General features: G+C 44.0%; 4 protein-coding genes across 9 annotated transcripts; 3 read left to right on the top strand and 1 right to left on the bottom strand.

The window, feature by feature from the left end:
* Nucleotides 1–52,332: 52,332 nt before the first annotated feature.
* LOC120940879 lies at nt 52,333–55,186 on the top strand. Its single transcript, XM_040353978.1, has 4 exons — nt 52,333–52,360; nt 52,465–52,527; nt 52,819–52,863; nt 52,945–55,186. The coding sequence occupies exons 3-4, from the start codon at nt 52,820–52,822 to the stop codon at nt 54,344–54,346; spliced, it is 1,446 nt and encodes a 481-aa protein (XP_040209912.1). The 5' UTR covers nt 52,333–52,360; nt 52,465–52,527; nt 52,819; the 3' UTR covers nt 54,347–55,186.
* A 47,673-nt stretch (nt 55,187–102,859) lies between these two features.
* RAB12 (RAB12, member RAS oncogene family) lies at nt 102,860–148,604 on the top strand. Its single transcript, XM_040353977.1, has 6 exons — nt 102,860–103,327; nt 127,707–127,767; nt 135,260–135,398; nt 140,608–140,697; nt 145,561–145,665; nt 147,318–148,604. Exons 1-6 carry the CDS (start codon nt 103,078–103,080, stop codon nt 147,429–147,431), a joined length of 759 nt encoding a protein of 252 aa, XP_040209911.1. The 5' UTR covers nt 102,860–103,077; the 3' UTR covers nt 147,432–148,604.
* Nucleotides 148,605–188,583: 39,979 nt separating this feature from the next.
* MTCL1 (microtubule crosslinking factor 1) lies at nt 188,584–436,720 on the top strand. Of its 6 annotated transcripts, XM_040353975.1 has the most exons (16): nt 188,584–189,410; nt 241,745–241,969; nt 247,884–248,042; nt 348,357–348,416; nt 349,975–351,294; nt 351,969–352,121; nt 357,851–357,970; nt 366,617–366,850; nt 369,543–369,743; nt 384,617–384,784; nt 405,854–406,105; nt 407,581–407,871; nt 410,140–410,168; nt 410,395–411,913; nt 423,184–423,241; nt 435,627–435,716. In XM_040353975.1, exons 1-15 carry the CDS (start codon nt 188,826–188,828, stop codon nt 423,220–423,222), a joined length of 5,355 nt encoding a protein of 1,784 aa, XP_040209909.1. In that variant the 5' UTR covers nt 188,584–188,825; the 3' UTR covers nt 423,223–423,241; nt 435,627–435,716. The 6 variants fall into 6 exon arrangements, with proteins under 6 accessions (XP_040209909.1, XP_040209908.1, XP_040209906.1 ...); XM_040353974.1 differs by lacking the exons at nt 423,184–423,241; nt 435,627–435,716 and adding an exon at nt 423,075–423,170; XM_040353972.1 differs by lacking the exon at nt 423,184–423,241 and having other exon boundaries at nt 188,585–189,410; nt 351,972–352,121; nt 435,627–436,720.
* Nucleotides 436,721–480,963: 44,243 nt separating this feature from the next.
* LOC120940876 (acetyl-coenzyme A synthetase, cytoplasmic-like) lies at nt 480,964–539,095 on the bottom strand. Its single transcript, XM_040353969.1, has 18 exons — nt 538,724–539,095; nt 532,971–533,166; nt 517,073–517,164; nt 511,811–511,914; nt 510,203–510,275; nt 510,041–510,116; nt 506,902–506,980; nt 502,994–503,131; nt 501,042–501,212; nt 498,630–498,763; nt 497,568–497,700; nt 492,150–492,206; nt 489,378–489,458; nt 487,283–487,391; nt 487,132–487,200; nt 484,992–485,168; nt 484,676–484,750; nt 480,964–482,745 (listed from the first exon to the last, which is right to left on the bottom strand). The coding sequence occupies exons 1-18, from the start codon at nt 538,881–538,883 to the stop codon at nt 482,618–482,620; spliced, it is 2,052 nt and encodes a 683-aa protein (XP_040209903.1). The 5' UTR covers nt 538,884–539,095; the 3' UTR covers nt 480,964–482,617.
* Nucleotides 539,096–576,716: the final 37,621 nt, after the last annotated feature.

Here is a 576,716-nt window from a genome sequence, read left to right as displayed (position 1 = left end):
ACCGAGGTTAGGAATAGGGTGGAAAATGTCTTTGCAGAAGGGGATAAAAATGGTAAGCTTTTGGCCAACTTGGCGGCAGAACAAAAAACAACGGTTAGTGTACCTGTGGTGAGAGGTAGGGGAGGGGACCTGATCACTGATCCTGAGAAAATCCTGGGGGAGTTTGTGGATTACTATGCGGCCTTATACTCGCCCATTCCAGTGTATAGCTCGTCTGAATTGGATGAAGTTGTTGCAGGATGTGGCGCTACCGCGTCTGTCGGATTCTGATGCGGTGTCTTTGGACGAACCTATCTCGGTGTTGGAGATAGAGGCAGCGATTCAGGCTTTCCCTCCGCGAAAGGCGCCGGGCCCGGACGGGTTCCCGGCGGACTTCTACAGGACGTATGGCTCACACCTAGCACCTAGACTTAATAAGCTCTTTAATCACTGCTGGGAGAGGGGAGCCTTGCCGGACTCCATGAAGGAGGCCTACATGGTGCTCCTCCTGAAACCAGGCAAAGATCCACTGGCTTGTTCCTCCTATCGCCCTATAGCGCTGTTAAATATGGATTTAAAAATCCTAACCAAGGTTTTGGCTTCGAGATTAGCGAGGGTTATAGCGTCTATAGTAGATATTGATCAAACGGGTTTCATGCCTGGCATGTCAACGGACACAAATTTAAGGAGGCTATTCACGCATATTCAACTGGATAATGCTGACTGTTTAGCCAAAGTGATTGTCTCCATTGACATAGAAAAGGCATTCGATTCGGTTGATTGGCATTACATGCATGCAGTATTGGAGGGAATGGGCTTCGGCCCTGGTTTCCGCCAATGGATTCGACTTTTGTACGCTGACCCGCGGACGGCTGTCCGGTTGGGTTTTAAGGTGTCCTCTTTTTTTACAATAGGCAGGGGCACGAGGCAGGGGTGTCCCCTTTCCCCGTTCCTTTTTGCCTTAATGATGGAACCCATTGCTAGGGCCCTCAAGCGTTCGGAAGAGGTGGGAGGAATTAGGGTTGGCTCCATTATGGAATCTGTGGCGCTTTATGCAGATGACTTGCTCCTGTTTCTCCGGGATCCGGGGTCGTCGCTTAAGGCGGCCCTGCGGATCCTAGACAGATTTGCCTCTTTTTCGGGATTGCGCGTGAATTGGCCCAGTTACAGAGGGATGACACATTACCGTTAATCTGGGTCTCTTCTCTTACTTACCTAGGGGTGAAAATCACCGCCAATATATCTGATTACATGTCCCTGAATCTCCTTCCGGTAGTGGAGTCCCTGAAACAGAGGATACAGGCCTGGAAAAAGTTGCCTCTCTCATTAATTGGTAGAATCAGTTTACTTAAAATGAAGTTCTTACCGGTGCTTCTTTATTTCCTGCGTCACTCTCCCATGTGGATCCCAAAATCTTTTTTCACCAAGCTGAATGGCTTAATTGGGGCTTTTATATGGTCACCACGGGCACCCAGGATTAGCATCAGGGTTCTTCAGGAACCATGGGGGCAGGGAGGGCTGGCGCTTCCTGACTGGCAGAAGTATTATCTGGCTGGCCAGATGGTGTTTGCCAGGCGGTGGCTGTTGGCTGATGAGGGAGACACGGCCACTGTACTAGAAGCTGCATTACTAGGTTCTTACGAAAGTTTACGGTTAGCCCTCTATAGAGGTCCGAAATCCTCCTTACCTATATGTTTTTCTTCTGTGTGTGTGTGTTGGCCCTGCGTGGCCGCTTATGTGGTGGGTATGTTGCCCGCCTGTGTGTGTTGTTTTTGTGTGCAAAAACCTAATAAAAAGAATTTAAAAAAAAAAAAAAAGATTTCTCCTATAGGTTTTCCAACATCGTTTACCCAGAGGACAAAGTCGGAGACCCTAGTAAGCAGTGCCCTCTACACAGGAAACCGCACCCTCTACCAAAATGCAGGACCTTCAGGGTAAAGTCTCTGGAAGATCGCAAAGCTTTCCTAAGAGAGAACCGCATATGCTTCAGGTGCTGCTCATCCATATCACACTTTGCCAAGGACTGTAAGGTTAGTGTATCATGCACAGAGTGTGACAAATCAGACCACAACTCAGCACTACATCCAGGCCCTGCTCCTTGGACCGCCCAGCAAGCTAGCGATACCAACAAGCATGGAGGGAAGCAAGAGAACACTGGTTCAGACATTCCAATGGTTACCTCACAGTGTACAGTGTACTTTATTTAAAATGTACGTTTTTTTTCCTGAAACTTCCCTCCTAAAGTGAAGGTGCGTGTTATACGCTGATACATACGGTATATCCAAATAGCACACCCAAGCTCATCCTTAGTCCTGAGTGGCGCTCAGGGATTTGTCTGGGCCAAAAAAGATATATATATATATTTATATCCAAATAACACGCCTGACCTCATCTCTTCACCACACACAGCCACAAAGGCAAGAAAATTCTTGTTGGGCAGTGTATTAGTGCTCGGATGACCGACTTTTAATGCTTCAAAGAATGTCAGAATATTCGGCCCTAACGCATGTTCACTTCATCAAATCTGGCCCTCTTTAAAAAAAAGTTTGGACACCCCTGTCCTAAGTCAAACATCCTGGGGACCTTAGTCCAGAATCTGCTAAGGCCCAGACTGCAGCTTCTTTTTTTCTGGCTATTTCTTAAGGTTAACAGCCCCCCAGAAGAACCGGAACCCTCCCTGATGAAGAAAAGAGCACTTGGTTCTTGGTTCGGGTCTCCTGCCCATTTATCACCCCCACAGCCACCTTCTAGATGCCACCTTCCAGGCATTGGCGAGGGCATGACAAATATTTAACAGATCATTTGAATCTCCTAGCTCTATGCCGTGAAAACTTCTTCCAGAGGTGGAGAAAGCAATCAAACACTTAGCTTAGGAATCCTGATCACATCAACACAAACAACAACCACTGAACTCACTACAGTGGAACCAAAAATTAGGTTTACCTAAGAGCCTAGCTAGGAGGGCTGTACACATGCCTTTTTACCCCAGCATACACTTGCTCTGCTGCACTCCCCACTTCTCAGATTATGCTTACCCAGGTACCATCACAGCCCTATTTCTGCATCTTTAGTAACTATTTACCAAGACGCACTTTAAGTGCCTCTGTGGTTGGAATTCTCAATGCAAGGAGCAGGACTTCTAAGGGATCACAGCAGGGGAACCTCCACTGGTAGATTTGAGCCTGATTTTTTTGCCTTTTAAAGGTGCTGTGTTCCCTTGTTCATCAACCAGTGATACCTGAAAAAAGCCTTTTATGTGTCAAATGAAGATTGCCATAAAGGCTTACTATTTCTCTTCTTTTTACTTGACATGCGGTATATGATGTTCATGTGTTGACATACCCATGCAAGGCAAGAAGTCATTGCAGGTGAACACTATTGGGTAAAATAGTGACAGGAACTTAGGTATGCTGAAATGTTCACTAATTATACCATCCATGTTCCAATGTCTCGGAAAAGCTTGGGGTGTCTCGCGTATTCTTTGGGTAGACTCTTCACCAGTCCTTCAACTCTCCTTCATTTGTCATTTATGTGTTGAAGGATTTGCATGTTGTTAGTACACCTGTCATTTAGAATCCCAGTCAGCGAAGCATCTAGGGTCTTGACAGAGAGAGCAGCTTCTGCAGTTCCTAATCATTAAATCATAAGATAAGCCAGGCTTTATATTATCACAATGTGAACCGCTAATTGTTTAGCTGCAATGCTTCCTCCAGGGAGCAAAATATTGTCCAATAATATGCATCTGAGTCACCTACAGAGTTTAAACAAGTTACAATAACACGCGGACAGCATGCCAACAAATGAAAATAATTGCCACATTAACATCTCTGGGAAATTGGATTAGCAATAAGAAAACATAAAAGGAGAAATCAAGTTCACTCTGTAATCTTTATTACAGAATTTAGGTTGATTATAAATGTATTATTTTATTTGTATTTATTCTGTTTGTTTAATTGAACACATTTTGCACAGAGATGTAAACTCTGGTGATTGCTTCCACGTGCCTGCATTACATAACTGCTACTGCTCAATAACTATGCATATTATACACTAATGAGCCACAGATCAGGTCAGTACTGAGATATTACAAAGAATGTACTGCTAATAATTACGCTGTTTGTTCCTCATTAACAATATTATACATAGTAACAATATAGAACATCAGTGTTCCTATGGCTACTTTTTATTCTAACCACATATTTCATTATACGTGTTTTTCCGACTTAATCTTTAAAACGGCCTTGCCTACACACCATCGTTTTTAAAAAATGCTCTAGCAAAGCACGGTGACATACAACATGTACGACGGCACTATAAAGGGGAAGTTCCATGCGGATGACGCCACCCTTGGGGCTGCTTTAGCTGATTTCCTGTTAGTAAAAGACGATTCGCGCTTTTCTGTCTGTTACAGCGTGATGAATGTGCTTACTCCATTACGAATGGTAATTTTACCAGAACGAGCGCTCCCGTCTCATAACTTGTTTCTGAGCATGCGCGGGTTTTTAACGTCGTTTTAGCCCACACACGATCATTTTTTACAACCTGAAAAACAACATTGTTTAAAACGTCGTTAAAAAATGCAGCATGTTCGAAAAAAAATTGTCGTTTTCCAGAACCCGAAAAATGATATGAAGCCCACACACAATAATTTTAAATGACATTTTTTTTAAACGTTGTTTTTTTCATGCCGAAAAATGATCGTGTGTATGCGGCATAAGGCTTGGTTCACACTGCTGAGATGAAAAAGTTGTATGACTTTGCCTACGACTTTACCCTTTGCCTATGACTTGATCTGCTTGAATGCCTTTTTGGGAGTCTGTACCCAAGTTGGGTACGGCTCTCATAGGGAAACATTGAATTTGGCATGTCATATGACTTTGGATCTCACAAGTTGGATCCCATGTCGCAACGGTGTGAACCAAGCCTAAAGATTACATGAATGCAGAAAAGATTAAACATTATCAGTCCTATCAATATATTGCTGAAACAAAATTATATCATATTCTACATTACAGAACAGTCATTATATACAGGAGTCTGCATCAAGAGTACAAGTCAAAGTAAGGACTCATTCACACCTGCATTGTCTAACACAGTCCCATTGCATTGACAACTGCATCACAGTTCCATTGCATAGGCAAGGCAATTAAGCTTATGTCCTACTGCTTCAGTTCACACTAAGATTAAAAAAAAAAGTTTAATTTTTGAACCACGCATTCTGACACAATGTAGAGCAAGGGTCGGCAATCCGCCGATCACAATGTACCTGTTGATCGCTGGTAGGTAACAAGTAGATCATGTCCCTTCCTTGCCAGCCCTGCAACCTAGACAGGAGGCGCAGTGCCATTTACTGGAACCGATCCCTGTATTTTCCACCTGCAGCAGCGGAAAGCCTGCTTCTCCTCCCTCTCATACTGAAATACAGTATGTAGACCATGGGCCCAGATTCTGAAAGGACTTACGACGGCGCAGCGCCATGTACGCCGTCGTAAGTCCTAATCTAAGCCGTCGTATCTATGCGCCTGAATCTTAGAATCAGTTACGCATAGATATCCATTAGATCCGACAGGCGTAAGTCTCTTACGCCGTCGCATCGTAACTGCATTTTTCCGCTGGCCGCTAGGGGCGTGTAAGCTGATTTACGCGTCGAAATATGTAAATTAGCTAGATACGCGCATTCCCGAACGTACGCCCGGCCGACGCAGTAAAGTTACGACGTTTACGTTAGGCTTTTCCCAGTGTATAGTTGCCCCTGCTATATGAGGCATAAGTGCCGCGTACCAATGTTAAGTATGGCCGTCGTTCCCGCATCGAAATTTGAAAAAGTTACGTTGTTTGCGTAAGTCGTCCGTGAATGGGGCTGGACGTCATTTACGTTCACGTCAAAACCAATGACGTCCTTGCGGCGTACTTTGGAGCAATGCACACTGGGAAATTCCACAGACGGCGCATGCGCCGTTCGGGAAAAACGTCAATCACGTCGGGTCACAGTAGATTTACATAAAAAACACCCCCCTGATCCAAATTTGAATTAGGCGGGCTTACGTCGGCCGATTTACGCTGCGCCGCCGCAACTTACGGAGCAAGTGCTTTGAGAATACAGCACTTGCCCGTCTAAGTTGCGGCGGCGTAACATAAATCGGATACGTTACGCCGCCACAGAGATACGCCGCTGGACGTGAATCTGGCCCCATATGTTTGTGCACAACTTTTGGGAGCCAGTATCCCTGCCGCTTTCCATCACAATTATAAAATGACAAAGCAGCTATCTGAAGTACTGTAAAAACAGTGATTATATCTACCCACCTGCTAAACTTGGAAAAGATTTATAGACAAATCAAGAAATGGGGAATGTAGCACAGATTATGTCACAGAGCCATGCTAATCTTGCAAACCTTTTATTTTTTCCTTTTGTAAATATACATTTATAAATGTTTGAAGAACACAGGGTATCCCTGAGTATCCCATGGGGGAGACACAGGAATAAGGAGGAATTTAAAACATGTGAACAATGCTATTACAACAAAAAACGGTGTCCACCACCCCCACCTATAACTGGCCATTGCAGTAAGTAGCATAGGAAGGCAACATATGATATAAATAAGACTAAGGATAAATCCAAGGAAAGTTCCAAGCTTTACTCACCGGCCAGTCCGCTGACAACCGAATCAACCTATCTAACAGTATGCGTTAAAACAGGGGTTTAGTCTGCACACATTTGCAAGTACATGCGTAAGCCACAGAGCCTCGTCACGGCACCCTGGCATCTGTGGTCCTATCTCTAGCTTATGAGAGACTCCTTCTCACAGGGTAGAGTCAACTTCCTATGGGGACACTGAAAAAGTAGGACCATGTGAGTATAGGGAAAAGGCTGCTTGGGGCCTATTAACCATCAATAGTCACAGGTCAAAAAGGTGTTGGCTAGGATTTTCAAGGCACTGATAACATGACCATAGAATAATATAAAAGATATTTATTAACATAAAACAAAATACAAACTTAAAAGCATTAGGGACAAGCCCATTGCCTTCCTGATCTGTGGGGCTTGTCCCTAATGCTTTTAAATTTGTATTTTGTTTTATGTTAATAAATATCTTTTATATTATTCTATGGTCATGTTATTAGTGCCTTGAAAATCCTAGCCAACACCTTTTTGACCTGTGACTATTGATGGTTAATAGGCCCCAAGCAGCCTTTTCCCTATACTCACGTGGTCCCACTTTTTCAATCATATATTCTGAATGATGGCACACTGATATACTATTTATCAGTCTTAACTGAGGCTATACTGTCCCTTTTTGACTATGGGGACACTGGGTGAAGAAGAGGAGCCAGGAGCGCCAGCAGGGGACATGAGAAGAGAAGGATCAGGGCTGCTCTGCACAAAACCATGGCACAAAGCAGGTAAGCATGACACCTTTTTTTTATTTTACAAAAAAATATTACCCTTATTCAGAGCTTTTTTTCTCAGAAAATAGGTGCAGGAACTCAACCACGACCCGTTCAAATTTCACAAACAGTAGAATGGTCTTAAAGAGGCATTAAATACCAGAATTGCATTACATACAGAATGCAGAGTTCAGGGGGTTACAAAGCTGTCACTTGTAAACACAGAAACCAGACTTCTGTGTTTACAAGTGATTGTGGTGAGCAGGCACCAAAGGGTCTGAGCCATAGGTGGTGGAACTGAGTTCCCCCAAGCTCCCCCTGAAAAAAAGCCCTGCCCTTATTAACACTTTAAAACACATACCGCATTATGGCCACTGAAGGATGTAGACTTATTTCCCAGTTCAGCATTACTAACTTTTTTTGTGCAGATTACTGGCATAAAATCCCAATTAACCCATTTTAATTCTGGCTTGCAACATTATGAAGACCAAGGGGTGAATACTTATGCAAGGCACTGTATTTGCTAAAAAATTAAAGTTTAGCAGGTAAGCCCCCTGTTAACAGTGGACAAGTAAGACAGAAAGACTTTCCTACTGGCAGCTAAATGAATCCCACTGGGCAGAAAAATCCAAAGACAAGGGCCCGGATTCAGATACAATGGTGTATCTCTCGGCGAGCGTAACATATCTCAGATACGTTACGCCGACATAAATTAGGGCGCAAGTTCCGTATTCAGAAAGAACTTGCGCCCTAAGTTACGGCGGCGTAACGTATGTGGTCCGGTGACCGCCCGCCTAATTCAAATGTGGATGATGTGGGCGTGTTTTATCCAAATTCATTGTGACCCCACGTATTTGACGTTTTTTACGAACAGGGCATGCGCCGTTCGTGAAAGAATCCCAGTGCGCATGCTCGAAATTACGTTGCAAATCGTCAATGCTTTAGACGTGAACGTAACTTACGTACAGCCCTATTCGCGAACGACTTACACAAACGACGTAAAATTTTCAAAATTTGATGCGGGAACGACGTCCATACTTAAAGCGGAGTTCCGGCCACAATTTCACTTTTTAAATATAAATACCCCTGTAATACACAAGCTTAATGTATTCTAGTAAAGTTAGTCTGTAAACTAAGGTCCGTTTTGTTAGGTTGTTACAGCATTTAGACACTTTAAAAAATAGAAATTGACTGGGGCCATCTTAAGTGTGTGCATCATGAAGCCAGACTGTATGACTTCCTGGATTTTAGCCTTGCAAATCTCGCACATGCTCAGTGCTGCACAAGCAGTGTCAGATCAGGTTTCAGCACCTGTGCTGTCCAAGTCACATGATTCTTTGAGACTGGGGAATGCACAGAGTCCTGGAAAGTTACACCCACTACATTCCCAAGAGTCTGTGCGGTGTAGGTTAGGAAGCATTAAGCACCTAGGTGCAGGAAGTGGGAAGATTAACTATTATGCCTAGCAACAACACTTTGAAGGCATCTAAAAAAAAAAAAAATTCGTAAAGGACTAATGACATTTTTTTAAAACTACTGATGTAATGTTATATTTATGGGTGGAACTCCACTTTAACATAGGATACGCCTCATATAGCAGGGGTAACTTTACGCCGGAAAAAGCCTAACGTAAACTACGTAAAAAAATGCGCCGGGCGGACGTACGTTTCTGAATCGGCGTATCTACCTAATTTGCATATTCCTCGCGTAAATCTATGGAAGAGCCACCTAGCGGCCAGCATAAATATGCAGCCTAAGATACGAAGGTGTAAGACACTTACGCCGGTCGGATCTTAGGGAAATCTATGCGTAACTGATTCTATGAATCAGTCGCATAGATACAACCCCGCAACTCAGAGTTACGACGGCGTAACCGGAGATACGCCGTCGTAACTGCTCTCTGAATCCGGGCCATTGTCTCACTTTGTCTAAAGATAGATTTCACCAGAAGACAATGTTCAGCTTCAGCCAATTAAACCAGCTTTACGGTCTGTGTTTTCAGCTTTCAACTTCAGGTAAACTCACCACAGCTTAACAGCACATATCTGAAAAGCCTTCATCTCCTGGGCTTCAAAATTGAGGCTTGGTTGAATTTATATTTCTCCACTTGACCAAGCACAGTCTTAGAGGAGGTGTGTGAAGATGGATATGGAATAAAAATAAGTAGCATCATGATGAGAAGGAGAAATATTTCTAATTTTTGGACAGTTAACACACTACTGCACTTCCCATTTTCTTTCTTAAAGCTGTGGTTCCCCCTAAAACACATTTCTAACAATAGATTCGTAAGACCCGTTACACTGCGGGTAGGCTGGCTTTTTTTTTTTTTTTTTCGTACATACCGAGATCTCGGCGTCTCGTCCCTTGGCGGTGGGCGTTCCTATTTGATTGACGTTCCTCGGACGGGCGAATACGTGACGTCACGACTTTCCGACAGAAGCCGAACGTCATTGCGCATGCGCCGTATAGAGTCGGCTCTATACGGCGCATGCGCAGCGACGTTCGGCTTCTTTCGGAAAGTCGTGACGTCACGTACGCGCCCGTCCGAGGAACGTCAATCAACTAGGAACGCCCACCGACAAGGAACGAGACGGGGAGATCTCGGTATGTACTAAAAAAAAAAAAGCCAGCCTACCCGCAGTGTAACGGGTCTTACGAATCTATTGTTAGCAATGTGTTTTAGGGGGAACCACCCCTTTAAGTTGAAATAACAGAGATACCAAGATAGTAAATGAAAAATGCCGGTTTCAAGTGGACAAAGGAGTGGAAACTGTAAGAGCGTTTTTCAGTTACTGTAGAACAAGAAGTGTGAATCTATGCAGCATTGAGAACATTCTGCCTTATCATAAACAATTAATAAATGGAACACAAGTGGTCTTGCATTTTTCATACACTACAGAAACCCAAAAGATTTGGAGGAAAATGTTACATAAAAATTCTAACAATGTGTATTGCTTAGCAAGCAGACACAGTCTAAGCAAAAAAAAGCCTATCCCTGCAGAGAAGGACATTGCTCCCAGGGCCAATCAAGGCCAGGACTAGGGGTGGGCAGGAGGGTTGGCTGCCTTGGGCACTCTGATATCATGTAAGATGGAGGGGCGCCACAAGAAGATTTTTGGGGGGGATTTGTGTTGGGTGGGAAAATTGGATGGACAGCAGGGGGTAAGAATTATTCTAGGAGGGGAATTGTGGAGGGGGGGCTAGGATTTTTTGGGGAGATTGATGTTGGGAGGAGGCATGGGAGAAGAGGATTTGCGCTAGGAAGGGGGATTTGGGGCGTTTGTGCTGGAACAGGTGATATGGTAGAGGGGCATGGCAAATGCGCTAGAAGGGGAAAACAATTTGGGGGGGATTTGTGCCAGTAGAGAGATTATAGTAGCTAAGGGAACCTGGCAGTGGAGCCTTCAGGCTTCACAGTCGGTTTCCTACTGTGCATGCGTGAGTCACGCAGCGCTTTCTGAATGGCCCCATCGTATCCTGGGCCACATACAGGTCCCAGAAGGCAGCGGGGGGAAGGAGGAGGGGCAGAGCCAGAAGAGGATATGACGTATCTCACCATATTAGCTAAGGGAATCCAGCAGTGGAGCCTTCAGGCTTCACAGTCGGTTTCCTGCTGTGCATGCGCGAGTCACGCAGCGCTTTCTGAATGGCCCCATCGTATCCTGGGACACACACAGGTCCCAGAAGGCAGCGGGGGGAAGGAGGAAGGGCAGAGCAAGAAGAGGCTATGACGTAGCTCGCTGCAGCGACGAGTGGGTGGAGTGGTGGTCTTTCCTTTAAGAACAAGTTCTAAAGTTGGGTGGAACTCCACTTTAACCAGTTATACCCTGGACCATTTTGCTAGTCAAAGACCAGGCCACTTTTTGCGATTTGGCACTGCGTCGCTTTAACTGACAATTGTGTGGTCGTGAGACGTGGCTCCCAAACAAAATTTACGTGCTTTTTTCCCACGAATAGAGCTTTCTTTTGGTGGTATTTTATCACCTCTGCAGTTTTTATTTTTTGCGCTATAAACAAAATATATGCTATAATAAATATCCCCAAAAAATATATAAAAAAACTATTTTTTTCCTCAGTTTAGGCCGATACATATTGTTCTACATATTTTTCGTATAAAAAAAACGCATTTAAGCGTTTTTTGTTCGGTTTGCACAAAAGTTATAGCGTCTACAAAATAGGGGATAGTTTTATGGCATTTTTATTAATATATTTTTTTTACTAGTAATAGCGGCGGTCATCAATTTTTATCATGACTGCGACATTATGGAGGACACATCGGACACTTTTGACACATTTTTGGGACCACTGTCTTTTTTACAGCGATCAGTGCTATAAAAATGCACTGATTACTATGAAAATTACACTGGCAGTGAAGGGGTTAACCACTAGGTGGCGCTGTAGGTTTTAAGTGTGCCCTAGTGAGTGCTTCTAACTGTAGGGGGATGACTAACTATGTAACTATAACAAAAGGCATATAAACATGCAGGGGGTGTCACCAAGGGGGAATCGGGAGGAGCCTGGAGTCTTGTTGGATGTTGGACTGAAGCAGGTAATTTGTAGAAGGAGTTCATTGCTGCCCAAGTATTTTTCTTTTTTTTTTCACAAGAAATTGCTGCCCAAGTGTTTTTCCAAACATGGTTTTCCTGTAGTAAGTAAAGAAGGTGGGCAATCATCAGTCGAAATTCCTGTCTAGGGGAACACCAGGGCAGTTTCTCTATGGACGTACTATATACTTAGGGCGTGGCTACATCGGCGCAACACGGAAGTCTTACTGCGCTCCACAGCTGACCATCAGTTCCCCAGCGTTACCAGCACTTGGGCGGCCTCTTGTGCCTAAAGAACGGCGGTGACAGCAGGAGTTCACAGGCTTGCATTTTTGGTTCATTTACTTTGCTATTTCTGTACGGGCATTTGCATAGGGGGTTCACTCTCCTTTACAATCTGTGGGTCATTGCTTAAAGCGGTACTTCACCATATAGTACTTTCTTTTTGTTTTATGTGCCTGCAATGGAATGACCGTGACTGACTCAGAGAATAGAGGAATGTGTGCCTGAGAGTACTGACATTAACACGCCAGTCCTCTTGTATATTGTGGTAAGGTCACATCCCAGAGGGGGATGCCATCACATTACTTGGTGAATCTAGAGATAGGGTGTAGGGTGCACTAACACCTGGTCTCTTTTTGGTCACCTAGCACACCACCTACATTCTCATTTAAAGCTCTTATTTTGGGCTAGATACTATCAATCTCATAGCGCTGTTTATATCATTGAACCACGGTTCCATAATTATTCTGATACTTTGTTTTGTACTATATACTGTGTATATGAATGCTTCTGTTGTACTGTTTTTCTTCAGCCACCTAGTCTCCAGCAGCAATGGATCCTGCAGAAGAGAAGGTGGCAACATACTGTGGTGGCAACATACTATTAATAATATATATATATATATATATATAGATTCTTAAGATAAATTCCACTATGGGTACCATAATGAAGATTGTTGGACTAAAACTTAAGTCGTATTTACTGTCAGCCTTGTGAAGTGAAATTAAATTTTCATATATGGGGTCTAATGTAGTAAGTATGTAAAGCATTTGCCATTCCTGTCCAAGTGAATGTATGAGCCATGTCAATTACCATTTCACTACAAATGTATAGCAATGGCCCAAGAGATGAATATGTGTATCACAATAAAATACTGTGCATTTTCTGTATTATACCACACATTTAATCGCTAATGTGCATTCATACTGAAGTGTGCTTTCACAATTTGCTTAGAAATGCACTCTAAAAGCATGTGCGTTTTATGATTCCAACATTGTAAGCACTTTCTGTAGTGTTATGAACATTTTTGACTGCTGGGAATTCTTTTTTTTTTCTAGTCCTTTTAAAATAGAGCATTGAATGACATGCAATTTAACATAATTCATTTGTTCTGCCAAAAATTATTCTGGATCCTTTCAATATTTCTCACATGAAAATGGAAACACTGTTATTGCTGCTATTGAAATATATTTCACATAGCTTTGTGATTGTTGTTCTAATCACTTGAAGCCATTTCTAAGAGAGATATTGAGTGTCCCACGATGTCATCATGACTATAACAGTCTGCACCATTCTTTCGAGCATTTAATCTGCTTTGTGTTTTATTTGTCCATTTCTGAGCAAGCTTGAAAACTGTCATATAACTTGTATACATAGTGACCCAAGTCTACCATAACTTTATTTTGTCATTGGTACGTTCTACCATGTAAGTGACCTACCGTATTTGCCGGTGTATAAGACGACTGGGTGTATAAGACGACACCCTATTTTTCCAGCCAAAATGTTGGTTTTGAGATATACTCGCCGTATAAGACTACCCCCTTCCTACTAGTCATGCCTCGCCTCACAGTGCCACCATTACATGCCAGACTGTGCCCCATTACATGCCAGACTGTGCCCCATTACATGCCAGACTGTGCCCCATTACATGCCAGACTGTGCCCCATTACATGTCAGACTGTGCCCCATTACATGCCAGACTGTGCCCCATTACATGCCAGACTGTGCCCCATTACATGTCAGACTGTGCCCCATTACATGCCAGAATGTGCCCCATTACATGCCAGACGGTGCCCCATTACATGCCAGACTGTTCCCTTACCTTATCCTAAGACATGCAGATTCGCGGCCGTCCATTTTTTCAAAAGTCGCGCCTCCTACGTCTTCTGTTCTGTGATAGGCGGAACACTCAGTTTCCCAGGAGGCACTGTGTTCAGTGTTCGCCTATCACGGAGGCCCTCTCGTCCGAGGACGAGAGGGCCTCCGTGATAGGCGGACACTAAACACAATGACGAGAGGGCCTCCGTGATAGGCGGACACTAGTCACCATTACACAGTGTCTCCTGGGAAGCTGAGTGTTACGCCTATCACAGAACAGAAGAAGTAGGAGGCGCGGCTTTGAAAAATTGACGGCCGCGATTCTGCATGTCTTAGGATAAGGTAAGGATGTTAGGTTACCGGCGTATAAGACGACCCCCGACTTTTAAGAAGATTTTAAGGGGTTGAAAAGTCGTCTTATACGCCGGAAAATACGGTATTTGATTCTCTTATCTTATAATGATTTTAAATGGCAATCTATGGTCTATGAGACAGCCCCACATTTGTTGTTTCAAGGAAAAGGATTTTAGGACAGATTAAAAAATTGCAACATTTTTCTATGAGACAATACAACACCACCACTGTCTGGATAAAGTGGAGTTGCACAAAGCTTCCAACTGTCCCTGAATTCGGGGGACTATCCCTGATTTGGATCAAAGTTGCACTGTCCCTCTTTCCTTCTCATTTGTCCCTCATTTTGGTCTGATCTATATACAGTAGTTGTGAATAAAATTCACTTTTAATCTTTCAAAAAGTGTTTCCCAGTGCTTAACCTTTCACCCAATTTCTAAATTGCTGCATTTGTGAACTTCAAAAGCCAGTATAAAGGAATAGTAGTGTTTTTTTTTGTATAATTCCCCTTTAGGGGGTGAGGCAGGGGGTATCTCCTATGCCTACACACTTTTGCTAATAGGTGTCCCTCGTTCCCATCTCAAAACGTTGGGAGGTATGAAGTTGCACTTTCTCCAACCCCTTCTGTAGCCTACAGAGGGCTTGTTTAAACCAATAGTTGGCACAGCAGACATCTAAATTGGCACAGCAGACATCGTAAGAAGATCAGACAGACCTTGCATTTCTGCCCATTCTCTGGGAACTACAGACAGCTTTTCATTAACTGTTTTTATAACAATATTGAACAACTGTGCTAAGCTTCCTCTGTCATCTAACGCTCATTGAAATGTAACCCATTAGCTTGAAAAGATCACCATAATGCATTATCTTCTTTTTTTTCACAGCTTAATTGAAATTGCATGTACTGTAAACCTTGACAACATACTTCCCCTATTTGCCCCCTTTTGGTCTGTTTAATATTTTTTTTTTTATTATTCTGTTGTATCTGTTCAATAAGTGCAGACAGATAAACTTTGATTCTGTAGTCCACACGGTCGGACAAAACCGATGAGAATGGACCGAGGTTCAGTTTCATCGGTCCAAACCGACGGTGTGTATAGCCCATCGGTCTGTTGTCCTTCGGTCTAAAATTTTAAAACATGCTTCAAAATCGAACCGATGGCCCGATGCCCGATCGGTCCAAACCTAGTGGTTAACCCCTTCACTGCCAGTGTAATTTTTACAGTAATCTGTGCATTTGTATAGCACTGATCGCTGTAAAAATAATAATGGTCCCAAAAATGTGTCAAAAGTGTCCGATGTGTCCGCCATAAAGTCACAGTCACAATAAAATTCGCTGATCTCCGCCATTACCAGTAAAAAAAATATATAAATAAAAATGCCATAAAACTACCTCCTATTTGTAGATGCTATGGCCCGGATTCACATACGAGAGCGCATCTTTGTGCGGGCGTAATGTATCCTATTTACGTTACGCCTCCGCAACTTTGACAGGCAAGTGCAGTATTCTCTAAGCAAAGTTGCGGCGGCGTAGCGTAAATAGGCTGGCGTAAGCCCGCCTAATTCAAATGTGGAAGATGTGGGCGTGTATTATGTAAATGTATTGTGACCCCACGTAAATGACGATTTCTCCGAACGGCGCATGCGCCGTCCGTGAAAGTATCCCAGTGCGCATGCTCCAAATTAACCCGCAAAAAGCCAATGCTTTTGACGTGAACGTAAATTACGCACAGTCCTATTCGCAAACGACTTGCGCAAACGACGGAAAATTTGACGCTGGCCCGACGTCCATACTTAACATTGGTACGCCTCATCTATGCCTCATATAGCAGGGGTAACTTTACACCGGAAAAAGCCTAACGTAAATGACGTATCTGTACTGCGTCGGCCGGGCGTACATTCGTGAATTGGCGTATCTAGCTGATTTACATATTTCTAGGCGTAAATCAGCATACACGCCCCTAGCGGCCAGCGTAAATATGCAGTTAAGATACGACGGCGTAGGAGACTTACGCTGGTCGTATCTTAGAGAAATGTTGGCGTATCTGATTCTTCGAATCAGGCGCCAAGATACGACGCCTCAGACTCAGAGATACAACGACGTATCTGGAGATACGCCGTCGTATCTCCTACGTGAATCCGGGCCTATAACTTTTGCGCAAACCAATCCATAAATGCTTATTGCGATTTTTTTTACCAAAAATATGTAGAACAATACGTATCAGCCTAAACTGAGGAAAAAAATATTTTTTAATATATTTTTGGGGGATATTATTATTAAAGTAAAAAATATAGAATTTTTTTCAAAATTGTCGCTCTATTTTTGTTTATAGCGCAAAAAATAAAAAACTCAGAGGTGATCAAATACCATCAAAAGGAAGCTCTATTTGTGGGAAAAAAAGGACGTTAATTTTGTTTGGGAACCACGTCGCATGACCGCGCAATTGTCAGTTAAAGTTAAGTGCCGAATCGCAAAAAGTGGCCTGGCCCAAGGCTGAAGCGGTTAAACATTATGCAACTATGCTGGTAAAATGCTTATGCATTGAGTATTTTGGGGGGTCTACATGCAAAGCTACAATATGACAAAGAATTTGTTGTTGGTAAAAGGCACTGCCACGGAAGATGGCGCCAAAACAGAGAAGGACCCCAAAACGGAAGATCACAGGAAGAGGGGGGCAGGTCACTTACCTTTGTTGACTGCATATCTAAAGGACCAAGAAGGGCTGCATCAAGGCTCAGACACTCTTTGATATTCATCACATTGAACATATGTTCACATATCTACCTCACTGTATTTTGTATATCACCCTGATCTGTGACTAACTAGTGTGTGGAGGGCTCTCATAAGATACTCAGCTTTTTGATCTCGGGGGGCAGTGTCAGGCGGCTTCCATTGATGCCATCTTCCACAGTGTTCCGCTGTGATTCCTGCTTGCATAGCTTAGTGTACATCACACTAACTCTGTGCTTACCTTTTGACAAATATATGATTACATATTCTCCTATCCAATATCCCTGATGAAGGGCTTGAACCAGAAATGCAAACAGTGTACTGTGTAATTTGGCCCCCTTGTATCACCTAAAAACTGTCTGTCTGATCCTGCCTAGTTCTGCCCTCCCACTGTAAACTAATCATGGTTTATCATGGCTGCTGAGCCCTGACACCGTGGTCAGTATACGTGCCTCCATCATCCGCAGCTCTCCTCTCTGCTCTCCCCAATCCTCTCCCCCCTCCCCTCCCTGCTTGTCAGCTCTGTCCACTCCCCAGCCCTCCCCTCCTGCTGCTATCATAACTACAGTAAAACAATACAATTCCTTCTGTAAAATAATATTATAAGCTAGATTCAGAGAGAGAGTTACGGCGGCGTATCAGTAGATACGCCGTCGTAACTCTGAATCTACGCCGTCATAAGTTTAAGCCTATTCTGGAAACCAAATACGCTTAAAATAGGCTAAGATACGAGCGGCGTAAGTCTCCTACGCCGTCGTATCTTAGGGTGCATATTTACGCTGGCCGCTAGGTGGCGCTTCCGTTGTTTTCCGCGTCAAATATGCAAATGAGCAAGATACGCCGATTCACAAATGTACGCGTGCCCGTCGCAATTAGTTACGCCGTTTACGTAAGAGATACGCCGGCGTAAAGATAAAGCTGCTCCCTAGGTGGCGCAGCCCATGCAAGGTATGGACGTCGGAACAAGCCTATCTTTTTACGTCATTTGCGTAAGTCGTACGCGAATAAGGGCTGGACGTAATTTGCGTTCACGTCGAAACCAATACATCCTTGCAGCATAATTTGGAGCAATGCACACTGGGATATGTCCACAGACGGCGCATGCGCCGTTCGTTAAAAACGTCAATCACGTCGGGTCACAAGTCATTAACATATAACACGCCCCCCTGTTCCTCATTTGAATTAGGCGCCCTTAGGCCGGCCCATTTACGCTACGCCGCCGTAACTTAGGAGGCAAGTGCTTTGTGAATACAGCACTTGCCTCTCTGATTTACGGCGGCGTAGCGTATATGCGATACTCTACGCCGGCTCAAAGTTAAGCCAGTCTTTCTGAATCTGGCTATATGTGTCCCAGTGTCTGTGTTATATAAAAAAGATTCAGATTTCTACCTTATACAGTTGCAATAAAAAGTATGTGAACCCTTTTGGAATTATATGGATTTCTGCACAAATTGGTCAAAAAAAGTGATCTGATCTTCATCTAAGTCACAACAATAGACAATCACAGTCTGCTTAAACTAATAACACACAAAGAATTAAATGTTACCATGTTTTTTTTTTTTAACACACCATGTAAACTTTCACAGTGCAGGTGGAAAAAGTATGTGAACCCTTGGATTTAATAACTGGTTGAACCTCCTTTGGCAGCATAACTTTAACCAAACGTTTCCTGTAGTTGCAGATCAGACGTGCACAACAGTCAGGAGTAATTGTTAACCATTCCTCTTTACAGAACTGTTCAGTTCAGCAATATTCTTGGGATGTCTGGTGTGAATCGCTTTCGTGAGGTCATGCCACAGCATCTCAATCGGGTTGACGTCAGGACTCTGACTGGGCCACTCCAGAAGGCGTATTTTCTTCTGTTTAAGCCATTCTGTTGTTGATTTACTTCTATGCTTTGGGTCATTGTCCTGTTGCAACACTTATCTTCTTTTGAGCTTCAGCTGGTGGACAGGTGGCCTTAAGTTCTCCTGCAAAATGTCTTGATAAACTTGGGAATTCATTTTTTCCTCAATGATAGCAATCCGTCCAGGCCCTGATGCAGCAAAGCAGCCCCAAACCATGATGCCCCCACCACCATACTTCACAGTTTGTATGAGGTTTTGATGTTGGTGTGCTGTGCCTCTTTTTCTCCACACATAGTGTTGTGTGTTTCTTCCAAACAACTCAACTTTGGTTTCATCTGTCCACAGAATATTTTGTCAGTACTGCTGTGGAACATCCAGGTGCTCTTGTGCAAACTGTAAACGTGCAGCAATGTGTTTTTTTGGACAGCAGTGGCTTCCTCTGTGGAATCCTCCCATGAAATCCAATCTTGTTTAGTGTTTTGCGTATCGTAGATTCGCTAACAGGGATGTTAGCATATGCCAGAGACTTTTGTAAGTATTTAGCTGACACTCTAGTATTCTTCTTCACCTCATTGAGCAGTCTGCCCTGTGCTCTTGCAGTCATCTTTACAGGACGGCCACTCCTAGGGAGAGTAGCAGCAGTGCTGAACTTTATCCATTTATAGACAATTTGTCTTACTGTGGACTGATGAACAGCAAGGCTTTTTGAGATACTTCTATAACCCTTTCCAGCTTTATACAAGTCAACAATTCTTAATAGTAGGTCTTCTGAGAGTTCTTTTGTGCGAGGCATCATTCACATCAGGCAATGCTTCTTGTGAAAAGCAAACCCAGAACTGTTGTGTGTTTTTTATAGGGCAGAGCAGATGTAACCAACACCTCCCATCTCATCTCATTGATTGGAGTGAGGTGTCAGCCAACAGGAGTCCAATTAGCTCTTGGAGATGTCATTAGTCTAGGGGTTCATATACTTTTTCCACCTGCACTGTGAATGTTTACATGGTGTGTTCAATAAAAACATGGTAACATTTATTTTTTGTGTGTTATTAGTTTAAGCAGACTGTGGTTGTCTATTGTTGTGACTTAGATGAAGATCAAATCACATTGTATGACCAATTTGTTCAGAAATCCATATTATTCCAAAAGGGTTCACATACTTTTTATTGCAACTGTATATCATAATCCGTATAAAGAGACTATGGTTTTCATTAGCTCTGTAGTATTGCACAGAATTAAAAGGGAGCACTAAGCACAATCATTGTGCTGCACTACCAAGAGGGAAGTATAGCATATATGTGTAAGAAGAAAAACTGTCTAAATCAATGAATGCATAATAACTAGATAACTTCAAGCAGTGCATAAACAGGAGGTTTTAAAACATTTGAAGATATTTTGTTAAGCTGAGCAAATAGATATATAGCTAAGAAACAAAATAAAGTTAAGAAGAATATAGTACACAGGTGAAACTGGCCTTTATAATGTCGCTGTTCCATTTCCCATTTATTGTCATTCTGCTGTAAGGTTCATGTCAAAGGCTAGCATGTCAAACACTCAACCAGCCTCGCAAACTGTTGACTAGTGACAGCAAAATTAAAGCAATTATCTTAAAATGGTTCATGGATCAGACAGGGTGAACCAGTGAACTTGATGGCAAAATACTTGTTGGCCTAATCATTTTTAGGAGATCAGATTATCCTTTAAAATTGTTCTATGAAATTATGCTATAAAGAAATGTGTTGTAAATTCATAAATTTAATTAAAGCATAACAAAAATTGAACTCTGTAGTCACTCATAAGGATTATGTTGTCTGATTATGTACAACTTGCAAAATTGTTTTGTGAACATAGTAAAGTATTTGCATTACTTCAAATGAAGGCATTAAAGTGACGGAGATGAAACAGAAGAGATAGAATGTAAAAAGTGTGTACAAATACTATATGTGCAATTCTTGTGACAATGGTACCATTACCCCAGGATTACTGACTGTAGAAATTCCCAAAATGTCAAACAATTGGTCGTCAATGTACCACTGACATATCTAGACCAACCCAACTTCCCGACTTAAAGCAGCCATCGGTTTAGAATAATTTTTATGTGGTCACTAGCACTTTCAAAGTGCAGGTCCAAGAGTATGATGCATCATATACAGCAGTGGTCTCAAAGTACCGGCCCGCGGGCCATTTGCGGCCCGCGGCCAGTTATAAATGGCCCGCAAGCAGGGCGGAAATGGGGGAAGCAAAGAGGAGCTGGCGCTATCTGGTGGTGAGCCATTGGTATTACAAGTTATTACCACCAGATGTGAGCTGGCGCCATCTGGTGGTGGCCGTTGGTATTACAAGTTAAGCATTACAAGTTAAACAGCAATTCTAATGTCATTTTACACTATTTTCACTGCCATCTTCTTCCCTCTAATTATAACCCCCAAACATTATATATATTTTTTATCCTAACACCCTAGAGAATAAAATGGCGATTTTTGCAATACTTTCTGTTACGCCGTATTTGCGCAGCGGTCTTACAAGCGCACTTTTTTGGGAAAAAATTACACTTTTTTTAATTAAAAAATAAGACAACCGTAAAGTTATCCCCATTTTTTTTAATATTATGAAAGATAATGTTACGCCAAGTAAATTCATACCCAACATGTCACGCTTCAAAATTGCGTCCGCTTGTGGAATGCCGACAAACTTTTTTACCCTTTAAAATCTTCATAGGCGACGTTTAAAAAAATCTACAGGTTGCATGTTTTAAGTTACAGAGGAGGTCTAGTGCTAGAATTATTGCTCTCGCTCTACCAATCGCGGCGATACCTCACATGTGTGGTTTGAACACCGTTTACATATGCGGGCGCTGCTCGCGTATGTGTTCGCTTCTGCACGCAAGCTCGTCGGGGCAGGGTGCGTTTTCTGGCTCCTAACTTTTTTAGCTGGCTCCTAGATTCCAAGCAAATTTGTCAAACCCTGACTTACACCAGTGCTGGTGGTAATAATGCGCTCGCTGACACCAGTGCTGGGGGTTAATAATGCGTTCGCTGACACCAGTACTGTTGTTTTTGAAGTTTGAAAGTTTGCATGCGGCCCCCCATGGCATATGAAAACTTGTCTTGTGGCCCTCAGGTAATTTGAGTTTGAGACCCCTGATATACAGTATAGCAATGTGTCCTCATTACTCCACTACAAAAGCCTGAAACATCAGATTACAATTTATCATAGCAAAATACTCCTTCCTAGGCCATGGTCTATAGCAGTGGTCTCCAAACTGCGGCCCGGGGGCCAGATGTGGCCCTTTGCTTGATTTTATCTGGCCCTTGGGGTGCTTTTTTATTTATTGGCACCAATGAAGGGCATAATTCCTCCCAATGACACCAATGAAGGGGCAGAATTCCCCCCAATGAAGGGGCAGAATTCCCCCCAATGAAGGGGCAGAAGTCCTCCCAATAAAGGGGCAGAAGTCCTCCCAATGAAGGGGCAGAAATCCTCCCAATGAAGGGGCAGAAGTCCTCCCAATGAAGGGGCAGAAGTCCTCCCAATGACACCAATGATGGGGCAGAATTCCTCCCAATGACACCAATGATGGGGCAGAATTCCTCCCAATGACACCAATGAAGGGGCAGAATTCCTCCCAATGAAGGGGCAGAAGTCCTCCCAATAAAGGGGCAGAAGTCCTCCCAATAAAGGGGCAGAATTCCTCCCAATAAAGGGGCAGAATTCCTCCCAATAAAGGGGCAGAATTCCTCCCAATAAAGGGGCAGAATTCCTCCCAATGACACCAATGATGGGGCAGAATTCCTCCTAGTGATGGGGCAGAATTCCTCCCAGTGATGGGGCAGAATTCCTCCCAGTGATGGGACAGAGTACCCCCCAGTGATGGGACAGAGTACCTCCCAGTGATGGGACAGAGTACCTCCCAGTGATGGGACAGAGTACCTCCCAGTGATGGGACAGAGTACCTCCCAGTGATGGGGCAGAATTCCTCCCAAAGACACCAATGATGGGGCAGAATTCCTCCCAGTGATGGGGCAGAATTTCTCCCAATGACACCAATGATGGGGCAGAATTCCTCCCAGTGATGGGGCAGAATTTCTCCCAATGACACCAATGATTGGGGATTTTGTACTCCTGATGGCCACAGTCCGGCCCCCTTAAAGTCTGGAGAACAGTAATCCGGCCCTTTGTTTAGAAAGTTTGGAGACCCCTGGTCTATAGCAATGCAGAACTCTTGTGGGGAGCTGAGACTAAACACCAGCTGGTTATTTAGTAGATGCACCTAAGCTTGGAGTCTGAATTTGCCAGTGGTCCCTTACAGAAAGGCATATAGACAACAGTAGAGATACAGTCTGAGGGTATATTTTTTTTGTCAGTTGAGTACTGCTGGATTCTCTAAAAGAACTATCTGAAAGCTGCTAAAAGGGTTGTAAAGGTTTGTTTTTTATTTTCTAAATATGTTCCTTTAACTACTTGCCAACCAGCTGCCGCAGTTCTACGGCGGCAGGTTGGCGCCCCTGCGCGAGAGCCCGTAGTATAACGTCGGCTCTCTAAACAGCCACTAGGGGCGCGCGCGCGGGCGCGATCACTGCCGGGCACCCGCGATTGCTCGTTACAGAGCGAGGACCGGGAGCTGTGTGTGTAAACACGCAGCTCCCGGTCCTGTCAGAAATTTCCTGCCGTGATCACTGGCAATTGCGGTTGCCCGGCGGACATCACGGCCGTCGGGCACGCGCGCCGGGTCACGGGTGGCACCGCGGGTGCATGCGCACCCTAGATTGCCGGGAAGAAAGGACGTCATATGACGTCCACCCGGATCGAGGGAGGGTTCCTGCCGGCGTCATTTTATAATGGCCCAGGAAGGAAGAGATTAAAGACCAGGGCCACTTTTTGCGATTCGGCACTGCGTTGCAATTTTTTTTACTTTTTTCTATAATAAATATCCCCCAAAAATATATAAAAAACAAATAGATGTCCACAGTTTAGGCCGATACGTATTCTTCTTCATATTTTTGGTAAAAAAAATTGCAATAAGCATTTATTGATTGGTTTGCACAAAAGTTAAAGCTTCTACAAAATAGGGGACTATTTTTATGGCATTTTTATTAATATTTTTTTTTTTACTAGTTATGGCGGCGATCAGCCTTTTTTATCGTGACTGCGACATTATGGCAGACACATCGGACACTTTTGACACCATTTTGTGACCCTTGTCATTTTTACAGCGATCAGTGCTATAAAAATGCACTGATTACTGTAAAAATGACACTTTTTTCAAAATCACTAGCATTTTATAGAAAAAAAAATCTGGAAATGTTTATAGTGCCTAAGATGCACCCAATAAGATGTACATTTTGTCAGGAATTTCTACTGAAAGGTAGGAGCCTCATAGCTATATAACTGTAGTGTAGGATTATCTAAGGCAGAGGTGGCAAACACAAGGCCGAATCCGGCCCTCTAGGCATTGTCATGTGGCCTGCGCAGCGGCACGCCAGCCTCCACCTTCTCTTCTCACAGCCGCTTTCTGCTGCTAACACGAAACAGGTCTCCTTGGCAACCGGAGTAAACACTTCTGCCACGTACACACGATCATTTTTCGGCATGAATTAAAACAACGTTTTTTAAAACGTCATTTAAAATGATCGTGTGTGGGCTACTCGTCATTTTTCTGCTTTTGAAAAATGACAAAAAAAAATTCGAACATGCTGCATTTTTTAACGTTGTTTTAAAAAATTACGTTTTTCGGGTTGTAAAAAATGATGTGTGTGGGCTAAAACGACGTTTTAAACCGGCGCATGCTCAGAAGCAAGTTATGAGATGGGAGCGCTCGTTCTGGTAAAACTACCGTTCATAATGGAGTAAGCACATTCATCACGCTGTAACAGACAAAAAAGCGTGAATCGTCTTTTACTAACACGGAATCAGCTAAAGCAGCCAAAAGGCGAATAGAACTTCTCCTTTAGAGTGCCGTCGTACGTGTTGTACGTCACCGCGCTTTGTTCATAATTTTTTTTAAACGATGGTGTGTGGGCAACGTCATTTTTAATGATGAATAACGTTGTTTTTTGGACATGCTGAAAAACGGCGTATTTTTTCAAGCCGAAAAAGGATCGTGTGTACGCGGCATTCCTCCCTCTCCTCCTCAGTACTGTGTGTAGTTGAGCGCATGCAATGTGGATCCAGCATGTACCTCTCCCAGCAGTTTTCCAGCCTATCTCCTGCAGGCTGCTGCTTGAGTGGGAGGGAAAGGGATGTGCCTGACCCCTGAGACCACGCCCGCCTGGAAGAGGGAGGTGTGAGCAGCTGAGCAGAGGGACTGTGAACTTCCTGGAAGGTAAGCTCAGCAAGCAGTACATCGTGGATTAGTTTACAGGCACCTCTATGCTGAGTCTGCTGAGTTACTGCAGATTAGCATAAAGGAGCTGTTAGCTGACAAATCAGATTGAATCTTTTCATGTGGCATAGTGAGAAATTGGGCTCATTAAAGCATTTTACCCCCAGGGTGTGCTCTCCTCACCTAACTGGTGCATGCTTTCCTCACCTCCCTGGTGTGTGCTCTCCTCACCTAACTGGTGCATGCTTTCCTCACCTCCCTGGTGTGTGCTCTCCTCACCTAACTGGTGCATGCTTTCCTCACCTCCCTGGTGTGTGCTCTCCTCACCTAACTGGTGCATGCTTTCCTCACCTCCCTGGTGTGTGCTCTCCTCACCTAACTGGTGCATGCTTTCCTCACCTCCCTGGTGTGTGCTCTCCTCACCTAACTGGTGCATGCTCTCCTCACCTCCCTGGTGTGTGCTCTCCTCACCTAACTGGTGCATGCTTTCCTCACCTCCCTGGTGTGTGCTCTCCTCACCTAACTGGTGCATGCTTTCCTCACCTCCCTGGTGTGTGCTCTCCTCACCTAACTGGTGCATGCTTTCCTCACCTCCCTGGTGTGTGCTCTCCTCACCTAACTGGTGCATGCTTTCCTCACCTCCCTGGTGTGTGCTCTCCTCACCTAACTGGTGCATGCTTTCCTCACCTCCCTGGTGTGTGCTCTCCTCACCTAACTGGTGCATGCTTTCCTGACCTCCCTGGTGTGTGCTCTCCTCACCTAACTGGTGCATGCTTTCCTGACCTCCCTGGTGTGTGCTCTCCTCACCTAACTGGTGCGTGCTTTCCTGACCTCCCTGGTGTGTGCTCTCCTCACCTAACTGGTGCGTGCTTTCCTCACCTCCCTGGTGTGTGCTCTCCTCACCTAACTGGTGCGTGCTCTCCTGACCTCCCTGGTGCGTGCTCTCCTCACCTAACTGGTGCGTGCTCTCCTCACCTCCTTGGTGCGTGCTCTCCTCACCTAACTGGTGCGTGCTCTCCTCACCTCCTTGGTGCGTGCTCTCCTCACCTAACTGGTGCATGCTTTCCTCTCCTCACCTCCTTGGTGCGTGCTCTCCTCACCTCCTTGGTGCGTGCTCTCCTCACCTCCTTGGTGCGGGCTCTCCTCACCTGCCTGGTTTTCTTTGGGAGGTGGGGGGACTGTGGAGGTTGTGCAGGAAGATGCGTTTAAAGGTTGGGGTTGGGGACATAGTGCTGGGTGCAGGGGTCAGAACCCAGGAGGAGGGGTGGAAGTGAGATGTTGCACATTGGGCACAGCACACCCCTAAGCTCTGCCCTCTGTATGTAGCGCACCCCTGAATTCCTGTACTCTGTATGTAGCACACCCCTGAATTTCTGTACGTAGCACACCCCTGAATTCCTGCACTCTGTATGTAGCACACCCCTGAATTTCTGTATGTAGCGCACCCCTAAATTCCTGCACTCTGTACCTAGCACACCCCTGAATTTCTGTACGTAGCACACCCCTGAATTTCTGTATGTAGCACACCCCTGAATTCCTGCACGCTGTACGTAGCACACCCCTAAATTTCTGTACGTAGCACACCCCTGAATTCCTGCACTCTGTACGTAGCACACCCCTGAATTTCTGTACTTAGCACACCCCTGAATTCCTGCACTCCGTATGTAGCACACCCCTGAATTTCTGTATGTAGCGCACACTTAAATTCCTGCACTCTGTACGTAGCACACCCCTGAATTTCTGTATGTAGCGCACCCCTAAATTCCTGCATTCTGTACGTAGCACACCCCTGAATTCCTGCACTCTGTATGTAGCACACCCCTAAATTTCTGTATGTAGCGCACCCCTAAATTCCTGCACTCTGTACGTAGCACACCCCTGAATTTCTGTACGTAGCACACCCCTAAATTCCTGCACTCTGTATGTAGCACACCCCTGAACTCCTGTACGTAGCACACCCCTAAATTCCTGAACTCTGTACGTAGCACACCCCTGAATTTCTGTACGTAGCACACCCCTGAATTCCTACCTTCTGTACGTAACGCACTGCTGAACCCTGCACTCTGTACGTAGCATAACCCTGATGTAATCCTGAACTCTGCACTGTGTATGTAGTGTGACCCAGATACAACTGGCCCTTTGAGGGCAACCACACTGCTGATGTGGAACTGGACTTAGATCAGGGGTGTCAAACTCAACTAAGGCACTGCTGCCTTTGACAGCTAGTCTCACAATATTTGGAGTGAGATTTGGTGATGTCATTACTGTGCTGCTCCCTGTTTTCCTTTCTGGAGAGAAATCTGTATCGGAGGATCTGCAGGCACGGTATTTCTCTGTTTTTTTTTTTTTTCATTCATTCTGCAGTTCTGATACTGCTTGATTTTTTTCACTTAGTCATCACAGCTGCAGCTCTGGTATATAGAAGCACAACCCCGATCCTTTACCAAGATGGCTTTCTCCACGAAAAGACACAAGGCAGTGTTAAGCCCCAAACACACGATTGGAATTTCCAATGGAAAAAGGCAGACGGACTTTTTCCATCGGAAATTCCAACCGTATTTATGCCCCATCTGGCTTTTTTTCTTTCTTTTTTTCCGTCAAAGTTTAGATAGAGAACATGTTCTCTTTTACTCCGATGGAATTCCGTCGGAATTCCGATGTGAGTTTGGCTGGGCAAAAGCCTGATCGTGTGTACGGGGCATGAGTTAGCAAGGATGTACTCGCACTAAGGTGTGTGTATAATTCCAGAGAACATTTGATCTCCAAAGTCCAGTTTGTTTAAGTAGTGTGATCATTCCATAGCCTGGTCAGGCACGGTTATGGCGAGGGTGCTCATGCCCAGTTCAGAGAACTGTGTCCAGGCCTGATGGAGAGAGATGGTCTCAGAGATGGTTCAGTTGGACTCAGTAAATTAGGTATATAGGTAATTGCTAAGACCCCTTTCACACTGGGGCATTTTTCGAGCGTTATTCGAGTGAAGCCTCGTCTGCAATCCCAATGTGAAAGCCCGAGTGCTTTCAGAGCCCTTTCACACTGCCAGTGCCCGAAAAACGCTGGTTAAGCATTGCTAAGACCCTAACGTTTTAGGGCATTTTTGCAGTGCCTCAGTGTTAAAGGGCAAGGCGTTTTTACAGCGCCTTTCAATTAATTTCAATAGAGAGGGGCGTTTTTGGAGCATTTTTTTCAGCGCCCAAAAGCTGCTCCAACGATGCTGCTTGCAGGAGTTTTCTCAACGCCCCGCCAGTGCAACGCCTCAGTGTGAGAGGGCAAGGTGTTTTTACAGCGCTTTCAATTAATTTCAATGGAGAGGGGCGTTTTTTTTCAGCGCCCAAAAGCTGCTCCAAAGATGCTGCTTGCAGGACTCAGTGTGAAAGGGTCCATTGAGATGCATGGAGAGCTTTTTAATAGCGCTATTTTTAACGCTAAAACGCTGTAAAAAACGATTCAGTGTGAAAGGGGTCTAACCGTGCCAGAACTCTCATAGATCACTGAGCACTCACAGAGGAGGGCAGGAATTACTATGGTCTAGCTGGCAGAGGTGATGATGTAAGTATACTGGCATACGCCAGTAGTGCTCAGTACAAGGCAACCATGTCTAGTGTGAGTACACCGTAAGGCCCCGTACACACGACCGAACATGTCTGCTGAAACTGGTCCGCGGACAGGATTCCAGCATACATTTGCCCGCCGGGCCTTTTTCTGGACTTGTTTTAAAACAGCCCGCTGGAATCCTGTCCGCTCGGACAGGTTCGGTCGTCTGTACAGACCTACCGTACATGTCCGAGCGCCCGCCATCCCTCGCATGTGTCGAATGACTTCGACGCATGCGTGGAAGCATCGAACTGGCAGGGCCGCCCACGTCGCCGCGTCATCGTCGCGGTGACGGCGCGGACACGCCCCGCGTATTGTTTACACGCGGATTTCTGTATGATGGTGAGTACAGCCACCATACAGAAATCCCCGGGCAGACATGTACGGTGAAAACAGTCCGGCGGACCGGTTTCATCGTACATGTTTGGTCGTCTGTACACGGCCTAACAGGGAAAATATGTTACAAACCCGGTTTGACTTTCTTGGGTGCATTTTACATAGTTCTGGTCCCCTTTGAATGCACCCCTGCCTAGTTCTTTAATACAGTGGTCACCAACCCTGTCCTCAGGGCCCAATAACAGGCCAGGTTTGCAAGATAACTGAAATACATCACGATATCATTTGTTGCTCAGTGATTGCAGTATTCTAGTCTGCATCTCTCCAAGGTAATACATAAAACCTGGCCTGTTAAGCCTCGTACACACCTAAGACAGTTGTCTTAGGTTAACCGATGAAGCTGACTGATGGTCCGTCGCGCCTACACACCATCAGTTAAAAAAACGATCGTGTCAGAACACGGTGACGTTAAACACAACGGTGACGGTTTTGACCTATCGGTTAGCAATCCATTGGTAAAATTTTAAAAGCAAGTTTGCTTTTTTTTAACTGAAGGTTAAATAACCTATGGCGCCCACACACGATCGGTTTGGAACGATGAAAACGGTCCATCAGACCGTTTTTATCGTTTTAACTGATCGTGTGTACGCGCCCTAAGTTGGCCCTGAGGACAGGGTTGATGACCACTGCTTTAATATATTCCAACAGCCAGCATTTTCTACATATTTCACTGCATTTGAAACCTGTAAAAGAAAACTTCACATTATATGGGTGCCTCGATTTTTCACTTGAAGTTAATCGGAATTTAATATCCTTTAAAGCACACTCTCAGTAAATATCTTGGAATAATCAGACTTTCAGAGTTTTTGCAGAGTTTTTAACAAGTAACCAATCAAAAAAATGTAGAGGCTGAAATAAGTCACAGACAAAGTTGACTAATGATGTGCAGGACGAGTCAGTAATGAAAGAGGCTGTAAATAACTTTGTGTAGACAAGATAGAGATTGATATGAATATAAAGGGCTTTCGAAAACAACTTATACAAATTGCACCATGCAAGTAAGCACTATCTAATAACATTGTTTTTACAATTCCATGATTCACCTTGACAGAGAATTACTTTCATAATTGCCTGAGTAGAAAGCAGAGAACGCAGTCAGGGGAACCCAATTATACACACAAACCAAGAATGAAAATGCCTAATTGATCTATATACATGCTCCAATTCTAAGGTTTTAGCTCTTTAGTTTTTCTTCTAGTCTCAAAAAATAAATGCATTTCACTATTTAAATTACTTTGCTTCTAAACTTTACTTTCATTACATTTTCCAGCCAATCAAGTCAAACTCTTCAAGAAGCAATTATTATTTACAATTAATTCTATCAGGTATAAAGAGAACATTGATTTGGAAAAGCGAGTCTTAAACTCAAGGTTATTCGGGTGTGTAGATGCAAATGTAACAGTAAAACAAGATGATGGAAGGGGAAAAAAAACAAGAACTATTTAAAAAAAATTGGAACACAAAACTATAAAATCAGGGAAGATTTTAAAGTGTTACTAAACCCAGTAATATGAAAATATTTTGTCCGCCCTCCAAGCTTATAAATCTTCCTTTTACATTAAAATACTACCACTATATACTGTAAGGGGTTGGCTCGGTAGCGGGGTGTGTGACCCCTTGGATGGGTTCACCACACACTGAATTTATACAGACAGGCAGTCGAAGGCGGTTGAAAACAAAGATTTTGGTTTATTCTTCTATCTTGCTGGAAAAAAGTGCAAGCATCCAAACAGCATAAACAAAATCAAACATAAAATAAACCCTGGCCACTTGGGGCGTCTATCTTCACCACACAGGAACCTATCTATGGGGTCTGGCACAGCCTAGTGCTGGTCAGACACTGCTGGTCATACAGCAGAAAAACAATAGTCTTTTGATTTTTATCACACAGAAAAATCAATCCTCTCCTCACCTTCTCAGAAGACTTTCAGTACGCTGCTCTCCTTACTCACAAAGCCTCAGGATGATGCAGCAATTCAGTGGTAATCCTCTGGACTACTTATAGAGGCCCTAATTGCTTCATTCTGAACAGCTAAAGTTTTGCAACGGCCTTTAGCCTATTCTGGCTATGTTTACAGCCGACGCCTAATAACAATTGGTGTATTGTCTAAACAAGGCAGAAATGTATGTCCCGTCTGTGACAACACCCACAGATTTACCTGACTTCCTGTCACAATACCTTTTTGGATGATCTGTATACCACGGTTACATGATAAACTGCACAGATTGTCCAGTGTAGAGATTTCAGGTAGGAGGTGGTTTCCACTACAGCCTGTATACACGCCCACATGTGTGATGTAAATTTCATTTGATCTGGCTAACTCTGACACTGGCTAACTCTAACACGACCATTTTTAATGGTCTAGAAAAAACAACGTTTTTTTCAACCCGATTCTCGTCAAGCCTGCCTTGCATACACACGATTGTGAAAAAGAAATGCTCGACCAAAGCGTGGTGACGTACAACACGTACGACAGCACTATAAAGGGGAAGTTCCATTCGGATGGCGCCACCCTTGGGGCTGCTTTTGCTGATTTTGTGTTTGAAAAGTGCTAATCGTCTCTTCATGCTTTTTTGTCTGTTACAGCGTGATGAATGTGCCATCTCCATTATGAATGCTAGTTTTACCAGAACGAGCGCTCCCGTCTCATAACTTGCTTCTGAGCATGCAAGGTTTTTTCACGTCGTTAAAGCCTACACGCGACCATTTTTTACGACGTGAAAAACGACAACATGAAAAACGACACAAATATTTTGAGCATGTTCTTCTTCACGTTGCGAAAAATGCTCTGGAGCCTACACACGATCGTTTTTAAAGGAACACTAAAGGTTCGTTTTTTATTAGATCAATTGATTGCTGTAAGCTAGAGCATTTAAATATCACTTGCCTCGTTTTTCCTTTTGACCTCCAAAATACAGTAATCCAGGTTTGAAAATGCCATTTCCTGTCACTCCTCTTCTTGCTTTCCACCAGCATCTGAGCTGTTTTGCATGGTGGAAAGCAGAATGTGCTCACCCCCTCCTTTTGACTACAGCCCTGCGTGAAGATGCTCTCTTATCCCTCACAGCCATGGAGGCAAAGCCTAATGGGAACTGTAGTTCCCATTAGGCCGTGATGTAGCAAGAATGAATGCGCACCGCAAACCAAGAAGTCAGTGAGAATAACGATTCAGGAGTGACGGAGGTGAATAAAACAGCTCGATTTCAAGAGGTATCAAATTAGTTATATTGTAAAACATTACTTTTTACTTTATCAGCTACTGTCAGACTTTAATTTAAGAGGAAAATATTTTTGTCTTTACAACCCCTTTAATGACATTTTTTAAAAATGTAATTTTTACACAATGGAGAGGATTAACCCATTAAGTTCCACAGTGAGTATACCAAGCATGCTATCGTGCATATACAGACAGATTTTACTGTTGTGGGTTTAGTAACACTTTAAGAAAGGTATCAGTCAAGATAGAAATCACCAACAAACATATATAATATCATATTTTAACCGCTTGCCGACCGCCGCATGCAGATGTACATCGACAGAATGGCACGGGCAGACAGATTGGCGTACAGGTACGTCCCCTTAAATTTGCCACCCAATGGGCGCGTGCCCGCCACGTGCCTCGTGACCGTGTTCGTGGGTCCCGTGATCTCGATGTTCCCGGGCAGCCCAGCGATTGCAGTCGGCAAAAGCAGAACAGAGGGATACCTTTGTAAACAAGGCATTCCCCTATTCTGCCTAGTGACACTGCCACTGATGGCTGTTCCCTGTGATCGGGAACGGTCATCAGTGACGTGTAGCCACGCCCCCTAACAGTAAGAGCCCTTTCACACTGAAAATGCCTATAGCGGAGCGTTAAAATAGTGGTAAAACGCTGCTTATTTACCGCGTTTTTACCGCATTCGCGGGCATTTTGACAGCGTTTTACAAGCGTTATTGAAGCATGGGCATCAAAGGACAACCCCACCTCTCTACATCACTTCCCGTTTACTTCCTGGTATCTCGTGGAGGTGAGAAGAAGGTACAGAAAGAAGATGGAGTTGATGGAGCTTTTTTTGTTGTTTGTGCTCCTCTATTGGGAGAATATCCCCCAACAGAGGCAGAAACATCGCTATTGGGTTCATCCCATCCTCCAAGCACACGCCTCATTGGATTAATTTGTGTTGATATATGAGGACTTGAGAGTGCACCCAGACAAGTTCAGAAATTTCACTCTGATGAGCATTGCAACGTAAGTATCTATATCCCAATCCTGCTCCCAATAGTCTAGAATCCCTAACCCTAACCCCGCTCCCAAGAGTCCCAAATCCCTAACCCTAATCCCGCTCCCAATAGTCCCAAATCCCTAACCCTAACCTCGCTCCTAATAGTCTCAAATCCCTAACCCTAATCCCGCTCCCAATAGTCCCAAATCCATAACCCTAACCTCGCTCCTAATAGTCTCAAATCCCTAACCCTAATCCCGCTCCCAATAGTCCCAAATCCATAACCCTAACCCTAATCCCGCTCCCAATTGTCCCAATTCACTAAACCTAACCCTAATCCCACTCCCAATAGTCCCAAATCCCTAACCCTAATCCTGCTCCCAATAGTCCCAAATCCCTAACCCTAACCTCGCTCCTAATAGTCTCAAATCCCTAATACCGCTCCCAATAGTCCCAAATCCCTAACCCTAATCTTGCTCCCAATAGTCCCAAATCCCTAACCTCAACCCTAATCTCGCTCCCAATTGTCCCCATTCACTAAACCTAACCCTAATCCCGCTCCCAATAGTCCAAAAACACTAACCCCACTCCCAATAGTCCCAAATCCCTAACCCTAATCTCGCTCCCAATTGTCCCAATTCCCTAAACCTAACCCTAATCCCACTCCCAATAGTCCCAAATCCCTAACCCTAATCTCGCTCCCAATTGTCCCAATTCACTAAACCTAACCCTAATCCCACTCCCAATAGTCCCAAATCCCTAACCCTAATCCACTCCCAATAGTCCCAAATCCCTAACCCTAATCTCACTCCCAATTGTCCCAATTTACTAAACCTAACCCTAATCCCGCTCCCAATAGTCCCAAGTCCCTTTGGGACTATTGGGAGCAGGATTAGGGTTAGTGAATTGGGACTATTGGGAGGGTGGTTAGGGTTAGGGATTTGGGACTATTGGGAGTGGGATTAGGGTTAGGGATTTGGGACTATTGGGAGCAGGATTAGGGTTAGGGATTTTGGACTATTGGGAGTGAGATTAGGGTTAGGGATTTGGGACTAGTGGAAGTGGGATTAGGGTTAGGGATTTGGGACTATTGGGAGCAGGATTAGGGTTAGAGTTAGGGATTTTGGACTATTGGGAGTGAGATTAGGGATTTGGGACTAGTGGAAGTGGGGTTAGGGTTAGGGATTTTGGACTATTGGGAGCAGGATTAGGGTTAGGGCTAGTGAATTGGGACTATTGGAAGCAGGGTTAGGGATTTGGGACTATTGGGAGTGGGATTAGGGTTAGGGATTTGGGACTATTGGAAGCAGGATTAGGGTTAGGGATTTTGGACTATTGGGAGTGAGATTAGGGTTAGAATTAGGGATTTGGGACTAGTGAAAGTGGGATTAGGGTTAGGGTTAGGGATTTGGGACTAGTGGAAGCGGGATTGGGGTTAGGGATTTGGGACTATTGGGAGCAGGATTAGGGTTAGGGTTATTGAATTGGGACTATGGGGAGCGGGGTTAGGGATTGGGGCATATTGGGAGTGGGATTAGGGTTAGGGATTTGGGACTATTGGGAGCAGGATTAGGGTTAGGGATTTTGGACTATTGGGAGTGAGATTAGGGTTAGGGATTTGGGATTAGGGTTAGGGATTTGGGACTATTGGGAGCAGGATTAGGGTTAGGGATTTTGGACTATTTGGAGTGAGATTAGGGTTAGGGATTTGGGACTAGTGAAAGTGGGATTAGGGTTAGGGTTAGGGATTTGGGACTAGTGGAAGTGGGGTTAGGGTTAGGGATTTGGGAATAGTGGAAGTGGGATTGGGGTTAGGGATTTGGGACTAGTGGAAGTGGGATTGGAGTTAGGGTTAGGGATTTGGGACTAGTGGAAGTGGGATTAGGGTTAGGGATTTGGGACTTGGGACTAGTGGAAGCGGGATTAGGGATTTGGGACTATTGGGAGTGGGATTAGGGTTAGGGATTTGGGACTAGTGGGATGTTCTGCAGTTCTGGTACTCACGTTTGTTGTTTTTTGTTTAGCTTTTCCCAGTCGGGTATGTGCCTCTGTGCCACCATGTTCCAGCTTTTTCTTTTCTTGATTCAATTTGAAAAATGATCGTTTTTGAGATCCCATAGATGTTCTTTTTTCTGCTTGCATGTTAAATTTTTTGTGAGATCATGTGACTTTTTTACAGCTCAGGGCGTTTTTACCGCGTTTTTACCACGTTTTCAATTCATTTCAATGGAGAGGGGCGTTTTTGGAGCGTTTTTTTCAGCGCTCAAAAGCTGCTACAAAGATGCTGCTTGCAGGACTTTTCTCAACGCTCCTCCAGCGCAACGCCTCAGTGTGAAAGGGTCCATTGAGATGTATGGGGAGCGTTTTAAGGGCTCTTAGAATCACTCCCTAGGGAACACTTAGTGTAGTGTAGTCAGTGTAGGTAGGTCACTACCGTCAGTGTAGGTAGGTCACTACCGTCAGTGTAGGTAGGTCAGTGTATGTAGGTCACTACCGTCAGTGTAGGTAGGTCACTACGACAGTGTAGGTAGGTCAGTGTTTGTAGGTCAGTGTACGTAGGTCACTACCGTCAGTGTAGGTAGGTCACTACCGTCAGTGTAGGTAGGTCAGTGTATGTAGGTCACTACCGTCAGTGTAGGTAGGTCACTACGACAGTGTAGGTAGGTCAGTGTTTGTAGGTCAGTGTACGTAGGTCACTACCGTCAGTGTAGGTAGGTCACTACCATCAGTGTAGGTAGGTCAGTGTATATAGGTCAGTGAAGGTAGGTCACTACAGTCAGTGTATGTAGGTCAGTGTATGTAGGTCACTACCGTCAGTGAAGGTAGGTCAGTGTATATAGGTCACTACTGTCAGTGTAGGTAGGTCACTACCCTCAGTGTAGGTAGGTCAGTGTATGTAGGCCAGAGTATGTAGGTCACTACCATCAGTGTAGGTAGGTCACTAGCGTCAGTGTAGGTAGGTCAGTGTATGTAGGTCACTACCATCATTGTATGTAGGTCACTACCATCAGTGTAGGTAGGTCACTACCGTCAGTGTAGGTAGGTCACTACCGTCAGTGTAGGTAGGTCACTACCGTCAGTTAGGTCAGTGTATGTAGCTCACGGGCCAGCCAAAATAAAATCCTGCGTCACATACATAACCCCCCTCTGGCCTTCGACCTCGGGCTGAAGCCCCTGGTCTTTTTGCCACCTAGCAATACCCCTGCCCGTGCATCTGCAAAGGAGCAGCATAATTTGACTGCACATGCTTTTGGGTGCAGGAACAGGTGAGAGTTACCCGCTGTCCCGCACCTGCAACCTCCTGCACAAGTGGGAACCTAGTCCTAACACCAGGTACAAGCAATGCAATTTTGGATAACGGTCTTATAGTTCTGGCCTATCTGCTATGCAATCAGAAGTTCTCCTTTCCCCCTCCTGAAGTCTTCTGGGACACATGACAGGTCCCAGAAGACTGCGAGACAGAGTGCAGTGCTGCTCACGTATGCACAGTGGGCACCTGGCTGTGAAGCTGCAAGCTGTCACAGCTGGGTGCCCATAGTAAAGATGCTGGCACCAGAGAGGAAGGACACCTCTGGATCATGGGACAGATGAGTGGTGGTTTAATAAAAGTCAGCAGCTACAATTTTTGTAACTACTGACTTTTAATTTTCACTTAAAAGACTGGAGCTCCGCTTTAAAGCGGGGGTTCACCCTAAAATAAAACTTTCTACCATGCCATTCAGCATTCTAGCGTGAGCTACAGTATGCCTTTGTTTTATTTTTTTGGGCTGTACTCACAGTTTAATCCGTTAGTTTCGTGTAGGCGTTTCTTTGAAGAGGGGAACATGATTGACAGCCGGCTATGGCGCGTCACGCTTCCCGAAAATAGCCGGAGTAGGACTCGGCTCTTCACGGCGCTATACGGCGCCTGAGCACAGACTAGGAGCTGAATGCGCAGGCGCCGTGAAGAGCCAAGTCCTATTTCGGCTATTTTCAGGAAGCGTGACGCGCCATAGCTGGCCGTCAATCATGTTCCCCTCTTCATAGGAACGCCTACTGAAACTTAACTAAGGGATTAAACTGTGAGTACAGCTAAAAAAAATTTAATAAAGGCATACTGTAGCTCACGCTAGTATGCTGGATGGCATGGTAGACAATTTTTTATTTATTTTTTAGGGTGAACCCCCCGCTTTAAGAGCAGTTTATGCTTCCATCTAGACAATGGGCCAGATTCACATGGGAGAGCATATCTTTATGCGGGCGAAGCATTTCCTATTTACGCTACGCCTCCGCAACTTAGACAGGCAAGTGCAGTATTCACAAATCACTTGCTCCGTAAGTTGCGGCGGCGTAGCGTAAATGGGACGGCGTAAGCCCGCGTTATTCAAATTTGGAAGAGGTGGGCGTGTTGCATTCAAATTAGCCGTGACCCCATGTAAATGAAGCGCTGATCGTACGGCGCATGCGCGCGCATGCTCAGTATCACGTTGAATTTATTCCCTAAGATACGCCGGCACAATGCCTGTGACGTGAACGTAACCTACGCACATCCCCATTCACGTATGACTTACGTAAATGACGTAAAAGATACGCTTGTTCCGACGTCCATACTTTGCATTGGCTGCGCCCCATATAGCAGGGGTAACTTTACGCCGGACGTAAGCCTAACATAAACGGCGTAGCGGGCGCAAGTACATTCGTGAATTGGCGTATCTAGCTAATTTACATATTCGACACGTAAATCTACGGAAGCGCGCCTTGTGGCCAGCGTAAATATGCACCCAAGATACGACGGCGTAGGAGACTTACGCCGCTCGTATCTTGGCCAAATTCATGCGTGACTGATACTAAGAATCAGGCGCATAGATACGACGGCTCATATTCGGACTTACGACGGCGTACGTGGAGATACGCCGTTGTAAGTCCTTCGAGAATCTGGCCCAATGTCTTGTTTAAGGAAGGCCTTGCAAATTTCAGCAGGACCATGCTAAACTGCATACTGCATCTATGGCAACAACATGGCTTCATTGTAGAGGATTCCAGGGGCTTAAATGGCCTGCCTGCAGTCCAGACCTTTCACCAATTAAAAGTATTTGAAGCAGCATTCCTCTTCCAAAGCTCCAGTCTCTTCATTTTTGCCTAATATTGAATAATAAATGCTGTACAGTGTTTGGAGCATCTTGAAACGAAAAATACAACAAAGAGAACCAAATACATTCAATTGGGGTAAAGATGACCCTGTCCCAACTTTTTTGAGATGTGTTGCTGCTGTCAATTCCAAAAATACTTATTATTTATTTGTTTCGTAAAATTGTACATTTTCTCAGTTTAAACATTTGATATGTTTTCTATTTGTGAATAAAATATGGGTTTATGAGATTGGCAATTAATTGCATTCTGTTGTCATGTAAATTTTAAACAACGACCCAACTTTTTTTGGAACTGGGGTTATATGTAAGAACATAAATATCATTTATTACCCTTCATCAGAACTACAGATTGCTTTACAGAAGGTACATGTTTTGCACCAGAAACAAAAAAAAAGAAAGCTGCTCAACACATAAACTAAAGAGCAATAAAGCAAGCTTTATAAAACAAAACTCATCAGCCACGGTCACTTTGTTATATAGGCTGTGAGGTAGAATAACGCTGCCACCTACAGGTGATGTATGTTGAAACAGTTGCGACTTTTACACAATATCCCCATGTTTTTTTCCTATTATTTGTTTTTATTAAATGTTATATCATTTGAACCAAAAAAGGTTATTTAAAGAATGCAAACATAAAAAAAAAAAGTACAAACATATGCAGCCATGCTTCTTAAAGAATTTACAGAATGCTGTAATATGTATTGGAAATCTTAATTTATAGCCTCTGGCAAGAATTGGTCTGTGTCCATGAGTCAATGTAATAAGGATTAAAGATTGCTTCAGAAATCTGGATCCAGAAAGGTATTCCTAAATGGGAAACTCTCTTAAATCCATAATTAAGTTCTCAGAAATTGCCTATTCTTAGACGTGGCCTTGTGCAGAAATTGTCACGGGACACCTTAGACAATGATGAAGTCTTCTGCGGAAGAAGTTGTGAATAAATTGAATGCATAAATTGAAATCTATTGAAATTAACATTCTTCACGGATGGAGATGCAATAAATAAATACCTTTGCTCTCAGCTTTGAGGGCAGTAATTGCATAGCGGTTTTAAACTTACATGAAATCCAAAATTAAATATTTATTATATATTACAAACTTATTAATAATACAGTGAAGCATGCTAGCCTTCGTGTTCACCATGTCTGGTAATAAAATTAATTTATTTAAACCTTAATTAGGTTTGTTTTATATTACAAAAAAAACTTAGGGCCAGATTCACAGTAGAAAAACGCCAGCGTATCTACTGATACTCCGGCGTATTTTCAAATTTGCCGCGTCGTATCTTTAGTTTGAATTCTCAAACCAAGATACGACGGCTTTAGGCTTCGATCCGACAGGTGTACGGCTTCGTACGCCTTCGGATCGTAGGTGTAATACTTTGGCGCCCGCTGGGTGGAGTTCGGGTCGTTTTCCGCGTTGGGTATGCTAATTAGCTGTTTACGGCGATCCACAAAGGTATGCGCGTTCGTCGCATTCTCTTACTTCGTCGCTAGTCGGCTTTTCCCGGCGGATAGTTACGGCTGCTATTTCATGGCTTATATTTAGACTGCCCATGTTAAAGTATGGCCGTCGTTCCCGCGCCGAATTTAAATTTTATTTTTTTTTGCTTAAGTCGTCCGTGAATAGGAATGGACGTAACGCACGTCGCTTTGCGAATGGCCAGCTTGTTTTCTGGGGCACACAGGTCCCAGAAGACAACGGGGGAGCTCGCCGCAGAAGAGGACGTGACGTCGTGGGCCACGGCCCGGCTGGATCGCAAGTACACTTGATACTTCCAAAAAGGTAAGAAAGAAAAAATATATATATTTTAATATCCAAAAACGAGGTGTTGAGAGGTGGTCTTTAGTTTAAGACCACCTCTCAAAAATGGGTGAAACTCCGCTTTAAAGCAGAACTCCAGTAAAAAATATTTTGCTTCAATGCAGAGATTTCCTCCACAGAACTTTGTTCTTTCTCTAGATTCCTCAAACGGCCCGCATCATTTAACCCATTTTCTTTGAGTTCGGGTCGTCCTGGACCCACCCCAGTCTGTGACTGGACAGAAGAAGCAGCACAATAATGAGCTCATCTCTCTGTTACTCTGCTTTCTTCACCTAACAGCGTGCTTCTTGTCAGGACATCTAGCTTCTTGTGCTTCCTCCTGTCACACTCCAGCCCTGCTGTACAGGGACTGCAAGAGGAAAGTTCAGATATTTAAAATAAGCTATTAGATAACTTGTAGGGCTCATTTACATTTGCTTCAAAATGTGGAATGCTTTTTTAACCAGGCCATTGACAAATGAAGTCCTGGTCGGTAAGTGGAATATCGGGACAGCAATAGGCCATAACAGCATTGTTTTTTCAGACAGCAATTCTCTACAAGATAGAAGTGGTCCGAGTGGCAAATTTGCCACTGGATCACTTTTAGAAGTGGCAGGAGGGGTGCCGCTCTTCCGCCTCCCGGTGGTTCCCAGGCTTACCTGACAATCAGTGAAGCTCGGACCCATACGGCACTGGCGATGGCTTGCAATAGAGAACAGTGAAGGCAAGATGGCCTCTCTATGGCCTTGGAGGACCTGAGCAATGCCAAGCTGTCACTTCAGGTTCCTCCTACACTTAAACATGGCTGCTTTTTTTTTTTTTTTAAGCAAAAGTAAAAAAAAAAACTTTTGTTCAGTAAAAAAAGATAACAAAACAAATTTAAACTTTGCCTATGTAGATTTTTAAGTACCGTAGTTTGTCACTATTCCTCAAACATGCAGAATTTTAAAGCATGACATGTTGGGTGTCTATTTACTCGGCGTAACATCATCTTTTATATTTTACAAATAAAAATGAGTTTTGTGTTATGTTTTTGTTTTTTAATTAATTAAAGTGTAATTTTTTTATTATTGCTGCGCAAAAACCGTGTGACATAAAAATTGCAACGACCGCTATTTTATTCTCTAAGGCCTCTGCTAAAAAATATAGAATGTTTGGGGTTCTAGGTAATTTTCTAGCAAAAAACACTGGGCCATATCCACAAAAGAGATACTCCGGCGTAAGCCGTCGTATCTCTGGTTCTGAAAAGAGAAAAAAATTGCGCTAACAAATAGTAAATCAATTAAGTGAATAAATATGGAGGCAGCAATTGCGTGACCTAACACAAAATAATAGAAACAAGGGGGAAAATTGCGCCAACCTAATACGTGCAATAAAAGTCCTTATGTGTGTCCACAAAAAATTATCAAATTATTAAGGAGAGAATTGCACAAAATACGTGCAAAAAATAAGTGCAAATAAGTCCTTAATAGTGCACATATGCAACATTAAAGTCCGAAATGGTGAAATCCAGGACAAACAACACCCAGTGTGTGATTAATGACATGAACGTGATCCGCCACCACATGGACTGAGGCTTACCACAAGGCAACCAAATAACAGCGTTATTTATGGTTAACACCAGGATACTCCAGAGTATGAGGAACAGCTTAAAGTTGAACCCGGGATGTAAACAGACCACAATACATAGGAATCCTTGGCGGGATATGCGAGATCTATTGTGTAGTACTCCTCCTCAAACCGTCTCTTATTGCCCAGTCTGGCAGACCCTTCCTCCTGTACACCTTTATCAGTAGAGTCTGGTTTTACATTCCACCATAGCTATATCACCACAGATCTGTGGTGATATAGCTATGGTGGAATGTAAAACCAGACTCTACTGATAAAGGTGTACAGGAGGAAGGGTCTGCCAGACTGGGCAATAAGAGACGGTTTGAGGAGGAGTACTACACAATATATCTCGCATATCCCGCCAAGGATTCCTATGTATTGTGGTCTGTTTACATCCCGGGTTCAACTTTAAGCTGTTCCTCATACTCTGGAGTATCCTGGTGTTAACCATAAATAACGCTGTTATTTGGTTGCCTTGTGGTAAGCCTCAGTCCATGTGGTGGCGGATCACGTTCATGTCATTAATCACACACTGGGTGTTGTTTGTCCTGGATTTCACCATTTCGGACTTTAATGTTGCATATGTGCACTATTAAGGACTTATTTGCACTTATTTTTTGCACGTATTTTGTGCAATTCTCTCCTTAATAATTTGATAATTTTTTGTGGACACACATAAGGACTTTTATTGCACGTATTAGGTTGGCGCAATTTTTCCCCGTATCTCTGGTTCTAACTTTGGAACTGATCCTCAGAAGCAGTTTTCCTAAGTTAGGCAGAAGATCCGACATCTGTAAGGGACTTACACTGCCGGATCTTAGTACCGCATCCGCCACTGGGGGCATTTCGAGTCGAAATGCCTCTTCTGGTATGCAAATTAGCACTTAGGGCGATCCTCAAAGCTTTTGTGCTTAGTTTTTTCGCCGTAAGTGTTAGTTTGCCTGGTGTAACACTAGGGCTGCTTTTACAAAGTGTAAAGTTAGTCACACCTTGTAAAGGCCCATTCAAGCGACGGCATTTGGTATGCATTCCCGAGGGAGAACTCCACGGCAATTTGTAAAATCCAAACCGGCATGGGTTCCCCCCCAGGAGCATACCAGGCTCTTAGGTCTGGTATGGGTTGTAAGGAGACCCCCCTCCGCCGAAAAATCGACGTAGGGGGTCCCCCTACAATCCATACCAGACCCGTATCCAAAGCACGCTACCCGGCCGGTCAGGAAGGGAGTGGGGACGAGCGAGCGCCCCCCCCCTCCTGAGCCGTGCCAGGCCGCATGCCCTCAACATGGGGGGGTTGGGTGCTCTGGGGCAGGGGGGCGCACTGCGGGCCCCCCCACCCCAGAGCACCCTGTCCCCATGTTGATGAGGACAGGACCTCTTCCCGACAACCCTTGCCGTTGGTTGTCGGGGTCTGCGGGCGGGGGGCTTATCGGAATCTGGGAGTCCCCTTTAATAAGGGGGTCCCCAGATACCGGCCCCCCACCCTAAGTGAATGGATATGGGGTACATCGTACCCCTATCCATTCACCTGGAGGCAAAAAGTAAAATTTAGTAAACACACAACACAAGGGTTTTTAAAATAATTTATTATTCTGCTCCGGATGCCCCCCCTGTCTTCTTTATTAGCTCTATTACCAGGGGGGGCTTCTTCTTCCACTCTCCGGGGGTCTTCTTCCACTCTCCGGGGGGGGTTTCTTCTTCCGCTCTCCGGGGGGGGCTTCTCCGCTCTCCGGGGGTCTTCATCTCTCTTCTCCCCTCTTCCGCTGTTGACTCGGCGAACCCCGGTTCTTCTGCAGATGTCCGGTGCCTTCTTCTTCAGCGCTGGCTGCCTGCTATCTTTGTGTGTTAGCTCAATTTCAAACAGGCAGCCGGCGCGGTCTTCTGTGACGTCAGGGTCTTCTCTTCTGTTCTTCTCCCCTCTTCCGATGTTGCCTCGTCGCATCTTGTCACTGCAATGATGGAAGCGCGCCTTGCATCCCATTTATATAGGCATCACCGTCCCATCATACTCTGGTAGGTACCCACGTGGTGGGTGCACGTGGGTAAGCACCCACCACGTGGGTACCTGCCGGAGCATGATGGGACGGTGATGCCTATATAAATGGGATGCAAGGCGCGCTTCCATCATTGCAGTGACAAGATGCGACGAGGCAACATCGGAAGAGGGGAGAAGAACAGAAGAGAAGACCCTGACGTCACAGAAGACCGCGCCGGCTGCCTGTTTGAAATTGAGCTAACACACAAAGATAGCAGGCAGCCAGCGCTGAAGAAGAAGGCACCGGACATCTGCAGAAGAACTGGGGTTCGCCGAGTCAACAGCGGAAGAGGGGAGAAGAGAGATGAAGACCCCCGGAGAGCGGAAGAAGAAACCCCCCCCGGAGAGTGGAAGAAGACCCCCGGAGAGTGGAAGAAGAAGCCCCCCCTGGTAATAGAGCTAATAAAGAAGACAGGGGGGGCATCCGGAGCAGAATAATAAATTATTTTAAAAACCCTTGTGTTGTGTGTTTACTAAATTTTACTTTTTGCCTCCAGGTGAATGGATAGGGGTACGATGTACCCCATATCCATTCACTTAGGGTGGGGGGCCGGTATCTGGGGACCCCCTTATTAAAGGGGACTCCCAGATTCCGATAAGCCCCCCGCCCGCAGACCCCGACAACCAACGGCAAGGGTTGTCGGGAAGAGGTCCTGTCCTCATCAACATGGGGACAGGGTGCTCTGGGGTGGGGGGGCCCGCAGTGCGCCCCCCTGCCCCAGAGCACCCAACCCCCCCATGTTGAGGGCATGCGGCCTGGCACGGCTCAGGAGGGGGGGGCGCTCGCTCGTCCCCACTCCCTTCCTGACCGGCCGGGTAGCGTGCTTTGGATACGGGTCTGGTATGGATTGTAGGGGGACCCCCTACGTCGATTTTTCGGCGGAGGGGGGGTCTCCTTACAACCCATAACAGACCTAAGGGCCTGGTATGCTCCTGGGGGGGGAACCCATGCCGGTTTTTTCTTTGAAAATTGGCATGGAGTTCTCCCTCAGGAATGCATGCTGAGCGACGTTATCATTTTTTTAATAATTATTTGTTTTCCCGGCGCGTATATTTTTTTTCACCCGTCGCAACTTTAGTGTCCCGTCGCAATCCACAAAGCCGCCCGGCGTCAATTACGTTCGCGCGCTGCACGTCGGGAAAATTACATCACACGCATGCGCAGTACGGCCGGCGCGGGAGCGCGCCTCATTTAAATTATAAACGCCCCCTGGAGAGGAGGACCGCCTTACGACGGCGGCACTTAAGTTACACGGCCTGAAATTTCTAGGTAAGTGCTTTGAGGATCAGGCACTTAGGTAGAAACTTTAAGTCAGTGTAACTTAACTGCTGAAAGTTAAGTTACGCCGCCTGGCTGAGGATTTGGCCCACTGATCTTTACATATATGAGAAAAGTGTCAGGCCCCGTACACACGACCGAGTTTCTCGGCAGAATTCAGCCAGAAACTCGGTCGGAGCTGGATTCTGGTGAGAAACTCGGTCGTGTGTACACTTTTCAGCGAGGAACCCGTCGAGGAACTTGTCGGGCCGAAAAGAGAACATGTTCTCTATTTCCTCGTTGTTCAATGAGGAAAGTCGGCCCGCCGAGCTCCTCGGCGGCTTCCACACTGAACTCGACGAGGAACTCGATGTGTTTGGCACGTCGAGTTCCTCGGTCGTGTGTACGGGGCCTCAGAATTGGCCCAGTAGGCAAGCACACTCTGAATGCCAGTCATAGCCCCTGTCACTAAATAAAATGGTTAGGTTACAGTCCTGTTCACACTGTTATGCATGCCCTTCATGCTTCAGTGTGTCTCCAAAGCCTCCGTAAAAGTCTACCACAATTCTCGCTAACAGCACCTGCAGCATTTGAGGTGCTTTTATTCAGAGTTTGCGTTGCTTTGTTTTGGAGGTATTGGAGGCATGAGATATCCCAGAATACACTGGGAAACCAACAAGTGAACCGGAAAGAAATCCTCAGCAGTTACTTCTGGTGTATATATTCTGGGAGTGTCTGGTGCAGATGTCATATCTGGTGTGCAGCAGGAAGGTAAGCGGGGTCCAGAATGGGCGGGGCAACTAGCAGATGAGAAAACATTGTGCGCAATGTTAGAATGCTATAGCAAAAGATAAGGGAGGACCAGGGAGATAGGACTGAGTGGCGGACAATCAGCAGAGCTGGGGGACCCAAGCAGGAGAGACTAGCAGGTATCACACATGGGGAACAGCATGGGAGCAATATAGTGGGAGGTGAGCAGGAACTGGAGAGAGAAAGGACTGAGCCGTGGAGGATCAGCAGAGCTGGGGGACCAGAGCTGGAGAAACTAGAAGATGTCACATGTGGTGTGCAGCATGGGAGCAATATAGCAGGAGGTGAGGGGGGACCTGGAAAGAGAGAGGGATCAGAAAAGCAGAGGATCAGCAGAGCTTGGTGTAGGTATAAAGAATACCCTACACTTGGGGTTACTAATAAGTGAGGGATCAGTAGAGCTGGGGGTTACTACTGATTACACAAACTGATTACTGATATTACATGCTAGGTGTGGGTTATTGTGACTACAACAAGAAAAAGTTTTCAACAAATGAAGGTCTAATTTTTGTAAATTGCCTACTGTAACAGGATGACCCGTGACACCCAGAGACTTTTGAGGGATGGGGGATACTCCTGTGCCAGCGGCCCTAAGAACTCTTGGGTCTAAGTTCACCCTGTGCCCCTTTTGGGCATAGGGTGGCTAATAAATCATAATTCATGTATTACATGAGATGGGACATTAATAATAATTCATGTTTGCAGGATGTCTTGAGATATCACAAGTTGTTGGCTATTCAATGTGGGGACACATTCTTTTGAAAGGTGTTAATTGCATAGACTCCTAAGATATTCCATTAACCATTGTGTAAGGCTGTAGAGGTGTTAATTCAGGTCTGCTCCTAAGACCTTTCCATTGTGTGATAACAGTGGCCCAGATTCAAAGAGCAATTGCGCCTGTGTAACCATAGTTACGCAGCGCAATTGCTTACTTGCGCAGGCGTAACGACTTCTCCTGATTCAGAGAGCTTGTTACGCCGACTGCAGCCTAAGATATGCGTGGCATAAGGCTCTTATGCCCTCATATCTTAGGCTGCATTCTTACGCAGGCCGCTAGGTGGCGTTCCCATTGTGGTCAGCGTATAGTATGCAAAATGCATACTAACGCCGATTCACAACGTTACGCGAGCCCTGCGTACGCAGTTTACGTAGTTTGCGTACGTCGGGTTTCGCGTAAGGCTGCACATGCTAAAAGCAGGGGCAGCCAATGCTAAGGATACCCGTCGTTCCCGCGTCGCAAGGTTTCAATTTTACGTTGTTTGCGTAAGTGAATCGTGAATGGCGCTGGACGCCATTCATGTTCACTTTGAAGCAAATGACGTCCTTACGACGTTATTTGCCACAATGCACGTCGGGAAAGTTTCCCGATGGAGCATGCACCCTACGCTCGGCGCGGGAAAATGCCTAATTTAAATTATTCCCGCCCCCTACGGGATCATTTAATTTGCGCGTGCTTACGCCGGACATTTTGCCGGAGCGCCCACGCAATTTACGGAGCTACTGCTCCGTGAATCGAGGGTAGCGCAGAAAATTTGCGGGGGCGCAGGGCAAAAACGGTGCCCTGCGCCTACGTAAAAACTGCGCAAATGTTACTGAATCTACCCCACTGTTAATAGCCCATTGATGATCAGGTGCGACTACCTGTTTGCCGGAGACAGGAAGTCTGTGTAAGATGTGGATTGAGAAGAGATCATTGTTTGATGGTGTTTTGTTTGAGTTCTGTTAATGAAGGAATGTGCAGTGATTAGATCATGATAATTATAGGCCGGCGCCGACATGTCTAGAATGTTTAGTAATTAGCTCAAAGAATGTGATTGAAGCCCCCCCCCAAGGTGTGATGTGTGGGTGGGGACAGTTTGATTGTTCCTGTGATTTCTGTAACCTGTGTACTGCATATAAGCAAGCTAAGTGTACCATTAAAGTAGTCTTCATTTTGAAACCAGTACCAGAGCTGTGTGAGTCTCGGTTATTCTGGCAAATGGGATGGATCAGGTCCTGTTGGTTGGAGTGTCGATAAGCTGTTGTAGTTGATGGAAGGTCGTAAACGGTGGTGACCGTTACAATTGGTGGCTAGTAGCGGGATAATTCCATCGCTTAAAGGACGGCTACAAGGACACAGGACAATGGAGACGCTGTATGAACGGCTGAAGCTCTCTTCCCTCAACGACTTACTGGAGAGCCGGGGCAGATCGGCCTGCAATCGTAAGAGAAGGGACATTATTACAGAGCTTGTCCAAATGGATAGAGCTGAAAGGCCCAGCGTAACAGAAAGGCCCAGCATAACAGACAGGACACCCGATGAAGAGTTTTTTCACCGGGCTGTTAGACGTGGACTGGCACAGTATGGACCTAATCCTCCACCGGAGATCATAGACCGGGTTATAGCGGCTGTGGATGCCACTTGGCTACAGCAAAGAGGTGCTGCAGCAGCAGAAGTCACAGCAGCACCAACTGAAGAGAGGGGAGAGGTACAGATGCCAGTCACCATGGAAGTGGAGTTCCAGGGAGCCGGGGCAATTGGCCCCTCTCCCCAGCAACAAGCTGTGGTGGTAAAGCGTTTACTCCCAGCTGAATCACTGGCAGCAGGATGCTACTGGCTGCTGCACACAACTGCAGCTTGAGCTGACATCGGGGGATGGGACTGTGGTCTCCCTTCAAAGCGACCCAGCAGAAGAGCTGGCAACGGAGCAGAGTGCCACAAGCCTCTGCTCTCCACTAACAGAAGAGGGAGTTCCTGGGGCAGTGGATGGGACTGTGGTCTCCACTGACACAACCCCAGAAAATGGTGCGTCACCGAGACAGGAGGATGTCGGCTTTGCTTTGCAAGCATCAGGGGATTTTCTACCACCAGTGGATGGGACTACAGTCTCCACTGGTATACCCCAGGGATGGGGGCCAGTTGGCCCAGATCCCCAACAACATGATGGACTGAGCCCAGTCACCCTGTCTTCTCTCTAGCGGCTGAAAGGACTCCAGGGAGAAGGGCCAGTCCAGGCCTCTCCCCAGCGGCAGTCAGGTTCTCTGAGAGAGACAGAGGTTGGCAGGGTGAGTAATGCTCTGTTTGGAGCAATTTATTTGGGGTACTGTATGGATACCAGCATTGGAGGACTGGATCTACTGACTAACTTCGGAGTCAACCCGTCTGGGGTCTCCTCCTATGTCAGTCTCCCACCGAAAGGGGAGAGATGTAACAGGATGACCCGTGACACCCAGAGACTTTTGAGGGATGGGGGATGCTCCTGTGCCAGCGGCCATAAGAACTCTTGGGTCTAAGTTCACCCTGTGCCCCTTTTGGGCATAGGGTGGCTAATAAATCATAATTCATGTATTACATGAGATGGGACATTAATAATAATTCATGTTTGCAGGATGTCTTGAGATATCACAAGTTGTTGGCTATTCAATGTGGGGACACATTCTTTTGAAAGGTGTTAATTGCATAGACTCCTAAGATATTCCATTAACCATTGTGTAAGGCTGTAGAGGTGTTAATTCAGGTCTGCTCCTAAGGCCCCGTACACACGAGAGGATCCATCCGCTGGAATTGATCCGCGGACCGGCTCCAGCGGATAGATCCCCTGGTGTGTACAATCCAGCGGATCTGTTTCCGCTGATTTTTATCCCCTGGGATGGATTTCCAGCAGATAAAAATTTGAAGACATGCTTTTAAATCTATCCGCTTGAATCCATCCCAACGGATTGATCCGATGGTCTGTACAGACTCACCGGTTCAATCCGTCCGAATCAATCCCCCACATGCGTCGTAATGATTCGACGCATGCGTGGAATTCCTTATATGACAGCGTCGCGCACGTCGCCGCGTCATCATCGCGGCGACGGTGCGACACGTCATCGCGATGGGATTTCGGCGCGGATTTCGATCCGATGGTGAGTACACTCCATCGGATCAAAATCCTCGCAAATCCTCGAGAGGATTTATCCGCGGAAACGGTCCGGTGGACCGTATCCGCGGATAAATCCTCTCGTGTGTACCAGGCCTAAGACCTTTCCATTGTGTGATAACACTGTTAATAGCCCATTGATGATCAGGTGCGACTACCTGTTTGTCGGAGACAGAAAGTCTGTGTAAGATGTGGATTGAGAAGAGATCATTGTGTGATGGTGTTTTGTTTGAGTTCTGTTAATGAAGGAATGTGCAGTGATTAGATCATGATAATTATAGGCCGGCGCCGACATGTCTAGAATGTTTAGTAATTAGCTCAAAGAATGTGATTGAAGCCTCCCCCCCCAAGGTGTGATGTGTGGGTGGGGACAGTTTGATTGTTCCTGTGATTTCTGTAACCTGTGTACCGCATATAAGCAAGCTAAGTGTACCATTAAAGTAGTCTTCATTTTGAAACCAGTACCAGAGCTGTGTGAGTCTTGGTTATTCTGGCAAATGGGATGGATCGGGTCCTGTTGGTTGGAGTGTCGCTAAGCTGTCTTGGATGGGATGGAAGGTCGTAAACGGTGGTGACCGTTACACCTACTATTAATTATCAAAAAAAAGTAATACTTCTATATTTATGAAATGATTTCACAAGTATAGCTGAGGTTGTATTGTTCTTGATATACTAGAATCCGCTAACCGGTAAGAAAACAATCTTTTTCTCTATTATATGTACTGAGTTATACTTTTTATATCAGTTTGATCGAGCTGTGTTGTGTTTATTTTAGATGCTGTGAAAATAATTATAAACTTTTTTTATCACTCATGTTCAGACTTGACCTAGTCAATTGATTTCTTACAGTGGTTTTCAAATGAAAATAGCCCAACATGTGCCCAGTATTTACCCAGGTGATTTTTTTTTTCAAACAACCAGGGGTCAAGTCCTGGGGAAAAAAGTGTGGGAACTCCCACCCAAGATCCACTCCCCCACCAAAAAAAAAATTATACGCTCATATGCATAATTACTAAACCGCATGTTTTTTTTTAAGCAAGTTCTTTCTAAATCTCATAATAACTCGCGGCAGACCTCCGCAATGTCTCCTGGGAACAATGACAAAAGCTCCTAGGAGACATTGCGGCATCGAGGAAGTGATGGAATACCCACACACTACCCGATGAATCCATATTCAGGAAGCAGCCAGTAACATAAAGGATTACTAAGGTTCGCCTGCCCCTGACAGTGACTCGAGCTGGGCATCGCCCCGCTTAGTGAAGGATTGGCTCGGCATTCCTTCACTGCATTCCTGCTGTGAAAAAAGTGCAGGAACTCCGTTCCCACGCGTTCCCGCAAGACTTGAGCCCTGCAAACAACATATACCCACATCTGTTCTTCAACAGAAAAGTGTATGATTTTCACTTAGTGAATGTTTATGTTCAAGTGTTCTCTCAAGATCTGCCCATTTTTGCTTTCAAACATGATTCACCCTGTCCCCTAGTTGGAAGTGGGTCACACGGGAGTGAATTTACTATGGCAAAAAAAAAAGTTGCACTGATTTTACCAGAGCTTAGTAAATGTGCAACAAAAATGCTTTGTTTATTATTTTCTTTGTAACGGATTGGGTAGTCTTTACAAAGTGAAGCTTTAGCACATTACATAAGGAAAATTAGTGCAACTGCATGGTCTATTTGCCTTTTAATAAATCAACACAACTGTGTTCCTTGCTCTGGATTTTTTGTCTAGAAGAATCCTGAGCCTAGGTATTTAAAGGGGGTTGTAAAGTTTACATTTTTTTTTTTAAATAACAAACATGTTTTCCTGGCCAGTCCTCCCGTCAGCACATCATGGGTTAATCCCTCCTTTGGTCCACCAGTACCACCTTCTTTTAGCTAATAAGTAGGGGGCCCCTCCTCCCAGTCCTTGTTCCTTTTTTTTGGTCGGACGACCAGACCACTAGAAGACTCTTCCAGAAACTACAAAATGAAGAGGATATTACCCCCCTACCGAACCAATCCCACCCAGGTTCAGCCTCTCCTCGGGTTGGAAGGTCCAGAAGTAGTAAAGGTATGAACCTTTATGACCCTGGACGCTCAGGTGCATGAGCTGCGGGCATTATAGCTTAAGAAGAGCTTACTTTATGATTAGGGGCTGTGGTGTGTCTCTTCCGTTTGCTGTAGCATGTGTGCTCTCTTCCTGCTCTGAATCTGGACTCCGTAGGAGCGCTAAGCCCCCCCCTCCCTCCACCTTCTGCAGGCAGTGATGATGTCACAGGGGGCGGTGCCGGAGGCGTGCCGGGGGGCGGGTCTCAGAGTACTATATAATCTGGCAATGGCAGAAAGCTCAGTGCGGTCTGCCACTGCTCTGGAGAAGGAAGTGTGAGGTAAGCCTCCTGCTAGGGAGGAGATGAGAGAGATTGTGTCAGCATTGCAGCGCTGGGCTGTTCTTTTTAAAGAGGATGTTTTTCTTTCTCACCTTATCTGACAGAGTATTCAACAATCGTCCTAACTACCTGCTGCCACCCTGAATCACTTTCTTTGTTGATCTAAGGTAAAAATACCTATTAAAGGGGCAGTGTTGTTTTAAAAAAAAAAAAAAAAAAAAAAAAAAGGGTATATATATATATATATATTTTTTTTTTTTTAGTGTACATATATGTGTATATAGAGGTATTTGAGACAGATATGTAAGGATATGTAGATAGATAGGTGTATAGGTTTTAAAAAAAAAAAAAAAAAATAATAATAATAATAATAATAATAAATAAATAAAATATATTTATATAATACATATATTTATTAGGGACTCTGTCTGATGTTCCTGTCCTGATTTTTTATACAGCATGAGCTCACAACAGCCCCAGAATGCACCAAGATCTCCGGACAGGTAGGAGGGGTCAACGGGGGCCACAGTTTAAAAGAGTGCGCACCAAGAGCTAAAAGTAGTTTTTCTTGGTTGTCTTTTTAGGAGCAGAAGCCCTAAAATAAGACATGAACGGAGAAAGAAGTCCCGCCACCGCTCAAAATCTCCGCAGGCGTCTGGCTCTCGGGCAACGCATAGGTCCCATTCCAGCCCAGCACGCAAATCCAGTCACTCTGCGACTGTAGCAGAGCAAGATGGGTCAAGACCCCGCCCAGACGATGGTCTTTGTTGGGCATGTTCGGCTCCATCCGAACCTGGCAAGCTTCTTTGCGCCGGCTGCATTAAAGATATGGCTACAGACCGGGAAGCAGAGGCAAAAAGAATTAAAGACTATATCCAAGACGCAGTAGCAGAGGGTATTCAGGCAGCCTCAGCTACCAAAACACCTAGATCAAGGCCCAAAGTTAGTAGCGTCAATCAGCCAGGACGAGACGATTCACCTACTCGGGAGACGCTATCACCAGGCTCATCGGACTCTGAAGAGCCCTCAGAGTATTTATTTGATTTTCAATATATTGAATCATTTGTCACAGCCATAAGAGAGGCCATTGACTGGGATCAGGATGTTCAGCCGCCTGAAAAAATTAAAAGATTTTTTCCTAGCCGTAAGAGACAAGGGGTTACCTTCCCCCTCTTACCAGAAATCCGAGAATGGTTCGAGGAAGAATGGGAAAGGCCAGAAAGGAGGGCAAACGTTCAAAATCGTTTCTCAAGGTTGTACCCTTTTAAAACTCCAGAGGCAGACCTTTGGGACTCACCATTGGGCATAGATGCGGCCTTACAGCGCTTGGCCAGACAGGTCGCGCTGCCTTTGCAGGATTCCACGACCTTTAGAGATCCAATGGATAGACGTGCAGACACAGATCTGAAAAAGGTATACTCAGCCGCAGGTGCAGCGTGTCGCCCGGCCATTGCCCTAACTTCAGTCTCCAGGGCACTCAAGGTCTGGACCACGAGAACCCAAGCAGCCCTTAAAGCAGAGACAGGCTCAGAAGCACTCATACAAACAATGGAGGATTTCGATCTTGCTGCCGATTTCATAGCAGAAGCCTCTATGGACTTGACAAAGCTACTTGCAAAGATCATGGCTTTTGCAGTGACGGCAAAGAGGGCTCTTTGGTTGCGGCATTGGGGCGCAGACAGCACCTCCAAACTGAGTCTCTGCAATATTCCGTTTAACGGCAAGGTGCTGTTCGGAAAGACCCTAGAAGAAGCTATCAGTCGGGCTACAGGGGGAAAATCGGGTCTAATGCCACAGAGACCCAGGAAGAGACAGCAGGCCACTCGGCCAGCCCAGCCAGAGTACAAAAGGGCGTATGACGCCAGGGCATACAGGCCAGGACGGGAATATACAAGACCCTACTGGAAAAACCCACAAAATTCGTTTTTGCGGAAGGTAAAGTCTAGAGCGGCGCAGACCGCAAAGAAACCCGAGAAGTCTTTTTGACGGGATATCCGCCCGTCCTGTCCAAGTGGGCGCCAGATTAATGTCCTTCTGGGGAGTATGGGCGGAAGAAGTCAGGGACCAATGGGTCCGCAAGACAATCAGATACGGTTACAAAATATCTTTTCAGCAGAAACCACCCAATACGGTGGTCCATACAGAATGGCCAACAGATCAGAAAAAACGGAACTGCTTACAAGAATATTTAACCGGCTTGCAGCAAAAGAAGGCAATCTCGCCGGTACCCCCATGTCAACAAGGAAAAGGGGTATATTCTCCAATCTTTCTAGTTCCCAAAGCATCAGGAGATCTCAGACCAGTTTTGGACCTGAGGGTTTTAAACCACTTCATAGAGCCCAAGACATTCAAGATGGAATCCGTATTTACAATCATCTCTGTGTTGCAACCAGGAGATTGGCTGATATCAGTCGATCTAACGGATGCATATCTGCACGTCCCAATCAACAAAAGACATCAAAAATATCTAAGATTCCTGGTGGGGGAAGACCACTTTCAATTCCGGTGTCTGCCCTTCGGCATCAGCACAGCCCCACGAATATTTTCCAAAATCTTGCTAGCAGTGATTGCCATCATTCGCCTGAAGGGCATAAAGATTTTTCACTACCTAGACGACATTTTGGTAGTGGCACGTTCAAGCAAAGAACTTGCGGGTCAACGCGAAATGGTTCTGAAAATCCTATCAAGGTTTGGCTGGATCATCAACAAACAAAAGAGTCAATTAATTCCCTCACAACAGATGGAATATCTGGGACTGGTCTTCAATACAAACAGAGGCCTGGTCCTTCTACCCGAACGAAAGAAGGCAGAGTTGGTAGCTTGCGTTGGCAGCGTGATCAGATCGTCATCGCTAACGGCGAGAGACTGTATGACCCTACTCGGGATGTTCACTGCAGCAAGCCCAGCCATCCCTTGGGCAAGGTTCCACACAAGAGCCTTCCAGACAACCTTCCTGAACCAATGGGATGGTACCTCTCTCCACCAAAGGATCCTCATTCCGAGTGGGATTCGACAGAACCTAGCCTGGTGGAAGTCATCAGAGAACCTGTCGCGGGGCATGCCCCTCAGCCCCGGGGACTGGGTTCTGATAACTTCGGATGCCAGTCTCCGGGGCTGGGGTGCTCACTGCCTCGGCAGGCAGGTGCAGGGGCTTTGGAGCAAAGCGGAATCCCGACACTCCAACCTCTTGGAGCTGCAAGCAGCATACATGGCCCTACGGGCATTCGAGAAACTGATACAGGGTGCTCGAGTCAAACTAATGTTGGACAACAAGACAGCAGTGGCATATATAGCCAGACAGGGCGGAACGAAGAGCTTGCCACTTCTGCAGGTGGCAACCAAGATATTTGTTTGGGCCGAAACACACCTGGAAGCCCTAACAGCAGCTTATATTCCGGGCAGCCAGAATTCCATCGCGGATCATCTGAGTCGGGACTTCCCCGACAAGAACGAATGGGCCTTGAACTGGAAATTCCTAGAACCAATATTTTCCGAGTGGGGGACACCCTCGGTGGATCTGATGGCGACTCGAGCCAATGCAAAGGCAACTCAATTTGTCTCCAGGTTCCGTTGCAACAGGTCCTTGACCCAGGATGCATTCTCCATTCCATGGGATTTTCCCCTAGTTTATGTTTTCCCGCCGGTGCCGCTAGCAATGAGAACTTTGTTAAAAATTGCGAAGGAGAAGGTCCAGACAATAATAATTCTTCCCTTTTGGCCGCAGAGGCCGTGGTTCCCTCTACTCCTACACATGGTGTCGGCTCCCCCGATACGGCTACCGCTAAGGAGGGACCTCCTATGGCAGCGCCAATGGGTACACCCCAACCTGAACAGGTTGCAACTGACGGCCTGGCTGCTGAATCAACCAGACTCCAGGCACAAGGCATCTCAAAGGAAGTAATTTCTACACTGTTAAAGTCTAGAAAGACCTCAACCAACGTCACCTATAACAGGGTCTGGGCAAGGTTTACAACCTTTGCATTGCAAGAAAATTTCTCCTCACTGAATCCGAGTGTGGCACAGATACTGGACTTTTTGCAATCAGCTTTAAACAAAGGCTTGGCGTATAGTACGTTGAAAGTACAAATATCAGCCTTGTCGTGTTTTACAGGGCATAGATGGGCAGAAGAACCACTAGTAAAACAATTTTTAAAGGCAACCTTGAAAATAAATCCTCCAAGAAAGTGTCTGTTCCCGGCATGGGACTTAGGCACAGTGCTAAAAGCGTTGCTTCTACATCCTTTTGTACCGGCAGAATCTTGTCCATTCTGGTTTCTAACACTCAAGTTGGTTTTTCTCACCGCCGTAACATCGGCAAGGAGGGTTTCGGAGCTAGCGGCCCTGTCCAGTAAAGAACCGTACTGCATCATTCTTCCGGACAAAGTAATTCTGAGGCCTTCACCAATAGCAACACCCAAGGTCGTTTCAAGATTCCACCTTAACTGGGAGGCAGTGCTACCCAGCTTTACATTACCTCCTAGGCAGGAAGAAGAACTTGACCTTAGACCTCTGGACATGGTCAACCTTTTCTCAATTTACCTACACCGTTCTCAACAAGTACGCAAAACGGATTCCCTTTGTCCTACCATCGGGACCTAAAAGAGGACAAGCGGCTTCAACAAGAATAATCTCAACCTGGATCACCAAAGTAATAAAGCTCACATACGAGAAACAGGGGCTGAGGCCTCCACAGGCAACTAGAGCTCATTCTACCAGAGGGGTGGCAGCCTCTTGGGCAGCATTTGCCAAGATTCCGGTTGAAGAAATTTGCAAGACGGCTAGTTGGAGTTCCTGCAGGACCTTCGCTACGCATTACAGTCTAGACGTAACGTCATCTAAGGCGTCTAGGTTCGGAAACGCTGTGGTATCGGCACCATTTCAGACAAAATGAAAAAAAAAAAAAAAAAAAATAATAAATATATTACTTAAGCAGCATTTATAGTTGTCGTCCGAGTCTTATATATATTCCCGCCCTAAGGTGCTAAATCAAATCCCATGATGTGCTGACGGGAGGACTGGCCAGGAAAATGGAAAATTGTTATCCTTACCTTCGGTAATTTTCCTTTCCTGGCCTGTCCTCACGTCAGCACAGCCTTTCCCTCCCTATAGTCTGTCGTCCGCCAAAGTAGTGGAACAAGGACTGGGAGGAGGGGCCCCCTACTTATTAGCTAAAAGAAGGTGGTACTGGTGGACCAAAGGAGGGATTAACCCATGATGTGCTGACGTGAGGACAGGCCAGGAAAGGAAAATTACCGAAGGTAAGGATAACAATTTTCCATTATACTTACCTCCACTGTGCAGCTCGTTTTGCACAGAGTGGCCCCGATCCACGTTTTCTGGGGCGCCTCGGCAGCTGTCTCGGGTCCTCCCCGCTTCTGGTAACCCCCCTAGAAAGCACACTCCCAAGCGGGTTACCTTGCAGGCGCGCTCCCGAGTCCTGTATCCCCATGCTGTCTGAGGAGAGGACAGATCGTGTCTTTCTACAAAGTAGAAAACACGATCTGTCATCTCCTATAATGAGTCCTCTTCCCCCCACAGTTAGAACACACCATAGGGAACACAATTAACCCCTTGATCGCCCCCTAGTGTTAACCCCTTCTTTGCCAATGGCATTTACATAGTAATCAGGGTATATTTATAGCACTGGTCGTTCTGTAAATGTCAATGGTCCCAAAAATGTGTCGAAAAAAATTGCAGAAAGAAAAATAAAAAAATAAAAATGCCATATAAATGCCATAAATCTTTCCCATAGTTTGTAGATGCTATAACTTTTGCGCAAACCAATCAATATACGCTTATAGGGCCGGATTCACGAACGACTTACGCCATCGTATCTTTATATACGCTGTGTAAGTCCATGGATGTGCCGTCGTATCTATGCGCCTTATTCGCAATGCAAGATACGCCTGAAATTCGGCTTGATCCGACCGACGTAAGTCTCCTACGCCGTTGTATCTTGGGTGCATATTTATGTTGGCCGCTAGGGGCGCTTCCGTTGATTTATGCGTCAAATATGTAAATGAGCTAGATACGCCGATTCACGAACGTACTTGCGCCCGTCGCAGTAAGCTACGTCGTTTACGTAAGGCGTACATCCGGCGTATAGTTATCCCTTAAAAAGCAGGGGTAAGTCATGTTAGGGTATGGGCGTCGGAACAGCCGTCGGATTTTATGTCGTTGGCATAAGTCGTACGTAAATGGGGCTGGGCGTAGGTTACGTTCACGTTGAAAGCATTGAGCCGACGTATCTTAGGGAGTATTTGCGACGTGATTCTGAGCATGCGCGTGCATGCGCCATTCGATCGGCCATTCATTTACATGGGGTCACGGTTAATTATAATACAACACGCCCACTACCTTCCTAATTTGAATTAGGCGGGCTTACGCCGGCCCATTTATGTTACGCCGGCGTAAATATGGGAGCAAGTGCTTTGTGAATACTCAGCTTGCCTCTCAATGTTACGTCGGCGTAGCGCATATGAGATGCGCTACACTGGCACAAAGCTACGCCGCTGTCTCTGAATCTGGCCCATAGTATTTTACCAAAAATATGTAGAAAAATACATATCGGCCAAACTGAGGAAAAATTATTATTATTTTTTTTTTTTAATTGGGATATTTATTATAGCAAAAAGAAAAAGATATTGGGGGTTATTTACAAAAGGCAAATCCACTTTGCACTACAAGTACAAACTACAAGTGGAAAGTGCACTTGGAAGTGCAGTCGCTGTAGATCCGAGGGGGACATGCGAGGAAAATAAAAAACAGCATTTTAGCTTGCACGTGATTGGATCATAAAATCAGCAGAGCTTCTCCTCATTTCAGATCTACCCCTCAGTTTTAGAGCGACGGCACTTCCAAGTGCACTTTCAGTGCAATTTCAAGTGCACTTTGCACTTGTCGTTTGCACTTGTAGTGCAAAGTGGATTTTCCTTTTGTAAATAACCCCCATTGTGTTTTTTTCAAAACTGTCCCCCCATCCACCCTTCCCTCCTTCCATTCATCCATCCGTCCTTCCATTCTTTCCTCCATCCATAAATCTGTCCATCCTTCCATTCATTCAACCCTACTTCAATTCAATCCATCCATTCATCCCTCTATCCATCCCGCCTTCCCTTTCTGATGACTATACATCATACAATTAGACTGTACAATCTCAATAAACCTGACCCAACACTAAAAAAAATCTGATTGGACATTCTCCTTTAGATTTACAAAAAACATGTAATATAAGGACATAGCTAAACATACATTCACTCTGTATTCAATCAGGCAGGCCCTTGTACTACACATTTAATGGTAGCTCAAAAGGAGATTGTACAATCAGATTGTATAGAATATGGCCAGCTTAAGTCTCATGATGCATGGTACAAAAGGTGGAGCCTAAAGAGGAAGGGGTATCGTTTACAGATGACAGGGCAGGTCTTAAACGGGAAGAGGTGTGGCCTTGATAGGAAGGGGTGGGTCATATTTAAATTAGGGGGTTCTTGAGTTTAGTCAGGTCTAAGGCCCCGTACACACCATAGAATCCATGCGCAGATAAATCCCATCGAATGGGTTTCAGCGGATAGATTCTATGGTGTGTACACTCCGGCGGATATTTATCCTCGGATAAATCTCCCCTGGGTTGGATTTTCAGCAGATGAATATTTGCTGACATTCTCAACAAATCCATCTGCTGAAGTCCATCCCAACGGATGGATCCGCTCGTCTGTACAGACTCACCGGATCCATCCGTCCAAAGGGATTCCCCGCACGTGTCGTAATGATTTGACGCATGCGTGGAATTCCTTATATGACAGCGTCGCGCCCGTCGCCGCGTCATAATCGCGGCGACGGCGCGACACGTCATCGCCAGAGGATTTCGGCGCGGATTTCAATGCGATGGTGTGTACACGCCATCGCATAGAAATCTGCTGAAATCCTCGAGAGGATTTATCCGCGGATACGGTCCGCTTTGTTTACTATGCCTCCGTTTATGAATGAATGGGAAGCTCTGTGGAGAGCTATTTCTGTTCATTCATTGTGTGCAACTGAGGCTGCAGAGAAAGGGAATGATTAATCTGTCCTCAATCCCTTTCTCTGTCTCAAAAGTGAGACTTCAGGGGTCTGTTTAGACCCATGATATTTCACCAAAGCCCCCCCCCCAACAGAGGTCTTAAAAAATATGTAAAAAATAATAAAATTGTAAAAATAAATAAATAAAAGTTATAAAAAAAATAAAACAACAAAAATAAAAAAACTACTGACACCAGTGGCAGAACAACTTGGGTCGCAAAGGTTGCACTTGCGACTGGGCTCCGGTGTACCGACAATGGAAGTAAAGGGTCCCGGGATCAGTGGGAAGGGCCCCAGTAAGGGGCGAGGGGGCCCTACATGTTTTTTTACACTGGGGCCCTGAAGGATCTAGTTACGCCTCCAAAGGGGCTGTGTACTAGCCTCCATACTTGGTGGCAGGTTGACTGCCTCTAGGGGAGGAAATAAAGCCTTTTTAGGTTCTATTTTACATTTTAAAAAAAAATTACCCTCCTCCTAGTGCTAAAACTGTGAATACACAAGTTTAGCACCATCAAAAGTAATATTAGATCCAGAAAAATGTGTATATCCAGGGCGCTCCAAGCATTTGAATCCTGACAGATAAAGTCTGTGTTGGAAAGGGTAGCAAATCTTCACACACTTTAGGCAGCACTCAGGGAGACAAGCCATCTCTAATGGAAACAGAAAAACAAACAAGGCGCCTCTAAGTGCAGAAGTATAAAACTTTTAATATCCCCATCACAGACTGGGACTGCCCTGCCACTGGAACATCTCCTGGACGCACTTACCTGCTACATGCCTGTTTCATCCGCCATCTTGTAAGGGTTTTTAACCCCTTCGGGGGATATTAAAAGCTTTATACTTCTGCACTTAGAGGCGCCTTGTTTGTTTTTTTTAAAGTAATATTAGGAAGTGGATCAAAGAACATTCCTGTTACATGATTTGCCCAAAACATTCACTCAAAGATTCAACCAAAAATAAGGAAATAACCCCAACGTTACTGTATACACTTGAAAGACATTCAGTTTGGCAACGTTCCATTATGCAAGATTCACCCATCAGATGCCTGCATAAAAACAAAGAGTGAATGTTGGCAGGAACTGACTGGAGAATACTGTTTAATCTATACAGAGAGGGGCAGATCCACAAAGACCTGCACCGGCGCAGCGTATCTAAGATACGCTACGCCGCCGTAGCTTACTTGGCTTCGTTTTAAATCCACAACGAATTTGCGCCGTAAGTTACGGCGGCGTAGTGTATCTCTCGCGGCGTAAGGGCGCGGAATTCAAATACGGCAGGTAGGGGGCGTGTTTCATTTAAATGAAGCGCGTCCCCGCGCCGAACGAACTGCGCATGCGCCGTCCCTAAAATTTTCCGCCGTGCATTGCGCTAAATGACGTCGCAAGGACGTCATTGGTTTCGGCGTGAACGTAAATGGCGTCCAGCCCCATTCACGGACGACTTACGCAAACGATGTAAAATTTTCAAAATTAGACGCGGGAACGACGGCCATACTTAACATTGAGTACGCCACCAGATAGCAGCTTTAACTATACGCCGGAAAAAGCCGAACGCAAACGACGGAAAAAAATGCGACGGCCGCTCGTACGTTCGTGGATCGTCGGAAATAGCTAATTTGCATACTCGACGCGGATTACGACGGGAACGCCACCTAGCGGACGCCGAAAAAATTGCATCTAAGATCCGAAGGCGTACGAAGACATACGCCTGTCGGATCTAACCTAGATGCCGTCGTATCTTGTTTTGAGGATTCAAAACAAAGATACGACGCGGGAATTTTGAAATTACGCCGGCGTATCAATAGATACGCCGGCGTACTTTCTTTGTGGATCTGCCCCAGAATCTTTTGGATGAAAACCTACTTGGTGAACTGTAAAAAAAAACAATATCTAAACATTTCATTAGCATGTTTATAGGGGTAGAAGGAACCTGGAAGGACTAAAGTTCAGCTTTCAACCAATAGAGGCAGGCACTCTCCTGTAGTTCAAGGGAGGGGGCGAGCACGACACTCCACACCAGGGAGAAAGCCTTGCATTACTGTGTGTAGTTACAGACAGAAAAACAGGAAGTGGGGATTTCTCAGAAGAAACAAGGACATTTAAAAGCAAAATGGAAGGATGAGGTAAGTGAAGGAGGACTGCACTAAGGTAAAGGAAGCTATTTAGGGAACAAAAAAAAATTGTACCTTTACAACCCCTTTAATTTAAAGGCAATTGTCTATTCTTTTTCTTTATGACTGTTTGGATCAAATGTACCATCCAACAATGCTATTAAATGTAACTCTAAAATATCTTACACATTCCCACGCAAAACAGGATTGAATTCTTTGGAAATAAAGCATAGCATTAGATCAAGATTTCTCTATACCTAGCAGATTTATTATTTCCTTACCAGCATAAAAAGAACTCAAATATTTTTGACTATAACACATTACAAAACACATGCCTTTAAATTGCTTGCATCTGTCATTCAACCAATCAGCTTGTGCAGTCTATAAAAGATTCAAGGTCGTCCCCCAGACATAAAGGATTTTGCAATCACGGATGTTAATAAATACCTGAACTTGTGGGTTTGGGATAATGACAATGGAACTCTGGTTGGTAAAGATGTCAAACTGTGTATGATAATGAGACGGAATATTAACTAATTAGAATAGACAGCCTTTCTCTATAGATAGGCTTTCTCTTTAAAGTTCAAAAACAATGATCTTTCCTTGACTTGAATGCTTTAATCCCAAAATAAAGGATTTCTTCTAGCTTCCTAGTGTTCAACCATTTGAACAATTTGCAGAGCAAATGGCAAATCCTAAAACAAACTGCTCCGAGCAGTGTATAAGCATTAGCAGGCAATAAGGGTCTTCTAGAGTGCTCTTCATAGCATTACACGCCTCATTTCCTGAGGGTCATACTCAAGAACTCATCCACCGTACCTTACCAATGTTCACATTAGGTCTGTCAAAAGTTCTATGTTGTTATGACTGATGGGGCAGAAAAAGTGCATAGCAGGCTGTCTATATGGACTTCTGAAGAGTAAGGTGGACCGCATTTACATTTCAGCTTACGAGAAAAAAAATATACAAAAAATGGGTGTTTCAATTTCTTGATATGTAGATTATTAATTCTTATATTTACTGCACTCATATTCATATAATGGAATCTGTTTTGAACTTTTTAGGTATGCCAATCTAATTATTGCACATATGGAGACCAGGCTGCGTACTTGGGCCTCTTTACCACTTAAGTTGATTGGTCGCATGAATATTTTTAAGATGATATACTTACCCAAATTTTTATATGTTTTTCGGGCATCCCCTATTTTTTTATTTAAAAAACGTTTTAACAAAATTAACTCGCTCCTCTCCACCTTTCTCTGGCAGGGGTCGAACCCACGAATTGCTAAGGCCTCTCTTCAGGCTGCTAAACTGGATGAAGGACTAGCCTGTCCTAATCTGAGACATTTTTTTATAGCGTCTCAGCTTGCGTATGTCTATGACTGGTTCCTGGAGGCCTCCTCGTCCTGTTCCACCGCTCTATTGACTGCTCTGGTAGGCTCTAGGGAATCACTGGTTGATGACCTACACAGGTCTGTACCCAGGCGCTGCTCTCGTAGCTCCCCGATAGAAATCAGTTGGTTAGTGTCAGGAAGGGCATGCCAACGTCCAAAATGGCAGCCGTAGAAGATGGCCAGTGACTCCAGTTCCTGTGGGAGAGCCGTTGGCGCGCATGCGCGCGCCGCGGCATGCACCCTATGACCGTTTGGCGCCAGATAGGCCATTTAAACTGGGTCACTTCCCAGACTCAGGTGCTGTCTGTTCTACAGCGTTTGTGTATCTTGATTCCGGTATCCGATTCCTGTTCCTGTTACACGACCCGGCTTGCCCTTGACGCTCCTGCCTCCTACCCGCATCTGACCCGGTTTGTTTGAGCTTGCTTCTGCCTGGCCATCCTGCTACCTTGCTGCCAGCCCGATACCGACCCGGCCTACACTTGACTCCGCTCCTGCCTTCGCTTCGGTTCCTGACGTGCACGCTAGTGTATGACCCTGCCTGCCTGCATCCGCTATCTCTCCAGTCCTTCTCAGTCCTGTTGAGCACCCATCCATCTGCAGCTTCTTCCACCCTCCTGTCTGTGGTGCTCCTGCACGAAGTCATTCCTGCTATATGCTGACAGCTGCTCCTGGTCTTCTCCTGCACCGGTGTCCTCCTGCAGTTTCTTCTGAGGTTCCAGCCCAGCGACTTCATCAGCGATCCTGCCAGGCACTTGTGTGACTCTGCACTCTTGCGCTTCCTGTCTGCTCTACCAGGGGCTCAGAGTCAGAGCTGTAAGAGAGGCCGTCCTCCGCACATCAGGCTCTACCGCCAGTGACGTGACAGTTAGCCTGAAGGTAACGGGGTGCTCACGAATTCGGACGGGATATCTCCCAAAACTCCCCTATGGCAAAACCCCAACTTCTCTGAGCTCCTGGGTCACCTGGATTCTCTGTGGTGGACCCGATTGGGGGTCACACACGTTTCCCACATCTTTGTCTAAGTTTATTTCCTTTGAGGACCTGAAGGTACGGTGTGGGGTGACGGGTAAATTCTTATACAAGTATCTATTATTACGTCATGCAGCACGGGCACAATTCAAGGGTCTGACCCAGAAGCTCACTGAATCACCTCTGGAGGTGCTCATGTCTTACCCGGATATTGAAAAACTGGTTACGACAGTTTATTCCCGCCTGCAGTCGGCTGGGGTCAAACCCTTTCAGATTGCTCAGCGGAAATGGGAGGTGGACATTCCGGGGGCTGTCCGAGGAGGGGTGGGAGGAGGCCTCGGAGGTCTGCTTCCTCGATCTTATCGGGTTTAACAATCATTATGTACAATTTTAATTTATACACCAGTTACACTATACTCCTGCCAGGCTGGCTTGCATGGGAATAAATGCTGCTGCTTCTTGTTCTAGGTGTGGCTCCACTGAGGCCGATTACATACGTATGTTTTGGTCATGCCCAGCTTTATCAATGTTTTGGAAGGACTTGTTTTCTTTTTTTTTAAAGCGGAGCTCCACCCTCCACCTCCACTCCCGCAAATCGGAACCCTCCCCCCTCCAGTGTCACATTTGACACCTTTCAGGGGGGAGGGAGGTGCAGATACCTGTCTAAAGATAGGTATTTGCACCCACTTCCGGCCACACAGTCTGCGGGTAGACTGCGGGCAGGACGTCAGATCCCGTCCCCCCCGTTGTGTTCTGGAAAACACTTGTCTCCCAGAACACAGCGGGAGCCAGTCAGCACGGCGCAGCGCGACTCGCGCATGCGCCGTAGGGAACCGGGCAGTGAAGCCGGAGCACTTCACTTCCTGGTTCCCTCACCGAGAATGGCGGGGGCAGCAGATCGCTTGTCCTCTGCTGCGGACGGGGGCTGGACTCCAGGATAGGTAAGTGTGCCGTCGGCCGATTGTAAAAGTCAGCAGCTGCAGTATTTGTAGCTGCTGGCTTTTAATACTTTTTTTTTCAGCGGACATCCGCTTTAAGGACACCTTACATTTCCAAGAAGTGGTGTGGTGTGGTCAGTATGAGTGTAACTGTAACTGTTAGTTACCTCTAATGTTTAATATGCAATGTCAAAATGTGTGGGGCCCAGGGTGGTCCACGGAGATTACCCTGTCTCACTTTTTGTTTTGGATTTCCTCCGTTGAGGAACCAAAGTAATTATTCTCAGGATAACGTACAAGTCTGTTAAGATACTATTGACTCTGCAATACTCTATGCATGAGATGTAACCGTTTATGTGCCTCTTTGATAATTGTATCTGCAGAAAACAAATAAACAAAGTTTAAAAAAAAAAAAAAAACGTATGTTCGACCCAAACATCGAGCTCATCCCTATTTGATACAATGTATTATATGCCTTTTTAATTGCAGTGTCCAATCTTCAGCCCCTTTTACATCATATCCTTATTTTAACTAACTTATGTGTGTTATGTGTATCCATGGATTCTATTTACCCCTCTAAGTCTAGACATCCAATCAAAGTAAGAAACAGCAATGCGAAAAGTGTAGTAACCCATTACAACCAATCACATTGAATTTGGATCTAACTAGCGTAAACTCAATGATTAGCTACCTTCAATTCACCATTGCTGTCTTTGTTGCTTTAGACCCCTTTCACACTGAGGAGTTTGTCAGGCGGTACAGCGCTAAATATATCGCTGCTATACCGCCTGAAAAACTCCTGCACTGCATACTCAATGTGAAAGCCTGAGGGCTTTCACACGGAGGCGATGCTCTGGCGAAAGAGAAGAAAATCTCCTGCCAGCAGCATCTTTGGAGCGGTGAGAGGAGCGGCGTGTATACCGCTCCTTCACCGCTCTTTCCCATTTAAAACAATGGGAAACTGCGGCAATACCGCCCGCAATGCGCCTCTGCAGAGGCGCATTGTGGGTGGTATTAATACCGCTAGCGGCCAAATCCCGCGGCAAATCCGACGGTATAGCGCCGCTATTTTTAGCGGCGCTATACCGCCACCGCACCTCCCGCCCCAGTGTGAAAGGGGCCTTACTGAATAAAAAAAAAATTCTTTCACTGGTCTGGCCGACCACAGAAGCTTTTCCCAACAAAGGTTCTGTGGAGTCCTAGGGCAAGATCCACGTAGCGGATCGTAATTTTAGTCCGGCGTAGCGTATCATAGTAACGCTACGCCGCCGCAACTTTGAGAGGCAAGTGCTGTATTCACAAAGCACTTGCCTCTAAAGTTACGGCGGCATATCGTAAATCTGCCGGCGTAAGGGCGCAGAATTCAAATGTTAAAGATGTGGGCGTGTTTTATGTTAATTTTACTTGACCCGACGTAAATTAAGTTTTTTCTGAACGGCGCATGAGCCACCCGTGGGGGTATCCCAGTGCGCATGCTCCAAATTAACCCGCAACAAGCCAATGCTTTCGACATGAACGTCATTCTACGCAAAGCCCTATTCGCGAACGACTTACCCAAACGACGTAAAATTTTAAAAATTTGAAGCGGGAACGACGTCCATACTTAACATAGGATACGCCTCATATAGCAGGGGTAACTTTACGCCGGAAAAAGCCTTATGGAAACAACGTAAAAAAATGCGCCGGCCGGACGTACGTTTGTGGATTTGCGTATCTAGCTAATTTGCATACTCAACGCGGAAATCGACGGAAGCACCACCTAGCGGCCAGCGTAAATATGCACCTTAGATCCGACGGCGTACTAAGACGTACACCAGTCAGATCTAGCCCTGCTTCAGGCGTATCTTTTGTGGATACAAAACAAAGATACGCTGGAGCAACCTAGCAGTTACGCGGCGTATCAATAGATACGCCAGCGTAACTGCTTCGTGGATCTGGCCCCTAGAGTTCCTTCAGAGATTGCTAGGGGTTCCATGAGCAAGGTGAGACTTCTGACTCTCAGATAAGTAACCACTAATACTGGTGGTCTTTTTAATCATCTGTAAGGGGGCATTATTTCCACTAACCACCAGTGTAATGGGGCCTTTCTCCCAGTGACCTCCTGTGTAATGAGGCTCTTCTCTTATTACATCTTCCAATTGTTTCTAATGTAAGAAAAATATACATCACATTCCTTATTCTTATTTTTTTTATATAACAACTTTTTCTTTTTCTATATCACTGTTCTATGCCATATAGAAATGATTAGGGTTTCCATAGACTGGGAGATTATTTGAAGAGTTCTTTTAAATAAAAGGTTGCGAAAGGCTGGTATGTGACTTCTATGGTTTTTGAGAAATCTGCATATTATTGTTGCATTTCCTTATTGAATGAGCCTAAATCTCCAGGGATAATCCTAATTTTGGAATCTGGCTTTTGCTCATTTTGAATGGCACTTTCTTAACACATTTACAAATTTTCACATATTGCATTCTAATCAGAACACAGATGTAAGACAAGTTCCCAGACATTGCTGCAGGCACAGGGATTAATGATTCCCTTACCAGCTTAGATCTGATGTTTACATGGGCAGCAGAGTGAAATGCAGGTCAATCCAAAACTCCAGACAATAAAGTATGAACTCCAATCTATATGTGGATGTTTTTTATTAGCCTGGAATTTATCATTAGAGTACTTCACTGCTTTTATTGTCTGTAGTTTGCTTCATTAGTCATTAGCTTCGGCTGCTATCCTAGCTAAAGTTCAAACAGTAAAATTCAAGTGGTGGTCAAACAAGCATAACATTAAAGTAGGACGCCAGCCTAATTAAAATATGTTATCAGAATAAGGAGCTATTGGAATCAGTAACGAAAACATGCTAGCATGCTGACCTATTTTCCTTACTGGGGAAAACATTGGGGCAGATCCACAGAGATCTGCACCCACGCAGCGTATCAGAGATACGCTACGCCGCCGTATCTTACCTGGCTTTAAATCGAATCCTGGAAGAATTTGCGCCGTAAGCTACGGCGGCGTAGTGTATCTCTGTTGGCGGAATTCAAATCGGCGATTAGGGGGCGTGGTTCATTTAAATGAAGCGCGTCCCCGCTGAATGAACTGCGCATGCTCCGTGTCTAAATTTCCCGCAGTGCATTGCGCGAAAATGACGTTGCAAGGACGTCATTTTTTAAACTTAGACGTGACTTACGTCCATACCAATTCACGGACGACTTACGCAAAAAAAAAAAATAATTCAAATTTCGAAGCGGGAACGACGGCCATACTTAACATGGCAAATCTAACTATACGCCGCAAAAAAGCAGCTTTGACTATACGCCGGAAAAAGCCGACTAGAGACGACGTAAGAGAATGCGACGGCCGCGCGTATGTTCGTGGATCGTCGGAAATAGCTAATTTGCATACCCAACGCGGAAAACGACGTGAACGCCACCCAGCGGACGCCGAAGTATTGCATTTTAGATTCGAAGGCGTACGAGGACGTACACCTGTCGGATCTAACCCAGATGCCGTCACATCTTGGTTTGAGGATTCAAACCAAAGATACGACGCGGGTAATTTTTTTTTCCCCACAAATAGAGCTTTCTTTTGGTGGTATTTGATCACCTCTGCAGTTTTTATTTTTTGCGCTATAAACAAAAAGAGAGCGACAATTTTGAAAAAAAATCAATATTTTTACTTTTTGCTATAATAAATATCCCCCCAAAATATATCTAAAAAAAAAATTTCCCCAGTTTAGGCCGATACATATTCTTCTACATATTTTTGGTAAAAATGGTGGCGATCAGCGATTTTTATCGTGACTGCGACATTATGGCGGACACATCGGACACTTTTGACACATTTTTGGGACCATTGTCATTTTTACAGCGATCAGTGCAATAAAAATGCACTGATTACTATGAAAATGACACTGGCAGTGAAGGGGTTAACCACTAGGTGGCGCTGTAGGGGTTAAGTGTTCCCTAGGGAGTGATTCTTACTGTTGGGGGGCATGACTTGATGACTGTTCCCGATCACGGGGAACAGCCATCAGTGACAGTGTCACTAGGCAGAATAGGGGAATGCCTTGTTTACAAAGGCCTCTCCCTGTTCTGCCATTGCCGACCACAATCGCGGGCCGCCCAGGAACATCGAGTTCCCGGGACAAGCGAACATGCTCACGAGGCATGTGGCGTGCGCTCACCTGCTTTGCAGAATATTTAAAGTGGAAGTTCACCCTTCTAAACAAAATTCTTTTAACCAAAGGGGCTCATTCAGTCTAAAAACATTCCGCTGTTAAAAAAAATTAGAAAAGTTTTCATACCTGTTTTTCAGCTATGTGAAACAGGCACTTCCTGGTCTAGGTGCTGCGGGGTTGGGCGTGTCTCTCTGTGCTAGCTTTGCCGCAATGCTTCCTGGGTTTACAGCGTCACGCTGCCCAGGAAAGAATTCACAACCCCCTAACTCCAAATCGCGCGTTATTTCCACTCGTCACATGACTCTTGAAGCCAGTCATGTGACGTGGGCAGATAGAAAAGATCGCTATTGTGTTTACTGTGAAGGGGGCGAGTCCTTTTTAGGACGCTGCGCCGTTGTCACAGCAACAGTGCAGTGTTGACAGCGCGGCTCGCCGTCAACACTGCGCAGGCACGGGATAGAGCGGTGAATGCTGGGACTACAGCATTCGCCGCATCCCGGATGAAACTGACGTTGGGCTTCAGACTGCCCAGAAGTAAGATGGAAACGTCCATCTCTAAGTTATCTAAAATATTCTTTTTGGACAATTCGGAATGCTGGCGCCTAGATTCCTGGGACGGGTGAGTACATTATTTCATATGTACACAGCGGGAGAAAGGATTTAAAAAAAAAAAAGGATTTCGGCGGAACCACCCCTTTAAAGGGACGTACCTGTATGCCAATCTGCCTGGCCATGCTATTCTGTCGACATACATATGCGTGCAGTGGTCGGCAAGTGGTTAAAGTGACACTAAATTCTGGCATTAAAAAATTCTATTAAAGTACAGTATTCTTAACTCAAAAAAATATCTTCAATTGCTTTCAGTCTTCTCCAAATACACAAATTCCTTTTTTTTGCTGCAGTGAATTAACTTCCTGTTAGAGGGTGGCTTCATTCATTCTCTATGGTCCCACTGTATGTAGAAAAGTAGCCACCCTCTCTTGCTCACCCCCAGGACAGATTAAGGACTATGAGATTTTTTCTGCCAAAAAAGAGGGAGGCCTCAGTGATGCTCCCTGTGAGTCACCAGCTGCTGCTCTGAGCCACTCCCAGCCCACACAAACCAAAATGTACCTACTCTTCAAACAATGATCTTATTCTAGCATCTACCTAGTAGGTAAGTAGAGGGTGCTACACATCCAATGTACAAATAGGTTTTATCAGCAAAGGGTCCAACAACAATCATGGTGGAATTGTGCACATATACCCGGATGGATTCAGAAACCTGAAGACAAGATTTGTGGTGATGAGGAGACCCTCCAGCCATTGTCCAGTCAGCCTGTTTTTCGTCAGCAGAAACCCTGATGTGGCATTCAAATTCAGAGTCAGCCTATTTACGCTGCAATCAGCCCTCTAACTACCAGAAGTGGCCATGGGATGCCTAACCTGGCTCTATGCTGGTGATTGACCTCTGACCTAAAACTAGCTATAGAATTCAAGACCAGAAGGGACAGGGTTAACTAAAATAACAGGAGCTACATATAAATATATATACTCTATTTCAATAAACAGGTTCACCTACTAATACACTAGAACAGGGGTCTCAAAGTACCGGCCCGCGGGCCATTTGCAGCCCGCGGACCGGTTTTAAATGGCCCGCAGGCAGGGCGGGTGCCGCGGAAGTGTAGATCGAGGTGCATGAAGAGTAGCGCAGGAAGCGTCTGTCATAAGTTCACTTGTCTCTTATGTCACACTGCTACTCCCCGGCGGCCCCTCCTCTCTTCTCGTCCATCCCCATTTGCTTGTGACATCATCTGAGATGGATGAGAAGAGAGGGGGGGCTGCCGGGGAGTAGCAGCGTGACATGAGAGACAAGTGAACTTATGACAGACGCTTCCTGCGCTACTCTGCCTTTGAAGAAAACAACAAGTAAATGCTGACCTGTGCCCTGGTGTGCTCTCATGTGCCCTGATGTGCTCTCATGTTCCCTGATGTGCTTTCATGTGCCCTAATGTGCTCTCATGTGCCCTGATGTGCTTTCATGTGCCCTGATGTGCTCTCATGTGCTCTCATGTGCCCTCATGTGCCCTGATGTGCTCTGATGTGCCCTCATGTGCCCTGATGTGCTCTCATGTGCTCTGATATGCTCTCATGTGCCCTGATGTGCCCTCATGTGCCCTGATGTGCTCTCATGTGCCCTGATGTGCTCCCATGTGCCCTGATGTGCTCTCATGTGCCCTGATTGTGCCCTCATGTGCTCTCATGTGCCCTGGTGTGCCCTGATTGTGCCCTGATGTGCTCTCATGTGCCCTGATTGTGCCCTGATGTGCCCCATGTACCCTCATGTGCCCCAATGTGCCATGTGCCCTCATGTGCCCCATGTACCCTCATGTGCCTCATGTACCCTGATGTGCTGGGCTCTGTACATCAGGGTACCCTGTGCCCTGTACCCTGATGTGCCATGTGCCCTGTCCTGATGTGCTGTGCCCCATGTGCCCTGATGTGCTCTCATGTGCCCCATGTTCCCTGATTGTGCCCTGATGTGCCCCATGTGCCCTGATATTCCCCATGTGCTCTGATTGTGCCCTGATGTGGCCCATGTACCCTGATGTGCCATTGGGCACATGAGAGCACATCAGGGCACAATCAGGGAACATGGGGCACACCAGGGAACATGGGGCACACCAGGGAACATGGGGCACATGAGAGCACATCAGGGCACATGGGGCACAGCACATCAGGACAGGGCACATGGCACATCAGGGTACAGGACATGGCACATCAGGGCACAGCACATCAGGACAGGGCACATGGCACATCAGGGTACAGGGCACATGAAACAGCCCATCGGGGTACAAAGCCCAGCACATCAGGGCACATGGCACATCAGGGTACAGGGCACATGAAACAGCACATCAGGGTACAAAGCCAAGCACATCAGGGTACATGGGGTACCTTGATGTGCTGGGCTTTGTACCCTGATGTGCTGTTTCATGTGCCCTGTACCCTGATGTACCATGTGCCCTGTCCTGATGTGCTGTGCCCTGATGTGCCATGTCCTGTACCCTGATGTGCCATGTGCCCTGTCCTGATGTGCTGTGCCCTGGTGTGCTCTCATGTGCCCCATGTTCCCTGGTGTGCCCCATGTTCCCTGATTGTGCCCTGATATGCTCTTATGTGCCCCATGTGCCCTGGTGTGCTCGTATGTGCCCCATGTCCCCTTATATGCCCCATGTGCCCTGATGTGCTCTGATTGTGCCCCATGTACCCTGATGTGCCCCATGTACCGTGATGTGCCCCATGTACCCTGATGTGCCCCATGTACCCTGATGTGCTGGGCTTTGTACCCTGATGTGCTGTTTCATGTGCCCTGTACCCTGATGTGCCATGTGCCCTGTCCTGATGTGCTGTGCCCTGATGTGCCATGTCCTGCACTGTGCCATGTGCTCTGTCCTGATATGCCCTGCCCTGATGTGCCGTGCACCCTGATGTTGCCTGTTGTGCTGTACCCCTATGTGCTGTGCTCTGATGTGCCCTGTACCCTGATGTGCTGGGCTTTGTACCCTGAGGTGCTGGGCTTTGTACCCTGATGTGCGATGTGCACTCATGTGTGCTGTGCCCTGTGCCCTGATGTGCTGTACCCTGATGGTGGGGTTTTTTACTTAGCATCCCAGAGACAAAAAAAACAGACAATATATATATTTACAGGCATTTGTAAATACATACAGTGGAGAGCAGCAGTTCCTTACAGTATATTGGTTGCAATTCGTTTACCAAATATCTTTGCAGAAGCTTTAAGTCTGTATAACTAGAGATACTAGTGTGCTAACTGCAGGGCCTCGTACAGACTACCTGATAGGGCCCCCCTCCCCAATGTCTCCCCACACACTTAATCCCCCCTCACCTCAATCAATATAGCGTTTGGCCACTATAAGGCTACAGAGCAGACATATTGCAACACACCTCTAATATACACAGTACAAAGCCCAAACATCACTCGAGTCCTGTTCAGATGTAGGAACTTGCACAAAAATGTGTGTCCTTTAGATAGGTGACCTGCTATTCATTCTTAATAGCACCCCAACACACTTTGCCAATGCATGTGCATTAAATTGCACCACAGTGCATGATGCATTTAAAAAAAGGCTGATGCCGCATACACACGACCATTTTTCGGGTTGTAAAAAATTATGTTTTTAATGGTCTAGAAAAAACAACGTTTTTTTTAACCCGACCGTTAAAACGGCCTTGCATACACACGATCGTGGGGAAAAAAATGCTCTAGCAAAGCGTGTGACGTACAACACGTATGACGGCACTATAAAAGGGAAGTTCCATTTGGATGGCGCCACCCTTGGGGCTGCTTTTGCTGATTTTGTGTTAGTAAAAGACGATTTGCGCTTTTCAGTCTGTTACAGCACGATGAATGTGCTTACTCCATTACGAACACTAGTTTTACCAGAAAAAGCGCTCCCGTATCATAACTTGCTTCTGAGCATGCGCGGATTTTTCACGTCGTTAAAGCCCACACACGACCATTTCTTACGACGTTAAAAACGTTGTGAAAAATTAGAGCATGTTCGAAATTTTTAATGCCCATTTTTTACATCGTGAAAAATGCTCTGAAGCCCATACAAAATAGTTTTTAATGACATTAAAAAAGGTTAGTTTTTTACAACCCGAAAAACAGCCGTGTGTACGCGGCATCAGACACTACTTCGGTGCAATTTCTGTGTGTTGGGCAGTCCATTCAAATCAATGGGCTGCCTAATGAAACACACAATAAAACGTAAAAACTTGTGTTATCCCCTCACACAGATGTTAACCCAGCCTCAGGGTTTGTGTACAACAATTGTTCCTAACAGGAAATGAGACACAACAGACATACTGTAAGAACACCCCCCTTCAGCTTATAATAAGGTGACCAGATTTTTTTAATGAAATCAGGGGACTTTTTTTTACTAGTAATGGTGGCAATCAGCGACTCTCTGCCCGTCACCACCCCCCTCACAGCCTGTCAAGTCTAATGCGGCGTACACTCGATCATTTTTCGGCATGAAAAAAACGAAGTTTTTTAAAACGTAATTTAAAATAATCGTGTGTGGGCTTCACATTGTATTTCGGCTTCTGAAAAACTACAAAAAAAAATTCGAACATGCTGCATTTTTTCATGTGGTTTTTTAAAATGTCGTTTTTCGTGTTGTAAAAAATGATCGTGTGTGGGCAAAAACTACGTTTTAAACCCGCACATGCCCAGAAGCAAGTTATGAGACGGGAGCGCTCGTTCTGGTAAAACTACCATTCATAATGGAGTAAGCACATTCATCACACTGTAACAGACAAAAAAGCGTGAATCGTCTTTTACTAACAAGGAATCAGCTAAAAGCAGCCCAAAGGCGAATAGAACTTCCCTTTTAGAGTGCCGTTGTACGTGTTGTACGTCACTGCGCTTTGTTCATCATTTTTCTAAAACGATGGTGTGTGGGCAACATTGTTTTTAATGATGAAGTTGGAAAAACGTTTTTTTTTTTGGACATGCTGAAAAATTTAATTTTTTTTCATGCCGAAAAACGATCGTGTGTACGCGGCATTACTCTCCGGGCCCCAGCTACTGGGTGGGAAGCAGAGGAAGAACACTTCGCCAGGGAAGGCAAGGAGATAAACAGGCAGGCGGCTGGCCGGGACTTGAGCCAAGGCAGAAGAACGTGCGAGCGGAGCTGTATGGGCATGCTCCCGAAACTGAAGAAATATTCACTCCATTCCGACCAGCACAGGATCATCAGGGCCTAAGTACTGTAGTTGTCATTCTACACACATAAACTTGGAGAAAGGGAAAGAGAATGCCCGTGTCTGCAGTAAATGAGACTTATCTTATAAAAGCAACAGTAAAACACCTTAAAGTTTGTTTTTGGAGATAATGTCTAACAACTGTAAAACTAAGGGTTTTTCACCTAGCCAAATACTCCAATATTTAACATTATGAAAAAATGTTGTCTTCTAGAATGCTATGAGCAATAAGTTACAATATATATAGATATAAATATCTATATATATCTATATCTATATCTATATATATATATTTATATATATATATATATATATATATATATATATATACCTTTTTTAAAGCATTACATAATGATAGTTACAAATAAGGATATGAATAACAGGATTGAATCTGTGGAGCAGACATCCATAGAAGTAGATTTTATGTTGTGAGAGAGCCATCTTGTGGTTATATTACTAACTACACAACTAGTTAGTTTTGCAGAAAGCTTTTTTAAATGAAAATGTCGGTATGTAATTATCAGACTGACACACTTGTCATAAAAAAGTATTATTAATATTCACTGAAAATGAATATTGTGTCACAGCAGATAGAAAACACTAATTATATGCCCTAACTGTTAAATAATGTAAATTTGCTTGACACAACAGAAATTTCATATTTACATACTATAAAAACACACTACTAATTCCATTTGGAGTTTGCCAAAAGGCATGGGCGGCATACAATAAACATGTGCAAAACATTTTTTTGGCATCAGGATTTAACTTTTAGATCTAGTGCAAAATGCAGTGTATATCTGAAAGCCAACACTGATTATTACCTGATGCATATACACTCACTAGCCACTTTATTAGGTACACCTGTTGCTTGGTAACACAAATTACTAATCAGCCAATCACATGGAAGCAACTCAATGCATTTAGGCATCTAGACGTGGTGAAGACGATTTGCTGAAGTTCAAACTGAGCATCAGAATGGGGGAAAATGGTGATTTAAGTGACTGAACGTGGCATGGTTGTTGGTGCCAGACGGGCTGGCCTGAAAATGTATAAAACTGTTGATCTACTGGGATTTTCACATACAACCATCTCTAGGGTTTACAGAGAATGATCCGAAAAAGAGTCCCATGAACTGTCAGCATCCAAATGGATCGCTGCCCCAGTGACCCATCAAGTCATAGGGGAAGCATACTCCTCTTGACTTCCTCTCCCTTTGCACTGATGTTGCAGTTGAGCGCCACCTGCGGTGGAGAAAATAGACTGCGCCTGCATACACATTGGCTGTCACTGCAATGGTGCACTTCACCACTAAACCAGTCCACTTCTCCCCTGACTGCTACTGCAATGGAGCACTGGTTCAATGTACCTTCACACTTCTTTGCTGACTGCCACTGACCACCATTGCAATGACCATCTTCACTGATAGCCACTGCAATAACAGCCACTGTCGCGCTGCACTTCACCATACCTCCCAACATTTTGAGATGGGAATGAGGGATACCTACTAACAAATGTATGTAGGCATAGGACATGCCCCCTGCCACACCTCCTTAAAGGAGAATTAACCCCAACAAAGGCTAATTAAATCCACAAGGACTTTTTTTTACCACTACTATTTCTTTATATTGGCTTTTAAAATGTACAAATGCAACCATTTAGAATTTGGATTAAAAGTTTAGCACTGGGAAACACTTTTTGAAAGATAAAAAGTGCATTTTATATACAACTAAATAGATCAGACCAAAATGAGGGACAAATGAGGAGGAAAAAGGGACAGAGGGACATTGCTCCAAATCAGGGACAGTCCCTCAAAATCAGGAACAGTTGGGAGCTATGCTTCACCATCTACCATCACTGCAACAGTGCATTTTTTGACGGTATTATTCAGGGCTCTAGTCCTGCAGGAACGTATGGGAACGGAGTTCCTGCACTTTTTTCACAGCAGGAATGCAGTTCCCTTTGCAGGACTAGAGCAGCCGAGCCGCCCGAGCCAATCCTTCACTAAGCGGCGATGCCCAGCTCGAGTCACTGTCAGGGGCAGGCAAACCTTAGTAATCCTTTATGTTACTGGCCGCTTCCTGTATATGAATTCATCGGATAGTGTGCGGGTATTCTGTCACTTCCTCAATGCCGCATTGTCTCCTGGGAGCTTTTGTCATTGTTCCCAGGAGACATTCCGGAGGTCTGCCGTGAGTTATCGCGGGATTTAGAAAGAACTTGCTTTAAAAAACATGCGGTTTAGTAATCATGCATATGAGCGTATCATTTTTTTTTTTTTTTTTGGTGGAGGAGTGGATCTTGGGTGGGAGTTCCCACACTTTTTTCCCCAGGACTTGACCCCTGGTATTATTGCACCATATACCATATACCATAACCTGATGCAGTATGTACACTGTGCTATACATTACATTCCCCAGGCTACTGAACCCTGTATTTTAAATTCATACCATTAGGATTTTTAGGAATTCTGTATTTTAGTTCTGTTCAACAAATACGCACAATTTTACTAGTTTATGAGTAAAGTAGAAAACAACTCTAATGCTGCTTACACACGTTCGGTCATTCTGACATCAAAACCGTGGATTTTTTTTCGATGAATGTTGGCTCAAACTTGTCTTGCATACACATGGTCACACAAATGTTGTCTGAAATTGCGAACGTCAAGAAAGCGGTGACGTATAACACTACGACGAGCCGAGAAAAATGAAATTCAATGATTCCAAGCATGTGTCAAATTAATTCCGAGCATGCATAGGATTGTTGTGCGTTGAATTGTGTACACACGGTCGGACTTCCCGATAAGAACTTTTGTTGTCGGAAGATTTGAGAACCAGCTCTGAAACATTTGTTGTCGGAATGTCCGACAGCAAATGTCCGATGGAGCGTACAAACAGTCGGATTTTCCGACAACAAGCTCACATCGAACATTTGTTGTCGGAATGTCCGACAGCAAATGTCCGATGGAGCGTACAAACAGTCGGATTTTCCGACAACAAGCTCACATCGAACATTTGTTGTCGGAATGTCCGACAGCAAATGTCCGATGGAGCGTACAAACAGTCGGATTTTCCGACAACAAGCTCACATCGAACATTTGTTGTCGGAATGTCCGACAGCAAATGTCCGATGGAGCGTACAAACAGTCGGATTTTCCGACAACAAGCTCACATCGAACATTTGTTGTCAGAATGTCCGATCGTGTGTACGCAGCATTACAGTCGACTGTAAAACACACATTTCAGCTGCAGCTGTGCTGCCAGCAAAACAAAGGAAGTACATGACAGGATTGTTTTCTCTGTAACATTATAGAGGATTTAAGTAGGATTTCCTGGAGAACCATTTTCATTTTAAAAGATTGATACTGTGAATTTATATTTTGTTTTTATATTGAAGTGAACTGAAAAGAAAAGCCTATTTATCATTACATTTTTTTTTTTCTTTTTCATTTTGCAAAAGCTATGAAACATAAAACATCCTTTCTCCAAGTGCTCTCTTTCGCATATATACTTTATTACATAATAATAATAATAATAATAATAATAATAATAATAATAATAATATTAAATGTAAATACATTTTTGTCCACCTTATAACGTGACCTATAATCTGCACAATTTGTGGGCGCATAAATTGGAGCATCTTTTTGACAACATTCAGTGTTTTGGGGTAGGAGTCTATCAGTATGACACATCTTGCCTTTGGAATCTTTGCCCACTCCATCTTGCGCAAGTGCTCCAAATCAAATTGGATTCAAGTTTGGACACTGGCTGGGCCATTTAAAACTTTGATCTTCTTTTGGTGCTTACAAAGCAGGATCTCATTGTTGGAAGATATGAGTCAGGAGAAGGGTTCAAAACATTTCCAAGGCATTAAATATACCATGGGACACAATGAAGATGGTCATCAACAAGTGGTGAAAATATAGCACAGTATCATTTCCAAGAACTGGAGGTTCCTCTAAAACTTATGTAAAAGCAAGAAGAAAATGAATCCGGGTGGCTGCCAAGAAGCCTACAGCAACATTAAAGGAGCTGCAGGAATTTCTGGCAAGTACTGATTGTGTACTACATGTGACAATAGTCTCCTATATTCTTACTATATATATGGGTTGTGGGGTAGGATTGCAAGAGGCAAGCCTTTTCTAACTAAGAAAAACATCCAGGCCCGGCTACATTTTGCAAAAACAACGGGCCAAATCTTCAAAGGAGATACGCAGGCGTAACTGCTGTTCAGCCTGCGTATCCCTGTGGCTATCTTTGGAAACGATCCTCAGAAGGATTTTTCTTCTGTACTTAGGCAGATCCACAAAGCATTTAAGCTTTGTGTTTTCTGCGTAAGTTACGATTTGCACGCGTCAAATTAGGGCTGGTTTTACAATGTGTAAAGTTAGTACACCATGTAAAACCAGACCTTTTTTTCGATCGCCGCGATTTTTTTTTAAATTTGAATTTTTTTTCCCGGCGCGTATTTTTTTTTCACCCGTCGCAACTTTATTGTCCCGTCGCAATCCACAAAGCCCGGCGTAAATTACGTTCGCGCGCTGCACGTCGGGAAAATTAAGCCACACGCATGCGCAGTACGGCCGGCGCGGGAGCGCGCCTCATTTAAATTGTAATCGCCCCCCGGAGAGGAGGACCGCCTTGCGACGGAGGCACTTAAGTTACACGGCCTGAAATTTCTAGGTAAGTGCTTTGTGGATCAGGCACTTAGGTAGAAATTTAACGCCTGTGGGCCATATTCTCCAAGAATCTCCGCCTGCTTCGCTTAGGGCACTTACACTCCGCTGTCCCAACTTACTGGAGCAGGTGTTGTATTCCCCAACCACTTGCTCCATAAGTTGGGACATCGGAGTGAAAGTGTCCCGGCGTAGCCTGGCGGATCTCCAAGGGGGCGGCTTCTATTCAAATGAAGCGCGCCCCCGATGCAAAAGAACTGGGCATGCGCCGGGCTGCAAAAAGCCCAGTGCGCATGCTCCAGTTCTCGGCGGAAAACGTCAATGACGCCGACGTGTGCATCATTGACGTAAAGTCGTATTCAAGAACGACTTACGTAAACGACGTATCCGACGAAAAAACACGACGGGGACCCGACGCCATCCGTAACATGGCCTACGCGAGACTTGCGGAAACTTACCCCTCATATATCAGGGGTAAGTTTCCGCTTACGCAAACGACGTTAGCGACGGTTACGCGACGCAAACTCGTTCGGGAATCGGCGTAGAAGGATCATTTGCATATGCAAATGACTCCTTCACGTAAATGCCATCTAGCGGCGGCCGGCGTCATTGCATTTAAGATCCGCCAGTGTAAGATGGCGGATCAGGGGCCAGATTCACAAAAGAGATACGACGGTGTATCTCAGATACACCATCGTATCTCGGATTTTTTCTAGTCCTATCTATGCACCTGATTCATAGAATCAGATACGCATAGATAGGGCTGAGATCCGACAGTGTCACACTGTGTTACACTGTCGGATCTTTTTTTTTATTTAAAAATGGCGCCGGGGGCGTTCCCGCTGATTTACACTGAATAATATGTAAATCAGCGAGATACGCGAAATTCACGAACGTACGCGGACCCGACGCAGTGTTCTTACGTCGTTTCCGTAGCGCGGTACCCGTCGTATACTTACCCCTGCTAAAAGCAGGGGTAAGTATTGTTAAGTATGGCCGTCGTTCCCGCGTCGATTTTGAAATTTCCTACGTCGTTTGCGTACGCCGATTCACGAACACGCGCGTCGCAAGTCCCGCTCTCGTCGCAACCACTGACGTCCTATTGACGTCAGTGGGAGCAATGCACGCCGGGAAATTCCCCGGACGACGCATGCGTATTTAAATCGGCGCGGGAGCGCGCCTGATTTAAATATGACACTCCCCTAGCCGCGGAATTTGAATTCCGCTGGGGGAGTTAGGATCCGCCGTCGCAAGTTTGGAGGTAAGTGTGTTGTGAATCTGGCCCTTTCCTCACAAACTTGCGAGGGCGGATCTTAATTCACATAGGTTACACGGATCTAAAGATCCGCTAACCTTTGTGAATCTGGCCCCTTAAGTGTATCTATGCAAAAATGATTCTTAGAATCAGGAGCATAGATACACTGGCCTAAAAAGGGAGTTACGATGGAGTATCTGACTTACTCCATCGTAACTTCTCTGAGAATATGGCCCTGTGTAACTTAACTGCTGAAAGTTAAGTTAGGCGGCGTTTTTGAGAATTTGGCCCAACATGTGGAAAAATGTGTTATGGTCTGATTAAACCAAAATTAAACTTTCTAGCCTTAAAGGGGTTGTAAAGGTTCGTTTTTTATTTTCTAAATAGGTTCCTTTAAAGGGTCACTAAAGGAAAAACATTTTTTTCCTGAAATGACTGTTTACAGGGTATAGAGACACAAAAGTTAACTGCTTCCTTTTAAAAATGATTAAAAATAGATTAAATTCTATCATATAATGTGCCTCTAGTTTTACTTTCGGTTTTAAACTGGTTTCATGTTTATGTGAAGTAAAGAGACCCACAGAACAAAAACAAACAAATCCAGGGCAGTGTTTTGTTTTTAAAATGAATCTGATTGGTTCTGAGGAGTTTTAGACACACAGCTTGGACCACAGTGAGAAGCTCCCATGAGTTTTTTCATAAGGAGCCAGACAAGCAGGAAGTGTGGAGATCAGAGCAGAATTACAGCTACTTCAAAGCAAAAACGAACAATGAGAACATGAAACCAGTACTGCAGTAAGGTAAAGGAAGCTATTTAGCTCTAAAAAATTTTTTCCTTTAGTGACCCTTTAAGCTAGTGCATTGTTGGTTCACTTACCTTTTCCTTCCATTTCCCTTCTAAGGGGCAGATCCACGTACATCGGCGCATATTTGCGTCGGGCGTAGCGTATCTAAGATACACTACGCCGCTGTAACTTACTTTTTTTTTGGTATCCTCAAAGAATGCGCGCCGTAAGTTACGGCGGCGTAGTATATCTTTGGCAGCGTAAGAGCGCGCAATTCAAATGGATGTGATGGGGGCGTGTTATATGTAAATACGTTTTTTTTTCAACTGCGCATGCGCCGTCCATGGGGGTATCCCAGTGCGCATGCTCGAAATTAAACTGGAATAAGCCAATGTTTACGACGGTGATGTCATTCTACGCAAATCCCTATTCGCGAACGACTTACGCAAACGACGTAAAAAATTAAAAATTCTACGCGGGAACGACGGCCATACTTAACATAGGATACGCCTCATAGACCCAGGGGTAACTATACGCCGGAAAAAGCCGAACGCAAACGACGTAAAAAAATGCGCCGGCCGGACGTACGTTCGTGGATCGCCGTATCTAGCTAATTTGCATACTCAACGCGGAATTTGACGGAAACGCCACCTAGCAGCTGGCGGAACAATGCACCTACGATCCGACGGCGTACTAAGACGTACGCCTGTCGGATCAATCCCAGATGCAGTCGTATCTTGTTTTGTAGATACAAAACAAAGATACGACGCGAGAACTTTGAAATTACGCGGCGTATCAATAGATACGCCGGCGTAATTCGTTCGTGGATCTGGCCCTAAATGTTTTTTTTTTGTTTGTTTTCTTTGTCTGAATTTCTCACTTCCTGTTCCTCCTCAGTAAGCTGTTCTGTCTAACTAACCCCCAGCCAAAACGGCTCGGATGATGGGGGCAAGCTTACTGAGGAGAAACAGGAAGTGAGATATTCAGACTAAGAAAAAAAAACATTTAGAAGGGAAATCAAAGGAAAGGGTTAGTGAACCAACAATGCACTAGCTTGAAGGAACCTATTTAGAAAATAAAAAACAAACCTTTACAACCCCTTTAGTTCTAAATAGTATGTTTGGTGCAAAACCAACACTGTGCATCACCAAAGAAACATGGTGGTGGCAGCATTATGCTTTGGGGCTGTTTTACTTCAGCTGGAACTGGGGCTTTATTCAAGGTGGAGTGGCTTATAAAGAGCTCCTGCTAATTTTGGCACAAAACCTTCAGGCCTTCGATAAAGAAGAGGAAGATGAAGTGGAATTTTACCTTTCAGGACTATAACAGCCCAAAGAATACCTCTAAATCACTAGAAGATTAAAGTTTTGCAATGGACAACCAGAGCCTGGACCTAAATCCAAATGAAAATATATGCAGTGACCTGAGGAGGGCTGTACACAGGAGATGCCTTCAAAATCTGACAGATATGGAATGCTTTTGCAAGGGAGAGCAGGTAACAATTCCTAACGCAAGATGTGCCATAATGATAGATTTATACCCCAAAAGACTGCATGCTGTCATAAAAACAAAAGATGCTTCAACAAGGCATCGGAATTTCCGATCGTGTGTACGTGGCATTAGAGATGAGCCTTCACGGTGTGCAATACAAAATGTACTAAGTCCTTCTGTAAAGTACTGTCCCATGACACTACACACACTTCTCTTCTGTATGTTAGGCCCCGTACACACGACCGAGTTTCTCGGCAGAATTCAGCCAGAAACTCAATCGGAGCTGGATTCTGGCGAGAAACTCGGTCGTGTGTACACTTTTCAGCGAGGAAGCCGACGAGGAACTCGTCGGGCCGAAAAGAGAACATGTTCTCTATTTTCTCGTTAGTCAATGGGAAAAGTCGGCCCGCCGAGTTCCTCGGCGACTTCCACACTGAACTCGACGAGGAACTCGATGTGTTTGGCACGTCGAGTTCCTCGGTCGTGTGTACGGGGCCTTACAGTTAGGAGTGACACTGCTGAGCCATGCACTCTCCACCAGTCCAGTATACCTCTGTCAGCTCACTCCCGGAAGACCCTCTGCCATGGCAGGTACCACGCTTCACAACTGGCTGCAATGTACCTTGCACTAGTTCTTGGTTACCCATAGCAACTGCATGAATCCTCCTCCCTCCCTTGACGAGTAGACATTTTTAGCTAGATTCAGGTAGAGTTAGGTCGGCGTATCAGTAGATACGCCGACCTAACTCTGAATCTGCGCCGACCTAGGTTTAAGTGTATTCTCAAACAGAGATACACTTAAACCTATCTAAGATACAACGGCTTGCGCCGTCCTATCTTAGGGAGCAATATTTTGGCTGGCCGCTAGGTGGCGCTTCCATTGCGGTCGGCGTAGAACAGGGATATGCAATCAGCGGACCTCCAGCTGTTGCAAAAGTCCCATCATGCTTCTGACTCTGGTGTCATGCTTGTGGCTGTCAGAGTCTTGCTATGCCTCATGGGAATTGTAGTTCTGCAACAGCTGGAGGTCCGCTAATTGCATATCCCCGACGTAGAATAAGTAAATCACTAGTTACGCCTTTTTACAAACGTATGCCCGGCCGACACATTACAGATACGCCGTTTCCGTAACGCATTATCAGGCCTAAAGTTATTTCATCAAATAGTTGGAATAGTAATGTTAAAGTATGGCCGCCGTTCCCGCTTCGAAATTCGAAAATTGGTGAATAGGGATTTACGTAGTTTACGTCCACGTCGAAATCAATAGGCCCGTGCGGCAGACTTAGCCGCAATGCACACTGGGAAATGTAGGCGCACAGCGCATGCGCAGTTCCAAAAAAACGTCAATCACGTCGGGTCAAAGCATATTAACATAAAACACGCCCCCTTAGCCGAATTTGAATTAGGCGCTTGCGCCCGCCGCATTTACGCTACGCCGCCCTAAGTTAGGAGGCAAGTACTTTGAGAATACAGTACTTGCCTCTCTGACTTAAGGCGGCGTAGCGTAAATACGCTAGGCTACGCCGCCTTATAGTTGCGCGCCCCTACCTGAATCTAGCTACTAGTAATGGCTTTGCTTCACATCCCACGTGTGCTTTACTGACCCAAGTTCTTTCATACGGCAGGAACCTCCATGCACCCCCATGACTTCAGACCAGGCTTAGAACAGTTGATGCAACTTTATTTCAATATTTTGCAGCATAGTCTAACATGAACAATTCTATGCAACATTCTAGAATATGCTGCCCAAGCATACCTCAGCAAGGTGATAGTCCATTAATGTTGTTTCCCAAGGCTTGGTATTTCTCCAGATTCCCAGTGCCTACCAAAGGACTGCACCCCTTTGGTACTCCACAGCGATGTTCCTGAGTGGGGCGAAGCTTCGGGGACCCGGCCTTCCCCTTTATTTATATTACAGGGCGAATAGGCTGGGTCCATAAAGCCTGGGAACAGAGGTGCAGAACATTAAAGGGGAGTTCCACCCACAATTTCACTTTTTAAATATAAATACCCCTGTAATACACAAGCTTAATGTATTCTAGTAAAGTTAGTCTGTAAACTAAGGTCCGTTTTGTTAGGTTGTTACAGCATTTAGATAGTTTATAATCTAGAAATAGACCGTGGCCATCTTAAGTGTGGACATCATGAAGCCAGACTGTATGACTTCCTGGATTTCAGCTTTGCATATCTCGCACATGCTCAGTGCACAAGCAATGTAATAGGTTTCAGTCAGGTTTGCAAGGACTACTGGGAAACATGATGCCTATCCCAGAAACCCTTGCAAATAGCCTAGGCAAATAAGGAGGAGGAAGTAATGAAGGACTACAAAATAAAGGTATTTACAAGCAACAAATTAAATAAAAATTGTCCATTCTAAACACTATGAGATTAGGGCATGCAGCACAGACAAACATAAAAAAATGGGTGGAACTCCACTTTAACTCTTTCCCCAGCCTGGGCCAGTCAACTGTCCAACTAACATACTCTAGGCAATCTGACTACAGCTGGGTTATTGTTTTACTCATAATTAAATCATGGTGGAAATTAGGGTAGAAAATGCTCAGGCCAGCTTTTTAGACAAACAATTTATAATTATCAAGTTCAATAGGTCACTTAAATTCAAACATAAACACAGAAACAATCCCTAATATCTATATAATTGTTGGTCTGTATACATTACACTAGTACCAGCACGTCGATGGCATGGCATGGACTTCACCAAGATGATGAAGCTAAATCCCACAAATGTATAATTTCTGCAAAGAATAGCTGCTGACCCTTTTTGTTATTAGGTATTTAGGGCCAGATTCAGAGAAGAAGTACGCCGGAGTATCTGCTGATACTCCGACGTACTTTCAAATTTGCCGCGTCGTATCTTTAGTTTGAATCCTCAAACCAAGATACGACGGCTTCTGCCTTCGATCCGACAGGCGTACGGCTTTGTACGCCTTCGGATCGTAGGTATAATACTTTGGCGCCCGCTGGGTGGAGTTTGTGTTGTTTTCCGCGTTGGGTATGCTAATTAGCTGTTTACGGCGATCCACGAAGGTACGCGCGTTCGTCGCATTCTCTTACGTCGTCGCTAGTCGGCTTTTCCCGGCATAAAGTTACAGCTGCTATTTGTTGGCTTAAATTTAGACTTGCCATGTTAAAGTATGGCCGTCGTTCCCGCGTCGAATTAAATTTTTTTTTTTTGCGTGAGGCGTCCGTGAATAGGAAAGGACGTAACGCACGTCGCCGTTCAAAAAAGTACGTTCGGCGCGGGAACGCGCCTAATTTAAATGATACACGCCCAATTTGCATTAGGCGGCCTTGCGCTGGACAGATTTACGCTACGCCGCCGCAAGTTTACAGGCAAGTGCTTTGTGAATCAAGCACTTGCCCGTAAAACTTGCGGCGGTGTAACGTAAATGTGATACGTTACGCCGCCGCAATTCTATGTGAATCTGGCCCTTAAAGTGTATGTATAACCAAATCATTTTTTCTTTAGTTTTGGATAGAGTTGGGAAGGAGTTGAACCTCTGTAACGTTTTTGTTGCTCTCTGTGCCCCCACTATATACAGATTTCCTCTCAAACCTGGTGCATTTTTGCAACACAAAGTGAAGGGAAATCTCCCCAATGTGACACAGACCGCAAAAAAAATAAACTGACAAACAGGGCAAACTTTTCCCTTTATAAATATTGTCCATGCATTGTTTACATTATCAGTACTAATTTCATATCAATTTATTTCCACATTATTACAACATTCTAAGTCAGATCAGGACCAGGAAAACATGTGAATATCCATTGTAAAAGAGATCATAGCAGAGGGGGTTATTTAGGGTGCCAAAACTACAGGCTCCAGTGATGAAAATCCAACCATGCTTGCATGGGTTTTAACTAGGGCTGTGAAAATTAACTATTAATTCCTCGATTAATCTTTAATTTTTTTTGATCGATCAATATTAAATTCTTTTGATTGGTACTCACCTCTCCGCCGGCCTCCAGGGCCTTCAGGGAGTTCCGTCGGAGATCCGGTGACGTCACGGACACCAGCAGGGCTTGCCGTGTCCATCTGAAGTGCTCCTTTGCTGTGCCTTCATATCTGCATGCCGGAGGGACCTTACTATCTGCCACACGCAAGGGCTGTTACACTTTCCTCTATCACTTCCCTCTATCAACCTGGGATTCTACAGCCATCCACTGGGAGATGTGATAGTTCCCTTCAGGGGACATCTACATGCCGACGGACTGATGTTAACCTCTCCTCATCTGGATTCAGCAGTGGTATCATTGTACACATTTTTATACCACTATCATACTTAGCTACATGTTTTTATGACTGCTTTGCTACCGTTTGGTATTATGCGCACCATTTTTACAGTTTATGTAGCTACATCGATTTTATCTCCAGTGCAATATTTATTTTGTTACTTACTTGAAGACTATAAAAGTTTTAATGCTATTCCCATCGAGCGCTGCCTTTGTGTGTTTTTTGTATCCTGCTATCCATTTTTCCAGTGGTTGGTAGCTGCACTGGGAATCGGCCTGCAAGGAGATCAGCTAAAAGTAGTTGGATCTGTATGTGCGTTATAATTAATCAAAATTAGTTGATTAATCAAAAATCGATTAATCGAACAGAAACATTTTTAATCAGTAACAGCCCTAGTTTTAACCCTTCCCTACTCAAAATGAAAATACATTATTTTGACTAGATTTAAAATTTACCTGTTCCCAATGCCACCTAATAATGCATCCAAGAGGATGGATGCAAACTTTTTTTTTTTTTTAATGCAGATTAATTGCATGGGTTACTGCACTTTGTTTTTTAGTAACATCTTCTTAAAGTGGTTGTAAACCCTTACACACCACTTTTACCTACATGCTTATAATAAGGCTTACCTGTAGGTACTGGAAATATCTCCTAAACCTGCACAGTTTAAGAGATACTTACCATATATGTCTGTGCCAACGTCATCGGCGCATGAGCACTAAAGAAAGGGCATGATCGTGCCAGTTCTATAGGGCCCCTGCCTTGATCATGGCGCATGCATGGGAGTGACGTCACGCGACTCTGGCCAGTCACAGAGCCGGAGTCCACGGCCCCGGAAGGAAGAGGGGTGAAGATGGACACGGCCACCAGTAGGGACCTCGGACTAGCCCATTATGTTTTTACTTTGCAGGGGAATAAAGAGGAAGTAAAACTCATCAGGGTTTAGTTCCTCTTTAAGGGGCATACACATGACTGAAAAAACTCTGCTGATTGGCATCCGATCAGCGATCTCAGCCTATGGCTGAGAGCGCAGGCCGGTGTGTGTTGGCAGGGGGGCTGTCACCCTGTCAGAAAAAAATAGCTCAGTGCGGGAAATCGCTGTACTAAGATTGGATAGTTAGTACAGGATCTCCATCTAAGCTCTTCAGTTTTTTTTTGTTCAACCCAGCGGGCTTGTGTGTACCAGGCATAAAGTGGTTGTAAACCCTATCATATACCCAGTGACGTGAATTGCCTAAGATAATACACAGAGTTTAAACAAATCCTCCTACATAAGTTTTACTTATTTATCTAAAGTCTTCTCTGCATCCCTTCACACATGGCACAGGAATGGAGGAAGGATACACAGCTGTGTTCTGAATAGACATGCTGTGTGATGAGCTCCCTCCCCGTCACAAACTTATCTCATGCATGAGGAAAACTTCTCAGAAATGACTTGTGCTGATAACAGAGGAAAAAGCACCAGAGAGAAACAACACTAAGGCCCCATACACACGATAGAATCCATCCGCTGAAAAATCCCAGCGAATGGGTTTCAGCGGATAGATCCTATGGTGTGTACACTCCAGCGGATCTGTTTCCGCGGATATTTATCCCCTGGGATGGATTTCCAGCAGATAAATATTTGCTGACATGCTAAACAAATCCATCTGCTGGAATCCATCCCAACGGATGGATCCGCTGGTCTGTATAGACTCACCGGATCCATCCGTCCGAAGGGATCCCCCGCATGCGTCGTAATGATGCGTGGAATTCCTTATATGACAGCATCGCGCACGTCGCCGCGTCATAATCGCCAGAGGATTTCGGCGCGGATTTCAATGCGATGGTGAGTACACTCCTTCGCATGGAAATCCGCACAAATCCTCGAGAGGATTTATCCGCGGAAACGGTCCGCTGGACCGTATTCGCGGATAAATCCTCTCGTGTGTATGGGGCCTTAGAGCTTTGGCGATATACAAGTAAACACTAAAGATATACAGTATGGGCCAGATTCACGATGGACTTACGACGGTGTATCTCCACGTACGCCGTCGTAAGTCTGAATCCGAGCCGTCGTATCTATGCGACTGATTCATAGAATCAGTTACGCATAGATTTGGGCAAGATACGAGCAGCGTAAGTCTCCTACGCCGTCGTATCTTGGGGTGCATATTTACGCTGGCCGCTAGGTGGCGCTTTCGTTGATTTCCGCATCGAATATGTAAATTAGGTAGATACGCCGATTCACAAAAGTACTTGCGCCCGCTACACCGTTTACGTTAGGCTTACGTCCGCCGTAAAGTTACCCCTGCTATATGAGGCGCAGCCAATGCAAAGTGGACGACGGCACAAGCGTATCTTCTTACGTCGTTTACGTAAGTCGTACGTGAATGGGGCTGTGCGTAGGTTACGTTCACGTCACAGGCATTGAGCCGGCGTAACTTAGGGAAAAATTTTGACATGATACTGAGCATGTGCGCGCATGTGCCGTTCTTTAAGCGTGTCATTTACGTGGGGTCACGATTGATTTACATACAACACGCCCACCTCTTCCACATTTGAATTAGGCGGGCTTACGCCGGCCAATTTACACTACGCCGCCACAACTTACGGAGCAACGATGCACCAGGGAGAAAGGACATTCTGCCTGTGTGTGAGAAAAGTAAACACTACAGATATGTGCTTTGTTCAGATTTCATGACAGGTTTACAACCACTTTAAGATGCCTAATTAGTTAAAGCGGTTGTATAGGCTAAAAAAAAAAAAAGAATGTTTCCGGCATCTGTAAAGGAAAAAGCATAATGCATACTAGCTCATTATGAAACACTTACCTTGGAACAAGGCGTCGGTACCTCTGCCAGTCCACGCCGAGGGAGATGACATTTCCCCTCGGTGTGTCTTCCGGCTATCGCGGCTCCAGCGCTGTGAGTGTCTTCACTCCCGCGCATGCGCACGGGAGACTTCTTTCCGGCAAGGTCCGGCGGCTGCCCAGCCTTAAGCCGAAAATCCCCAGTGCGCATGCGCCACTGCATTCAGCGGCTAGTTGCGAGGGGAATATCTCCTAAACCGTAAAAGTTTAGGAGATATTTTTTTTACTTACAGGTAAGCCTTATTATAGGCTTACCTGTAGGTAAAAGTACAAAAAAGCCCAATATAACCGCTTTAAACCTAATAGTGTTGGTCTACAGCATGGGTGCCCAACCAGTGGCCCACGGAGCCCTCTGACGTGGCCCGCGACCTCCTGCTCTGGGATGGAATAGAATACTGTTATTAAAGGTCAGTTTATTACTAAAATCAGTGTATATACGGGCATATCTGTTCTGCAGTGGTTACTGGGCTGCTTTCAAACTGACCTGCATATGCAGAGCAGTGCATCTGCGGGTTACCTGCACTGAGCTATAGACTTTTGTTATTACCTGCGAGTTTGGTGAGTTTTCTGAAAGTGCACCAAACCTGCAGAATATAACAGAACTCTATTGCAAAGTGCAGGAAAGCCAAAGGTACGCTGCGTTGGTAAACCACAGCGCATCAGTGTAAAAACAGCCTTGGGCCCTTTTCACACGGTCAGTCCGACCCAATTGGACCCTCCATTCACCTCTAAGGAGTGGAAGATGTAAACAGACTTATGTCCTACCTCCAATCCGATTTGCTAAAAAAAAAGCAGTATAGTGGGCTGTGTCCCTGTCTGCACTGCATGTGCAGAGTCGACACTGACCTGCCATCCGCCCGCTCCGTTTATTGTGGCCCACGACCGGTTATCAAGTCGCTTGAGTGGCCCTTGCACTTCAAAAGGTTGGGCACCCGTGGTCTACAGCATAAATTTATTTTACATTTGAAAAATAAACAAAAAAAAAGTATTGAATAAAGATATAATTATACTACGACTTCAGGATATGTTAGACAAATCTTTTCTTTGGCCTAGAAACTGCTAAAGAATGAAAGAGCTAATAGATGAAGTTATCTAAAATAACTGCAAAGCAAGCAATGGACCATGTAACTAAGCTCCAATATACCATCAGCATTTCTAAAATGTAAGTCCCAGCCAATGTTTTACACTGCAGTCAAAAGACATTAACACAACTCGATTACTCCAATATTCAGAGTGAATATATTTCAGCATAAAAAGTGAAATGTTTCCTTTTCTGAAGACCTTGTAGCATTTACAGGAAAATTGGTGAGACAGAAAATGCACATTACATTAAAATGAAAACATAAATCTCCCTACAAGAATATTACATTGTCATTTTTCATATAATTGTACAATGAACATTTTTATTTTACAGAAAGATTAGTAAGGTAGCATGTCAAGCTTCAGCTGCTTAAAGGATAGCTGTACTTTTAAATACATTTATCCTTTAAATAACCCCTGCCTCCCAGCATGGTGCTGAAATAGCTGCTTGCAGTCTCCATTGAAAGCCTATGTGACAAAGTATCAATGGAGGAACACCCGGAGAGAGGAAAGACAAGGACAGGGTACCTTCACTCTATATTAGGAAGTGCCTGAACGAGGACCTTCATGGCAGGATTAACCCCTTCCCGACCGCCGCATGTACATATACGTCGGCAGAATGGCACGTACAGGCACATTGGCGTACCTGTACGTCCCTGCCTAGACGTGGGTCGGGGGTCCGATCGGGACCCCCCCCTGCGACTTGCGGCGGTCGGGTCCCCTCGGGGAGCGATCCGGGACGACAAGGCGGCTATTCGTTTATAGCCGCGATCGCTCCCCGGAGCTGAAGAACGGGGAGAGCCGTGTGTAAACACGGCTTCCCCGTGCTTCACTATGGCGCTGCATCGATCGAGTGATCCCTGATATAGGGAGACTCGATCGATGACGTCATTCCTACAGCCACACCCCCCTACAGTTGTAAACACACACACAGTGTACACCAAATCCTACAGTGCCACCTGTGGTTAACTCCCAAACTGCAACTGTCATTTTCACAATAAAGAATGCAATTTAAATGCATTTTTTGCTGTGAAAATGACAAAAATCCCAAAAATGTGTCAAAATTGTCCGAAGTGTCCGCCATAATGTCGCAGTCACGAAAAAAAATCGCTGATCGCCGCCATTAGTAGTAAAAAAAAAAAAAAAAATTATAAAAATGCAATAAAACTATCCCCTATTTTGTAAACGCTATAAATTTTGCGCAAACCAATCGATAAACGCTTATTGCGATTTTTTTTACCAAAAATAGGTACAAGAATATGTATCGGCCTAAACTGAGGGAAAAAAAATTTTTATATATGTTTTTGGGGGATATTTATTATAGCAATTTTTTTCAAAATTGTCGCTCTATTTTTGTTTACAGCACAAAAAATAAAAACCGCCGAGGTGATCAAATACCACGAAAAGAAAGCTCTATTTGTGGGAAAAAAAGGACGCCAATTTTGTTTGGGAGCCACATCGCACGACCGCGCAATTGTCTGTTAAAGCGATGCAGTGCCAAACTGTAAAAACACCTTGGGTCTTTAGGCAGTAATATGGTCCGGGGCTTAAGTGGTTAATAGATATTATTTTAAAGAAAGCTGAAAATGTGAAAATATTGAAAACTACTTTCAAAATGACATCACATTTTATTCATTGGGTTTACATACATATAGTAGGTAAGGTTAAATAAAGACAATAGTCCATCCAGTTCAACCTGTGTAGGAGTTATGTGCATATAAAAAGATTTGGAATAGGGGACCCTGAGACCAGTGTTATGATCTAGAAGGGACCAGGAAACATCTGCAGGAAAACTGAACAAACAACTTTCCTAAATTGTAGCACCCTCTACCTTTAGGTAGGTGCTAAAAGTAGGATTTTTGTGGTAGCTGTCAGGCAGGTAAATTTAGGTAGGCCTATGCTGCATGCTAGGCCTGCTTGTTTTTGATCTGGACGTCAGGGAGTGGTTAGTGTAGCAGTGGGTGTGACCACCTGTGCTTCAGTCCTTGGGCGCTTCCGCTGCTTCCAGGGAGAATGTTCTAGAACAGTGTTTCTCAACTCCAGTCCTCAAGGCACCCCAACAGGTCATGTTTTCAAGCTTTCCATTTTTTTGCACAGGTGATATGATCAGTTTCACTGCCTTAGAAATTACCACAGCTGTTCCATCTGAGGGAAATCCTGAAAACCTGACCTGTTGGGGCGCCTTGAGGACGAGTTGAGAAACACTGTTCTAGAAGAGGGGCAGGGCTGGGGTCTGATGTGACAGGGAGTTCATGTGGGGAGCCCTGACCAATCCCCAATTGGTATTGGCAGGGGGCAGGCCTCCCTTATATGCTCAGGTCCAGCCCACTGGAGGGAGTTGTCGGCTGGGAGACGTGGAGAATGGAGTGCTAGATCACAGCAGGAGACATCCCCATCTGGGAGAGGGGTGCGCACCTCGGCGGAGGAGACTGGGAGAACTGGAAGGGAGCCTCGTCCTTACACAGTCATGGAGGAGGTATCTTGGAACAGAGGGGGTGGAGAAGTGATCAGAACACATGGCGAGACTGTGGGGTTTTGTGTCAAAGCGATGTGGCCTGCAGGCACAGGATTTGCAAGTCAGGCTAGCTGGGATCAGTAGTCTACCAACTAATACAAGCTGCTAATCTACTAGGCTACTTGGGCAGCACAGTGGTGCAGTGAGTAGCACTTTCGCCTAGCAGCAAAAAGGTTCGCTGGTTTGAATCCCAACCACGACACCATCTGCCTGGAGTTTGCATGTTCTCCCTGTGTCTGCGTGGGTTTCCTCCGGGTACTCCGGTTTCCTCCCACACTCCAAAGACATGCTGGTAGGTAAATTGGATCTCGTCCAAATTGGCCCAGTATATATATATGTATATATGTGTGTATGACTGTGTGTCCCTAGCGTGTCATGATCCTACGGGGTAAAAATGACCACACCAGCCAAGCAGATACTGGCTGGAAAAAGCGCCCAGAGGCGATTCAGTTCGCATGCGTTGCGCTATACAAGTCATTCATTCATTCAGGCTACAAGAAGGGGTACTGCAGGCCCAGTTCAGCAATTCAGCAAGCATATACTATTCAGAGTAATCCTTTATGTACAGTGAAGATGATGAGGCGGAAAGAGTAATAGTTGACGGTGGAAGTTTGTGCATGAGGAGAGAAGTCTTAGGAGTAACAGTCTGCAGGAGTTGATGCAGAGGAGGAGCAACAGTCTGCATGAGTTATACAGGGGAAGTGACTGTGATTATTAGAGTCTATCAATTCTTCAAAAAGCTCAATCCATTTAATCTATCCCTAAATATGATGGCAAAGTAATCTGATCTATGGGCATCCCATATCCCCCTTCCCCATCCAAGTTATATCCCCCAATAAACAAAAACAACGCAAATGGCTGTTCATTGTCTCTGTGAGTGATACATGGAGGTCTGGCAGCAGGGTGATATGGTGGATGTTGTGATATTGTGCAAGTCTCTTATTATTGGTAGCAGTTGGTGATAAAATTACTGAACCCAGAGCTGATGGAGGGATTTTCAGAGTCGGGGCAACCAGTGGGGTACAGATTCTATCAGCTATGGTGCAAATCATAAATAATTGATCACACCTGATGTACTGATGGCCTTTCTCATTTCTTGAGGCCCTGAAATGTCAGGACAGTATAAATACCCCCAAAATGACCAATTGTTGGAAAGTAGACAGTCCAGGGTAATGTGTAAGAGGCATGGTGAGTTTTTTGAAGTTGTAATTTTTTTCACACAATTCTTGGGAAAATTAAGATTTTTTTTTTATATATATATATATATATATATATATATATATATATATATATATATATACAAAATTATCAAAATAACAAGTTATTTCTCACACACGGCATATACATACTTCCAATTACACCCCAAAATACATGCTGATACCCCTCCTGAGCATGGTGATACCACATGTGTGAGGCTCCGTACACACGCCCGAGGAACTCAACGTGCCAAACACATCGAGTTCCTCGTCGAGTTCAGTGTTGAAGTCGCCAAGGATCTCGGCGGGGCCGACTTTCCTCATTGAACAACGAGGAAATAGAGAACATGTTCTCTATTCGGCCCGACGAGTTCCTCGTCGGCTTCCTCGCTGAAAAGTGTACACACGACCGAGTTTCTCGGCAGAATCCAGCTCCGATCGAGTTTCTGGCTGAATTCTGCCAAGAAACTCGGTCGTGTGTACAGGGCCTCAGACTTATTCACAGCCTGGCCACATAGAGAGGCCCAACATGAAGGGAGCAGCTTCAGGTGTTCTAGGAGCATAAATTACACATCTAAATTCATTAAAACCTATCACACTTATGAAGGTCCTGGAGCAACAGGAAAGGGGAATTGTCGTATTTATCGGCATATAACATGCACTTTTTCACCCTGAAATTTGGGTGAAAATAATGTGTGCGTGTTATACGCCGATCGTTCAGTTCTGGCTGCCTCGGAGGGGACAGGAAGGGGGCGGGATGAGCCCCGACAGATTACATACAGTGAGAATCTCCTGTTTACTCGATGGTCCCTGTAAGGCCTGATTCACACTTGCATTTTTAGTGCTTTTTGCATTTTTGCTTTTGGAACATGTTCTGTAGTGCAAATCTGCAAAATGCACTAAAAATGCATAGGTGTGGATCCAGCCTTATAGGAAGTCCCATCTCCTGGGCTGACATTGCACGACATGAGGCAGGCTTTTGTATTAAAGAGGCCTCCGAATTAACAGGAGATTTTCCTGTACCTAATCTGTTAGCGCTCCCCTCAATGTCCCCTCCAAGACTGCAGATGGTCATGGACCATGCTGCACTGATAGCAATGATGGGGCTGCATTCATGGCAATGGCGAGGCTGCATTCATTAAAATGGCATACCTCCCAACTTTCTGAAATGGGGATGAGGGACACCTATTAGCAAAAGTATGTAGGTGTAGCACTACCCCCGAAGGAGCTGCTGGTTTAGATTTGGGCCTGCCGTTACCGTACTGTTCCATACGCTCACTTCAGGGGTTGTCCTTGAAGAGTTGTCCACAAGAATGTACGCACCAACACAAAGTCTCTTTCAAGGGTTTTATTAACAAAGTTCTCCAACAGAGGGGTAGAGGGACAGGGAAAGACTCGGGGCACTTTTACTTTGTGGATCACAGGTACCACTTAGATCCAGAGGATTAACTCAGCTCCACACTGGATTTTAGCAACCACTAGATAGGCCTACTATCACCGGCCTAGCAGCTGATACGAAGCTCGACAAAGTTTCTGCCACAGACTTGATGAGTGTCGTCAGGCCGTCCCACGATCTTCTGCCACAAGATCATGTAACCGACTGCACACTCGATCTAGTTCTAACAAAAGTTACACGACTCACGGTGCCAAGAATCTTTCAGCGGGACCGGCAGCACAGTGATGTAAATCCGCCAGGGTACGTCCATCAATTGAATCCCACTGGTTCAGCTTCCTTTCATAGACAAGGTAGCGAAGGACCATCCCTGGATCAGTAAGCCCCAGAAGCTCCTGGGCCTACTCTCAGTTGCTAGGCCTCGGGCCAGCCGGCCCCAAGGCTAAAAAGCAGCTCAACATCCCTGAGGCCAGGAGGGCCCTCAGGTCGGGATCGGAAGACGAATCCCGCTAAACGGCGTCTGTTCCTTAAGTACCCCATTCCAGAATGCACAGCGGGTTGACCATGCCCCCTGAGCCTCTTCTGAGAGGGAGATACACAGTACGTCCAGCCTGTTGCCTTTCCAAACGTGACCTGCGGTGACAGCGACACCCACCGTCAGGAGGAAACCTGTGCAACCCAGCCAGGGCCGCTGATAGAAATCATGGGGCCCCGTACAGCCTACCTGATGGGGCCCCTTCAGCCCCACCCCTGGTCCCTCCTTTAGCCCCACCCCTGGCCCCGCCTTGAAACTTTCTCTGCAGCACATTACGGGATTGGCGGCATTGGGTGGCACTCTGCAGGCAGCACGTGTTATGGAATATAACGCATGTGCTACCTGCAGACAGTGGCACCCATGCCACCAATGCCATATTGTGCTGCAGACAGTGCCACCCAATGCCGCAAATGGCATAATGCTATTGGCAGCATGGGTGGCACTGTCTCTGCATGCAGAAAATGCGTTATGGCATTAGCGTCATGGGTGGCACTGTCTGCAGCACATTACGGCATTGTCTCTGCTAGGAGCACATGCGTTATGGGCCATAACGCATGTGCTGCCTGCAGACAGTGCCACCCATGCAGCCAATGCCATATTGTGCTGCAGACAGTGCCACCCATGGCGCTTATGCCATAACGCATGTGCTACCTGCTGACAGTGCCTATTGTGCTGCAGACAGGCAGCCCATGCGTTATGGCATCAGCGTCATGGGTGACACTGTCAGCAGCACAATATGGCATTGGCAGCATGGGTGGTACTGTCTGCAGGTAGCATATGCATTATGGCCCAAAACGCATGTGCTACCTGCAGACAGTGCCACCCATGTCGCCAATGCCATAATGTATAGATGCTGCTGCAGTAGATCTTGAATCCAACCCCCCGCCCCCCCAAGCAGGCACACACCTGTTAGCTGAGTCACTTCCTCCCTAATCCTGCAGCCATCATCCATGCTCCCATCTCTTAGAACCGAGTTGCCCTGCCCCTCTGCCGCTGAGGGACACAGAGCAGAGAGACAGGCGGAGGGGAAGACCGCAGCTCCGGCGGCTCCGTATTTCCCGTCGCACTGTGATTGGGCGTATAGCGGTCATGTGCGGAGGCGGGACTTCTAGACGATCCCAGACAGGCCAGCCCCACGCCACACATGACCCCCATACGCCCAATCAGAGGGCATCGGACACCAAACATGGCGGGTGAGATCGGGGACACAGAAAATGAAAATTAGGAGGCACGGAATGTCACCCCCCTAAAGGTTGCGCCTGGGGCCCTGTTTTCTGGGACTCTAGTCTAGTCTAGTAAATTTTTAACATTACATTCAGCCGAGTTGTCCTAATGACAATCGGCTGTTTTTTTTTCCGTACATACCGTATTTTACCGCCGCTTCCGGGTATGTCTTCTGCGGGACTGGGCGTTCCTATCTGATTGAAAGGCTTCCGACTGTCGCATACAGCGCATCATGAGTTGCCGAAAGAAGCCGAACGTCGGTGCGGCTCTATACGGCGCCTGCGCACCGACGTTTGGCTTCTTTTGGCAACTTGTGACGCGCTGTATGCGACGTCGGAAGCCTTTCAATCAGATAGGAACGCCCAGTCCCGCAGAAGACATACCCGGAAGCGGCGGTAAAATACGGTATGTACGAAAAAAAAAAACAGCCGATTGTCATTAGGACAACTCGGCTGAATGTAATGTTAAAAATTTACTAGATTTACTAGACTAAAAAAAAAAAAACAGCCGATTACTTTTACTTTTTGTCATTACTTTCCGCTACAGTGGGGTAGCCAGGCCTGAAATAATAATTGGAGTGAGCCTGCAGACAATAGATCTTGCCCCCCCCCCCCCCCCCAAACAAGTACATTCATACCTGTTATCCTGATTCCTGGCCCCAGGACAGAGTAATTTCCTCCTGTAGTAGTAGCGCTGGCTGCTGTGCTGTCTGCCTGCCTGGATTCCTGGATTCGCTGCCTGGAGTCGAGTGTCACAATTTAAAAAAGTGTTTTTTTTTTTCCTGCCTGTGCTGTTTTGCCTTCCCTCACTCTCTCCCTGGCGCCGTGGAGGGAGAAGAATCACTCCGCGGCGCCAGGGAAGGACAAGCTGTCCGGAACTTGATTCTGCAGACTGAGCAGAGCAGAGGAGCGAGCGCGGGAGAGAGAAGAGATATTCTTCCGCGCCCGAAATAGAGGAAATAGTCCCTACCTGCTGCCGCCTACGAACGGAACAAGCAGGCAGGTACTGAGCCAAAAAAAAAAACGTAGAAAGCGGCGGCGGCGGCGGCGGCGGCTTGTTTGGTGGACAGATGACTAGCGGTCAGGGCTGTGGAGGTTTTTTTTTTTTTTTTTTTTTTATAACATTAATTGGTTCTGTCGAGGCTGCCCGGGCCCCCCTGCCAGCCGGGCCCGGTACAACTGGGCCAGCTGTACTGGCCTATCAGCGGCCCTGAACCCAGCTGAACTGAAGAGAGCCAACAATTTAGAATAATCATTCTGAGCCAAAACTACTGCTCAGACAACTATAATTTACCACATAGCGTTCACTCAATGGGAGTAGGGCGCTACATAGGCATAGGACAAACCTCCTGCCACGCCCCCCTTAGAGGAGAATTGTACAAAAAATTATAATTGGTTAAACCCACAAATGCTTTTTACCACTACTATACATTTATATTGGCTTTTAGGGCCAGATTCTCGTAGAACTGCGGCGGCGTAACGTATCTCCTTTACGTTACACCGCCGCAAGTTTTACGGGCAAGTGCTTGATTCACAAAGCACTTGCCTGTAAACTTGCGGCGGCGTAGCGTAAAGTCCACCGGCGCAAGCCCGCCTAATTCAAATGATCCAGGTAGGGGGCGTGGATCATTTAAATTAGGTGCGTTCCCGCGCCGATCGTACTGCGCATGCTCCGTCTCGAAATTTCCCGCCGTGCATTGCGCGAAATTACGTTGCCAGTACGTCATTGATTTCGACGTTAACGTAAATGGCGTCCAGCGCCATTCACGGATGACTTACGCAAACAACGTAAAATTTTCAAATTGCGACGCGGGAACGACGGCCATACTTAACATTGGATACGCCACCTAGGGGGCATGTTTATCTTTACGCCGCATATCTCTTACGGAAACGACGTAAATTCACTACGATGGGCAAGCGTACATTCGTGAATCGGCGTAACTACTCATTTGCATATTCTACGCCGACCGCAATGGAAGCGCCACCTAGCGGTCAGCTTAGACATTGCACCCTAAGATACGACGGCGCTGGCCGTCGTATCTTAGGCATGTTTAAGTGTATCTCAGTTTGAGAATACACTTAAACATACGACGGCCTTAGATTCGGAGTTACGTCGGAGTATCTGCTGATACGCCGGCGTAATTCTATGTGAATCTGGCCCTTAGTATTTACAAATGCAGCAATTTAGAAATTGGATGAAAGGTTTATCACTGGGAAACACTTTTTGATTAATAGTGCATTTTATATACAACTTTATGGATCGGACCGATTGAATTACGGTAATTTTTTCACTTCTTTATTTACACATGATAGCGCAGATTGAATTTAACATATAAGATATACAATAAAATCCTATTTCTTCCTAAATTTAGGACACAATGTATTCTGCTACATGTCTTTTGGAAAATTCTGCTCAAGCTTGACTTGCATACACACGGTCACACAAACGCGGTGACGTACAACACTAAGACGAGCCGAGAAAATGAAGTTCAATGCTTCCGAGAATGCGTAAAATTATTTCCGAGCATGCGTTGGAATTTTGCGTGTCGGAATTGCTACAGACGATTTGAATTTCCGATCGCAATTTTTTCCGTCTGAAAAATTGAGAACCTGCTCGGATGGAGCATACACACGGTTGGAATTTCCGATGAAAAGCTCACATTTGCTGGTGGAAATTCCGACCGTGTGTACGTGGCATTAGTGTTTGATTTTCCCGCCGCAATATCGCAGTCCCGCTATAAGTCGCTGACTTCCGCCATTATTAGTAAAAAAAAAATATGTCCCTGGATTTCATTTGAAAACTCTGGTCACTCTACTGTAGTAGTGTGTGTGTCTCTCTCTCTCTACTGTAGTAGTGTGTGTGTGTCTCTCTCTACTGTAGTAGTGTGTGTCTCTCTCTCTACTGTAGTAGTGTGTGTGTCTCTCTCTCTCTACTGTAGTAGTGTGTGTGTCTCTCTCTCTACTGTAGTAGTGTGTGTGGCTCTCTCATGTAGTAATGTGTGTGTCTCTCCTGTAGTAATGTGTGTGTAGCTCTCTCTCCTATAGTAATGTGTGTCTCTCTCTCTCCTATAGTAATGTGTGTGTCTCTCTCTCCTGTAGTAATGTGTGTGTGTAGCTCTCTCTCCTATAGTAATGTGTGTGTCTCTCCTGTAGTAATGTGTGTGTGTGTGTGTCTCTCTCTCCTATAGTAATGTGTGTGTGTGTGTCTCTCTCTCTCTCCTATAGTAATGTGTGTGTCTCTCTCTCTCCTATAGTAATGTGTGTGTTTCTCTCTCCTATAGTAATAATGTGTGTGTCTCTCTCTCCTATAGTAATGTGTGTGTAGCTCTCTCTCCTATAGTAATGTGTGTGTCGCTCTCTCTCTCTCCTATAGTAATGTGTGTGTCGCTCTCTCTCTCTCTCTCCTATAGTAATGTGTGTGTGTAGCTCTCTCTCCTATAGTAATGTGTGTGTTTCTCTCTCCTATAGTAATAATGTGTGTGTGTGTCTCTCTCTCCTATAGTAATGTGTGTGTAGCTCTCTCTTATAGTAATGTGTGTGTGTAGCGCTCTCTCTCTCCTATAGTAACGTGTGTGTTTCTCTCTCCTATAGTAATAATGTGTGTGTGTGTCTCTCTCTCTCTCCTATAGTAATGTGTGTCTCTCTCTCTCTCTCCTATAGTAATGTGTGTCTCTCTCTCTCCTGTAGTAATGTGTGTCTCTCTCCTATAGTAATGTGTGTGTAGCTCTCTCTCCTATAGTAATGTGTGTGTGTAGCTCTCTCTCTTTCCTATAGTAATGTGTCTCTCTCTCCTGTAGTAATGTGTGTTGTCTCCAGTCTTCCACATCCATAGAGGGAGCCCCCCTCCCATCCTCTTTGGGTGACACTCTGTCCTCTCCTCACATCCCGTCTCCTCTGCTCTCCTTGTGTGGAATAGGGATCAGCCTTGTGACTGGGCTATCAGCCTTGGGCTGGACCGGCCTGTGCCCGGGAAGAGGGGGGATCATCCGGGCCGCCAGTGTTCGGAGTGACGTCACAGGGCCCGGAGTGTGAGCGGATGTATTGATGGATTCCAGGCCCGGCTATCATCGGGGGCTGGGGGGCGGCGGGAGCTCCAATAACATTGCCTATGGAGGGTCGGCCTCTAACTCCCCAGCCCTGACCGGAGCTCAGGCCCGCCGGAGGAAGCAACCGCCCCGGCCAGCGGACTTTAAACTCCAAGTCATTATCATCGGCTCCAGAGGAGTGGGCAAGACCAGCCTGATGGAGAGGTTCACCGACGACACCTTCTGTGAGGCGTGCAAGTCCACTGTGGGTAAGAGGGGGCGCTGTGTGTCCGGGGGGGGGGGTCAGTCTGGGGTGCTGGGTTAGAGAGGACCTCTGTGTGATCAGTCCTGGGGGGACACATGTAATCACAGTGTGGTGATCGGTGCAGAGTATGGGGGGGACACATGTAATCACAGTGTGGTGATCGGTGCAGAGTATGGGGGGGACACATGTAATCACAGTGTGGTGATCGGTGCAGAGTAAGGGGGGACACATGTAATCACAGTGTGGTGATCGGTGCAGAGTATGGGGGGGACACATGTAATCACAGTGTGGTGATCGGTGCAGAGTATGGGGGGGACACATGTAATCACAGTGTGGTGATCGGTGCAGAGTAAGGGGGGACACATGTAATCACAGTGTGATGATCGGTGCAGAGTAAGGGGGGGACACATGTAATCACAGTGTGGTGATTGGTGCAGAGTAAGGGGGGACACATGTAATCACAGTGTGGTGATCGGTGCAGAGTATGGGGGGGACACATGTAATCACAGTGTGGTGATCGGTGCAGAGTAAGGGGGGACACATGTAATCACAGTGTGGTGATCGGTGCAGAGTATGGGGGGGACACATGTAATCACAGTGTGGTGATCGGTGCAGAGTATGGGGGGACACATGTAATCACAGTGTGGTGATCGGTGCAGAGTATGGGGGGGACACATGTAATCACAGTGTGGTGATCGGCGCAGAGTAAGGGGGGACACATGTAATCACAGTGTGGTGATCGGTGCAGAGTAAGGGGGGACACATGTAATCACAGTGTGGTGATCGGTGCAGAGTATGGGGGGGACACATGTAATCACAGTGTGGTGATCGGTGCAGAGTAAGGGGGGACACATGTAATCACAGTGTGGTGATCGGTGCAGAGTATGGGGGGGACACATGTAATCACAGTGTGGTGATCGGTGCAGAGTAAGGGGGGACACATGTAATCACAGTGTGGTGATCGGTGCAGAGTATGGGGGGGACACATGTAATCACAGTGTGGTGATCGGTGCAGAGTATGGGGGGACACAAGTAATCACAGTGTGGTGATCGGCGCAGAGTATGGGGGGGACACATGTAATCACAGTGTGGTGATCGGTGCAGAGTATGGGGGGGACACATGTAATCACAGTGTGGTGATCGGTGCAGAGTATGGGGGGACACATGTAATCACAGTGTGGTGATCGGTGCAGAGTATGGGGGGGACACATGTAATCACAGTGTGGTGATCGGCGCAGAGTAAGGGGGGACACATGTAATCACAGTGTGGTGATCGGTGCAGAGTAAGGGGGGACACATGTAATCACAGTGTGGTGATCGGTGCAGAGTATGGGGGGGACACATGTAATCACAGTGTGGTGATCGGTGCAGAGTAAGGGGGGACACATGTAATCACAGTGTGGTGATCGGTGCAGAGTATGGGGGGGACACATGTAATCACAGTGTGGTGATCGGTGCAGAGTAAGGGGGGACACATGTAATCACAGTGTGGTGATCGGTGCAGAGTATGGGGGGGACACATGTAATCACAGTGTGGTGATCGGTGCAGAGTATGGGGGGGACACAAGTAATCACAGTGTGGTGATCGGCGCAGAGTATGGGGGGACACATGTAATCACAGTGTGGTGATCGGTGCAGAGTATGGGGGGACACAAGTAATCACAGTGTGGTGATCGGCGCAGAGTATGGGGGGACACATGTAATCACAGTGTGGTGATCGGCGCAGAGTAAGGGGGGACACATGTAATCACAGTGTGGTGATCGGTGCAGAGTAAGGGGGCACACATGTAATCACAGTGTGGTGATCGGTGCAGAGTATGGGGGGGACACATGTAATCACAGTGTGGTGATCGGTGCAGAGTATGGGGGGACACAAGTAATCACAGTGTGGTGATCGGCGCAGAGTATGGGGGGACACATGTAATCACAGTGTGGTGATCGGTGCAGAGTATGGGGGGACACAAGTAATCACAGTGTGGTGATCGGCGCAGAGTATGGGGGGACACATGTAATCACAGTGTGGTGATCGGCGCAGAGTAAGGGGGGACACATGTAATCACAGTGTGGTGATCGGTGCAGAGTAAGGGGGGACACATGTAATCACAGTGTGGTGATCGGTGCAGAGTAAGGGGGGATACATGTAATCACAGTGTGGTGATCGGCGCAGAGTATGGGGGGATACATGTAATCACAGTGTGGTGATCGGCGCAGAGTATGGGGGGATACATGTAATCACAGTGTGGTGATCGGCGCAGAGTATGGGGGGGACACATGTAATCACATTGTGGTGATCGGTGCAGAGTAAGGGGGGACACATGAAATCACAGTGTGGTGATCGGTGCAGAGTATGGGGGGGACACATGTAATCACATTGTGGTGATCGGTGCAGAGTAAGGGGGGACACATGTAATCACAGTGTGATGATCGGTGCAGAGTAAGGGGGGACACATGTAATCACAGTGTGGTGATCAGTCCAGAGTAAGGGGGGACACATGTAATCACAGTGTGGTGATCGATGCAGAGTAAGGGGGGACACATGTAATCACAGTGTGGTGATCGGTGCAGAGTAAGGGGGGACACATGTAATCACAGTGTGACGATCGGTGCAGAGTAAAGGGGGACACATGTAATCACAGTGTGATGCTCGGTGCAGAGTATGGGGGGGACACATGTAATCACAGTGTGGTGATCAGTGCAGAGTATGGGGGGGACACATGTAATCACAGTGTGGTGATCGGTGCAGAGTAAGGGGGGACACATGTAATCAGTGTGATGATCGGTGCAGAGTAAGGGGGGACACATGTAATCACAGTGTGGTGATCGGTGCAGAGTATGGGGGGACACATGTAATCACAGTGTGATGGTCGGTGCAGAGTAAGGGGGGACACATGTAATCACAGTGTGACGATCGGTGCAGAGTAAGGGGGGACACATGTAATCACAGTGTGGTGATCGGTGCAGAGTAAGGGGGGGACACATGTAATCACAGTGTGGTGATCGGTGCAGAGTAAGGGGGGGACACATGTAATCACAGTGTAGTGATCGGTGCAGAGTAAGGGGGGGACACATGTAATTACAGTGTGGTGATCGGTGCAGAGTAAGGGGGGACACATGTAATCACAGTGTGGTGATCGGTGCAGAGTAAGGGGGGGACACATGTAATTACAGTGTGGTGATCGGTGCAGAGTAAGGGGGGGACACATGTAATTACAGTGTGGTGATCGGTGCAGAGTAAGGGGGGACACATGTAATCACAGTGTGGTGATCGGTGCAGAGTAAGGGGGGACACATGTAATCGCAGTGTGGTGGGTAAGGAGGAGGTAGGGTAGGACACATGTAATGGATATAAAAAGTATACACACCCCTGTTAAAATGTCAGGTTTCTGTGATGTAAAAAAATGAGAGACGGATAAATAATTTCAGCACTTTTTCCACCTCTAATGTGACCTATAAACTGTACAACAAACTGAAATCGTTTAGTGGATGGGGGGGTAATATCTTCAGAATTAGGCAATCACATTCAAACTCATGTTGAATAGGAGTCAGTACACACCCGTCATAATTTAAAGTGCCTCTGATTAACCCCAAATAAAGTTCAGCTGTTCTAGTAGGTCTTTCCTGACATTTTCTTAGTTGCATCCTACACCGCAAAAGCTTCCAAAGCATCAGAAGGACCTCATTGTTTAAAGTTATCAGTCAGGAGAAGGGTACAAAATAGTTTCCAAGGCATTAGATATACCATGGAAGTTGGCAAAGAAAGCCATTATCAAGTGGAGAAAATCTGGCACAACAGTGACATTACCAAGTATTGGACATCCCTCCTAAATAGGTGAGAAGAAAACAGGTCTGGGAAGCTGAAGAGGCCTACAGCAACATTAAAGGAGCTGCAGGAATATCTGGCAAGTACTGGCTGTGTGGTACATGTGACATTAATCTCCCGTATTCTTCATATGTCTAGGCTATGGGGTAGAATGGCAAGATGGAAGCACTTTCTTATGAAGAAAAACATCCAAGCGCAGCTAAATTTTGCAAAAACACATCTGAAGTCTCCCAAGCGCATGTGGAAAATGTGTTCTGGTTAGAGCTGTACGATTATTCGCGAAAAGATCGCAATCTCGATACACACACACCCCGCAATCTCCAGGCTGGATGACCTGCGATTTTCGGGTGCGGCCATAGGAAAGTCCCCGGCTTTGGCCTAGCTCCGGAGTGGCGGCCATCTTGGTACACTCGGCATCGGCGGCTGTCTCGACAGGAAGTGACATTTCGTCGCCGCCATCTTGCTCCACCCCACACTCCTGCACAGTAATATTAGTGAGAAGGGGGCAAGCGGACATCTTGTTACACCCAACGGAGTTTTAGATTTCAGAGGTTTTTTTTTCAACACAAAACGGCGCTTATGTGCTTAAATACAGTGGCCCGGATTCAGATACGAGATACGATGGCGTATCTCTGAGTGCGGGCCGTCGTATCTATGCGACTGATTCAGAGAATCAGTTACGCATAGATTTCCCTAAGATCCGACCGGCGTAAGTGTCTTACACCGTCGTATCTTAGGCTGCATATTTACGCTGTCCGCTAGGTTGCGCTTCCGTATAGTTACGCAAGAAATATGCTAATTAGGTATTTACGCCGATTCAGAAACGTACGTCCCGCCGGCGCATTTTTTTACGTTAGGCTTTTTCCGGCGTAAAGTTACCCCTGCTATATGAGGCATAGCTAATGTTAAGTATGGACGTCGTTCCCATGCCGAGTTTTAAAAATAATACGCAGTTTGCGTAAGTCATTCGCGAATAGGGCTTTGCGTAAGTTACGTTCACGTCAAAACCATTGAGGCTTTGCGGCGTAATTTCGAGCATGCGCACTGGGATTTTTTCACAAACGGCGCGTGCGCCGTTCGTAAAAAACTTCAAATACATGGGGTAAATACATAAAACACGCCCACGTCATCCCCATTTGAATTAGGCGGGCTTACGCCGACACACATACGTTATGCCGCCGTAACTAAGGGCGCAAGTTCTTTCTGCATACGGAACTTGCGCCCTAAGTTACGGCGGCGTACCGTATGTGAGCTACGTTACGCCGCGCCGGCAGATACTGCAATGTATCTGAATCCGGCCCAGTATATGTAAATCTGACGGACTGTTTACATGTTACATTTTAAAAGCCGCAGCAAACCTGCTGACCTCACATGCTTGCTAATGTGACAGAACACCTCTGATTTTCATATTTAGTTAAATGTGAAAATCAGAGGTGTTCTTTCACATTAGGAAGCATGCAAGGTCAGCAGGTTTGCTGCGGCTTTTAAAATTTAACATGTAAACAGTCCGTCATATTTGCATATACTGTATTTAAGCACATAAGCTCCGTTTTGTGTTGAAATTTAACTTTTAAATAAATACATTTTTGAGAATCGTGATCTTCATTTTATGCAAAAGAATTGCGATTCTCATTTTTCCCAGAATCGTGCAGCTCTAGTTCTGGTCTGATGAAACCAAGGTTGAACTTTTTGGCCATGATTCCAAAAGATATGTTTGGTGCGAAAACACTGCACATCACCAAAAGAACACCGTGCCCACCGTGAAGCATGGTGGTGGCCGCATAATGCTTTGGGGCCGTTTTTCTTCAGCTGCAACAGGGGCCTTAGTCAAGAGTAATGAACAGTTCCAAATTACCAGTCAATATTGCCACAAAACCTTCAGGCTACTGCTAGAAAGCTGAACACGAAGAGGAACTTCACCTTTCAGAATGACAACGACCCAAAGCATACGTCCAAATCAACAAAGGAATGGCTTCACTAGAAGAAGAATAACATTTTGGAATGACCCAGACCTGAATCCAATTGAAAATCTGTAGGGTGACCTGAAGAGGGCTGTGCACAGGAGATGCCATCGCAATCTGACAGATTTGGAGTGTTTTTGCAAAGAAGAGTGGGCAAATATTGCCAAGTCAAGATGTGCCATGCTGATAGACTCATACCCAAAAGACCGAGTGTTGTAATAAAATCAAAAGGTGCTTCAACAAAGTATTAGGCTGCTTTCACATTGAGGCGTGCAGCCGCGGTGACGGTATAGCCGCGCTATTTGTAGCGCGGCTATACCGTCGTATTTACCGCGATATTCGGGCGCTAGAGGTGAGGTTTTTACCGCGGTATTACCGCGGTTTCCCATTGATTTCAATGGGAAGGCGCGGTATAGGAGCGGTGAACACACCGCTCCTATACCGCGGTAAAAATGCGGCCTTCGGGCTTTCACATTGAACACTACAGGGCAGGTTTTTTCATGCGGTATAGCAGCGCTATTTTTAGCGCTGTACCGCATGAAAAACGCCTCAATGTGAAAGGTGCCTTAGTTTAAGATATTTTATTTTTACTTTCCTCCACCTAAAAGATTTCAGTTTGTTGTACAGTTTATAGCTCACATTAAAAGTGGAAAAAGTTCTGAAATGATTTATCTTTTGTCTTATTTTTTTTTTTTTTTTTTTTTTTTACACCACGGAAACCTGACATTTTAACAGGGGTGTGTAGACTTTTTGTATAATCAGTGTGATGGGTGCTGGGTAAGGAGGAGGTAGGGTAGGATACGTTTTAGCACAGTGGGCTCTATTCACATGCGGTATTTGGGTCACTATCTTATGCAGTATTTACCTCAGAAGGCAAAAACACTCTGTAAATACTGCATGAAACAGCATTAAAGGAGTTGTAAACCCTTGTGTGTTTTCACCTTAATGCATAGGATGCAAACTTCTGGCAGTCACCGGCCCTCCTGAGCCCTGGAATTCACTGGGATAGATTGATGGCAGCGCATTAATTGTCTCACGCTGCTGTCAAATTCAATAACATAGGGGGCAGGGCTGAGTCCGTCATTCATGTCTATGGACGCAAATGCTGGACTCGGGAGTGCACCTGCAAGGTAACCCCCCAGGAGAGCGCTTCTGCCAGGGGGCGATCTGATGTGGGGAGGAGCCGCCGGGGGACCCGAGAAGTTGAGGATCGGGCCACTCTGTGCAAAACGAGCTGCACAGTGGAGGTAAGTATGACATGTTTGTTTTTTAAAAACAAAAAACAAAGCTTTACAACCACTTTAAAGGGGTTATAAAGGTTTGATTTTTATTTTCTAAATGGGTTCCTTTAAGCTAGTGCATTGTTGGTTCACTTACCCTTTCCTTTGATTTCCCTTCTAAATTGTTTTATTTCCTTTGTCTGAATTTCTCACTTCCTGTTCCTCCTCAGTAAGCTGTTCTGGCTGACTAACCCCCAGCCAGAACAGCTCGGATGATGGGGGCAAGCTTACTGAGGAGAAACAGGAAGTGAGAAATTCAGACAAAGAAAAAAAACATTGAGAAGGGAAATCGAAGGAAAAGGTAAGTGAACCAACAATGCACTAGCTTAAAGGAACCTATTTAGAAAATAAACAAACCTTAAGAGTCGGTTCACACAGCAGCGGCACGACTTTAGGGGGCGACTCTGCAAGTCGTCCTGAGGACGACTTCAGAGGCGATTTGCAAAACGACTTCTGTATAGAAGTCAATGCAGGTCGCCCCCAAAGTCGTACAAGAACCTTTTTCTAAGTCGGAGCGACTTGCGTCCTATTAGAACGGTTCCATTGCATTGAATGGGACGCGACACGACAGGCGGCTGAGCCCCAGTGTGAACCGGGTCTTACAACCCCTTTTAAAATGGAAGTAATGAAAAATGGAAGTAAACCCTTCATTACAACTTTCACCTACAGGTAAGCCTAGATTAAGGCTGACCTGTTGGTGTTTGCAATATCTCCTAAACCTACACGGTTTAGGAGATATTTTCCCAAAAAAATGCACCGCTGTCTACGGCGCATGCACACTGAGAATGCCGGTTTTCTGAATGAATAATGCCGGCTTTGACGGCTCCCGCGCACATGCGCGGAGTGACGTCATCGCCACTCCGCAAATCACAGCGCCGGAGCGAAGATACCCGCAAGTAACCTCCGGGAGATATGTCTGTGGCTGGAGGGGAAGATGAGGACGGCTTCGGGGGCTTTGATCTAAGGTAAGTAATGCATAATGAGCTAGTATGCTAGTCATACTAGCTCATTATGCCTTTGTCTTGCAGGTTTTTATTTAATTTTTTTAAATTTGGGGTTTACAACTGCTTTAAAGTCAATTCTGTATTTTTTCCTATCTTTGGCAAAACAAAAAAAACAGTGGTGATGACTCCAAAAAAAAAAAAACGTTCTCAAAAAATGATAAAAACAAACATAATTAGGGTTCAGTGTAGCATGACTGCACAGTTGTCATTAAAAGTGTGACAGCGCTGAAAGCTGACCTGGGCAGGAAGGGGGTGAAAGTGCCCGGTATTGAAGTGGTAAAGGTCTCATTGACACGTGGCACTGGCTGCCCTTCTGAAAGCGATCCATGGTGAATAATTTTTCAGAGGCACTTGACAGGGTGATATACCAGCTCCTCACTACCTGATTTAACCCTGTAAATGACGAACCACTGCCCCACAATCATGTGCATTGCACGCGGTTGCAGTGTGGCCCCATAGATTTGCATAAGAACTCATTAGGCGCCGTGTGGCAAGCTGATTAATTTTTGCTGCGACCGTGAAACACCACATCACCACAGCGACATGTGTACAGCCCTGAGCGGATAGATGATCGGGATGGGGCAGTAAGTAAGGCCTTATGCAGGTTTGGCCATCTCTCCTAGACACCTTTTCCCCTGGCAGTAGCATATTGGCAAAAAAAAAAACTCTTGACGCATGTAAACGTGTTAGGAACGTCAACCTCTTGGGTGTTTCCTTGGCCAAAATAATATAGTATTCTAGCTATTGAAATAAATGAACACTCAAGTGCTTGACATGCCTAAACATGGTTAAAATAGTTTTTTTCTGCCCAAAAACTGCTGCTCTTGGACATGCTGGCAATGGGTTTCTTTTTCTGCCTCTAACCTGTTGGCGCAGAGCGCACGCAAATACGCAGCCCCAGAGCGCCAATAGAGCTGTGCAGAGCGCGTGCACCACGCATGCTCCCGTCACAGTGACCAGTGTTTCATCAGATTGGGCGACCCATCAGAATTGGTAACGAAAGTGACGTTCCGTGGCCGCCATCTTACTACACCCTGCACTCGCCCACAGTAATTATAGAGTGGGAAGGCATCAAGCGGACATCTTGTTGCACCCACCGGAGTTTTGCATTTTACACTTATTTTGAACAGGAAACTGAGGTTATATAGTGAAATACAGTACTTACAACTTCTGTCTGACTGTTTAGATGTTGAATTTTAAAACATTCTGACAGGTCGCCTAGTCTGATGAAACACCGACGGCTAAATGAAACCCTCAGTTTTCTGATCATGTGACAGCCAGTCATTGCGGTCACCCTGCCTCCCATCATTCTAAAGGTTTTAAAGGGCCAGCGGGAGCCAAAGGGGTTAAACGCCTACGTATGCATGGGCACATAGGCTAAAATGCGGGGGGGGGGGGGGAGTTTAGAGGCAGAGAAAACATACCTATCGGTAGCATTAAAAACAATCGGTGGGAATGAGCCCTGAAAGTGCAGCTCATATGTGCAAAGCCTTATGCCGCGTACGCACGATAGTTTTTCGGCATGAAAAAAAACCACAAAGTTTTTCCAACTTCATCATTAAAAACGATGTTGCCCACACACCATTGTTTTTGAAAAATGATGAACAAAGCGCGGTGACGTACAACACGTACGACGGCACTCTAAAGGGGAAGTTCTATTCGCCTTTGGGCTGCTTTAGCTGGTTCCGTGTTAGTAAAAGACGATTCGCGCTTTTTTTGTCTGTTACAGCGTGATGAATGTGCTTACTCCATTATGAACGGTAGTTTTACCTGAACGAGCGCTCCCGTCTCATAACTTGCTTCTGGGCATGCACGGGTTTAAAACATCGTTTTTGCCCACACACGATCATTTTTAACAACACGAAAAACGACATTTTAAAAAACGACGTGAAAAAATGCAGCATGTTCGATTTTTTTTTTTTTTTTTCGTTTTTCAGAAGCCGAAAAACGATGTGAAGCCCACACACGATCATGTTTTTTTTCATGCTGAAAAACGATCGTGTGTACGCGGCATTACTGATACTAAAATCCTTCACCAAACCTAGGAACTATGGCGCCGGCCTTGGCATGTGTGAAGTCTCGCATAGGAAGTATGCTGAGCCATTCTATAGAGGCCGCTTCAGCTGAAGGTCACGGTCTATTTTGTTGTGAGGTTACAGCTGCGATTTGATCCTATCGATATAGAATCTGAGCTGTCAAAGCACAGCTGTCTTCTTGATCCCATCCCCCACCCTGTTACAAGACTCGTCTGTCAGTCAGCCCCACTGGCATTGAATGCCAAGCTACAGAGCAGTTTGCCGCACTTGTCCTCGCCCGAGTTGTTATCCTAAAATAATGGCGTTTATGACTAGTTCATTTTCAGATGCCTTGTTGTTGAAAAGTTCTGAATTGCCATTGTAATATTTTCCGGTGGGTTTAATTAGACCTGTGATCACAGGTTAGAATGCGATGAGTGAAAATGTGCGTGTCTAATGTAAAGGGTGAGAATCTGGGAGGTGGCGTCTTCGTATATCCGTGTGATATTTCATAAGACACCTTGCAGGAATAGTCTGATGGTGAGAGAGTTTGGAAAAATACACGCTGTAAGGCATCTGCAGTGTCCTCAGAGGGTGCTGGGAATGTTTTCTGTAGGCCAGGCCCATCCTGCTTTTGTGACTCGACAGATAAGTTGGGGGGGGGGGGAGTGTTGATGCTCAACAAGTGCAGAACACATGTTCAGAGAGCACGGCTCGTAGAATTTCCATCCCTGGATCATACAGGATTATTGACTTGTGTTCCCTCGTTGTACTGACACCTGTTTATTCCACCAGGACAAGTATGGAAAACATTCAAGTTCAATTCCAACCAGATCACAGCTAAAATACATAGAAATACACCGTTTAGGCTTGTCTTTACACTTGCAGTTGGGGGATGGTACAAACACGTGGTTGAGCTGCATTTTTCTACCCCCAAAGGGGTTGTAAAGGTTTGTTTTTTATTTTCTAAATAGGTTCCTTTAAAGCGGAGTTCCACCTAAAAATGGAACTTCCGCTTAACCCACTCCTCGCACCCTTACATGCCACATTTGGCATGTAATTTTTTGGGGGGGGGAGTGGGGGCTTCAGGAGAAGGGGACTTCCTGTCAAGGCGACTAGCTTAATCGCCTTTTCACAGCCCCTCCCTGTAGGCGAGCGCCTGTCCAATCAGACAGCGCCGCTCGCGCATGCGCAGTGCCGCTCGCGCATGCGCAGTGGGTGGCCGGCCGTGAAGCCGAAAGCTGTCCCTGCCGGGTGCCCACACTAGGAATGAAGACGCCGGCGAGGAGCGGAGCGTCGCTGGAGCCGTGGAGCAGGTAAGTGTCTGTTTATTAAAAGCCAGCAGCTACACTTTTTGTAGCTGCTGACTTTTAATAAACTTAAAAAAAGGCTGGAAAACCCCTTTAAGCTAGTGCATTGTTGGTTCACTTACCTTTTCCTTCGATTTCCCTTCTAAATGTTTTTTGTCTTTGTCTGAATTTCTGTGAACACAGCGCCTCCCCGCAGGGATGTAGTCCCAAGGGAGGGGGCGAGCACGCTGACTAACCCCCAGTCAGAAGGCTCAGATGAAGGGGGCAAGCTTACTGAGAAGAAACAGGAAGTGAGAAATTCAGACAAAGGGGAAAAAAACATTTAGAAGGGAAATCTAAGGAAAAGGTAAGTGAACCAACAATGCGCTAGCTTAAAGGAAACTATTTAGAAAATAAATAATGAACCTTTAGCACCCCTTTAAACTGCTGTAAAGGCAGCAGATAGGTGCACAGTATACATGCCATGGTGGGAAATAACAATCCCTCTGTTGTGTTCAGCCGACAGTACTGTCTGTCAAATGTGACCCACTCAAGTGAATGGGGGCACCTTGCAACCACGTTCAATGCATGCAGTTAGGGCATCAGTGTTGTGGTGTTTTAAGAGTCAAAGCAGGAGGTGAGTAGACATCATAATCCAGAAAAATGTGTATATTCAGGGTGCTCCAAGCATTTGAATCCTGACAGATAAAGTCTGTGTTGGAGAGGGTAGCAAATCTTCACACACTTTAGGCAGCACTCAGGGAGACAAGCCATCTCTAATGGAAACAGAAAAACAAACAAGCGCCTCTAAGTGCAGAAGTATAAAAGTTTTAATATCCCCTAAAGGGGTTAAAAACACTTACAAGAAAGTGTATGAAACAGGCATTTAGCAGGTAAGTGCATCCAGGAGATGTTCCAGTGGCAGGGCAGTCCCAGTCTGTGATGGTAAAGCTTCCAGGGAAGTCCACGAGATAACAACCGACTTGTGCTGTGAATGTTCAGAGGACACAATCACGCTGGAGCATGGGGATGATGTCAGAGGAAGCGAGACAGAAACCAGCATGGAACACAAACAGGAAGTGTGTCTTAGAGGTGGGACGCGTTTCGGAACAGCTCATTTGTTCCTTCTTAAGCCAGTGACCTGGTCACTCAGCAGCTTGTTGCGAGACTAAGACGGCCATCAGTCCAGGCACCTTGTGGATCCAGACTTCCAGAGTCGGGATGACACACTGCCTGGACTGATTCCAGTGACGTCGGTGGAGAGCGAATTTCAGACCGCTCTCTGCTGAAAACGGGTCACAGGAGTGCAAAACGAGTTGCGCTCCTATGACCCATAGGAGAAGCCCAGCCTAAAAAGCTCAGGCTGGACTTCTCCTTTTAAAGGAAAAGTATAGCCAAAGCTCGTTTTGGCTGGGCTACTCCTATGGGTCCAATTTGTTTTGCACTCCTGTGACCCCTTTTCAGCAGACAGCGGGCTGGAGTCACCAATATCGTCGTGACAATAAAATTTGGATCTGCCATGTGCCTGGACTGACACCCTTATCAACCTCTCAGCGAGGCGCTGAGACCCTGAGCCGGCCACTCCGCTCCCTTCCACGGCTCAGCACTCCAGTGGGATTGCTTCGTTCTCAGTGAAGAGGCCCCGGGGAAAAGATGCAGCATCTGGGGGGATAATTTTTCTTTTTAAGGCTCAATTCACTCTGCCATGACTTATGATCCAACTTGTGAGACCACAAGTCGCATGACATGTGAAATGTTGACCATGTTAGTCAATGATGGCTGTCTTAATTGGCACTACTGAAGTCGCTCCAACTTTGGAAAAGGTTCCTGTGCTACATTAACCACTTAATCCCCGGACCATATTGCTGCCCCTAAGACCAGAGCACTTTTTGCGATTCGGGACTGCGTCGCTTTAACTGACAATTGCGCGGTCGTGCGACATGGCTCCCAAACAAAATTGGCGTCCTTTTTTTCCCACAAATAGAGCTTTCTTTTGGTGGTATTTGATCACCTCTGCAGTTTTTATTTTTTGCGCTATAAACAAAAATGGAGCGACAATTTTGAAAAAAATTAATATTTTTTACTTTTTGCTGTAATAAATATCCCCCAAAAATCCCCTCAGTTTAGGACAATAGGTATTCTTCTACATATTTTTCGTAACAAAAAAAATCGCAATAAGCGTTTATTGATTGGTTTGCGCAAAAGTTATAGTGTTTACAAAATAGGGGGTATTTTTATGTAATTTTTATTAATATATTTTTTTTACTAGTAATGGCGGCGATCAGCGTTTTTTTTTTTTTTTTCGGTACTGCGACATTATGGCGGACACTTCGGACACTTTTGACACATTTTTGGGACGATTGGCATTTTTATAGCGATCAGTGCTATAAAAATGCATTGGATTACTATAAAAATGCCACTGGCAGTGAAGGGGTTAACACTAGGGGGCAAGGGAAGGGGTTAAGTATGTTCCCTGGGTGTGTTCTTACTGTGGGGGGGGTGGCCTCACTAGGGGAAACACTGATCCTCTGTTCATACATTGTATGAACAGAGAATCAGCGTTTCCCCCCCTGACAGGACCGGGAGCTGTGTGTTTACACACACAGCTCCCGTTCCCCGCTCTGTAACGAGCAATCGCAGGTGCCCGGCGGCGATCGCGCCCGCCGGGCACCCGCACGGGAATCACGGACGAGCGGGCGGCGCGCACGCGCCCCTAGTGGCCACTAAAAGAGCCGACGTATAGCTACGGGCTCTCGCCCAGGAGAGCCGACCTGCCGCCGTAGAATGACGGCGGCTGGTCGGCAACTAGTTAAAGCAGACCTTCAGTCATTTTTTTTCAACTTTCCATCTTTTAAATCTTCTGCTCTTGTTGTTTTAACTTTGGATAGTAAAACATTTTTTTTTCTGCCAGTAAATACCTTATACAGCCCACTTCCTGTTTCTTGTCTGGTCATTGGCCTAAGCTTATGACATCATGCTCAGCTCTATAGACTTGTGCCCATAGACTTTATTGGAAGTTGCCTCCAAGTCGGATTCTCATCTATATTGATGTGATTTGGATCTGACCTTACAGGAAGATCAGCCAGATGTTCCTGAAAGTCGCTTCTAAATTTGCATTATAGTAGAAGGTTGCCTGGCAAAGTCGCACGACTATCAGCTAGTAGTACTGTGAATTGAGCCTTGGAGCTCATTTACACAAGTGCTTAGCCCTATAGAGTGAAAAGTCATTTGTTTACTTTTCTGTCCTCGCACTAAGCTGCACAGCCCATATTGGTGACCCACACAGCCAAATTTGACAAGTATGTCAAATATCAAGTATGCTTGTGCATCCAAGGCCATTCACCTGTCCCTGCGTTCCCATCAAACTCGTCTGGGTGGGTGAATCGGTACAACCGATGCCTGTGTAATCACTAATGTGGTCTGTCTGTACACAGCTCAGCATTAGGACACAAAAGTAAACAAAGGGCTCCTCATGCTGTACAGGGCTGAGCACCCATGTGAATAAGACCTAACCTGTTAAAATATATGTTCTGTTACCTTTGTGATCCACATACCCCATTGCACCTTTTTTTTATTGCGTCTAAGAAATACAGTGCTTTCATTCCCTTGCCCCAGCCTGCTGGCCAAGCAGTAGCACATTGACTGACAGGTTTATGTCTATGCTTGTATTCGGTGTTAGACCGACAGCACTATAAATAAGGAAGGCAAGATCAGGGGTCTCCAAACTGCAGCCTGAGAGCCGGATGCAGCCCCTTGCTAGCCTTTATCTGGCCCTCGGGGCACTATTTCCCCCCCCCCCCCCCCAATCGACACCAAAAATGGAGCACTACAGTATTTCTTCCACTGATATTCCAATAATGGGGAACTACTTCCCCCCTTCCACTGACCACCAACACCGAGGCCATGTTTATTCTCACTGATGCTGGGCCTGGGGTATTTTCTACCCCCACTGACCACAATCCGGCACCCCTTGCTTGTAAAAGCAATCCAGTAGCTAGTTAGCCGCTAGGATTTCTTTTACAAGAGAGCCAACCATTGGCAGCTGCAGCTATTATCCCGATATAATCACTTGAAGTCCAGGGATGTATTGGGTACGTGACTGGTTGGCAAAAAGTGCTAGCAGGAGTTTGGCTTTAATTTGTTGTCAACTAGTGCATCAAATACCATCCTCTCCCCAGACTGACAGTGCTGCTGCATGAAGATGTCTCCATCTCTCCTAGTCTTAGTGGAGACAACCCAAGACTGGAAGTGTGTAACTGGCCAAATCACCAGGTGAAAATAAGAGCCGGTTCACACAGGGGCGACTTGGGATCCGGCTTGAAGTCACCCCAAGTCGTGCGGTTGAGAAAGTCAATGGAAGTTGTACCGATTCACCCACCCGAGTAAAAAAAAAAAAAATGCAGCCACCACATAAAGACTGGTAATGAGAAATATATTAAATTTTTGGGTTTAGTACTGCTTTCAATTGTTGGTAATTTGAGTTGTCAAAACTCATCTACCGTATATACTTGAGTATAAGCCGAGGCACCTAATTTTACCACAAAAAACTGGGAAAACGTATTGACTCGAGTATAAGCCTAGGGTGTCCATCTGCATGCCTCACTGGGCCTGATTCCCAAAAAAGCTGCCTAACTTAAGTTTCAGCAGTTAAGTTACACTGACTTAAAATTTCTACCTAAGTGCCTGATCCACAAAGCACTTACCTAGAAATTTCAGGCCGTGTAACTTAAGTGCCGCCGTCGCAAGGCGGTCCTCCTCTCCGGGGGGGCGTTTAAAATTTAAATGAGGCGCGCTCCCGCGCCGGCCGTACTGCGCATGCGTGTGACGTAATTTTCCCGACGTGCAGCGCGCGAACGTAATTGACGCCGGGCGGCTTTGTGGATTGCGACGGGACACTAAAGTTGCGACGGGTGAAAAAAAATATACGCGCCGGGAAAACAAATAATTATAAAAAAAAATGACAGCGTCGCTCAGCATGCATTCCTGAGAGGGAGAACTCCATGCCAATTTTCAAAGAAAAAACCGGCATGGGTTCCCCCCCCAGGAGCATACCAGGCCCTTAGGTCTGGTATGGGTTGTAAGGAGACCCCCCCACGCCGAAAAATCGACGTAGGGGGGTCCCCCTACAATCCATACCAGACCCGTATCCAAAGCACGCTACCCGGCCGGTCAGGAATGGGAGTGGGGACGAGCGAGCGCCCCCCCCTCCTGAGCCGTGCCAGGCCGCATGCCCTCAACATGGGGGGGTTGGGTGCTCTGGGGCAGGGGGGCGCACTGCGGGCCCCCCCACCCCAGAGCACCCTGTCCCCATGTTGATGAGGACAGGACCTCTTCCCGACAACCCTTGCCGTTGGTTGTCGGGGTCTGCGGGCAGGGGCTTATCGGAATCTGGGAGTCCCCTCAAATAAGGGGGCCCCCAGATACCGGCCCCCCACCCTAAGTGAATGGATATGGGGTACATCGTACCCCTACCCATTCACCTGGAGGCAAAAAGTTAAAGTTATTAAACACACAACACAAGGGTTTTTAAAATAATTTATTATTCTGCTCCGGAGGCCCCCCCTGTCTTCTTTATTAGCTCTAATACCAGGGGGGGCTTCTTCTTCCGCTCTCCGGGGGTCTTCTCCGCTCTCCGGGGGGGGGGGCTTCTTCTTCCGCTCTCCGGGGGGGGGCTTCTCCGGACTCCGGGGGGCTTCTTCCATCTTCTCCCCTCTTCCGCTGTTGACTCGGCGAACCCCGGTTCTTCTGCAGCTGTCCGGTGCCTTCTCCTTCAGCGCTGGCTGCCTGCTATCTTTGTGTGTTAGCTCAATTACTAGCAGGCAGCCAACGCGGTCTTCTGTGACGTCAGGTTCTTCTCTTCTGTTCTTCTCCCCTCTTCCGATGTTGACTCGTCGCCTCTTTTCACTGCAATGATGGAAGCGTGCCTTGCATCCCATTTATATAGGCATCACCGTCCCATCATGCTCCGGCAGGTACCCACGTGGTGGGTGCCTACCCACGTGCACCCACCACGTGGGTACCTACCAGAGCTTGATGGGACGGTGATGCCTATATAAATGGGATGCAAGGCGCGCTTCCATCATTGCAGTGACAAGAGGCGACGAGGCAACATCGGAAGAGGGGAGAAGAACAGAAGAGAAGAAGGTGACGTCACAGAAAACCGCGCTGGCTGCCTGTTAGTAATTGAGCTAACACACAAAGATAGCAGGCAGCCAGCGCTGAAGAAGAAGGCACCGGACAGCTGCAGAAGAACCGGGGTTCGCCGAGTCAACAGCGGAGAGCGGCGAAGATAGAAGAAGACCCCCGGAGAGCGGAGAAGACCCCCCCCCCCGGAGAGCGGAAGAAGAAACCCCCCCCCGGAGAGCGGAGAAGACCCCCGGAGAGCGGAAGAAGCCCCCCCTGGTATTAGAGCTAATAAAGAAGACAGGGGGGCCTCCGGAGCAGAATAATAAATTATTTTAAAAACCCTTGTGTTGTGTGTTTAATAACTTTAACTTTTTGCCTCCAGGTGAATGGGTAGGGGTACGATGTACCCCATATCCATTCACTTAGGGTGGGGGGCCGGTATCTGGGGGCCCCCTTATTTGAGGGGACTCCCAGATTCCGATAAGCCCCCCGCCCGCAGACCCCGACAACCAACGGCAAGGGTTGTCGGGAAGAGGTCCTGTCCTCATCAACATGGGGACAGGGTGCTCTGGGGTGGGGGGGCCCGCAGTGCGCCCCCCTGCCCCAGAGCACCCAACCCCCCCATGTTGAGGGCATGCGGCCTGGCACGGCTCAGGAGGGGGGGGGCGCTCGCTCGTCCCCACTCCCATTCCTGACCGACCGGGTAGCGTGCTTTGGATACGGGTCTGGTATGGATTGTAGGGGGACCCCTACGTCGAATTTTCGGCGTAGGGGGGGTCTCCTTACAACCCATACCAGACCTAAGGGCCTGGTATGCTCCTGGGGGGGAACCCATGCCGGTTTTGAATTTAAAAATTGCCGTGGAGTTCTCCCTCAGGAATGCATACCAAATGCCGTCGCTTGAATGGGCCTTTACAAGGTGTGACTAACTTTCCACATTGTAAAACCAGCCCTAGTTTTGCGCAAGCAAATTCGAAACTTACGCAGAAATCACAGTGCTGAAAAGCGTTGTGTATCTGCTTAAGTCCTCATTTGCATACTCAAAGCTGCATTTCCATGAGAAATGCCCCCAGCGGCGGATGCGGTACTGCATCCTAAAATCTGACTGTGTAAGTGTCTTACACCTGTCAGATTTTCTGCCTAACTTTGGAAAAAGCCTTTTGAGGATCGTTTCCAAAGTTAGGCACAGACTGAACAGCAGTTACGCCTGCGTATCTCTTTTGGGAATCAGGCCCACTGTGTCCATGACTAGACTGACGTTTAACATGGGAGTCTATGGAAGGGGTGCCCGGCTTTGAAAAATCGGTGCTCCCCGGCTGTAGGTCCCCCGAACAAAAAACTTTGCACACTTGTAGAGGAGGAGTGGGGCTACATGTGTGGCAAGTTTGGGATCCAGGGGACCTACGGCCGGCCGGTACTGGGTCCCCAAAGTACGGTAGATCGGGCACAAAAAGGTGACTCGAGTATAAGCCAAGGGGGGCATTTTCAGCACAAAGTGCTGAAAAACTTGGCTTATACTCGAGTATATACGATAAATAAATTCAGTACAGATGGAGGAAAGAAAATGAATCTTAAACAGTTCAGTTATTCAATGGCAATCACTGGCCATGACTGTCTAAATTCCAGCACCATGAAAAGTAGTTTCTGTTGTACTGTAGCAGCTCAGAACTAGCAGGCTAATAATAGAATAGCAGCACTGTGTTTGGTAAGTTCCCCCTTGTAATGTAAATCCACAAGCAGAACAAATGAGAAAGATTTTGAATACAAAAATGAGCCCAAAACATTGACTTTAAGAAGTGTAGAATGCAATGTGAAACACGTTATATGTGTGTTTATTTATTTTTTCCTTTCCTCTGCATAAATTGAGGATTTAGGTTTTTGCATTTAATTTTGTGTTTTAGTTGAACTTAAAACGATTTGCATTAGGGTGAAAAACCTTGAGACTTTACAGCTCCTTTTAATAGAAATTTATTTTCTCTTATCGTCCATGGACGGACACAGCTCCTTAAATCTTGACAAGTGGGTTATGTTCCCTGTTTACAGGAAAGGACTAGGCAGAAACATGTTAGATAATTAAATACATGTTACATTAACAGAGTTTAACAGCCCCGCCCAGGGGGCGGTCCCTCCAGACATAACCCTCACTGCAGCTTGCAGCCTCAGTTTCGTTCTGCCTAGCAAAGGAGAAGGACGTATGGCTCCCTTTGGGCCCAGCGCCCTGAGGAAAAATGTTATTTTATTTTACTTTTTCTTTAAGAATCTTCTTTCAACTGTCGGCTGAGAGACAGGCTGGATAATATAGATCCTTGTAGTCTACTCAGTCTGACCAGCAAGCGTGGGCACACCTTTGCAAAGAGGGTGGGTCTGTCACGCCATACCCCATGACTCCTGGGGTGGCCGGTGAGCTTTGCTCCGAGGTCCACATATGACTAGGCTATGGTGTTGTCTCACTCACAGTGGACCGGGCCGACAGCTACCTCCATTGCGGTTGAAGTTCTGTCAGGAATGCGTCAGCGAGTCCTTGCTCGGACGGGTAAGTACAGTCCTTCCCTCTTTGGTGGGTTGGTACGGCTGGGAATTCCTGGGGTCCTCTTCTCCCTTCCCTGCTCTTTTTCTGTTGCTGCATTGCTAACATTGCCACTGTCAGGGGGCCTTCCTGAGGGGACTGTGTTATCTGGCCTGTGTTTTTTTCTTTTTTGTATGGGGCTTTCCTGTGAGGGGTTTTTCACTGTTAAAAATCCATAGGAGACTTTTCCTGTTTAAACGGGGCATTTTGCCACCATTTAGCACACAGGTCCCTGCAGATGCCGCACAGTTACCTCACGGTTCTTTTTCCCCAAAAAAGTGCGCTTGTAAGACCGCTGCGCAAATACGGTGTGACATAAAGTATTGCAATGACCGCCATTTTTTTCTCTAGGGTGTTAGAATAAAAAAATATACATAATGTTTGGGGGTTCTAATTAGAGGGAAGGAGATATCAGTGAAAACAGTAATAAAAAAAAAAAAAAAAAAACACACATTAGAACTGCTGTTTTACTTGTAATGCCAACAGCCACCACCAGATGGCGCCAGGTCACAGAAGCAAGCTTGGGCCTTCACAAGGCTGCAAAGCCGCAGCCTAAATTACCGGCCGCCGCGATCGCGCGGCGGTGGGGGCGCACGGAGACACAGGATCCTGTGCCTCAGTGCGCCCCCACCTTCCCCGCGACGGTTGGTAATTGAGGCCGTGGCCTCGATTACCGGCGGGCGCCAGGTCACAATTTCTTGTCGCAATTGCGACCTGGCGCCCGGATTTTGTCGAGCCCTGAGCGCAGCCATTGGCTCTCTCTGCAGTCGATCAAATCCAAAGACGCGGCCGCCGGGGGGAAAAGTCCTGCATTCGGCGACTATGGACGCCAAATGCTGGGCACGGGAGCGCGCCCGCAAGGTAATGCCCTGGAAGAGCGCTTCTCCTAGTGGGTTATCTGATGCGGGGAGCTGCTGCATGAGCCGCTGGGGGACCCCAGAAGATGTTGTTCGGGGGCGGCTCTGTGCAAAACGAACTGGACAGTGGAGATGTGTGTGTGTGTGTGTGTTTTTTTCTTTTTTTAACCCTTTACTTTAACCGCTTTAATACCAGACCCTTTTACCCCCTTCCTAGACAGGCCGATTTTCAGATTTCAGCACTGTTGCACTTTGAATGAAAATTGTGCGATCGTGTAACACTGTACCCATAAGACATTTTTATCATTTTTTTCACACAAGTAGAGCTTTCTATTGGTGGTAACCCCAACTTTACTCACCTGAGCCATTCGTTCGCTCTTCCTTTCTGCCAGGGGTTCTCGGCTCTTGATTGGATAGATTGATAGCAGTGCAGCCATTGGCTCCTGCTGCTGTCAATCAAATCCAATGACGCGGGAGGCGGGGCCAAGTCCGGCATTCTGTGTCTATGCATGCAAATGCTGGACTCGGGAGCGTGCCCGCAAGGTAACCACTAGGGATGAGCTCCGGCGTGTTCGCACAGTCCACGTGCAGAGCCCACCAGGAATGCTGCACGGCGCTGCGCTAATCAGAGGCAGGGAAACATTGTCCCGATGCTCGGCTGCAGAGATCGGGAAATGTCTCCCTGCCTGTGGGTAGAGCAGCGCCGTGCATACTTCCTGGCGGGCTCTGCACATTAACTGTGCGAACACGCCGGAGCTCATCCCTAGTGAGAGAGTGCCTCTCTTAGGGGGTTTACTGATGCGAGGAGGAGCCATGAGCGCCATTGAGGGACCCCAGAAAAGGAGGATCAAGTCCACACTGCAAAACGAACTGTGTATGATATGTTTGTTATTTATTAAATAAAATAAAAAACGAGGGGGTTACAATCACTTTAAAGTAAACTCCCCCATCCATCCATGTCTCCATGCTTTATTTTGTTGAAACATCACTTTGAAAACAAGCATTTTTAGCCACAGCCATCTTGAGTAAGGGCAGATGATTCATTTACTTCCTAAAATCCATCTGCACCAAGGTAAGCAATGCAGGCAGAATGGTGTGCTAGCTGAGTAAGCCCCTTCTCCAGATAATAAAAAGAATGCCCACGAAGACCCCAGGGACGTATGACATAATTTTTGCCTAGACGAGAAAGCAACTGAAGAAATGTTAAAACAAGTAAATATCATATACCATCCTAAGGATTACAAATAGTTTTAATTGGGACAGCAAAGTTCCGCTTTAATGCTTTATTTCCAACATGAGTCAGGTACATGTGTGCTGAAATATAAGTGATGAAAAGTATGTGCTGGACTACAGAGAGAGAATGACACATCTAGGAGTAAAATATGTAAGGCACAAAACAATCGTGCTACACAGGAAATGACTGGAAGGCGATCCTTTAGAGCCCCTGCATAAAAGGCAACTTGTACATGAAACTTGATCTTGTCGCTGAATTTAAAGGCAACGTTCATCTTTTACATGGATCTTGCCGACAAGGGGCCCCAGTAGTTCAGAATACACTGTGGCACTTGTAAAACTTTTGTTTAAAGTGGGAGTAAACTTCCATCTTTGACTTGTACCTATAGGTAAGCCTATAAAAAGGGTTTGCGCCATTTATTTTATCAGCGCAGCCCCCCCTCAGATCGCCACACTGGACCACCAAGGAAACCCACACTGGACCACCAGGGAAGGGCAAAAAAAAGGGGCAATAAAAAGTCAGTAAAAAAAAAAGGGCAGTAAAAAAGATGCCAATCAGTGCCCAATCAGGGCACTGACTGGCAACATGGAAACATCAGTGCCACCCCACAGTGCCCATCCATGCCCAGTGCCCACCTATGAGTGCCCATCTGTGCCGCCTATGAGTGCCCAACTGTGCCGCCTATGAGTGCCCATCTGTGCCGCATACCAGCTCCGCCAATCAGTGCCACCTATACGGTGCCCATCAGTACTACCTCATCAATGTCCATCAGTGCCGCCATATCAGTGCCCGTAATTGAAAGAGAAAACTTACTTATTTACAAAAAAATTAACATAAAAAAATTAAAACGTAATTTGTTTTCAAAATTTTTAGTCTTTTTTTAGTTGTTGCGCAAAAAAAAAACGCAGAGGTGATCAAATACCACCAAAAGAAAGCTCTATTTGTGAGGAAAAAAGGACGCCAATTTTGTTTGGGTACAGTGTAGCATGACCGCGCAATTACCATTCAAAGTGCGACAGCGCTGAAAGCTGAATATTGGCTTGGGCGGGAAGGTGCGTAAGTGCCTGGTATGGAAGTGGTTAAAGTACACTTTGCATTTGTAGTGCAACGTAGATTTGCCTTTAGTAAATAACCCCTATTTGAGTCACTGGCCTGGAGCAGGAATGCAGCAGGGTAGGTCAGAGCAAAGTCACAACTTTGACTATTTAGTGGTATAAAAATCATATACTGTATTTTCCGGCGTATAAGACGACTTTTTGGATGCAAAAAAATGCATCCAAAGTCGGGGGTCGTCTTATACGCCGGGTACGGTCTCCGTGCAGCTGCAATCGTTCATGATTTCAAAGCCGCGCCGTCTTCTCAGCGTGTCCTGTGATTGGCGGAACACAAATCTTCCCAGCAGCGCCTCTGTTCTGTGTTCCGCCTATCACGGATGCCTTCTCATCCTCGGACGAGATGAGAAGGCATCCGTGATTGGCGGAACACAGAACAGAGGGGCTACTGGGAAAATTTGTGTTCCGCCAATCACAGGACACGCTGAGAAGACGGCGCGGCTTTGAAATCATGGACGCTCGCAGCAGACGGAGACTGTCACCGGCCTGCAAAACGTGAGTGATGGCACTGTGGGGGCAAGTAATGTGATGGCACTGTGGGGGCAAGTAATGTGATGGCACTGTGGGGGCAAGTAATGTGATGGCACTGTGGGGCAAGTAATGTGATGGCACTGTGGGGGCAAGTAATGTGATGGCACTGTGGGGGCAAGTAATGTGATGGCACTGTGGGGGCAAGTAATGTGATGGCACTGTGGGGGCAAGTAATGTGATGGCACTGTGGGGGCAAGTAATGTGATGGCACTGTGGGGCAAGTAATGTGATGGCACTGTGGGGGCAAGTAATGTGATGGCACTGTGGGGGCAAGTAATGTGATGGCACTGTGGGGGCAAGTAATGGAATAGTGAGATTTGAAAAAAGCCTGTTTCTGTCAGCGGTTGTTCTGGCTACCCCTCAGCTTCCAGAAAGACTAGAAGGAAGGGGGTCGTCTTATACGGCGAGTATATCCCAAAACCAAAATTTTTCCTGGAAAATTAGGGGGTCGTCTTATACGCCGGAAAATACGGTACATATTTTATATTGAGCCCTGCATTCGAGTATTAACTCAATCTTCAACCTTTGAGAGCGTTCGGAGGAATCTATTGATCACCTAATCACTTTTCTTTTTTTTTTTTTTTATAGGTGTTGATTTTAAAATCAAAACTGTAGAGTTAAGAGGAAAGAAAATCAGGTTACAAATATGGTAAGTGTGTTCAATAATTTGTTGGCTCCTCAGGAGCCTGTGCCGAGACTTGCTGTGCCATTGTTATAGGAAGAAGTCCTGGATTTAAAGTAGAACTATAAACAAAACCTTTTTTTTTTCTATTATGGTTAAAGTAAGGGTGGGTCATAACCCCCGTCGGCTTATTTATTGCCATCTGGGTCCCATTGAGGAGATTTCCCTTCACTTCCTGTACCATAGCCGAAAGTGAGAGGAAATCCCTGCAATTTAAGGAAATCCCTTGGGGGGTTGGGGCAGATTACCAGCTTTTGTGTCCCCATTGGGAGATATGCCCTCTATTACTTTTCTGGGGACAACCTAAATTTGGGATTTTCTTTTACTTTCATTTTCCCCCAAAAAATATGATAAACAGGACAAATAGAGAGGGTGAATCTCCCTAATGGGGCCACAGACAACAATAAAAATGGATGGGTATTCTAATCCATCTCCACTCTATCCAAAATGTAAAAAAAAAGAAGCTTCAGGTTGGAGGCAGGACACAAGTCGGTTTATGTCTGCCACTACTTGGAGGTGAATGGAGTGTCCAATTGATCGGACTGACCGTGTCAAAGGGGCCCAAGGCTGCTTTCACACTGATGCGCTGTGGTAATCCTCATCCACCACATAACAAACTAAAAAATAATAAAAAGTTTTACCTGCACTTTAAAGTGGATGTAAACCCAACATTTTTTTTTTTTTAATGTCACAATGTACAGTATAAGATTTCCCATCATCTGTGCCCAGTCTTGCCACACACAGTTAATCCAGCTCTGAGCAATCCTCTTTTATTGTTCAGTGAAAATTAACAGACTTCCATATAAAACCCTGTCTAAATAAAAAGTCCTTTCCTCTCTCCTTGCTTTGAGTGACAGGTTATTTACATATCTAGCTTGGGCATGTTTATCATATGTTATGTTTATCATAATATGAGGTGATCCACAGTTCATTGTATATTACCAGGATGTGTTATGTGGGGGAGGGGTGGATTTCTCACTTTTAATACTGTGGATCACCTCATATTATGATTAACATAACACATGATAAACATGTCCAAGCTAGATATGTAAATAACATGTCACTCAAAGCAAGGAGAGAGGAAAGGACTTTTTATTTAGACAGGTTTTATCTGGAAGTCTTATAATTTTCACTGAACAATAAGTGGATTGCTCAGAGCTGGATTAACTCTGTGTGGCAAAACTGGGCACAGATGATTGGAAATCTTATACTGTACATTGTGACATCAAAAAAAAAAACTTTAAGTACATAAAAGGCGAGCTCTGTTTCTAAAGTGAATTATATTTCATTGTCCTTGTAAGCAGTATTCAAGTTGACCTTTTTCTCATTATATATCTTGCATGTTTCTCATGGGTGGGCCTATTTTTATGGTTCTCTTTCTCTATGTAGGAACTCTCTCTATGTAGGAACTCTTTCACTTGTGCTGGTATGGCACTGTTTGTAGCATGTGTAATATTAGCAGCCTCGGTTGCAGTGTTTAAATTCCTGTAGTAAATTGAAGTTATGTGTTGGTATCTGTTACAAGTTTCTGTTGTAGTGTGCTGCTTGCGAAGTAAACAGATATTTATTCTAGGGTAAGATATAATCAGCGGTCTGACCCCTAATCTATTCTCATTCTGGTTATGCAAATTTGGTAGGGAGGAGGAGAGCAAGAAAAAAAAAATTGCAACACAATTGTTGGAATTCAGAGAGTATCATAGGCAATATTTATAAACTCTGAATATGAAACAAAGAGGAGCGCCAGACTAAGTGCAGCATTAAAAGTGGATTTAATAATTAAAAACAAATTGGAAACTCACAAGAAGGTAAGAAATCACAGGCATCATTACACCAACTTCTGCAAGGCGTCCTATGGCCGCTGTGAACTCGAGTCGGCTGTGGGAACAGATGAAACCAGGAAGCAGCCGGACGTCGCTGTAACCAGCTTGAACCGCAAACTCGCGTCTGGCCAGAAATGACATCACAGGGAGGGTGTGCTGGACGTTTAATGGGCAGATGGGTAATGCATTTCAAAGGGAACTGTAATGCATTACCGATCTGCTCATTACACGTCCAGCACACCCTCCCTGTGACGTCATTTCCAGGCCAGACGCGAGTTTGCGGTTCAAGCTGGTTACAGTGGCGTCCGGCCGATTCCGGGTTCCATCTGTTCCCACAGCCGACTCGAGTTCACAGTGGCCATAGGACGCCTTGCAGAAGTTGGTGCAATGACGCTTACACAACAAAAATGCCTGCGATTTCTCACCTTGTGAGTTTCCAATTTGTTTTTAATTTTTAAATCCACTTTTAATGCTGCACTTAGTCTGGCGCCTCTCTTTGTTGAATTTCGACCCAAAGAGTACATTGCTTCGCTCCAGGGTACTGCCTCCTAGTGCTGTTTCACCACAAACTTTTTAACATGGACTTGCTTGATTTGCTTTTTATATGTTCATACATCCTAGTGCCCCCCTCCCCCCTTTTTTTTTTTTTGTTTTGTTTTGTTTTGTTTTTACATTTTATTATTGTTGTTATTGTTATTTTTTACAATTTGCTGTCACCACTAATTAACTACCGTATTTATCGGCGTATACCGCGCACTTTTTTGCCCTGAAAATCAGGGCAAAATCGTGGGTGTGCGATAAACGCCGATACCCGCTTTCCCGCGCCGAGTTTGAATACTGCGCCGACATATACCGAGCGCAGTACACTCGTGTATAGTCGGGCACTCTCGGCTCCTCTCGCGCTGACGTACAGGACGTCAGCGGGAGAGTAGCCGAGCCTGCCCGACCATACACGAGTGTACTGTGCTCTGTATATGTCCATGCAGTATTCAAACTCGGCGAGGACGCCGGACCCGACGAAGAGGACACCCGAAGCCGCAGACGGATCCAACGAGGCCGCCGCGCAAGACACCAAAACTGTAAGTACAAAAAATATTTTTTCCACAGGAATTTCGGGCAACTTTAGGGGTGCGCGCTATACGCGGGAGCGCGCTATACCCCAATAAATACGGTAGTTATTCCCCAATCTCCAGACATGCCTCTAGCGCCACTGTGTTTTTTTTTTTATATTTTGAACTCTGACTGACGCTCCTCCACATGGCAAATGTTGGCGCAAGCAACAGATTTGTGTATTTATCAGGAACAGATGCATAGAGGAGGGAAGCACTGAGGCTGAAGTGTCCATACTGCAGATACCCTGTTCTCAGTACATGTTCAGCCCCTTGCTAGCTAAAGCAGCCCTCGTATAATGCGTTTTTTCTTTCCTGCAACCGAAAATCACTCAATTCCTCCATCAACGCAGTCAGTGTTGATGGGGGAATCCCCTACCGTGGAGCTACTGTGTTCTCCCAGTGGGGTGGTGAGCCGTCCGTGCTGGGAGAACCCAGTGATTACTGCTAGTGGCAATAAATGCATGCATCTGTTCCAAACGGGTACATGAATCTGTTGCCTGCACCAACATTTGTCACGTGAAGGAGCATCAGAGTTCTAAAGATTGCCAAGTAGTGCAGGCACCTTTTCAAGTGTGAATTAGGCCTTACCCCACCACTCATGTAAACTGAATTGCTTATATATGCCTTGATGACTGTCATATGTACGGTATGTTGCCATGATTACCATCTTTCCTTGTTGCAGTGTTGTACTTCTCACTATCTCTCTGATTTCTGTTACCTGTATTGGTCTGCACTTTGTCTTCACAGTCTATGGATGTTTGCATGAAAAAACAGCTGACACCCTGTTCTTCGTTGTCATATGATATGTGCCATATGCCTGCTTTCCATCGGTCACATAGTACGACAATGACTAATTCCGCACCGTGTTATTAATGGCACTGTATTGCTTCCCGTTTTCTGACTTCATTCATCCACTCACTGTTTGTTTTGTTATCTCACCATGTGCTTATTTTGCCTCCCACTGACTAAACCAACACTTTCTCAGTGGCTTCACCGGTCCGCTCTTGCTAAAATGTCTGTGCCATCTCTTGGTCCTTCATCTCTGTGTCCTTGTCTGGAATGCTGTAGTCACATGGCTGGTTGTGTAACAACACTTGCTAGAGAAGAGATCTGCTGGCTCACCACAAGGTAACGCTATACTTGCTTCTGTACTGTGTGTCTCATCTACCACTGAATTGAGGATTTGTGCACAGCGCCATTCAGGATGTGTTTTTTTATAGCTGGTCTGCAGATATATTCATTATGACGTGATTGTATGCTGCAAGGCGCTTACCACTATCATGGTGATGTAGATATCGGGACATATCTATAGTTCAGCAAATACTAAACATACTAAACAAAGACCAAATGGATGTTTAACCCTTTGTGTACATTTCATGTCAGTGGGTACTGTGTCATTTAACTCAATGAAAATCATACAGCAATTAGTGGCTATGTGCGGGAAGCCTTATGTAGTCTAGCAGTAACCCTGATTTGCCACAAGAATGGCTCCTATATAAGAGGCTTAAAGCGGAGGTTCACCTATAGAGAACACATGTTCCCCTTATATTCCTCCTTGTTTTGTCTAGGGGAATCGACTAGTTGTTTTAAAATATGAGCTGTACTTACCGTTTACGAGATGCATCTTCTCCGCCGCTTCCGGGTATGGGCTGCGGAACTGGGCGTTCCTTCTTGATTGACAGTCTTCCGAGAGGCTTCCGACGGTCGCATCCATCGCGTCACGATTTTCCGAAAGAAGCCGAACGTCGGTGCGCAGGCGCAGTATAGAGCCGCACCGACGTTCGGCTTCTTTCGGCTACGAGTGACGCGATGGATGCGACCGTCGGAAGCCTCTCGGAAGACTGTCAATCAAAATAGGAACGCCCGCTCCCGAAGACCCATACCCCGGAAGCGACGGAGAAGATGCATCTCGTAAACGGTAAGTACAGCTCATATTTTAAAACAACTAGCCGATTCCCCTAGACAAAACGAGCATGCATCTAAGGGGAAAAGAAAAAAAAAACCTAATTGGGTGAACTCCCGCTTTAACCCTTTTGCCATTTTTGACTTTTTCCATTTTTTTTTTTTTTTTTTGCACACAATAATTTTAGGCCTGAAGATTACAACACCTCCCCCAAAAAACATTATATAGTTTCTGAACGCAGACACCCTAGACTAGAGCAGTGGATTCCAATTTGCGGCTTTTTGCCTTTATCTGGCCCTTGGAGCACTGTTCCTCCACTAATACAAGACACTATTCTACCAATTGACACCAACATTAGGGCACCATTTCTCCCATTGACACCAATAAAGGGGCACTATTTCTTCCAATGATACAAACGATGGGGCACTACTCCTCCACGGAATACAATGTGATATTTACTCCCACTGATGCCAAGAGAATTTTCACTTCTGCTGGCCATAATCTGAAGGACGAAAAAAACTAGCCCCTTATTTAGAAAGTTTGGAGATCACTGACCTATAGAATGAGTAGTAGTTCCAATTTTTTGTGTCGCACTATGTTACCACAAAATGTCAGGAAAAAAAATACACTAAAGTTAACTTTATGGCACACAAAAGCAATAATTATCATTTTTTTATCATTTTTTTTCATAAAAGTCCAAAAGATGAGGTTGCACCAAATAAATAAATGCACATTATGTCAAACCATTTGCGTGTGTCTGTGAGATGGCGACAGACTTGTACCCTCTGTTTTCCATAGCCAACACTTAAAAAGCCCCCTATAGGTCATAAGTTTAGTGTTGCAGAGGTGTTCTGGTGCTAGAAATATCACTCTCGCTCCAGCATGGAGGGCGATATGTAACATGTATATCGCAATCAGCGTTTTCATGCATAGGCATCCCCGACGCCTGCCTTATGTGTATAAGTGGGGGTGGGAGGGCCTATTTGGGGGGGTTTATGTGCTTGGATATAACTTTTGTTTCTTATTAATTTAATTAATTTATCATCACATGAATGTGATGATATTTTGATTACAGGTTCTCATTCGGGAATATATCTCCCCTGTGCTCCACTGAATGTAATGCAATGCAGATTGTATTGCATTTTTTTGTCTTGCCCGGGTATGTCAGTTCCATGCCCGCGGGAGTGTGTGGAAGCAATTGGGCAGCAGCGCAGCATCTGAATGCTTTCATCTGCCAGGCAGGAGTCTGCTTGTCAGATTTACACCCAATCCCCCTATGTAAAAACCCCTACAGGTACAGCTGCTTTTAAAGACAAAGTCCACACATAACTTATCAAACCATGTTTTTATAGATGTGGATTTGTGCACAGGGGCACGGCCATATAGTGTATCGGCACACAGAAACCCTTATGGGCTCATTAAAGTAAACTGCATCGGAGCACCACAAACTTAAAACATTATTTAATTTGTATTATTCAAAGCAAACTTCTCCATCCTTTTATTTTATTGAGTAATCACTTTTAAAAACAATTCCCTAGCATTTTTATCTTCAGCCATCTTAAAGTGGAGTTCCACCCATAAATATAACATTACATCAGTAGTTTTAAAAAAATGTCATTAGTCCTTTACGATTGTTTTTTTTTAGATGCCTTCAAAGTGTTGTTGCTAGGTAGAATAGTTAATCTTCCCACTTCCTGCACCTAGGTGCTTAATGCTTCCTAACCTACACCACACAGACTCCTGGGAATGTAGTGGGTGTAACTTTCCAGGAGTCTGTGCACTCCCCAGTCTCAAAAAATCATGTGACTTGGACAGCACAGGTGCTGAAACCTGATCTGACACTGCTTGTGCAGCACTGAGCATGTGCTAGATCTGCAAGGCTGAAATCCAGGAAGTCATACAGTCTGGCTTCATGATGCCCACACTTAAGATGGCCCCAGTCAATTTCTATTTTATAAAGTGTCTAAATGCTGTAACAACCTAACAAAACAGACCTTAGTTTACAGACTAACTTTACTAGAATACATTAAGCTTGTGTATTACAGGGATATTTATATTTAAAAAGTGAAATTGTGGCCGGAACTCCGCTTTAAGTAAGGGCAGATGATTCTAGTAGCATTCACCTCCTGGAGTCGATCTGCCCTTAGCTCAGGCATGAAGGCAGGAGGGTGTGCTTAGCTGAGAAACCCCCCCCCCTGGAGACTCCCAGGATGTATGACATCATTCTTGCCTAGGCCAGAAACCAGGAAGCAACTTGAGAACAAAGCAAGTGAATATAATATACCATCCTATCTATTTACTAATACTAGCAGCATAAAGATTGTTAATTGAGAGAGTTTAAGTTCTCCTTTAAATCTTAATCCCCACATGATTTTTTTTTTTTTTTTTGTATCAATTAGTACAGACTATGCATATGAATGTCCCTAATTTTGACATTTAAAATAGGCCTCATATTGTAATTACAGTGCATAGTCTGATGTTTTGTGCCAACATGTTGTTTGGGTTGTGTGCTCTTACAATCGGGCTTTGTCTTGCACAGCATGAGTAGGTGTGACTGTGAATGCTAATCTCTCTTCCCAATATGAGATTTGTACTGTTATTCTTACTGTTAATTTGTTTTGTAGGGACACAGCTGGCCAAGAGCGATTCAACAGCATTACCTCCGCCTATTACAGAAGTGCCAAGGGAATCGTATTAGTATATGATATTACCAAGAAAGAAACCTTTGAGGATTTACCCAAATGGATGAAGATGATTGATAAGGTGAGCTGTTTGAGATCTTAGGATAAGGGGGGCCCAAGGCCCCAAGCAATGTTTGCACTTTTTTTTTACACTTATAAAAACAGTTTTAAAATATTTTATGTTGATATATTTGTTTATTTGCCAGTATCAGAGAATTTTTTTTGTGAACTCTAAAGCTGGCTACACACTGCCAGTTTTTTTATTTCGTTCAGCCATCAGGTTCTACAAAAAAAAAACTGACAGATCGCCATACCAACACAAGCGATGTTGGTGCGCCATTCTCCCCCTGCTGTTTTATTGAACTCTGGCAGCGGGGAGACTCTCCTGTCCCCACTGCCAGATTTTTTTTTTTTTTTTTTTCATCACATGATTGATTGGTGACAGGTCCTCTATAATGAGACATCCAGGGTGTAAACGACCCTGCATGTCTCCCCTGTGCTTCACTGAATGTAATACAGTTCAGATTGCACAGTGCAGCGTTACGTTTTTTTCCCAGAGACATTGTCAACGGGGACCCGTAATGCCACGTACACACGATCGGATTTTCCGTCGGAAAACCCTTGGATGGTTTTTCCGACGGAATTCCGCTCAAGCTTGGCTTGCATACGTACGGTCACACAAAAGCTCTCTGAACTTTCGTCCGTCAAGAACGCGGTGACGTACAACACTATGACAAGCTGAGAAAATGAAGTTCAATGCTTCCGAGCATGCGTCTAATTGTTTCTCAGCATGCGTTGGAATTTTGTGCGTCGGAATTGCTACAGACAATCGGATTTTCCGATAGGAATTTTTTCTGTCGGAAAATTGGAGAACCAGCTCTCAATCTTTTGTTGGTGGAAATTCCGACAGCAAAAGTCCGATGGAGCATACACACGATCGGAATTTCCATTCAAAAGCTCACATCAGACTATTGCTGTCGGAATTTCCAATCGTGTGCACGGGGCATCAGTGATCCTACAACCCAGGGTAACCCTGATCTAGCCTGTGGCACCCGCTATGTCGATCCTGTGCCCGCAGATGGACAAGCAGATAGATTTGGGGGGGGCTTTACCCACACATGTAGGAAGCAATCGGCCCTCCCGAATGTTTCCACTTGACAAGTGAGCCCTGTTGCTTGCCCAGGCAGGGCTAAATGTATAAAAAAAACTACTTGCCCAGCGCCCGGTACTGCATGTCTTATGCCGCGTACACACGATCATTTTTCAGCATGAAAAAAAATGACGTTTTTCGGCATGTAGAAAAACAAAGTTTTTCCAACTTCATCATTAAAACGACGTTGCCCACACACCATCGTTTTAAAAAAATGCTCTAGCAAAGCGAGGTTACGTACAACACGTACGGCGGCACTATAAAGGGGAAGTTCCATGCGGATGACGTCACCCTTGGGGCTGCTTTAGCTGATTCCGTGTTAGCAAAAGACGATTCACGCTTTTCTGTCTGTTACAGTGTGATGAATGTGCTTACTCCATTATGAACGGTAGTTTTACCAGAACGCTCCCGTCTCATAACTTGCTTCTTAGCATGCGCGGGTTTTTACATAGTTTTAGCCCACACACGATCATTTTTTACAACCCGAAAAACTACATCCTTTAAAACGTTGTTGAAAAATGCAGCATGTTCGAATTTTTTCTTTTGTCGTTTTTCAGAACCCGAAAAATTATGTGAAGCCCACACACGATCATTTTAAATGACATTTTTTTAAAACAACGTTTTTTTCATGCCGAAAAATGATCGTGTGTACGCGGCATTAGGCGATACAAATTGTGCATCCCTGTAAAGCCTTGTATACACGGATTATCCAAAGGAAATTGTGTGATAACAGGACGTTGTCGGAAAATCCAACCGCTTGTATGCTCCATCAGACAGTTGTCGGATTTTCCGCAGACAAATGTGGGATAGCGTGCTTTAAAATTGTCCACCAACATATGTGTGTTGTCGGATTATCCGATCGTGTGTACACAAGTCCTTCGGACGAAACTCAAAAGTACAAACACACATGCTCAGAAGCAATGCTCACCATAACCCAACATTGTCAGAAGTTGCCCAAAGGGTGGCACTAAAGAGCTGAAAAACCACGTAGTTTCCTGTTTGTTGGCTGACAATTATTTGCCGTTTGTATGCAATACAGGTTCACGGACAATGTCCTTCAGAAAAAAGTCCTACGCTTTGATGAAAATTCGATCGTGTGTACGAGGCTTTACAGTGACTGGGCTGACACTTTTTAGCCAACATGGCGACCTGATGCCTGGGATTTGTTGAGCCATGCCATAATGGTACTACTTAATGCTCTGACAGTTGGTCTCAGTTCCAGCATACTGTAATATACAGTAGGTGTTTGTGATATTGTGCTTTTAGCACGACAGCGTCGCGCTGATACTCGGCGACAGGGTGCCGAGATCTCGCCGACATCTCACACTCACTGGAATAGTGACAGCACATTCCAGCAAGCGCGTCATAGAAGCGACGGGAGATCCGACTTGGATTCCCGCCAATTCTACACGTGTGCGGCGTTTGTTATGAATCCTGAGGGGGAAGTCCCCGCCGGATTTTAAATAAAAATCCGGCATGGGTCCCCCCCTCAGGAGCATACCGGGCCCTTAGGTCTGTTATGGGTTGTAAGGAGAGCCCCCCCTACGCCGAAAAAAACGGCGTAGGGGGTCCCCCTACAATCCATACCAGACCCGTATCCAAAGCACGCTACCCGGCCAGCCAGGAAGGGAGTGGGGACTAGCGAGCGCCCCCCCCCCTCCTGAGCCGTACCAGGCTGCATGCCCTCAACATGGGGGGGTTGGGTGCTCTGGGGCAGGGGGGCGCACTGCGGCCCCCCCACCTCAGAGCACCCTGTCCCCATGTTGATGAGGACAGGGCCCCTTCCCGACAACCCTGGCCGTTGGTTGTCGGGGTATGCGGGCGGGAGGCTTATCGGAATCTGGGAGCCCCCTTTAATAAGGGGGCCCCCAGATACCGGCCCCCCCACCCTAAGTGAATGAGTATGGGGTACATCGTACCCCTACCCATTCACCTGCAAGAAAAATGGTAAAAACACAAATAAACCACACAGTGTATTAAAATATTTTATTTTTCTGCTCCGGAGGCCGCCCCCTGTCTTCTTTATTAGCTCTTTTACCAGGGGGGGCTTCTTCTTTGACGTCTTCGGGTGGGTGGGGGCCGCCGTCTGGTTCTCTTCCACCGCCGGGGGGGGTGGCTTTTAAAAAAGCCCCCGGCGGGTTTCCTCCGGCGTCTTCGGCGGGGCTCTTCTTCTTCCGCTATCCCGACGGGTCTTCTCAACTCTCCGGGGTTCTCCTTCTGTCTTCGCCGCTCTCCGTTGTTGACTCGGCGCACCCCGGTTCTTCGTCTCGCTGTCCGGTCCCTTCTTCCGTGCTGTACGTCTTCTTCCGCGCTGTGACGTCATGTTCTTCACTTCTCTCCTTCTCCCGATGTTGACTCGCCGGTCCTCCTCGCTGAAATGACGGATGCGCGCCTTGCATCGGACCTATATAGGCCTCACAGTCCCATCATGCTCTGTACCTACCCATGTGATACCTACCACGTGGGTAGGTATCACATGGGTAGGTACAGAGCATGATGGGACTGTGAGGCCTATATAGGTCCGATGCAAGGCGCGCATCCGTCATTTCAGCGAGGAGGACCGGCGAGTCAACATCGGGAGAAGGAGAGAAGTGAAGAACATGACGTCACAGCGCGGAAGAAGACGTACAGCACGGAAGAAGGGACCGGACAGCGAGACGAAGAACCGGGGTGCGCCGAGTCAACAACGGAGAGCGGCGAAGACAGAAGGAGAACCCCGGAGAGTTGAGAAGACCCGTCGGGATAGCGGAAGAAGAAGAGCCCCGCCGAAGACGCCGGAGGAAACCCGCCGGGGGGGTGGGGGCTTTTTTAAAAGCCACCCCCCCCCGGCGGTGGAAGAGAACCAGACGGCGGCCCCCACCCACCCGAAGACGTCAAAGAAGAAGCCCCCCCTGGTAAAAGAGCTAATAAAGAAGACAGGGGGCGGCCTCCGGAGCAGAAAAATAAAATATTTTAATACACTGTGTGGTTTATTTGTGTTTTTACCACTTTTCTTGCAGGTGAATGGGTAGGGGTACGATGTACCCCATACTCATTCACTTAGGGTGGGGGGGCCGGTATCTGGGGGCCCCTTATTAAAGGGGGCTCCCAGATTCCGATAAGCCTCCCGCCCGCATACCCCGACAACCAACGGCCAGGGTTGTCGGGAAGGGGCCCTGTCCTCATCAACATGGGGACAGGGTGCTCTGAGGTGGGGGGGCCGCAGTGCGCCCCCCTGCCCCAGAGCACCCAACCCCCCCATGTTGAGGGCATGCAGCCTGGTACGGCTCAGGAGGGGGGGGGGGGCGCTCGCTAGTCCCCACTCCCTTCCTGGCTGGCCGGGTAGCGTGCTTTGGATACGGGTCTGGTATGGATTGTAGGGGGACCCCCTACGCCGTTTTTTCGGCGTAGGGGGGGCTCTCCTTACAACCCATAACAGACCTAAGGGCCCGGTATGCTCCTGAGGGGGGGACCCATGCCGGATTTTTATTTAAAATCCGGCGGGGACTTCCCCCTCAGGATTCATAACAAACGCCGCACACGTGTAGAATTGGCGGGAATCCAAGTCGGATCTCCCGTCGCTTCTATGACGGCTCTGTCTCCATCGCGGCAAGCCAGCTCGGCGCTGGCTCCCGCGATGGGGCTCGTAGGTGCTCAATCTCGCTGAGAAAGAGAGCGAGATTGACACAAAATCGGGTTCACCTACTGTAGCTACTTGTGCTGATAATTATCACAAAAGACTTTCCGATTCCTAGCAAAGGTGCCGTCCTGTATCTATGGCAGCCATGGTTGTAGCTTTATTACAAAGAATTGTAATCCCAAATAAAATCAAAAGGTGACCCCTGAGTTTCTTTACGGTGTTTTTATGTATTTCAAGGCTTCCTTGTAAGTAGTATCTGGATCCAGATTTGAAAAGCAGAGCACCTTCTAGACCTGGTACATGGGGTGGGCTCCCTAGTTGTTGCCACACAAAGGTATTTGCAGCCAGGATCCACTTTGACAATAAGATGAAAAAACAATATTAGACTGACGTGGCAGCATATAAAAGCACAGTAGGGTCTGTGTTGATGCCATCATACAGAAAAATAAAGAAGAGAAGACTTTGTATCCTCTGCCATTCATAATATGTAAAAATAAATGTAATTCCTTTTGTTTCATCCAGTATGCCTCTGAAGACGCAGAACTTCTTTTAGTTGGAAATAAGCTGGATTGTGAAACCAACCGAGAAATTACCCGACAGCAGGGAGAAAAGGTAAAAAGCATAGAAGAACCCCATGAAACCACAAAACGCTTGTCATTAAACAAATCACATCCTTGCTAAGCACTTTATTAGATCCCGCAATTTTTTATTGTACTGGATGTTAAATTGCAAGTGGATAAGTACATCCTGCAGTCAGATTTTACGTTTTGCTTAGAGAAACAAAGTTATTTTATCTTCTTCTTTTTTTCTTTTTTTTTTACACTGATAGGCGAATGTTGGACAATATTTACAATGTTTGGGATATACATTACTAAGAAAAAGTCCGCAGGTTAGGTTATAAATGTGCACCCAGCTCTCTTGGTGTCCGAAAGAGACCAGAAAAGCTTGGCACAGCAATGCACAGGCTGTGTTACAATCGGATATGCTCTGTGTGCTGAATCAGGTGTCCAGAAAAAAGGCTTTTCAGCAATCAGGTAGTTTGCTAATGAACTTCTGCCAACATATGTGGGGACCTGCTATCCAGAATATCTTCACTAACAATATGCTGGAAATTGCAGATCTATAGTGTAAAATTAGCCCAGCAAAGCCTACTCTGTATCACTAGCATGTAGTGGGAGACATCATAATCAGCTCATTAGCTTTTAGTTATAGATTTTAATTGGCTTAATTGTAATTGAAAATAAGTTTACGTTGAGTAGATGGCAAAAATATTGCTAATTTTCCTGCTCCATTGGCTGTAGTCCCAGTGTCATTCACTTTCGGTCGACTTCAGATATTAGATATTGGGCTTAGATATGTTGAGTGCTTGTGACAGGTCCCTCGTCTTTATAAAGGCCACCACACCAGAATATTGCGGCGGGTGGGGGGGGGATCAGAAAATAAAATATTTCAACTAGGCACCAGCCAGCAACACAAGGGACACATCACATTTATTGTAAGTAATGCCTTTTTTTCTCAGAAAATAGGTGCAGGAACTCAACCATGACCCCGTTCAAATTTCACAAACAGTAGAAGGGTCTTAAAGGGGAATTAAATACCAGGATTGCATTACATACAAAGTGCAGAGTTCAGGGGTTACACACATCCCTATCCAACATCCCTGTCCAAGTCACGCTGCCTTAGCCTCCCCAATATCTCTAGAATACCAGGGCTGTGGAGTCGGTAGATAAATGTTCCGACTCCGACTCCTCTGTATTAATATGCAAATGTATTTTATACATTCCTTGAGGGAAAGAAACGCAACCTACCACAGGACTACTGGCTGGGAAGCCAACAGTCTACTGTATTGCACAGTTTAAGCAAAAGACAAACACAATGAAAACAAAGTTTTATAAAAAAAAAAAAATATTAATCAATCAAGTGGCTGGATAGTAGCAGCAGGCATAAACATCAGAAACAATGGCCCATATTCTCTCTAAAAATCCGCGGGCTGCGCTTAAGGCACTTACACTCCGCTGTCCCAACTTACAGGAGCAAGTGTTGTATTCCCCAAACACTTGCTCCGTAAGTTGGGACGGCGGAGTGTAAATGCCCCGGCGTAGCCTGGCGGATCTCCAAGGGGGCGGCTTGTATTCAAATTAAGCGCGCCCCCGATTCTAATGAACTGCGCATGCTCCAGTTCTCGGCGGAAAACGTCAATGACGCCGACGTGTGCGTCATTGACGTAAAGTCGTATTCAAGAACGACTTACGGAAACAACGTACCCGACGAAAAAACACGACGCCGACCCGACGCCATCCGTAACATGGCCTACGTGGGACTTGCGGAAACTTACTCCTCATATAGCAGGACTAAATTTCCGCTTACGCAAACGACGTTAGTGACGGTTACGCGACGCGAACTCGTTCGGGAGTCGGCGTAGAAGGATCATTTGCATACGCAAATGAGTCCTTCACGTAAATGCCATCTAGCGGCGGCCGGCGTCATTACATTTAAGATCCGCCAGTGTAAGTGACTTACAGATGGCGGATCTTAGGTGTATCTATGCATAGATACACGGGCCAAAAAAGGGAGATACGATGGAGTATCCTGAGATACTCCATCGTAACTTCTATGAGAATATGGCCCAGGATCTTTACCTGTTCAAAAATACAAACCACATTATTTGGTTGTTTTAGAACAAAAACAAAGCTTATCTATAATGAACCAAAAACAAAATCTGTAAAACCTAGAAATGGCTTATATTAATCTTGAAATGTAGTTCTAGGAATAGCTAATGCAAATCAATTCAATGTGGAGTTCTAAGGAAGAGAATTGCCTCTGCCAGATCCTCTTTCATAGAGGCTCTTAAAGGGGTTGTAAAGGTTTGTCTTTTATTTTCTAAATAGGTTCCTTTAAGCTAGTGCATTGTTGGTTCACTTACCTTTTCCTTCGATTTCCTTCTAAATGTTTTATTTCTCTGTTTGAATTTCTCACTTCCTGTTCCTCCTCAGTAAGCTTTCCACCATCATCTGAGCAGTGGAAAGTCATTTAGAACAGCTTACTGAACACCTTACTAAGGAGGAACAGGAAGTGAGAAATTCAGACAAAGAAAACAAAGAAAAAAAACATTTAGAAGGGAAATTGAAGGAAAAGGTAAGTGAACCAACAATGCACTAGCTTAAAGGAACCTATTTATAAAATAAAATATGAAGCTTTACAACCCCTTTAAGTCAGACTTTATTATTTTTAGGGCTGAAAATAATCTTTCGACACTGACTTGTGTGGGTGGCATTGCAGTAACTATTCTGGCCACATCACTAACGATCTCTGGATAAACAAGGATGGCTTCTTCAACAGTAAATTTTGATGAGCGATCATACTTTTCAACTTCTTTTAGTGCTTTATAAAACTCCTGTTGAATTTTTTTATTTGGACACTTACTGGTTCTCTAACATGCGTTCCCTGTAAAAGCAGAACACAACACTATGGAAAGTATAAATATTGCAGCTCCTAATTGTGCGTTGCGTGCCATATAGTGAAGCACATGAAAAGCATGCTTCTTCACGGTCACTTAACGTGTTCGTTTTGCGGTTACGTGAGGCACTGCATGCATTGGTCTTTATTCTTACAGTAGAGAAGTCATTAATTATAACTTTTTGTGAATTGGGACATTTAAACTTGCTTTTTTTTTTTTTTTAATTCCAATCTAAATTTAGTAGGAGTCTGAGTCGGTGCATTGTTTGCCGACTCCGACTCCGACTCCAGGTACCCAAAATTTCCCCCGACTCCTCGACTCCGACTCCGACTCCACAGCCCTGTAGAATACACCCCTTTTTAACCAATGACACCACCACGCTTCTTATTCACTCCCTGGTTATCTCTCGCCTTGACTACTGCAACTCATTGGATTACCTTTACATACACTTTTCCCTCTTCAGTCCATCATGAATGCCACTGCAAGACTCATCCACCTCATCCACCTTACCAACTAAAATTCAAAGTACTATCCTTAATTTACAAAGCTGTCCGCAACTCTGCCCCAGCTACATCACTAACCTAGTCTCAAAATACCAACCAAGCCGCTCTCTTCGTTCCCCCCAAGACCTCCTGCTCTCTAGCTCCCTTGTCACCTCCTCCCATAATCGCCTACAGGATTTCTCCAGAGCTTCTGCCATCCTTTGGAACTCCCTACCCCAATCTGTCCGGCTGTCCTCTACTCTATCCATCTTTAGTCAATCCCTGAAAACCCTTCTCTTTAAGGGTTTTACTTTCTCCATCAGCTCATTCCCCCACAGCCATTACCTTTTGTATCAATTGACCCTCCCACCTAGATTGTAAGCTCTAATGAGCAGGGCCCTCTGATTCCTCTTGTACCAAATTGTAATGTAACTGTAATGTCTGCCTTCATTTTGTTAAGCGTTGCGCAAACTGTTGGCGCTATATAAATCCTGTATAATAAATAATATAGAAAACATAGCAAGGAGTCCATAAGAACAACAGACTCCAGCATAGTTCTGGTTAAAAAAAAAAAAAAATACTGGTCTTAAACACATGTTGCCCTAAAAAAGTCAAATATCCTGTATAACCCAGGCGCATAATACATCAGCAATTGCTGCAATTTTAGTGCAAATGGCTAGCAAAAAGATGACAATGAAGGCTCAAATTTGGACCTAATACTAGAACTACTGGGGTCAAAGAAGGCAAAAGAAATGCAGAGCAGGGTTGGGGAAAGCGCAAGGGAGACCTAAAAATAAGCGAGGAATAAAGAAGGAAGAACAACATAGAAAATCCTTCCTACCACCTAGGGCAGGGGAGATGAACACGGCATATAAGACATTTAAAAATGTCAACTCATTCCCAGTGAAGATCTACGTTACAAGGTAAAGTGTACATATCGGCATTCACATTCCAGAAACTTACACTATCTGCTGCTTGCACTTGGCAGAGGTGGTAAAATCAATCCACAATGCCCAAATCTCGTAAAACTGCATATTTATCTTCACATTGTTGCCTCCACTTTTTGGATTTACAAGGGTATTGGGCTCCTGCCAGCGTTAAGGGGATGGGGCATCAAGGACCTTTTATATTTACCAACTGGCAAATGGGTAGTATGAAATAATACAGGAAGAGGATCATCTTTCAACTGTTTGTATAGCCGCAGCTATAGTGCTCTGAACCCCCGCCCAAAATGGTTTAATACGGGGATAGTCCCACCAAATATGTAGGAATTTTCCCCTTTGTCCGCATCCTGTCCAGCAATGTGAGGACACTGAAGGATAAATCAAGACAATTTTAGCAATCCCGTTCTCTGAAAGGCTACAGCCAGGCTCATTTCCCCACTCGATGTAGTATGGAACCCTCTGCCTTTTTTTTTTTTAACTAAACCACAGCTCCTGAACTGATTGTTTATGTGACATTTTCATCCTTTAATCTATATTGTGGTGTGTTTTTTTTATATAATTTACATATAAATTGTCTGTTTTTATCTTGTAGTTTGCACAGCAGATTACTGGCATGCGGTTTTGCGAAGCAAGTGCCAAGGACAACTTTAATGTAGATGAAATTTTTTTGAAATTGGTTGATGACATATTAAAAAAGGTACTTGCCGATTCCTTTTTAGTAAACCGCACAAAGGATAGTTATAAAGAATGTTTTATGAATGTTATGGTATAGCATGTTGTGTTGCATATTTTTATAGGTTCTCTTATAGATGGATATTTTATTACTATAGTATTGTATTATATTAAAGTAGGTTCCACAGTTTTAGAAACAAACTGTCAACCCCCCCACTGTTGGCCCAATACCCCTTGCCAAACACTTAGCAGAAGTTTTGTGTAACTATAAAAAGCACAGAGTGAGGGGGTTGATGCTGCAAGATTGCAAAAAGCCACAAAACACTTAATCCTAGTACACACGGGCCAAATGTCGTCGGGTGACATTGGCCAGTTCAGTAAAAACAAGCTAATATTCGGCCTGTGTGTAAGGCAGCCAGTCCGACAGAAGCTGGTTGGCGGGAAAACCAACAGCCGACCTGCTCCCGATCGGTGCTCTTAGCCCAATGGCTGAGAGCCCTGACCGAAGTGGTCTGGTGGGGGTTGGTTAGTACAGCGGCTCCGACTGGAGCTGTTAATTTTTTTTCGTTCAACCACAAGAAAACTAGTGGTGTGTGTGTACCGGGCTTTAGGGAAACCCTACATGGCTTGATTTTTCAGGTGCGATCGGCCTGCACATGTGAATCAAGTCTAAACGTATCGGGTTTTAGTATTTGAGAATTTGCACGAGTGTAAGTACTTGTGCAAATGTTTTAGTATCGGCACTGGTATCCGTGCAACGCTAGTAAATACCAACTTCAGAAATCCAGAGCTCACAAAGAGCTTTAGCTGGATACCAACTGCAGATGAGAACAGTGGATTAGTACAGTTATGGTTTTTATACAACCTCACTGGTTTGTTGAAACTTTCCTCCCTGACACAGGTTGACATTAAAGCGGTTGTATGCCCACTTTTGGCACTTTTACCTACAGGTAAGCCTATAATAAGGCTTACCTCTAGGTAAAATTAATATTTCCTAAACCCGTTTGCATGCAGCCGCTGACGTCAGCGGTGCATGCACTCTCAATGCTGCCGAACCTTGCCGGGAAGAAAACTCCCGCGCGGAACTGGCTCCGATACGGGTGCTTGATTCTGATGTATGTATTTCATAATGAGCTTGTAAGGTTTTTTTTTTTTTTTTTTAAAGTGTATGGGTATGCAACCGCTTTAATTGTGCAGTGTATCTAATTGAATTATTCATATTAGAGGAGTATATATTGGCTGGGTTGGAAACCTATTGATCATTTACTGCTATCCATTTATCAATTTATTAATCTAAATAGTTAGTGATAGAAAATGGATACAGTGTATGGGCAGAACAACTGTTTACCACATGGACTGATCAAAGTATTTATTTTATTTCTCCTTTATTTGCGTACAATGCATGGAAAAATTCCTTCCATGGGTTAAAAAACATTGGTTTCTCCACTAGAAATTATTGTTTTTAGCCGTGATGGGAGAAATGGGTAGTGAGCCATTGCTGATCTCCTTCTAGTTTTGGAATATGGCGCGTTTGGACTGACATTTTTTTTTTTTTTTTTAGCATTTTATTTTAATGTATTTTAACATTAGATTTAAAATTTTAATAATAAAATCTCTGTTTGGTCAGCATAACAAGATTAGGTCAAATGATTATACTTACATCTGTGTCTCCTTCAGATGCCTCTGGATATAATGCGGAATGAGCTCTCCAACAGCATCCTGTCTCTGCAGCCAGAGCCTGAAGTTCCTCCAGAACTACCACCACCTCGACCTCCAGTCCGGTGCTGCTGATTCTCTTTTGTGCCCCGACAGAGTGACACTCCACCCCTGTGCTCTGTTATACAATCATTTGGAAGGTCCCATGTTGCACTTCTGACTCAGTAAAATGTGTAAATACATAAGCAGCAAATGGAGAATAGGTCTGCATTTGGGAAGCGTTTCTTTTTCTCAAAGTCGGGAGTTTGCACAGGAATGTCAATGGCCTCTGGATAAAGGGATTGGCCCATTGTAAGCGCTGTACTGCAGTGGTTCCTGCAAAGCACTTTTATTCATGCTCCACTAGTTGTGTAGTAGTTAGTGTTAATATCATGGCCTTTTCTGCTCCAATGTTTAATCAGGCTGACAGCTACCAAACTTGTTCCCCCCCCCCCCCCTTTTTTTTTTCTAGACATATATATGGTGCTTTGCTAAATTGTATTATCACTCCAAAATATTTAAGTATTTAAGGTCTCCATAAAATGCTTCCATATACAGTATTATATTTAGTTTATTATACAGTGCAATTTTTATTTTTAATCTGTAGCATTATAGGATTACTGGATCTGCCACGAATATTAATGTTTGTTCCAGTAGTTTATTTTATTTGAAGTATTTATTAACGTCTAAATAGTTTGAAGGATCTATTTCTGTTCCACTATTTTGCATTTACTCTTAGTGGTTTACACTTTGAGCTGTCAGATTTCCCCCCCCCCTTTTTTTTTTAAGTCCCTCTGGTATAGGATCCATTGTGTGGTATTAAGGCTTAATTGATCAAGAATAAAAGGTATGTGGTTTATGAACTTTGTAGGGACTTCACTGCGCAAACCAGATGATGGGCTTACGTGGATGTATTGACTGAAAAAAGACTGCTTTTCCACTTGGGAATGGATCACAACAGGACTGAAAATAGTGTATTTTTTTTCTATTCACTTACTAATCTGCAAATTTGACCTCGCCAATTTTTATGGGAGGGTTTTTTTTTTTTTGTTGGGTGAAAAGACGTAACATACACCTAAATGGCACACTTTTTCTAATCATGGTGGTTTTGTGAAGTCTGTATTTGATATCTCTCTCTATTTCAATGCACTGTATAATACAGTATGGGGAAACCATGGCAGATAATGCATTTGGATAACGTGTCCTTGTGGAATCAAGACCGTATTTCTAACTAATGAAGTGAAATAAACTTTTTTTTTTATTTATGAATGCCTGTGTTCTTTTTATGCCTTGGTTTTAAAAACATCCCTAGAACATAATTAAAAAATCTTTTTTTTTTTTTTACTTAAAACAGAAACTGCTGCCTACTAAAATTTGGTTTTGTGATCATTTTTAGTCTAGTACATCTCCCAGTAAAGGCTTCTTAGAACAGAAGATACTTACATGTATCAAGCCATTACATATCCCAAAAATAACAATTCCTATTTTCCATGAAAATCGTCACTTTATACCCCATTGACTATATACATATTCAGAACCGCGGGTGTATAGTGCAAATATAGTCTGATGCTATAGAGCCACTTATTCCACACTATGTGCAGGTGTTTCAGGCTTTTTAGCCATCATTGGAGTAATATATGGAAACCATAACTTGTAGGGCTTAGGACTCAATAAGACAGTATAACCATACAGGTTAGAGAAGGGAATAAAGCAACAAAAAAGCCCTCAAACAGAATCGACCTGTAATAGAGGTGTGCATCTTCACTGGTCTCACGATTCGATTACGATTATCTGGTCAATGATTCGATTTGATTCCCCGATGCTTTATGATTACTGATGCGCTTCCGCTTGGGGTGCCTAGGCGGCCTTTCCTCCCTTCAATCTTCTGGGACACAACACAGGTACCAGAAGATTGGCTGGCCAATGCCAGAGCTCAGTGCGCACCTGGTCGTGAAGCCATAAGCTGTCATGGCAGAGTGCCCACAGTAGAGTTGACGGCGGAGAGAAGGGGGAAAGTAGCGGAGCTCCGTGCGGCCGCATCGCTGGACTGTATGACAGGTGAGTGTCGGTTTAATAAAAGTCAGCAGCTATTCTTTTTGTAGCTAATGGCTTTTAATAAACTAAACATAGTGTGGAACTCCTCTTTAAAGAGTGCACTAATCCAGTGCACTACAGGGTACAGGAATTCACACACACACGGCTGCTGGGAGGTCAGGAGGGATTTGAATCCACAACTGACAAACAGTCCTGTGAAATTCCCTGTACTACTGTCTCTGTGCTGACATTTCTCTGGGCTTTGCAGACCGATATGTATTCTTCTACATATTTTTGGTTAAAAAAAATCGCAATAAGTGTATATTGATTGGTTTGCGCAAAATTTATAGCCTCTAAAAAAAATAGGGGATAATTTTATAACATTTTTATTATTTTATTTTTACTAGTAATGGCTGCGATCTTCTTTTTTTTTTTTTTTCTTCTTCTTCTTCTTTTTTTTTTATCGTGACTGCGACTTTTATGGCAAACACATCGGCCATTTTTGACAAATTTTTGGGACCATTGTCATTTTTACAGCGATCAGTGCTATAAAAATGTCCGAATTACTGTAAAATCGACACTGGTAGTGAAGTGGTTAAACCTCTAGGTGGTGCTGAAGGGGTTAAGTGTGTCCTAGGGAGCTATTCTAACTGTTGGGGGGGGGGGGGACTACCAGTGACACGTCACTGATCATTGTTCCACAAACTAAATTTGTACTCGGAGTCAATCTGTGGATAGTATAGAGAAACAGAGAACATTGACCTAAGGTGTGCCGAGGTCACGTGGTCAGTATGCCTAAAAGGGGGCAAAAATAAACACAGTAGGGTGAAAGTTTAACAAAAGTTTTATTTCATACTAAGATTAACATTTAATCCGCCAAATTGACAAACGCTTGTGCCATCTCGAACATAGGCTCTGGGATATACTAACAAGTTGACCTCCACCTACCCAATTTTTGGATAATGTGAGCCGGTACCCCTTGGCGCGAAGCTGCGGAAGCTGCACCTATTCTGAAAGAATGCAAAAGGTAATGGTAAAGAAAAATACTGCGCTCATTCAAAATGGCATCAAGCAGCAACTAAAAATGTTATACAACATTAAACAAAGTAAGCAAAAAGAAAAAAGTTGCGCTAGTGAAAAAAAGTGATAATGTATTGCGCCGGTGTCCGTGCCAAGTGTATAGAAAAAATCGGGGTCAATAAACCTGAATGTATGAATAAAGGTGAACAGAATCCGTCCTTGTGTGTAAGGTGAAACAGTCTGACCAATAATGTAGTCATCTGCAATCCACTGTGAAGTCCATAAACATAAATATGTTTAAAGTCTAAATATTCTCCAAAGTGCACATGAGTCCACAGCATCCAGAAGGAGTGATGATAGAAAAGTGCCTCCACCACAATGACACACTGCCGCTTACCAAAAGACCATGATCTCTTAATTATAGGATATCACGAGATGCATATAATGATAATATCCACAGGGGTCACCTCACAAAAGAATGTTACTGGATTGGATGCCTTGTACGGTATACCGATGCAGGATATGCCATAAAAAGGGAGGAAACTTACATACCATAAAATCCTTAATGTATTTATTAGGTCAATAAAAAAATGCGCACTTACATCAGTGAGAAAAGATGCAGGCATAAAAACAGTCGAGCCGACCGGCTCCTCGATCATACAGCCCGTACCTTCCGTGTCTGGCGGTGACGTCAGAACGTCGATTGCCTAACGTTTTGTCTCAATAGGGACGTGGTCACGGGATACGGGCGGCGTCCTGATTCACTGCTTTTATAAACAAACAATATGGCAAAGCCTTGTTGTGAGTCCCAGAAGGCCGCACCAGCGCCATTTTAACTAATGGAAAAAAGTTCCCAACTGATTACAATTAAATAACTAAGAGGGCACACTTGAACATCCACAGTGCCAGGATAAACACCAATAGTTCTAATACAGCGCTGGACTGAAGGTGAAAACTCCTGGCAATGTAAGCCGAAAAAAATGTATTTTAAATTACAAAATTAAAACTAAAAGACTGGAAGAAATCTGATATGTCGTTCTGGCAACAAAAACCTTCTTAAACAAATTTTGAACAGATCCACATGTGAAAAGACTGGAAATACACACATGTGAATCTGCTTATTTATTCACACTAAATCTTAGTAGTTATCACACTAATTAGGGAAAAGCTTCCGCCATTACCATCTAGAACCAATAAACAAAAAAGAGGTCCACAAGTGTGACTGAATAGGTACCAAAAAAGAACTAATATCGAAATTGTGTAAACAGCAGAATTGATACTGATAAGTTATAAATCTATCATATAGTTAATGGTGTTACCACCATAACCGGCCACTCAGGACTCACATCAAGTTCACATACCCTTAAAGTGCCAACTCCATATAGTTACTCTCCAATACTGGTGGGTAGCATCAGAGAGCAAAGGTGATCACAAATATGCCAGACACTATCATTGATGAAAATTACTAAGATAAATAATTATATAACAAATAGGAAAATAAATCCTAGGAATTATCAATAAAACAATTTGATGTCTATTTCAATGTTTAGGCCAAAGGGTGTATAACATTTAAGTTTATGTACCCATGCCATTTCTAATTTTGAAATACTCTGAACCAAACTGCTACCCCTCCAGTGGGGGCTAAATTTATCGATACCTAGAAAAATGGTATTGGTCGGACCCCTATTGTGTACAGCTAAATAATGTTTTGACACAGAGTGTTTGGTGTAGCCTCTCCTGATATTAATATGCTTATTTAGGCGTACCTGTAGTGGGTGCTTAGTTCTGCCCACATACTGCAGGCCGCATGGGCATTGGAGCATATACACAACTCCAGCGGTGGAGCAGGTAATTAATGGCTCAATGGGATAGCTTTTTAATGTACACCCAGAGCTGAACCTTGTAGTTCTTCTGGCTCTACACCCATTCAGAGAGCAGACTTGGCATCTCCTATATTGGTAATATCCAGTTAGGCCAGAAAAAAACATAGGACTGATGGTAGGAGGATTGAGGATATTGGGGGCTAGTTTATCTTTTAAAGAGGGAACTCCCCTAAATACTATCTGAGGTTTCTCTGGTAGAATGTTACTGAGAACTTTGTCATTCTTTAGGATATGCCAGTGCTTGTTGACTATGTGCAGCACAGGGCCATCCCTGGGTTTATCGGACAAAGCACTGATAAGCTGGTCTAAAACCAACACCGGGCACCATGCCTTGCCAGTCTCAAAAACCCTTATATCCGTGCCGACTCCCGTTTGCTGCATCTTGCAAGCATGCAGATGCAAACAAAAGTGTCCGGGGAGTCTAACCAGTTGATTGATCAAAAGAATGCGAGACCCTGGGCCAGAAACCATGAACTCACCTGGCCTCAAAAAAAACAACTAAAAGGCCAGATATATCGCTGCATTTAGCACCAGGCTAGGCAACAACCCAAACAGAGACCTCGTGAGTATATCAGACATGTCACGGAAAATATGACTCGAGATAGGAAGCCTGCTAACTATGGCCGGGGGGCTGCTCTTCTGGATCCCCTTGAGAATGGCTTTAACAGGGTGTGCCGAAAAAATGGAGGGCCCATTAGGGTCATCCAAGGACATGAAATGCTGAATTCCCACCAGATGCGTCCTGATGGTGCTGTAGGCCAATTTAAGTTGGGAGTGGCAAAAAGCAGTAAACGCTAGGAGGTACTGGATGTCGTAATGGTCAGGGCTAGGAAATCTCAACCGGAAAGCCTAGAAAACATTCCAAGCCGTATCGTAAGCCTTTCTAGTATTTGCAGACAAAGACTTATTGATCAAGGCCGCTGCATCAGCCTGATGGGAATCTAATCCATCACTAATGGCTGGAACCGTGGAGAAGGCGTGGCGCAGGCGTCTGCATCCGGGACCTGCTGGAAAAATTGTGAGAAATTAAACCGGGACAAAGCATAAGCCGTTACATTATCTGTACCACTGACGAACCTACAATGCAAGTGAAAATTGAACTGGAGAGACAACCAAACGAGCCCACGCACAAATCAGTAAGGACTAAGACCAGGGATCCTCAAACTATGGCCCTCCAGCTGTTGTAGAACTACACATCCCATGAGGCATTGTAACACACTGACATTCACAGACATGACTAGACACGATGGGAATTGTAGTTCCTGAACAACTGGAGGGCCGCAGTTTGAAGACCCATGACTTAGAATCTACCATTGTTGATGATCTCAGAGGTCGCCTGGTTGTCCGTGGAAAAAAATACTGTCTGCCCCGCCCATAAATGCTCCCAGACCTGAGCTGCTGCCACTATGGGATACATTTCAAACATCCCAGAGGTCTCTGCAAACAGAGGAATTGCCAAGACCTCCTCAGACCAAGACCCCGCCAGCCAGTGCGAGCAAAAAATGGCTGCTGCATCCGTAGACACTTGAGGGAAAAAACTGGACACTGTAGGGATGAACATGGTAACCCCATTCCAATCCTGGAGGAACTCATCCCACATCAGAAGATCTGACAGAGCGGATGGATCCAGAATAACCAGAGAATCCGAGCTGGAAATGAAATGAAAGCCCACATGGGAAATTGGAACGAAATGTACCAAAACTCAAGTAATTACCAGGTCAAGTTACCTGCGGTGCAACAGGCAAATTAAAAACGTAAACTCAGGCCTTGAAACCTGAAAACGTGTCAGGCTATCAATGTACGTGGTAACATGTTAAAGAAATGAGATGTAACGTATGTGCCATGGCTGAGGAGACTTGCCACCATACAAGCCAATTAAAAATGGTCAGCCCAATCCGTGTGAACCTATAACATGATAGGTCATGGCGGCTCCACTGCACATTACCTAACGTGAAGATGTGAAACAACCACTGGAGCTGCGGTGGCTCAACGCGATTGGCACTGCGCTGACAAGCCATTCACCTCTGCAGCTAGGGGTTCGGATCCCGGTCCCGGCTACATGTGAATTGAGTTTGGTGGTCTCAGCCCGGCTCCCGGTGGGTGTGCTATGCGAGGTAAGCCTGTGCTTAGTACACCCACCCCCCTCCCACAAAAACCACCACACTTGCACGCACTCGAAATTGGGTTAACATGCACGCACTTTGACCACGCGGTCTCTAAAAAGAGAGGCGAAGGACTAACAGGGCTGGTTGAGTGGGCTAATCCTCTCGCTCCCTTATAGGGAGTCCCTCTGCCCCGTTGGGCTTCAAAGCGGAGCAGGTAGGGCGGGCTGTGTGGGAGGACCCCCTCACACACCTGCCATTGCCACCTGGGGCATGGAGAAAGGTGGCAGATTGCCTCTGGGGGAGGCCTGCCTACTCCGAACTCCTGCAGTCCAGCTCCTCTCTCGAGCACACGCACAAAATACACTTTAAAGAAAGAAGAAAACAAAAAAAACAACCATGTCAAAACTTGAGAACTCAAGGTGGAGAGAACATAAATAACACAAATTGTGAGAGAAACATAAGCTGACATGAGAACATGACCAGCCATGCGAGCGTGAGCTGACACGAGAACGTAGCTGACTCGAGAGCGTAAGCTGACACGAGAACGTGGGTGCATGAAAAACTGAGACACCAACCTGCAAATTGAATATCCATGAGTTGGGTAAGAAATTAAAACGTGAGTTGCATGAGAAACGTAATCGCTTGAGAAACATGGCCGCATGAGAAACGTGAACTGCATGAGAAACGTAAAATGCATGAGACGTACCATTGCATGAGAAACGTGAATGCCTGAGTAACATGAACTGCATAAGAATGAAAGAACGGGAAACGTGAGTAGAACAAGCTATGTGAGAAACAGATGAGGAGACTTGCCACTGAACAAGCCAATTAAAAACGAACACCTCAATCTACTAAAACCCATAGACGTGATGGGTAACCTGCAGTGGACAAGTAGACAAGCCTGCAGTGTGAAAAACGTGTCACACACAGAAATACGTACCTGACCAGCCTGGGAAAACCACCACTACCAAAAGAAACAACACACACACACAACAACTATTCAGCAAAAATGCATGAACCTGAACGTCAGATTTTAATAAAATAAAGCCACCCCTGAGACCGGTGTGAGGAAAACCAATGATACCTACCTGGAATGGACAGGAAAACAGAAAAAAAACACAAAGAATGCAACTTTGTGCTTGCAGAAGATGTGAAGGAAAAAACAACTAAAGAAAAAAAGGAACATGAACATACAAACCAGGAAAACCTAACAGTATGACATCAATGAAAATAATAAAAGCAACAGGTCCCAACCTTGGACGTGAAAATGCAACCTGCTGGTGATGAAGGTCCGTGAACCACGCGTGCACGGCGACCCTCCCTATAACTGCCATGGGCTGCTCGCGGCACCGAGCCCTGTGGGGGGGGGGGGTGTCCTGCTGCTTAGCTGCAACAAGACTACAGCAAGGACCCCCATGGACCAGGCCAGGAACACTGACCCACGTGACCCCCAGCAAACCTCCAAAACACAGTCCCCCATCCTGCAGCCCCGGCACAGAGCGCAGCCTGCACCCCCGAGCCCCCTCAACCAGCCTCAACCAGTATCAGAACCCCCCCCCCACAGTACAGAGAACAACCTTCCAACAGTGAACTGCCAGTTTCAGATTACCCACAACCGTAGGAGTCCGGTGCGAATGGCGGGGAGCCGTGACTCCCCTCTTACCTGCGCCCACAACGCACGAGAAGGCCACTGTAGCCGGAGGTAAACCGGGCATGACGATAGAGTCGCGCCGGAAATGACGACACGAGAGTCTACGACCACGGGGGAGGAGGCAAAGGAGGGCAGGCTTTATGCAACCTGACTCCTCCTACAAACACAGGCTGACCTGCGGTCAGCCTTACACTAGTAGGGAAATATGCCACCAGTCCAGGACCCATCCCTGGCATCCTGTACATATCCATGCCCTTCTCCACCCCCCGCCTTGACACAGAGGTGTCAGAGGCACTGTGGGTGACCCTGCAGTGAACCCTAGAGAGGGCATCTGCATTCTGCTGTTGCTTGTTGCTTTCCTGGTCTGTGTTCTACAATGAATTATTTATATATATATATATATATATATATATATATACAGTGATGAAAATAAGTATTTGAACACCCTGCTATTTTGCAAGTTCTCCCACTTGGAAATAATGGAGGGGTCTGAAATTGTTATCGTAGGTGCATGTCCACTGTGAGAGACATAATCAAAAAAAAAATCCAGAAATCACAATGTATGATTTTTTTTAACTATTTATTTGTATGATACAGCTGCAAATAAGTATTTGAACACCTGAGAAAAACAATGTTAATATTTGGTACATTAGCCTTTGTTTGCAATTACAGAGGTCAAACGTTTCTTGTAGTTTTTCACCAGGTTTGCACACACTGGAGGAGGGATTTTGGCCCACTCCTCCACACAGATCTTCTCTAGATCAGTCAGGTTTCTGGGCTGTTGCTGAGAAACACGGAGTTTGAGCTCCCTCCAAAGATTCTCTATTGGGTTTAGGTCTGGAGACTGGCTAGGCCACGCCAGAACCTTGATATGCTTCTTACAGAGCCACTCCTTGGTTATCCTGGCTGTGTGCTTCGGGTCATTGTCATGTTGGAAGACCCAGCCTCGACCCATCTTCAAAGCTCTAACTGAGGGAAGGAGGTTGTTGCCCAAAATCTCGCAATACATGGCCCCGGTCATCCTCTCCTTAATACAGTGCCGTCACTGTACACCCCCAAAGCATGATGCTACCACCCCCATGCTTCACAGTAGGGGTGGTGTTCTTGGGATGGTACTCATCATTCTTCTTCCTCCAAACACGGTTAGTGGAATTATGACCAAAAAGTTCTATTTTGGTCTCATCTGACCACATGACTTTCTCCCATGACTCCTCTGGATCATCCAAATGGTCATTGGCAAACTTAAGACAGGCCTTGACATGTGCTGGTTTAAGCAGGGGAACCTTCCGTGCCATGCATGATTTCAAACCATGACGTCTTAGTGTATTACCATAAGTAACCTTGGAAACGGTGGTCCCAGCTCTTTTCAGGTCATTGACCAGCTCCTCCCGTGTAGACCTTTCTTAGGATCATTGAGACCCCACTAGGTGAGATTTTGCATGGAGCCCCAGTCCGAGGGAGATTGTCAGTCATGTTTAGCTTCTTCCATTTTCTAATGATTGCTCCAACAGTGGACCTTTTTTCACCAAGCTGCTTGGCAATTTCCCCGTAGCCCTTTCCAGCCTTGTGGAGGTGTACAATTTTGTCTCTAGTGTCTTTGGACAGCTCTTTGGTCTTGGCCATGTTAGTAGTTGGATTCTTACTGATTGTATGGGGTGGACAGGTGTCTTTATGCAGCTAATGACCTCAAACAGGTGCATCTAATTTAGGATAATAAATGGAGTGGAGGTGGACATTTTAAAGGCAGACTAACAGGTCTTTGAGGGTCAGAATTCTAGCTGATAGACAGGTGTTCAAATACTTATTTGCAGCTGTATCCTACAAATAAATAGTTAAAAAATCATAAATTGTGATTTCTGGATTTTTTTTTTTTTGATTATGTCTCTCACAGTGGACATGCACCTACGATGACAATTTCAGACCCCTCCATGATTTCCAAGTGGGAGAACTTGCAAAATAGCAGGGTGTTCAAATACTTATTTTCCTCACTGTATATATATATAATTTTATGCCAGTTACCATGTGGTTACCTTGGCATTTGTGTGTTTGTTCTGTCTCACCCAGGGCATTAGGGCATGGTTCAACACAAGACAAAACTTCCTGCCAAGGAGAAAATAGTATATTGAGTCTAGAATCTACTTAATGGCAAGGCACTCTCGCGCCACTATGGCATAATTTTTTTCAGCGGCTGTCAACGTCTTACTAAAAAAAAGACTGGAGGGTGTTCTTTCCCATTGACCCCTTGAGTCAGAACAGCTCCTAAAGCCTCGTACACACAATTGAATTTTTCGCAGACAAAGCCTCGGACTTTTGTCCAAAGGGTGTTGATCAGGAACTTGTTTGTGTACAAACGGCACTCAATTGTTGGCCAACAAACATGAACGTTATTACGTACTACGTAGTTTTTCAGCTCTTTAGCGCCACCCTTTGGGCACCTTCTGCTAATGTTGTGTTTGGTGAGCATTGCTTCCGTGCATGCGTGTTTGTACTTTGAACTTTTGTTCGACGGACTTGTGTACACACGCTTGGAAAATCCGGCCACAGACCGTTGTCTGCGGAAAATTTCAAAGCCTGCCATCCAACATTTGTCTGCAGAAAATCCGAAAATTGTCAGATGAAGCATGCAAACGGTTGGATTTTCCGCCAACAGCCTGCCATCACATAATCCCGTCGGAAAATCAGATTGTGTGTACGAGGCTTAAGGCTTCATTAGAGGGATTTGTTTGAACAACAAATTTCTTAGAGAAGTCTGGTGCAACCAGCACTGGATACGATTTCACCACCTTTTTAATCAAGTATTTTTTTTCTATTTAGCACTGCGCTACTTTAACTGGTAATTGCACAGTCAGACAATGCTATGCCCAAAATGTATATAATTTTTTTACACAAGTAAAGCTTTCCTTTGGTGGTATTTAATCACCACTTTTTTTTGCAATATAAACAAAAAACACAATATTTTGTAAAAAAAAAAAGATATATATATCTTCATAAATTTTGGCCGAAACGTATTCTGCTGTCTTTGATTAGACACGCCTGAGTCGCTCACCTCAGTGGGTCATAGTAGGCTTTCTGTGGTTCCAAGGTCCCGAGGCCACCCTTCTCTCTTGGCATAAGCACTCGCTGTCACTGGGTTGCTAGCAGCAACAAGTACACTTTATTCAATCCATGAGTGTATCCAACTGAGCCTGGACAGACCTTTGCACCTCCAACTGCACTGTCTGAACCTGAAACAGTAGCACCAGGGTCTAATTTTGGTGTGCCTGGGTTTCCTTATGGCTGACATTGCCTTCCAAGGAGGCCAGCTCCTGGGTCACTGTAGATTGCACCAGGGCTTTGACTACCTCCTCTATGCTGGCCTCAGAGGTTTGCACCAACTGTGCCTCTTTGACCCAGGACGTACAAAAATAGACACTGATTCTTTAAATGTCAGTTTTTTTTCTTTGTCTCTTTTTTACTTTAAATGGTTTGTACAGCTTATTTGCCCACATCCGAGCACCAGTTGTAATCTAAAGAGCCCAAGATCACCAGCCAGCTACACAATCACAGCTGTGGATTACTCCACCCTATAGACCCATGCTGAATCCAAGACTCCCTTTCAAGTAGTTTAACCCTTTTTGGGACCAAAGCCCCTGCAATCAGGGTTTGGAGGCTCTTTTCCACCCAAAGTCTCTCTGTGCCTCTGAATTCCAGGGCACAGGAGACTACCAATCCAGAGTGTACCGAAATGAGTCTCTTGTTAGAAGCCTGGGCTATCCCGAAACCCCTCACCCTGCATGGATGAAAACCCCTGGGTATGGAAAATGTCTATTGAACCCTCCCTTAAAGGGATCACAACCCAATAGTGGGGAACTATACTGTATATCCCATCCAGAACCCAGCTCTGATTTCTTGTACTTACAAACTCTTTTTCTTTCTCTCTCTCTCTTTTTATATATTTATATAGAATAATACGGTTTCATATTATCATGTTGACAGAATGCAAACAATATTTTAGCTGGGCCCTGCCCCTATCATCTCCCAACCTTTCCTCTTGGTCAGCGAGCCTTCCCACGCATTCATCACAAGGAAATTTATGTTTAAACTCGTTTGTGACCAGCCGACTTAAAGCTACCTTTGACTTAAATGGGGTATGTGATAGGATTAAAAAATTTTAATGCAATTAATGACATAATAATACTCAGACATGCATACTACAAAATACTGCAACTGCAAACCAAAATCAACTCGAAAGAGATCACACAAGATTGTATTCTTATGTACTTAATTCTTCCACTAGAGGTCACTCAAAACCTACAGAACATTACAGGTTTGGCGGACCAAACCATGCAGTATCCTGTAATTTACACTTACTAATCCTCAACAGTCTAACGTAAAATAAGCTTTCTTTGGAGGTCAGACAATCAATATTGAATTTATTTTCACACACACACTACACAGCATAGTCATAAACAAGCAGAATTACATATGGGCATATCTATAAATTGATTATTAAAAAGTTTGCTATCCGTTTACCATATTTCAGTGCTGGATGCCTGCTAACTAAAGAGGCTAATTTAAAAAAAAATTCTAATTTAATAAACATGGTACACTACCAACTCTTTGCAATAGTTTTGCATAGAGCAATCCCAAACCTCTTCTTCTAATGTTCCCCGCTGGCGCTATCAGAATACTGGCCTCTTCTGTGTGTGACCCATGGCAAGCTGTGTGCTATGGGGGCACACATACTGGTACGCCTGAGCCTTGTTGTGTGCATCTATAGACATATACAGCATGGCTTAGCCCCGCTACCTCCTCACTTGATTTGATTGACAGCAGCAGAAAACAATGGTTCCTGCTGCTGCCTCTGTGTCCTGAGTGAAGAGGAGCAAAGACCAGCGCTGGTGCAGACAGTGCTAGATTGAAATAGGTAAGTACTGTATATAAGAATATGGGGTGGGCCGTACAACTGCTGGAACATTTCATACCTTTATGCAGGGGATGTCTTGTCTTTAGAACCACATAAAGATGTTTATCTGACTAAACAGTGCCTTGCAAAAGTATTCAACCCCCCCCCCCTCCCCCCCCAGCATTTTTCAGTGTTTTGTTGCCTCACAACCTGTAATTAACATGGATTGTTTGAGGATTTGCATCATTTAATTTACAGAACATGCCCACAACTTTAAAGATTTTTTTTATTGTGATGCAAACAACAATTAGAAAAAAATAACACAAAATGTCAATGTGCATAACTATTCACCCCCCTTAAGTCAATACTTTGTAGAGCCACCTTTTGCGGCTATCACAGCTCCAAGTCGCTTTGGATAAGTCTCTGTGAGCTTGCCCCATCTTAGCACTGGGATTTTTGCCCATTCCTCCTTGCAAAACTGCTCCAGCTCCTTCAAGTTGGATGGTTTGCGCTTGTGAACAGCAATGTTTAAGTCTGACCACAGATTTTCTATTGGATTGAGGTCTGGGCTTTGACTAGGCCATTCCAACACGTTTACATGTTTCCCCTTAAACCACTCAAGTGTTTCTTTAGCAGTGTGTTTGGGGTCATTGTCCTGCTATTAGGGTAACCTTCATCCTAGCCTCAAATCACACACCGAGTGGTACAGGTTTGCTCAAGAATATACCTGTATTTAGCCTAACTCTATGGAATGTACGGCTTAATTTTGTCCTATGTACAGATACTCCAGTCTCTGCTGTGGAACTCTGCAGCTCCTCCAGGGTTACCTTAGGTCTCTGTGCTGCCTCTCTGATTAATGCCCTCCTTGCCTGGTCTGTGAGTTTTGGTGTGCGGCCGTCTCTGGCAGGTTTGCTGTTGTGCCATGTTCTTTCCATTTGGTTATGATAGATTCGATGGTGCTTCTAGGGATCATCAAAGATTTGGATATTTTTTTATAACCTAACCTTGACTTGTACTTCTCAAGAACATTGTCCCTTACTTGTTTGGAGAGTTCCTTGGTCTTCATGGCAGTGTTTGGCTAGTGCCTCTTGCTTAGGTGTTATAGCCTCAGGGGCCTTTTAAAAAGGTGTGTATATGTAATGACAGATCATGTGACACTTAGATTGCACACAGGTGGACATCATTTCACTAATTATGTGGCTTCTGAAGGTAATTGGTTGCACCAGAGCTTTTTATGGGCTTTGTAACAAAGGGGGTGAATACATACGCACATGCCAATTATAATTTTTTTATTTCTGAAAAATAGTTTTATGTATATATTTTTACACGGGGCAGATCATGAACCTCCGTTTGCTCAGCGGGGATCGCTCTGCTGATCCCCGCTGAGCCGGCAGATGACAGGGCAGTCCCCACACACTGTGCAGGGACCGCCCTGTCTTTTTTCCGCTCTCCACAATGGGGGGATCGGATGAACACGGACCGGCTGTCCCTGTTCATCCGATCCGCAGACGGAAAGAAAAATAGGGTTTTCCTCCGTCTGCAGAATCAGAGGAATGCGGAGGTGGGCGAGATCGGGTGTCAGCGGATATTTATCCGCTGACACCCGCGATCTCATAGGGACCAATGTATGTCCCTTTTTCATCCACACACGGATGGATGAAAAAGCGGACATACGGTCCGCAAGTGTGAAAGGGGCCTAAGACTATTGTGATCTGATCTATCACATATAATTCATATAAAAAAAAAACCATTGAACTAAAGCCTGTAATGTAACAAAATAGGTAAAAAGCCAAGGGGGTGAATACTTTTGCTAGGACCTGTAGTTGCCTGTGTGTGGTGTCATCTATTTTTTTATTGTCCATCACACATTTAGTTATTCCAATCTTTATTTAAAAAAAATCAAAGTCTCATTAACATTTGAAGTAAGCATAATATTTCTTATATAAATGTGCTATTATTAAATTGCTGAAACATTTTTTTTGTCAATGATTCACCACTGAGTCTTTTTGAGCACCACCCTGCCCCTTAGAGAGAAAGAAACATTGCTGAAGTTTCCTTCTGAAAATGCTATTTTCATGGCTTTTCTGCTCACCCTCCTGCTTTGGTAGCAGCACATGTATTTCTCTCATGATGGTTTGCATAATGAACACATTAGCTGAACATTTGAGACGCTGCAAACAAGATTTGGAGGCAGACCTGACCAATAATTTGAGAACCCCCACTATATGTTTGTTATGTGTTCCCACTTACACAGCATACCTAAACAAAACTTTAACAAATATTTCTTACTTTTCTAGTTGTTTCTAGAGCAGGTCTGTACATAGGACTCTATCTGCAGCTTGTATTGTTTAGATTAGCTTGCAGTGTGCAACTATTGGGAAAGATTTGTACTACCCAACCCTAATGCCCCGTACACACCATCACTTTATGTGATGAAAAAAAACGACGTTTTTAAAAACGTCACTTTAATTGACCGTGTGTGGGGGGAAACGTCGTTTTATGTCTTGTAAAAAACGACCAAAAAAAATTGAAGCATACTTCAATTTTATGTGTCGTTTTTCAAAACGTCGTTTTTTAATTCACAGAAATTGACCGTGTGTAGCAAAAAACGTCGTTTAAAAAGACGTTTTTACACCCGCGCATGCCCAGAAGCTAGTTATGAAGCGAGCTTCAATGGAAAAACGTGGTGGAACGTAACCTCGCTTTGCTAGAACATTGTGAGAAAAACGATGGTGTGTAGGCAACTTCGTCTTTGAAAATTGAAGTTTCAAAAAGGTCATTTTTTACTTTTTACACATAAAGTGATGGTGTGTACGGGGCATTAGGATCTTTAAACCTTAGTTAAGAAAGACAGTGTGTACATTTAGTTTACAACTAATGTCCAGTCTCTGTCAGCACAGTACAGATAGGGTTCCAGGATCAGTTAACTCCTTGGCTTAGCCTTGGAGAACAATACCTGGACCCTACCTGAGAAAAGATGCGGGTACAGCCTGTAATGATGCTTTGGGCTGAGGTGATCCTTACGTTGATGGAGCCCTGTCCCTGGAAACCTCTCCCAGAGATGGTGAAGACTGTCCCTGCAGGGGCTATTATTGCACTCCCTGATCACCATCAGTGAGTACAAAAGGGCTAGTCCCAATTGCAGTTGGTTCATGAGTGATAGTCCACATACTGTATCTACCCTATGGGCTGTTTTTTACCCTGCTTCTCAGTCGCTGACTTGTTTGCCTGGCTAATACAGCCCAGGTCCTGAGGGACAATACCTGGACCCTACCCGAGAAAAGTTGCGGGTACAGCCTGTAATGATGCTTTGGGCTGGGGATCGAGTGAGGGCATTCTAATGATTCTCTTCTCTCTGATCGTGCCCAAGATTACATGGTGGTCTGACCTTGTCAGGCTCCTAAAGGAGATTTCGTGTGGGCCCTCCAAGATTGTCCAGATATCTACCCTATGGGCTGTTTTTTACCCTGCTTCTCAGTCGCTGGCTTGTTTGCCTGGCTAATACAGCCCAGGTCCTGAGGGACAGGAGCCTATCAAATTCAGTTTTTCCTATGTTCTCTAAGCTTGGGAACCACATTTTTTTATAGTCTACCATCACTCTTGTAGAGTATTTAGCTTGGGGCATGACAGGGATTCTTTCACAGGATGTACTCCGCAGGACAAATCCAGCCTTCTCCAGCCTGATCTGGATCAGGGTCTTGGGCCTTGAGAACAATTAATGGTCAAATCTCAGAATTTCCAATTCATTTCAGACGCTGCTTGCCCTTCACTCTTTGTTGAGGCTTTCGTACAAGGTGCTACTTGCAATGTTTGCCTGTCCCTTTCCCTAGAACTTTATGGCCATTTTATTGTCAGTTCTTTTGGACCACCCCCTGAATTATCAAGGATATTCCTCTGCCTATCCTTGCTCTCAAAGTTGTCTTCTTGCCACCATCTCTTCTGCGAGTGGTCACCCTTCACGGTAAGGAACCTTTTCTTGTTCTTCACTAGGGCAAGGTTGTTTTGAGGCCAGGTGCCTCTTTTCTTCCTAAGTTTTTTTTTTTACCTTCACCTTCACCAGTACATTGTTCTTCCTTCTCTCTGTCTTGCTCTGGAACATCCTATGGTGATTTCCCTCCAATTTTTTGGCGTGGTACACACTGTTTGAGTTTATCTCTCAACTAAACAAACTTACCTCTTGGACGATTGTGTTCCGTCTTCATTTTCCCCACATGCACAGTGCTCTGTGGGAACAACCCTACCCTTTGGAAAAATTGAGTTAAATTAGCATTCCCCCTTGGGGTCTAACCAATTGGGGTCTTCTGCAGCTCAAAAAAAATGATATAATGCAATTAAATCATTAGAGTGGAGTGGAATCGTGGAGTGGAATTCATCTTTATTAATATATATAGCAACACCAAGGCTGTTTGACCAGCAGAATCATTTGTGAAAATCTGCCTGAAGCCAACAGTACATTTTCAGTCAGGGGCTGACTATACCTACCTGTATATCCTGGGACAGATTACCAGTGCATACTACTGCGCACATGAAAAAAATGTGAAGCCTAATGCCGCGTACACACGATCATTTATCGGCTTGTAAAAAAACTATGTTTTTCAGGCTCTAGAAAAAACAAAGTTTTTTTCAACTTGATCATTAAAACGGCCTTGCCTACACACGATCGTTTAAAAAAAATGCTCTAGCAAAGCGTGGTGACGTACAACACGTACGACGGCACTATAGGGGAAGTACCATTCGGATGACGCCACCCTTTGGGCTGCTTTAGCTGATTTTGTGTTAGTAAAAGACGATTTGCGCTTTTCTGTCTGTTACAGCGTGATGAATGTGCTTACTCCATTACTGACGGTAGTTTTACCAGAACGAGCGCTCCCGTCTCATAACTTGCTTCTGAGCATGCACGGATTTTTCACGTCGTTAAAGCCTACACACAACCATTTTTTACAACCCGAAAAACGACAACCTTCAAAACTTTGTGAAAAAATAGAGCATGTTCGAAAAAGATTTTGCCCGTTTTTCAGAACCCAAAAAATGCTCTGAAGCCCACACACGATCGTTTTTAATGACATAAAAAAACCCGTTGTTTTTTACAACCCGAAAAATGATCGTGTGTACGCATAAGAGTCCCACGACTGTAATGTGCTTTATGGGAAATGTAGCAAAGTTTAAATTGTATTATTGCAGGAGATAACATTTGTTCTTGTTCTAAAGCCCAGTGAGTAATCTTGTTTCTGGCAGCCTCACACACGTAAGGGAGACTGACAATACAACAGCTGCTGTAAACCACTGGGTCAAGTCAGCAAGCTTCCCCGGCCTTTATTTCTAGTTATCCTGGCTCAGTGCCACACAATAGATAAATGAGGTGATTCTGGCAACTTGACACAATAATGAGGTTTTAAAATGGCTCCTATTGCATATTATTTTTTGGAAACTAAAATTACTACAAGTGTTAAAATATCCTGGGCTCTGGGATTCTTTTTTGCTAAAATAAATGCTTTAGTTATATCAGTGTAAGATCCTGTTTAAATGGATCTACCATCAAATGTTTATTTGGATATTAACCAGTTCACGACCACACATATACTGCAGCAGGACGGCCACTCTGCACCAAATCAAGTACTTTAATCTGGGTCTGGGGCGCTCATGCTCCGCCGGCACCCATCGATCATTAGGCAGAGAGCCAGAACAGCAATCTGCCTATGTACACAAGGCAGATCTCTCTCACTAGGAAAGCATTGATCCTGTGTTCCTGCAAAGCAGGAACATGGATCAATGCCTTCACCTAGTAAAAGCACCTCCCACACAAACACTGCTAGGCACACAGTTAACCCTGTTAGGCACACAGTTAACCCTGTGATCGTCCCTGATTTTAACCCCTTCCCAGCCAGTGCCAGTACATTGACCGTGAATATTTTTAGCACATCACTGTATTAGTGTCCCGACTGTTGGCCGAAATATCCCAGTCCAGCTATAAGCTGCTGATCGCCACTATTACTAGTAAAAAAAATAGAAATATCCCATAGTTTGTAGACGCTATAACTTTTGTGCAAACCAATCAATATACGCTAATAGGGATTGCTTTTACTTTTTATGTATTATGGTCTGCAATATGTCAATGTTATGTTTAATTATTCATGTATGTACCTGCTGTTTCAGGGCATGATACCTATTGCCCTGCAAATAAACACATGTTTTTCTACAGTATGACTCCCCCTCTTGTTTATAGACAGGAATGGAGTTGTTTGGTCCCATGCACCTCATTTAAAGTCCCACAATTTCTCTTTTGCTTAAATATTGATAGGGATGGAGACCTTTGAAGGTTTTGGGGGATACAATCAACCTACACCATCATTTCTAGCATTTTGATTTACATGCATTTAATTATCCATTACTATGTCATGTGATATTGTTGTGCTGGACTTTGCCACCCGGAGGCTGCAATGCCCCTTGGCGCCCCTTCCATTCCCTCCCACCCACCTTGGTTGGATGTGGGGGTTTGGGAGGGTGTGTCATTTTCTGCATCTGCACCACACCACCGCCCCGTGCACATGATGTCCAATTGGGCATCACAATGCTGACGCGTGTTTAATTAACAAAGCCCCTTGGCTTTCTCCTGCTCCATTTTTCTGTTATCACCATGATAACTTCTGACAATTTATCAGACACATGTGATAAAACCAGGCTGAAATTTGCGACGGGGAGGTTGCTATAAATAGATTAGCAGACAGCTAAACTATTCACAGGACAGCTCTGAGAGTCTCTGCCTCAGAGAAGAGGTTGTGTGTGCCTTTTCTCCAATCAGCTGCCTTGGCTGTGTGCCCAGACTTCACAATCAGTGCTGAACAGGAAGAGAAAATCTCTAACAGGATCTGAACTTTCTAAACAGTATATAAAGCTGAAGACAGCAGATATACATGTAAAACGTATGTAGAGAGATGTGTTTCATCTCTTTGTACGGTATCATCTAAAGCCATTCACTTCACTGGGTATATGTGAGGGTTTACATCTACTTTAAGACAGTTTTACAGATCAAGCTATTTGCATTTTCTTTGCACCGTCTGCCAGAAAGTTATAAAAACGATTTTAGTGAGTAATAACCAGGTAAGGAGTGGTGGAGTTAAAGCTTTCCCCCTTTTTTGTGGTGTGTAATAATAGGGGGTGCTATAAATAGTGTTGATTTGTATTAAATGTTGACCATTTTAGTGCATAAACAAAATAAAGTGCATAGTGCTAATTAATATAGTATAAACAATTCATGAATACTATTCCAGTGTTAAATAATATTAGTTAACAGTGAATCAAATAATCCATCAAAGCATAATATGTCTTATGTGATGCAACTTCAATCCTTACACCATCACCAATGGCAAATCACCAGGTGGATGTGAGTGAAATGCCTACTCACCAGACCACCATGACCTCTTTAACTAAAAAGAAAGCCAGATCAGGCTGTTTGTGTGGTTCAATGCTCCTGCTGATATACCAATGAGGATGTGGCTGGAAACCTTGTTGTCTCTCCACCGCGATAGCCCATTAAGAAATGGATAGAAACGGGACCATAGTAAATATGGTAAATATGGTAAAAAATATGTAAAAAACATAAGCCAAAGGGCTGCTTATATTTGTTGGTGCATTTTCCTGGCACTAAGGATAGCAGCATGAAACACCAGACAGATGTATTCTACAGCCATCCAGCTTCCGCTTGGTAGATTGGCATGTGCTTCACCGCCGTGGTGAATAGTGTTGAGCAGAATACGCCATATTCGATTTTGCGATATATCACGAATATACAGGGAGTGCAGAATTATTAGGCAAATGAGTATTTTGACCACATCATCCTCTTTATGCATGTTGTCTTACTCCAAGCTGTATAGGCTCGAAAGCCTACTACCAATTAAGCATATTAGGTGATGTGCATCTCTGTAATGAGAAGGTGTGTGGTCTAATGACATCAACACCCTATATCAGGTGTGCATAATTATTAGGCAACTTCCTTTCCTTTGGCAAAATGGGTCAAAAGAAGGACTTGACAGGCTCAGAAAAGTCAAAAATAGTGAAATATCTTGCAGAGGGATGCAGCACTCTTAAAATGGCAAAGCTTCTGAAGCGTGATCATCGAACAATCAAGCGTTTCATTCAAAATAGTCAACAGGGTCGTAAGAAGCGTGTGGAAAAACCAAGGCGCAAAATAACTGCCCATGAACTGAGAAAAGTCAAGCGTGCAGCTGCCAAGATGCCACTTGCCACCAGTTTGGCCATGTTTCAGAGCTGCAACATCACTGGAGTGCCCAAAAGCACAAGGTGTGCAATACTCAGAGACATGGCCAAGGTAAGAAAGGCTGAAAGACGACGACCACTGAACAAGACACACAAGCTGAAACGTCAAGACTGGGCCAAGAAATATCTCAAGACTGATTTTTCTAAGGTTTTATGGACTGATGAAATGAGAGTGAGTCTTGATGGGCCAGATGGATGGGCCCGTGGCTGGATTGGTAAAGGGCAGAGAGCTCCAGTCCGACTCAGACGCCAGCAAGGTGGAGGTGGAGTACTGGTTTGGGCTGGTATCATCAAAGATGAGCTTGTGGGGCCTTTTCGGGTTGAGGATGGAGTCAAACTCAACTCCCAGTCCTACTGCCAGTTTCTGGAAGACACCTTCTTCAAGCAGTGGTACAGGAAGAAGTCTGCATCCTTCAAGAAAAACATGATGTTCATGCAGGACAATGCTCCAGCACACGCGTCCAAGTACTCCACAGCGTGGCTGGCAAGAAAGGGTATAAAAGAAGAAAAACTAATGACATGGCCTCCTTGTTCACCTGATCTGAACCCCATTGAGAACCTGTGATCCATCATCAAATGTGAGATTTACAAGGAGGGAAAACAGTACACCTCTCTGAACAGTGTCTGGGAGGCTGCGGTTGCTGCTGCACGCAATGTTGATGGTGAACAGATCAAAACACTGACAGAATCCATGGATGGCAGGCTTTTGAGTGTCCTTGCAAAGAAAGGTGGCTATATTGGTCACTGATTTGTTTTTGTTTTGTTTTTGAATGTCAGAAATGTATATTTGTGAATGTTAAGATGTTATATTGGTTTCACTGGTAAAAATAAATAATTGAAATGGGTATATATATTTTTTTTGTTAAGTTGCCTAATAATTCTGCACAGTAATAGTCACCTGCACACACAGATATCCCCCTAAAATAGCTAAAACTAAAAACAAACTAAAAACTACTTCCAAAAATATTCAGCTTTGATATTAATGAGTTTTTTGGGTTCATTGAGAACATGGTTGTTGTTCAATAATAAAATTAATCCTCAAAAATACAACTTGCCTAATAATTCTGCACTCCCTGTATAGCCGAATATTCGAGAAATATTCGCTAAATTCGAATATTCGTGATATTTTATCAAAATGAAATTTTTGCGAAATTTCGCTATTGCGAATGCGAAAATAATTGCGAAATTTCGACAACAGCGGAAGGAGCACTCTGGCTCAGAATATTCGTGATATTTTGCACTCTGATTGGCTCAGAATATTCGTGATATTGTATCGAAATTTCGCAAAATGCGAATGCGATATTGATGGCGAAATTTCGGAAGGAGCACTCTGATTGGCTCAGAATATTCGTGATATTTTACAATACAAAATAATTGCGAATATTCGGCAAATGCGGAAGGAGCACTCTGGCTCAGAATATTCGTGATATTTTACAATAGAAAATAAAAAGTGTTTTGCATTGGTGGTGATTCTTTACTCTATCCATCTGTCACAGCCGTTTGTCAATCAAACACCTTGAAGATTGAACACGTTCATGCTGCATGCTTTGGACTTTTTTTCACTTCACATATCAAAGACATTTTTATGAAAGATTATTTTTCTATTATTGGGACTATATTTCTTTATATATTTGTTTCACTGTGTATTTCACAAGTTATTTGCGCTTGCTTATTTTATAATTTGCCCACATGTCTTGTCACTAGACATATTTTTTATTCTTGTAGAGCGACTCCATTTTCTGTCTTGTATTAATTTATGTTGTATAACATTTTTGAGTTGCTGCTGTATTCTCCCCTTTTTTTAAGGTATGCGCAATTTTTTCCTTCTTACAAAAAAAAATAATATCAAACATACAAATATTCATAACAGAAACATACACAAAGCCCCCCCCCTTTTGCATCAGAGACAATCAGAGTTCTCCTACCACAGTTATCGAAAATTCGCAATCATTTTCGCATTCGCATTAGCGAAATTTCGCAATTTTTTTTTTTTTATATTCGGCAACATAAAAGGATCGCCTCAGCTTAGCTACTCGGCCCAGGGTCTCTAATCATACCAGCAATGCTTTTAGACATCGATAGGATGTGATCTGTTTTAAAAATAAAATTGAAAAAATGCGAATATTCGGAATAGCGAATATTCACCGCGAAATTCGAAATATATCGCGAATACTCGAATATGCCATATTCGAGCCGCATATTTGCAATACGAATATTCGTGAGCAACACTAGTGGTGAAGTGAAAACCGGAAGTGGCTGGAAAAAACGTGACCGGGATGCGCCTTGAAGTACCTTTCGTCTTACAATGTCATCAGGAAGCGTCCCGGTCACTAGGCAGGATAATAAATACATACATATTTAAATAATCAGTCTGTATTAAAGATAGTAATAATTTTTATGGCATAAGGGCGTGGATGTATGTACTGTACCCCAGGGGTGTCCCATAGCTTAAGCTTTTTTTTTTATCAATGAATTTTTATTGAATTTTACAAAAAACAAAAGATAAGGTACATGTATCATGTAGCATTACAACGTTACAGACGTAGAAATCAATGGAACAAGAATACAATTGGTAAGCTTAAGCTAGTTTTAATTGACCACGATTAGTTGGATTCTACCCTAAGATGTACTAAACCCCACTTTATGTGTGTATATCACCTATGTTTAATAAATTTATCAAAATCCCATAATTAATCTATTAATCATTGGTTCAGAAACAATTTAGGTCTACATCTATATTTATGCCAGCAGGCTGCAAGGTGTATAAATTATATAGCCATTTAGTTTCATTTTGTGATACCGCTCTCTTAAGATGGGTCCCTCTCCAATGTTTTTTAACATTATCTATTCCATAGAACGTGAGCAATGTTGGGTCCCTATTGTGGAATTGTCTAAAGTGAGTTGGCACGCTATGTTTAGTGAACCCATTTTTGATGTTAGCTATGTGTTCATTTATTCTGGTACATAATTTGCGTGTAGTTCTACCTACGTATTGCTTGGGGCACGGGCATTCTAGTACATATGTGACATATTCAGAGTCACAAGTGATTAATGATTTTATTTTAAATTTATGTTTTGTAACGATTGAAAACTACATTTTTATTTTTGTTCTCTTGGAGGTTTTACACACCTTGCACCTAGTGCAGTAATGAAAACATATGACAACGAAAATTCAAATTGGTAACTGCTCTCAGTTTTTAAAAACACAAACAAATTTCACGTACACATCCATAAAATATTACACGAACATAAGTAATTAAAAAAATCCCTTAAAATGGCAAAGCACTAACCCTGACCTACTTTTTCCATTTAATACCAAACTAGTCCACGGAAAGCAGCTCTCTCTGTACCTATTTGTTCTTACTTTAATGTTCCTGTAACATCTGCCTGATGGTAATAATTCAAATAAGTGATAGCCTGAATGGGATGAATCACCTATTATTTTCTATGCTCTACCAAGACAGCATGAGTCACAGATTTCTTGGGATGGAACTTTAAGACCCACTATTCTCTGCACAGTCAAAATTATTTTCTCAAGGGCGTTCTTGTCAACCGTGGTACAATTTGGGTACCATACTAAAACACAGTACATCAATACCCTCTCAACTGAGAACAAAAGCGCAATAATAAGTCTCTAATAGTTTCTGCCCTAGAACATACTTCCCAAGCAGTCTAAAAAAGCAAAATCGTTATTGGGATTTTTTAACAACAACAGGTACATTTTCTGACCACAAAAGGTTCTCAGAAATGTGTACCCCCGAGGAAGTTATAGACAAAGACCATCTCCATACATTCACCCTTAATAAAAAGTGGAGCTATTTCAGTCTTGTTTGTCCTAAAATCTACAACTAGCTAGTTTTTCTTATATTCAAAGGTAAATTATTTGCTGCGCACAACTGTACTATCTTTCCGACTTCCAATCTATAAAATTCCTCATCCCCTCCTTCGATGTAACTGACTTTCGAAGTATTGTTAGAAAATGTTATACGTTTGTATGATAGTGAGAAATGCAGTCGTAGGTGTAAAGCGCATAAAGAAGACGGCTCAATACATAACCCTGTGGATATCCAACATTTAACCGTCACTCAGAAGAGGAATATCGGCCCATTTTAACCACCTGAGAACTATTTGTCAAAAAATCCTTAATCTTAACAGCGGCAGACCCAGCTTCAGCAATTTCTCAAACAATAAGCCTGGAATAAGGGTGTTAAAGGCCAAGCTGTAGTCAGTAAACAGAATCCTCACATTATTTCTCTGGCCAATGACTTAATGCCATATGTAGTGCTAACACAATGGCATCTTCTGTACTCCTATACACTCTGTGGGCAAATTGATGGGAATCTAGACTGCTGCTAGTAGCGTTCTTGCTGCTGTTTGTGAGTGAAGATAAAAGCTACCAACCTTTCAACCACAATATCATATACAGTATGTGTAAATGGTATATGCAGTATATAGAGCATGGTTCATGTGAAAAGAGAGGCTCCAGTTCGGTCAATAGGGCAGCAAACAAATGAATAACGTCATGCCTATCTGCAATATATCTTTCAGAATTACGTCATCATCATTTCATCTTTATCATTTATCATTATATCTTGCTGAATTACATCATCCAATATCATGAGTCCATATAAGTATCATAATCCCTATGAAGAGGGACACCTATACTTAAAGCTATTACATCATTGCCGAAAGTCAAAATACAGCTTAACGTAATTCAACTTTACTGAATTGTTTTAAATAACATGGCTTGGATACCGAACCTCAGACAAATGGCTGAGAAAATCATTTACATTGGTCTGTTTTATATAAAGGAAATTATGTCTAAGTTCAAATGGTTTTACCAAATGTCCTTAAAACTGCGTGAACCATAATGCATTAACAATAACATATGTGAAACTGGATAGCGAAACTCATTTTAAAGTTTAGTCTATCTATGTGATGGCAGGAATAATAAAACTAGGTTTTCTTATAACAAACAGGAAGAAAGAACCTTAAAACTCTGCCTACCTATTTAACTGATAGGTACACATTATCAACACATTAGTGCCTTAATTATATCCATGCAACTCAATCAAGTTTGCTAACATGAATTGTTGACATTTCTTTCATTTTGCCATTTGAGGGCTGTCATCAACACCCTAGCCATTTTAAACTTTACAAGAGTGCCTTGTTTCTGCAATGAAAGGGAGATATGAGTAAAGATGCTGAATAAACCAAAAGAAAGAAAAGGACGAACACAACTTCTAATAATTGTATCATTAAAGTGCACTTATCCTTCCAGCAAACTCAGTTTAGTTTACCCTGGATTGCAGTTTATGAACAAATTTAGTGTTTAGACCGATTCCTCTTTTACTGTTTTTTTTTCCATAAGGAAACTTCCAAACCAACTAGCCCACACCCAAAAATTATTTTCTTGGATTGTCACCAGTCTGATTTCATTTTTTAAAATACAAGAGTTACATCATTAAAAAACGATTTAAGTGGATTGTAAAGCTTTGTCTAGCTTTTGGAATAATGTATCCTCCTTTATTGCGTCTTTCACTGGAAACCTAAAGATACTGCGGCAGATCCACAAAGGTATTACGCCGGCGTATTTTCAAATTTTGCGCGTCGTATCTTTGTTTTGTATCTTCAAAACAAGATACGACGGCATCTCGGCTAGATCCGACAGGTGTACGTCTTAGTACGCCGTCGGATCTAAGCTGCAATTTTTCGGCGGCCGCTAGGTGGCGTTTCCGTCTAATTCCGCGTCGAGTATGCAAATTAGCTAGTTACGGTGATCCACGAACGTACGTCCGGCCGGCGCATTGTTTTTACGTCGTTTGCGTTCGGCTTTTTCCGGCGTATAGTAAAAGCTGCTATTCTGAGGCGTACTCAATGTTAAGTATGGCCGTCGTTCCCGCGTCCAATTTTGAATTTTTTACGTAGTTTGCGTAAGTCGTTCGCGAATAGGAATTTGCGTAGAATGACGTCACCGTCGTAAGCATTGGCTGGTTCCAGGTTTAATTTCGAGCATGCGCACTGGGATACCCCCACGGACGGCGCATGCGCAGTTAAAAAAAAACGTTGTTTACGTCGGGTCACGACGTATTTACATAAAACACGCCCTCATCACAGAGATTTGAATGGCGCTCCATTACGCCGCCAAAGATACACTACGCCGCCGTAACTTAAGGCGCAAATTCTTTGAGTATTCGATAAAAAAAAAAAGTTACGGCGGCGTAGTGTATCTTAGATACGCTGCGCCCGGCGCAGAGGTACGTGGATCTGGCCCACTCACTCCAGAAATGGCCTTATTAGGTTTAAAACTAGACATTTATCCTCCCCATTTTAGAACTGTAGTTGCTAATATACTCACAGCAGCAAGGCTCACCATAACACAATTATGGAAATCTACCTTAGCATCTAATCAGAAGTTATCCAGAGACTCTCGGGCTCATTATGAACTAATGCTAGCGCACAAAAAAGGTTCCACAGCGAAATGTATAAAAAATTTGGAATGAATGGATTACTCATCCTAGGGCTTCTAATTTTCTGAAGAATTCTAAGAACTATTGATGTGCTCCTGTACGACTATGCTCTTAAATTTGGTCGGATTTAAAAGTTAACTTCCGTCTCAGCTCCCCTTCCCTTCCTTCCCTCTTGTTACCCTTGTATGTTTGTTTTTGTTCTATAATATATTATATTGAGTCATTATGCCTTGTTTACAGTATGATCCCTCTGGGGTAAACAGGGTTTGTAGTTACTTGATTAAGCAATTGAATATTGTCTGATCGGACAAGTGTCCTATAACATTGTTGTTAAGTATGTTGATAATCTGTTGCCTACCCAGGCATATATGTGATAACAATGTATGACTGAGAAACTGAATTGTTTTTTTTTTTTTTTTTGTTTCCTTTGAAAAATACAATAAAAATATTTTGAAAAGAAAAGAAAAAAAGACGATTTAAGTGGAATTCCATCATAAACATGTTATTTTAAAGCAATTAAAAATGTGTCAAAAACTACCATTTTATAATGTATATGCTGTGAAATTATTAAAGTTGTAGCAACAGCATGCAATGCTCACATCTCTTTACTTACAATCATAAAAATTACTTCTTCTGTGAACGGTCATCAAACAACTAGAAAAATGGGCATTATATGAGCAATAAACACAAAATGGAGTAGATGTATTACACATAAGGGTGACATATACAGTATGTCCTTACTGAAATCTACACCCTTTGGTCCTGGGCAGTTGTTATATAGATATTACCTCTACTTAATAGAGAAAGTTTTCTTTTAGGGTGCACTCACACTGGGCACGGTTGAACTGGACCATGCCATATTTCGGCTTTCCCCACTCCCTGTTGGTCTACACTCACACTGGGCTTTAAGCAAGTGTTCCCAGGCACTTTTACATCATCACCTCTTTCAACTAAATCAAAGTGACTCCTGTCTCTGTGCTCAGTGCACTATGTAGAGTTTTGTGCTTAGGATTGTTTTACAATCACACTGAGGGGAAACGTACCGAGCCACAAGTAAACCGTGCCTGGAACCACCTCTTCCAAGTGGTCTTGGGCACAGTTTGGAGCACTCATACTCAGAGCTTTTTTTCTCAGAAAATAGGTGCAGGAACTCAACCACGACCCCGTTCAGATTTCACAAACAGTAGAAGGGTCTTAAAGGGGCATTAAATACCAGAATTGCATTACATACAGAATGCAGAGTTCAGGGGGGTTACATACAGAGTGCAGAGCTGTCACCTGTAAACACAGAAAACAGACTTCTGTGTTTGCAAGTGATTGTGGTGAGCAGGCACCAAAGGGTCTGAGCCAGAGGTGGTGGAACTGAGTTCCCCCAAGTTCCCCCTGAAAAAAAGCCCTGCTCATACTACACAAACAAACTGGACCAAGAGGGTAACTCGGAGATGGTCAAAACTCATAGAATACTCAATTATGTACACAGAGAATAAAACTATGGGATAATTCCCTTACAAAATGAACAGCCTATTTACATTTAGTAAATCCACATATAGGCAAGTGCAGTTAGCTGGTCTGCCACTAGGTGGCTCTGTTCCAGAATACAGTAGTGTCTAGTTACAGAAAGTAGTGCTAGGCCCCTTTTAGTTAGAGACCTCCTGCAGTGATGTCATGGGTGAGTCAGTACCCAGTTATAAACCAGGATAGGAGCAGCCCTCAGTTTCTTGGGGCAGGGGAGCTAAACAACCCACACCAGGACAGATTTAATTACAATATGTAGTCCTTGGACATGGCAGGAGGCCTGGGAAGAGTAGATTTGCACCCAGTTAGACCTGGCTGTAGTCTTTTAGACCAGGCTAAGAGTTCCCTGCATGAGGCTGCATCCCTGGAGGGTCCCGGGAGAGGTGTACCTAGTGAGGAGGTGACTACAAATAGTTCAGTTCTGTCAGTACTAATGACCCCGGCTGAGACTGTCAAAGGGAGAATCTAGTCAATATTCCAATCGCACACGGTCCTGGACTTTGAAAATGGCTCATGGAAAGAAGGTGGGTGCTGAAACGATCACCAGCTGGGCACTGGAACCATCAAACAAATAAAAAATATTCGGCAGCACACCATGGATCGCTGATAACGTCCAAAAGTTTGTAATACAAAAAAGGCATTACAAAAAGTGCAACGTTTCGAGGCCACGCAGGACCTCAAGAGGTCCTGCATGGCCTTGAACCGTTGCACTTTTTGTAATGCCTTTTTTGTATTACAATTTTTTGATGACGTCCCACTTTGTCAAGATTAAGGCTGTGTCCGTCCATGAACGAAAGAGAAAATAGGATTTTATACTCACCGTAAAATCCTTTTCTCTGAGTTTATGGATGGACACAGCACCCACCCCTCTTTTTTTAAGTTTGTACTGCTTGCTATGAACTGAACTGCTTGGTGCAGGCTGAGGCTGCATTCACATTGTAACGCCGCGTACGCGGAGTATTTTGCCGCGATTTGTTTACTTTTTTTACAGATAATTTCCATTGATGTCTATGCCCGAACGCCAATGCCGCCTGAAAAAAAGGGTCCGGGACTTGTTTTCAGGCGGCAGGGGTACGGCGTTTCGGCGTACGGCGTGAGATGTGAACCATCTCATAGACATCAATGGAAATTCGCCCCTCCCGCGGCACGAGCGTCGCGCTTCAGGCGTATATACGCCGAGGTGTGAATGCAGCCTAAGGGTATATAGCTAGTAGGACTGCCTCCTGGGCAGGGCCGTTCAGCTTTGAAGTTGTTAACACTTTCTGCCTAGTCACTCCTAAAGGAAGGCTAATACCCACTCAAGATTAAGGCTGTGTCCGTCCATGAACTCAGAGAAAAGGATTTTACGGTGAGTATAAAATCCTATTTTTTCACCTTAATGCGTAGAATACATTAGGGTAAATAACATTAAGGCTTTAGAACCACTTTAACTATAATGTCAAGTGACTCTAGAATAATCAGTATATCACAAAAGTGAGTACACCCCTAACATTTTTGTAAATATTTTATTATACCTTTTCATGTGACAACACTGAAGAAATGACACTTTGCTACAATGTAAAGTAGTGAGTGTACAGCTTGTATAAGAGCCGGTTCACAAAGGGGCAACACGACTTTGTGCGTGACTTTGCGAGGCGACTTGGACACGACTTAAGCATGAATCACAGCGCGACTTACAACGTGACTTTAAGTCACCTCCAGGACAGGGGACTTTGCCAGTGGCTTATCATGAGGGGGGAACTCCACGCCAAATTTTAACCACTTCCCGCCCGGCCTATAGCCGATTTACATCCGGGAAGTGGTTTTGAAATCCTGACTGGACGTCCTGCAGGATTTCATGCCGCGCGCGGGCGATCGGTGATGCGGGGTGTCAGTCTGACACCCTGCATCTCCGATCTCGGTAAAGTGCCTCCGGCGGAGGCTCTTTACCACGAGGCTCTTTACCACGTGATCAGCCGTGTCCAACCACGGCTGATCACGATATAAACAGGAAGAGCCATTGATGGCTCTTCCTCACTCGCGTCTGACAGACGCGAGTAGAGGAGAGCCGATCGGCGGCTCTCCTGACAGGGGGGGTTCACGCTGATTGTTTATCAGCGCAGCCCCCCCTCGGATCGCCACACTGGACCACCAGGGAAGCCCACCCTAGACCACCAGGGAAAGGGCAAACCAAAAAAAAAGGGGGCAAAAAAAAAAAGTCTGAAAAAAAAGCATAAAAAAAAAAGAAAAGATGCCAATCAGTGCCCACAAATGGGCACTGACTGGCAACATGGGTAAATCAGTGCCGCCCCACAGTGTCCATCAGTGCCACCCCACAGTGTCCATCAGTGCCACCCCACAGTGCCCATCCATGCCCAGTGCCCACCTATCAGTGCCCATCTGTGCCACCCATAAGTATCCATCAGTGCCACCCATAAGTGCCGCCCATGAGTGCCCATCTGTGCCGCCTATGAGTGCCCATCTGTGCCGCCCATGAGTGCCCATTAGTGCCGCCTATGTGTGCCCATCAGTGCCGCCTATGTGTGCCCATCAGTGCCGCCTATGTGTGCCCATCAGTGCCGCCTATGTGTGCCCATCAGTGCCGCCTATGAGTGCCCATCAGTGCCGCATACCAGCGCCGCCAATCAGTGCCACCTCATCTGTGCCCGTCAGTACTACCTCATCGATGTCCATCAGTGCCATCTCATCTGTGCCCATCAGTGCCGCCATATCAGTGCCCCTTAATTGAAAGAGAAAACTTACTTATTTACAAAAAAAACAGAAAAAAATAAAAACAATTTTTTTTTTCAAAATTTTCAGTCTTTTTTTAGCAGAGGTGATCAAATACCACCAAAAGAAAGCTCTATTTGTGGGGAAAAAAGGACGCCAATTTTGTTTGGGTACAGTGTAGCATGACCGCGCAATTGCCATTCAAAGTGCGACAGTGCTGAAAGCTGAAAATTGGCTTGGGCGGGAAGGTGCGTAAGTGCCTGGTATGGAAGTGGTTAAATAAAAAAACAGCATGGGTTCCCCCTTCAAGAGCATACCAGGCCCTTAGGTCTGGTATGGATTTTAAGGGGAACCCCCTATGCCGAACAAAAAATCCATACCAGACCCTTATCCGAGCACGCAGCCCAAGTCGGATCCCAAGTCACCCCTGTGAACCGGGTCTGACAGTGTAAATTTGTTGTCCCCTCAAAATAACTCAAGACACAGCCATTAATGTCTAAACCACTGGCAACAAAAGTGAGCACACCCCTAAGTGGAAATGTCCAAATTGGGCCCAATTAGCCATTTTCCCTCCCTGCTGTCATGTGACTCATTAGTGTCTCATGTGTGAATGGGGAGCAGGTGTGTTAAATTTGGTGTTATCGCTCTAACTCTCCCATACTGGTCACTGGAAGTTCAACATGGCACCTCATGGCAAATAACTCTCTGAGGATTTGAAAAAAAGAATTGTAACTCTACATAAAGATGGCCTAGGCTATAAGAAGATTATGAAGACCCTGAAACTGAACTGTAGCACGATGGCCAAGACCATACAGCAGTTTACCAGGACAGGTTCCACTCAGAACAGGCCTCGCTATGGTCGACCAAAGAAGTTGAGTGCACATGCTCAGCGTCATATCCAGAGGTTGTCTGGGAAATAGATGTATAACTGCTGCCAGCATTGCTGCAGAGGTTGAGGGGGTGGGGGGTCAGCCTGTTAATGCTCAGACCATACGCGGCACACTGCATAAAATTGGTCTGCATGGCTGTCATCCCAGAAGGATCTAAAGATGATGCACAAGAAAACCCGCAGTTTCCTGAACACAAGCAGACTGAGGACATGAATTACTGAAACCATGATGAAGAAAGAGAAGGTGCGCCAATCTAAGTGCAGTATAAAGGGATGTTTATTATGGCATTAATAATAAACACAGCCAAATGGCTACTCACAAAGTGATGAAAATAAAGGGCATATATAGTATAATGGGTGTTCCGGGGTGACTCAACAGTCCGTGGGGTAGATGTAGATGAGGAACCCAGATGTGAAGCACAGGAGGATGAAGCAGTGATCCGATGTCTGCAACGGAATCCTTGGCATGTAAACAAGCTGGTAATGGTGTAATCCACGACCTCCTGGAGGACTAGGTCGGAACAGGAAGTGCGGCTCAGCGTGGAGCGCAACGCAGCGTCGTCGGACCGTAAGTGACGTGGAAAGAGGAACGGACCAATAGGATGACGCGTTTCTCAGCATTCGCTGTTTCATCAGATCCATAAGGGATCTGACTCAACAGTCCGTGAGGTAGATGTAGATGAGGAACCCAGATGTGAAGCACAGGAGGATGAAGCAGTGATCTGATGTCTGCAACAGAATCCTCGGCATGTAAACAAGCTGGTAATGGTGTAATACACGACCTCCTGGAGGATTAGGTCAGAACAGGAAGTGCAGCTCAGCGTGGAGCGCCACGCAGCGTCGTTGGACCGGAAGTGACGTGCAAAGAGGAACGGACCAATAGGATGAAGCGTTTCTCAGCATCCGCTGTTTCATCGGATCCAAGGGATCCAGCTAATCACAGAGCCCCTCTTACACACCCTTCGGTCTCTCTAACAAAAAGTGAAACATTTTTGCAGGCACCTAGAGTTGTCTGTACTTATCTGCAGTAGCTTTAAAACTCCTGCAAATACAATGGGCAAAGCTCTGTCACTTCCTATTGGTCCATTACTATGATTGGCTGGCAAGCTTTGGAAGAACTTAGTGGAGCTTTGACTATCTGAATGGCGTAGTATTTGGCTGCACCTGCATACTTATTGAACTAGTTAGTGCAAACATGTGCAGGTCCATCTAGATGTCTATCCTTTATACCTGCAGCAGATTTTCTGGGGCAGATCCTCAAAGAAATTACGCGGCGTATCTCTTGATACGCTGCGTAATTTCAAATTTTGTGTGTCGTATCTTTGTTTTGGTATCCCCAAAACAAGATACGACGGCATCTGTGTTAGACCCGACAGGCGTACGTCTTCGTACGCCGTCGGATCTTAGATGCAATTTTTCGGTGTCCGCTAGGTGGCGTTCACGTCGTAATCGGCGTCGAGTATGCAAATTAGCGTTTGCATAAGTCGTCTGTGAATGGGGCTGGACGCCATTTACGTTCACGTTGAAAACAATGACGTCCTTGCAACGTCATTTAGCGCAATGCACGGCGGGAAATTTTATGGACGGCGCATGCGCAGTTCGTTCGGCGCGGGGACGCGCTTCATTTAAATGAAACACGCCCCCTACCCGCCCAATTTGAAATCCGCCGCGAGAGATACACTACGCCGCCGTAACTTACGGCACAAATTCATTGAGGATTCAAACCAAAGCCAGGTAAGTTACATCGGCGTAGCGTATCTCACATCTGCGCCGGGCGCAGCGGAGGTACGTGGATCTACCCCTCTGTTTTTATACTACAGAGTCTTTTTAATGATGTTGATTTAAGAGTTGGATAAAGATATGATCTCATTTTATTAACCACTCAAGCAGAAATCTAGAAAACTTTAGAAACGTTTCCACAATACTAAATAACACCTTTATAATAAAAATATTTTCCGAAAAACGATCTGAAGCAGGTGCAACCTTGAGCAAGACATCCTAAAAATACGTTGTACTGTAGGCATGAACAGGCACCTCTTATATACCTCCTAATTATACCAGTGACAGTATTGTATCCTAGGAAGATTGCACCTGTCCGTACCCACTCAAGGGACTTCTTTTTTTCCCTTTGTTGGCAATGGTCCCTAAAGCAGGTGGACCTTATTTTTTAGTGTTTTAAGAAAGAATTATTTCAGACTGACTTGCTCCACAGCTGCCAGTCAGATTCTCCCTTTATAGTAATGGGAAATAAAAGGTGGAATTTTTTCCCTTAGGGCTTGTTCACACCATGTTCCTTAACCCTTAAGGACCCCTTCACGCCGATATACGTCGGCAGAATGGCACGGCTGGGCACAGTGGCGTTGCTAGGGGGGTGCGGGGGGTGCGGCCCGCACCGGGGTGACACCATCCCGATTTAAAAAAAAAAAGCTGACATGACCAGAGGTGCAGGTGGCTGTGTAATGTAAAAGGGGTGCAGTGATGCAGGGTGTTGTGTATTGTAAAAGGGTCCAGAGGTGCAGGGGGCTATGAGATGTAAAGGGGGCCAGTGATGCAGGGTGCTGTGTAATGTAAAGGGGTCCAGAGGTGCAGGGTGCTGTGTAATGTAAAGGGGTGCAGAGGGCTGTGTAGTGTAAAAGGGTCCAGAGGTGCAGGGGGCTATGTGATGTAAAGGGGTGCAGAGGTGCAGGCGGCTGTGTAATGTAAAAGGGGTGCAGTGATGCAGGGTGCTGTGTAATGTAAAGGGGTCCAGTGATGCAGGGTGCTGTGTAATGTAAAAGGGGTGCAGTGATGCAGGGTGCTGTGTAATGTAAAGGGGTCCAGAGGTGCAGGTGGCTGTGTAATGTAAAAGGGTCCAGAGGTGCAGGGTGCTGTGTAATGTAAAGGGGTGCAGAGGGCTGTGTAGTGTAAAAGGGTCCAGAGGTGCAGGGGGCTATGTGATGTAAAGGGGTGCAGAGGTGCAGGCGGCTGTGTGATGTAAAAGGGGTGCAGTGATGCAGGGTGCTGTGTAATGTAAAGGGGTCCAGTGATGCAGGGTGCTGTGTAATGTAAAGGGGTGCAGAGGGCTGTGTAGTGTAAAAGGGTCCAGAGGTGCAGGGGGCTATGTGATGTAAAGGGGTGCAGAGGTGCAGGCGGCTGTGTAATGTAAAGGGGTCCAGTGGTGCAGGGGGCTGTGTAATGTAAAAGGGTCCAGAGGTGAAGGGGGCTGTGAGATGTAAAGGGGTCCAGTGATACAGGGTGCTGTGTAATTTTAAAGGGGTCCAGTGATGCAGGGGGCTGTGTAATGTAAAGGGGTCCAGTGATGCAGGGGGCTGTGTAATGTAAAAGGGTCCAGAGGTGAAGGGGGCTGTGAGATGTAAAGGGGTCCAGTGATACAGGGTGCTGTGTAATTTTAAAGGGGTCCAGTGATGCAGGGGGCTGTGTAATGTAAAGGGGTCCAGTGATGCAGGGGGCTGTGTAATGTAAAGGAGTCCAGTGATGCAGGGGGCTGTGTAATGTAAAGGGGTCCAGTGATGCAGGGAGCTGTGTAATGTAAAGGGGTCCAGTGATGCAGGGAGCTGTGTAATGTAAAGGGGTCCAGTGATGCAGGGGGCTGTGTAATGTAAAGGGGTCCAGTGATGCAGGGTACTGTGCAATGTAAAGTGGTCCAGAGGTGCAGTTGTGGAGAGGGGTACACAGTAGTAACAAAAAAGATATTGAAGGATGCAGAGGTATGCAGGGGGCACAGTGGGGTGTTTTTACATTTTAACGTGTGGGGGGTGCCAGATATTGGATCCGCTCCGTGTGCAAAATGCTCTAGGTACGCCCCTGGCCTATAGGCTCCTGAGATGTGAATTCCGGTTCTGGAGAAAGAGAGGTGGGGGGAGGGGACAAAGAAAAATGGAGAGAAAGAAGAAGGGATAGAACGAACAAGAAAGATGGATAGGGAGAGAGAGAAAAGGGGAAGAAAGGAGAACAGAGAGCAAACAGTAGGGTAAAAAATATTTGAAATTTTTTATTGGGGGGGGGGGGGGTGACACCATATTTTACCGCACCAGGTGACACCAACCCTAGTGACGCCACTGGCTGGGCACATCCACGTACCTGTACGTGGCCCTTTAAGCCCAGCCGTGGCGCATGCACACGACCCGGTCCGAAGCTCCGTGACCGCGGGAACAGCGGACCCGATCGCTGCTGGAGTCCCGCGATCGGTCCCCGGGGGTGAAGAACGGGGAGAGCTGTCTGTAAACACAGCTTCCCCGTTCTTCACTGTGGCGCCGTCATTGATCGTGTGTTCCCTGATATAGGGAAACCCAATCAATGAGGTCACACCTACAGCCACACCCCCCTACACCTACAGCCACATCCCCCTTGTGGTTAACTCCCAAACTGCAATTGTCATTTTCACAGTAAACAATGCAGTTTTAATGCATTTTTTGCTGTGAAAATGACAATGGTCCCAAAAATGTGTCAAAATTGTCAGAAGTGTCCGCCATAATGTCGCAGTCATGAAAAAAATCGCTGATCGCCGCCATTAGTAGTAAAACATTTTTTTTTATAAAAATGCAATAAAACTATCCCCTATTTTGTAAACGCTATAAATTTTGCGCAAACCAATCGATAAACGCTTAGGGCCCTTTCACACTGGTGCGTTTTTGCCGCGTTTTTGCGGTAAAAATAGCGCTATTAAAACGCTCCCCATGCCCCTCTCCATTGAAATGAATTAAAAACGCGGTAAAAACGCGGTAAAATTACCACGTTTTTACAGCGGTTTTTAATTAATTTCAATGGAGGGGGCATGGGGAGCGTTTTATGGGCGTTTTAACAGCGCTATTTTTACCGCGAAAATGCAGGGAAAAACGCACCAGTGTGAAAGGGCCCTTATTGCATTTTTTTTTACCAAAAATAGGTAGAAGAATACGTATCGGCCTAAACTGAGGAAATTTTTTTTTATATATATATATATATATATTGGGGGGATATTTATTATAGCAAAAAGTAAAAAATATTGATTTTTTTTCAAAATTGTCACTCTATTTTTGTTTATAGCGCAAAAAATAAAAACCGCAGAGGTGATCAAATACCACCAAAAGAAATCTCTATTTGTGGGAAAAAAAGGACGCCAATTTTGTTTAGGAGCCACGTCGAAAAGACCGTGCAATTGTCAGTTAAAGCGACGCAGTGCCGAATCGCAGAAACTGGCCAGGTCCTTTAGCTGCCTAAAGGTCCGGGTCTTAAGTGGTTAAGCTGCATTGGATTTTCATAAATCAATGCAGATCCAACGCAAGGGCACACAGAAAACTATTGTTTTCCTGTTTACACTATAAACTGTGGTGTGTGGGGTTAATGGGATAGTTCATATTTTCACGAAAAATAAGATAAAAAAGTGAACTAACTCCATACATCCTAGCCACTCCCCACGTACTTACCTCTGTGGGTGGCGAGCTGTCAGAACCCATGCAGCCAGTGCAGTGGTCCAAGGACTTGAATGATTCTAAATAGTCAGCGCCAGCACAGAATGTCTCTCCAGGGCCATCCTAATGAATGGGCACTGCCCAGGTGCATGGGGGACCCATGATCAGGGCCAAGACATGGGGAAGGGGCACTGAGTTGGGGGATTCAGTGGCCACCAGTGCCACCCTTCTTTGATAGGAGTGACTGAAGAAGAAGCAGCAGCCAGCTTCTGCAGGAGAGAGGATTCAGCTTTCTGCTCTCTCCTGCAGGGGGCAGAAGAGAGCCACAATGAGACAGAGAACTCATCTTAGACTCAGCATGGTAGAGGAAGGAGGATCTGACTACATTGCAGGGGGCTGTGAGTACAAGAGGGGATAGGGGAGGGGCACAACTCCGATCTATGGGGACACTGTGATAGGGGCACCTGATGTTTGGGGACACTATGAAGGGCAACACTTGATGTATGGGGACACTGTGATCGGGAACACCTGATGTACAGTATATGGGCACTGTGATGGGGGAAGCTAATGTATGTGGGCACTGTGATGGGGAAAATTGATGCAGGCTGGTAGGGATCCCATTGCATTGCTTTGCCTATTATATATAGTGTACATCAGGGCAATTGATGATACTATAGAGATGGCACTGCATCTCTCTGATCCGTCCCAGAAGCACTGCAGAAGAAGAAGAGTAACCCTTCTCACGATTTGCAGGGGAAATAAGCAGCAAGATTGCTGTTCACAATACACAGAGTTGTGTGCTTTTGTAAACACAGAACTCTGAGTGTGATTGGCCACAACCGATCAGCTGACTTCAACCAAAATCATTGGCCAGATCATTGGGGGGAAAATTGTGGAAAAAAAGCATAACAAAAAATGTAGCTACTACATCTAAGGGCTTAATCACTATGGTGACACTGCACTGCTCTGGTGACGATATATATAAAAAAGTAAAAATTGTAAAAAAGAAAATGAAAAAGAATGATACAAATGCCATTTACCTAAATAATAATAGTATAAAAAAATACTGATTGTCTCCTCAGAGCAGTACAGACACTATGGGCCAGATTCAGGTAGAAGTGCGGCGGCGTAACGTATCGTAGATACGTTACACCGCCGCAAGTTTTCATCGCAAGTGCCTGATTCACAAAGCATTAGCGATGAAAACTACGCCGGCGGCCTCCGGCGTAAGCCCGCGTAATTTAAATGGGCGAGTGCTATTTAAATTAGGCGCGCTCCCGCGCCGGACCTACTGCGCGCGCTCCGTTTCGGAATTCCCGCCTTGCTTTGCGCGCAGTGACGTCATTTTTCCGAACGGCGACGTGCGTAGCGTAATTCCGTATTCCCGGACGGCTTGCGCAAACGACGTTAATTTTTAAATTTCGACGCGGGAACGACGGCCTTACTTTATACAGCAATACGATTGCTGTGTAAAGTTAAGGCACCAAAAACGACGACTAACTTTGCGACTGGAAACTAGACTAGCGGCGACGTAGCGAACTCGAAAATCTGTCGTGGACCGCTGTAACTCCGAATTTGCATACCCGACGCTGGTTTACGACGCGAACTCCCCCCAGCGGCGGCCGCGGTACTGCATCCTAAGATCCGACAGTGTAAAACAATTACACCTGTCGGATCTTATGGATATCTATGCGTAACTGGTTCTATGAATCAGTCGCATAGATACTCTGAGAGATACGACGGAGTATCTGAGATACTCCGTCGTATCTCCTTTGTGAATCTGGCCCTATAATGCTCTGGTGATAGTATGGAAAAAAAATTGTAAAAAAAAAAAAATGGAAAATATAAAAAAAATTATAAAAATGTATTTTACGCAATAAGCAATAATAGTATATAAAATCGGATCACCTCCCCAGAGCAGCACAGTGTTGCTACGGTACTGCTCTGGTTACAGTATGTAAATAAATAGTAATAATTGAAAAATGTGAAAAATTATATATAAAAAAAATGTAATTTGGGTACAGTGTTGCATGGCTGAGTAATTGTTATTCAAAGTGTGAGAGCGCTGAAATCTAAATCTGGAGATGGGGGGATATAAAGGGTCTGCCATGGTTGTCACCTGTGGCCCCTGAGAGCACAGACAGACTGCTGAGGTCTGATGATTGGGTATCAGGAGGCTCCTTCATGACCCGGTGTGACCCCGGCCTGATTAGTATTCAGCACTGGACAGCGACCCTGAGCCTAAACAGGTCGTACTGCAATCCATGGCTGTATCTATGTGATGATTGGAGCCCATCCATGTCGGCTCCTCCCCCTCCCCTGGGTGACAGGTGTGTGTACAGATGTCCGCCCCGGGGATGAGCTCCCCCCATACACACACATAGAGGTGTACTCACTGCTACACCGGCACTGCGCATGCGCGGAGGGACGTCAGGCTGGTTGACAGACAGCAGCGCTTGCAGATTTGCGGGAGGAGAGAGAGGAGAGGAGAGAAGGGATGACAGGAGATGGGGACACGGTGTGATGAGGAGGCGCTCACACTGATCCGCTCTTCTCTATGATGATGGGTGTCAGTGACCGGCCGGAGTGATGCTGGGATGGTGTAGCGCTGCTGTAGTGGTGGCGCAGCCCGGGTAGGTCGGTCGGTGGGTCGCTCGTGGGTCCCATGGAGAGTGCAAGCACGGAGCCCCGGCCGCCGAGCCGTGCCGATAAGAAGAGACTGAACCGAGCCCCGTCCCCGGCCAGACCTTTCCTCAGGGACCGGAGCACCCTTCTCCCCCCCAAATCCCCGGCCCCGACCCCCGGACGCCTCTCCCGCCGCGGCACCCCCGCCAAGGACAAGCCTCTCCCGGCCAGAGGGAAGGCGACCCCCCCGGGGAAGAGGGGAGCTCCGAGCACCGGCCGCAGAGATCCCCCCTCCTCTCCGATCACTACCGCAGGACGGAGACTAGAGAGATCGGCCCCCCCGGGGGGGACATTACGGGTCACTCACACCGACAGCAGCTCCGACCTCTCCGACTGTCCCTCCGAACCCCTATCCGATGAGCACCGACCTCTTCCGCCCACACTGCCCGCTCACAGCAGCGACAACGAGTCGGCCTCCAGCACCGTACTGTCCGCACCGCCGGTGGGGGCGGGGAAAGATGACGGCCGCGGAGCCGGGAAGAGATCCGCTCCGCAGGGGCCGGGACAGGAGGAGGAGCTGCTCAGGGAGCTGGACGAGCTGCGATCGGAGAACGACTATCTCAAGGTAGGTCCCTGCACACCCACCGGCGGAACATGTCATATCTCACCATATATGTATTTCTGATCGCTCACAGAATCGCACATCTTTTCTCTGTTCACATCAGTACGCTGTGCAAATCACACGCGATGCCATTTCACACATACAGATAATATGGCTACATTTGTATGGCATTCGGACCAGGACCCTTTTTTTGGCTGCACTGGAGTCGGATCGCATGGGTGTTCACGCTTATCCGGTCCGGTTCCTGCACCATTTTACAGTTCGCACTGCGAAGCGATCTGGGGGTGGCGTTAACTTTACCTTGACTCACGCAGCGTTTCGCAGATCTGAGTGTGAAGCACTGTGCGATTCAGCTGCAATGCACGAACCCGCACTGGATTCGCAGGGTTCTCCCATCGCACTAATATGAACCGGCCCCGAGGGCCAGTCCACACTACTGCGATGCAGGAACCCTGCGAATCCATTGCGAGTTCCTGCATCGCATGTCTCCCGGCAGCAGTTCACGCTGCCCTATGCAAACTGCTAGGAGTGTCAGTTAAAAGTTAAAGGGGAGGTTCACCCTAAAAACGACTTTCCTTTATTACACTGCCCCCCCACATTACAATACGATTATGCCTATTATTTTTTTTTTGATGCTGTACATACCTTCGTACAGCTATTCACCCGTGTCCTCCGGGTTGCGAGTCCCGCGGGAGTGGGCGTTCCTAACATGGTGGTGATTGACGTTTTGACAAAAAACGAGCTCCCCCCCGTCGCGTAAGCCGCGTCACGATTGGCAAAAGGAGCCGAACGGCGATGCGCAGGCGCAGTATAGCGCCGACTCGCCGTTCGGCTCCTTTCGCCAATCGTGACGCGACGGGGGGGAGCTCGTTTTTTGTCAAAACGTCAATCACCCCCATGTTAGGAACGCCCACTACCGCGGGACTCGCAACCCGGAAGCCGCGGTTGAATAGCTGTACGAAGGTATGTACAGCAAAAAAAAAAAACTAATAGGCACAATCGTATTGTAATGTGGGGGGCCAGTGTAATAAGGGAAAGTCGTTTTTAGGGTGAACCTCCCCTTTAATGACACCCCAAATCAATTTGCATATCGCCGTGTGAACACCCATGCGATCCGATTCTGCTGTGAACAAAAAAAGGGTCCTGTGCGAGTTTGATGAAAACTCAGCCATACGATCTGTATGGCTGAAATCGCATCGCACAGAGATCGCATTTTTGTACGGCTGAAATCGCATCGCACAGAGATCACATTTTTGTATGGCTGAAATCGCATCGCACAGAGATCGCATATGATTTGCAGTGCAGTGCGAATCACATCCGATCTCAGACATCGCAGCAGTGTGAACCCGCCCTAACTTTTGTATTGACACTCCCAGCGGTTTGTATAAGGCAGTGTGAACTGTCTGCGAGTCAGGTGCGATGCAGGAACCCACATCACCGCAGTGTGAATGGAGCCTCATTGTGTTCTTAACACCCCAAATGCAGGTTGCAAATGCAAAATGACCACATGCTCCATTTGCAGTGCATTTCCAGGATTGCTGTATGCACGACTTTGGTGCAGATGTGTTGCAATTTGGCCCATTCAAAATGAACAGGCTCAAATCGCATCACACTCAATTGAATTGTACAGGAGTGCAGTATAGTTCCTGTGCCAATCATATGCGTTTCATAGTGTGAACTTAGGCTCGGTTCACACAGGCTATGTGAGAACCTTGCGAATCCAGTGTGGGTTCCCGCATCGCACCTGAATCGCACAGTGGTTCACACTGAGTTAACAACACCCCCAGATCGGTTTGGAGATTGCAGTTAGAACTGTGAAATGGTGCAGGAATCGGATCGCATAGGTGTGAACACCCATGCAATCCAATTTCTGTGCGGACCAAAAAAAAAAGGGCCCTGCACCGTTTTGGTGCGAATGCGATGCAATTTCAGCCATACAGTTTGTATGGCTGAAATCACATCGCACAGACATCGCATGTGATCTGCACCGCAATGCGATGCGAATCACATGCAATGTCTGGCATTACACTGGTGTGCACCGGACCTGGCACCCACATGCACCAGCACACAGGTGCGTTTTCACACAAGTCAAATCACATGGTGCGTTCTATGCATTAAGGTGAAAAAACTTCCGAGTATACCGGCCCCCCGTTATATTTACCTGACCCCTCGAAAGTCCTGCACTCGGCCCCCGACATCCTCTTCACCGCTCAGCCTGGCCGTTGATTGGCTAGAGCAGATGGATTGAAAGCAGTGCTGGCATTGGCTGGCGCTGCTGTCAATCACATCCAATGATGCGGCGCGCCGAGGGGCGGGGCAGAGTGATACAGTGAGCGGCTATGGCTGCTCGCTGTATCACGGGAGTGCGCCCGCAAGGACTCCACACTATGTGAGGGAGCTCGCATGAATGTGTGGAGTTCTTGCGGGGAGGACCAGAGACAGCCGCCGAGGGACCCCAGAAGACGGAGATCGGTAATTATAACATGGCTGTTATTTTAAACAAAAAAACATTTTTCCTTTGCATATCCTTTAAGGGCCGGTTCACACTTCTGCGATGCGGGAACCCTGCGAATCCACTGCGAGTTCCTGCATCACATGTTTCCCGGCGGCAGTTCACACTGCCCTATGCAAACTATTGGGAGTGTCAGTTAAAAGTCAATGACACCCCCAAATCAATTCGCATATCGCAGTGCGAACTGTAAACTCGGACAGGAATCGGATTGCGTGGGTGTGAGTCCTGTGCGAGTTTGATGCAAATTCAGCCATACGATTTATATGGCTGAAATCGCATCGCACAGAGATCGTATGTGATTTTCACTGCAGTGCGGTGCGAATCACATCCGAACTCTGACATTGCAGCAGCGTGAGTAGGCCCTAAAAGAACGCTGCGCAAATACAGTGTGACATAAAATATTGCAACAACCGCCATTTTATTCTCTAGGGTCTTTGCTAAGATATATATAGTGGCCCAGATTCTGAAAGGGCTTACGACGGCGCAACGCCATGTGCGCCGTCGTAAGTCCTAATCTGGGCCGTCGTATCTATGCGACTGATTCTTAGAATCAGTTACACATAGATAACCATTAGATCCGACAGGCGTAAGGCTCTTACGCTGTCGGATCTTAAATGCAATTTTTTTTTTCGCTGCTAGGTGTCGCCTCGTTTTCCCGATCGAGTATGCAAATTAGCAAAATACGCAAATTCCCAAACGTACGCGCGGTCGACGCAGTGAAGTTACGACGTTTACGTAAGATTTGCGACGCGTAAAGTTGCCCCTGCTATATGAGGGGCAACCAATGTTAAGTATGGCCGTCGTTCCCGCGTCAAAATTTAAATACGTTGTTTGCGTAAATCGTCCGTGAATGGCGCTGGACGCCATTTACGTTAACGTCGAAACCAATGATGTCCTTGCGACGTCATTTAGCGCAATGCACGTCTGGAAATTTTAGGGACGGCGCATGCGCAGTACGATCGGCTCGAGAACGCGCTTAATTTAAATGATCCACGCCCCCTACCCGGATCATTTGAATTAGGCGGGCTTGCGCCGGAGGATTTACGCTACGCCGCCGCAACTTTACAGGCAAGTTCTTTGTGACTTAAGCACTTGCCCGTAAAACTTGCAGTGGCGTAACGTAAACGAAATACGTTACGCCCGCAGAGATTTACGCGGAGATACGAGAATCTGGGCCATAGTGTTTGGGTGTCCTAAGTAATTTTTTAACAAAAAATTATGTTTTTAACTTGTAAGCAGCAAGTGTCAGAAAAGGTCCCGGTCTTTAAGTGATTAAAATGCCCTCATTTGCAGACCAAGTTCGTTGATAAAATAACTAAATGTTACAATGTTTCCTTTTATCTTTAGTGCTGAGCAATGCTGATAAACATTTGCTGGATGGTTGTTTTTTGGACAGCTCTGAGCAGAGAACAGCTCTGCACTTGTTACATGAATCGTGGAAATGTCGGATCGAGATTGTGATTTTTTTAGCGATTAATCGTGCAGCTCTACTGGACAGGAATCGCACTGCATTTCTGTTTAAATCGCATGCGATTTTCTACAGTGCACTTTGAGCCCATGCATTCTGTATGGTATGGGCTCAATTTGCACCACAAAGGTATCGGTTTCAGGTATCGGAACATTTGCACACGTACTCGTGCAAAGGCTTAGTATCGGCAACAATAACGGTATTGGTGCAACACTAGTAGCAATGAATTCCAGGTATTGGATATTCTCTTGCAAAGTGAAGCCTTTTCTCATTTACTAAGCTCTGGAGCAACTGCACATGCAGAGGGCAACTACACTTTGCATAATGCTCTGTCTTTTTGCCTTTAGTAAATCAACCACATTGGGGTTAGTAACGAAAGGCAAATCCACTTTGCACTACAAGTGCACTGCATGTGCAGCCGCTGTAGATCTGAGGGGAAGCTCTGCTGATTTTATCATCCAATCATTTGCAAGCAATAATGCTGTTTTTTATTTTCCCTGCATGTCCAGATCTAGAGTGACTTCACTTGAAAGTGTACTTGTAGTGCAAAGTGGATTTGCCTTTCGTAAATAACCCCCATTGTGTTAATTCAGGAAAGGAAGGGGCTGGTAAATGACGTATTTATGGGACCCTTCTCCCCTCTCTATCCTGAAGGATTCTATTCTGTGCTTGCAGCTGTCAGCAGGAAGGAGAGGAGGGAAGCTGGCAGCACACAGGGAGTAGAGGGGGCACACAGGGGGGCCTGGGCAGCAGGGGGAAACGTATGGTGGGGGATGGCCAATTACTGGAACCGATCGTTGTATGGCTCTCTCTGCAGCAGTCAAAAGCCGGCGGAAGGGAGAGGAAAATAAGTCAGCTTTCAGCTGCTGCAGAGAGAGCCAACATATTGGTTCCAGTAAGTGCCCAAACCCCCCTCCCCCACCGGCCTGCCGATCACCCTCCCTGCCCACATTCAATTAACCCAGCTGCCTGGGCCCCTCTGCTGGCAGGACCCTGCACAGGTGGTACCCTTTTATTCACAGCCCTGCACAAGCATATACCTGTATATGTTTTTCTTTTCAGCCTGTAATCTGATTCCTCCATCTACACAGCACAGATTGGCAGATCTCCTGCCACAGCTGGTTTATCACCCGACCTGCCAACTGTCAAATTTGGCTAACAATTTTCTACCCAGCTTCTTCGATTTTTCATTAGAGGGATGTCGGGTAGGAGATGGCCAGTGCTGATTATCCATTTACTATAGTAAGTGTGGAGGGAAGTTTACTAGCAGCTAGTGCTTTGGGTCCGTATGATCCATCTGACAGCTGCTAGTAAACCTTCCCCACACTTATATTAGTAATTGGATAGTCAGCGCTGGCAGAGCTCGGTGATCCGGCAGATGAATCGCACAGCCCTGCAGACCTGGCTGATAATAAACTTTCCCCACACTTATATTAAAAATTGGATAGTCAGCGCTCGCAGAGCTCGGTGATCCGGCAGATGAATCGCACAGCCCTGCAGACCTGGCTGCTAGTAAACCTTCCCCACACTTATATTAGTAAATAGATAGTCAGCGCTGGCAGAGATCGGTGATCCGGCAGATGGATCGCACAGCCCTGCAGACCTGGCTGCTTGTAAACCTTCCCCACACTTATATTAGTAATTGGATAGTCAGCGCTGGCAGAGATCGGTGATCCGGCAGATGAATCGCACAGCCCTGCAGACCTGGCTGCTTGTAAACCTTCCCCACACTTATATTAGTAATTGGATAGTCAGCGCTGGCAGAGATCGGTGATCCGGCAGATGAATCGCACAGCCCTGCAGACCTGGCTGCTTGTAAACCTTCCCCACACTTATATTAGTAATTGGATAGTCAGCGCTGGCAGAGATCGGTGATCCGGCAGATGGATCGCACAGCCCTGCAGACCTGGCTGCTAGTAAACCTTCCCCACACTTATATTAGTAATTGGATAGTCAGCGCTGGCAGAGATCGGTGATCCAGCAGATGGATCGCACAGCCCTGCAGACCTGGCTGATAATAAACCTTCCCCACACTTATATTAGTAAATGGATAGTCAGCGCTGACAGAGATCGGTGATCCGGCAGATGGATCGCACAGCCCTGCAGACCTGGCTGCTAGTAAACCTTCCCCACACTTATATTAGTAATTGGATAGTCAGCGCTGGCAGAGATCGGTGATCCAGCAGATGGATCGCACAGCCCTGCAGACCTGGCTGATAATAAACCTTCCCCACACTTATATTAGTAAATGGATAGTCAGCGCTGACAGAGATCGGTGATCCGGCAGATGGATCGCACAGCCCTGCAGACCTGGCTGCTAGTAAACTTTCCAGTAGTAAACACTATACGTAAAACTGATTATTTATCAGATCACAGCACAATCAATGAGAATATTGTTTCCTCCCTGTGCTGAATGATGGCGATCAAACCTGCTGGCAGAGCACAGTGCTGTCAATCGACACACACACACTATACAATATGATTGGACAGCAATGGTAGGAGGGGGGCTGTCGACCACAATAGCTCTGGATCCACTCCCCAAATTGAAATGGGATAAAGCACTAAATACATTTTTTTCCGGCATATAAGACGACCTTTTATACTTAAAAACATGCCTCAAAAATCGGGGGTCGTCCGAGGCCGAGGATGAGGTGATGTCCGTGATAGGCGGAACACTGAACACAGGCTCTGCTGGGAAACTGAGTGTTCCGCCTATCATGGAACAGGACGAGGAGGAGGCGTGGCTTTTGAACAATGGACGCCTGCAGTCTGACTGACTCTGCCAGGGATAAGGTATGGAGATCATCGAAGTGAGGCATGCAATGGCACAGTGAGGTATGCAATGGCACAGTGAGGTATGCAATGGCACAGTGAGGTATGCAATGGCACAGTGAGGCATGCAATGGCACAGTGAGGCATGCAATGGCACAGTGAGGTATGCAATGGCACAGTGAGGCATGCAATGGCACAGTGAGGCATGCAATGGCACAGTGAGATATGCAATGGCACAGTGAGGCATGCAATGGCACAGTGAGGCATGCAATGGCACAGTGAGGCATGCAATGGCACAGTGAGATATGCAATGGCACAGTGAGGTATGCAATGGCACAGTGAGGCATGCAATGGCACAGTGAATGAATGAATGAATGAAAAACTTATAAAGCGCGGCGCATGCGAACTGAATCGCTTCTGGGCGCTAGTTGTTCGTGTCTCATGACATCAAAAGAGCAGAGTTTTGATCTGTCTTCTGAAAGTCAGGTGGTTTTCCTCCAACCGAATGCTGGTTGGTAAAGCGTTCCATAGTCTCGGACCCTGAAAAGCAAACCTTCTTTCTCCTTTGGACTTGTATTTGGTTTTTGGTACCCTGACCAGATTTTGGTCGGTGGATCGCAGAACGCGATTCGAATTGTGAGGTTCTATCTTGTCGCAAAGATATTGCGGAGCCTTCCCATGGATGCACTTATGTGTCAGGCAGAGTGCTTTAAATGCAATTCTGTCTTTTACTGGCAGCCAGTGAAGGGTTCTCAACGAAGGTGAGATTGATTCCCATTTTTTTTTCCCAGTCACCAGTCTGGCGGCCGTATTCTGAACGACTTGCAGACGGGAGATTTGGTACTTTGGGAGTCCGAGGTACAGGGCGTTAGCATAGTCCAGTCTGGAATTCACGATTGTTCCCACCACGACTGCTACATCTTCTTTGGGGATAAATGGAATAAGTCTGCGTAGTAGGCGCAACAGATGGTGCGCTCCGCTGACTACTGACCCTATTTGTGCGTCCATTGTCATGAAGGTGTCGAAGATGACCCCGAGACTTTTGACTTTGGAGCTAGGGGTGATGATTTGGCCCAGAATGGGCGGGGGTGTCCAGGTTGTTGCCAGTTGACTCTTTCGGCTGGCGTGAAACATAAGGAGTTCTGTTTTTGAACTGTTGAGTTTAAGATAACTCTTTGTCATCCAGTTTTCTATCAAAGAGAGACATTTCTCTAAACTGAGATGATGATCCTTTTTGTTGCAGATGCGAAAATACAGTTGCGTATCGTCTGCATAAGAGTGATAGAGTAGTTCTTGGCTACTGATAATATCAAAGAGAGGGCGAAGATAGATGTTGAAAAGCACCGGTGACAGGGGGGATCCTTGGGGGACTCCACATGACACCGCGCGCTTTTCCGATGTGAAAGAACCCAATTTAACTGTTTGTGATCGGTTTTCAAGAAAGGAAGAAAACCATGGTAAATCACCTTCTGCGACTTCTGCTACCTTGGCTAGTCGCATCAGTAACAGTTTGTGGTCTACCGTGTCAAAGGCTGCGCAGTGAGGCATGCAATGGCACAGTGAGGTATGCAATGGCACAGTGAGGTATGCAATGGCACAGTGAGGTATGCAATGGCACAGTGAGATATGCAATGGCACAGTGAGATATGCAATGGCACAGTGAGGCATGCAATGGCACAGTGAGGCATGCAATGGCACAGTGAGGCATGCAATGGCACAGTGAGGTATGCAATGGCACAGTGAGGTATGCAATGGCACAGTGAGATATGCAATGGCACAGTGAGATATGCAATGGCACAGTGAGGCATGCAATGGCACAGTGAGATATGCAATGGCACAGTGAGGTATGCAATGGCACAGTGAGGTATGCAATGGCACAGTGAGGGGGGAAGGGGGGCGTCTTATACGGCGAGTTTATCCCAAAACCAACATTTTAGCAGGAAAATTAGGGGGTCGTCTTATACGCCCAGTCGCCTTATACGCCGGCAAATACGGTACACTTTGCCCCCGGGGGAAAAGGGTAAAGGCTGTTGTTGGATAGTGCAGCTTCTTCTGACGTAAAATTTCTTACCCGCCGATAGCAGCATTTCCTATTTCATGCTGTCAGTGCCAAGCCTCTGCCTTGCCGTTAGCAGCAGCATTGCCAGCCTGCCGTGCCGGTTCCTTCAGTTGGTTTATGGGCTACTTGTTAGGTCTGCAGCAAGCATGCACAGGCCTGATAGGCAGCACAGTGGCCAACTGAAAGGGATCAATTTATGGGCTGAGATGATTGAATGCAAAGCAACGGCTTAGTAATCTCTAGAAATATAGATTTTAGGTTTACATGCACTTTAATACCTATAGTATGTATGTGGAAATGAAAGAAACAGATGTGACAAATGTAGGAAGTATGGTTCTCATTCATTTGAGTCCCCATTTAGCGGCTCTAGAATCCAAGTCAGTTCAGGAGAAGGTTAATCAGATCAGAGATGAACTAGATTTGTATGTCTGATGTTTTCTGTTGTTGATCTTATCCTCTTTCATTAATGAAAGACCTTACATAACCAGCTTGTGGTGAATTACTGAGACATAAAGACTTTAAATGTCACCAGTGCCTCGCCCAGGGGTTTTCCACCAGGGTTGCCAGAGTGTTACCTTTTACACAAGGGGAGGGGTGACTCTTTAGCTTCTACAGATGTAAGGTGGCCATGCACAATTTGAATCTTGACTGGTTCAGCAGGAATCCGACCGAGATTCAAACCATTTATAGGCAGGCTGAATGGACCAAGTTGATTGATCTATCAACTTGGGTACAACCAGCCTGCTGGATTCCCTTCCTATTATATAGCTGCTATAGCCGCTAGCGATAATCACAGTCTTCTCCCGGCGGGGATGACTTCCCCTGCCAGGAGAACTGTGTTCTGGTACAAAATTGTGTTGTGGTACAAAAATGTAAGGCCGGCCATACATGGAGCGAATTTCTTTCCTCCTACAGGTTGCTGGAAAGAAATTAGATTGATTCCCAAGACAACACAGACAGTGTTGATGCAGAAATCCCTCCTGCCAGGCCACTGTCTTCTCCTGATGTGGGGGAAAAGAACGGGGGAAGCCGTATCCGCTGGGAGAAGACAGTATTGATGCGGGAATCCCTCCTGCCGGACCATTGTCTTCCCCCGATGGGGAAGGGGGTGGGGAAGCCGTACCCGCTGGGAGAAGACAGTGTTGATGCAGGAATCCCTCCTGCCGGACCATTGTCTTCCCCCGATGGGGAAGGGGGTGGGGAAGCCATACCCGCTGGGAGAAGACAGTGTTGATGCAGGAATCCCTCCTGCCGGGCCATTTTCTTCTCCCGGTGGGGAAGGGGAAAACGGGGGAAGCCGTATCCGCTGGGAGAAGACAGTGTTGATGTGGGAATCCCTCCTGCTGGGCCATTGTCTTCCCCCGATGGGGAAGGGGGCAGGGAGAACGGGGGAAGCCGTACCCGCTTGGAGAAGACAGTGTTGATGTGGGAATCCCTCCTGCTGGGCCATTGTCTTCCCCCTATGGGGAAGGGAGAATGGGGGAAGCCGTACCCGCTGGGAGAAGACAGTGTTGATGCAGGAATCCCTCCTGCCGGGCCATTTTCTTCTCCCGGTGGGGAAGGGGAGGGGGAAAACGGGGGAAGCTGTATCCGCTGGGAGAAGACAGTGTTGATGCAGGAATCCCTCCTGCCGGACCATTGTCTTCCCCCGATGGGGAAGGGGGTGGGGAAGCCGTACCCGCTGGGAGAAGACAGTGTTGATGCAGGAATCCCTCCTGCCGGGCCATTTTCTTCTCCCGGTGGGGAAGGGGGAGGGGGAAAACGGGGGAAGCCGTATCCGCTGGGAGAAGACAGTGTTGATGCAGGAATCCCTCCTGCCGGACCATTGTCTTCCCCCGATGGGGAAGGGGGTGGGGAAGCCGTACCCGCTGGGAGAAGACAGTGTTGATGTGGGAATCCCTCCTGCTGGGCCATTGTCTTCCCCCGATAGGGAAGGGGGCAGGGAGAACGGGGGAAGCCGTACCCGCTTGGAGAAGACAGTGTTGATGCAGGAATCCCTCCTGCCGGACCATTGTCTTCTCCCGGTGGGGAAGGGGGCGGCGGAAAACGGGGGAAGCTGTACCCGCTGGGAGAAGACAGTGTTGATGCAGGAATCCCTCCTGCCGGACCATTGTCTTCTCCCGGTGGGGAAGGGGGCGGCGGAAAACGGGGGAAGCTGTACCCGCTGGGAGAAGACAGTGTTGATGCAGGAATCCCTCCTGCCGGACCATTGTCTTCTCCCGGTGGGGAAGGGGGCGGCGGAAAACGGGGGAAGCTGTACCCGCTGGGAGAAGACAGTGTTGATGCAGGAATCCCTCCTGCCGGACCATTGTCTTCTCCCGGTGGGGAAGGGGGCGGCGGAAAACGGGGGAAGCTGTACCCGCTGGGAGAAGACAGTGTTGATGCAGGAATCCCTTCTGTCGAGCCATTTTCTTCTCCCGGTGGGGGAGGGCAGGGGAGAAAGGGGGAAGCCATACCCGCTGGGAGAAGACAGTGATTATCACTAGCGGCTATAGCAGCCACTATTAAAAATCGAAAGACAATTTGGCAGGCTGGTTGTACCCAAGTTGATCGATCGATCGACTTGGTATATTCAGCCTGCTCCAATCTCCGATTCGAACCGTGTATGGCCAGCCTAACCAGGGGCCCCTGATGTTGTAGAATTGAGTATATCAGTCATGTAGGTTTGCCTTCAGCTCCTGTGTTTTTTGTTTTTTTTTTAGCTCCTAATGCATGGGGTTCTATTATTGAAATGATTTACGCAATTTAAATTGCAGGACATATATTATATAACTAATGAGAAGGTAAAAAATATCTTTAGATAGATAACTTACCCAATATATATTTTTCAAGGCAAGTCTCTATGATATAATTGTATTGTTTGGATATGCAGTGTCTGTGGCGTGCTCCTGCAGGTCGCTTGTATAAAGCAGCATCAATGACAGCTGCAAACATGCTGAGTAGTGCGAGCGGCGTCAGGCTCCAGAGCTGCTCATGTGTGGCATCTCAATGTGTGCACTGCAGACTATGGACTGATAGGTCCCGGAGAGCTGTCTCCAGAGCAGACGTGACCGCACGACTTTCTGGGTAGGATGTACAATCACTTGAGGTTTGTCGCGTCTGCTGAACTCTCTCCACATCGCCAGTAGTAACGAGATCATTGCTGTGTGTAAGTGCTACCTCAGATGGCTCAATGGTTTGTATGTAATAGAATATAAATGGAGGAATGCTATAAAAGCACGATGGTCCCTAATGAGGGTAAAGCTACCATCAGGAATATGGAAGGCCTCCCATGGTGTGATTTTCAGTCAGGAGGCTTATTAGCATTATTTATTAGTCCTTATGGAAGGAAACAGTTTGTAAATACTGTACATTACAGGCACTTTCCTTTTTTGTGTGCTCAGGCTCTTGAGGTATCTGTTGGCTGGTTGTGTTCAGATTCTTCTTAAGATTATAGGTAATCTGTTTACACTTCGGCTCCATTCACGCCTTAGTGGTGTGACTGAGCATGCATGCTATTTTGTCCGATTTTGCACGTTCTCGCGACTCATTTAGGGCAGCCGGTTAGTTACAATTAGCTGCCCTGTGCACAAGAAACAAACAAAAAAAGGTGCCTAACACATTTAAAAAATTGTGCCAATCCAAAACACATGGTTCTACGGTAATAAGCATTTTGACACATATGAGCAAAATGCATTGGGGTCCCATTAAAGTGGGATTCCACCCAAAAAGGGAACATCAGATTTAAAGCAGCGCTCAAGCCCCTCTACGGTATTTGTAGCTGCTGACTTTTAATATTAGAACACTTACCTGTCCAGGGAGCCAGCGATGTCGGCACCCCAGCTGATTTTCCGATTGGCCCTGGGGTGCTGCCGCTGCCATTCGTGCTAAGGGAAACCAGCAGTAAAGCCTTTGGGCTTCACAGACAGTTCCCTACTGTGCATGCGCGATGCGCGCTGCGCCTTATAACTGGCCCGGTGGTGGAGGGGGGGCGAACTCCTGGGGGGCCAAACTTCCGGGGAACCTCGCGGCAGCCAGGTCTCCCAGAAGTGGGAACAGGTACCTGTCAAAAACAGGTACCCGTTCCCCCAAAAGGTGCCAAAGGGGGGGGGGGGGAAGCAAACAAGTGGAGCTTCCACTTTTGCGTGAAAATCCGCTTTAAGTCCTCCTCCCCTTCTTCCTGACAGGAGAGAAATTAAGGTACCTAGGTGATCTGAGCGGAAGTTCTTTCTCTCCCCCTCTCCCTCCCCGCTGTCTTCTGGGAAACATCACAGGTCCCAGAAGACTGAGAGACCATTCACAAAGTGCACATGGGCAGTAGGAACTTGGCTATGAAGCCACAAGCAGCACAGCTGACTGCCCACAGTTATGATACCGGTGCCCGGAACCCGACGACTAGTAAAGAACTAGCTCAGGTGAGGACGGCACTGGATCTTTTATTTAAAGTCCGATTTTTTTTTTCTAGAGTGAACCTCCTTGTTAAGCAAACACCCGTGTGTGATCCATGTTGCCCACACAGGGATGTACAGGTGTTAAGGTGCAGGCAGTCCCATTCATGTCTGTTGGAATGCAGCAGCTGCATGGACATAGCTTCTGCTCCCAATTTGACATTTATGCGGGTGCGTGTCCCCCCAAATGAGTTTGGGGACATGTACCTGCACCCACATGGATGTCAAATTGACCTGAATAGACATGAAGGGGCCGGGACAAGGGGTGGGTGGAAGGGACAGATGCCCCAGGCACAATGGTTTACTGGGGGCACCTTCCTTCTGTTTACAAGGCTGACAGAAGTTGTGACAGCAGCAGTGATTTTGACAAGCAAGTGACTGCTGGGTGTAGGATCCCCTAAGCTTTATATAATATGAGCCGGGGGAGGGGGGCACAGTTTGGAATCTTTGCCTTGAGCGCTGGATGACCTTTGCGCCGGGATTGTGAATGGGATTGTCTACACGCAGATACACAAAACACCTGCTCACCCCGTGCATGCTCACACGGCCCTCATACAGGTGTATTCGTAAGTACGCCAATGTGAACGAGGCTTAAGAGTTAATAGCAACACGCCCATCTGCCAGAGGGCAGCGCTTTTGTGTGTGTTCAGGGAAAGCATGCAATTTTGTATGCGTTCCTGCAAAGACTGGTGTGAAACCACTGTGGAGATGGAAGGCTCTACTTTGTGGTCACTAGTATTTACATAAGATTTCAAAGATCTGATAAGGTCAGGTCATAAATATTTATGAAGCCAGCTATTGGGGGTTTTGGGTGCATTAGGATGGTGGCACAGCTGGTCTATATTTAGGAGTCAAAATTGCACGTGAGATTCTATACAAAGCTAAATGAAACATTTTGGCTGGAGTTCCACTTTAAAGCTGAACTTCAGGATTAACCCTAGGATGACAACACTCACTCACAGTATTGTATCAGTAGAGGAGCATTGCTCTCACCCAGAGAGTAGACTACAGAACATTCCTCTCTCTCCTATTCTTCATTACATGGTGGGGAGGAGTTGTGTAGTCCAAATAAGGAGCACAATGTAACTGATAAGAGTGTAGCACAGGCAGAGAGCGTAGGAACTTATCAGCTGACAGAATTTGCGGCAGGATCAACAGGTGTTTTCAGGGCCGCATTTACATCTCAGGAGCCTATAGGCAGAGAATTCTGAACTGCCTCCCAAAAAAGACAATAAGACAGAATTTCTATGTCTCGATAAATTACTGCAAAGGTATAAAAAAAAAAAAAAAAATGTTAGTAAAAAACACACTAAAGTTAATATTAGGGCAAACAAACGCAATAAACCACCCAAATTTGTGGTAAAATATAAAAGACGAGATAGCATCGAGTAAATAGATACCCAACATGTCAAACCTTAGATTTGTGTGCGCCCCTGAAATGGCGACATACTTCAGTACCCTATATTTTCTATAGGCGACGCTTCATATGCCCCCTGTAGGTCATCGGTTTAGTGTTATAGAGGAGGTTTTGTGCTAGAATTATTGCTCTCACTCTGGCATGCGCAGCGAGCTATGATTAAACACTAGGAATAGTGTGAAACGCGTCAGCTGTCCAGTTTGCTGTTTTGCCGTGGCTTGTAGTGTTATCCTATTTTAATAAAGGCAACGTTTGTTCAGAGTGCGGCTGTCCAGAAATACACTTTCTTATTCCTGGCGATATGTAACATGTGTATTGTAATCAACATTTTCACATGTAAGCGTCCCAGAGGAGTGCGTTTAGGTTCGTATGTGCGTATATGTGGTGATGGGGGCCTCTAATTTTTTTTTTTTGGGGGGGGGGGTTTATGTGCTTGGTTGTAACTTTTTTTTTGCTTTAGGCCTCGTACACACGACCGAACATGTCCGCTGAAACTGGTCCGGCAGACATGTTCGGTCGTGTGTACGGCCGACCGGACAATTGTCCGGCGGATCGGACAGGTTTCCAGCGGACAAATGTTTCTTAGCATGCTAAGAAACATGTCCGCTGGAAGCCTGTCCGTCGGACATGTTCGGTCGTCTGTACGACTCACCGGACATGTCCGCTCGGCCGAAAGCCCTCGCATGCGTCAAAGTGATTCGACGCATGCGTGGAAGCATTTACCTTCCAGGGTCGCCACGTCATCGTCGCGGCCACGTCACTGCGTATCCTTTCCGCCCGGATTTCTGTTTGATGGTGTGTACAACCATCAGACAGAAATCTCCGAGCGGACCGTTTTCATCGGACATGTCTCCTCGTGTGTACAGGGCCTAACTGTTTTTTTTCATCAAATATGTGATGATTTTTAGGTGACAGGTTCTCTTTAACAAGATATACAAGGTGTCTCCTCTGGGCTCCACTGAATGTATTACAATGCAGATCGCATTCCAATACATCCCTTTCCCAGCTATGCTAGCCAGGGAAAGTGACAGGGTGACCTAGAAGGGATTTCATACATGTCGCTTTCCAGGTCACAGCAAGAAGGAGAGAAGAGCAGATGTGTGTTCGCTGTTCTCCCTCCCTGGCAACCGTCATGTTGGTCCCGGGCCCGCAAATAGGCAAGCTGAGCTACGACATACGGACCTTTCTGTAAAAGGGTTAAAAAAATGTAACAAAAAAACTCATACAGACGGGTGCCCCCCAGGGAAGGGCACCTGTAGGCACATGCCTACAGTGCTTAATGGAAAATTCGGCCCTGGGTTTTTTCTGCACTTATAGAACAGATATCACAATATAAAATATCACTTACATTTGTATATTTAGCAGATCAAAAGGGAACAAAAAAGTTTTTACATACAGTTTTCTCTACCATTAGCAGAGATGTACTTGTGTGATGCTGAAGAAAACAGATAATGTAGAAAGTAGGACAATCTCTTCTCTCTGCTATCCCTGGAATTATAAACACCCCAGTAAAGAGTACATGTGCTATACCTAGTGGACATTTATGTCCAGATATTCCCTTTGGGTCCCATAATGGATTGGAGCAGAGATGGAGCTAAAACAATGGTCTCTGAAATCTCTAGCCCTGTTTTTATTTATATGGGAATAAACATATTTATTTATTATATACTGTAGTTGCTGTGCTTGTTGCAATAATCGTGCTTTACTGCTCTTCTTTATGTAATACAAATATTTGGGCCATATTAGATGTATAATGAATCTTTTAACATAATGCCATCTGTAGATGGCCTGTCCTGTTATTGAATTTATCTAAGCTGCAGAGAATCTGAATGTGCAATTAGACATATAAATAGCCATTAACTGGTTAATCGAAAAAGCTGAACAAGAAATACCACTGTGACCGTTTTGTACAGCAATCAAGTAAAAATGTAGTCACTTCAAAAATATATTTTAATAAACATTACAATAATGACTTAAATTGCACAGGTTCAGTCGCTAGACATTAAAATATTTCCATATTCTTTATTTATTCTTAACATGCAGTAGAGCTTTAAAACAAGCCATCACTGACCTCTGTAGCTGCAAGTACTGTGAAGAAATTCATCCTCAAAGAACACAACAGAGCCACTAAAAACAACTCTCATCACCTGGTGTTTGTTTACATTAGGAATCTGACTGTTTCCAGCGGATAAATCCTCTGGCGGATTTGGATCTGATGGTTGTACACACCATCAGATCGAAATCCGCGCGGAATACATCCGCGGTGACGTTTCGCGCCGTCGCCGATGACGCGGCGACGTGCGCAACGCTGGAAGGTAAATACTTCCACGCATGCGTCAAATCATTACGACGCATGCGAGGGAGGGGAGCGGACGGACTGATCCGGTGAGTCTGTACGGCTGGATTTTTACCCGCCGGGAAATGTCCGCTCGGACTTACACACAACCGGATCTATCTGCTGGAACTGATCCGCGGATCAATCCCAGCGGATAGATCCGGTCGTCTGTACGAGGCCTAAGATTGCCCTGTATTTGGCTAAATCCATGTTCCCATCAACTCTGATCAGCTTCCCTGTCCTTGCTGAAGAAAAGCATCCGCACAGCATGATGCTGCCACCACCATGTTTCACAGTGGGGATGGTGTGTTCAGGGTGATATGCAGTGTTAGTTTTCCACCACACATAGCATTTTGCTTGTAGCCAAAAAGTTCAATTTTGGTCTCATCTGACCAGAGCACCTTCTTCCACGTGTTTGCTGTGTCTCCCACATGGCTTCTTGCAATCTGCAAACAGTACTTCTTACGGATTTCTTTCAACAATGGCTTTCTTCTGGCCACTCTTCCATAAAGGCCGGATTTGTGGAGTGCACGACTAATAGCTGTCCTGTGGACAGATTCTCCCTCCTGAGCTGTGGATCTCTGCGGCTACCATGAGTTACCATGGGCCTCTTGGCTGCTTCTCTGAATATTGCTCTCCTTGCCCGGCCTTTCAGTTTAGGTGGATGACCATGTCTTGGTAGGATAGCAGTTGTGCCATACGCTTTCCATTTTTAGATGATGGATGTACAGTACTCCGTGAGATGTTCAAAGCTTGGGGTATTTTTTTCTAAACTTCTTTATAACTTCATCCTTGACTAATCTGGTGTGTTCCTTGGTATTCGTGATGCTGTTTGTTCACTAAGGTTCTCTAACAAACCTATGAGGGCTTCACAGAACAGCTGTATTTAAAATGAAACTGAAACTAAATTACACCCAGGGGGACTCTTTATGAATTTGGTGATACCTGAAGACAATTGGTTCCGCCAGATTTTAGTTAGGGGTATCAGAGTAAAGGAGGCTGAATAGAGATACACGCCACACTTTTCAGATATTTATTTTTAAAAACATTTATAATTTTCCTTCCACTTCACAGTTATGTGACAATTTGTGTTGGTCTATCACATAACATCCCAATAAAATACATTTAGGTTTTTGGTTAGAACATAACAAAATGTGGAAAATTTTAAGGGGTGTGAATACTTTTTAAAGGCAATGTATGTATAAATGTATTTTAGTGGCACTGAAGGAGTGGATTGAGAATGGTATGCTTCTAAACACTGTACAGTTCACTGTACATGCATCTAATCACACATAAACACAAGTAGTTGACATGCCATTACAAGCTGTTTTATGCTGGATGTTTCTGCCAGCAAGATCCACTGTAAATAGGAGTATTGTAATTATGCCCATAGACATGAGCCCTAAGGCCCAATCACACAGATGGTTGAAAAATGCACCAGGATAAAACTCCTGGCAATTTTTCGGAATGCGTCTTGGAGATGTAAGATGTAATCTCAGGTAAACGCTGATGCACAGAAGCATCAGTGTATACACCTGTATGGCCATGTACAGCCAGTGACTTATATGGCGAGCCGGACATTACCTGTGGCTATACTGGAAGTATTCAAATCAGTGGTTGTGACTACACTGGCTGCATACTTGCTCTGGGTTATTGGCTCCAGAGATAGCCAAGCCGCTGGCATTTTCAGGAGGTCCACAGTGACTTCATCTAAGTACCGTATAAACTCCAGTATAAGCCGACCTGAATATAAGCCGGGGCACCTAATTTTACCACAAAAAACTGGGAAAACTTATTGACTCGAGTATAAGCCTAGGGTGTCCATCTGCATGCCTCACTGTGCCTCACTTTGCCTCACTGTGTCCATGTGCATGCCTCACTGTGCCCATGCCTCACTGTGCCTCACTTTGCCTCACTGTGTCCATGTGCATGCCTCACTGTGCCCATGCCTCACTGTGCCCATGACTAGACTTACGTTTAACATGGAAAGGGTGCTCGGATTTGAAAAATCGGTGCTCCACGGCCGTAGGCCCCCCTACAGCCGTCCGGTACTGGGTCACCAAAGTCCGGGAGATCAGGCGCAAAAAGGTGATTTGAGTTTAAGCCGAGGGGGGCATTATATACGGTACTGTTTTATTAAATTAAGCTTCTGTGGCTTACTTCTCTGAATGAGACCTGGCTTTCCACATTTCGTCTCGTACTTGGAGCTCTCATGTAATGAGGGGAGTACACGTATTTGTAATATACACGTGGTTCTAGCTTTGATCAAGATTAGCAGTACTGGAGCAGATGGTGGTACAGACCCATCTAAAGATGAGATCCTTTGTACATGTAACAAAAAAAAAGAACAAGAAAACTTGATCAAACACCATAGTTCACTACTGCTGACAAATGCCGTCCATCTATTTAATTACCAGTAATTTATATTGTATGTTTCATTTTTGTTGAGTTTATGTCTTTTTTTTTTTTCATTATTAACACAAAATATTTTTGTTTATAATAATCTAGTTTATAGGTAATTATAGGTATTTTTTTATAAAATGTTTACCATGTCTATTGACTAGTCCCTGGCCATTAGTTTTAAAATTCTTTGCTTTTTGTATAGTGTTGGGACTGGCCATTGTCATTAATTTTTATTAGAGGTAGACGGATATGAGTTTTTCTCTGGTCGACGCCTATGCCAATATTTAGAAATTGGGGCAGCCGATGGCTGATATATGATGCCGATTTTTGTGGCCGATAATTTAGGCCGATTTAAGAAAAGAAAAAAAAAACACCTCACCCACTCCACTCCTTCCTGCTTGCTCCTGTCACTTTAGCACACACTTGATGTCCTCAGTACAGATGGCACTGGTTGGTGGCACTGGTTTGGAACTGGCAGGTGACACTGGTTTGGAACTGACAGATGGCACTGGCAGGTGGCACTGGTTTGAAACTGACAGATGACACTATTGGCACTGGCAGGTGGCACTGATTGACACTAGCAGGTGGCACTGGTTTGTAACTGACAGATGGCACTGGCAGGTGGCACTGGCTGGCACTGGTTGGCATTGGCAGGTGGCACTGGTTTGGAACTGACAGATGGCACTATTGGCACTGGCAGGTGGCACTGATTGGCAGTGGCACTGGCAATTGGAACTGGTTGTCACTGATTGGCGGTGGCACTGGTAGGCACTGGCTGGCAGTGGCGGGTGACACTGGCTGGCAGTGGCGGGTGACACTGGCTGGCAGTGGTTGGCACTGGCGGGTGACACTGGTTGGCACTGGCAGGTGGCACTGACAGATGCCACTGATTGGCGGTGGCACTGACAGGTTTCACACTAAGCCGTGTGCAACTGTAACTGTGTGAAACTAACAGAGGAGAGAGAGAGGAGCTGTCAGCTCGATGTTGGGGGTGGGCGGGACCCAGCAGCTAAATTACACCAGCCAATGATTGGGCTGCTTTAGAAAGGGGGATGGCCACACGTAGTGGCCCGCGCAGATACCATCTCATTGGCTGGTGTAATATAGCTGCTGGGTCCCGCCCACCCCCGACATCAAGCTGACAGCTTGTCAGTTTCACACTCAGCATAGCGCTTGATGCTGCCAGAGCTGCCGAGTGTGGAGAAGGGAGGAGGAACGGCCGTCAGTGTAAAATATCGGCCTAATTTTGATAATATTTAGCCGATGCTGATTTATCAAAAATCGGTCTCCCTCTATTTTTTATCACAGACTATGGTCCCTTTCATACACACCAGTCCAGGATTAGACAGATAAAAAATTAACTTCTTTTTATCCCTTCTATATAAATGGATGTGCGCCATTCTGATCCTGGCCGATCAGGTGTAATGGACTGAACACAATAAGTTTGCATCCAGGTTTGCTTTTGCAGACCTGAGCAGATGTAGGCCTCATTTACACAGGCGCATTAGAGAGTATGCCTGTGCATCCCTCTGCAGGCAGTCCCATTCATGTTAATTGGGACACAACATCTGCATGGACTCAGCTGCTCCCAGTTTGACAGCCGTGTAGGTGTACAGCCCCGCATGCCGTCAGTGTGTGTTCTGGGCCGTGCATGCACACTCACATGGCTGTCATATTGGGAGAAGTAGCTGGATCTGTGCTGCGGCTGTGTCCAAATTGACATGAATGGGACTGCCTGCATGGGGGTGCACAGATCATTTGTGGTTTGATGTAGTCATAAGTGTGCGCAGCCTATTGCATTAGGGTGTGCACCCCAAAGCTCAAACATACACTACCGATCGCTCACTGTGTTCATTCAGAAAGGGAAGGGGTCAGCAAACTACATATTTTTCCAGCCCCTTCCCCCATTCATCTTAAAACATCCCCGCAGCATCAGCCACTGGGAGAGGAGAGGAGGGAAGCCAGCAGAGGTGCAGGGGGAAGAGGGGGGCTAGGGCAGTAGGGGGAATCTATGCTGCACAGGGTGATTAGGGTGTGCCTGGGCACTCCCTGTGTGCACGCCTATGGATGTAGTACATCTGTCTGAACGAGGCTGTAAAAAGATATAAAACACACATCGTTTCTGATAACCCTAAGGCCCATTTCATACTATGCGGATCCGTTGCAGCGGAGTCCGCCAGCTCAGTGAGCGATCTCTTCGTAGATCTCCGCTTAGCCGGCAGATGACAGGTCCCTCTCTGCTCACTAAGCGGGGAGGGGCTTGTCCAGTGCCGCTGTCTCCTATGGAGAGATCTGATGAAAATGGACAGCATCAGATCCGCCATGGACGAATGACGACGTATCGCCATCCGTCTGATTTTAGCGGATCGGTCGGATGTCAGCGGACATGTCTCCGCTGACATCCGATGCTCCATAGAGATGTATGACGAAAAAACTGACAGGCGGACCTCAACGGTCCGACCTTTTAACAGGGCCCATAGGGATTACATGGGTCAGTTTTTCCTCCATCTAGGAACTGATGGATGAAATCAGAATAGACATATACAGTAATAGTAATTCAGCATGTTGGATAAGGCACTTTGCATTGCCGCCCAAGAATCGCATGTCGCAGCTGACACACTAATGATGCAAAAATTGAACAACCAAAAATTTTCGTTCAGTTTTCGACTTGTCTATGGCCTGCTTAGGTTCCCATTGGGGAAATTTCTTCTTAATTCCTCTTCCATTGATAAGGAATCAGAGGTATCCCTGCCAACTTTTTGAGATGGTAATGAGGGACACCTATTTGCAAAAGTATGTAGGCATAGGACACACCCCCGGCCACGCCCCCCTGAAATGAGAATTATACAAAAATATTAATTAGTTAGCCTAGGTTCACATTGGGGCAATTTGTTATGCGATTTTAGAGATCAAATTGCATGACAAGTCACAGCCTATTGGCGGCAATGGCACTGTTCCAATGGGTGCGACACCGATTTTGCAGTGCCGCACCGATTTGCAAAGGTAGTTCCTGTACTACTTTTGCCGATTTCAGGTGCGACTTCAATAGACATCTGTGTATGAAGCCACATAGATGTTTATCAAGTAGCACCTGAAATCGCACTGACCTTGCTACTTTGAAATAGCGCTACTTCAAGTGAAGTAGCACGATTTTAAAGAACCCACAAGTCCGTTTTTTTACCACTACTATAGCCCTGGTTCACATTGATGCTACTTTGAAATCGCGAAGTAGCGTGATTTCAAAGTAGCAAGGTCAGCACGATTTCAGCTGCTACTTGGACATCTGTGTGGCTTCATACACAGATTTCTATTGAAGTCGCACCTGAAATCAGCAAAAGTAGCGCAGGAACTACTTTTGCAAATCGGTGCGGCGCCGCAAAATCGGTGTCGCACCAATTGGAACAGTGCCATTGCCTCCAATAGGCTGCGGGTTGTCATGCAATTTGATTTCTTAAATTGCATGACAAATCGCTCCAATGTGAACCAGGGCTTTACTGGGTTCACACTTGAGAACGCAGCGGCTCACAGCAGGAGTCCGGTGTGTCTCCATTCACTGTTTCAGGTCCGATTTCAGCCCAAATTTTAGGCTGAATTCGGACCTGAAAAAGACCAAAAGGCGCACATGACTCCTGTGCGATTCGCATCGGAGCCGCTGCGGAGATGTGTGAACCGGCTCCATAGAGAGCCAGTCAGAGTCTCCTGCTATGTGAATTGGATGTGGAGAAACCCACATCCAATTCTCATAGGTGTGAATCCAGCCTGATACTGGCTTTTGAAATGTACAAATGCAGCAATTTAGAAATTGGATGGAATGTTTAGCACTGGGAAACACTTGTTGAAAGATAAATAGTGCATTTTATATTATACAACTATATAAATCAGACCAAAATGAGGGACAAATGAGAAAGAAAAAAGGGACAGAGGGACTTTGTTCCAAATCAGGGACGGTCCCTTGAAATCAGGGACATTTGGGAGCTATGCAGAACGGTAGAATAATGGTAAAAACAATGGTACAATTCCTCAATGGGGACAGAATCTGCAGCAAAAGCACATTTTTAGTACATCAGGGAAAGGTTACATCCTTGATGAGATATTTCAGTCTGTGCTTTCCTTTGCCGGGGACCTCCGTTCTTATTTCTTGTGTTGATGTCACAGGGGTGTCACCGAGACACATGGCGAAGGGCAATTACAGACCTTAATAAAGGTTCCAATCTGTTACAAAAAAAAAAGTGTTATGGGGGTTGGGCTTGAATGCATATGGTATTGCTATTCCAATACAGAGATTGCAGTGTGTAATTTAGTGTCGTGTTCTTGTGATTTTCATGTAAAGAGACGTTTGTGCTGATTAGCAGCGGGACCTGAAAGAGAATATTTTAGGAAAGAAAACCTACAGTACTGTAGTGAAAGAATAAATCTAATCATACACGTATAGAGGCGTTAAACAGCGTGGATGAAAGAATCTCGCCTGGCTATTGTAACCTAGATTAAGCTGATGGCATTGTTGCTGTTGGCAACACAAGCAGTTATCTCATTGCATTTTTTTCATTTATGTGACGCTTTTACATTTACTTCTTATGGAGTTGATTTAGTAAAACTGGAGAGTGCAAAATCTAAGGCAGCTCTTCATAGAAACCAATCAGCTTCCAGGTTTCGGGCCGGGTTCACACTGGTGCAACACGACACTAGTACTACTTTGGATCCGACTTTGCCCTGCAAAATGAAGCCGACATATGTCCGACTTTCAGTGAACGGGAATCCGACTTGGATCCCTGCCCATACCAGGCACTATGTTTGATATGAATCATAAGGGGGAACTGGGTGACATCACCCAGTGACCACGCCCCATGCCTATATAAATGGCAGCGCACCGCTCACACGGCATTACAGCGGGAGAACTCGTCGGGTCAATATGGGGACAGGAGAAAGAGGGAAGAAGACGGCGGAGAAGACCGCCCCCCCCCTAGTAAAAGAGTTGCAAGAAGATAGTGGAGGGGCCCGGCAGAAAGCACCGAAAAGCGTGGAGAAGAGAGCGGAGAGCCGAAAGAAGACCCCCGAAGTCGAAAGAAGACACCCGAAGTCGGAAGAGACCCCCGAAGTCGGAAGAAGACCCCCGGAGCTGCCTAATAAATGACTTTAAATACCTGTGTAGTGTGTTTTTTTTTCCATGACACTTTTCCTCCAGGTGAATTTGTAGGGGTACGATGTACCCTATACTCATTCACTTAGGGAGGGGGGCCAGTATCTGGGGGCCCCCTTATTAAAGGGGGCTCCCAGATTTCGATAAGCCCCCTGCCCACAGACCCCGGCAACCAACGGCCATGTTGATGAGGACAGGGTGCTTTGGGGTGGGGGGGGGGGGGCGCTCGTACCCACCCCTTTTCCTGACCGGCCAGGCTGCATGCTCGGATAAGGGTCTGGTGTGGATTTTGGGGGGACCCCGCGCCATTTTTTCGGCATAGGGGTTCCCCTTTAAATCCGTACCAGACCCAAGGGCCTGGTATGATCTTGGAGGGGGAACCCATGCTGTTTTTTTATTTAAATTTTGGCGTGGAGTTCCCCCTCAAGATTAGCAGAGAACAAGTCGCATGCCAAAGTCAGATCATGCAAGACGGCGTTCCGACTTTGATCCGACTTCAATGATATTCAAGTGAAGTAGGATCAAAGTCGGACCAAAGTAGTACAGGGAGCATTTTCAAAGTCGGTCCGACATGTGTCAGACCAGTTAAGACGGCTCTCATAAGGAAATTTTGATTTTCACAAGTCATGAGCTCCCAATGTCGGAGCGTTTGTCGGACCAGTGTGAACCCGGCCTCATTGTCAAAGCTTAATTGAACAAGCTGAAGTTAGAAGCTGATTGGCTACCATGCACAATTGCACAAGATTTTGCTCTCTCCAGACCCCTATGTGTCTTGTTTTTTCTAATCCCATCTGGCGATAGACTAAAGGGAAGAATGGCAGAAGACTTTCAGGAATGTGGAGCTTTAAATTTTAGATTTAATAGTAAATTTCCATGACTCCTCTTGTCTACATTCGCACTGCAACACTTATTGCACTTTGAATGTCCTTTCTTTCATAGTTATTGCAGGAAGTCATTCTTACACTTACTGCATAGCACTCTCTATTATTCATGACTCAGTCTGGGTGATGGTGCCATTGCAAGTGTGGTTATTACTGTTCATAGTGCAAGTTAATGGTAATGGTATAGACAAAATGAAGGTGCGGTGAGATATCTGTATATCCCCAATGATTTACTGGAGAACAGGGACCCGCAACCGCACAGTGGGGTTGATTTACTAAAACTGGAGCATGCAAAATCTTGTGCAGCTGTGCATGGCAGCCATGGATAACGTACTCTCAATCTCCCACGTTCAACAATAGACTTCTTTCAATTTAAGGGTCTCCTGCTGCATCCCCCACGGGACTATTCTTTCCCCTCCCTCTTTCTTTTTTTTTTTTTTTTACCTTTTCTTTACCTTTCTTTTCTTTCTATTTCTTCCACCTTTCTTTCTAATTTCTCTCTTATGCCTCAGTTACTGTTATATATATATATTTTTTTGCATTAGATGGTTACAATGGTTGCATCCTACTATTAATGTATAATGTATTTGCATATATAGGCAGATTTTTTTTCTTTTTTTTTTTGACTGTACTATTTTTTACTTTACTTGTGCATTTAATCTGCCTTGACTTTATCTCACCATGTACCATATCATGGAGCAATGATTGCTCCACCACGTGGACTTTAACTACTTTCTCGTTGTTGTGGTGTTGTTCCTATTCCAGTACTGGCACCCCTCTGTCAGGATCCTTTATTTTTCTGTATGTTCAGTATCATGCAACCATCTCATTGTCAACGTAACCTGTTGAATTTATTTGTTTTACAATAAAATACTTTGTAAAAGAATTTCAATTTGATAAACATTTGCGCAAATATCACAAGGCCTAAAAAACGAGTAACACTTTATTTTTATTCCACTGGTCCTATGCTTTCAGAAAATGTATGGTTTGGGGGATGTTTAACACACTCTGAAAGCTGTAAGTGAAAAACGTTAGTTTTAGTTTGCTGTGTTTTTCGGCCAGGCTTTTTAGGCTGCCTTGTGTTTCTGAATAACTCTTGTGCAGAGTCTTGCTGCATTGTCTAGTTTGACTATATAAGTGTTAATCATTGTGTTACCAGTGTAAGCCTCAACCGATGAGAAAATTCCCATTGAAAGCATCTATTCTTTCCTGTTGCGCAATGTTTTGCGGTCATTCCTTTCCAGGGGGCTGTTTTGAATTCCCCATTAGCTGGAGTAGGCTTTCATTATAATGGGCACAGTGTCAGAGATAAATGGACTAACGGTAGGATAAATCCCCACAGTGACGGTCCCTTATCCATTTCTCATTGAGTACTGTGTAGAAACACAGGGAATAGCAGGGGGAGGGTTCTTACTGCTTACTAGGTCATGCTTCATGTAATTTTATAATGGAACTAACCCTTTACGGGGAAGAACCTATGGAAAGCTTCTTCTCAAACTAGTAGGATGCTTAGGTAGCTCGATATGCGTACATATAAGTCATCGCATGGAGTTAATTTCATTTATCAGCAGCTGCAAACAATTTCTAGTATATGATCAAGTACGGTACTTTGTGTAATTATTCTGCATCTACCCGCATACAGGCAGCTCTGTTCTAATGAAAATTAGGTCAACCATTAAGCCTCTCTTGTACACAAGTAGTAATGGGGTCCTAGAAAAGTGGAATATATAGGTATTTGGGAAATACTAGATGAAGAACAACTAAACTAAAACGTGCACTGTATAAAAAAAGTCATTGATAACATTTACAATATGTTGTTTTCCAAACCCTTGCCCAACTTTGGCACAGGTTTTATATATGACGTTCTATCCATCTATTCCACTTATTATGCATTTTGTGTTGAGGGAAAGCCGACTACATTGTCTTTTTGTGCCTATAATGCATTTGCAGAAACAGATTTTATCAGTTTTGGTATTCCCGAGATAATATTAATTATTTTAACTCACACTTGAATTACCTTATATACTTGAGTATAAGCCGAGGCACCTAATTTTACCACAAAAAAAATGGGAAAGCGTATTGACTCGAGTATAAGCCTAGGGTGTCCATCTGCATGCCCCGCTGTGCCTCACTTTGCCTCACTGTGTCCATGTGCATGCCTCACTGTGTCCATGCCTCACTGTGCCCATGCCTCACTGTGCCCATGCCTCACTGTGCCCATGCCTCACTGTGCCCATGCCTCACTGTGTCCATGACTCACTGTGCCCATTCCTCACTGTGCCCATACCTCACTGTGTCCATGCCTCACTGTGTCCATGCCTCACTGTGTCCCTGCCTCACTGTGCCCATGCCTCACTGTGCCCATGGCTAGACTTACGTTTAACATAGGAGTATATAGAAGGGGTGCCCGGCTTTGAAAAATCAGTGTTTACGGCCGTAGGTCCCCCAGACAGCAACGTTTGCACACTTGTAGAGGAAGCTATATGCGTGCCAAGTTTGGGGTCCAGGGGACCTATGGCCGGTTGGTACCGGGTCCCCAAAGTGCGGTAGATCAGGCGCAAAAAGGTGACTTGAGTATAAGCCGAGGGGGGCATTTTCAGCACAAAAAAATGTGCTGAAAAACTTGGCTTATACACGAGTATATACGGTAGTTTCCTCTAGATCAAGGGTGTCAAACTCAATTTCATAGTGGGCCGCATCAGCATTATGATTGCCCTCAAAAGGGCCGGTTGTATCTGTATGATTAGATGTCCAGCGCATCCCCCCCCTTACATTAGATGTCAAGAGCCACCCCAACATCAGAAGTTGAGTCCCCCACTCTACCTTACATCACAGTGCACCTCCTTTACCTTATGCTGCTGCTGGTAAGAAGCTGGATGCATTGCTTGAACGCAGAAAGTAAGGGTCTAGAGGAGGGCTGGAGCTCTCCAGCAGCTGCAGGAGAGGTGCGAGGGCTACATGAAATGGCCTGGAGGGCCGGATTAGTCCCGTGGGCCTTGTGTTTGACACCTGTGCTCTAGATCATAGGTCTCCAAACTTTCTAAAGGAAGGGCCAGTTTACTGTTCTTCAGACTTTAGAGGGCCAGACTGTGCCCAGTGGGAGTACAAACAGTCTCGACAGTGGAGAAAAATAATGCCCCATTGTTTGTTTCAGTGAGAGTAATTAAGTGGGATGATATGTGCCCCACCAATGATGCCATTGGACGCCATCGTTGGTGTCATTGAGAGGAATTGTGTCCCATCATTGATGTCATTGGGCCCCATTGTTGGTGTTATTGTGAGGAATTGTGACCCATTGTTGGTGTCATTGGGAGGAATTTTGCCCCATCATTGCTGTCATTGGGAGGAAATGTGCCCCCTTCATCGATGTCATTGGGAGGAATAATGCCCCATTGTAGGTATCAGTGGATAAAATAGGGCCCCAAGGGCTGGATAAAAGCAAGCAAAGGGCTTCACTGCTCTAGATGGTCTACATTATTTTTGCAGCGTTTCACTTTTTAGGTTTATTTAGCTTCTCTTCCTGGGGGCATTTTCAATTTGAGAAGATCATTTGCCTGGTGCCTGCTCTATTACCCGCATACATTTCCAAATAGACTAGGTGTTGCTGCAGATCATTGCTATTAGCACTGTCATATTAGTTAGGCCTCATGCACACTGCAGCTCAAAAATGGCTGTTTCAGGTGTTTTGAGCCCTGGTTCACATTGACGCGATGCAGGAAGCGCAAAAGATTTGCTGCGTTTCCCCACATCGCACTGCATAGCAATTGCACGGTGTCCATGCGATCTGCTGTTGGTGTCAGTGAAAAAAAAGGGTCCTGCACCATTTTGGTGCAGATTCAATGCGATTTGAGCCATACAAAATGTATTTTTTTTTCTTGAAAAGCCTATGGCGTGTGAACACACCCAAAAAACTCCACCCGGTGCAGAAAAAATGTGCACACACATAAAGAGTGTTTATCAAATCGCACCACACAAACATCGCATATGATGTGCACCAGAATGTAGTGGGATTCCTATGTGGTGTTCCACATGCACCAATGTGAACCTAGGCTGAGTTTTTTTTCCTATGCCTCTAAATGCCCCTCCATGTTAGCCTATGTGTCCATGCCCACATAGGCATTTACAGGTGTTTAGAGACAGAAGCATTTAAAGGCAGAAAAAATGCAAAAACGTCCTTTAGCACTGGGCGCATTTTTACACATTCGTGCATTAATACATTCTAATGACCAGAATAAATGAATATTCTGGCCAATGGAATGCATTAACGTCATATTCACATGCAAAACTCAGCTTTTAATGCATTTTGTTCTGCTATTTTTCTCCTGTAATGCCGCGTACACACGATCGGAAATTCAGAGAAGAAAACCGTGTTTTTTTTCCAACGGAATGTTGGCTCAAATTTGTGTTGCTTACACACGGTCACACAAATCTTGTCGGAAATTTCAACCGTCAAGAACGCAGTTACGTACAAAAGACGTACAATCAGCCGAGATCAATGAAGTTCAATAGGCAGTTCAGCTCTTCGGCATGATTTTGAGCATGCGTGTTTTATTGCACGTCGGAATTGCATACATACAATTGGAATTTCCGATCGGAAAAATTGAAAACCTGCTCTCAATCTTTTGTTGGCGGAAATTCCGATAGCAAAAGTCCGAGGGAGCATACACACAGTCAGAATTTTCGTCCAAAAGCTCACATCGGACTTTTCTTGTCGGAATTTCCGATTGGTGTACGCGGCATAAGGAGAAAAGGCGTCTGAAACAACACAGTGTGCATGGAGCCCTATAGATCACATTGGCCGTTGAACACAGTGGCAGTTCATGCCATGTTATCATGAAGCTAACCTTTTACTGGACACCAATATTTCTAACTAGAAGGATGCTTTTTAGGGAGGACTTAGAAGCTCAGAGTTAATCTATCAACATGATGAAAGATGACCTCTTTCTATACATGCTCCAGTATGGATTGGTAGCCGTATTTAGGTGTATGCTATGACAGCAGTAATAAATTATTATGCTTATTTCATATTTGGAAAACGCATTAAAAAAAATGCAGAGAATAAAAAGCAGTTAAGTAACATAGATATATAAATGGTACATCTGTGGCGATGCCTGAAAATAGTAATCATTTTTTTCTGCGTCCTTTGTGCTCTTAAAATGATCCTTATATGGATTTGTTTGCGTCATTGGCAGTATGTTATTGCCTTTTTCCAGGCACTGTTATCTTATTAAACATCCATGATTCTTTAATGTGCATTAAAAAAAAAGTCTCTTCCTGCCAGCTACAGGTCCATTTCATGCTCTAAACATAGCAAAGTATCAATTATCTAGTAATATGATTAGTTCAACCCACATTTGTTATAACAGCCAGTCCGATTTCATCTTGCCCTTTTTAGTTCCTTATTTAGCTTATTTCCTTATTTAGCTAATAAATGTTAAAAAGGAAAATATCAAACGTTTTAATAAGAATATCACATAATTGATATTAAAGAATAATTCCAGGCATGACTATAGTCTACATAGTTACATTAGTCCAGCCTGGATCAATGCTACTATACATGTACCATACCTAGCTGAGGCCCCTGGAGGCTGGAATTTACTCAAGTAGACATAGCTACTCGTGATCACCACTTGCTTCTGGGTCCCTGCCCTGCTCCATTCTGAACACAAGAGGTTTCCCGCTCATCATGGGCCTCATTCAGAGAGTGCTTTACATTTTCTGAATGACTAAGGCCGGGTTCACACCTATGTTTCGCCACATTCAATTTGCATAGCAGGAGAATGTGACTGGCTCTCTATGGAGCCGGTTCACATATCTCCGCAGCGGGTCCGGTGGGGTGTGACGGAAAAACTTGGCCTTTTTTGGTGCGTTTCAGGTTCGATTTCGGCCCAAAATTGGGGCTAAAATTGGACCTGAACCGATGAACCAGCACGCAACGTACCCCTGCTATGAGCCCCATTCGGGGACTGTGTGAACCCGGCCTGAAAAGCGCTCTGTGGTTTCCCACGAAAGGGTGGTTATGTCACGCTCTCCACCTTGCCCAATCAGAGAACGCTTTGCAAGCGTCTAGGGGATGCAAACATTTGCTGAATGACGTTTGTGCTGAGCTGTTGACCTGTACAAAGTTACAAAGTTGACCTGTACAAAGTTACAAAGTTGACCTGTACAAATATACAAATCCTTCCCGAAGGAAACCCAGGAATAGTTCAAGCAGGTTTGTTGCATTTTTATTCAGCAGCAAAGAAACAAAGTTTTAAGTGCAGAAGGGGTTTTATACAGCAAGTGCATAACATAAAACCAGCCAAATTCTGGCTCATTTGAGCCTGTAAACCCGGGGTCCTCAAACTAACAGCTACATTTTTAGTGTTCTGTCAGTAGTCAGCTGTTTCACCCAGCAGCAGGCTTCCAGCGAGAGCCAGAGAGAAGCATGGACATCAGTCAGCACACACATCTAAAGGCCTGTGAACAGCTGAGACTGAGGCCCCGTACACACGACCGAGTTTCTCGGCAGAATTCAGCCAGAAACTCGATCGGAGCCGTATTCTGCCGAGAAACCCGGCCGTGTGTACACTTTCGGCCGAGGAAGCCGACGAGGAACTCGTCGGGCCAAATAGAGAACATGTTCTCTATTTCCTCGTTGTTCAATGAGGAAAGTTGGCTCGCCGAGATCCTCGGCGCCTTCACAAAGAACTCGACGAGCAAAACAATGAGTTTTGCCCGTCGAGTTCCTCGGACGTGTGTACGGGGCCTCACAATGAGGCCTGGCGATAAGGTAAAATATGGACATAGGAATGGAGGCTTTATTCCACCCAAAGCTTTAGAAAGTCTCTGGGCTCCAAGACCTATACCAGAACTTGTCAAGTTTCTAAAAAATATATAATTTTCCTCACATCGTTAATAAACCCTGCAGCCCCTCACTATGTGTATGTGGGAAACCTAGTTAACTCATAGGAGCCACCCTTAATCCTATTAGCCACCAATGCCTCATATACTCTCCCTGGACTTGTGTCTAAGAAGAAAATTTTGCAAACATACAAGTGGATGCTCGACAGTTCATCAGCATTCCCTTGCTTGGTCCCTGACCATTCTTCTGCATTAAATATTTACATATATGCACATTTCTACATCAAACGTTTTGCAGAGACAGGAACCTTCTTGTGACCCTAACATTATTACCTTTGTTCTGAGCCATCCACTGTAGTGGGGAATGATCTGTAATCAATTGCATCTATCTGCTCAAAGGTAATACCACAATGACTCTAGTGCCCACTTTATGGCCAGACATTCTCTTTTTACTATTAAGTAGTTCCTCTTATCAGGAGGTTAGTTTCCGGCTAATCTATACTAATGGATTTTCCTCCCCATTAATATACTGGGACAAGACTGCTCCCAGGCCAACATCAGCGGTATCTTTACAAGAAGTTCTTGTCTGAAGGGAGCGGTTAACTTTGGTCCCCTACGGAACCCCTTTACGCTCTCGAAAGCTCTTCCTTTTTATTATATTTTACCATGGTGGACTTACCCCCTTTGGGGAGATCAGTAAGTGGAACTGCTATAGAAGCAAGGACCTTTTAATGGCTGGTACACACGGGCCAGACATTCGACCAGTGTGTACAGCAGCCTGTCCAACAGAAGACAGCCTAACGTCCGATTTACATCGAACGGCATGCTGTAAAGCCGATTGACATCCAGTCAGTACTTTCAGCCAATGGCTGAGCGCTGACTGATGTGTCTTGGCGGGGGGGGCAGTCCCCTGTTAGAACACAATAGCTCAGCAGGGAGATCTCTGTACTAACATTGCCAGGGCCGTCTTTAATGTTAATTGGAACCTGGGCAAAAATTTTCTTAGGGCCCCCCCATGCAATTTTGCTCTCCACCTGCTATGAGACATACAATAAATATCAGCTAGACTTAAAATCAGTTTACTGTATCAGATCAGGCAGTGATTGCGATTGGTTGCCAGAGGTGACAGCACACATTACCGCTCACTGATTAGTTGCTAGAGGTTACAGCACATCGTCTCTTCACTGCAGAGGGGCATGATATACATATTAATGCCGCCTTTATTTACATATGAATGCCGCTAGCCTCAGCTATTTACATATGACTGCCGTCCCTATTTACATATGAATGACGGTTATTTGCATGTAAACACAGGGTCTGCAGGTGAGTCATCTGTACACAACAATAGGGCAGAGCTGGGCAGCATTAGTATCAGCACTTCTCACTGAGATATCAGGACACAGCACAGGACTAAAACTTCAAGGGACAAGGGAATTTAAACTGGTATAGTTGACAAGTATGAGGCAGTTGCTTTGGGCCCCACAACAATGACAGGGCCCATGGCAGCTGCCCCTTTTTCCCTGCCTTAAAGATGGCCCTGAACATTGCATAGTTAATATAGAAAGCTCCTCTGTTTTTTTTCATTCTGCCCGCTGGGTTAAACGAAAAAGACTACCTGGGCCAGATTCATGTAGATCAGCAGATCTTTAGATCCGCTAGATCTACGTGTTTTACGATCCGCCGGTGCAATATAGCGAGGCTAGTGCAGTATTCATCAAGCACTTACCTCGCAAATTGCACCGTCGGATCGTAACTCCCCCCGGCGGAATGCAAATTCCGCGGCTAGGGGGAGTGTACAATTCAAATCTGGCGCGTTCCCGCGCCGATTTAACTGCGCATGCTCCGCCGGCGATATATCCCAGTGCGCATGCTCCAAATGACGTCGCTAGGACGTCATTGTTAGCGGCGGGTACGTCAATTGCGGCCATCGGTATTCCCGATCGACTTACGCAAATGACGTAAAAATTTGAATCTCGGCGCGGGAATGACGGCCATACTTAACATTAGCTACCCCTCATAAAGCGACGGGCGGGCGTACGGACTTGAATCGGTGGTTCTCCTCATTTGCATATGCGACGCGTAAAAAAAAGCGACGACACCTAGCGGCCGGCGGGAGATTGCAGCCTAAGATTCGACTGGTGTAAGTCACTTACACCAGTCGGATCTAAGGGAGATCTATGCGGAACTGATTCTTATGAATCAGTCGCATAGATCCGACCGTGGGATCTCACAGATACGACCGTCGGCTCTCACAGATACAACGGCGGATCAGGAGAGTCGCCGTCGTATCTCTTGATGAATCTGGCCCCCTGTGTGTATCCGGCTTAAAGGAGAAAAGAGCTGCCTTCAGGATAGCTAGTTTGAAAATATATTGGGGACACCCTTTGTACTGTTTTGTATCTTGCCCTGCCCATGTGCACCTTTCCCTTTTTTGCTAGTTCTGAACAGATCAAAGTGGTTGCCATTGATATATTTTTTTTCGATATGTAATGCTAACTTTCACATTGGCTTATTTACATTTCCCAAATTAAACCTTGAAGCATATTTAAAAAGAGCAAGCAGCAGTAATTTGTAACACATAACTAATTTTCTGTCAGAACAATGGAAGATGACTTCTGATTAAATGCTTTTCACATTGCTGTTTGTCTTATTTAAAAAGGTGCTGGTGTTTAGTGTGCGTCATACTTAAAAATGTGCACTTCATGGCGGCAGTTAAAAGTATTGCCCTGTGGCTTCAGGCATCGGACGGCTGTAATAGCAGAACTAATTTTAATTGACAAAGGCTTGTACTGCATGTTTTAACAAGATTCATTTCCACACTGTCATAGTTGCTTAGTTTCTTATCATAGGGGTAGTCATACTCCAAGAGTGCTCTGCACCAGCCTTTTCTGCCAGTCTTTTTCATTTTCCAGTGTGACATGAAACCATTATACCAAGCTTCTCAGCATTTGTCCTAACAAATACGACATTATTCTCTAGCGTCCTTGGATATTTTATACTTGTCATTATCAAATATTTGTTCATGCTCAAATACATTTTTAAAATGTAACAATGCAGAGAAAATCTGCCGTGAAAAAAAGACATTTTAGGGTATGGTGCCTTAGCCATGGAAAGTGTTGGTGCTTACCCCCAATTCATGTACCTGTCAGATGCAAGTATATGAGGTCATATGCTGTTGAACCAGGTACATTTTATTTTTTTCCAGAAATTATATTTTTTTTTTCCAAAAAAAATTTCATTTTTTTCCAAACCTTTTATCTTTTCGAAATGAGGACATGCTGGGACTTGTAGTTCATACAGAGAGAGTCCTCCATATATGTCTATGGGGACATGCTGGGACTTGTAGTTCATACAGAGAGACCTCCATAGAGGTCTATGGGGACATGATGGGACATACCCCTCAGACTCCTCCCACAAATAGCCTTCTAACATATCCCTTATATACATAATAATTCATCCAGGATGCTGGGCGGCACGGTGGCGTAGCGGTTAACACCCTCGCCATGCAGATACAAGGTCGTAGGTTCGATCCTGGGTCCCGACCACAATACAATGCCTGGAGTTTGCATGGTTCTCCCTGTGTCAGCGTGGGTTTCCTCCGGGTACTCCGGTTTCCTCCCACACTCAGAGAAAAACATGAGCGCAGAGATGCGCGGTATAAGTACACACGGTTATTACATTACACGGATCGCGCACCATACACTTTTGCCCAAAAAATATCCCAACTGCCTTGTGTCTTGATTGCTGTTGAACCAGAAACATTTTATTTTTTTCCAAAAATTATATATTTTTTTCGGAAATTGAAAAATTGAAAAATTCGAAATTTGATTTTTTTTTTCAATTTTCGATTTTTTACAATTTTCGAATTTCGAATTTTTCAAATTTCGAAATTTCTGAAAAATTCGTAATTCTAAATTTGAAAAATTCTAAAATTCGAAAATTGAAAAATTCAAAATTTTAAAAATTCTAAAATTTTCCATTTTCGAATTTTTCAATTTTCGAATTTTTCAATTTTCGAAATTTCGATTTTCAAATTTTTCAATTTTCGAAATTTCGATTTTCAAATTTTTTAATTTTCGAATTTCGAACTTCGAATTTTTCAATTTTCGAAATTTCGAATTTTTCCATTTTCGAAATTTTGAAATTTCGTATTTCCGAATATTCGTATTTCCGAATATTTTCGTATTTCCGAATTTTCGTATTTCGAAAATTTAAAAATTTGAAAATCGAAATTTCGAAAATTCGAAATTTCAAAAATTGAAAAATTCGAAATTGAAAAATTTTAAATTTCGAAAAATGCGAAATTTCGAAAAATGCGAAATTTAGAAAAATTCGAAATTTCGAAAAATTCGACATTTTGAAAATTGAAAAATGCGAAATTCGAAAATCGTAAATTTCAGAAAAAAAATAATTTGTTTCATTCGTTTTTTCGTTTTATTCGTTTTAATCGTTTTTTCCGTTTTTAGCTTTTTCGGAAATCTGAAAAAATTAATGAAACAAAAACGGAAAAACAAATTTTTCGAATTTCCAGAATTTACGAAAAAATAAGAAAAACGAAAATAACATAAACGAAAAAAACAATTTTTTTTGGCAGTGCACATGTCTAATACTGTGATTACAATCTAATAGGGTGGGGCAAGTGGTACAAAAGGTTATAACTGTGGGGGATGAGCTGATGAAAGTGATAAAGGTTCAGTTAGTTGGAGGTTACAATATGCCCAACAACACCTTGACATGCCTCATTGGCTTTTTTGTGGCATTGACGCAGTGCACACTTTTGAGCACGACTGTAATTAGTTGGGTGAGCAGAAGCCAATAGAGGGATTGACAGAGTAGCAGACATGGAGCGGTTGGTAATGTGGATGAGCCTGGCAGCAGCCATCATGATGGACTGAAGGGGAGATAGCCTATGTAAAGGTAAGCCAATGAGGAGGATGTTGCACTAGTCTAGAGAGATGACCAGGGAGTAAACTAGGAGGCTTGTGGTGTCATTTGTTAAAAAGGGGCGTATTTTGGAGACATTGCGGAGGCAAGATTTGGACAGTGATTGATAGTGGGGCCGAAAGGATATATCAGAGTGCAGGATTACACCTAGAACCTTGGCAATGCAGGGATGGGCTGATAGTTGTGCCATCAATCTTGACAGGGAGATCAGGGGAAGGGGCAAATGGGGGAGGAAAAATTATGAGCTTGGTTTTGGATAGATTGAGTTTGAGGAAGTGGTGTGACATCCAGACTGATATGTCTGTTAGTAAATTATTGATACGTGAGGAGACTGAGGGAGTGAGCTGAGGGGTAGAGAGATACATTTGGGTGTCGTCGGCGTAGAGATGGTATTGGAAGCCATGGGAGGCTATCAGCTCACCCAGGGAGGAGGTGTAGATCGAGAATAGGAGAGGTCCAACGCCAACACACAGGCAAGCACCATGATTGTTCCTGGAAGGGCAGACATCCTTGGCGCTCTGAAGATTCTCCACACTAATGCACACATCAAACAAAGAAGAACCCCCGAAGGAAGAAGCGACCTCAAAGGAAAAATACTAGCATACTTCTGTTTTTTTAAGTACAAATAGCACACTGGCACAAATTGTAAATGTGCATGTGGAAATGCACACTAAATACAGGAATTGATGTGTGCACTAACCTTTCATACATAGCGGACTGCGATCAGATCTGTACACTGATCCCCTGCTAATTGGAGCAGAGCGGGTGGATGACAAATCCATGTCCGCTCAGTTTCTGCAGAGCAGACACAAACAGAGCCTGCTCTGCCCTATGGGCAGCCAATCTGATCTGCCTAGACGGAGGAGGACGGTTCCCCTTCTGTTTTTTTTTGCGGCCTGGATCGGAAGTAGGTGGACACTAGTCTGTTTACACCCACCAGTTTATAGGTGTGAATGGACCATCCAATCAGGTCCACCTCAAAAACTGACAGGCGGACCTGATCGGACTCTGTGTGTGAAAGGAACCTCTGTGTTGGAAAATCATTGTAATTAATTAGCTTTTTTTTTTAGCGTGGCTAGGCCTTGTTATTGCACATGTTCCAGGTCCAAACTTTAGCTGAGTTTGGAAGAAAGGTTAAGCTGTCTATATATTTTCGTTCAAAAAAATGGAACCAATTCCCATATTCACACATTTGGGCCCGGATTCACAAAGCACTTACGCCGACGTATCTCGAGATACGCCGCGTAAGTGTAAGTATGCGCCGTCGTATCTATGCGCCATGCCCATAAACTAAGATACGCCTGAAAATAGGCTTCATCTGACCGACGTAACTTTCCTACGCCGGCGTATCGTGGGGGCATATTTACGCTGGGCGCATTTGCCGTTCCCATTGATTTTTTATGCACATATGCAAATGAGGGAGATACGCCGATTCACGAACGTAGTTGCGCCCGGCGCATAATATACGCGGTTTGCGTAAGACTTACGTCCGGCGTAAAGTTATTCCCCATATAGGAGGCGCAACTCATGCAAAGGTATAGACCAGGGAACAGTCGTTTACGTAGTACGTGAATAGGGCTGGGCGTAGGTTACGTTCACGTCGTAGGCAGTGATCCGTCGTATCTTAGGAAGTAGTTCCGACGTGATTCTGCGCATGCGCACTGGGATGTGTCCATGAGAGGGCGCATGTGCCGTACTTTATTCGTATCTTTATGACGCTCAATCCATCATTTGCATGGGGTCACGCCTCATTAGCATGGCTCACCCCCACTTCCACCTACGCTGGCTTACGCCGAGGAAACCCAGAGAATCTTTAAGAGCGAGTGGGAGCGAGTGCTTTGTGAATCCAGTGCTTGCATCTGTGCACTGCGTCGGCGTAGCATATATTAGATAGGCTACGCCCGCATAAATATGCGCCGATGTATGTGAATCCGAGCCGAGGTGTGCATGTGGGAATCCACCCTGCTATGTGTTTATATTCTGACACTCACCCACCTACCCGTTGTCAGAATAGGTGGCGGCACTAATCAAACTGACATTTTCCAGAAGTCCCGCTCATGACAAGTTGATCGACAACAGGAATGGCTGTACATGGATCGAAATTCAGCCAGCTCCTGCTGAAATGGCCACATTTCCATCCGTGAAGTATGGCCAGCTTTACATTGGTGATTGTGACAAGCATGAACACTGCTCTTACTAAACATTGCTTTATTTTGGCACCTTCTCTGAGCAAAGATTGTGTCATTATCTGCTGATTGCAATTTACATGAATTATTTAGTGTACTCAGGCTTTCTAACAATAAAAATAAGATAGGAAATCTACTTGCTAAAAAAATACATGATCTTGCCTTTATTTTACACAATATTAAAATTGAAATAGGTGGATTTACTGGGAGGCTAATTGCAGAATATTTCTAAATGACATCAATGGGGGTTCTTTACTGCGACTTGATTCAGACACTCATTAGTCTCAGTAAATGCTTAGACGTCATCAACCCTTCCAGATGGTGTCACAAAAGATAGAACAGGTTATTGTTTTCTAATTACATAGATCTCAAATGTGCCTCATTATGGGCAGGTCTGTCATGATCTCCCTACCCTTACATACATGGATGATGTAGATTTTACCTCAGAGCAGCAAAGTATGAAACCTACTTTACTGGAATGTAGTTACTACTGCGCAGTGTATGGGTAACAAACAGGGATTTGAAAGTATTGAAATATGGAGCATTTAGTCACAAAGGTCAAATTACATGCTGGAAAAATGTCACCGGAGCATAAAATCATTTAGGAAGAGAAATTATCATTTTACAGAGTTAAAAATAGAACTATTGGTCAAGCCCGAAGCAGGAAGTCGTGGTTGCGCTGCGGTTTATTACCAAATATCCGTTTTGTAGCATTTTTCAGTGTTTTAGGGATTTTTTTTCTGCCAAAATGTGTATAGAGTGGGGAAAATAATTATTTGATCCTCTGCAGATTTTGTAAGTTTGCCCACTTACAAAGAAATGAAGGGTCTATCAATTTTATCATAGGTGTAATTTAACCACTTAAGGACTAATGCCGCGTACAGACGGTCGTTTTTTGTGATAGGAAAATACAACGTTTTATGTGGTGAAAAAAACACGACGTTTTTCAAACTTCATTTTCAAAAACGATATAGCATACACACCATCGTTTTTTCCAAAAGCTCTAGTAAAGCGCGGTTACGTTCAGCACGTACGACGGCACTCTGTTCCATTCAAACTCGCGTCCTAACTTGCTTCTGAGCATGCGCGGGTTTAAAAACGTTGTTTTAAATGTCGTTTTAACCTACACACGGTCATTTTAAATGTCACAAAAAACGACGTTTTGAAAAAAATTATATATATTTTTGGGGGATATTTATTATAGCAAAAAGTTAAAAATATTTTTTTTTTTTTTCAAAATTGTCGCTCTATTTTTGTTTATAGCGCAAAAAATTCAAACCGCAGAGGTGATCAAATACCACCAAAATAAAGCTCTATTTGTGGAAAAAATGACGCCAATTTTGTTTGGGACCCACTTCGCACGACGGCGCAATTGTCAGTTAAAGCGATGCAGTGCCGAATCGCAAAAACTGGCCAGATCCTTTACCTGCATAATGGTCCGGGTCTTAAGTGGTTAAATGATAGAGACAGAATATCAACCAAAAATCCAAAAAAACACATGATACAAATGTTATAAATTGAGTCGGAGTTCAGTGAGTAAAATAAGTATTTGATCCCCTAGCAAAACATGACTTGGTACTTGGTGGAGGAAACCTTGTTGGCAAGCACAGAGGTAAAAGGTTTCTTGTAGTTGTTTACCAGGTTTGCACACATCTCAGGAGGGATTTTGGTGCACTCTTCTTTACAGATCTTCTCTAAATCCTTAAGGTTTCTTGTCTGTTGCTTGGCAACTTGAAGTTTCAGGTTTTTTTTGGTGAATGTGGTCCCAACTGCCTTGAGATCATTCACAAGCTCCTCCCGTGTAGTTTTGGGCTGATCCCTCCACTTTTCTCATGATCATCCTTACCCCATGAAGCAAAATGTACCTGTACGTTGCTCTGAATTTTCTGCCGTGCGTGCACGCCCTTGCCGCGAGCTCCGTGAACGTGCCCGCAGGACCCGCAGACTTAATGTCCACTGGTGTCCCGCGATCGTGTCATGGAGCTGCAGAACAGGGAGATGCCTATGTAAACAAGGCATTTCCCTGTTCTGCCTAGTGACAGGATAGTGATCTACAGCTCCCTGTCATCGGGAGCAGTGATCACTGTCATGTCACTCCTAGCCCAGCCCCCCAACAGTAAGAATCACTCCCTAGGACACACTTAACCCCTTCCTTGCCCCCTAGTGGTTAACCCCTTCCCTGCCAGTGTCATTCACACAGTAATCAGTGCATTTTTATAGCACTGATCGCTGTATAAATGACAGTGGTCCCAAAATAGCGTAAAAAAATGTCAGATGTGCCCGCCATAATATCGCAGTCACGATAAAAATTGCAGATCGCCGCCATTACTAGTAAAAAATAAATAAATTATAAATAAAAATGACATAAATCGATCCCCTATTTTGTAGATGCTATAACGTTTGCGCAAAAATATGTAGAATACATATCGGCCTAAACTGAGAAAGGAATTTGTTTTTTATATATTTTATGGGGATATTTATTATAGCAAAAAGTAAAAAATATTGATTTTTTTTTTCAAAAATGTCGCTCTTTTTTTTTTTAAAATGCAAAAAATAAAAACCACAGGGGTGATCAAATACCACCAAAAGAAAGCTCTATTTGTGGGAAAATAAATAAGTACATTTTGTTTGGGTGCAACGTTGCACGGCCGCGCAATTGTCAGTTAAAACGACGCAGTGTCGAATTGCAAAAATCCTCCGGGGCTGAACTGGTTAAAAAGTGGAGAGCGTACTGCAGATTTCTGGATTTCAGTTGAATTGTTGAATAACAGAACATGACTTGGAATTGCTTTGCTATGTTATAAACACACAACAAAACTATAAAGGGTATTGTAGTGGTTGTGTGCTGGAGGGAAACGTGGGGGTGGCAATTGTTTTAGTGTCACCAGGTCATTTCCTGGAATACAACCCCCCATAGACCCATTTGTGAGCAATAATCAAGAATTCATATGAGCTGTGCTATGGATATAACATAAACTGGCAGCCCTTTGTATCCTTTTCCAGACCGATTCATAAGGTCCATTTCCTGTTGTAAGAGGCCATCTGTGAGGCGCCATCTGTCTCCCACCTGTACCTGCCTCCTAATCTCCTCACACTTGTTTATCACTTGTGCTGAGACATCTAGTTACATCGTTATGGCCTTGCTGTGATTAGCATCAATCATTTCTTAGAAAATGGTTGAAGTTGCCCATAGTAACTGTTCAGAATTTCAAAGGTGCCATTTAATTGGATAATGTGGTCAAATAACAGTTCATATTTAAAAAAAATAATGCTTAGGCCCGGATTCACAGAGAGCGGGCGCACATTACGCCGCCGTAGCGCAAATAATATACGCTACGCCGACGCAGCACAGAGAGGAAAACATGGAATTCAGGAAGCCAGTGCTCCCAACGCTGCATCGGCGTGGCGTTGGTATCGAAGGCGCAGGCCAGCGTAGGTGGAAGTGCAAACCAATGCAAATGAGGCGTGACCCCATGCAAATGATGGTTTGAGAGCCAGACAAGTACCTTTAATGAACTGCACATGCGTCGTGACGTGGACGCATCCCTGTGCGCATGCTCACAACCACGTCGGAACAACTGCCTAAGATACGCCGGATCACTGCCTACGCCATGAACGTAATCTACGCCCATCCAGACACATGTCCAACGTAAAATACGCCGGCTTGTATTCCTTGGTGCAGACCTTTGCATGTCTGCTGCTGAGTTACACCTCCTTTATGGGGCCTAACTTTACGCCGGACGTACAACTTACACGCACCTCTCGTGCGCAGGTTCGTGAATCGCTGTATTTTCCTCATTTGCATATTTGAATGGCTAATCAATGGCAGCGCCACTATGCGTCCACCCTACGCCGGCGTAGGCAAGTTACGTCGGTGGGACGAAGCTTGTTTTTAGGCGTATCTTACGTTGTGGGTCCGGCTCACAGATACGCTGGCGCATATTTGCACTTACGTGGCGTATCTTGACATACGTCGGCGCAAGTGCTTTGTGAATCCGGGCTTTCGTTTTTGATATAGTAAGGAAGGATAGATCCTCTGTCAGGTGTGTATTGTTGTTGGTGTCCCCATTGAGAAGATTTCCTCTTATAAAATGCATTAAGATAAAAAAACCTTCTGATTTTACAATCAAATATGAACAAAGCACGTAAATGTGTCAGAAGTGACTTATGATGATGGCAGAGGAACAAAGCAGCAGACAAAAGTGATACTTAAAGTGTAGGTCCGGGAAAATAAATACATTTAAAGCCAGCAGCTACACATACTGCAGCTGCTGGCTTTTAAAAAAAATGGACCCTTACCTGTCCCCCCCCCAATCGGTCGGTCTGTTGGTTGGCGGGTGGGTTTGATGTACTTACCCATCTATGCAGCGCTTCACCGGCGACTTCCCTTGCTCCTCGGCGGCAGCTATGGCTCTAATCAGGTGCTTCCCCTGCTCTCCACGGGCATCGGCGGCTTCCGTTTCCTTCCTCCCTGGCGGCCAATTGGGACTCTTCTGTTTTTGACCAATCGGAAACCGGGTGCCAGACCTGCTTCTGTTTTGCCGGATTGAGGATCGGTGTTACAACAGCTAATATTCATTTGCTGTTGTAACACCTGGGTAGCCTCATGACGCAATGCTCTGCGCTCCGAGCCCACCCTATTTTGAAGTCTATTAAAGCCTATGGCTCTAATCAGGTGCTTCAAAAAAACACACCAGCCGCTGTAATTCAGGTGCCCAGCATCCTGAAAGGGGCTGGATGTTCAAGCAGGGGGTGGCCACGGCGGGCATGGATAGCATGAATCTATCCATTATTCATATGGGGGGTGGCGTGGATAGAGGTGGCGGCGCCTGTGCACCCTTAGAAGATGGGCTGCCCTTGTTCAAATGAATGGGCTGCCGTGCCTGTGTAAAACTTGGCTCGCAAAGGTGCATCGATATCAACCTAGTCTAATACACCACCTGTATTATAGTGCCCCCACTCTGGATGAAGGAGAACAGGTGGCATCTTTGGACAGCAGCATTGTCAATCTGAGGGGAGGGGAATATTAGATGTACTAGGAGATTTAGATACACTAACAAACTGAAGCTAAACTCCAGCATACAGTTAAAGCAACCGTTTTGTTCATTTTGGAATAAAGGATTTACATAAATAAAAGCTGATCATTGTAAGCACCCCTGTCAATGATTTGTTTCAGCTCTCTAAAGCGTTGCTTAGACTTGCGGTTGCGCCTTGTTTTTGTGGCATTATACAGGCAGTGAGGAGGCGTGAGATCACTTCTGGAGCGTGATCTGAACGCCGATCAGACTTCAGAGGAAAAGGGAGAATTAGACGCATATCTAGATCTACCCAAATTACTACACTTGCAGGAGAGTTTGATCTTTTGAAATACAACAGACTTACTCACCAGATCACAAGGTGAAAATAAGAGAAATAAATCCTGAAAAAGAAAACGAATGCAGTCTGGTAGATGGAGATGTCTTTGTAGGGAGGCAGTAAAATATATATGAACATGTTTTGGCACTCTCTGCAGCATGTGTGCTTCTTTAATTCATGTTTTATCACTTCAATCCAAGCGAAGCAACATCTGAATGAGTCCACACAAGCCCCCGGTGTTTATTAGTGGTCTGTTTTCTGTTTGGTTAATGGGATACTGTGTCTATGTTAATACTGAGAACTGCTGTATTGGAAAGTTTTCCTCCTCCATGCATTTGCTTTGGCATACTGTACCTCCTTCCTGCCTTAGATTGAGTGCAAACCTAATAATAGTGTTCATATCCCAGGGGCAGGAGGCTGGTAATGGAAGGAGTAGACGTTTCTATCTTAGGAGAAACATTAGATTTGCATTTTGTTGCCATCCAAATAACTGTAAATGACATTATGCAATTGTCTTGTCTCTTGTTATGACTGTGGCCTTGAAGCAGAACAAAGTAAGAGAATATTTGTTGCCATTGCACATTGTGTTTATTTTTTGTACATACAAAAAGTATTTAAAACATTTTCCAATCCATTGAAGAGACAGATGGGGTTATGTAATAAGGCAAGGAACAATGTGGAAAGTGTAGTAGCGCGCTTTTCATTGTGCTAGCCGCTGGAAAGCACTTAGCCCTTTCCAATAAATCTTTGTGTATACTGTACATAATACTTCGGACTATCTAAGGCATAGATGGCATTTTCAGGAAATCCTTGGAAACTGTGATGGTTTGCAAAATGTAGTAACCTTATGTAGCACTACCCCTGGAGGATCTGCTGGTTTGTTTTGGGTGGCACATTTACCTCATGTAGAGAATGGAGAGATGATGGACAATCGCACTCAAAAGGAACTTCAAGAAAGTTGTCTTTATTAAATAAAAGTCGGCATGCAAAACAAAACACAGCCACAGAGGAGGACAGCCGACATGTTTCGCACTATATTAGTGCTGAGCCATGACTAAGCACTTATATAGTGCGAAACATGTCGGCTGTCCTCCACTGTGGCTGTGTTTTGTTTTGCATGCCGACTTTTATTTAATAAAGACAACTTTCTTGAAGTTCCTTTTGAGTGCGGCTGTCCATCATCTCTCCATTCTCTACATTTGCCTTGTGCATTGCCAGCACCTGGGTTTCCTGAGAGGTTCCTCAATTGCTCACAAGACTCACCTGAAGCGGTGACTCCTTTTCTCTGCACCTCATGGCTCTCCGAATTCCTAGGGGTGTATGGTGCATATAGCAATAGTAAAGGAAGTAATAGTAAAGGAATGTCCGCAACAAGTGTCTTTTCTGTGTTTTTTTATTACCCAGCCGGGTAAAAACAATAAACTGGTGATGAAAGGATAGAGTTGAAGGAAGAAGGAGAACAGCAGATTCAGGCGTAGTATTTGGAAACAGTCCTGCTCCCATATGTAACACTTTCTGCACCACTCCTGCCTGAGTGGGCTTAGCGTACCCGGACAGGACTCTCTCACTGCCATGGCAGCCAGAGTATCACTCGAACCTTTTTCTGGGAAAAGTCTCTGCCACCGACCCTCCTGGTATGGACTTGAACTTGAGGAAAAGTCTCTGCCACAGACCCTCCTGGAATGGACTCAGGGAGGAACCTCTGCCACAGGCCCTAACTGACTTCAATTACGGAGACAATCCTCCTTGAAGAATTACGCCTGGATCTCCTTCTTATAGTCACCCAGGTACCGACTGACAGGTGATCAATCCTTCGGTGTCCGGCTACCTTGATCCCCGGCGGTTTGTGGTAATCCTCTTGGAGTGCCAGTCTCTCATTGGCCCTCCGCAGATGGACTCCCCACCGAACAGCTATACCGCTTGGGATCTTCAAAAATGGGAACCCTCTCATTGGCCCCCCGCCGCTGGTCAAATTTTCCGGAGCAACATGGTCCCGGAACCAGGAACACCGCGTGGCACTCACGCCCCGGCCAGGTAGGCCATAACGCCTGGGCACCGTGATGTGGTCACCCTAAAGGTTGGTGCCATACTGGAAGAAGAAGACCCAGACTCAATGGCGTCTGTCCCATAAATACCCTCTCCCAGCCTGCCCAGCGAGGAAACTCCCTCCTGATTGGCTGCTGGGATGAAAGCACCCAAGTCTCGACTCCACTGCTGCCACCTATCGTCCTGGGGTGGAACATCACCCCAGTAACAACAGAATGAGCCCACAGCACAGCCAAGCTGAGACAGAGACCCTGTTTTGAACATAACAATTTGGATCAGAGTCTACTAAAACTCTGATCGCCCTCTAAATTTCAATAGCACCGGTACAAAGCGAGCAAAGTCCTTTCTTGTATTAAGAGAGGTATGGACTCCAGAGACAGAGATATCATTTTGCCCCTGTACAAATCATTAGTAAGACCTCATCTGGAATATGCAGTTCAGTTTTGGGCCCCAGTTCTCAAAAAGGATATCGGAGAACTGGAGAAAGTGCAGAGAAGGGCAACCAAACTGATAAGAGGCATGGAGGAGCTCAGCTATGAGGAAAGATTAGAAGAACTAAATTTATTCACTCTTGAGAAGAGAAGAATTAGGGGGGATATGATCAACATGTACAAATATATAAGAGGTCCATACAGTGGACTTGGTGTTGAGTTATTCACTTTACGGTCAACACAGAGGACAAGGGGGCACTCTTTACGTCTAGAGGAAAAGAGATTTCACCTCCAAATACGGAAAGGTTTTTTCACAGTAAGAGCTGTAAAAATGTGGAACAGACTCTCTCCAGAGGTGGTTCTGGCCAGCTCAGTAGATTGCTTTAAGAAAGGCCTGGATTCTTTCCTAAATGTAAATAAAATAACTGAGTACTAAGATTTGTAGGTAAAGTTGATCCAGGGTAAATCCGATTGCCTCTCGGGGGATCAGGAAGGAATTTTTTCCCCTGCTGTAGCAAATTGGATCATGCTCTGCTGGGGTTTTTTGCCTTCCTCTGGATCAACTGTGGGTATGGAGTTGGGTGTATGGGATTGTACTGTGTTTTTTATTTTGTTTATTTTTTGTGGTTGAACTGGATGGACGTGTGTCTTTTTTCAACCTGACTAACTATGTAACTACTTGGAAGTAACCAGATGCTACACTTAAAACCCGATGATATAGAGATTACTAAAGTTCAACTCCAGGAAACCTAAAGGCCCTACTTTGTAGGGGGGCTGTACCTGCACTGCAGGGGTTAACTGCTTATTTATGTCTAGGGGATGGAAAAGCAGTTTCACTTACCTGAACCTCCTCTTCACTGGCAGTCCACCATGTTTCAATTGTGGACTGTTCCTCAGTGTCCTCACATCCTGTGCAGGGCTATGGTTCCTGCATCTGTCTTGATGACATCCAAGGACCTTAGACCGCTGGAGCATAGGGGAGAACATGTGGTCTGGTCTAGCAGCACAGAGGAGCCTGTGTGAGTGGAGAATCGGGTACGTAAAAGCGCATTACCAAGTCCCCTATACCTCAATTAGCAGTTAAAGCATATGTAAATATATATTTTAAATTAACAAACATATACTTACCTGCTCTGTGCAATGGTTTTGCACAGAGCAGCCCCGACCTTCCACTTCTCTAGTCCCCAGCTGGTGCTCTTGACCACTCCCTGTTGCCAAGTGCTCCCATAGCAAGCCAATTGCTATGAGGGCTCTCGTGCATGCTCGCTCCAGAGCCGACTCTGTGTGTCCATAAGATACGGAGAGCATTAGACGTAAGTTAGATGGACTTGAAGCTCTGTATATTGATGTTCATCATATGGTCAAAAGTATGTGACCCCCTCCAAACTATTGAGTTCAGATGTACAAAGCCAAGACAATAAGGACATGGCTTGATGAACTTGGTTTGTAGGAACTTGAGTGGTCTGCACACTAAACATTTTTGTGACGAATTGGAATGCCCATTGTGACCCTTTTGTCATGTTAGATTTGGATGTGGGATGTGACAGTGTCAGCCATTATTTAGCATCTCAAAACTTTGTTGTAAGACAGGGGTCTCCAAACTTTCTAAACAAATGGCCAGTTTACCGTGCTTCAGACTTTAGGAGGTTTGGACTGTGGCCAGTGGGAGTAGAACATGCCTTGATGTCTGTCGGATGTCTGTCGGAGTAAACAATGTTCCATCCATCTTTGGTATTAGGGAAAATATTAGTGCCACGTTGTTGGTGCCAGTGGAAGGAATAGTGCTCCATCACTGATAGTGGAATGAATCATGCCTCATCATTGGTATCAGTGGGAGGAATAGTGCTTCATCATTTGATGGCAGTGGAAGGAATAGTGCCCCATCACTGGTATTAGTGGGAAAAATAGTGCCCCATCGTTGGTGACATTGGCAGGAATAGTTCACCATCGTTGATATCAATGGGAGGAATAGTGCCCCATCGTTGGTGCTAGTGGGAGTCATAGTGCCCCTTTAATGGTGTCAATGGGAGGAATAGTACCCTATGGGCCAAATAAAGGTATGCAAGGGGCCACAGTTTGGAGACCACTGCTGTAAGATATGGCAAATTTCCTTTTCAACTTATTCTCTCTTTATTAGTAGTTTATGGGGCAGATTCACGTACAGCCGCGTAAAAAATTGTGCGGGCGTAATGTATCTGATTTACGTTACGCCGCCGCAACTTACACGGGCAAGTGCTGTATTCTCAAAGCACTTGCTCCGTAAGTTGCGGCGGCGTAGCGTAAATCGGCCGGCGTAAGCCCGCCTAATTCAAATGTGTTTTATGTTAAACTACTGTGACCCGACGTGATTGACGTTTTTGCGAAACGGCTCATGCGCCTCTAGCTAATTTGCATACTCAACGCGGAATTCGACGGAAGCGCCACCTAGCGGTAAAAAAAAAATGCAGTTTAGATCCGACAGCGTAAGAGACTTACGCCTGTCGGATCTAATGGATATCTATGTGTAACTGATTCTAAGAATCAGGCGCAACGCCGAGATACGACGGCGTATCTGAAGATACACCGTCGTATCTCGATTGTGAATCTAGGCCTGAGTAAACTTTAGGTGGTTGGCAAGCCCTATTTGCACTTCCAAATTTTTCTAAAACCTGCTTAGATGTAAAAATCAAGGACAGTGCCTACTTTTGCCAAGATTTACCTTCTAGCATACAGTCAATTTAATTACTATACATTAAAGCAATACTTATTTAAGTTTGCTAGCTTTCTGGTTTTAAACCAGACTGAAGTTTGTGAAGGTTCTCAGATCAGTGTCCATGTCTCTACATTGGAAAAAGATCCTGGCGCAGGTCTGACAGCTGGCAAAACTAAGATGCCTGCTTCCAAGGTCTCCCATATTTCTTTCCCTTATTTGATCATTAATACCAAGTCTCCTCTGCCAAACAATGAGGAGCAACCTCAGTGTTGTTACTTGCAACATACCCTGTTTCCCCAAAAATAAGACCTACCCTGAAAATAAGACCTAGTGCTATTTTCCAGGAAGGCTGCAATATATCCCCTACCCCGAAAATAAGCCCTAGTTAAAAATGCTTGTAAAATCCTATAATCCACTATATTACAGTAGTTTATAATGTACAATGTGTGTGTTTCTGTAATATAATTGCGGGAAAGAGAGCTGCGGCGGGTAACGGAAGTGCAGAGCGGCACTATAACAAATGTATTTGGCACAATTATATTACAGAAACACACATTGTACATTATATACTACTGTAATAGAGTGGATTATAGGATTTTACAAGCATTTTAACTCAGTTCACACTGGGGGGGATTCCTGACAGGCAGGGAGAGAGAGGGGGAGAGAAGAAAGCACATTACATGGTAAGACCTACCCTGAAAATAAGCCCTACTGTGTCTTTTGTTGACATAATTAATATAAGACCCGGGCTTATTTTCGGGGAAACACGGTAACATCAGATACAGTTAAGAAGCTTTTCAGACCTAGAAATTAAAGGGGCTGTAAAGGTTTGTTTTGTTATTTTCTAAATAGGTTCCTTTAACCACTTAAGACCCAGACCTTTAGGCAGTTAAAGGCCCCGGCCAGTTTTTGCGATTCGGCACTGCGTCGCTTTAACTGACAATTGCGCGGTCGTGCGACGTGGCTCCCAAACAAAATTGGCGTCCTTTTTTTCCCACAAATAGAGCTTTTTTTTGGTGGTATTTGAACACCTCTGCGGTTTTTATTTTTTGCGCTATAGAAAAAATAGAAACAAAAATAGAGCGACAATTTTGAAAACAATTCTATATTTTTTACTTTTTGCTATAATAAATATCCCACAAAAAGATCTATATAAAAAAATTTTTTTCCTCAGTTTAGGCCGATAGGTATTCTTCTACCTATTTTTGGTAAAAAAAAATCGCAATAAGCGTTTATCGGTTGGTTTGCGCAAAATGTATAGCGTTTACAAAATAGGGGATAGTTTTATTGCATTTTTATTAATTTTTATTTTTTTACTACTAATGGCGGCGATCCGTGATTTTTTTCATGACTGCAACATTATGGCGGACACTTCGGACAATTTTGACACATTTTTGGGACCATTGTCATTTTCACAGCAAAAAATGCAATTAAAATGCATTGTTTACTGTGGAAATTACAATTGCAGTTTGGGAGTTAACCACAAGGGGGCGCTGAAGGGGTTATGTGTGACCTCATTTGTGTTTCTAACTGTAGGGGTGTGTGGCTGTAGGTGTGATGTCATCGATAAAAGAGAACACGCGATTGATGACAGCGCCACAGTGAAGAACGGGGAAGCTGTGTTTACACGGCTCTCCCCAGTCTTCAGCTCCGGGGACCGATCGCGGAACTCCAGCGGCAACCGGGTCCCGCGGTCACGGAGCTTCGGACCGGGCAGCGCGCGCCCGCGACCTACGGCTGGGCACTTAAAGAGGACGTACATGTACGTGCATGTGCCCAGCTGTGCCATTCTGCCGACATAAATGTGCAGGAGGCGGTCCTTAAGTGGTTAAGCTAGTGCATTGTTGGTTCACTGACCTTGTCCTTCGATTTCCCTTCTAAATGTTTTTGTTTCTTTGTCTGAATTTCTCACTTCCTGTTCCTCCTCAGTAAGCTGTTCTGGCTGACTAACCCCCAGCCAGAACGGCTCGGATGATGGGGGCAAGCCTTCTGAGGAGAAACAGGAAGTGATAAATTCAGACAAAGAAAAAAAACATTTAGAAGGGAAATCGAAGGAAAAGGTAAGTGAACCAACAATGCACTAGCTTAAAGGAACCTATTTAGAAAATAAAAAACAAACCTTTACAACCCCTTTAATCATTATTTAGAATCTAGTATTACAGAATGGTCCAGGCTCCTGTACATGAGTAGAATGGGATAATTCTAATACAGTATGACCAGCTGAGCTTTGGGAACACTTTTCTACAGTATGATATTGTGTCTCTTGCTCCTTTGTTCAGCAAGTATCCAGTTTTGGCTTAGCAAAACGAGTATTTTAGTGTTTTTTTTTTGCCATAAACAGAATACAAGAAAATAGACATATTTTGTGACTATAGAAAAAAATGTACAAAGCTATTGCTATGTAGTAACTTTTATGTATTTTTTGATAGGATGAGCTGGACGAGCTGCGAGCGGAAATGGAAGAGATGCGTGACAGCTATCTGGAGGAAGATGTTTACCAGTTGCAGGAGCTCCGACGGGAGCTTGATCGAGCCAATAAGAACTGCCGTATATTGCAGTACCGCCTCAGGAAAGCAGAGCAAAAAAGCTTAAAAGTTGCACAGACCGGCCAAGTGGATGGAGAGCTTATCAGGAGTCTGGAGCAAGACTTAAAGGTACAAGAAACCTTGTCCTGTATTATGTTCTGTTGGGGGGTTCTGTTTGCTGATTTTATCTTTAATCTAATAAATTGCGGCAAGTATGATGTACGTTGGAAAATCCCTGCAGCTAATCATGATATTCAGTGTTTAGTAACACTGGACCTCATAGATACATGTACCTAAAAAAAAAAATAAAAAAAAATATGTGTACCGGGCTTTAACCTCCCTGGCGGTATGATTATTTCAGAAAAAAGGTGCTGAAAGCGGTACCATTATTTGCAAGGAAATTTGGTGTTTTATATTGTAGGCCTGTAATTTTTAGGAATAACTCACTTAAATCTGACCAAACAAGAGTCTAGTAGGCATCCCGGGTATGAATTTTTTTATAAAAACAAAATTATAAATTATAATATAATAAATAATTATAAATAATTATAACAAATAATAATATAATTATAATAAAAATTATTCAATAATGTAATCAACTCAAAATCACTGAAATTTGCTCAGTTGCAGAATTGTCGCTGTCATTATTTTTATTTTTTTATGACGAATTTCCCCACAAATTACTATCGCACAATTCTGCAAGTGATTATAATTTATTATCGCTGTTTTCTAGCTGCTCTAAAACCACTTTTGACATAAAGGGACACTTTTGGTTGCTATGGACAATCTACAGATTGTAGGCAGAAAGAACAGTTTTTATTATATAAAAGTACATGCAGGACACTGGGCAGACCACTAGGGACAAGGGGGTGTGTATTTTTTACATACAGTACTGTAATCTATAAGATTACAGTATACTGTATGTAATGTGTTTGTTTACCTTTTTGAATTTGGCGCCGTTCTCCGCTCCCGTGCGTCGTAACGTCACAGGGAACGGAGATCGGCGGCACACAGAGGCACTGTGTGAATCGAGCGAGGTCCCGCTCGCTCACACAGCGCGGTGGCATCGCTGGATCCAGGGACAAGGTAAGTAAACCAAGCCTGTGGATTCAGCGAGGCGAGCCTGAGTCTGACTCGGGGTTACCGATCGCAGCACAAAAATCTCACCCCGAGTCAGACTCCGGAATACCGCCAGGGGGGTTAAAGAGCCATGCTTTATTCAGACAATATGCTTTTGGCCTGCTATGATATAACCTACACCCAATAGCCCCCCTTTATGAGACCTGGAAGAAAGGAATAGTGCAGCAACTAATCCAGTTCAGTTTGGTGCAGACCTGTACACCTGATTTTTAATTAATTATCCCCTATATATAAAAAAGTAGGTTAGAAACAACAAATAGAAAACAAAATAACCTTTTCAATAAATTAGTATAAAATCAGTAAACACTAAAGCCCTGTACACACGGCCGGGAATCAATCCCGTCAGGAAAAAAACTTTGGTTTTTCTCACGGGATTCCTGGCAAGCTTGCCTTGCCACGCCCTGTGTACAGACGGCCACTCAAAAGAACCGTCGTTCTTTTGAATGGCAAGAAGGCGGTGACGTCATCGACTACGATGAGCCAGCGCTCGTCACATTCGATGCCGTCGCTGCCATCTTGCTAAAGCAGGTTCTCTATTTTCCTGTCGGGATTTCCGGCTGTTTTCCTGACGGTCGGGATTCCCGGCCAAATGCTCTCCTGGCAGTTTTTTCCTTTTTTTCTTTTGGGATAAAGGTTTTTACATGAATAAATAAAAGCTAGTCATTGTAAGCACCCCTGCCAGGGATAAATGGTTTGCCTCATCCCTGTAATTTGATAAATCTTCTGGAGAGCTTGTTCTTTAAAAAAAAAACATATTTAAGGGCTGGTCCACCAGAAAATAAAAGAAAGAAAGCCCAAAAAGGAAAACTAATGCAGCCATCACATCTAAGAATTGGTAAATAACAAAATAATGTTTAAATTTGGATTTAATGCCTCCTAGCAGCGGCAGCTTGGTATGGGGTGCACCCGAGCTGAGCTGCTGCTCTGTGTATCTATTCAGACACGGAGCTGCAGTTTGGCCCCACCCCTCTCTCTCCTGATTGAATAGAATGCATTAAGATAAAAAAGTTCAGACTTTACAACCCCTATATGTGTTGCTGAGTGTTGGAGGGCTGCAATGGTTTGTAGCAAGAAGCTCCATGGATGTCCTGTGCATGTACCATTAGATAGCTAACTTCGTTTTTTATAAACATTATTAGCTGGATTCAGGTAGGGCCGCTCACTTTTGCGGCGGCGGCGTAGCGTATCGCATATACGCTACGCCGCCGTAAGTCAGAATGGCAAGTGCTGTATTCACAAAGCACTTGCCTCCTAAGTTACGGCGGCGTATCGTAAATGGTCCGGCGTAAGCGCGCCTAATTCAAATGAGGATGAGGGGGCGTGTTTTATGTAAATTACTCGTGACCCGACATGATTGACGTGTTTTAAGAACGGCGCATGCGCCGTCCGTGGATATGTCCCAGTGTGCATTGCTCCAAAGTACGCCGTTCTGAAGTGAACGTAAATTCCGTCCAGCCCGATTCGCGTACGACTTACGCAAACAACGTAAAAAGATAGACCTGTTACGACGTCCATACCTTGCACGGGATGCTTCACCTAGGGAGCAGCTTTATCTTTACGCCGGCGTATCTCTAACGTAAACGGCGTAACGAATTGCGACGGGCGCACATACGTTCGTGAATCAGCGTATCTAGTCATTTGCATATATTACGCTGAACTCAATGGAAGCGCCACCTAGCGGCCAGCGTAAATATGCATCCTAAGATACGACGGCGTAGGAGACTTACACCGCTCGTATCTTAGCCTAATTTAAGCGTATCTGGTTTCCAGAATACGCTTAAATTTACGACGGTGTAGATTCAGAGTTACGACGCCGTATCTACTGATACGCTGGCGTAACTGTACCCGAATCCACCTATATATATTATAGATAGTTATTTCCAAACTGAAATACTAGTACACTATGATCTGCACTGAAAAGGGATCCTAATATAAAACAAAATAGGTTCTCTAAATGTGCCTTCATGTAATCAGTATAGAATGGTGCCAGTCAGAGGGTGGTTCCCATGACTTTTTTTGCATTAGCACTACTTTTGGCTCCCAATAATTAATCAAGTGTCCTGAATAATTCCCAGATAGACAAAGCTTGCAGATTTGCTGCATTCCGGCCAGTCTTTGGATCACAAACTGTATATCACATAATGATTTTTTTCAGGACTTTCGAACACTGGGATGCTTTTTTGTCAGTTACAAAAATTGCGCTGGTATGCTTTGGCAAACTGCGTCTTATTAGGCAGCGGTTCCAGAACTGTGATCACGCATCAAATGCCAAGTCTTTTTTTTTCTGTGGAGCTTTTAACCTTGTTGAGCAGCAACAGTGAGTAATTATGTAGCAAATACAAAAACGAATGCCGGAAATTCACAGCAGCATCTATGAACCGGCCTAGATTGCTGGATAGATGCATAATCAAGTGCAAGATCTTCCAGTAGCATAGCCTGGCATATTTAGGAAGAGCCAGCTCAGATGACATTGTGGCATTTAGCTTTATTTTAAAGCAGTCTAATTATTTTGAAATAATTATATATTCAGTAAAGCATTATAATATCCACTATGTTTAATTGGTGCATTCAGTGGTGGCTGGTGCTCAAACTTTTTAAGGGGAGCAAACAAACTGAAAAAAAAAAAACATCAAGCGCAGCCACTGTGCCCATCAAACGCAGCCACTGTACCCATAAATTTCCGCCACTGTGCTATCAAATGCAGCTACTGTACCCATCAGTTGCTGCCAGTGTGCCCCATCAATTTCTGCCAGTGTGCCCCATCAATTCCCGCCAGTGTGCCCCATCAATTCCCACTACTGTGCCCCATCAAATGCTGCCAGTTTACCTGTCTCTGTGTTTTCCTCCACGCTCTGAGTCCTCCATGTCTTCCCCCATCCTCTTCTGGTCTCTGCTATGATTGGACGCCTGATAGGCATCCGATCGCAGCACTTGTCGCTTCAGCCAATCGGGTGACAGGGTAAAAATGTCCTGAACACCAGATTGGCTAAGAGGCGGGTCAGTGTTATGGAAGCGATTTATTTGCTTTCCTAAGACAACACTGCGTAAACAGCGAACGCACAGCATTGTGCCCGCTGTTTACAAATTTGGAAGCCTGTTATCCAATATATATATATATTATCTTTTAAATCAAATATTTTTATAAATTTAGGCCAAAATTTATTCTGCTACATGTCTTTGGCAAAAAAATAAAATAATCAAAAAGTGTATTTTGATTGGTTTGTGTGAAAGTTATAGCGTCTACAAACGCTGGTATACAGTATGTACTGGAATTTGTATATATATATTTTTTTTATATTAGTAATGGCGGTGATCAGCGACTTAAAATGAGACTACGATAGTGCGACGGGAAATCTGACACAACCTGACGCTGGGGGGAAACTGACTAACAATAACATCACAGTGACACCAGTACAGTGACCAGTGCTAACAATATACACTGTCATTGTACTAATGACACTGGCTGGGAATGGGTTAACATCTAGGGTGGTCAAAGGGTTAAATGTGTGCCTAACAATGTTTACTGTAAGTACCGTGTGCTGATTTTACTAAGCAAAGGGCCTGTTTTTACTTCCTGGGACTCGCTGATCGGCTTGTGCTGTAGCGAATGACAGCACAGTTGGGGCAGCGGGGGCATGCGCCCCCACCAGGAGATGCAAATCACATATGTATTTACGTGATCCTGCACAGCCAAGCCGCCCAATAGCAGTACAGCTACAAATGAATGCATTGTCACAATGAGCATGGTCACATTCTGTGACATAGAGTAAATCTATATCCTTGTCAGTATATACATGTTGTTTTTCTAGAATTACTATGTCTATATAATTACATCAATGAATAGACCTTCCTCAGGAAATTACTCACCCTAGCAGCACAATAGTGATATCTGTCTTTGCCGTTGTTGGCCATTTTGACAATAATCTAGAATGACATTGCAGCTGAATAAAAGGCCACATTGTACCCGGATAGGTTGTGAACAGTTTTAGATTGCATATAAAGGTTACACAGGCATATGTGATAGAAAGATTCGTACTGTACTGTAAAAATAGGACCTATACGGCCTGCACATTATTTAATATCCTTACATTATTTTTAGCTTTAAATACAACGTTTGCAATAGATATATGTGGATCATGAACAAGCACACCAGAAAATAATATTAGATATGTTTACGCAGCTGCTAACAACAACCTAAGCTAAAATAGCCCCAGGGCCAAAAAGAAATAGCAGCTATTCATCAGCTTAATTCACTATAAAACATCAAGCACCTGATGATAAGTAAGGCAGACAGTTAAGTCACCGATGCGTGAATAAATTCATATATATATCAGTTATCACCAGCACCTCAATATATATTATGATTCCGGTAAGAAACAAGTGACAAATACGTCATAGCGGAAAGCCACTTAGTTGTTTATTAAGCTAAAAGAAAAGGCACACACATATACAAATATGCGAAAGAAATGGCAAACAACTCAGCCGTCATTCTGTCCAACGGTGTGATGATGTCAGCACAGACTCCGCCCCAACGTGTTTCGTCCTAGGAGCACCTTGAGTGGAGGTGCTGGTAATAACTGATCCCTGCTAATGTTCCCAATCTGTGTGAGTGGTCCTCAGGCATCCTCCTATGATTTGAGGTCTTTCTTTTGGTAAAAGGCTGAATTTAGCAGTGGTGGTGGAACTCACGTGGAGATTCACGGAAGATTTCAAGTCTCACTTGATTATATATATATAAGCAGCTTTAGTTGCAAATGGTGGAAATAAGGCCAGGCAGAGCACAGAACAATTTTTTATATATACAGTAGGTGAAACTATTCTGGATTTCTTATGAAAAAAATACACATATTTCTATTTTGTATTGTGTCATTAAAGGAGCCTATTTATGCTTACGTGTTGACAGGTAGCCAAAGATGTATCTGTGAGATTGCACCATGAACTGAAGAGTGTGGAAGAGAAGCGAATCAAAGAAGAAGATGAGAATGAAATATTGCGTCAGCAAATCATTGCAATGGAGGTGACCAAGCAAGCATTGCATAACGAGCTGGACAGAACAAAAGAGGTAAAGAGATCTAACAACTAGATGCCCATTTTATACATGTAGTACAGTATACTGTATAATGAACAAATGTATTATCCCACAGTTGGAGCACACCTGCATATATTCAATCTGTGCAAGGTCCAGTCAGTAGTATATTTTGGTTATGTGCTGCCCTAGGCCTGACTAAGCTTGTGTGCCCCCTAATTTAAATACGACCCGCCCCTTCCTGTCAAGGCCGCACCCCTTTCTGTTTAAGACCCGCCCTGAGATTTTTGAGTGGGTACAGGGGGGGCAATGGATTCCCTTAATTTGCATAGATTTCCTCTCACTTCCTGTTTGGCTATGGGGCAGAAAGTGAAGGGAAATCTCTGCAATGGGACAGGGATGGTAAAAAATAAACTGACAGGGGCTATGACCCTCCCTTACTCTATCCAAAATGAAAGAAAAAAGTGTTGCCTATAGTTTTACTTTAAGCACAAATTTTTGATAATTTTATGGAGAGGGCTAAGAAGATATAACCATGCCAATGGTGCAGCAAAAAACATATAGCACAGTGAGGAAGGTTTGTGGTCCAGGATGATAGTACAGTCAAAATTAGAGGCAGCGCCCCCGCCCCCCTCCCCCACAGTTGTGCGATGCCGGCCATCAACATACTGAAAGCAGTGCGGCTACTTTATGGGGGCACTAGAGTCTAATTTGCCTCTCAGCCCAGTCCGCCCCATAAGACTGGCACTACACTAACAGTGTAGCACAAGCTGGAGGGGACTCTTTCCGTGCTGCCCTAGGCATGGGCCTTGTTGGCCTAGGCCAGGATACAGCGTTGGGTCCAGTGCCATGTCTGTTTATGGCTATTCCTATGCGCTTAGTTAGGCCTCGTACAGACGACCCAACATGTCCGATGAAAACGGTCCGCGGACCGTTTTCATCGGACATGTCCGCTGGGATCATTTGGTCTGATGGCTGTACACACCATCAGACCAAATTCCGCGCGGACAGAATACGCGGTGACGACGCAGCGACGTGACGATGACGCGGCGACGTGCGCGAACCCGGAAGTTCAATGCTTTCACGCATGCGTCGTCCAGCGAACATGTCCGATGAATCGTACTGACCATCGGACATGTCCGGCGGACAGACTTCTAGCGGACATGTTTCTTAGCATGCTAAGAAACAGTTGTCCGCTGGAAACCTGTCCGGTGGGCCGGAAAATTGTCCGGTCGGCCCTACACACGACCAAACATGTCTGCTGAAACTGGTCTGACGTTTCAGCGGACATGTTCGGTCGTGTGTACGAGGCCTCATGAGAGTTTTTTTAATACTTTTTTTCCTGAAAACTTCAAGCCAGTCATGAGATGTGTAGAGTCTTCTTCAGAACTTCTCCTGGTGCTGGGCAGTCCTCAGTAATGCAAAGAGCGGTCATTACACTATATTGTAAGCACAGTACTTCATGGTGGTCAATAATGCCCTCAGTCCTCCTAATTAAATGTAGTGTCCAGATATAATAAAGAGAGCAAAGCTTCAAAGCACTGCCTGCCGAAGAGGTAAGTATGAAGCTTCTGTTGTAATGTTTTCCACCCCCCAGCAGAGTTGGTTTAAGGATACGCTAAGGATACGCTAATTAAACACTAATTAAAGGTCATTCTCACTCTTGAAGAAATTAACCAGGTTGGTATGCAGCGTGTGCCACAGAGTCTGTACGGCAAATATATGCATATCGTATCTGTTTTCCTAATGCACTGGATGCTTTCATTTAACTCCAGTTTCCAGTAAATGGCAAATGCCCACAGCTTTTTTTGTATTGTGTAATTTGTTGAATATATTGACAATTTTAACTGGCATCTCACTCACTTTTATATTCTTATCAATAGGAGCATATGTTCTCTGGCTTTTCAGAGGTGTTGTTGGCTCTTAGGTTTAATTTACTGGCTCTTTAATTAGTTTATCTAATCCTGGTATAGTGTATATATTGTTATAAACTATACGCTCTAAGAAGGTCTTTTCAGGATGCACTTTCCGCTAGTTTTAGCTGCACTTTACCATCATTTTAGCAGCGCTATTCAGCTGCTAGTGGGGCGCCTTTAACCCCCGCTATCGGCTGATGAAGGAGTTAAATGTGCCTGTGTAGCACCGCTGCGCTTCGGCAGCGGTGCCCATTCATTTCAATGGGTAGGAGCGATGGAGGAGCGGGTGTATACACCGCTCCTTCACTGCCCCAAAGATGCTGCTTGCAGGACTTTTTTTAATGTACTGTCAGCGCATCGCCTCAGTGTGAAAGCCCTCTGGCTTTCACACTGAAACTGCAGGGGAGACGTTTTTCAGGTGCTTTAAAGGTGCTATTTTTAACCCAAAAGCGCCTGAAAAATGCCCCAGTGTGAAAGGAGCCAAAGACTAGGAAGAGTTCCGACAGGGGACCCCAGAATTGATCGCTCCGTGCAATACCTTTGCTTGTTTGAGTAGATCATTTTGATTTAATAAAAATCTGAAAATTCTCATACAGCCTACATTATTTAATGCTAGGAAATAAATTCAGTTAAATTGGAAGAGTACTTTCTCTCTGGGATTTACTCAGCTTCTGGAAGATCTAATACCCAGATTTAAAATGGTACATAATAGTAGGTCTTAAAAAAATTCTACAACATTTGGCACCTTTAGGCCAGCCATAGACGGAGCAAATTTCTTTCCTCCAAAAAGAAATTTGCTTGATTCCTCCATCAGCATAGTGTCGACAGGGGAATCCCTTCCACCGAGCCATTGTGTTCTCCCAGCATGGGGGGGGGGGGGGATAGCTGAGAACACAATGGCTCGCTGGGAGGGATTCCTCTACCAACACTCTCTGTGTTGATGGATGAATCAAGAAAATGTATTTTTTGCAATAAAGAAATTTGCTACAACCTAAGGCCCCTTTCACACGGGGCGGATCAGTAATGCTCAGCGGGGATCGCTCCATTGATCCCCGCTGAGCCGGCGGATGACAGGGCGATCCCCGCATCCTGTGCAGGGACCGCCCTGTCTTTTCTCCGCTCTCCCCTATGGGGGATCGGATGAACACGGACCGTCTGTCCGTGTTCACCCGATCTGATCCGCCAGACGGATGGAAAAGTAGTTTTTTTCTCCATCACACTTTGGCCGATCGGAGCGGGTCGGATGTCAGCGGGCATGTCACCGCTGACATCCGTGACTCCATAGAGGAGCATGGAGCGCCCGTTCAGGTCCGCCTAAAAAACTGTCAGACGGACCTGAACGGGCCGCCCGTGTGAATGAGCCCTTTTTTTTTAAGAACACACTGATTTTTGCTTTCCTTTTGCATATCTCAGTTCCCTGTGTATTGCCGATGATCGGCACGTGCCAGAAGACATCAAGTGCCCAGCACCCTCAGATCGGCTTGTGCTGTGAATTATCACAGCAGAAGTGGCCCGTTGTTGGCACGCACCCCACACTTGTCATTTTTTATTTTATTTTTTCCCAGCCTGTAAACACTCCTTTACAAATATGCCTGTAAACACACAACTGTGCATGAACTAATAGGCTAACACACAGTGGCTTTTACAGGCTAAAAAAAGAAAAATGCCAAATGCCTATAAAAGCAGCATTTTCTATGCCCAGCGTGCATGAGGCCTAGATCAGTAAACTTTCAAAGGTAATTTCTTTAGTAGAAAATCAGGACTGCTTTTGTCATAGCCGAGCAGCTGTAATGGAAAATACTTTGCATTTGTTTGAAGAATTATGTGGATTGGTCACTGATGAATTTGGGAGATATATTCAGGCTTCCATTGTCATCCAGAAGGGCCAGATTGCAGCCATACAAAGTAGTGACAAGAGGTTATCAATAGTCCTAGCTGGCAGCTGCCGCTATATATCGGCTCCTCCTGTGAAAGTAAAGTGGATGGACCGTGAAATGACTGTTTAAAAAACACAACAGAAATTATTCACTCCTGTTAAGGCGTACAACTACATGGAAAATATTAACTGACATCAGTGGTTCAGTTCCTCACTAATGATCTTTTTGATGGACGTTATTATTTAGTAGGCTTGTATGCAAGAGCACAGTTGGTGTCAGCTAAAACATACACATCCATGGTGTGAATGTGTTTCTTTATAATACCAAAAGAGATGCATGTAGTTAGTGCTGTGTGAGGCTGGGTTCACACTACTGCGAATTGGATGTGGTTTCTCTCAATCCAATTCGCATTAAAGAAGTTTGTGACTGGCTCTCTATGGAGCGGAGCAGCTCTGGTGTGAATTGCACAGAAGTCCTGTGCGTCTTCTGGTCTGTTTAAGGTCCTTATTCAGCCCAAAATTCGGACTGAAATCAGACCTGAAACAATGAACAGGGACACTCCGGACTCCTGCTGTGAGCCGCTCCGTGCTTCAGGTGTACGTTTAATAAACCGTGATAAGCGGAGATCATGATGATCACGGCTGATCACTGCTTATCACAGAGCATTGCCGGTTTAATAAACTGTGATAAGGAGCAGAGAACACATTCTTCACTTCACATCACATCACATCACATCACATGGATGTTTTGTCACAAACGGCCAGTTTAATAAACTGTGATCTGAAGATTTCACAGCTCTTCACCTGAAATATCTCCCTTCCAGATTCACCAGCTCAGAGGTGGAGAATCTGGGAGAGAAGCTGGTGTGATAAGAGGAAGAAGGCTTATTTCTTCCTAATTTCAACACCAGTGGGTTAAAAATGAATATTAACAACAATATACGTGTGTATGTGTGTGTGTGTGTATATATATATATATATATATATATATATATATATATATATATATATATATATATATATACATATATATATACACACACATACAGTATCTATATAACACACACACACACACATATATACCGTATTTATCGGCGTATACGCGCACTTTTTTTCCCTCAAAATCAGGGCAAAATTGTGTGTGCACGATATACGCCGATACTTGCTTCCCGCACTGTGTTTGAACTTTGCCGCCGATCCCTGCTTCCCGCGCTGTGTTTGAACGCTGCTGCAGACATATACCGAGCGCAGTATACTCGGGTACAGTCGGCCAGGCTCGGCTCCCTTCTAGGTTATGCGAAAGGAGCCGAGCGTGCCCGAGTGTACTGCGCTCGGTATATGTCGGCGGCGGCGGCGTTCAAACACAGCGCGGGAAGCAGGGATCGGCTCAGAGACAGCGCAGGAGCAGCGGGGAGGACACCACGAAGGTCGCAGAAGGACGCCAGACCGGACAAGGCCGCCGATGGACGCCAGGCAAGACACCAAAACTGTAAGTAATAAAAAATAAATAAAATTCAGGAATTTCACGTCCAGAGTAGGGGTGCGCGCTATACGCGGGTGCGCACAATAGGCTGATAAATACGGTATATATGTATGTATATATATGTGTATGTGTGTATGTGTGTATATATATATATATATATATATATATATATATAATACAGTATTTTTTTTTTATATATATATATATATATATATATATATATATATATATATATATATATATATATATTTAATTTTATATAGATATATATATATATATATATATATATATATATATATATATATATATATATATATATATAATATGTTATCACATGTCTGAAAACATTAATTACATGTTCTTTTAAACATTAGTTTCACTTTTTGAACTGGGCTGCACCATAATCTCACAATATCTCACAAGATTACAGGCAGTCCACCCACTTTTACACAGATCTCGGCTGTTTTCAGAGAAAAAACTTCACCTCTGTTCACCATCTGAGAACTGAAGTTCTCAGTTTATTAAACCGGCTGCAGAGGAGATAATTCTCCTCATGAGAACTGCCGTGAACTGCTGTGAACTGAATGGAGAAAAAACTTCACAGTTTATTAAACGGACACCTCAGTGTGAACCCAGCCTTGGTGTTCCAATGACACCGTATTGCCATAAACATGAGATGATGAAATTCTAAGTGATAAGCTTTTAAACAGTTGAAAGATTTTTTATGTCCCCTACAGAAATGTACTCTTTGCATTCTATGTTAATGTCTGGCTGTATAAATAAATACTCATCTAATTTCCTATGTGGTCATTTGAAGACATAGGTGTCATCACTGTTAAAATTGTAAGTTAGATATAATAATAAGTAAGAGTACGAAGTACTTCACCAACCTGTCATAGTGCAGTTAGAGCTAAGAAGCCAAGTGACTGGATTACAAAATATTTACAAAAATCCTAACATCTACATTATCTCAGTTTATTCCCTAACCGAACAATAAAGATCACGTGGGTTTTGTGTCGACCAGACATTCAGGAGATAACACACAACGTACTATAGATCTGATAGATCTCCTAAACAAAGTTCCCAGACTAGCTATTATTTTAAGTTTAGATGCCCAAAAAGCCTTTGATAGGCTAAGTTGGCCATATATGTTTTCCAATTTAACGCAATATGGTTTTGGGGCCCGTTTTTTTAAAGCATTAGAAGCATTATACTCACAGATCACAGCTCAGGTCCAGATGTCCTCTTTCTTGTCGCCCCTCTTCCCCATGACGAATGGCACATGGTAGGGTTTTTTGCCTGGAACCCCTAGCTAAGGCCATTTGATTGAATACGGATACTATATTTGTTTGGTTGTGATGCGACCGAGGGAGTACAAGTTATCTCTTTTTGCTGATAACATTTTGTTAACTCATACTAGCCCCCTCATATGCCTCCCATCTCTGCATAGCCTTTTATCTTCTTTTAGTGCCATCTATCGGGGTATAAGGTTAATACAGCAAAGACGGAGGCCCTACCATTACATATTTTGTCAACCCTTCTGGCCCAACTTGAACAGACATACCCATAAAGATGGTCTTCTAACTTCCTGAAATATTTGGGTATACTCTGACTTCCTCTTATTCCACTCTATATTCAACTAATTACCTTCCCCTGATCCAAGACATTTCCAGATCCCTCCATCAATGGGCAAATGATCCCCTCTCTCTCTTAGGTAGAGTTAACGTTTTAAAAATGTCCATTTGCTCAGGCTACTTTATTTCCTTGAGACTTTGCCGGTCGCTACACCAGTGTCCCAACTTATGGCTCCTAAGGTAGGTGGGCATAGGTGGGCACAACTGCTACATAGGCATGTCACCTCTCAAATTTGGGATAGGATCTGGACCTCTGTTTTTAAATTCTCCAAATGCGTGATGCAGAGAGAAACTGCCCTTAAAATCCTGTTGATCGGGTATATGACTCCAGAGGTCATACATAGATGCGATCCCTCCAGTTCAGCTATGTGTTGGCGTTGTGGAATCGAAGTGGGATCATTGTTTCATATTTTCTGGCAATGTTCTATGATACAGCTTTTTTGTATGAGGTGATGATATTGCTTCAGAAAGTGTAATGCCGCGTACGCGTGGTCGGAAATTCCGAGAAGCAATGTTTGATGTGACCTTTTGGTCGGAAATTCCGCTGTTGGTGAAATTCCGACAGCTGTTTTGCTGTCGGAATTTCCGACAGCAAAAATTTGAGAGCTGGTTCTCAAATTTTCCGACGGGAAAAGTTCTTGTCGGAAATTCCGATCGTCTTTATGCAATTCCGACGCGCATCTAAACATGCATGCTCAGAATCAATTTGTCGCATGCTTGGAATTATTGAACTTCATTTTTCTCGGCTCCCTGTAGTGTTGTACGTCACTGCGTTCTTGACGGTCGGAATTTTGTGTGACCGTGTGTATGCAACACAAGTTTGAGCCAACATTCTGTCGGAAAAAATCCACGGTTTTCTTGTCGGAATTTCCGATCGTGTGTACGCGGCATTAGATTTCCCCCCTTCCGCTTGATCCTATTCATTATCTATTGGGTCTCCCCTTCTCCGGTAATGCCAAACCCATCAAACCTCCTGGCTGCCAAGAGAGATATCTTGCTTTATTGGCAGTCCAATACATCTCCGTTGTGGTTTGGATTTCTCCAGCTTATAGCTGACATCCAGAGAATGGAATACTTAACTGCTACCGTACATGATGCTATCCCACATAAAATATGGGAGTTAAGGGATCAGTCTGAGTTTGGGTCCCCTTTACCAAGCTCTATGACTTAATACTTAGAATCTCCTAATACTATGCTTTAAAACACATTCTAATTTATCTTGACTATGAGCCCACAACAGTTCATTGATTTCATGAGCCTAGTTTGTGTGTAATTTAAACTTCGACCTCCTTATTGTAATGTACAAATATGTTGACTCCACTTCTGAAATACCTGCAGAGATTCAGTGCTACTTTGGACATTTTGGCCCAGATTCTCAAAGGGCTTACGACGGCGCAGCGCCATGTACGCTGTCGTAAGTCCTAATCTGGGCCGTCGTATCTATGCGACTGATTCATAGAATCAGTTACGCATAGATATCCATTAGATCCGACAGGCGTAAGTCTCTTTCTGCTTTTTTTTTTGCCCGCTAGGTGGCGCTTCCGTTGATTTCCCGTCGAATATGCAAATTAGCTAGATACGCAAATTCACAAATGTACGCGCGGCCGACGCAGTAAAGTTACAACGTTTACGTTAGGCTTTTCCCGGCTTAAAGTTGCCCCTGGGTGTATGAGGCGCAGTCAATGTTAAGTATGGCCATCGTTCCCGCGTCGAACATTTATAAAATTACGTTGTTTGCGTAAGTCGTCCGTGAATAGTGCTGGACGTAATTTACGTCCACGTCAAAACCAATGATGTCCTTGCGACGTCATTTAGAGCAATGCACGCCGGGAAATTTTAGGGACGGCGCATGCGCAGTTCGTTCGGTGCGGGGACGCGCTTCATTTAAATGAAACACGCCCCCTACCCGACGAATTTGAATTCCGCCCAATGATTTACGCTACGCCGCTGCAACATTACAGGCAAGTGCTTTGTGTATAAAGCACTTGCCTGAAAAACTTGAGGCGGCGTAACGTAAATGAGATATGTTACGCCCGCACAGAGATACGCCGATCTCTGTGAATCTGGGCCTTTATCTATTTGTTTCATCTGTTTTATGTTTTCTTCATCTGTACCCTTTGTCTCTTTTTTGAAATACACAAATAAAAAATACAACTATAAAGAAGCCAAGTGAACAGCAGTTTCAAAGCATGCCATTCACTAACATTAAATTGAAATAGAGTTATCTCCCCAATATGCAGCTGCTATAAGTTGTTCTGTCTCTTCTTTGTGTTGGACTCATGCTGTTGATATTGCCAAGAAAACCTCCAGACAGTTGCCTGGCTGGGCTTCAGATACCGTTGGGGGCGACCCTGCTGAATAGCACAAAGCACAGGGAGGATTAAATGCAGGGTAGCAGCTGCGTGGGGATTTATTATGAATAGTTTAAATGGTTTTGTTAAAGGAGTGAATGAAGCTTTGCTGCCAGCAAGGGAGAAGTAAAGGGGTGGGGGTGTCTGCCATCCTGCAGCCTCACTCCACAGCTGACAGGCCCTCATTACTGATAATGAAAATGGACAGCACTAGTGTCTTGGCTTGTAAAGAGATCTGGGTTTAAGGCATTATTCCATTCAGCAACTCATTACAAACTGTATTTACTAGAATATTCCACTGTCATGTTTCCCTCATCTCACATTGTTCTAAGTTGTTAATGAAATGTCATCAGGGGACACAGTTTGGAAATGTCACCTCTCCATGGCCTTAATTGTCAAAAATGACATGTAAGTTAGCTAGCAGTCAGTCTTCTGCTCAGTTTTCCATATCCCTTGTCGACTCCCAATTCAAATATAACCAATGACACTAGGTACACTAAAGCTGCTAAAACTGGGCTCAGCACAGATTTCTTATGTGATTCAGGTCAAATTTAAGAAATTACCGTCCTTTCTATGGAGGCATTGTTATGTTCTTTTGACAATTACAGAAATTCATCCTAAATCTCTCTAAGTGTTAAGGAGCACTTACAACACCTGCGTCTTCTCCGTATTGCACATAAGAGGACCCATTCACTGCCCAATTGTGGTGCTTAAATTAGTCATCTTTTATTAAAACCTGAGTGTGTACAAGTGCTTAAAAGCCATAATAAAGACAGCCTCTATGCATTGTTCCATATCAGTGCTGCTAATCTCCTGCAATCAATTTGTAGCTACTTTCTATCTACATGCGTGCAACTCTAGGGTCGCATTACAGGAGCACAATTCTGGAACATAGACAGAGCGTTGTCACCCTATAACCGGAAATGCCTGAAAAAGGGCACACCGGACACTTTTGACACATTTTTGGGACCATTGTCATTTTCACAGCGAAAAGTGCTATAAAAATGAACTGATTACTGTGAAAATGACAATGGTAGTGAAGGGGTTAACCACTAGGGCGCTGTAGGGGTTAAGTGTGACCTCATGTGTGTTTCTAACTGTAGGGGGGCGGGGCTGGACATGTGACATCAGTGATCATCGTTCCCTATATCAGGGAACAGACGATCACTGACATTGCCACACAGAAAAACGGGTAGCTCCTGTGACCTGATCGCGGCGCGCTCGCGACCCACGGCGGGGCTCTTAACCTCCTTGTCGGTATCCCCGAGCGTGACTTGGGGTGGTTTTTCCATGCTAGGATCGGTATCCCGAGTCACGTTCGGGGTAGATGTGCAGAGCGTGCAGTGGCGCGGCTTACCTTCTCGCTGAATCCACAGGCTTGGTTTACTTACCTTGTCCCTGGATCCAGCGATGCATCCCCTCTGTGTGAGCGAGCGGGTCCTTGCTCGATTCACAGTGTCCCCGTGTGCTGCCGATCTCCGTTCCCTGCGACGTTACGACGCACAGGGGCGGAGAACGGCGCCAAATTCAAAAAAGTAAACAAACACAATACATACAATATACTGTAATCTTATAGATTACAGTACTGTATGTAAAAAATACACACACCCCTTGACCCTAGTGGTCTGCCCAGTGCCCTACATGTTCTTTTATATAATAAAAACTGTTCTTTCTGCCTGCAAACTGTAGATTGTCCATAGCAACCAGAAGTGTCCCTTTATGTCAAAAATGGTTTTAGAGCAGCTAGAAAACAGCGATAATAAGTTATAATCACTTGCAGAATTGTGCGATAGCGATTTGTGGGGAAATTCGTCATAAAAAATAAAAGTAATGACAGCGACAATTCTGCAACTGAGCAAATTTCAGTGATTTTGAGTTGATTACATTATTGAATAATTTTTATTATAATTATATTATTATTTGTTATTATTATTTATAATTATTTATTATATTATAATTTATAATTTTGTTTTTAAAAAAATTTCATACCCGGGATGCCTACTAGACTCTTGTTTGGTCAGATTTAAATGAGTTATTCCTAAGAATTGCAGGCCTACAGTATAAAACGCCAAATTTCCTTGCAAATAATTGTACCACTTTTGGTACGTAATTCCAGACAGAATCATACCGCCAGGGAGGTTAAAAGGGACGTATATATACGTCCCTGTGCCCAACCATGCCATTCTGCCGACGTATATTGTCGTGGGGCAGTCCTTAAATGGTTAAAGAAATCTTTAAATTTAAACTATTGAAATTTACATTTGAAATTACATTCACATATTTAAGATTTTATGAGATTTTAGTGGTTTGAGTTAACATATACTTTGACGACTTTTCTACCAAGATATGTTTATAAAAGGCATGGTAGACAAGTGGTTAAATCAAGCCCTGAGCTTGGTACCTGCTTTAAGAGCTGGCAGAGGGCTTTCTGATGGGGCTCTCAAAGGTACCCATGGTGGCTCCTGAGCTCTTCCATTCCACTGGGGCGCACGGGAACATGGGCAGGGCTGGTGCTACCACTAGGCAAACTAGGCAGCCGCCTAGGGCGCACTGCTGCCTAGGAGGCGCCTGGTCACTGGTGTTTCTTCTCTCTGCAGCAAGCAACTAAGTCTCAGCTTCAGCAGGCAGTCGCCGCTCTGTTTGCACATAGTGTCAGAGGTGCAGCGGCAGAGGAGGACTGTGTCTGTGTCCCGACTCCCGAATGAATAGAAGCAAGCAAACATTCATTGATGGGTGCCGGTGAGGCTGCATTGATGGGCGCTGGTGAGGCTGCATTTGATGGGCGCTGGTGAGGCTGCATTGATGGGCGCTGGTGAGGCTGCATTTGATGGGCGCTGGTGAGGCTGCATTTGATGGGCGCTTCATTAAAAAGGTGGGGTATACATGGGCATGGCAAAGCAGCAAAATTAGGTTTTGCCTAGGGTGTAAAAAATCCTTGCACCAGCCCAGACCATGGGAAACAACTTCCCCAGTTAAAGCCAGAGGAACTTGGGGAATATGCACTCCCAAATCTCTCCCTTCAACAATCGATCTCAGAAAGCAACATGTAATAAGTCACTTGAGTTGAAATTAGGTGTATGTAGAATTCTTGGCAAATCCTATGTTTCTTTATAAATACTGTATTTATCGGCGTATAACACGCACAGGCGTTTAACACGCACCCTAACTTTAAGGCCTCGTACACACGACCGAACATGTCCGCTGAAACTGGTCCGCGCAGTTTCAGCAGACATGTTCGGTCGTGTGTACGGCCTATCGGACCGGTTTCTAGCGGACAATTGTCCAGCCGTCCGTTTTTCAGCGGACAAAAATGTCTTAGCATGCTAAGAAACATGTCCGCTGGAAGCCTGTCCGTCGGACATGTTCGGTCCTCTGTACGACTCACCGGACATGTCCGCTCAGCCGAAAGCCCTCGCATGCGTCGAAGTGATTCGACGCATGCGTGGAAGCATTGACCTTTCAGGGTTGCGCACGTCGCCGCATCATCGTCGCTACGTCACCGCGTATCCTGTTCGCGCGGATTTCTGTTTGATGGTGTGTACAACCATCAGACAGAAATCTCCGAGCGGACATGTCCGATGAAAACGCTCCGGCGGACCGTTTTTCATCGGACTGTCCGCTCGTCTGTACGGGGCCTAAGAGGCAAGTTTCAGGAAAAAACTTTCCACAGCCCCCTGCGTATAACACGCAGGCACAGTTTACCCTCTATTTTCAGGGTAAAAAAGTGAGTGTTATTCGCCAATAAATACAGTAACTTGAGTCTGCAGAATTCATGTAGATGGTACATGCCCATTAGCTTGCATTGCTTCCCCAGCAGGCTACCCAAAGTGGGAGAGTGTGGGGAAATGAACCAGGAGTGACACCTGAAATTTGCACTTGCATTGGATAAAGTTCTGTGTTGAAGTGAGGGTAATCCCCCTAAGGCTGGGTTCACACTACTACACTACTTTCATCCTACTTTGCTCTGCTACATTGGTCCTACATTTATCCTACATTGGTCCTACATCCATCCTACTTTCATGAACAGGATACTACTTTGGTCCGACTTCAATGATATTCAATGGGCCTGAAGTAGGATCAATGTAGGACCAAAAGTAGTACAGGGAGCATTTTCAAAGTCGGACCGACTTGTGTAGGACGCTACAAGACGCTCTCATAGGGAAACATTGAACACAGAGCAAAGTAGGATGAAAGTAGTGTAGTAGTGTGAACCCAGCCTAATACGGATACTATACGGATAGCAATAAGAAAAATAACTAACTAAAGGCAGAAGTTCTGACCCTTCTATTCAGAATGAAAAAATATATATATAGAATCAATTTTTGACCAAGTTGGGCTTTAATATAAGTAACATATAGCATTACACTTCCAAACAACCTTGGGCATTGTCATATTATATACTGTATAATGTAATAATTAGATGTCAGAATGTATTATTGTAGAAATTCTCATATTACCAAAACACGTAAGAAAAAAGAAATAGCAAACGATACATCCACTTTCCTTCTCACCATAGCTTGCACCTGCTTGTGCTAAATATGTTTAGTCTGTTGTTGATTCTCCTAAAAATAATGATATTCAGCTCTTTTTAATTGCATGTCTGTAACCTGTTATAAGAAACAAAGCATGCATTCGTTATTGTATTTGAGATCGTACAAACTACGGTAACAACTTTTATCAGCTTTGTAAAGAACAGAATGTGTTCTTGCTGTGTAAAGGGAATTGTTGATACAAATTATGCAAAGACTGACATTACATAGCAGGCCCCAAAGCATGCAAGTATCCCTGCACATGGGGCATCTACCTGCTGTGCTTGTATCCCACTGTTTTAGTATGCCCAGAAGGGACAGACGCAGTGTCCAGCCCCGCTGCGTGCAACCTGTCAAAGTCTATGACATGCTGCAACTGGTAAGGACCAAAAACTGCCCCAAGTGGCACTTTTACGGCTCTATGTGTTCAGGGATGATCCGGATCCATCATTGCATAGGTCCCTAAACACAAGTACCACCCAGTACAGCGTTCAGCCCCATCCAGCCGCAGCCTGCCATCGATTTTGACAGGTTGCCAGGTAGGACACTACATCTGTGCCTCCTGGGTGCATTAAAAGGGTGGGAAACACACACAGCAGCTAGATGCCCCATGTACAAGGGGCTTTACTATGCAATTCAATCTTCCCAGAGTTCCAAAGGAGTGCTGCGAAGTTCCTATTCAAATGCATTTTATTTTTCAAAAGTCAGCATTTGCATAGCACATGTGCCATCTCATGTGACAATGCTTGGGAAGGGCAATAGGTCACTCTAGGGCATTCTTAGTCTCTTCTCACTCACAAAGCTTTTGGGGTGCCCAGGTGGTGCTCTAGGAAAATGCGCTGGCATATTACCCATATAATGTAACACTTTACCGCACTACTATCTGGGTAAAGACCTTTAAATTAGGGCTGTGGAAATTAACTATTTATTCCTCGATTAATCTTTAATTTTTTTAATCGATCAAATTTTTTTTTGATCGATCAAAATTCTTTTGATTGGTACTCACCTCTCCGCCAGCTTCCGGACCTTCAGGGAGTTTCGTCGGAGATCCGGTGATGTCACAGACACCGGCGGGGCTTGCCGTGTCCATCTGAAGGACTGCTTTGCTGTACCTTCATATCTGCATGCCGGCAGGACCTTACTATCTGCCACACGCAAGGGCTGTTACACTTCCCTCTATCAACCTGGGATTCTACAGCCATCCACTGGGAGTTGTGATAGTTCCCTTCACGGGGACATCTACATGCCGACGAACTGATCTTAACCCCTCCTCATCTGGATTCAGCAGTGGTATCGTTGTACACATTTTTATACCAGTATCATACTTAGATGCATGTTTTTATGACTGCTTTTGCTACCGTTCGGTATTACTCGCACCATTTTTATAGTTTATGTAGCTACATCGATTTTATCTCCAGTGCAATATTTATTTTGTTACCTACTTGAAGACTATAAAAGTTTTAATGCTATTCCCATCGAGTGCTGCCTTTGTGTGTTTTTTGTATCCTGCTTTCCATTTTTCCAGTGGTTGGTAGCTGCACTGGGAATCAGCCTGCAAGGAGATCAGCTAAAAGTAGTTGGATCTTTATGTGCGTTATAATTAATCGAAATTGGTCGATTAATCGATTAAAAAAAAAATCGATTAATCAAACACAAAAATTTTAATCGGTAACAGCCCTACTTTAAATTACATAATAAAATACAGGTTTTCTTAAATGTTTATTGTGTTCTAAAATAAATAAAAAATTACTTCTAAACAAAATAGAGACTATAAAACTTGTGGCACAAATCAAATAAAGTCGGTGTACAAGCTATGGCAGTCTACTTTGTGTATCTGCTTCTATTTTTTACATGTGCAGGAGTGGAAGGTCTTGTCATTTCACATTATTAGGGTCTAATGTAAAGTGTCAGGGAATGGGCTGAGTAGGATGTACAGTAGAATTCCACAGTCATTTCTTGGCAAGACCAGATTGTGCCGTCTACTCTGCAAAATGCTAAAGAATGTGAGAGCCTCAAAGTGTTTTTTTAGTGCTGAATTTATTGAGATTTAAAAGCTTTATTTAAGACATGAAGAGGGAGCAAATTGGATTCTTTTTTACTAACATTCATAGTCTTTAACATTTCGTCTTCATTGATAATAATATTTTATCATTATTATTTAATATACTATATGTTTTATCATTTACTTTTATGAAAACTTAAATTAGAGCAGATGAACTCTTTTTGTACTTGTTTGCTTTATATGCCAGAATCTATTTGGAACATGGGTGGAGCTTGAGGGGTCACAATCCTCCTTTTATCACATTCGATTTTACACTGTGCCGCTGCGGAAAAGTGATTGTTGCGTCGATCTGCATAGGTAATTCAGTAAACTCAGGGGGCCCGAGCCGGCCAGGCAGGGCCCCACCTAGGCCGGTCCTTAACCCTACTCAAGGTGATGGTGCAATCCCTTTCCCCCAGCAACGCACTCTCTGCTGAGCCCCTCTGCCCAGGTCCAGTACACCCCCTCCCTCCATCTCCCCACCCTGCTGGGCCCTGCTTAACTGTGCATGTGCATGTAAGGTTTGGGCAAGCAGGCCACACTCTGAGCTTCCGGGTGAAACCAGTGGGCTTATATGTGAATATGGGGAGAGGCTGGGCCCTCTGAGTTTCCTCCTTTGCATACAAGCCCACCACATTCACCCGACATAGTTTTCACCCGGCATTTAAAAGCCATAAGGTTAGCCTATTTATTAAAAAACAGTACAAAGGACCTTCTCTACTATGGAGAGATCCCCCTCACCTCTCCTTCCAGCACCCTGTGTCTAAACAATGTTAAGATGGCAGTACTGTTCAGGGCATTCTTGTTGGTTCTCAGGATTGGCATGCCTGCTTCCAACTTGTACCAGGGCTTAAAATAAAGAAAGAAGGAATACTGTATTTTCTATTAAGTCAATAAAATGGGGGAAAGTGTTGTCTGCAGCAGAAAACACTAAAAATACTGATACGGGGAAAGGTGGGACCAGCTGCAGTTCCTGTCATGGCATTCATGCAGAAATTTAGCAGCAGCCCAATTATTACAAGTGATATTTGGAATCAGAAGTGCCATTTTCTATTAGTGGGTCATTTATTTAAAGACTGACCAATTCAAATATGTCTATTAGACACACTAGTAATACATGCCATACCCAATCTGGGTGATATCCAACTGACATGATGGAAAATTCATTTTCACTTTCAACAGTAGGGTGGGCCAGAATGATGGGTCAGCAGAAACGGGGCCCTCTTTGCAATCAATGTATGTTTGTTTTTGTTTTTTTAATCCAATTGCTTTTTTTAATTTACACATAGAAGGCTACTCAGATGCATATGGTAGTAGTTCAAGGAGAGCGGTGACAATATGGAAAAATAATAATGGCTAGTAATAGATACACATTTGGCAGCAGAATCAGCAAGATTCTTTCAATGTAATAGTTGTGACTGTGAATACTTACAAAACAGCAAAGTTAGTCCCCGGCTTCAGGAGATACATACAAATAAATACCATCTTCCCAAGCACATGGCAAATACGATATTTTTTATTATTGTTTTACCGTTGGTAACATCCAGTCCTAGCTATTCAACACAACCAAGCAGGTTCTACATACCGTATATGTATCAGTCATGTCACAGAGATTCAATAGATAATCTATAGAGCTGATACAGTTACATCAATTAGCATCATTTAGTATGGATACATTGTTTACAAAACCTGCATAGTCCATTAAACTGTTTTACAATACAAATAAAACAAAATGCATATCCTGAGTTTTAATAAAAGGATATATTGCACCATGCTGTACAACTTTTTATGTAAATATATAACATCACCTTTATAAATTGAACAGTTGGAATGGTCACTATCTATGCTCTTGGCAATAGACCATACATTCTACAATGTATTTTTTACATCAAATGGGTACGTGTGTTTTTTTGTTTGATTTTTAAGCTTTCGCTAACACCGACAACCCTGGTCCTTCAGTAGAATTAACAGTCTGCTGCTTCCTGGAAATTCTTCCCTATAACCATACAGGTTGTGGTGAGGAGGGATTAAAGCAATCAAAAAGCCTTTATTCTAATCAGTGCATAGCCCAGTAAAGCCTTCTTAACACAGAAGGTATTCACATGTCTCATTCCATCGCATATCCCAAAAGTAAGAGGATTATCCCTCATTTCAGGACAGTGGGCAGAGCCATGCAAATCATTGCTTTTTATCCCCCTGGCCAGATCCAGGAGGTAGAATCGCTCAAATCAGGAGGCACTGGGCTCCCCGTAATCCTCCATACCAGGGAAGTACTACTGACCCCTACCTTTCACAGAGAAGTATGGCCAAAGCTTTTCTGCCATACTTCGTTTCATAGTCTTCTGTGACCCAAAATCAGCCGACAGCAGGCAAAAGTCCACTGTTTGCTGGCGTCACAGAACCGCTCCAGACTCTGGAGGGGTCCCGACAGCCAGATGCCTGATCTGCAGCTGGCTCAGTCTCTTAAAACCGTGACTGAGATCCTGAGCTAGCTGCTCCCTTTCCCCTCCAGCTCAGCGCTCCAGTAAGTGCTGAAGGGCAGAGCAGAGAGCCAGTGACTGACAGTCACCGTTCCCTGCTCTAGGAAGAACAAGAACTGAGCAATCAATGGTTATGTTATTGCTCGGTACATCGGTGTGAGTATGTATATTTGTTTTCGTCTATTCTTAGGCCCTGTACACACGATCGGACAAAACTGATGAAAACGAACTGAAGTTCAGTTTCATCGGTCCAAACCGACCGTGTGTGGGCCCCATCGGTCAGTTATCCTTCGGTCCAAAAATTTAGAACTTGCTTTAAAATGTAACCGATGGACGCCTAACCGATAGGTCAAAACCGATGGTTAGTACGCAAAAGCATCGGTTCCAAACCCGCGCATGCTCAGAATCAAGTCGACGCATGCTCGGAAGCATTGAACTTCATTTTTCTCTGCACGTCGTTGTGTTTTACGTCACCGCGTTGAACTCGATGGGTTTTTGAACTGATGGTGTGTAGGCACATCAGACCATCAGTCTGCTTCATCGGTTAACCGATGAAAACAGTCCTTCGGACCGTTCTCATCGGATGGACCGACCGTGTGTACACGGCCTCACACCTCTCCTTGAATTCAGATTTCTTCCCACAAGGAAGATCTCTCAGGACCCCCATCATACCAGTAGGGAAACTGTACTGACACTTCATTCCTGGCCCCTCTCTCTTCCCCCCGCTGCCTTCTGGGACACACACACAGATTCCAGAAGACGGCAGAACCATTTAGAAAACGCAGCACGACTCGCGCATGCGCAGTAGGAAACAGGCTGTGAAGCCGCAAGGCTTCACTTCCTTTTTCCCTTACTACATATGCCGGTGCCTGCACCCAAAGCTACTTGACGAATTGGATAGAGGTGCTGACATCGTGGGATCCCTGAACAGTATTTGTAGCTGCTGACTAAAAATATTTTTTTTACAGACTGGAACTCCGCTTTAAGCAAAAGTGCTGGAAGGTCTACCCACAGTCTCTACTTATCCATTTCTACAACATCACCATTAAGAGAGCTTGTACACACAGCAGCTTTTAGGCCTCGTGTACTGAGCACTTGCTCAGCTCCTCAGAACACCTTTTCTCCTGGAAGGAGAAAAGCTGCTTAAAAACGTTGTAAAAGCTGCAGATTGCACAGACGTTTATGCATGTTTGCACATTAATGCATTCTATTGGCCAGAAAATAAATGTATTTTGTCCATTAGATAGCATTACATGCGAATGCACCTAAACGCATATAGGGCCAGATTCTCATACATTTACGTTGCTCCTGGGCAGCGTAACGTATGTGATTTACGTTACACCGCCGCAGGTTTACAGGTTTACAGCCTGATTCTCAGAACACTTACCTGTAAACTTGCGGCGGTGTATCGTTAAATCGCTTGGCGCAAGCCCGCCCAATTCAAATGGGGCGGGCACCATTTAAATTAGGCACGCTCCCGCGCCGAGCGTACTGCGCATGCTCCGTTGGGTAAATTACCCGACGTGCATTGCGCTAAATGACGTCGCCCCAACGTCATTTGCTTAGACGTTTACGTAAATGGCGTCCAGCGCCATTCACGGACGTCTTACGCAAACGACGTAATTTTTTTTAAATTTGACGCGGGAACGACTGCCATACTTAACATTGGTTGCCCCTCCTAATAGCAGGGGCAACCTTACGCGTCGCGTACGCTACGGAAACAACGTAAATTCTCAGCGTCGACCTTGCGTATGTTCGGGAATCTCGCGTAATTACCTCATTTGCATAGACGACGGGGAAAACGACGATGCGACACCTAGCGGCGGGAAAAAAAATTGCTTTTAAGATCTGACAGCGTAAGAGCCTTACGCCTGTCAGATCTAATGGGTATCTATGCGTAACTGATTCTAAGAATCAATCGCATAGATACCCGGGGCCAGATGAGGAGTTACGACGGCGCAAATGGTGTTGCGCCGTCGTAACGCCTTTGAGAATCTGGGCCACAGTGTTTATGAACATTCCACATTTTTTGTGCTGAAAAACTCCTGTCTTGAACGCACTGGTGATTTTTTTTTTCTGCCTGTAAACCTTCCTGTAAATGTGTGCATGAACACATAGGATAACATAGAGGTGCACTTACAGACTAAAAAAACACCAAATGCCTGTGAAAACAGCAGATTTTAACTTCGTGCCATCCGCCAGGCTAGGCAATGTACTGGTGCCTAGCACTTGCGCACTAGCACGCCCCCTGGGGCACGCAGTGGCACAAACCCATTACCTCTGTGATAGGTGGACTCAGTGGATCACAGGTACAACAGTATGGGTATCATGTGATTGCTATGATTGGCCATAGCGATCACATGATTACAATGCCAACAAAACAGCCATTAATGGCTTCCATTCATGACTGTATTATGATGCTGTGATTGGCCCACAGCTATCACCTGGGCCAATCTCAGCACCCTTTACCATGTGATTAGCTGTAGCCAATCACAGCATGTTTATAGTAAGCAATCTGTCATGAATACAAAGCCATTCATAACAGTTAACTATTGCTTATAACAGTGAACATCACTAGTAGATAGTGACACTGAACTACTCCTGATTAAAGTATGTAAACAAATACTAAAGAAAAAAAAAAGAAAGAAAAATGTAAAAAAAAGGAAAAAAAAAAGTTTGATCACTTCAGCCTCGGAAGGATTTGCCCCCTTAAAAAGTGCTACGTGTGTGCCAAGTTCCGGGTCCAGAGGACCTACGACCGGCTGGTACCGGGTACCCAAAGTCACCGTAGAAATGACCATTTAACATGGGAGTATATGGAAGGGGTGCCCGGTATTGAAAAATCGGTGCTCCCCGCCCGTAGGTCCCCTGGACAACAAACTTTGCACACTTGTAGAGGAAGAGTTGGGCTGCATGTGTGCCAAGGGTCCCCAAAGTCCAGGAAATCAGGTGCAAAAAGGTGACTCGAGTATAAGCCGAGGGGGGCATTTTCAGCACACAAAAAAATGTGCTGAAAAACTCGGTTTGTACTTGAGTTTATACAGTAATTGTCTTAAATAGTTTCCGTATACAGTGACATCATACTCTGCAGTACAGTACAGAAAGGATAAATTCAACAACAACAAAAAAAAAGGAAAAACACTATAGAGAATGATACACAGAAGCAAACTAAATAGAATCCTATGGCTGCTAACTGAAGCATTCCTAAAAATGTATTTCAGTTGTTCTGGTGCATGAAAGCTGCTAGTGTCATCTTGCTTATTTATGGCACCAGGCTAGAAGACTCACATGGAGCCCAGTCTTGATGTTGCCCGTGTCGTTTATGATGTGCAGAGAATGATTAGGAGTATGGCAATGAATCAGACTGGCCACATGTCACATCAATAAAAGGAATTACCATGTTGGGTCAACTAAGTCTTGCTGGAGAACATCCGCATGTGTCTGTATACAGATTAGCCAACAAGAAACATGGGATAGGTGCTTTGTTTAATCCTGCAGATCAGAACGGACTTATTAGGACTTCCGTAAACTGCTTAATGTTCTGTGCGAGGCAATAGAAAGCTGAAAAAAGGAGAAATGCATTGCATACTTTTTATTGTAATACCAGAGCTTTTTTTCTCAGAAAATAGGTGCAGAAACTCAATCACGACCCCGTTCAGATTTCACAAACAGTAGAAGGGTCTTAAAGGGGCATTAAATACCACAATTGCATTACATACAGAGTGCAGAGTTCAGGAGGGTTACACACAGAGTGCAGAGCTGTCACTTGTAAACACAGAAACCAGACTTCTGTGTTTACAAGTGATTGTGGTGAGCAGACACCAAAGGGTCTGAGCCAGAGGTGGTGGAACTGAGTTCTTCCAAGTTCCCCCTGAAAGCCCTGTGTAATACATATAAGGCCCCGTACTCACGACCAAACATGTCTGCTGAAACTGGTCCGCGGACCAGTTTCAGCAGACATGTTTGGCCGTGTGTAGGCCCGAGCGGACCATTTTCGGGTGGAAACCTGTCCCCCCGGACATGTACGGTTGTCTGTACAGACCTACCGTACATGTCCGACCGCCCGCCATCCCTCGCATGCGTCGAATGACTTTGACGCATGCGTGGAAGCATTTAAAAGGCAGGCCCGCCCACATCGCCACGTCATTGTCGCGGCGACACCGCGTCATCGACGCGGCGACACCGCGGACACGCCCCGCGTATTGTTTACGCGCGGACTTCTGTTCGATGGTGTGTACAGCCATCGAACAGAAGTCCCCGGGCAGACATGTCCGATGAAAACGGTCCGCGGACCGGTTTCATCGGACATGTCTGCTCGTGAGTACAAGGCCTTACATATTTGTTTCACACTACACATAGGCCAGGGTTAGAAGATACAGTGATATCTACAATGCAAATTATTTATTTATTAGTTACACTGAATTATGAAATCAGAAAAAAGATGACTTATGTAAGAGGTGAGCAACTGTCAGTGACAGATTCAGCACTGGGGTTACCCCCTCTTTGTTAGGTTACATTGTTAAGACTTTTTGAAGTATATCTACAGCCAAAGGTTTTTTATTCCTGTTCTGTTGACAACTCAAAATGTTGGATTTCCCATCAGTCTCTGGCCGCGATTCAGATACATTGTCGTATCTTTGAGCGGGCGTAGCGCATCTACTCCCTAAGATACGTCGGCTCAATGCTTTCGACGTGAACGTAACCTACGCCCAGCCCCATTCACGTACGACTTACGCAAACGACGTAAAATACGACGCTGTTCCGACGTCCATACCTTAACATGACTTTCCCCTGCATAATGAGGGGTAAACTTACGCCGGACGTAAGCCTTACGTAAACGGCGTAGCTAAATCCGACGGGCGCAAGTACGTTCGTGAATCGGCGTATCTAGGTCATTTGCATATTCGACAAATCTACGGAAGCGCCCCTTGCGGCCAGCGTAAATGTGCACCCAAGATACGACGGCGTAAGGAGACTTACGTCGGTCGTATCTTGCAACATTCAGGCGTATCTCAGTTCCTGAATAAGCGCATAAATGCGACGGCGCTCATTTGGACTTATGACGGCGTATCTGGAGATACGCCGTCGTAAGTCCTTTCTGAATCCGGGCCTCTGTCTCTGTGGCCATAGTCACTGGGGCACATATAGAAGGAAAATCTTCCTATACTGGGAACACAGACAGCAAAAAAAACTGCCAGGAATTCTAATGCCTCACCACTGTGTTGAAAAATGTTGAAAGTTTTGACTCTAGATATACTTTAAAAGAGAATGCGCCTAGAGGAGGATCAAGAGTCGCCAACTGTGGTTTCCTTCCACCTACCTTTTTCACATATGGAAAATATGTTTTCATTGTATTTGGCCACACAATCTGCAGTCTAATCAAGTTATTTCTTAAATATCTCTAAATGTATGTCAGCTAAATGTGAGGATCCCTGAGAGCATGAAGAACAATAAATATGAATGATAATGTCAGGGCATTGGAAAAAGTTAACATGTTACATGGAAAGAAATCAAAATTTTCTTATAGCGGACAAAATTACATTTAATTCAGCTTTCACACTTTAATTAACACTTACTCAGTCATGCAACACTGCACCCAAACAACATTTTTGTCCTTTTATTTGAGACAGATAGAGCTTTTTTTGGTGGGTATTTAATCATCACTAGCTTTTTTAATTTTTTTTGCGATATAAGCAAAAAAAAAGACTGAACATGTTCTTAGTTTCTATTATAATATTCTGCAAAAAAATTAAATTCTTCATAAATTTAGGCCAAAATGTATACTGCTACATACACTGATAGGCTGCACTGATGGCTTCTGTGACGGGTACACTGAGAGGTTGCACTGATGGCAACTGTGACAGGTACACTGATGGCGACTGTGATGGGTACACTGATTGGCTGCACTTATGGCAGCTGTAACGGTTACACTGATAGGCTGCACTGATGGCAGCTGTGACAGGTACACTGATAGGCTGCTGTAATGGCAGCTGTGACGGGTACACTGATGACTGCACTAATGGCAGCTATGACAGGTACACTGATGGGCTGCACTTCTGGCAGCCGTGATGGGTACACTGATAGGCTGTACTGATGGCGACTTTGACGGGTACACTGATAGGCTGCACTGATGGCGGTTGTGACGGGTACACTGATAGGTTGTACTGATGGTGGCTGTGATAGGTGCACTGAGGCCTTGTACACACGACCGAACATGTCTGCTAAAACTGGTCCGCGGACCAGTTTCCGCGGACATGTCCGACCGTGTGTAGGGCCTAGCGGAGAGTTTTCCGGCCTAGCGGACAGGTTTCCAGCGGACAAAAGTTTCTTAGCATGCTAAGAAACTTGTCCGCTGGAAACTTGTCCGTCGGACATGTCCGCTGGTTAGTACGTCTAACCAGCGGGTCGAAATCCCGCGCATGCGTCGAATTGATTCGATGCTTGCGTGGAAGCATTGAACTCCCGTGTTAGAGAACGTCGGTGTCTTCTACGTCACCGCGTTCTCTGTCCACGGGGATTTTGGTCTGATGGTGTGTACACACCTCAGACCAAAAGCTCCCAGCAGACATGTCCGATGAAAACGGTCCGCGGACCGTTTTCATCGGACATGTCTGCTCGTGTGTACAAGGTCTATTAGACTGCACTGATGGCGGCTGTGACAGGTACATTAATAGGCTGCACTGATGGCAACTGTGACGGGTACACTGATAGGCTGCACTGATGGCAGCTGTGATGAGTCCACTGATAGGCTGCACTGATGGATGTCTGTGACGGGTACACTGATGGTCTGCACTGATGGCGGCTGTGACAGGTACACTGATGGGCTGCACTGATGGTGGCTGTGACGGGTACACTGATAGGCTGCACTGATGGCAGCTGTGACATGTACACTGATAGGCTGAGGTTAAAATCACTGTTCCTGCATTCTCCTACTCACACAGGATCAGTGTGTGAGGAGAAGAAGCCAGTAACAATGAGTTACCAATCTTTGTTTACACTTGTGATTGGACACAGCAATCATATGGTAAAGAGCCGCTGTCATTGGCTCTTTACCCTGATCAGTAATGCTCTGTGTCCGAGGGACACAGCTCACTACCGTGTGCTGCGTGCCCCCGGGAGGATGTCATATGACGTCCACCCGGAAAGTCCCGCCTGGCCGTCATTGTAGACGGGAACAGGTTATATCTAAAATCCAGGTATGAGCCTAATTGCATACCTACTTTGGTCCAGATTGGACCAATGTTAATATGCATTTCTTATAACTGAGGGACCTCTGTGTAAGCTGAGAATCCTTATAGTAGTCAGCGCTACTACAGTGAGATCTGTGATCTTCTGGGGCCTGGGCCAAGCAGTTGCCCTACTGAACACTTGCCCCAGGGGGTCACTTGCTCTGTGCAACCATCTTTCACAAATCGCCTCGTATTTTTTTCAATGAATACAAGGCATTCTCTCTGATTTGTTGAGATTTGTTGTCGGAAATTCAGAAAACAATTGTTCGATGGAGTGTACAAACGTTCAGATTATCCAACAAAAATCCTGTGTACGTGGCTTTAGTGACTAATAACAGTAATTGTCAGCTTCCACAGCGGACCCTCTAGTTCAAGATATGCATACTTACATTGGTCTAAGCTGGAGCAAGTATGCAACTACGATCATAGCTAGCATTCAGCTTTGACAAGCTTGCTATAGGCTTAGTACCGTATATACTTGAGTATAAGCCAACCCGAGTATAAGCCGAGTCACCTAATTTTACCACAAAAAAATGGGAAAACGTATTGACTCGAGTATAAGCCTAGGGTGAGAAGGCAGAAGCTACTGTAAGTGGAAAAGAGGGTCAACAATGCCCATTTGCACGCCTCACTTTGCCCATTTGCATGCCTCCCTGTACCCAACCTCATTGTGCCCATTGCAACCTGACCGTGGCCATCCTCACTGTGCTCATTACCTCACTGTGCCCATTGCAACCTCACTATGCCCATCCTCACTGTGTCCATTACAACCTCACTGTGCCCATTACCTCACTGTGCCCATTACAACCTCACTGTGCACATTGCAATGTACCTGAAATTCTTGACAGGCTGCGCTGCAGGCGTCCATTTTTTAAAACTCGCGGCTTTCTCTTGGTCCTATCCCGTTCCATGATAGGCGTTTGACACTGTGTTCAGTGTTCCGCCTTTTACGGACATTCTTTCATCCTCGGGCAAGTGAAGGTCCGTGATAGGCGGAACACTGAACACAGTGTCTTCTGGGAAACTGAGTCAGAGGATGAAAGAACGTCCGTGACAGGCAGAACACTGAACACAGTGTCAAACGCCTATCACGGAACTGGACGGGACCAGGAGGAAGCCGCGAGTTTTAAAAAATGGACGGCCAAGGTACTCTGACTCGAGTATAAGCCGAGAGGGGTATTTTCAGCCCTAAAAAAAGGGCTGAAAAACTTGACTTATACTCGAGTATATAGAGTATTCTTAACTTTTGATTTCAAACCAGTCCTTACAGAACATTCTGAGCTGTTATTAGTGTCTGAGAAAAAAAATGATTTCCCTTTTAAGTCTGTGCTGTCTAAAAGCAGCCTGTCCTATTAGAACAGTAAATGTGCAATCTAAAAATGTTATTTGCTGCTGCTGCACACAAGAAAGAGTTGTCCTTTAGGAAACTTTGATAATCGAGTGTGTCTTTTTGGAAATGATTCTTGTAAAATTGCAAGACACACAGGCGTGCTAATTACCTTATGAACTCTAATAATGTATGCAGAGAAAACATACGTGTTTAGGATATGTGTTATACAGGCCTAAGAGAAAATTCACAACAGTGGTCTTAGCTTTTAAGTGTAACTCAGTAGCTGTGCATTGGCTTAGAAGTAATTAGCACGGTGCTATTAATTATTCATGACTTCTTTCATTTCTCTTCAATAAATAGCAAAGATACATTTTTATTGTACAGTGTAATGTGTAGTTGTGTTCTGCTTGTTAGAGACAATCCTTAAAAAATCAGAGGTAATCTTTAATGAACTATTGATCAATAGTACTATAGGATAAGCTTATCCTGCATTAACACGGGAAGGATACGGATACAGTTAAAGTTTATTCGCACATGGCCGATGAATCTAATGAGCTTGCTGACATGGCAGGGTGATTTTTTCAAAGAATACTTTATTGCATTAATGGGATCACAATATCGATCTTTCAAGCTTGAGAAATTCTTCTCTTAGGAATTGAAAGTTTTCACTGGTGGATTGCAGCTTAATGGAATCAGCAATTTAGCATTATATAAATAAATTCAGCCTTGTGCAATAATTGGAGTAGTGTTGATTTTTGTCAACGTTAGGAGGGAAGATGGGGCCAGAGCAACATTTTTTTCTTTTCAATCCAGCCAAGTGTCAGTGTGTCCAAATGCATTATTACATAGTTTATATGAAATAAAGTGAAAAAGAACTACAGCGCTACTAACAAATAATCTCAAAGAAACCACACAAAAAACACAACAACCTCCAGCAGCGATCAGATGTTTCCAGTTTCATTCAGTCACATGCAAAAGAGGAGGAAAGGAAACATAGGGTAATATTGTACCATATAGATGTGGATAAAGGTTGCACTTAGTGCACTCACGTATCCTCGCTTATAATATAGACTGGGTATGTTGCCGCTCAGTTTAAGTGGACTCCTCACTCGGGATAGACATCCGATGGTCCGTCACTGTAGGCTCCTCCCCCACATGTATCGTCACTCATCACGTGACTTAGTCATGACTAAGTCGCGTGACGAGTGATGATACATGTGGGGGAAGAGCCTACAGTGACGGACCATCGGATGGCTATCCCGAGTGAGGAGTCCACTTAAACTGAGCGGCAACATACCCTGTCTATATTATAACTGGAAACATCTGATCGCTGCTGGAGGTTGTTGTAACCTGATCACATTGAAGTGAGAGCTTGGCAATTAGGGAAGGAGCACTGCAGACTGACTGATTCAATCATCAGGATTTTTTCATGATCTACTCACATATATATTAAGAGTTTTCTCACCAGGTTTTTTGCTTGATTGTATATGTACGATTCACATTGCACATGAGTTAATACGAGCGCATCAGTATTTATTCATTACATAGTTTGTAAATCATGAGTAAACATATTTTTTCTGAAGGCTACATAAACTCCCTTTACTTCATAATTTTACACCAATATTCTTGAAATCTCCATGCTGACTGCCTGGATCCAACTGGTGTCAGGAAGAAATAACAGTGTAAGGCAGGGGTCAGCAATCTTTCCACTTAAGGGCTGGATTCAATGTATGGGAACGCATGGAGGGCTGCATTCACCTAATAATCTGGACCCCTTTACATTACACAACCCCCGTACCTCTGGACCCCTTTAAATTACACAGCCCTCGGACCTGGACCCCTTTTCATTACACAGCCCCCATACCCCTGGACCCCTTTACATTACACAGCCCCCTGCAAATCACCCACCTCCCCATACATATTAATAGGTGAAAATGTAGCGCTAAACCTCATGTGAAATAAAGGTGCACAAACAAGGTAAAAATATGTGTGAGTATACAAAATGCAATGTAAAGTCCAACATATAGGATGGTCTAAAGGAGAAATTAATGTAGTTCATAAGGCCAATTATGGAAAGTATGGAAAAAAGATAAATCCACAACCATGTAGGGGTGCTCTTCAGACAACTGGAAGACTGGTGGATAGGGCATCAATTGTAGAAATGAATACCCTTACTGCAACAGATGGACCCGCATGTCGGTGTTATGACCCTGAAAATGATAAGACTCTACTTAATGTTTAGACCGCAGGTGTAGAGGCTTATCAGAAATCAACCACCACTTCACTCTCACAGAACAATAAGAGTTTGGGGTATTATCATCATATCCTCTAATGAAGGTAACACATAAAAGTAGTAGCTTAATTCCTCTTAAGCTTAATTGATAGACACAACCCAGATACTATAATCGTAAATCTAATTTAGGTATTTGCATCAAATAAAGGTAGTAGGAATTACTGGTATTGTAGTATCTCACCACACACATATGAATAGTATGAAGTACTCTGCTGTATCTGGTGCTAGTATATAGTAATAAGTATAGAGTCTAGGATATAGTTCAGGCATATACTAGCAATCACTATTAGCAACAAGCTGGTATTACATATACTTGCGGTTTAGGAGGTGGTCTGTACCAGGAAAGTCCGCACAGGTGTTGATGGTACCTTATACAGCAGTAATGTGGTTTAGATATACTTGCGGTTTAGGAGGTGGTTTGTACCAGGAAAGTCCGCACAGGTGGTGGTGGTATCTAGCCTGTAGTGAGCAATGGTGGTGAATCTCCAGCAGAAGCTAGTGATGTCTTGGGTCTCTGAACAGGTGCGCTGTGAAGACAGGTGCTACAGGGACTCTGTAGCTCGTTCTGGGTTCCCAGGTGGCGGCAGGGTCCAACAGGAATATCCGAACACCCTGCCGCCATTCCCGGGAGTTTAAATAGCCCGGGCAGTGGCTGAGCTGAGCGCTGCACGTTGGAACGCACTTCCGCGTTCCAACGTGGAGCGCAGACGTCCGCGCACCGGAAGTGACGCGGACGTGTATCTGAATGGAGCGCAACTGTCATAAGTGACAAGTCTGCGCTCCATGTGGAAGGAGTAACGCTGACGGCGTTACATACCCCCCTCCTCAAGGGGGCACCTCCGGAGCGCCCAGTGAGACATGGTTTATCAGGATATTTATGATGAAACTGCTTAATGAGCCGAGGAGCATGAATATTTGAAGAACATTCCCAGGAATCATCTGTGGGAGAATAGCCTTTCCAACAAATCAAATATTGAATAGAGGATCCTCTTTTCCTAGAATCAAGAATCTTCTCTACCTGATATTCAGTTTCACCAAAAACTTGAATTGGAGGAGGAGGTTGTGGATCTCTATTTGGAAAGGGGTTAGATTTATAAGGCTTGATTAGTGAAACATGAAAAGATGGATGAATCTTCCAATCTGGAGGTAGAAGTAATCTAACAGCATTTTTATTTATTACATGAGAAATTGAGAAAGGTCCTGTATATTGACGACCAAGTTTCTTTGAAGGAATATTAAGTCGTAAATTCCGAGTGGATAACCATACCAAATCTCCAATCTTGTATGGAGGTGATATTGTTCTATGAGAGTCGTAATATTTCTTTTGTCTAATTTGAGCAGTCTTTAGATTAGAACGAAGAGTGTTTAGAGTGTTTTTTATGGTTGATAAGAAATTCTCAACAGCCGGAACATTACTTGGAGAAAAAGTAGAAGGTAAACTATTAGGATGAAACCCATAATTTGCGTAAAAGGGTGAAAACTGAGAAGATGAATTGGAAGCATTGTTATATGCAAACTCTGCATGTGGAAGTAAGTCAACCCAGTCATCTTGAAGATGGGTGCAATAACAGCGCAAATATTGCTCAAGAGTTTGGTTAACACGTTCCGTTTGCCCATTTGTTTGGGGATGATAAGCAGTAGATCTACGATGATCTATTTGTAAGGTTTGGCAAAGGGCTCTCCAAAACTTGGAAATAAACTGTGACCCACGATCCGAAATGATTTGGGATGGAAGGCCATGCAATTTAAGAATATTAGATACAAAAGCCCTTGCTGTTTCTTGAGAAGTAGGTAACTTTTTCAAAGGTACAAAATGGGCCATCTTGGTTAATATGTCAACAGTGACCATGATGGTGTTAAATCCATTTGATCTAGGAAGGTCTACTATGAAATCCATGGATATAACATCCCAAGGTCTGTCAGGTATTGGGATGGAGGTTAATAACCCATAGGGTGGTTTCCTCGAATGTTTGTTGATTGCACAAGTGTGGCAAGAACTCACATAGTCATGAACAGTCTTTGTCATATGGGGCCACCAATAACTTCTCTTCAGTAAAAGAATGGTTTTACTAATACCAGGATGACCTGCAAGTGGGGCATCGTGGAGTTGTTTTAATAGTGTGAGTTGTAAACTTGGTGGAACGTAGATCTTGTCGTTGAAAGTAAATAGTCCATTAGACTGCTGTTGTAGACCTTTAGGGAGTTGAGATTTATCTTTAGAAAGAGTTTGAATGAGCAATTTATCGAATGTCAAAGTTGTTCCAATAATTCGGTTGGAAGGAATAATGGAAAGTGGTGGAATGTCCATGGATTGATCTTCATTCATACGAGATAGAGAATCTGCTTTGATATTTTGAGTACCAGGGAGGTATGAGATGACAAAATCAAAACGATCAAAAAATAAACTCCATCTGACTTGACGGGCAGAAAGAGTTTTACAAGTTTTGAGATGCTGTAAATTACGATGGTCAGTGAGGATAGTGATAGGGTGTGTAGAACCCTCCAGAAGGTGTCTCCAGTTTGCGAGAGCGTCCTTTATTGCTAACAGTTCCTTTTCTCCAATCAGATAGTTCTTTTCAGCTGGTGATAAAGTTCTGGAATAAAAGGCAACAGGATGTAGTGGGTGTGATAATGTGGGTCGTTGGGAAAGTACAGCACCCAAGGCAAAATGTGAAACATCAACTTCCAACGTAAAATGAAACATTGGATTGGGAAGTTGGAGAATGGGAGCTGAAGAGTAACTAAGCTTAAGTGTTTCAAATGATTTCTGTGCTTCCTTGGACCAAATGAAAGGTATCTTAGAACTGGTTAGACTAGTAAGTGGTCTCACAATTGATGAGAAATTTTTAATGAATTTTCTATAATAATTAGAAAATCCAAGAAATCTCTGAAGGGCCTTTCTGGACTGGGGAGAAGGCCAAGACAAAATGCAATCCACTTTAGTATGGTCCATCTGAACTCCATCTGGAGTGATTTGATAACCAAGAAAGGAGATAGTAGTCTGACTGAAGACGCACTTCTCAAGTTTTGCATATAGAGAGTGAATTCTGAGTCTCTCCAGAATCCAACGCACATGTTTGTGATGTTCCTCGAGAGTATCAGAATAAATTAATATGTCATCTAAGTAGATAACAACACAAATGTCAAGCAGATCATGAAAAATATCGTTAATAAACCACTGAAAAGTTGCTGGGGCATTACATAAGCCGAAAGGCATTACACAGTACTCGAAAAGCCCGTATCGAGTTTTAAAAGCAGTTTTCCACTCATCTCCAGAGCGAATCCTTATAAGATTATAAGCACCTCTGAGGTCCAGCTTTGTGTAGATCTTAGCTGTCTGTAACCTTTCAATAAGCTCTGGAATGAGTGGTAATGGATATCTATTCTTTACTGTGATGTTATTGAGGGATCGATAATCTATTATCGGTCGAAGTGATCCATCCTTATTTTTTACAAAAAATAGAGCTGCACTGGCAGAAGAAGTGGAGGGCCTTATAAATCCTTTTTTAAGGTTCTCATCCAAGTAAACTTTTAGGTGTATAAGCTCTGGTTGTGAAAGGGGGTAGATCCGAGCGGTAGGGATAGGACTGTCAGGAATTAAGTCAATAGGACAATCGTAAATCCTATGTGGAGGGAGTTTCTCCGCGTTAGTCTTACTGAACACATCAGCAAAATCTTGTAAGTAATCTGGTAAATTAGTAGGATGAATCTCTGAGAAGGAGATGATACATGGAGGATGACAAAATTCTGTACAGTAAGTAGACTGTAAAGAAAGAGATCTTGTGGGCCAAAGAATAGTAGGCTGATGAAGATGCAACCATGGTAAACCTAAAACTATAGGGAAAACTGGAGATGAAATAATATCAAAATTGAGAGTCTCTGTGTGGCCATTGGCACAAGAAACTATTAAAGGAACTGTCTGAGATGTAACTGGACCGAAAGAAGAGTTAGATCCATCAATAAATGTGAGTGACACTGGAATCTGTTTTAACACACTGGGAATTTTATTTGCTTTTACAACATTTGAGTCAATGAAGTTGCCACATGCCCCGCTGTCGACCATTGCTTCAATGGAAATCTTTCCTTGATCCCACTGTAGGGTGAGAGGAACAAAAATATAATGATTAGATATGGTTCCGGGTGAATTTAATTTATTAATGTGGGAGAAATTACCTTCTGAATTCTTTTTGAGAAGAGGGCAGGTGGAAACGATGTGGTCAGGAGCAGAACAATATAGGCAAAGATTGTTAGCTCTGCGACGCTGTTTCTCTGCAGAGGTTAAAGGTCCTTTAATAACACTAAGATCCATTGGAGAATCTTTGGGAGGTGATCTAGATCTCCTGAAGGGAGTGACAGAATAGGTAGTGGCACGTTCGGTCTTTCTTTCGCGAAGGCGACGATCAATAGTGACTGAGAGGTGCATAAGATCTTCCAAAGTAGTGGGTAGGTCAACACGAGCTAACTCATCCTTCATAGCTTCAGATAAACCCAAACAGAACTGGTTTCTGAGAGAAATATCAGACCATTGAGTTTCTCTGCACCAACATTTGAATTCTGAAATAAAATCTTCAACAGGACGCCTTCCCTGTCTAAGACTCCTGATTGAATTCTCAGCTGTTAACTGTTTGTTGGGATCTTCGTATAACAAAGACATCTCATCAAGAAATGTGTCAAAATCTCCTAAGAGATCTCCGTGTTCTTCTACATAGGTGTCAGCCCATACCCTGGGCTCACCTCTAAGAAAAGAAATTAATGTAAGGATCTTTATTCTATCAGAATGATAAGTACGTGGCTGTAGTTCAAACATCAGTCGACATGAACTAATAAATTGTCTGTAATTTTTTCTATCTCCAAAAAATGGTTCCGGTGAACAGGCCTTTGGTTCAGGTCTTTGCCTGGCTTGTGCCAAATTTTGATCTCTTAAAGCATCATTCTGCATACGTAACTCATTCATGTTGTTAGTAAGATTATCAACTCTTTGAGAGAGTGCAACTAAATGATTTGCAAGGTCAGCTGGATCCATTTAAAAGATATATGTAATTATATCCTTTATCTTTTTGGGTTCGGATATTATGTTATGACCCTGAAAATGATAAGACTCTACTTAATGTTTAGACCGCAGGTGTAGAGGCTTATCAGAAATCAACCACCACTTCACTCTCACAGAACAATAAGAGTTTGGGGTATTATCATCATATCCTCTAATGAAGGTAACACATAAAAGTAGTAGCTTAATTCCTCTTAAGCTTAATTGATAGACACAACCCAGATACTATAATCGTAAATCTAATTTAGGTATTTGCATCAAATAAAGGTAGTAGGAATTACTGGTATTGTAGTATCTCACCACACACATATGAATAGTATGAAGTACTCTGCTGTATCTGGTGCTAGTATATAGTAATAAGTATAGAGTCTAGGATATAGTTCAGGCATATACTAGCAATCACTATTAGCAACAAGCTGGTATTACATATACTTGCGGTTTAGGAGGTGGTCTGTACCAGGAAAGTCCGCACAGGTGTTGATGGTACCTTATACAGCAGTAATGTGGTTTAGATATACTTGCGGTTTAGGAGGTGGTTTGTACCAGGAAAGTCCGCACAGGTGGTGGTGGTATCTAGCCTGTAGTGAGCAATGGTGGTGAATCTCCAGCAGAAGCTAGTGATGTCTTGGGTCTCTGAACAGGTGCGCTGTGAAGACAGGTGCTACAGGGACTCTGTAGCTCGTTCTGGGTTCCCAGGTGGCGGCAGGGTCCAACAGGAATATCCGAACACCCTGCCGCCATTCCCGGGAGTTTAAATAGCCCGGGCAGTGGCTGAGCTGAGCGCCGCACGTTGGAACGCACTTCCGCGTTCCAACGTGGAGCGCAGACGTCCGCGCACCGGAAGTGACGCGGACGTGTATCTGAATGGAGCGCAACTGTCATAAGTGACAAGTCTGCGCTCCATGTGGAAGGAGTAACGCTGACGGCGTTACAGTCGGCAACAGCGGATCATGTGAGCATAAATGACCAAACGATGCTTGGTCTCGAGAAGTGGAAAGAACCCAAGGTCTCCAGTCGGAAATTCAAGGGCACCTTAGGTTCTCCAGCAGATGGATGAACCACTAAATGGGGTCGCCATCCTAGCAGTGGGTTTAAGGAAGACCTGTATAAACTTGAGTTATCACAGTGATAACTCAAGTTTATTCATACACATACACTCGTGGAATAGCAACAAACTATGGTACTTAAAGAGGAGGTTCACCCAAATTACAACACTGTGTTATCCTTATCATCGCACCACATATATCGAAATTAGGGCTGGGGAAATTAAAGATTAATTCCTTGATTAATCTTTAATTTTTTTGATCGATCAAAATTCTTTTGATCGATCAAAATTCTTGACGTCACCGGACAGCCTGGACAGTGAGACTTACCCTGCTGGATGCGAGCAAACTGCACCCATTGGATTGAGGTACCTTTGCATCTGTGGAGCAGCAGGATGCATCAGGGGAAGGGGGCAAAAATAACCATTGTTTTCCTGTCCTAAGCAGTTTTGTGCAGACAATTATTTGTGTATCGACAACATCTGTTCCGTGCAAAAGACTGTTCAGTTCTTCAGGGTATATTGTCAATAAAATGCGATCATGTCTGCTTCCAGAAAATGTAAACCCTCTGGTATGTCTTTGTGACTAGCTAAAGTGATGCCTACTTGCCTACTATAAAGTGACTGACAGTTAATATACTAGATACGTTTTATAATTAAAGTTAAACTAACTTTCTACCTTTTATATAGTGTATACCACTTTTACCACTGACTAATGCAGAGTTGCAATGCAAGGAGATCAGCTAAAAGTAGTTGGATCTGTATGTGTGCTATAATTATTCGAAATTAGTCGATTAATCGATTTAAAAAAAATCGATTAATCGAACACAAAAATTTTAATCAGTAACAGCTCTAATCGAAATGCCTACTGATTTTTTTTTATGATCATTTTAATACCTTAAAATAGATGGGAAAAGTTGGACTTCCGGTTTCGGACTCCCGCGGCGTCTCCAGTTTGTTCCCCGGCTCCGCAGTGTTTACTGGGGTCTCAACGCAAGGTCTCCTGGGAGCACAGAGTCATTCTTCCCAGGAGACAATGCAGAACCCCATTTAGCAAAATCTCGCATACCATCACAATGGGGCATGTACTTTAAATTACGCCGCCCGTTGGCAGCCATGATGGCAGCCAGGAAGTTTACGGCACTACTCGCTTTAGGCTAATTGACTCTTGTCTAAAGTGGTCTTATGTGTGTGTGAATATGAGTTAGGGGCCTTAGATTGTACGCTCCTTGAAGGCAGGGATGTGAATGTACAATGCATATACTGTATATATCACTATACAGGTTTTATATAGCGCCAACAGTTTACGCAGCGCTTACCAAAATAAAGACAGACATTACAATTTGGTACAACATTAATCAGAGGGCCCTGCTCATTAGAGCTTGCAATCTAAATATATATGTAAAGTGCTGTGTAATTTGTTGGCACTGTATAAATACTGTACCTGTAAAAAAAACGTAAATTTATTAGGTAACAACCAAATTTTGCTCAGTGTATCACCAGCTTTAGACCTGTGTTCAGAAACGTTGTATCCCCTTCAAAAGTGGAAACCCATCCTAGCTATGCAAAACTCAAGACTACAAAATATAGGTTTGTGGGCCACTTTTTGGATAAAAACAACATTTCCTTATATAGAATTAGAAATAGTAATAGAAAATGGGGAAAATGGACAGCAAACTTGAGATGAACTCCAAAACATTTTTTTTTTTTTTTTAAGAAGGGGGATAATAACAGCAGTAAGGACTTGACAAAACCCTTCCCACTCTGTCCAAAACTAAAGAAAAAGGGTTGGCAAGAGTTTCACGTTAATCCTTTAAAACTAAAATCGGTGATAAATACGAAATCTTTAGGTTTAACCTGAGCCTACTTGTCTTTTTTAGCAATACCTAGAATAGTTGTTGTCTAACCTCAAAATTATCTTTATTTCAGAGAGGGAATCAGGTGGTCATCAAATGATTTAATAGGCAATCATTTTAAGAACCCATCTGTTATGTCAGATTTGTTTGAATTGAAAACTCAGCGGCTGATATGTAAAACCTGCAGGAAAAAATGTTTCTCAACAGCTGGAATTTAAAGGGATTTCACGTCAGGTTTTTAAAGTCAGCTGTAGTGAGCTGCCATTGTAAATATATGAGAGAACACATGAAAAACATGTGCTGCATTATTGCCACAAGCATTATTCCTACTGCTATGCTATCATTTAAATGAGCTCCAATGAAATTTTAATGTCAGTTTGTTCTTGTGGGCAGTTTATTGCAAACATGATGGCGTGAGAAACAAGTTGCTTCATTATGCTTTATATCATAAATAATACACTTTAACCACTTAAGCCCCGGACCAATACGCTGTCTAAAGACCAAAGGTGTTTTTACAATTTGGCAATGCGCTGCTTTAACTGGTAATTGCGCGGTCATGCAATGTTGTACCGAAACGAAACTTGCGTCCTTTTCTTCCCACAAATAGAGCTTTATTTTGATGGTATTTGATCGCCTCTGCGATTTTTATTTTTTGCGATATAAACGCAAAAAGACCGTAAATTTTGAAAAAAAATGATTTTTCTTATAACAAAAAGTAAAAAAAATCGAATAAACTAAATTTTAGTCAAACATTTAGGCCAAAATGTATTCAGCCACATGTCTTTAGTAAAAAAAAACGCAATAAGCGTATATTTATTGGTTTTCGCAAAAGTTATAGCGTCTACAAACTAGGGTACATTTTCTGGAATTTACACAGCTTTTATTTTATGACTGCCTATCTCATTTCTTGAGGTGCTAAAATGGCAGGGCAGTACAAACCCCCCCCAAATGACCCCATTTTGGAAAGTAGACACCCCAAGGAAACTGCTGAGAGGCATGTTGAGTCCATTGAATATTTAATTTTTTTGTCCCAAGTGATTGAATAATGACGAAAAAAAAAATGTTTACAAAAAGTTGTCACTAAATGATATATTTCTCACACATGCCATGGTTATATGTGGAATTGCACCCCAAAATACATTCTGCTGCTTCTCCTGAGTACGGGGATACCACATGTGTGGGACTTTTTGGGAGCCTAGCCGCATACGGGGCCCCAAAACCCAAGCACCGCCTTCAGCATTTCTAAGGGCACAAATTTTTGATTTCACTCCTCACTACCTATCAAGGTTTCGAAGGCCATAAAATGCCAAAATAGCAAAAAAAAAAAACCAAATGACCCCATTTTGGAAAGTAGACACCCTAAGCTATTTGCTGAGAGGCATGTCGAGTCCATGGAATATTTTATATTTTGACACAAGTTGCGGGAATATGACAAACTGATTTTTTTTTGCACAAAGTTGTCACTAAATGATATATTGCTCACACATGCCATAGTTATATGTGGAATTGCACCCCAAAATACATTCTGCTGCTTCTCCCGAGTACGGGGATACCACATATGTGGGACTTTTTGTGAGCCTAGCCGCATACGGGGCCCCGAAAACAAAGCACCGCCTTCAAGATTTCTAAGGGCATACATTTTTGATTTCACTCCTCACTACCTATCACTACCTATCACAGTTTTGAAGGCCATAAAATGCCAAGATGTCACACAACCCCCCCAAATGACCCCATTTTGGAAAGAAGACACCCCAAGCTATTTGCTGAGAGGCATGTTGAGTCCATGGAATATTTAATTTTATGGCCCCAAGTGATTGAATAATGACCAAAAAAAAAAAGTTGTCACTAAATGATATATTTCTCACATATGCCATGGGCATATGTGGAATTGCACCCCAAAATACATTCTGCTGCTTCTCCTGAGTACGGGGATACCACATGTGTGGGACTTTTTGGGAGCCTAGCCGCGTACGGGACCCCGAAAACCAATCACCGCCTTCAGGATTTCTAAGGGCATAAATTTTTGATTTCACTCCTCACTACCTATCACAGTTTCGAAGGCAATAAAATGCCAAAACAGCACAAAACCCCCCCAAATGACCCCATTTTGGAAAGTAGACACCCCAAGCTATTTGCTGAGAGGCATGTTGAGTCCATGGAATATTTAATTTTTTTGCCCCAAGTCACTGAATAATGACCAAAAAAAAAAAAATACAAAACGTTGTCACTAAATGATATATTTCTCACACATGCCACGGTTATATGTGGAATTGCACCCCAAAATACATTCTGCTGCTTCTCCTGAGTACGGGGATACCACATGTGTGGGACTTTTTGGGAGCCTAGCCGCGTACGGGACCCCGAAAACCAATCACCGCCTTCAGGATTTCTAAGGGCATAAATTTTTGATTTCACTCCTCACTACCTATCACAGTTTCGAAGGCAATAAAATGCCAAAACAGCACAAAACCCCCCCAAATGACCCCATTTTGGAAAGTAGACACCCCAAGCTATTTGCTGAGAGGCATGTTGAGTCCATGGAATATTTAATTTTTTTGCCCCAAGTCACTGAATAATGACCAAAAAAAAAAAAATACAAAACGTTGTCACTAAATGATATATTTCTCACACATGCCACGGTTATATGTGGAATTGCACCCCAAAATACATTCTGCTGCTTCTCCTGAGTACGGGGATACCACATGTGTGGGACTTTTTGGGAGCCTAGCCGCGTACGGGGCCCCGAAAACCAAGCACTGCCTTCAAGATTTGTGTGAGTGAAATCAAAAATTTATGTCCTTAGAAATCTTGAAGGCGGTGCTTGGTTTTCGGGGTCTCATACGCGGCTAGGCTCCCAAAAAGTCCCACACATGTGGTATCCCCGTACTCAGGAGAAGTAGCAGAATGTATTTTGGGGTGCAATTCCACATATAACCATGGCATGTGTGAGAAATATATCATTTAGTGACAATGTTTTGTACATTTTTTTATTTTAATTTTTTTTGGTCATGATTCAATCACTTGGGGCAAAAAAATTAAATATTCCATGGACTCAACATGCCTCTCAGCAAATAGCTTGGGGTGTCTACTTTCCAAAATGGGGTCATTTGGGGGTTTTTTGTGCTATTTTGGCATTTTATGGCCTTCGAAACTGTGATAGGTAGTGAGGAGTGAAATCAAAAATTTGCGCCCTTAGAAATGCTGAAGGCGGTGCTTGGTTTTCGGGGTCCCGTACGCGGCTAGGCTCCCAAAAAGTCCCAAACATGTGGTATCCCCGTACTCAGGAGAAGCAGCAGAATGTATTTTAGGGTGCAACTCCACATATAACCATGGCATGTGTGAGCAATATATCATTTAGTGACACATTTTTTTTTTTTTTTTTTTTTTTTCTCATTATTCAATCACTTTGGACAAAAAAAAAAAAAAATCAATGGACTCAACATGCCTCTCAGCAGTTTCCTTGGGGTGTCTTCTTTCCAAAATGGGGTCATTTGGGGTTTTTTTGTGCTATTTTGGCATTTTATGGCCTTCGAAACTGTGATAGGTAGTGAGGAGTGAAATCAAAAATTTACACCCTTAGAAAGCCTGAAGGCGGTGATTGGTTTTTGGGGTCCCGTACGCGGCTAGGCTCCCAAAAAGTCTCACACATGTGGTATCCCCGTACTCAGGAGAAGCAGCAGAATGCATTTTGGGGTGTAATTCCACATATGCCCATGGCATGTTTGAGCAATATATCATTTAGTGACAACTTTGCGCAAAAAAAATATATATATATATATATATTTATATTTCCCGCAACTTGGGTCAAAATCTAAAATATTCCATGGACTTAAGATGCCTCTCAGCAAATAGCTTGGGGTGTCTACTTTCCAAAATGGGGTCATTTGGGGGGGTTTTCAATTGTCCTGGCATTTTATGCACAACAATTAGAAGCTTATGTCACACATCACCCACTCTTCTAACCACTTGAAGAAAAAGCCCTTTCTGACACTGTTTGTTTACATAAAAACATATTATTTTTTTGCAAGAAAGTAAAGTTGAACCCCCAAACATTATATATTTTTTTAAAGCAAAGGCCCTACAGATTAAAATGGTGGGTGTTGCAAAAAAAATTTCCACACAGTATTTGCGCAGCGTTTTTTCAAACGCATTTTTTGGGGAAAAAATACACTTTTTTTTATTTTAAAGCACTAAAACACACTATATTGCCCAAATTATTGATGAAATAAAAATTATGATCTTAGGCCGAGTACATGGATACCAAACACGACATACTTTAAAATTGCGCACAAACGCGCAGTGGCGACAAACTACATACATTTTTAAAAGCCTTTAAAAGCCTTTACAGGTTACCACATTAGATTTACAGAGTAGGTCTACTGCTAAAATGACTGCCCTCGATCTGCCCTTCGCGGTGATACCTCACATGCATGGTGCAATTGCTGTTTACATATGACTCCAGACCGACGCTTGCGTTCGTCTTTGCGCAAGAGCAGGGGGGGACAGGGATGCTTTTTTTTATTTTTTTATTTTTTTATATATTTATTTCGCTTTTTTTATTTTATTTGTTAACTGTTCCTTCCATTTATTTATTTTTTTACCATTTTTATTGTTATCTCAGGGAATGTAAATATCCCTTATGATAGCAATAGTTAGTGACAGGTACTCTTTTTTTTTTTTAAATGGGGTCTATTAGACCCTAGATCTTTCCTCTGCCCTCAAAGCATCTGACCACACCAAGATCGGTGTGATAAAATGCTTTCCCATATTCTCAATGGCGCCGTTTATATCTGGGGGGGGGGGACATTCCCTCCCACTGAATGTAAAAGCAGTCTAGAGGCTAATTAGCCGCTAGGACTGCTTTTACATGAAAGCCGACCGCTGGCTGAAAAGAATGATACCAAGATGATGCCTAAACCCGCAGGCATCATTCTGGTATAACCATTCAAAGTCCTGCAACATACCAGTACGTTGATGGTTCTTGTTGGACATGTATTGTAATCTTTTTTTTTTTTCATGCAGTCTGTTGGCTGAACAAAAAAAAGATTGATCGGTGGGTATGCCCACCATTAGAATACCTCCCTTCATCCACCCACTTCTAATGATGGGCATACATGCACCATTTATATATGCCGAAGCATGGGGGCATCCTCCCGCAAAAAAGTTATGCCGCGTACGGTCGGACTTTTCTATGCCGCGTACACACGGTCGGACTTTTCTATGCCGTGTACACATGGTCAGACTTTTCCACAGGAAAGCCTCCGTAGGAATGTCAACCGTATGTACGCGGCATTAGGAGCAAAATCGCTCCTCCGCCCCTAATGCCCCCATGCTCCGGCATATATGCTCTTTTTTGAACTGTAGTGGTGAAATCACCTCCTACAGCATTGGAGTCGCGGCTTTATATATCGTGGGAGCAAACGCTGTTGCTGTCACGCTAAATAAATCCGCACTGCAACTGAATGGCGTACCTGCTAAGCAAATGATGGTTAACATTAAAACAAAGTAACATTCCAGTATAACAGTAAGATCATACCATACCTGCAAAGCAAATACCTATAAAAAAACATAGTAAAAAATAAAACATTTTTTAACGCAACCTGTGCCTAAAATATATATATGCCAAAGCATGGGGGCATCCTCCCGCAAAAAAGTTATGCCGCGTACGGTCGGACTTTTCTATGCCGCGTACACACGGTCGGACTTTTCTATGCCGTGTACACATGGTCAGACTTTTCCACGGGAAAGCCTCCGTAGGAATGTCAACCGTATGTACGCGGCATTAGGAGCAAAATCGCTCCTCCGCCCCTGCTGCCCGCATGCTTCGGCATATATGCTCTTTTTTTTAACTGTGGTGGTGAAATCACCTCCTACAGCACTGGAGTCGCGGCTTTATATATCGTGGGAGCAAACGCTGTTGCTGTCAAGATAAATAAGTCCGCGCAACAGCTGAATGGCGTACCTGAAAACAGTCAAATAAATTACATACCTGAAAAGCAAGCATGAAAAAACATAACAACAATAAAACTTTGCAGAATAGAATACAGTAAAAAAGAGCAGAACAATAGAGAGAGAATAGAGAGGGAGAGAACAATAAAACGACAACTATTTTTGGTTTTTTTATTTTATATTTTTTTGTGTGTTTTTATTTTTTACTTTTTTTTTTTTTTTTTTTTAACACTTTTTTTTGTAACTGTGAACTGTAACTTCAACTTTTCGGTTCCAGGTTTGGGTCTCTCAAAATGCGATGGCATCTTGGGAGACCCTGTGTGAGTGTGCCTAGCCTGTGAAATGTTTCACCCTACACTAATAATTAACGTGTGTGTGGAAGCGTTCAAAACATTCACCAATACAAAGACCAGGATTGCCAGGACATTTGGGACAAAAATAACGGGTGTCACGCCTAAATCCGCGCTTGGTACAGACACGACATTTTCTTTGGGGGGCTCGTTGGGTAGGGGTACTCGGGAGGACATAAGAAAAATGCCTCTCATGCAGTCGGCTTACTGCATTTGGTAGGAGATGGTGAGGTACAATACCGCCTGGATACAGGAGTTCTGTGATGATATCCCTCTGGAATTGAAGGAAGGATTCATTCCGTCCTGAAGCTCTGTATACGACATGAGCATTCAGTAGAGCCAATTGAAATAAATGTAGAGACACTTTTTTGTACCAGCGTCTCGTCTTACGGGCAATATGATACGGCGCCATTAACTGGTCGTTGAGGTCCACCCCTCCCATGTTTTGGTTATATTCGTGGACACAGAGGGGTTTCTCCACAACACCAGTCGCCGTACGAATTTGGACTGTCGTGTCTGCGTGAAGGGTGGTAAGAACGAAAACATTCCTATTGTCCCGCCACTTCACAGCGAGCAAATTTTTACATCTGCAGCAGGCTCTCGCCCCCGGCCTAACACGGGCATCTACAAGCCGCTGGGGGAAGCCCCGGCGATTAGGTCGCACGGTGCCACATGCTCCAATCTGTTGATCAAATAAGTGGCTAAAAAGTGGCACGCTGCTGTAAAAATTGTCCACATACAAATGGTACCCCTTTCCGAATAAGGGTGACACCAAGTCCCAAACAATCTTGCCAGCGCTCCCCATGTAATCTGGGCATCCTTCCGGCTCTACCTGACTATCTTTTCCCTCGTAAACCCTAAAGCTCCATGTGTAGCCTGTGGCCCTGTCACAGAGCTTATAGAGCTTGACCCCTTATCTGGCACGCTTGCTGGGAAGGTACTGTTTGAAAGACAAACGGCCAGCAAATTTAATCAGGGACTCATCAACGCATACAACCTGCTGGGGATTAAACAAGGCTGCAAAACGTTCGTTGAAATGGTTTACGAGGGGCCGAATTTTGTAGAGCCGGTCAAATTCAGGGTCTCCACGTGGACGACAAAGTGCATTGTCACTGAAATGCAGGAACCGCAGGATCGCCTCGTATCGTCTCCTGGCCATGTGAGCAGAGAAAATGTACATATGGTCAATGGGATGTGTGGACCAATACATCCGCAATGACGGAAATTTGTGTATGCCCATGTTGAGGGTAAGGCCCAGAAAGGTCTTAAATTCGGAAACCTCGAGAGGTTTCCATTCTTTGGCAAGGCGAGACTGGGGGTTAGCGGCGATGTAAGTACCAGCATATAAATTAGTCTGGTCCACAATAGATCTATAGAGATCTTCCGTGAAATACAGCAAATAAAAATCAAGTGACGTAAAGTTCGCTGTATCCACCTGAATACCGGGTTGGCCAGTGAATGGGGGAAGTACAGGTGCTGTAGAAGTGGTGGGGACCCAATCAGGATAGGCAAATTCTACAGGAAGGGCACTATGGGCACGACGGGCCTGTCTCTGTCTTCTTCTTGGTGGCAGCGGGACACTACTTGTGCTTGCCACATCGCCAGCTTCAACTGCACTTATGGGACTCGCCACGTCACCAAGTGTTACTGCAGTGCTGGATAAACGACCAGGGTGTACTAGGCCGCTGGTGCTTGCCAATTCACCAGAAGGAATAGCGGCGCTAGTACTGGATCTCTGCTCCATACGAGGGTCCTGCGGTTCTTGCTGCTCAACAACATCAGAATGGGATCGGGTACGCCTGGCCTTAGCAGGGACCTCAACTTCGTCGTGCGAGCTATCTGACATGGAGCCGCTGTCGCAAATGGGTTCATATTCTGAGCCAGAATCTGTCAGATGCGTGACCTCCTCCTCTTCACTATCTGACATGCACATGAACTCCAAGGCCTGCTTATCATTGTACCTTCGGTTTGCCATTTTGGACTCTAAATTTAGTGGTACAATGGTAAGGATTCACAGGTAAAAAAAGCACCTGACTATAGAAAAGCAAATGTAGAAAACGCTTAAAAAAAAACTGTAAGCGATCGCAGGGATCAGGCCTGTCTCTGCGAACGCTGCAGTTATGTGTCTTGTGTTTTGTAAGTGACAGTGATCGATCGATACTGCACTTGGGTGGGTTGGGCTGGGCAGAGGGGGAAAACGCAGGTGCTAGCGGGTATCTGGGCTGATTCCGCTAACAATGCGTTTTTGGGTACCCTAAACTGCTGGGTACGCTAGTATAGATCTGATCAGATCAGGTATCGATCCGTTCAGATCCTATACCACTAAGGGGGGTGTATGCTTAGCGAGTGGGTGTAAGCGGTACTGGCTCTAACCTAACGCTGCCTGGGGCGACGCAGACCCTGACTGGCGCTAAAATTAAATTTATATCACCCGCCGGGTGATCAGGGGGTTAAACCTATTGGGTTATATACGGCGGGTGCTCTGATGCTATAAACAGCAAACTAACCAACCAGCGTCAACCGTAACACTTATACGGTGATCACTGGTGAAAGGGTTAACTAGGGGGCAATCAGGGGGTTAAAACCTTTATTCGGTAATATATGGGGGTACCTAACGCTTTCTAAAAACCTGGTGGCGAACCTAAAATAACTAAATAACTAACTGGCTAACCACGTCACCAGTGACACTTATACAGTGATCAGTGGTGAAAGGGTTAACTCTAGGGGCAATCAGGGGTTAAAACCTTTATTTATGGGGGTACCTAACGCTATATAAACCTGGCGGCGAACCTCAAAAAAAACTAACTGCCTAGCGGCAACAGTGACACTAATACAGCGATCAGAAACCGATCGCTTAGTGACACTGGCAATAGGGGTGAAAGGGTTAACTCTAGGGGCAATCAGGGGTTAAAACCTTTATTTATGGGGGTACCTAACGCTATATAAACCTGGCGGCGAACCTCAAAAAAAACTAACTGCCTAGCGGCAACAGTGACACTAATACAGCGATCAGAAACCGATCGCTTAGTGACACTGGCAATAGGGGTGAAAGGGTTAACTCTAGGGGCAATCAGGGGTTAAAACCTTTATTTATGGGGGTACCTAACACTATATAAACCTGGCGGCGAACCTCAAAAAAAACTAACTGCCTAGCGGCAACAGTGACACTAATACAGCGATCAGAAACCGATCGCTTAGTGACACTGGCAATAGGGGTGAAAGGGTTAACTTTAGGGGCAATCAGGGGTTAAACCTTTATTGGGGGGGGGTAGGGGGCTACCCTGGACCTAAAGGGGCCTAAACCTAACTGCCCTGACACTTTTTTCTGTCACACTGACACTAAAAGCAGTGATCAGAAAATAAATGATCACTGCAATCAGTGACACTGTGACAGGGGGTGATCTGGGGGTGCTGGGGGGGTGATCGGGGGGGGGTTATGTGCCTATGTGTGCTGTGTCAGTGTGCTGTTGGTGCAACTCACAGTACTGACGTCTTCTCTCCTCTGGAACCGGACGAAAAGACCGCCAGAGGGGAGAAAACGTCACTTCCTCCCTGCCTGTGTTTACAGTTACACAGGCAGGGAGGGCTCAGGTGGAATCCGATTCGCCGAGGGAGATCGAGAGGGGACGGCTGGAAACCAATAGCCGCCCCCTCCTCCCGGACCTCCCGTACACCGTTCCCGGCCGTCGCATGTACCGGAGGGGGTCCCGATCGGACCCCCGAACCGAGGTAAGGCGGGGACGTACCTATACGCCCATGTGCCTGTACGTGCCATATTGTGGACGTATATGTACATGCGGTGGTCGGGAACTGGTTAATGTGCTTGTACAGTAGCTGGACAAGGTTAATAACATTTTTGACTTTTATTCTTTTTTTTTTCTCCTTTTTTTTTTATTAGATCCTTATACAAAATAACAATATCATAAAGTAGTACAAGTGCAATAGAGGCAACAATAATCCAGTAGACACCAGGAGAATCACATAGGTAAATTACTTTATGCCCCATACACACGATCGGAATTTCCGATGAACATTTTCCATCGGATTTTCCAATTGTGTGTAGCCCCATCTGCGTTTTTCCATCGGAAATTCTGATGAATTCCATCGGAGTTTAGATATAGAACATGTTCTATATTTTTCTGATGAAATTCCGTCGGAATTTCGATGTGATTTGGCTGGCAAAAGCCTGATCGTGTGTACGCGGCATAACAGCACCTTGACTACTGGCCAAGGTCAGCACAAAAAACATTTATGTAGGGCGTCATTGCATAGTAGGCACATACAGTATGATCAACTGGAAGTAGCATTACACAAAAGGTTCTATGTTTTCAACATGAGAATAAAGAACAAAATATGATAGCGACAGAGAAAAAGAAAGGCAAAAAGGGAGTGTGTATGGGGGGGGGGGGGGCGGCAAGGGTATTGGAATGGGGGTGCGGTCTCCTCAGCATCTCTGCAATATGCACGTACAAAAAAATTGCACACAAGAGCAATTCCCTGTGGCAAAACAAAACAGTCTACGAAGAAACAAAGGAGCTTTATTCTTGGGTAAATTGGAAAACATCCCAATAAAATCATGTTTTCCGATGCTGCTGATACTTCTGTTTTAGAGCTGTCGTATTGCTTTCCATTCACTGCATCTCTTTAACCACAGATATCCACTGTTCCACCGAGGGAGGTTCAGTGTAAATCAATTTTTGAGAAATACAGACCCTTGCTGCGTTCACCAATTGTACTAGCAGTGTCTTTTTATAATGACTTAAGAATTGGGGTGAGGCGCAATAAAAAGGCTTCTGGGTGGTTTTCCATTTGGATATCAATGCCAGCATGTGGGGGGGCTGGCTGGAAACATCCTATGGAAACAGAAGTCACCTGGACTTATGGACAAATAATAAACAATTGCAAGAGTATTTCCTATCAATGGATGGCATTTGACTGTGGTCTGTAATAAAGAATGCTGCCATAGTAAAATTTGGAGTGGGAATATTGCAGCTACTTGTTCCAAATCCACTCATCTCTTGAAAGGTGCATGTCTAGTCCAAAAATAAGTGCAATCAAACAGTTTCCTGCGTGATGTATCTTGTTAAATACTGAAACCAACTTCCAGTGCTGTAAATTGTGTATAATCTGTATAATCCACAAGTGCAAGATATACTGGAAGGTTTTCTTTTAAAAATCCAGTGTTTGAGTTCCTTCCTTCGGACGATCAACCAAACACTTGTCCACTTTCTTTGGGCCCAAAAGCCCCCGCCTCTTGGTCAGACAATCTTGAGACTTCTAGCTAATGGGAGGTAGGCTCTACCAGATACCAATCTCTTTCACGCAGTGTGTCACCTCCCCACGGTTCTGGACTGGTGCTGCCATGGCACACTTAAACAGTGGGTACAGGTGGAACAAATCCTTTCGGGGGTGCTGCCTGATTCAGTACCTTGGTGCCATAGGGATTTGCCTACCTCTGTTTGCAGCCACCCCACGGTGGGCGAAACCTGACAGGTCTGTACCAGAGTATTTTGCTCTTATCCCGTTGCCCCGAATCCCTCACTGCTCACCCTTATAGTGGGGAATCCTACTTTTAGCCCTAGCTTTGGTGACCCTGGATTTCAGGATCTGACATCAGTGGGTCTCTGACAGGCAACGCACTTTATCATGAATGAACGATGGACAACCAGACAAATGGAAGATCAGGCCTTTGCAGGTCTATCGTTTTGGCAAAAGATACAGTTGGCTCACTTTATTGACTCTCTTCCCCCCTCGGACGCATTTATACACCCCTTTACTACATTTGAGCTCTTATGCGTAGAGCAATCTCTGCTGTGCCATGCAGTGTCTTATCTGCTGCTGTTGTTCCCACCTCCTTCCTTTCGACTTGCATATATTTCCAAATAGGAACAAGACTTGGGACTTTGCCTTATGGACAAACAGGTGGGGAGGATTATTCTGTTCTCCTACAAAACATCTATATGCACTGAGCACAAAGAATTGGACTTTAAGGTGTTGACCCGGTGGTATCACATGCCTGTAAAGATTCATAAAATGTTTCCCCAATGTCCAGATCCCTGCTGGAGATGTGGAGAGGAGACTGGTTCCCTTCACATTTTCTGGTCTTGTCGATTATTGCGAGGGACCCTGCGCTTTTCCTTCTGCACCACCACAGTTTCTCTGATCAGGTTTATAAGTGTTCCATCTTGCCTCTCTTAATCACTGCGGCAAAAAGCTGCATCCCGCTTATTTGGAAACAGACACAGCCTCCACCCGTAGTCGTCTGGTTGAAAAGAGTAGCTGCAATTAATGAGATGGAGGTCCTGGTGGCCAATGAGAGGGGTCACTGGGATAAATTCCTCAAATAGTGATTCTACTGGCACAAATTTGTATACTCTGATGAGTACAAGTCCTTGCTGAATTAAATTATCCTAAATGGAGATTGTACCGATGAGCATCATGGATCTGCTGGGTTTGACTGGACTGCCTCCCCTTCCTCTCTGCATTGTCTTCTTCCTTCTCATTACCTTTTTGTTGGTTTCATTTTTCTTCCCCGACGTGTTTTTCCAGATAACAAAAAGAGAAACTTTAGTGCTGGGTCTTCCGGAATGTGTTTTTTTTTTCTGACCCATGTATTGCTTATGATCTCACTTGTTTCTAAATGCTCTGATTTTCTAACCAGTGATATATTTTGACATGGTTGTCATTGGTCTCTGTATTTTCTGTGAGTTGTCTTAAAATAATCCACTTCGAAAAAACAAATCTGTGCTTCACCACTATGCATGCTAGCAGCTCACCTGAAGCAAAGACCCTCATACAGGTCATACAGTGCTTGCAAAATACAGTATTCAGTCTTCTGCACAAGATGTCACTTTAAGCTGATTCTAATTTCACCAAACCGTCACAATATGCAACAATAAAAACTACCATAGTGAAGTACTTTTCGAATAATGTTTATTAAAACAATAGTAGCTTACAGTTAAAATCTCAATATTCAGCATAGGGAAATTTCAAACTTCCGGCCTCGGCCACTGCCAGATGTGACGTCACCCAGCTCCTTCCAACATATTGTGTTACCAATCACATGACCTCCTCAGGGTGCAGTACATGTTATCACTGCATGCTGAATTGGAAAAAACTTCAGTCCAAAAACATTCCCCTTTAGAATTTCTTGATATGTTTGTTAAAGCCATTTAGTGTTCTCCATAATGGCAGGCCTGTGTTGAACCTGCTTAGGATAGACAAATCCCGTTGCCTGGTTCAAGAACTAAGCAGGATGACTATTGTCCCTTTTAGCCTGCTGGATTGTAGGTCTTTAGTTAGCAGTAGGTCACAAAGACCCAGGTCAATCAGGACAGTGTTTCTGTGCATGCCAGAACTGCTCCATTTCGTGTGTTAAAAATAATAATTTTCTATAACTCTTATGGATACAAATCATCTTTTGAGTCAACTGTGAAGAAAGGATGGTTGAGTGGGCAGGGATCTTAGTAGTGGTAGGCATAACCTGTGAATTTGTGTAGCTGAGTAGTGACTTTGAGCTAAAGAAGGTGCACATGGACAATTAATCTGAGAAAAAAAGGTTCACATGGGCAATGAATACGATCTGAAGAAGGTGCACATGGGCAATGAATCTGAGCTAAAGAAGTTTCACATGGGCAATTAATCTGATCTGAAGAAGGTGCACATGGACAATTAATCTGAGAAAAAAAGGTTCACATGGGCAATGAATACGATCTGAAGAAGGTGCACATGGGCAATGAATCTGAGCTAAAGAAGGTTCACAGGGGCAATGAATCTGATCTGAAGAAGGTGCACATGGACAATTAATCTGAGAAAAAAAGGTTCACATGGGCAATGAATACGATCTGAAGAAGGTGCACATGGGCAATGAATACGATCTGAAGAAGGTGCACGTGGGCAATGAATCTGAGCTAAAGAAGGTTCACATGGGCAATGAATCTGATCTGAAGAAGGTGCACAAGGGCAATGAATCTGAGCTAAAGAAGGTGCACATGGACAATGAATCTGAGCTAAAGAAGGTGCACATGGGCAAAGAATCTGAGCTAAAGAAGGTTCACATGGGCAATGAATTTGAGCTAAAGAGGGTGCTGTGCAATGAAGTATCTGCATTTGCATTGCAGTGAATTCTTCAGCATGGAATACCTAACTTTAAAATGGTAAATCACCATTATTTCTCCTGTTAGAGTATGCTTGCTGCTTACCTTCTATTTTGCTCAACAAAATAGCAGCTTGATTTCTACTGCCAAATAAGAGCTAAGAGTTCATCAGTGTCTTCTGTCTCTGTTTCTACCATTTGTGTGTGTGCGTGTTGCATTCTTTCTGTGGCGAGCCTGTCCTCTTTGTCGCTCTGAAAAGCCTGTTTCTTTTTTGTGCACCACTCTGAATCTCCAGAAAATACTTTAAGCAGAGTGTGAATGGAAGTCCACAGACCATCAAAGCAGAGTCAGACTGTCTGACAAAAAAAGAAAAACTCTCAAGTGTATTCTGACTCTTGCTGTTGTCCTAAAATGGAAACAGTTTAAAGTAGTTTTCTTGTTAAGAAGTGCAGGCAGAACTGTGCAGAGGATTGTCTTCAAACTTGCATACAGCCAAAGAACAGTTTGTTTATTTCAGGCAGTGCTGTAATTTTGCTCTTGAAATGCGTTCACGACCTGCTGTTATGTCTACAACATAATTATAAATACGTTCAAGCTCATACAAATAAATGCATGTGGTCTCTTTGTGGGATAACAGCAGCATCCACAAATGATATTACCATAAATGGTGGCGTGGTTGGTCCATTCGTATGAGACAGACGTTCATCTTATTCCTTACTATTTGTTTCCAGATGTTGTTTGTTTTGAAACCGTGCATTGTTTGCAATTATTTGTTTCTTTCTATTTCTATTGCACGTAAAGTATATCTTTGCAAATGAGAGGTCGGAATTTGGCAGTATTATTGTAAAAAAACAGTGATCTATGTCTAATGTTGGCCATACACTTGCCAGTTCTTAATCTTGATTTCAGCTTTCAAACACCACCATCGGGATCACATGATTTCCATTATTTCCCAGATTAAAGTGACCAGATAAATAAAATTGACATGAAAATCAGTTAAAAATGCCCTTTGGTTGGATTTCCGTGACCATTTTTATTGTTTGGTCACTCAAACCTAGTTGAAGGCTGAAGGGCAGCTCCAATTTTGCCAAATGGATGACCTCCATAATGCCTGGTAAATAGAATAAGAGCTGTCATTTTGTGTAAAAGTGGAACCTGGCAGACACCTCTTTGTATTGCCAACTTAGAAAGAAATCTCAACTTACCCCATTTAGATAGATAAAATGATCATTGGTGTCATGCAGCTAACTTCCAAGATCTATACAATTACCATTAATAGGAAGTCTGTTAGCCACAGCTCAAGGAACCCATAGCAACCTCTGAAAGAACCCTGGTTGAGAATGACTACCCTATAAATTGCAGGATCTGTGAAACATGACATCACAGCTTTGACAACCTAATGCTTGTGTATAAACCCCTTGTACTTTTATTCTTTGGGGTCTCCAGTGGCAAAGATGTCTGCAGTTGAGTTCCACGTCTGCACTTGATTGGTCACTTTGCATCAAATTGATTCTTATTTTTGTAGAGCTTGGCAAAACTATAAGCTAGCCCTGCTCATGAAGACAAAGACAGTGAGGCTGATTTACTAAAGGAAATAAGAATGTTCACACAATAAATTGTGTGAGGATTTACTTAATTAATCTAATGTGCAGGTAAAATAAGTAAACTTTTTACGTGATTGGCTAATTGAAGTGAATATTCATTCGGGGTGCTGAAATTAATCGCTGCATCGATGCATCGCGATTCGGGTGTCCCCAATGCGGCATCGATGCATGCGACCGGAAAAATAGATTTCCAGGTGACGTCATGCCCTGCCCGGAAAAGCGCTCCGAGCTGTTAACCCATTGGCGCCGAGTGTATGCGGCCTCGGCTTTAAGGTGTTATACCATGATGATGTCCCAGCAGCTGCAGGCATCATCCCGGTACAGTTTTTCAGAGCGGGTGGTCAACTTTCCAGGCATAACAACCGATGCAGCTAAAAGCCGATTGGTTGTTATCCCGCCCTCCTGCTCTTACCGGGCCTCCTGTCCCACCGGGAGACCTGATCCTCGATCCACCTCTTCCGGCGTCTAGCCACAGACTGGAAACGGCTTCGTCCCAGTCTCCTGTATGTAAACACGGAAGCGACATCACAACGTCACTTCCGGTTTACTTGCCTGCCAATAGCACCGGTTTTAAAAAAATATACAGTATTCAGAATCGCAGTTTTTAGCAATCTGAATACTTTGAAGTGCAAAGGAGGGAATTGAGGTATTTTAGACCCCCGATCCCTCGATAAAGAGTACCTGTCACCACCTATTACTGTCACAAGGGATGTTTACATCCCTTGTGACAGCAATAAAAATGATCAAAAAAATTTTTCTTTTAAAAACACAATGTAAAAAAATAAAACTTTTTTTTTTTTTAACGTCCCTGTCCCCGCGAGCTCACGCAGCAAAGACAACGCATACGCAAGTCACTCCCGCATATGTAAAGGGTGTTTAAATCACACATGTGAGGTATCGCCGCAATCGTCAGACCGAGAGAAATAATTCTAGCATTAGACCTCCTCAGTAACTCTAACCTGGTAACCGTTATTTTTTAAAAGCGTCGCCTATTTAGGTACCATAGTTTGACGCTATTCCACGAGTATGCACAAAAAGACACTCAATTGTCCCACAATCCAGCGACGTAGCCACCCGAACCCTCCAGTCTCTCCCCCGCCTGTCTACGATGCTGGCAATACTACTGTGGGCATCCGGCTGTGACAGCTTGCAGCTTCACAGCCGGGTGTGCATGTCTCACTGCGCTGTCCTGCATAGCCAGGCAATCTTCTGGGACCTGCGATGTGTCCCAGAAGATTGCAGGGAGGAAGGGCCACCTAGCAGAAGTGGGAGCTCGACGGTAATCGTGATGCGTCGTGTTGTATCGCGGAATCAAATTGAATCGAAACGTTGACCAGATAATCGTAATCGAATCGTGAGACCAGAGAAGATGCGCACCTCTAATATTCATAAAAAAATTTGTGTAAACAGTTTCATTTCAATATGATAATTAGTTTTAACAACATAAGATAATACACTGTATATGCAAAAAATAAAAGATTTATAAACCAGCGTTACCTCAACAGAATAAAGTACAAGGTAAGTAGCGTGGTGGTGTTATTCATATACAATTAAGTATTAAAGATACAAATGGCAAGGTAATTTATACCACAAAGCGTATAAGATTAGAAAAGGTAAAGACCATCACATGCTCTTATAGTATACTTAATTAAAGGGCTAATTTTAGATGGTCATAAATTAGAGAGGGTCCAAGGTGGTGATTTTATATTTATTGCAGTGCAAGAAGCTAATTCTAGTTCCACCCATAAAGGAACTACCTTAGCAGCATACAGGGTGAACATTGGAGTAACTTTAGCTGTTAGGCATGCCTAAGCCACCCTGGCAACTATGTATATACTGTACATGGATTTCCTGGAAATACGCAGTCTAGGATTGTGCCAAATGAAGGAGATGACATGATTTTGAAAAGACTTAATAGCAAAGAAGGGAACTGGAACAGGGAGCGTGTGGAAAAGATATCGGCTTAATGTTATTTTTATTGACTTAATCCTTCCCATTCAGGAAATGGAGTATAGAGTCCAGGGTGTTGTTTGAATTTTTAATTTGCAAATAGTGGGAATATAATTGGCTAAATAAAATTCAGAATATTGAAGGGGGGGGGGGGGGTCAACTGGATTCCTAGATCCAGTTGCTTGTTATCCCAGGTAAATTGGAATGGGAACTTAAATGTTTCAAGGATTGTATTAGGCAAGGAGATATTGAAGGCCACCAGTTTGTCTTTGTTGACATGTACATTTTTAATTTTAGTAGGTTGGGTAGGGATATAATGGGTTGAGTTAGAGTCATGCTGCGTACACACAGTCGTTTTTCGGCGTTTTTAAAAACGTAATTTAAAATGATTGTGTGTGGGCTTCACATCGTTTTTCGGCTTCTGAAAAACGACAAAAAATTTTTTTTCGAACATGCTGCATTTTTTCACGTCATTTTTTAAAATGTCGTTTTTCGTGTTGTTAAAAATGATTGTGTGTGGACAAAAATTAAGTTTTAAACCCGCGCATGCCCAGAAGCAAGTTATGAGACGGGAGCGCTCGTTCAGGTAAAACTACCATTCATAATGGACTAAGCACATTCATCACGCTTGTCATGAATATGCATCATGTCTGTCTGCCTACCTGATCTCCATGTGTTGATTAGAGGCAGATCCTGTTCTGGTTTCCCTTCTTATCACTTCCTCTTCCTGTATGGCTCCACCCTAGTCCATCCCAGGAAGCCTATATTAACCTTTGCTCTACAGGTCTGCAGTGCTGTTCAACAGTGTTCCAATGCTCAGTTCCTGTCTGCAGTGTATTGCTAGTTCCTGGTTGCAGAGTGCTACGATCATCTTCCGTGTACCGTTTTGGCTTGTCCCCGACTTCCCTGTCTGCCTGTGCCCCTGACTATTTGCATGTTCCACGGTTATCCTTGTCTGCCTGTTGCCCTGACCTCGGCCTGTCCATCACCACTGTTTGTTCTGCTGGCTGCTTCCCCCTTCTCCCTGCGGAGTGTGACCTGAGGAATCCCGGGAACGCGACCTGGACCCAGTTGCGGCCAAGACCATCCCTACCACCAAGGGCTCTGGTGAATACAAAACTGGGTCTTAGACTCCGCGCCCTGGGTGATCTTGGGTTACGCTTCCTCCCTGCCAGCAGTAGTCGGCTATAGGGTTCACTTCCCTGCGGTGCATCCCTGACCCCTACAGGGTGCACTTGTCACCTGGCCACAGGTGACCTGACAGTTTGAACAGCCATGAACCCGGCCGACGTGCCGCTTCCTGCAGATGACCCATTACAGGGCGTTGTTCACAGACTCGAGACGCATGAAGCTAATCAGGCTCAGGTGATGCGTTTCCTTCAGGATCTGGCTTCCCGCTTTGATCAGCTTCAGACCTCGTTGGGAGCCCCGAATCTACAACCCCAAGTACAACCAGCGGCAGCGGCTGCGCCCGTCGCACCAGTCGCAGAGTCGCATTCACTGAAGCTACCACCTCCAGTCAGTTTTTCTGGAGACTCCAAGGCCTGCAGGGGGTTTCTTAGCCAGTGCACCATCCATTTTGAACTACAGCCTCAAAACTTCTTGTCTCATCGGGCAAAGGTAGCCTATATTATTTCCCTCCTTTCCGGTGAAGCTTTAGCCTGGGCTGCCCCTATGTGGGAGAGGAATGATCCGGTAGTTTCCAGCCTGTTCAACTTCCTAAAGCTCTTTCGGAACATCTTTGAAGAGCCGGCTCGGGCCTCTTCAGCAGCCAGTGCTCTGCTATGTCTCCGCCAAGAATCTCGTTCAGTGGGTCAATATGCTCTTCAGTTCCGTATACTCTCAGCTGAATTGAGCTGGAACAATGAGGCCCTGGTCGCTACCCTTTTACATGGCCTCTCTGACCGAGTGAAGGACGAATTAGCGGGAAGAACCATCCCCGTCGGTCTGGACGATGTCATCTCCCTGTGCAATCAGATCGATATTCGTTTTCAGGAGAGGTCCATTGAGAAAGGACACCAGCACTCCCTAGGTCGTAGTCAGTCTGTGCTTCCCTCACTTCGTCCCGTAGACCACCCCCTGCCTGCTGAGGAACCTATGCAGTTGGGCCGGACCAGACTAACACCCGAAGAACGTGCTAGACGCAGAACTCTGGGCTTGTGCCTCTATTGTGGAGGCAAGGGCCATCTTCGTGCCTCCTGCCCGCTTCGCCCGGGAAACGCTCAGGTCTAATACATTTAGAAGGTGGAGTATTGGACCCAGAAACATCACCTTCCCGTCTGCTCCTTCCGGTGTCCCTTCATGTAGGCACTTCTCCCCTATCGATCTCTGCATATCTGGATTCCGGGGCTGCCGGCAACTTTATGGACTGGAGAACTGCTTCTTCTATGAAGCTTACCCTTTCACCCCTCACTACGCCGCTGGTAGTCTCGGCAATTGATGGCACTATTCTCCCAGGGGGTCCTATTCGCTTCCAGACACTACCCATTAGGATGTCGATAGGGATTCTCCACCAGGAGTGGATATCCTTTCTCATCCTACCTAAAGCCTCCACTCCCATTGTATTGGGCCTTCCTTGGCTACAGCTCCACTCTCCCCATGTGGACTGGGCTTCTGGGCAGATTCTGGCTTGGGGTCCTTCATGTTTCTCGTCATGTCTTTCCAAGGTGACTCCTAAGGGGGAACTTCCGGTTGCTACCACATCAGTATCTTCGGATCTTCCCACTGCTTACAGCGATTACCGGGATGTGTTCTGTAAGAAATCAGCCGAGGTGCTTCCTCCCCACAGATCTTTTGACTGTGCCATTGACCTTGTTCCTGGAGCAATTCTGCCCAGGGGTCGCACATACCCTTTGTCCATCCCAGAGACCCAGGCCATGTCTGAGTATGTCGCAGAAAACCTTGACAGAGGTTTCATTCGGAAATCGTCATCGCCTGCAGGAGCAGGGTTCTTTTTTGTTGCCAAGAAGGATGGTACCTTGAGACCCTGTATTGATTATCGAGGATTAAACGCTGTTACTATTAAGAATCGTTACCCCTTACCCTTGATATCTGAATTGTTCGATAGGTTGAGGGGTGCCTCCATTTTCACTAAGTTGGATCTCAGGGGGGCGTACAACCTCATTCGAATACGAGAAGGCGATGAGTGGAAGACTGCGTTTAACACTCGAGACGGCCATTATGAGTATCTGGTCATGCCTTTCGGGTTATGTAATGCCCCAGCCGTGTTTCAAAACTTTGTCAACGAAATCTTCAGGGACCTGCTGTACCAGTTTGTTGTCATCTATCTGGATGACATTCTAATCTTTTCGGAAAATCTGCATGTCCACAGGAACCATGTTCGCACTGTACTCCAGCGCCTCAGAGAGAATAATCTCTATGCCAAACTGGAGAAATGCTCCTTTGAATGTTCTGAGGTCCTGTTTCTAGGATGCTTTGTTTCAAGCTTGGGCCTTCGTATGGATCCTGGGAAGGTCTTAGCCATTACCAATTGGCCTCTTCCTGCTAGCCTCAAGGCCACACAGCGCTTTCTTGGTTTCACAAATTATTATAGGCAGTTCATCAGGAATTATTCTTCCATTGCCGCGCCTATTATCGCTTTGACCAAGAAGGGTGCTAATGCCAAAGACTGGCCTCCCGAAGCTGTCTCTGCGTTTCACGATCTGAAACAGGCCTTCGTCTCTGGACCTCTTTTGAGGAGACCAAACCCTGAGGAGGCATTCTTTATTGAAGTGGACGCTTCTTCAGTGGGAGTGGGAGCGGTGCTTCTTCAACTTTTTGAGAAGAGACTTCAACCATGTGCGTTCTTTTCCAAAAAAAATTCTCAGGCAGAGAGAAATTATGCCATCGGTGACCGGGAACTTCTCGCAATTAAATTGGCGCTAGAAGAGTGGCGTCATCTTTTGGAGGGTTCTCCTCACTCCATAACGATCTTCACCGATCACAAGAATCTACAGTACTTACAGAATGCTAAACGTCTGAATCCCAGACAGGCCAGGTGGAGTCTCTTCTTTTCCCGTTTCAGTTTCACGATTACATACAAACCTGGTTCCTGCAACGGTCGGGCTGATGCGCTTTCTAGATCCTTTGACACCTTGGACGAAGATCTCACTCTTGAACCTGAGCCGATCATTCCAACTTCATGCATTGTTGCCCATTCTACCACCCTGGACTCAAAAATTCCTCCTGGTAAGACCTTTGTCCCCACTGAGCTAAGAGCCAAGATCCTTCGTTGGGGACATGATTCCAAGGTGGCGGGCCATGCTGGTTTCCTCCGGTCCTTCCTACTCATTAGTCGTCACTATTGGTGGCCAAATCTCCGCTCAGAGGTTAAAGACTATGTCAAGGCTTGTCATGTCTGTGCTCAGTTCAAATCCTCCACACAAGCTCCTGCTGGTCTCCTCATGCCCTTGCCCATTCCCAAGGAGCCCTGGGCTCACATTGCCATGGATTTTATCACCGATCTTCCACTGTCTGACGGTAATACGGTCATTTGGGTGGTAGTCGATCGGTTCTCCAAAATGGCACATTTTGTTCCCCTTCCTGGTCTGCCTTCTGCTCCTGCTTTGGTCCCCATTTTTGTTCGAGAGATTTTCCGTCTTCATGGGGTTCCTTCTCATATTGTTTCGGACAGGGGTGTTCAATTCACGTCTCGTTTTTGGAGAGCCTTTTGCAAATCCCTCAATATTGCTTTGGATTTTTCCTCTTCTTACCATCCTCAATCCAATGGGCAGACGGAGAGGGTTAATCAGGAGTTAGAGGTTTTTCTTCGTACCTTAGTCTCCGCTCATCATGACGATTGGTCCTCTCTACTTCCATGGGCGGAATTTTCCCATAACAATCATGTCAATACCAGTTCGCAGAGAACACCCTTTTTCTCAGTTTATGGAAGACATCCTCAACTTCCACTTCCCATGACCTGTTCTCTGGATATCCCAGCTTTGGCTTCAGCTCAAGAGTCATTCAATTCCATCTGGAGCGACGTCCATGATTCCCTCCGGGCAGCTGCCGACAAATTCAAAGGCTTTGCTGACCGCCGCAGGCGTAAACCGCCTTCTCTTCAACCAGGGGACAAAGTCTGGCTCTCCACCAGAAACATCAAGCTCCGAGTTCCTTCTCTGAAGTTTGCTCCAAGATTCATTGGTCCATACACCATAATGGCTAAGCTGAATCCAGTTTGTTTCAAGCTTCAGATTCCCAAAAACCTCAAAATCTCTAACTCCTTCCATGTTTCCCTTCTGAAGCCTTTAGTCCTTAATAGGTTCTCTCGTCCTCTCCCCACCACGGCACCAGTCTCTGAGGAGAATCAGGAATATGAGGTCAGTCAAGTACTGGATTCCCGACTCTGTAGAGGCGCTCTTCAGTACCTTGTTCATTGGAAAGGCTTTGGTCCTGAGGAGAGGTCTTGGGTTCCTGCATTAGAGGTCTTTGCACCTCGTCTATTGAAGAATTTTCATCTGAAGTTTCCCTCTAAACCCGGACCCAGGCAGGGAAGGGGGAGGCCTCGTAAGAGGGAGGGTACTGTCATGAATATGCATCATGTCTGTCTGCCTACCTGATCTCCATGTGTTGATTAGAGGCAGATCCTGTTCTGGTTTCCCTTCTTATCACTTCCTCTTCCTGTATGGCTCCACCCTAGTCCATCCCAGGAAGCCTATATTAACCTTTGCTCTACAGGTCTGCAGTGCTGTTCAACAGTGTTCCAATGCTCAGTTCCTGTCTGCAGTGTATTGCTAGTTCCTGGTTGCAGAGTGCTACGATCATCTTCCGTGTACCGTTTTGGCTTGTCCCCGACTTCCCTGTCTGCCTGTGCCCCTGACTATTTGCATGTTCCACGGTTATCCTTGTCTGCCTGTTGCCCTGACCTCGGCCTGTCCATCACCACTGTTTGTTCTGCTGGCTGCTTCCCCCTTCTCCCTGCGGAGTGTGACCTGAGGAATCCCGGGAACGCGACCTGGACCCAGTTGCGGCCAAGACCATCCCTACCACCAAGGGCTCTGGTGAATACAAAACTGGGTCTTAGACTCCGCGCCCTGGGTGATCTTGGGTTACGCTTCCTCCCTGCCAGCAGTAGTCGGCTATAGGGTTCACTTCCCTGCGGTGCATCACTGACCCCTACAGGGTGCACTTGTCACCTGGCCACAGGTGACCTGACAACGCTGTAACAGACAAAAAAGCACGAATCGTCTTTTACTAACAAGGAGTCAGCTAAAAGCAGCCCAAAGGCGAATAGAACTTCCCCTTTAGAGTGCCGTCGTATGTGTTGTACGTCACCGCGCTTTGTTCATCGTTTTTCAAAAAAGATGGTGTGTGGGCAACATCGTTTTTAATGATGAAGTTGGAAAAACTTTGTTTTTTGGACATGCTGAAAAACAAAGTTCTTTTTCATGCCGAAAAACGACCGTGTGTACGCGGCATAAGTAGTAAATCATCAGCAAAAAAAACTGACTTCATAGTTATGGCAGCTGATGGATTAACAAAGGATATGTGGATTTATTCTGACAAGATGTACTAGAGGTTCTAGGGTAAGGATAATTAATATCGGAGAGAGACAGGCAGCCCTGGCAAGTACCCCTCTCAATGGGGAAGGGTGCAAAAAAATGATTTCGTTATTAAACAATAGCTGATGGACTACTACAATATAGGGGTTTAAACCTGGATAGAAAACAGTGGTAAAATTCCTATTTTTGCAATATATAATGGAGATAGTCCCAAGAGACAGTGTTGAAAGCTATATGTATGTCGAGTGACAAAAGCATACCTTGCAATTCGTTATGGTCGAGAAGGTGTATTAAATAGATTACCCTAAACATATTGTCAGGGGCTTGTCTATTTAGGACAAATCCTACTTCGTCTTTATGAATTAGAGAAGTTAGGAAGAAATTTATCCTGGTGGCCAGTACTTTAGCTAGAAACTTGATGTCAATGTTTAGCTGGGAAATCGGGTGAAAATTATGCAGGTTCGAATGGTCTTTTGCTGGTTTGGCTAGCATCGATATATGGGCTCTGAGAAAGGAAGGATGGAGATCAGGGTGAGATTTTAATTAGGAAATGGAAAGAAAAGAGGACGCACCAGCCTAGTGCATTATCCCAGGTAGATTTATTGAAGATAAAAAATATTAAAAACTACCCACAAACATGAGATGCAACAATGCTTGAAACAGCCAATCATCCGTGGCTTTAAAGCCCTGGAATCTACAATCTCCACATCCTTGGGGGACCACGTAGGGGCCCCTGCTGGCTGACTCATTTTGGAGGATTATCCTTATTCTTCAGGTCCTCAGGATTTTAAATGGTTGCATAGACTGGTGATGTATGAACATTCTTATCTCTTTTATTTACAAGCGGGGCCTTCCTAACCCTCTTGTATTGAATTTTATCATAATTATACAGGCTCCGTTTTTTTTGTAAAGGACTGCGCAAACTGTTGGTTCCTGTATAAGAATCCGTATAATAATAATAATAAATCAGCCTCTGCATCTACCTGTCTCCTCCATCTCAAAAATACAGGGTTTTCCATTTGCGCCATGAAGTTTGAAATGTTTGTTCCTCTTTCTCTTGCCTTTATATTTAGCTCTTGCATTAATAAATACAATCCCAACATCTTCTATGCCCAAAGACACAGCAGGAAATAAGTGGAAACCCCAAAAGTAAGGAAAATCCAATTTTTTCACTGGGATGAATTTCTATATTTAACCACTTGACACCCGCCTGCCGTCAAATGATGGCGGGCGGAATGCTCTATTGTTCTGACAGGACGTCTTATGACGTCCTGTCATTTAAAGCTTCTAGGGCGCGCCGGCGGCACCGCGCGCGCGCACCCGTCGCGTCACTGGCAAGCGGCCGCCGGGCACCTGCGATTGCCCAGTAACTGAGCAGGGACATGGAGCTCTGTGTGTAAACACAGAGCTCCACGTCCTGTCAGTGAGAGAGGAGACCGATCTGTGTCTCTTGTACATAGGGACAGAGATCGGTCACCCCCCTCCCCCCACAGTTATAACACACCCAGGATACACATTTAACCCCTTCCCCGCCCCCTAGTGGTTAACCCCTTCCCTGCCAGTCACATTTATATCAATGCATATTTATAGCACTATTCACTGTATAAATGTGAATGGTCCCAAAAATGTGTCCGATGTGTCCGCTATAATGTCGCAGTCCCGAAAAAAACACAGATCGCCGCCATTTCTATTAAAAAAAAAAAAAAAAAAATCATTATGTCCCCTATTTTGTAGGCAATATAACTTTTGCGCAAACCAGGTTGTTGCGATTTATTTATTTTTTTTACCAAAAATATGTAGAATAATACGTATCGGCCTAAACTGAGAAAAATTTTTTTTTTTTTTTTTTTTCAAAATTGGATATTTATTATAGCAAAAAGTAAAAAATATTGTGGTTTTTTTTTTCAAAATTTACGCTCTTTTTTTGTTTATAGCCCAAAAAATAAAAACCGCATAGGCGATCAAATACCACCAAAAGAAAGCTCTATTTGTGGGGAAAAAAAGGACGTCAATTTTGTTTGGGAGCCACGTCGCACGACCGCGCAATTGTCAGTTAAATCAACGCAGTGCCGGAAGCTGAAATCTCATCTGGGCAGGAAGGGGGTGTATGTGCACAGTAGGCAAGTGGTTAAAGATAGTCCCTCTGCTTCTGTTCAGGTAACAAGCACAACACTTTTTTTAATCCCCCCTAATATTCTTTAACTGTGACAGTTAAAGGGGTTGTTTTTTATTTTCTAAATAGGTTCCTTTAAGCTAGTGCATTGTTGGTTCACTTACCTTTTCCTTCGATTTCCCTCCTAAATGTTTGTTTTCTTTGTTTTCGTTGTCTAAATTTCTCACTTCCTGTTCCTCCTCAGTATTCTGTTCAGTAAGCTGTTCTGGCTGACTATCCACCGCTCGGGTGATGGTGGCAAGTTTACTGAGGAGAAACAGGACATGAGAAATTCATACAAAGAAAGGAACATTTAAAAGGGAAATCGAAGGAAAAGGTAAGTGAAACAACAATGCACTAGCTTAAAGGAACCTATTTAGAAAACAAAAAACAAACCTTTACAACCCCTTTAAAGTGTAGATTGTAGAGTGTTGATTTCCTCCCCACCAGGGACAAGACATCAATAAAAACCTGACAGGGGCTCTGCCTTTTTTTACTTTGTCCAAAACCAGAACAATTGTTTTGGCTGGGTTAACAATTTAATGATTGCACAAATGTAAACGAGTGTTTTCAGACCTGCACGTGATATGCACTGTCTTTTTTATGTGCATGAATCTCCCCTCTTTGTGCAGATTGTATTCCATTATAGATAAAACCTTGTAACATAGAGGTGGGGATCTATTTCCCATGTATGTATTTTGTCTGCAGGTAGTTTATGAGCTTTCCGGGGCTGGCTGAATCCTGAGATGCTTGTAAAATGCTTTCAGCACATGACACTGGCAGCCATTAGGCGTCTCTTCCATTAATAGCATAGCAAGGCACTCTCAGCTTAGAAGGTCTGCAGATAAAGCGCTTTTCCATACACCAGGGGAATCTTTAATTCATGGACCGTGTATCAATTTCCATGTTCCTCTCCATGTCTGCAAATCCTTCCAGGAAACTCGTCAGATCTATTTAGCGTATTTGAACATTTGACAGAACTTTAACAGTGTATGTAAGCAGAATCAGTCAGGGTAATTCATTGAAATCTAGGGCAGAGCTGCTCTTCTAGGTGTAATGGCTCTGTATACATTTGTGAAATATTGATCAGCGATCCCAACAGAAGGTATCCTTGAATGAACATTACAAGGGAATTGTATGAAAAACTCTATTTTTAGCAAGTTGATAGATGGCAAGTGATTTGAGCTACCGTGATCATTACATCCGAGATGGTCAATGGGTGTAAGTAGAAGCTTCGGGTCATTAATGAAGGTTAACACAGGAAGTATTATAAACCATTAGATATGGTTTCATTGTTTTTTCTTTTTCCAGTAGCAGTGGCACTGAAATTTTCTGATTTCCAAGGTAAAATGGAACTCCAAACTAACGGCTATAAGTACAGAAGAAGTTCATATACCGTGTTTCCCCGAAAATAAGCCCGGGTCTTATATTAATTTTGGCAACAAAAGACATAGTAGGGCTTATTTTCAGGGTAGGTCTTACCATGAAATGTGCTGTCTTCTCTCCCCCTCTCCCTCCCTGCCTGTCAGGAATCCCCAGTGTGAACTGAATTAAAATGCTTGTAAAATCTTATAATCCACTCTATTACAGTATTATATAATTTACAATGTGTGTGTTTCTGTAATATAATTGTGCCAAATACCTTCTTTATAGCGCAGCTCTACACTTCTGTGACGCATTTTAAACTAGGTCTTATTTTCGGGGTAGGGCTTATATTGCAACCCTCCTGGAAAATAACGCTAGGTATTATTTTCGGGGTAGGTCTTATTTTCGGGGAAACAGGGGAAACAGGGTATGTAAGCTGGATTACCTGCCAAAAGGTGTATATTTCTGTGCATCCAGTTCTGAGATTTACATTGGTTTTGACAGGTACCCGCAGCCAGACCACCCTGGTGATCCAAACACAAGTTCGGCCCACCCCCCTTCCCCGCAGCCTTCTTCACGTGCAGTGGTAAGCCGGCCATGAAGGCGAAAGGCTTCACTGCCAGTTTCCCTCAGTTAAGTTGCTGGCACCTGGACCCAAAGCACATCACATTGAAGAATCGGCTCAGGTTGAGGACATCGCTGGATCGCTGTGCAGCCGCAGACTTTTTTGGGGCTAGGTTGGAATTGTAAAGCCACTGGCAGAACGTCGGGAGATATTTTCTGGTACAAAAAATACCGACCGACATTCTGCTTGTGTGTATGTTGTTCTGTCTGATAGATTCTGGTGCACGCTGGAAAACCAGCAGCTTACAGACTCTAGATCAGCACTCTCAGCCACTGACAAAGAGCGCTGATCGGAGTGTTCTGGCAGGGGGCGGCCCCCCTGTCAGAACACAACAGCTCAGCGAGGGAGATCGCTGGACTAGCCTTGCATGGTTAGTACAGCGGCTTCCGACCGGAGCTGTCATATTTTGTTTGCGGGTTGCACTAAAAAAAACTACCTGTGAGTGAGTGAGTGAGTGAAAAACTTGTAAAGCACAACACATGCGAACTGAATCGCCTCTGGGCGCTGTATCCATTTCATGGGTAAGGAACCCCTTGACCTCAGAAGAGATGGGCTTTAATCTTTCTCCTGAAGGCCAAGTGGCCCAACTCCTGTCGGATGGTAGTTGGTAGAGCATTCCACAGGCGAGGTCCCTGGACTGCAAATCTTCGATCTCCTTTGGACTTGTATCTGGCCTTGGGTATCTGGACTAGATTTTGGTTGGTGGATCGCAGAATGCGATTGGGGTTATGGGCTTTTATTTTTTCGCATAGATATTGGGGGGCGTTGCCTTGAATACACTTATGTATTAGACAGAGTGCCTTGAAAGTGATTCTTTCTTTTACTGGCAACCAATGAAGGGATCTCAGTGAAGGTGAGATTGATTCCCATGTTTTTTTTCCGATCACTAGTCCAGCGGCCGTATTTTGAACGACTTGCAGACGAGTGATTTGGTATTTGGGGAGACAGAGATAGAGGGCATTTGCATAGTCCAGTCTGGAATTGATGATTGTTCCCACCACGACAGCAATGTCCTCTTTCGGGATAAAGGGGCTGAGTCTGCGTAGTAGGCGCAGCAGATGGTGCGATCCGCTGACTACTGACCCTATTTGTGCATCCATTGTGCATCCACTGTCAGAAAGATGAGTATTATACTGCTTGTGTTATTAACCAAGCTGTGATGCGATTTCAGTAGAAAATGAAAACCTGGCCATGCTGTTAGGCTTCGATCATTGGATCACAAAGCTGGCTGCACAGAGTTACAATCCTTATTCTTTTCCCATTGTTCTCATGTAAGTATTTCAAATGTTTATGTAGAAGTTTGCCTGCAGTTAAGTTTTAAAGCTAAATGCGTACTGCATCATTTCAGAACTATTGTTTTAGGTTCCTGTTGGGAGGTTATTTTTTCTCATGCTGTTTTATAGAAAAGCCTGATTTCTTATAAGCAGAGATCAGATGGGTGATTTGTGTAACTGTTCTAGCTGTTACCACTTGGACTTTCAATAATCCTGTTATTGATTTTGCTGTAAACTCTGATGCTTTAATCCACTATTCTTGCTTAAGTAAAATTCATCTATCAAGCCAGAATTCGAATTTCCAATTCTCTAAAAGTGAACCTGTTTTTGTTTTCTGTGTTACACCTTCGTCTTTGATGCTTTTTTTCACCTTATTATTCCCGTGCCCTTGGTTTTACTCTCCTATTTTATGCGCTTAGTATTCCTGAGAAATTCAATTCTGTTATAAAGTAACATCTCAGGATACTACCGCAAGCAATTCACCACCTCTCTAGGGCTGATCCAGTGAACCACTTAATGCATTATTGAACAAAGACTTTGTTGTACATTCTAGATAGCACTTTCTTTTATCTGCAGTTTAAGTGGCTTATGGGTCAATTATCAAATGCAAAAGCTTCTAGAGGTCAAAAATCACATGTACCTGGACAGCCCTCTTTTTATACAATACACATACCGTATGTCAAAATGTCTATCGGGTGTAAAATATTATGCCTCGAAACTGAAAGTGTCTCAAATAAATATCTGACAGCAACAATCACCACCTCTGTTTAATCACTTGAGTTGCAAAAGGAACGGAAGACGCTGGTAGCTCATGCTTGGCATAGTGCACAGTTATTTTAGGGACTGCTGCCATATTCCTTTCTGTAACTTAAAGAGGCGTTCCAGCCTGGGGGGAAAAAAAGTCAGCAGCTACAAATTACTTTAGCTGATGACTTTTACAATACCTGCCTACCTGTCCAGGGGGCTTGTGATGTCGGCACCTCAGCCGATCTTCTGATCAGCTGTCGGGTGCTGCCTGCTGCCATCTCCACTAAGGGTTCCCTGCTGCACTTTCTAATTGGCCCGACACCAGAGAAAGGAGGAGGCGCCAAACTTCTGAGGGACGGAAGTAGGGACAGGTCCCCGTTCCCCCCTGAAAGATGCCAAATGTGGCACCCGAGGGGGGGAGGAAGCAAATAAATGGAAATTTCAGTTCGCTTTAAAGTAGAAAAAAACTTTAATTGCAAAAGAAAAGAGAAGCTGGTAGGTCACGTTTGGCATTCTGGACAGTTAATGTGGGGACTTTTGCTATATTCCCCTGTGTAATTTAAAGGACAAAATGGAGAGGTCTTGTAGGTTTATTACTCAGTATTTTTCAAGTCAGGTCTAATGTACCTAGTATACTGAATTGAACTTGTTTGAACTTTAACTAATGTTTCCTAAACTAAAAGAAAAAAAGTTTTATTTAGCGTAAATTTTTTTAAACATCAATTAAATATAAAAAGATTGGGCCAGATCCACAAAAACGGGCGTATATTTAGGCGGGCGTAGCGCATCTCATATGCGCTACGCCGCCGTAAATCAGAGTGGCTCGTAGGGTATCCACAAAGAACTTGCTCCCATATGTGGGCCGGCGTAACGTAAATCTGCCGGCGTAAGGCCGCATAATTCAAAGTAGGCTTGGAGTGGGCGTGTTGTATGTTAATCTAGTATGACCCCATGTAGTTGACGCTTTTTACGAACGGCGCATGCGCCGTCCGTGGACGTATCCCAGTGCGCATGCGCAAAATCACGTCGCAAATAGTCAACGCTTTCGACGTGAACGTAACTTACGCAAAGCCCTATTCGCGAACGATTTACGCAAACAACGTAAACGACAGAAAATTAGACGCTGTCCCGACGTCCATACTTAACATTGCGTGCGCCTCATAGAGCCAGGGGTAACGTTACGCCGAAAAAAGCCTTACGTAAACGGCGTTACAAAATTACACCGGGCGGACGTACGTTTGAGAATCGGCGTATCTAGCTAATTTGCATAATCTACGCGGAAATCAACGGAAGCGCCACCTAGCGGCCAGCGTAAATATGCACCTAAGATCCGACGGCGTACTAAGACGTACGTCGGTAGGATCTAGACCACATTCAGGCATATCTTGTTTTGTGGATACAAAACAAAGATACGACGGCGCATCGTAGAACTTACGCAGCGTATAAATAGATACGCCAACGTAGCTCTTTGTGGATCTGGCCCTTTGCATTTAAAATTAACTTAGGAGATACAGCTTTGATATTGAATGGCCCCCAATGTTATCCTGTGCAGTTGGCTGCCAGTATTCTTTTCTGAACAACCCAAAGGGTCCAAGCACACTGGCTTAAAAAAAACGCTGCTTCTAGAGGAAAGTTTAGCGTTTTGCCTGTGGAAGCCGCTAATGTTATCCTATGTGTCCATGCACATTAGAACATTTAGAGGAATACTTTAAGCTATGCTATTGACCGGGCGGGAAGTGGTTAACAGTAAACAAAAAAAGTGGGCTAACTTTATTGATTTTTTTTTTAAATACATTAAGCTGTAAGTTTGAGCAGAAAACTCTCTGCACTGAATTGAGGAAATGCTGTGTTAAGATTGGAAGGGAGGTTTAATCATGCAGCTTTATTCACCACCTTCTAGTTAAAAACACAGTTTTACCTACACCTACTGGAACATGAAATGGACATTGCTTAGCGCAGAATCGTATAAAAAAAGGCTGAAGATTCACCCATAAGCCATACCAGAAGCTTAACAGCTTGCCGACCAGCCGCCGCAGTTATACGGCGCAAGGTCGGCTCTGCTGGGCGAGATCACGTAGATCTACGTCATCTCGCCGAGCAGCCAATAGGGGCGCGCGCTGCCGGAGGCGCCCCCTGCTCCCCCCTGACGGCAACGTGCGTGCCCGACGGGCGCGATCACCGCCGGGCACCCGCGATCGCTTGTTACAGAGCGAGAACCGGGAGCTGTGTCAGGGGGAGAAATGCCTGATTGTCTATTCATACAATGTATGAACAGCGATCAGTCATTTCCCCTAGTCAGTCCACCCCCCTACAGTTAGAACACACCCAGGGAACATACTTAACCCCTTTCTCGCCCCCTAGTGTTAACCCCTTTCTTGCCAGTGGCATTTTTATAGTAATCAGTGCATTTTTATAGCACTGATCGCTATAAAAATGCCAATGGTCCCAAAAATGTGTCAAAAGTGTCCGAAGTGTCCGCCATAATGTCGCAGTACCGATAAAAATCGCTGATCGCCGCCATTACTAGTAAAAAAAAAAATATTAATAAAAATGCCATAAAACTATCCCCTATTTTGTAAACGCTATAACTTTTGCGCAAACCAATCAAGCGATTTTTTTTTCACGAAAAATATGTAGAAGAATACGTATCGGCCTAAACTGAGGAAACATTTTTTTTTATATATTTTTGGGGATATTTATTATAGCAAAAAGTAAAAAATATTCATTTTTTTCAAAATTATCACTCTATTTTTGTTTATAGCTCAAAAACTAAAAAGCAGAGGTGATCAAATACCACCAAAAGAAAGCTCTATATGTGGGGAAAAAAGGACGCCAATTTTGTTTGGGAGCCACGTCGCACGACAACGCAATTGTCAGTTAAAGCGACGCAGTGCCGAATCGCAAAAAGTGGCCTGGTCTTTGACCAGCAATAAGTTTCGGGGCTTAAGTGGTTAAAAATGTTGGATATATGGCTAAAATCCCAAATAAATAATTTTAGAATTTTTGCAGACAGCAAAATATTGGTAATCATATGCTGGGTAAGAGTTTAGACCGGGGGTCTTTAAACTTTCTAAACATAGAGCCAGTTTACTGTCCTTCAGACTTTAGAGGGGCCAGACTGTGACCGTTGGGAGTAGAAATTGTCCAGGTGTCCAGTGGAAGTAAACAATACCATATATTTGGTGTCAGTGGGAGGACTAGTGCCCCATTGTTGGTGTCAGTGGAAGGAATTGTGCCCTTTTGATGGTGTCAGTTGGAAGAATAGTGCCCCATTGTTGCTGTCAGCACCAAAAATGATTCCCCATTGTTGGTGTCAGTGAATGGAATAGTGGGCCAAGGGCCGGATGAAGGCAAGCAAAGGGCCACATCCAGCCCCAGGGCCTCAGTTTGTAGGTCTACATCCTTGAGATGTGAAATTGTGGGAGACCATTCGTACATTGTCAGAGTACTATACATCAGTACGTCCCTCTTAGGTATATGATATGAGCCGCTTGTCAATGATTTTGCAAGTATACCCTGCATTTCCACAGAGTGCCCAGTGAAGATATTCCCAGGCCCCAAATGGAACAAGGCTGTCATGTTTACCATGATGATACCATTTAAAAAAACTAGATAAGGATAGCGTTGTGAAAACTCCACTGACCACTACTGATTCCAGTACTGTCTGTGAAATGCTGATATTCACACAAAAATAAAACCGCATGTGACAGTTGTGTCATGAGTCATTGTGGGTTATTGGGCATAGATCAGGCCCCTGGATTCCATCCAGCCCTTGATATCAGGAAATGCCTTCAGCCCAACTGGTGCAGATATGGGCTAATTTTATTTTAATAGACCAAAAGATATTTGCTGGTTATGCTTTAAAATAAAATATGCATAAGATGGAAATGGTGATCTTGAGTTTGTTTTTCTCGCCATGCAGATGGGGGAAAAATCAGGAGCATAAATTCACACCTCATTTCTGTGCCCAATACAGCTAAACAGAGTTGTAAAAAAGTAAAATGTAAAATGTATAGGTGTTTGCATGATCAATAATATGTACTATTCACGGTTCTATTCAGTCAGAGAATATTTCCTACTTTTATTACATTGACATGATTTTTGTTTTTTGTTTTCTTGTAACTCTACAGTGTGTGTGGATAGAAGTAATTCAGACAAGACCTGTCTCTAAAGAGCTTAACCCCTTCTATACAGGGCATTTTCACCCCCTTCCTGCCCAGACCAATTTTTAGTTTTCAGCGCTGTTGCACTTTGAATGACAATTGCGTGGTCATGCAACACTACACCCAAACTAAATCTTTATGTTTTTTTCCCCCCACAAATAGAGCTTTCGTTTGGTGGTATTTGATCATCTCTGCGTTTTTTTTTTTTTGCGCTATAAACAAAAGAAGAGCGAAAATTTAAAAAAAAAAAACACAATATTTTTTACTTTTTTATTTAATAAATATCACAATTTAAAAAAGTTATCGCGTCTACAAAATAGGTGATAGATTTATGGCATTTTTATTTTATAATTTGTTTTATTAGTATTGGCGGCGATTTGCGATTTTTTACTGTGACCGTGACATTGCGGCGAACACATCGGACACTTTTGACATGTTTTTGGGATCATTCACATTTATAGAGCGATTAATGCTATAAATATGCATTGATTACTGTATAAAAGTGACTGGCAGGGAAGGGGTTAACCCCTAGGGGGCGTTGAAGGGGTTAATATGTCCTCTAAGGTGTGTTCTAACTGTAGGGGGGAGGGGACTCTCAAGGGGAGGAGACCGATGTGTGTTCCTCTGTACTGGGAACACACATTGGTCTCCTCACAGCTGACAGGAGGTGGATCTGTGTTTTTACACACACAGATCCACACTCCTGCCGTGATTACCGGCAATCGCGGGCACCCGGCGGCAATCGCGGCCGCCGGGCACCCGCGCCGGGTCACGAGCGCGGGCGCGTGCCCTAGATGGCCGGGAACACAGGACGTCATATGAGGGGTTCCTGCCGTCGTCATTTTCCTATGGCGCGGTATGGAAGCGGTTAAAGGGGTTGTAAACCTTTGTGTTTTTTTCACCTTAATGCATGCTATGCATAATGGTGAAAAAACACCTTGCAGTGTCCGGCTACCCCAGCCCCCCCCATTTTACTTACCTGAGCCCCAATTTCTGTGGGCGCGTCCCCACTGTCGCTCTCTCCACAGGTTCCTGGCTCTTGATTGGATAGATTGATAGCAGTGCAGCCATTGGCTCCTGCTTCTGTCAATCAAATCCAATGACGCGTGCACTGGGGGCCGGGGCCAAGTCTGGCATTTGGCATTGGACGTCTAATGCTGGACTCAGTAGCACGCCCGCAAGGTAACCCCCTCTGGGAAGCGCTCTCCCGAGGGGGTTACCTTGCGGGCGTGCTACTGAGTCCAGTAGCACGCAGTCATTTAATGCGGGGAGGAGACACGAGAGCCGGCGTGGGACCCCAAAACAGGTGAATCGGTAAGTGCACAGTGGAGGCAAGTATGATATTTTTCTCATTTAAAAAAATAAAAAATAAACTTTCGTGTCACTTTAATGTTTTCATGTACCAAAACTTGCTAATAATGAGTGAGAGTAACCACCCATAAGCAATCAAAATATGCTTATTATTGTAAAACACATTATTTGTTTGTGACAGATATAAAATTAAAGCATAAGTAAACCTAGTAATTATTATGTCATATATACTTTAACATGTTATTTTGATTCAGAAGTAGTTTTTAAATCTGAATCTTTCATTCAAGGTATACCTGATATAAAAGTCCTCACTTCCTGTTATGGGGTGACAACTATCCACCAATTATGATCCTACTTTGTCACTTTGGTATATGTCTCCCTGATGGAGATCACTTTGTCAGGTGTCACCCTGATGGAGATCACTTTGTCATATGTCTCCCTGATGGAGATAACTTTGTCAGGTGTCTCCCTGAAGGAGATCACTTTGTCATGTGTCACCCTGATGGAGATCACTTTGTCATGTGTCACCCTGATGGAGATCACTTTGTCATGTGTCACCCTGATGGAGATCACTTTGTCAGGTGTCTCCCTGAAGGAGATCACTTTGTCAGGTGTCTCCCTGATGGAAATAACTTTGTCAGGTGACTCCCTGAAGGAGATCACTTTGTCAGGTGTCTCCCTGAAGGAGATCACTTTGTCAGGTGTCTCCCTGATGGAAATAACTTTGTCAGGTGACTCCCTGAAGGAGATCACTTTAGTATGTTTCCCTGATGGAGATCACTTTGTCATCATATATCTCCCTGATGGAGATCACTTTATCATATGTCTCCCCTATGGTGATCACTTTCTCATATGCCTCCCCTATGGTGATTACTTTGTCATGTGTCTCCCTGATGGAGATCACTTTAGTATGTTTCCCTGATGGAGATCACTTTGTCATATGTCTTTCTGATGGAGATCACTTTGTCATATGTCTCCCTGATGGAGATCACTTTGTCATATGTCTTTCTGATGGAGATCACTTTGTCATATGTCTCCCTGATGGAGATCACTTTGTCATATGTCTCCCTGATGGAGATCACTTTGTCATATGTCTCCATGATGGATATCACTTTGTCATATGTCTCCCTGATGGAGATCACTTTGTCATATGTCTCCCTGATGGAGATCACTTTGTCATATGCCTCCTTGATGGAGACTACAAACAGTTGAACCAACATACAATGTTGTGCAGTCATGCCCCCCTGTTGTCACTATCAGGAATCTGGTCCTGAGAAATTACAGTATGTGCAACTTGCACTGGAGCATGGGTATGTAGACAGGATGTAGCTGAAAAGGGCTAGATGAGATCAGTAGTTTTTAGATTCAAAAGAAGGGTGAAAAAAGGGAAAACAAAGATTTGATTGAACATTTGACTTTTGTCAAAGGAGCCAGGTGAAAGATTGTTGGCCCAACAGCGCCTGCACCCAATCAGATGCAGACATTGTTTGAGTATCTTGACAGCCACTGGAGCCAGCTGTCAGAATACAGTATCCGGCAGGGGAAAATCACCAGTCCATGCTGATCTTTTTTTTTTTCATTCCGCCCACAGGCTTAACCCAATAAAAGAGTGACTACTGCTGACTTAGCAAGGCCAGTCTGCTTTATTTGTATAAACCTAACCCAACCCAACCAATGAGTGTCATGAGGTTTATTTTCTTGCCATGAAATGTGATTATTAATGTGGAAATGAGTACCAGAATGCACTGCTGGAAGCAGTAAACTATATGTTATGCATTGTAATGTATTGTTACCAGTGAAGAGCCAGGATAGATCAAAAGATGACTGAAAGTCTCTTGAGCTGCAGTCTTGTGCCTACACTCTGCAGTTCTATCCACCGCCAGCTTATTTTCCCACACCTAATCAAAGACTACTGGAGAATAAATGTCAACATTGTACCATAGTTCTGCCACTTATCAGCCTGGTGAGGGTTTCGGACAGAAGTAACTTATTTTAAAGCATGGTCCAGGCAGCAATCTGCTTCATCTAGATTAGAATAAGGCCACTTTTAGTTCAACCAACAATAATACAAATAGAAGGCCAGTAGAACAGCCACATCTTCTATAACTGTCACTAATAGTAAGAAGGATAAGGTGACATGCTGACATATTCATATTTGAAGCCCTCCAAATCTTGTGAGCATTGCAGTCTTGTTTCCAATCCTTTCTATGCATGAACCCAACAATGGCATCAAATGTTTAACATCTTTTTACCTATAGCACAATTTATCACATTTATTATACAGGATATCCCAGTCCTAGATAGTGATACTAAACACACACTGTTTAATTTACCTTATTCCATATCTTTCTGTATGTCAGTGTTTCTCAATTCCAGTCCTCAGGCCCCCCCAACAGGTCAGGTTTTCAGGATTTCCCTCAGATGAAAAGGCTGTGGTGATTACTAAGGCAGTGAAACTGATCAAATCACCTGTGCAAAATAATGGAAATCCTGAAAACCTGACCTGTTGGGGGGGCCTGAGGACTGGAATTGAGAAACACTGCTGTATGTGGATGATGACACTCTAATTATTTTAAACATCTAAGTTCATCCTTTTTTCCTAATTGATATACAGCTATCATTTGACCCAGCTCTTCCCCAGCTTGTCTGTAGGGAAACAGTGGCAGGAAGAGCTTATAGTCCTCTGTAGTTGGTCACATGTCCAAAAACATTAAAAAAGCCTTTGGGATACAGAGCAAAAATAAATAATTAATATCAATAAAGGGTTTTAAATTGTCCTACAAATATATATTTGAAATTAAATCTTTATTGGTTTACTGACAGTCTGTGTCTTAGAATAAGAGGGAGGTGAAGCCTCCATCAATCTAAATGTATTGGTAGATTACATGCCCCTGTTGTGTTTGGCTGGTTAGTGGACATAAAGCAGGAGGGAGAGGGAGTGGGCTGTCATTTACCACTGTGTATACACCCACATGTGTAACTCAGTAGTCACATGGACTACTCAGATGTGATAGGGAGGAAATGCTCAGGGTAGAAATACACTAAAAAGTGCAGAGCTGCCAACGCTGCTTTGCCAAATCCCCTGCTGCAATGGGCACATGGACAGGAGGGGGACACAGAAAACAACAGGATCAACCAGTTTTTTTGCAGAATACAGAAAACAAGTCTCATAGTGACTGAGTGAGCATGAACAGCATTCATTGAAAGCATTTGATGATATGGGTTTAATGACACTTTAATAGCATGTCTTAATACATGTAATATATTGTTGCTTTTTTCAACAATGTTTCATTAGTGTTCACCTCTCCGTGCCTCAAGCATTTATCTCAAAAGAAAGCCAATACACTTAACAAGGGGGAAACTTCTTAATGGATAATGAGTCTTGTCATGGAAAACGGAGACGTTATTCACCTTTCAAAACTGCTTTGCCTAAGAAAAATGAAGGAATTTGTAGTAATAATCTGTTAAATTAAACGTGTCACTCTTACAATGACAGTCATAGACATGGTTGCCAAACAAGTGTCTGTAAAAGCTGCCAGCACAGCAGATGGCAATGGAAAATATTTTGCAGAGTTTTGCATTTGCTGTACTGTCTTTACAAAGCAAATGATAAGTAACTCATGGGGAAATGCATTCAGAACTATATGGCCACTTACATGGTTACCAATCCCTGCTATTGCCTGTTACAGAAAACACATGTTCTAGCTGATGTGTATAGATAATCTGGGCTGTATCTAAAAGGACCAATGATGTGAAAGTACAGACTCGCTTATTTAAGTACCGTAGTTTGGCAATGCCATGTCACACATGTAACACAACCTCTCCCCAACCTGAAAAATATATTATCATATAGCAGGGGCATAGGAAAAGGAGTCACACTGATCACATCAACAGTGATAGGGAGATTCACTCTCTCGAATTGTCCTGATGACCAATAAATCCAGCATTTTGAATTGCCACCAGAACAGAATAGTTGAAATCTTCCAATGGGGACACTTGTCTAAAAGCAGATTTCACTTTGGATAGATACCTTCTCACTTCCTGTTGAGTCTATATGACAGGAAGTGACAGAAAATCATCATTACTAGGTTTGTCCTTCCCCCTACTCTATCAAAAATGTAAAAAAAAAAAAAATTGTATTTAGAGATCATTTAAAAAGTTTACAGTAATCCACAATTACTGTCAGGCAGTAGTACTTATGGTAAATTCCAGACGTCTAGATTTCCAGTCTAGGCATTAACATTCCAGGTTAGGATTCATTTATTAATGAATAAATGTATTCATTTTGTCTTTTTCTGTTATTTGCGTACTATACTCGGATACCTCCATGTACGTTTTAGGCAACCTAAATTACATTCAGAGATGGTTTTCAGAAATGTTGGCCCGGATTCACAAAGTACTTACGCTGATGTATCTCAAGATACGCCACGTAAGTGCAAATATGCGTCGTACCCACAAACTAAGATACGCCTAAAAACAGGCTTAATCCCACCGACGTAACTTGCCTACGCCGGCGTAGGGTGGGCCCACATTTACGCCGGACGCATGGTGGCGCTGCCATTGATTAGCCATTCAAATATGCAAATGATGAAAATACTGCGATTCACGAACCTGCGCGCGACCGACGCAGGCTACGAGAGGTGCGCGTAAGTTGTACGTCCGGCGTAACTTTAAGCCCCATAAAGGAGGTGTAACTCAGCAGCAGACATGTAAAGGTCTGCATCAGGAAACACAAGCCGACGTATTTTACGTAGTTTACGTTGGACGTGTGTCTGGATGGGCGTAGATTACGTTCATGGCATAGGCAGTGATTCGGGGTATCTTAGGTAGTTGTTCCAACGTGGTTATGAGCATGCGCACGGGGATGCGTCCGCGACACGACGCATGCGCAGTTCGTTAAACGTACTTGGCTGGCTCTCCAACCATCATTTGCATGGGGTCACGCCTCATTTGCATGGCTTTGCATGGGGCAAGCCCACTTCCACCTACGCCGGCCTGCGCCTTCAAAACCTACGCCACGCCGACGCAGCTTTGGGACCACTGGCTTCCTGAATTCCATGCTTGCCTCTCTGCGCTGGGTCGGCGTAGCGTACATTGATATGCGCTACGGGGGCGTAATGTTCGCCCGCTCTCTGTGAATCCGGGCCGTTGTGTTTCTCTTTTGTTAGGCAATTATAATTTGTGTATACCTATACGTAAAGTGATTGTAAATGATCACTTTGTAAAACAACCCATTTAGTTTAAAATTGAAATTAAAGGCAACCATTTGTGTATAGATATAAAAAAAAACATTATAAATACCTTATTTTTTCCCTTTTTTATAAGTGATTTGATTCCCTCTGTTCTTAAGAGCTGGGGGGAGGAGAAGTGACAGCACACTGATCTTCCCAGTGAATGGCTGTGCATCGGGGGCGTGTCAGTACAAGTCTGATCATTGGAGGAGAGTACACTGAGTTCCCAGCACAGCTAGAGAACTGACCATGGTCTGCCTAGTGTGGTCAGTTTTTAACAGGAAAACAGATGGACTGGCAGGAACACCAGAGATTTCACACAATGGAAGCAAAAAAAAAAAAAAACAGGTTCCGTTCTATACAAGTACGTGGTACAGCAAATGGTTCAAGAAAGGTTGACCGCACTCCCAGGTTACGAGGCAGTGATAATTACTTTATTGAAGATAAAAATCCATCAAGATACATCATAAGACATCATGAGACCTCTATACAGGCATGGCAAGATTAACGCGTTTCACAAATCAAGGTGCGCTTAGTCATAATGATTACGGCTGAAAAAAATAGATCATCAAGCAGGAGTATCGTGTGTAAGAAGCCTAATCATGTCATGACCAGTGGTATTTTCATTTTGCTTAGGTGTTTTACCTTTTCCATTTTTTCTCTCAGATTGCCTGTAAGTGCTTGGGTACAACGTAGCAGGTCATCTGTCTCTGTCCCTTGTTATTAATGGCTGAAAGACACATATTTTTGTGGCAACATTCGTTTAGAGATAAATGTAATAAGTCAGCGCCAAAAACAATGATAATAAATAGAAGGCTGCTAGCAATAGGTAAGCGTACAAACATTTTTTATATAAAAGTAATTAAGGTACAGCACCTTAATATAGCAACAACTAATGAAATAATCAAGTAAATAATAAATTAAAACCTCTACTATAAATCATGTGCATAAAAACGTAAAAAGTGAAAATCACACAGAAAAAATGCATTAATTAACTAAAGTCTTTTAAAGTGGAGGTTCACCCGGAAATGAACATTTTTAACCTTAGATTGAGGCTCATTTTGTCTAGGGAAATCGGCTATTTTTTTTAAAATCGAAGCTGTACTTACCGTTTTAGAGAGCGATCTTCTCCGCCGCTTCCGGGTATGGGCTGCGGGACTGGGCGTTCCTATTTTGATTGACAGTCTTCCGACAGGCTTCCGACGGTCGCATCCATCGCGTCACGATTTTCCGAAAGTAGCCGAACGTTCGGCTTCTTTCGGCTACTCGTGACGCGATAGATGCGACCGTCGGAAGACTGTCAATCAAAATAGGAACGCCCAGTCCCGAAGACCATACCCAAAAGCGGCGGAGAAGATCGCTCTCTAAAGCGGTAAGTACTGCTTTGATTTGAAAAAAACTAGCCGATTCCCCTAGACAAAATAAGCATCAATCTAAGGTTAAACATTTTTTTAGGGTGAACTCCCGCTTTAACTCCTGGAACATGTATTGGTTCCACCAACCAAAAAAGGGGATACCATCTGCAACTGAGGGTAAGACCGCACTCACCAGCTCACTAGCTGCCAATGCAGCAAGTTACACTTTGGGAACTACAGCAGTGGTCTCCAAACTGCGGCCCGGGGGCCAGATGTGGCCCTTTGTTTGACTGTATCCAGCCCTTCCACTAGTCCTCCCACTGATACAAGACACAATTCTGACAATTGACATTAACAATGGGGCACCATTTCTCCCAATGATACCAAATGGGGTGATGTTTACTCCCACTGATACCAGGAAAATTTCCACTCCTGCTGGCCACAGTCCGGCCCCCCTAAAGTCTAAGGACAATAAAGTGGCCCTTTGCTTAGAAAGTTTGGAGACCCCTGAACTACAGTAACAATATCAGCTTTCACTCCATGGACATCCAGCTCTATCCATCCACGGAAGTCCTATGACTTCAGATAATGTTTTTTTTTTACTAAAGGCAAACCCATTTTGCACTACAAGTGCAAAGTACAAGTGCAAAGTACAAGTGTAAAGTGCACTTGAAATTGCACTGAAAGTGCACTTGGAAGTGCAGTCGCTGTAAAAAATCTGAGGGGAAGATCTGATATGAGGAGAAACTCTGCTGATTTTATCATCCAATCACGTGCAAGCTAAAATGCTGTTTTTTATTTTCCTTTCATGTCCCCCTCGGATCTACAGTGACTGAACTTCCAAGTGCACTTTCAGTGTAATTTCAAGTGCACTTTGCACTTGTAGGGCCAGATTCAGGTATAATCGCCTATCTTTAGGCGGGCGTAGCATATCTCAGATACACTACGCCGCCGTCAGTTTGAGCAGCAAGTTGTGTATTCACTTACTTACCTAATTCAAAATAGGCTGGCTGGGGGCGTGTACTATGTAAAATAGTAGTGACCCCGCGTTTTTGACGTTTTTAACGTGGACATATCCCAGTGCGCATGCTCCAAATGACGTTGGCAAATCGTCATGCTTTCGACATGAACGTAAATTACGTCCAGCCCCATTCGCGAATGACTTACGCAAACGACGTAAAAAATTCAAATTTCGTCGTGGGAACGACGGCCATACTTAACATTGGCTGCGCCTCATAGACCCAGGGGTAACTTTACACCGGAAAAAAGCCTAACGTAAACAACGTAAAAAAATGCGCCGGGCGGACGTACGTTTGTGAATCGGCGTATCTACCTAATTTGCATATTCTACGCTGAAATCGACGGAAGCGCCACCTAGCGGCCAGCGTAAATATGCAGCCTAAGATACGACGGTGTAAGAGACTTACGCCGGTCGGATCTTAGGGAAATCTATGCGTAACTGATTCTAAGAATCAGGCGCTGAGATATTACGGCGCCCAATCGGACTTACGACGGCGTATCTGGAGATGCGCCGTTGTAAGTCTCTGTGAATCTGGCCGTAGTTTGCACTTGTAGTGCAAAGTGGATTTGCCTTTCGTAAATAGTGTAGTAAAATATTACTGATGCATAATAATCACATACAAACGATAAAAAACATCCAGATGCCAAGTAGTAAAAATTGTATACAGCAGTGCACTTACTCAGATGGCCGCCAGTTCCAAAAACGGAAGTGGGGGTATGACGTCCTGCACACATAAAAAAAAAAAAACATTCTACCTGAAGATCATTTCATTTTATGGAACTCCAATAAGTGCTGGATTTGTAATCCAGTGGCATTGTGTAGTATGGTACACACCCGAGTAAACACGTTGTTCACATAGAAGCTAAATACAGTAAAACCTTGGTTTATGAGCATAATTCGTTCCAGAAACATGCTTGTAATCCAAAGCACTTGTATATCAAAGCATTTTTTTTACAGGGTATAAAAGAGAAGAGAGGCACCTCTAATGCCCCATACAGACGGTCGTTTTTTGTGATGAAAAAAAAATGACGTTTGAAGTGATGAAAAAAAACGACATTTTTGAAACTTCATTTTCAAAAACGATGGAGCATACACACCATCGTTTTGAAAAATGATGAACAAAGTGACGGCACTCTAAAGGGGAAGTTCTATTCGCCTTGAGGCTGCTTTTAGCTGGTTACTTGTTAGTAAAAGATGATTCGTGCTTTTTTGTCTGTTAAAGCGTGATGAATGTGCTTACTCCATTATGAATGGTAGTTTTACCTCCCGTCTCAAAACTTGCTTCTGGGCATGTGCGGGTTTAAAAACGTCGTTTTGCCCACACACTATCATTTTCATTGACACAAAAAATGACATTTTGAAAAACGACACAAAAAATTCGAGCATGTTCGAATTTTTTTTTGGTCGTTTTTCTGAAGACATAAAACGACATTTTCCCCACACACTATCATTTTAAATGACGTTTTCAAAAACGTCATTTTTTTTCATCACAAAAAACGATCGTCTGTATGGGGCATCAGTGTAGAAATAAGTTGCTAAATGTTGTACCTTTATTAAATATTGCTACACTTAGAGGCTCTTCTCTTCTTTTTTATACTCAGTTGTGACATGACGCTACTCTTATATCAAGACATCGCTTGTATATCAAGGCAAAATGTATTAAAATATTTTGCTTGTCTTGCAAAACGCTCTCAAACCAAGGTTTTACTGTAAAGGAATTTTCACAACGGTGGAGTTCTGAGCTGTATTTCAATTGACTTACTGCACTATATATAGGGGGGAGAGAAAATTTACGGGCTTGGTAACCTTGGTAGCATTTTGCTACCAATCTGCCACCTTACAAGCATTTTTACCAGAATGTAGATATACTACTAGTGGAGCATATGGGGTTAAGCACTGCTGTCATTTTCACTAAATCGCTTTCACTGGAAATAGTGCTGAAACCTGATTACAATGTAGTACTATGTGTACAGGGTGAGGCATGTTAGAAACTATAATAAAAGTCAAATAATAGCATTCTGTGTAACAGGTTTTAAATGTGCATTATGTCCTCAGTACATGAAAAAGCATGAAGTAAAAATGAAAAATGTAACCTGTGGTACCAGTGGACAGAGAACAAAATTAACAATAAAGTCATGGGCTAGCACAAAGGTATTTACAAAATAAAAACTCCACACTCAAATATAATCCAACATATTTATTAATGGAAATTATAAGGCCACAGTGTTACCCATAGGGGAAGGGTTAAATTAATTTAATTAAATAAATAAATAGTCATATATCTTTCAAAGGGAATAACCTGTTGTCCATCCAGCAAAAGCTGGACGACTAATCCCCCTTTTTGGACAACATCGTGACAGGGAATAGGGAGGGAGGGTGGGCGACGCTGGCTGACAGGGCTGCTGAGGAGACCGCCGTGCTGGAGACCCTTTATAGCCTCCTTCAGCGCGGGCTTCCTCCCGCTCGAACCGGCCAATCAGCTGCTCCGCCTGGTCCACCAATCACGGCCGCCGCTGCCCAGCATCGCATGATACCTGGAACGAGAGAAATGCACAGCAGGAGAACTGCACAGCGTGCTTTCCCCTTTGAACTATCCCATGTTGGTCCCGCATATTGCTGGGACCTTTCATGGGCTAGCACAAAGGTATTTACAAAATAAAAACTCCACACTCAAATATAATCCAACATATTTATTAATGGAAATTATAAGGCCACGGTGTTACCCATAGGGGAAGGGTTAAATTAATTTAATTAAATAAATAAATAGTCATATATCTTTCAAAGGGAATAACCTGTTGTCCATCCAGCAAAAGCTGGACGACTAATCCCCACCGGCCGATGGCGGCAGAGCAACTGCCGGCTGAGGCCCCCCCACCACCGTGGCTGCTTCGATCAGGTTTTGTAAACCCATGTTGAAAATGTCAATGCCAATGGGTGACAAGTGAACATTGTCCTTACGGAAAAGGCCAGGGATAAATCCTTCTAGTTCCGAATGGCGGAACGACACTCCGCCAGAGGAAACCAGAAAACTATGAATGGTTCTGTTAAGCCTTCTGCGAATTCTGTCCAGGTAAAACAGACCACTCTGTGGAGACCATAGCATTCTTGGGACCATTTCGGAAAAGGCCAAAACAGAACCTGGAAACATGAGGCTTATAGTGTGTAAATCCCTCTTTATTTCACATATCGGTTCCCAAGTACCCAATTTACCTAAATCATTGGCACCTGCATGAAGCACTAAAATCTGAGGTGATGGCCACATGGCCGACAAATACACTAGATGTTCCTTCACATTCCGCCATCTCAAACCCCTAACACCCGACCATAACAAGGAAAATGAGGAGTCTAGACCTAGGTTTGTGGAGTAGGGCCTTGATTCAGCATGCTTGGCGGCCCAAAAAACATAAGAATGGCCAACTATCCACACCACCTTCTTGCCTTGATCTGAAAAAGAAAATTATAAAATTAATAGTTCCGGACGAACATATAACTTATACCTAGAACTATTCCAACGCCCTACATACTTTAACCTGCTTTCCGAAAAACCTAGCAAATTTACTGCGGTGGCCGCCCCAATTCTAAAAGAATGTGAAGAAAAACAGAACCCAGAGAGGTTCAGGAAACTCAGACAAGCCTTAAAAACGGAAGAAAACTGGTACCTGGTAAGAGGGGACGAATCCATATGCACAAAAAATGAATCATGGGACATAGGACGTACCAACAGATATTTCTTGACCTGCGTAACCGGGCATAAAACCTTGTTAGGAGAGCTAGCAAGTGAGAACCAACAGCCCTTACCAACAGGGAGCGTTTTAGACCTGCAAAGGAAAACAGAAAGACAACCGTCCTGCACACAAACATGATCGAACCTGAGAAAAGCCGAAGAGGACTTGTTAAGTGCCGTAAATTCACCCACCCTGAGGGCACCAAAAAATTTAACATAAAAGGCGGCACGAAACAGAAGGGCCTCAAACTCAGATGAACATACTTCTCGAAGTGATCCAAGGAGGTCGATTAACAGTTCGACCGAAATGGGACGCCTGCCGTCACTGGAAGGCCTGGATCTCTTAAAACCCTTCAGTAACTGAGTTACTTGGAAAAAAGAGGTTAATGCTGGTACACCAGAAAACTTCAAAAAGAATGAAACTCCCGCAAGGATCTTACTCACTGACGCCGGGGACATCTGTGCCTGAATCAGATTAGACAAAAAAGTCAAAGCTAATAACGGGGTGACACTAAAGGGGTCAGAACCCCTTTCTTGGCAAAAAGAACACCATCTGGACCAAGATAACTTATAGTCCGACCATGTCTTACTTGAAACAGAGTTGCGCAGGTTACTGAAAATCAGCTCCATATCAAGCCCCAGAGGAATTCCGGGCAAGGGGTTCCCTGTCGATCCGCCGACGGAGCCAGGTCCCGGAACTTTGTGAACTGTTGGCGAGACAAAGCATCGGCAATATTGTTATGGATACCTGCTATATGCTCAGCTTTAAGCCAAATATTATAGCGCATGCAGTGCAGGACCAAAAAACGCAAAAGCTTAACAACTGGCTGAGATCTGGAAGACAAGGCATTAATAGCAAACAGGACCCCTTTATTGTCCGTATGGACCAGAATTCTCCTGTTTTCAAAGAACTCCTTCCATATTACCACTGAGACTACTACTGGGAATAATTCCAGGAGGACCAGGTTTTGCAAAATGTCCTCCTGCAACCACTCCCTGTGCCAAACGCCTGCGGACCAGTGACCGTTAAGGAAGGCACCAAAGCCCACCGATCCGGCCGCATCCGTAAAGAAATTCATCTGACTGCTTACTATAAACTCTTGTTGCCATACTGTAGAACCGTTAAAGTTTGTTAAAAAAGCATCCCAAACCTTAAGATCTTCTCTGACCCCTTTTGACAAACTGACATGAGCCCGCGGATTGGTAAGGCCTTTAATGGCCAAGGAAAAACCTCTAGAGAAAACCCTGGCCATAGGGATGACCCTGGCGGCAAACGCAAAACGCCCCAGTAGTGACTGGGCTTCCTTCAATAGCACTTTCCTCCTAGACAAAAATGAAGAGATCAAAGATTTGAGCTTCTGTAATTTTTGTTCAGGTAATCTGAACTCCATTCGTATCGAATCTATGGTAATACAGAGGAATTCGATAGTCGTGGAGGGAAAAGAGGTCTTTTCGTGTGCCAGGGGCACTCCAAATTCCTCACAAATACCGAAGAAAACTTGCAATGTCTCAGCACATTCCAAGGATCCTTCTCTTCCAAAAATTAAAAAATCGTCTAGGTAGTGAAGGGCGGCCCCATGGGGAAACTTCTGTGTTAGAACCCAGTGCAAAAAGGTGGAAAAGGCTTCAAAGTAAAAGCATGATAACGAAAATCCCATGGGCATGGCTTTATCAAAGAAAAATTGACCCGAGAATTGGAAACCCAAGGAATTGAAACCTTGTGGATGGACCGGCAATAACCGAAAAGCTGCCTTGATGTCGGCTTTCGCCAGCAGCGAACCTTTACCCATCCGCCTCAAGATGACCAAGGCTTCATCGAATGAGGAGTAACAAACTGGAGCTAACACGTTAGAAACTTCATCATTCAGGGAGAATTTAGGAGGGTAGGAGAGATGATGTATCAGTCTATATGCTCCCGCCTCTTTCTTTGGGACTATACCCAGGGGAGATAAACGAAAATTCTCGAAAGGGGGGACCTGAAAAGGGCCCGCGATCCTACCCTCAGCCAGCTCCTTAAATATTTTCTCATGAACTATTTCCAAGTGGCAATCAACAGATTGTAAATTTCTTACCATCGTACAACCCGGACCTTTAAAGGTCGGGACTAAAAAACCTTCCTCGAATCCTTCAATTAGCAGAGCCGCCATCCTGCGGTCTGGGTAGCGCTCTAACCATGGTCGCATTACGGCTAGCCTCACCGGCGTCGGTGCTTTTCCCATGACTATCTTTAGTGACTGGCTGAAAAGAGGATGCGGCGGATTTGCGGAAAACATCTGCTGGCTGGGTGAGAACCGCTGCAGTATGAACAGTCATGCCTATAACGGCAGTTTGTAAGGAACTTGCACTGGCCTTCATTGAAGGCAAAGCAAAAACCTTTGCGAAAACTACCCTGACTACTTGTCGGGGGCTTAGGGGAAAACTGAGGTTTAGGTGGCAACATTAGGTTTAACCACAAACCTACATCCTTTGTCCCCCAGTGTAACGAAGGGTGGACTGCTAATTTCTGTCTAAAATTCTCATCGTATGAGAACCAAGCCGAGCCTCCGAAATGACAGAAGGCTTCGGCTATAATGTCCAAGTGCTGGAATAGCCCGGAGCACTTGCCGGGGAAACGTTCCCCTATCACTGCAGCATAAATGCAGAAAGCCTGCAGCCAATTCTGAAATGTTTTAGGCACGGCCCGCCTCCTGTCCTCCTCGGACCTATCGCCGGCCTGCTTGTCAGCTTTAACTAAAAATTCCTTGGAGGAGGGCAATAATGACAATAGGTCAACGAATTCTCCTCTCCAAATCTTCTCTTTAACTGCCCTAGGCAAATGAAAGCCCAGTGGGGACAGCACACATGGGAGGGGCTCTTTAAAAGAAAACTCCCCTACTGTCCCAGCAGACGGCCTGATAGGCAACGCAGGGTTAATAATGTTAACCGTACCCCTGACAGGAACCGGCTTCCTGCTGCTTTGTAAAGCAGGAGCACTTACTTCTTGCCAAACAGAATTTACATCATCCAAACATGTCATGTCATATGTCACAAAATCATTGCTGACATCCTGAACATAATTGGCACCAGATGCCTGTGCTCTCTGGCATTCTGCCTCATGAAAACTTTGCTCTGCACCAATAGCTTGTGCACCTGTATTAACATGTACATTCCTCTCAGCATATGCACCAGAACCCTGTGCCCCTTGAACTCTATCAGCACCACTAACATGTGCCCCTTGGAACTGCTGTAACACATTAGACAATGAATTAACTAGTACTGATAATTGAGACAACTCAGATAAAGAATTCTCACCAACATGGGACACTGGCTGCTCGCTCTCCTCCACAGCTGTAAGGTGAGTAGCGCTGCACTCCTGCTGACGAGATGCTCTTCTTGTCACAGCTCCAACTTCTTCCTTCAAGACTGTTACCTGGGGAGAAGGAGCTGCACACTGACCCCCTTTCTTTCTCTCACCAGGCTGCTGCTTTACCGCGCTTCCCCCTGCAGCTGAGCCTTTCTTTTTCTGCACAGGGGGAGGGGGGGTAGCCTGTACCGCAGCACTATCCTCCCCAAGACAGCGGCGCAGCCACTCCTCACCCCCCTTGCTTTCAGCCCTCTCCAGCAGCTGGCACAGGAGGGCCTCCCTGCTATTAGCAGCGCGGCGCTTCATACTTTTTTTTTTTTTTTTTTTGAGAGGCAGAGACGCGCCCGCACTAACCTGCTGCGACGCTGGCTGACAGGGCTGCTGAGGAGACCGCTGTGCTGGAGACCCTTTATAGCCTCCTTCAGCGCGGGCTTCCTCCCGCTCGAACCGGCCAATCAGCTGCTCCGCCTGGTCCACCAATCACGGCTGCCGCTGCCCAGCATCGCATGATACCTGGAACGAGAGAAATGCACAGCAGGAGAACTGCACAGCGTGCTTTCCCCTTTGAACTATCCCATGTTGGTCCCGCATATTGCTGGGACCTTTCATTATATACCAATATGTAAGCTAATATTTTTTTATTATTATTATTTATAGGCCATTTATGCTTTTTTTTCCACTTTGCCTAGTTGTCGATTCTCTCAAGTAAACACACAGGCTCAGATTCTCAAAGGAGATACGACGGCGTATCTCCAGATACGCCATCGTATCTCTGAGTCTGAGCCGTCGTATATATGCGCCTGATTCTTAGAATCAGTTACGCATAGATTTGTATTAGATCCGACCGGCGTAAGTCTCTTACGCCGTCGGATCTTAACTGCATATTTACGCTGGCCACTAGGTGTGTGTACGCTGATTTACGCCTAGAAATATGTAAATCAGCTAGATACGCGAATTCACGCACGTACGCCCGGCTTACGCAGTACAGATACGCCGTTTACGTTAGGCTTTTCCCGGCGTAAAGTTACCCCTGCTATATGAGGCATAGATGCGGCGTACCAATGTTAAGTATGGACGTCGTTCCCGCGTCGAATTTTGAAAATTTTACGTCGTTGGCGTAAGTCGTTCGAGAATAGGGCTGGGCGTCATTTACGTTCACGTCGAAAGCATTGGCTTCTTCCGGGTTAATTTGGAGCATGCGCACTGGGATACTTTCACGGACAGCGCATGCGCTATTCGTTAAAAGCGTAATTTACATGAGGTCACATAAAATTAACATAACACACGCCCACATCTACCACATTTGAATTAGACGGGCTTACACCGGCCTATTTACCCTACGCCGCCGCAACTTTCGTTTGAGAATACGGCACTTGCCTGTAAAAGTTGCGGAGGCGTAAAGTAAATAGGATACGTTATGCCCGCACAAAGATACACCATTCTACGTGAATCCGGGCCACACATCACATCAGACAATTGTTGGGAGCATTTATGAATACTCATAGACACTTGGCTAGGTGCTGAACACGTCTCTGGGCCATGTCAGGAGTAAAAAGCAACCCTGGCATACCCTGTACCGTGCTCACATTTGTATGGTAACCTGCTTTTCCATACTTGGGGAGCAAAAACATTTACACCAATATCAACTACTGTGAGGACCAGAATAATCTCAGATAGACCAGTCTTTATTTCAAAAAACAGATTATGACTCCTGGCCTGAAACCCATTGTACAGAGTAGGCCGTGTCCATGGTGGATCCAGCTCTCAGCACGATGCCGGTGGATATTGACAATCTTACTCCCATACACAGAGCTACTTGAATATCTTTTGGATGCCTCTACACATTTCTCATGGGAGTGCTGATACACAGGAGACAGAGTGTTAGATGCTTTTACACATGAGCTCTTGGTGATGTGAGAAGTGCCTTAGAGGTTTGGCGCTTTTGTTTTGTAGTATGGTAATTAGCAACCTGTGTCACTGACAAAGTCTAGTACAAAGACAAAAATCACATCTCAAACAACACCAGGGGGGGAATAATATTGGCATATAATTAAAATGATATTTCTGTATATCTCTAAGACACCCATGGAAGGTAAGTGTGAAAGCAGAAAAAAAAAAAACTGTGAAAGCCAGCATTTTAATGAGACCCTGTTACCAGCCTAAACAAATTCAAGTACGACCACAGGCAAATAAAAAATTGTGTGTGTATATGTATATGTATATATATATATATATATATATATATATATATATTTATACACACATACATACACACATTCTTTATTTACTAAAAAAAAAAACAGACGTAGATGTGAGTAGGTCAGTACATCAAGCTCATCAGCTTAACCACTTCAATACAGGGCTTTTCTACCACCTCAATACCGGGCCTATTCTGGCACTTCTCTCCTACATGTACAAATCATCATTCTTTTGCTAGAAAATTACTCAGAACCCCCAAACATTTTTTTTTGCAGACACCCTAGGGAATAAAATCACGGTCATTGCAACTTTTTATCTTGCACGGTGTTTGCGCAATAATTTTTCAAACGTTTCATGAATTAAAAAATAACAAAACAGTAAAGTTAGCCCAATTTTTTTGTAAAATATTAAAAGCTGATGTTGCGCCGAGTAAATAGACACCTAACATGTGAAGCCTCCTACACACACGACCGAGGAACTCGACGGGCGAAACACATAGTTTCCCTCGTCGAGTTCCTTGTCAGGCTGTCGAGGAACTCGACAAGGCAAGTTTTTCCATTCCCGTCGAGGAAATAGAGAACTTGCTCTCTTTTTGGCTCGTCGAGTTTCTCGACAGTTTCCTAGACGAAAATGTATACACGACCGGTTTCCTTGGCAAAAAAATATCTCCCAGCAAGTTTCTTGCTGGTTTTTGCCGAGAAACTCGGTCGTGTGTACGAGGGCCTTACGCTTTAAAATTGCGCACACTCATGGAATTCCACCAAACTTTGGTACTTAAAAATCTCCATAGGCGACGCTTTGAATTTTTTTTACAGGTTACCAGTTTAGAGTTACAGAGGAGGTCAAGTGCTAGAATTGTTGCACACACTCTAACGCACACAGCGATACCTCACACATGTGGTTTGAACAGCGTTTACATACGTGGGTGGGACTTATGTGTGCGTTTGCTTCTGAGCGCGAGCTACCGGGGACAGGGGCGTTTTAAAAAAAAAAAAAACTTTTTTTTTTTACACTTTTTTTACATTTTGTTTTTTGATCATTTTTATTCCTATTACAAGGAATGTAAACATCCCTTGTAATAGGAATGGCATGTGACAGGTCCTCTTTATGGAGAGATGCAGGGCCAATAAGACCCCCACATCTCTCCTCCAGGCTGGAAAGCATGAGATCGTGAAAATAATTTCACTGAGCTTACTAGCCGCAATCGCGGCTTTGTTTACTTCCGGGTACCTGGGCGTGACGTCATCACATCGCGCCCGGGCCTCCGACGGTCATAGAGATAAAAATAGCGGCGCTATACCGTCGGAATTGCCGTGGGATTCGGCCGCTAGCGGTGCGGTATTAACCCCCGCTAGCGGCCGAAAAAGGGTTAATACCGCCCGCAATGCACCTCTGCAGAGGCGCATTGTGGGCGGTATTACCGCGGTTTGCCATTTCTTTAAATGGGGAGGAGTGGTGAAGGAGCAATATACACACGGCTCCTCTCAGTGCTCCAAAGATGCTGCTTGCAGGAGATTTTTTTCTCTTCTGCCAGCGCATCGCCTCAGGCCTCGTACACACGACCAGCAAGAAACTTGCTGGGAGATTTTTTTTGCCGAGGAAACCGGACGTGTGTACATTTTCGTCGAGGAAACTGTCGAGGAACTCGACGAGCCAAAAAGAGAGCATGTTCTCTATTTCCTCGACGGGAATGGAGAAACTTGCCTTGTCGAGTTCCTCGACAGCCTAACAAGGAACTCGACGAGGAAAACGATGTGTTTCGCCCGTCGAGTTCCTCAGTTGTGTGTACGAGGCTTCAGTGTGAAAGCCCTTGGGCTTTCACATTGCGAATGCTGGGCAGGAGTTTTTCAGGCGCTATTTAGGCGCTATTTTTAGCGCTATACCGCCTGACAAACTCCTCAGTGTGAAAGGGGCCTTAAACTCACCAATGGCAGAACTCAGAGATGCAGTATATTCTGCTTAAGATTTTAGCAAAAACTTGGAATGACCATATCATTTGTGATTGCTAATACCTATATGGACTTCAAACAAGTCAGATAGCTTGTAATGTTTCTACTGCAGAGAAAAGTAACAGTCCTTTACACAAGGTATGTTTTACCCAGCACGGATCTATCTAAAGATAGGGCTCTAGTTTAATAGTCAACAATTTTCAGTGTATCATACATTAGCCTTGCTGTGTTTTTCAATTATGTAAAGTAAGAATGTGCTATGCTTGCTAGGTAGGTCTCTGGTAGATCTGTGCTTTAAATTGGCCTTTTCTAAGGCTTGAGACTTTTTGCATAGTAGATTTTCGAATGCCTTATATCATCGGTCATTGAATAATTATTAAGGAATAAAAACAGTTTTTCTATTAAAGTAGTTTGAACACAATCGTTTTTTTTTTTTTACCGTAATGCATTTTCTGCATTAAATCGGTCGTAAACCCTGACATATACCCAGTGAATCAAACAGCCTTAGATGACACACTGAGTTTAAAAAAATCCTCCTACATAAGTTTTACTTGATTATCTACAGTCTTCTTCTCTGTACACCCTTTCAAATATTCAGATCGTGTTAAAAATCATTCTTCATTTGTAAGCAGCACAGAGGAGGGGCCAGGGAGACTGCAGTTACACTGCGTGAGAGCTGATTGGAGGAAAGGCACAGCCCCCTCCACACAGCAGAAGAACTGTGTTGTGAATAGACAAGCTCCATTCTGAGCTCCCCCCCCCCCCACACCATCTTTCCTCTTGACACAAATTTAACTCATGTGTAGGGAAAACCTCTCGGAAGTGACTCTGATAACAGAGGATGAAGCACCAGAGAGAAACAACACTTAGAGCTTTGAAGAGAGATAAGTAAACACTGCAGATATATGTGCTTTGCTCAAATTCCATGACTCCCATGGTAAAAAAATCTTTCACTAGCTATCTCCCCTTTCCAAATCCCTTAACAGTTACTTGAGTTCTCTATAAATCCAGTGCTGCAGGTCTTGTCCCCTCTTTTCCTGCTCTTACAGGAGTCTCTGAAGCCTCGTACACACGACCGAGTTTCTCGGCAAAAACCAGCAAGAAACTTGCTGGGAGATATTTTTTTGCCGAGTAAACCGGTCATGTGTACATTTTCGTCGAGAAAACTGGACGAGCCAAAAAGAGAGCAAGTTCTCTATTTCCTCGACGGGAATGGAGAAACTTGCCTTGTCGAGTTCTTCGACAGCCTAACAAGGAACTCGACGAGCAAAACGATGTGTTTCGCCCGTCGAGTTCCTCGGTCGTGTGTACAAGGCTTGAGAGTAGTGAGAGCCATTGGCTCCTGTTGCTGTCAGTCAAAACCTGTGAGGAGAGAGTAGTGAGTGGTGCCAAACTACTCTGTGTGTGTCTATGGATGCACACGGCCCAGTCTCAGGATTGCACCTGCATAAGTGCCCCCACAGCACACGGATGACCTCTTTGCCATCCTATTAGGGGACTAAGACAGTGCTGATGCAAAACTACTGTTGGGCGGTAGCATCTCCTTATGGTTATCAGAAGTGGAGAAATGAAGCCAAACATACCACAATACTTTATATATTTCTCAAAGGTATCATTATCCAACGCTAGTATTTCTTCTATACGCATTATATCATTCAGTAACTTCTTTTAGACAGGCCCTAAATTAATATATTAAAAACAACCACTCAAATATAAGGAAGCCAAATACTGATGTACCAGCATTACAATCAAAAAATATATGTCCCTTGTTGACTGCAATGCTTGCATTGCCACAATTTCCTTTTCAAAGCAAAACAATTAGTGAATAAGTCCAAAAGGGGTGACACTAATATACCAGTGAACAATAATGTTGAATAGTCCTAAATCAAGGACACAGTGCTAAAAAGGTCCAGGTACAACACAATCCAACCGTGTAAAAGTGCAGTTCATCAATACTTGATCCAATCAATAGCGTTGTAAGATAAAAAATGTTGAAAAACACGGCAATAAAAATAAAGATAAAAATTAAAAATAAAAATAAAAATAAGGATCAAAGTAATTCAGAAGAAGGAGGCCTTGTATCCGAAAAGGGTGAAAGACAGAAGGTGAGCCGTAACCAAGATCTCATATATGCACCTCTAGTGATCCCAGCAGCTCACCTCGGATCTGGCAAGCTGGACTTAATCAGCCTGGTCCTGATGGGTATGGTCCGGAGTTGGATATCACATTCGGGTCTCCATAAAGTGTATTACATGAAAAAGTAGAAGGGGTAAAAGCCAAATGGTGTGATAACGTCACAGAGGGAGGTGGTAATGTCTATGATCTAAACCAGTGGAGATGCACTCACGTGTGGGTGTAAAACTGGGGCTCTTATCCACGAACGCCGAGCTCGTCAGTCCCTCCTTCCTCTCCCTTACTAATTCTCCAGGATTAGGAGTCCCGTGTCCCCAATGGTCCGCGGATTAGCTCTTGATGTGTATGAGGATCTCGGTAGTGTCTTCTCATCCAGCATCCTTTAACCCAATTCCTGTGAGATAAGGGCCCTGAGGGGCATCGATGGGAGCCCTGCACTCACAGTGATCAGCAGAGGGTGCTTCTCTTTTCTGCATCAATGACATTCACCCACCAAGAGAAGTTTCCAAAAGGACCCATAGAGCAGCCTTTTTAATCAGGGTGCCTTGAGGTTTCTTCAGGGGGTGCCTTGGCAAAATGCCTAAAAATTGCCCAAAATGTATACAAGCCAGCAGGTGGATCAAGCCTGCCTTTTAGTTACACAGTTTTTGTGTAACTAAAAGGCAGGCTTGATCCACCTGCTGGCTTGTATACATTTTGGGCAATTTTTAGGCATTTTGCCAAGGCACCCCCTGAAGAAACCTCAAGGCACCCTGATTAAAAAGGCTGCTCTATGGGTCCTTTTGGAAACTTCTCTTGGTGGGTGAATGTCATTGATGCAGAAAAGAGAAGCACCCTCTGCTGATCACTGTGAGTGCAGGGCTCCCATCGATGCCCCTCAGGGCCCTTATCTCACAGGAATTGGGTTAAAGGATGCTGGATGAGAAGACACTACCGAGATCCTCATACACATCAAGAGCTGATCCACGGACCATTGGGGACACGGGACTCCTAATCCTGGAGAATTAGTAAGGGAGAGGAAGGAGGGACTGACGAGCTTGGCGTTCGTGGATAAGAGCCCCAGTTTTACACCCACACGTGAGTGCATCTCCACTGGTTTAGATCATAGACATTACCACCTCCCTCTGTGACGTTATCACACCATTTGGCTTTTACCCCTTCTACTTTTTCATGTAATACACTTTATGGAGACCCGAATGTGATATCCAACTCCGGACCATACCCATCAGGACCAGGCTGATTAAGTCCAGCTTGCCAGATCCGAGGTGAGCTGCTGGGATCACTAGAGGTGCATATATGAGATCTTGGTTACGGCTCACCTTCTGTCTTTCACCCTTTTCGGATACAAGGCCTCCTTCTTCTGAATTACTTTGATCCTTATTTTTATTTTTATTTTTAATTTTTATCTTTATTTTTATTGCCGTGTTTTTCAACATTTTTTATCTTACAACGCTATTGATTGGATCAAGTATTGATGAACTGCACTTTTACACGGTTGGATTGTGTTGTACCTGGACCTTTTTAGCACTGTGTCCTTGATTTAGGACTATTCAACATTATTGTTCACTGGTATATTAGTGTCACCCCTTTTGGACTTTTCCCACCCCCTTTTTGTACTTGTATATGTATGTGATTATACGCACACACACATTAATTTGTATAACACTTTACAGCGCAAATATTTCACTTGCTACATTCACCACTTTTGTCTATCGAGGTAGACCTCCTTTTTATTTGCAGCAGTATCCCCACTTTTCACTTGTCCCCTCACTTTAGACAGCGCAGGAGTTCACCTCACTTATAATTAGTGAATAAGGTACAAAGGTGGTGATTTAATCTCTTTCCACCCACTTAAATACACAGAGATATTTTGCTTGCAATAAGAGCAGGAATGTTGGTTGAGAAAACTATATTCACTTCTTGCAAACTTCTCCACTCCTGTGATGGGCTGCCTTTCCAGGACTTTGTTTGAGTCAAATGAGATACTTTTAATAAACTCCCCTTAGAGCCGGTTCACACTGGGGCAAATTGGGATCCGACTTGAAGTCGCCTCAAGTCGTCCCAAGTCGCGCTGTCGAGAAAAACAATGCAGCTTCAAAAGAAGTTCCTGTACTACTTCAATCCGACTTGTAGGCGATTTGTACTTATTGATTTCAATGGAAGTCGCCTCCAAGTCTGATCACTGTCTTAACTGAAGCGACTTTCCAGGAAGATAACATACATTTCTCAGGCAAACCTCTCCCTCCCCCTCCCTCCCCTAGAGCTGATGGTTGTTTGATTGGCCACTGGAAAGTCTCCTGTCCTGGAGACGACTTTAAGTCGTGTTGTGAATCACCCCAGATCGCCCTGTGGTTCATGCTCAAGTCGTGTCGGAGTCGCCTCTGAAAGTCGCGCTGGAAGTCGTGTCGCCCTAGTGTGAACCGACTCTAACCCTCAGGAGATAATTGTGTATGATCCCAATGATCTGTTTTTGGTAGTTGTCTTAACATTTGTGCCAGGTTGTCTAAAGTCATCAAGTGTGTCAATCAAGCAAACACTGATGTCAGTTGGGCCAGGATGGTGAAGTACTGTAGCTGCCACTAAGACTTATGCCACCAGGGGTAAAGATGGTGCTGTATTGTGTATCACTGATGTGCCTGGTATAATCACTTGCTTTTCTCACGTCATTCATTCTGTCTACATCCAAGACCAAATTTATGGACAGAACTCCTGGCCTGTAGGGACAACCCACATATGGGTTCCAAATAACAATTTTCCAGCCCCTTTATTTGAGTTGAGCGAATGGTGCAGCTGAAGGAAGGTGGACAGATACTGACAGGCAGTTAGGGAGATGTGGGTGTTTAGGTAGGCAAGCTAGAGATGTAGAGAGTTGGAAAATCCAAAGGTTCTAATCTGCACCTAAAAGGCAAGACCAACCCAATGCAAAACATAAAAAGCATGATGGCTTGAGTAATCCCCAAACTTCTTTTGTGCCTTAAAGGGCCACTAAACCCAAGACCCTGCATTCACTATATCTGGTCTCCCACAGTACACAGAACATGGAGATGCAATAGTTTTAGTAAATCTAAACTGCTAAATACCTTTTCTGATCAGCAGTTAGAGAAGTCCTGTGACTTCTATTAGTGTCTGGTTAAAGCATGTAGGAAGATGAGTTTAAATTCTCCCCTTTTCGCCCAATAAGGCTGCAGGACCCCTGACCCTCTGTCTGGACAGTGCTGATTGGCCCTGTGCTGATCACATGCACCGTCCCAAGAAAAGAAAAAACTAGCTATACACACCAAACTGATCATGTGCAGCTTGCCCCCAAGGCTCTGTTCTATCAGGAGATGGTTTGGGGACTATGGAAAAAGGGGAGCATCAGAGAAGACAGGGTCAAACAGCCTTTTTACACAATACGGAGGATTATTAGATTGTAAACTCTTCTGAGCAGGGCTCTCTTAATCCTCCTGTATTTTATTGTATTATAACTGTATTGTCTCCCTTTTATATTGTAAAGCGCTGCGTAAACTGTTGGTGCTATATAAATCCTGTATAATAAATAATTAGCCCCTTAGGCTACACAGTGAGTATAAGCAGCACGCTTTTCTGCATATACAGACTCATTTTACTGTTATGGGTTTAGTAATGACGCGTGCACACGATCGGATTTTCCGTCAAGGCATAATGAGCTAGTATGCACCGCATACTTACCTTGGAACGAGGTGTAGAGAACTTACCTGGTCCACGCCGAGCGAGATGTCATCTTGCCCCGTCGTGTCTTCCGGGTATTGCCACTCCAGCGCTGTGACTGGCTGGAGCGGCGATGTCGTCACTTCCGCGCATCCGTGTGGGAGACTTCATTCTGGCAAGGTCCGGCGGCTGCCGGCCCTTTAGCCGAGGATCCCCGCTGCGCATGCGCCGCTGCAATGCAGCGGCGCATTGCAAGGGGAATATCTCCTAAACCGTACAGGTTTAGGAGATATTCTTTATACCTACAGGTAAGCCTTATTATAGGCTTACCTGTAGGTAAAAGTGGTAGTAAAGAATTTACTACCACTTTAAGTGGTTAAACACTCAAACAGCTAAATCTCCCTGCAATAATTTGGAACTCTGTCCACCTGAGAGTTTTGACATAAAAGTGTCTTGGCGAAGTGAAAAAATGTTAGTGCTTTTTTGAAGTGAAAAAAGTGGATGGCCTCGTACACACGACCGAGGAACTCGTCGTAAATGAAACATAGTTTTCCTCGACCAGTTCCTTGTCAGGCTTGTCGAGAATCTTAACAAGCTTTCTTTGCGTACACACTGTCAAGACAAAATCTCGTCGTTCTCAAACGAGGTGACGTACAACACGTACGACGGCACTATAAAGAGGACGTTTGATTCCACTGGCGCCACCCTTGGGGCTGCTTTTGCTAATCTCATGTTACTGCGTGTTAAGTAAAAGTTTGGTGACGAATGTGCTATCTCCATTACAAACCCTACTTTTACCGAAGGCACGCTCCCGTCTCATACTTTATTCTGAGCATGCGTGGGTTTCTAAGCATACACACGAACGTGTTTCTCGTCGTAAACCAGCCCAAGGAGAAACACGACGAGGAAATTGAGACTCCCGACGAGGAAAAAGAGAACTTGTTCTCTTTTTTTCTCGTCGAGTTCCACAACAGTTTTCTCGACGAAAAACATACACATGACCGTTTTCCTCTGCAAAAAAGCTCTGCCACCCAGTTTCTTGATGGATTCTGTCGAGGAAAACGGTCGTGTGTACGAGGCCGATGGCTGGAAAAACAGCAAAGTGGTTGGGCTAGAAGTAAATCAGCAGCACAAAGTGAAAAAATGCTGGACATAAAGTAAAAGCTTCTGGCAAAGAGCAGAGTGAGAAAGTGATTGGTCTAGTCAGATGGGCAAAGGTAGCCCTTGGCACCTGTTAGTTGATTTTTATACTCTGGCTGCGTGGAATACATTTCATATGAATACACAGTGCTGGCACTTCAATTGTCCGTTGGGTTAAATTTGAAAGTCAGGTGAATTGCTCATTCATAATACTTTAGGAAATGTTTAAAATAGTAGTAGTGTGAAATGTGCTACCAATGTAAGATGGAAGTAAGAAATATCTATCTGCAGCAGCTAACATTTCTTATAGACATTTAAAATTGTAACTTCACTAAATTAAAATAAACACTTGCATATATGTACATTTTCTTTAATAAAAATAATTTGCAAAATAATACCTGTTTATATGTCTCTGTGTGATGTTATAAATCACGATGTTGGAATTATAGTTTCAGTACTTTAGTCGTTTTTTTAAATGAAAATCCAGCAGACAGAAACAGAGCCCTGCAATGTTCTACTGTTAATTGTATAACTCAGGTAGCCAAGGAGAGTTTATTTCATTAGGACTACATAAATATCATAATGCAACTTGAATTGCCTACTTAAAAGGAAGGTAGATCACAATTACAAGCAATTGGCATTGAACTTATATAAACCTGAAGATATGTTGAAACAAACAAAGCAGGAAGGTTCAACTTTTTTTATATAGTTTGGTGTCATTTAAGGCTTTGCTGTATATTTGATCGTAATTGATTGGGACTGTATTAAGTATTACTGTATTTATCGGCGTATAACACGCACCCTAACTTTAAGAGGGAAGTTTCAGGAAAAAAACTTTCCACGGCCCCCTGCGTCTAACACGCAGGCACAGTTTACCCTCTATTTTCAGGGTAAAAAAGTGAGTGTTATACACCAATAAATACAGTAATTTATCAAACTTAAGCTCCAAAGGCAGGCAGTGCCCTGATCAGGAGTTCAGCAGTAAATGATTGCAGTCATGCATTACCTTCAAAAATCAAACATATGTCAACACACATAAACTGCCTACATAGGTTAGGCCAACTGTTCAAAAATGTAGACATTGCCATTTGTTTTGGGGCGTGCTGTGGCCATTGGCGTGAACAAAAAAAAAGTAGCAATCAGCAAGAACAGTCCATCCAACTTTTCCCTGAGCAGGGAAGGACTGTTGTCCTTTGTTTCCACTGGGACTGGAAGTGAGTGAAATCCTACACACTAGAGAACTTCTTGACTTCTTCCATCTATGTTCAAGAGAAAAATATTAGATTGGGTACCACCTAACATTATACTACCCAAAAGAGTAATTGATTAGATAACAAAACTGCAATTGATCAATATTGTAATAGCTCAGACTGTCCTTACTAATCTTTTTCAGAGTACGTTAAAACGAAGAGGAAGCCGAGAGATGTACAAAGATAAGAAGACCCCAAGCCAGGTATTTACATTCTGGGATTTTACAATTATAAAATATAACTAAAATACTTTTTTTTATTTTATGTTACCATAAAAAATTAGTCAGTTGTTTGGGAAAAGTGGACACAATAACTTAAAGCGGAGGTCCGGTAAAAAAAAAAAAACTAAAAGTCAGCAGCTGCTAACACTGTAGCTGCTGACTTTTAATAAGGACACCTACCTGTCCTTGTCGCCAGCGATGTCGGCCCCCGCCGAGGCCGATCCTCGATCCTGGCAGCTTCAGGCACCGCCATCCACAGTAAGGGAAACAGGCTGTGAAGCCGTGCGGCTTCACTGCCCGTATCCTTCTGCGCGAGCAGTGCGGTGCTTTGTGAAGGGGCCAGCTGCTTTCTGGGATACACACAGTTCCCAGAATGCAGCGCGCCCCATTCACAAGAAGAAACCAAGTGTAGGAGGAGGAAGAGAATCCACCATTTTTATTTATTTTTGGAGGAAAGTTATTTTTCAGGGTGGAACTCCGCCACTCCACCGACGCGTTTCGCATCAAATAGTGCATCGTCTGGGGTCAGACGATGCACTATTTTGCACTATTTGATGTGAAACGTGTCGGGAGACTCCACCGCTGCCACTTTGTACATTTGAAAGCGCTGATCACTTTTTATAATGTAAGTGTTTTTACCTACATTAAACATTGGTACCTTTCAGTATTACGCTTTGTGCCTTTCTCTTCTTCTCCTACATCTCTACATATTGGTTTAAATTTTGGCCCACATTGGGTACCCCTGGAAGCGACCTTTTTCCTGATTCGATCTCTGGGTTCCTCTATGGTTGACGTGCGAGACGTCTCAGTGAGCATTGCAGCCGATAATCCAGGCCTGAGAGTGGTTTATACCCTGCTTTACTGACCCTCTGGGCATATGTCTATTAGGGTACAGTATCTCGGGTAAGCCTTCCTTTCAATGATCGGTGGTGGATTTCTTCACTGCACTTCATTCCGAGGCATTGGGACTATTATCACCAATTTTCATCATATTGGACCTTTTTTTTCACATACTTTTATTTAGATTTTATAAATACACCATCCAGTGTCTATACATATACATCACTTTTTTGGTTGATATATTGTCATCATAATTTTTTCACCATTTGTTTGATGCACTGTTTATTCATTCTTTCATTGGGTGATCTATTAATTTTATGCGCTACACTTTTTATGTTTGTCTTGTATTCCACCATTGTCCATTGGTAGTGTGAGCTGCTTACTATTGATAGCGCGGAATTTTCTGTTTTCTGTTTCCAATAAAGGTGGCAAAGTCTGACGCATATAGGGATTTTGTGATCAAGTTGAATTTCTTTAGCATTGTGGCAGAGATATCATTTGGAAATTGAAAAAGGGATGTTAATTCAGTGTTTTCTAGATTTTACTTTACTTCCCAGACATCCACACAGGCCAGTAATGTGCAGCAACAATATTTTATGGTTGCAGTTCGCTCCATTAACTTTCCAAATGTGTACATATTTGTTTCTTGTCTTGAAAAAAGTTAATAAAAAAATGTATTTGTGTATTTTCTATTATACAGGAAGACAGTGCCGATTTAAAATGTCAGCTTCAGTTTTCAAAAGAGGAAGCAGCACTGATGCGTAAAAAAATGGCCAAACTTGGAAAAGAGAAGGATGATCTAGAGCAGGAATTGGAGAAATACAAGTCAGTCTATGGAGATGTAGAAAGTCCTCTACCAACAGGAGAGACTGGGGGCCCACCCAGCACTAGAGAAGCTGAGTTAAAACTGCGTCTTAAGTTGGTTGAAGAGGAAGCTAATATCCTTGGAAGAAAAATAGTTGAGTTAGAGGTGGAAAACAGGGGCATTAAAGCAGAAATGGAAGACCTCAGGTGCCAGTATGAAAAAGAATTTCTAAGCAGGGAGTACATTTCAAGCATTCCTACCTCACCATATGGTGATTCCATGGAATCTGCCACAGAGCTACGACGCCACCTCCAGTTTGTGGAAGAGGAAGCAGAGCTGCTGAGGAGATCCATATCTGAGATAGAGGATCACAATAAACAGCTTACAACTGAGCTGAACAGATTCAAGTTTGGTCCTGTGCAGGACCTTGTCTGGATTGATGACAACTCTTCCAAATGCAATGGGTCAATACAGGAGGAGCTAAAGACGGCCCGTATTCAGATAAGTGAGCTTAGTTCTAAAGTATTGAAACTTCAGTATGAAAACCGAGTTTTACTATCGAATGTTCAGCGTTATGATCTGGTGTCACACCTGGGAATGCGAACAGCGAGCCCACGTGATAGTGATGCAGAAAGTGATGCAGGGAAAAAGGAAAGTGACAGCGAAGAGGGACGTTATGCTCAACCAAAGAGAGAAGGTCCTATTGGCGGAGAGAGCGACTCAGAAGATGCCTACGAGAAGACCTCAGGCTTTGAAAGTGCAAAACCCTCTGAGGCTGGTGAAACGTATTGTGCAGAATTGGTTAAACTGAGAGAAGATGCACACTATTTTATGAACATGAAAAGTGAAGCAGAACGTCTAGGAAAGATCGTAGATCGCCTAATTACAGACACAGATAGCTTGATCTATGACGCCAAATTGCAGATGGCAAGCAGTTCTGTGGAGGAAGTATTAAAGGGCTGTCCAGACAGAGGAGACACCTCTGGGTCAGAAGTTTTAAGCAGCATCAATACAAAAATGAAAGTATTCAGGAAAGAGTTGCATAGCTTTCTAGAAACGGTTGAGCACACGGGGGAAGGTCTAAAAGAGCATGCCGAAGACCTGTCCCCAATGCCACATCTCACAGAATCATCTAGTTTCTTGTCCAACCTGACTTCTGCTTCTCGAGATTCTCCAATTGGAAATCTTGGAAAAGAACTCGTAACTGACTTTCAGGTAATTAGTATTGCTTATTTGGTTGAGTTTCTGCTTCTTTATGCCATTAACAAACAAGCACTCTTTTTTCCCCCAACTAAATTATTGATCTAGATTGTATACATTCAACTGCAGTTTATAAGCATCCATTTGTTGGCGACTAGTAATTTATGCTTTAAGTATCTCAGCTTTAATGATTTTTTAAATTATATTTGCCAGTATTGTGGTGAAGATATCCAAAATTTTTTAGTAGTGCATGTTCATATCAAATGGAACATTTTAACATTTTACAATGGGGAAGAAATTTGGTACGCTGCTGCTTTCATGGCCTGCACGCTTGTTGTTGGTATGACATATGCACCTCTCATTGCATGCGCGCCTCATAACCAGTGTCTGCATTCTTTTTTTCCCCCTTTTTTTTTCTCTTGCTTTCCAGATTTTTCAGCCCATCATTTTGCTCATACTCTTTTTGGTTTTGTTTTCATCACTGTCTTATGCCACCATATTTAAGTTAGTCTTCCTCTTCACGCTTTTCTTTGTCTTGTAGTTTTCCGTCTACCTTACCCATTTTTGTTTTGTTTTCGTTTGTATGTCTGTTTGTGTTTTTTGGATTTTGGTTTTTGTTTTTTTTTCTTTTTACCTCCCTATCCCTTGTCTTCTTTTTATTTGTGTTTATATACTACCCATGCACCTAGCAGTCCAAGCTGAGGGAACAAATGGAATGGCAACCGCACCATGAGCATGAAGAAGATTCCCATCGTCTCCTTGTAAATGACGAATCACATCGCAGAGCAGATGGGGACAGTAAGCACTACAGGCCAGGAGACAAGGGCGGTTTCAGTCTAGAGGTTAGCAATGTTGCATAACTTATTACAACTAGATGTTCATAGACACTATTTGTGTTTCTAGGTATAGGGTATAGGGGTTGTATAATACTTCAAAACCATATGCCAGCACTAAGCTTGATTCCATTGAACAGATTTGCTATCACACTGGCCTTAGATATGGAAACAAATACAAAATTATTTCAGTTTATGTTTTTTTAATAAATATGTAATTTGACCTAAAGTGCTTTTGTAGTATAGTGTGCACAATTACAAAACCAGTGCAGCAGATTTTTAAAATGTAAAGTTTGTATAGTAATAATATAGTATGAAAAATAAAACGTATCAAATGGGATTTGTGTGTTGAAAAAGTAAGAACCGCAATACAGTGGAACCTTGGTTTATGAGTAACGCGGTTAACAAGCATTTTGAAAGACGAGCAACTTTTTAAAAAAAATTCTGACTCAGTTTGCAAGTGTTGTCTCGCAAAACAAGCAGAATTCAAGCTAATGGGGTGTGCAGTACCACATTTGGCAAGAGGTGTGGGGGCGCTGGTGACACTCGGAACGGTTCAGAGCAGTTCAGAAATACTCAGAATCACTCTTCCGAGTGATTTCCATACTCCATTCCTGAGCCTTTCCGAGGGTTCCCGAGGTCAGCCGAGGTGTCCCCGAGCATTTCCGAGGCTCTCTGGCGCCCCCACACCTCTGGCCACATGTGGTATTGCATGCCATTCAAGTAAAATGTAAAGGGAAAAAATATGTGCACTACCCAAAAACAAAAATAAGTGTAACAAAGAATGAACCCTGAACGGGAGTGAAGCAGCTACACAAGAATGTGACAAAACTCAGACAAATGTGGATGGTAATGTAGTGCTACTTGTGAGCCAAAAGGCAATGGCTGTATACACCTAATGGGGTGTGACCATATATTGTGACACAAAGGATGTAATGGCAAAAATTGCACCACAACAAAATCTGAAATTCAAATCAATAAAGTGAACAATATAAACAAAAATATAATATAGTGTCCATAAAAAATAAAACGATGAAGATGTCATAAGATGCTGAGGAACTTCCCAACAGAAATCTTCAAATATGAGGTGGAATACATATGCGCTTACCGCAACCGTTGGACCCAAATGTCGTACGACAGTGGATCGATCAAGCTTGGAATGTCCCACAAAGATGTCACCGGACGTCCAGAAAGAAATGGAGTCTGCCTCCTAGGCAGTCAGATGTCGTCAACCCAGGAAAGGGCAGGAAGACCAGATGTTCATCAGCTACCGACTACTCCAATACTGAAGATCCTAGTAAACCGTGGGTATGGCAATCATAAAAGATCCTCCAAGCATCCAAACACAATCTGGTTCAGGTAAGTGAAAAACCTGGCATGGGTACTGGAAACCAACTGGAGAGGGCTCAAAAAAAACTTATCTTCCACAAATTCATGTAAAGAGGAGAAAAAAAAATGGGGGCTCCAATGGTGTAGGTCATAAGAGGTTTTAATGAAAAAAACAATATACATAATAAAATATAAAAAAAGGTAATCATAATTCATGAGTATTAAAAGCAATATGGGGAGCAAAATGCATGGTCCAAATGGCCATGAACATCTGGTCTTCCTGCCCTTTCCTGGGTTGACGACATCTGACTGCCTGGGAGACAGACTCCATTTCCTTCTGGACTTCCGGTGACATCTCTGTGGGACATTCCAAGCTTGATTGATTCACTGTCGTACGACATTTGGGTCCAACGGTTGCGGTGCAATTTTTGCCATTACATCCTTTGTGTCACAATATATGGTCACACCTCATTAGGTGTATACAGCCATTGCCTTTTGGCTCACACGTAGCACTACATTACCATGCCATTGAAGTCAATACAGAACAAATTATTTTAGTTTCCATTGACTTCTATGGGGAAACTCGCTTTGATATGCGAGTGCTTTGGATTACAAGCATTCTCCTGGAATAGATTATGCTCGTAATCCAAGGTTCCACTGTATACTAATAATATTAATAATGTCTGTGAATAAATACAAATATTTCACACGTATATAATGTGAGATATTATTTACGAAATTCTAACATACAGTGCCTTGAAAAGGTATTCACAACTCTTGAAATTTTCCACATTTTGTCATGGTACAACCAAAAACGTAAATTTATTTTATATGGATTTTATGTGATAGACAAACACAAATTGACACATAATTGTGAAGTGGAAGAAAATAAAAAATATATATAATTTTTTTACAAATAAATATCTGAAAAGTGTGGCGTGCAATTGTATTCAGCCCCCTTTACTCTGATACACCTAACTAAAATGTAGTGGCACCAATTGCCTTCAGAAGTCGCCTATTTAGTAAATCAAGTCAGCCTGTGTGTAATTTAATCTCTGTATAAATACAGCTGTTCTGTGAAGCTCTCAGAGGTTTGTTAGAGAATCTTAGTGAACAAACAGCATCATGCAGACCAAGAAACACGCCAAACAGGTCAGTGATAAAGTTATGGAGAAGTATTAAGCAGGGTTAGGTTATAAAAAAGTATCCCAAACTTTGAACATCTCACGCAGCACTGTTCAGTCCATCATCCGAAAATGGAAAGAGTATGACACAACTGAAAACCTACCAAGACATGGTTGTCCACCTAAACTGACAGGCCAGACAAGGAAAGCATTAATAAGAGAAGCAGCCAAGCAGCCCATGGTAACTCTGGAGGAGCTTCAGAGATCCACAGCTCAGGTGGGATAATCTGTCCACAGGACAACTATTAGTTGTGCACTCCACAAATCTGGCCTTTATGGAAGAATTGCCAGTAGAAAGCCATTATTGAATGAAAGCCATACTGTTTGCAGTTTGCGATAAGCCATGTGGGGGACAAAGCAAACATGTGGAAGAAGGTACTATGGTCAGATGAGATCAAAATTGAACTTTTTGACCTAAAGGCAAAACACTATGTGTAGCAAAAACTAATACTTCACACTGAAACATGGTGGTGGCAGCATCGTGTTGTAGGGATGCTTTTCTTCAGCAGGGAAAGGGAAGCTGGTCAGAGTTGATGGGAAGGTGGATGGAGCCACATATAGGGCACTCTTAGAAGAAAACCTGTTATGCCGTGTACACACGATCGGAAATTCCGACAACAAATGTTCGATTTGAGCTTTTTTTTGGAAATTTCCGATCGTGTGTGGGCTCCATCAGACATTTGCTGTCAGAATTTCTGACAAGAAAAATTTGAGCTGGTTCTCAATTTTTCCAACAGCAAAAGTTATTGTCGGAAATTCCGATCGTCTGTATGCAATTCCGATGCACAAAAATCCTACGCATGCTCGGAATCAATTTGACGCATGCTCGGAATCATTGAACTTAATTTTTATCGACTCATCGTAGTGTTGTACGTCACTGCTTTCTTGACGTTCGGAATTTCCGACAACATTTGTGTGACTGTGTGTATGCAAGACAAGTTTGAGCCAAAATTACGTCGGTTTTGTTGTTGGAATTTCCGATCGTGTGTACGCGGCATTAGAGTCTGCAAAAGACTTGAAACTGGGGCAGAGGTTCACCTTCCAGCAGGAAAACGACCCTAAACATACAGTCAGAGCTACAATGGAATGGTTTAGATCAAAGCAAATTTATGTGTTAGAAGTCAAAGTCCAGGGCTAAATCCAATTAAGAATCTGTGGCAAGACTTGAAAATTGCTGTTCACAGATACTCTCCATCCAATCTGACAGAGCTTGAGCTATTTTGCAAAGAAGAATGGGCAAAAATATCACTATCTAGATGTGCAAAGCTGGTAGAGACATCCCCAAAAAGAATTGCAGCTGTAATTGCAGTGAAAGGTGGTTCTACAAAGTATTGACTCAGTTGGGACTGAATATAAATGCACACCACACTTTTCACATATTTATTTGTAAAAAAAAAAAATTGAAAATTATTTTCCTTCCACTTCACAATTATGTGCCACTTTGTGTTGGTCTAACTCTATCACATAAAATTCCAATAAAATAAGTTTACATTTTTGGATGTCCTCTCCTGGGTCTCCCGCTTTGCTGCCACTGTCATCCTCACAGCAGGGCTGGGGGAAGAGCTGCAGATCTGGCCGGAGGGAAGCATCCCAGCACACAAGAAGCTTCACCATTTCCTTTTTTTTGTAATGCAATGAAGGTGCATTGCTTTGGTGTATTGTGAGTGGCCATTAAAAATAAATGGCACTGCATTAACACCTGCATGGAGTGGTACCATGTAATGCAGCAACGTGCACATTGCCACAACACAAAAGTGTGTAATCAGCCTTAAAGGGGTTGTAAAGGGAATTTTTTTTTTCATAATAAGCATCCTTTACCTGCAGACATTCCTCTTTTCACTTCCTCATTGTTCGTTTTTGCTCAGAAGTTGCTCTATTTCTTCTCTGTTCTGTTCACTTCCTGCTTGTCTGATTTTACTGACCACCGTGATGGGAGGCTTTACTGCGGTGGTCAGTGACGTGCTCTCCCCCTCCTGGGAACTACATCTGTGCGGCAGGATGCTCTCTACGTGTCAGGCCCCGTACACACGGCCGAGGAACTCGACGTGCCAAACACATCGAGTTCCTCGGCGAGTTCAGCCCTGAAGCCGCCGAGTTCTCCCATAGAACAACGAGAAAATAGAGAACATGTTCTCTATTTTCTCGACGAGTTCCTCGGCGGCTCCATCGGGCCGAAAGTGTACACACGACAGAGTTTCTCGGCAGAATCCGGCTCTGACCGAGTTTCTCGCTGAATTCTGCCGAGAAACTCTGTCGTGTGTACGGGGCCTCAGAGACTTCAAGGAGGTGTGAGTTACTGGGTGTGCCGCAATTCATACTGGGAAATCTAGTTCTTACATGAACGAGCGATGCAAACCAGGAAGTGAATGAGAGAACAGAATTTAATAGGTATTTACTCATTTTTTTAACAGAATCATTACACTATTCTGTCTGTCTACCTTGCAGACATTAATTTTAGGCAAAAACATTTTTTCCTTTACAACTCCTTTAAAGTGATACTAAAGTCTTGTTTTGTTTTTTTCCATCTAAAAATAACAAACATGTTATACTTACCTTCTCTGTGCAGTGGTTTTGATCCTCCTCTGATCCTCCTTCTCGGGTCCCTCACCGGCGCTCCTGGCCCCACCCTCATGCTCAGTGTCCTCACAGCAATTCGCTTGGTATGGGGGCACCTAAGCCGAGCCACTGCTCTGTGTGTCCATTCAGACCCAGAGCCTCAACTCAGCCCCCGTTCCCTCTCTCTCATCATTGGCTCACTGACTTTTATTGACAGCAGTGTGAGCCAATGGCGCCCACTGTGTGTCTCAGCCAATCAGGAGAGTGAGTCCCGGACAGCTGAGTTTCTTGTGCAACATCGCTGGATGGAGCTGGGGCTCAGGTGAGTATTAGGGGGGCTGAGGCATACAGAAGGTTTTTTTATCCTAATGCAAAGAATGCATTAAGATAAAAAACCTTCTGCCTTTACAACCACATAATGAGTACCTAGGAGGCTTGTATAACAGAATTTCTTTGATAAGCAGAAAAAAATTCTAAGTTGCAAATAACTATTTACCGTACTTTACACTAATATTTAATTTGAAGCTTTGTCTTATTGAAGACACTTTTTATGTTCTATCAAACAACTTCTGTATACAAGCCCTGAATATTTTGGGTTTGCTTTGAGAAAAACTGATTTTTAGTGTCTTATTTATATAACACTTACGTTTTGCTTCTTTCTGTATCCAGCTCAGCAATCACGTGTCGCCTGAAAAGAATCCAACACTACATGAACTGCAGGCTATTCTTGAACAGGAAAGGATACTTCACCAAGAGGAACATGAAAAGGTGACAGACAGGCTCGTCCAGGTATTATGTGCCCTTAATCCATAACCTTTCACAGGGCCAGACACCGCTTACTGTTTAAAGAAAGACGACAATCTAATGCAGGGCAGACGTCTAAGAATTCCTTCAGTTTAGTTTCGCTTGACATTTAGCAGTTGTACATCATTATCAACTGTCTGACCCCTGATTCTACCCCAAGATGGAACATTAGTTCCTATTTCAAAGAGATGTGCAGTGACAGCTGGTGGTGTTCATGGCCTGTGTCCAGCCCCGCACTTACCCCATCTAGGTTCCAGGCGGGCAGCGCTCCTGTGGGCAGGCGTCTCCTCCTCCTCTGCATCACGGCAGCTTCCGCCGTGCGTCTCCTCCCTCCTCTTCTTAGGCGTCCAATAGGATCACCTGTCCTTTCAGCTAATCTGGTGACGGGTCTCAGGACCCACTTCCTGATTGGCCAGAAGGAGGATCAGTGTGAATATTCATTCACTATTGTCACACAACTGGGTGGGCTTTGAATACTATTAGAGCCTCTGTCTCTAATCACTTGCTTCAAAAAGAAACAACCCCCCCCCCTTATTGGAATCCATGTGCCGGCGCCCTGCATGTAGATTAGGGGGCCGGACGCATGGATGGGGGGCAGCGCCTGTGCAACCCCTAATGGACGGGCCACCACTGGGGGTGTGTTAAAGTGATATTAAACCCAAATCCAAAATATATTGCAGCTTACCAGTCATTAGATGTGGTGGATTCATCAGTTTTATTTTTTAGGCTTTTTTCCCCCTCTATTTTTTACCTGTTGATCTGGCCACTCGCTCACTCCACTCAGGATGGAGGAGCACAAGGGTACCTTTGGACATCAGCATTGTCTGGGGAGAGGGGAGCGTTAGATGTGCTAGCAGATTTAGATATACAAACAAATGAAGCCAAATTTCAGCTCACACTGCAGTTACACAAGCAGCTATAGCAATGTTTTTTTCTGTTGGGATAGAGATTTTAGATAAATAAATAAAATAAAATCATTGTAAGCACTCCTGTCAGTGGTAAATGGGTTGTTTCAGCACTCTAACTGCTAAATTTGCAGGAGAGCTTGTTCTGTTGAAAAACTACAGGCTGGTTTACCAGATTTACAATAAAGGAAAGAAAGCCTAAGAAAAAAAAAACTAGCCCAGCCATCACATCTAAGAATTTGAAAGCTGTAATATAATAAATATTTTTGTATTGAATATATCTTTGTGCATCATTAAAGTGTTACTAAACCCAAGACACTGCATCCACTATATCTGGTCTCCCACAGTACACAGAACATGGAAATGCAAATATTTTAGTAAATATGACCCGCTAAATACATTTTCTCATCAGCAGTATATAGCAGTCATGTGTTTTGTATCAGTGTCTAGTTAAAGCTTGTAGGAGGAGTTTTTATTCTGCACTGACTGTCCCATCAGTATGCAGGACCCCTGACCCTCTATCTGGTGCTGATTGGCCCTGGGCTGGTCACATGCACTCTCCCAGGAAAAAAAGAAACTCTAGCAATACACACCAAACTGAGCATGTGCAGCCTATCCCCTGGCTCTGTATTATCAGGAAATATATTGGGGACAGTGAAAGAAGGAAAGGATCAGAGAAAACAATATCAAACTGCCTTTTTACACAATGCAGATGATTATCCCCTTAGGTTCCACAGTGAGTATAACAAGCTTTACTGTATATACAGACTGATTTTACTGTTGTGGGTTTAGTAACACTTTAAACTGGGAATCTAGGAGTATGTTCTACTTTTAAAGTAAAATCGGAATATTAGTTTCAAGCAAAGCTCTAGAGAAGGGAAGGTTTTTCTTCTCAGGAAGTGAGGGGAAATCTCCTTCAGTGGTACAAAGAAAAGAATGGAAATCCGACAGATGTTTTAAAGTACCATATTTGCTGGTGTATAAGACGACGGGGCGTATAAGACGACCCCCTAATTTTTCCAGCTAAAATCTTGGTTTTGGGATATATTCGCCGTATAAGACGACCCCCTTGCCTCGCTGTGCCATTGCATGCCTCACTGTACTGTGCAATTACATGCCTCACTGTACTGTGCCATTACATGCCTCACTGTACTGTGCCATTACATGCCTCACTGTACTGTGCCATTGCATATCTCACTGTGCCATTGCATATCTCACTGTGCCATTGCATACCTCACTGTGCCATTACACCCCTCACCTCGACGATCCCTTACCTTATCCCTGACATGCAGAGTCTCAGTCAGATTGCAGGCGTCCATTGTTCAAAAGCCGCGCCTCCTTCTCGTGCTGTTCCGTGATAGGCGGAACACTTAGTTTCCCAGCAGTGCCTGTGTTCAGTGTTACGCTTATCACGGAAGGCCTCTCGTCCGAGGATGAGAAGACATCCGTGATAGGCGGAACACTGAACAGAGGCGCTGCTGGGAAACTGAGTGTTCCGCCTATCACGGAAAAGCACGAGGAGGAACTTTTGAACAATGGTCGCCCGCTGTGCATACAGGTACCGGCATATAAGACGAACCCGACTTTTGAGGGAAATTTTTAAGTACAAAAGGTCGTCTTATACGCCGGAAAATATGGTAGATCTAAACTCTAAATTAATGACATTTTATATGCTAAGCAGCTAAAGCATGGTGTAACATAAACAATTGCCATTTTTACAAAATGAAATGCATATAACAAAACTGCTGTTATCCTCCAGATGCTTCTTGTCTTTATACATACTGTATGCTCCATCGGCAGCTGCACATTATTGCTTAGAGTGGGCTTCATGACGATGACAACATTGGAACAAGCATGCACATCAGCACTCCCCTTCTAATATGTATTGGGAGCTTGTTGTTAGAAGACAGTTATCACCCTGTAAAAGCTGCTCTCTTTGTTCGAAATTATTTGTTTACAGTGCCTTGAAAAAGTATTCACACCACTTGAAAATTTTCCAAATTTTCTCATGTTACAACCCAAAACGTAAATTTATTTTACTGGGATTTTATGTCATAGACCAACACAAAGTGGAACATAATTGTGAAGTGGAAGGAAAATGATAAATGGTTTTCAATATTTTAATATAAATATTTATTTAATATAAATATGTGAAAAGTGTGGCGTGCATTTGTATTCAGCCCCCTTTTCTCTGATACCCCTATCTAAAATCTAGTGGAACCAATTGCCTTCAGAAGTCACCTAATTAGTAACTAGAGTCCACCTGTGTGTAATTTAATCTCAGTATAAATACAGATGTTCTGTGAAGCCCGCAGAGTTTGCAGAGAACCTTAGTGAACAAACAGCATCATGAAGGCCAAGGAATACACCAGACAGGTCAGGGATAAAGTTGTGGAGAAGTTTAAAGCAGGGTTAGGTTTTAAAAAAATATCCCAAGTTTTAAACATCTCACAGGACACTGTTCAAATCATGCTCAGAATCATGTCGCAAATACTCAATGCTTTCGACGTGAACGTAACCTACGCCCAACCCCATTCACGTACGCTTACGCAAACGACGTAAAATACGAGGGCTGTTCCGTCGTCCATACCTTGCATGGGCTGTGCCTTCTTTTTGGTGGTTTATCTTTTTTAAAAAGTAAAGTGGTGGTTTATCTTTAAGCCGGCGTATGTCTTACGTAAACGGCGTAGCTTACTGCAACGGGCGTACGTATGTTCATGAATCGGCGTATCTTGCTCATTTACATATTCAATGCGTAAATCAACGTACACGCCCCTAGCGGCCAGCGTAAATAGGCAGCCAAGATACGACAGCGTAGGAGACTTACGTCTGTCGTATCTTGCCCAAATTCAGGCGTATCTGGTTTCCAGAATACGCCTAAAGACACAACGGCGCGCATTCGGACTTACGACGGTGTATCTACTGATACGCCAGCGTAAGTTTACGTGAATCTGGCTATATGTGTGGCAGACGGCTAACATGACACATCACCCTGAACACACAATCCAGCATCATGTTGTGCGGATGCTTTCCTTCAGCAGGGACAGGGAAGCTGGTCATAGTTGATGGGAAGGTGAATGGAGCCAAATACAGGGCAATCTTAGAAGAAAACCTGTTATGCCTCGTACACACGATTGTGATTCCCAAAGAATGTCAGAATTCCGGCCAAGAAAAGATTGAGAGCAGGATCGTGTTCGTCTGTATGCAATTACAACGCGCAAAAAAAACGCATGCTCAGAATCAAGCAGAAGAGCCAAACTGCCTATTGAACTTCATTGATCTCAGGTCATCGTACGTGTTGTACGTCACCGCGTTCTTGATGTTCGGAATTTCAGACAAGATTAGGGTGACCGTGTGTACGGAAGACACATTTCACCCGTTTTCCTGCTGAAGAAAAAAACGTGGTTTTCTTGTCGGAAATCGCGATCGTGTGTACGAGGCATTAGGGTCTGCAAAAGACTGGAGAATGGGACGGAGATTGACCTTCCAGCAGGAAAACGACCCTAAACATACAGCCAGAGCTACAATGGAATGGTTTAGATCAAAGCATATTCATGTGTTAGAATGGCCCAGTCAAAGTCTAGACCTAAATCCAATTGAGAATCTGTGGCAAGACTTGAAAATTGCTGTTCACAGACACTCTCCATCCAATCTGACAGAGCTTAAACTATTTTTCAAAGAAGAATGGGCAGCAAAAATATCACTATCTAGATGTGCAAAGCTGGTAGAGACATCCCCAAAAAGAATTGCAGCTGTAATTGCAGCGAAAGGTGGTTCTACAAAGTATTGACTGAATTGGGGCTGAATACAAATGCACGCCACACTTTTCACATGTTTATTTGTGAAAAAAAAATTAAAATGATTTTCCTTCCACTTCCACAATTATGTGCCACTTTGTGTTGGTCTATCACATAAAATCCCCAAAAAATACATTTACGTTTTTGGTTGTAACATGAAAAAAGGTGGAAAATTTAAAGGGGTATGAATATACAGGCACCCTTTTGCTATCAGACTAATTTTTTTATTTTTTTATACTCCATATGCACATTTTTTGTGTTACTACCTAAAACCCCAGAACAAAATGTATTCCCTGAACGCAGAGAGCCTATAGAATAATTCTGATGCTTGGTAAGAAAATGTTCGTTCATCACAAGGATAACTACTTTTACGGTGAATGCCCTGCAGAAGTGTAAATTGAAGCCTCACAAAGTGACTTTGCCATAAAAGGTCACATCAATTTTTTTAACAGTCTTGCTATCATGCCAGACCTTGTGGTGATCGCCCTATTTGCTAATGCCTCTGAATGCAGAATGCTTCAGTAGTTCTGCAAGGTACCTCTCTGTGGGGTTGCTTTACTAAAACTGGAGAGTGCAAAACTTGGTACAGCTCTCCAGAGAAACCAACTAGCTTGCAGACTTTAAGTTGAAGTTAGAAGCCGATTGGTTTCTATGCAGAGCTACACCAGATTTTGCGCTCTACCGTTTTAGTAAATCAACCCCTGTGTCCTTGAGCTGAGGCTGTCACATGAAGCACATTATACAGCTGATTCAGATGTTCCATTCTCGCAATGTGGGTCATTGTCAGCCTGGGTTCATTGAGGCTGTCAGCACCATTCCTTCCCTGGATGCATTTTTACACAGGGAGTGAGTCAAGTCTGCATAAATTAATCTTGCTCTGTGATGACAACTCTCAACTTTTGTAAGAACAATTCCCTGTTTTTTTATTATTGTTAATAATTTATGTTAGATCATTGTTGTCTGAACTAAGTACACAGCCCCTAATCCTGATTCTATCCTAATGAATTCTTCACTCCTTGGGACCATGGTTGCCTCCTTCGAGGCAGTGACATACGCTCTTTATGCCGATCACATAAATACATGGAATTACATACATGGAATTTTTTTGTTAGAATGGGTTTTCTCTCCATCTTTTTATGCAGGATCCTTTAACCAGTTGGGTCCTCAACTTATGAAAGTCTTTGTGCTGGACCTTTCTTGCAGATTAGAATACCTGGCCCTGAGTTTAGATATGGTCCTGTCTGGGGACTTCCTGCCTCGGGACAAGTCCCTCAACTCTCATGCTGTTATACCTGAAGGGTTCCACATGTACTGGATCTTTAAGGCTGGCTCCACCCAGCAGTGATGACAAGGGTCAAGGGGCATAGTAGCCATCTTAGAGAGAGCACATGTAGGAAGCAGATAAGATCTACTGTCCTGAGATGCATGTTGCAGTGTACAGATGACCTGAAATAAACATCCATTGTTCCAGACCAGAGTCTTGTGTCTCTCACAACACAGAGGTTACAACACATGCCAAGGCCTTTCGGCCCAGAAAAAAACCCTCACTCTGTGCCTGCATGAGGGCCTTGGGCCCATGGTTGCCTCCTTCGAGGTAGTGACATCATTTCTTTATGCTAATTACATAAATACATGGAATATGGAATATTTTCAAAATTTTTAATAGGAACCTATAAAAATAAATATTCAGATCTGCTAACAAATTAAAGTGCATCTCCAAAATGTTGAAGGCTTGTATAGAGAAAAAGGTTGTAGTCCTGAAATGGTTAACACATACTGTGCTACAAGTTGTTACGTTCTCTGAACTTGTAAAGGTCTGGGCCTTCTTCTATAGATTGGGATAGGAAATGGTATATTGAAGGAAACAGACAGTGATGGCTCTAAGTACAGTGCAGATTAGCAGTAATTATCTAGTTAAGTACTTCCCAGATGAAGAGATTAGGTAATTTCTATGCAAATGATCACTTATTATCAGCTCATGATAGATTTGGGCGACGTATGCTGGGCTCCAGTACTGAGCTGTATGAAAAATCAGTATTAGACATGAAATATTTATCAACTGCTGCAGGGTGTTGTTGACCCATTTTTGTGTATTTTTTTTTCATGTTCACTTTTAAATAATACGTAAGGGAAAACATAGTGGGAATCTGCGATCATAAAGCTGTAATAACACTATTTAAAGTGGTTGTAAACCTCAGACATAAAATATGAACTATGCATACTCATCTATAGTGTGTATGCGTCTGCTTCCTCGCTCTTTGCTGGACCTTTCTTGCAGATTATAATACCTGGCCCTGAGTTAAGACATGGCCCTGTTTGGGATCTTGGGATGTGTACAATCACATCCATCATGTGATGTAAATAAAGAGGCGGTTGCCAGGCGATCGGCTCTCCTCTCACACGTAAGTAGTCAGTGAGGAGAAGAGAGCGAATCTCTACAGCCGGCTGGTGATCAGTGAGTATGAGCTGTTTTTTACACACTGATCACCAGCCTAGTGTCCCCACACAATGTCCCCAAAATAGTGTCCCCAAAACACTGTCCCCACACATGTCCATACACAGTAAAAACACCTGCCCCCCACATATGTGACAGTAAAATCATATGTCCCAATGATCATCTGCACACATCTGTCCGTGATCAATTGCGCACATCTGTACATAATCATCGGCTTACATCTGTCCGTGATCTCACAAACCAATTATTATACACTTGACAGGATTATTTTTTACCAAAGACATGTAGCAGATGCATTTTGGCTTAAATTTATGCCCATATTCGATTTTATTGGACTTCTTTTAAAATAGAAAGAATAAAATTTTGTTTCTCGCAAAAAAAAAAAAAAACGGAGTCGTGAATAAATACCACCAAAAGAAAGCTCTATTTGTGTGAACAAAATTTTAGCGAGAGCGCTGAAAACTCAAAATTGGTCTTCGAAGGAAGGGGGTGAAAGTGCCCATTATTGATATGGTTAGACATTTGGCCAAGCACGCAGCCTTTAGAAGCATCTCACACAACTGCAAGAAAGCTATTACAAATGCACGCTAGGCTGCCATCCTAGCTCGTTCTTAGATAATGGTTTTACACCATGATCTTTTTTATGTAATGCCCCATACACAGGACCGGAATTTCCATTGGGGTAAACTTCAACAGATTTTTCTGACGGAATTCCGTTCAAGCCGTCTTGCATACACACTGTCACACCAAATTCCAAACGTCCAAAACGCGGTGACGTGCAACACTACAACGAGCTAAGAAAAATTAAGTTCAATGCTTCCGAGCATGTGTCGACTTAATTCTGAGCATTCATGTTTTTTTCTCGAACGGAATTTCTAAGTCCGTCGGAATTTCCGATGGGGCACACACACACGGAAATTCCCTTCATGTGTACAAGGCATAACACTTAATGCTGTACATTTACAACAATGCTTTGGTTTTTGGGGTTTGGCATGCTTTCCTACCATACAGCGATTGCTGCTCCTTATTGCATTTTGGACAAAAAATATGTCCAAATCTAGACCACACATGACACCTGGGAGGAAAATTAGGTAACATGTTAGACACAACGTAATGAGCATGCTGAGCATATTTCTTGATTTAATATAGTATCCAACCTGTTTTTGAGGTTTGAGTTTTTTTGTAATAATGTAAATGCATTTTCCTGTAAAGTCACATTTTGTGAATTGATCCAATTATATATTAACTGTCTAGTCATAAGCTGTGGTTCCTTTCATCTGGGTTTGATGTTGCTTAAGGACAAATTCATACCAATAGGTTTACAGTACAGCACATGCTTATTCTGGAAACCACTTCCTGCTATTGTCCACATTTTATTGATCACATATTCATTGAGGTTAAGCTGATAAAATTGTATTATATGGTATGTAATGATTATTCATGCTCATGCAATCAAATGTTTCTTATTACATAGCTGGAGGAGGAACATTTGAAAAACATTCGAAGAAAAGATTTGGAGGTTCAGGGTCTCACATTACAGAATAAACTGGAGGAGAAAACATGGGGCCAAGAAAAGTGTCTCTTACAGCAAGAACTAAGGAACTTCAAGCGAAATGTCTTTATGTTCTATGTGAAATTAAAATGGCTGCTAGCACATTGGCGCCAGTGCAAACGGGTGGAGGAAGAAGTAGGAGACGAATTGCGTCAGGTAATTGTTGTCATTGGTAAGATAATGCTGTGCTGTATCATATTTGTGTATGTGTATACAGTACACACATATATATATATATATATATATATATATATATATATATATATATACACACATACACACACACATACACACTATATTTTCAAATGTATTGGGACATCTGCCTTTACATGAAATTTAATGGCATCCCAGTCTTGGTCCGTAGGGTTCAATATTGAGTTGGCCCACCCTCTGCAGCTATAACAATTTGAACTCTTCTGGAAATGCTGTCCACAGGGTTTAGGAATGTGTCTATGGGAATGTTTGACCATTCTTCCAGAAGCGCATTAGTGAGGTCATTCACTGAAGGGAACAAGAAGGCCTGGCTCGCAGTCTCCATTCTAATTCATCGCAAAGGTGTTCTATCGGGTTGAGGTCAAGACTCTGTGCGAGCCAGTCAAGTTCCTCCACCCCAATCACTCATCCATGTCTTTATGGACCTTGTTTGTGCACTGGTGCACAGTCATGTTGGAACAGGAAGGGACCACCCCCAAACTGTTACCATGGAATTGGAAGCGTGAAACTGTCCAAAATGTTTTGGTATACTCATGCCTTAATAGTTCCCTTCACTCGAAGTAAGAAGCCAAGCCCAACCCCTAAAAAAACAACCCCGTATTTAAAGCTGCAAAGGGGGGGCCAACTCAATATTGAACCCTTACGGACAAAGACTGGGATACCATTAAAGTTCATGTGCATGTAAAGGCAGGTGTCCCAATACCTTTGGTAACATGTGTGTGTGTATATATACAGGTGTGTGTATATATATATATATATATATATATACTGTATGTATGTTTGTGTATATATATATATATATATATATATATATATATATATATATATATAAAACATATATTTATTCTGGTTCATTTTTATTTTTTAATACATAAATACAATGGCACGGATTCACAAAGCACTTACGCTGACGTATCTTGAGATACGCCGCGTAAGTGTAACTATGCGCCATCGTATCTGTGCGCCGTGCCCACAATCCGAGATACACCTAAAAATAGGCTTCCTACGACCGACGTAACTTGCCTACTCCGTCGTATCGTAGGCACATATTTACGCTGGGCGCATTTGCCGCTCCCATTCACATATGCAAATGAGGGAGATACGCCGGTTCACGGACGTAGTTGCGCCTGGTGCATAATATACGCGGTTTGCGTAAGTCGTATGTCCGGCGTAAAGTAAAGCCCCATATATGAGTCAAAAGTCATGCTAAGGTATGGACCAGGGAACACAGCCGTCGTATTTTACATCGTTTAGGTAGTACGTGAATAGGGCTGGGCGTAGGTTACGCTCACGTCGTAGGCAGTGATCCGTCGTATCTTAGGGAGTAGTTCCGATGTGATTCTGAGCATGCGCACAGGGATATGTCCACGGGACGGCGCATGCGCCATTCATTATTCGTATCTTTATGGCCCTCGGCCCATCATTTGCATGGGGTCACGCCTCATTTGCATGGCTCCCGCCCACTTCCACTTACGACGGCTTGGGAGGCAAGTGCATTGTGAATTCGGTGCTTGCCTCTCTGCCCTACGTCGGCGTAGCGTATATATTGGATACGCTACGCCAGCATAAATATGCGCCGATGTATGTGAATCCGGGCCAATGCCCTTTCCATATTGTGCTCTTTCACACTGGATCACAGTACAGAACTGACCTCTTGATATAATGTCTTAAATGTTCTTAAATGTTCAGTTCTACCCATCAGATTACCTCACCCCAACCTTAGCCACACTCATTATTGTCGTAGGTTTGTTTAAGCAATTCTGGATTCTTCTTTGGAATAAACTCAGAAACCACTAAGAGTGTGATGCCATGATACTCAGACTAAGACCAAGCCAAGAATGTTATGACTAAGGCCAGTGTTGTACAAGCTTACTATTTAAAGTGGAGGTTCACCCAAAAAGTAAATTTTTAACATTAGATTGAGGCTCGTTTTGTCAAGGGGAATCGGGTGTTTTTTTTTTAAAATCTAAGCAGTACTTACCGTTTTAGAGATAGATCTTCTCCGCCGCTTCCGGGTATGGGTTGCGGGACTGGGCGTTCCTATTTGATTGACAGGCTTCCAACAGGCTTCCGACGGTCGCATACATCGCGTCACGATTTTCCGAAAGTAGCCGAACGTCGGTGCGCAAGCGCCGTATAGAGCCGCACCGACGTTCGGCTTCTTTCGGCTACTCGTGACGCGATGTATGCGACCGTCGGAAGCCTGTCAATCAAATAGGAAAGCCCAGTCCCGAAGACCATACCCGGAACCGTCGGAGAAGATCTATCTCTAAAACGGTAAGTACTGCTTCGATTTAAAAAAAAACACCCGATTCCCCTTGACAAAATGAGCATCAGTCTAATGTTAAAAAAAAAAATTCGGGTGAACTCCCGCTTTAAGGTGGATAAATTATTATAAGGTTATGCTGAAAACTAGCTTTTATAATCATGCATGTATCTTTATATCATAAAATCTAACATTCTGCTAGCTAAGGTGGGTACTTTGTCAATGTAATTCTTTCATAAGTACATAATTGTGAATATACAATATGTATTCCAGCTAAACAAACGATTTTGTTTTTGCCATGAGTACAATATTCAAGTATTTTATTATTTACATTTTATGTATACTGGTGAATTTGTTAACTGATTGCAGATTGATCAACTAAATGCCCTTCCTGAGTTTGCTGGCCACCTTGACTTCAAAGAAAATGACCCTGACTTGGAGGAAGGGGAAGAAGATGAGGATGATGGAGTGTTTGCCTTAACAGACTATCCTCAACATTCCACAAGCGAGCACAGCAGAGACCTCAGCCCCCAGCTACAGACACCTGAACTACTCCAGCATCAGAAGCAGGTATTGTTAAGTTAAATGACTACAGGCAGATTCAAGCCATAACTTATTTGCAGAAAGGAATTAAATATAAAATACACACTGTATGTATACTATAAGTATGCAAATTTTCTTTTCTGTGCATAAATGTAAAACAATTCTTTTGGAATATAAAAACTAGAGATACATTTTCACATTCCATTAGTTGTTGTCCATGCCCCACACCTTTTCCTCTTGGTAAAGAGTAAAACCAGGAGGAAACCACTTCCTTATCCAATTGGTAGAGCAAAGGCTTCAATGAGCGATGGGGAGGGAGAAGCTGGCTCAGTCTCCCAGCAGTGCAGATGACAGGCCTGGCATCTGGATGAATCCCGACTGTAAAGTCGGGGTCTTTTCCCAGCCTGAACCGGCTGAGTGACGCCAGCCCACTGTCAACAAAAAATGTGTCACAGGAGTGCAGAACGAACATCACAACCCATGATCCATAGGAAAAGTAGGGCCAAAAAAAGCTTTGGACACACTTCTCCTTTTAAAGTGTGAGCCCTTACCTTTTAAAACAAACCATTCAGTTTAAAATAGAAATTAAAGGCGTTTGCGTGTGTGCCAAGTGATTCATGCTAATGACAAAGGAATGAAGCAGCAGACAAAAGTGTCACTTAGTGCTTAACTGAGACATGTACACACTATAGAGGGATATGCTTTGTTCATATTTCATGTCTGAGGTTTACAACCACTTTAAAGTGATTGTAAAGTCTCGTTTTTTTTAAGTTAAAAATAACAAACATGTTATACTTACTTTCTCTGTGCAGTTGGTTTTGCACAGAGCAACCCAGATCCTCCTCTTCTCGGGTCCCTTTTCGCTGCTCCTGGCCCTTCCCTTCTGTAGCGTGCCCCCACAGCAAGCAGCTTGCTATGGGGGCACCCAAGCCGAGCCATAGCTCCTGAGTCCATTCAGACAGAGCCGTGACCTGGCCCTGCCCCTTTCTCTTTTTGTTGGCCGACTGATTTTGATTGACAGCAGCGGGAGCCAATAGCACTAAGCTGCTGTCTCAGCCAATGAGAAGGGGAATCCCTGACAGACGGGACACTCCTGCAACATCGCTGTATCGAGATGGGGCTCAGGTAAGTATTAGGAGGGGGTGAGGGAGGCTGCTGCACATAGAAGGCTTTTTATCCTAATGCATAGAATGCATTTAAGATAAAAAAAACTTCTTTCTTTTTAACCACTTTAAGCAAAAATAATTCTAAATCATGGGAATTCCCATGTGAAAATACTACCTGTTTGCGAACTAACAGTTTAATGTATACCCAAGCGATATACAGTACATGTGTCTGCAGATAACCTCTAAAGTGATATTAAAGTACATTTCCCCCCTAAATCAAGTATTAGTAATATAACTTACTTATATTTAATGTTTTTTTTTTTTTCCTTTACATTTTCCCGTTGGAGCTACCTCTTTAAACCCTCCCTCGTACTTGCTTCTATATTATCGTTCTATGTGTGGCCCCCTGTGCTATCAGGACCTATTGAATCCCGTAGACGTCTCTACGTGCGTGCTCCACAGTGGCGGCCTGTCCACAGGGGGAGCCGACCAGGGCAGCCATCAGAACTTTTTGGGCCCCTTACGCAGCTTTAGGTCTTCTGACGAAGCGATGCAATGTCGCGAAACTAGTAGAGAGACTCCCCGTACCGTGACCCCAACACTCACCTGGATTCCCCATTTGGGGACTACAATTTCAGTGATCTGATCGGTTGTCACGATATGTGTATTGTTTTAATTGTCTTCAATGTTTGATGTTTTTATCTTTTTGATATTATATTAATAAATGTACCTATTTTGTTATATATCTGCTCCTTTCTGAGTTCATCTACTCATCCTGTACCGGAATAGTCCTCCTTGCCCGCCTCCTTCCTTTGGGTTCTCTTGGGTCATTGGGGTTCCCTGAGTCCTCTTGCTATCTAATTAGATTTTGGATGATGGTACTGTTTTAAATTTAATGTTATATAGTTTATTGAAGAGGCTAAAAATAATTTCACAGCTTTAGGTCTGGGCCCCTCCCAAGCCTGAACACTAACATTCCCCAGGGCTTGCCCATGGGCCATCCCACCAAATCTACACACCGGCTATCTCACCTATACCCACTCAGCCCCCCCCCCCCCAATCCTGTATATATGCCAGCCCCTCTCACACCTGGATATATGCCAGCCCCCCCCCCCCACACGCACCTGTATATATGTCAGTTCCCCCTACACCTGTATATATGTCAGCCCCCCCCAACTCAATGACACAGAGCAGCAGAAGCTGCAAGATCGTTTCTATAGTGCACAACACGGCTCCCCTTCACCCGCCCTGCCTTCTTCTGGCCCGGGTGGGCCCCAGGGCCCCTTACAGTTGTATCAGCTGTACCCCCTTAATGGTGGCCCTGGCACCGTCCCCATAATTCATGCGCCCGGCCCCTAATCTACATTCCAGAGTGCCGGACCCATGGTTTTTAATGGGAGGTTTTTTTTAAGCACATGATTAGAGCCTGAGGCTCTAATTGGCTTAAAAAATGGTGGGCTCTGGGCACAGAGCACTGCGCCCTGAGCGCACCCAGTCACTAATGTCTTCCTGTTTCTTCTCCCAGCCCATAAGGAAGCTGGTCACGAGACCCAATTGGCCGGGAGTCCTAAGACCCCATTGGCCGGAAGTCTGAAAACCCAAATGGCCCGAAGGAAACGGAGGGAAGGGGAGCCGTGACCTGGATGGAATAAGTGCTGATCGATCAGCAAGCGAACGAGCCGGCGACCGGGTTTGGAGTGATTGGAGGGGGTAGATGCCACCCCCTCCCCCTGAAAGATGGAGCACCAGCCACCACTGGTGATCCCGCTGAGATTACAACTGTACGTGCAGCTGTTCCGAGCTCCACACACACGCATAAGAGGGACACTTCTTGTCAGTCACTGCTGTGGAGGAGGCATGGCTTTTGCTCCGTGTTCTTCTTATGATGCCATTGTGTGCAGTACTCTGAACGACTGCATGTACAGTTGTAGTCTCCGCTAGAGCGCATGCAGGGGAGACTCCTTCAGGTCTCCCTAGGTCCCAGCAGTACAGGGGCCCACATAGATTGGCAATGTAGGAGTGCAGCTAGGGGGCAACTTAAAAGAGGTTGGGCCAGATTCACAAAGACTTACAATGGCGTATGTCCAGATACGCCGTCGTAAGTCCGAATGGCCGCCGTCGTATCTATGCGCTTGATTCATAGAATCAGTTACGCATAGATTTGGCCAAGATACGAGCGGCGTAAGTCTTCTACGCCGTCGTATCTTGGATGCATATTTACGCTGGCCGCTAGGTGGCGCTTCCGTTGATTTCCGCGTCAAATATGCAAATTAGCTAGATACGCCGATTCACGAACGTACGTGCACCCGTCGCATTTAGTTACGCCGTTTACGTAAGACATACGCTGGCGTAAAGATAAAGCAGGTCTCTAGGTGGTGCAGCCCATGCAAAGTATTGATGTCGGAACAAGCGTATCTTTTTACTTTGTTTGCGTAAGTCGGACGCCAAAAGGGCTGTGCGTAAGTTACATTCACGTCGTAGGCAGTGTTCGACGTATCTTAGGCATTCTATCCGATGCATGCGCACTGGGATATGTCAGCGGACGGCGCATGCGCCGTTCATTCAAAACGTCATTTACGCGGGGTTATGCTTTATTTACATAAAACACGCCCACCTCTTCACAATTTGAATTAGGCGCGCTTACGCCGGCACATTTACGCTACGCCGCCGTAACTTAGGACGCAAGTGCTTTGTGAATACAGCACTTGCCTCTCTAAGTTGCAGCGGCGTAGCGTAAATACGATACGCTACGCCTGCCCACACTTACGCCGCCCTACGTGAATCTAGGCCGTTGTTTTGTTTTTTTGGATACAGCACCATTCACATTAGTTATGTGTAATGGTGTTCATTCCTTTACCTACAGGGACTGCTTCTGCTAAAGATTTTTACCAGACACCGCTGCCTACAGGTAATCGGATACACACTATTGCACATTAGTTACATGTATGGTGCTGTAAACTAAAAAAAATAAATGCTGAACTTCAACATGCTGTGTAGTAGACACCACTGCATGGGTACATCTAACAGAAGCCCATGGTTGGCTTTTAAGGCTTATTGGCCCAGATTCTCGTAGAATCGCTCAAAACTGCGGCGGCGTAACGTATGTCATTTACGTTACGCCACCGCAAGTTTTACAGGCAAGTGCTTTATTCACAAAGAACTTGCCTGTAAAGTTGCGGCGGCGTAGCGTAAATCCCCCGGCGCAAGCCCACCTAATTCAAATGAGCCGGGTAGGGGGCGTGGAGCATTTAAATTAGGCGTGTTCCCGCGCCGAACGTACTGCGCATGCGCCTTCCCTAAAATTTCCCGACGTGCATTGCGCTAAATGACGTCGCAAGGACGTCATTGGTTTTGACGTAAATGGCGTCCAGCCCCATTCACATACGAGTTACGCAAACGACGTAAAATTTTCAAATTGCGACTCGGGAACGATGGCCATACTTAACATTGGATAGGCCACCTAGGGGGCATGTTTATCTTTACGCCGCGTATCTCTTACGGAAACGGCGTATCTTTACTGCGACGGGCAAGCGTACGTTCGTGAATCGGCGTAACGACTCATTTGCATATTCTACGCCGACCTCAATGGAAGCGCCACCTAGCGGCCAGCGTAGATATTGCACCCTAAGATACGACGGCGCAGGCCGTCGTATCTTAGGCATGTTTAAGTGTATCTCAGTTTGAGCATACACTTAAACATACGACGGGCTTAGATTCGGAGTTACGTCGGCGTATCTACTGATATGCCGGCGTAACTCTTTGTGAATCTGGGCCATTGTGTTTAGATATACCTTATACCTTAGCCAGCCTAATGCAAATACTATTGAAGGAAAAAAATTGGCCTGCACTGTATACTGAAAAACATCTAAGTCTTTTAATAGAGCAGAGTGAGCTCATGCTAAAGAACAAGCTGTATTAGTACTGCCAGCAACCAGTATAGTATTTTATGAGCTCCTTCTATGAGTCAGGTGTTGGCAGAATTGGGAGAATATTATTGGCCTTGGTGATTGTGTGATAAAACTTCTGTAATCTGTTCAAGTAATAATATAGTCATACTTTGATTGCCCCTTTTTAAAGGTACTAGAAAATCTGGGAAAGGCCACAAAAGTTTAAAATTAAGAAGAATTATGAAATCTTTTAAGGTCAAATAAGAATATGAACTGCTGAGTAATAAAATAATTTTATCAGTTGGTTGCAACATTTGAACTGTCTGTACTTCAAGTTTTTAAGGATTGCAGAAACACAATAGAATAGAATGTTTCTGCTTTAAAAATTAACTACTTCTTTAACGACCAATCAATCTTTTATTATGCATAACAAGTACATCTTTATAAAAGTGTAAATCTTTGCACTGCTATAATCATAAGTTATTTTACTGCCCTGTGCTATATGTTTGCCAACTGCAGCAAAGCCTAGCAAAAAGTTGTTTGGGTAATAATATTACTGAAGTGGACCAAAACCCAAATGTGAAAATGTGTTGTTAAAGGAGACATCAAGAAATGTTCATTGTACCTAAGGAGTGCCCTGAAAATTCTACCTTTTGTCTGGAATTCCACCTAAAAATTGAACAGTGAATTTCCTGTGCCTTGAGCTTCAAAGCCGTATATCTGCAGTGTGAGATCTAAGGCACTGCTGTCTCGCTAGATTGGGAGTGAGATTTGGTGATGTCATTGATGTGGTGCTCACTATTCTCTTTGCTGGAGGTTCTGACATGAGAAGACAAAGCCCTACCTCTACCAAGATGGTCACCTCAACATAGGAATGTGGTGCATAATAAGGCAATGAAGGTAGCCCCCCCCCCCCCCAGCAACAACAGACCCCAACAAGCAACAAAAGTTCCCTCAGCAGCCAGCATCTTTAGCCCCTAAGCAGCCAGGGAAAATGTAGACCCCCCCCCTGATCAGTAAGTCTTCCCGGGTAATTTACACCCCCTGTGACAATAGATCCCCCCTTGCCAGCATCAGTAGGCTCTCCAACACCCCTTGCCAGCACGTACACTAAGTGCTGGAACTACTGCATTCCCAATTAATAAAAGCCCTGGTTTTGGACAAAAAGGGTTGAAACCATTTTGGTTTTTACTGCTGTCTGATTCACCACTTGGGAGATTTCCACTGATTAGTTACAGTCATTGGGACAGGAAATCATAATGACATGGGCATAGACAGCAGTAGTAAACTGACAGAGGTTTTAACCCTAATTTATTAACTACAGTGCCATCAATTTACACAGCACTTTACATATATATTGTACATTCACATCAGTCCCTGCCCTCAAGGAGCTTACAATCTAGAGTCCCTAACTCCCATTCATATATACACATAATAGGGACAATTTAGACAGGAGTCAATTAACCTACAAGCACGTCTTTGGAGTATGGGAGGAAACCCACACAGGCACAGGGAGAACATGCAAACTCCAGGCAGGTAGTGCCGTGCCTAATGCTGCTAGACGGAAGTGCTAACCAGTGTGATGCCCAACCCTTCTCCAGTCTGTCCTGTTTGAAGGTACTATGTTGCTATATTGCGAGACGCAGCCTACCGGTTAGGAAAGTAGAGACAGACAATGGTGGGTGGTTTACAGCACAGTTCAGCACTTCTACGATCTGTTGACCCAACTTGTGGCAGTGTTACCTGGGCTTTTTTAGCCTACTCACATATCCAGTTTTAGTACAGTCCGAAGAAAAGTATATTTCCACAAAACTGTAAAATTAAAGCTCATTACACAGGGAGTTTACTGGCACAAATTCTAGGCAGTAATCAGCACTGTAACATCACTTCAATTATTAACATCAAAGTAAAAGCGTTACATGCTTTCTAAAATTACAACATGAGAAAAAGTTATAACACCTGAATTTTAAATGTATTTGCACCTACAACTAAATCTTGCTCTAGATCTGTTTTATACCTTTTGGATGTATTCTATGATTCAAACCCCTGCTGTGGGGCCAACTGAGAGTTATTTATAGGCAAATCAATTGAAATGTGAATCGCTTTTCGCTGGTGTCAAATCAGATACGAATTCCATTAGGTGGAGAGTATTTTTAGTGACAGACAATATATTGCTACTGGGTTGACTCAGCAGGTAGAAGCGCTGATGTCTGTGTAAAGGCCACAGTAGTTCCGTTCCGGTTTATTGATAGCAGTGCCTCCCTGCCAGGTATATTTCTTTATGCAAACTATATTACTGGATGAGCTTGTAGTAGCTGCCCAAGAAAAGACTTTATAAGGTAAATGATATCTAAATTTGGTGTCCCTACAAAAAATGCAGAAAAATAAGGATGGTCACAATAGGGCAAAACTTATAGGAGACAAAAGGATTTTGCCTGTCTTCAGAGCTATCACCAAGCAGAAATGATTGAGATGGGATTGATTTATAATCAGTTGTAAGGGATTATCCAGCATACGCCATGTGCTCCCAGGCAAGTTACAGCTTAAAGTGACACTAAGGCCGGGTACTCACGACCAAACATGTACGATGAAAGCGGTCCGTCGGACCGTTTTCACCGTACATGCCTGCCAGAGGGCTTCTGTACGATGGTTGTACACACCATCGTACAGAAGTCCGCGCGTAAACAATACGCGGGGCGTGTCCGCGTCGTCGCCGCGACGATGACGCGGCGATGACGCGGCAACGTGGGCGGGCCTGCCATTTAAAGGCTTCCACGCATGCGTCAAAGTCATTCGACGCATGCGAGGGACGGCGGGCGCTCGGACATGTACGGTAGGTCTGTACTGACGACCATACATGTCCGAGCGGGCAGGATTCCAGCGGACGGTTTTAAAACACGTCCAGGAATATTTGTCTGCTGGGAAAAGGCCCGGCGGGCAAATGTTTGCTGGAATTCGGCCCGCTCGCGCCTACACACGACCAAACATGTATGCTGAAACTGGTCCGCGGACCAGTTTCAGCATACATGTTTGGTCGTGTGTACGGGGCCTTAAGCGTATTTTTTTTTTTTTAAATAACAAACATGTCATACTTACCTCCACTGTGCAGTACGTTTTGCACAGAGTGGCCCTGATCCTCCTGTTCAGGGGTCCCACAGCGGCTCTTGCGGCTCCTCCCCACAATAGATTACGGGCGCGCTCCCTCGTTGTCCATAGCCACCGAGTGTATGACTCGGCCTCGCCCCCCGGTGCCCTCGTGATTGGATTTAATTGACAGCCTCGGGAGCCAATGGCTGCGCTGCTATCAATCTATCCAATGAAGAGCCGAGAAGCCGTAAAGAGAGTGACGGGGGATTGGGCCCATGGAAATTTGGGACTCAGGTAAGTAAAACGGGGGCTGGGGTGCCGGACACTGCAAGGTGTTTTTTCACCTTAACGCATAGGATGCATTAAGGTGAAAAAGCACGAAGGCTTACAACCCCTTTAAGTTCAAAAATAAATATAACCCCGCCTGGCACTTGCATTAATAAAGTTGTTGGGAAAAGTTACCTCTGCCGTACATGTAACAGTTTCCGCTTACAGGAGCTGTCACAGTATTTCCACATTTGATGCTCCTTTTTAATATTAAGGCTGGGTTCACACCATTGTGAATTGGAAGTGGGTTCCAATCCACCATTTTGACCGTCTCTCTATGGAGCCGGTTCACATATCTCCACAGCGGGTCCGTTGCGTCTTTTGGTCCGTTTCAGGTCCAAATTCAGCCGAAAGTTTTGGGCTGAAATCGGACCTGAAACGGTGAACCAGCAAGCACCGGACCCCTGCTGTGAGCCGCATGTGGTTCAAATGTGAACCGAGCCTAAAGGAATTGTATAGCTTTGTATGTGCCTATTGCATTCAGTGCTAACAAGTATATATATATATATATATATATATATATATATATATATAATTTTAATCAAGTAAAAATGAAATGTTGCATATAAATATTTTATATTATCCACCTGCAGCCAGATGGTATCAAGTCCTATACCAGAGAAGAAGTCCTCTGGAGGCTCTTTCTACAGCTGCTATTCTAGAAATAGACCTGCATGGTTCAACTGACAGAATTGCCTCCTTTTCTAAAAGGCAGTACCTTCTTAAAGTGAAAGTCGGTGCTAAATTTGATTTTTATATTATAAGTGCAGTAGTTAAATCAACGTAGTCTTCCGTTTTTATTCTCTATTTTAAAGCAGATGTCCCCATTAATCACTTAAGACCCGGACCTTTAGGCAGCTAAAGGACCCGGCCAGTTTTTGCGATTCGGCACTGCGTCGCTTTAACTGACAATTGCACGGTCGTGCGACGTGGCTCCCAAACAAAATTTGCGTCCTTTTTTCCCCACAAATAGAGCTTTCTTTTGGTGGTATTTGGTCACCTCTGCGGTTTTTATTTTTTGCGCTATAAACAAAAATATAGTGACAATTTTGAAAAAAATGCATTTGTTTTTTACTTTTTTCTATAATAAATATCCCCCAAAAATATATATATAAAACATTATTTTTTTTCCTCAGTTTAGGCCGATAGGTATTCTTCTACCTATTTTTGGTAAAAAAAAACGCAATAAGCGTTTATCGATTGGTTTGCGCAAAATTTATAGCGTTTACAAAAAAGGGGATAGTTTTATTGCATTTCTATAATTTTTTTTTTTTTTTTACTACTAATGGCGGCGATCAGCGATTTTTTTCATGACTGCGACATTATGGCGGACACTTCGGACAATTTTGACACATTTTTGGGACCATTGCGTTTAAAATGCATTGTTTACTGTAAAAATGACAGTTGCAGTTTGGGAGTTAACCACAAGGGGGCGCTGAAGGGATTATGTGTGACCTCATGTGTGTTTACAACTGTAGGGGGGTGTGGCTGTAGGTGTGACGTCATCGATTGTGATTCCCTATTAAAGGGAACACACGATCGATGACGGCGCCACGCTGAAGAACAGGGAGAGCTGTGTTTACACACAGCTCTCCCTGTTCTTCAGCTCCGGGGACCGATCGCGGGACTCCAGCGGCGATCAGGTCCGCCATCTTGCTACACCCCACACTAACCTTGTATGCTACTGCGCAGTCTCATGACTGAAAAAATGTTTGTTCATAAAATAAATATTTTAATGCCATAGATAACCAGTTTATGCTTCCGCAGTAATTTTGAGAACTTGCACTAAAATATATTGAGTAAGCCAAATAAGATGTATCACATATGTTTTGGCTTTCCTGCAGGTTACAGCTTGCTATGGTAATGGAAATATCTGTAAAAGTACTGGAACATTTTCCAACAAACAATGACTAAATAGTACAGCCCATTTTATGCAACAGCTTTATCTTCATAGCTACCGGCTTGGTTTTAAAAAGTCCTAATAAAATTTGTTGTTTTTTTCTTTTTTAAGAAAACCTTTCATCGAATATTCACATATCATACTATAGTTCACACGGAATCTGGTTATAATAAATCTCCACAATAAATGTAATTATATGTTGTCATTTAAAGAGATTCGCAGCAGCTTACAGAGTGGTTATAAATTATGTCAATATAATATGTTGGTGCATGAGATCTATTTCTCTCTTTATATTTCCTGGATGATGCAGTAAGGCATGTTAGGGCATACCCAGGACATAGTTTGACAAACCTATGTATGAATACTTTGAAACGGAAAATTGAATATCAAATACTTACCGCAATTTTCCTTTCCTGATTAGCTCCATGTCAGCCTACCACTGGGTATAACCGGTCCATACCCCCACCTGCAGGACCTAACTCATAAATTTGTCTTCTTTTCCCAAGCTGGCGTTGCATAGCAAGATTTCTGCACCTGGGTGAGAGTTTGTGCTGACTTGGCGCTTGTCAGGAAAGGAAAATTTAGGCAAGTATTCAGTGGGGTAGATTCAGAAAGATCAGCGGATCTTTCTGCTGGCGTACGCTGCCGTAACTTTGGGCGCAAGTTCCGTATGCAGAAAGAACTTGCGCCCTTAGTTACGGCGGCGTGACGTGTGTGTGGCGGCGTAAGCCCGCCTAATTCAAATGGGGATGTTGGGGGCGTGTTTTATTAAAATTTCACTTGACCCCGCGTATTTGACTTTTTTGTGAACGGCGCATGTGCCGTTCGTGAAAAAATCCCAGTGCGCATGCTCGAAATTACGCCGATACGCCATCGTATCTTGTATCTGAATCCGGGCCTATTAAATTATATTCCGTTTTCCATTTTCCTTACAGCCCCATGTTAGCCTACCACTGGAACTTAACTAGCTAACCAGGGAGGGATGATGCAGGAACAAAAAAAGGTCCTACGATGTTAGGAGGAAAAGAAAGGAATGCTGGCCTGGGAGACGGAGTCAAACTTATGAGGTCCTGCATGTGGCGGTATGGTCAGGGCATACCCAGTGGTAGGCTGAATTGGAGCTGTCAGGAAATTATAATTTGTTGGGCACAAGGGCCATCTGTGGCCCTAGTGAACCACTTGGACTGTCACTAAAGGATAAACAGGCTTGTGAAATGAAATGACAGCCACTGGCCAATGCCAATACTTTTTTATATGGTCCATTGAAACCTAAATTATAGTTTTATAAGTATTCACTGATAAATATGCCATATTAAACAATAAGCAAAAATCGAATTAAACTAATGGAGCTGCTCCATTCACGTCATATAAGCCCACTGCTGTCAGAACCCCTGCAAATGCTATGCAAATGTGGACTTTCTAAAAGTCACTAACTGCTCAGGGCTAAGCACATCCCCACATAACATCTTTCCATTCTGACAACTGGTCTCTTAAGCCTTGTACACACGATCGGATTTTCCACAGACAAAGCCTCTGACTTTTGTCCGAAGAGCATTGGCCAGGAATTTGTCTTGCATACAAACGGCAAAGAATTGTCAGCCAACAAACACAAACGTAGTGACGTACTACGTGGTTTTCCAGCTCTTTAGCTCCACCCTTTTCAGCACCTTCTGCTAATGTTGTGTTTAGTGAGCATTGCTTCCAAGCATGCGTGTTTGGACTTTTGTCCGATGGACTATTGGACTTGTGTACTCACGATCGAAAAAGCCGACAACAGACTGTTGTTTGTGGAATATTTTTAAGCCTGCCATCCAACATTTGTCCAACAGCCTGTCATCACAGCATTTTCACTAGTCTGGACCAGAACAGAGGTTAGTGCTGGGCAGGTAAACACTGTCGGGGCAGATCCACAAAAGAATTACCCCGGCGTATCTATTGATACGCCGCGTAATTTTAAAGTTCCCGCGTTGTATCTTTGTTTTGTATCCACAAAACAAGATACAACGGCATCTGGGATCGATCCGACAGGCGTATGTCTTAGTACGCCGTCGGATCTTAGGTGCATTTTTTCCGCCGGCCGCTAGGTGGCGTTTCCGTTGAATTCCCAGTTGAGTGTGCAAATTAGCTAGTTTTTTACGTCGTTTGCGTTCGGCTTTTTCCGGCGTATAGTTACCCCTGCTATTATGAGGCGTACTCAATGTTAAGTATGGCCGTCGTTCCCGCGTCAAATTTTTAATTTTTTACGTCGTTTGCGTAAGGGCGAATAGGGATTTGCATAGAATGACGTCACCGTCGGAAGCATTGGCTTGTTCCGGTTTAATTTTGAGCATACGCACTGGGATACCCCCACGGACGGCATGCGCGGTTCAAAAAAACGTAATTTACATCGGTTCACAACGTATTTACATAAAACACGCCCCCATCACAGCCATTTGAATTCCGCGCCCTTACGCCGCCAAAGATACACTACGTCGCCGTAACTTACGGCGCAAATTCTTCTTACGGCGTAGAGAAGCGCCGATCTACGTGGATCTGCCCCTGTCTAGTTTAATACAAAAGAGGAATACTGTCAACTGCCACTTTTAAACCTTCTAAGCCTAGAATGTGAATCAATGTACAACAAAAGTGACCAGTTGTTAATTTCTGTGTTTTATATAGTGGTATGGGTACATTTTGAATTTATATTTGGCATTTTTCCATTGAATTGCTTGTTTCACAGATACAGTGTACAGAACCGATCTGAGTGGCTCTGTATCCTGTATCACTGTGATGATCAATCGCAGCGATCACAAATGCAAACAGTGATTACACTAGAGAGTCGCCCCTTTCCCTTACAACAGATGAAGGAGGAACTTACGAATAAAGGATCATTCATTTTTTTTTTTTACATACTGTCATCAGTGCAGTACAGCGTCATCATATGGTTGGTGTGGTGGTGATCAGAGATATGATTTTTTTAAGATTTTTTTTACTTATTCTTTTAGAGCAGTGCAATGTCACCATAGTGACACTGGGCCAGATTCAGAGAAGAGATACGACAGCGTATCTCCTGATACGCCGTCGTATCTCTGAGATACGATTGTCGTATCTATGCGACTGATTCATAGAATCAGTTACGCATAGATAGCCCTAAGATCCGACGGTGTAACTTGTGTTACACCGTCGAATCTTAGGCTGCAATTCTAGGCCGGCCGCTAGGTGGCGAGGCCATTGCGGTCGGCGTAGAACATGCAAATGACTAGTTACGGCGATTCACGAACGTCCGCGATGCCGTCGATCTAAATTGACGTCGTTTTCGTAGCGATACGCGTCGTAAAGTTAAGGCTGCCTCCTAGGTGGTCTAAGCAATGTTAAGTATGGCCGTCGTTCCCGCGTCGAAATTTTAAATTTCACGTCGTTTGCGTAAGTCGTCCGTGAATGGCGCTGGACGCCATTTACGTTAACATCAAACCAATGACGTCCTTGCGACGTCATTTAGCGCAATGCACGTCGGGTAATTTGACGGACGGAGCATGCGCAGTACGCTCGGCGCGGGAACGCGCCTAATTTAAATGGTGCCCGCCCCATTTGAATTAGGCGGGCTTGCGCCGAGCGGATTTACGTTACACCGCCGCAAGTTTACAGGTAAGTGCTTTGTGAATCAGGCACTTACGCTGTAAACCTGCGGCGGTGTAACGTAAATGGTATACGTTACGCCACCGCTGCGCAACGTAATTCTTTCTGAATCTGGCCCACTGTATTTCTCTTGGGGGGGGGGGGTCACTGTTATAAGCAGAAGTTTTAACTATCATGAATGGCTTTCAAATGCTAATCATATGATACAGGGTGCTATGATTAGCTCATGTGAAAGCTGTGGGCCAATCACAGGATCACAATAGTAAGCAAGCAGTCATGAATGGAAGTCATTCATGACTGTTTTGCTTACATGTGATCGCTATGATTGGTAGCAATCACACGATACCCTAGCCACAAACAGTTCTGGCATTTTTATTTGCTATGTTTTATAACAGAGAGTAAGGGAAAAGTTTTTTATTTTCTGCATTTTCACATAATAAAAAATAAAAACACTGTGGTTAATGAACACCACCAAACGAAAGCTTGATGTGTCTAAAAAAAATATATGAAAATCATTTGAGTACTCTATTGCATGACCGAGTAACTGTCAGTCACACCATCATAACACTGAAAACGGGGAAAAAAAATAATAAAGGGCTATATACAGGCTGGTACTCAAGTCGTTAAAGTACCATTCAGTTCCAGTTTGGAGAGGTTAATAGGATTATTGTCCCATTAAACAAACTGCTACCAGACTACAGTAAGATTTAGCATTACTTTGCAAAAGCTTGCTGAAAACTTCTCAGTATCTTGCTGTACACACTACTTTCATACAATCTGATGCGCATGTTTACCTGCCTATGTATCTTGCACTGCCATAGAATTTTTAATTGTGTTTTTGGACATGAAAATGTGTTTAATTGAACTATTTTATTTAATATGCAACACTCCTGATTATTTAATACACACTTTTCATGAATTGTATGTTTCTAAAAAAAAACTTAAGTATTTAGTATCATTATGTATTTTATTTTATAGGCAAGTGAAAATCATCGCCTCCTTGCTGCATTAAAGGGCTTAGTGGATGATTTCCGATCTGAGTTGCGGGATGAAGCCATGGACAGACATGAAATTCAGCAGCGGTTTGCAGAAGACAAAGCTTCTTGGGAGATGGAAGGGACAGAGCTAAGATGTCGTCTGGAGCAGGTAACCTAAGGAAAAAACTTCTCATTTGCATTTTATCAAACCCTGAATGATTCTTGCTATTTTTGAGAATATACACAAAGAAAAACAGCCAGCAGATTTAAACAGATTAAAAGCAGATTAAACAAATCTGCTGTAGTGAATGACAGGATGACGAGAGGGGATACATGTAAAGTCACATAGTGACTTTACAATCACTTTAACAGGAGGGGCGCGCAGGAGAAAACAGAGGAGAGCTGCAGATGAAAGAGGCATGTAAACTGACCACGGTAATCAGGGCACAGCAGCCATTATCACTGTAGTCAGCAGAGGCATGGGGAAACAGGAACTGGCAGGATCAACCAGGTTTTTTTACAAAGTAAGAAGGGAAAAATTACATAGCACAAGCACTGTGCTATACAGCATGCCTTAAAGGAACAGGAGGCGATCTCTCCTTCTGTGCTACTTTATTCTGACAAGGATCTGTGCAGACATTTAGTACTGCTTTTACTGTACAGGCAGACAGTTACTAAATTGCAACAAGACTCAATGAACTACGAGAGCGCTCCCCAGCGCCCCTGCCGTCCATTGAGAACTAAAACAGCTGCCACCTTGAAGCATTCCTCCCCAGAACTCTGTAAATGAGTGATGTGGCTGTGTGGGAGGAGCCTCACATTGCCATACTCTGACAGCGGGTGCAGGGAGAAGATCCTGCTCTCACACCGAGGGGGGTTAAGGGGGAACTGGAGCTGGAACATGTTACACGTTCCACCCTAAATACAAGTGGAACATATAATATGTTCCAAAGGTGAACTTATCCTTTAAAGCTTCGTACACAAGATCGGATTTCCATCAGACAAATCAGTGAAATTTTGGGCGTAAACTTCTTTTGCATACAGACGGCAAAACTTTTGTTGGCTAACAAACAGATACAAAGTGTTTGTTCTGCTCTTTAGCGCCACCCTTTGGGCAACTTCTGCTAATGTTGTGCTATGGTTGGCATTGCTTCTGAGCATGCTTGTTTGTACCTTGGATTTTTTTTCCGACTGACTTGTGTACACACAATTAGATAATCCGTCATCACAACATTTGTTGTCGGACAATTTAAAAGCATGCTATAAAACATTTGCTATTGGAAAATCCGACAACAATTGTCTGATGGAGCATACAAATGGTCGGATTTTTCTACAAAACCCTTCCATCACACATTTGTTGTCAGAAAATCCGATCGTGTGTACGGGCCTTTAGAGCTTGGAATTGCAGTCAGATTGATGGCGAAAATAAGCTTTGCAAAATTATTTGATGTAGAATTTTTTTTTGTTATGAATTGAACATTTTGGTGCACTAACTGCTATGAAGTAAATTAACAAACACATGTAAAATTATCCATACAGCTTTGTGTATTGACACTGGGCAAATCCACTTTGCACTAAAAGTGCACTACAAACAGCATTTTAGCTTGCACATGATTGCATGAAAAAGACAGCAGAGCTTCCCCTCATTTCAGATCTTCCCCCTTAGATCCACAGCGACTGAACATTTAGTGTACTTGTAGTGCAATCCCTAAAGCCCTGTACACACGATCGGATATCTGATGGAATCTGATGCAATGGATTTTTTTATCGGATATCTGATGAAGCTGACTTTCATCAGTCTTGCCTACACACCATCGGTTAAAAATTCGATCGTATCCAACGCGGTGACGTAAAACACTACGACGTGCTGAGAAAAATGAAGTTCAATGCTTCTGAGCATGCGTCGACTTGATTCTGAGCATGCATGGATTTCCCCACAGACGATCGTTTTTTTCTATCGTTTTTTTAACCATAAGAAGAAATTTAAAACAGGTTCTATTTTTTTTTCACCAATGGATAAAAAAACAATGGGGCCCACACACGATCGGTTTCGTCCGATGAAAACGGTCCATCGGTCCGTTTTCATCAGACGAACCGATCGTGTGTACAGGGCTTAAGGCTTTGTTTACACCTCCGCGGGTGCAGCAGAGCTCATGCTCTTATTTGCATGCGTGTGAATTAATGGCACAGCCATGCATCTGGAAAAGAGCATCACATTTGTGTTTGTTTCTGGAAAGCGCCTGATTTTGAACATGTATCTGCAAAACACAAGTGTGAATGACACCTCAAGGAAAAAGTCTTGAGTCATATTTTATAATAAGTACAATTTTTTTTTTTTTCCCACAGCTGCTTCTGTCATTTGATTAGAATGCCCCCTTCAGATACATTATTTGTATTCCTTTGTCCTGTTGAGGACAAATCCCTTCACTTCCTATCCCAAAGACATTGCTACAAGTCTCTACAAAATGAGGGGAATTAGAAGTGTATTAATAAAACAGGTTGTCCCCATTGGTGTATTGACCCTTTATCTCTTGATCGGGAACTGTGAAATTTTGATTTCCCATCACCAATATCTTCGGTGACCACGGGAGATAAATTCCCAAATGGGGAGAAAGCAATACAGCAATAAAAACTTGACAAGAGTTCTAATTCTTCTCTACTTTTATCCCAAACTATACATTTCTTCCACAAACTAAAGCTGACCATACACATTAAGATTGCTTGATTCCCGTCCATGAAAATAGTATGAATCTGAAGGGCCAGCTATTCACCCATGGCTGTCAGAATACCTAAAGAGTGTCTGCATCTGATTGTATGCAGGTTCTGTTGGGCCAACAGTTTTCAGATCCTCTCCTTTCTTGATCTGGGTGGTGCTGAGAGGGCCACCTACAGAACAAATGTTTCCTGATTTAGCAGGAATCAGACGTACATTGTATTGGTGTATCGTCAGCTTTAGTTGCAGATTTATACACTATGGCCTGGATTCACATAGCACTTACGCCGGCGTATCTCGAGATATGTCGCGTAAGTGTTAATGTGTGCCGTCGTATGTATGTGCCGTGCCCATAAACTGAGATACGCCTGAAAATAGGCTTCCTACGACCGACGTAAGTCTCCTACGGCGTCGTATCGTGGGCGCATATTTACGCTGGCCGCAAGGGGCGCTCCCATTGATTTACGATTCGAATATGCAAATGAGTGAGATACGCCGATTCACAAACGTACTTGCGCCCGGCGCATTAATATACGCGGTTTACGTAAGTCGTACGTCCGGCGTAAAGTTAAGCCTCATAAAGCAAGTGTAAGTCATGTTAAAGTATGGACCAGGGAACAGCCGTCGTATTTTACGTTGTTTGCGTAGTAGTACGTGAATAGGGCTGGGCGTAGGTTACATTCACGTCGTAGGCAGTGATTCGACATATCTTAGGGAGTATTTCCGACGTGATTCTGAGCATGCGCACTGGGATGCGTCCAACGGGACGGCGCATGCGCCGTTCGTTCGGACCATCATTTGCATGGGGTCACGGTTCATTTAAATGGATCACGCCCACTTCCACCTACTTTGAATTAGGCCGGCTTACGCCTACGAATTTACGTTACGCCGGCGCAACGTTGGGAGCATTTCCTTTGTGAATACTGTGCTTACCGCTCTGCTCAGCGTCGGCGTAGCGTATATTCGATACGCTACGCCCGCATAAAGATGCGCCGAGGTGTGTGAATCTGGGCCGCAAGGCTCCACTGCCTGTTTCCCCCAGTAAGGATGGCGGCGCTGGGAGCTGCCAGGATCGAGGGATCGGCCCTCGGGGGGGGGCGACATTGCGGGCGCCTAGGACAGGTAAGTGTCCTTATTAAAAGTCAGCGGCCACAGTGTTTGTAGCTGCTGACTTTAAAAAAAAAATTGCGGGTGAAACCCCGCTTTAAGGAATGAAACCATTGAAGTGTAGCCAGTGGTTTGTTTGTTTGTTTGTTTGTTTGTTTGGAAAAGTAGTTATGAGGAAGAGAAACCAACTTGAAAACCGTCTGTGTCTGCAATGTAAATCTGAACCCATAAAGAACTAGGCTGTGGCCGCCTGTACAAATGTACCCAGAGGGAAAAGATTAGCGAGACAGAGCAAGATTAAATAGAGATTACAATAGAGATTAACCTCATTTCTCTGCTTCAAACCAAAGTGCACTGTACTACCAAATAAATCCTTTCAAAAAGCTTGTATGTGGTAACATGCAGTCTCTAGTCTGTAATTACATGAATTATGAGGTGATAGGCACTAATTATCCTGGGGTATTGTGTTTTAAGGCTGAAAAATAATAATTGACATATCTTCCTCAATAGCCATGAAGGATATCAGTTCAACTCTGTGTGTGCCAAATGCCTTTGCAAATCCAGATATTGCCTTGTACAAACAGTGGTGATATAATCACTGGGCTGTACATAGGCTTTTCGTAGAGCAGAGCTGTGGGAGGGGCCCATCAGGTCCAAAACGCCAAATTTCCTTGCAAAATAATTGTACCGCTTTTGGTACGTTTCCAGACAGAATCATACCGCCAGCGAGGTTAATGGACCCTACTAACACTTTTATGCTTTTTATGGTGTTAGTTTGGGATTCTTTGCTTGAAAATGTTAGAAGTTCTTTTTAGCTTTTATTTCCACCGATATTCCTTTGAAGAGATTTTTCTTTGCTTCTTGTCTATTTGTGCAGCCTGAGCTTTTTAGGCTGGGCTTCTCCTAAGGGTCACAGGAGTGCAATTTGTTTTGCACTCCTGTGACCTGTTTTCAGCAGAGAGCGGTCTGAAGTCTGCTCTCCACTGACGTCACTGCATCAGTCCAGGCAGGGAGTCATCCCAACTTAGGAAGTCTGGATCTGCCAGCTGCCTAGACTGATGGCAGTCTCAGCAAGCAGCTAAGATGGCCCCTCCACAGATCAGCGCTCCAATGAGTGTGGAGGAACAGAGCAGGAGAGCTGCTGACTGACAGGCAGCAGCTCTCCGCTCGGGGGGAGGAGTGAGAACCGAGCCATTGGCTGTGTTCTGTAGCTCGGTTCTCAATGCAGAGACGCCGGGGAACAGCTGCATCCACCTAGGTAAGCATGATTATTGGGAAAAAAAAGAAACATTTGTAATCTGTTGTGTTTTAATTGTCATTTGTTTCCCCATTGAATACATTTTTCCACACTTCATGTTCAGATATCACGTACATCAGAACAGGAAGTGAATGGAAAGCACATCTAAATTCAAACTCCCAAAAAAGTTATTTATTTTATCTCACCAGTCCTTAGATGTAGTGGCCCAGATTCAGGTACATTTGCGCTTTATTTGCGGAGGCACAGGGCAACGATTTTGCCCTGCGCCCCCGCAAATATTTTGCGCTGCCCTCGATTCACGGAGCAGTAGCTCCGTAAATTGCGAGGGCGCGCCAGCAAAATTGCCCGGCGTAAGCGCGCGCAATGTAAATGATCCCGCCGGGGGCGGGAATCATTTAAATTAGGCGCGTTCCCGCGCTGAGCGTAGAGCGCATGCTCCGTCGGGAAACTTTCCCGACGTGCATTGCAGCAAATGACGTCGCAAGGACGTCATTTGCTTCAAAGTGAACGTGAATGGCGTCCAGCGCCATTCACGATTCACTTATGCAAACGACGTAGATTTTAAATATCGCGACGCGGGAACGTGGGTATCCTATAGCATTGGCTGCGCCTGCTATTAGGATGTGTAACCTTACGTGAAACCCGACGTACGCAAACTACGTAATTTGCGTACGCAGGGCTCGCGCAACGTTGTGAATCGGTGTTAGTATGCAATTTGCATACTATACACAGATCACAATGGGAGCGCCCCCTAGCGGCCAACGCAAGAATGCAGCCTAAAATCTGCGTGGCATAAGAGCCTTATGCCACGCAGATGTTAGGCTGCAGTCGGCGTAGCGATGTTCCTGAATCAGGAGCATTCGCTACGCCGGAGGAAGTAAGCAATTGCGCTGTGTAACCTATGGTTACACAGGCGCAATTGCTTCTTGAATCTGGCCCACGTGTCTGCATTAGTTGTCTTTTTGGGGGCAATTTTTCTTGTATTTACACCTGTCAATCCTGCAAATCCCACACTTCCTGTTCCTTTGGGGTTGAATTCCTAAAACTGGAGAGTGCAAAATCTGGGGCAGCTGTGCATGGTAGCCAATCAGCTTCTAATTTCAGCTTGTTCAATTAAACTTTGTCAAAGAAAAAAACATGGAAGCTGATTGGATTCTGTGCAGAGCTGCACAGATTTTGCACTCTCCAGTTTCAGTAAATCAACCCCTTTGTGTCTACACTCACTGCTTCATGGTATCTATGGAAGAAGCAATAGATGTCACACAGACTGGGATTCAAACATGCCTGCATTTGTTCATATCCATCATATGATGGACTGATAGGACTAGACGTTTACAAGAGACATATGCTAATGCTATTTTTTCAGCTTACAGGAATTGACACTGCATTTTTAGCAAGATTTGTTAAAATGTTCTTAGTTTGAGAAAAAGGAAACTAATGTAGCCACCACATTTAAGGATTAGTTAGCTGTAATATATTATTATTTTTGAATTTGGGTTTTTATACACTTCAACATCTTGACTGGAGGTGTTTTTGCTGATTAGTCAAACCTAAGTTTCAACTGGCTTTTCCAAACCAGTATAAGCCTGGCTCTAATCACGTGCTTAAAAAAAAAAAAAAACACTGGAATCCATGCGTCAGGCACCCTGTATGTACATCAGCCCCTGCATTATGGGTCGCCACTGCTGGAGTCCATACTGACCAGGCACCAACTGAGCCCACCAGTTTCCCTCCTACCTGAATTATCAGTTTTGGATGAACTAAATCTTTGTAGTATCTTTATTTTGCATATATTTGTTCACAAAATGTTGCAAGCAAGCTAAACCTCAATAATATATATATATACTGTCATGAGGAGCAGGGGTCATGTCTGAGTCACACTATGTGTGTCCATGGATGCATACAGCTTGGCTCGGGAGCACGCCTGCATTATTGCTTCCTTAGCATGCAGCTTGCTGAGGGCGCTCTCATGGGAGGAAGGAGCAGAGAGCGCCGGCGGGTACAGTACAGAGCAGGTAAGTATAACATCCTTTTTTATTTTAAAATATACTCCATGTGATATTACCTTGGCGTGATATTCAGGTTGAAAACAGCAACCTCTCCCTTTGACTTTCTCAGATTGGGTCCCAGTGACATGCATTTTATTACAAACTGAGTGGCAAACTACAACACAATCAAAAATTGATGATGTTTCATTTACATTTAGACAATCCTGCTATAGAGTCTCTACAGATGTTTAAATTTAATGTTCGACCAATTCCTAAGATATATGGTTATCCCTAGTGAATGCCATACTGGAGACTACCCCTAACCAGCATCTTGAGAATCACATTAAATGACTGTATATTAGGGACGAGTTTCATGTACAAGTAACCACCTTATATAACTCCATCCCTCCAACATGGGACTAAAATGTTATGAAACTTAAAGCGGTGGTTCACCCTCCATAACAACATTTTAGCATAAAATGAGGCATAGTAGCGCGAGCTACAGTATGCCTGTCTTTATTTTTTTAGCCCCGTACTCACTGTGCAATCGTAGAGACAAGATTCCGACTCCCCGCGGGGAATGGGCGTTCCTATGGAGAGAGAAGGTGATTGACGGCCGGCTCTGGCACGTCACGCTCCCCGAAGACAGCCAGAACAGGTCTCGGCTCTTCACGGCGCTATACGGCGCCTGCGCACAGACTATGCGCAGGCGCCGTGAAGCGCCAAGTCCTATTTCGGCTATTTCCGGAGAAGCGTGACGTGCCAGAGCCGGCCGTCAATCACCTTCCCTCTCCATAGGAACGCCCATTCCCCGCGGGGAGTCGGAATCTTGTCTCTACGATTGCACAGTGAGTACGGGGCTAAAAAAATAAAGACAGGCATACTGTAGCTCGCGCTACTATGCCTCATTTTATGCTAGAGGAAAAAAAAAAATGTTTTTTATTAATAGGGTGAACCCCCGCTTTAACACTGGGCAGTTCATCTGAATGTCATTATCCCTTAGTCTGCCAGATGTGTTTTCTTCCAACTATTTACCAGACTTTTTATGACAGGCCATTTACAACTTGACTCCATTAAAGCCGGAGGTTCACCCTCAAAATGAACTTTCCAGCATCCTTAAAGCGGAAGTAAACCCATCAATTTAACAGTTTGAAAAAGCAGTTATATTCCTGGCATGCCGGGAATGCTAACTGTCACATTGGTTGTGCTCTCAACCAAACTGTCAAACCATCCAATGGCTGGTGTCATAACTGATCACATGTGCAGCATCATGGCAGTTGAAGATTAAACAGAGGCCAAGACGCGCCTTAGCAGCCGTCAATCAACTCCTCTTCGCTTAGAAATGCCCATTCCCCGCAGGATTCCCCGCTCGGAGCCGGAAAACAAGGGCTCATATAACGATAAGTACAAGTTAAAAAAAAAACAGCATACTGCAGATGTTAGCAGTATGCTACAGCTAATGTCAAAAAGTGGATTTTTGGGTGAACCTCTGCTTTAAGTGGCTTTCCAGTACTGCTTATGATAATTTTTTTAAGTAAAAGGTGGATCAGATACTGAGGTCCAGTGGAATGGCCTCCTAGGTCTCCAGATGTAGCACCACTTGACTGTTTTCTTTTGAGTCATCTGGAGTCAGTAGTCTACTAGAATCTTCCCACAAGAGTTGTCTTAACCACTTAAGGACCCCCCACTGTATATATACGTCCTCTTTTTAAACATGGATATCTCAGTAACGGCAGCAGCTGCTGCCACAACTGAGATATCCATGTTTTCAGCGGGCGGCCGTGTAAACGATAACGGCGGTCTCCGTGGCGGATTCACCGCGAGATCGCCGTTATCGGTGGCGGGAGAGGGGCCCCCCCCCCGCCGCTTTTCCGCGCCCTCCGCCGCTTACCGGAGCCGTCGGTAGCGGCGGAGGAGATCTGATGCTGCCGCCTGGAGAGTGAGGACTGTAGTGAGGGGAAGATGGCCCCCACCCGTCCTCATAGCTCTGCTGGGCGGAAGTGACGTCAAAACGTCAGTCCCGCCCAGCCTCTTAAAGAGACAATTTTTTTTCTGTCATTTTTTTAAATGACAAATTTTCCTTTTTTTTTTGCATTTAAGCCTAAATATGAGATCTGAGGTCTTTTTGACCCCAGATCTCATATTTAAGAGGACCTGTCATGCTTTTTTCTATTACAAGGGATGTTTACATTCCTTGTAATAGGAATAAAAGTGATCATTTTTTTTTTTTTTATATTTTAGTGTAAAAAATAATAAAATCAATAAAATTAAATAAGAAAACAAAAAAAAATTTGTTTTAAAGCGCCCCGTCCTGACGAGCTCGCGCGCAGAAGCGAACGCATACGCGAGTAGCGCCCGCATATGAAAACGGTGTTCAAATCACACAAGTGAGGTATCGCCGCAATCGGTAGAGCGAGAGCAATAATTATAGCCCTAGAGCTACTCTGTAGCTCAAAAAATGCAACTTATAGAATTTTTTAAACGTCGCCTATCTAGATTTTTAAGGGTAAAAGTTTGACGCCATGCCACGAGCGGGCGCAATTTTAAAGCGTGACATGTTGGGTATCATTTTACTCGGCGTAACATTATCTTTCACAATATATAAAAAAATTGGGCCAAATTTATTGTTGTCTTATTTTTTAATTCAAAAAAGTGAATTTTTTCCAAAAAAAGTGCGCTTGTAAGACTGCTGCGCAAATACGGTGTGACAAAAAGTATTGCGATGACCGCCATTTTATTCTCTAGGGTGTTAGAAAAAAAAATATATAATGTTTGGGGGTTTTAAGTAATTTTCTAGCAGAAAAAACTGTTTTAGTCTTGCAAACACCAAATGTGAAAAACACCTGAGGTCTTTAAGTGGTTAAAGGAGGAAATCATGTCTGCAGGGCCGGACTGGCCTACCGGGATACCGGGAAAATTCCCGGTAGGCCGCCTGAAGTCAGTCAAAAAACAACAAGTTTAGCTGCCTGTGTGGCCGGGCCACGGCGGCGGCCGCCATCGCGGCCGCACTTTTCAATTAGCCCTCTCCCAGTGACTGTCATGTTAATGGCTCTCACCTCTGATGTCACATAATCATTATTTGTGTGTTTTTAAAAGCAGCAGTGGCCGGCCGCCGGCGATTTGCGGCCGCCATGCTCGCCGCTGCACTTTCGCGGCTGTGTGGACTGTCTGGAGGCGCGATCGTGTGACGTGTCTGAGGGAGGGGAGGAGCCGAGCAGGAGAAGAAACGAACGTCAGATGTTCTTCCTTCTTCCCGTGCGGCGCCAGCACCGCCAAGTGCAGAGGCACGTCACGTGTCTTCAGCCGCAGAGAAGAAGATAACGCGCGGCCCGGCCACCCTTGGAGCACAAGGTGAGGAAAAAAAGATTAGAAATCCTGACCTGTATAACATCTCTCGACTCTCTCTCACCATATAACGGTGCACCCCCGGCCCCCCCCTCCTCTCTCTGCCACCTACCTACCTGGAAAATGTAAATTGTCTAATAATCTCAGAGAGGGGGGGGGGTTGACCATGGAATGGTGAGAGAGAAAGAGAGGGATTATACAGTTTACAATTTGCAGGGGAAGAAAAGGTAGGTGCAGAGAGGGGGGGGGGGGTGTTGACCATGTAATGGTGAGAGAGATTATACAATCCAGATTACAATTTGCAGGGGCAGCAGAGGTGACAGTGAGAGAGGGGGGTTGCATGGTGCACCCCCTTTCTCTGTCACCTTTGCTGCCCCTGCAAATTGTAATCTGGACTGTATAATCTCTCTCTACCCAGTCCCCTGTCACCCAGTCCTCTGTCACCCAGCCCTCTGTCACCCCGTCCTCTGTCACCCCGTCCTCTGTCACCCAGCCCTCTGTCACCCCGTCCTCTGTCACCCAGCCCTCTGTCACCCAGCCCTCTGTCACCCCATCCTCTGTCACCCAGCCCTCTGTCACCCCGTCCTCTGTCACCCAGCCCTCTGTCACCCCGTCCTCTGTCACCCCGTCCTCTGTCACCCCGTCCTCTGTCACCCCGTCCTCTGTCACCCAGCCCTCTGTCACCCCGTCCTCTGTCACCCAGCCCTCTGTCACCCAGCCCTCTGTCACCCCGTCCTCTGTCACCCAGTCCCCTGCTGTCACCCAGTCCTCTGTCACCCAGTCCCCTGTTACTCAGTCCCCTGCTGTCACCCAGCCCTCTGTCACCCAGTCCCCTGCTGTTACCCAGTCCCCTTTGCTGCCCCTGCAAATTGTAATCTGGACTGTATAATCTCTCTCTACCCAGTCCCCTGTCACCCAGTCCTCTGTCACCCAGCCCTCTGTCACCCCGTCCTCTGTCACCCCGTCCTCTGTCACCCAGCCCTCTGTCACCCCGTCCTCTGTCACCCAGCCCTCTGTCACCCCATCCTCTGTCACCCTGTCCTCTGTCACCCAGCCCTCTGTCACCCCGTCCTCTGTCACCCAGCCCTCTGTCACCCCGTCCTCTGTCACCCAGCCCTCTGTCACCCCGTCCTCTGTCACCCCGTCCTCTGTCACCCCGTCCTCTGTCACCCAGCCCTCTGTCACCCCGTCCTCTGTCACCCCGTCCTCTGTCACCCCGTCCTCTGTCACCCAGCCCTCTGTCACCCTGTCCTCTGTCACCCAGCCCTCTGTCACCCCGTCCTCTGTCACCCAGCCCTCTGTCACCCAGCCCCCTGTCACCCAGCCCCCTGTCACCCAGCCCTCTGTCACCCCGTCCTCTGTCACCCAGCCCTCTGTCAGCCCGTCCTCTGTCACCCAGCCCTCTGTCACCCAGCCCTCTGTCACCCAGTCCTCTGTCACCCAGCCCCCTGTCACCCAGCCCCCTGTCACCCCGTCCTCTGTCACCCCGTCCTCTGTCACCCAGCCCTCTGTCACCCCGTCCTCTGTCACCCAGCCCTCTGTCACCCGTCCTCTGTCACCCCGTCCTCTGTCACCCCGTCCTCTGTCACCCCGTCCTCTGTCACCCAGCCCTCTGTCACCCCGTCCTCTGTCACCCAGCCCTCTGTCACCCCGTCCTCTGTCACCCCGTCCTCTGTCACCCCGTCCTCTGTCATCCCGTCCTCTGTCACCTCGTCCTCTGTCACCCCGTCCTCTGTCACCCAGCCCTCTGTCACCCAGTCCTCTGTCACCCCGTCCTCTGTCACCCCGTCCTCTGTCATCCCGTCCTCTGTCACCTCGTCCTCTGTCACCCCGTCCTCTGTCACCCAGCCCTCTGTCACCCAGTCCTCTGTCACCCTGTCCTCTGTCACCCAGCCCTCTGTCACCCAGTCCTCTGTCACCCAGCTCCCTGTCACCCAGCCCTCTGTCACCCCGTCCTCTGTCACCCAGTCCTCTGTCACCCCGTCCTCTGTCACCCAGCCCTCTGTCACCCAGCCCTCTGTCACCCCGTCCTCTGTCACCCAGCCCTCTGTCACCCAGTTCTCTGTCACCCAGCTCCCTGTCACCCAGCCCTCTGTCACCCCGTCCTCTGTCACCCAGTCCCCTGTCACCCAGCCCTCTGTCACCCAGTCCCCTGTTACCCAGTCCCCTGCTGTCACCCAGTCCTCTGTCACCCAGTCCTCTGTCACCCAGTCCCCTGTTACCCAGTACCCTGCTGTCACCCAGTCCCCTGCTGTCACCCAGTCCCCTGCTGTCACTCAGTCCTCTGTCACCCAGCCCTCTGTCACCCAGTCCCCTGCTGTCACCCAGTCCTCTGTCACCCAGCCCTCTGTCACCCAGTCCCCTGTTACTCAGTCCCCTGCTGTCACCCAGCCCTCTGTCACCCAGTCCCCTGCTGTTACCCAGTCCCCTGGTGTCACCCAGTCCCCTGTCACCCAGTCCCCTGTCACCCAGCCCTCTGTCACCCAGTCCCCTGCTGTCACCCAGCCCTCTGTCACCCCGTCCTCTGTCACCCAGCCCTCTGTCACCCCGTCCTCTGTCACCCAGCCCTCTGTCACCCCGTCCTCTGTCACCCCGTCCTCTGTCACCCCGTCCTCTGTCACCCAGCCCTCTGTCACCCCGTCCTCTGTCACCCCGTCCTCTGTCACCCAGCCCTCTGTCACCCCGTCCTCTGTCACCCAGCCCCTCTGTCACCCAGTCCCCTGCTGTCACCCAGTCCTCTGTCACCCAGTCCCCTGTTACTCAGTCCCCTGCTGTCACCCAGCCCTCTGTCACCCAGTCCCCTGCTGTTACCCAGTCCCCTTTGCTGCCCCTGCAAATTGTAATCTGGACTGTATAATCTCTCTCTACCCAGTCCCCTGTCACCCAGTCCTCTGTCACCCAGCCCTCTGTCACCCCGTCCTCTGTCACCCCGTCCTCTGTCACCCAGCCCTCTGTCACCCCGTCCTCTGTCACCCAGCCCTCTGTCACCCAGCCCTCTGTCACCCCATCCTCTGTCACCCTGTCCTCTGTCACCCAGCCCTCTGTCACCCCGTCCTCTGTCACCCAGCCCTCTGTCACCCCGTCCTCTGTCACCCAGCCCTCTGTCCCCCCCCCCTCTGTCACCCCGTCCTCTGTCACCCCGTCCTCTGTCACCCAGCCCTCTGTCACCCCGTCCTCTGTCACCCCGTCCTCTGTCACCCCGTCCTCTGTCACCCAGCCCTCTGTCACCCTGTCCTCTGTCACCCAGCCCTCTGTCACCCCGTCCTCTGTCACCCAGCCCTCTGTCACCCAGCCCCCTGTCACCCAGCCCCCTGTCACCCAGCCCTCTGTCACCCCGTCCTCTGTCACCCAGCCCTCTGTCACCCCGTCCTCTGTCACCCAGCCCTCTGTCACCCCGTCATCTGTCACCCCGTCCTCTGTCACCCCGTCCTCTGTCACCCAGCCCTCTGTCACCCCGTCCTCTGTCACCCAGCCCTCTGTCACCCCGTCCTCTGTCACCCCGTCCTCTGTCACCCCGTCCTCTGTCATCCCGTCCTCTGTCACCTCGTCCTCTGTCACCTCGTCCTCTGTCACCCCGTCCTCTGTCACCCAGCCCTCTGTCACCCCGTCCTCTGTCACCCCGTCCTCTGTCATCCCGTCCTCTGTCACCTCGTCCTCTGTCACCCCGTCCTCTGTCACCCAGCCCTCTGTCACCCAGTCCTCTGTCACCCTGTCCTCTGTCACCCAGCCCTCTGTCACCCAGTCCTCTGTCACCCAGCTCCCTGTCACCCAGCCCTCTGTCACCCCGTCCTCTGTCACCCAGTCCTCTGTCACCCCGTCCTCTGTCACCCAGCCCTCTGTCACCCCGTCCTCTGTCACCCAGCCCTCTGTCACCCAGTTCTCTGTCACCCAGCTCCCTGTCACCCAGCCCTCTGTCACCCCGTCCTCTGTCACCCAGTCCCCTGTCACCCAGCCCTCTGTCACCCAGTCCCCTGTTACCCAGTCCCCTGCTGTCACCCAGTCCTCTGTCACCCAGTCCTCTGTCACCCAGTCCCCTGTTACCCAGTACCCTGCTGTCACCCAGTCCCCTGCTGTCACCCAGTCCCCTGCTGTCACTCAGTCCTCTGTCACCCAGCCCTCTGTCACCCAGTCCCCTGCTGTCACCCAGTCCTCTGTCACCCAGCCCTCTGTCACCCAGTCCCCTGTTACTCAGTCCCCTGCTGTCACCCAGCCCTCTGTCACCCAGTCCCCTGCTGTTACCCAGTCCCCTGGTGTCACCCAGTCCCCTGTCACCCAGTCCCCTGTCACCCAGCCCTCTGTCACCCAGTCCCCTGCTGTCACCCAGCCCTCAGTCACCCCGTCCTCTGTCACCCAGCCCTCTGTCACCCCGTCCTCTGTCACCCAGCCCTCTGTCACCCCGTCCTCTGTCACCCCGTCCTCTGTCACCCCGTCCTCTGTCACCCAGCCCTCTGTCACCCGTCCTCTGTCACCCCGTCCTCTGTCACCCAGCCCTCTGTCACCCCGTCCTCTGTCACCCAGCCCCTCTGTCACCCAGTCCCCTGCTGTCACCCAGTCCTCTGTCACCCAGTCCCCTGTTACTCAGTCCCCTGCTGTCACCCAGCCCTCTGTCACCCAGTCCCCTGCTGTTACCCAGTCCCCTTTGCTGCCCCTGCAAATTGTAATCTGGACTGTATAATCTCTCTCTACCCAGTCCCCTGTCACCCAGTCCTCTGTCACCCAGCCCTCTGTCACCCCGTCCTCTGTCACCCCGTCCTCTGTCACCCAGCCCTCTGTCACCCCGTCCTCTGTCACCCAGCCCTCTGTCACCCAGCCCTCTGTCACCCCATCCTCTGTCACCCTGTCCTCTGTCACCCAGCCCTCTGTCACCCCGTCCTCTGTCACCCAGCCCTCTGTCACCCCGTCCTCTGTCACCCAGCCCTCTGTCACCCCGTCCTCTGTCACCCCGTCCTCTGTCACCCCGTCCTCTGTCACCCAGCCCTCTGTCACCCCGTCCTCTGTCACCCCGTCCTCTGTCACCCCGTCCTCTGTCACCCAGCCCTCTGTCACCCTGTCCTCTGTCACCCAGCCCTCTGTCACCCCGTCCTCTGTCACCCAGCCCTCTGTCACCCAGCCCCCTGTCACCCAGCCCCCTGTCACCCAGCCCTCTGTCACCCCGTCCTCTGTCACCCAGCCCTCTGTCACCCCGTCCTCTGTCACCCAGCCCTCTGTCACGCCGTCCTCTGTCACCCAGCCCTCTGTCACCCAGTCCTCTGTCACCCAGCCCCCTGTCACCCAGCCCCCTGTCACCCCGTCCTCTGTCACCCCGTCCTCTGTCACCCAGCCCTCTGTCACCCCGTCCTCTGTCACCCAGCCCTCTGTCACCCGTCCTCTGTCACCCCGTCCTCTGTCACCCCGTCCTCTGTCACCCCGTCCTCTGTCACCCCGTCCTCTGTCACCCAGCCCTCTGTCACCCCGTCCTCTGTCACCCAGCCCTCTGTCACCCCTTCCTCTGTCACCCCGTCCTCTGTCACCCCGTCCTCTGTCATCCCGTCCTCTGTCACCTCGTCCTCTGTCACCCCGTCCTCTGTCACCCAGCCCTCTGTCACCCAGTCCTCTGTCACCCCGTCCTCTGTCACCCCGTCCTCTGTCATCCCGTCCTCTGTCACCTCGTCCTCTGTCACCCCGTCCTCTGTCACCCAGCCCTCTGTCACCCAGTCCTCTGTCACCCTGTCCTCTGTCACCCAGCCCTCTGTCACCCAGTCCTCTGTCACCCAGCCCTCTGTCACCCCGTCCTCTGTCACCCCGTCCTCTGTCACCCAGTCCTCTGTCACCCCGTCCTCTGTCACCCAGCCCTCTGTCACCCAGCCCTCTGTCACCCCGTCCTCTGTCACCCAGCCCTCTGTCACCCAGTTCTCTGTCACCCAGCTCCCTGTCACCCAGCCCTCTGTCACCCCGTCCTCTGTCACCAAGTCCCCTGTCACCCAGCCCTCTGTCACCCAGTCCCCTGTTACCCAGTACCCTGCTGTCACCCAGTCCCCTGCTGTCACCCAGTCCCCTGCTGTCACTCAGTCCTCTGTCACCCAGCCCTCTGTCACCCAGTCCCCTGCTGTCACCCAGTCCTCTGTCACCCAGCCCTCTGTCACCCAGTCCCCTGTTACTCAGTCCCCTGCTGTCACCCAGCCCTCTGTCACCCAGTCCCCTGCTGTTACCCAGTCCCCTGGTGTCACCCAGTCCCCTGTCACCCAGTCCCCTGTCACCCAGCCCTCTGTCACCCAGTCCCCTGCTGTCACCCAGTCCTCTGTTACCCAGTCCCCTGTTGTCACCCAGCCTGCTGTCACCCAGCCCTCTGTCACCCAGTCCTCTGTCACCCAGTCCCCTGCTGTCACCCAGTCCCCTGTCACCCAGTCCCCTGTCACCCAGCCCTCTGTCACCCAGTCCCCTGCTGTCACCCAGTCCTCTGTTACCCAGTCTCCTGCTGTCACCCAGCCTGCTGTCACCCAGTCCTATGTCACCCAGTCCTCTGTCACCCAGTCGCCCAGTCCTCTGTCACCCAGTCCCCTGCTGTCTCCAAGTCTTCTGTCGCCCAGTCCCCTTGCTGTCGCCCAGTCCTCTGCTGTCAGCCAGTCCCCCTGCTGTCGCCCAGTCCCCCTGCTGTCACCCAGTCCAAGTGACAAGTGAAACGCTGAATCTGGTGACGGGATGGGTGGCAAGTGACACACTAAATCTGGTGGCAGGGGACGGATGCTGAATCTGGTGACAAGTGGCAAGTGACATTTCCGAGTGTCTCCGATGCTCTCCGGCGCCCCCCACCTCTGGCCACATGCGGTATTGCATTCAATTGAAGTCAATGCAAAACAAATTATTTTCGTTTCCATTAACTTCAATGGGGAAACTCACTTTGATATGTGAGCACTTTGGATTAGGAGCATTCTCCTGGAACGGATTATGCTCGTAATCCGAGGTTCCACTGTGTAATATATATATATATATATATATATATATATATATATATAATCTCCCTAGCCCTATGTGCTTTCATATCTGTCTTATCCTTATATAATACGCTCTTTAAATATTTCTTTAAAATGTATGGTTTTCTCTTTTATGAACAAAAAAATAATGACGTTATGATGTTGGGCTGGTATAATAATGCTATGGGGCTGGTATGAAATGTTTTCCAGGGCTGGTTTTTACTCCCAGTCCGGCCCTGCATGTCTGCATGTAGCAAAATCGGTTCTACTACATTAAGATATGTTCAACATATTCTGTGTGTTTAAGTGTTGCGAAAACCACCAATTTCAGTGTGTTTGTATGAGTATATATGTATACTCATACAAATATATATGCACACACACGCACCAAGTGGCTTAATAGTCATCCATTCACACAAGTGCCATTATAATGGCTCCTAGTGGGCACTTCACTTGGTTGACAGCTCTAATTGTGTATATGTGGAAAAAAGATTAGCAGTATCACTTCACTATCTGGAACAAGATCGTTTCATGCCAATACTGACCTCTAATGTGATGTTTGGATTATAAATCCGTTTCTAGGGCGTTCACTGAGACAGACGGTGTCTGCTTAGTGTGATCTCATGTTTCCTGCCTTTTTACCATATGCAGTGTTCACTGTGAAGTCATTTTTCTTTTTTAATTAAAAGAAGATGTGTCCTGATCATTAGAGTGACATTTAAGTCACTGTGCTCATAAATAAAATCATTCATATATTTAGAGAACATTAAAATTTGGCGTTCCAGATTATAGAAAATACAGTAAAACCTTGGATTGCGAGCATCATTTGTTCCAGAAACGTGCTTGTAATCCAAAGCACAAGCATTTTTACAGGGTATACAAGAGAAGAGAGGCACCTCCTATGTGTAGCAGTATGTTGCTAAATGTTGTACCTTCATTAAATGTAATCATATTGCTACACTTGAAGGCTCCTCTCTTCTCTTTTATACTCAGTTGTGACATGACGCTACTCTTATATCAAGACATCGCTTGTATATCAAGGCAAAGTTTATCAAAACATTTTGCTCATCTTGCAAAACGCTCTCAAACCAAGTTACTCTCAAACCAAGGTTTTACTATATTGCAATAGTTATTCTCCAGTATTCTTCCAAAATGTGTATTCAGATACCCAATACAATATACTGTATTTATGATAATAAATATAATAATCATCCTATTCCAGAGTGTTTTGCAGAAAACCATCACACCAGTTCTTTCCACCAACATAGGAAAGCAGTGATTTCTGATTTATACTGCTCTGTGCACAGCTATTGACCATTGTTTTATTGTGTTATTGCCCACGCCACAAACACCTCTCTTTAATATAAATGTGTAGTTTTGATATTTTCCTTTGGAAGTTGTTGCTGTTCTTTTGATCCTATTTTTGTGGATTTTTTTGTCTCAGTACATTGTATTTCCGGATATTGCTTTTTAATCTTGTTGCTTATGACTGTAGTTTTTCCTTGTGATCTTATATCTGTAAATTTCCGCCTACTGCCTTATTATTTTCCCTGTGGTTTACTGTCATCGCTCTTTCCCTCTAATGTTTTTTCATGTTCAAAAGGCATAATGAAACATTGCTTGTTACAGTAGCTTGTTAGAGTAGTATCCCTAATTAACCACTGTAGACCTATTCAAAATGTTGGAAAGTCCCAGGATCCTGTGGCACAAATGAGCTTTAGCCTAGGTTCACACTGACAGCAGGAATGAAATTGTGCAAGTTCAGCTGAACTCGCACAATTTTATTCCCGCATGACAGTCCCGACTTTAGGGGTGATTTCAGAGACATCTGTGCGGGTTTCTGCCCAAATGTCTATTGGAATCGCACCCCGAAGTCGCCAAAAGTAGTACAGGAACTACTTTTGGGAATTTGTGCGGCACTGCAAAGTCAGCGTTTAACCCATTCGGACAGTGCCATTGCCGGCAATAGCCGCCGATTTGGCATGCAATTTCACATGTCAAATCGCATGCCAAATCACTACAATGTGAACCAGGGCATATAATAGGAATTTCCTTTGAGAGGAAATATTTTTCACTTTTACCATAAAATATGTTTTATTTTTGTATGTAGATGGTGCAAAATGTGCATGTTTTTAGCGAATGAATAAGAGGTTGGCGTAGGTGATTGGGGGAAGGTAGGCTACACTTTATACTAGGCACTAGAGTAGGGGTCTCCAAACTGTGGCCTTTGTTTAGCCTTTATCTGGTTTTGAGGCACTATTCCTGCCAATGATATGAGGAAATATTCCTCCCACTGACACCAACAATGGGGCACTATTTCTTCCACTGATACCGATTATGGGGTAATATCACTCCTACTAATACCAATGATGAGGAATACTCCTCCTCCTACTGGCCACAAACCCTGAGGCCATGTTTATTCTCACAAATACTGGGCCCAGGACATTCTCTATCCTTACTGTCCACAATTTGACCCCCCTAAATTTTGAAGCCCCCCCCCGACCAGAACACTCCGGTTAGCACTCTCAGCCATTGGTTGAAAGCGCTGATCGGGAGCCGGGCGGCTGAATTTTTTTGCTCAGGAGCCTTCAACAGAAGGAGGGTGAATGGCTGGCTTCTCTAGGACCACCTGCCATACACACAGGCCAAATGTTGGATAGTTTTTATTGAATCGGCCAACATTCGGCCCGTGTGTACTAGGCCTTTATATGTGGTATAGAGAGAGGGAAAAAAAAGGAAGTGGGGTGAAGAAGAGAAATTTGAGAACGTTCGCTAGGGCATCCAAACGAAGAGAAAAGAAAAAGGAGAATAAGTGGGGAAGAGTAGAAGGAGAGAATAGCGTGTGGGAGGAGCAACAGGAAAGGATTGCCTGGGAGCAAAAAACAATGGCTGGAGGGGGTGGGACTGGGGGCTCTCTCACATGGTCCAGCCAGGTCACAATATTCTTGAGTCTCTGGGTAGATAGACTTTTTGTAGAACTTGTAGCCCTAAAATTGAAACACGAAATAGTGATATGTATTACATAATAATTGGAGTATATATGTATTATATGGCCCGGATTCACATACAGCGGTGCACATTTATGCCGCCGTAGCAGATCTCCATTACGCTACACCGACGCAACACAGAGAGGCAAGCACTGAATTCACAAAGCCAGTGCTGCCAAAACTGCGATGGGTTTCCTAGGCGTAAGCCGGCCTTAGGTGGAAGTGGGCGTGAGCCATGCAAATGAGGCGTGACCCCATGCAAATGATGGGCCGAGTGCCAGACAGATACGTATAACAAACGGCGCATGCACCGTCCCGTGGATGCATCCCAGTGCGCACGCTCAAAACCACGTCGGAACTACTCCCTAAGATACGTTGGATCACTCCCTATGGCGTGAACGTAACCTACGCCTAGTCATATTCAGGTCCTATGTAAAATACGTCGGCTTGTGTTCCCTGGTGCAGGCATTTGCATGGATGCTGCTGAGTTACACCTTCTTTATGGGGCATAACTTTACGCCGGACATATGACTTTACGCGCACTGCGTCGGACGGATGTACGTTTCCTGAATCGGCGTATCTCCCTCATTTGCATATGTGAATAGAAAATCAATGGGAGCGCCAAATACATCGAGCGTAAATATGCGCCCACTCTACGCCGGCGTAGGCAAGTTACGTCGGCCGGATGAAGCCTATTTTCAGGCGTATCTTAGTTTCTGAGTCCAGCGCATAGATATGACAGCGCATATTTGCACTTACGCGGTGTATCTGGAGATACGTCGGCGCAAGTGCTTCGTGAATCCGGGCCTATGTTTTCAGAATATATAGTTTAGACATGATAACATGTGGACTACAGTTTTTTTGTATTGATGTCTGTTTTCCCTTTGCAGTATGAAGTAAGAAGGCCTAAAGTGCCTGGAGACTTAAGCCCCAGCGAAGTCAAGGCGACCATCAGTCATGAGAAAGAGGAGCATAAAAAGTTGCTTGCTGAGAGCCACAGGTTGGTGGTGGACCTCCACAGGCAGGTACAGCAGAGTGAAAAGAACTGGAGTCGGGAGAAGGGAGAGCTGTTGGATCGATTTGAAAAGGAAAAACATGAATGGGAAAAGCAAAGAAAGGAATTCCTGAGGAAAGTAGAGCAGGTATGGTGGTCATTGGTGTTAATGAGGTTGGAATCCATTGGAAGTAACAGAAGCATTATTGTTTTTTATTCTATCCAAAGCAGTGCTTATGTGCAAGCCGGCTATAGACGGAATCTCGGTCGGTTCAGCAGGAACATTCCCTTTATAAGACAGCCATAACTCTTTCTGTACAGAATTGGAAGAAAGGGTGCAGGGATCTAGGGCTGTCTTAACGAGAGGGCACACGTGGGCACTGCCTAGGGGCCCCAGCTGCATGGGGGCCCCTGCACTTTCCCCAAAGCAGCTGGTCGTTGAGCCCACGTTGCCCCGAAATTGGGGGCCCCATGATGGCACTGAGAGTGATGGATTCACAAGGGAGGCAGAGTGCTGGAGGGATATCTGGGGTGTAGAGGGGTCAGATTCAGAGTGCTTGGGGGATATCTGGGGTGTAGAGGGGTCAGAGTTATGGGGGGATATCTGGGGTGTAGAGGGGTCAGAGTGCTGGGGAAATATATGGGGTGTAGAGGGGTCAGAGTGCTGGAGGGATATCTCGGGTGTAGAGGGGTCAGAGTGCTGGGGGGAAATCTAGGGCGTAGAGGGGTCAGAGTGCTTGAGAGGCATGAATCTAGCAGATATATTATATGCACAGGACGGCTTTGTTACTTTATGTATGTAGTATTTTCCCCTCTGTTTCTTCGCTGTACAGAATGATTGTTCATGTAGTTAATGCGGAGCTCCACCCAAAAGGGAAAGCTCAGATTGTCTGCCTCCTACCTACTTCATGTCTGTTTACCTGCACTGTCTCCATTGTAGGGGCCCCAGAGCATTACTCAGGGGCCCATGATGCTATTAAGACGGCCCTGCAGGAATCCCAGATGCACCCATCTGCTTCTGTATTGCAGAGGGCCCTAGGTCCCCAAGAGATTTATCCAGTCACCTGAGTCTGTTGAGAGAACCTAACCCAAATATTATATGTGTATTGGAAAATGTGAGCAATTAAGACCCCTTTCTCACTGGGGCGATGGGTTCATTATCGATAAAGCGCCGCTAGTTTTAGCAGCGCTTTACCACTGTTATAGCGGCACTTTTTGGCCACTATCAGGGCACTTTTAACCCCCGCTAACAACTAGGAAATAGGTTAATAGCGCCTGTTTTTCAGCACTGCAGAAGCACTTTGCAGGCGCTTTGGCAGCGCAGCCCATTCATTTCAATGGGCTGGGGGGTGGAGGAGCAGTGTATACACTGATCCCCCACCGCCCCAAAGATGCTGCATGCAGGACTTTTTTTTCCCGTCCTTCAAGCGCACTGCCCCAGTGTCAAAGCACTCAGGCTTCCATACTGGCTTGAGAGGCACTTTTCAGGTGCTTTACATGTGCTAATTTTAGCGCTTAAAGCCTGAAAAGCGCCTCAGTGTGAAAGGGGTCTAAATGCAATAATAGTGAAAGTGAAACTCAATTTTCCTGAACTTATTTACCATTTGTATTTTACTTTTTCAGCTTCAAAGGGAATCAAGTCCTCGGAGAACAGATAGCTTCCTTGATGACCAACATGATGGTGGTGGCATGGCTGAATATTCAGCCAACGCTATGCTGCACTCGCATGAAGCTAGGTCATTTTCTGACTCCGATGATATGCAGTATGAAGAACAGTTACTGCCTAAGCTGAAGGGGTCCGATCGCTGCAGTGGCTCTGAGAATCTCTTTTTTGATGCCCTCTCACTGGATTCTGCTGATGAGACTGACTTAACTCAACCCCACAAACTGGAGCGTGATAAGTTCTCCACTGAGGTAATGCGCCTTTTCTGTTGCTGCCCCATGTTTGAGCACAATATGTATGGCTCTGAATCTTACATTACATCAAAAGGATTGTAACTAATATAAGCAGTTACCTAATGGAGTAACAGAGTGTATCTTATGGTAATACCTGAATCCTATGTGCCGTTTATTCATCAGAGCACAGAACTATCAAGTCTTCGTGAATGAACTCTTTATTTTGAAATTTCATTTTAAAAATGTTTTATGTTTTTCCTTCTTCCTAATAATGTTATGAAATCTGTTTCCAATTATTTTATATATGTTTGAAAATACCATAAAGTTGAAAGGTTAAATTGTATCTGTAGCCACATTTTTATATTTTTTGTCAGAGTGGGGAATGGCTAGAACGTACCAAACTATGATATCACTACTGTAAGTACATATTGAGTTGCCCACTTTTCTTATAGGGGTTTTTATAAAACACGATGGGCATGGCTGACTTAAAATGAATTCACTTGGTTTTATAACTCATTAAAGTATTTCTAATGCCACGTACACACGGTCGTTTTTCGTCATGAAAAATCATCGTGTGTGGGCTTCACATCGTTTTTCGGCTTCTGAAAAGCGAACACGCTGCATTTTTTAACGTCGTTTTTAAAATGACGTTTTTTGTGTTGTAAAAAATGATCGTGTGTGGGCTAAAACGACGTTTTAAACCCGCGCATGCCCAGAAGTGAGTTATGAGACGGGAGCGCTCGTTCTGGTAAAACTATCGTTCATAATGGAGTAAGCACATTCATCACGCTGTAACAGACAAAAAAGCGCGAACCGTCTTTTCCTAACAAGGAATCAGCTAAAAGCAGCCCAAAGGCAAATAGAACTTCCCCTTCAGAGTGCCGTCAGACGTGTTGTACGCCACCGCGCTTTGTTCATCATTTTTCAAAAACAATGGTTTTAATGATGAAGTTGGAAAAACGTTGTTTTTTGGACATGCTGAAAAACGAAATTTTTTTTCATGCCGAAAAACGACTGTGTGTAAGGGTTCAATGTTTTTTTTTTACCTTAATGCATTTTATGTATTAGGGTAAAAAAAAATTCTGGGTGCAAACAGCTCCCCTATATACTTACCTGAGCCCCATCTTGTCCTAGTAATGTGCATGAGAGCAGCAGCTCTCCTGGGTCTCTCTCCCACCTTATTGGCTTACACAGCAGCGGAAGCCATTGAGGAGAGAGTGGGAGCCGCGCTCTGTGTGTGTGTGAATGGACATACAAAGCACGGCTCAGAAGTGAGCCTGCTCAAGTGCCCCAACAGCAAGAGGCTTGCTATGGGGGCACTCGGTGGGGGAGAGGAGCCAGTACCGCTGGAGGAGGACCGGGGCTGCTCTGTGCAAAACCATTGCACAGAGCAGGTAAGTATAACATGTTTGTTATTAAAACAAAAATGGACCTTATGGACCTTGATTGTGCCTTTCCATTAGAATCACTTTAAGCTGCAATATGTAATCTCCCCAAATCTCATGCCGACATGCCTTTTACAATCTTAAAATTATATTTATAAATTGGCGCTTATTTTTTGCTTGAATAGCATGTTTATTTAAAGAACCTGTCACCTCCACAACAACACATAGTCAACAACAGCCACATGAAATTTGCTATTTAGGAATGATGAAGAACATTACCAGTGAAATCGGTACTTGGTATTTAGCCACCACTAACCCATTAAAACACAGTGATTTGGGGGAGGTATAAATAGTGAATTATAACTGGTCATGAAGTTTATGTAAAGTGATTTCTTGCGTTCCATATTTTCCTCCTGATAGATAAAACATATGTTGACACAGGTTGCATATGCTAGTTTAATGAATCACTAGCAGCAGACATCACTGGTAGAAAGTAAACAGGCATTAATTTGAATCTTAATTGGCCCTATCAATCTACAATGCATCGGAGTGTTTGGAATGCAGTCATATTTGATGTTATGACAGAATGTATCTTTTTCCCTGTACAAATCGATCAATTCTGTTGGCAAACCATGTAGCCATGCAGCAAAGATTATGGTATTTTCATTGAATTACATTTGGATTTATCATTCATATGTATAATTCTTTGTGCATTATTTATCTGTTGGCATCATATTGTGTGTTAATGTGCTTTATAGTTCCACAATTTATGTACAAGAATGTATGATGCTGTTCTAATGAAAAATAAATCATTAACAATGTACATTGATTGATTGATTGATTGTTTTGAAAAACACTTTTTGAATTAATAAGCCTATAACTGTCTTGCTTGTTATTGCAGGATGATGCACAAAAAGGAGGTTTGCAGAGGTAAGTATTTCTTAAATTTTCCTAAATATAGGAATGATCTTCTAAACCGGTCTGCATGACAATTTACTACTTACACGCTCCCAGTTTCTGGATTTATCCATGGATCTTTCTTTTTAGCTTACATGCATTTATTGTAGTCTTGCATGTTTGCTAATCTATATAGCTTATATTTTTTTCCAGCAGTGGAGACCTGTTACTTAATAATTACATGCCCTTTGTTTTATAGGGTCATGTCTGTTTCCTCCATGTCTGAATTTCATCGATTAATGGAAAGCTCTCCTTTCCTTCCGGACAAGAACTTAGATCTTTCTGGCGACAAGGAAGAGTTAACACCGCCCTTGTCTCCTGATGATCTGAAGTATATTGAAGAGTTTAACAAGAATTGGGATTACAATAATGTGGGCCAGGGTGATAAAATGGTATATGGGGATAGAACTGGAAATGGGAAAATGGAATTTGAATCCTCTTCTGAAACATTCCACTCGTCTTCATGGTTCCTTACCACGAGTGTTACTATGACAACGAATACTTTGACCAACCCAGATCACTGCCAGAACCAGCTGTCTCAAAACCACTGTGTTGCAGAAAGAACGGGGGCTAGGGTCTTTCACAGCCCACCAGTGGTTCGTAGGCTTGACAAATCTGCAAACAATGGCAATGATGAGACAAAGCACCCGGACCCAGATTTACCCTTTTCTGCGACCAAACCCAGGGGAAATGTTTCTGATGCTAAAAATTGTGCTACAGAGGTATTTGGGAGATGGTCATGCGATCTCAATAAGCACCAAAAAGACTTTAATGAGGGTAACCTGCACCCCATGGACCGTCCTGTTTGCACTACTGTCAGCTTTGCGTCTTCTCTGCACAATATAGAGTTGTCAAGGAACCTGAGTGATGATATGAAAGAAGTAGCTAACTCTGTTAGAAATGCAATTCGATCAAACTCAGTAGATTCTCAATTTAGAGACATTGCTTGTCAGACCAATGGTTTAAAGAGTACAGGAACACAAACAACTCAAACAATTAGTGTTGGTTTGCAAACGGAGGCTTTACGAAGCGTTACCAGCAGTCCACACAAGTGTCTAACACCAAAGGGCGTTTCTACTCCTGTATCTTCGCCTTCACGTAGTCTGAGGAACAGGCAGATATCTCCAGCTATTGAAAAGGTTCAGGCAAAGTTTGAACGAAGTTGTTGTTCTCCTAAATATGGTTCTCCAAAACTGCAGAAGAAAGCACTTGCTAAAACAGATCAGCCAACTAAATGCGTTACTTCTGGCACTCTCCAGAAAGGCTTCAGTGAATCTGCATGGGCTAGGTCAACGACAACCAGGGAAAGCCCTGTTCATACCACAATTAATGATGGACTTTCAAGCTTGTTTAATATAATTGACCACAGCCCAGTAAATTGTGACCATTTACAAAAAGTGTCAAGGCCAAACAGCAGATCTAGGTCAGCAGAAACTAGACAAGACTTTGTAACTATGCCTGACATGTACATGGATGGCAGGGGAAGATCTCCAAGTCCTATCCGCATAACTGTAGATCTTCAAAGGGATCAATATGGTGATGTCAGCTCTAGACAAGACCTCTCTGCCCCACCTGGTTACTCGCTGTCAGAAAATGCTGCCAGAGTACTTAGCAAAAAAATCTTAGATGATCAAAAACAAATGCCAAATAGTCCAACCAGAGGTTACAGAGACCACACAGCTGCAGAACTTTTAAAAATCGAACAAGGATCTATTGAGGTAAGGACTTTCTCCTGTTTACACTACTTGTCTCAGGACACATCGTGTGCCATAATGCAAAAAAGAACATTTAATTTGCTATTTATTTTAATTCCATTTGTGCATTCGTTTTTGGTTTTAATATTCTCAACTGCATAGTAATGCTCTGTTAATTAACATGTGTTTTACTATTAATTCATATAGCTTGATCATTTCCTTAAAGAAATGTACCATCCTATGGAAATCTTGGTTGTTCAGCCAAATGGACTTTATTGGTTTACCAGAAATAAAAATCTGATTTAGAGAATCTCGCCACAGTTGATAAAAACATCAAATTATTTCCCACAATGTCATTTAGACTGTTAAGAAGACTAGCCTGAATGCATTACAGTTTACTGGTTCCATATGTCCCTTGTCTGTTAAAAGTGATTAATTTTAAGGGTTAAAACAGGGAAGCCATCCAGTGTGAGGTAACATTATACATTTTTTCCCAATCATTTTTTAAGTTGGGCACCATTATTGAGGACCTTTCTTCATTGCTGTATTTTCACGTGCTATAGAATGGTCCTCCTATTGTTAAATTTGTAACATGCATGTCATGAATGACTATTGGAAATGTATTTGTGGAAACAATCTTTAAATATTAGCATTGGTGTCCCTTCCATTACGCTGTGTGTGCACGATATCCATCAATATAGATTTTAACTGGATTTAAAAGTGAAGATTATGCTGCTGTTCCATGTTATAAGGAAGAAAACAATCTGCATTACAATTTCTTAAATTGAATCTGAATTTGTATGTTATTCTTTATATTCACAACATCATTGAAAAGTAGAAGAATCATTTTCACGTATTCAAAGACTTGTATTCTTGGCAAGGATAGCATTCCATACAGATCCATGTTAAAGAAGACCTCCATTCCTTTTTCCACTGCTCTTACTTTATGTTGTACATTTCCTGGCTTATTGTTTTGCACTAAGTGAAATATATTGGTTATAAATATTAATTATTAGAACTCCCAATTCCAAGAAAGTTGGGATGCTGTGTAAAATCTGCATAAAAAACAGAATGCAATCATTTGCAAATCTCATAAACCCAAATTGTATTCACAATACAAAAACATAGAAAATGTTAAAACTAAGAAAAAGTACCATATTAAGAATAAATTAGGGTAATTTTGCAAATTTTGGAAATTGATGGCAGCAAAAAAGTTAGCATAGGGCAAGAAAAAGATGGCAAAGTAAGTGGTACTATTTTACTATTTTATTCAGCCTGAAGGTGAAACCTTGGGTTGTTTTCATTGCCATTTCTGCCTGCTCCCTGTAGAAAAATCCTGTACAATAATCAATAGTTAAAGTTTACACACAGAATTGGATGAGTCAAAGCAATATCGCATCCCTTATGAGACGGTTCAGTTCTAGGCTTCAGTGAGAGAACTGGGTATAAAAGGAAGCTTTTTTTGCTCTGCTGTCACTTTAGCTAACCCATATCTTCCTGGGAATCATTTTCCATGTATCAACTGTTTATTAGCAAAGTGTGTATGTTGTATATAGTAAAAAAAATTGGTTACAAATATACACTTTGTAAGGAGTGTAAACAAATTTGAGCCCAAACCATTAACATTGTCTTTTGATATTGTAATACAAAATCCAGTGGAGTACATTAAACGATTTTGACCAAATTTTGGTTGACTGGCTTCTGTCGGACGTAGATGCTGGAAAACCATCAGCCGACCGACTCCAGATCAGCGCTCTCAGCCAATGGCAGGGAGCACTGATCAGAGTGTTCTGGTAGGTGGGGGTGGGGGCATCCCCCTGTCAGAACACAACAGCTCAGCGGGGGAGATTACCGAACTAACCTTGCATGGTTAGTACAGCGGCTCCGACCAGAACAGAAAAAAAAATCGAGACAAAAAAAATGATTAAACACAATGAAGAAGCAACTCTTCAGCGCAACAAGCTGTACTTACAAAGTAATTATCTCTTTCAAATAAGGTCATAGAGGACCGTTTTCTGCTTGGACTTAATTTCTGCTCAGAATGTTAAAGTCTCTGTTCAGTGCTAGCCCCCAAGATCATTTTTACATTGTATGCAATTCTTCAGTTTAAAAGTCTTGCAAATGATTATAAAAACAAACAGCATCTTTTGTGCAAATGGAAAAAGATGAATTTCCTAATCAGCTTGCTTATTTGAATGTGTTCAGTGAAAATGTCATAATATGAATATCATGAATGCTAAGACAAACAATGGCGCCATCAATAAACGGTGTAAAATATTTGTTAGACAACATTTGTTTCTCTGTAATTTTCAGGAAACAGTGTTAAGCTAAGGAAGATTTGTCCCCCCCTCCCCCATCTATATATCCAGGCCTTTTATTGCAATACGGCACTGTGTTACTTTTAACTGACAATTGTGTGGTCATGCAACGCTGTACCCAAATAAAATTTATTTATAGAGCTTTCTTTTAATGGTATTTGATCACCTCTGCGATTTTTATTTTTTGTACGATAAACAAAAAATGGCAGAAAAAATATATTTTCTACTTTCTGCTAGAAAACATATCCTTTAAAAAAAATCTAATTTCTTCATAAATTTATTCCAATATGTACTCTGCTACATTTTTTTAGTAAAAAAAAACAATAAGCTTATATTGATTGGTTTGCGCAAATGTTATATCGTGTACAAACTATGGGATGTTTTTTTTTTTTTTTAACTAGTAATGGAGGCAATCAGCAGCTTATATCAGGACTGCGATATTGCGGCAGACATTCCGACACTGAGTGACACTTTTGACACTTTTTGAGTACCAGTGACACTAATGCAATGCACTGTAATAATGACACTGGCTGGGAAAGGGTTAACATCAAAGGCGATCATAGGGTTAACCGTGTGTCTAGCCTGTGTTTTACTACAGTTTTTCTACAGTTGTTGAAGGTGCTTTTACTAGGGGAAGACATGGATCATAGTCCATGCTTTGCAGAGACACAGGATCAATGCCTTATCTCCTGTCAGAATGGCGATCTGCCTTGTTTACATAGGCAGAGCGCTGTCCGAGTCTACGGTACCCACTGATCGGCTCCCGCTGTGTATAATTCACACATTCATGCCCACTGCCTGGAAATGCAGGATCATGTGTATACAATGCTGTGAAAAACTATTTGCCCCTTTCTGATTTTATTTTATTTTTTTGCATATTTGTCACACTTAAATGACTCAGATCATCAAACACATGTTATTAATACACAAAGATAACAGGGTAAATACAAAATGCAGTTTTTAAATGATGGTTTCATTTATTAAGGCAAAAAAGCTGTCCAAAACTGCAATCAAGCGTTTAACTGGCAATGAGTCTTTCACATTGCTGTGGAGCAATTTTGCCCCACTCTTCTTGCAGAATTGTTTTACTTTAGTCACATTAGAGGGTTTTCCAGCATGAACGGCCTGTGTAAGGTCATGATACAGCATCTCAATTGAATTTAAGTCTGGGCTTTGACTAGGCCACTCTAAAACCTACATTTTGCTTTGTTTAAACCATTTGGAGGTGGACTTGCTGTGGTGTTTTGGATCAATGTCCTGCTGCATAATCCAAGTGCACTTGAGCTTGAGGTCACAAACTGATGGCTGGACATTCTCCTTTAGGATTTTCTGGTAGAGCTCAGAATTCATGGTTTCATAAATTATGGTAACTCGTCCAGGACCTGAAGTTACATGCAGCCCCAGACCATCACGCTCTGACTGTTGGTATGACGTTCTTGTTATGAAATACTGTATTTGTTTTATGCCAGATATAATGGGACGCACACCTTCCAAAAAATTTAATTTTTGTCTCATCAGTCCACAGAATATTTACCTAAAATTCTTGGGGATAATCAAGATGTTTTTTGGTAAACAGTGGCTTTGGCCTTGGAACTCTCCCATGGATGCCATTTTTGCCCAGTCTCTTTCTTAATGTTGAATCATGAACACTGATCTTACCTGAGGCAAGTGAGACCTGCAGTTCTTTAGATGTTGTTCTGGGTTATTTTATGACCTCCTTGATGTTGTTATGCTCTTGGAGTCATTTTTGTAGGCCAGCCTACAGAATTTTTTTAGATTGTGGCATGATGTGTGGATTTTTGTAATCTGTTAGCATGCTTCACTTTGTCAGACAGCTTCTATTTATGGGATTTCTTGATTCAACAGGTCTGGCAGTCATCAGGCTTGGGTGTGGCAAGTGAAATTTAACTCCGCTTTCCAAAAAATGTTGATTAATCACAGTTCATTCTTGATTCAGCATGGGAGGAGGCAATTACGTTTTCACATAGGGCCAGGCAGGTTTAAACAGCTTTTTTCCCTTAATAAATGAAATAATAATTAAAAAACTGCATCTTAAATTTACTCGAGTAATCTATGTATAATATAAAAAAAAATGTTTGATGATCTGAATCATTTAAGTATGAGAAAATCAGGAAGGGGGTAAATACTTTTTCACAGCACTGTATATATACGTGATCATGGGCACAGCTGCCGCCTGGTAGTAGTGGAAAAAAAAACTGATCTAGTATCATAGATTCATAGGCAGGCTTAATTATGTAAGCTAAACTCTAGCCAAGCACCTAAATATGTTTAATTCCTGTATAGGAAATGTTAAGCCTACCACAAAATGTGTAATTCTGTGTTGTGGGTCCAAACACCCTGCTATCTTCAACCTACAGCAGCAGCAGAAAAATCAAAAACACACCTCGAGCATGGTGATTGGTCAGTGAAGAAGCAGCATCATACTGATCATGTAATTTCTCTGCACTTTCTACCCTCTTGTCCTTTTAGCATGTGCACTGTCCACACTTGTGTATTGCAATACAGCCTTAGTGGCTCCTCTTGATGGCCTCTCTTATGCCGCATACACACGATCGGACATTCGGACAACAAAACCGTGGATTTTTTTCCGACAGAATATTGGCTCAAACTTGTCGCCAATAACGTGGTCACGTACAACAGTATTACGAGCCGAGAAAAATAAAGTTCAATGATTCCGAGCATGCGTTGGATTTTTGTGCGTCGGAATTTTCGACAAGAACTTTCGCTGTCTGAAAATTTGAGAACCAGCTCTCAAACATTTTGTTGTCAGAAATTCCGACAGCAAATGTCCGATGGAGCATACACACGGTCGGATTTTCCGACAACAAGCTCACATCGAACATTTGTTGTCGGAAATTCCAACCGTGTGTATGCGGCATTACAGTCTAAATTCAACTATACTGGGTATTAAAGAAAAAAAATGTTCAGCTATAAAACAACCAATGCCATTCCACTTACTATCTGAATTCTGAACTAACAGTTGCTTCGCATACTAAGGCTGGCCATAGACGGTAAATTTTTGTTCAATCAGCTAGCAGGCATACATGCAAGGTGGATGGAAGAATGCTCCTCTCTGTGCTGTTGTATTCTCACAGGACTCCTTCACTGTTAGAATACACTGATCAGCAGCTGCAGCCACCTGGATGCAAGCTGCTGATCGACAAAAGTTTTCTCTTTGGAATCAATCTAACTTTCTAACAGTCCCAAAGATCAATCCAAGTTTAGCCAGTCCCTGATGAACAAGCTGAATTTTGATCACCTATGGGCAGCTCAAAGCTGACCATACATTAATCAGTAGATCAGTAGAAAATCCCTGATCACCCCCTCAAGTAGTAAAAAAAAAGAGTTAAAATTAATTAAATGTTAAAAAAGTAAAAAAAATTAGACATTAATAATATATCATGCAACATTTTGCATTAACTTGTAAGTATAACATATATGGGTGGTATATCCACCATGGATGTCATAAACAGAAGAATGGATAAATAATTATTCTATGTTTAAAATATATAGAGAGTACAGACCAAAAGTTTGGACACACCTTCTCATTCAAAGAGTTTTCTTTATTTTCATGACTATGAAAATTGTAGATTCACCCTGAAGGCATCAAAACTATGAATTAACACATGTGGAATTATACATAACAAAAAAGTGTGAAACAACTGAAAATATATTTCATATTCTAGGTTCTTCAAAGTAGCCACCTTTTGCTTTGATTACTGCTTGGCACACTCTTGGCATTCTCTTGATGAGCTTCAAGAGGTAGTCACCTGGCGCAGCACCCCATCACTCTCCTTCTTGGTCAAATAGCCCTTACACAGCCTGGAGGTGTGTTTGGGGTCATTGTCCTGTTGAAAAATAAATGATGGTCCAACTAAAAGCAAACCGGATGGAATAGCATGCCGCTGCAAGATGCTGTGGTAGCCATGCTGGTTCAGTATGCCTTCAATTTTGAATAAATCCCCAACAGTGTCACCAGCAAAGCACCCCCACACCATCACACCTCCTCCTCCATGCTTCACGGTGGGAACCAGGCATGTAGAGTCCATCCGTTCACCTTTTCTGCGTCGCACAAAGACACGGGGCCAGATTCACATAGAATTGTGGCCGTGTAACGTAACCCGTTTACGTTACACCGCCACAAGTTTTCAGTGTTAGTGCCCGATCCACAAAGCACTTACCTGGAAACTTGCGGCGGTGTATCGTAAACACGTCCGGCGCAAGCCCGCCCAATTCAAATGGGGCGAGTACCATTTAAATTAGGCGTGCTCCCGCGCCGGACATACTGCGCATGCTCCGTTCGCAATTTTCCCGGCGTGCTTTGCGCAAAATTACGGCGGCGCAACGTGTTTGTGAATCGCGATGTGCGTAACGTACTTTCGCTGGAAAAAAAAAATTCAAAAGCGACGCGGGAACGACGGGCATACTTTAACATGGTGGAGTAATTTCACACCATGTTAATAGCAGCCCTAACTTTGCGACGGGAAACTAAGACTTGCGCCGACGTAACGACGGGAAAAACCTTTGTGGATCGCCGTAACTGCTAATTTGCATATACGACGCGAACTCCACCCAGCGGCGGCCGAGGTACTGCATCCTAAGATCCGACGGTGTAAGTCAATTGCACCTGTCGGATCTTAGGGCTATCTATGCGGAAATGATTCTATGAATCAGCCGCATAGATAGAACAAGAGATACAACGGTGTATCAGGAGATACGCCGTCGTATCTGTTCTGTGAATCTGGCCCAAAGATCTCAAGTTTGGACTCATCAGGCCAAAGCACAGATTTCCACTGGTCTAATGTCCATTCCTTGTGTTCTTTAGCCCAAACAAGTCTCTTCTGCTTGTTGCCTTTCTTTAGCAGTGGTTTCCTAGCAGATATTCTACCATGAAGGCCTGATTCACACAGTCTCCTCTTAACAGTTCTAGAGATGTGTCTGCTGCAAAAGGTGGCTACTTTGAAGAACCTCAATATCGAAATATATTTTCAGTTGTTTCACACTTTTTTGTTATGTATAATTCCACATGTGTTAATTCATAGTTTTGATGCCTTCAGTGTGAATCTACAATTTTCATAGTCATGAAAATAAAAAAAACTCTTTGAATGAGAAGGTGTGTCCAAACTTTTGGTCTGTACTGTATATATATCTATAGATATATACCGTATTTTCCGGCGTATAAGACAACCTTTTACACCAGAATTACACAGCCAAAATCCGGGGGTCGTCTTATACGCCGGGTATAGCAGCTGCTCGATCGATATCAGCTGCCGGATGCTCTGTACGGCTGCATGTATTCTGTATATGCGCCGCTTAGCCAATCCTGATGCACTCTGTTGATGACAGAGCATGCTAAGCCTGCTCGGATTGGAGTAATAACCTCTGCCAATCCGAGCAGGCTACATTATGTAGCCTGCTCGGATTGGCAGAGGTTGTTATCCAATCCGAGCAGGCTTAGTATGCTCTGTCATCAACACAGTGCATCGGGATTGGCTGAGCGGCGCATATACAAACTACATACAGCCGTACAAACCACCCGGCAGGCTGCGGCTTCTTCATTTAATTAAAACCCATTACTTCCACAAAAGGGGGTCGTCTAATGCGGTGAGTAGACCACAAAACCACAGTTTTAGCAGCATATTAGGGGGTGGTCTTATATGCCGGTAGATATAGATATATATATATATTTTTGTTATGTACTAATCACCCATATAGTCAAATGTGTGAAATGCTGTTATCATCCTCCAAAGCTCCAAACCAGTCATATTATGATGCACTAGTGACAGTAAAAAAAAATATTTTTAAGGGCCCCAATAAATTAGATAGACCATCAGTACATCAGGATTGATCAATCTTCATACTGTTTATACCACAGTTTGTAGACGCTATACCTTTCAAACAAACCAAATAATATACACTTATTGGAATTTTTTTACTACAGACATATAGCAGAAAACATTTTGGCCAAAATGTATGAAAAATGTTGATTTTATTGGATTTGTTTTATAACAGAACTTAGAAAATATATATTTTTTTCATTTTCTGCATTTGTTTGTTTATATGGCAGAAAATAAAAAACTCTGTGGTGATGAAATACCACCAAAAGAAAGCTCTGTTTGTGTGAAAAAAAAATTATATAAATTTCATTTTGGTACAGTGTTGCTTGACGACACAATTGCCAGTTATAGGAGCGCAGTGCTGAATAGCAAAAAATGCCCTGGTCATGAAGGGGATAAAACCTTCTGGAACTGAGGTGGTTAAAGTGGTTGTTAAGCCACTTTCACATCTTCATACCATCCCCTCTGTGTTCTAATCCTGTGTGCCCCTGTGTGAGTGATTTATAAAAAAAAAACTGCTATTCCTCATTTCAGAGCTCTTCTCAGTGATCCCATGATCGGCTGGCTTTCTTCTCTCCCTGTCTGATAGATGCAGTGGACGAGGCGGGATTCCTTCGCTGACATCACTCAGGAGAGGAGGAGGAGAGAGAGAGCCAGCTGATCATGTGAACGCTGAGAAGAGCTGTGAAATGAAGTATAGCAGACTTTTGTTTTATAAATCACTCACACAGGAGCACACAGGATTAGAACACAGAGGGGATGGTATGAAGATGTGAAAGTTATTTTAGTAGCAGGAGTTGAGGGGGCAGGCACTGTCACAAGCTACAGGCAGAGAGGGGAGAGGGAGAGAGCACAGAGGAGACAAATAGCAGGCTGCGAATGACGGTGTCAGGGCTCAGCAGCCCTGATATTTCGGAGTCAACGCACAGAGGGGAAGGTATAGACAGGCAGGATCAGCTAGGTTGAGCAGATGTTACAAGGGGCTAAATGACACAGCACAAGCACTGTGCTGTATAAAATGCTTTAATGGAACAGGATCTTTATTTATTTTTTGGGGTTAACAAACGCTTTAACTGGCAAAGAGAAGTCATATTTAGTAATTGTAAACAGAAAAAAAACTGCGCTTAGACAAAAAGAAATTAAATAAAAAACAAAGGCAGCAGCACTAGTGGGATACACACAATTAGAACAGATAAAAGCGAAAAAGCTATGCCAATAAATTAAAAAGTCACATCAGTCCTTAGGATGACATCAAATGTTGGTACATAACAGTCTTTGTATGACATAAAAATTTGATGTGTATCATACACCAGGAAAAATCAATGCGTCAAAATGACCATGGGTTCCACAGTAGTCCATATACCTTGTATAGTGACACCACGGTGCTTGATACAGAAGGAGTGCCCACCACCGTAGAACAAATGGCTGCTTACCAGAAGCAAGCAAAGACACGCATTTGGCTATAACCCAACTGCGGCCTTTAACTTGCGCGCAGGATAGCGATAACAGGACACTGACCAGACCCCCAGGACACTTCTCCAGCGTATCATAAACTTTTTAGCTGCAGCACAAGCTCCGTAATGCATTTAGACCAATGTAAAAGGAAGGAGAGGGACTATAAGGTAATAACATCAAGACTAGTTTAATAGAAGTAAAAGCATTGTACTTACAATAACACAAAGTTTTAAAAAGATATAAATTAGCCGGCCGGCAAGTACAGAAGCCCTTCCTCTTAGAGCGGCGTGGTGGCGTCACTGCATGGCTCGCATTACGGAGCTTGTGCTGCAGCTAAGGAGTTTATGATACGCTGGAGAAGTGTCCTGGGGGTCTGGTCAGTGTCCTGTTATCGCTATACTGCACGCAAGTTAAAGGCCGCGGCTGGCCTATAGCAAAATGTGTGTCTTTGCTTGCTTCTGGTAAGCAGCTATTTGTTCTACAGTGGTGGGCACTCCTTCTGTATCAAGCACTGTGGTGTCACTATACAAGACATATGGACTACTGTGGAACCCATGGTCGTTTTGACACATTGATTTTTACTGGTGTATGATATACATCACATTTTTATGTCATACAAAGACTGTTATGTACCAACATTTAATGTCATCCTAGGGACTGATGTGACTTTTTAATTTATTGGCACAGCTTTTTCGCTTTTATATATTTAGTAATTGATAACAACCTTTAATACTTATGCTTCCTTATGGTTTGTATTGCCAGAAAACTAAAAGTATTGCTTTGCAGTAATGCACATGTTAACAACATGTGTTGCTGCGCCATTCATTTTGAATTCCAATCCAATGCACGATGGCAATGCACCTGCTTTGCAGCACGCCACAATTTACGGTAGTTGTGTTAAAAAAATAAGTCACGTCCGATTTGTAACCCATTTTTGGGTGCATTGGCAGCCCATTAATTCAGTGGGTTGCCTTAATGCGACACACACTAACACGTGCACTGATGTACCACAAAAATATAAATAGGCATTAGGTGATGATTGATAAATAAGAAATATAGGTTGCTGACTTAGTGTTTTGCACAGGCTTCTAAATATTTGCTTGCACTGTGTACAAGTTCTCGAAAACCTTCTACATCCATAAGGGGTTACCGATGCATATAAATTAGTAAGAGGTACTAATATTCATTTACATGCTGATCAGGAATTGCGATGTGCAGTAACCATAGCAACCTTTTTATATTCCTTCAGCTTTTTGGTTTACTGAATCATGCTAATGATAATGGTTATTGTGGGTTACTCTGCTTTTCACATTGCTCCTTATATTAATAGAATTGATTTAAATATTTGCCCAGTCCTTAAAAGTCAACACTCCACTAGTGTGTACCGAGTCAGTAGCAGGTCCTGGTATGAAGTACAAGCTGTGAACAGAAAATCAATGGTCAACATGTCAGTAGATCTCATTTCTTGCTTCCTGTATGCTGCTCGTCTCTTTTACCTTTTCATGCTATGTATTAACATTTTAACCAGTACTTCTTTTACATTATCTGTTGCAGACAGACATTCCAGAAGCTTGGAAATATTCATCTTCTGCAAACAACGATTGACTATTTTCTTTACTTTCTTTTTCAATCTATTTGCTTTCTTTCTGTCTGTTCTGTCTAGAACCAAACTGTCTTACTAACTGCCCCCTGGGGACTCTAACTATGCCTGCTACACAGCTGTAAGTTTTCGTTTTATGACTTGTTTCCATTTTTTTATCTTGTTGGGGAACTTTTAAATAGTGTTTTGAAGCATAGCCAAGCATAAATGGATGTGGACGTAGATATACAACTATCTAACAAAAATGATCCCTGTCTCAGTTTGGCTTCCGTGCTGCACACAGCCATTACTTTATAAGTCAGTACTTTAAATATAGATCCAAACTGACTAGCTCTTATTTTAGGCATAGCGTACAAGGGAGAACGTTTAAGTTAAATACTAGCCTGCATGGTTATTATAGCATTGTGTCTGCTAGTCGGCAAAGTTATACGCATTGAATTAAAAGGTTTTTACATTGAATATTAACTAATAACTTTTTTTATTATGCAAGACTAAAGTGTCTACCATCCATTCAAAATATATTTCAGAAAGGGTTTATAATCCTAAATACAATTGAATTCAGTTGGTTCTGCTATGATCACGTAATAATATGATTGGGTAACTCCCTACAATAGCTCCCTCCTAAGAAACAGTGGGAACCGTGTTCACCTTTCACTGAATAAAAGGGGTTGATTTACTAAAGGCAAATAGACTGTGCACTCTGCAAGGGCAGTTGCTCCAGAGCTTAGTAAATGAGCAGAAGCTCTGTTGACGTTCATCATCCAATTAACCTCCCTGGCGGTATGATTATTTCAGATTTTAGGTGCTGAAAGCGGTACCATTATTTGCAAGGAAATTTGTCGTTTTATACTGTAGGCCTGTGATTTTTAGGAATAAATCACTTAAATCTGACCAAACAAGAGTCTAGTAGACATCCCGGGTATGAAATTTTTTTAAAAACAAAATTATAAATTATAATATAATAAATAATTATAAATAATTATAACAAATAATAATATAATTATAATAAAAATTATTCAATAATGTATTCAACTCAAAATCACTGAAATTTGCTCAGTTGCAGAATTGTCGCTGTCATTACTTTTATTTTTTATGACGAATTTCCCCACAAATCGCTATCGCACAATTCTGCAAGTGATTATAACTTATTATCGCTGTTTTCTAGCTGCTCTAAAACCATTTTTGACATAAAGGGACACTTTTGGTTGCTATGGACAATCTACAGTTTGCAGGGAGAAAGAACAGTTTTTATTATATAAAAGTACATGTAGTGCACTGGGCAGACCACTAGGGACAAGGGGGGGGGTGTATTTTTTACATATACTACTGTAATCTATAAGATTACAGTATACTGTATGTAAGGTGTTTGTTTACCTTTTTGAATTTGGCGCCGTTCTCCGCCCCCGTGCGTCATAACGTCACAGGGAACGGAGATCGGCGGCACACATAGGCACTGTGTGAATCGAGCGAGCACCCGCTCGCTCACACAGCGCAGTGGCATCGCTGGATCCAGGGACAAGGTAAGTAAACACTGCCTGTGGATTCAGCGAGGCGAGCCTGAGTTTGACTCAGGGTTACCGATCGCAGCACAGAAATGTAACCCCGAGGCAGACTCGGGAATACCGCCAGGGGGGTTAAGTGCAAATAAAAATGCTGTTTTTTTGGGGGGGTTTTTCTTTGCACGTGTTTCGGCACTCTTTGCAAAGTGAAGCTTTACCTCATTTACTAACTCTGGAGCAACGGCACTTGCAGAGGGCAAGTGCACATTGCAAATTGCACAGTCTATCTGCCTTTAGTAAAACAACCCCAAAGTCTGGACATTCAGACCTTCAGAGCGTCATTATGTCTGAATGATTATACTAGACTATTAATTCTTATCTGCATAGGGCTGTGAGTGAAAAAATGAAATAGGATCCACAGATTCCAGGAAAACAGAACTAGTATGGGAAAAGGGAATCAATAATTCATGGCTGTGTCATATCTGAAGCCAATTATGGTATACAGAGATATAATATTCTGAGATCTAAGATATGTGTATTTATGGTGTCTGTTTTAGGACATACCTTAACATGCATCTCATTCTTCTCCAAACCTCACTACCTTTACCTTGAAACTCCTTCAACCGTCCTCCAGATGTCTTACTCCTCAATCCTACTTCAGTTTCATATGTCCGCTTCACATTTCCTTGTCATCTTACATCAATAAAACTATTGTTTGTTTGCTGTGTTCTTCCAGTAGTTTTCCAAAAATTTGTCACACATTATTCTTTTATGTTCTCCAAACATTTGCATTCCTTGGGTACTCTCCTTAGTTGTCCTTGCTACTCCGTTGTCCTACCCATGGGAAAGCAGACAGTAAATAAATAAAATTCACTTAAAAAACCTTAGAATAGAAAGAAATTGACAGCAGACAACTCATTGGATATTAAAGGCTGTGGATGTTTATTATTGGTTTTAATAAATAAATAAATAAATAACTATTGGGTAAACAATAAATTAAGATAGTAATAAATATATATAAGGCTGGGTTCACACTACGGTTTTCCCGTCCGTCAGCCGCATACGATTTATATGAAAAAACGTATGCGGCTGAAACGGACGGGAACGTATGGCACCGCACATATGTGCGTTTTCCATTAACATTAATGTTAAAGGAAAACGTATGCGGTTGCCATACTGTTTTAAAAACGACCGCAAAACCGTGGTTGAACACGGTTTTGCGTACGTTTAAAAAACGTTTTGGCAGCAAATCGTACGCACCCGGATGCATCCGAGTGCATACGATTTGCAATGCATTGTCTATCTCTACGTTTTCCCGTCCGGGCCCGTACGTTTTCAATACTGAAATCGTATGCGGCTGACGGACGGGAAAACCGTAGTGTGAACCCAGCCTAACTTTAGCAAGCCTAGCCACTACGGCTCAGGCTGCAAAAAATTACCCAAACCAACTTTAAACAATGCACTCATCAAAACAGCATAAGCATAATTTCTCTTTTTTTTTTTTTTTTTATCAAACTTTATTTATTATAAAATATAATCTTATATTAAAGCTTGTTCCCCTTTGCAAGACGCAAAGGTGACCCAACCACATAACAACAGCCGCGACATAATAAAACAGGGGGGGGGGTGGGTGAGAACACCACAGTTCTTCTGTCCTCTGAAGCGACTGAGCTCTCTCCTACGGAACCCACTTTATATAGCCCTAATTTCTGCCAGTTCTAGTTAGTTTGAACCTACTGTGCACAGGCTTTTCCCTGGGCCAGAGAGATGACCTGAATTTGACCTGTATTTTGAGCGGGCTTACACAGGTCACAGAGAGGTCACTATACCTTTTTCCCCTCAGACCTGGGAGCCCGCCCAAAACTTCCCTGAGAGCGACAGGTTCCAAAGGGAACCTTCTAAAACCGTTCTCCCGCCATTTTCCATGAGGAAAAGGGGGGCTGGAGGCTGCCATTCCCCTTTTCCCTTCATTCTCACCAACCCTTGCCTTCAAACCCTACCATCCCATCTTCTCAGTCCTGCTCTTCCAATATGAAGGGGACAGCTGAGTAGAAAGCCAAACAAATGGCTCAGGATGTACAATAAATGATGCATGGCCACTTTAAAGGACTACTCAAGAGGACAACTAAGAGCGCGGCCAAGATTTAGAAATATGAAGGGGGACATTTGATTATGCAAAGTGTGAGGAAGGAATGAAGAGCAGGAGTTTGTTCTAAAATAAATAGTACAACATAAATCTGTTCTCTTTGTGTGCACAGTATCACTGTTTTTCTCTAAGCTGTAGTACCTGTCCTTTTTTGTTATCCTTTTTGTTCGTTTTACCCATGTCACAAGATGAATTCAACTGCAAACATGCTGATTTCCCAAAATTACAAAATAGTAGGAGAATCGCTGTCATTTAAATGCACTGCACAGGGTTCTTGAAATCCAAAAAGTTTCCAATGCACAGCAATGATGCAAGAATGCTTGATCCTTTTAGGCAGGTGAATTTACTATATGTGCACTAACCAAACCTGGACTTCTAGTGCGTTTGCTGTATACAAATTTTTAGGCCGGGTTCACACCTATGCGAATTGAATGCACCTTTCCCTGCATTCAATTCGCATAGCAGGAGAATGGGACTGGCTCTCTATAGAGCCGGTTCACATATCTCCGCAGCAGGTCCGGTCTGAAGTGCCGGAAAAACGTGTGCCTTTTTTGGTCCAATTCAGGTTCTATTTCAGCCAAAAATTCAGGCTAAAATCGGACCTGAACCCGGTGAACCAGCACGCACCAGACCCCTGCTGTGAGTCCGATGTGGGGACAGTGTGAACTTTTTTGTTTTATATATATATAAAAATAAAATAAATATTTTATTATATCTTTTTATGTGACAAAACTGAAGAAATTACACTTTGCTACAAAGTAGTGAGTATACAGCTTGTATAACAGTGTAAATTTGCTGTCCCCTGAAAATCAACACACCGCCATTAATGTCTAAACCGCTGGCAACAAAAGTGAGTACACCCCTAAGTGAAAATGTCCAAATTGGGTCCAAATTGTCAATATTTTCTGTGGCCACCATTATTTTCCAGCACTGCCTTAACCCTCTTTGGGTATGGAGTTCACCAGAGCTTCACAGGTTGCCGCTGGAGTCCTCTTCCACTCCTCCATAATGACATCACGGAGCTGGTGGATGTTAGAGCCCTTACATTCCTTCACCCTCCGTTTGAGGATGCCTTTAGCAAGGCAGTAGTCATCTTGGAGGTGTGTTTGGAGTCGTTATCATGTTGGAATACTGCCCTGCAACCAAGTCTCCGAAGGGAGGGGATCATGCTCTGTATAAAAATGCCACAGTACCCATTGGCATTCATTGTTCCATAATGAACTGTAGCTCCCCAGTACCGGCAACCAGTTGAGGAGTACTAAGACAAGTGTGTCTTGACTACTGTTAAGCATAATGGTGGGAGTGTCATGGTCTGGGGCTGTATGAGTGCTGCTGACACTGGGGAGCTACAGTTCATTGAGGGAACCACGAATGCCAATATGTACTGTGACATACTGAAGCAGAGCATGATCCCCTCCCCTCGGAGACTGGGCCGCAGGGCAGTATTCCAACATGATAACGACCCTAAACACACCTCCAAGACGACCACTGCCTTGCTAAAGCCGAGGGTAAAGGTGAATGGACTGGCAAAGCATGTCTCCAGATCTAAACCCTATTGAGCTTTTGTGGGGCCTCCTCAAGGAGGAGGAGCGCAAGGTCTTTAACACCCACCAGCTCTGTGATGTTGTCATAGAGAAGTGGAAGAGGACTTCAGTGGCAACCTGTGAAACTCTGGTGAACTTCATGCCCAAGAGGGTTAAGGCAGTGCTGGAAAATAATGGTGGCCACACATAATAGTGACACTTTGGGCCCAATTTGGAAATTTTCACTTAGGGGTGTACTCACTTTTGTTGCCAGCGGTTTAGACATTAATGGCTGTATGTTGAGTTATTTTGAGGGGACAGCAAATTTACACTGTTATACATTGTAGCAAAGTGTCATTTCTTCAGTGTTGTCACATGAAAAGATATAATAAAACATTTACAAAAATGTGAGGGGTGTACTCACTTAAAAGTGACTTCTGGTTTAATAGTAAGCAGAATATTGTCTAAGACAAGGAGCTGTTTGCATAACTAAATGTACAGTAAGGCCTCGTACACACGACCATTTTCCGAGACAGAATCCATCAATAAACCTAACAAGGAACTCGTCTAGGAAAACGATGTTTCATTTACGACGAGTTCCTCGGTCGTGTGTACGAGGCCTTACAGACAATTTTACCTGCTACTAGGAAAGCAACTAGGACGCATATCAGGACCTGAAAAATGTTGCGTCTGTGCACTCTGTCCGCTAAAAGTGCCCTTATGTTTAAAAAAAATTTGGGGTAAAAAATACAAAAGTTTCCATTACTGGCCTGTTTTTAAAAATGCATGATGCAGGGCTGTCTTCGTTATTACTGATCTGAAACAAGTATGTGTGTGTGTAGAATGAGATAGTGTCTTTCGCGCTACTCAAGAGTAAAATGTGAATGTAACTGAAGGCAAAGTGTTCAATGGCTGCAAAAACTGTTATGCCTTGTGCACACGATCGGATATCTGATGGAATCTAATCTGATGGATTTTTTCGTCGGATATCCGATGAAGCAGAATTTCAGTCTTGCCTACACACCATCAGTCAAAAATCCGACCGTGTCCAACGCGGTGACGTAAAACACTACGACGTGCTGAGAAAAATGAAGTTCAATGCTTCCGAGCATGCGTTGACTTGATTCTGAGCATGCGTGGATTTTTTTCCGATGGAGTTCCACACAGATGATCGTTTTTTTTTCTATCAGTTTTTTATCCATAGGAAAATTTTAAAACATGTTCTATTTTTTTTCACCGATGGAAAACAAACGGATGGGGCCCACACATGATCGGTTTGTCCGATGAAAACGGTCCATTGGTCCGTTTTCATCAGACAAACCGATCGTGTGTACAGGGCTTTAGTGTTCACCTTACACGTGGATAATATGTATATAAATGATCTTGCGCTAAAGAAAAATACAAACAATGTGCAAACCGCAATATAAGTAAGGTACAAAAGAAATACTTCCTTCAAAAGACTCAATAAAGTGCAAATTTTTTTGTGCAAAAGGTGCAATAAGTTCAATAGTGTGCAAATAGTTCAATATTGCAATCAATGTTGATGGGTGAATATAAAGTCCTAGGAAGTCCCATACAGATATCTCAAGTGGGAGTCCAGTCCTCTAATGCTTCAGATATCTTTATAGCAATGTTATTCCCATCCGTGATTTATTTTCAATTGAAGTATTGAACCATAGTGGAGATCCTACACCTGTCTCCCAGAACTCTCACCTCTGAGATATTAAATTTGGCTTATAAGCTTTCCCATCTCTCCTTTAATGTTTCATCACTGATTTTACTGCGCTTACTAGCATCCTCCACCACTCACACCAATCCCTAGATGGCAGCTATCCACACAGCTGCGATCAGTCCGTCATTGCTCTGCCCCGGCTACTCTCTGACTCTGGAGTGCACGCATGGAGTCAGAGAGTAGCCGGGCAGAGCAATGACGGACTGATCGCCGCTGTGTGCATAGCTGCTATCTAGGGGATCGGTGTGAGTGGTGGAGGACGCTATTAAGCAGTAACATCAGTGATGAAACATTAAGCCCAGGTTCACACTGGGTACGATTTTCACACATGTGAAATCGCATCTCAAATCGGCGGCATTTGCCGGCAATTGTCGGCAATGACACTGTCCTAATCGGTGCGACGCCGCATCTGCGGCGCTGCACCGATTTCAAAAAGTAGTTCCTGTACTACTTTTTGCGATTTCGGGCCGCGATTTACATAGACATCTTTGCAGAAACCTGCACAGATGTCTCTTAAATCGCGGCCGAAATCGGGACTGCCAGCGGGAGTGAAGCCGTGCGAGTTCAGCTGAACTTGCACGGCTTCACTCCCGTAGCCCAGTGTGAACCAGGGCTCAAGGAGAGATGGGAAAGCTTATACTCAAGATTTAATATCTCATAGGTGAGGGTTCTGGGAGACAGGTGTAGGATCTCCACTATGGTTCAATACTTCAACTGAAAATAAATCACGGATCGGAATAACATTGCTATAAAGATATCTGAAGCATTAGAACTTGAGATATCTGTATGGGACTTCCTAGGACTTTATATTCACCCATCAACATTGATTGCAATATTGAACTATTTGCACATTATTGAACTTATTGCACTTTTTGAACAAGATTGACCTCTTTTTACTGTTTCGATTTTTTGCTGGTTTTTGGCACGTATATGGATGTGTCAGGCTTTTCATATATAATTATTGCACTTTATTGAGTCTTTTGAAGGAAGTATTTCTTTTGCACCTTACTTATATTGCGGTTTGCACATTGTTTGTAATTTTCTTTAGCGCAAGATCATTTATATACATATTATCCAAGTGTGTGTGTATATCAGGTGTTGGGACATCTCATATGCACATGCTTGTTACAGGTTGATTACTCACTAATTAGTGAGTGACAGCTCTCATATTTCTATATGGCTAATTATTTTCATTAAAGGGGTTGTAAAGGTTTGTTTTTATTTTCTGAATAGGTTCCTTTAAGCTAGTGCATTGTTGGTTCACTTACCTTTTCCTTCGATTTACCTTATAAGAGCCGGTTCATACTGGGGCGACTCGTCAGGCGACTCAGCCACCTGCCAAGTCGCGTCCCATTCTATTTAATAGAACCGCTCTAATAGGAGCGACGCAAGTCGCTCCGACTTAGAAAAAGGTTCTTGTACGACTTCGGGGGCGACTCGGGGCGACTTGCATTGACTTCTATACAGAAGTCATTTTGCAAGTCGCCTCTGAAGTCGTCTTCAGGACGCCTTGCCGAGTCGCCCCCGAAGTCGTGCCGCCCCAGTGTGAACCGACTCTTAATGTTTTTTTCTTTGTTTTCTTTGTCTGAATTTCTCACTTCCTGTTCCTCCTCAGTGAGCTGTTCTGGCTAACTAACCCCCAGCCACAACAGCTCGGATGTTGGGGGCAAGTTTACTGAGGAGAAACAGGAAGTGAGAAATTCAGACAAAGAAAAAAAACATTTAGAAGGGAAATCGGAGGAAAAGGTAAATGAACCAACAATGCACTAGCTTAAAGGAACCTTTTTAGAAAATAAAAAATTAACCTTTACAACCCCTTTAAGATTTTCAATTCCTAGTACTGGTATATAAGCAATGCATTTTATAATGCATTTCTTGGCGCACATAAACAAAAATATCTTTGCAGCAATTTTCATGTTCCTGAATGTACAGAAGAAAGCACTTTGTTAAAGCCAAACATTTTATTATATGTTAAATCCCCAATAAGTAAGTTTACAATTTCATTTATTTAGGCGATATCCACAGGTTCAGCTGAAGGTGCTATTTCCCTAGTGTTGAAACAAACATTTACTTTCATTTATACACACAATTGCTTTTATTTCATCAGTAATTTTTAAGGGGAATTGGAGAACAGGCAGTGTTAGTGTTCCCAGGGGACAGATTTGGGACTTCTCTATATTATTTGTATTCTTGCATCTTGTATTAATGGCACAGCAAACATTTCCTCCCAGTGGTAAGGTTATACTGATCACTAATGACAAGCATGAAGTTAGCCTATGGATAACCATAAAACCAGCTATTTTTCATTAAGCATTGTCTTTTGGTCCTCTGTGTCTGTTTCTAATCATCACTAAACATATCATTGTTAGTAACTGATTTTAAATAACATCTTTCAGCCAATCAACTCTTCAAGCTGTTTCAGGCCTCTGTCTTCTAACTGTCTTTGCATTCTTCCAAACTAACATCATAATAATGTTTGTCTTCGTCCTGTACTTTTTTTTTTTTTATGTACATTTTTGTGTGTTCATTGTGATCTCCTTGATGTCTGTTACCACTTGTGTTGTGTTTGTATTTTGTCACCAAAGTTATATATCAAGCTCTACACAATTTCCTATATCAAAGGCTAAAACTTATTGACCAATTTGTCTTTTTGCACATGTTTTTCAAGGATCAACCCATGCAACAGTGACATTCCAGTTACAGTTGTAGTCTCATCTGCCTAAGTGGTGAGATCTCTGGCTTTATTCCCACCATTTGAAGGTCTCAGGCCCCGTACACACGACAGAGGAACTCGACGTGCTTGGCACGTTGAGTTCCTCGTCGAGTTTTGGGATGAAGCCGCCGAGGAGCTCGGCGGGCCGCCTTCTCCCATAGAACAACGAGAAAATAGAGAACATGTTCTCTATTTTCTCGTCGAGTTCCTCGGCGGCTCCATCGAGCCAAAACTGTACACACGACAGAGTTTCTCGGCAGAATCCGGGTTTTGACCGAGTTTCTCTGTGAATTCTGCCGAGAAACTCTGTCGTGTGTACGGGGCCTCACAGCTCTTGCTATCGTTCTACAACAGGGATGTTTACAGTTCTGCTGCTGCATTTCCTTTAATATAAAAATAATTAAAAACCCAATAGGAAGAGTGGGACATCCTTGCAATGGCTCACGTCTGAGAGCTCACCAATGGACTCTCCATGAGGCATTAAAATATGTTGGGTTGGGTAACTCTCCAGCAGCTACTGACTGTGTTTAATAGAAAATGGTAAGAAGGAACTGAACTCTGGAAGCTGTAATCAGTCAATACAAACAAATGGCCACTGCCCTTACCTACAACTTGCCTTTGCAGGAAGGAGCACATGGAAAGGCAACGCATGCAAAACAAAACCAAAGAAATTCCCAGCTCAACTTACCCACCAGTCTGCAACCAACCAAATTATTCTGTCTGCTCTAAAAACAGGGGTTTAGTTTGCCCACATATGCAAATGCATGCGTAAGCTGCAGAGCCCTGTCAAGGCACCACTGGTATTTTCTGTAGAGTTTTTACAGTGGAAGCATATGCATTATAATGGATAGGCAGAGGGCAGATGAGCCTGGAGGTAGCCCACCCCTCATTAAAGACACAGGAGGGCACTCAGCATATGTCACAATGGCAGAAAGGGTGTCCAGTGCGTTCCCCCAACACCTGTCCTCTGCCTATGCGTTATAATGCATGTGCTTCCACTATGGAGGCTCTCAGAATTTAATTAGTTAGGACTACAGAAAATACCGGGGTGCCTTGACGGGGCTTTGTAGCTTTGTAGGCTCTGAGGCTGTAGTTACACAAGTACCTAGACACCCTCACATACAGGAAGTGCATTGTTATTTTTGCAGCGGAATTTCAGAAAAAAGCAGGTCCTGCTTAGGCGCAGTTATCATGTTTACATGTTCCCTATACCATAGTAAATCATCACTTTTTTAGTTCAGGTCAATTTTAAGATGACATAACTCTAGCTTGATATATAATTGTCATTGTGAGTCTTAATTATATATTACTAACTGTTTTGTGATCTGTGTCTTCTTCAGAATTTACTTTGAAATTCCTTTTGGATTTATTAGCGCAATGTGCTGGTATATGTTACCACATGGCCTTTGTCAAGTCAGAATTAAAGCAACCTGAAACTGAAGTCTGGTACAACATTTTATGGGAGTACAGCACCACTCCCATATTTTACCTCTATTAAAACTGTATACTGCTGGCTGTTGTTCATGTTTAAAATCCTACCTTCATTGAAGCCAGATCCTGTTTACAGTGGTGATCTTCCATTGGATACATGAAGAAACTTTGGACGGCTGCAATTCTCAAGAGTACCACTTTACTGATATCCATATAAAAGCACATATACAAGTAAAGAAGAGCACAAGAGTTGCATAGAAGGTTTGACACTCTTTGCGCTAGTTTAGCACTTAGTCATGAGTCAGCGTTAAACTAGCCTGAAACACATAGACTATTCTATGCACCCCCTGTGCTCTTCTTTGTTCTGTATACAGTATGTGTTTTTAAATGGATAGCAATAAAGTAGTACTCTTGCAGAGTGCAGACGTCCGAAGTTTGTTCATGTATCTTGGGCTTCATCTGACAAGCTGGGCATTGCACCCGATGGACTGAGGATAGCATGGGAGAGATCATACATCAGGCCAACCTAGAGCAGTGTCCACCTTTTTGGGTAACCTTCCATTGCTGCAGAGGGTAAGAGCAGTGGCTGCAGCAGTGAAAGATTGTGCCAACCACCCTCCCCTTCTTCTACTCCTCTCTTCTATTTACATAACTCCAGGTATTTTCCCTGGATGGAAGGCATACTGTTAATCGAGGAGGGGAGCACTGTCAAATAAGGAGGGGCCATACACCACGTAGGCTTGAGTAACTTGTAGCTTACACATGGTGGGTGCTCCCACTCTAGGTCATCATGGGAACACTAAAGGATGTAGAGTATGTAATGCATTGGAGGGGTGCATTAGAATGAGTGTTTGTCTTTGACCCACATAGGCGAAGTACAGATTCACTTCAAGGTATTATGATGATGCCGTCAGTTTGGCCTCTAGTTTGAGATGCTTCTGAGGTCATTCAGAATATATTGACTGGTGCGTTTGACCTGCATTTGATCTGCTTCACACAGGATTTCCCTACCCATAGACTTGTATAGGAACACAAACCCATGCTGAAATATGTGGACTATTACTAATGACTTCCTCCTGAAAATGCTAGTTATTGCTGTGTCTGGCTTAGTTGCTGCTTTAAATCAATGACCGGGAACAAATGTCCAGCCTGTGAAGTCAGAACTCCTGATTTGCAGACCAGGTCTGCAACAGTAACCAAGAAAGTACTACAGACAGAGGGTTGGCATGATAATTGGTGACTATCATTTTGTGGAAGTAGGTCACCAACAGCAGCCAACATGTGTCTGTTACAGGTTAACATTAATAGTAATATGTATCTGATTGCTGAATATGCAATTATCCATTGGGAATTTTATTAGCTGGCTTTCTTGCATAAAGGTTATGTGGAAACGATATACCTAAAATATATTCTGCTTTATTAGGCTGGATTAAATCAATGTTTCCTCTCTTCTGTTGTGAAGGAACTGCCTTGTTCTGCGTTAGCTCCGTCCTTAGAATCCAGTTTCTCCAGACCAGAGAGACCAGCGAACCGACGCCTGCCTTCCAGATGGGCCTCACATTCCCCAACTGCCTCTCGGGCTTCTTCTAGTGGTAATCTACACGAGGAACAGGGAAACAAGGAAACACAAGCAGAAAGGATGGATGTCTGATGCCACCTTGCATGACTTACCAGTCATATAATCCAGTCTGTGTAGTTCCATTTTCACACAGTCCAGTCTTTGCCAGTAGACATCGGGATTATTTTTACCACCTAAGGAATGATATGTGCAATTGCTGAACATTCAGTCTGTTACATTGCTTGTGTTGTTTCTGAAATGAAACATCTAATGTATGTGTGCAAGACGATCATATCTCTTTCCATCTTTCTTACGTTCTCTAGAAAAAGAAAAAATACATGCAACAATAAAACTGCAAAGTACAAAAAGAACTATTCACTCAGTGCTGACTGCCTTTTTCATTTCTTTGCACTGTTTTTTTTTCTGTTTTGTTTTGTTTTAGCTTTTGATCTTATTTTTTTTATTTTTTTATTACTTGTATGTTGTTTCAGTCTCTTCAGTCTTTTGGTATTATTTTTACAGTGTTAGAATATGCATAGGATGCATAGGATAATGAAAGTGCTTCACGTTATCTGAAGCTATATAGAAAGATGCAAAGCCATTCAGTTTGCTGAATCAGAAATGTTTTTTTTTTAAATGATGGCAAAAAATGTCTTATCAAGATGACTGTATGCAAATAAACACGTATCACATGATAGATAATACAGGCACTTTAGTGCATGTACATTACTCCTGTACTGTAAGCAACTACCCTTCATAAGAATGAATCAGAATTTTACTGTAATATTGTTGTGAATGTACTGTAATTTTATTGTTAGTTATTTTCTTGCACTGATGACACAAGAAATGAATTTTTAAATTACTGTCCACCAGCTGTGTATGTACGAATATCTGTGAAGTTCCATTGAAAAGCCAAGGCATAATGATATGTAATGGATATTGTTCAGAGGTATGTACCAGGCTGTACTGATATGAGAATAAAATATTTAACATTATTATTCTTGTTTTTTTTTTTTGGTTTTTTTCTACAACTATTTCTCCTTTGTAAAAAAAAATGTGTCCTGCTCTGTATGTAACCACAAAGGTACTGGTAATAGATTTTATGTGTACTTATACCTGTTAAAGCGTACCTATTATTAATTACAACTGTACTTTTAGTGAAAACTTCAGCAAAGCCCCGTCATGAAAAAAATAAAGAGAGACAGAAGGTGCTTCTAAGTGTAGTATTCAATAGTATTTATTTATAAAATGGGTAAAAACACTTACAAGATCATGGATGAAACATGCATTTCGATAGCATTGTGAGTATCCTGCTGACGTCACTTCCGGTCTGTGCGTGCCAGCGTGGTTCCGGAAGCCAGGCGGCCATCTTGCCTTCTCGTTCTCTCTCTTGTCACAGCTTCTGCTTGGGTCTCCCCCTAGAGGCGTAGGACAGAGCAGGTGACTAACCATGCTATCAACATGCATGTTTCATCCATGATCTTGCAAGTGTTTTTAACCATTTTATGAAGAAATACTGTTAAACACTGCATTTAGAAGCACCTTCTGTCTGCCTTTTTCTATATTAGAGTTGCTTCAATCTCTTTGGAGTGCTGCTGCAAGTGCTATTCCAGTCTTCACCCATTTCATCCTTGATGTTGAAGCTGACAGTGATATGAAGGTTGTTGGTCCAGCTTATTGAAGCAATTTTTAGCGGAGCTTTACCGTCAATTTTGTGCCGCTATTCGGCCGCTAGCGGCACACGTTTAACCCCTGCTAGCGGGCGAAAAGGGGTTAAAACCACCCACAAAGCGCCGCTGCAGCATCGCTTTGCCGGTGGTATAGCCGCAGTGCCGCTCCAAAGATGCTGCTAGCAGGACTTTTTTTACCGTTCTGCTAGCGCACCGAGCCAGTGTGAAAGCCCTTGGGGCTTCCACACTGGAGAGACAGCAGCAGCTCTTTCAGGGCGCTTTGCAGGCGCTATTTTTAGCGCTATAGTGCCTGCATAGCGCCACAGTGTGAATGAGGTTTAAGGTGGGTTCAGACTATGGTCCGAACACACCTGAGCTCATCCCTGCTAATTAGTTGTCAAATTTCTAAAATAAGACATCTCTGCTGCTTTATAATAGTGTAAAAAGTTTAGAATAATAATGGTTATTAAAGGTTGACCTTTTGGAACATGTTACATGTTCCAACTCCTGCCACCAGATCCCCCCACCCCATGGTCTTGTGGGGTCAAGGTCGGAGCCAGGGGTGGGGTCAATGGGGGGCCCGTCAGGTAGGCTGTATGGGGCCCCATGATTTCTAACAACGGCTCTGTGCATGGCTATAAATGGGTGCACTATCTACTCATTTGGGGCCTCTTCTGTAGTGTGCAGTTCCTGCACCATAGAAAAAAATAAGAGCCCTCTTTACAAATCTTTAAGTCTCTCTGTACTAGGTTGAATATATCCTCTTTTCCTGGACCCATGACACCAATCACTCTCAATTCAAAACTCACATCTAACGATTCGGATTCTACTTCCTCTAATTTAAGGAAAAGGTAAGTGAACCAACAATGCACTAGCTTAAAGTAACCTATTTAGAAAATAAAAAACTAACCTTTACAACCCCTTTAAATTCATTTCTGAAACCTCGTACACACATACGTGTTTCCCAGCTGACTTTTTACCGCTGGAAAACCTAAGGGGAAAACCCAGAACCTGCTTGGTAACTTTTTCCCCCTACACACGACTGGGTTTCCCGACAGGAAAACTGCCATGAGAGCTTTGGTATGGAATCCCGGCCGTGTGTATGCTCCATTGCAGTGTTTCCCATAAGAAAACTGCCGGGTTAAAAAACGACGGGAATCCTGGCGGGAAAAAAGAGAGCTGGTTCTTTTTTTTTTTTTTTTTTGGCAATTTTCCTGTCCGGAAAACTGCAATGGAGCATAAACATGGCCGGTTTTCCTGGCCAAAAGCTCTCATGGCAGTTTTCCCAATGGGAAAACAGGTCGTGTGTACGAGGCTTGAGAGATGTGAAACCGATTTGAATACTACAACAGAGGCTCCTGGTCTAATTTTGGATCATTGCACTGCAATGGGAGGAACATCTTTTCCTCGCTGATTAAGAACTCGATCTATTCATTCTCCATAATAGAAACAGTTGCAATAAAAAGTATGTGAACCCTTTTGGAATTATATGGATTTCTGCACAAATTGGTCATAAAATGTGATCTGATCTTCATCTAAGCAAAAACATTATACAATCACAGTCAGCTTAAACTAGTAACACACAAATAATTAAAATGTTACCATGTTTTTGTTGAACACACCATGTAAACATTCACAGTGCATGTGGAAAAAGTATGTGAACCCTTGGATTTAATAACTGATTGAGCCTCCTTTGGCAGCAATAACTTTAACCAAACGTTTCCTGTAGTTGTAGATCAGACGTGCACAATGGTCAGGAGTAATTCTTGACCATTTCTCTTTACAGAACTGTTGAGTTCAGCAATATTCTTGGGATGTCTGGTGTGAATCGCTCTTTTGAGGTCATGCCACAGCATCTCAATCGGGTTGAGGTCAGGACTTACTCCATAAGGCGTATTTTCTTCTGTTTAAGCCATTCTGTTGTTGATTTACTTCTATGCTTTGGGTCGTTGTCCTGTTGCAAAACCCATCTTCTGTTGAGCTTCAGCTGGTGGACAGATGGCCTTAAGTTTTCCTGCAAAATGTCTTCATAAACTTGGGAATTCATTTTTCCTTCGATAATAGCAATCCGTCCAGGCCCTGACACAGCAAAGCAGCCCAAAACTATGATGCCCCCACCACCATACTTCACAGTTGGGATGGGGTTTTGATGTTGGTGTGCTGTGCCTCTTTTTCTCCACACATAGTGTTGTGTGTTTCTTCCAAACAACTCAACTTTGGTTTCATCTGTCCACAGAATATTTTGCCAGTACTGCTGTGGAACATCCAGGTGCTCTTGTGCAAACTGTAAACGTGCAGTAATGTTTTTTTTGGACAGCAGTGGCTTCCTCTGTGGTATCCTCCCATGAAATCCATTCTTGTTTAGTGTTTTACGTATCGTAGATTCGCAAACAGGGATGTTAGCATATGGCAGAAACTTTTGTAAGTCTTTAGATGACACTCTAGGATTCTTCTTCACCTCATTGAGCAGTCTGCGCTGTGCTCTTGCAGTCTTTACAGGACGGCCACTCCTAGGCAGAGTAGCAGCCGTGCTGAACTTTCTCCATTTATAGACAATTTGTCTTACCGTGGACTGATGAACAGCAAGGCTTTTGGAGTTAATTTTATAACCCTTTCTAGCTTTATGCAAGTCAACAATTCTTAATCGTAGGTCTTCTCAGAGCTCTTTTGTGCGAGGCATCATTCACATCAGGCAATGTTTCCTGTGAAAAGCAAACCCAGAACTGGTGTGTGTGTGTTTTTATAGGGCAGGGCAGCTGTAACCGAAACCTCCAATCTCATCTCATTGATTGGACTTCTGTTGGCTGACACCTCACTCCAATTAGCTCCTGGAGATGTCATTAGTCTAGGGGTTCACATACTTTTTCCACCTGCACTGTGAATGTTTACATGGTGTGGTCAATAAAAACATGGTAACATTTAATTCTTTGTGTGTTATTAGTTTAAGCAGACTGTGATTGTCTATTGTTGTGACTTAGATGAAGATCAGATCACATTTTATGACCAATTTGTGCAGAAATCCATATCATTCCAAAAGGGTTCACATACTTTTTATTGCAACTGTAGAATTTGTGGGATCAGTACTGGACCAGTAAGAGGTTGTAAGGACTTTTCTCTTTCTGTACACAGGAGCGTTATAAAACCTCTATTTCACATTGATACAGACAAGGGAAAATAGAGGATTACCCTTTGTACTGCTCATCACTGTAACACTCACATGCTCTCTTAAGCTGAATGAAATAAGATTTTATTAATTTCCTTTTCAGTATGCTGGAAATCTACTTACTGCAAAGCTACTTAACACTACAATAAAATCTCACTTAACAGATTCATTCAGGATTTTTTATTGCAAAATATATGTAATTTTTATTTGTATTAGTAAGCTGTTTAATTTCTATAACATGCGTACGGTACAAGGAATAAAATACCATTTAATGTAAACCTGTCACAAACCAAGGCAATGCAAACTGAACACATAAATGTATAGGTTACTTGTAGTGCCAACTGCTTGTACTAACGACCAGTAAATCTAAAGTTCTATCTGCTGAAGTTATACTAAAACGTTAACGTAGTGGCTTCAATAACCATTAAGAAGGTGCTGAATATTTGAATATTATTTCATATCTAAATTAACTGAAAGTGCAACAATTTTCCTGGCAGTTGTGGCTGAAATTTTAGTTGGTCTACCTGACCATGGTTTGGTTTCAACAAAACCCCTAATTTTCCACTTCTTGATTACAGTTTGAACACTACTGATTGGAATTCTCAATTCATTGGATATCTTTTTATATGCTTTTCCTGTTTTATACAGTTCAACTACCTTTTCCCACAGATCCTTTGACAATTCTTTTGCTTTCCCCATGACTCAGAATCCAGAAACGTCACTGGATGAAAGATGCAAGTGTCTGTCAGGAGTCCAGGAACTCATTGACCTTTTATATACACACACTAATTACAAGCAAACAGATCACAGGTGAGGATGGTTACCTTTAATAGCCATTCAAACCCCTTTGTGTCAACTTGTGTGCATGTTATTAGGCCCAAATCACCAGGATATGTAAACTTTTGATCAGGCTCATTTGGGTACTTTCTGTTGTGATTATGATTTAAAAAGAGTAAACACAGTTGATTGATGATAAATGGCTTCAGCCAAACACTAACCATGAGTGAAAGAAAAGTTTTTGTGTTATCTTTCATATTCTCTGAAAAATGGCCAAGAAATCATAAATTCTGCCAGGGTATGTAAACTTATGAGCACAACTGTATTTCCCCATAATTAGTGTCACCAGCTTCTTTCAACTCCTGCTATGCACTCTTATTAATGTTTAGTATACTGGTAAATGCTCCTTTCAGTAAGTTTACCAATTCACAGAGCAAGTTTGCCCTTACTTTAGGATTAAACCAGGGTCTGCCATGAGTTCTTCATTATGACTTGAAGAAGGAGTTTGTCCCATCAGTGGGGTACATGGAACAGGAATTGACAAAACTGCAGTCAATATCTCTGCCAGTACCTTTTTTATGACTGGGAAAAGCCACATAACCTGTGCGAAGTCCGCACGCAGGCAAGTACACCTAGTGCAGATAGAGGTAGGTATATGGTGCATTGCAATCGAACTAGGGGTCAGATATGACTGATGTAACTTATAAAGGTGGATCGGTTTATTATTAACAGCCAGGGATACAGATAAATGTAATGATAATGCTTCCTCCCAGTCCTTGTCAGTTGCCATGTAGTGCGGACCACCAGCAGGCATTAGATCTACCTTAAAAAGATATATTAGAGATTATTTAATAATGTAGCACTAGTTCCTAGTAAGGCAGGGGTATCTTGCATATATAAGATCATCCGCATATAATCCTATAGTATTTACCCTGTCGCCCATAGTGATACCCTTCAAGAAAGGAGACTGCCGAAATCTCAGTGCCAAGGTCTCAATAGCCACCGCAAACAGCAGAGGAGACATAAGGCACCCCTGCTGTATAGATGGAGGTAAAAGACCATTGACCAAGAGATTAGAAGTGGGGTCTCTATAGAGAATAGAGACCCATGTTTGGAACTTAGTGCCAAAGCCAAAAGAGCATAACGCAGCCAAAAGGAAGGGCCATTCAATCGAATCAAAGGCTTTTGCGGTATCCAGTGAAGCCAGCATGAAAGACTGAGGTAGAAATCTCTTGAGCTGAGCTATCATCTGCGCACTACGAATATTAATGGATGTGTACTTCCCTGGCATGAAGCCAGTTTGGTCCGGATGAATTATGCTAAGAATTACTGCGTTAAAGCCCCTGGCCAAGATCTTCACTAATATTTTGAAATCTATATTTAATAAAGAAATTGGGCGATAGGATGCACAGCTGGGTCCTTATCAGGTTTAGCTATAAGGACCACCGTGGCAGAGTACATGGACAGTGGCAGTCTCCCCTCCTGAAATGCTGTAAAATAAACTTGTGTTAGGACGGGGCAAGAGTATTCAGGTATCTACAAAAGGTCTCCAAAGGCAGACCATCAGGGCCCGAAGCCTTCCCACTAGTCATAGACACCACTGCCTACCTGACCTCATCCTCTGTGATATCGGCATCTAGTTCCTCTCCCTGCTCTTGAGTCAATGTAGGGAATAGTGTTGCTCACGAATATTCGTATTGCGAATATTCGGCTCGAATATGGCATATTCGAGTATTTGCGATATATTTCGAATTTCGCGGTGAATATTCGCAATTCCGAATATTCGCATTTTTTCAATTTTATTTTTAAAACAGATCACATCCTATCGACGTCTAAAAGCATTGCTGGTATGATTAGAGACCCTGGGCCGAGTAGCTAAGCTGAGGCGATCCTTTTATGTTGCCGAATTGAAAAAAAAAATGCGAATTTTCGCTAATGCGAATGCGAAAATGATTGCGAATTTTCGATAACTGTGGTAGGAGAACTCTGATTGTCTCTGATGCAAAAGGGGGGGGGCTTTTTGTATGTTTCTGTTATGAATATTTGTATGTTTGATATTATTATTTTTTGTAAGAAGGAAAAAATTGCGCATACCTTAAAAAAAGGGGAGAATACAGCAGCAACTCAAAAATGTTATACAACATAAATTAATACAAGACAGAAAATGGAGTCGCTCTACAAGAATAAAAAATATGTCTAGTGACAAGACATGTGGGCAAATTATAAAATAAGCAAGCGCAAATAACTTGTGAAATACACAGTGAAACAAATATATAAAGAAATATAGTCCCAATAATAGAAAAATAATCTTTCATAAAAATGTCTTTGATATGTGAAGTGAAAAAAAGTCCAAAGCATGCAGCATGAACGTGTTCAATCTTCAAGGTGTTTGATTGACAAACGGCTGTGACAGATGGATAGAGTAAAGAATCACCACCAATGCAAAACACTTTTTATTTTCTATTGTAAAATATCAAGAATATTCTGAGCCAATCAGAGTGCTCCTTCCGCATTTGCCGAATATTCGCAATTATTTTGTATTGTAAAATATCACGAATATTCTGAGCCAATCAGAGTGCTCCTTCCGCATTTGCCGAATATTCGCAATTATTTTGTATTGTAAAATATCAAGAATATTCTGAGCCAATCAGAGTGCTCCTTCCGCATTTGCCGAATATTCGCAATTATTTTGTATTGTAAAATATCAAGAATATTCTGAGCCAATCAGAGTGCTCCTTCCGCATTTGCCGAATATTCGCAATTATTTTGTATTGTAAAATATCACGAATATTCTGAGCCAATCAGAGTGCTCCTACAGCATTTGTCGAAATTGCGCAGTAAATATCGCATTCGCATTTTGCGAAATTTCGAAAAAATATCAAGAATATTCTGAGCCAATCAGAGTGCTCCTACCGCAGTTATCGAAAATTTGCAATTATTTTCGCATTCGCAATAGCGAAAATTCGCAATCATTTCATTTTGATAAAATATCACGAATATTCGAATTTAGCGAATATATCTCGAATATTCGACTATATATTCGAGATATATCGCGAAATCGAATATGCTGCTCAACACTAGTAGGGAATGTGAACAATATCTTTATTTCTTGGTAACAAAGCAAAAATGTCCTCCAGCATTATAAAGTTTCGTGTAATACTGGTACATGATAAATAGATGTAATAAATAATTTAAAAAAATCAACTCCAGACAAAAATGAACCTCTATCATGTTTGCATTGTGCCACCAGGAATAAAAAACACTGCAATGGGGAAACAACGGACGTCCTAACTTTTCCAAACTCTATATACAGAATAAAATAAGTTTTACTGCCTTTGTGCCCTTTCAGGAAATTTCCCTCCACTTCCTGTCCCAGAGATACCATGTCCCCATTAGGACAGAAAAAACGATATATAATCACACACATAGGTTGGACTTGTGTCTTTTTTCAACCTCACCTACTATGTAACGATCATTCTACTCTTTCCCCAACCAATAAAAATCTAAGAGGAGGTTTTAAGAAGACTTGAACATTAAAAATAGACACCTATATAAACATTTGGAAGGAGAGACATCTAAGAAAACAGGAAGAGGTCTACATGTAAAATCTTTTTGTTAGCTATCTCTGTGGAAATGGAGATGTTTAATGGGATGGCTAATAGGATGTTTAATTGGATGACTCATGGCGACAAGGCCACTTATAACATTGATTCAGCAAGCATAACACAATGAACTAAAAGTAGAATACTTATCTAAATGAAAAACAATGTCCAGTCTTCATTATGGATATTTTTGCATCTAACACAAGTAAAACGTATTTGTGTTTCTGGTACAAGGAGTTTATTTATGTTTTAGAAAGCAATTATTCATATAGAATAAGCCACAGGAAGAGGTATTACAGTACATTGGCATTAGATCTACCTAAAAAATATATATTAGAGTTTATTTAATAATGTAGCACATCTGTATGCAGATATTTGTATTTTTGTGTATAATTTGATGTTGCCAGACCAAGAAAAGTGGTAGATTTATAATATGGGTTATTGCACTTTACACATTTCTTAATTTCTTACTTTATAAATAACATCATGGTATGGCATCCTGCCTTTGTAATAAACACATCATTCTGTGTGCCCCTCATGTGTAGCCTGTGCTGGTAAATATTTATCGTAAATCTGTGCCCAAACTATGCACACCAGTGGTGGCCCGTCCATAGGGCGCCACCCCCCCAAAGCTAGTCACAAAAAAAGTGCCCTTTAATTAAAAAAAGGTCCTTTAAGTGCACTGTGTTTGGGCGCCGGACACAGTGCTCTATGGGAAACGTGACACCAATGCAATCACGTAATTGCAGGCGAGATGCTTAATTTTCAGGGTTTTCTGATGCTTTGTAGCGCTATGCAGTGCGCCTCTAATCTCTCATATGGTCACTCTTCTTGCTGTGTTCATGTTGAACGTGGGCGGTGCTTTCCCTCCCGACGTCACTAACAGTTTCTCTGTGCCAGTGAGAAGCCAGAAGTGATGTCACAGCAGCTTGGATGGAATGCACAGCCCGAGCGAGGCCTATTTGAAGATCAATTGAAGTTTTTTTTTGGTTATCCCTGACCCTGTCACTGACATCCTCATGTGTACAGTATAACATGGCAATGTTCTTCTGATCCATCGGTACAGACAGTATAACATGGCAATGTTCTTCTGATCCATCAGTACAGACAGTATAACATGGCAATGTTCTAAATCAGAACATTGCCATTTATACTGTACTGATGGATCAAAACATTGCCATGTTATACTATCAGACAGGACAAGGGCTGAGTGTCTGGCTGATGGGATCTGATGGTGCTGCTGCTGCTGGGAGAACAGGACAACTTGGAGAAGTGACAGATCGGAGGACATGCCAGGACACACCAGACATTAAACTAACTCCTCATCTTCATCATCCCCCCACTGACCATCGGACAATGAATGGGAAGAAAGGTAGGTGCGGGCTGTGTACAGGGGACGGAGGGTGTCTGCACTGACAGACAGGGGGGCAGGTTGTGTTGTCTGTGTGGACATTTGCTTGCCATGCTTCTGTCAAAGTGAATGCTCTGTCACTGTGTATCCCGGGACTGTGATCATTAGGACCCCTCCCCCCATATTTCTGCTCAGACAGACTTTAACCCTTTCTGATCTGCATGCAAGCTACTTCCAGAGCCCTTGTAGCCTGCAAAGTGCTTTGTGACACTGAATGACTATTTGTGTCTTATAGCCGATCTGTTCCTCATTTGTGGAACAAACAAACTTTCTGCTGCATGAGGGACGTCAGTGAGAGCACATGGGCTCTGCTCACCCACCATCCATCCATCCTAGGGTTGCCACCTGTCCAGGATTCACCCGGACAGTCCAGGTTTTGAATCATGTGTCCGGGTTTCAGTCTACCTGAAACCCAAACACATTATTCTGACCAGGCTGTGGCTCCCCAAATAACCAAGATTGTCATCCAAAAATCTGTTACCGTCTGGAAGCTGCGTGCGGCTGTCTGGGGGCAGGTTTGGCATCTGGTGGGGAGATGATGTCAGCAAGAACAGATTGTCCACACCCACTTTTTGCCACAGCGGTTCTCTGCACTCCACATTACTACTCTCCTTGGGGCACCCAAAAGTGTACTTTTCAGGACAGATGTTTTGCTGATTCTGTAAAAAATCCCCCCTTGTCAGACATCATATGAGTGCACTGATCATCTCATCCAATAAGAGGCCAGGCTTTGTCATTACATGTAGGAGAATTAGGAAGCAACGAATGATGATGTATATGTGTGTCATCTGTATTGCGACGGTTCCCACAGCTAGATTATATCTGTGATCTGTGCACCCAATTTCATCCAATCTTCATAATTTCAATGTTATTTCCAAAATTCTTGTCAATCTTTTCAGATGTGCAGCTGTCATTATAATACCCAGTGATCATTCTGTGAAGGTCCATGTTCAGGCACTTCCTGTTATAGTGGCAACGTTCTGTCCCCTTCTGACAATTGTTTTCCTGTGTTGTCGCCTGGTTTCACATACTTCTGGTGGAGAGGGATGTGGCAACATGCATTGTGCAGAAATGTCCTGCCATCCAATGACATGCAGCTGGTGCAGAGGGCATGCATATAAATGGAAAGTGGCTGCTAAGAGGCTGTGGGAGATCAGAAGTGCTAAAATGTACAACTGCATGAAAAAAAATAAAAAAAAAAATAAAAATGCCATTTGTTAAGATAAACTGTGCTTTAGCAAGCTAAATGTCATTGCCATAGACCAGGTGTTTGTGATCAGCCACAGATAGGAATACATTTTTTGCTATTTAGCACTACATCGCTTTAAAGCGGGAGTTCACCCATTTGTAAAAAAAAATTTTTTATCCCCTTAGCTTCCTGCTCGTTCGGTCTAGGGGAATCGGCTATTTGTATTAAAATATGATCTGTACTTACCCGTTTTTGAGCTGCATCTTCTTCCGTCGCTTCCGGGTATGGGTCTTCGGGAGCGGGCGTTCCTTCTTGAGTGACAGCCTTCCGAGAGGCTTCCGACGGTCGCATCCGTCGCGTCACTCGTAGCCGAAAGAAGCCGAACGTCGGTGCGGCTCTATACTGCGCCTGCGCACCGACGTTCGGCTTCTTTCGGAAAATCGTGACGCGATGGATGCGACCGTCGGAAGCCTCTCGGAAGACTGTCAATCAAGAAGGAACGCCCATTCCCGAAGCCCATACCCGGAAGCGACGGAGAGGATGCATCTCGTAAACGGGTAAGTACTGCACATATTTTAAAATAAATAGCCGATTCCCCTAGTAAAAACGAGCAGGAATCTAAGGGGGAAAAGTGCCCTCTAAGGGTGAACCCCCGCTTTAACTGACAATTGCGCGGTCATGCAGCGCTGTACACAAATAACATTTATGTCCTTTTTTCCCCCACAAAAATAACTTTCTTTTGGTGGTATTTATTTACACCCCCAAAAATTTGGAGCACCAGGTGCCACTGATGCACACTAAAGTGTTTATAGAAAATATTCTGAAGCAGTTGAAGCTCTTTGAAACAAATCAAGTCTCCTCTGTAGCTAAGGGCATTGTGGCAAAATGTATCTTCTAAGTTCACAACAGAGGCAGAGAAATCATAACTTCTTTTTTCCCTTGCTTTCTAAACTCTTGACTGAAACCTACATTCAGAGTCTTTGTTGTGATCTTTGAGGATCTTTGAAAATAAATTATTCACAGTACAAACATAGAGAGGTCAGGGATAGATTATTTTAAGGGCTCTTTCATACAGCTGTTTACATAAAGCTGCCAGATTCCAACAGCAAGAATCAGCAGGTTCTGGTGGCTGGAATAACCGGGGCATGCGAATAGCAGCGGCCACTGCTGTTTAGCATGTAGCTAAACCCAGTAGTGTATTTAGGTTTTGTGCTGCCCTAGGCCTGACTAAACTCGTGCAACCCCTAATTTAACCACTTGAGATCCGCGCTATAGACAAAATACGTCTGCAGCGCGGCTCTCAACTGGCCGTTTAAACACGGCCTTTTATGTGCATTACCCGCGCGCGCCACTGGGTGGCGCGCGGCGGGTAAAAACTGTCCCGGCGCATCGCCAAAGACCCGATGCGTGTACCTGGCGGCCGCGATATCCGCCGGGTACACGCGATCGTCGGTGACAATGCAGGTGACAGCAGGGACGTGGAGCTCTGTGTGTAAACACAGAGCTCCACGTCCTGTCAGGGAGAGAGGAGACCGATCTGTGTCTCTTGTACATAGGGACACAGCATCGGTCACCTCCCCCAGTCACCCCCCTCCCCCCACACAGTTATAACACACCCAGGCTACACAGTTAACCCCTTCCTCACCCCCTAGTGTTAACCCCTTCACTGCCAGTCACATTTATACAGTAATTTGTGCATTTTTATAGCACTGATCGCTGTATAAATGTGAATGGCGCCAAATTTGTGTCAAAAGTGTCCGATACGTCCGCCGCAATATCCCAGTCCCAATAAAAATCGCAGATCGCCGCCATTACTAGTAAAAAAAAAAATAATAAAAAAAATCATAATTCTGTTCCCCATTTTGTAGGCGCTATAACTTTTGCGCAAACCAGTCGCTTATTGCGATTTTTTTTTTTTTTTTACAAAAATACGTCAAAAAATACGTATCAGCCTTAACTGAGAAAAAAAAGAGTTTTTTAAAAAAAAAATTGGGATATTTATTATAGCAACAAGTAAAAAAAAATATATATTTTTTTTAAATTGTCGCTCTTTTTTTGTTTATAGCGCAAAAAATAAAAACCGCAGAGGTGATCAAATACCACCAAAAGAAAGCTCTATTTGTGGGGGAAAAAAGGACGCCAATTTTGTTTGGGAGCCACGTCGCACGACCGCGCAATTGTCAGTTAAAGCGACGCAGTGCCGGACGCTGAGATTTCGCCTGGGAACGAAGGGGGTTTATGTGCCCAGTAAGCAAGTGGTTAAAGATGATCCACCCCTTCCTGTCAAGGTCACACCTCTTCCTGTTTAAGGCTGCATTCACACCTAGGAGACAAGTAACGCCGCGTACACCACGTATTTTGCCGCGATTCGTTTAACTTTTTTTTTTTTTTTTTTAACAAATCATTTCCATTGCTGTCTGTGGCCGAACGCCAATGCCGCCTGAAAAAAAGGGTCCTGGACTTGTTTTCAGGCGGCAGGCGTACGGCGTTCGGCGTGAGATGTAAACCATCTCATAGACAGCAATGGAAATTCGCCCCTCCAGCGTATTGAGCGTCGGGCGTCGGGCGTTTTGTCGCCAAGGTGTGAATGGAGCCTAAGACCTTCCCTGAAATTTTCCAGTGGGGACACTAGCTCTGAGGGCCTTGGGGGGGGGGATTCCCTTAATCTGCAGAGAGTTCCTCTCACTTCCTGTTTGACTATGGGTCAGGAAATGAAGGGAAATGAATGGATGGCAAAAAAAGTTAACTGGGGCTATAACCATCCCTTACTCAATCCAAAATGGAAAAAAAAAGTGTTGCCTATAGTTCTACTTCCACTGAAGCGTTTTTACAGCGCTTTAGCATTAAAAATAGCGCTATAAAAACGCTCATAAAACGCTCTCCATGCATCTCAATCGACCCTTTCACACCGAGTCCTGCAAGCAGCATCTTTGGAGCAGCTTTTGGGCATTGAAAAAAATGCTCCAAAAAGGCCCCTCTCCATTGAAATGAATTGAAAAGCGCTGTAAAAACGCCTTGTCCTTCCACACTGAGGCGTTGCACTGGCGGGGCGTTGAGAAAAGTCCTGCAAGCAGCATCTTTGGAGCAGCTTTTGGGCGCTGAAAACAACGCTCCAAAAAACGCCCCTCTCCATTAAATAAATTGAAAAGCGCTGTAAAAACACCTTGCCCTTTCACACTGAGGCCCTGCAAAAACGCCTTAAAACGTTAGGGTCTTAGCAGTGCTTTACCAGCGTTTTTCGGGCGCTGGCAGTGTGAAAGGGCTCTAAAAGCACTCGGGCTTTCACATTGGGATTGCAGATGAGGCTTCGCTTGAATAACGCTCGAAAAATGCCCCAGTGTGAAAGGGGCCTAAGAGGATATAACCATGCCAGTGGTGCAGCAGAAAATAGCACAGTGATGAAGGTGAATGTGGTCCAGGCAGTGAGCAAATGAAGGATTGGAGGCAGGAACAAATAAATCCATCTCTTTATTTTTCTCATCAACAGAAATAAAATTAAGATCCCTTAATATGTACAACTGACACAAGCAAAGGATTGCAGGAAAGTCCTACTACCTACCTGACAGGTATCATATCAGTGTCCCTTGTGTCTGCACCATCTCTATCATACCGGCAGCAGTGCGGCCGCTTTATGGGGGGTGCCAGACCGATTTGTCTTGTGGCCCAGTCCACCTCATAAGACTAGCGCTGCACTAAAAGTGCAGTGCAAGCCGGTGGGGACTCTTTTCATGCTGCTCCCCTGCAAAGTGCTGCCCTAGACCTGGGCCTTGTTGGCCTAGGCCAAGATACAGTATTGGCTAAACCTGCAATTAGGGACAGATATCTGAGCGTGGATGCAGCTAACTGTGCCCAGGCAGCCATCTGTTGCTATTCACATGCCCCAGTCATTCCAGGTGCAGGAAACCACTGGAATCCGGTAGCTGCATGTAAACATCAGTGAGAAAACGGCCTAAAGTTCTTTTACTGCTTGTTAAGAACATGCGCATACTTTAATGGTGCCCTTTTAATTGAAATGCTGTATAGGCACACTTATTTCTTCATTCAGCATTCTGACTCTTTGTAGCTTCCTATGTAATTCTGTCAAGCTAATCTTGTGACACAACCAGGGGTCAAGTCCTGGAGAAAAAAGTGTGGGAACTCCCACCCAAGATCCACTCCCCCACCAAAAAAAAAAATGATACGCTCATATGCATAATTACTAAACCGCATGTTTTCATTTTTTTTTATCCATTGTACCTTAGTAATCCTTTAAGCAAGTTCTTTTTAAATCCCACAACAACTTGCGGCAGACCTCCGCAATGTCTCCTGGGAACAATGACAAAAGCTCCCAGGAGACATTGCGGCATCGAGGAAGTGACGAACACTACCTGATGAATTCATATACAGGAAGCGGCCAGTAACATAAAGGATTACTAATTTTTGCCTGCCCCTGACAGTGACTCGAGCTGGGCATTTGCCGCTTAGTAAAGGATTGGCTTGGGCGGCTCGGCTGTTCTCGGCTGCTCTAGTCCTGCAAAGGGAACGGAGTTCCTGCTGTGAAAAAAGTGCAGGAACTCCGTTCCCACGCGTTCCCGCAGGACTTGAGCCCTGGACACAACCTTCTGCTAGCCATGAAGATCACTGATAGCATTACTGCTTCTTGGACTTTGCATTGAAACACGCATTGCTGAACCACAATTGATGTGTCTTTGCAGAGTAGCAAATCACAAATCTGTATGGAATTACAGTTTCTTTAGTGCCTAATACAGTAAACATGTACCTTTTTCAGCCTTGTGTTTAACTGTTCATCTAAAATTGATATTCATTGTACAGGGTGTGAGTATAATAAAAGTTTAATGAAATCTATAAAATCAAAACTGATTATGCTGACACAACTGTAAATGACAAAGCACTTATTCCAATGACTGTCTGTCGTTCTCACTAAAGACGATCACCGATCATGTCTGAACAACCAAGGGGATTAACAAGATCATTTGAGCTACACTAATGTTTGAGCATGACATAGCTGCCCGGGACACAAATAATATAATGCCACTAGAGGAGACTATAATTGGCTCCACCGCCTGCAATCCAAATAGCAAGGGTGATGTCAGCGGGTGAGGCTGGCACTTGAGATGACAGCACAGCTGCTCTCATACAGCAGGTCATCAGCATAGTGACAGAGAGAGGAGGAGAGATGTGACCAGCAATATTCTTATCGTTAAAAGTGCACATTGGGTCAGGGCAGTGATTGAGAGAATGTTATATCTCTTGACCATAGTTAGAGTTTAATAGCTATGGCACCAAGGTGCAGCCATAATTCATACCAAGAGAATGAATGTTCTTGTCAGCATTGTATTTGAATCCTGAGATTTAAAAGGACCTTTTTGCGAAGCTTATGCTGTAAATAACGTTTTCCCCATGCAGTTAAATATCCTGTTCACAACTGTGAAACATGAAGGCAAATTGATTGTTTTATCCAAAGAGGCTCATTATGAAATTTAAGATACCCATAGACATGGTATGTATATGATTGCTGTTTTTCCTTCTGTGTAAATCTTTATAATTACATAGTTACATAGTAGGTGAGGTTGAAAAAAGAAAAGCCCATCAAGTCCAACCTGTGTGTGTGATTAAATGTCAGTATTACCTTGTATATCCCTGTATGTTGTGGTCGTTCAGGTGCTTATCTAATATGTTCTTGAAACCATCGATGCCCCCATGCTGAGACCACCGCCTGTGGAAGGGAATTCCACATCTTTTGGTATTTGTAAATTGAAATCATATCCCCTCTCAAGCATCTCTTCTCCAGAGAGAATAAGTTCAGTGCTCGCAACCTTTCCTCATAACTAATATCCTCCAAACCCTTTATTAGCTTTGTTGCCCTTCTTTGTACTGATGGGGAAATCAAGCTAATTTCTTGGTTGCAGGAAAGAAATTTGCTCCGTCTATGGCCGGCCTAACAGAAAAAGTACATATTACCTGATGCGTGGAAAATGTGCTATCAGTAAAATGTTTCCTATAGCCTTTGTATTTTTTTTATTTTACAATAAGTATGCTACACGAGTCCGGTTACATAACAGGATTTAAATCAACTTTAAAAGAGGCACAGATACCACAACACAAAATGTAGTGGCGATATCACTAAAGGAATCAGCCGGACAGACACTTGTCAACAAAACTGTGCGAATCAACATTAATGGTGTTATCCTGTTGGCCCAGACACTAAACATTTAGAACAGCACACATCTAGAAGAGACTGAACAGAGGGTGAGTCCAAGCAAGCAGGAAAGTGAGAAAACAATGGGGGAGGAGTGGTAAGGGTCTGAAGGAAAAGCAATAGGGAAAGCTCAGAGACACCAAATCCGCATCACAAAGGCAGCCAAACAGAGGGCCCCAAAATATTGAACAATTCACACATCTGCCGCCATAAAAGAATCATCTAATAGAAACAGGTGTTCCTGAATCTTTTGTCAGAGCCGTCAAGTGCTGTGATGAGGCTTTCCATTCAGTGAATCTTGGTCACCTTGGAGAGAAACATTGTAGTGGAGGGGGGGTGTCCCGCTTCCAGATGGCTGGAATACAGGCTCTAGCAGCATTGACCAGGTGTATCAGCATCATTTTCTTATAGTGATTCCCCAGTGAATGGGACACGTGCAGCAGGTTTTGGCCAGGTCCGTACCTAAGTCCCATGATCCCAGGCAAAAACTCTGTGTTCCCTAAGATTGGTCTTAAAATTGGGTCATACGAGAGGAGTTTGCCAGAATCATTAGGTTGGACTGGGCACACACGGTGGGCCCAATGTGTGTACGAACTCTCAGGTCTCCTTAAAGGGCTGATCCAAGGGACACAACGAAGAGGAATGTCCATTACAGTTTATTCAAGCGTTATCCATTGTTTCAGATCCCTCTACCAAGGTACAAGATTTGGGACATGGCCCACTGGAATGGAAACTCGCTATGTAAACGATCGATGCATGATGGGGTTATAGAAACATTCAAAGTCTCGTATTTATGATAATTGGTTTTAAAATTGGAGAGGACGCTGAACACATGGAGTTTGAATCATCAGGTTTGGGATGAGTAAGTGCATCACACAATGAGTTCTCTGTTTTTCTCTCATCAGGAGAGACATCTGGCTCTTTTCTCATATCTCCTCTACCTGTGAGACACAGATGTAGCTGGTTCGATGGTGAGTGCTGCTCTTTCTACTGTTTTGGTTTAACCTCTCTGGTTGCAAAGTTGTCACTAAGGTATTCCCTATCCTGTGAGTTTTTAAGAAGGTTGGAAATGTATACCTTGCTGTCCTGATTCTCGATGTCCAATTTCTTTGCAGATGTTGATGAATGTCCTCTTTATATTGCCATCTGTTTGTTTTTCTATAAATGTGATTCTTTCTTATTTTGAGTCCCATTTTCCCAGCAGTTTTTATGGTACCATTGGGATTGGTGAACTTGTTGCTAAGGACAAGCATCCAATTGGCCGCATCAGAGCAGAAGATTTGGCTTTTATTTGGCTGAGCAGTTTCTTTTTGATGGTATACCATCTCTGTCTTTCCTGGCTGGACCTACCTTCCATGCAGTCCTCAACGCACTCTTTCCGAATCGGAGCAGCCACCACTGGCAATTGGATGGGTTCTTGGGATGTTTATCTATTGTGATTTGGCAGGTTGGATTTGTCTAATTTTCCTTTATATGTTTGCCCTCACTTCTGATTAATTTTTGGGTTCCTCACCAGCATTGATCATTGATTTGGACAATGCTTGATTCCTTCATTTATTGGACCTCGTGTTGTGATGAAGTTTAGAGCTATGGGAAGTTTAGATTGTGCCCATCACATATCAGGCTTATGTTTGTAGAGGTGTATGTCCAGGTAATGTGATTCATCACACAGAGTTGGAGGGTGCTAAAGGTATTTTGTTTAGTTCTGATGGGATTATTTGAATGACCTTGGCTTTAATTATTTTAACGTTGGCCTTCATTCTGGTGTTGAGCAGGTGCTAGCTGCAGTGCGATGCTTGCCAGTGTTTCAATGACTTGCATGTAGTGGTTGGACCTTGCCAACAACTAACATTGTTTTACAGGTTATGCCCTCAAGTTGAATTTTGGGTCAGTCTAATGCCTGTCTGGCACTAATGATAAGGACCGGCCTCTTAGACTAAGTCAAGTTATTATTTACATGTGCTCACAGTATAACTGTGTCTGGCTATTTGTTATGTTTGAAAATTGAATAAAAATGTGGCCTTGTCCTTTTCTAACTTAATCAGCTTCTGTGTCATTTCTAGGCAAGGTATGGTTTTTAGTTGCTTGTGACTGAGCCTATGCTTCTCAGCAGTCAACCATACTACTAAAGAAATAGGAGGACAGAAGTAAGCATGGGACCTAAAAATAAGGATGCCCACCATCATCTCCAAGCAGACCTGCTATTAGTCTAGAATCCATTTGTCCACAAGAGAGCCTGTTTAAGATTGTGCAGAAGTACCTGGGGAGCAACAAGTGGACAGTCGCAACTTTATCGCAGGAAAAGTAAAGGGAGCTGCTTACACAGTACAACTTGTTAGGTCCCAAGAAAAGGAAAAAAAGAGACCTCCCAACAGGGACCAGTCTCAATTTACTGAGTTGGTCCCATTTATACTTTAACTATTCTTTAACTAATCCTAAAGGGTAAAAAATTGCTAAAATTGGGCGTTAGGGAACTATTCACACTTGTTAATTTTTCTGCAAAAAAACACATTTATTTCATTAAAAATCTCAAGAAGAGATCCAGTTCTTTACTATGTGGCAGATTCACACCTTTGCACTACAGATAAGTGGGTTTTAAAAGGGAGACTATAAGGTCATATTTATGTGTGCTTTACTAGGCATGTTGCAACTATTTTAGTACTTTTTTTATTTATCTTGCTTTTGTGTTGTGCTGTATACTGTTTCGTATTTTTCTTCTAAAGTGCTAAAATATACAATATGACGAATGGTAAGAATTCACACACCAACACATTTTTATTAATTCACCTGTGTTTTGTACTTATACTTTTTTAATTTAATTTATTTTCATTGAGGTTAGAAAGCAGTCATATACAGTAGCATTTGGAAAAATGAACAAAACATCAAATGAGACATTACTACATGGAACACTGTGACGGAAACCTCGCCTACTGAAATGCTATTTCAAGTTTACAGACTTTCCTAAAGGGTTTTCAACAAATTACTGTATCTACATTTGCAATCAATTTGTATGTAGCAATACATAAAAAAAAGCTATTGTGCACATTTATTATGAATCTTTACATGTCTGTTGTTGACTCATTACTGGTAAAACAAATGAGGACAACTGGTGTAAGTTTGTAAGTTTGCTTTTATTTGATTGTGAATTTAAAGTGGATCTACTTTTAAGTTGTAACAGCTGGGGTATTATAGGATCCAGTTGCCATGTTGCCTGTTGAGTATTTATGTCTTGATGTGGTTTAAGGCTATATTGAAATGCAGCTCTCTCCTTCATCTACTCAGTCTTATGGAAATTATAAAGTGAAAAACACTGCATGCTGATGCAGGTCACAGCAGGGGTGCTGTGCATCCTGGCTTAATGTTTCAGGTCCGATTTCAGCTCAAATTTTGCTCAAATGGACCAAAAGAAACACAGGGCTCCTGTGCAAATTCGCACCAGAGCCGCATCAGAGATATGTGAACTGGCTTCGTAGAGAGCCAGTCACAATCTCCTGCTATTGCAAATTGGATGCGGCAATACCGCATCCAATTTGCAATAGTGTGAACCCGGCCCAAAGCTATTGCGATACAGTCAAAAAATACAAAAAATAGTGTACTACATTCTTGTAGAATGGAAACAAGTGCAATGTGTTGATGTAGAAGGAAATCTGGTCCTGGTATCTTTTGTCACAGGGTCATTGAACTTTGGGAGACAGTATTCTGGGGCTGGCCAGGTAAGCATCCAAAAAGTCCACTATGAGCCCCCATCCCTCTTCTTTCTAAATCCCCACCCTGTTTTTTTTTTTGTTTTTTTGTTTTTGGCAATGTCTGAGTTTGGTAAATTACACTGTATATTTTTTCATTTGTAGCCCACCTCATCATATTATACATCTTTTTTTTTGAGGGGGGGGGTGATAGGATTTCAATCTGGTAGCATTTTTGGATACAGATATTTTTCCTTGTTTTTTTTTTGTGAATACATTTTGTAAAAAATTAGAACAAAGTTTAATTTTCAGGAATTTCTTTCAACTCAACATTTATGTAATTTTCAAACCCCTATATATTTACCACAAATATATATTCTTTAATGCTTTATTGTTTTATTAATATTTTATAGCTCTAAATGTTCATTACATCTAAATTAAAACAAAATATTTGTCATTTTGATTGGGAACACTTAATCACTTTGCCCTTGTAGGTGACATTTTTAGCTTAACTAATATTTAGAAGAAGAAATGTTAGTGACATGCTGTATAAAGTCCAACGGGATCCTTGAAGACATGCGCTAACATAAATAAGCCTGTTAGTATAATGGTATTACAGCAATTCATTACAATGAAACCCTTTCCTTTGTTCCTGGTTTCTAAAATCTTATTTTCTGTGTGTCATCCGATTAAATTCAGCCTCTTGCGGACTTGATGTATGCAAATCCTGCCAACATCTTTTAGAAAACGGCATGAAAAACAAGGCACTTGTGTCCTGCCTTGTCTTTCCCTATGTTACAACTTAAAGTGCAAAAGCAATTGTGTGAGTGTTTAAGCAACCAGTTAGTTTATAAAAGGTTTTTGCAAATGATAATGCATGTGCTCTACAAAAGGAGGGGACACCGGTGCAAGGACACATTCTGCTGATAAGCAGAGTTACAGGAAAATATTTTTATGTCACCTCTAGGATCCCTGCTGATTCTTTATTATTTGCAGTTTTATCTATGCCAGATAGTATGAACTAAAAACTATAATAACCAAAACCATAGTATAATTTTTCCCCTCACTTACCTCTTGTCCATTCACAAAATGCCCTGTATTTTATAAATGGGTAGATAAAGGGCATTATGGCTTTGGTGTATGAGAGCTGCATCTCTCAAAGTAATAGCACTGGATGTATACTGAGATCTATACTATCTGGCATTAAGTAAAATGTTAATAATAAAGTGCTACCTGAAGACATCATTTTGACGAAACATGTAGGGTGTGGACTGGACTTGGATGTTAAGCTAAATGGGGAGAGGGGGGGGGCTGTCAACTTCTATCAATCCACAGCCATCTGCTTTTCTAACAACACAGGAGTGAGTTTTAACGTGATATATGCATTTTTCTCCTTTGGTATTTTATTGATATGATTTTATGAATAAAAAAGCAGGGAACACTATGTCAGTTTCTATTGTCTTTTGAGCATGTAACAGGGGTTTCCATTCTTTGGACCTTCCTGGGCTACATTGCAAAAAGAGGAATTGTCCTAGGTCACACATACAATACACTAACAAGAAAGATAGTTAATGAGCAGAAAAAGTCGGGTATATCACAAATTAACAATCACTGATATAGATAATGTACCTAATATGTTTTTGTAATATTTTTTTACTATGAAAATAAAAGAGGGCAACATAAAACTAGTGTGATATTTGACACTGTTTTTGCTAAACTAACACATAAATATCTTGTTCGATGAATGTAGTAGCAATTCTCAATGAGTTGTCCGTGTTGATAGGGGAATCGAGCAAATTTCTTGGTTAAAGAAAATAAATTTGCTCCGTCTATAGCCAGCCTAACTTAAAAAGTTCATATGGCCTGATGTGTGGAAAATGTGCTATCAGTAAGTATGTCTCCTATAGCTTTTTTTTTAATTCTTTATTTAAAATCTTACAATAAGTACACCACACGAGTTAAGTTATATAACAAGACTTAAATCAACTTTTACAGAACACAACTAATACAGAACACAAAATCTCTCAGCCAGGAGAAGATGATGGCTCACTGGGAGCCATTCCCCTGTCTACACTGTCTGTGTTGATGGGGGAAATCAAGTGAATTTCTTTCCTGCAACCCGTGGTTCTATGGTCAGCCTTAGTTGCTTGGTTTTAAGCATCAACTAGTAGATGTAAGTCCTCACCGAATAGTGTATACGTAGTTTGCAAAAGCACAGTGTAAATGCACTATTACAGCAGCAGCTACTCCAGAGAATTGTTATTTTTGCACAAATTTTTCCCACAGAAGCATTAGGTAATTCACGTATTTGTATACTGTTGCATGGGTGACTTTATTGTATAAAAGCACAATGTAACATACACAATTGCATTTTTTAAATACTTGTTTTCATCTATTTTTAGCCTTTGTTCCATCTTACTGCTGGTCTTTAGGAGAATCTTTGCAGCCAGTGTTTAGGCACAAACTCTAGCATATTTCTCAGGGTGGGTTTCCTAATGGTGACAACAGTGGATGTTTGCATAATGTGTGTTAAAACTGCCATTTATAGGTCACCTTTAATGTGATCTATAAACTATACAACTCAGTTGTACAACAAATGGAAATCTTTTAGGTGGAGGGAAGTAAATACAAAAAAAATAATAATAATATGGTTGCATAAGTGTGCACACCCTTAAACTAATACTTTGTTGAAGCACCTTTTGACTTTATTGATTTATTATTATTTATATTATTTTATTTTTGCGCCAAATATATCTTTTGGAATTATGGCCAAAAAGTTCAACCTTGGTTTCATCAGACCATAATACATTTCCCACATGCTTTTGGGAGACTTCAGATTTTGCAAAATTTACCCAGGCTTGGATGTTTTTCTTTGTAAGAAAAGGCTTCCATCTTGCCATTCTACACCATAACCCAGACATATGATGTCAGGAACCGTACTTACCAAGGCCGAGATGCTGAGGGCGGCTCACCTTTGCAACCCAGCGCCGACGGCCCCCCTGGAGTTGGGACAGAGGGGGGAGAGCTCCAAGAGGCACCGGTACCGGAAGCGGAGTGGTTGGCTTGGTGCGATGGTACAGTTGAACAGAGGTAGTTCACTGGTGACACCTGAAGAAGGACAGGTAATTATAGTCCAGGAACAACAGCTGAAGACAAGTCCAAGAAACAAGCTGGGGGTCAGGGGTTGGAGAGAGCAGCGAGTCCAGAAATACAAGCCAAGGTCAAAGGGCAGGAGACAGCAGCAATCCAGGGACGTAGCCAATAAGTCAGGTTTCCAGAGCGGGGGTAGAGTAGTCAGGCAATCCGGGTCAACAAGGCAAGATGCAGCAAACAGGAAAACATACAGGAGCTGATGATGACAAACCAGCAACCTGTCATGTGGGAGAGGCAGGTTTAAATAGGGCGGTCAGGTCTCCGATTGGTTCCGAAGAGGCCTTGTGCGTGCGTGCCCTCGCACACGGCGCGCCGCTGCACCGCGCAATTCGCGCACAGGCAAGAGTAAAAGCGCTGTTCTACCGCGCATGTGCGGGATTCCGTGCCTGACAGAACTGGAACCCTGACAGTGCCCCCCCTCAAGGGGCGGACTCCGGACGCCCAAACTGACCATCAATTCCGGGTGTTGCTGATGAAAGGCCCGAATTAGTCGAGGGGCATGAAGATTACTGGAAGGTTCCCAAGAATTATCTTCTGGGGGATACCCCTTCCATTTGATTAAGTATTGGAGCTGCCTCCCTCTTTTTCTACAGTTCAAAATGGATTCCACCTTAAATTCCTTTTCTCCTTCAACCTCCACTGGAGGAGGTGGAAGTTCTTCTCTTCCGTGGAAGGGATCTGGTACCACAGGCTTAAGCAAGGAAGCGTGAAACACAGGATGGATCCTGTACGAGTCAGGTAATGCCAGTTTAAAGGCCACAGGGTTGATCTTTCGCTTAATCCTGAATGGGCCGATGAACCTTGGACCCAACTTCCGTGAAGGGATAGGTAATTTAAGGTTAGAAGCAGATAGCCAAAACTTCTCTCCAACTTCAAAAGCAGGGCAATCCTTCCTCCCCCTGTCATAGAACCTCTTGTAGTCCTCCTGAGCTTGCTGCATTACCTCCTGCAACTCCCGGAAATTCTGCTGAATGGAGGTTATATGCTCCTGGACGGCTGGAACAGGTGATTCAGGGATGGAATCTGGCAGGAAGGAGGGGTGAAAGCCAAAATTGGCCCAGAATGGAGTTTGGTTGGTGGTAGAATGAACGGAAAATCTTGTCTTCCATGGTATATCTAATGCCTTGGAAATTCTTTTGTACTCTTCTCCTGACTGATACTTTTAAACAATGAGATCCCTCTGATGCTTTGGAAGCTTTCTGCGGACTATGGCTTTTGCTGTAGGATACGACTAAGAAAATGTCAGGAAAGACCTAGTAGAACTTCTGAACTTTATTTGGGGTTAATCAGAGGCACTTTAAATGATGGCAGGTGTGTACTGACTGCTATTTAACATGAGTGTGAATGTGATTACTTAATTCTGAACACAGCTACATCCCCAGGTATGGGAGGGTGTGCACACTTATGCAACCACAGTATTATTTTTTTTATTTTTACCCCCCCTAAAAGATTTCAGTTTTTCAATTGAGTTGTACAGTTTAAAGGTCATATTAAAGGTGGGAAAAGTTTTGCATTGATTTATCTTTGTCTCATTTTTTTACATCACAAAAACCTGACATTTTAGCAGTGGTGTGTAGACTTTTTATATACACTGTATAAATGGAAGACAAAGTACCATTTGAGCTCACCCAGAACTTTTAGGGAAGAAATGTCTGAAAAAACTAGAACAGTCACCTCCAGGAATTTTTAATTAAATTACGGGCACCCCTGGATTGGAATGATGTTGTATTTTATCTATTTAATCATCTGTAATACATTTTTATTATTGTATTTTTGAGTTGTCTGAGTTGTCTGAAATTTTTGCACAACTTCCACATATCGGAATGGGTAGACAAAAGAACTTAAAAATAATGAAGTTTAACCCTTTATTACACCTCATTTAGTAGACTCCATTAACCCTTGTTGCACCAGAAGACTACAGCAGCAGGGCTGGGGTGGGGGCGGTGAGATTTGGAGGAATAAGAATTCTACTAAAGGAGGAGACAGCAGCACAAGGGACACAAGGCATCAATCATAAGTAGTTGTCAGAAACCATGAATCAGACCGAGACAGAAGTACAGTTAAATCACACTTGTTTAATAATATTAATAAAAAGGTAAACAGAATAAGCGTAGTCAAACAAGCCAGAGTTCAGTAACCGAATCGGGTAGTCGGCCAAGCCAATATAAGAGAGCCAGAGATAAACATAATAGTCCAACAAGCAGGATCAGGAGCCAGAAGGAACCCCAGCGGAGCAAGTCCACAACAGGAACACAGGAGAAAGTCTCCATGATGTTGACAAAGGCGAAGGCAGAGATGAAGTGAGCTGGAAGGCAGGACTGATGAGCAGATCATCAACTGGTGAGTCACTGTCGAGAGAATGGAGCTGGCAATTAGCCGACAGCTGAGCGGCCAGCTTAGAGAAGGAAGGGCTGAGCCCAGCCTTGACAGTAGTGTCCCTTGGGCTGATTTTTTATTTTTTTTGGGGGGGTTTCAGTAAACATAGGCATTAAATCCTTATACGTCGGCAGAATGGCACAGGCAGGCAAAGCAACTTACAGGTACGTTGCTTTAAATCTGCCGCCTAGTGCGCTCTGCCGGTGGTCTCCATGACCGTGCCCATGGGACCCACGATCGTGTCACATAGAGGCAGAATGAGGGGATGCCTGTGTACACAAGGTATCTCCCTGTTCTACCTAGTGACAAGACACTGATCTACTGCTCCTTGTAATCGAGAGCAGTGATCAGTGTCATGTCACATGTAGCCCAGCCCCCTCACAATTAGAATCACTCCCTAGGACACATTTAGCCCCTTCCTCACCCCCTACTAGTTAACCCCTTCACTGCCAGTGTCATTTACACAGTAATCAGTGCATTTTTATAGCACTGATCGCTGTATAAATGACAATGGTCCCAAAATAGTGTCAAAAGTGTCCGATGTGTCCGCCATAATGTTGCAGTCATAATAAAAATCGCAGATCGCCCCCATAACTAGTAAAAAAAAAATAATAATAAAAATTCCATAAAACTACCCCCTATTTTGTAGACGCTATAACTTTTGCAAACCAATCAATATACGCTTATTGCGATTTTTTTACCAAAAATATGTAAAAGAATACATATCGGTCTAAACTGAGGAAAACATTTTTTTATACATTTTTTGGGGATATTTATTAAAGCAAAAAGTAAAAAATATTGTTTTTTTTTTTTTCAAAATTGTTGCTCTATTTTTGTTTATAGCGCAAAAAATAAAAACTGCAGAGGTGATCCAATACCACCAAAAGAAAGCTCTGTTTGTGGGAAAAAAGGGACGTCAATTTTGTTTGGGACCACGTCGCACTACAGTGCAATTGTCAGTTAAAGTGACGCAGTGCCGAATCGCAAAAAGTAGCCCGGTCATTTGGCAGCCAAATCCTCCGGGGCTGAAGTAGTTAAAAACCGAGGGCTTAATTTCACTTTAAAAATATAAAGGCAAGAAGACACTCTGACACAATTAAAGAGTGCATGAACACTGCAAGGAACTGGTTATTTGTGATATTAGATGACAGCAGCAGAAAATATAAAGAATCTCAGTGTAGCATCAAATATTTGCAGAGGAGTGGAAAGTGGGGGTAGAACTTTATGACTCATCATTACTTCATTCCTCTTAGTGTCTTTCTACAACAATATTTTCTTTGTGAGCTTTAAATCAATCTCTGGATCAGCGATTTTAAACACAATACTGCTTAGTTTCTAGATGAAAGTGAATAAAGTCAAGTATGTAACTGAAATGATTTCCTCTGATAAGTAATGCTCTAAAAACTATAAAGTAATCTAACGGTACTACCTCTAGCTTGAGCCATTGCCAGAACCGTCTCTTGATAGAGAGATTTTATTCTTGTAGAACTTCAAAAGGTTTTTCCAGATATTAAAATCGACGGCGAAGGAAACTTCAAAAAGAATGCATCTTTTTTTTCTACCGTAAACAGTTACATTTAAAAGATAGAAACTGGTTTGGAAATAGGGGATAACAGCTCCACTTTTGCACAAGTTTTAGTAAAACAGCCTTGGAAACATTGGAGCAAGGAAACCTTGGAGTTGCTATAAGAAAGTTTTCCAATTTTGCTCAAGCTTTTATAAATTGGCCCCAGGAGCTAAAATCAATTTCTTGAGGGCAAATACACCGCTCAAAAAAATTAAAGGAACACTTTGAAAACATATCAGATCTCTACGGGCAAAAATCTCATGCTGGATATCTATACTGATATGGACTGGGTAATGTGTTAGTAATGAAAGTATGGCACATCATTTGATGGAAATGCAAATTATCCACCTACAGAGGACTGAATTCAAAGACACCCCGAAAATCAAAGTGAAAAGATTATGCAGCAAGCTAGTCCATTTTGCTGAAATTTCATTGCAACAACTCAAAATGGTCCTCAGTAATTTGTATGGCCCCCAAGTGCTTGTATGCATGCCCGACAACATCAGGGCATGCTCCTAATGAGCTGACGCATGGTGTCCTGGGGTATTTCCTCCCAGATCTAGACCAGAGCATCACTGAGCTCCTGAACAGGCTGAGGTGCAATCTGGCGGCACTGGATGGACCGAAACATAATGTCCCCGAGGTATTCTTTTGGATTTAGGTCAGGAGAGCAAGGGGGCCATTCAATGGTATAAATTTCTTCATCCTCCAGGAACTGTCTGCATGCTCTCACCACATGAGGCCGGGCATTGTTGTGCACCAGGAGGAACCCAGGACCCACAGCACCAGCGTAGGGTCTGACAATGGGTCCAAGGATTTCATCCCGATACCTAATGGCAGTCAGGGTGCCATTGTGTAGCCTGTAGAGGTCTGTGCGTCCCTCCATGGATATGCCTCCCCAGACCATCACTGACCCACCACCAAACCGGTCATGCTGAACGTTGTTACAGGCAGCATAAAGTTCTCCGCGGCTTCTCCAGACCCTTTCACGTCTGTCACATATGCTCAGGGAGAACCTGCTCTCATTTGTGAAAAGCATGGGGCACCAGTGGCGGACTTGCCAATTCTGGTGTTCAATGGAAAATGACAATCGAGCTCCACAGTGTTCGGCAGTGAGCACAGAGCACACTAGAGGACGTCTGGCCCTCAGGCCACCCGCATGAAGTCTGTTTTGGATTGTTTGGTCAGAGATATTTACACCAGTGGCCTGCTGGTAGGGCTCTGACAGTGCTCATCCTGTTCATCCTTGCACAAAGGAGCAGATACCAGTCCTGCTGATGGGTTGCGGACCTTCTACTGCTCTGTCCAGCTCTCCTAGAGTAACTGCCTGTCTCCTGGAATCTCCCCCATGCGCTTGAGACTGTGCTGGGAGACACAGCAAACCTTCTGGCAATGACACGTGCCTTCCTGGAGGAGTTGGACTGCCTATGCTGGGATCTCCATTGAGATATTTGTAAATCACTATCATATCTCCTCTAAAGCGTCTTTTTTTCAGCGTGAATACATTTAGTGTTTGCAGGTGTTCCTTGTAATTGACAGTCCCCTTATTAGTTTTGTTGACCTTCCTTGGACTCTCTCCAGTTCCAATACATCCCTTCTGAGGACTGGTGACCAGAACTGGACAGAGTACTCCAGATGTTGTCTAACCAGAGTTTTATAAAGTGGCAGGATTATTGTTTTATCTCTGAAGTATATCCCGTTTTTATGCATGCTAATATTCTGCCAACTTTGGTAGCTGCATCTTGACGTTGCATGCTATTGCTCAATCTGTCATCTACTAGGACCCCCAGATATTTCTCCATCCTTGATTCCCCCACAGTTCTCCCCCTAGTGAGTAGTTTCTATTTATATTTTTTGCCCCCAAGTGCATTACTTTACATTTCTCCACATTAAACCTCATTTACCACTCCATTATTTTGTTCAGGTCTTTCTATAAAATGTCTATATCCTCATGTGAAGTTATTGCCCTGCTTAATTTTGTGTTGTCAGCAAAAACTGTGATTGAGCTATTTATCCCATCCCATTTATGAATAAATTAAATAGAATTGGTCCAAAGACCAAACCTTGGGGTACCCCACCTACCACTACAGACTAGTCTGAGAACACATTATTTATCATCACCCTTTGGACATGCCCCTGTAACCATTTTTTTTTACCCAAGAACCAACCTTGTGGTCCATGCCTGCAGACCTCAGCTTGTAAACTAAGCATTTATGGGGGACTGTATTGAATTATTTTGCAAAATTCAGGTACACTAAATTAACAGGCCTTCCCCTGGCAGCTTACTTCCTCATAGAATGTTAACAGATTGGTCTGGCAAGAACGACCTTTCTCAAACCCGTGCTGATAACTACTAATGATATTCTTTTCTTCAGTAAATGTATGGATATAGTCCCTTATTATCCCCTCCAATAATTCACCTACTATTCATGTTAGGCTGACTAGCCGGTAGTTTCCAGGGATTTGTCTCTGTCTTTTTTTAAATATTGGTACCATATTGGCTTTTCTCTAATCAGCTGGTACATTTTCTTTCAGTATGATGTCCGCAAAGTTTAGGAACAATGGTCTAGCTATAACCTGACTGAGTTCTCAGATGACTCTCAGGTGTAAGCCACCTGGTTCTGGTGATTTATTTGTATAAGGGCTCTTTCACACGGACCGTATGTCCGCTTTTTCATCCATCCATGTATGGAAAGGGACATACATTGGTCCCTATGAAATTGCGGTTGTCAGCGGATGATCACCTGCTGACACCCGATCTCACCCAGTGCCGCAATCCTCAGATTCTGCAGACGGAGGAAAACCCTATTTTTCCATCCATCTGCAGATCGGGTGAACGCAGACAGATGGTCCATGTTCATCCGATCCCCCCATAGAGGAGAGTGGAGAAAAGACAGGGCGGTCCCTGCACAGTGTGCGGGGACCGCCTTGTCATCCGCCGGCTCAGCGGAGCGATCCCCACTGAGCAAGCAGTGGTTCACGGGGCGGATCATCACTGATCCGCCCCGTGTGAAAGAGGCCTTAGGTTTATTAAGTCTTTCCTTCACTCTGACCTCTGTTAGCCACAAGGGTATGCCCTGTGATGTGTCATTAACAGTACTGTCGTGGTTGATATACCCCTCCTTTTCCCGTGTTAAAGGAGGAGAAGAAGGCATTTAGTACAGTTGCCTTTTCTGTGTCATCCGTAACCATCCTCCCATCCTCGTCTTTTATGTGGGCAATGTGCTCTGATCTCGCCTTTTTACTGTCAATTTATCTAAAAAAATATTTGGATTTTTTTTTACTCTCCTCCGATATGTGTGTCTCGTTTTTTTTATCCACCCTGATTGCGTTCTTACACCTCTTATTGCATTCATTGTAGTTTCGGAATGCTGATGGTGACCCATCTCTTTTATATTTTTTAAGGGCTAGTTTTTTCTCTTTAATGAGGCTTTTTACATTACGATTTAGCCACCCAGGTTTAAATTTCACTCTTCTATATTTATCGCCCATTGGAATGCATGTGTGATACCTTTGTTTAATATGTTCCTAAATAATTCCCATTTCTCTTCCGTGTTCAATGTTTCTAGGATTTGGTCCCATTTGATGTCATGTAGTAATCACCGCAGTTCCAAAAAATTGGCTTGTTTGAAATTTAGTGTTCTTGTGCTACCCTTGTGCATCCTTTTTCTATGGTTTAAGCTAAATGCGATCATCCTATAGGAACCCATACCCCTCTTTCCTACACCAGTTCCCCAGCCACTTGTTCAGCTCCCTAAGCTCCTGCTGCCTCTCTGGTGAGGCTCGAGGCACAGGTAGTATTTTTGAGAAACTACCTTGGAGATCCTTTTCCTCAATCTACTCCCTAAGTCCCTGAAATCTTTTTTTAGGACTCTCCGCCTTCCTCTCACTTTGTCATTGCTACCAACATGTACCATAACCGCTGGGTCTTCCCCAACTCTGCCCAATATTCTGTCCACCAGATCCGCAATGTGCCGAACCCGAGCCCCTGGTAAACAACATACTGTTCGGCGACCACAGTCTTTCTGACAGATTTCCCTTTATGTCCTCCTAATAATTAAGCAGATATCCTACTTAACTGTAGGAAAGAAAAGTGAGGGGACAAACTTGGCCTCTACTGTCTGTCAAGCGTTACTGGATCAATAGAACAGAATTTAAAATCCTTTAGTAGGTAAAACAGTTCATGTACTAGGGTGTATAAGTGGTGCAATTGATGTCACAGCACTGTAAATTGTACATGGATAGTACACAGCAGAAGAATGTAGATTTAATTACTGCCTTGCTTGCCATGCACATGTATGTATTTCATCTGTGTATTTGGAGGTTTGGCATGTATAATATAACTCAAATTTTTACCGATATCACTTTTATTTATAATGTGCTGTATTTTAAAACACCAAATTCATATGATAAATGTAACAAACAGAAAACACCTCTAGGTGTTCTTGTACGTTTGGTTAAACCTGTCTTAAAGAAAGTACATTTACAACAACTGTATAATAATAAGTGAAGAAAAGGCTGCCACCTACTGGCCATTATATATACTGTTCGCTATAGAGATAGAAAAGGTTGGGTTTACTAAAGGGAAACTGATTGCTACCAAGGGTGAGTAGTTTCTCTAATTTGGATGTCATGTTTACATGTTTGTGCTTCCATATGTGTGCTTGCACAGTATTTCATTGGCTTGGCTGCAACATAGTTTACCTTTGACTGTTTACCTTAATATTGACATCAATATTGAATATGTTGCAAGCATATTAATAAAATATTAGAAAAAGTGAAGACTTTTTTCAAATAAATATGTTGCACAGATCATTGGATTTACAGGTATTGGCTCCAGGAACGCCACCCATGACATGACTCCTCCCTGCCTCTCCCCTCCTGTCTGCAATACAGTCAAGGAGGTGGAGCCACAAGCCACTCTGCAGTGTGTGTATGTGTGCGGCAGCCGACATGTCTTACCGCCTTCTGTCTGTCACGTATACACAGCAGTGCGGGACCCGAGACACCCCGTAGTCGGGTGTTGGTGCCCGTGCTAGGCCGTGCTTGCAGGCATATGACTGGAACCAAGTGCTGGAACTTGTTCCAGCACTTGGCTCCACTCCTGGACAAAGCCTTGATTCGCTGGGACTTAGATCACATGCAGGGACGGTCCCGGCGAATCAGGGACGGTTGGGAGATATGTTAATACATCATGATGAGGCTTAGACAAGTTCCTACGCATGACACTGTGTAATTGTGGAATGCAGCAGGTACAAAGGGACATTTTAGTATGTAGAAAGTTTGGGGGACTCCTGGGTAGATGAAATTCCATGTAGGCAACTGCCTTTTACAATTGAAGCCTATTTTTATATCAATTCACTTGTGACAAGTGTACATTAAATCATATACAGTGGATATAAAAAGTTTACACACCCCTGTTAAAATGTCAGGTTCAGGGCTTTTTTTTCAGCGGGAACGCAGTTCCGGCACCTCCAGCACTGACTGTAATAATGGCAAGGGATGTTTAGGTGTGCTAGAGGGTCTATTAATACTGGCTACTGGAGGATCTATTGTTGCTATGGGGGGCTCAATAGCTGCTGGGAGGGATCTAGTGTTGAGAGAATGGTCTATTGTTGTCGGCTGCTGGAGGGTCTATTGATGCTTAGGGGGATAGTAAATTGTTGCTGGGAGGGTTCTAATGTTGAGGGAGGGGTCTATTGTTGTTGGCTGCTGGAGGATCTATTGTTGCTGGGGTAGGGGGGTTCAATTGCTGCTGGGATGAATCTACTGTTGAGGAAGTGGTCTATAGTTGAGGGTCTGTTGATGCTGGCTGCTGAAGAATCTATTATTGCCGGTGGGGGTCTACCAATGCTGGGGTGGATCTATAGTTGATTGTTGTGGTGGGGTCTTTTAAACTATTGTTGAAAGGGGGGTGTATTGTCTCTGGCTGCAGGGGATATATTTTACAGCTTATCATTAACATCTGTATTCTCTAAAAAGGGTGGTACTGGGAGGTGAATAGGGGGAGGAATCAAGGGAGGGTGCTCGGAGGTGGGTAGGGGGCGGAGACAAGAAGGGACTTGAAAGGAGGAGTTCCTGCACCTATTCTCTGAGAAAGCAAAGAAGGTACAGTGGGACTTTAAATGAAGCAGTTCACAGGCGGGGAGGAAGGATGAAAATAATCAAGTTTAATGAATGTATAAAATACCAATGTATTAATGTATGAAAGGTGACATGACATGTGTCAGTGCATATGAAAACAACCTACATGGACATATAATAAACATAAATCATTAAACAGTAAAAAATATTATAATCATGAATAAAAACAGGTGTAAATTCAGCAGCACATGACAACATGATGTACAGGTGTAAATCATAGCAGGTATAGATGGGTATCGTCTTGTTGGGACAGGTAACTGCATCCTTAGTGCCCTTTGGTCAACTACTGCTATTGTTGGTTGATTTTAACATTGGTTCTGGGCATGCGTGTTTGTACTTCGGACTTGCAGAAAAGTTTGTCTGTTTGCAGAGCGAACTTTTGTCCGATGAAAACCGAAAAAGTTTGTCCGATGTACACACGGTAGGATTTTTTTTAAAAACGTTCTCATTTTGAAGTTTGTTGTCAAAAAGTCCTACCGGCTACCGTGTGTATGGGGCTTAAGAAAATGTCAGGAACAGCTGAACTTTATTTGTGGTCAATCAGAGGCACTTTAAATGATGACAGGTGTGTACCGACTCCTATTTAACATGAGTTTGAATGTAATTGCCTAATTCTAAACACAGCTACATCCCCAGTTATAAGAGGGTGTGCCCACTTACGCAACCACATTATTATTTATAATTTGTTTTACTTACCTTTGTCTCATTTTTTTACATCACAGAAACCTGACATTTTAACAGGGGTATGTAGACTTGCTATATCCACTGTATCTACTTCTTACAAAAAACAATTACAGATGGCATCCATGTAAATATATTTGGCTTTAGAAAAAGCCAGAGTTCAGATATACATTTTCATTAATATAACATACATATTTAAAGCTTAACACAGTTTAACAGGGGTGCCCAACCTGTGGCCCTCGGAACTCTCTGTAACCCTCACCTTCAAACCATGCTTGGGGTCCACCACCTGTTGATCGAGACCTGGGCTTGCCAATCCGCCATCCCAGAGCTGGCGGTGGCTGTGGAGAGATCAGGAGCCACTCAAGCCAATGCTTCCTCTGCAGCACTGACTCCTGTCCCAATAAACACCACATACACCGTGCTTTTGCAATAGGCATATTAGCATCTATAAAAGGGTTTACAACCATCAGGCTGCTTTCACACTGATCTGCAGGTGCAGCGCTGTTCACCTGCCACTTTCCTGCGGGTTAGCTACACTAAGCCATGGACTTCTAATATATCCTGCTGCTTTGGTGCGCTTTCAGAAAGTGCAATGGTGCACTGTGCTGTACCCGCGGTGTGGGTAAATCGCAGCATCAGTTTGAAGGAAGCCTTATGGGGGGGCTCAGGACAGTACGGGTTTGTTTACATTTGCAGTTTGGGGGGCAGTAAAACCACATAGACATGTTTTTACCACACACCCCAACCAGAGTTGTAGCATTAGGGGTCACAGTGGCAACCCTGCCCCATGCTCTTGGGGGCCCTTGCGACCTTCCTATCACTTTCTGTTTTACACTTGGACAGGAGGGGTGGACCTGATCGCTACCATTTTCCTCCTACAACCACTGAAAGCTGTTTTTTCCTCCTTTCCCTCCCACCTGCATTCAGTGGCTGCAAGAGGAAAATATTTATTACAGTGCCTTGAAAAAGTATTCATACCCCTTGAAATTTTCCACCTTTTGTCACGTTACATGTAAATGTATTTAATTGGGCTTTTATGTGATAGACTGACACAAAGTGGCACATAATTATGAAGTGGAAGGAAAATGATAAATGGTTTTACACCTTTTTTACAGATAAATATCTAAAAAGTGTGGCGTGCATTTGTATTCAGCCACCCTGATTCAATACTTTGTAGAACCACATTTCACTGCAATTACAGCTGCAATTTTTGGGTATGTAGCAAAGTCTTTTACCTCTTTTGCTCCGATGAGAACCTCCAAGGCTAAAGATAGTTGACATCCTTCAATATGTGGTGGGTTGTAAAGGAATAGTGAATGCAAAGATGATGAGTCATTGGGCGCCAGACACTAATCGGATGTAAAAGAGGTTTCATTTTATTTGACAGTCCTTTTTATATATTTTGGGGAAAGAGGGTTAGGGCCAGAACACCCTTAGCTAGTTGCAAACTCAATTGGCAGACTCCAAGACTTCAATAGCTGTACAGGGAAAGGCCCCAGCAAGGCGCCACTTCTGCACGTGCATGATTGCTGTCTCCTATGGTAACAGTCCTTTAATAGTTCCTAACTCAAATGTGCCCCTTCTGTGAGAATATGATTCCGGTACTTCAGTTACTCACTGTGGTCTCCAGTAAAGGTGATTGGTCCCTTCAATGGCGAAAAACTTCTCTTCTACCTCCGACAGGTTCTCCCAACCCTGCGCTGCCCTCTTACTTCTAGATATGCCTTCACACAGCCTGGCAGCTAGATGCCCCCAGTATAAGCCCAATCTCCAGCCAAGCAGCCCTTGACATAAGACACACGTCCACCCAGACAGCCACCCAGGTGGCACAGCACACCTGACCTCACCCGAATATATAAACTTTTTTTTTCTCTCTCTCCCCTCTTCGGCCTTCCTGCCAATTCTTTGCCACCCCAATATTGTGGAGCGTGTCTGCTCCTAATGAGGAGAGCGGGAGTGAGAGTCATGTCACGCTGAAGTGGTGAGTAAGATTAGGATAGAGACTGTACATAGTCATCACAAGTCTCTTTTTTTTTTTGGATTGTCACTTTATTGAATTAGGCCAGGAGGGCCGCTTATATGTAAACACTGTAGATACTAGTCAATCACATGGTATAATCATTCTATGTTTGACACCATGGCCATTAATGGCTTCTTATAGGAGGGTTTGGTAGAGGGGGAATTAATAAAAGTTCCAGAAGTAGGTGGGGGGGGGGGGGGGGTCTTTTTCCTCTCTTCTTTTATGGACTTTTTCGCTTGTCACTTAAAGAGTTGGGGGAGAATTAGGCCACGCATATATTAATCACGGTACATAATAATCAATCACGTGGTATAATCACTTCATTTTCATTAATACAATGAATGGACACCATGGCCATTAGTGGCCTCCTACATGAGGTCTTGGTAGAGGGGGAATCAAAATAAAATCTGGAAGTATGTGGGGGGGCTTTTTTTTAATTTAATTTATTTATTTTGGCATGGACACAGACGGTCACAGTAGGAGAATACACAACTCTAAGTAGAAGAAATAGAGTGGGAAGGAAACGAGCAGACGTATCTTATTGCATCTAGGGACAGCGTGGAGCAGGGAGGGGGTTAAGGGGGAAGAGGGAACTTTTATCCTTTGTTTTTTCTCTGGGGGGAGGAGTGCATTATAATTGGTAAATTTCGACAAGATAGTTTTGTACCTAGCGCTCTCCTGTAATGCCTATTCTTTTTTTAATGTATACTATTAAAATATGGAACACAAGAATGTATAAATACTGAATGGATATGTTAAAATGCTAAATAAAAATTTGATTATAAAAAGAAATTATATATACTCTCCCAGCATGCCAAGGTATTAAAGAAAACCCCTGCCCATTGGCTGGGACACCCACATACCTATAACCTGTCCTTGGGTTGCCCTCCTCATATCTAGTACCACCAAGTACCCAGCAACCTCTTGGTAGAAAAGTGCAACAAGGCCAAGCTTAGGGAGACATCAATAGATCTCTATCAAATTACCGAGATAACTACAATTGGCAAGTAAATGCGTGAGGAGCTCCCTGAGTAAACTCCAGGTCTATCACATAAAATCACAATAAAATACATTTACGATTTTGGTTGTAACATGACAAAATGTGGAAAATTTCAAGGGGTATAAATATTGTTTAAGGCACTGTATGCTATTCAAAATAAAAATTCTGAAGCATTTTATTTCATTGTGGCCCACAGCCTGTTACCAAATCACTTAAGTGGCTCTTGCTCTTCAAAAGGTGCAGTATAATAAGAAAAGTACATTTTCTCCGGTAAGTCAAAGCTAGCATTCTCCAATTAGCAGGGAGTGTGAGCTTTGCCGATTGCCAAAATTTGCTTTGGCTCAATAGGGGGCACCAGGCCTCTTCAAAGAGATGACTGCTTTTACACAGAGGGTAAAGCTCCGTACACACGGGCAGAAAGTTAGGAGACATTTGCCAGTTAAAAAAAACAAAAACAGTAGCCGACCGACTCCCGATCAGCGCTCTTAGCCAATGGCAGAGAGCATGGAATTATGTGTTCTGATGGGGGATCCCACCAGAACAGCTCAGCAGGGGTGAAAATTGCTGAACTAACCTTGCATGACCAGAGCGCTGTCAGACTTTTTTCATTTAACCCACGGGGTTGAATGATAAAAAAAAAAAAAAAAAAAAAAGAAAAAAAAAAAGAAATTGTGTGTACCTAGCTTTAGGGTCCTTTCGCTGCAGCATTCTGGTAAAAGACAGGCTTTTCTACTGAGGCTGCGATTGCTTTCTAAAGAAAACAAACTGTACAATTTTAAAGCTGAACCCTAGGTATGGTTTTTATTACATAGTTATATTGGTCTAGCTTGGAATAATGCAAGTGTACATATTGCATACACTTTAGGACTGCTGTGAAAGTGGACATTTACTGTAATAGTTGCTGCTACTGAATTGAGGAATGCAAAGTGTTTTCTGATTGTGCAAGGTTACACTGGGTACTAGTGACACAGGGTACTGGTGCAAAAAATCTTGGAAGGCAGATACACCTGGTTTGGCCTCAGACAGTCCTTGTACAACACATCCTGTACTAGAGGGTGAGCCTCTTAGGTTTAGGAAGGGATCTCATACTGGTGACCCTAGGTCCAGCTGATGGCAATGGTACCATCTTCAAACCGGAGCTCAACTCATCCACCAAAACCTTAAGGTTTCCTTCAGTTTTGGAGAGATCAAGGGCAAATGTCCATCCTCCCAGGAGGTTCTCAGACTTGTACAGCTCCACAGTGGTGGCATACAGGAAGGAACCACAAGTGTCACTATGGCAAGAGAGGCAAATTGAACCCGTTTTTACTTCCTTATCTTCATCAGGAAGCAATGCTGTTGCGATGGACAATGACTCAGCAGGGGATGGCGACAAGTGGAACACATTATGTTTATAGCTGCGACAAATCCAATGTGTCACAACAGCCCTGTGAAACACTTCACCCAACCTAAGGTGTTCTTGCTGCCCACAGGGGAAGGACAAGGTCCCAGACTTACCACACCAGGGTCCAGGCACCTTAGGTAGAAATTCCCTACTATGCCCACTTTGGAGGAGGAAAACCTCTTCTCCATGGAAAGGGTCTTCAGGGGCTTGAACTACCAAGATACAGATTGCCACTGCCCTGCACCTGTAGAATGCTCTACAGAGTTTGCATGTTCTCCCTGTGCGTGCATGGATTTCCTCCCACCCTCCAAAGACATGCTGGCAAGTCAATTGGATCCTATCTAAATTAGCCCCTGTATGTGTATGTATAAGGGTTAGGGACCTGAGATTGTAAGCTCTTTGAGCGTAGGGACCGATGTGAATGTTTATATATATATATATATATATATATATATATATATATATATATATATATATATATATATATATATATATATATATATATATATATATATATATAAAAAATCGCCTTGCAAAAGTATTCGGCCCCCTTGAACTTTGCAACCTTTTGCCACATTTCAGGCTTAAGCCCTGGTTCACACTGGGTACGATTTGGAACGATTTGAGATGCGATTTGACATGTCAAATCGCATCTCAAATCGGCGGCAATTGTCGGCAATGGCACTGTCCTAATCAGTGCGACGCCGCATCTGCGATTTCAAAAAGTAGTTCCTGTACTACTTTTTGCGATTTCGGGCTGCGATTTACATTAAATTGCGGCCGAAATCGCGGCAAAATCGTGCATTTTACCGCGATTTTGAATTCGCAGCAGTGTGAACCTAGGCTCAAACAAAGATATAAAACTGTGGGACACAATCATGAAGTGGAACAAAATTTATTTCTTATATTTCAAACTTTAACAAATAAAAAAACTGAAAAATTGGGCATGCAAAATTATTCAGCCCCTTTACTTTCAGTGCAGCAAACTCTCTCCAGAAGTTCAATGAGGATCTCTGAATGATCCAATGTTGACCTAAATGACTAATGAAGATAAATATAATCCACTTGTGTGTAATCAAGTCTCCGTATAAATGCACCTGCACTGTGATAGTCTCAGAGGTCCGTTTAAAGCGCAGAGAGCATCATGAAGAACAAGGAACACACCAGGCAGGTCCAAGATACTGTTGTGGAGAAGTTTAAAGCCGGATTTGGATACAAAAAGATTTCCCAAGCTTTAAACATCCCAAGGAGCACTGTGCAAGTGATAATATTGAAATGAAAGGAGTATCAGACCACTGCAAATCTACAAAAGACCTGAGACTGGGACGGAGATTTGTCTTCCAACAAGACAATGATCAAAAACATAAAGCAAAATCTACAATGGAATGGTTCACAAATAAACATATCCAGGTGTTAGAATGGCCAAGTCAAAGTCCAGACCTGAATCCAATCAAGAATCTGTGGAAAGAACTGAAAACTGCTGTTCACAAATGCTCTCCATCCAACCTCACTGAGCTCGAGCTGTTTTGCAAGGAGGAATGGGCAAAAATGTCAGTCTCTCGATGTGCAAAACTGATAGAGACATACCCCAAGCGACTTACAGCTGTAATCGCAGCAAAAGGTGGTGCTACAAAGTATTAACTTAAGGGGGCTGAATAATTTTGCACGCCCAATTTTTCAGTTTTTTTTTTGTTAAAAAAAGTTTGAAATATCCAATAAATTTCGTTCCACTTCATGATTGTGTCCCACTTGTTGATTCTTCAAAAAAGAAATTACAGTTTGATATCTTTAGTTTTAAAGCCTGAAATGTGACAAAAGGTCGCAAAGTTCAAGGGGGCCGAATACTTTTGCAAGGCACTAATATATATATATATATATATATATATATATATATATATATATATATATATATATATATATATATATATATATATATATATATATATATATATAGATATATAGAGAGAGAGAGAGAGAGAGAGAGAGAGAGAGATGACGCTTTAGAAGTACTGTACAAAGGGTGAGTGTCGCACAACTGGAGGTAACATTACAGGCCAGCCCAACATCTTCCATTCGGTGGGGTCCGGGTAAAATTCGCCAAGATGCAGCCAAGGGGCAACTGATCTGGAAGCCATAATCCTGTTGCCACAGTCGGGGGGAGAAAGGATTTCTGCATGTGAAGAACCAAATAAAGTCTTTAATCCTCGGAATCATAAGCCAGAAACTAGTAAAGAGAGGTCGTTTATCACTTAAAGTGAACGTGAAGTCCACTTCCTAACTTGTACCTACAGGCAAGCCTATACCTGTAGGTACAGTAAATATATCTTAAACTTGCATTGTTTAGGAGATATTCACATGGAAGGCAGCTGGTGACATCACTGGCTCATGCGCTCTGAAGGGATGGCATACCCGTGCCGAACCTTCAGAGCGCTGTTCCATGGCTCTCACGCACCATTCATACAGCCAGAGCTTACGAACCCGGAAGGAGGACCGGGAGAAGATGGAAGCACCTGGGAGCTGTGACACCACTGCGCTGGAGGGCTCTGTGTGCAAGCAAGTCTTTCATAATGTGATAGTATGCGGTGCATATTAGTACATTATGACATAAACCTGCAGGGGGCAAGATTTTTTTAAACAATTTTTTATGGCAGTTTATTGCTGCTTTAAGGACATCAGCAAAAACTTGAGGATTGTTTGCCAGTGTTGTCTCCTGAGGGTGACAACCTATAACCCATGATAAAGACTTGAAAAGCCGTTGTCTTGTACTGTATGATAAACACACATGCAAGTAAGAATTTAACTATAAAAAAGCAATAGCAGTTAAGCACAGTTTTGTTTTAAAATAGTGTTGCTTTTTAAAGAATGGCAGTCTGCAACCATTATGGTAGAAAATAACATTTTCTTTAATGGGCTTAACGTAAATCACAAAAATGCGGTCCACAATAGTGGGAATGACTGAAGACAGTCTGTGCTTTATTAAATGAAAGCATTGAAGAAAACACGTTACATTACAGTCATCAAAACGGCTTCAGAATCTCTGCAGTAAGTATATAAAAGTCACATTCTTACATTTTAGGGGTACAGGTAGTGTGGAATTCATTTAAAAACATATACAATATACAACACAATGAAAAACATAGTTCAGATAATTTAACAATAATTTCAATTTGAAAGTAGACACAATTTGTACTAAGACCCAACATTCTTGTATTCATTTTTAAAAGATTTTAAAAAAACTGACCTGCTTCTTGCAACATTAAGGCTTGAATTAAGCAAAGAATAATGTGCAAAGTAACAGTATACACAGCAACCATTTCAAAAATGCATCTCACGATTCTGACTGCTTTAAACAAATCCATCTAATTGGTTACCATACTACAATATCCTGACTCTCTGCACTCATTAAATAGTAACAATTTTTCAGGAAAGAGGAAGCACTGCTAAAGTGGTCCCACTTAAGGTCTGGCATCTGACAATATAAAGAAAAAAACACATACTGGGCAACTGGAAAGCTATAGTAACTTAAAAATGCAGGTATTAATGTCCATACGCTGTGTGAATCAGACAGTAGTGAATTTGATTTAACAGTTAAGTATTCCCCCCACCAGACAGTGGATCGCTGTGAGCCATTTCCGCATGTATACAGTATATTTGCACTGCACTTTATCCAGATAATTCATGCCACAGGTTGGGAGATATGAAGTAGTCCCAGAAGATGTAAAAACGGCAAACTAGCTAATCTATTGAAATCCCTCTCCAGCTGCACCCTTTTATTACTAGTCACAACTGCAATTTTATTTCATCTAACAATTATATAACAAAATAAAAAAATAAAAGCAACAATGGCAGAGAATAAAAAAAAAAAAACACATAAAAAATAAAAATAAAAAAAAAAGAATGCTTTGGTATTTGGGTGTCAGTAACCATTTACCACAAATCAAAAACTCTTAAAAAATGTCCAGACCAGCTTCACAAGTATATATTGCAATGACAGACGGAAGAAACATTTTCAAGAAGTGCAGTGAAACCCAAATACAATTTGTAACAATATTAACATAATATCGTATACAACTTGGCCACATATATTTAGGATTATCTGTGAATATGAATATGCAACATTTGTAGGTTTCATTTGATAAACTATTTAAAGTGGAAGTTGAGTAAAAATCTAACCAAGGCCAAATCTGCTCCCACCCCTATTCTCATGCCCCGTACACACGATCAGAATTTCCGATGGAAAAAGTCAGATGGACTTTTTCCAGCGGATTTTCCTATCGTGTGTAGCACCCATCAGAGTTTTTTCATTGGAAATTCCGATGAATTCCATCGGAGTTTAGATATAGAACATGTTCTATATTTTTCAGATGGAATTCCATCAGAATTCTGATGTGATTTGGCCGGGCAAAAGCCTGATCGTGTGTACGTGGCATAAGACTATTCTATCTACCCTGTGAAAGAAAAGATGCTTGCACTTACCTATTCTGAAGCTGCTCCATTCCGGTCCCATTATCAGGTCTCAGCGCTGGCTTCAGTGTAGGAGGGGTAGCCAACAACGGATGCCCCATAGTAAGCTTATGGGTGACATCACCACAGGCATTTGCAACTGTTGTCAGAGATGTCTCCTCTTCACTAAAGCCAGCGCTGGAGAGATCATGTGACCAGACCAGAGCACCCTCAGAATAGGCGAGTATAAGCATCTTTTCTTTAACAGGGTAGATAGAATAGTCTTAGAATGGGGGTGGGGGGATATTTATCCTTCGTTTGATTTTGACTGATCTTCCACTTTAAAGTAAATGGGGAAAGAGACAGCTTTTGATACAAGCACAATTTTAGGTATCCCCTTTAATAGGAAATACATTTTACAAAGCGATAATTCCTAAGGTGTGTGTACTAATGGGATGCACACACTGCAGTTTTGGTCATTTACTTAAGGTGATAATGAACGCAGACACTCCCATTCAGGGATCAGTCTGGAAAAGGCATGGTGAAAAATATTTCTGAAAAAAAATAAAAATAAATCAGCAACAAGGTTTGTTAAAATCCTGGCAATGTGCAAAAATCAACAAAAGTGTAATTACACTTTCAGTGCACTATCCAACAATGCCCCGAAATGAGACTGCACCCCCCTTATCACACCATTTTGAGGTTTCACGGCATTTGGTAATCATGAACAGTCGAAAGATTTTCAGATTAAATAGTTCTTTTTTTGCATGGCTATCTCACTAGTATGCTGCATGGCAATTTATTTTCACAAACTGTTAAGAGGTTTTGCAACATGTATTCTTGCAATTACCATCCAGAACACGTTTCACCACTTTTGAATTTGAATACTTTTGTGTCCTTTCATTCACTAAATAATTAATTTACCAGTCATTCACTAAATATTTGCTTTAAAGTAGAACTACTGCCTGCCAGGCATGTTTCTCTATATGTGTCCCATTGGGGACATTTCCCTTCTCTTCCTGTCTCATAGCCACAAAAGGAAGCGAGAGAAAATCCCCCCAAAGCGAGGGAATCCTTGGCTGTCAGCAGAACCAGTGTCTCCATTGGAAAATGTCCCTTCTGTTGCTGTTCTGGATAAAACCCAAAATTTAGACTTTTTTTACTTTCACTTTTCCTGATAACGTTAAAATGGACAAAGGATGAATCTCCATGATAGGGGCACAGACAACTAATCCATCCAATTTTTTTTTTTCAAAATGTTGCCTTTAGTTTTACTTTAAAGATACATTAATTAGCTGAACAGTGTAAATCTATGAAAGATTTAGGGTGGTGTTGCCTGCACCAACCAATCAGCTATTTGACTTTTTTACACTATGCTAAAAAAATAAAAATAAAAAAAAAGAACAAGAAGAAAAATAGGACTGAGCTTGAGGCATACAGGCTTGTGTGGCAACTGTGCAACAATAAAAAACATTGTGTGACATTTTGTTCATACATTCATTGCCTTTACCCTTACATTCATTTAGTATGCAGTTTGTAAGATCAGAAAGTCGGTAGCCTTTTATCTAAGAAGGCAAAGGGAAATGCTCTGTACAGTACCGTAATTCATAGCAAACATCCAACCGATTAATCAATCTTCTATTAGTTCCACTAGACTGAACTAGTGCATAAAATATCCTGCACTACCATTGCGGTCTGAACTACTTTACTAACAAGTAGAACAATTGACAAAAAAAATGTAACTAACTTATAGCAAACAATACTTGCTGCATGTAAAATCAGATTGTTTGTTATGGGTAACTGCACCATTAGGTCTGAATTTTGCCCCTCGTCCCCAAGCGGTCATTGTGCAAATGAAGACCCAACAGCCTTCACTATAGGGCTTATTTAAATGATCGGTGCAAAGAAACTGGAGCAGAAGTAAATCACTAACAGATTAACGTAGAGACCTAAATTGATATGTATTTGAACACTCTGGACGGATGTTTCATTTTTGTTTGTTTCCTTTGCACCAGTCATTTTAAATTAGAACCTCTTTTAGTGTCAGCTTACCTGGAAATAAAATACATTCAACCAAAAAATTATGGCTTAAAGCTGATTATATCAACTAAAAGAAAATAATCATATTATAGTATTTAAAGTATCATTAAATGACTGCAGAACACATTAGCTCAACATAAATATTGACAGAAACTAATTTCCATGGCTATACCCAGCCAACGTAAAATATAAGATCAATTATTCTCTTCATGGGCAGGTTTCACGGCCAGCACACCCTGAAGATATACCTAGATAACTTCTTTGTGCAGAAAGCCAATCCTGATTTGGAGGGATCTTCGTATGGATGGATATTAAAATATTTACATAAAGAGGTATGGAATATTCAGACTATAAAACAGATTGTCTACTGTAACGAATCTTAAAATTCCTTCATGCTGCTGCTTCACATCGTTGGCTGAACAAGACCTCCACTATGCTGGGATCTGCCAGTGTAGAGATGTCTCCCAAATCTTTCTCATTCCGGGCAATCTGCCTGAGGACCCTCCGCATTATTTTACCTGAGTAAACAAAAAATTTGTCATTTAGTTATGCTTCTACTCAATGAACCAATGCTGTAGGAATGTAACTACCATTAGCTACTTAAAGTGGAGATCCAGGCTTTTAGTGTTTATTAAAAGTCAACAGCTACAAAAAGTGCAGCTGCTGACTTTTAATAAACAGACACTTACCTGCTCCATGGTCCAGAGACGCGGCCGCCCGGAGCTCCGCTCCTCCCCCCCCCTCTCCGGCCGGCGCCTCCATTTATAGTGTGGGCAGCTTTCGGCTTCACGGCCGGGCACTCACTGCGCATGCACGAGTCGCGCCGTGCTCTATGAGTTTACAGGCGATCTCCTGGGACCTGTCACGTGTCCCTGGAGATCACCTAAAGGGAGGGGCCACCTAAGGCTAGACGAGAAGTCACAGATGCCGTCCCTGGGCAGAGGGAGGAAGTGGGACAGGAAGTCCCACTCTACCTACCGAAGCCCCCCCCCCCCCCAAAAAAAATGACATGCCAAGTGTGGCATGTAAGGTGGAGAGGAGTGCTTAAAGTGGAAGATCCACTTTTGGGTGGAACTCCTTTAAAATACCTAAAATCTATTGCCAGCAGAGTGAACCTATTTAATTTATAGTATTATAATAAATGGTTTTGTGAGGGCTTGGATGAGATAAGGGCCAGACATTGATCGAAATTTGGTCAGTCCATGCTGAAGCAACCGCATTTCGATTAGTCTACTGCCAATCTAAATACTGAATGCTGTGGGAGGTAGCTAAATAAATCTTTTACTTGGCCCTGCACCGATACAAATAACTCCATCCAAAAGTGCAAGAAACTGATATTCGCTTGAAGACCTACCACAACATTACCCAGAATTCTTTTTCTTTTGGAGGAGATTGTCTGAATGAGTTTTTAATAAAAAAATAAACTGAATGCTTTAGTGGAGTAGAATCACAAGGATAATGCACAGAACATACAATAAAAGTAAACAATCTTTGACATTACAGTACAATGAAAAGCAGAAGGAACATTGTAACACATGCAGCAGTTCAACATCTAAAAAATGTCACATTCATCAGAGATGTCAAATAGGCATCCACAGAACAATCCATCTCTACCGAAGATGGGGTAGGGGCGATGAAATGGGAAAAATATAGTAAAAGAAGCTTGGGTACTCACTCAATGGTAACATCAAAACCTAAGAAAGTGGTAGGTCAGAAAAGCCTAAAAAACTGGGTAACACCCCATCTGAAGGAGTTACAACTCATAACATTTACTGTTGGAAGAAGCTTGAATAGACAATAAAAATTCATGTCCACTAGTATTTGCAGCTTATATATGGATACAGTATGTTCTGAAAATGTCTTGGGTAAAAGCAGGGGCGGACTGACAACTCATGGAGCCCCCGAGCAATAGAAGATTAAGGGGCCCCTGGACTTACAGATGGCCACCACGCCAGGAGGCAGTGCAGAGGCGGGGCAGCTAAAATCTCAGGATTTTCACATCAAAAGCATGTCAGGTTTCGGACATATCAGGAACAGATTTAAAAAAAACATAGATTTTTACATACTGTCCCTGGTTTTACTGAGCCTGGCAACCCTGATGGGGCCCCCTAGTGGCATGGGGCCCTCGGGCAGTGCCCGAGTGACCCAATGGTCAGTCCACCCCTGGGTAAAAGGATGGTTATACATGGCCAGATCCTGCTGGACACATTATTGGAGGAGATATTAAGCCTATTTAGACTTATCCCAGGAAGGGCCATCAGAAGGGTTCATTATATCAGACTTTCCAGCCTTTTGTAAAAATAGCATCAGGTTCTAGCTCTGAAAAAGGTTGGCAGTACCTTCTGGCTTGTTACTCTTGAGAAGACATATGCCAGTCTATATACACATATTGTGTGTGCTTAATTTTATACTATGCTGGTAGTATTTATATAAAATTACTGTATTTACCTGATCGTGTTTTTGGTAATCCGGGAGCATCCTGTATAAAATCTGGTGTTGCTATAGGTCCAATCTTCTCACGAACTGTAAAGAATAAGACTTAAATAAATTGTTCAAAGTCCATACAACAGTTAGATTTGTAACATGATTTCCAGAGCATGATTGGTCAACAAAAACTCAAGTTGTGGGTTTCATAAGGTACCGTTCTGAAAATTAGATCTTTGTATACTCATTAATGTAAAGCATATAATCCATGGGTGGGAAAATGGATACAAATAGCAGAACAGACAGTATGTACACCAAAAACAATAGATCTTTGGCTTACCTTGTTTTTTAAGTTCTTCTGAAATCACTTCTGTAAATTTCTTTCCATCTTTCAGAATGACAAAGCAGTAGATACATTCTCCTTTCACAGTGTGTGGGCGGCTAACTACCGCTGATTCTGCAACTGCTGGATGCTCTGCCAGTGCAGATTCGACCTCGGCAGTGCTTAACAGGTGGCCTGCAAGGGACATTTCATGTTCACTTTTACGAGCAGGTGTACAGTGTTCGAGTACACATTAGGTGCAGTATACAGTAATACCTAGGTTTGTGAGCATAATTCATTCCAGAAGCATGCTTGTAATCCAAAGCACTCTTATATCAAAGCAAATTTTCCCATAAGAAATAATGGAAACTTAGAAAATTCATACCACAACCATTCATACAAAAATGAGCAAAAGCGCATATTAAATACAGTACTGTAGTAGGAATACTGTATTGTTCCTCTGTGTTGAAAAAAAAAATTAAAAAAGAATTACATTCACAATGTTAAGGCGTCTGGAGCCCATTCATGTATATATGTATACGTGCAGTAAAGTCGCTGGTGTACAGCGCTATATGTGGGCAAAGGTTCGGGGCGATGGTGGCTCCCAGCTCTTTCTGGAGACACTCGGGAACTGTTGACATCACTTCCGGGTGCTCCGAACGCATGTTACGCCCACCCCACCCTCTCCGACAGCTTTACTGTACATATATACAGTGGCTTTACATGGATGAACACTAGACTCCACAACATTGGGAGTGTAATTCTTTTGTTTTTACAGTAAAACTACTGCTCGTATATCAAGACAAAATAAAAAAAAAAAATGCAAATGTTGCTTGTCTTACAAAACGGTCGTATAACGCATTACTCGTAAACCAAGGTATTACTGTATTGTATGAAAAAAAAAAAAAAAAAACTTTTAAACTCCTAGGCACCAATCACCCCTCTTTTGTTTCCCTCTTTCTTTCTTTACTCACTTTCCTCCATTTATAATGCTTTACCAATATCAACTTGTCAAGCTATATGGAACATCAGTACTACTGTACCACCAACTAATTAGCCACATGCAGACGGTTTTAGGTGTATGTGTTCACTCCAACGTATCACTGTTTCCTTGAAATGCCATGAAGATGTTAGACTACTTTCCTAGGTGTTTTGTTACCAGTTAAAATTGTTCATTTTTTCATTACATTTTTTACTTTCAAGCTTGTGTTCACTATATGTAAAATTCAGGCCTAGAACAATATATTCAGAAGTAAAATCATTGAAAAGTATGACTGATATAAGACTAAATATCTGAACCACAGCCATGATGCAGCTGATCTGAAATAGTGATTTAACTCCACAGTAATACTGCTTGGACAGGCTGAGCACTAACAATCTGCCATATGCAAAAAAACACCATACCAAAAAAAAAAATGGATATTGAACTTACAAAGTAAATGGACAAAGAACAGTCACCAGATTATGGGTGACCTTGCCTCACCAGCTTGGTCACCAACTACAGTGGAACCTCGGATTGCGAGTAACACTGTTTACGAGCGTTTCGCAATATGAGCCATTTTTATTTATTTTTTAATCCAGACTAGATTGGTGAGCGAGGTCCCGCAAGACTAGTAGGATTCAAGCCACTGGGGTGTGCAGTACGGCATTTGGCCAGAGGTGTGGGGGCGCCGGAGACACTCAGAGTCACTGTTCTTAAGGGTCTCCGGTGCCCCCGCACCTCTGGCCACATGTGGTACTGCATACACCGGCGCCCCCGCACCTCTGGCCACATACAGTACTGCATACACCAGCAGTCACTTTGGAGCAAATTGAGTTTCCATTGATTCCTATGGGGAAACTCACTTTGATATACGAGTGCTTTTGATTACAAGAATGCTTCTGGAACAGATTATGCTCGTAATCCAAGGTACTACTGTATACATAAATGTTTTTTTTTTACTATACTATACTAAAAAGCCATTGTACCATCATACACAGTAATCCACTCAGTGTTCTAGAACCAGCAGGCTTGTGGATCTCTGCTACTCAGACTGATGTGACACCACGTTTCAGAGAGTCTATTGCTTTCTCAAGGGATGCAAAAAGACTTTATGATTGATTTAACTTCTTAAAGCGGCTCATGCACATGTAAATGCCCCAGTTTCATGAGTTTTACCTGACACATTCAGCATGTCATCTATCCGACCTGTAATCCAGATGTATCCATCCTTATCCCTTTTGCATCCTATTGAATTATAAGAAAAATGTGTCAAATTGTGTTTTATTGTATACACACTGCTTATAAATATAATAAATGAACTCTTTACCATCTCCAGCCACATAGTATCCTGGAAACTTTCGGAAGTATGTATTCTCAAAACGCTCGTGGTTGCCATACACAGTCCTCATTATAGATGGCCATGGCTGCTTAAAGACCTAGAATTTTAAAAAGTGGAATGAGGACTTAAATCGAAAATGGAAAATATAAAAATGCACTGACCGCTACACTGTGGGGGGGGGGGGGGGGGCGATTTAATAAAACTGGTGTCAACAGAATCTGGTGCAGCTCTGCATATTAACCAGTCAGCTTGCAGGTTTTATTGTCAAAGCGTAATTTAACAAGATGACATTAGAAAACGATTGGCTACCATGCACAGCTGCACCAGATTTAGTAAATCTCCCCTCTTTCTGTCCTTTATTTGCAGCTTTTGTAAAATGAGTGGATAACGTATTTCTTTCCTTTCCCCTTTGAGCATCGGAAGGGTGCCTTCCCAGTATGTCATATGTACTGACTGCTACACACCAGAGTGGGAAAGGCTGGCAAGGCACAGATGTCTTTCCCAATCTACAGCCATTCTTTGGTTAAAGCGGTGGTTCCCCCTAAAACACATTTCTAACAATAGATTCGTAAGACCCGTTACACTGCGGGTTGGCTGGCTTTTTTTTTTTTTTTTTTCGTACATTCCAAGATCTCGGCGTCTCGTCCCTTGGCGGTGGGCGTTCCTATTTGATTGACGTTCCTCGGACGGGCGCATACGTGACGTCACGACTTTCCGACAGAAGCCGAACGTCATTGCGCATGCGCCGTATAGAGTCGGCTCTATACGGCACCTGCGCAGCGACGTTCGGCTTCTTTCGGAAAGTCGTGACGTCACGTATGCGCCCGTCCGAGGAACGTCAATCAACTAGGAACGCCCACTGACAAGGGACGAAACGCCGAGATGTCGGTATGTACTTAAAAAAAAAAAAAAAAAAAAAAAAAAAAAAAGCCAGCCTACCCGCAGTGTAACGGGTCTTACGAATCTATTGTTAGAAATGTGTTTTAGGGGGAACCACCCCTTTAAGCATAAACAAAACAAATTCTCTATCCTTGGGGCTCCATGAGACATTCAACTATTGTTTAAAAGGTAGCAAAGTACTCTCTGCATAATTTTGAAAAAGGAGAAGTACGGACAACGGAATGGATTATTAATATTAAAGTGGAGTTCCACCCTGAAAAAGTTTCCTCCAAAAATAAAAAATAAATAAAAAATTAAATTAAAAATGTTTTACTTACCCGAAATAGCTGTTGCTATGCGGAAGTCCCGAATCTGCCTCTTCATCCTCCGGTGGATTCTCTTTCTCCTCCTACGCGCATTTCTTCTTGTGAATGGGGCGCGTTGCATTCTGGGAAGTGTGTGTATCCCAGAAAGCAACCAGCCCATTGACAAAGCACCACGCTGCTCGCGCAGTAGGAAACGGGCAGTGAAGCCGCACGGCTTCACTGCCCGTTTCCCTTACTGTGGATGGCGGCGCCTGGAGCTGCCAGGATCGAGGATCGGCCTTGGCGGGGGCCGACATCGCTGGCGACAAGGACAGGTGAGTGTCCTTATTAAAAGTCAGCAGCTACACAGTGTTAGTAGCTGCTGACTTATTATTTCTTTTTTTACTGGACCTCCGCTTTAATCAGTTTTATATACGCAACAAATCAATATGCAGACATGGAAAAAAAAAATCACATCCAATAGGTACATCCACACTGTATATAGTGTAGAATGAATTTCTAATGCCCCGTACACACGATCAGAAATTCCGACAGCAAATCCGATGTGAGCTTTTGAACGGAAATTCCAAACGTGTGTATGCTCCATCGGACTTTTGCTGTCGGAATTTCCGCCAACAAAAGATTGAGAGCTGGTTCTCAAATTTTCCAGACGGAAAAAATTCCTAACGGAAAATCCGATAATCTGCAACAATTCTGACGCATGCTCGGAAGCATCGATCTTAGTGATCATTGTAGTGTTGTACGTCACCGCGTCCTTGACGATCGGAAGTTCAGAGAACTTTTGTGACCTTGTGTATGCAAGCCAAGCTTGAGCGAAATTCCGTCTGAAAAACCTGGGAAAATCCGATCGTGTGTACGCGGCATAAGACATCACTTACTAGATAGCCTTCAGCTTCCCCGACCAGTTCTTCTCCATGCTCATTCAGAACAGCAGGGACCACACCGAAAAATGGAAAAGTCTGTAACATACAATTTAGTCAGTGTATGGATACCTGTACATGTGAAGACTATAAGAAATACACACTTGGCGCTGAGATGTGCGTTGCAGGTTATCATGGCAGTACAAATAAAACACCATTCTAGTCAGAGAAAATTAGTTACACAAACAAGTACCCATTATGTATGTTGCACAGTATAATCATACAGAAAACAGATTTGCAAACCAAGCTGGACATAAAACGGATGGCAAGTTATCTTAAAAAATATCAATTCAACCTATTCTACCAATGTACTGCTGGAAGTGAACTGCTTGAGTTCCTGTCTACACAATTTGGGTATCGAAAGGCCAGATCTTTCCAATTTGGCTTTGTGTAATTTGAGGGTCTACCTTAGCAATCTATTCAGTCTATCTGGTCAGCTAGGCCCTACACTGCATGAAAGAAGATCTAAACTATGTTGGTTTATCCATGGTCAGCCTATTGTTGTTTGCATGGCTGTTGTAATAAAATGCTCTTAAAATGTCTCTTTCACACAGTTTTTTAGATGGATCCAGACTAGACCACACTATAATGTCTATGAGCAGGTGGATGTAAACAGATGATTATTTGTGAACATCTGTATCTGTTCAGGTCCATTTTTGAACACTTACACTCCATCATAAATATATATATATATATATATATATAATAATATATATATATATATATATATATAATAATATATATATATATATATATATATATATATATATATATATATATATATATATATATATATATATATATATATATATATATATATATATATATATATATATATATATATATATATATATATATATATATATATATATATATATATATATATACACACACACACACACACACACACACACACACAGTACAGACCAAAAGTTTGGACACACCTTCTCATTCAAAGAGTTTTCTTTATTTTCATGACTATGAAAATTGTAGATTCACACTGAAGGCATCAAAACTATGAATTAACACATGTGGAATTATACATAACAAAAAAGTGTGAAACAACTGAAAATATATTTCATATTCTAGGTTCTTCAAAGTAGCCACCTTTTGCTTTGATTACTGCTTGGCACACTCTTGGCATTCTCTTGATGAGCTTCAAGAGGTAGTCACCTGGCGCAGCACCCCATCACTCTCCTTCTTGGTCAAATAGCCCTTACACAGCCTGGAGGTGTGTTTGGGGTCATTGTGCTGTTGAAATATAAATGATGGCCCAACTAAACGCAAACCGGATGGAATAGCATGCCGCTGCAAGATGCTGTGGTAGCCATGCTGGTTCAGTATGCCTTCAATTTTGAATAAATCCCCAACAGTGTCACCAGCAAAGCACCCCCACACCATCACACCTCCTCCTCCATGCTTCACGGTGGGAACCAGGCATATAGAGTCCATCCGTTCACCTTTTCTGCGTCGCACAAAGACACGGGGGTTGGAACCAAAGATCTCAAGTTTGGACTCATCAGACCAAAGCACAGATTTCCACTGGTCTAATGTGCCTTTGTGCAATGCAGAAAAGGTGAACGGATGGACTCTACATGCATGGTTCCCACCATGAAGCATGGAGGAGGAGGTGTGATGGTGTGGGGGTGCTTTGCTGGGGACACTGTTGGGGATTTATTCAACATTGAAGGCATACTGAACCAGCATGGCTACCACAGCATCTTGCAGCGGCATGCTATTCCATCCGGTTTGCGTTTAGTTGGGGCATCATTTATTTTTCAACAGGACAATGACCCCAAACACACCTCCAGGCTGTGTAAGGGCTATTTGACCAAGAAGGAGAGTGATGGGGTGCTGCGCCAGGTGACTACCTCTTGAAGCTCATCAAGAGAATGCCAAGAGTGTGCCAAGCAGTAATCAAAGCAAAAGGTGGCTACTTTGAAGAACCTAGAATATGAAATATATTTTCAGTTGTTTCACACTTTTTTGTTATGTATAATTCCACATGTGTTAATTCATAGTTTTGATGCCTTCAGTGTGAATCTACAATTTTCATAGTCATGAAAATAAAGAAAACTCTTTGAATGAGAAGGTGTGTCCAAACTTTTGGTCTGTACTGTACATACATACATACATAGAGGTCTTTCAAATGCATTTTTTTTGGGGGGGGGGGGGAAGCACTTTATTGAATAAAAAACAAACAGTAAAAAAGTTAGCCCAATTTTTTTCTTTATTCTAAGCAAAAAAAATCCAGATTCTCATTTTACCCAGAATTGTACAGCTCTAGTCTGTTTACAAGTCATTACCGGACCGGTAGTTTGATCAGATGCTTTGGAGGCCAGGAGAAATATGGGATATAAAAATAGATGCCAGATCCCTCCAAAAAAAGGACCTGTCATGGCCCATGCCATCACAAGGGATGTTGTGATAGCAATAAAGATGAAAAAACTAAAAAGTACATTAAAATGAATACATTTTAAAATTACACCCGCAACCCCCCCCCCCCCCCAATGCTCAAACACAAATGTAAATGCTCATGTGTGGCAGCAAACGTCAATGCGACAACAATAATTCTAGTGCCACACTTCCTCTGCATTTCTAAACTGTTAACATTCAAAGGCTTTTAAAGTGTTGCCTGTGGATAATTTATTGTACCATAGTTAGTTGCCATTTTTAAAGTTCAACATATTTACTCAGCGTAACATCATCATTTAATGTATTGCTACTTACAGCTGATCCAGGTTTCAGTGGAGTGGCAGCCGGGAGAGGAGTGATCACATGACCTCCCTGAAAACAGATCAGTACAAGAGATTTTTAGTTGTGGTTAAAGAGTAATTCAAAAGACCTAAGTGACAGCATTCAGTGAGCTACTAATGTTATCCATTAAAGACAGCAAGATTCACCCAATTTACAATACTCTGCACAATATGCAAAAACATCCCCATATAGGGTCAGTAGGAATGTACATACTGAAATCCTTGATAAGTAAAATTCCTCTGTCACATTTCTACATTACCAAATCACATTTAGTTTCCACTGTGCAGTTGGTTTTGCACACAGTGGCCCCCGATCCTCCTGTTCTGGGGTCCCATGGTGGCTCCTCCCCGCAATACAAAACCTCCTGTGGGAAGCTTTCTCCCGAGGGGGTTACCTTGCGTGCGGGCCCCCGTGTCATACACTCGGCATCCAAAGCCACCGAGTGCATGACTCGGCCCCACCCCACGTGTCATTGGATTTGATTAACAGCTACAGGAGCCAATGGCGAAAGCGACGCTGGATCGTGGCCACGGAAATTTAGGGCTCAGGTAAGTAAAACGGCTGGACACTGCAAGGGGTTTTTTCACCTTAATGCATCCTATTCATTGTAGACTTTGTACGGTCTACTACAATCCATGCATTTTTACTATTTGTAGCCGTCCCACGCAGTACAGGCACAAAATCCCTCTGACTTTTCACTCTCCTTGCACCAATTTTTGGGCTGTTGCGGCACAGTGAAATACAAGGGCCTTATTTTGAATTGTTATGCATCCCTACTGAATATCTATTTGGAAGCCTACCCCTGTAAGGCCATGGATCTGTGGTAGACTTGTCCGGTGAACAGTGGGAAAATGCGCTGGAAGTAGTTCAAACTAGTTCTCTTAATAAATTTCAGTGGCTATCGCAAGTTCATAATACCCCAGTGAAATTGTTTAAAAATTGGACTTTTGCCAGAACCAGTTTGTCCAAAATGTAGCAGAGATCATGGGGATGTCATCCACATGCTGTGGAGATGTCCCAAGTTACACAGATACTGAACATGTTCTTGCAATGGTCAATGGTGTATTCCAAACAGACATCCCTTCTGACCCCAGGCGCTGTGTGCTGGGAGTTTTTGATATTATACTAGATGCCTTTACTAAGGAAACAGTTTCCAGAGCCTTGTTTCAGGTATGTAAAATTATTTTCCTCCACTGGAAAAGCACTTCCCCATCATCCCTTAAAGAATGGCTAGACCATATTGGGTACTACTTTAAGATGTGAAAGGTTATTTACCAGCATCGTGGATGTCCTGCTAAAATTGTGAGGGTTTGGGGAGGTTGGCTTGATGCACCAGGCCTGTCCGCTGATTATAGATAGGATATTGGGGTATATATAATGCTGTCGGTACTTAATGCTGGTCATTACTATCTGACTTTGGAGTGTGTAATACTATATTGGCACGATCATTTCTTTTCGGCCACTAGGTGGGGCTGTATGCTCTCTATGCAGTTGGAAGAGAGTCTCTCTCTCCCTCCCCATATATATATATATATATATATATACATACATACATACACACACACACACACACACACACACACACATATATATACATATATACATATATACACATACATACATACATACATACATACATACATATACACACACACACACACACACACACACACACACACACACACACACACACACCATACCAGAGAGACAGTGTCAACTATTCGATGAACAAGATTGGAGATGCCATTTTGGTGAACTTTAAGTGTATGGTTACATTTTAAAAATTATCACATCTTGATTTGTTTTCTGTTGGCCAACGCCAAACAAAAGAAAAAAAAAAAAAAACCTTGATATTATTTCCAGGTATAGATATCTGACCAGAAAAAGATCTGAAATGTGTCTAATGCCGTGTACACACGGTTGGAATTTCCGACAAGAAAAGTTCGATGTGAGCTTTTGGTCGGAAATTCCAACCGTGTGTAGGCACCAGCGGACTATTTCTGTTGGAATTTCCGACAACAAAAATTTGAGAGCTGGTTCTCAATTTTTCCGACAAGAAAAGTTATTGTCGGAAATTCAGATCGTCTGTATGCAATTCCGACGTACAAAAAAAAAAAAAAAACACGCATGCTCGGAATCAAGTCGTCGCATGCTCGGAAGCAATGAACTTTTTCTCGGCTCGTCGTAGTGTTGTACGTCACCGCGTATTTGACGGTGGGATTTTTTTGTGTGACCGTGTGTAACACAAGTTTGAGCCAAAATTCGGTCAGAAAAAAAATCCCGGTTTTCTTGTCGGAATTTCCGATTGTGTGTACGCGGCATAACTCTAGGCAATCTTGTGGGGAAATGTCAACTGTAGCACCGAACAAAATGTATGTCTAGCTTAGCGTAGTTCAGTACAGTTGGCTTAATCTATAGGACAGTCAAAAAAAAAAAAAAAGATGCCTTTGTCACATACTCTTGGCATACTGTACAGAGCACACAGTAACATTTGCAAAATTGTGGTAGATAGCTTGTCAGCAAAAAAAGTATACACATCATAGGTCAGATGATACTTTCTTAAATGTACAGAATATAACCGAGTACTAAGATTTGTAGGTAAAGTTGTTCCAGGGTAAATCCGATTGCCTCTCTGGGGGATCAGGAAGGAATTTTTCCCCTGCTGTAGCAAATTGGATCATGCTCTGCTGTTTTTTTTTTGCCTTCCTCTGGATCAACTGTAGGTATGGAGTTGTGTGTATGGGATTGTACTGTGTTTTTTGTTTTGTTTGTTTATTTTATTTTTTGTGGTTGGACTGGATGGACTTGTGTCTTTTTTCAACCTGACTAACTATGTAACTATGATTCTTAGGTAGACAATTTATAACTTTATAGCCTCAAGAATTTAGAATAAAACATCACACAGAGAACAATTTGCTAAACTCATTATTAAGATTTATTGCATACACAAAGTTCAGAGACTGCAGTACTAACAACTCCAATATATCTATTAGCCTCTGCATCAAGTGTGCAATCATCTGCAATGACTAGCAAATGACATATAGGCATTACATTGTCATATTCACCTTCACGCCTAGCTAAAACCAGTACCTTCCCACATTAATTGCTCATGAGCATGACTTTGCTTTGCACAGTACTCCATATCCTGCAAATGGAATTCGTGACACTTTAACAGGTACAAGAGCACTTAGTCAAAGTAGTATAGGACGACGATGTGTGCATGAGCCTTAAAAAAACAAAAAAAACACTAAATTAAGTAAAAAAAAAACACGACTAGTTGCCATGGACAACACCCTGTATTTTCATGGTTTAAGTTTTTGGAAAAATCAGAGGGAAAATAATTCTCTGACAAAACACACTTCCCATGTCTTGTAAGATTAAAGCAGGAGTTCACACGAAAAAAATTTTTTAACATTAGTTTGAGGCTAATGTTACTAAGTAGAATCCGTGTTTTTTTTTTTTTTAAATGAATGCAGTACTTGCCATGTTAGAGATCGATGTTCTCCGTGGCTTCCGAGTATGATCTTCGGGACTGGGCGTTCCTATTTGATTGACAGCCTTCCGACGGTCGCATACAGCGCGTCACAATTTGCCGAAAGAAGCTGAACGTCTATATGGCAACTGCGCACCGACGTTCGTCTACTTTCGGAAACTCGTGACGCGCTGTATGCGACCGTCGGAAGGCTGTCAATCAAATAGGAACGCCCAGTCCCGCAGCCCATACCCGGAAGCGGCGGGAGAACATTGATCTCTAAAACGCTAAGTACTGCATTCATTTAAAAAAAAACACCCGATTCTGCTTAGTAAAATTAGCCTCAAACTAATGTTAAAAATAGATTTTTTGGGTGAACCTCCACTTTAAGTAATGTAATAATGTGTTCTTGTTTAAAAGAGTTTGAACTTTTCCACAATGCAAACTCCCTGGGATGTTTCAAATCACAGAAGACTAGCTTCATTCGAATTTCCTTAAAATATATGTCTCAGTCAGTGGTGGTGCGTCTGTAAGGGGCGCACGGGCGCCGCCCCCTCTCTCCTGCCACTTCTCTATCACCATAGATTCATGCATTGCAGTGGCTGCGCTTGATGGGCACAGTGGCGGCAATTGATGGGCACAGTGGCGGCAATTGATGGGCTTTTTTTTTTCAGTCTGTTCACGCCCCCCCAAAAAAAAAATTGAACACCAGCCGCCACTGCTCAGAGTTCTCTGTGCTGGAGGGGGTCAGTCTGCCCTGAGGGGTCTGTGTGCTGGGAGGAAGGGAAGGAGAGGGGTTGGTCTGTGATGGGGCAGGTCTGTCTGCAGGGAGGGAGGAGAGTCTGTACAGAGGGGGTCTGTCTTGGAGGGGGTGGAATTTAGGAATGTTAGGGGAGTTCTGTACTGTAAGAGATATGGACGATTTGTACTGGGAAGAGGGGTCATTTTGGCTGTACTCTGAAGTGGCCTGTGCATTTTGTACTCCCGACCCCTGCACTATAGATAGACACTTAGGGGAATTTATCAAAATTGGAGCAGACTGAATCTGCAGCAACTGTGCATGGCAACCAATCAGCATTTAGCTTACATTTTCAAAGCTTAACTGAGCAAGCTGAAGGTAGAAGCTGATTGGTTGCCATACACAGCTGCCCCAGATTCTGGAGCTTTGAAAATTTCCCTCACTGTTTTTTTACATTTCATACTTCTGACCACTTCAATCTAAGCACATTACTCCTGAAATTCTTCTTCAAGGTAGACTGTGTGAGATCATAATCAGTCCTGGGTGTCTGATGTGCTAGGTATGCCATTTACCACTGGCCAGAATTTTCCCAATTGCTGCCGGCAGCCGCCCCTGGCCACACGGCCACACACACACACACACACACACACACACACACACACAACCTCCCATGTGAATATAGCCTTATTTGTCCTGCAAAATGCTAACCATTTTTTCATTAAGAATAGTCAAGAAGATATTGTGTCCCTATTTTTGTCTTGCATTATTGCTCAGTACATGTCTAAATAAGTCATCTCGGCCTAGGTCTTAACCATTTTGTCATTTAATCAAAGATGAAAACCAAATTTATAATTTTTGAGGGATGATTTTTTTTAACTTAGTGATTTTATCATTTATCATTGACCAAGCCAAACTCATCAGATTCTGCCTGTGGGTATTAGTAATATATTTTAAGACTGAATTTAGTCTGAAAATTGGGAGGAATAAAAAAAAGGAAGGAGAACTTTGGTTATCACTGGTGCACTTCTACGACCATGTTTTGCCCTCTGGTAATTTCACAAATTTTGTCAAACTGGTAAAATAAAAAAAGGACTGTCCTATCTTGTCTTATGGGAATGAGGTTTTAAACATAATCAAAAGCCAACATAAACAGTTCTAATTATCAGGATGCAAAACTTACCGTTTCTGTCTGCCAAAAGGTGTCAACAATGGGACACCTCTTATTGCCAATGACATTATAGTACCACAGCCAGGCTTCTGGATTGATGGGTTCTCCTACAGTTCCAAGAATCTTCAAAGAATTTAAATCATACCTAGATTAAAAAAATATTGACCATGATGACCAATCAAATCATATAAAAGACATTTCCAAAATATTAAGCTGTCCAAGCACCAGAGAGCCCTGCATCTTGGCGGATAGTAAATAGGGTCATCTTCAAAACATATTCAACATTCATACTGTGTAGGGAACAGAAGCAATCATGATAAATCCATACACACTGCATTGTGACACTATACGTTTTCTTACTGCCCACTTAACATCTGCGATAGATACATTTTTAGCAGCAGAGAAAGTCATCCAACCTTTCTTTATAGATTCAGTTTGGATATGTGCTTCTTAGAGGGGCTTTGTAATAGTTATGGTCAATTGTTATCATTTATTTCTGCTCACAATATTCCCCCGCCCCAGTTTCAAATTCGCAAAATTATGACATTTGGGATGGAATATTAATCAAAAATCCTGATTTGACTAGTATAGAAGTAGTTCTGATCCACCTTCACCAACATTTCAATAATTTAGTCACATGAAAATGAGAAATAAATGGAAACTATATGGGTCCGATTACTGGGGAAAAGGCTTCAAAACTGGCAGCATTAGGTGCAATTCAGATGAGCAGTAAGCTGCATATTGCAGTTATGGTTAGCAGCTCTGTGCTTCATAGACTTTGCTGCATTAGTAACTGTTTTCATTGCTCTTTTGGATGTGTTTTAATGTCATTTAGACACTGCAAACATAGACACCAATGTACACATGGACCTAAGACCGTGTATTTTGTGACTGCTTTTAACACATACAGTGTGGATGTATATATTTTATACACACACATACACACACACACTATATTATATATAAATAACATGCCCAATTATTCATTTGCATAATATGCAGTCCTTGGAGGAGTGCATGTCTAATTTTGGAGAAAGTCTTTTCCGATGAGCCGTTACACTCCAAAACACCTACTTCTGAATGACTTCATTTCCATACTTCATGAGCAGGCGGATGGCAGTGGGTGCCGTATAAAACTGGGTCACTTTATACTTTTCAATGATTTCCCAGAATCTCCCCACATGTGGATAGGTAGGAATGCCTTCAAACTAAAAAAACAAAAACAAAAAAAAGGGATGTGTCAGTGTCAAATTGTCAAACTAGATTATAAAACAGATCAGTTTCAAAAGTATTTTATGTAAACACCTGAATGAAAATCTTCGGATAGCAGTTGATATTTCCTATGCAGCTTCACCGAGAATCAAGTTACTGCCCCAGAACTAGTTTAAAAGTTTTTTTTTTTTTTTTCATGATTCATACTTCCCTTGCTGAGAGGCTGAGCCGGGTGTCGGTCCTGGCATGTGGGCGGATCCCGAAAGGACCGGCTGTGACACCCGCTGACAGCAGGCTTCAGCCCGCTGTCTGTTGAAAACAGGTCACAGGAGTGCAGTTCGTTCACAGTAGCAGTACAGCCAAACAAGCATTGGTACTTCTCCTTTAAAAGTCTGAGAATACTTGCTTCCATTACAAATGTATTTTGGAATAGGCCAAAGATATATTCAGGGCAATTTTTCAGCAGTGGAGCCTGAAGGCACAAACTTTGTAACACTCTTCTGCTAAAATCATATTTTTAGAAAGAACATATTCTCCTAACCTGGCTATGAATAAAAGGAATAATATACAAATAAGTTTACAAGAAAAACCCATACCTTCACTGCTAGAAAATAGTGTCCAGCTACAGTGAAAGGCCTTCTACACGAACAGGCCTACTGTGCCTAAAGCCCCGTACACACGATCAGAATTTCCGATGGAAAAAGTCAGACGGACTTTTTCCAATCGGAAATTCCGACCGTGTGTATGCCCCAACGGAGTAATTCCATCGCAAATTCCGATGAATTCCATCTGAGTTTACATAGAGAACATGTTCTATTTTACTCAGATGGAATTCCGTCAGAATTCCGATGCAAATTTGTAAAAGGTCTGATCGTGTGTACGGGTCATAAGGGTGGTTTCACACTGCTGCGCTGTGGTTTGGCTGCAGCATGAGTGCATCTCAGTGTACTTGTGGCTCATGTGCAGATTACCCGCAGTTTCCCTTAGACTTATTAGAGTGCACATTTCTGGTGCGTTTTTTTCTTTGTTTTTTGACAACTTAAAAGGATATTAAAGTCGTGTTTTTGTATTTGTTTGTTCTTTTTAAACATGTTCTACTTACCTGCTCTGGACAGCGAGTGGACAGAGCAGCTCAGATCCTCCTCCTCTTCTCCAGTCCCTCCCTCCTGCAGCGTGCCTGTACCGAGCCGCTGCTCCGTGTGTCCATTCAGACACAGAGCCGTGGCTCGACCCCATGCCCTCTCTCATTGGCTCACCGACTTTGATTAATAGCAGTGGGAGCCAATGGCTGGGGGGGGGGGGCAACATTTATATATGTTGCTTTGCCTGCCTGTGCCATTCTGCCGACGTATAGCTACGTTAGGCAGTCGGCAAGTGGTTAAACAGCGACAGCGCTGAAAGCCGAAAATTGGCTTGGGCAGGAAGGGGGTGCAAGTGCCTGGTATTGAAGTGGTTAAGATTAAGCTCCTGCAACTGTGACCTGACAGTGGAGAAAGAAACAGCTCATTGATTAGCTCATCTCACCTTTAATGCTTCCTGCCTGATCCTTGCTTATCATTTTTTTTTTTTTTTTTGCAAAGCACACAACTATGCGATTGATAAATGAAAAGGTCAAAAAACAGGGGAAAAATAAAAATAAAAAAAACAATAAAAACAGTATATATTAGTTCTGCTATACATGTCTTTCTGAGGCAAAACAGCTATTAATAATTTACAGCTACTTGCTTACATAGAGATGGAAAGCGTCATAAAGCCATCATAATGCCTTAATAGCCCCAACACAGTACAATGTGTTTACGTTCTTCTTTTGGTAATAGTCTCTCTCTTGCAGAAGTTGGCCAGATATCTCTAAAAGTACCTGGTCTCCTTCCTATAAAGCTGGAAAAAGTGAAAACAAATAAAAAAGCGGAAAAAAAATAAAATATTCCGCTCCAGTCGGAGACACTGTACTAACCATGCAAGGTTAGTTAGCGATCTCCCCCCGCTGAGCTGTTGTGTTCTGACAGGGGGAATGCCCACCTCACATGGCTTGTGTAGTAATTGTATGTGCTATATTATTATTTTTCCCACTAAAATAGAGTTACCCTATAAATATAATGACCAACCTCTGATTACTAAAACCTATGCAGAAATGTTTCATTTCCCCAAAAGGGCATCCAATATATTGATTACAAATTTGTCAAAAGCCACTGAAGTTCTACAGCAAGACCAACTCAGAGTTTTTATACAAAACCCTCTTTGTTTTAGAAGAGCCATATCGTTTGAGAAGCTTACCATGACACTAGTAGCACCATTAGCTAGCGGACCATAAGTGATGTAAGAATGACCTGTAATCCATCCAATGTCAGCTGTGCTCCAATAGACATCATCTTCATGGTAGTCAAACACATACTTGAAGGTTAGTGCTGTGTAAAGTAGATATCCTGCAACTGTGTGAAGCACTCCCTGCAAAGAAAACAGAAAGCGTGTCTTTTCATATGCCTTAAAGTGGATGTAAACTCCCATTCATGAAATCTGACCTAGGCACATATCTGCAGCGTTTACTTATCTCTCTCCAAAGCTCCTGAGTCTTTCTGCTGCTCCGTTCTGGTTATCAAAATGATAACTTCTGACAAGTTCTCCGACACAAGAGATCTATGCAGCTGGAGATTTGTGTTGGGGAGGGAACTTAGATAAATTCCCATAAAAATCTTACACTAAGTGGGAAATGGCACATCTGTAATAAATTGCAGCACCTTGTAAACAGCTCAATTGATAATCTAAAAAAAAAATGAACAGGAAAAGCATTCCTGATGTTTATAGCTCAGACAAGCATACATAAAGCAATCATAGCCTTTTCAGATGATGTGTGTAAAAATGAAATTGTCACTCTTATCTGGAATGTTTAAGCAGGGAGTGGCTGTCTTCAATGCGTCATTAAAAAAAGAATGTGTTTACAAATGTCCCCACATGCTACGTGGATATAACTACGTGACATTTTTCTGCACGACTTCTTCCCTGAGTCTTCTGACACCAATAGGAAACTTAAAAGAGACACCTTTAGTTATATAGGTAAATATGACAGATGTAAATTTATTAAGATGTAGAAGTTATTTTACCAGTGTTCTTTAATTTTATCTCACAGTAACCTTCTTATCTACACATTCAATTCACTTACTACCTTCTTCTTGTGATAAATAACCAACTTCCACCAATGCAAACTTGCACTTCACCAGAAACCACTAATGAAGGGGGCACTTCATCAGTGACCACCAGTATAAGGGGAACCTTCTATCACCGATTACCAATGTAAGGGAGCACTTAACCATTCACCACCAATGTAAGGGTGTCCGTTCCTTTAATGAACACAATGTAATGGGACCCTTTGACCACCGACCACCAGTGTAAAGGGGCAGTTTAGCACCGGACACCACTGTAAGGGAGCATTTCCAATGACCACAGTGTAGGAGGTGTCCTGACCACCAATGTTATAGTACCCTCCCCCCACTGACCACCAATTCAAAAAGGCAGTTTATTACTGCACATTAATGTAAGGGGCACGTTTCCAAATGGTTACTTATATAAGGGGGCCCTTCTTTTACTGACCACCAATTTAAAAATGAGCACTTTTCTCACTGACCACCAATATAAAAGAGCCCTTTTCCCAGTGCCCACCAATGCAAGGGAGGCATGTCCCATTTATAAATCTAAGGTGACCACCAATGTAAAGGAGAATTTTCCTACTGGCCACAAATGTAAAAGGAGTGCTTTTCCAGCTGACCACCAATGTAAAAAGGAGCACTTTTACCACTGAAGACCAATATACAAGAAATCTTTTTCCCCCCAATGCCCACCAATGCAAGGGACGCATATCCCATTCATCATCAATCTAAGGGAACCGTTCTCCCATTGACTTCTTTACACTGGCCACTAACAAAGAGGGGCAGGACAAGCATAAAAATATTACCGGTATCTCAAAGTGTTATCATCTAAGAGTTTAGATTTGCAGTAGGAGACTAAGCGGGGAGAGAACCAACCACAGTAATTTTGCCTGAATAGACCGATGTCAGTTGAGTACATTCAATGGCCACATCATTTGTCAGACTCAGTTTAACTAAAGATATTTAGACCCATTTATAGATACTACAGCCTATAAACTATGACACAGAGAACAGGTCTGTCCTGCTTGATAATTTTGGATACATTTGTAAGATACAATTCCCAACATAGAATAACAGGCTCTGTACCTTAGGCTTCCCAGTAGAGCCACTGGTATAGAGAATGAAAAGAGGATCCTCTGAATCCAGCCACTCAGGTTCACATTCTTCTTTTGCGTCTACCATCAGCTCATCCAACCACAAATCACTGTCTGGGTTCCAGGAAACCTTCATACAAAAGCATAACAATACAGTATATAAAGTATAATAGCAATAGCATAATAATCAACAGCATTTACAGCGCCTTCATACCCCTTGAAATTTTCCACATTTTATCATGTTACAACCAAAAACGAAAATTTTATGTGATAGGCCAACACAAAGAAGCACATAATTGGGAAGTGGAAGGAAAACGATAAATGGCTTTCAATTTGTTTTTATTAATATGTTAAATGTGTGGTGTACATTTGGATTCAGTCCCTCCGAATCAATACTTTGTAGAACCACCTTTCGCTGCAATTACAGCTACAAAGTCTTTTTGGGGATGTCTCTACCAGCTTTGCACATCTAGAGATTGACATTTTTTGCACATTCTTCTTTGCAAAATAGCTCAAGCTCTGTCAGATTGTTTGGAGAGTGTCTGAACAGTAATTTCCAAGTCTTGCCACAGATTCTGAATTGGATTTAGGTCTGGAATTTGACTGGCCACATGAATATGCTTTGATCTAAACCATTCTATTGTAGCTCTGGCTGTATATTTAGGGTCCTTGTCCTGCTGGAAGGTGAACCTTCTCCCCAGTCTCAAGTCTTTTGCAAACTTTTACAGGGGTTCTAAGATTTCCCTATATTTGGTTCCATCCATCTTCCCTGCCCTTGCTAAAGAAAAGCATCCCCACAACACGATGCTGTCACCACCACGTTTCACGGTGGGGATGGTGTGTTCAGGGTGATGTGCAGTGTTAGTTTTCTGCCACACATAGCGTTTTGCTCTGACCAGAGCACCTCCTTCCAAATGTTTGCTGTGTCCTCTAAATGGCTTCTCGCCAAAACAGGATTTCGTATGGCTTGCTTATGGCAAAACACTTCCATAAAGGCCAGATTTGTGGAGTGCATGTCTAATAGTTGTCCTGAAGACAGATTCTTCCACCTGAGCTATGGCTCTCTGCAGCTCCTCCAGTTACCTCTTGGCTGCTTCTCTAATTAATGATCTTCTTGCCCGGCCTGTCAGGTTTGCAGTTGTGCCATACTCTTCCCATTTTCAGATGATGGATGGAACAGTGCTCCATGAGATGTTCAAAGCTTGGTATTTTTTATTAATAAGCCAACTCGCTTTAAACTTCTCCACAACTTTATCCTTGACATGACTGGTGTGTTCTTTGGCGTTCATGATGCCGTTTGTTTACTAAGGTTCTCTAACAAACCTCTGAGGGCCTCACAGAACAGATGTATTTATACTGAGATTAAATTACACACAGGGGCACTCCATTTACTAATTAGGTGACTTATGTGAAAAAATAGGGTAGGAAAATGTTTGGGACTTTGAATGAGGCTGCAGACATGGTGCGGGTAGTAAAAAACGTACAGATTTATTGGTCACACATTTGCAAAACACCTATCAACATCCAGAGGTCATGTAAATGAAAAACATACATTTCAGAAATAAATGACATTACCACATATTAGAGCACATAATATGTGCAGATACAATAGGGGTAGCAGAGATACAACAATGCTTGACCGGATGTCACATGATCATCCGCATGGATTAATGAGTGCATAGGGTGAATATACATATGTACAGATGTCAAGGTAACAGTCTAGGCGAATATGTAAAGGTAAAAACGACTGGTAAAAGCATGTATAAATATAATCAGATCAATTAGAATATTGTAATAAAGTATATATAGCATCCGTATTGGCCCGACGCATTTCGTGTGTGTCACAATCCCCTTCCTACTTTTTCGCTTAGGGATGGAGGCTTGCTAGACAGGATTGGCAGTGCCCCCCTGCCATCCCAGTGCTGAGCCGCTTAGTTCTATGCGCCTTCTTTTTCATCAGGCTTAGGCTGAGCACACTCAAGGTTTTTTCTTGAGAACTAACAGTTATGCGTTTTTGTCATGGGTCTGGTATGTGTTGTGGTTACATGTCCATGGCCTCTCACTGTCTGCCAATAGGGAGCTGCGACGTGCTCTGCGTGCTGCCTCCTGCCCGCCCCTCTCTCTGCCCATTGGGCGGAGGGCTGCTCGGACCGAGGGAGGCGGTGCACACGGCGCGTCGGCGCCACGCATCCCGCCCAGCCTGGGACGTCAGTCCTGACGTCACTACACTGAGCGTGTGTTTCCCATCTCAGCTGAGGTTGCCAGGACTATAGGGTGGACGCTGTGGGCGGTTCCCGCCCGCGGCGACACCCTCCTACGGTGTACCTCCAGCCCTCGTGCCGCTGACGGCACGCTGGCGTGCACAGCTGTGAGGCGGCTATTTAAAGGTCCTCCCTGTAAATCCCAATGCCTATGAGCTGTAACAAGCTATACTACAGTATCTCTCCTGCTGGTTTTCCGGGAATTTTGGACGCCTCTACTAGGTTATTATACCTATCCATTTATTTGGGCTGGCTGTCTTTCGTTCTCTTATATTCACTAATTGTCTGTTATTACTATAGATCCCAGCTGGCTATCCCTTTGGTTTTTTTGCTCTTGCTATATATTCCATACATGCTCAACCCTATGTTATTTGCTGTTGGAGGATTCCTCGCTGCCCCTTCTTGTGTGCGCTTTACTGCCGCCTCAGCTCCCGAGACGGACATATCCTTTTGGCCGTGGCTCCATGTATACCGCATTCACTTATTTTTGATTCCATGTGAGTACTTCAGGTGGACTATGTTTCCACCTTATACTGGTTTAAATAAACTTTATTGACTTATTATACCTTACCCGTAATTTCTATATATTTTTAGATAAGCCAAGCATCTGCCCCTGAAGAGTGTGACACACACGAAACGCGTCAGGCCAATACGGATGCTATATATACTTTATTACAATATTCTAATTGATCTGATTATATTTATACATGCTTTTACCAGTCGTTTTTACCTTTACATATTCGCCTAGACTGTTACCTTGACATCTGTACATATGTATATTCACCCTATGCACTCATTAATCCATGCGGATGATCATGTGACATCCGGTCAAGCATTGTTGTATCTCTGCTACCCCTATTGTATCTGCACATATTATGTGCTCTAATATGTGGTAATGTCATTTATTTCTGAAATGTATGTTTTTCATTTACATGACCTCTGGATGTTGATAGGTGTTTTGCAAATGTGTGACCAATAAATCTGTACGTTTTTTACTACCCGCACCATGTCTGCAGCCTCATTCAAAGTCCCAAACATTTTCCTACCCTATTTTTTCACATACGTTACTAGGGATGGAGGTGCTATACTCATAGACCTCATTTAAAGTCCCAAAATCCCCTTCCTACTAATTAGGTGACTTCTAAAGGCAATTGGTTCCATCAGATTTTAGTTAGGGGCATCAGAGTAAAGGGGGCTGAATACAAGTGCACGCCACCCTTTTTAGATATTTGTAAAAGAAAAAAAAATGAAAATCACTTATCCTTCCACTTTGCGTTGGTCTATCACAGTGATGGCCAGCCTTGACACCCCACTACATTTCCCATGATGCTCATGCACTCTGCAGTGTAGTTGAGCATCATGGGAAATGTAGTTCCAAAACATCTGGGGTGTCAAGGTTCGCCATAACCGGTCTATCACATAAAATCCCAATAAAATAAATTGCGTTTTTGGTGCAACATAGCAAAATGTGGAAAATTGTAAGAGATATGAATACTTTAAGGCACTGTATATTTTAATGGTGACAAAATGACAACTATACACAAGCACAAAAAAACAAACAATGGGGTAGACAATTATATTACTGTACTTTATATTATTGGAAGAGCATAATAGTTATAGAAAGATATATGACGATTACCTGAAGTTTTGATTTATTTTGGTTGTTGAGCCTTCCACTGAGGTGTTTTACCACAATGCAGTTCTTCACAGTGTGAGCCCTATTGGCAAGAGTGAACATTGAACTTTCATCCACCATATATCCATAATTAAGAGTCACAATATTATACAGTATTCTTACACCATGAAAAACAACATTTATAAATGCACTTTATACCATAACGAGTGTTAGATATTGTAACATAATCTGCCAATTATGCATCTGCTGCTTGCATTACCAAAAAGGGGTGCTTTGCATATACACTATCCCTATAAGCATATCTTCCACTAACAATCACTTTCTTTTAAGTAATCATAGTACAGTAAAACCTTGGTTTCAGAGCGTTTTGCAAGACAAGCTAATTTTTTTAATACATTTTGACTTGATATACAAGCGATGTCTTGATATAAGAGTAGCGTCATGTCACAACCGAGTATAAAATAGAAGAGAGACGCCTCTAAGTGTAGCAATATGGTTACATTTAATGAAGGTACAACATTTAGAAACTCACATGGTTGATGATTAAAACAGGCACATCCAAGTATGCAGGCATCTGGGGTAAAGCTGTCCACATAGAGCGTCCTCCGCACCGCCATTGTTGACGTCCATTTCATGAGCGGTTCAAGCCTCACTTTCAGATCGCTCTACTGCTGTCAGTGAAGCATATTACACATTGAACACTAGATGGCAGCAAAGTGGACAGTGAGAAGCTGTCAGCTGCTTAGTGCATGCATCACATGACTTCTTGGCGGTCTATAAATACTGAGCAAGTGATCAGAGGAATTGCTGGTTTGTCTTCAGCTTCCTGTTGTGTTCTGCTTCCTGTTTCCTGCATCTGATTACCTGTTGAGACCCTTTCGAAAAAGTGTTCAAAATAAAACATCATATGGAATGATACAAATTGTACAGCGAGCCCTTGTGCATAAACGCGATTCACCGGATTCGATTAAGATCAAGGCTTCTTCAGGATTCGATCAAGGTTCACAGGTGTGACAAAGAACAGAACACATTCAGATTACACATCCAATAGTTGGCACATACAATAAAATATATTAAAAACGCATATGCTGGTCTGTCCCAAAGAGAGAGACGATTGACCCATAGAGACATACATAAACCAGGGAATACGTTATAATGGACTACGAGACATAGTCCATTATTAAGGTATTCCCTGGTTTATGTATGTCTCTATGGGTCAATCGTCTCGCTCTTTGGGACAGACCAGCATATGCGTTTTTAATATATTTTATTGTATGTGCCAACTATTGGATGTGTAATCTGAATGTGTTCTGTTTCAGACAGTGAGACTCGTTCTCTTTCTTTATCACACCTGTGAACTTTGAGCTTGTCCTGAAGAAGCCCAACGGTGAAACGCATTGATGCACAAGGGCTCACTGTACAATCTGTATCATTCCATATGATTTTTTTAATTTTGAACACTTTTTCGAACATATGTATTTTTCTAATAAAATAGATATTTTTTCTACTCCCCTATTGTTTGCCTTTGCTTTTTAAGACTGACCTTTGGTAACTTGAGTGCCATTTTTTCGTGCCTTTTTAAATCATCAACCATGTGACTTCCTAAATGTTGTACCTTCATTAAATGTAACCATATTGCTATACTTAGAAGGCGCAATTTGAGGATGGACATTTTATGGTTACACAACTTATTACATTGCTATAATCTTTTTATATAGACTGAAGGATTTGTGAATAAATTGGTTTGGTATGAATCATTTGAGTTTCCATTATTTCTTATGGGAAAATTTGCTTTAATATACAAGTTCTTTGGATTACAAGCATGCTTCCAGAACAAATTACGCTCCCAATCCAAGGTTTTACTGTATAAAATTTGTCAACGGCCTACATTTTTCAAAAATGTTGTTCTAGACCCACAAAATCTATAAAAGCTCAGTAAACCTTGTATAAGGTATAGCATTTGCGGAAGCCAACTAAGGCAAAATGGTGGCATTTGCTATAGTGGATAAAACAATCTTTATACAATACGTCAGGGTGGTTTTACCACTCTTTGCCTAGGTTTGCTCATAACTAAAAATATGGATATTACACACACACACATTTTTTTGTTTTATTTATTTTTTAAACATTTTATATTGCCACATGCTGGTCACATTAGCCTTGTAATCCAAAAAAAAAAAAAAAAAAAAAAGCACCACACTGAATCTACAAACAATTCATATTTAAACCATATGCAGATATATAAAATAAACGTGTGATAAAAAGTCTGTACATACACTAATTTGTTGCCAAACACAGTGCTTTCAAAAGTGCTGAAGTGCCAAAATGGCAAGCAACAAACTATTGAATGTTTGGACTTAAAGAGGAGATCCACCCAAATTTGGAACTTCCTCTTAACCCACTCCTCTCCCCCTTACATGCCACATTTGGCATGTAATTTTTTTGGGGGGGGGGGGGAGTGGGGGCTTCAGCACGAGTGGGACTTCCTGTCCCACTTCCTCCTTCCTGTAGGCGACTAAGCTTAATCGCCTTCGGGAAGTGGCTGCTGTAGGCGATCGCCTAGGACACGTCACAGGTCCTAGGCGATCTCCTGGCCAATTACACGGCGCGGCGCCGGGCCGCGCATGCGCAGTGCCGCTCGCGCATGCGCAGTGGGTGCCCGGCCGAGAAGCCGAAAGCTGTCACGGCCGGGTGCCCACACTGAAAATGAAGATGCCGGCCGGGGAGGGGGGGGAGGAGCGGAGCCCCGGCCGGCGCGTCGCTGGAGCAGGTAAGTGCCTGTTTATTAAAAGCCAGCAGCTACACTTTTTGTTGCTGCTGACTTTTAATAAACATACAAATGGCTGGAACTCCCCTTTAATATCTGAATAATAAAAGTAGGCTCAAGCCTTAAAGCAGCAACCTGGTCACTTTTTTTTTATTATAGTGTTTTTTTTTTTTGGGGGGGGGGGGGGGGGGTTGGTTTGACGCCCTTTCATATTTATTACATGACAGTATGGTACACAGTCCACCCCTATCATTGCTGAAAAACAAAAAATCCTACCATTATCTTTATATAACCACTGCTATATCTCTGCCAATAATTCATTTTATAAAGCATGATGACATACAATAAAAGGAAACAGACTGGAATAAAACCTACTTTTCTTTGCATTTATGAACTGCCTCATCTGCGATATGTTTCAAGTTGATCAATTTTTCACCTCTGAAAACACCATCTGAAAAGCACATTGTTCAGATCTCATTAACATGAAACAAAGTGGTGCATTATGCATTGTTCCAAAGCGCAGAGTTATTTTCATACCTGCAGTAATGAGTACAGCGCACTGGGAGTCCAGGATTCTTTCACAAAGGGACTCTGAGGAAAATCCTGCAAACTAAAAGAACAAGAAAATGTACTGTTAGAGCATTACTAAAGTGTTTTTTTTTTTTTTCAAAGCAAAACATAGCTGAACTACCATAGATCTAGGAGGGTGGTCAGACATGCATGCACACTTTGATTGTTCCTGTGCACTGGCAATTGGTGGCAGGCCCATTAACTTTCAGTTAGCCAGTCTTGTTTATGTCATTGTAAAGGGGGAATGGGCATGAGAAGAGCAACAATGACAAATGTAAGGGCGGTTTAAACTTTATGGAGGGATTCCAAAGTGACCAAGACTGTTTGTTTTCACTGGTTAGACAACCTAACAAACACACACACCTTGCCCCTGTACTTTTAACGAATGAGGGGCGCTCGGCCAACATTAATATTGTAAAGAATCTGCAACGAAAGGTTTGAGACCACAACATTTTATTGAGGTCTGCTTTGACTAGATAAAAATTATACAAACAAAAAAAAAACACAGATATTTTTGGGGACATACAGGTCCCCCTTTCTCAGGGTGACAGACAGGCAGGGGTCCCGTGTGTCCCTGAAATGTCTTTTTTTTTTAAGGTTTATTTTTGTTTGTGTAGTGTTATTTGTGCAAAGCAGACCTCAGTAAAACGTTGGTCTCAAACTTTTTGTTTCAGGTTCTTTAATGTTGGCCTAGCTCCCCTCAAAGAACTCACAATAAAAATTGAGAGACCATTAACATTTTACCGAGGTCTGTTTTGCATAAATGGCATTATTAAAAAAAAGTTTGGAGACTATTAGGACCTGTGTCTGTCACCATGAGCAAGGGGACCTGTATGTCCCTTAAATGTCTTTTTTTATGTTCTTTTTTTGGTTTGTAGAAATGTATATATGCAAATAGACCTCCGTACAATGCTGAGATCTCAAACTTTTGACATGCTGGCCTTTTTTGTTGCTGGTTTTCTAACCAGACCAATACAATGTTCCCCAGCACAATGGAGAGGGCTAGAGAGGATGGCGGCCTTGCACAGACATTAGATCACCCAAGCTGTTCAAAAACTGTTGGATTCAATGACCATCATCTCAATTATGTGGGTACCTTAACTTGGTTTTGGCTACATTCTTAAGTGTTCACCTCTACATAGCTGAATAAACCTATCCCACAAATAACTGTTGCTTCTATGTACTACGTAAGTGGTGAGTAAACAGAAATTGTATTTCTTGCAGAGCTTGTAACCCAGTGGAGCAGTTGCCAGTCATCCAACAACCTATTCCAACAGCTACTGTACATTACACCAGATCTGTAGTACTTTTGTGATTAAAGTGACAAAATAGACATTAATTTATACAGATAAAAGTGTTATGCACATAAGGCTTGTCGATGGATTATAAAAAACAATTTTTGACCCTGGGCTCAGTTTCAACAATCTTCTGTATGCTCATCCTCTACTCTAACAATAATGACATTGTAAGCGATTCCGTACACTAAAAAAAAAAAAAAAAAAAAAAAAAAAAAAAAAAACACAGCACAGCAATTCCCAAGAAGATCACGCATCATTTTGTAGGAGACATACATACCACAATAGAATGAACTGCGCCAATCCGAGCACATGCCAACATTGAATACACCAGCTCCGGGATCATTGGCAAATAGATGGCCACTCTATCTCCTTTCTTCACACCTATGAATGTAGTATATTTGATTGATTAATATGGTTAGAAAAGTATAGACTTTAAACTTACAGATGGCAGATTAATCTGGGCCTATCAATCCTGCTGCTGGCAATCTGTTGAAATCATCAGTGACAGGATCACCAAGAGGCTGCCCGTGTGTCCTTATGGGGCACACATGGGCACCCTCTTTTTTTTACTTGGAAAAACCAACTTTATTTATTCAAGGCACATATTACAAGACAGGTCAAATACATTTGACAATAAAAATACAGTGTCAAAGGTGAAATGCATGTTCATTCTTTGGTTACTTAGATACCACGGGTCCTACATTCACATGTTCAAGAGGACAGAGGAGCATTTTAATATGGAACAATCCCCAGATATGGCACAATCAGACACACGTTTCTCCATCCTCTAGCCATCTGTCCCAAACCTTGGAATACTTCTGTGTGGAGCCCCTGTGTGTATAGATCAGTTTCTTAAATGGTAAAATGTCATTAACAGCCTTTTTCCACATCCGTAGAGTGGGGGGCAAATTCTGCATCCATCTCTGGGCAATTACTTTACGAGCTAAAAATAATGTTTCAGATATGAAAATTGTGTGATATTTATCCACCTCTATGTCAGGCAACAGCCCCAAGATACACAGCTTAAGGTCAAGTACCACAGGGGATCCCATATTGTCATGCAGAAAGCGGACAACCTGCGTCCAGTAAGTCTGAATATTTGGACAACTCCAAATGAGATGATAAAAAGTGGCACTCGTGGACTGACACAGACGACAGGTCGGATTGGGTGTGCGGTGGAATTTGGCCAGTCTCAGCGGTGTCAGGTAGGCTCTATGAACAATGTAAAGTTGCGTTAGTCTGTCTGACAGTTTAGGTGATGTAGCCTTGGTCCCCTCCAATATTTCGTCCCAATCTGCACCCTCTATTGGGCCTACGTCCCTCTCCCAAGCCGTCTTAGCCTTCTGAGTAACGGCTACTGTACCCCGATGTCTAATGGTGCGGTACAGGTGCGAAATAAGTTTAGAGGGATCGCTCCCCATAACAATATCTAGCACCGGCGGGGGTTCTGTCTCCACCTCCAGAGATGGTAGCTGGGTTCGGAGTGCATGTCGGAGCTGCAGGTGTTTAAATACTAAGTGCTGTGGGAGCGAGAATTCCTCTCTAAGTGCGTGAAACTGCTTAATCCCTGAGACTGATAGGACTTGGTGCAGGTATATTATTCCGTGTCTGGCCCACACCACCGAGTCAGGGACCCCTGCTAGCTCTGGCATATGGCTGTTAAGCCACAGTGGAGTATGGGAATAAAATTTCCCAACATTCTGTTTTTTAAGGGATATTTCCCAAACCTGTTGGTGATGCTTTAACATCCCCGAGTTGTACCTCGCGGTCTGTTTTTGCGTTTGTTTCCCACGGAGGATTGACTGAAGTGGTGTATGCGCCGGGTGCCCGGGTTTGTCGCAAACTAAAGCCCTATAGCGTTGAAGTTCCGAGGTATTGAAGTGATATAAGTGAGAGAGCTGTGCGGCCAAGTAATACTCATGGAGATCTGGGAGGGAAACACCTCCCATGTCCGTCGGGTTCTTTAAAATGTGCCAAGCAAGTTTGTGTCTACCACTTCCCCAAACAAAGGAATTCAGAATAGCTTCCATTTGCTTGAAGATTTTTAAGGGAATGTATAGAGGGGCGTGCCACACCATATATAGAATTTTGGGCAAAATAATCATTTTTATAATATTTATACGCCCCATCACCCCTAAGGGTAATCTAGCCCACGTTTGCGTTTTGAGTTTGATCATGTCAAACAACGGTGCCACATTCAGAGGTGTATAGTCTGTTAGTCTCCTGGTGACCTCAACTCCTAGGTACCTAATCCTGGACACTCTGGAGAGCGGCAGTGGTGGGGTGACCACAGGGGGGGGGGGGGGGAGACATCTATGGGGAGAATTTGGGACTTGTCCCAATTAATGCGCAGTCCCGAATAACCACCCATTCGTTCAATAAGTCGCAGCGCTGTTTGCAGTGATGGTCCCTGATCTGCCAAGTATAGAATGGTATCATCCGCATATAGGCCTATCTTATCAACAGTGTTACCCCGACGCAAACCCTGAATATCAGGGTGTGCTCTAATTGCGATAGCCAGTGGTTCAGCGGCCAAGGCATATGGGCACCCTCTTTAGTGATACTGCAGCTGGAGATTTGTATCCAACCTGACATCACCATCAACTGTCACGTTCAGTTTACCAGTATTAAACGGTCAGCCATCAAAAACTAACAATTTATTTTTTTGTAGGTGAGGAACTGGTAACCCAAAAAAAAAATTAATAATAATAATAATAATAATAATAATAATATCAAGCGTTAAACTTATCATATAGTGTAAATAACAAAAATGGTTCCCATAGAGCAAAGCCAATTTAAAACCTGAATATGTAGTTCAAACTTTCAAAGATTAAAATAGTTTAAAACGTGCCTCATTGTACTATTTAATGAAATTCATTTGTACAGTACATTCATTCTTTGAAAAAGAAAAAAAAAAAAGAGAAAAAAAAATGCCTTATTTCCAGTATTATACTAGAACACAATAAGCTATATTAATAACACTGATAGACTGATACAATTCCCCTTAGATGTGTTAAAAAAAGGAACATTTACCAATATGTTTCTTCTGTAACAATTTCTATAGGCCCAATGTGTGTGCTGCTTATATATGTAGTGTGTAGGATTCTTTACAGTGAGAGGAGTACTGCTCTAATCATTAAAAAAGCATAAAAGTTTATTGTATTCAGCACACTTTTCATGTAGTTAAAATGCCATCCTGCTGAAAATGTGTGTGTGCAGCCATGTCTCTTAACTATGTGTCAGCAATACAACACATGTAACCAAGATACATCAGAGACAATGGCTCTGTGTCTACTATATACACAGAAGGACCCTTGTGTGTCTAGGCTGCCTTTTGCCTGTGGGCAGCACACCCCAAATAATATACCCGATATTGATGCATGTCCCTGCCATACTGTATAGTGGTATTATCCAACCAATATGTAATTCAATCAAAACAATTGAATTGCCATAACTTCCCTTATGGACACTTGAATTAGATAGGATTCGATCAAAATCAGCATTTCAAATCGATGACTACATGGTGGAAACAGAAACAGATGCGACTTCATTTACCATTGCATGGAACAATTTTATCTTAAAAGGGGAACTTCAACCAAAAAGGAGAAGTTTCACTTATCTGGCTCCTCCCCCCCTCTAGGTTTGGGAGCTGGCGGGGGGGGGGGGGGGGTCTGGTTGTGACAGGTAGATGTTCCCACTTCCGGTCGGATCACCACGGTGAACCGAATGCAAATTGTGCACCCCACTCCTGCAGCCTTCTGGGACACGTAACAGGTCCTAGAAGGCTGCTGGACTGTTCACAGAGTGCAGCGCCGCTCACACATGCGCAGTGGGAAGCCAGTTGTGAAGCAAGTAGCGACAGCCGGCTTCCCAAAGTAAACATGCCGACGTCTTGACCCGAAGACCGACAGGTGAGGATTGCGCTGGATTCCTGCACAGGTAAGTGTCCCATTATCAAAAACGTTTTGTAGCTGCTTACTTTTACATTTTTTGTTTCTAAGTTGAGGATCTGCTTGAACAATCATTTGAAATCCACTTATACAGCATATCAAATGGGTTATCAACTACAGGTCGAATATTCCGATCAGAAGGGATTGATCAGAAAAGAAAATCATTTATCAAAGCGTGTATGGTCATTATAAGTCACAAAACGCCACCTCTGGTAGATTCTGCACCAAGGTCCAGCAAACACAGTAACATGTACAGTACATAGATTTTTATTAATTAGATTTAAACTTATTGTATTAACAATTCTCTTGATAGAACCCTAGCGCGGTTTCTTTGCCTATTAAATGTACATACATTACATGATTCTGAGAGAATATAATAAAACCTTTTTAATGAATTTTAGAATCAACCCAGAATCAGTGCCCACCACAAGATCCTTTGTTGCCTAGTGTTTATTCTGACACGGGCTGAGATATTTCAGCAGCATCCAAGGATAAAAAAACATTAAAAGGGGTTGTAAAGGTAAAAGTTTTTTTACCTTAATGCATCCTATGCATTAAGGTAAAAAAACATCTGACAGCACCGCCCCCCCCCCCCCCGAGCCCCCGTTTTACTTACCTCACCGTTTGAAAGTCCCGGGCGCGTGCTTGTCACCTTGTTCGGGTCCCAGCCTGGCCGTTGATTGGCTAGGCTGGACGGATTGATAGCAGCGCAGCCATTGGCTAGCGCTGCTGTCAATCACAGCGGATGACGCGGCGCGCCGGGGCCGAGTGATACAGTCGGCGGCTATGGCCGCCAATGTATCACGGGAGCGCGCTCGCAAAAGCTTTCCACCATGCGAGGGAGCTTGCATTAACGTGGAAAGCTTTTGTGAGGAGGAGCCGAGACAGCCGCCGAGGGACCCCAGAAGACACGGATCGGGGCCACTCTGCAAAACGAACTGCACAGCGGAGGTAAGTATAACATGTTTGTTATTTAAAAAAAAAAATTCTGCCTTTAGTGTACCTTTAAGCAAGGAGCTTAAAGGGGTTGGAAAGGTTTGTTTATTATTTTCTAAATATAAAGCTAGTGCATTGTTGGTTTACCAACCTTTTCCTTCTAAATCTAAAATGTTTTCTTTGTCTGAATTTCTCACTTCCTGTTTCTCCTCAGTAAGCTCCCCCCCCCCCCATCATCATTCGAGCTGTTCTGGCTGGGGGTTAGTCAGCCAGAACAGCTTACTGAGGAGGAACAGGAAGTGAGAAATTCAGACAAAAGAAAAAAAAACATTTAGAAGAGAATTCGAAGGAAAGGGTAAGTGAACCAACAATGCACTAGCTTAAAGGAACCTATTCAGAAAATAAAAAAAAGAAACCTTTACAACCCCTTTAATTTCATGTTTTACATTAGAGATGAACACATCCTAATGCTAGTTTCTGCATAGGTCTTAATTATATTCTAAAACGGTCTATAAACTAAACAATTCATAGAGGATTGTATACCTATACGTGTGCCATCATCAGGGAATATAACATGAATGGTATGTTTTTAGCATTGCTGTAGACTTTACTGGTATTGTTCCCATTCCCAGTGTACACCATATACTACTTACCCAACTTCCTCAAGGCATTTGACAGCTTGCAGACTTTTATCAGTAAATCACCATAGGAAATTACAGAAGAATCTGCAGGCGAATTACCTTCCCTGAAATTCCAAAAGACAATTGGTTAGTATTAGTTTGGGAGATGATCTTCAATGAAATGATCTCTGGTATATTTTAATTTAGAGCAGAAACCAGGGGGTTAAATCACCTCAAATGTCAAGCTCCTGTAACCTGCCATGGCGATTTACAAGGTCCCACTCTCCTGCTGGAGTTTCAATTTATTTTACAATGTAGTAGGAAGACTGAAATCCATCATGCTGCAGCTTTACACAGTTTACTTGCATGGGTGTACCAAGTAACAATGCAATACCTTTCTGAATATGCATAGTACATACACCACAGACCTGCTAGCTGGCCATTGCTGGCACTCATTTCTATGGTTAATCTTTGCAAACACAAGCTTGTGTCACACGTGAATGGTGGTAGGATGTGCAAACATGTATGCTTGCACAGCTTGCACAGCTTATATCAATGATGTGGGCAGTGAGCATTAAAAGATTCTTAAAAGTATTTTATTTAGCAGCCTACTTATTGTAAAATTCTACAAAACTGGGGGGGGATTTGACAGGGTGGACATTTCCCCAGAACCCTGAAAGTGCAGGGGGGACGACGACATGGCAGTTAAAGAGGATTTAAACCTGATTCATGAAATTTGAAGGCACATACAGTATGTCTTTATCTTTCTTCAAAGCCCCAAGTCCCGTGGCTTTCTCCTGCCCCATTCTTCTGTTATCAGCATAACGTCTGACAAGTTCTGTCAACTGATAAAACCAGGCTGAATTTTGTGTCAGGGTGGGTACCGTATTTGCCGGCGTATAAGACGACCCCCTGATTTTCCAGCTAAAATTTTGGTTTTGGGATATGCTCGCCGTATAAGACGACCCCCTTCCTACTAGTCTGTCTGGAAGCTGAGGGGTAGCCGGAACAACTGCTGACAGGAAAAAACGCTGACAGGAACAGGCTTTATTCAGCTTTTTCAAATCACACTGTGCCCATTACATGCCTCACTGTGCCGTCAACAAGTCATTCATTCATTGTGCCATACCTTATTCCTGTACTGCGGGCGTCCATTATTCAAAAGCCGCACTTCCGCCTCGTGCTGTTCCGTGATAGGCGCCTATCATGGAGGTCCTCTCATCCGAAGCCGAGGATGAGAAGACATCCGTGATAGGCGGAACACCGAACAGAGGCTCTGCTGGGAAACCAAGGGTTCCGCCTATCACGGAACACCGCAAGGAGGAGGCGCGGCTTTTGAATAATGGTTTCCCGAGACAGGTACTGGCGTATAAGACGACCCCCGGGTTTTGAGGCAAGTTTTTACGCCGGAAAATACGGTACTATAAATAGATTAGCAGAGAGCTGGTCAATTCACAGCACAGTTCTGCAAGTCTCTGCCTATGAGGAGAGGGGGTGAGTGCGCCTTTCCTCCAATCAGTTGTCTCGCAGTGTATGGCAAGACTCCCCCTGCTGGAACAGAAAGAGAAAATTCTAACACCACGTGCACTTTCTAAACGGTATAGAAAGATGAAGACAGCAGATATACATGTAAAACTTATGTAGGGAGATTTGCTTAATCTCTGTGTATCATCTAAGGCTGTTTACTTCACTGGGTATATGTGAGGGTTTACATCTTTAAACTTTAAAATTATTCTAAAGAACCTGTCACTTTGCCCTCTTAAAGATCTGAAAATTAGTATGCAGCAAATGAAAGTCAGGGAGAACACAGGTCTTCTTAGCTGCACACTTGCTACAAGTCACTAAGGCTAATTTCACACTGGGGCAGGAGCGTCAGCGGTAAGGTGTCGCTAGTTGTAGTGGTAAAGTGTCGCTAGCGCTTTTTGGGCACTAGCGGTGCGCTTTTAACCTCTGCTAGCAGCAGAGGAATGGGTTAAAAAGCGCCTGAAAAGCAGTGCTGCCCATTGATTTCAATGGCAGGGGCGGTGTTTACACTTTTCTCGCACCGTCCCAAAAATGCTGCTTGCAGGACTTTTTTTTCCTGTCGTGCAAGTGCACCGCTTCAATGTAAAAGCACTCAGCCTTTCACACGTGGGAGGCATGTGAGAGGTGCCATTTTTTGTGCTAAAACGGCTGAAAAGCACCCCGGTGTGAAAGGGGTCTTACTCAAGAAAATACTGAGACTCCTGGCATCAAACAATAAACGGATATAAAAGTGTCATTGGTTAAAAAGGTTAAGAGAATGTCCAAAAAGGAGCAGATATTATTAAATACAGGTACTTATAAAGTCGATTTTTATATAGTCGGTTTATGCAGTGCTTTACATACATGTTGTACATTCAAATCAGTCCCTGCCCTCAGCCTTGGTTCATACTATCAACTACATGTAAAATTGCACAGGAACCACTCCTAACATTCCTGTTAAAATCACATGCGATTTTGAATGAGCGCCAATCGCACTATGCACCAATTTTGGAACTGCATTGTAACCGAAACACATTACCCACCTGCATATGGAGTGTCGGTAAGATTGCACTGACACTTACTGCAGATCACAAGGGCAGTGCGATTTTAATGGGGGTGGTTTCTGCACATCATTAGTGTGAACCTAGGCTCAAGGAGCTTACAATCAAAAAGGTCCTCAACTCAAACTCATACAAATAAAAATAAAAAAAAAGGACAATTTAGCCAGGAACTTGTTAACCTACCAGCATGTCTTTGGAGTGTGGGAGGAAACCACCGTACCCAGAGGAAACCCATGCATGCAGGCACATAGAGAACATGCAAATTCCAGGCACGTAGTGCCATGGTTGCAATTCGAACTGACAAGCCACAATCCTACTACACATAAGTGCATTTTTTTTGTTACCTAATAGTCTGTAAATACAATGGTCACATAAAACATGGTCTGGAATAGATGTGTTCTACTGTTGGAAATGTCACATAAGGAAATACATTGAATTTGATAAAAGTTACAAGATACTGACTATCTGCGCCAGACTAGCTGACATTTTTAGAGCTATAAATACACGTCAATAAACTGCTGTGTGTGCGTGTATTGACTACCTAAGAAGTGAAAGTATTATCAGGTATTTCAGCAGTTAAAGGGACGTAGATCCTTTAGTTCTGTGTACTCAAGCTGTGGCCAGCACCCTGCCTTACTGACGTGGAACCATCAAGATGTTGCCACAACAAAGGTAAATTCACCTGTCAAAAAAAAAAAAAACCTGAACTTCAAAAATGCACAGCTCATTAAAAGGTTCATATAACCTGAAAAAAAAAAAAAAAAATGTATATGTATATGTATATGTATATGTATATGTATATGTATATGTATATGTATATGTATATGTATATGTATATATATATATATATATATATATATATATATAAACAAAAGCACAAAAGACGGCTTATTTAGTAGAGCAAAGTGACAGAAAATTGTAGCAACTCACAACATTAAAGTGCTAGAACGTACTGGATTTTGCAAATCATTTTCCACTGAATGGCTTTATAAAGCCCCTGAATTCACAACAGAACCGGTCATCTACATTTGCCAAGCCAATTTTGCTGCATGTAATGTGGTCACTTTGTTTTTTGCCTAGGGCAAGTGATCTGCCGATATGGTTCCAGCTATCGTGAAAGTTCCTGCGCAGGCGCAATCTGATCTGCCGATATGGTTCCGGCTAACGAGAAAGTTCCTTTAAGGACTGCGCAGGTGCAAACTTGCCGACGGAAATCTCCGAACCTCGGCCGGCATCCAGGGCGACGTGGATTTAGAGGAAAGTGGCCAGTCGGCCTCACTTCGCTCGGACGGTTCGCTCGGCCTCCTGGCTCTTTTTTTAACATCCTCCAATCCACGGGGATGTTAAAGAATGAGCCTGGATGCCGGGCGAGTTTCGGAGATTTCCGTCGGCAAGTTTGCGCCTGCGCAGTCCTTGAAGGAACTTTCCGTTGGGGGAACCTTAAGGACAAGTCACAGGCACGTCCAAAGTCCGGCCCAGGGGCGAATTGCGGCCCGCGTTTCGGTTTAATGTAGCCCCACTGGTAATTTGGATATATATATCTTTTGTGCCCCCAACGAATCATTGGGGGGCCACAAAAGATATATACCGTATTTATCGTTCTTCCAGCCTCGGAGGGGACAGGGAGGGGGCGTGACGAGCGCCGTCAGATTAAATGCAAGAGAATCTCCTGTTTACTCGGCTGCCTCTGTAATAGGAAGTCCCATCTCCTGGGCTGGCATTGGACAACTGTTCTGTCCATCATAGGAGGCGGGACTTTGTATTAAAGAGGCCATCGTGTAAACAGGAGATTCTCCTGTATGTAATCTTTTGTCGCTCATCTTGCCCCCCTCCCTGTCCCCTCCAAGGCTGCAAATGGGCATGGATCAGGCTGCACTGAAGGCAATGGTGAGGCTGCATTCATGGCAATGGTGAGGATGCAGATGGGCAACGATTATGCTCCATTGATGGGCACTGACCCTTATTTTGTTATATTTTTCCTGAAATTTCCCTCTTAAAGTGAGAGTGCGTGTTATATGCTGATAAATACGGTATATCCAAATAACACGCCTGAGCTCAACCTTAGATTCTTCACCACACACAGCCACAAAGGCAATAGAATTCTTGATGGGCAGTGCATTAGTGAATTTGCATTTATTTTAATGGTTCAAAAAATGTCAGGCAAAATGGTCGGCCCTCACGCATGTTCACTTCATCAAATCTGGCCCTCTTTGAAAAAAAATTGGACACCCCTGGTCTAGGGAGATGTTCTGCATAAAGTCCAGAGAAGGTTCACTATTTAAAATGCACGGTTGATGCAATTACACACTTTCATGGCAAATAATTTTGGTCTTCTTATAACTATCAAATGATTAATTAGGTTTTCATTTAAAAAGGAAAACATTTTTTTTTGCCCAAAATTAATGTCTGTATGGTAGACAGACAGAATAGTATAATGATTCTGCTAAAAAATGAGTAAATACCTATTAAATTCCTTCATTTATATCACCTCCGGCGGTCTAGTTTCTGTTCTTTCATTCACTTCCTGGTTTGCGGCACTCGTTCATGTAAGAACTACATTTCCCAGTATGCATTAGGGCACGCCCAGTAATTCACACCTCCTTGAAGTCTCTAACACGTAGAGAACGTCCTGTCGCACAGATGTAGTTCCCAGGAGGGGGCGAGCACGTCACATCACAACCGCAGTAAAGCCTCCCTTCACAGTGGTGAGTGACAAGCAGGAAGTGAAAAGAACAGAGAAGAAATGGAGCAACTTCTGAGTAAAAATGAACAATGAGGAAGTGAAAAGAGGAATGTCTGCAGGTAAAGGATGCTTATTATGAAAAAAAAATTTTTTTCCTTTACAACCCCTTTAAGGTTGTTTAGACCTAATCTGATGGGTAAACACAAGTGTTATCTGATTGGCAGGAGACAGTATCACATGGCTAGAATCGTGTTGGGATTGTATGCAGTTACTGTATACTATATCTTGCATTGGATCCATGTACTTTGTTCAGATGCTGTACATCCAGCTAAACATTGGGGTTGATTTACCAAAGCTGGAGAGTGCAAAATCTGGTGCAGCTGTGCATAATAGCCAATGATGTGGCTGAATACTCAGAACCACAAAGAAGATGCTGGGAGATGTGAAAAGGTGCGTCCATAGGTGTGCGCAGCCTATAGCATTAGGGTGTGCACCCAAAAGCTCAAACATACAAAACAAACAAAGCTCAAACACACACATGCCTTTCTCTGCAGCCTCCGCTGCCTTGGACTGTGAATCAATGGGAAGTGCTCTGTGCTGAGCGTCTTCCTGTTCATTCACATACTCACAATTTACTATGCTTCAGCTATGATTGAACATGGTGAGTGAGTGATTGTGTTCATTTAGAAAAGGGAAAGGCCCGTTTGTGACTAGGGATGAGCTCCGGCGTGTTTGCACACTCCACGTGCAGAGCCCGCCAGGAAGACGGCACTGTGCTGTGCTAATCGCAGGCAGGGAGACATTGTCCTGATGCTCGGCTGCAGAGATCAGGAAATGTCTCACTGCCTGCGATTAGTGCAGCGCCGACTTCCTGGCGGGCTCTGCTCATGGAGTGTGCGAACACGCCAGAGCTCATCCCTATTGTGACATATTGATTAGCCCCTTCCCCTGCTCTCCATTCTGAAACATCCCCCTCAGCAGCCAGGGGAAGAGGAGAGAAGGGAAGCCAGAAGCACTGCAATAAAGGGGGCACTACGCGGGGGGGGGGGGGGGGGAAATCGGCCCCACACAGTGTGATTTTAGATAACCCATGGTTGCAGGAAAGCAACCTGCACTGTCTATGGTCTGCCTATGGGTGGCATTATTTATACCTGCCACCAATATAAAAAAAAAACATTTGACCCACAATGGATTTGGTTTTAGCAGTGGTTCCCAGAGACCTGAAAATTATTTAGGGGTTCCTCTGGGGTAATGAGGTTGAAAAAGGCTGGTTTAGACTTTACATTTTTTACAGATTTAAAACCTTAATCCAGCAGTTCATTTATGAAAGTTTCACTCAAGATTCTTACAATTTCTAATTGACTCCTTTGTAAACCCGTGTCAATCCTGGGTGAATGTTGCATGAAAATGATTTATAAATAGGTGTTCTATAAAAAGACAGACCTTCTGTTATGTCACGTAAAAGGTTATGCAAGGCTGCAATCATCAGTATATATAATAGTCTGACACATTTTAAGATCATGTCAAACCTGTTGTTTGAATATTAATAAAGCTGTAAAGTGAGCAAACATAGGCCCTCTCATTTTATTACCATCACAGTTATATAGAACAAAAAAAGTCAACATAACTATTCAAACCTGAAGTCTGGATAAACAGGTCCACAGATGAAATGCATCATGTGTATGATGATTTCTGCTGTTCAGGGGATTTTGGAAAGAGAATATAAGGGGAGATGAAGTATACCGTATGCACTGTAGGATTTCTGTCGCTCGAATATAAGGGGAGGATTCAGGCAGTTCAAAAATCAGCAGCATTTTAAAATTCAATTTGTAATAATGAATACATGTGACTTAAAGCCGGGGTTCACCCGAAAAAAAAAAAAAATTAAATTAGATCTAGCATACTAATGATAAGGACATTTATTTTCGGGGGGTCATTTTTTTTTTTTTCTGTACATACCTTTATATCCTGATTTTGTCCAGGGCTTCCGATGACTGCGGGACTGGGCGTTCCTATCCTTCGGTTCGATGATCGACGGCTTGTGAAACAGGTCCCCTGTCGCACAACGCGCGTCAGATTTCCGGAAATAGCCGAGCTGCGAGTCGGCACTATACGGCGCCTGCGCAGTCAGCTCTACACGGCAGGCGCCGTATAGTGCCGACTCGCAGCTCGGCTAGCTCCGGGAATCTGATGACGCGCGTTGTGCGACAGGGGACCTGTTTCATAAGCCGTCAATCATCGAACCGAAGGATAGGAACGCCCAGTCCCGGAGTCATCAGAACGCGGAAGCCCTGGACAAAAATCAGTATATAAAAAAAGGTATGTACAGAGAAAAAAAAATGACCGGCCAAAAGTAAATGTACTTAGTATGCTGGCTCTAATGTTAAAAAATGTGTTTTTAGGGTGAACCTCCACATTAAAGTGTTACTAAACCCAGGACCCTGCATTCACTATATCTTGTCTCCCACAGTACACAGAACATGGCAATGCAATAGTTTTAGTAAATATAAACTGCTAAATACCTTTTCTCATTAGCAGTATACTTATACGTCTTGTGACACGGGGCGGATCAGTAATGATCCGCCTCCGTATGCTCAGCGGGGATCGTTCCGTTGATCCCCGCTGAGCCGGCGGATGACAGGGCGGTCCCCGCACACTGTGCAGGGACCGCCATGTCTTTTCTCCGCTCTCCCCTAGGGGGGGGGGGGGGGGGAAATCGGATGAACACAGACGGTGTTCATCCGATCTGATGACGGAAGGAAAAATAGGGTTTTCTTCCGTCTGCAGAATCGGATCATTGCGGAGGTGGACGAGATCGGGTGTCAGCGGATGTTCATGCGCTGACACCCGCAATCTCATAGGGACCAATGTATGTCCCTTTTTCATCCGCAAACGGATGGATGAAAAAGCGGACATACGGTCCGCAGGTGTGAAAGGGGCCTATCAGTGTCTGGTAAAGCTTGTAGGAGTTTTCATTCTGTCCTGATTGTCCTATGAGAATGCAGGACCCCTGACCCTCTGTATGGACAGTGCTTACCACATGCACTCTCCCAAGAGAAAAAAAAAAAAAAAAAAAACAACACTCTAGCAATACACAACAAATGGAGTATGTGAAGAGTGCCCCCAAGGCTCTTTTCTATCTGGAGATAAATTGGGGACTGCAAAAGAAGGGGAGGTTCAGAAAAGACAGGAATAAGCAGCCTTTTTACACAATGCAGGGGATTAACGCCTTAACAAGCATGCTTTATTGCATCTACAGACTGATTTTACAGTTGTGGGTTTACTAACACTTTGACTTTATTTGTAAAACGTATAGAATGAACATGATATATTTTGAAATCGTTTTTTCATTCATTGGTTCATCTTCACTGTGTTTCTAATAAACCTCATATGGTTAGTTTCATGTAAAACAGATGTGCCTCAAGGCTGATTTTTGCTAGCCCCCTGCCAAGACGGGGGACAACACATATGTGGCAATTCCTAATAAAGCAGCTACTTTAGTAGCGGGCTGCCATCATACAGTATATCACAGCTAAGAATTCAGATTGGCTTAATAGAGAGAGCTAAGGATTCTAGAATCAAATCTTCTTATTAGTATATCTACTATTCAGAGCATTTGTGGCCCAAGTCTGGGGTAATATATTGATCAGGGATCTGCGGAGATCAGAAGAAATGGTGTTTCATCGGTCAGATTGCCTGTGATGATAGTACTGGCTTGCTTTGTATTCTTGACCCATACGAGCTGGGTTTCTCAAACTAGTCATCTTTACTGTATCAGCCTCTTGACATGTAAAGCCAGCACACATTTATATTAGTAGTGATGCAACAGTATTAATGTAAACATGCATAGCAAATGTAGCAAAGATTAGCTACTATATGATCTGATTGTAGCCCTTTATCAAGTACAGTATATACAACAGCAATAAAAAAATCTAATTGCTAGCAGTCTATTAACAGAAAACCTTCAGAGACGGTGCTGGCGATGACTTTGTGCATTGCACTCTCTTTCTATTACCATAATCACCACGGCACAGGTCATCCAAATATATATCAACGTGTCCTTTAGGTCGCCCAACCTCTATTCCTGCTTACCACAAGGAGCTAAGAATATCACTGGGCGGAGGTGATATATTTGCTGTGTGTCTTTGTAATGGGGACAGAATGTCTCCTTTATTAGAAGACAAGTAGGAATGTTGGCTGACATAAAAAAAATCATGTTGGAGACTAGGACCGTCGTCTAAACAGTTTCTAGGGCAGTGGATGTTAAACATTGAAGTCCAATTGTTGGTGCCATTGGGGGAAATGGTGTCCTATCCTCGGTGTCATTGGGAGGAATTGTGTCCCTTCAGTGGTGTCGGGGGGGGGGGGGGGGGGGAATACTCCCTATTGTATCAGTGGCTAAAACAGTGCCCCAAGGGCTGGATAAAAGCAAGCAAAGGGCCGCATCTGGCCCCAGAGCCGCAATTTGAAGACTGAGTGATTAATTCTAAAAATTTCCAAAATGTCAGTTTGTCTTTCAAAAATTAAAAATTAAGAACCCAAGGGCAACCCAAAATGTGCAGACCAATGCTAAGGGTGTACCTGAGCTATTACTAGCTGAATAAGATCAAAAGCAGCAACAGTCTAATCAGCAATTTTCAAAGTGGCTGTATTCCATTTGGCGCTAATCTGAAAACAATAGCTCTCAGCCTACTCTTCAATCAGGAAGAATAGACCAGACCAAAGTAGCCATTACATGCAAAACAACTGGGATCAGTATCTTGACAGGTAAACAGCAAGCAGCAGCATGACATCTAACCAATGCCAGCAGATGCAAAAATCACACACTACAGAAATATCTACAAAATCGCTCTAAAAATGACAAACCAAGTAGAACAGGGGCAAACTCCCCCCCCCCCCCCCAATTTGGATGGAAAAAGGAAGTGTTATAACCCCTGACAGTTTTTGTGCCATCTGTGTCCTATAGGGGAGATTTTCCTTCACTTTCTGTCCCATAGCCAAAACGGGAAATGAGAAGCAATCCCTCCAAAGTAAGAAAATCCCTGGTTGTCAACAGGGTCCCCATTGAAAGATTTCCCCTCTATTCCTGTTCTGGTGAGACCCCAACATTTGGGATTTTCTTTCACCATCACTTTTGGTGATAACAGTAAATAGGACAAACTAACAGGGCGAATCCCTCTATGGCACCTTTAACAAGGGTGGACTGATCCGGTCTGCCTGTCAGTTTTTTAGGCTCAGTGAAGCAGCGGATGTCAACGGACATGTGTCCCTTAACACTGCCGACATCCTATCCATTAAAAAGACGGATGGGGATCCGTCTAGTGCAGGGGTCTCAAACTGGCAGCCCTCCAGCTGTTGCAAAACTACAAGTCCTATCATGCCTCTGCCTGGGGGAGTCATGCTTGTAACTGTCAGCCTTGCAGTGCCTCATGGGACTTGTAGTTTCGCAACAGCTGGAGGGCCGCTAATTTAAGACCCCTGGTCTAGCGAGTCGGATGGCTGCAAGGTAAAAAAAAAAAATTATAATAATAGAAAAAAAAAAAAAAAAAAAAAAAAAAGAAGAAGAAGGGGACAGGAGGTCTATTTACATCCAACCACCTACAGAGGAAAGCAAGCTGTGTGTGTCCACTCTGCATAAGCAGAGCAGACAAGCCATCCGCCTGCTCAGCGGGGATCAGCGGACAGATTCCCCGCTGAGCTGGCGGAGTCCTCTCCATGTGGAAGAGCCCAACAGGGACACAGAACGCAAAAAATACCCAACATGTTCTAATCCCTCTCCATTCTATTCAAAACTAAAAACAAAATGTCTTGCTTACAGTTTACCTATACAAAGAGGAACTAATGCACAGTACAGTGATTTTAGGTGCATGTTTAAGATCATGATAGGATATACAAAGAACATCACTGCATAGGTTATCTCAGTTCTTTTTTTGTATGTCGGCTGTGCAAAGATAACATTTGCGATATATGGAATGCACCTTATATATTCATGCTGGTTTAAAAACAGATCTTCAGAGATTTGATCACCAGCCAATAATGAAAATCCCTTGTATATGGCTGCCTTTATTCTACCTGGCTATAGGGTGATCAAAGCTCATCACTTGTTGTTCTACTGTGAAATGTACCAGAACAAGTAGAAGTTATCTTGTGATTCTAAGTAATATACAGTATACTGTCTTCACCATGTGTTCCAATTATCCCCCTGAGGAAGCCACTTGACCATGTGGCGTAACGTAGGGGGAGAGGCCAATCTGTTGTCACACTGAGGCATGCATTGTGAGCATACTGTGGTAATACTGTGATTGTCTTATATCTTGCACTGTGAGCACTGAAAGCTTTACAGTTTGGTGCACTCTAAGCAACAGAAAAAAAATTAGTGTTTTTATACTTAGCGTTTAATATACTGGTTGTTTAAAAAGATAAAGCACCATGTCCAGCTTCCTCTCCTTATGATTTGGGTGTATGACGATAAGTGTAATAGAAGGAGAATTCTAATCTCAATATTACCAGCAAAGGAGTGAAATAGCATAAAACAGATCCCCAGAGAGGGACAAAAGTGCATATAGACCATCGGTTGGTCTTTTATCGCAGGTGAGGGCACATCAGATGAGGGGATTATAACTAAAGCATGAGGATGACTGGAGCACATAGTGGTGAACACAAATTAAGGGGTTGTAAAGGTACAATTTTCCTAAATAGCTTCCTTTACCTTAGTGCAGTCCTCCTTCACTTACCTCATCCTTCGATTTTGCTTTTAAATGTCCTTATTTCTTCTGAGAAATCCTCACTTCCTGTTCTTCTATCTGTAACTCCACACAGTAATGCATGGCTTTCTCCCTTGTGTGGAGTGTTGTGCTCGCCCCCTCCCTTGGACTACAGGGGTGTCAGGTCGCTCTCTATGTTGCAGATAGTGAAAGGAGCTGTGCGTTAGTGGGTGTCCTGACTCTCCTGTAGTCCAAGGGAGGGGGCGAGCATGACACTCCACAGATTTAAAGGGATACTAACACATTAGCGTTTGGGAGGGCGGCACCACTTTTTGAGTATAATTTTACTATGGTATTACATTACATTCGGCAGTAAACATTAAGGCCCCATTCACACCTAAAATTCCAGAACTTGTTTGAGCTTCAGGCGTTTTGGAGTGTTAACCATCTCCATAGAGAATAATGGATTCCCCCCTCCATCGATTTGTAGCTTCAGGCTTCAAGCTACAAAACGCTCAAGTGTGAATGGGGCTGAAAGCCTTGGTCACCTGGTATTTCATTGAATGTCCCTCTTGAGGAATTTTCTGTAAATTGACAGTCCCAGTGACCATACAGGAAGAGCAGGAAAATCTACACAATGGAGACTCAGATCAATAAAATTGAGGTGACAGAGGCTTTAACGTTTAGAGCTCGAAACCTAAAAGATCGTAAAGTAATACCATAGTAATCTTCATAAGACGCCAATCACCAGGGTAGTAATAGCTGCGATGTTATCAATTTGTGCTGTTTTTTTCCCTGACTGTAAACACCAGACTTTTCAGATAATCTATATATTTGTTGGTCACAATTAGAGATGATCACACCTCCACTTTCTGCAACCAATATTTGATGGAATCATTAGAGCAGTCTCTTGGGAGCTCACCTACTGAGTTACTCTAAGGCACGTGTAAAGCTTTTCATACACAGTACAATCAGATTGTATGATCTACCATCAACTATGCAGTGCAAGGTCCTGGCCGATTGGATCATTTTTGGATTGTTTAGGTTTGGCCTTGTACAATCAGATTATACAAAGTATGGCCACTTTAAGATACCTCTTCCAAACACTGTAGATGGATTTTGAAAAGCAGGGATTTAAAGTCGCCACAGGCGGATCAAAATCCATCCAGTTCAGCAGGAACCTGACAAATTTTGATTAGCATGTGGCCTGCTTAGTGGAAGTCAATCATCAGATCGACTTCTGTTGAATGGGCAAGTCAGAAAACTTGCTTTTGACAGCAGCAGGAGCCCCTGTAAGAATATAGTCCTAGTTGGGGGGGGGGGGGGGGGGGGGGGGGATTTCTCTATTCACCTGAATGTGGATGAAGGAATCCGTTTTTTTTCTGCTGACTAAAAACAAAAAAACCTAGTCTATCTATAGGCATCTTTATGTCTAGCTTTCTCAGCCTAGACCCACCAACCTCCCCATTATTTTTCTCTTACCCACACTAACCAGGAGGTGGGTGCTGCACATATACTCACTCATGCACCGTTGTCCCGCTGAGATCCTCTCACGCCCTGCAACCTCTTGAACCCCTGCCGCCATGTTATCCCAGATGACATCAGGCCCACCAGCTCTTCCGCGTTCAGTGAGCGCAACTGCCAATGATGCGTCACTAGGCCCGCCGCCCCCCTCATCCTCCGAGTTACACAGTAAGGCCCCTTTCACATAGGCGATCCAACCAGGTCCACCTGTCAGTTTTTCAAACGCACCTGATCGAACCCTGCAGTCCTTTCTATGGAGCGGTGGATGTCAGTAGACACATGTTCAATGACACCCGCCATCCGATCCTGTCTGCCAAAAACAGACGAATGGGGGATCTATTCCCCATCCATCTGGCAAATCGAGTCAGATGGCATCAGATGGAAACAGACAAACAGTCAATTCCCACGAGAGTGGGCTGTGTCTGTCTGCTCTGCAGAGCTATCCGGCTGCTCAGTGGGGACCAGCAGAGAGATCCCCCGCTGAGCAAGCAGAACCGACTTCATGGAGGCACCCATTTGAAAGGGGCCTAAGGCCTCCTAAATATACGATGTACATATCACAGTAGGAACAGCACACACACACCATTTGCCTAGGCCCTAAGCCCTTTATTAAAAAAAAAAAAAAAAAAAAAAAAAAAAGAAGGGGTTATGTGGAGGAGGGTTGGGCAGGAGGCACTTTCATTTTCTGGCTGAAGAACATCTGCTTTAAAATAGTTTGTATGGACCAAATAAATGTATTACCTTCACTAACAGATGTACCCACTGCGAGTGCTGCATCAGCTACATACAGTATACAACAGGGGGGGGGGACACATAGAATATTGAAAGGTCAGTTTATAACTAAAATCGCAGTGTATATTTGGGTACATCTGTTCTGCAGTGGTTACTGGGCTGCTTTCAAACTGATCCACCTGTGGGTTACTTGTACTAAGCCATAGACTTCTGTTATTACCTGCGAGTTTGGTGAGCTTTCTGAAAGTACACCAAACCTGCAGAATATAATAGACGTCTATTGCAAAGTGCAGGAAAGCCAAAGGTACACTGCTTTGCACCCGTGGTGCAGGTATAGCACAACGCATCAGTGTGAAAGCATCCTTGGGCCCCTTTCACATGGTCAGTCTGACCAATTGGACCATCCATTCACCTCTAAGTAGTGGCAGACATAAACCGACTTGTGTTCTACCTCCAATACGATCCGCTAAAAAGTATCATGGGCTGTGTCCGACGGACATGCCATCTACCCGCTTCACTCATTGTGGCCTGCGACCGGTTACCAAGTCGCTTAAGTGGCCCTCGCTCTTCAAAAGGTTGGTCACCCCTGCTATACAGCAACGTGTTCAGACAGCAGTATGGCGACTTCCTGTCCGGCCCCCAGAAGAAATAAAAAAAAAGAAAAAAAAAAAAAAAAAACACATTTAAAATTTGAGCTGGGCCGAGTGCATTTTCTGAATGAATACAAGGCTTCCTCTGATTAGCTGAGATGGAAAAGGTGCGCGAATGATGCCAATACCAATTAACTTTAGAAAGCTTAATGGAAATGGCCTCCCTGTACCCTATTCCAGATTTAGAATACTTTAATAAACCCAAAAGGTACATTTTTATTATTTTCTTAGCTCCTAAGGAAAAAACAATGCTCTTTAGGCAATCAATACGACCATTATATACACATTGTAAACCATTCTATACAATGTAACGTATAAGACGACTGGGCGTATAAGACGACCCCCTATTTTTCCAGGAAAAATGTTGGTTTTGAGATATACTCGCCGTATAAGACTACCCCCTTCCTACTAGTCTTTCTGGAAGCTGAGGGGTAGCCAGAACCGCTGACAGGAACAACCGCTGACAGAAACAGGCTTTTTTCAGATCTCACTGTGCCATTACATTACATGCCTCACTGTGCCATTACATTACATGCCTCCACTGCGCCACCACATGCCACCACTGTGCCATTACATTACATGCCTCCACTGCGCCACCACATGCCTCCACTGCGCCGGCCAAGACGATCTCCCCTACCTTACTTTCTTTTCAGATTTTGGCTTCCAGGCTGCGGGCATCCATGATTCAAAAGCCGCGCCTCGTCCTCAGACTGTTCCGTGATAGGCGGAACACTAATTTTCCCAGCAGGGCCTCTGTTCAGTGTTCCGCCTATCACGGATGTCCTCTCGTCCGAGGATGAGAAGGCATTGCAAAATCGCGGAACAGTCTGAGGAGGAAGCGCGGCTTTTAAATCATGGATGCCCGCAGCCTGACGGAGACAGGTACCGGCGTATATAAGACGACCCCCGACTTCGGATGCATTTTTTTTGCATCCAAAAGGTTGTCTTATACGCCGGAAAATACGGGTAAATACAAAAATGTGTCCTCCGAGTACGGTGTTTATATACACACAGTTATATATCTTAACTAGCCTTGGCAGTTAGATGCAGTGTTTATTATGTATGATATCTTACCAGAAGTAGGCCGTCTTAGCCCCGAGGTTTTTCTCTAAGACATTTCTGTCCAGCACATTGTAGCACACATTGGTTTTCGCCCCTTTCATGAATTCCACAAATATATTGCCTTTTGTGATGTCAAAATTGTAATCCAGCACTTTGCCGCTGGGAGGGGATTTCCAATAGAATTCAGAGGCAACCTCTGTCCAAAATTCTGCAGAGGAAAAATGTTTGAGGAAGTGATAAACAATAATAAATAAAACCATAAAAACAATAAACAATAACCATAATCAATCTATTGAAAAATATCAGTTATTTCTGACAGTGTGAAACATTTATTATGTAAAGAGAAATGACCTAATTCAACAACCGTTTTTATTGGTAAAGAGACCATGTTGCTACATTAACCCCTTGCCAACACCTCCACCTAGACCTTTAAAGAGGAAGTAAACCCTCTTAAAAAACAAAAAAACAAACAAACACACACACACACCTGCAAGAGAAAGACATAATGAGCTAGTATGCATAGCATACTAGCTCATTATGTGGCACTTACCGGAAATCAAAGCTCCCGAAGTGCTCCTCGTTCCCCTCCGCCGCCATGTCCCCTCAGAGCTTCTTCCTGGTATCGCTCCCCCGGCGCTGTGATTGGCCGAAGCGGCGATGACGTCACTCCCGCACACATGCGGGACTGACATAATCCGGACAGGATCACATTCATTATGCCGGGACGCTCAGTGCGCCTGCGCCGTTGTCTATGGCGCGCATGCGTCGTAGACATTGGTGCATTTTTCTCTGCAAATATCTCCTTAAACGTGTAGGTTTGGGAGATATTTCTTGCACCTACAGGTAAGCCTCACCTGTAGGTGCAAGTTGTTAAAGTGGGTTTACAACCACTTCAAGGTGTTCTGAATGACAGGAGGCAGTGTTCCTGACCATGTACCGCTGTCACATATTTGTAAACCCCTGCTAGCAGCTCCCAATGGCTAGTGGTGAGCAGGAGCTATCTGACAGCTCAGTGTACTTGGAGGGCACGGGGAGCACGGTGGAGAGGATTGGGGTCCAATGCATGAGTGATATTAAAAGGAAGATTTTTCTCATTTATTTTTTAATAAGAAACATGTTATACTTACCTGCTCTGTGCAGTGGTTTTACACAGTGCAACACCAATCCTCCTCTTCTCAGGACCGCCACTCTTGGCCCCTCCCTCCTGCAGAGTTCCCCCATAGCAAGCAGCTTGCTATGGGGGCACACAATCATGAAGGCTCATTTCTACGCTGCTGCTCTGTGTTCATTCACACACGGAGCGTGGCTCGGCCTCGTCCCCTGCTCTCTCCTAATTGGTTCACTGGCTGCAATTGATAGTAGCAGGAGCCAGTGATGTGTCTCAGCCAATGAGGAGGAGGAGACCTGGGAGAGCTGCTGCCCTCATGCACTTTGCTGGATCGAGATGGGGCACAGGTAAGTATTAGGGGGGGCTGCTGCACACAGAAGGTTTTTACCTTTATGCATAGAATGCATGAAGGTAAAGAAACCTTGAGCCTTTACAACCACTTTAAGACCAAGTTTACACTTGCGACAAAACTTGTCACTTCTGTGAAAAGCTTTTGCAAGGCATTAAACAGGTGACCATTGACTCCCACTGCTGTCAATCAAAGCCAGTGACAAGGGAGTGGGGCCAAGTTCCACTGTCTGTGTCAATGGATGTAGCAGTAGGGCTCAGGAGTGAGCCCATATGAGTGTCCCCATGGGAAGCAGCTCTCTATTGGTGACACTAGCCAGAGAGGAGGAGCCAGGAGCGAGAAGAGGAGGAGGTTTGGGGTTGCCATGTGTAATTCTATTGTTAAAAAACACATTAAACAAAGAACTTAAAGTGCAGGTTCCCCCTAAAAAAAAAATTCTAACAATACAATGAGAAGACTGATTACACTGCGGGTATGCTGTTTTTTTTTTTTTTCGTACATACCTCGTTATCGCCGTTTCATCCCTCGGCTTCCGGGTATGATTCTTTCGGGTCTGGGTGTTCCTAGTTGATTGACGTTCCTCCGACCGACGCATACTTGACGTCACGACTTTCCGAAAGAAGCCGAACGTCGCTGCGCAGGCGCCGTATAGAGCCGACTCTATATGGCGCCTGCGCAATGACGTTCTGCTTCTGTCGGAAAATCGTGACGCGCAGTATGCGCCGGTCGGAGGAACGTCAATCAACTAGGAACGCCCAGTCCAGCAAGAATCATACCCGGAAGCCGAGGGATGAAACGGCGATAACGAGGTATGTACGAAAAAAAAAAAAAACAGCATACCCGCAGTGTAATCAGTCTTCTCAATGTATTGTTAGAAATTTTTTTTAGGGGGGAACCTCCACTTTAATATATTGCATCTTACCAATTCTTAAATATACTGGCTGCATTTGTTTTATTTTTTTTATCCCCTGGTGATACTGCCAGTAACACACCTGCCTTATTCTCAACTAAACTCCTGTAGGTCTTCCTTCAACTGTGGATGGCTGACCTTCCATTTGATGGATTCAGAATAGTTTGGGAGCCAACACACTTCAAAGAGCCATGGTCACAACACCATTGATTTGTCATGGGGACATTAAGATCACCATTGGAAGGGTGACCCCCAATTAGAAGGGGTTGCCAAAGATCAGAACATTTTAGGAGTTCCTCTGGGATGAATGTTGTCAGGGGTCCTTGTGGGGTGAAAATTATGATGGGGTAGCTCTGAGGTGAAAGTTATTTAAGGGGTTCCTCTTGGGGCCAACCTCGTGTCAGGGAGGGGTTCCTCTTGGGGTCAACCTCGTGTCAGGGAGGGGTTCCTCTTGGGGTCAACCTCGTGTCAGGGAGGGGTTCCTCTTGGGGTCAACCTCGTGTCAGAGGGGGGGGGTTCCTCTTGGGGCCAACCTCGTGTCAGAGAGGGGTTCCTCTTGGGGTCAACCTCGTGTCAGGGAGGGGTTCCTCTTGGGGTCAACCTCGTGTCAGGGAGGGGGGGGTTCCTCTTGGGGTCAACCTCGTGTCAGAGGGGGGGGGTTCCTCTTGGGGTCAATCTCGTGTCAGAGGGGGGGGGTTCCTCTTGGGGCCAACCTTGTGTCAGGGGGAGGGGGGTTCCTCTTGGGGCCAACCTTGTGTCAGGGGGAGGGGGGTTCCTCTTGGGGCCAACCTTGTGTCAGGGGGAGGGGGGTTCCTCTTGGGGCCAACCTTGTGTCAGGGGGAGGGGGGGTTCCTCTTGGGGCCAACCTTGTGTCAGGGGGGGGGGTTCCTCTTGGGGACAACCTCGTGTCAGGGGGGGGGGGGTTCCTCTTGGGGACAACCTCGTGTCAGGGGGGGGGGGGGTTCCTCTTGGGGACAACCTTGTGTCAGGGGGGGGGGTTCCTCTTGGGGACAACCTTGTGTCGGGGGGGGGGGGGGGTTCCTCTTGGGGTCAACCTCATTTCAAAAGGGTCCCTCTGGGGTCAACCTCATTTCAAAAGGGTGTTCCTGCCTTATTCTCAACTAAACTCCTGTAGGTCTTCCTTCAACTGTGGATGGCTGACCTTCCATTTGATGGATTCAGAATAGTTTGGGAGCCAACACACTTCAAAGAGCCATGGTCACAACACCATTGATTTGTCATGGGGACATTAAGATCACCATTGGAAGGGTGACCCCCAATTAGAAGGGGTTGCCAAAGATCAGAACATTTTAGGAGTTCCTCTGGGATGAATGTTGTCAGGGGTCCTTGTGGGGTGAAAATTATGATGGGGTAGCTCTGAGGTGAAAGTTATTTAAGGGGTTCCTCTTGGGGCCAACCTCGTGTCAGGGAGGGGTTCCTCTTGGGGTCAACCTCGTGTCAGGGAGGGGTTCCTCTTGGGGTCAACCTCGTGTCAGAGGGGGGGGTTCCTCTTGGGGTCAACCTCGTGTCAGAGGGGGGGGGTTCCTCTTGGGGTCAATCTCGTGTCAGAGGGGGGGGTTCCTCTTGGGGTCAATCTCGTGTCAGAGGGGGGGGGTTCCTCTTGGGGCCAACCTTGTGTCAGGGGGAGGGGGGTTCCTCTTGGGGCCAACCTCCTGTCAGGGGGGGGGGGGGGTTCCTCTTGGGGACAACCTCGTGTCAGGGGGGGGGGGGGTTCCTCTTGGGGACAACCTCGTGTCAGGGGGGGGGGGGTTCCTCTTGGGGACAACCTCGTGTCAGGGGGGGGGGGGGTTCCTCTTGGGGACAACCTTGTGTCAGGGGGGGGGGTCCTCTTGGGGACAACCTCGTGTCAGGGGGGGGGGGGTTCCTCTTGGGGACAACCTCGTGTCAGGGGGGGGTTCCTCTTGGGGTCAACCTCATTTCAAAAGGGTCCCTCTGGGGTCAACCTCATTTCAAAAGGGTGTTCCTGCCTTATTCTCAACTAAACTCCTGTAGGTCTTCCTTCAACTGTGGATGGCTGACCTTCCATTTGATGGATTCAGAATAGTTTGGGAGCCAACACACTTCAAAGAGCCATGGTCACAACACCATTGATTTGTCATGGGGACATTAAGATCACCATTGGAAGGGTGACCCCCAATTAGAAGGGGTTGCCAAAGATCAGAACATTTTAGGAGTTCCTCTGGGATGAATGTTGTCAGGGGTCCTTGTGGGGTGAAAATTATGATGGGGTAGCTCTGAGGTGAAAGTTATTTAAGGGGTTCCTCTTGGGGCCAACCTCGTGTCAGGGAGGGGTTCCTCTTGGGGTCAACCTCGTGTCAGGGAGGGGTTCCTCTTGGGGTCAACCTCGTGTCAGAGGGGGGGGGGGTTCCTCTTGGGGTCAATCTCGTGTCAGAGGGGGGGGGGTTCCTCTTGGGGTCAACCTCGTGTCAGAGGGGGGGGTTCCTCTTGGGGCCAACCTTGTGTCAGGGGGAGGGGGGTTCCTCTTGGGGCCAACCTTGTGTCAGGGGGAGGGGGGTTCCTCTTGGGGACAACCTCGTGTCAGGGGGAGGGGGGTTCCTCTTGGGGACAACCTCGTGTCAGGGGGGGGGTCCTCTTGGGGACAACCTCGTGTCAGGGGGGGGGGGGTCCTCTTGGGGACAACCTCGTGTCAGGGGGGGGGGGGGGGGGTTCCTCTTGGGGACAACCTCGTGTCAGGGGGGGGGTTCCTCTTGGGGTCAACCTCATTTCAAAAGGGTCCCTCTGGGGTCAACCTCATTTCAAAAGGGTGTTCCTCTGGGGTGGGGGGTATGGTCAGGGTATTATGTGGGGTGAATATTCATGGTGTTCCTGTGGGGGTGAAAACTATTTGAGTTTTTTTTGTGGGGTGAAAACTATTTGAGGGGTTTCTGTGGGGTGAAAACTATTTGAGGGGTTCCTGTGGGGTGAAAACTATTTGAGGGGTTCCTGTGGGGTAAAAAGTATTCAAGGTGTTCCTGTGGAGTGAAAACTATTTGAGGGGTTCCTGTGGGATGAAAACAATTTGAGGGGTTCCTTTTGGGTGAAAACAATTTGAGGGGTTCCTGTGGGGTGAAAACTATTTGAGGGGTTCCTGTGGGGTGAAAACTATTTGAGGGGTTCCTGTGGGGATGAAAACTATTTGAGGGGTTCCTGTGGGATGAAAACTATTTAAGGGCTTCCTGTGGGGTGAAAACTATTTGAGGGGTTCCTGTGAGGTAAAAATTATTTTAGGGGTTCCTGTGAGGTAAAAATGTTAGGAGTTCCTGTGGAGTAAAAAGTATTCAAGGGGTTCCTGTGGGGTGAAAAGTATTCAAGGGGTTCCTGTGGGGTGAAAGGCTAAGAAGGTCTGATAAACCTGTCTTGGGGCCGTCTAGAAATACCTTGGGGGTGGTGGATGGACTTGTCGTACAAAGCCTGGTATATGTTGAAGTCTGGGATGTGTGCATTGAGTTGCAGGGAGTCTCCAGGCGGATAGGTGACCAGTTCCTCCTCCTCCTCTACATGGATCACTCCTGACGTTGCCTTCACCTGGCTTGGCATGTTTGCTGCAAGAAAGCCCAGAGAGCAGTGACTCGTCCCCAGTCGGAATGGTGGAGATCCCGGATAGCGGTGCCTCCTCCTCCTAGGAGATGTCAGTGAATGAAGCTCCGGCGGATTTAGCACGGATTAATCCCTCCTCGCCTCCTCCCTTCTTCACGGCTCTCCCTTCTGCCGCTCCACAAACCTATTTGCGAGTCTCGCCCGGGTCTGTAGACTCATATCTCGCCATCCAATCACAAGGCTCCGTGCTCACACTCCTCCACTTTGATTGGCTGCGGCGCACTCGGCTCATCTCTTGCCATTGTGTTTCGGAGGAGATGTGGTATGGAGTCAGCGGGCGGAGGAGTGGAGGGGAGGGCAGAGATATGGCTCTGGGCACACAGGGATTGCCTTGACACCTGTGCTTGGAAGTTGTCCTCTAAATTCTTGTGTTGTCATTCTCGTATTGCTGTAGTAAGCACCTTGGTGAACTCTTACAGCAGTCTGCGGTGGGTGAAATGTTAGAGAGCCATTCACAGCCCAAAGCCAGCATTCATTGGAGGAAGTTGCTGTTACCTCCTAATTTAGATATTTAAACTCTAGGAATGTAAAACAAAAAATTCCCCCTTGTAAGGTAATTATTATTATTATTATTATAGAGGACTTATTTCTATAGTTTGCATATCAGATTGTGCTAGTATTCAGCGCATACTAGCACATTATGAAAAAATACTTACCTTAAAGCGGAGTTCCACCCAAAAGTGGCATGCAATTTATTTATTTTTTTGGGGGGGTGAGCGGGTACCTAGTTTTGACAGGTATCCAGCTCCCACTTCTGCTCAGCCGCCTAGGCGACTTGAGTGGAAGGTCTTCTCTCTCACCCCCGCCCCCCACAATCACAGGTCCCAGAAGATTGCTTGTCCATTCAGGACACGGGCATGTACAGTGCGCACTCGTCTGTGAAGCCGCAAGCTGTCACAGCCAGGTGCCCGCACTAGTCATGCCAGCAGCGAGGCGGGGCAGAGAACCAAAGCTTCGGGGGGGGGGGGGGCGCATGACTGGATAGTGGAACAGGTGAGTGTGTGTTTATTAAAAGTCAGCAGCTACACTTTTTGTAGCTGCTGACTCTTAATAAACACTGAAACGGCTGGAACTCCGCTTTAAAACAAAAAGCCCTCCCGCAGCACGCTGTCACTGCTGCAGAGGCTTCCGTCTTCACCCGGTCTTTTTTCTGGGTACGCGAAGTCCGGCTGTCTGACTGGCCGAGCGTGGGAGTCCCAGCTGCGGCACACAGCTTTGAAGGAATGGCACGGGTATGCCCATAGACGTGCGCACAGGGTGTTCCAGGTGTGCCTGTGCACACCCTAATCACCCAGTGCAGTCAAGATTCTTCGAACTGCCCTGCCCCCCCCCCCCCTGGCAGCGCTGCCAGCTTCCATCCTCTTCTCTCCCACCGGCTGCTGTGGCAGGCACACACAGGGGGATGTTTTAGGAAGAGTGGTTAAAGGGGCCGGTCCCTTCCCTTTTTAAATGAACACAGTGAGTGATCGGTACCGTGTGTTTGAGCTTTGTGGTACACACCCTAATGCAATAGGTTGTGCACACCTTTGGGTATGCCGTTCCCTCAGAGGGCATGACTCGGTGAAGTCACCAGCTGCTGTTGGCTAGAATATCTCCTAAACAGTGCACGTTTAGGAGATATTCATTTTACTTACAGGTAAGCTTGAGTAAAAGGCTTACCTGCAGGTAAAAATACAAACAGAGGGTTTACTACCACTTTACTACCATATTTCAGACATGAAATATGAAGAAAGCTAATTCTTCTATAGTGTGTACTTGTCCCACACCAGAGCACTAAGTATCATTTCTGTATGCTGCTTCGTTCCTCTGTTATCTGTATGAATCTCTTCCGTGAAGTTTCCCTGACACCAAAAGAAAAAAGGTGACATGAGAGGGATTTCCAGATGATTGACAGCCTTAGCTTTGTTTTTGTGTGCTTTGTGAAGGGGGGTGAGTCCCTTCCCTCCAATCAGTTCTCAGAGCTCTCCTCACTGAGCTGTGCAGAGTGTAACTTCAGCTCTCCACCCCTTTCTGAACCCTTAGACATACTTCATAAATTCTGGACTTTGCAAATATGTAGAGGAGAGAGAGCTGTGGTTTACAGTCACTTTAAAGTGATTGTAAAGTCTTGTTTTTTTTTCTTCAGATAACAAATATGTTATACTTACCTGCTCTGTGCAGTGGATTTGGACAGAGCAGCCCGGATCCTCCTCTTCTTGGGTCCCCCTTCACTGCTCCTGACCCCTCCTTCCTGTTGAGTGCCCCCAAAGCAAGCAGCTTGTTATGGGGGCACCTGAGCCGAGCTGCAGCTCTGTGTGTCCATTCGGACATGGCCCTGCCCCCTCTCTCCTGATTGGTTAACTGACTTTGATTGACAGCATCGGAAGCCAGTGGCGCTGCTGCTGTGTCTCAGCCAATCAGGAGGGGGAGTCACAAATGGCCGAGGGACTTGTGGACATTGCTGGATAGAGAGGGTTGGCTCACGTAAGTATTTGTGGGGCTGAGGGAGGCTGCTGCACACAGAAGGCTTTTTATCTTCATGCATTAAGTTAAAAAAAAAACATATGCCTTTACAACCCCTTTTAAATCTCTTAAATGGGGGTTCACATTGGGGTCCTGGAGAGTATGCCATCACTGCTCAAATCCATCCTCATGCATTGCGCACAAGGTTGTTCTTTGTAAAGAATGCATTAAAAAAAAATCTCTTAAACAGCGCCTGTTGTTACTTACAAGTCAGACATCTTACAAACCTTAAAGTTATTGTAAAGGGTAGTTAAAAAAATAAAAAATAACAAACATATTATATTTTGCACAGAGTGGCCCTAATCCTCATTTTCTGGGGTCTCCCAGTGGTGCTCCTGGCTCCTCTTCTTCATTGGGTGCCCCCACGGAGAGCTGATTTCCATGGGGGCACTCGTGTGGGTGTGCTTCAGAGTCCTGCTGTTGCGTCTATTGACTCCCATGTCACTGAATTTCATTGACAGCAGTGGGAGCCAATGGCTCCTGCTGCTATGAGTCTAGCCAATGAGGACCAAAGACATCAGCTGAAGATTCTGGGCTCCTGCACGTCGCTGGAACGATCGGGCTCAGGTAAGAAAAAGGGGGGCTCTGGGGGGCAGCTGCAGCACAGAAGGTTTTTCACCTTAATGCATAGAATGCATTAAAGTGGAAACCCAGGAGACTTTACAACCCCTTTAACCACTTAAGGACCGCCTCTTGCACATTTACGTTGGCAGAATGGCACGGCTGGGCACATGCACGTATAGGTACGTCCTGTGCTAGTACCCAGCCGGTCCGAAGCTCCTGGACCGCGGGACCCGCGGACCCGATCGCCGCTGGAGTCCCGCGATCGGTCCCCGGAGCTGAAGAACGGGTAGAGCTGTATGTAAACACAGCTTCCCCGTTCTTCACTGTGGCGCCGTCATCAATCGTGTGATCCCTTTTATAGGGATACACAATCAATGAAGTCACACCTACAGCCACACCCCCCTACAGTTAGAAACACATATTAGGTCATACATGACCCCTTCAGCGCCCCCTTGTGGTTAACTCCCAAACTGCAATTGTCATTTTCACAGTAAACAGTGCATTTTTTGCTGTGAAAATGACAATGGTCCCAAAAATGCGTCAAAATTGTCTGAAGTGTCCGCCATAATGTCGCAGTCACGAAAAAAAACGCTGATCGCCGCCATTAGTAGTAAAAAAAAAAAAATTAATAAAAATGCAATAAAACGATCCCTTATTTTGTAAACGCTATACATTTTGCACAAACCAACCGATAAACGCTTATTGTGATTTTTTTTTACCAAAAATAGGTAGAAGAATATGTATCGGCCTAAACTGAGGGAAAAAAAAAGGTTTTTTATATAATTTTGGGGGATATTTATTATAGCAAAAAGTAAAAAATATTGAATTTTTTTCAAAATTGTCGCTCTATTTTTGTTTATAGCGCAAAAAATAAAAACCGCAGAGGTGATCAAATACCACCAAAAGAAAGCTCTATTTGTGGGAAAAAAGGATGCCAATTATGTTTGGGAGCCACGTTGCATGACAGCGCAATTGTCTGTTTAAGCGACGCGATGCTGGGAGATCAGCATTCACCGCTTCCAGGAAATGATTGCTTGTGGGCTCCACAAGCAAAATGAAAAAGTTCATCTTTGCCACGAAAACAGACAGGCTGTATTTGCAGAAACCAAACAAGCGAGTACAGCTTTGCATTGTAACACCCCATATAATGCTAAAAAAAAAAACGATTGGCTTTAAAGGCAAATATTCCCTCGGAGGTAACACAGAGTCCGTATAGTCCATCCTTGACAAAGATCCTTAAAAGGCTATCGGTGTTCTTCGGTATTTGAAGAGCCCCTTTTAAAGGCTCCTAAACTCAACTCCATAAAAGAAAATGTGTCCGTGCACTCATAGGCTTTTACAAGAGTCTAGAAGCTGCTGTGGTTATTGCGTTTAGGATAGGAACGTTTTGACCACCTGGCATAAAATCGCAGCACAATTTGGCCACATTTTGTGTTTTCCTGTGGCCACCGGTCAACCTAGTCTGTGTGTACTTGAGCCCTTATGTGGATCTGTGGAAAATTGGCTGAAAAATCTAGCCAATCAATCCCTCAGATCCACCACACATCTGCATTGTAAAGCCCTGTACACACGATTGGATATCTGATGGAATCTAATTCAATGTATTTTTTTCGTCGGATATCCGATGAAGCTGACTTTCATCAGTCTTGCCTACACACCATCGGTCAAAAATCCGACCGTGTCCAAACGCGGTGACGTAAAACACTACGACGTGCTGAGAAAAATGAAGTTCAATGCTTCCGAGCATGCGTCGACTTGATTCTGAGCATGCATGGATTTTTGACCGATGGACTTCCACACAGACGATCGTTTTTTTCTATCGTTTTTTTTATCCATAGGAGAAATTTAAAACCTGTTCTATTTTTTTTCACCGATGGAAAGCAAACCGATGGGGCCCACACACGATCGGTTTGTCCGATGAAAACCGTCCATCGGTCCGTTTTCATCAGACAAACCGATCGTGTGTACAGGGCTTAACAGTTTCACAGGAAAGACAGCAGACTTGACCCAGATAACTGCAGAACATGAGTCAGCACAGAAAAAAAAACATTAACCTTTCTGTAGGCACCTGCCTACAGGCAGTCTACAGGGGGTTGGCAATGGTAGGGTACAGATTTCCTTTTTATATGTACATGTTCTCAAGGGAACGATAGGCACAGCAGTTATACCTTATTACATTTACTTTAAAACAATTGTAAAAAGGATATTTTGAAATCTGTTAAATATGCTTACTAAAGGGACTTTTACTCAAACAGATCCTAACGCATCATGCCAACAGCCAATGAACTTATCAGTCATTGAGTAAATACTGTCTCGATGTGGGTTATGTTCTCATCAAATACCTGCTATTTAAATTGACAGACAGTCTGGGCTGAACTTTAATAAACTTATTTAAAAGGTCATTACACCCAAAAGTGATATTTTAGTTCTAGTTGGCATCCAGGGCTGGACTGGGACAAAAATTTGGCCCTGGACTTCATCCAGACTGGCCCACTTTGATAGGTCTCCCCCATGGTGGCCAGACAACTCCCGCACCCCCCCCTCCCGGCCACCCAAGCCCCCTCTCCCCATTCACTAGCCACTAGCCGTTCTACTTTATTAGAGTAGAACGGTTGGTACTGGTACTCTTATAGGCAGTACCAGTGGGGAAGCTAAACATTATTTCACCCGGGGCAAAGAATCAGTTTGGTGCCCCCCCCCTTATGGGACAAGATTAGGCAGAAGTGAGAAACTCCCAGGCCATAGCTGTTGAGTCAGCTGTCTGTCCCCTCCCCCCTGCTCCTCTGTCGTCCCCCCTGCTCCTCTGGTCCTCCCCTGCTTCTCTGTTCCCCCCAGGTGAGCGCTGCGTAGAGGGAGAGGAGGTGAGCGATGCGGGAAGGGAGAGACATAGGAGCGGAGGGGGGTGGCGGTCCGCTGTCACTGAAGCCGGCCCACTGAGCCATCGGCCCACCGGGAAACTCCCTGTTGTCCCAATGGCCAGTCCATCCCTGTTGGCATCTAGAGGATTGAGTTAGCCCTTGGCTTAATATATGACTTAGATACTCCAACAGTGAAATATCTTATTCCCATAATTGCCATAATTCCCAACTTTTTTCTAGCCCATATGGAAGTTTTGGGTGTTTCAACCCACCTTTGCATGCTTTGTCTTCTCTTGTTGTGTTCAAAAACAACCCCAACAGGGAGAGTGAGAAACCAGAACATGCAGAACAAGATCTTACAAATAGATTTATAAGAGATCCAAGAAGATGTCAGGCAGTACTCCAGTCCCGTACAAAGTCCAGGCCCCACCGGATCTGCAGAAAAGGGCTGGGCACAGGAATTCCTAAATAATAATTTATGAGTATGGGTGCGTTTATGTATTCAGTAATGGGAGGCTGTCGGCTCACAAAGCTAATCGGAGCCACTTACTTGTAATCGTTGCGCCAGGGCTGATCACTCGCATATGATCGCTGCATGAGCGGCCTTTGCGGTGTGCGGACAGTGCGATCGCTCAGGGCGCCATAGCAACAAGGGCGCCTGGCGACCGCAAAGATTTTTTAATTCGCCCGCGTATTAAGTAGTGGGCGGGGGGCGTGCCGCACACTGTGGGTGTCAGGCCGGCGCCCCCCCCCCCCGCGACTAAAGAGGACCTTTCCGGGTGGCATGGCGTGGTGCCGGGTGTCTGGCTTTGCAGGGGGGGTGCCGTGCAAGCCGCATCCCAGCGAGCCGTCGGCACACCCGGGACCTGGCCGCAGTGATCCCCCTTCTCCTTCGGCAGCTCCGCGGGTCTGAGTCTCGGCTGCCTGTGACTGTCTCAGTCACGCAGCCGAGCAGTGAAGCCTCCTCCCCCTTGCCTGTACTGTGTGTGCAGCACGCGGCAAGCAGGTTATCTGAGCCTGCTTGCTTTACAGGGCTGAAGGGGGGGGGGGGGGTCGTCTGTATTTTAGGGGGGGGGTTCTTTATTGTAGGGGGGTCTGCACTGTAGGGTGTGATCTGTATTGTGGGTGGGGGGTTGTTTTCTGTATTGTGGGGGGGGGGGGTTCTTTATTGTTGAGGGGGGGTCTGCTGCACTGTAGGGGTTGATCTGTACTGTGGGGGGGGGGGGTTGTTTTCTGAATTGTGTGTGGGGGGTCTTTATTGTTGGGGGGGGTCTGCACTGTAGGGTTTGATCTGTATTGTGTGTGGGGGGGGGGGTGTTTTCTGGATTGTGTGTGTGGGGGGGGGGGGGTCTACACTGTAGGGGTTGATCTGTATTGTAGGGGGGGGGGTGTTTTCTGTATTGTGGGGGGGTTATTTATTGTAGGGGGTGTTCTGTAATGTGGGGGGGTTCTTTATTGTAGGGGGGTCTGCACTGTAGGAGTGGTCTATTGTAGGGGGGGTGTTCTTTACTGTTGGGGGGTCTGCACTGTAGGGGTGGTCTATTGTAGGGGGGGGGGGTTCTGTATTGTAGGGGTAAATCTGTATTGTAGAGGGGGTTCTGTATTGTAAGGAGAGATCTGTATTTTAGGGGGAGGGGGTATGCACTGTACGGGGGTCTGCGTAACATGCAGGGGGTCCAGAACTGTTAGGGGGGTGTCTGTGCTACATATAGGTGTTCAGGGCTGTGTAATGTAAAGGTGTGCAGGGTGCTGTGTAATGTAAAGGGGCCCAGAGGTGCAGGGTGCTATGTAATGTAAGGGACCCAGTGGTGCAAGGTGCTGTGTAGTGTAAAGGGGTCCAGAGGTGCAGGGTGCTGTGTAATGTAACGAGGTGCAGGGTGCTGTGTAATGTAAAGGGGCCCAGAGGTGCAGGGTGCTGTGTAATGTAAGGGGCCCAGTAGTGCAAGGTGCTGTGTAGTGTAAAGGGGTCCAGAGGTGCAGAGTGCTGTGTAATGTAAAGGGGTCCAGAGATGCAGGGTGCTGTGTAATGTAAAGGGGTCCAGAGCTGTGGGGTGCTGTGTAATGTAAGGGGCCCAGTGGTGCAAGGTGCCGTGTAATGTAAAGGGGTCCATCCAGAGGTGCTATGTAATGTAAAGGGGTCCAGAAGTGCAGGGGGCTTTGTAATGTAATGGGGCCCAAAGGTGCTGTGTAATGTAATGGGGTCCAGAGGTGCAGGGGGCTGTGTAATGTAATGGGGTCCAGAGGTGCAGGGTGCTGTATAATGTAAAGGGGCCCAGAGGTGCAAGGTGCTGTGTAGTGTAAAGGGGTGCAGGGTGCTGTGTAATGTAAAGGGGCCCAGGGGTGCAGGGTGCTGTGTAATGTAAAGGGGCCCAGAGGTGCAAGGTGTGGTGTAAAGGGGCCCAGAGGTGCAAGGTTCTGTGTAGTGTAAAGGGGCCCAGAGGTGCAGGGTGCTGTGTAATGTAAAGGGGCCCAGAGGTGCTGTGTAATGTAAAGGGGTCCAGAGGTGCAGGGGGCTGTGTAATGTAAAGGGGTCCAGAGGTGCAGGGTGCTGTGTAGTGTAAAGGGGCCCAGAGGTGCTGTGTAATGTAAAGGGGTCCAGAGGTGCAGGGGGCTGTGTAATGCAAAGAGGTGCAGGGTGCTGTGTAGTGTAAAGGGGCCCAGAGGTGCAGGGTGCTGTGTAATGTAAAGGGGTCCAGAGGTGCAGGGGGCTGTGTAATGTAAAGGGGTCCAGAGGTGCAGGTTGCTGTGTAATGTAAAGGGGTCCAGAGCTGTGGGGTGCTGTGTAATGTAAGGGGCCCAGTGGTGCAAGGTGCCGTGTAATGTAAAGGGGTCCATCCAGAGGTGCTATGTAATGTAAAGGGGTCCAGAAGTGCAGGGGGCTTTGTAATGTAATGGGGCCCAAAGGTGCTGTGTAATGTAATGGGGTCCAGAGGTGCAGGGGGCTGTGTAATGTAATGGGGTCCAGAGGTGCAGGGTGCTGTATAATGTAAAGGGGCCCAGAGGTGCAAGGTGCTGTGTAGTGTAAAGGGGTGCAGGGTGCTGTGTAATGTAAAGGGGCCCAGGGGTGCAGGGTGCTGTGTAATGTAAAGGGGCCCAGAGGTGCAAGGTGTGGTGTAAAGGGGCCCAGAGGTGCAAGGTTCTGTGTAGTGTAAAGGGGCCCAGAGGTGCAGGGTGCTGTGTAATGTAAAGGGGCCCAGAGGTGCTGTGTAATGTAAAGGGGTCCAGAGGTGCAGGGGGCTGTGTAATGTAAAGGGGTCCAGAGGTGCAGGGTGCTGTGTAGTGTAAAGGGGCCCAGAGGTGCTGTGTAATGTAAAGGGGTCCAGAGGTGCAGGGGGCTGTGTAATGCAAAGGGGTCCAGAGGTGCAGGGTGCTGTGTAGTGTAAAGGGGCCCAGAGGTGCAGGGTGCTGTGTAGTGTAAAGGGGCCCAGAGGTGCAGGGTGCTGTGTAATGTAAAGGGGTCCAGAGGTGCAGGGTGCTGTGTAATGTAGAGAGGTCCATTGGTGCAGTTGTGGAGAGAGGGTACACAGTAGTGACAGAGATATTGAAGGATGCAGGGGGCACAGTGGGGTGTTTTTACATTTTATGGGGGGGGGGCAGATATAGAATCCGCCCCAGTTGCCAAATGCTCAAGGTACACCTGGCAGGCCACAGGCGGATTCTGCCGGAAAGACGGCATGGCGGCTGTCCATGCCTTGCTATGAGGAGCTCATATGCAATGCGCACTGAAAAGACAAAGGAGGGCAAAAATCCACAGAAGCAGGCAGCGGATGTGAAAACTTTTTTCTGTAAGTAAATTCTTTTTTTATAAGTGCAGTGTACTGCTTAATGCCTGTTTTGTATTTTCTTTTTTAAATAGGGTGTTTCTTAAAGGAACTGTAAATGCAAAAGTTAAAAAATACTTTATTGTAATTATGTTTGATATTTGATAGTAAATTTACAGGTAGTGGTATTATACCATGTGATTTACTTTATATGTGGCGTTATTATAGTGTGTGATTTACTTTATATGTGGCGTTATTATAGAGTGTGATATCCGGTATATGTGGCGTTATTATAGAGTGTGATATCCAGTATAGGTGGCGTTATTATAGAGTGTGATATCCAGTATAGGTGGCGTTATTATAGAGTGTGATATCCAGTATAGGTGGCGTTATTATAGAGTGTGATATCCAGTATAGGTGGCGTTATTATAGCTTGTGATTTACTTTATATGTGGCGTTATTATACCGTGTGATATACAGTATATGTGGCGTTATTATACCATGTGAATAAAAGTTGTATTTTTATTATAGCTTGTAATCTTTTTGTTGGGAACTTAACGGAATGGAAGGCTTTAAATGGAGCCGGTATTGGAGAAATGGGTGTGGTTACCGAGGGGTGTGGTTACCAAGGGGCGTGGTTACTGAGGGGCGTGGTCACTAGGGGGCGCTGTAAAGCTTTCTCGCACAGGGCGCCTAAAGGCCTAAGGCCGGCCCTGATTATATGTGAGTGGCTGAAATCAACTGCGGGAGCCGGGAGCCTCACATTGCTTTCATTGGGGCTGCCTCCATGTAATTGCCAGGAATCCCATCTGGGGTTGTCACATGTAATCAGTGTTGGATGCATTTGCAGGTGTGAATGTACACTAATGCCCGGTACACACGATCCGATTATTGGACGAATGATCGTCCAGTTTTTTTTTTGTATGCTAATCTCACGTCGAATCTGATGAGTTTACTAAAGTCACGAAAATTCTCGTACGGCAGAATAAAAAATTGAAAGTGATGTCATATGTTGTAATGCATTTGTATTGCATTTTCGAATGACAGCTGTACTGATTAAATGAAAATCGTACGATCTGGCATCGTACGAAAAACAATTCCGTGCATGTCCGATAGGATAAAATCGGATGAACTGTCCTGATCGGCTCTCGGAAGCTCTGTACCAATGATCCGATTATCGTACGATTGTTTCGAAAGCGTCATTTTTCATACGATTTTCAGGATCGTGTGTACGGGGCTTAACCACTTCCATACCAGGCACTTACGCAGCTTCCCGCCCAAGCCAATTTTTAGCTTTCAGCACTGTCGCACTTTGTATGGCAATTGCGCGGTCATGCTACACTGTACCCAAACAAAATTGGCGTCCTTTTTTCCCCACAAATAGAGCTTTCTTTTGGTGGTATTTGATCACCTCTGCGATTTTTTTTTTTTTTGCGCAACAACTAAAAAAAGACTGAAAATTTGGAAAAAAAATTACGTTTTTATTTTTTTCTGTTAATTTTTTTGTAAATACGTTTTCTCTTTCAATTACGGGCACTGATATGGCGGCACTAATGGGCACCAATGGGATGGCACTAATGGACATCGATGAGGTAGTACTGACGGGCACAGATGAGGTGGCACTGATTTGCGGCGCTGGTATGCGACACTGATGGGCACACATAGGTGGCACTGATGGGCACACATAGGTGGCACTGATGGGCACACATAGGCAGCACTGATGGGCACACATAGGCGGCACTGATGGGCACTCATGGGCGGCACTGGGCACTCATAGGCAGCACAGATGGGCACTCATGGGTGGCACTTATGGGTGGCACTGATGGATACTTATGGGTGGCACAGATGGGCACTGATAGGTGGGCACTGGGCATGGATGGGCACTGTGGGGTGGCACTGATGGACACTGTGGGGTGGCACTGATGGACACTGGGGTGGCACTGATGGACACTGTGGGGCAGCACTGATTTTGCCAGGTTGCCAGTCAGTGCCCATTTGTGGGCACTGATTGGCATCTTTTTTCTTTTTTTGAATGCTTTTTTTTTTTTTTTTTAGACTTCTTTTTTTTTTTTGCAGGCTTTTTTTTTTATTTGCCCACCCTGGTGGTCCAGGGTGGGCATCCCTGGTGGTCCAGTGTGGCGATCCGAGGGGGGGCTGTGCTGATAAACAATCAGCGCGAACCCCCCCTGTCAGGAGAGCCACCGATCGGCTCTCCTCTACTCGCGTCTGTCAGACGCGAGTGAGGAAGAGCCATCAACGGCTCTTCCTGTTTACATCGTGATCAGCCGTGATTGGACACGGCTGATCACGTGGTAAAGAGTTTCCGCCGGAGGCTCTTTACCGAGATCGGAGATGCAGGGTGTCAGACTGACACCCCGCATCACCGATCGCCGCGATGCGCGCCCCCACGGGCACGCGCGGCATGAAATCCTGCAGGACATCTGGAACGTCCTGTCAGGATTTCATAACCACTTCCCGGACGTAAATCGGCTATAGGCCGGGCGGGAAGTGGTTACACTGACAGTTTTTTTTGTTCAATCCAGCGGGTTTAAGAGGAGCTTGCAGAACTAACTATGCGATGTTGGTACTGCAATTCCCCTACTGAGCTATTGTGTTGTGACAGATGACTGCCCCCCCATGTCAGCACACACCAGTCAAGAAAGCGGATGCTTTATTTGTGCACATTTAGTCGGCTTCTGTCGGACAGGCTGATGTACACAGAGGCCAGTTTCTGGTAAACTGGCTGATACATGCCAATATTAGGCCCATGTGTACCAGGCTTAAAGCGGAGGTTCACCCAAAAGTGATCCTCCACTTTTCAGAACCCTCCCCCCCTCCGGTGTCACAGTTGACACCTTTCAGGGGGGAGGGGGTGCAAATACCTGTATAAAACAGGTATTTGCATCACTTCCGGGTATTGACTCCCGCGGGAGTCCGGCCCCTCTGCGTCACCCCTCCTGTTGTGTTCTGGGAAACACTCGGCTCCCTGAACACAACAGGAACCAGTGGAACTGCACAGCGCGACTCGCACATGCGCAGTAGGGAACCGGGCAGTGAAGCCGCAGCGCTTCACTTCCAGATTCCCTTACAGAGGATGGCGGGGGGGGGGAAGCCAAGAGCCGAGCTACCGCTCGGCTTCGGCGGACGCTCTGGACAGGTAAGTGTTTTGTTTTTTTTAAAGTCAGCAGCTGCTGTATTTGTAGCTGCTGGCTTTTTAAAAAAAAATTGCAGGTGAACCCCCGCTTTAAGGGCCCTGCACAGACTTGGTCAACTGCGGTCAGTCATTTCCTGGGGGCAGAAGTCACCAGTCAGGACATGTACAGAACAGGTATGATCACCTGGGGAAATTTCTATCTGATCATTAGTATATGATTGTCAGTATAGCCAAGCAACTGAGAATTGTAAGGGGGATCTGATAGAGAACATAAAAATGAGGAGGGAGTGGATCTGATAGAGCACATAACCCCTATAACTGGCCATACAGTATTGTATAATTTATTTATTTTTTGTTATAAGAAATTTAGATTTTCTAATCGTTGGCAGGGTCAAATAGACGTTCGTTTTTGACTGCAGTGAGGAAAAAAATCAAAGGAGCATGGTGGATGGGATGAAAAATCGAATGTTAAAAGTTTTGAAGTACTTTCAAAGGATACCAATCAAGTCATCAAACTTACTGAGAATTTTCATTCGTTAGAAAACCTACTAGTATACAGTCAGCTCATCACTAGGACTTCTGCATGGCTGACTATAGGAAGGAGTTCTATGGACCCGTTTCTGCTACACACAGGATTGCGGTGCCTGTGTATGGACCCCCTCCGCTCTCTGGTCTCTCCACCTGGCAGACTTTGTTGCAACCGATCAGACACCGCCATACCCATTGATAGAACTACCCTTCTGTCTGCTGGTGCTGAGGTGGCTACCTCCTCTCCAATGCTTGGCTATTTGGCAACTGATGTTTTGGAGCCTATTCAAGCCTAGGGTCTGCCAGAGGGATCTTGGTCGGGGCCTTCACGCCCATCCTTTTCCACTGTTTACCAACAGCTTGTGTTATAGCCTAATCTTTTGACTTCTACACACAACGAGCACCTACCATATGCCCAGGAGGCTGGTTAGGTATAAAGCGTTGTACACTCCTTACCCCAATATCAGTGGCTGGATCGACGTATTTTCTATGTTCTCTATCAGATCCCCCTTACAATTCTCAGTTGCTTGGCTATACTGACAATCATATACTAATGATCAGATAGAAATTTCCCCAGGTGATCATACCTGTTCTGTACATGTCCTGACTGGTGACTTCTGCCCCCAGGAAATGACTGACCGTAGTTGACCTACGTAGTTGACCGTAGTTGACCAAGTCTGTGCAGGGCCCTTAAAGCGGGGGTTCACCTGCAATTTTTTTTTTCAAAAGCCAGCAGCTACAAATACAGCAGCTGCTGACTTTAAAAAAAATAACACTTACCTGTCCAGCTCGTCCGCCGAAGCCGAGCGGTAGCTCGGCTCTCGGCTTCCCCCCGCCACCATCCTCTGTAAGGGAATCGGGAAGTGAAGCGTTGTACACTCCTTACCCCACTATCAGTGGCTGGATCAACGTATTTTCTGAGATCCGATTGATCCAATCCTATGCTCCTGATGAAGCGTCTTGTACGCGAAACATGTCGAGAGTAAAAGCAAGATCTACTATTACGTATATTGGATTCAGCTTCAAACATGAAGCATGATTTAAAACAACGTTTTTAAAAACGTCATTTAAAATGATCGTGTGTGGGCTACTCATCATTTTTCGGCTTCTGAAAAACTACAATTTTTTTTTTTTCAAACATGCTGTATTTTTTAACGTCGTTTTAAAAAAATTTGTTTTTCGGGTTGTAAAAAATGATCGTGTGTGGGCTAAAACGACGTTTTAAACCCGCGCATGCTCAGAAGCAAGTTATGAGACGGGAGCGCTCGTTCTGGTAAAACTACCGTTCATAATGGAGTAAACACATTCATCACGCTGTAACAGACAGAAAAGCGCGAATTGTCTTTTACTAACACGGAATCAGCTAAAGCAGCCAAAAGGCAAATAGAACTTCCCCTTTAGTGGCGTTGTACATGTTGTACGTCACCGCGCTTTGTTCATAATTTTTAAAAAAACAATGGTGTGTGGGCAACATCGTTTTTAATGATGAAGTTGGAAAAACATTGTTTTTTGGACATGCTGAAAAACAACGTTTTTTTTTTAAACCGAAAAATGATCGTGTGTACGTGGCATAAGAGTTTCTTACATACCTTTCCGATTCTATGCGTTCCTATGTTATGAGTGTATTTGCATAAGTATAGACCCTCTTCTTACTTTGTGTTAGATGGACTGAAATCATATGCTGTCACTAGCTTATGAAATTGTGTATACAAGTTTCTATTTATGCGTTTTTTATAAATAAATATTTATAGATCTTTTACATTAATTACCTATACCACCAAAAGTCCAATTTATTAGTCCATTCATTTCCATTGTCACTTTATCGGGACGTTGGTACACTAAAATAGGTGCATTCACAGTGATTAGTCGCCCTGTGTTTTTATGCAAGTTTAGCAAGACCCATTCAAATAAGTCTCTGCAGATTCACTACATGTACAGAGATATACATTTTAGCCATGTGCATTCTTTGCCTCATTTACTAAGCTCCGGAGCAACTGCCTTTGCAAAGTGCGCAGTCTATGGGCTAGATTCATATAGAACCGCGTAACTTTGCGGCGGCGTAACGTATGCGATTTACGTTACGCCTCCGCAACTTAGACGGGCAAGTGCTGTATTCTCAAAGCACTTGCTCCGTAAGTTGCGGCGGCGTAGCATAAATCGGCCGGCGTAAGCCCGCCTAATTCAAATTTGGATCAGGGGGGTGTGTTTTATGTAAATGTACTGTGACCCGACGTGATTGACGTTTTCCCCCGAGCGGTGCATGCGCCGTCCGTGGAATTTCCCAGTGTGCATTGCTCCAAAGTACGCCGCAAGGATGTCATTGGTTTCGACGTGAACGTAAATGACGTCCAGCCCCATTCACGGATGACTTACGCAAATAACGTAACTTTTTCAAATTTCGACGCGGGAATGACGGTCATACTTAACATTGGTACGCAGCACTTACGCCACCATATAGCAGGGGTAACTTTACGCCGGGAAAAGCCTAACGTAAACGCCGTAACGTTTTCCGTAAATAGCCGACCTACGAATCGGCTCTATACAGCGCCGTGTAGAGCTGACTGCACAGGCGCCATATAGAGCTGACTCACAGGTCGGCTATTTACGGAAAACTGGTGACGCGCTTTATGCGCCATGGGAAGCTTTTCACCAGTCGTCAATCTTCTAACCTCTCAATAGGAATCCCCAGTCCCGCGGGAATCAGAACCGAGGCAGTCGGGGGGAAAACAACAATATAACGGTATGTACGACGAAAAAAAAAAGCATACTGTACATGTCGTTAGTATGCTGGATGTAATGTTAGATAATTGTTTTAGGGTGAACCTCCACTTTAATATTGAATAGGAAATGCTGTGCGCCATGTTTATATAGGCATACAGATCGCATTCTCCCGTTTTTTGAGATCGCAATAGTAAATGAAGGGTTCGATCTCTATTACAGGCGCACAAGGTCATAAATACGGAAATGTGCGTTGCGCCTCGCTGTGCGTCTCTACTGAGGCGCACGGCTTTAGTAAATCAACCACAAGGTTGGGGAGGGGAATGTCCTAAATGGAGATACACAGATGCCAATAAACAACTGACAGAGCATTTAACACTACCTGACTGTGTCTACAGCTAAAATGCTTTGGCTGGCATTACACTGGCGTTACACTTTAAAAACAAGCAGCCCTTGTTTGGGGGGCTTCTGATTCAGCTCCAGGGGCTGTGAGCAGAGAAGAACAACACAAACGTGTCACAAAGGCTTGATGTGTTTGTGCTGCTAGGGGCTTCAGCAACCAACATTCTGCACACCTTCCTAGGACCCAGAGCATATTCTAGGAAATAAGTGGGTGTTACTGGGCAGCCAGGTTCATATGAAAGCACAGAGACACATGACTCTTGAATTTTTGAGTTAAAATAACTCATCCAGTATTTATCTCAAAAGTAGTCAATTCACTAAAAACGTGTTATTTAATGAATGCACTAAATATTTATGTTTTGCGTTATTTAGCAATTACATTTTGTGTTATCTTTTTTAGGCTATAACTGCACCAGAAGGCACACAGCAATATTGTGAAACTATCCAAACATTCTAGGGTGCTCTCATTCACTGAAATGTTAAAATGTATTTTCATTCCTGAGCTCAGAGGAGAACATTTTCACACTGATACGGTGTATACTTTTCATTTCCTGGATAGTGCAGAGTTCCTCTTAGGCCTCAGGCACACTGGACATTTTTTGACGTTTTTACAGCAGCTGTTTTTGGCTGTAGACATTTTTTTCTACAGTCATTAAACTCTCCATCATGTTATCCTATGTGTCCATGCACACATATGGCACACAATGATCCATTTTTGCATGCGTGCAGAACTGACACACACGTTCACCTGTAGGCGCTAGCACGGGGGGATGGGGCACTTAAAAAATTTTTTTTTAATTATTAATATGTTTTATTTTTATTTTTACACTGTAGCTTTATTTTATTGGAATCACTTTTATTGCTGTCACAAGGAATGTAATAATCCTTTGTGACAGCAAATGGCGTGTGACAGGTACTCCTTATGGAAGGATCTGGGGTCTACAAGACCCCAAATCCCTCCTTTGTCCTTAAAAGCATTCAAAACACCAAGGGCTAGATTCAGGTAGCCCTGCGTAATTTAGTGCGGGCGTAACATATCTCCGATACGTTACGCCGCCGTAAATTAGGGTGCAAGTTCCGTATTCATAAAGAACTTGCGCCCTAAGTTACGGCGGCGTAACGTATGTGGGCCGGCGCAAGCCCGCCTAATTCAAATGGGGATGATGTGGGCGTGTTTTATTTAAATTATTGTTGACCCTGCGTATTTTACGTTTTTTTACAAACGGCGCATGCTCGAAATTCCGCCGCAAATCGTCATTGCTTTCGACGTGAGCGTGAATTACGTCCAGCCCTATTCGCGAACGACTTACGCAAACAACGTAAAAAATTCGAAATTCGATGCGGGGACGACGTACATACTTAACATTGCGTACGCCTCATAGAAGCAGGAGCAACGTTACGTCGGAAAAGCCTTATGCAAACGACGTAAAAAAATTCTGCCGGGCGCACGTACGTTTGTGAATCGGCGGATCTAGGTCATTTGCATATTCTACGCCAAAAACGACGGAAGCGCCACCTAGCGTAAATATGCACCCTAAGATACGACGGCGTAAGAGACTTACGCCAATCGGATCTTAGCCTAATTTCGGCGTATCTTTCTTTCTGAATACAGAAAGAAGATACGCCGGCGCAGCTTTGAATTTACGTGGCGTATCTATAGATACGCCGGTGTAAATCCTTGCTGAATCTAGCCCCAAGTGTTTTTGAATACTATTGATTTTTTTTTAACTTGTTCCGTTGACATCCGGGTAAACTGGAAGTGATATCATGTCATCGCTTACGGGTTAAATAAGCACATGCAACTGTGTAAAACGCATCTACCTTGATGCACATCAATGCATTGCTACTGTCTTGTGGTGTGTAACTTTTGCTTTTATGGAACAATATTAAAGGACTTCTTTTGCTACCTTGGTGTGCAGCCATTCCTTTTTCCTTATCGCTTCCGGGTTACTATCATGAACAGCCAATCAAAGCCAATCATGGCTTTGCTTGGCTGTCCGGCCAGTTGGCTGGTCGCTCAGGTCTCCCGGAGGAACAGGAAAGCCCAAGCCCTGGAAGGTGGCAAGAGTGTGTGTGTGTGTGTGTGTGGGGTGGGGGGGGGGGTCAGCGTCCCCTCCCACTGCTTGTAATAGCAATCAAGCAGCTAATTAGCCACTCTAATTGCTATTACATGAGAACTATCATCCCTAAAAAAACTTTACCCTGAAGATGCCTGCAGGCATCGTCCCGCTGTAACCACTGAAAGTCCAGTGACATACGGTTACGTCGCTAGTCATTAAGCGGATATGATCATTAAAAACATTTACAGACTGACCAGAACTTTGAATACATTTGCAGAAAACTGTATTGCATATTCTTGCAGAATGATTCATAGAGTTAAACTCTCCCCCATTATTTGCACTAGGTGCAGGTCATTCTGTGTGCCTTTTTATAAATTGACAGTTTGTTCAAGTTGCCTGTTTGTCTTGCAGAAATTCAGCTGTACATTCATATCCACCAAATACTGATAACAGCAAGTGGACCTATCAAAATTATACTTATTACCGGTATATTTATAAAGCAGCAAACTATGACTTTCATGAAACATTTACTGGTGATGAATCAATCACTGTAAATTGAAACCAAGAAGAATCACCTACTTTGAATGTTTCATGTATGTTAGATCCACCGCCTTATAAATGTACCCTGTAAACTACTAGACATGTGCAATTCGCTTAGTTCCAATTTTGTTTTTTGACAAATTAGTTAATTCCGAAATTTCCGAATTTTTAAATTTCCGAATTTTGGGATTTTCAGATTTCCAAAATTTCGAATTTTCAAATTTCCGAATTTTCGTATTTGCAAAATTCGAAAATTCCGATATTCGGAAATGTGAAAAATCTAAATTCGAAGTTAGGAAATTCTTAGGGTTAGGGTGTTAGGGTTAGGAGTTAGGGCTTAGGGTTAGCAGTTAGGGTTAGGGGTTAAGTTTAGGGTTAGGGTGTTAGGTTTGGGTTAGAGGGTTAGGGTTATAGGATTAGGCGGAACTCCGTTTTAATATACTGTATTTGTTTATTCTTGCTAAACAGCATGCATGAAGGAATTTCCCATGCTGGCTATTGTTTTCACCAGGAATATCCTGAAATTCAAGCCATCAGACTTCCATAGACAGATCGAAATTCGACTGGTTCAGCAGGAACTGACCAAATTTCAATCCATCTATTGACAGAGTCTTTTTTTTCCGTGACTGTATTGATAGAGAAATCAAGAGATTTTAAACCATGGGTTGAAGGAACGAAAACTGCATAATCTATGGCCAGCCTTTAACATTCTGCTTCCACCTTTATCTGCTGAATGAATAATTTTGTTTTCTTTGGGATAGAGATCTTATTGCTTGTCTGTCCTGTCCCTTTAGATAACCCGTTCTTAGATTATAACAAAGAACTACAAAGGCTGTTAGGAGATAAAAAAAAAGCTGAATACAACTTTATCACAAACAAAACTTTCAAAATTCAAGATGTTTATTACTCCCAAAATACTAAAGATAAAAAAATAAAAAAAACATCAAGGATGCTCCATGTTTCAGGGGTAAGATCTTTGATATCTAACCTTTTCCGTAAGTGTGTGCTTACCAAAACAAACAGTTTTATAAATGAGCAAGTCAATATAAAATTAAATAATATTTTTTACTTGGAGTTTTTTTCATAATCAGAATAGTATAATTTAAAACAACAGAAAAACACTTCAGAAAAGCAAAAGCAAAAAAATATCTAACCCCCCCCCCCTTATAATAAAGTCTCCATCATAGTCCCCCTCTTACAACAGGGTCCCTATCAGAACCCCCCTTACATCAGGGTCCCCATCAGCAGGGCCGATCCACCCTACAGGCTCACTATGCAAGCCGATTAGGGCCCCGCAAAGCTGCGGCGGGCCCCCCAAATTACTAGAGGCCCCACCTGGTGAGATGTCATTTTCAGCCCCTCACCCCGCTTCAACTCGCTGGCTGCATGAGAGAAGAGGTAAGAAGTCAGCACCCCCTGCTTCTCACTTTAGAGTAAGATAATATGTAATTTCCGACATGTCACCGTCTACAGCACCTCCCCCCTCCCGCTTCTTTAATGCGACATGTCATTTTGCAAAGGGCCCAAGGGAGGTCAGGATTGGCACTGCCCATCAGAGTGCCCTCTTTCATCAGAGGGTCAGAGAAAATCTTGCAGTAAGCTGTAGTTTGGAGACTCCCGGTTTTCTTGACATGGAGCTGATGTTTATACCACAGTGCTTACAGAATGTAATTATTGAATTTATCTCACTAAAGCCGATTGATCCATGAATTAATTCAATTATTTGGATCTATTTACTTAGCTACATAGTTACATACATAGTTACATAGTGAGGTTGAAAAAAGACAAAGTCCATCCAGTTCAACCTTTGTGTGTGAGTGTATGTTTATGTCAATAGTCGATTGTATATCCCTGTATGTATATTGTCTAATAGTTTTTTGAAATTATCAATGCTCCCTGCTGATACCATTGCTTGTGGAAGAGAATTCCACATCCTTACTGCTCTGACAGTAAAGAACCCTCTAGGCAGTTTAAGGTTAAATCGCTTCTCTTCTAATTTTAGTGAAAGGCCACGTGACTTTTTAAATTCCCTTTCACTGAAAGTTTTTTCCCTATGCTAGGGTCACCAGTATGGTATTTGTACCTCAATATCATATCCCCTCTCAAGCGTCTCTTCTCCAGAGAGAATAAGTTACATTTCCCCATAGCTGAGGTCCTCCAGTCCCTTTATTAGCTTTGTTGCTCTTCTCTGGACTCTCTCCAGCTCCAGCACATCCTTCCTGAGAACTGGTGCCCAGAACTGGACAGCATACTCAAGATGCGGCAGGACCAGACTCTTGCAGAGTGGGAGAATTATCATTTTATCTCTGGAGTGAATCCCCTTATTAATGCATGCCAATATTCTGTTGGCCTTGCTTTCAGCAGCTTGGCATTGCATGGCGTTGCTGAGCCTGTCATCTACTAAGACCCCCAGGTCCTTTTCCATCCTAGATTCCCCCAAAGGTTCTGGCCCTAGCGAGTAACCTACATACGTATTTTTGGCAACCAAATGCATTACCTTACATTTTTAAACATTAACCGCTTCAGCCCCGGACCATTTTGGTGGTCAAAGACCAGGCCACTTTTTGCGATTCAGCACTGCGTCGCTTAACTGACAATTGCACGGTCGTGCGACGTGGCTTTTAAACAAAATTGACAACCTTTTTTTTCCCCACAGATAGAGCTTTCTTTTGGTGGTATTTGATCACCTCTGCGATTTTTTTGCTCTATAAATGAGCGTAAATTTTGAAAAAAAATCTATATTTTTTGCTATAATAAATATCCCCCAAAAATATATCCAATCATTTATTTTTTACAGTTTAGGCCGATACGTATTATTCTACATATTTTTGGTAAATAAAAAATCGCAATAAGCTTTTATTGATTTGTTTGCGCAAACGTTATAGTGTCTACAAAATAGGGGACTGTTTTATGGCATTTTTATTAATATTTTTTTTTACTAGTTATGGTGGAGATTTTATTGGGACTGCGACATTATGGGGGACACATCAGACACTTTTGACACCATTTTGGGACCATTGTAATTTTTACAGCAATCAGTGCTATAAAAATGCACTGATTACTGTAAAAATTACACTGGCAGTGAAGGGGTTAACCACTAGGTGGCGCTGCAGGGGTTAAGTGTTCCCTAGAAAGTGATTCTTACTGTTAGGGGGCGTGGCTACATGTGACACGTCACTGATGACCGCACCCGATCACAGGAACGGTCATCAGTGACAGTGGCACTAGGCAGAATAGGACAATACCGTGTTTACAAAGGCATTCCCCTGTTCTGCCCTTGGCGCCACACTCGCGACACCCCCAGCGTTGCACACGCGCCCGCAGGGCGGCAGAGTTAAATGGACTTACCTGTATGCCAATCTGCCTGCCCGTGCCATTCTGTCGAAGTAAATAGTCGTGTGGCGGTCGGCAAGTGGTTAAACCTCATTTGCCCTGCTGTTTTGACCATTTGGTAATGTTAATGGCCCATCCCATCTGATCGGATTACTTACCACGCTGCTGGATCCATCCGTGTCTTCTCTCCTATGGCGAGACCAAGCTGTTTTGACCAGTTGTTAACGCAATGGTCCATCCCATCTGGAAGCATTTCTCTTGTTGGTGGAGGTTACATCACTTTAGTTTGAAGAGTTTTTGCTGTATCAGTGGGTGTCATCTTCAGTTACTTTTATATGGACTTTCATTGCGCTACACTTACATATTTTTTCCATTTGCTACATTTGAGGTCGTGATTACCTTTTTTTGTGTTCAACTTGCAATATTTTTGTAGTTGCCTACCTCATTAATTTGTTTAGATCTTCTTGCAAGGTTTCCACATCCTGTGCAGAAGTTATTGCCCTGCTTAGCTTTGTATCATCCGCAAATACAGAGATTGATCTGTTTATCCCATCCTCTAGATCGTTTATGAATAGATTAAACAGAATTGGTCCCAGGACAGAACCCTGGGGGATCCCGCTTTCCACACCAGACCATTCCGAGTAATCCCCATTTATCACCACCCTTTGGACTCGCCCCTGTAGCCAGTTTTCAATCCAGGTACTCACCCTATAGTCCATGCTGAATGGCCCTAGTTTGTACAGTAAACATTTATGAGGAACTGTATCGAATGCCTTTGCAAAATCCAGATACACCCCGTCTATGGGCCTTCCTTTATCAAGATGGCAGCTAACTTCTTCATAGAAGGTTAATAGATTGGTTTGGCAAGAATGATTCTGCATGAATCCATGCTGATTACTGCTAATGATACCAAAATCTTAGATATAATTCCTTATCATCCCTTCCAATAGCTTGCACACTATTGATGTTAGGCTAGCTGGTATGTAGTTTCCAGGGATATATCTCTGCCCTTTTTTTAAATTTGGTGTACGTTGGCTTTTCTCTAATCAGCTGGTACCATTCCAGTCAGTAAACTGTCCACAAAAATTAGGAACAATGGTCTGGCTATCACCTGACTGAGTACCTTAACCACTTAAGGACCGCCTCCTGCACATATACGTCGGCAGAATGGCACGGCTGGGCACAAGCACGTACCTGTATGTCCTCTTTAAGTGCCCAGCCGTAGGGACCCGATCCCCGCCGGAGTCCCGCGATCGGTCCCCGGAGCTGAAAAACGGGGAGAGCTGTGTGTAAACACTAGTGTTGCTCAAGAATATTCGTATTGCGAATATTCTTTACGAATATTGCATATTCGAGTATTCGCGAATAACTCGAATATCGCGGTCAAAATTCGCTATTACGAATATTCGTATTTTTTCAAATTTATTTTTAAAACAGATCCCATCCTAGTGATCTCCATCGACGTCTAAAAGCATTGCTGGTATGATTAGAGACCCTGGGCCGAGTAGCTGAGGCGATCCTTTTATGTTGACGAATATTCGCGAATACTTTCTCCGCCCATCTTTTGCATCAGAGCCAATCAGAGTTCTCCTACCACAGTTGTCAGAGGTTAGCAACCTCCATAGCAACCAATAGGAACCTGCCTGCACGACCAGTATATAAGATCACTCCCAGCAGTATTTCAGTGCAGATTCACAAGGTGGCTAGAGAGAGTGGAGTGTTTCTGTGCGTTTTTCCAGTGTATTGCGATCTTAGAGCTTAGAGCATTGTGCTTCCTATAGTGCTTTCAGTTCTGAGTTTCCTGCTTCTATAACCAACTGCTTTTTTCAAAGCAAAAGACCCAACAGCTTTTCTAAAAGCTCAGATTTGTGTTGTTTTGTCCAGGTTAGTGTAGCTTAGTATTAGATAGATTTCTGTGTAGTTAGTGTAAGTGTACATTTCTTTAAGGTAGCTTAGTTTAGTGTGTGTTTAGTCTCTGTGTTTTGTGTATAAAAAAAAAAAAAAAAAATTAGCTTTAGTTTAGTCATATAAGTTTGTGTAAGTAGAGTTAGTGTTTAGTGCATATTAGTTTAGTATTTGTAGTCCTCGTCCTTGTCTGCGTCCTTCAGTCTAAAAAAAAAAAAAAAAACCCCAAAAAAGTTTTAGCTGTAGTATTTTAGTTCCTGTTTAGTAGCTGACAGTGTCGTAGTCTACGTCTTTGTCCATGTAAAAAAAAAAAGTTTTAGGTGTAGTATTTTAGTTCCTGTTTAGTAGCTGTCCGTGTCGTAGTCTACGTCTTTGTCCGTGTAAAAAAAATAAAAATAAAGTTTTAGGTGTAGTAGTTTTATTCTAGTTTAGTAGCTGTCTACGTCTTTGTCTGCGTCTTTGTCTGCGTGCCTGTCTTGCTAAAAAAACAAAAAACACTCCTTTCTCACATTTCCCCCCCCCCCCCAATAAAGTTTCCCCCCCCCCCCCCCACATCAGCAAGCTGTCCAGGCATGCTGGGAGTTGTAGTTTTGCAACAGCTGGAGACACACTGTTTGGGAAATACTAATATCTGATCTTATATCCTAACCTTTAAACTAGTCTAAAATGCAGTTAAAGATAATGAAATAACAGTGGTGAAATTACTTACACAAATCAGCAGTTTTTCCTCACTGGATGAAAAGTTACTCCCCACCATCTTCACTTCGCTGGGCAGCACAAAATAGCGATCCGAAAATCGACTGGCAAAGATTCAGGAAATGATCTCCGTTCTCGCGTGTTCTTAGCGCGCATGCGAGAATTTCGCAATTAGTTTCGCATTCGCATTAGCGAAATTTCGCAAAATTTATTTTTTTGTTAAAATATCACGAATATTTGATTTTAACGAATATTTCACGAATATTCGTCTATATATTCGTGATATATCGCAAAATCGAATATGGCGTATTCCACTCCACACTAGTAAACACAGCTTCCCCGTTCTTCACTGTGGCGCTGTCATTGATCGTCTGTTCCCTGATAAAGGGAAAGGCGATCAATGACGTCCAGCCCCGCCCCCTACAGTTAGAAACACATATGAGGTCACACTTAACCCCTTCAGCGCCCCCTAGAGGTTAACTCCCAAACTGCAATTGTCATTTTCACAGTAAACAATGCATTTTTATAGCATTTTTTGCTGTGAAAATGACAATGGTCCCAAAAATTTGTCAAAATTGTCCGATATGTCCGCCATAATGTCGCAGTCAGGAAAAAAATTGCTGATCGCCGCCATTAGTAGTAAAAAATAATTAATTAATAAGAATGCAATAAAACTATCCCCTATTTTGTAAATGCTATAAATTTTGCGCAAACCAATCGATAAACGCTTATTGCGATTTTTTTACCAAAAATAGGTAGAAGAATACGTATCGGACCTGTTTTTTTTATATATTTTTGGGTGATATTTATTATAGCAAAAAGTAAAAAATATTGCATTTTTTTCAAAATTGACGCTCTATTTTTGTTAATAAAAACCGCAGAGGTGATCAAATACCACCAAAAGAAAGCTCTATTTGTGGGAAAAAAAGAACGCCAATTTTGTTTGGGAGCCACGTCGCACGACCACGCAATTGTCAGTTAAAGCGACGCAGTGTCGAATCGCAAAAAGGGGCCTGGTCCTTTACCTGCATTTTGGTCCGGGTCTTAAGTGGTTAAAGAAGTTGTAAAGGCAGAAGGTTTTTTTATCTTAATGCATTCTATGCATTAGGATAAAAAACCTTGTTTGTGTAGCAGCCCCCCAGCACCCCTCTAGTTACCTACCTGAGCCCCTTCTCTCTCCAGCGATGTCCACGATCCCCTCAGGCATCCAGGAAACTCCTCCTCATTGGCTGAGAAAGAGCAGCGACACCATTGGCTCCCACGACTGTCAATCAAAGTCAGTCAGCCAATCAGGGGAGAGGGGGGTGGGGCCAGGTTGGGGCTCCATGTCTAAATGGATACACAGAGCTCTGACTTGGCTTGGGTGCCCCCTGAAGCAAGCTGCGGGCTGAGGGGACACTCAAATGAGGGAGGGACCAGGAGCAGCAAAGAGGGACCCGAGAAGAAGAGGATCCGGGCTGCTCTGTGCAAAACCAACTGCACAGAGTAAGTATATAGGCCCGGATTCACATACATTGGTGCATATTTATGCCGCCGTAGCGTATCTAATATACGCTACGCCGACGCAGCGCAGAGAGGCAAGCACTGGATTCACAAAGCACTTTCTCCCACTCGCTCTTAAAGATACGCTGGGTTTCCTCTGTGTAAGCCGGCGTAGGTGGAAGTGGGCGTGACCCCATGCAAATGATGGGCCAAGCGTCATAGAAGTACTTAAAACGAATGGCGCATGCGCCGTCCCGTGGACGCATCCCAGTGCGCATGCTCAGAATCATGTCGGAAATACTCCCTAAGATACAACGGATCACTGCCTACGACGTGAACGTAACCTACGCCCAGCCCTATTCACATACTACGTAAACGACGTAAAATACGACGACTGTGTTCCCTGGTCCATACCTTAGCATGAGTTGCGCCTCATATATGGGGAATAACTTTACGCCGGACGTACGACTTACGCAAACCGCGTATATTATGCGCCGGGCGCAAGTACGTTCGTGAATCGGCGTATCTCCCTCATTTGCATATGTGCATAGAAAATCAATGGGAGTGGAAAAGGGGGCCCAGCGTAAATATGCGCCCACGATACGACGGTCGTAGGAAGCCTATTTTTAGGCGTATCTCAGATTGTGGGCACGTCGCACAGATACGACGTTGCATAGTTACACTTACGCGGCGTATCTCGAGATACGTCGGCGTAAGTGCTTTGTGAATCCGGGCCAATATGTTTTTTATTAAAAATAAATAAAAAAACAAGCATTTACAATCACTTTAAGGATCCTCGGGTGTAACCCATCTGGTCCCGGTGACTTATTTATGTTACGTTTTTCAAGTCTATTTCCAATTCTGTACTCTGTTAGCCAAGTTAGTGCTTCCTATGACATGCTACGAAAATTAACCTTACAGTCTTGGTTACTGTATCCCCCCGTTTCCTTTGTGAAGACAGAGGAGAAGAATATATTCAAAACCTTTGCCATCTCCTTGTCTTTTGTAAGCAAATTCCCTTTATCGTTTATCTTTATCTTTATGGGGCCAATATGTTCTGGCCTCCCTTTCTTACTTTTTATATACTTAAAGAATTTTTTTTTTTTTTTACTCTCCTCTCCTATGTGCTTTTCGTATTCAATCTAAACCGCCCTGAATGCACTCTTAAATTTCTTATTGCCTTCTTTGTAAAGTTGGAATGCTGACAATGACCCCTCAGCCTTGTATTTTTTTTTTTTTTAAATAGTTAAACAAATCTCTGTTTAATCTCAAACTTTTGGTTCATATGGCTGAAAAATAAAAATAAATCGCCTAACAAACTACATTTCAGTGCTATCAAACTGACATTATCAGTTAAGAATAGACAGAAGGAAGTGAACTGACTGACATTCCTTGTTATCATACCTTTTTCTGTCAATAAGTAACCTAGTGCTTTAATTATAGTTAACCATTTAGGCACTAAAATTTGAATGTTTACTGTGTACTTACATAATAAATTTTACTCATTCACACAAGGATTACCATTAAGGCATAACAGCTGGTAGTAACATGGAATGACAGGAGATAGGAGAAAAAAAGGTGTGCCTATGAAAGTCCACATATAAATCTACCAATTATATGGATAAAAATATGTCCGGATCAGCAGGGACTGGCCACATTTTAATCCTTGTATGGGCAGGCTGGTTGTGCACAAGTCGATCTATTGATTGACTTGTGTTTAGCCAGCCTATTGGAAACTTTTCTTCCAGTTACCCCCCCCCCCCCGCCCTGGTGGTGCTGATCAGTGTATTCTGATAGTGGAGAAGTCTCCCATTGTCAGAATACAATAGCACAGCAGCAGGGATTTCCCCATCCACACTGAGTGTGTGGATAGGGGAATCAAGTTGAAAGGAAAAAAAATGATTAATGTATGACCAGGTTAAAGCCTGGTACACACTACAAGTTTTCTTTCATTCAACCCAGTGGGCTGAATGAAAAAAATACTGATAGATTGCTGTACTAAAAGCGCCGCTTAAACAGAGCTAAAGCCCCACTTTAGCGCTAACGTGGCCACGGCCCTTTTTCCCACATTGTGTGGGAAATGTGAACTGGCCCTAAAATGCATCTGTTTATTTAATTCAATCCATCTACCTTATCTTCAATGTTGTTATATGGATGGTTGATGTATGTGAAATTTAAGTTTGATTAACAGTGGAAACATATACATTGTTACTATTCATTTGCATTTTTGTTTGCAGAAAAGAGAGGATTAGAGAGCTATCTTTAACTTATCTAAGCTTAACCACTTAAGACCCGGACCTTTAGGCAGCTAAAGGACCTGGCCAGTTTTTGCGATTCGGCACTGCGTCGCTTTAACTGACAATTGCGCGGTCGTGCGACATGGCTCCCAAACAAAATTGGCGTCCTTTTTTTCCTACAAATAGAGCTTTCTTTTGGTGGTATTTGATCACCTGCGGTTTTTATTTTTTGCGCTATAAACAAAAATAGAGCGACAATTTTGAAAAAAATGCAATATTTTTTACTTTTTGCTATAATAAATATCCCCCAAAAATATATAAAAACATTTTTTTCCCTCAGTTTAGGCCGATACGTATTCTTCTACCTATTTTTGGTAAAAAAAAATCGCAATAAGCGTTTATCGATTGGTTTGCACAAAATTTATAGCGTTTACAAAATAGGGGATAGTTTTATTGCATTTTTATTCATTTTATTTTTTTTACTACTAATGGCGGCGATCAGCGATTTTTTTTTTGTGACTGCGACATTATGGCGGACACTTCGGACAATTTTGACACATTTTTGGGACAATTGTCATTTTCACAGCAAAAAATGCATTAAAAATGCATTATTTACTGTGAAAATGACAATTGCAGTTTGGGAGTTAACCACAAGGGGGCGCTGAAGGGGTTAAGTGTGATCTCATTTGTGTTTCTAACTGTGGGGGGGTGTGGCTGTAGGTAACATACGATCAATGACGGTACAACAGTGAAGAATGGGGAAGCTGTGTTTACACACAGCTCTCCCCGTTCTTCAGCTCTGGGGACCGATCGCGGGACTCCAGCGGCGATCGGGTCCCGCGGTTACGGTCACGGAGCTTCGGACCGGGTCACGGGCGTGCGCCCGCGACCCACGGCTGGCCACTTAAAGAGGATGTACCTGTACATGCTTGTGCCCAGCCGTGCCATTCTGCCGACGTATATGTGCAGGAGGCGGTCCTTAAGTGGTTAAAGTGGTTGTAAACCCACCAAAAAAAAAAACATGCACGACAAAGGCACAATGAGCTAGTATGCATTGCATTCTAGCTCATTATGATATACTTACCTTAGATTGACGCTGTTGCGGTGGTCCCCGTATACCACTGTGACCAGCGACATGTCTCCCGGAGTTATTTCCGGGTTTGCGCGAGCAGGCGCTGTGATTGGCCAGAGCAGCGATGACGTCACTCCCGCGCATGCGTGTGGGAGCCGCCAATCACGGAGACGGCACCATCAAGCCAGTTCTAAAGTGCTGAAGACTTCAGCGCAAGCGTATATGGTGAATATCTCCTAAACGGTGCAAGTTTAGGAGATATTCATGGTACCTACAGGTACGCCTTATTAGGGTAAAAGTGGTAGTACAGGGTTTACAACCACTTTAAAGGGATCCGATTATTGCAAGTATTTTAGATTGTTGTTATGTTATTGAAGCAGAACTAAACTCTTTCAATCAACATTATTATTATTATTTTTTGTATGTTTTTAATTTCTTATGTTGCTTCCTGGTTTCTGGCCTAGGCCCAAATGATACAATACATTAAAAGAGTCCTAACGGGCATTTTTTTTCTTTCATCTGGAGGAGGGGCTTTTCAGCTAAGCATACCCTCCTGCTGGCATGCCTGAGCTAAGGGCAGGTGGATTCCAGGAAGTTTACTTTACTTTGCAGTTTGTTCACCATTCCCATCTCTTGTTCTTATACAGGATTTACTGATATGAGATGGCCAGACAAGGCAGAATACAGGCAGTCACTGACACCAATGCCAGGGGTTATTATTACGTTCACTGACACCAATGTTGGGGGTATTATTGCATCCGGGGAAACAAATGTTATTTCTGCATCTGCTGTCACCAATGCTGGAGTTATTATTGCATTCATTGACACCAATGCTGGAGTTATTATTGCATTCATTGACAACAATACAGGGGTTATTATTGCATTCACTGACACCAATGCTGGGGGTTGGTATTGCGTTCACTGACACCAATGCTGGAGGTTGTTTTTTGCATACACTGACACCAATGCTGGGGGTTGTTATTGCATTCACTGACACTTATGTGGTGGGTTAGTAATGCGTCCACTGACACCAATGCTGGGGGTAATTATTGTGTCCTCTGACACATATGTTGTGGTTATCATTGCATCCACTGACACAAATGCTGGGATTTTCATTGCTTCCATTGACACCAATGCTGGGGTTATTATTGCATCCACTAGCACCAATGCTAGGGTTGATATTATATTCACTGTCACCAATCATGGAAATGATTATTACTAACAACAATGCCAGGAGTTATTGTGTTCACCAATACCAATTCTGGGGTCTAAAGCTGCATCCACTGACACCAATGCTGGGGGCTATTATTGTGTCCACTGATACAAATGTTGGGGTTAGTTTTTTGCTTCCACTGACACCAATATTGTGGATTATTATTGCACTCCCTGACACCAATATTGTGGGTTAATATTGCACACACTGACACCAATGCTGGAAAGTTATTGTACTCCAACTTCTTCAGTGTAAATTGTAACATAACAGCAGGACAAAAATAAAGTAGACCTTCACCCTAAAATGAAAGTCAACCTTTTTCATCTCCTCTCTCCCAGTGTGCGGAAAATGGCATATGTATTTGTTTTTTTTGGAGAGAGTGCTTTTTTTTGGTGGTACCCACTTCCATGTTTCTCACCTACGTATGAATGGAGTCACCTCAGTCCACCAGGAGTTCCTGATAGGCAACAGGTGACTTTCACATTAACAGTGGATTGAAGTGCACAGGGAGAACCACCATCTCCCAGTGTAAGCTGCAGGACTGAGTTGTGAGTTTTATAGCCTAGTCCTGTGCAGGGCAGGACACAGCTGGGCGATGCAGTGCAGGTAAGGCTCCAGCCCCAGACCCCCCCCCCCCCCGCAGCATGGTTCCCAAGGCAGGTGCCTCTTCATCCTCTGTCCAGGCTCAGCCCTGTGTGGACCTGAAGGATGCAGCTGAACCATCATTGAAGCTTCCAGGGGTACCATGCCAATAAATACATATTCACTTGCCAACTCACTATCGACGCATTTCATAAAACAGGTAAGTGAGTCAAATGGTGTTTTCTCCTCTTCCCGTGTTGATTATAATTTCTTTCTGCTGTATTATAATGTATAGCCCTCAGGCAGTCAGCCAGAATTTTTGGTGATCTTATGCTTTATAAGAAAAACAGAAATGAAAGGCGTGCACACCTAGTGCATTACCAGAGATAATTAAATAATAAAAAAAATGTATAAAAGTGGGTACGCACAAAAATACAACTGACAAAAGGCCATAAACACAGTGCATGGACATGCACAGAACACGGGGTACAGGTAACGCGTTTCGGGGGCGCACCCCCTTTCTCAGAGCTTATGCTTGCATACATAAGAACGCTATCTGTAGATATCGGCCAATCCCAACACCTACTTCATTACAGTTTTTCAAAATTGCAGACAAATAGAAACAGAGGGTAAGAGACTAAGGCTGGCCATACATTATACAATTGTCTAGTACAATTTTCCTTTAGATTTACCAAAACCATTTAAAATGAAGGTGAACCTAAACACTTTCCATTTGAGTGCAATCATGCAGGCCCTTGCACTACATCGTTTATGGTAAATCTAAAGGAAATTAAATAATGCAGAAACAGGATGAATGAGATTCAGGGGACATAGGGAGTTGGAATGCTGTACAGGATGGGGTGCGAAGAGTTGGACTGGGGTGCATGGGGCGAGGGAGGAAAGAGAGGCAGAGACTTGTAATGGTTGGCAGGAGAGGATGCACAGAGTTGGAGTATGGCATAGGACAGATGCAAGGAATTAGATTTTTTTTTTTGAAAAGCCCATGGTGTGTGAAACACACCAAAAACTCCATCCGGTGGCAAAAAAATGTGCACACACACATAAAGAGTGACACAAAAACGTGCAACGGGTGCTACGTCTATCCTCCACAAAGAAGGACCTGACCCTGATCCCCTGGGGCGTTAGGCTCCAGACAGGGACTGAGGTACTTCACATGGTCCATGCAGCCGAAGCCAGACGGACCCCATTCTTTGGAGGGTCTGCCGAAACAGAACCCACCCAAGTACTAGGTGGGGCTCCCCCGAAGAGAGACCCCATGAGAGCAGGCAAACTAAGCCAGAAGGCCATGTCCACCCACTCCCAAGATGCTCAGGACAGGCCCAAAGACCTGCACCCTACTAATCACACTGTGACAAAACGTGACACCAAACAAAAAAATACATAAAAGTGACGGACATGGGGGTAAGGAATTAGAATAGGATATCTGGGGTTAACAGAGTTGGAGTATATACAGAGAGTTAGAGGGTGGTGCGGAAATGGGACACAGAGCTGCAGAGGTGTAAAGCATTGGAGAGGTGTGCAGAGGGTTGGAGTGTAGGGATAGGTGGAGAGATATTGAATAAGTAGGCAGCAGGTAAGGTCTAAACGTCTGATTTGAATGTGTGTATATCAGTATGACATTCCATGACAACTAGGGCCCCGTACACACGACTGAACATGTCCGCTGAAACTGGTCCGACGGACCAGTTTCAGCAGACATGTTCGGTCGTGTGTACGGCCGACCGGACAATTGTCCGGCGGATCGGACAATTTCCAGCGGACAAATGTTTCTTAGCATGCTAAGAAACATGTCCGCTGGAAGCCTGTCCGTCGGACATGTTCGGTCGTCTGTACAGACTCACGGGACATGTCCGATCGGCTGAAAGCCCTCGCATGCGACAAAGTGATTCGACGCATGCGTGGAAGCATTGACCTTCCAGGGCCACGCACGTCGCCGTGTCATCGTCGTGGCGACGGTGCGGCCACGTCACCGCGTATCGTGTCCGCGCGGATTTCTGTCTGATGGTGTGTACAACCATCAGACAGAAATCCGGCAGCGGACATGTCCGCTGAAAACTGTCCGGCGAACCGTTTTCAGCGGACAGATCCGCTGGTGTGTACGAGGCCTAGCATGTTCCAAACAGCAACAGCATCCCCATTTCTCTCCCATAATTCTTTGTATGTAGAGATATGATACAACATTTGCATTGATCTAGACATAACTGTAGCAACAGCAGAACATATATGCTCCACAGCTTAAAGGGGTTGTAAAGGAAAAAAATGTTTTCCCTAAATAGATTCCTTTACCTTAGTGCAGTCCTCCTTCACTTACCTCATCCTTCGATTTTGCTTTTAAATGTCCTTATTTCTTCTGAGAAATCCTCACTTCCTGTTCTTCTGTCTGTAACTCCACACAGTAATGCAACACTTTCTCCCTGGTGTGGAGAAAGCCTCTTGAGGGGGGAGGGGGCGAGCAGGTAAGTCAGGACACTCTCTACTTTGCAGATAGAGAAAGGAGCTGTGTGTTAGTGGGCATCCTGACACTCCTGCTCGCCCCCCCCCCCCCTCCGAAGGCTTTCTCCACACCGGGGAGAAAGCTCCCATTACTGTATGGAGTTACAGACAGAAGAACAGGAAGTGAGGATTTCTCAGAAGAAATAAGGACATTTAAAAGCAAAATCGAAGGATGAGGTAAGTGAAGGAGGACTGCACTAAGGTAAAGGAAGCTATTTAGGGAAAAAATGTTTCCTTTACAACCCCTTTAAAAGAGTGGATAGGTGTTGCAACTTTATAATTTTATAATTTCTGTCTTCCAACATTGGGCTAGCAGCTTCTGCACATCATGTGGTTTTCCACAATCTCCTTGGGTTGTGGTAGGGATGAGTGATTTAGAATTGATGTTCCACACCACACGTTCAAGTTCAACTTCAACTACAAGTGTATTTAGGGGCTGTACTTATGCTCTCTATATCAGGGCTTGGAAAATGTGAAACAATGAATTGATGCAGATACTATAAAAAATCCATGTTAACATAATATATATATATATATATATATATATATATATATATATATATATATATATATATATATCAGCACCTGGTAACTGTATGCTCTACAGGGCACAGAAGCCTAGGGCCATGGCTCTTTTTGCTTGCAAAATGATTCATTAATTTATATTGGGTCAGTTTAAAGGAAGCATGTAGTGTGCTAAAACGTGAGTTGCCTGATTGTTCCCTGTTTTATTCCTCCTTAAAGTGTAGGTCCAGCCCCCCAGGAAAAGTTAAAGGATCAGTAAAGAAATGTATTTATTTTTTAAATAACAAACATGTTATACTTACCTCCACTGTGCAGCACATTTTGCACAGTGTCCCGAACTGCTTCTTCTGGGGTCCCTCGGCAGCTGTCTCGGCTTCTCCAGGCAAGCACTCCACACCTTAATGCGAGCGAGCTCGCATGGTGTGGAGTCTTTGCGGGGGCGCTCCCGTGATACAGCTAGCGGCTATTGCTGCTCACTGTATCACTCGGCCCCGCCCCCAGCGCGCTGCATCATTGGATGTGATTGACAGCAGCACGAGCCTATGGCTGCGCTGCTTTCAATCCATCCACTCTATCCAATCAACAGCCAGGGTGAGCGACGAGGAAAATGATGTAGACGAGCGCTGGACTTTCGAGGGCTTGGGTAAGTATAACGTGGGGCTCGGGGGGGCTGGTATTGTCAGAATTTTTTTTACCTTAATGCACAACCCCTTTAAAAGTCAGCAGCTACAAATACTGCAGCTGCTGACTTTTAATATATGGACACTTACCTGTTCAGGGAGCCTGCGATTTTGGCACCGCAGCTGATCTTCGGATCGGCTGTCGGGTGTAGCTGCTGCCATTCCTGGTAAGGGAACCTGGCAGTGAAGCCTTTCGGCTTCACAGCTGGTTCCCTATTGCGCATGCATGAAGCGTGCTGCTCTTTTGGATTGGTCCGACGGTGAAGGAGGGAGGAGGGGTTCGAACTTCCGAAAGACCGGGCCGCCACCCCCTCTCCCAGAAGTCGGGAACGGTACCTGTCAAAAACAGGTACCCATTTCCCCTTCCCCCCTGAAAGGTGCCAAATGTGGCACTGGAGGGGGGAGGAGACGGATAAGCGGAAGGTCCAATTTTGAGTGGAACTCTGCTTTAAGTCACTAACCCAGAACAAGCACAAAAGTCAGAACTCTGTATTTGGATCCTCGTTACAGGTTAGTGCCCTGGAAATTTTAAATCCATCAGATCAACATGACAGCAAGATGAGTAACGGAAGCTTCCATATTATCTCAGTGCTGGTCTCTTTTAGGGGACCTTCAGTAGACTTCTGTGATAGCAATTATGTGGTGCAGCATTAGTTATTGTGGTTATTGTTTTGCTACCACTAGTGGCAAGTACTGGAAGGTTAAAAAAATAATGACTTCCGTTTGCAACATTTTCTTCATGGAAATTGTGGTTACTCTTTAAATTTAATGACAGTTATCTTTTACGATCGAGCCAGTGCGCCTGATACTGATTTCTCTATCTCACACGGATGTATGTCTGTAAAATAATGGGTCATTATGTTGTGATAAAGGCCAATATTGTTACTGCTCAACCTGCTTCATTTGGTTTGATTTGTAGTGCTAAAATAATACCACAAGGTGGCAGAAAAGGGCTACTTAAAGTGGTCCAAGGTTTTTTATACATTAAAGAGAAAGCAAACCCGGTACAATTTTTCTATATATATATATATATATGCTTTAAACTATTGCAAAGCCAGACACATTTAAATTGGCCAAAAACAAGGTTTGTAAATACCAAATTTTTCTTTTTTTGTATTTCTTGTCTTCCGGGTATTGGCTGCGCCATTCCTACTTTTTTGTGGACGTCATTTCCGCCCTCACTTTTTTTCCCTGTCCAAATTTTGCGTCGAAGACCAAGCCTCTAGCTCCCCTGGAAGGAGTGGGGCAGAGCATCGCAAGGCTTCCCTCTGTGCCGCTGTAAGCGGAAGATAATGAGAGGATACAGAAACGGCACACATTATGTGCCGTTAAACAACATAACCAATGCGCAAGCGCGGCTGACGTCACTCCACATTCCTGGACGATTTATAGGACAACTGAAAAAGTGAGTGAACTTTTAAACTTTCACAGGCAGCGATCAGCTGCCTGTGATATATACATTACAAAGAGCCGAAGTTGTACTGGAGGGTTTACAACCACTTTAAAGGGGTTGTAAACCATCTTGTTTTTATGCATCCTTTGCCGGCAGTGGCCCTCGAAATCTCCTCTGTTACCATCTGGAGTCTGTTGTCGTTAGACCAATTGCTGTCATCTGGAGGTTATTTGTAATGCAAGTTTCCTCCATATGTTATTGAGTAGTTTTTACTTATCTTTTACAATAAAAAATGATATCCAAGGATAATGCACAAGGTTGGTGCGCCCTCTTTTTCTCTTTTTTATTCTGAATGCTAGGATACCCCTATCCTTGATGGCAGCAAGGCCTGAGGCATTGTCCACTACACACTCTAGTCCACCTGGTTAAACTCACTTGTGCGTAGGAGTGTGTTTTCTCTTATAGATACACCCTGATATAGACAACAGAAACTATTGGGGGACAGTTTTACGTTCCCATTTCTCAAACTGGAACTATGGCAATCAGTAAAACTGATCAGAAAACATCACCCTCTCGAATTTCCAAATGTCCTAAAGGTGCGACTTTGGAACAATGTGATTGGTGGTATACACAGTATATGGTGGGTGGAGTAGATCTATATCACCTGGTCAACAATCCTGATCCCTGCAATCTGGAAAATATAGATGGTTTCAGTATGAAATTGAACATAAAATCTCTTTGCTCATCAGATAATATTGTATTGTATCAAATCTTTTTCCCATGCTGCGAAATATGGAAGCATATAATATTCCCAGGGTGCGATCAATGTAGCATATGCCCTAGAACAGGGGTGCCCAACTGCGCTTTGATGTGGCCCGCCATCTCCTTCTCTGAGATGGCGAGTCGGCAAGCCCAGATCGCTGGGGGACAGCTAGCAGCCACCAGCCATACCCACCCTGGGAGACAGCCAGCAGCAGCCGCCAGCCATACCTGCCCTGAGGGACAGCCAGCAGCCGCTAGCCTTACCCACCCTGGAGGACAGCCAACAGCCGCT

The sequence above is a fragment of the Rana temporaria genome, chromosome 5 (genome assembly GCF_905171775.1).
Source record: "Rana temporaria chromosome 5, aRanTem1.1, whole genome shotgun sequence".
Taxonomy (NCBI): Eukaryota; Metazoa; Chordata; class Amphibia; order Anura; family Ranidae; genus Rana; species Rana temporaria.
This window is presented reverse-complemented; position numbering and strand designations above follow the sequence as displayed.

Excerpts from the sequence above, each read along its gene's own strand:
- RAB12 (XM_040353977.1), top strand. The coding sequence starts at position 103,078 with ATGGATTCCAGGCCCGGCTATCATCGGGGGCTGGGGGGCGGCGGGAGC. Across the intron at positions 135,399-140,607 it reads GGATGAAGATGATTGATAAG|TATGCCTCTGAAGACGCAGA; the intron begins GTGAGCTGTTTG and ends TGTTTCATCCAG. Across the intron at positions 145,666-147,317 it reads TTGATGACATATTAAAAAAG|ATGCCTCTGGATATAATGCG; the intron begins GTACTTGCCGAT and ends TGTCTCCTTCAG.
- LOC120940879 (XM_040353978.1), top strand. The coding sequence starts at position 52,820 with ATGAGCTCACAACAGCCCCAGAATGCACCAAGATCTCCGGACAG. Across the intron at positions 52,864-52,944 it reads GCACCAAGATCTCCGGACAG|GAGCAGAAGCCCTAAAATAA; the intron begins GTAGGAGGGGTC and ends TTGTCTTTTTAG.
- MTCL1 (XM_040353970.1), top strand. The coding sequence starts at position 188,826 with ATGGAGAGTGCAAGCACGGAGCCCCGGCCGCCGAGCCGTGCCGATAAG. Across the intron at positions 357,971-366,616 it reads TGACAGACAGGCTCGTCCAG|CTGGAGGAGGAACATTTGAA; the intron begins GTATTATGTGCC and ends CTTATTACATAG. Across the intron at positions 407,872-410,139 it reads GTGATAAGTTCTCCACTGAG|GATGATGCACAAAAAGGAGG; the intron begins GTAATGCGCCTT and ends TTGTTATTGCAG.
- LOC120940876 (XM_040353969.1), bottom strand. The coding sequence starts at position 538,883 with ATGCCAAGCCAGGTGAAGGCAACGTCAGGAGTGATCCATGTAGAGGAG. Across the intron at positions 506,981-510,040 it reads GTTCATAAATGCAAAGAAAA|GGCTCACACTGTGAAGAACT; the intron begins GTAGGTTTTATT and ends TCTTGCCAATAG. Across the intron at positions 492,207-497,567 it reads CCTTTTGGCAGACAGAAACG|GGAGGTCATGTGATCACTCC; the intron begins GTAAGTTTTGCA and ends ATCTGTTTTCAG.